Source organism: Haemaphysalis longicornis, unplaced genomic scaffold, assembly GCF_048455015.1.
Source record: "Haemaphysalis longicornis isolate Haplotype H1 unplaced genomic scaffold, Haemaphysalis longicornis Haplotype H1 scaffold_27, whole genome shotgun sequence".
Lineage (NCBI taxonomy): Eukaryota > Metazoa > Arthropoda > Arachnida > Ixodida > Ixodidae > Haemaphysalis > Haemaphysalis longicornis.
This window is the reverse complement of record NW_027526325.1, coordinates 175916-744953: the sequence shown is the minus strand read 5'-3', so window position 1 is coordinate 744953 and position 569038 is coordinate 175916. Positions and strand designations below refer to the sequence as shown.

Here is a 569038-nt window from a genome sequence, read left to right as displayed (position 1 = left end):
AGGGGAGAAGACTTTGAGATAGGGCAGTGCAAACAGAAAGAGAATCTGTAAGCACAATTGCGTGTTGTGTATCCTAATGTAGCTTTCTAAGGGCCAGAACAATCGCTAGATATTCAGCATGAAAAGATGTAGTGAAGTGCAGGCAATCGGAGGGAAAAGGCCCAATCCAAACCGGGAGAAAAAATGCCCACTCCTGCCTTCTCATTCCGCACAGAGGCGCCAGTTGCAATGATTACATGGGAGGGGAAACCGGTAAGGTGATCTTGCAAAAGGCCTGATAAAAGACTCAATGGGAGTAATTTAGCATTCGTGGGAAAAATTTCATCAAAGGCTACTTCTAAAGATGATACTGAATGATTAGGAACAGGGACAGACAAAAGGGCCACATGTAAAGGGTCTAGTAAGGACTGTACAACTATAACCTGCGGGCGTTTGAATCGGGGCCATAGACTGCTGAAAAACATCGAAGGCCATGTTACGAAGGCAGTTTGCGGTCTGGATATGGGAGACGCCATTACTCTTATGAATGCGTCAACAGTGAGGGCATGCATGCGGAAAAGTAATGGGGGAATTCTGGCTTCCATATACAAAACGTTGATCGGTATACATATCGGGGAAGACCCAGGCATAGTCTTAGGCCTTGACGTTCCAGCATTACTAGCGGCCGAAGTTTGTACTGAAGGCTTCCTGAAAAACGCACTCATCCAAATTCTAGGATTGGCCGGACGTACATTCGGTAGATCATTAATAAATTTGTGTCACGGCGCATACCAAATCTCTTATTACTTAAGCTTCTCAAAACAGAGACAGACCGGGCTGCTTTGGTAGAAATATAATCAATGTGTGGGCGCCAATTCAGATTATACTCGCATATTATTCCCAGGTATTTTAAAGAATCAATGTTTTGTTGGCGGTAGCTGAGAGAAAAAGAGACTGGGCCCCCAGCCGGAAAAACAAGGAGAGCACATTTGTGCACATTTAGGGTGAAGCAGAGGCCATCCAGCCAAGTCTCTAGCGCATAAATAGGCCTGCAGGCGTACGTACAACATGTGGATGTCCTTTCCTGACGCTAAAAAAGCAATGTCGTCGGCGTAAACGTACACCTGAACGTCTGGACTTATAGGAATAGAGCTCATCAAAATATTAAAAAGCATGGGAGACAAAACAGAGCCCTGGGGAACACCTCGGGTTTGAGAGTATACTGGAGAGGAGAGGCCCTGCTGAGAACAAAAGAATTTTCTACCTGACAGAAAATTACCGATCCATGATATGATATAGTTTGGGAAAGGAAAACGCTGAAGTGCGTTAAAAAGAATTCTATACTCAACACTGTCATAAACTTTAGCGACATCAAAGGTAACTAGCACTGCAACTTCTTTTCGTGAGCGTGCCAATTGAATGCGGCTCTCCAGATCAATATGAGCAGACCATATAGAACAGCCCTGCCTGAAACCTACCTGCTTGGGGCTCAAGATGTTTTCGCATTTCTGAAATTCTACTGAGCAGAATTCTTTCTACCAATTTTACCACATTGGAAGTGAGGGATATAGGCCTAATATTATCTATCACGAACCCCAACCCTTTGTGTTTAAGTAGGGGAACAATCTTTGCCAGCCGCCACTCAGGTGGGACCCACGAATGACGTAAGGAGTAGTTAATTACATGCAAAAGAGAGGCGGGGGACTCACTGAACAGAAGTTTTAGCATTTTGACTGTGATGCCATCAGGACCTGGAGCCGCGTCGGGGGCTCGACATAATCCCTCCTCGAGCTCTTCTAGAGTTACTTCTACAAAGTTGTCCTGTCCATATCCGGTAAGGATGGATGGCGCTACTGATGTGAAACGCTGTTGTAATTCCTGTGCAATCCCGTTGAGAAAATCCTGGGTTTCATCTGGGGTAATGATAACCGACTCAAGGTTCTGGTCTGGGGGAGCTACTTTCCAACTCCATAGCACCTTAAACAGGGTGCTTTTTTTCCGTGGGTCCGATAGAAAAGAAAATCGTTGCGTCTTATATTCCTCCTTTGCCTTAAGCAATAGTTCTTTTGAAAATTGCGCGAATGAATTTAAAACTACTCCAATTATCGGGGCACTGGTTGCGAAGCAGCCTCTTCCACGCAGCATTCTGCGTCTCAACTCCCGCGTGCACTCATCGTTCCACCAGAAACTGCAAGGGCCATCCCTAGCCGATGACAATGTGAATTTTGAACGTTCTGTTACTTCGCTAATCAAATTTAAAACCTCCGTAGCTATACTCTCTTCGTCAACTGGGGCCATTGAAGAAAGAGCTGAGCGTAATTCTTTACCAAAGCGCGTCATATCTACGAATGAGTGGACTTTCCAGTTCGGAGTTCGCACTGAGCATAATATTTCGAAAAACACTGGAACGTGATCACTGTTGGTAGCATCAGAAACTATATCCCAGTCTATTATCAGACCTGGCGTAGAAAGAGTCAAGTCCACGACTGAGCGGGACTGGCCCCTTACGCAAGTCACCCCGGAGTTATGACATGAAAGGTTGTGATCTCCAATCCATTCCCATAATCTCCTACCGCATGCATCCGTGCGGAAGCCCCAGGATACGTGGTGAGAGTTGAAATCACCTGCTAAAACACCGTGGGGTTTGCATGAGGCGAGAGCGGTATCTAATGGTTTCGTCGATGCAACACCAGATGGGAAGTATGCATTAATCACTGTAAATAGAGTAGAGTTTGGAAGACAGATGTCAACGCCCAAAATTTCGCATTCACTTGATGACAGTGTAAAAGAAATAGACGCCCTGTGGCAGAATGCCGTGGAAACTAATGTAAGCAAGCCTCCGCCCCTACCTTGCCCGTCCAAGCGGAACGAGCGAAAGTTACGGACGGTAAAAGATTTAGAGGCAGATAGCCATGTTTCCTGGAGCAGAATAATATCCGGGGAGAGCTTAGATATTTGATAGGAGAGGTCAGGAGAAGCACTAATCGCGGAGCGGCAATTCCATTGCAAAACCGCGACTCGAACTGTGCAGAATCGATTGCCTGTTTTACAATGTCTCCAGACTTAGAAAAGAGAGCCATACCTTTTTTCGTTTTTGACTTAGGTCCCTTGTCTGTTTTTACATCTGTGGGAGAGCGAGTCCTCTTGTTTTTGAGTGGAGACGAAGGAAAAGCATTCTCCATCTCAGAAGAGCTATCCTCAGTGGATGAGGAGACCGGGAGGGCATACATGCTTTCAGGGGGCTGGGAAGCAGCGAGGTTTGTATTCGATGCCAAATGCACTCCAGTGGTTGTCATGGAGGAGCTGGATGTAGACGCACTCATCCCCTGAATACCCTGAGCTGATGATGAAGCAGAAGTTAACGGGAGAGCAGTGTCTGCAATGATTTCCGGATGCTGAGGGCGAGGAGAAGAAGGGAGAAGGGGAACCGCCAGAATAAACTCCGAAAGCTTCGCTGTCAGCAGCTGCATCTGGGCAAGGCACTGGGACATCGTGAGCACCAGCGGCTCCACATGTTTCGCAACTGCCTCCTCTGCTGCCGCGTCCATCATGCTTTTCAAAGTCGTCTCCGTAAGAGGGATCTGTTTAGACGTAGCACCTGCATGGCTAACGGCCCGTTCCTTGGCAGTAGCTAGCTTCACCGCGCGAGCACCGGCGTTTCTCGATCCTCTCCTCTCCAATCCTCTCCTCTCCTCTCTCCTGCGCACGAGCGGTGCAGCTGATTGAGTCCGCCGGGTGATCCTCGCCACAAAGGCAACATTTCACATCACCGCTGCACTGGGAATCCGCGTGCTCTTCACCGCAAGTACAGCATCGAGCTACTGACTTACAGCCTCCCTGACTGTGGCCATAGGGCCAGCATTTGCGACACTGCAACGGTCTAGGTTTGAGGGGTTCGACTCGGAACAAAAGTGGCCACACTTTAATTTCTGATGGGCATGAGCGGCCAACGAAGGTGGCAATCACCGATTCAGTTGGTACTCTGGTCTCATTTACTACACGATTACATCGGTAGACGGAGATTGCGCCAGCCTTATTGCTCGAGCACCTCCGGGGTAGTCAGGGCAGCGCTGACACCGCGAATCAATCCTTTCAAGCAAGCTAGATGGGGGATAAAGGCGCTTACCGGAACCGACGCAAACGTCGAGCAGGCAAGCAGGTCCACAAGGCATTCTTTACCTAGACCGGCACAAAATTCCTCCCCTGCCGAGAGGCCTTACCTCCGTGATCTTTTTGAAATGGGCGGTGGCCGCCCTCAAGTCGTTTTTGATGGAGCTCGGGTTGTTCCGGCGAATGAAACCGCCGTTGGAAGGCACCAGGGCCACGGGGGTGCTCGTCACACCGCCACTTGTAAACTCATCCAACGGGAGTTCCTGGGTAGGGAGGGACGCCGACCGGGGCGATGTGCCCCGGCCGGGAGAGTTGCCATTCATCTCTTCCGAAGTCACTGCCTCACCTGCGCGAACAAAACACAGAGAAAAGGGCAAAGGGGAGATACAAGCATAGCCAAAAATCAAAAGAAAAAACTCTCAGGTGAGCAGCCGAGAACCCGGCCAAGCACCCACGACAGCTGACGTGTCGTGCTGCAGCAAGCTCAGTCGACGTCAGTCACCTGAAAACAATGTAAAATAGTTAACTCGTTTCTTCTTGTCTTCTTTTTCTTTTATAGTGGAGGGTGCTTCTCTTTTTTCAGGTTTTTTGAGTTGACTGTTTTTCACGATTGATTCAGTTATTTAAGCATTCTGGAGTAGACATATTCTCATTACAACTGAGCAGACGTCGCCTGACGTTTACCATGCTAAGCGTAACACGTGCACCATGCATGCTCACCATGAGCACGGACGAGTTGCAGTGCATGAATGAAGATGGCACAGAATTCTTTTATCAGCATGTAACCAAGAGTCACATACTGGAGCAAAATCATGGGCATCTTATGTGCGTAGAAATAATAGCAGTTGCCCTGCCAGTTGGAAAACATACAATTCAAACAACGCAGATGCTAATCAATACAATTCCTTCTGCTTAGAAATGGCCTCTTTCCTGTATTTTCTAGTTTATAAATGTAACATGACGCTTGGCTGCAGCAGCTCTGATAAACTAGAAAGTGTCAACAATGAAGAGATGGGCATTGCTTCCATATATAATTTACAGAGATAATTTTTTTTACCATTTTTATGTGAAATTTCCTAGGCGAGTCTTTGGATCTTGGTGAGAAACTGTTACAATGCACAAAGTAAAACGTGGTGGACAAAGGGCATTGCTAGCATGTGACATTTATGTACGTGAAAGAATGCAAGATAAAATTTCTATACATCTTCCTGTTTCCTTTTCCTGTGTCTGCATGTTGAAAGCGCCTTTATTTACCAAAAGAAGGCCGAGTGGGAAGAGGGGTGTGAAACGCTTGGCCTCGGTGACTTTCTTGCACAGCTTAACCGCCATGCGGAAAAGCCAACTTTAACAGCTCGAGGCAAGGTGTACATAACACATATGAGCACAGGTGCACGTTCTCCCGTTTGTACTCAGGAGTTCCTGTAGAACATGCTTTAGTTAACTGCTGCGTAGTCAGTTAAAACTGGTGTTTTGTGCGCCGCCGAAACCACAACGCGCTAAGAGGCACGGGGCAGCGTTGTAGACATCTCACTCGGGGATCTTTAGTGTAGATCGAAACATCGGGTACGCACAGTAATTTTTCGCCTTCATCGTAAATTCAACGCAGCCTTGGCTGCCGGGAATCGAACCCGAGACATTTGTACCCCCTGCAGCCATGAGAGACCATGCGAGATCTGAGCAATCTGGCGCCTGATAAATCTTATTAAGGCGAATAAAGCCGCCGTGGAACATTATTTAGAGAGTTGGCAATACCCTGGAATGAACAGCGTCGGGCTACACATACTTGCTTACACAAAACTCAAAAATAAAATAAACAACAAATGACGCGGCCGGCCCGACCCAACATACGATATGTTGATCGTATGTTCTGTTTCTGTTCCTGGCTCTATTCAAATTCAAACGCGTCGTCAACGGCCCTGTGGGCAGCCATAATCTATTTCACGCCCATGACTACAGCGCAAACTTTGCCGTGACCGAAAAGGTACGTTGCCGTTCGTACGGAGGTCGCGTCAACCCGCCACCAAGCAAGCTCGGTAGCGTTTCTGACTGCGCCTCATAGATGGCGCTATATGGGTAGTGCGTATAGCAATTTCCGGTGGGACTTCACTACGTAATACATCGTCCTTTTTCTTAAACCATGACGTCACATTCGGCAAAAAAAAGTTGCTTTTTTTTGTTTTTTGATGTCTAATTGGCGCATGCGCAGAAGTGCTCGTCCACCGTTCCTGAACGTCAGGTGTCGGGAGAAGCACCAGCAGCACCACCGTACGAAAAACGTTTTTTTCTACACAACACATGAAATTTAAAATACTGCTCCCAGTGCGACTTGCGTTTCCTCTGGACAGAATTTTTACTAACAGCTGCCGTGATTTAACGTCATGATTTTACCAGTAATTTACTTCGGCTGTGGCTTCGAGTGAGGCTGCCGCTACGCCGGTCAATCCAAGACACTCATAAAAAAGTGCGGTCGCGCCTGAGGCAATCGCAGCCGATATCTTCTGCTATCGTAACTCGCGCTGCCAAGGTCGCGAAAGTTATGCCATTTGCGTCTACGCGCCTTGCAAGCCAGGAATAAGTCCAGCTGCCGTTCTGCTGTCTGAGGAAACCGCAAGATGACACACAATGAAGAACGAACACACTGGTTCAAGGAAGGGGCTATCGGCCTCGGCGGTGAGTCGAGCCAGCTCCACAACCACGTTTATACGCCAGGAAACTTGGTGTGCTTATTTTGTGGCGCTTTTTGCTCCCGGAAAACTCGTTTATTTCAGCTGCAGCCGAGCTTGTGAGCACGCGGAATTCGGCTAGGCTCGTTCCTAAAACAAGCCTCGAGTTAGAAGCGTACGAGATCGTTGCTGATGCCCTGTCCACCTCTCATTCCAGTCGGCGTGCTCTACGGAGTCACCAATGTCTGCGTGGGCCACCCTTTTGACACGATTAAGACGAAAATGCAAGCGCAAGCTGGCTTCGAACGCTGCAGCATGTATCAGTCTTTCCGGAAAACACTCCGCACGGGCGGGGTGGTCGGGCTCTACAGGTTGGCTACCCTTTTAGCTGCTTCTCGTGCTCCGCCCTTTTTTCGCCCTTTCGGGTTTTTAACTCTGCCCGCAAATAACCTTCTCTTTGGATGGATCCAACTCGCGGGTTGACTGCCGCCGGAGGGCAGCAAATTACCGCAGTAATAGATTTTGAACCGGCCAGAGTCTGAGCGGCAGTTTTATATGTGCATGTTCGCACTTTATAGCGTTAGACGTAAGTGCACTCATCGCTCAAATCACGTCCGCTTCAGAACTCGCAGTGGCAGCCGTCTTGACTGGACAAAGTCATTGTTATTAATTACCTTTTAATAATTACAAATGATCGGTTTTAACTATGGTGAGGGCGACATTGGATGTACAGCGTGTGTTGGAGGATGTGCGCTCCGTTGTTCGCATTTCTTTTGATCCCCCCTGTACAGGGGGGATTAAAAGAAATGCGAACAACGGAGCGCACAGCCTCCGACGCAGTCTGCACCGTCTGGCTGCAAAGACAGTGAACTGCGCGCATGCTCACTCCTTCGAGAGCGTTGGAGAGTGTGGCCTACATTTAATGGAAATGCTTGATCAAGAAGTGATGCCGTTTGTTTATTTTGAGGCGCCTTTTCACGCTACGTCGCCACTGAGCAGGACGATCGTTGCAGGGCATCATGCTAGCTGAAATCAGCCTGCTGCACGCTTGGCTGTCGAATGTAGTAGATAACACGATGCTCAGTGGCGACAGAGCATAAAAAGACGCCTCAAAATAAATGGCCCGCGTCGCTTCTTTATCAGGCATTTCCCCTAACAGTAGGCCACACTCTCAAATGCTCGGAAAGAACTACGCATGCGCGCAGTTTACCGACAGTGCAGCCAGACGGTGCGGCATGCGTCGGAGGCTGTGTGCTCCGTTCGTATTTCTTTTAATCCCCCCTGTAACTTTAGCAATGATTACAGTTACGTCTGGCTACTGGCACACGCACACACCTCACATCTGCATTACAAATCGCAGTAAGAGAAGTCTCTGTGGACGTACCTATAGAGGGTTAAACTGAGAGCTAAATAGCTGGTTAACCTAGTGGGTTAGACTGCCTCTGCTCACTGACTACCCAGAGTCACCTATTATTTGTTACTGATGTTACAAAGGGTGCCTAAGGTGGCTAAGCTGTGTCTAAGGGTGCGTTGGACGTAGCCAAAAAAATTCGTAAAGATATAGCGGCGTATTCCATTGCACTAAGACCTCTTCGATTTGTATAACTTTAAGCCACCTTAGCGCGCTCATCCAGGCGCTTAGCGGCATGCAGCTGAACTTGCATGGTTCCGTCCCGAGGAGCTGGCGCTGCTGCCGACCTTCCTTAATTTTCACCCAACCAGCCAAACCGCTTTCGCTCACTGACTAGCCGGCAACACTGTTAATTATAATCGTCATTAATAATTGCAGGTGATTGAACTGACTCTATGGCTCGGTCCGGACGGGACTTGAAATATCCACTCCACTGCCTCACGCCCATTTCACAACAGCCAGTGAGGGCTGCAGTGGTTCTTGAGTTCACCCAGCTGGCCAGACCGCTTCCACCCACTGACTAGCCAGGGTCACTGTTAATCGAAAATCACTATTAACAATTAGAGATTATTGTACGTAACTTCAGTGACGGATACGTTGGCCCATTGGTTTCAGTGAGTAGTAGTGGTTCGGCCGGTTGGGTAAAAATTAAGACTGAGTGCTCTCACCGTGGGAATTGTAAAGCGGGCGTGAAGTATAGCGATTACGAAACGCTATAGATCCGCAACAAAAAGGAATGGCTCCGAGAGATTAAAACCCAAGACTGTAAGCACAGGCATAACATCTATACACCCACTCACATGACGGCAAATGGTGTCTGATCAGCTGTTTTTCCTTCCCCCTGGACGGAAGTCAACACGTTTCATTTCGCGTTCCGTCTGGAAGGACATTCCTTATTGTTCCTTCTCGATGGTACACCAGGCAATTCCAAAAAAAAGGAAAGAAAGAAAAAAGAAAAAAAAAAGTGCGGCAGGTGCTTTAACATCGTTGCACGCCACGATGGCACGTCCATGTGTTACCCAATTCACAGTTTGCCCGCTCAGGTTACAATGTCTTGGGCGCTCATTTTGTGGTTCAGTTCAAGCATCAGAAAACGCACATTCCAGGGTTATAGAGACTTGCGCGAGGGCGAGATAGATTTTACATCAATTGTTGCACGCCGAAAATCTCTTGCTTCTGCTGCAGCGTACAAGCAGCACTTGGGCTTTTTGGACTCAGCACGTAATCTCTGAGAAACAATCTGAAGTTTTTTTTTTTTTTTTTGAACGCTGTCGATGTCAAGGACAGTTCTCGGACTATCCGCAAACTGATTGTTGAAGAGCCCCACTGGCACCGCAGAGCTGGCCTGCAGGAAGTCTGTCAAGACGTACTACGCTGGACCGACTGCCAGACCTGCCCGAGAGCAGTGTGCGGGAATCGATCATGCTCGCTGGCATGGTCCTACCTTCACGCCCGACATTCCTCGGCCCATTTTGCTTACATTTGACCCTAGCCCATGTCAAACTAGCGATGGCGTGGGCCTCAAACGCTGCAGTGGTACGGTGCAGGATTGCTGCATTTGATCCCAGACCTTAGTGAAAGCTGTAACTGACGCTTCAAATGACCTGTGGTGCAACTCAAGAACACGAAAAAAAGAGAAATACAGGGTAATAAATTGCAGGAGGGTTTGCTGAAGGGCCAGTTGGTTTTTCTTAATGTTCAGGGTAAGGTTTGGAATGGTTAGATTCATGGCTCATGCAGTAAATGCATGACCATTTAGCGATCAATGGTTTGAGATAACCACGCTAGTTTTGAGCCACTCTGGGTGCTGCACGTCTGATGTATCTATCAGATGTTTTGCGGGTACATCTGATGTATTTTTAGACACAACAGTGATAATGGCAGAATGTTGGATGTAACTGTAGCGATGTTTATGTGGATGTAACTTTAGCAATGATTAGTTATGTCTGGACGTAACACTAGATGCTGTCAAGAGAAAAGATAAAAAGCCTGTTTTGTCCTTTCAGGGGTTGCATTCCACCGCTGCTGGGATCTGGCATCTACCGTTCAGTGCAGTTTGCTGTCTTCGAAGCAGTGTAAGTGACCCATGATCCACAATATGCATCCTTCATCTCGCTTTGTTTCCTTGCATTGCTTCGTGCGGCCTTCGCCTGTTGTTCTTATAGGTCGCAGAGCACCGCACAACTGATAGGGCCAGGAAGACACTTCATTGCGCATCTCTCGACCTCCCTTCTTTATGTGCACTAGATATTTGCCCCAGGGGTGAGTTTGAGGGACCAGATATTTTTGGCCTGGTCACTGTATGGGAGAGTGTTTCTATTTTTATTATTTCTTTAACCTTGCTGCTTTGATAACGCGGTTTACAGTGGTAAAGTTTGCAGAAAAACTTGTGAAAGTGTTCGAACGACTGTTCGAAAATTCGGAAGGCACAGCCTAGGCATCTTGCTGCTGAGCTAGAAGTCGGGGTAACGATGACTGTGTGCTCTTCATGGGGGTGTGAACAAGAGAGAGTCCAGCCTCAAGGGCCATGCCATGTCCCCAATTAGCCTGAAGCTCTCACTACATTCTACTCTCACTTCGGGTTTGTGTCGCCAGTGGCGTCGCCAAGGGGGTCCCCGGGTACCAGCCCCTCGGTAAAGGAACTGGGGAGACGGCACAAGTGGCTGTGGCGTCGTCTTTCTCACACTCCTGCCATGTGTCGCTGCTGATGAGCGCCCTCCTCCGCGCACTTTCCCCAGGCGCTGCTCTGTTCGGCGCTCATCTGGACCACTTGACGTTTGCGCAGGAGGTTCAGGCACGATTTGCAATAACAAACGCGCTGCGAGATGATGGCAGAGCAGCGTGCGCTGCTGTGTGTTCGCCGGTCACGCGATCGCTGCCTCAGACACAGCCCATATGCGCACAAATTTCGCAGTAGGGAGCATAGTAATTGTCGGTGCTTTTGGTTTGTGCCTCGTCTGTTGGTGTTACCAATTGTTTAAATACATTGTGTAAACCCAGAACAGTCTCGCTTACCTGTGCAAGCATCTGCTGTCTTTCTATAAAAATTAGGCCATGGGGAGTGTCTGTTATGCAACAGAAAGTGACCCCTGGAGCTAAAAAGTATGTGCCCATGCCAGTGGTTTACGCATGACGCGTGGCCTGCCCATTGCGAGGTAACGTGTGGCCAGCCGCCTTTGTCGATCGAGCTGTGCTTCACGCTCTGCTGAGACAGACGGGGAGACTCGCTGTCGCCCATGTGCCGCCCACCCTTGCCATGGTGTGGGGACATGAGAGGGTGCCTGCGTCATCGGCGAGCCCAGCCAGTCTATCTGCAAGGGGTGGGGGGCCCCCTGGCTTTTTTGGATTCATACCCCCGAGAAGATGACCCCTTAGGTCGTAGAGAAGGTCTAGTCAATGATGTTTATCCACTTCTTGTATCTTTGGCTTTGCCAAATTTTGGTGAATCATCAAGGCTACTACCCTCCTCATCATCAATACCACCACCACCGATGGAAACTGAGCCCCCCTCAGAAAGAACCTAGATCCGCCCCTACCTCCAACTCATCTCCAACCTGGTTTTTTCGCGCATGCGCATTGTCCAGAGGAGTTCTCTGTGCACACGGGACACGGCGACCATTGGTGTGTGTGTGCTACCGATCGAGAGAGGGCCTCACTTCCACGGTTGCCCATGGGTATATATTCGAAGGTGAATAAAGTTGGGGTCAGTTGCCGTTTTGTCACGTTGGGGTCACGTTTCCTTCTTGAAATGCCTTAAGGCAGCGAAAAATGGCAAGAGGCAAAAGTGGCGTTATGTTTGTGAATAGGGGGGCCTTGTTTGTTTGTGAACTTGCTTCTTTGGAGCGTCGTATAGGGCCCAATTTTGTGCAAAAGCAGCAGGCGCAACTCTTGCGGTTTCTCACTGTAAACTAGATCCTTGAACTGTAAGTTCGTCTTCACTGATGTCTAGTGTTTTGGCTTTGTTTCTGCTTTATTCCCGTAAGCCTTAGCTCAAAACCTGCACGTAAGAAAACCAGAAAAGAGAAGAGAGAGCAAGAGGGGAGCTTCGGCCATCTGCTCTGTTTCGGGCCTTCCTCATGCCAGTGCCGGTAGTGTGCAGTATCTTGTAATCCTCTGTGGCCGTGGCAGTCATGCAGGAGGAGCCAACCAGAGGAGCCACCTTTCTGGCGCCTTGGGGAACGACCTTGGGGCACGTTTCAAAGCATGCAGTGCGGTAGCAGGCACCAGAGGAGGTTGCAAAACTCCTTTAGCGTTGGTTTCAAGACCCTGCATTGCTCTGTTTTTAAAAAAAATTTATTCACTTGTGCTGGCCACACTCAGTAGTTATAAACAGAAAGTTGCCTTGTTTACAGCATATATTTAATGCTGTTCGTTTTCGGGTTTTATAGATTTTTAAAATTGGGGGTAACATCGGGTGCTATTTTTCAAACAAATAATGGGGAAAAGTCCGGTTTTTCTGTAAAACCATTCTGAAATTTGGGTTTTTTCCCCGGTTAATTCTGCAGATGTACTATGTTATACACTCTGTTCGTTTTGTCAGAAGGTATCAAGAGCTTCTTAATTCACACATTAAAATTGGTTTTGTTTCAAGCTGGTAATGGGGGGGAAATCAGTTTTCTGGAAAATACTTCCGGGAGTTTTGGTGTTTCTTGGGAAATGAATGAGTAATTATGAGAGCAAAGAGCATTGATAACTTCTAAGGAATGAGACATTTTATTCCTGAAAAGCCTGCCATCGATTTTTTACACATCCTTGTTTACATACACTATCATCTGCATGTGCAACATGTCGGCCTCCATTCGAGACCTGTCCGATTGTTGAACGTTCCTCAGCTGGGAGAAAGTTCTCTCGACATCACAGCTTCTGTTAGCTGGGCAATGTCAGCGCCGCATTTTCCAGCCTGGGGTAGCGAGCAGCAGAGTCATGCCAATATACAATGGGGTCGAAAGCTGTGTTTGTGGAGCTTGCTTCCGGAAGTTAGTGGTTGAGAGCGGCAAACTGCCGGCCCACAATTGTGCAGATCGCTGCTTTGAAAAGGTCCATTCAGGGACAGACAGACAGACAGACAGACAGACAAAGAACTTTATTAGAGGTCTTTAGGGGCTATCCTGGATGGCCTCTAAGGATCTTCATCAGGTAGTCGCTGGCCACACCCGCGCAGGAGGTGAGAGACCTTGGTCTTCCGCCCTCTCGCAGGCCCTCTGGACAGCCGTGAGTTGCTTGTGCGGATCGTTGCTCGAGAGAGCACTTGTCCATTCGTGCTCGGTGCTGTAGTCCGTGGCCGTACGCAACGCAGGACATTGCCAGAGCATGTGTTTAAGATTGCAGTAAGCCTCTGAGCAGTTAAAGGAGTACTGACACGAAATTTCTCGCTTTCAGTTCTTATGCTGTAAAGAATACCTATTGGCCCAGTAATTACGAAAATCGAACCGAAAGCCGTCAGCCGCCAACACAGAATTAATTATAGCACGTTTATTGCAACCAGTTTCAAATTTGGTCGCCGCGCGGGAAAATGGCCCTTCGAAGGCCAGCCTGCAAGCGGGCCAGCCTTACGTCACTGTCTCACCCGTGACGTCAGGGACGTTTTTCTTTCCTCCATGCGTTCGCCGCATCGTCTGCTACGATTGCACATGGTCCGCGACTCGCCCGCGCAGTCGACATGTCTGAATCGTCAGACTCGGATGAGTCACTGCCACCCGACAGACAGAACAACTTTATTTGGCCAGGCGATTAGGCCGGTGATGTCTTCGCCGTCGTCCGTTTTTTAATATCACTGCGGCTCGAACCGGCGCAGACCGTGATAGCAATAGCTTGTCGCCACTCTTCTAATCAATCTGATCACGAAAAAGAAGCTCCACATGTGAGAAAGTAGATGTTAATGTGTTGAAAAATTGTGCTAGGGGTTGTTATCAGCGCTGAATTTAAAAGTGGCGTTCAGATATTTGCCGCGATGGTAAGCCTACCCTGACCGGCAGCGGACTTTGGGCGCTCCGACCCAGCACTGCCGGCACCGCGGTGCGGCGAGCGGCCGAAAGATGGCGCCAGCTGCGCGCTAGAATCAAAACAGGCCGCGGCAGATGTCTTGGTCACCGATCGCTGAAACGGAAATTATTGCCGAAATAGAGCTCAGTATGCGAAAAAGGGGATGATAGTGTGGTGAAAAGTTGTGTAAGGGATGGTCATTCGCAGTTGTACAGATACCAGCGATCAAATAGTCGCCACGATACTAAGTTCCCAACACCCAAGGTGACCCGTGCAACCCCGAGCCCGCTGGCTTGGGCGACAGTTCTTGCGGCCGCCGGCGCGCACGAACTCAGTCCACGTTTAGCGCTGCATGTCGTCGCGTGGAAAATAATGCATCTTGGCGTCGTCGTCGATTTGCTCAGACAGGCTTCCACGAGCAGTACTTCGCATACTGCGAGCTTGCCATAGCACAACTTGGGCGAGCTCGGCGACGCCCACCGCCGCGTCGCGGCGGTGCCCGTCGACATCGCGCAGTTTTCGGCACCCGTGCCGAACACCATGCGCCGGCAACGAACTGAAGAGCAAAGACGTCGAACACGCAACGTTTACAAGCATTGCTCACACAGCTACGCCCAACGTTACTAGATTATTTGCTACGCCCACGTCTCCTGCCCAAACGAATACCACCGACAACAGCAGCGCAGGATATCGTTTCCGGTTCTGAAAACGACTATATGACGTGACCCTGAACCGGCCAGACACGCAGGCCAATGTTCCGTCACGCCGAAAGCGATGGCGCTAGTGCTGCCGATTTGTGGAAGCTCGCGGCCTAGGACAATCAAAATCGATTTTAGATGTGATTCCAGCCTCGGATCACAGCAAAAAGTTCTGTGAGGCATCTGTACAAACTACTGAAGCCAATTATATCATTTTTTAGGTATCAAAATTTGGTGTCAGTACTCCTTTAAGGCAATTAGGTTCAATGGAAGGCAGGATAAGGCTGAACCTGCTTCTAGTCGGAAACGTATTCGTCTGTAGCATTCGGAAAGCTATGGATTGTGGTCGTGTGAGCTTGGGGTGAGGTAATGGGAGTGTCCTCCGGGATAGCTGATAGTGGGAAATGATTTCATGAAAAGTGAGTAAGGGTCTCTGTACTCGCCCAGCCTGTCACTCGGCATAGCGTTGGGACCGGCGCGGCACGTGAAACCTCGCGCACGGTCGTTAGCTAACTCGTTGACATTGGCGATTTCTTTGTGTACTGTGTGTCCCATGTGCGCGGGGAACCATGTAATTTTGTGGAAGGCTTCTTCGCTGCGTGCGGTGAGAATTTTGGCTGAGTCGGTCGCAATCCTCCCCAACAAGAAGGCCCTGGCCGCGGAGTGAGAATGCGTATATACGTTGGGCCGTGACAAGTCTTGCATTGCTTGAGCTATCGCCACTTGCTCGGCTATGACTGCAGTCGGTGCTTTGATGGTTGCCGCGGATAGAACGGTCCCTGCGAAGTCCACCGCTACCGTCGTGAAAAGTCCGGGGGTTGCATGCTGGACGTCTACAAACGCCGTTTTTGTGGGGTTCTTCGCTGCGTGTTGTAGGAGGGCTCGCGCTCTGGCTGCGCGTCTTCCCTCATTATGCTGCGGATGCACGTTCCGTGGGATAGGCTCAACATGTATGGTTTCCCGTGTATATGGGGGGAGCTGGACGGTATGTTTCTCTAGGTATGCTGCTCTATAGCCCAGGGTGCGCAGGATCTGGCGACCCGCTCTCTTTGTGAGAAGACGTTGTGTCTGGGCAGTGCTTTGTGCTTTTATAACTTCATCCAGGGTATTGTGCACCCCAAGAAGTTCCAACCTTTCAGTGCTTGCCGTGATGGGGATACCCATGACTCTCTTGATGCTCTTGCGCATAAGTGTATTGATCTTTGTTTCCTCCGCTTTGGACCAGTCAAGTGCCGCTGCCACATAGTTTATGTGGCTCATGAGGAAAGCGTGGTATAATCTAAACAGGTTGCTTTCCGTTAGGCCTCCACGTCGGTTGGATACAGGGATGATGAGTCTAATCATGTTTTCTGTTTTAGTGGGTGAGCTTCTCCATGGTTTTCATATTGCTGCCCTGTGCTTGTGTAAGGAGCCCAAGGATACGAATACATTCCACTTTAGGGATGGGTTGGCCATTCTTTGTATGTAAGTTGATGTCCGTGTGCTCCGGCGGCGGCATTCCGCGTCCACCTTTTCGGGAGGACCGGTAGAGAAGAAGCTCATATTTGGAGGGTGAGAGGTTTAGTCCCGTTCCTACCAGGAAGCTCTCTGTGACCTCAAGCGCTTGTTGTAACCTCTGTGCGATGTCGGCGTCGGACCCGCCTCTGCTCCACACCGTGATGTCATCAGCGTAGAGCGCATGGTGTACCCCTGGAATCTGTGCGAGTTGCTCCGACAGCTTCTTCATTGCAATGTTAAATAACAGCGGCGAAATGACCGCCCCCTGTGGTGTGCCTTGGGCTCCCAGAGTGTACTCGGCAGACTTGACGTGCCTGATTTTTAGCGTGGCCTTCCTGTTCCGGAGAAGAGATCGAACATAGTTGTGAAAATTTTTACCCACGTTCATCTGGGATATGGCTTGCAGGAGATACTTGTGTGAGACTGTATCGAAAGCCTTAGTAAGGTCGAGGCAAGGATTGCTCCTACATCCTTGGTGTGACGGTCGATGATTTGGTGCTTGATCATTAGCATCGCATCCTGGGTAGAGAGACCTTGGCGAAAACCCAGCATGTTATATGGGAAAAGGTCATTGCTCTCAATATATTGAGATATGGGGTTGCGTATAACTTGCTCGATGACGAAATCGGGACTAACCCGATTCTCTTGAAACATGTCCGGGGTGTGAAAATCAAGTAAAATCGGGTTTGATTTGACCCGAAAACGAACAACCCTACATATATTGAACTGACTAGCTTGAAAAAGTCTAGCGGGGAAATTGATAGGGCATAGCTATTGAGGAATTGTGCTTGATGCGTTGGTATGATCACAACGGTATCATTCGGTCTGACCAAGTAGGAGTTGTAAGGCTGTCAGGCTTCTTATGTTTTTAGGGGCGAAGCCCCTTAGTTCTTTCGTGACCGTGCAATAGGCTATCATTCACGGGTGAACAATGATTTTGAAACCTTCTGCAAAAAGTAAAAACGCTGCTATTTGGACAACTAATGCCATCCGGCGTGTTCACTGGAAACTCCTTTTTTCAGTTTCATTGCTGTTTGTTTACATTCCACGTGGGTAGACTGCATTGCGAGTGAAATTTGAACCCAAGGTAGCAGTGAGTTGGGCAAAAACGGTGTCCTGTTTTACTGCGCGCTCTGCAAAGGCGGACAGTGGTTTCAGGGACTTCGGCCACTGCTGCTGCTGATTTTTTTTTTACCCCAGTAGCCGTGATGACTCCAGCAACAATGTTGATTCTTCAGATTTTAGTTCTGATGAAGACTGTCCCATTCAACAGCCTCAGACTTCGACAGGTGCTGCCAGGGAAGGTTCGTTTTTGACTTTGCCTTCTATTTATGAACAAAATGCGCATAATATCCGATGACTGCGGTACTACTTTCATGTGTAAGGTCTGGACAATGTGTGGCGGGGACATTTTGCCAAATGCACTGCGCCGTATCGCGTTATCACCTTCAAGATAGCCGGCACTTGTGTAAAGTTAGTGCTGCAGAGTGACGCGTGCTGCCTCTCAAGAGCGCTAAATTTTTTTCTTGGTTTTTGCCTTTGCAGTGATAAGGATTTGGCGTGAAAATGCAAACAAGCATGCTTGGCTGCATATTAAAAGGACACTAAAGTGATTTGTAAACATTGCGGGATTACTAGCGCAAATTGTAGTCCGGAGTCCATAGGCCATGTTTTGACCACTCTGAGCGCGTTTACGCGAATTTATTTAGTAGAAAAAGCAATTCGAAAATGCTGCCCTCCTTTCTGCATCCTCGCCCATTTTTTGTGGCGATTTCGTGTGACGTCACGAGGAGACGAGCTGGCAATTGGCTGCGCTACTGCACGGTTAGCCGAACTTCCGATCGAGTCAGTAGGCACAGCGTTTAGGCCGCCGGCCGCCGACGAGTCGTTGCAGTTGGATCGCTCAATTGAAACTAAGCCACCACGCGTTTGTGAATGAAAGAATGTGCCTTTCTTTACTTTGTTAGTTTGTACACTGTATCTAGCTTCAAGTCGAGTCAAGGTCGCCTCACACAAGCGCTGCACAAGGGAACATGCGACGCTTCGCTGACTTTACGCTAGTAGGAAAATCTAAGGCCACTTGAAGGCGGGAGAAGAGTCAACGAAGTCAATAGCGGTACTAAAAAAATAAAATCAACTGAAACTTTTACTGTACAGCGCAAAACTAGGGAGCAGGAAGCACTTCTTTGCGCTGGGGGAACAAGCACAGCGGTCAGCAGCACGACCGCACATCTGCGAACGCTTTACTGTCCAAGAAATGCAATTGCTAGACGTGAGATATTGTGGAAGTTTGGGGGACGCTTACAGCACGGGCGCTATACGACAAATAGTCACCTAAAGTACTTCAAATGATAAGGTATTTGTGTAAACTGGTTATATATTATATACCTTATATATCCAGCCTTGACAGAGCTGGCCTGTGGCTGAGTGGTCTAAGGCGCTAGGTTATCGTTTTGCAAGTCGCAAGTTCGAATCCCCGAGAGTGCATCGTTTTTTTTTTGCCAGTTGATTTTTTCGTTTTCGGCCGATGTTTTCTAAACTGAGTTCACCATTTTTGGGCCGTAACGTTCACTGTTCCACAAGCGAGCTTGCAGAACGCGCGCAGACTGCCACTGACGCTCTAGCGAGTTTTCGTTAGCGGGCTGCTGCTTGCGGGCAGTGGGACAGGCCTGAATCAGCACACCCTTGGCCTGGTGCGAACACGCTTTTTACGATACAGGCGTGAGTGAGGCAAGCTCCGAATATGAGGGAAAAGTGCATGGCCTTTGAACGTCAGCGGTGACGCGGAGGGCGTCATCCAGGGGTTTCCCCAGGCATCGAATCAAGGGGGGGGGGTGTCTCAATGGCTCTGGGGCGACATCGTCCAATCACGGTACCATCTCCTCGCGACCTCACAGCTTTAGTTGGTGCGGCCGCCACAGACCGCGCATGGTAGGTTTTCTTCTTTCCCGCTTTATAAAATAATTAACGACTTATCAACCGGATAAACGATGAAAAGTGTGGTAATTTGAGCCAGTCTACGCAGTGCAAGCAAAAACGGGAGCTTGAAAAATTCACTTCAGTGTCCCTTTAACACGAAGGTGTTTTATGCTGGGATCCACCAAGATTTGACTGACGTCATATCCGTCACGGAAATGACATCGGCAGAAAAAGTTCCACTGACGTGGCTGTGCCAGGATTCGAGCCGGTATCTCTGTCGCCATAACGGGAGGTGCCAGACGTTTTACCCACTGTGCTATGAGCTGAAGCACAGACAGCTGTACGAACATGCCATATATCCTTCCTATAACCTCCTCCATTTAGATGCTGCTGCCATCTAAGAGAGGTGAAGCGAAGTAGTCCATCACAATGATAATGAGCGCCAACAGTTGGCGCCAGCTGAGCTCGTCGTAACGCAACCGTCTGCTGCGTTTGCCCAAGCAACGCGCCAGCAGGTTGTTGCTTGCTAAGCACACCCGCAAGACAGCCCCGCAAATCATACTGTTTCGCTGCAGCGGACCGTGAGCTCACCAAACGATTCTCTGACAACCTGTTCGGTTAAGTTCACATGGTTTGCGATAGTGTGTGATTTCATTCGGGTTTGCGCAGTGCTCCGGCACGTGCAATCCAGTGTATAATTTTGATGCGTCTGTCGGTGTCATACGGACGAAATATAAATAGTGATGTGCAAGTTCATATCGATGCAGAATAAACCTTAAACTCATCCTGTGAAGGCACATTTCAGTTTCGTGTTTTACTTATTTGTATAAAAGTGGGGTCAACCACATTTTTTTTAGAGACCGATTGACTCTCGAGTGGCCTTGTGGAGTAGCACAGCCATCACTGCCGTTAAGTTGGTGGGCCCGCAGAAATCCAGAACTTGGTGTACAGCATTGATGTATATATTCAATCATAGCTTAGGAACGTAGAAACAGTTCGTATATCTTAGAATTCCAAAAATAATTCTTAGGCTGTGTAAAATCACCTATTTGTGTTTTGTGTATACGTTTTTTTTCTGCATTTTCTTGTTTCGTTGACCGATAAGCTGTGAATAATTACAGCTTTCACAAACCTGCTGTTATGTGTTTGAAAGAGAAATGTGTAAGCTACAATTTCATGCGTAGCATTGGTAAACGTATCCAGCAGTTCTAGAGAAAAAAAGTTTTCTGTAAGCACTCAAAATTGGCCCTTTTCCCGCGGTCACAAATGAGTTACGGGCTGTTGGTGTCTCCTGTAATTGTCATCGGTGTAATCTTCGTCTCGTGTAGTCGCGGTACTAGATTTCCGGGGAGCTTGTTTACGCCTCGCACTAGAACACAACGTGCGCTAAAAAAAGAAACACTGGGACACTCGTTTACATCTCGCGCTCGAGCATAATGCGTACTAAAAAAACACTGAGACACTCATGTATGCGTCGCACTAGAATGCTTCGTGCTTCAAAGACTCGAGACTTTTACAACAAAGCTGTATTGTGTACCTCTGCCCCCAAACGGTTTCATCTCCGTTGGCAGAATCGCCAAGGCGCCAAGAATACGCTTATACACTAGATGCTTCGCCACTCCCCGGGTTTCACGTTAGAAGAGGTGGCCCAGGAGTTTTTGCATTGAAAGCTTGCTAGACTTGGCCGGTACAGAAGTGGAGCACAAAAGCGAGGTGGAGCTGCGTTGGGGAAGTCTTGGTGCAACAACAACACGTGCACTCCCCGGAGTACAGAAAACGGGTAGAAATTCACCGGCCCTTCTAGTGTGTGGAGGAGGACAATCAGAGAGGCTGTTCTTGTGGAATGACGAACTGACTGGAGCAGCCAACTACAGCAGCCGACTACAGCTGCCCCTCATAGGTGCTGCTCGGCGCTGCTGGGGCAAACGCACAGTGCACGCACCCAGTGCAGAGGGAAGACAAAGCTTGTCGGGCGGCAGCTCGAACTTTCCCGCCGAGAGCATGCACATTTTCTCATGGCAAGCATGCTTCCTCGTCCCCTGCCTATTCCGGAGTGGATGGGCAACCAGGGGCTTCTCTTCCCAAGGGGTTCACGCAATGCGGTACGAGCGGGGGTGCGGGAAATTTATTGGGGAAGCTATGTGCAGTTTTGCCGTGAAAAACTCGCTAAAATACATAGCACCGGGGTGGTTTGCCTTGTTATTTTGAGGTCATTTTTCTTGTGTGGTGCTGGCGTAGGGCTGCTTTTTTCTTTTTGTGAGCTAAAACCTTTTCTGCTTGCTGGCTTTGCCTGCACATAAACTGGATGTAGAACGCACTGCTCACCCGTGTCTCTGTTGGTGAAACGTTTTTGAAGGGGCGCTCTCAAGACAAAACAGAAGTTTGGTTCATTCAAACGATGGCCTCGTTAGTCCGAGTTGAGAATCCAGGACTCGTGGACGCACTGATAGAACACAAGGGAAGGTACTTTATTAAGAACTAGCGGGGAGGTGACCGGCGTCATCCATGCTTAGGCGCGCACTGCCGCTCTAGGCCCGCGCAATCTGTCCGCTTGGGCTTGACGGAGCACAGTACAGGACAGTTAGAATAATGCTGGCACTACTTTTAACCCAAACTTCACTCCAATAAGCTCATTTCCTGCACTAGAACCTTTGGCGTATTGTGGGCTGATGTGCAATTGGTTGAGGCCAGCAAACGCAAATGCAAGTTAGGCAGGCCTTATAAGCTTGCAGAACATGCTATTTGTGCTTAAATTTAATGCCTCTTATAGCAGCAAGAATGGTGGGGTAAACGATGGAAGTTACAAAGGGTTTTCTTCTGTTCGGCACGTTGCGTTCCATCATAATTTTTTTCATTTTCTGGCTGCAGATACACGTATCTGGACGACACAGTATGCACGACCCAAATTCCACTCACAGCCGGGCTGCAAACGTACGTCCTCTTTGGTGCCCCAAGGAAGTGCAAAGGGCAAAAGAAAAAGAAGCGTGCAGTGTGTTTGTGGCAGCGTTGCGGCATTGACTCTTTGCTTCCACTGTCGCAGGAGGGTCGTTGTAGGAGGCGTCATTGCATCCACGGCACGAGCCATTATCGAGTGCCCACTGGAGTATGCCAAGGTTAGAGCAATTTTTGTCTTGTGATTGCAGTTAGTGGGCGCTACAGTTGGTGTGCCTTTTCACAGATAAGCCGGCAAATTGGCCAGACTTGGACACTGCGGAAGGTGTACACGGTGAGTTGGGGGAGAGGGGGGCAGGGGAGCGTGGCTGGAGTGTTTCACTGGTGCGCAAAACTTGGATAATGCAACTTGGTGACCAAACTGGCTGCTGTAGTCCCGAGAAATATGGCTACTCTGTAGTCTGGGTCAGTGTGTTGTAGCAGTGCCCCGCACGGGGCACCTTGAGTAATCTTGGTGACGGTATTGGCAACACCGCGGACCCCGAGCCCCCATACTCATGCTGTATCCTACCGTGGCTAGGAGTTTTAAGGTGAAGGGTAGAAACCACAAACGGTGGCCGTCGGAGCCGTGGTCAAGCTCCGGCGGATGGGCTCCCTGTCTGTTTACCAGGCAGGGAGCTCCGGGACCTCTCTCGGCATCAGGGTAAACCGAGCGAAGAAAGTACCCCCGTTCCCTGCTTTTTTTCCATGCTGCATGGTTCTTTCAAAATTTTCTAAACCCACTGATCGGCCTCCCAAAAGGGGCCGCACCGAAGCGAATTTTCCCCCATTGCCTGCCCTATTGTTCCAAATACCTGACAACTTTCCCCGGTTCTTGATCATCGCATCCGAAGACAGTACAAAGCCAGTGACGTCTACATCCGTTTTCTTAATAGCTAAGTGCATTGAACATGTTGTAGGAAAACACTACAAAGCCAAGAAACTGACCTCTGGAGAAATCCTTGTAGAAGTAAACAACCCGGCTCAATCAAAAAAGCTCCTTGAACAAACCCTCATTGGCGACCTGAAAATCAGTCACTCCCCACCGAACGCTAAATACTTCCCAAGGTGTCATATCCAAATCTGATCTCTACAATGAAACTGACTCTGACATCCTCGAGGGCCTGCGCGACCAGGGCGTCATTGCAGCAAGGAGGATCACTATGCGTCGAGAAAATCAGGAAATCAAAACCAAACATGTTGTCCTCACCTTTGACCGTAGTACCTTACCTGAATTTGTGAATGCAGGCTTTCTTCGTTGTACCGTCCGACCATATGTCCCCAACCCGCGTCGGTGCTTTAAGTGCCAACGTTATGGGCACAGTACTAACAACTGCCGTGGGCGTTTAACGTGTGCAAAGTGCTCAGAGCATGACCACCCCAAAGAGAATTGCAACAGCACTTTGATCAAATGTCCGAACTGCGGTGGCCCGCACACAGCGTACTCAAGGACGTGTGAAACATTCAAACTTGAGAAGAAAATAATCAATCTTAAAGTCAATGAGAACATCTCTTACCTAGAAGCGCGTAAAAGGCTCAGCGCCTTTGCTTCTGCGAAGTATGCCGACGTGGCTCGCCGGGGGGCGGAGCGGCGTCTAGTCACTGCGGCCACCCAGTACTGTGAAGCAGACTTGGTGCCGCCCCAGCCCCCCGAGGTGCTGCCTAAGGCAGCCAAACCAGCTGACACAACACCTGTGGCACCCGCAAGTGTTGCGTCGGCCACGAGTGCCAGGAGTGACGGCTCTGCCGTCGGTCCCCATCCTCCGGCTACCAGACCTCAGGTGGCCATGGATGTAGATGTGGCGGGTCCTTCGACAACCTCTGCGTCCAACACGCAACAAACTCTGGTGGGAGGGATTCCTTCCTCCACTTCGAACATATTCCGTGTCCCAGCACTCAGACGAGGACATGGAAATGGCACCGTCTCAGCCAGCGCCAAAGGCGGTGAAAGAACAGCGCTCCATGGCGGGGCGGGAAAAAAAGCCAGCAGCCCCCCGTGTCACTGGCACAAATCATACCTAAGTGTGGTAGGTGATACATCCATCCCTAGTCTTCACCAGCCAAAATATTCTTTGAACATTTATGGTAGCACAAATAGTTATGCAGTGTAACTGTAGGGGATTAATTAAAAACCTTGATGATATATATGAAATCCTACACAAAACTCAAGCAACCGTCCTGTGTCTACAAGAGACCCACTTGAACCCTAAGCATACCAACTTCCTAAACCAATACTCAGTATTTAGAAGAGACAGAGACAACTGCTCGCACTGCTCGGGTGGCGTGGCAATCGTTATCCGAAAAGCTGTCCCTTGTCAATCTATTCATTTGCGCACCGGCCTAGAAGCGGTTGCTGTTCGGGCAAATATCTTCAACAAGTTAACAACAATTTGCTCACTGTACATTCCCCCTGAATATCGTCTTTCCAGTTACGAATTTGAGTCCCTTATAGATCAACTGCCAGAACCGTTTTTACTAGTTGGTGACCTTAATGCGCACAGCCCACTATGGGGATCGGAACGCACAGATTCCCGGGGCCGCTTGATAGAAAACTTTATCTTGTCATCCGGAGTTTGTCTCTTTAACAAAAAGCAGCCGGCATACTACAATACAGCACACCACACATATTCACACATTGATCTGGCTATAGGCTCCCCCGTTCTTTTTCCGTCCATCGAATGGGAAGTGGATACAAATCCCTATGGCAGCGACCACTTCCCAGTCACCCTCAGATATTTAGAAAAATGCCCCTACAGTTACACTTCACATGCAAAGTTTAAAGAAGCTGGTGCCGACTGGGCAACGTTTAAAGAGATGTCGAAACTTACTTACACATCAATAACACACTTAGGTATTGATGAAGCGTGCTCCTTCATTACAGCACATATACTTGACGCTGCTAGCGTTTCTATTCCCCAGACCTCCGGTAACACACCTAATCTTCAGAGGCCCTGGTGGAATGACGATTGCAAGAAGGCCAGAAATGCTCAGAATAAGGCCTGGGGGGGTCCTCCGCAGGTATCCTACTACAGAAAACCTAATTTCCTTCAAGCGCGCAAAAGCCATGGGACGGCGAATCCGACGTCAGGCAAAAACAGATAGTTGGAGGTCTTTTCTATCATCAATAAATTCCTATACAGATACGCGCAAAGTTTGGAACAGAATACGGAAACTGCAGGGGCAGAAAACATATGTCACACCTCTTGTCAGCACCACTGGCGATACACTTGAAGACCAAGCAAACACCCTGGGACCACACTTTGAACATATTTCCAGCTCCTTTCCTCCCACTACACCGAGACATTCCGGCGATACAAACAATCTGTTGAAAGAAAGCCTATTCGTGACAACAAGAAATCTAATGACGGGTATAACTCTAATTTTTCGCTGCAGGAAGTTATGGTAGCCCTCAACACATGCCCCGCTTCGGCGCCAGGAGTTGATAAAATAACATACACAATGATTCAGCACCTGCTTTCCTCATGCTTGGAAAGAGGCAATTGTGTTAGCTATATTGAAAGAGGGAAAGGTGCCTCTTCTGTGACAAGCTATCGCCCTATTGCTTTGACAAGCTGCTTGAGCAAGCTCTTTGAAAAGATGATCAATAGACGGCTTATCTATTTCTTGGAATATCATGGTGTCCTTGATAGCTGCCAGGCAGGCTTTCGCTTGGGCAGGTCAACAACTGACAATCTTATAGCTGTTGAATCTTATGTTAAAGATGCTTTTGCTCATAAACAACACTGTATATCTGTATTTTTTGACATTGAAAAGGCCTATGACACCGCTTGGCGGTATTGCATCCTGCATGACCTTAAATCTGTCGGCATTTGTGGAAACATGTTAAACACACTGGAAAGCTACTTATCAGATAGAACATTCCGGGTACGAGTTGGTGCAGCATTATCTAGGACGTATACACAAGGAAATGGAGTTCTCCAGGGTGGAGTACTTAGCTGCACACTTTTCATTGTAAAAATGAATAAGTTAGGGAGAGCACTGCCACCCACCATTTTTTATTTAATCTATGTAGACGATGTGCACATCAGCTTCAGGTCATGCAACTCCTCTATCTGTGAACGGCAGATCCAAGTTGCTGTGAACAGACTAGCCAAGTGGGCAGACAAAAATGGTTTTATCCTAAATCCGCAGAAAAGCACTTGTGTTCTCTTTTCCAGGAAGCGTGGGATCCATCTGCAACCAACCATACAACTTAAGGGAGTTGACATACCCGTAAAAAGAGAACACAGGTTTCTTGGAGTAGTTTTAGATAAGCTTACATTCATCCCACATATTAAACAACTTAAAATGAAATGCATGAAGACTATGAACATCTTAAAAGTCCTTTCCCGCCAGTCATACGGTGCAGATACACAGCATGCCTTTTACGTGTTTCTAACAGTCTTGTCAGGTCCCGTATCGACTACGGAAGTGTAGTGTATGGGTCTGCCTCAAAAACAGCTCTAAAAATGCTGGATACAGTGCTGCACTTGGGGCTCCGCCTGGCGTCGGGAGCTTTTCGGACGAGTCCTATTGAAAGCCTCTATGCAGAAACGGATCAGTGGTGCTTAGAGCACCAGCGTACATACATGGCACTTTTGTACTGCGTAAAGGCGACATCCTTAAATAGTCATCCGCTAAATGCTTTTCTTGAAAACAAAGCGTCCGAAAGGCTGTTTTTGAGCCGTCCGTCGCTTCCTCTGCCTTTCTCTATCCGAGTGAAGGTGGAGGCAGAGGAACTTGGGGTTATTTTATCTGAATCTTACAAAACTGACTTCGTTGAGTTCATGCCGCCTTGGCAACTGCGCTCTGTCACCTGTGACATGTCGTTCAAGGAAATTTACAAAAAATATTCACCCACAGAACTCATCCTACAACACTTCCTGCACTTGCAAAACAAATTCCCATATACTGCTTTTTACACAGATGCCTCCAAAACTGCCACTGCTGTGGCATGTGCTGCACACGGTCCCAATTCTGCCAGCACAAGGATACTAAACAGAAACACAAGTATATTTACGGCTGAGGCACATGCTATATTAATTATGCTAGAACACATAATACAAAGATACAACAATCCATTATATACACAGACTCATTGAGTGTTGTGACAGCACTGCATTATGGAACATTGTGCTGAACAGGTTAGTTAAAGAGATAATGGCAGCCTACGCTTTAAAACAGGTCATAGTCGTGTGTTGGGTGCCTGGACACAGTGGCATTCCTGGTAATGAACTCGCAGACCAGAACGCCGCTGTGGCAGCACTTCGCTGTAGCGCCGACGTTCAGCAGCTTCCTTATCTTGACTGGAAACCATTCATTCGAAAGGCAATCCGACAACGCTGGCAGCAACACTGGGACACTCAGACAGATAATAAACTCCACACTATAAAACCCCAATTAGGCAGTTACTGCACAGAAAAACACAACAGAACAACGGAAGTATACATGTGCAGATTACGAATAGGCCATACATACGCTACTCACTCGCACCTTCTGCAGGGCAAACCACCGCCACAATGCGACAGGTGCGGACATCGCCTATCCGTCAGCCATGTCTTAGTTGAGTGTGGGTACTTCCACAAGGCAAGGAAAAAGCACTTCCGGGAACTCTACACTCACATGATTCCTCTTCATCCCTCGATGTTTTTAGCTGATCAACCCTTAATTCCAAGTAAACGCCTTTTTGCTTACCTGGGAGACATTGGCTTTTTAAACCGCATATCATACCACGTGTAACCTCGGGGCCCCTCAGAGTGGGAGGAAGCTATGAGTGTCTATTTATTTTTTACTTTCTCACCCTGCCATTCCCATTTCCCCAATTTTATTGTTGTTTTAAATGAGGGGCTGTATACACCCCCACACTAACCTCTTTTAATATCACATTTACAGCACCATTTTACTAAAACATCATTCAAAATGATCAACCACTGCATTGGCGCTCTTTGGCCATCGTTGCCCTTGCGCCATAAACCACACAGATACTTACTTGTTGTAGCAGTGATGAAAATGTGCAACACCCTATCGGCACACTCACTGTGTTTGAAACTGAGGCATTTCTAACAATGAAATCGCTGTTCTGCTAATGTTTTATTGTGAAATTATTTATTTGCTTATTTTCTGTTGCCTAAAAAGGGAATTACAAGTGACATGTGCTTGGGCGCCACCTCTGCTGTGGCCGTCTGCACTCTGCGGTGAGCAGTCGATCAGGAACATGCACTCTTCCTAAACTTATTCAGACGTGAAGAAGGATGCTGAGAGGTAACAGTTTTATGAAGTGCTATGACAACAGCCATTTAGTTGCTTCCCAGTGGCCAGGAGGGCCAGCACGCTTGCTGCGAGGCCTGCCGGCGTGGTGTCTGCCCGAGCCTTTGGTCCCTGGTGAGGGCCCCTGTGGCTGCCTGCGCAGGGCTTTGGCGTGACGTGGCTGCGCACGGTGGGGCTGATGACGTCGTACTTCATCTTCTTGGACTCTGGGCGGCGCAACCTGAGCGAGTACTTCCAGCGGCCCGTGCTGGGGCCTTTCCTCATCTCGGGCCTCGCGGCCACGGCCGCCTGGTGGATCGTCTGGCCGCTCGAGTACATGAAGTCCCAGGTGCAGGGCCACTACGGACGGTGAGTGCTGCTCGGGGCACGCGCAAGCTGCCCGGGCTGGTAGTGCCCAAGAAAGAGTTCCATCTCTCGGTAGTGCAGAAGGTAGAGTCTGCCTATCGCAAGCTCATGGGGGCACTCTGCACGATGATAGGGGCAAATGGTCGCTTGCTGATGGCTTCCTCAAAGCGTGCAAGCTCAGCGCGTTCACCACTGCACTGTATTTTGAGTGGAGAAAATGAGCAAGCTCAGCTTGGTTCACTTTCCACGTCATCAAGTTCATCAAACTGTCTTCAAACCAGTTGATGCTGCCCGAGTGAGAAAGCCCAGCGTCATTCGCTGGGCCACGCAACAGCGGGAAATCACGCAGATGCGAGCGGTTGACAGTCTTCGCCGGGGTCGCTAGTAGGGCCTGCTTCAGCACTGACAATGCAGGAGCATGCTCCAGAACAGCCAGATTGCATTGTCTGCACCTTTATGTGCAGCATTGTGCCGCGGTGGCAGGATGAAAGAGGTGGCCCACGGTAGACGAGTCAGCCATGATTACATTTGCCACTTTGTGGACGCCATCGTCTTCGCTTGGGCTTCCATGGCGAAGTGTTCCACTGCCTTCCTGGTTTTGTAGCGGTGTCATGCCCCAAGTGCTGCGAGGGACTTTGGATGCCTGTGCTTCTCTCCGCCGGCCTCCACGCGTCGAGTGGCGTCTGCGCTCGTTGCTCGATCCGAATTCTTCTGGTGCTTTTTGCAGCCACGGCCCCTGAACGCGCAGCACGGCGGCGCTGCAGGGGCTACAGTAGGAAAGTGTAATTAGCAGCATGCAGCGCCTGCGAGGCGCCTGGAGGCTGCCCCTTGTGGATCTGCGAGGGGGGTGGCCGCACGTGTTTCTTGTGTGGTAGCAAGCTTAAGGGTGCACTAGTGCCACAAAGGCAGGGCCACTGCTTTGTGCCGGGGTGCTCTACGGGGTACAGGTCCCACACAAATAAGCTGTCCTTGTTTGGCGTTCCGAAGGAGACGGCCCGTGTACAGTGGCGACGAGCAGTAACCCATGCCAACAAGCATCTCAAGGACAACTTCGCCGCCTGCAAGCTACACTTCCCTGAAGGGTGCATCTCCCGGCGTTGTGGGAGAAGGAGCTGTCTCAACCGGCAGGGGCCGGCCCGTGTTGCTCCCGGGAGCAGTGCCCACGCAGTCCTCCACAAAGTGCCCGGGGAGGCCACTTCCCCCGAGCGAGAAGCGCATCCGCAGCCTCACCCAGCAAATAAAGCTCAAAGGATGTTGGCTCACCTGCGAGTGTAGAGTTTCAAGAACCCTTGTGCTCATTTTCTACGGAGAACTTCACCCTACATTCGGCTGCACGGAGAAAGCACACGCTGAGGGCTCTTTCGCCCCTAACTGTGGCTTGCAGAGTGTGACCAACTATTGTATGACGGGCTGTGTTGCCCGCAAAACAACCTTGAAGAGTGCCTGTGCTTTGATGAGCTCCTCGTTTATGCTGAGGAAGCCGGCGAGCAGTTGGCAATGTTTACGAAGTTCTGTGACGAGGGGGGCATTTGGCCATCCGAGAAGCGCTTCTGGTTTGTGGATGCCCCGCAAGTGACATTTTACCTGCAGGGACGTGGCCTCACAAACACCAGGTTGTCAAATTTTTTTTTGGTCACCCGGTCGCACCTTTACACGAAGGCATTGAACAAGAAGCTGCCTTCTCGCGAAAGGAAGAAACACCTCAGTGGCCTCATGTGACAGCCGAAAGAAATTGAAGGCTGAAAACGCGCGCATGGGGAACAATGTGGTGGGATTTCTTCGCAGGGAAAAAAATATAATCTAGCACCTTAAGGGAAGGTGCATTGAGAAAAGAATGTTGACAGCTTGAAAGACTAATTTTGAACATATCCTGATCAGTACATCAAAAGTGATTAGGTTTTGTTTGTTTGCAATGACCACGCCGAAAATAGAATGTGTGTTTGCCAGTTACTGGTCAAGAAACCTCTGATTTGCATTTGATAAGTGTCAAAGGCAGCTGGCTGGCTACATTTGGTTGTCACAGCGTGTGTAACTGGTTGTAAACTATGACTGTTAGTTCTTAATGTAACTGGTTGTAAACTATGACTGCGTTAGTTCTTAAGAGAGATGGACATTCATCGTATCGCACAAGTGCTGACGACGGCTATGTCACAGAGCTTTCCCGGCTTTTGAATGGCATGCGAAAGCATTTGCACTCCATACTAGTTTCACCACTCTGGGGCTGGCCACTGCCGTCGCAGCGAACATGATGATGATGATGATTTCTATTGGTTTCCCCTTTGTATCGGGGTGATGACATGTCATCTGACCAAAAAGGACTATAATATACCTATGTGTTACACTTTTGGTTCAATACTAGCGCTGCTTAGGGCAGGCACAAAAAGCTTATTAGGCACAAAATACTTTTTTTTCCTGTTACAGATGGTAACTGTCCTAGGCAATATTCCCCTCTCTGCTTTTCGTCCACCAGCATTCTAATCTTCTTTTCGTCCCCTCGACAGCCTTGAAGTTAACTTCCTCTGTGATACCCTTAAATCCTAGGGCTTCTGAAAGCCCAATATTCCCTTCATGTAGATTTGGATGGATACCCTCACATTCTAACACGATGTGCCGCATAGTTTCTGTTTCTTTTCCGCAGACCACGCATACCCCATCATTTTGTGAATACTTCCCCACAAAACTATTAGTTCGCAGGCAACCTGCTCTATCCTCAAAAAGCAAAGCACTGCCCTGGGAATTATCGTAGAAATTTTCCTTTCTGCTGTTCATCTTCTCAGCCCTGTACATCTCTAACGACGTTTTAGCTTCCATTTTTTCCCTCCATTTATTCGTTTCAATCTGCCTTGCCTCTTTTTTGGTTACCTTGGCTGTTTTGGATTCCCCACTGTTCTTTCCGTATTTCATCGCTAGCCTTCTAGTCTTTCTTAACCACTGCGTGTCCACGCTTTTCAAGTATAGGTACCTAAATACCTTAGCTGCCCACCTTCGTTGATCCATTGCCCTCAACCTCATCTCAAAGCATATTTTACTCTGAGCTTCTCTAACTTCAAACGACGCCCAGCCCATATCCCCCTGAACTGGATCGTTAGTTGTTTTTCCATGCGCGCCTAAGGCCAAACGTCCTACCGTTCTCTGGGTTACTTCAAGGCCTGATAGAACGTCTGATTTTAAGCAGAGTACAGCATTCGCAAACGTGAGACCCGGAACCATTACTCCTTTCCACATTCCTCTTACTACTTCATATTTGTTATACCCCCACAGAGCTCTATGCTTCATTATAGCTGCGTTTCGCTTTCCCTTAACCTTAAGTTGCTCCTCGTGAGTACGTAAGTAGTTATCCCCTTCGTTTATCCACACTCCCAAATATTTATATTCCTTCACTCTAGGTAATTCGCCTTGCTGGATAGACACTACGTCGGTGGTAGCGTCATTGAAAACCATTATTCCTGATTTTTCTGCACTGAAATTTAATCCGAGGTCAGTGGCTTCCTGGCCGCAAATATTTATTAGCCGCTGCATATCGGTTTGGTTATCAGGTAAAAGAACAATGTCGTCTGCGTATAACATTCCCGGAATATGCTGTTGTACCACTTCACCTTGCAGCATATGGGTTAGGCTAAACCCTACTTGACTTTCTTCCAGTTTCTTTTCTAACCCTGCCATGTAAAGCATGAACAGCATTGGGCTCAAAGGGCATCCCTGTTTCAGTCCCCGATGGATGTTGACCTGCTGGGCGCATTTCTGTCCTTCCCAAGTAAGGTGCACTCTATTGTCTTTATAGATTGCTATAAGGAACTGTACTAACTCGTCATCTAATCCCTGGAGTTTCAGCATTCTCCACAGCCGTTCTCTGTTTACGTTGTCATATGCCCCTTTAATGTCCAAGAACGTAATCCATAGTGGTCTCTTCTGTGCTTTCGCAATTTCAATGCATTGCGTTATCACGAACAGATTGTCATCCAGTCGCCTGTATTGTCTAAATCCATTCTGCAGTTCCCCAAGTATTTCATTTTCTTCCATCCATGCTTGAATTTCTGATTTTATCGCCTGCATTACGAATCTATACACCACTGACGTTACTGTGAGTGGTCTGTATGAATCAATACTGGCTTTGTCTCCTCTGCTTTTATATATTAAATTCATCCTACTTTCCAACCAGTCCTCTGGTATTTGTTTGGTTTCTATCACCTTATCTATTGCCCTCATAAACGATTCCTTACTTTTAGGTCCAAGTAGTTTTATCAGTTGCATTGGTATTCCGTCCGGGCCCACTGCTGTCTGGGGGGAAACCTTTTGTTCTGCTTTTTTCCAATCAAGGTTGCTCAAACTTATTTCCCTTTCCGCGGTCTTTTGTGGCGCTGATGTTATCGGTGCAGGTTTCCCTACCACTATTGTCCTAAACTTCTCACTAATCACTCGATGAATATGCGCCAACGCGTGCTCTCCTTCTAAATGTTCCCCCTCCTCATCAATCAGGAATTTTTGATGGTTATCGTTTTTTGAGCTTAGTGATTTTACATGGTTCCAAAACTTCTTGGATGCGCTTTTGTCCTTCTTCCGTATTTCTGCCATCCATTGTTCGCTTTTCTGCTTGATCTTTGCTTGCACCATTTTCTGCACTTCTAGTTTTTTCCCACGGTAGACCTCCCACTTTTCCTTCACTACCTCCGGTTCCATACCAGTTCTTTTTGCTTCTCTATGTTCTCTCGACGCCTTTCTTCGCTGGTCAATAGCCTCTTTTATTTCCTTATTCCACCAGCTTCTCGGCTTTCTCTTCCCTTTCCATCGGTTTCGTTCCTTTGCTTCATTCATCTTACCCTTTATCAACGCAATCATTTCGTCGTAATCCCAATTTTTGCCTGGGTATTTATTGATTTCATCTTCCAATCTATCAGCGATGATCTTTAACTGCTCATTATTCAAATTATTTCCTCCTATTGTACCTATTTCTGCATTTGTCCGGGTTGCGCCTCCAAAGTGCAAGCTAAACCGCTTGTGGTCGCTTCCTAAGCTGTCTGTTCCATTTTCATCTATCCTCATTTCCCGCAGCCTTCCGTATACTGTCTCGGATACTAAACTGTAGTCTATGCTGGACTGTCTGTTACCGCTTTCCCACGTTATTTGTCCGTCACACTTGCTTTCCGTGTTTACTATTACAAGCCGGTTTTCCTGGCATAGATCTATCACTAGAGAACCGTTGTGGTCTGTGTATCCATCCAAACCTTCTATATGGGCATTCATATCTCCAACTATGATTATTTCGCCCGAATCTTTGAACTCGTTTATATCTCTTCTCAAACAGTTTACCATTTCCTCATTTTCCTCCCTAGCACTACTTCCGGTCCACAGATACACCACTCCTAACCATGTATTTTTCCCCTCTATGGTGCCTCTAACCCATAGATGCTCTTTACACCTTTCATGCACTCTCTGCCAGTCGGTCCCTTGTTTAATGAGCATGCCAACACCTCCCCCTTTCTTCATTCCTGTGGTCCTGTTGCAACCTTCCCAGACATAATTGTCTATGATTGGTGGGGCTTCTAGGTCCCGGAGGTGAGTCTCGGCTAAAGCGTACACGTCTATTCCTTCCCGTTCAAGTTGCTTTTGAATTTCCACCCACTTATCTGGCTTTCTGCCTCCCTGCATATTTATGTAGCTGATTAAATATTTATTGCATTTGTTTTTCCCTTTCCGCTTACGGGGTCTGTGTTTGTCTTTTACAGAATTGTTTGCTCCATTGTTTCCATCCAAATGGCTTCTGTCAACGCTCTCAGTTACGTCCGTAGGTTCTCCGTTTAGCTCTAGGCCTGGCTGCCTCCCAGCGTTGAGTGTGCATGTGTCTCTTGCTTCCCCTTTGTCTCCTAGTTTGCCTTCCTTAGCTGCGCGGGGCCCCCTAAAAAAGCTACCGCTCTCCCACCTAAGTGCCACCCCACAACATGTAGGCGTGTGACAGCGCCTTCTGTCGGTTCTCCTCCAAGAGCGTCACGCGCTAGTGGGTGCGGTCATCACGCTCCTATTCTAGCCACTGTAACGGCAGCGCAAACGCAACCAGCACACGTGCCGGTCTCCCTGTGCCAGCAAAGCCACCGCCGGCCGTCCAGCATGCCGGTACCAATTCTGCCTGTGGCAAATGGTCGGTTCTCCACTAGGGGGCACTCCCATCTGGCCCCACGCCAGCAGGTGTCAAAGGCCCCGCCAACGGTGCCTCGCTCTCACCAAGTGCCTGCACTTGCGGCACACTGTTCAATGAGGTGAGCGGCAGTTTGGTACCAACGTGTTGCATGGCCTTTCCCGAGGGCGCGTGCAGACGGTTTGATATTTGCTCGGCACATCCCAAATCGTCTCTGTGTGCGTCTCACGAGGATGCGACGGAGGGGGGGGTGTGCGGACATGTGCAGCAGCATACCTGCACGAAGGGCAAGGCACATAGCTTTGTGGCCTTCCATGTGCGTGGCTTTTAACCTGGCTTCGTCTTTCCCGTCGACCCCCTCCAAGTGTTTTGGAGTGTAACGGTATAAACAGGGTGTTACGTCAACAGATGAGTGTCTTTAAAAAATGTCCCTGGACAAACCGCTGCTGTGTTTGCGGCCATGCTTTACACGAAGGTCGCATTTTGACATTGGACAAAGGGCGCAGTACATTTACGGGACAGATAGAAGAAGAAATACAAAAACTGAATAATCAGTACAGTTCCTCAATGAACAGGTGCAATCTACAAATGTTTCGGCTCGCATGCGAGCACAATGGCTTGGGTGCGCTGGAGTGGTGCCGTTGCTGTTGGCGCTGACATGGCCAAGAGATTAGGCGGCTCTGTGGGCCGTGCGAAGCTGCAGAGACATCGTGGGAAGTCTTTTAGGCCAGGACAAAGATGTGGCTCGGCCTTGAGATCTCCTGGGTGTTGTCGCCCATCTGAGAACTCTCCCATCGCCTCGTTCCTCCAGCCTCCGACTTTGGCACGCCTCTTCGCCTTCCACTTCCCTCCGCCACCCGATGCTCGCCAACATCGGCACTTTCGTCGTCTTCGCTCCTAAAACCGCCTCTGCGCACCATCGTTTTGTTAAAGGGACAGACAACTGATTTTTGTCGAGCATATATTCTCTATCCCAAATGAAAGGGCATCACTTAAAGAGCCTTAACGAGAACCGGTTTTGCTGATAATGCCCTAGAACTTTTAATTTAAATCGAAATTTTTGTATCCACGAGCCGTATGTGTCCTCCCAAAAGTAACGCTGGCAACCATGACGTACAGTAGCTCGGCAACATACTTTTGTCTGTATGGGAGATGAAAAGCGACATTTAAAAACTTGTCCCCAGCAAAAAAACGTGTGAATTGCAGGCTTTCTTATTCCTTTATGTGTTTTTCTTAAATTCATCAGTCTAGTTTGCATGAATGCACTATCTGTTGGGATGGACGATAGGTAGAATCGGGCTTCACGTTGAGGCCGGAAGTTCGATTCTCCCCGTGCGCAACGTTTTTTTTTACACTGCCGTTGGCGTATTTGGAAACTGAAATCAAATATTTTGGCAGAACAAACGCCCCTGACTCAGGCAGAATCGTCAAATAGCACTGGGTCTTTTTACTGAACGCTGCCATTGATTCTGGGCATGGAGGCTCAGTTAGCCACATTGAGAGCAACCCAGCGACGGCGGGCGGCGTGTTTTAAAAATCTTCAAAATAATGTTTAGAAATACGTATACAATTGAAACTTATACAAATACTTGTGTTAAAAGGTTTTCAATAAGTAAATAAACGTTTCAGCAGTTACAGTAGCTGCTAGGTTTGCAGGAGCGGGACACTTATTGTAGTGTCAAGTTTCGACACTATGAACCGCCACCCTTCCGATTTCAGGAAGTTTGCTGCCAAATTAAAATTTTGCGGCCAATTTGTTTAGAGGTTGCTTGGGGTTACTGGGCTATATAAAACGCTGGCTGCCATATGAGCTAGAGAACATATACCCGACAAAAATCGGTTGTCCGTCCCTCTGAGAAAAGGGCTTTGATTTTTGTAGCTCATGACACAACTCATACACAACGGGCACACGTGCTCCGCTTTCTTTGTGAGCGATTTGCTCTGACTCTGGTTATGCTGGAAGAAGGCTTCGTGTTTGAACCACCTCTGCCACGAGAGCGAGGGACGCTTGAACTTTTTCTTCTTTTCTGAGCAGAGGGTCCGTCGTGCAGCGGACAGTGCAGCCAACTGGGGAGCCTGCAGATCTCTAATTGTTGTGCTCGTGTCATGACAGAAGCGACAGCGAGGCACCGAGGCCTGGCGCTGCTAATGCACTGTGCCTGGGAGAGGCCCTAGCTCACTCGGACCAGAAAATAAAGAAGAACCAGCGAGGGACATGGGACATTAATAAAGCACCCTGGCTTTGCCAAAGGGGCCATGAAGATAAAACACACGTTTGGTACATTAACCCTTTTGCTGTCACTTACGTAACCGTACGTTTTCACATTTCCCTTCCGCAGTGCCAGTGACCTACCAGTATGTCCTGCATTGTGCGTTCAAAAATTCGCGCCGCGGCACAAAGTGGGCGCGCCTGGACAGTTCACGCCATCTGTCAACTCTTTCTAGTAGCTCGTATTTTCACTCTCTACTCTCTACAACGGTATATTGAAGAGTACGGGGCGGCCGCGCCCACGCTTCGTTGCTGGGGCGCTTGGTTGCTCCGGGCGCTGTACTCTGTCGGGATGAGTGACCATGCAGCACGCGTGCAATTACGGGTGCAAGGGGTGTTGTGCCATCCGCAACAAGTTTCTAGGATTTTTTTTATTCTGTTCCTGCGTCTGCTAGGGCGCGAAAGGTTAGCCCAGCGCGCCATCATCTCCCCAATAGACTGAAGCATGCCTCAATCGTGGCTTTCGCTCGCTCATTGGTGGGAGTTGTGTGGGCTGCTGAAAGTGCTCCCTCCATGCGCGTGGTTACTTTCGAATGACTGCTGGAGCAATTCTGATCCTAATACAAGCCGAGCTCGGTTTCGCATTGTGAGAGCTTCTCATCCGAGGAAGGGGTGCAAGTTCCACAGCATCAGATTCTGATGTTGAAACGGCGGGGTCGTCATCCCAGAAGCTTGCACGGCCAACTGAAGATATCTGGAAGAAAGACGATTTCTCACCCACGCTCTTTCCTTTGACGCATAACGTTCCGGACGCTATCAGAGTCAAATAAATCACTATGTTCCTTCCCTCATATTTCGGAAACCAGGCTGACACTGGGGGTGCGTCACGGCCAGTAACATCTGACAGTGGAAGGGTTAAAAGCGGGCCGCTTATTCCCGGTCACAATGATACCAACTTTATCGCAAGCTTCAAACAAATAATGGAATATTGGAGAAGACAGTTGGCGTCTCCCCAGCCATTTTCCTGCAACTTTTCAGTAACATCGCAGAAACTTGTAGCAACTTAAGCCTCCACCAAGAAACATCACTGAGTGCATGTAGGGGGCCGCTAGTCCCTTTTGATCTCATCTCGTGAATGCTAACGTGCAGTTGACATACTAAAAGCTGAGTTTTTACTGCTGGCCCATAACACATCACTGTAGCGCAAAATTCGAAAGTTTGTCAATATTTCTTTCATTTTTTCGGTTATAAAGCGTCTTTCGTGGATGGGGGTGTCACCACAAGCTAGTTCTTCTTTTATTTAATACATACTGCGGGCCACAATTCGGTCCAAGCAGGAGGGCAGAGTACAATGCAAAAAGCAATAGCTTAACACATACAAAACAAACAGTCCAGAGTTACTCAATACAGTTAAACCTCAATGTAACGAACTTCAATGTAACGAAACCCTCGATGTAACGAACCATGTAATTTTTCGTAACTTCAAGTGTATGCACACTATGTATTTAACCCGCTGTGTAACGAAGTCCAGTTTGCCAGAATTCCAATTTGCCCAGCAATCTAAGCAACTGCAGAAGGGACACAAACGGGTTTTCAGGCCACCAAACACTGGTTGTGCTGCTGTCACGGCCCCTGTAAACTTCCTGTAAATAGAGGCAGAGACAAAGAGCCTAGACGCCCCAGTGATACGGTGGTGCTTGTATTGACGAGAATGCAATGTGCGAAAGATGAAGCAGCTTAAGTGAGAGCCGCCGACTTGACGAAGACAGACAACCATGATGATCTCATAGGTGCAGCTTATCTATAAAGTTTCTATATCTTCCCCGGGGGTCAGTGCACGTCCAATGGACATATCAAGTCTTTTCCTGTGAGATCCTTTGAGGCAGTTGGAAGGCAACAGTGCCACAGGGGCTAGCTTTTGAGCACAGGCCTTGGGCGTTTGTGCAGACAACGTACCCAGGGTAACATTCGCTGGTTGTCTTTGCCTTTGAACGCAGATGCGAATGCTTCAGGTTTTTTCACTGAGGCCTGAAAACTTTGTCTTGGTGGCTTCCACATGTACTTGGTGTTAAGTTCGGGCTCCCGGTGGCTCATGTATCAGTGTTGCTTCCGCTTGTAGCTGTCATGCTACGTTCCCTTCATGCAACCGCAGGGACGCGAAGTTGGGGGCCGCTGAGAGCATGCTTTGTATTCCTTCCTTTTGTGTGGCAAAAGACAGGGGGGCTTAGCCCAAGTACCTCTGTTGGCTTGGTATGCGGCCAGCTTGACCGGGCGGTCTCAGGGAAAGGCGGATAGGTGCACAGCAGTGACAAAGTTCCAGCGCAGGATTCCCTCTCGGGCAGCGCGCATGCCACTATTATGGCTTGCCGATATTGGGAAGTGGTGCGGTCGTTTAAGGTTGACGAGCTGACGAGAAGCAAAAGGATGCCGTCTCTTTGTGTCAAAAAGGTGCGCGGCGTAGTCTTTGACGATTTGCAGAGCCGGTGTAGGTGCTGTTTGTTTATGGGTCATTCGCCTAGAGAATGCTAGCCTGGGTTTAGAGCAGCGTAAGGAATACTTACTGTTGGTTTCCGCAGAACTACCCCCTTCCCAAAACCCATAACCCCCTCCGAAAAAATTTTCTGCCTACGGCCCTGGCTGGCGCTATGCCCCAGCCGTGTTGTTCTTTCTTCTCTGGAGTGTTTTCACACTCCCTCTATTCTGGCTGTACTTTATTGCAGCCTTACTAAATCGTAATGTGTTACTTGGGGCTCTCGGCCCTTTGTTGGCCTTGTGCCATCAAACTGAGAGCTGCCATTATCGTGCGCAGTGTCCCGGACTAGAGGCGAATGCGCGCCCGCTCTCAGACCCTTGAAACGTGGGCCCCCTCCTCTTTGAGCTCTGCAGTGTGCGCGCAGAGGGCGCGCATGTTGGGCCCCTGTGCTGTGCCTCTTGCATTGCTCCAAGCTGGGCCTGTCGAGGGACACCTCTGTGGTGCAGTCCTTGGCCCCGGCCTCGCTCGGAGGGCTTGCGCGGCCACTGGAGGCGACATGGGGGGCAGAAACTTGCGGTGATACGGAGGGAGGCCACTGGGGGCCAGCCTAGAGTGGCGACAGGCGTGTGGCACGAGGCGGGGATGTTAAAGCGCTCTGCTGTGTGGGGGCCCCTCTCTGCTTCGCAGGGAAGTGTCACTGCTGCAGCGGATGCGGACCGTGTACAGCCAGAAGGGCGGCTGGACGGCCATGTACCGCGGGCTGGCCCCAGGGTCGATCCGGAGCTTTGTCGCCAACGGGACCAGCATGATCGTCATGAGCTATGCACAGCGCAAGGTCACCGAACTGGGCCTCCGAGGATGACCCCTCTGCTGCCGTCCTCCTCTGCCCCCCCCCTTTCCTTTTGTGTTTCCTTTCATGGAGAACTTTTGGGTGCAGTTTTGCACTTCTTTCTATGGAAGTGTGCCCCTTTCTAAGGCATTCTGCCCGTTCTAGCTGGCATGGTTGGCAGTTGGAAGTGCCATGTTTTTTTTTGTTTTTGGGGATGTTTTTTCTGCTAACCATATTGCGCATCAAATAGGACCGCAGTGTGTTTTTAGAACAGCTGTTATACCGTGTTGTACTGTGATGCTTCTTGTTTTGTTATGTTTTGGCAAAGTGCAAGCAAGTCTTGATGAAATGGCGTACTGTACCGGGTGAGATTGAGAGGCCGCTTGTATAGGGACCGGGCAGCTGGACGGGTGGCGCCACCACTCGGCGCTCCCTTCGTTAGTGGAATGAGCCGGTGCATTGGGATACGCAGCCTCCCGTTGTTTTTGTCGTGTTTACCTCGGTGCTTTGAACGTTTTGGTGGTGTTGAGAGCGAAATGTGCGGGGAAATGATGTTTAGACCGATGTGTTGAGTTCTTAGATGTAATAACGGCTACGTAAACTTGTCAGACGCGTCTAAATTTGGGAATGGGCTATAATGACATGGGCGCTTTTTGCAGTGATCTACGCTTGGCTCCATCCGTTCTAAATACGAATAAAACCACAATTATTTGTCTTAATTTCTTCTTAAATGCACTAACGGCTACGTAATATTCTTTGAAGCTTCTTAGTTTGGGAATGGGCTACATGGACATGAGCGCTTTTTCCAGCGCTCTGCGCCTGGCTGCAAGCGATCTGAGTAGGAATAAAACTATTAATATTAGTATTTATTCCTACTATTTTAAATTTTGTTCACGGGTTTCAATGATTACTGTTTCCACACCAGCCTTAACGCTGGAATACCCCGATACGTGAGCTTTGAAGAGAAAGGCACCCACGTACGAGATCGATTACCTTGTGGCCATGGAAGCGTTGTCGCAGTTTACACTTCCTTTCTGTAACCGTGAGCTTTGTGCCTTCGGTTTTGGTGAGCGACACTGTCACAGCATGGGAGCCTGAGAGCCGAAGCGGAACTCCCACGTTTGTAGCGGTCATTTTATCAGGAGCCAAAGTTATTCAACCACCCAACAGCCCAAGCTACAAACCATGCCTCCTTCCTTTCCCGTTTTACAATTTGCGTGTAATAAAGGCTGGCACCGATAGTTTAAAAAATGTGGCAGTGTTAACTTAAGCCCGTGTTTTTTAATTCTCAAGTATTCTTTACTGAGCCCCTAAAAAATCGTGTAATGCCTTGTGAAGAAACCAAAAACGCGTGATTAGTTGCCTCAAATATAAATGCATCAATCCTAACCCCACCGCACAAACGCATTTCCGACACACTGGAACCAGTTAGGATTTGGAGAGGGGTGCATGGAAGTGAAAAATCAAACAGCAAAATCATTCAGCCCTCCGTTTAACGACGACGATGGTTGAACGCGAAGCTTTCTTCGTGCGAAATCGAGGGGGAAATACTGAAACTCAACGATGCTGCGATCAAAAGACCAAACTGCGTGCTGGTAAAATTCAAAGTTCTCACTAGTCACAAGTTTAAATCCAGAAGGCAACCAAGGAAATCCACACGAGAAAGCTTTGCGATAAACCATCATCGTCGTTTGGTGGAGGAGCGCATGATTTTTTCAAGCATGGGTGGCAGCTTGTAAAATGACCGCAGCATTCAGTTGTGAAACTGAGTATAGGTTTTAGGCACACTCCTGTCGCTCGTCCTTTAGCCACGCAGTTTTTTGAAAAACCATTACCCAACTAGCCAGCAACCATTAAAATTCTTGTAAAGCAATGCTTTTCCACGACAAGCAATAACGTTCTACTATCATGCGGTATTTATTCTGTAAATGATTTTCGATGACCTTATTAAGCATACTTCTGTGAAATTAAACATGTTTCTACCGTAGTTGATGTTACGGAAGTGTCGTCTATCACAATTTCTGTTTTTAGGTAAATTTTAGAAGGTACCCCCCCCCCCAAATTTGTCTTTCGTTTGTGCACGACGCCGTTTCGTCATCAACTGCTAAAGGCCAGCCCCGCAGCATTACTGGATCGGCTTTGTAGGATAATTTAGCTGCAATATATCCCTCAATATGCCAAGCTTCATGCAGGCGTGAAGAATTTGCAAGAAGGAATGGACTTGCACTTCCTGCTTAACTTCCAGCTCGGCGCACTGAGCGTCGCCTGCTATTCGTAAGTACTAAGTAAGGGCGTAAATCACACACAGGGCATGCCTCGCAAAGGCCACCTCCACGCTCAAGATTTACCGATCTCAAGATTTACCCCGGAAATAAAACTATTAGCTTATAAAACCTTCATCCTTCCGATACTCGAATATGCGTCAGTTGTTTGGAACTCTTATACGCAAATTAACATTAACAAACTAGAGAGCGTGCAACGTAAGGCCATTGGATTCGTCTACAACTCGTATAGTTGGCATACATCACCCAGTGCTCTTTTGAGAAGTGCCCAATTAGAAAGCTTGCAGTTGAGACGGTACTGGGACAGGCTCAAATTTATGTACTTACTTTACCACGATAAATTGGGATTAAATACATACAACCAGTAACATTACGTCCGACGCGGTCAAATCACACTAAGAAACTGATCAACTTTTCGGGCAGAACAGATGCGTTTAAAAACTCGTGTTTCCCACGAACTGTTCGAGAATGGAACGCGCTTGGCCCAGATGTCATGGAATGTTTGACGGTAAATGCATTTATGTCATCTCTGAAAAAGCAAGCGTCGCCGTGAAGGTGTGCAAAATTGCTATGCCTTTGTTCTTTATACTTTCTGTGAAAAAAAGTATAAAGTACATTTGTAGGCCATAGTTTATCTTTGCTGGTTGAGACTTTGCCTTTCTTGGTTACCCTGTGTCGTCATTATCAGGACGAGCCCCGCCTCTTGTGCAGACTATGTGTATGCGCAGAAAACTGCGCACCTATTTCTTTGTATCTGTCTACTCCGTCATATCATTCTTTTCTTGCGTGTATGATACAACGCGCGTGAGAAACAAGCACGCGTTTACGTTTCTTCTTTAGTTTTGCATTCCTGCACTGTTTTAAATGCAGAGCATTTCTTAGCCTCGCCTCTTCCTGCGTCGGACGGCGTCCACAGCTCCGCGTCCGCAGCAGGTGCGCCTCTCCTCCTTCCCTCCTCTCTCTCAACAGCAGCTGGCGCGTGCATGCGTCGTAGTCAGCCCGTTCGCTGACTACGACGCATGCACGCAGGAGAGCGCGCTGCTTGCGCATGCGCGCTCTCCCTCTACTGCGCGCGCTGAAAATATAAAGCGCTAGCGGTCGCTCGTGCTTCAGTCACTGCGTTGCTCCTTCCTTCCTTGGTTGACGCTCGCTCCCACGTTTGCTCGTCCAATAATAATAATAAATGACGCATTCAGCCCTATATACACTCTCGTCTCGCTCTCCTCTCTCTACCCCAAAACAACACCAACGCAACTGCGACCCAACTACCCACCCTAACGCGACTTTACTCACCTCTCTCTACCCCAAACCAACACCAACGCAACTACGACCCAACTACCCACCCTAACGCGACTTTACGCGGCGTTAACGACCCCCAATGCTCTGCATTTACTCGTGTTCCCCTCGCGGGAAGGCGCGGGAATTTTTGCTTGAAATCCCCTGGTCCTGCAGCTTGTGCCTAACTTGCATTACTTATCATGTTTTGACTGTATAGATTTTTCCTTTTTGTACGTGTTACAAAGTACACCCACTCCTGCCGATGGCCTTTTGTAAGGCTGGCAGTATTCCTGAATTAAATACATAAATAATAAGTCCTTGTGGTTATCTACGCTTTGCAAGCCGCACCGCAGCAGAACGACAGAAAGCCATGCACAGCAACGCTGCGCTGACCGGCACCGGCATTCCACTGACGAGCGGTTCGCCACAGGCGGCGCTGTTGGCTGAAGCGACGGTGGCGCCATACAACGGCCGTCCGGTCCCTATACCTACCTTCGAACTCGGCAGCGTTTTTACTTGCGCTTGCAATCAAATACTCCAGCTAGAAGAGCCAGTGGCCCTGGTACAGCCTTCTCCCACTGTGGGGGGGGGGCATGAATGGAAAAACGTGTGCTTGCCTGAAAAGTGTACGTAGCAGAAGCAGTGGGCATTGCTCCGCAGCTGCAACAAGCGTCTCTTTGACTTCTACTGTAACCCACAGCACTGTCCTCATGCCGCTTGCTGGCGTGCCCAAGTCCTTCCGTGCACAGTGATGGCCTCACTGACCTTGTGCCAGTGTACGGGAGTTGAGTCTGCATTTGTGCTTGCACTGACTGGCTACAAGGTCTTCCCTACACTCCATTCCGTTCTGGTTTCTTGCATTTGTTTTACCTCTGCCTTACAAAAGTGTACATTTTACTTGATTGCTGGCTAGGTTTGTAATTGCATTTTTTTTTGTTTTTCTAAGACTGCTGTTAACATATGTGTATCTTCAGTGTGTGCATGCCCCCCCCCCCTCGCTTCCCTATGTAATACCCTCTACTGAGTGCCTTTAGGGCTACTATGAAATAAATACATAAATAAATGAACTAACCTCGGACCTACTTTTCTACATGGTTCGATTTTTCTTGTTAACTGTATGTATTTGTCTGCATTTCCAAAGCCTTGCACCTTGCTTGAGGTGTGGTTACAGTAGGCTTTGCTGACCCATGTATCGTTTTTTTTATTAGTATTATTGTCTTCGAATGTAGGCTGACCACACTTGCAGAAGCGGCTAATCTTGTTCCTTTTTTTGGGCTTCAGAGCCATATTTTTTTGGGAGACCAGGAAATGAATATTTTTATTGCATGAATGCTGTTCTGGATGTTGTATGCGTCTTAACAATGGTTTAGATTTTTATTGTACACTGTGCCATATGTTGAAGTGCATGCTTGAAATGTGTGATACCCTGCAATGCTGTTGCACTTCAGTATACTGTAGCATTGTTCTAAAATGTTACGCTGCTGTTATTCGTGGCTGAAATTTTATACATCGAATGTTGCACGTTTTGTATTGTTCTGTGTTTTCATTGTTCAAGTTTCCAGGTATGGTAAACAAGCCCAAACAGTGTGATGCCAACAAGTACAACATATGCATATATGACTGCATTGAACGGTGTTTCTTGAAGTAGAACCAGAGCTGTTTTGACTGAAGGTGAATCTCTGAAGTAGTGAACACTACATTTGCAAGGCGAGTCTTGGAGGTTTTTGCATTTACAAAGACGTAAGCATCGATGACTTTCATATTTGACAAGCTTGAATGTATTGCAACATATTGCGATGATGTGCGACATGTTTAAGGTATACACCTGCCATAGCAGGGATTGTGCAGATGTGCAGGTTGCAGAGCTTTGGAATCGGAGCGTAACTCGAGATTACACACTGATCCTGATCACGTGCCTTAAAGCAGTGTCGGATTTTGTTATTTATTGCTTACCAGAATGTAGCTCTGTCGTACAATTGCAAAGTACCTTTCAGAGTTTTGTACGTTGCGAGTCCCTGCTTTTTCTTGCAAAGAAAATTGTACACAACCACTTGGCAGGCAGTCGGGACGGCAGCCATGCGGTGTCTACCTTGTCAGGAGGCCGCACACTCCGCACAAGCAAGCAGGTCCCACTTGAACTACTCAGGCCGGTGGGGACTCAGCAGAGCTGCACGGCTCACGGTGATGACATTGTTCAGATGGTGTTTATGACGGGTTTGTCCCACCAGCAGATGGCAGCTACTTAGTTTCTGCAGCAGTCAACCGTCCGCTGCTCAAATAGGTGCACACACTTTCGCATTCTGCAAATGAGGACGCAAAAGAAATTCCCTTCACAGTTACAGGTAAAGCTCTGTCTGAGGGGAGCTCTGTCATGCGGTTGTGGTTGCGCCAGCCAATGCTGTTTTCCCTGTCTAGTTTCTCGATCTGTGCGGTCACGCGACAGGAAACGATGTGACGGCGAGGGTGAACGGCGCCGGTGCTCAGGGTAATTGCGAGTCCGGTCGGTGGCATCCTGAGTTGTCAAGGACGAGACGCAGGCTGTTGAGAGCCATAGTTGTAGCGGAAGTCGCATCGTAGGGAGCGTAGCCTCGCCGCTCACCTTGCTTGTGCTGTGGGAAGAAGCACCAGAGAAGTCCCATACCGGACGTGCATAAGGACAAACATTGAGGTCCGGCCGCCAGCTTGTATGGGTGCACTGAGCTGACCGAGCACTGGCAGAGGTGACGAAGCTTGAGCTGCCAAGACGGGAAGCTGCGTCAGCCTAACACGAAGCGCAACTTGTTAAAGAAAATTTCTTGCCGTCTGAGGGGAATTCCAGCTGGCAGGAAGCCCTGGGGGGTGATCTCTTGGAGATGCTTACCACTTTCTTGTGGCAAGCATTGGCAGTGCAAATACCATGTCTCTGGAGTAGGCAGAGGGTCGGAAATGTGGTGAGCAGGCACTCCCGTGCCGCGTTGTGGGCTTGCTGATTCCCATCTGCTCCAACCATATGTCCAAGCAAGTCTAACCGTTGTGCCTTGCTGTTACAGTGATCTGTATTAGCGCTATTATAGTGGTGGCAGTTGCCTTGTGAGTATAGGCTTTGTCGTAGGGGTGGCAAGGGGCTTGGGAGGAGGCGGCGCACCCACTGGGACTGTTCATGTGCTCCAGTGGCGTAGCCAGGGGGTGCCTATGGTCAGAAGATCCAGAGTCAAAAGATTCAATAATCCTGTAACAGCCATGTCGAGAGATTTCGCTTCTTTTCACAGACGCAAAAGTTCTGACACCTACGAACTCTACGCCATTTGCCTATATGCCTCGAGCGCTGCCTGTAGGGGCGCCACAAAAATCCCCTAGCGGCCCGTTTCGAAACCAGTCGCGGGAGTCACCGTCCCGCTCCCCACTGTCGCCGCTGCTTTTGGGGCACGTTCGCGACTGATATTTTCCGTTTGTATGCGTTGTAAATGCACATTTATGTGGAGCAGTCACTCTGTTCGCAAACGTGGTGTATTTACTGAGTGTAAATGCGTCTGCCGCGATCTTAGTGTGGTACATCCGGTCCGGATAAGGGACAGGTGTGTCTCAGGCCGGTGTTGGAAACCGGCACATGCATGGAGCTGATTGTAATTCTACTGCCTTGAAATTTACTAACAGTACCTCCGTAAGCAGCGGTAGTTCAGATGTTCATGCTACGGTTATACACATAGAATGTAAATCGGTTTCATGTGTTTAAATAAGCTAGCGGAGCACTCATACCTGACAGCACACCAGTTAAGCTAATGTCTCAGATATTGATCACTACCCTTAATAAGGCAATGTGGCATAAATTTCACGGACATTCTATTCAAGAATTACGATGGATAATGCAAAACTATATGCGGGAGCCAGCAGACAAAGAATTTACTGCTGGGTTGTCTTGTTGCGAGGTGAGCCCTCGCAAACATTCATCATGAAGAAAACGTGATGATTCGTTTATTGATTAATGACTGAATAGCATAAATAATTATCTTTAAGTAAGATGTCTTAGCAATAATAATAATTTTGGGTCTGGTAGTTCAAATGCCAGCTCTTGAGCGCATTTGGTAACCCCCGTTTTAGCTTTGGTGATAAGCATCGACGCATATAAAAATCTTACCGGCAGTCAAATAAACATAACGTAATTTTCGCCAGGATATTTTTCTGAAGTTAATTATCACAAGCGAAAAGCGCAGCTGAATGTACACGCCAGTATGCTACATGCACGCATAAATACGTAGGCTTATAATTTTTTTTTTGCATATCATGCTAACACGTTCGTTTGTTTACCACTTGACTGACGTAATGGGAGCCTCGTATTCGTGGTTTTACTGCACGAAGTCAGAACTAGGTTTTACTACACCCAAGCAAAACACCGCAATACGCACGTATCGCCCGCGCATGGTGCGCATGGTCTTCGGCTTATCAGGCACACAGGATAGAAAATAATAAACACACCGCAAGCAATACGTACATTGAGATGACGTACACTGCAATAATGTCCCAAAACTTATCGTGGCGCGTCCTATCGCAGTTTGTTTTCCTAGTAAGGCGGGATTGTTTTCAAACTACTTCCGCGCAGCCTGAGCCGTGCACAGCGGACTGCGATGCACGCGGCCCTTTTTACGCCGCACGAGACACCCTGAAACGAATCTAATCTTGTCTCGCATTCAGCAAGGTATCTTTGTGTTATTAAAAAAAAAACAACTAATTGCTTCTAGTAGAACAACCGGCTTTTAGGCCGGTACTGATGCTGGCGCGCATGTTGCTACGGGGGCCCGATCACCGTTTCGTTCGCCATGATGATGATGAAGATGATGCTTAGTGGCTTCCCCTTTGTAACGGGGTGGCGCTGCACAGTGGCCTTAGTCGCGACGCCACTGTACAGTCACCTCGCCATAAAAATACAAACAAAATAAAAAATAATGTCAAAATAAAAAGAAGATACTTTTACGAAATTTTTGTGCTAGTCTGACTTCTTTGTTCGCATGTCTTCCCAGATTGTTCTCTGCTCTTTTCCCACCAACATTCTAATCTTATTTTACTAACCTCTACTGCTGTCCAGTTCCCTTTTCCACTACCCTTATAGCCAAGGGCTCCCGGAAGCTGGATGGCTCCATCACTGAGGACTGGACGGATACTTTTACACTCCGTTACAATATGTCGCATGGTTTCTGGCTCATTTCCGCAGCCTGCTCGCGGATAAGAGTTTTTGTCCGCAAGCAACCCGCTCGGGCTTCAAAAAGCAATGCACTCCCTTTGGTATTATCGAATAATTTTTCCCTTGTGATCTCCTGCTTCCCGATCCTGTAGATATCCATATTTTATAAGTCGTTCTTCAAAAAACATTTTGCTCTGTGTTTTCGAAACACACTTCGAAGGATGCCCATCCCATGTCTCCCTGCACTGCCTCATTTGTTGTTTTATTGTGTGCTCCTGATGCCAATCGACCTACGGCCCTGTGATTTACTTTTAGCAATGATTGAATCTATCATTTGACGCACACTACTGCGTTTGAAAAGGTGGGTGCTGGTACCATTACTCCCTTCCAGATTCCCCTCACTACTTCATATCTGTTATATCCCCACAGTGCTGTGCTTCATGACAGAGGCGTTTCTTCTGCCTTTCATTCTCAAAGAAGTACTGACACGAAATTTCTCGCTTTCAGTTTTTATGCTGTAAAGAATACCTATTCGCCCAGTAATTACGAAAATCGAACCGAAAGCCGTCAGCCGCCAACACAGAATTAATTATAGCACGTTTATTGCAACCAGTTTCAAATTTGGTCGCCGCGCGGGAAAATGGCCCTTTGAAGGCCAGCCTGCAAGCGGGCCACCCTTACGTCACGGTGTCACCCGTGACGTCAGGGACGTTTTTCTTTCCTCCATGCGTTCGCCGCATCGTCTGCTACGATTGCACATGGTCCGCGACTCGCCCGCGCAGTCGACATGTCTGAATCGTCAGACTCGGATGAGTCGCTGCCACCCGACAGACAGAACAACTTCATTTGTCCAGGCGATTAGGCCGGCGATGTCTTCGCCGTCGTCCGTTTTTTAATATCACTGCGGCTCGAACCGGTGCAAACCGTGATAGCAACAGCTTGTCGCCACTCTTCTAATCAATCTGATCGCGAAAAAGAAGTTCCACATGCGAGAAAGTAGATGTTAGTGTGTTGAAAAATGGTGCTAGGGGTTGTTATCAGCGCTGAATTTAAAAGTGGCGTTCAGATATTTGCCGCGATGGTAAGCCTACCCTGACCGGCAGCGGACTTTCGGCGCTCCGACCCAGCACTGCCGGCACCGCGGTGCGGCGAGCGGCCGAAAGATGTCGCCACCTGCGCGCTATAATCAAAACAGGCCGCGGCAGATGTCTTGGTCACCGATCGCTGAAACGGAAATTATTGCCGAAATAGAGCTCAGTATGCGAAAAAGGGCCCGGGATGATAGTGTGGTGAAAAGTTGTGTAAGGGATGGGCATTCGCAGTTGTACAGATACCAGCGATCAAATAGTCGCCACGATACTAAGTTCCCAACACCCAAGGTGACCCGTGCAACCCCGAGCCCGCTGGCTTGGGCGACAGTTCTTGCGGCTGCCGGCGCGCACGAACTCAGTCCACGTTTAGCGCTGCATGTCGTCGCGTGGAAAATAATGCATCTTGGCGTCGTCGTCGATTTGCTCGGACAGGCTTCCACGAGCAGTACTTCGCATACCGCGAGCTTGCCATAGCACAACTTGGGCGAGCTCGGCGACGCGCACCGCCGCGTCTCCGCGGTGCCCGTCGACATCGTGCACCGCGCGGTGCCGACACGGCGCAGTTTTCGGCACCAGTGCAAGGGAACACCATGCGCCGGCCACGAACTGAAGAGCAAAGACGTCGAACACGCAACGTTTACAAGCATTGCTCACACAGCTACGCCCACGTCTCGTGCCCAAACGAATACCGCCGACAACAGCAGCGCAATATATCGTTTCCGGTTCTGAAAACGACCATATGACGTCACCCTGAACCGGCCAGACAGGCAGGCCGATGTTTCGTCACGCCGAAAGCGATTTCGCTAGTGCTGCCGATTTGTGGAAGCTCGCGGCCTGGACAATCAAAATCGATTTTAGATGTGATTGCGGCCTGGGATCGCTGCAAAAATTTCTGTGAGGCATCTGTACAAGCTACTGAAGCCAATTATATCATTTTTGAGGCGTCAAAATTTGGTGTCAGTACTCCTTTAAATGCTCCTGATGAGTTTTTAGATACGCCTGACCTTCGTTTGACCATATGCCCAGATATTTGTATTCCGTTACCCACGGTATTGCTGTTTTTTGAACGAATACCGATTCGTTCCGGGCATTGTCATTAAAAACTAGAACTCCCGATTTTGCTGTGCTAAACTCTAACCCCAGTTCAGTGGCTTCTTCCCCGCAGATATCTGTGAGCTGTTGCAGACACTGTTTGCTATCTGCTAGTAGTACTATGTCATCTGCATATATCAGTCCCGGTATATATTCTTCCACTTCCTGTGCTTTGCGACTATAACATACTTTGAAACCTATTTTACTGCCTTCAAGCTTTCTTTCTTTGCCGTTTTCCGCAGCGCCGCCTGTTGGGGCTGGAAAGAGCGGATTTTCGTGCGCCTTTGGAAAACCCTGTTGGAGCAAACGATTACTTGTGGCTTTGCCGGAATGTTTTTTTGTTTTCCTCACGGAGCCTGCCTTATAGTGCATCCGCCAGGTGGGAAGTGCGAGGCTCCAGGGATTTCTACACCCCCCCCCCCCCCCGCCGAAAAAAAAAAAGATTCCACACGAGCACCCCGCCCCCATGCCCTCTGTCTAGACAGAAGAAAGGGGGGGGGGCAGAGTTCCCTTTTTTGAAAATGTGAATGAGACGTGGTTTAACTATGTAATGGCTCTTATGTTTCCCTAGTTTTGTACTAGCCTTACGGTATGAATGAAGAACGTTAAAGGCAAAACACGACAGTTTTATGCATTTCTCCTTGGACTGCATGTGAGAGTGCTTGGAAGCTAAACGCCTACTTCCTTTAGTGCTGACTAGAGTAGGGTGTAAGGGAAGGAACGGCTGGAAACGCAGATTGGTTAACAGAAATCAACGCTCAAGAAGGCGACCCGTCTCCCTAGGCGACCCAGGGTGCCTAGGGACCCAAAAAAGGTCCCCAGAAAGGTCCCTGGCCTTACGACGGTGCCACCGCGCTGCGGCGGACCGGCCGAGCCTTCATTCATTCGGCTCCGGTGCTTGCGGCGGATGGGTGCACGACGTGCTGCTCGTAGGTGCCCTTTTTTTTGGCGCCAAAATTGCTTATCGCCCGTCGGAACGAAATCATGGTTCTGCAGGAACGCGCAAAAATCTCAAGGTATGCAGTACATCTTCCCGACGATCCGTCCGTCTCCCGTGCGTGCGGCCGGTTGTCTGCTCGGAAGCACTCGCTCGTTTCCCACCCGTCATGTCTGGTCGCGGCAAGGGCGTCGGGATGTGAGGCGGGCTCCGCGGTCGTTTTGTCCTGTGTTTGCAGTGTTGTGTGTTCACCCTTTTCTTTCCAGCTCGGATACACCACGCCACAGCATTTCGGGTGAGTCGTGAGGGTTCTGTTGCTCGCCAGGCGCGTGTTTTAGGTAGGAGTGATATCTCTGTGCCTTCGCGTGCGCCATGGCAGCTCAGGATGCGTGGCTTCGGCCTTTCACCTTCTACGCTCGCCTCCCGAAAGTGGTGACGAATGTGGAGCCGACGAAGACCCTTGTTCAGATGTTCTCGAGGCAGGAGCTTTCGGGCGTGCAGTATTTTGGAGCGGGCAGGTTTGAAATCTTTTTCAAAAGCAAGCAAAAGCAGTCGAACGTTTCCTGAACAACCATGTCGTGACCGTTCGTGAGCAGATTGTTCGGTTTGACTATCGCGGGTCGCAGGCAAAGGTGATCAGGGTGTTGCACTACCCGAACGACCAGCCGGACGAGGCTTTGTGCCGCGCTCTCGGGTCGTTTGGGCAGGTCCACAGCTGTTCCAAGGAAAGTGTCTCGGGTTTTCCAGGCGAGCAATGATATTCGCACTTTCCAGCAACGGTGGCGCCGCCGCCCGCCTTTTTTCCGAAGCTGTTTGTAGATGATCGGCATCCCGGGCGAAGGCAGCCGGAGCGTTCGGAAACATGGGGATTCCTCTCTGGGATGTCCCAGACTAGGACTTTGCTGGGAGGTCTAACATCCCATGTAGAACAAAGAAAGGAAATTTTTGGGATGTTCAAAAAAGGTGCTCGTAGGTCCTTTTCATGACACGTTTGATTAATGCTTGTGGTTATAGCTCAACATTCCATTCCAATGGAGCTTTTCTTCCACTCAGGTACACAATTAAAACTCTGAAAAACCTTGCAAAACAATTTTAGATGCGACGCATCTCTTGATCTGAGGCATGTCCATCCTGCGTCGGCGTCGGCGGCGTCCGCACGCCACCTGCGCATGCGCGACTCTCCTCCGCTCTTCTCTCCGACAGCTGTGCGCAACTCTCACTCCGTCTCACTATCATAAACAACAGCTGCGTGCGCGCACTTCGCTCCGCTCCTGCCGCGCAAGTGCGCGCATGCGTGACTCTCTTCCGCTGTCTCATCTTCTTCAAGCGCTGTGAATATAGGGACCGGGTAGCTGGACGGGTGGCGCCACCACGAGGCGCTCCCCTCGTCAGTGGAATGAGCCCGTGCATTGGACTACACAGCCTCCCGTTGTTTTTGTCACGTTTGCTTCGGTGCTTTTAATGTTTTGGTGGTGTTGTGAACGTATATGGGTTGTGAAACAAAGTCTAGACAAATGTGTTGGGTTCTTAGATGCAGTAATGACTACGTAAACTTGTCGGATGCTTCTTAAGTTGGGTATCGGCTGCAATGGCATGAGCGCTTTTTGCAGCGATCTGCGCTTGACTGCACCCGTTCTGAGTACGAATAAAACTATTAGTAGTATTATTTTCTTCTTGAATGCACTAACGGCTACGCAAATTTATTGGATGCTTGTAAGGTTGGGAATGGGATACATTGATACGAGCGCTTTTTGCAGCGCTCTGCGCCTGGCTTCGCGCGATCTGAGTAGGAATAAAACTATTAGCTGTATTATTATTCATTTCTACCACTTTAAATTATCTTCACTGGTTTCTGTGACTACGGTTTCCACGCCAGCCTTAGTGCTGGGATACCTCGATACGTGTGCTTTAAATAGAAAGGCACCTGCATACGAGATGGATTACCGTGTAGCCGTAGAAATGGTAAGGTAGTTTACACTTTCTGTAACCGTGAGCTTTGTACCTTCGGTTTTGGTGAGCGACATTGTGACAGCATGGGAGCCTGAAAGCCGAAGTGGAAATCCCACATTTGTGGTGGTCATTTTATCAAGAGCCAAAGTTATTCACCAACTCAACAGCCCAAGCTACAAACCATCCACCATCCCTCCTCTCCTTCCCGTTTTACCACCTGCGTAAAATAAAGGCTGGCACCGATAGTTAAAAAATGTGGCAGCGTTAACGTCAGCCGGTGTTTTAATGCTTAAGTATTCTTTACAGAGTACGTAAAAAATCGTGTAATGCCTGGTGAAGACACCAAAAACGCACGATTAGTTGCCTCAAATATGGGTGCATCAGCCCGAGTCCTCCAGCACAGACACATTTCCGACACGCTGGACAAAGTTTAGATTTGGAGAGGGGGGCATGGAAGTTCAAAATTAAACAGCAAAATCATCTAGCCCTCCGTCTAATAATTATGATGGTTGAACGTAAAGCTTTCTTCCTGCGAAATCGAATGGGTAATGGTCAAAGTCAAAGACGCTGTGATCAAAAGACCAAACTGCGTGCTTGTCAAATTCAACGCTCAACTTGTCAAAGTTTAAATCCGGAAGGTACCCAAGGAAACCCATACGATAGAGCTTTGCGATAAACCCTCATCATCGTTAGACGAAGGTGTGCATGATTTTTCAAGTGTAGGTGGCAGCTTGTAAACCGACCGCAGCATTCAGTTGTGAAGCTGAGTACAGGTTCCGGGCACCCTCCTGTCTTGCGTCCTTCAGCCACGCAGGAATTGGTTTTTGAAAAACCATTTACCAACTAGCCAGCAACCATTGCAATTCTTGTAAAGCAATGCTTCTCCACGACAAGCAATAACGTTTTACTATCATGCGGTATTTATTCTATCAACGATTCCCGATGACTGTAGTAAGAGCATTTCTGTGAAATTAAACACGTTTCAGCCGTAGGTAATGAAGTTACAAAAGCGTCGTCCATCACAATTTTTGTTTTGAGGTAAATCTTAGAAGACACCCCCCAACTTTGTCTTTCGCTTGTGCGCGACGTCGACGCCGTCTCGTCATCAACTCCCCAAGGCCAGCGCCGCAGCATTCCTAGATTGATTGCACACACCGGCTTTGTGGGAGAATTTAGCTGCAGTATACTCCTCGATACGCGAAACTGCATGCAGGCATCAAAAATTGCATGAAGCAGCGAACTTTCACTTGCAGCTTGACTTCCAGCTTGGCGCATTGAGCGTCGTCTGCTATTTGTAAATACTGAGTATGGGCGTAAATCACACACATGGCATGTTTCGCAAACGTCACATCCACGCTCAAGATTTACCGATCTGAAAAATGCACGTGGGGTTACGTACGCTTTGCAAGCCGCACCGCAGAAAAACGACAGAAAGCCATGCACAGTTACGGTATACGCTGACCGCCACCGGCATTCCACTGACGAGCGGTTTGCCACGGGCGGCGCTGTTCGCTGAAGCGACGGTGGTGCCATACAACGGCCGCCCGGTCCCTATAAAGCGGGTAGCGCGCTGCGGCGGTTCAGTCAGTGCTCGCTCTCGTTCGACTTCGCGTCACTTTGCTTGACGACTGCGTGCTTGACTTGATTGTTCCGATGAAGACGTGATGGAAGCGACGGTCCCTTCATGAAAAGTAAAATTACGCCCATCTTCCCGCGTATGAGAACACCCGCATGTGAATGGAATGCATTATACGCGTTCACAACACGTTTCACCCGATTGAGAGAATCAACCCAATGGAAACGACAATTGAACCGCCCGATGCGTCGCATCACACCAGGGTTCCCTCGCGGGAAGATGGGCGTAATTTTTATTGGATGAATTTCGTACGTAACCGAGATCAGTGGCAAAATCAAGCAGCACTTAAGTCTTAAAGGTACACCGTACACTTCTAATACAACAAATAAAAGTTCTTTATATCTTAATGCATGACTTTGCTTCAGTTTCTGACAATAAATTCGACTAGCTGAAGCAGAAGTGAAATTTCACATGAAAAATTTCTAAAGGTAGCACAAGTTATGTACAGAAAGATAAGAATCTTCTCTTCTCTTTTGCATCAGAAATGCGCCATGCACCTGAATAATTAATTTACACAATACGGGCAGCCTAATTTCTAAGCAATTTATGGAACAAAGAATGACGTCTGAAAGTGCTGTAATTTCTGAAATACCAAACGGTGAAACGTTTCACGACACAGGAAAAGCACATTAGTGCACAGAAAGTTACTGAAAACCATTAAAAGGGCCATGCAGACGAAACACAAGTTTGGTTCATTGGAAAGGTTGCCTCGATAAAATCATACTGACGCGACTTTAAAGGGGTCATGAAGACAAAATACAAGTTTGTTTTATTCGAAAGATTTCGTGTTCTATAGTGCCCCCTGCGCTTGTCCAAAAGCAAACGATGCTTTATTCACTGAGAAATAATTCAATTTAAGCTAAAATTTCGATTCTCGAGCCAAAACGTGTGTTTGAATAACGTTTGCAGGGATGTCATAAGAACAGGTCTTTCAGCTAAACTTGGTGTGGAGCGAGACTTGTTTAGTGTTAGTCGACCTTGTAGGCGCCACCACACCACGGCAAGCATTTTCTGTTTTTGGTTTGTTTGTGACCGTATTTAAACCTGGCTTGTTTTTGTTCATGGAGAAAATTATCGTTTCGAGAAACCTGGTGCTCGCTCTATAAATATGGTCACGCAAGACACCGTCGCTTGCGTCAATCGGCCAGTATTGTCTGAGACAACGCCAAAGCCCTGCAGTGCTGTGCATCTAAACCAAGCATACTGCGCGCAGTACCGACAGCAGTGCGCATCGGTACTTCTATGTTTGCGTGTGCTTTCGTAACTTCCACTGTTTGTCCCTCCATTCTTACTGATATAAGAAGAATGTGCCCTAAACTTAAGCTCAAATAGCTCGTTCGGCAAGATTATAAGCACTGCCTAATTTGAGTTTGCTTTTGCCGGCCTTTGCCAATCGCAGAGCTGGCTGGTATGACATCATAGGTTCTGTTGCGGGAAATGAGCTAGTTGGTCGCAAGGACATTCCCTTTTTTCCTAGTTATATATAGCTTATTTGAGCGAAGTGTGCGTTATAAGTGATGTCTGCATGATTCTAACGAGGCAATCTTTTGAAGGAACCAAACTTGCATTTTGTCTTCATGGCTCCTTTAAATGTAAACTTCGCTCAAATAAGCTACACAATTAGGAAAAAAAGGGAATTGCCATGCGACTCACTAGCTCACTTCCCGCATTAGAACATATGACACCATACGTACAGCCGTGCGATTGGCTGAGGCCAGCAAAAGCAAATGCAAGTTAGGTAGGGCTTATAAGCTTGCAGAATGAGCAATTTTCACCTAAGTGTAATGCATAGCAGTAAGAATGGGGAAGTGAAACAATGGAAGTTACGAAAGAAGAACCAGCGCATACTGTTGTTGGTACTGCGCGCACTATGCTTGTTATAGCAGCACAGCAGGGCGGCACTTTGTGATTGTCTCAGACAACAGTGGCCGATCGGTGTAAGCGACATTGTCTTACGTGACTTTAATTGTCGACGTACCCCATGTATTGCGAAACAATTAGTACCTACCGTAATAAAACCAAGCCAGGTGCAAACACAGTCAAAAACAAAGCAAAGGTGAAGAGTGGTGCGGAGCAGTATGGTGGCGACACCTAGGATTGACGGTAATCAAGGCTCCGCAGTCCGCTGCAGACGGGAAGCGCACTTGGATTTCACTTGAAGACCCTTCCTTGTGATGTCATTGCACAAGTAAGTAAACACACGATTTGGTGGGAGAATCAAAATTTTAACTTGAATTGATTAATTTCTTGGCGAATAAAACATCATTTGCTGCCGGACATGCGCTGAGGGCACTACAAAACCCCAAATTTTTCTAATACAACAAACTGGTATTTTGTCTACATGGCCCCTTTAATGTGGCAGTCACACTCCCTCAGGGTGTGCGACCACTTTTGAACAATATGGGGCTACCGTGAGGCATCGCTTTGCACCACACACACAGAAATCATTGGAAAGGCCAGCTGATCTAGTCCTGATTGATATAAAAGACTGTTTTTACAATCTACTGCAAATGAAAAAAACCTCATTTTAAACTTGTAAAACCAAATTTTGGATCACGTGTACCTACGTGTACCTTCACAAAAAGAATAATGTGAAACTATTCAACGTAAAGGGAGGACATTTGCTGCGTGCTTAGAAGACATGCCAATTACCCACATGGTGACAGCAAATTGTTCTCAGCCAAATAGGTTTTCACCTGTCTGCTAAAAGGCAAATAAAAGCTAACAAGAAAATTGATGAACACGTAACATTACAGGGCTTAGAGCAGAAGAATAAGTTTGCACGTGTTGGCTGTACGCACATTTTCCTACCTTTAAAATTTGGCAGCATTTTGTTACCATTTTACGTAGTGAGGTCTAAATGTGGAAATATACGTGCATGCATACTTATGAATTAGCGTTGAAGATGTGGGACTGTGTATGGATGCATATTGTGATATTTTAACCTTGGCAATTAAAAATTTCAAATAAATGCAGCCAAACTTTGAAGGCAAAAAAATCAGTCTACAGCCAACGTGTACAAAAACTATCGCTGCTCTGCACTGAGTCATGTAATTATCAGGTAGAGAATTCCCGTTTTTAGACTTTTTTAGCAGAAATATGAAGAAATTTTGAAACCAATTTAATTCCATTATGCAGCCACTAATTGGTATGTATTTTGAATGCACAGCAAACTATTCCAGTTCTGTTGAATTGTTTTCTATAACTCTTCGAAAATACAGAGGCAAGTGAAGCAAAATAAAGATGTCTCGAGTTTGAAATTTGGATTTCTCTCTCCTGCAATAAGATAAATAATATTGATATCACTCAAAACTAGACAGGCTGCACTTTGTAATGGTACATTAGCCATGTATGTGGTGCTAGCTGACGCACAGGAGAGACCATACAAACGTCCAAATGGACAACCACACCCTGAGGGAGTACGGGTGCCATTCACCTTATTCTGGGATGAAGCCCGGAACTCCGTAATTTTTTTTACCATGTAGTAGCTTACCACAAAAAGTAAACATAGTTTAGATTACTGCCACGAAAACATACATGAGCAATCAAGAAAATGAAATTAAACGACTTTCATATCATTCATCGGCAGTAACTGCCTTCCAGCTCCAAGGGTTTTCTAGTGTGCCGCAGCTCTTTCCGCAGCACGTCAGAACCGTGTTGCTGTCTTCCTGTTCTTTGGAGTTCCATGTGGCCGGGGAGGCTTTTCATGGTTCATGAAGCTGCGTGCACATAATTTAGAAAATTTGTAATGAATTTGAAGGACAGTGCTGACTCAGGCCAGCTTGAACACTGCTAGTGAGGAAACACCACATAATTTTAAAAACAACTTGTAATGAATTCAATGAACAGTGCAGACACGGCTAGTTTGAACACTGCCAGTAAGGAAACACAACTCGAGCATTACCGAAGTGTACACATCAACAAGGCGCGCTTAGCGAGGCTTTACTTCACATAATGTTAAGAATATGTAGCAGGCACAGCAACAACACAATATTAATGCGGTGGTTTCACACATGGGTAAAATGGCATGCTTAAGAGTACAAGCTGAGCTTCGCTGATCTCTAACAATGCCCCTCCTGATACATGCTCTCGTGATTGTACTACAGTCAAAATAACCCTCGCGGCCAGACCTCTCACAGCACTCCGGCAGCCCGCTGCCACGTGAAACCTTGAGGAGCATACGGGTTGTTTTGCGCAGAAATTTGATGTGTGATGGACATTTTGCTATTTGGATTTGTGAACGATCACTTTTTCTGTTTCACCGACATGACCTTTACATTCCGTGACTTCTCAAACATTTCACCTACTTCAGATGGAAATTAAACAGTTTTCCTAAATAATTTTCAGTCAATACATTTTGAACTGGCTCTTACAATTAAACTGTGAAACAGCGCTTAAAACGAGGACAGCGAGAGAAGAAGACACAGACACGAGCGCAAACAATCACGCTTGTTGGCACTACACATCACACACACGCAAGCTACTGCAGCCATTTACCATCAAATATTTGTCAAACGCGCCATAACATTAGTCTTCCCTGGATCCAATGGTGCAAAGCACAATGGGATATAACAGAGTAACAATAACACAATAACAAGGATGATACTAGACACAAGAGTCGCAGTTTTCCGGTAATGCCCACCAGGTTTAAAGCTGCCTGTAAAAACTGCTAACTGCACCTCTGAGTCTCTTCTTGCCGACAAGAGACTACAGGAAACTGGCAAAAAAAGAAGTAAAGCTCCTTGGCAGTTAAAGACTGACTGCAATACTTACATTCAGAGCATATGGCGCAATTTGAGACAGATTTCAAACAAAATGAGTAAAATGTTTTTACTGCTCATGAAAAATTGTTAAGGCTTTTTAACAGTAACCGCACTGTGAAGTCAGTCTTCGCAGCCATTTTAACAGGATGCACAACTACTCCCACAAAGTGCCCACTTCTTTAAAACAGTCGTCAAAGCGGCCCAGATCGCGTTGCCATTTGTTGCATAGTTTGCCGGAATTCTTTTTGCTGTGGAGGTTGTGTAGTCGACAACATGCCCACCCACAAATGGCCGCAAAGTTGCAGCAGCAAGCTACATTTAGACTGCAGCACAGTCGTTAGCACATACAAGGGCAGGCGATCACGCGAGATGAGTAAATTGAGCACATCACACACTGACGTGCTACACAGTGAAAAATGTTAAACGCGTAAATTATAACGCATAATGCCTGCGCTATGCTGCTGAACCATTCTTGAAAAAAAAAAACGTAGTCAGTACCGAGGACTGTCACTGGACTGTCGCACGTGTTGACAAACCCCGAGACTGAGTTTCATCTAAATACATGCGAGAAATGAGTGATTTCGTACCGGGTAGCGCGGGACTGATGATTGAGGGCTATAACCAAGAACTAAGCTACGCTAAAAATTTTAGTTAGTGACACTATAGACCCTTTGCAAAATGGCCAAATCGTTGGCGGAAAAGCAGCAAGCCACTCTGGCAACAGTGTGCACCCGCTGCGCCGCCATTAGAAAGCAAGCGAAAACGCTGCGTGCACAGAGTTTCTATGGGGTAGCTACCGTCCACCGTCCACGTCGTTGCATACGCGTCCCGCGAAGTGGTGTTTCCCACTGCAGGATGGGAAAATAACTTTTGCCACCCTTCCTTCGATAGAAGAGCGGCATATTCAGGATTTTTATTCTTCGAGGTCGACCACTGAAAGGTCCTACGAGTACGAGCGATCATACGTCAGCGTGGAGTCCTACGTTACGCCATCGTCAGTGTTGACAAACAGCAGCAAGCAAAGGTAGGATTTGTTGCTAATAGAGAATAGCCTTAGCGCTGCCTCCTTGTTTGGTTGTCGAGTTTTAATTGTGTTTAATCGATGCGCCCTTGCCCGTGGTAGCTAGCGGCGCCTGGCCGCTATGAACGGGCCGTGAAGGGTCCGTCTCTGCTGAGCGCTCACTTTGCGTATGTTCAAACTTTCAAAACTATTCGCGAAAAGAACCAAAGCATGCACAATGAAACTGATTTTGATGTCTCTGCTAGAGGTCATGTTTGCGATTCACCTCCTCTGTACTTGCGGCGCTTAATTTTTCCGTCGGTGAATGCGGTGCTAATGCGGGAGCGATAGGTCGCACGCGTGCGTCAGCAGCGAGCAGAGGCAGTCGACTTTGAGAGGAACTCAGAGGAAGGAACAAACACAGGAGAAATAGGAGAAAAGAAGGGCACGTCTCGACTCGCCCCAGACGAGCCATTGTGCAGCGTGGTAGATAAGCGGAAGCGACTTGACCAGCGTTAATCTTCGAAAGGTAGCGCAAAACACCACTTTAGGAGAGAAATATGACTCGATGGGGCAACAGACTCGTGAAGCCGTGGGCGAAAACTTGCAACCGCAGCGGCGTTGCTACGACCTGCTTCCTTTCTAACGGCGTCGTCGTGTTCCCCACCAGTGTTACCACTGCTGAGTTCTCAGTGTTGTCCGCCTTTTTGCAAAGGGTCTATTGAGGCCCGACAATGTCTCTTTGTCTAGAGTTGTCCTTGCTTGGCTTTCCGGCAACTGCGGCCTTTTTTTTATCTGTTGCAGTGACGCCCCTTCTACACTAGTTGTATTATAAAGTAATGTAAAATAATCAACAGCTAGAGGTAGAAAACAAGTTGAGCGACGCGAAACAGTGCAGCAAACGTTGCAACTTTTCCCGCCACCCCGGGAGAAGCCTTTCGACCGTTTCCGCACTGAGAACCCACTTTGGACCACAGAGAAAGAAATGCATGAAACACAAGAAAGGTATTGGAAGGGTTTAGACACTGAGTAGTACATGTAAACGACTTGCAATAGTTACCTTGTGAAATGACGTTCCAGCAGCACCGCGCAACATTTCCATCCTCGGGCGGCCATGTTTATAAAACTGCGATGGCTGAATCACAGTTGTGTAAAAAGTACGCAGACGTCTCTAATCGTGTACAATAACAATCAAGCTTTCAAAATGCATTGAGATATAATTAAAATAAAATAGCAATTTTAGTTTTAACTTATAGTTTTAAATATTTTACATAGATACGAAATAAAATGGCAACAAGGCAGACCCAGAACCAAGCAGCAGGCTATCTGAGCGGGATGGTTCTTTCCTCCCTGAGAAAGTTGCCGTGCTGAAAAGCAGCGTTTTCAGTTGGTTTAATCAGTGTATTAGCCATTCTCTGAAGCACTTCCTGTAACAATCACGCGCTACCTACGGGTGTGCTTTATTTTATAGGTCGACGCGCGAGGCATTTGCTGTACCTCCTTCACGCGAATTATGCGGGCCTATGCGTTTTATTCTTCTATACACAAAAATAAAACATTGAACTGACCGAATCAACATGAAAGCACGCACGCGCTTCCGCATACATCCCAATCACAACCATTGGACATTTTTAGGACTCTCCCAGTGCGGAAGTCCCAGGGATGCCCATAGGCTGTGCTGTTTGGGACATGGGATTTAGGTCCTTTTTTTCGCGTACTTCGCGTGGCAGAGGTGGTCGAGGGCGTCGTCGATTCCGGGGAGGGGGTACACGTCCTTTTTCGTGATTTTGTTCAGTCGCCGGTAGTCAACACAAAACCTTAACGTGCCGTCTTTTTTCTTTACGAGTACGACGGGCGCAGCCCAGGGGCTTTTCGATGGCTGTATAATGTCGTCGCTGAGCATGTCGTCGACTTGACTCCGGATGGCTTCCCGTTCGTGTGAAGAGACGCGGTACGGTGACTGTCGGGTAGGTCCGGCTCCATCTTCGGTTATTATTCGGTGCTTCGCTAGAGTGGTCTGACGTAGCTTTGCGCTCGACGAAAAACATTCGCTATAGACGGTATTCATTCAAAAGTTTAGCGGGCGATTTTCTTCGCTTGGCCACACTGAAAGCCGCCATGTCTGTGGCCACTGTGCTAGCGCATGCGCTGTGCGCCCACATCTCGAGAAAAAAAAAAAAAACACCGGTGTCCCGTTTGTCGTCTGCCGCGTTTCAACCCAATTATCGGTAGTGGCGTCAAGAGATATATTATTAATCGCATTCACATTACGTGGTGGCGCTCTACCTGCCATCGATAACTTCGCATCACCGGAGGATGAAACCGCGGCAGCGAACGGCCGGAACGGCGCGCAAAAGTCCGACACTGCTGTTGGCTGCCGCCGTGGATGCCGACGCAAGTGCACCCGCACCGTATCCACGACTTTGTCTGGTAAGTTCCCTCTAATACATGGTTGATTACAAAAACCGAATAATTTCTTTGGAGAGCTGTTTCACGTGTACGCCGAGTTAGCGATGGTAGCGAATGCGAGGCCGCTTCCCGAGCCGTGCTGTAACCCGAGCGCTGACGGATCGCAAGCGCCCTTTGAACAAATCCCTCGAGTTTGGCTTCCGTACGGCAACATTTTCTGCATATGCCTTCGGGCGATCGCTTTTCCGCGAGCATACGCGTGACTTATCGCGACGCAGTCGCACGCATACGTGGACTCTAACGTTTTTATCGCTCTACCTACTCGTGCACGCCACCGTGTGCCAACGTGTTTTCAAATAAATTGGAACGAAAACTTAGGCAGGCAGCAATGCGCCACCATCAGCTTCGCAGTCACCAGTCGCGGTCGCACGCTGGATGCCTTGTCGGTTGTTCGTACGAGGGATAAAAACAGGCGCGCTCTTGTTTTTTATTTAAATCGCGGCAATCACTGACACTGACAATCACTGACATCACTGAGATTTTCTTCAGACTCCAATTCCAGAGAAAATCTGCTGTTGCAGTGACCAACCCGTTCCGCTGGTGCCGTGTAGATTCAATGCCCAAGTCTTGACGCAGAAAAATTACTAGGACCCAGATTTCGGAAGTGTAGTGGACGCGCATTTCACGGCGCGCTGAAGGTGCGTTTCTCACGCTCGCTCGGGCGGCGGTTCGCGTTACCGGACCCGCCGGATGTGTGACGCGTGAGCTATCGTGTTCCACGCCTGCGCCGCCGCGCCATCGGGGACCGGGGGGGTTTATTTCTCTTCGCTTAATAAGGCACTTGAGTTCCAGCAACCGGTCGGTGTGGTCGCTTTCATCGTCGCTCGTCAGCCGACGAGACATGGTGTCAGAAGTGGGATAAAGTTAGCGACACATCGATCAATTATTAATAGCAATCAGTCTAAGGTGCGTAGCCTGCAAAACACGCTATGGCGGATGGAGATCCTTCTATCCAGTTCAGCGGCACCGGGCTTCAACCGCCACCGAAATTCGATTTTGGGAACCCAAGCTCTTGGAAAGAATGGGTCTACCAGTTCGGCGACTATTGCTATGCATCTGGGCTCTACCAAGCGCCGGGAGAAGTACGGGTCAGAACGCTTCTTTACGACATGGGCTCCCAAGACGCCTGCCGCGTTCTCGACACTCTAGCATTGTCCAGCGAAGACTGGAGCTCGCTAGAAGAAGTTCACCGATCACTTCATCCACCCGGTCAACGAGGTCTACGAAAGTGTCCGCTTCCACCGTCGAACCCAGGGCGAAGGCGAGACCGTAGACGAGTTCTACACTGCGCTGCGTACACTTGTCAAAAAGTGCAACTACGCCTCAGCGGAAGTGGAAGAACGACTCGTTCGAGACAGGTTCGTCGTGGGTCTCCGGGACTCTAACCTTGTGGACAAACTGTGCCGAACACAAAAGCTTACCCTTGAAGAAGCAAGACTACAGGCTCGCATCAACGAAGATGCCGTGAAAACCTGTGCAGCAGTGTTCCAAAAAGAGCCGAATCCTGCTCACGTTGTGGCCGAGGCCAAAGTTCAAAAGTGCTTCCAAAAGCCGCGACATGGCTCGAATTCTCAAGGGAGCTCCGGCAAGCGTGTTACGAAGTCCAACACAAGCGACGCTACCACGAGCTGCAAATACTGCGGTTGACCAACGCATCCTCGAGCAGATTGCCCAGCTAGGCAAGCCAAGTGCAAAGGGTGTAATCGGATTGGACACTTCGAAGCAGTCTGCGAAAAGAAAAGCAAGAAGAACATGGGAGCTCTCACACTGCACTCCGCAGCAGCCATCACCAGAGCCAAGTTCGTAAAAGTGGCCGTCAACGGACTACGCTAACTTCAAGGTCGACTCGGGTGCGGAGGTGACAGTGGTACCGGACTCGTTCTCAGGCATACCGAAACAGCTGCAAAAGCCAGAAGGTGAGCTTACGGGCCCAGGAAATTACTCCCTCACCGTTCTCGGAACATTCCAAGCGAAACTGAACTGGAAAGGCAGGTCTACAGTGCAAACAGTGTATGTTGTGCCTTCGCAAGACCCGCCGCTTCTTAGATTCCCTGCGATACAGGCTCTCGGAGTTATACGGTTCGTGGACAGTGTAACGGATTCTACCGTCACTTTGAAGGACAGTCTCTTCGATGGCTTGGGCGAGCTGCAAGACAAAGACGTGATACGTCTCCAACCAGGCGCCAAACCGTTCTCACTCAGCGTGCCGAGAAGAGTACCGATTCCGCTTCACAAACCAGTTCGAGAGGAGCTCACCAAGCTCGAATCCCAGGGAGTCATCCAACGGGTGGACCGTCCCACACCATGGTGTTCCGGTATGGTGGCTGTTCCAAAAGCAGGAGGAGGCTACCGAATATGCATTGACCTCACCCGACTCAACGAAGTCGTGCTTCGGGAGCGTCACATACTACCCTCAGTCGAGAACATCCTGGGACGCCTCGGATCAGCAAAGGTATTCTCTAAGCTCGATGCTACCGCTAGCTTTCACCAGGTGAAGCTTTCAGAAGAAAGTCAAGAACTCACTACGTTCATAACACCAATGGGAAGATTCTGTTTCCAAAGGCCACCTTTTGGAATCTGCTCAGCGCCAGAATATTTTGAGCGCCAGATGAGCAGAATTCTGGAAGGCCTCGAAGGAGTTGTGAGCATGATTGACGACATTCTTGTCTTTGGAGCACCGCAGCAAGAGCATGACCAACGTCTCAAGCAGGTGTTATAGCGCTTGGAAGAAGCGGGAATCAAGCTGAACCGCAAGAAATGCACGTTCTCTGCAAACCAAGTCAAGTTTCTTGTAGTCGTGGTTAGCGCACAAGGAATCAGTCCCGATCCAGAAAAGGTCGAGGCCTTGGCCAAGCTACCAACCCCATCGGATGCCAGCGGTGTCCGAAGACTGCTGGGAATGGTGAACCATGTGGGCCGCTTCATTCCTCATCTTTCCAACATCACAGCACCGATCAGGGCATTGCTTCAAAAGAGAAACTCATGGCTTTGGGGACCGTGCCAGCAAGCTGCTTTCGACAAGCTCAAAAGCTTGCTCAGTTCAGAGGTCTGCATGGCTAAATATGACCCATCGTACCCCACGGTTGTGTCAGCTGACGCAAGCTCATACGGTCTTGGAGCTGTATTGCTTCAAGATCAACCATCGGGAGAACGACGAGCGGTTGCTTACGCCTCACGATCCCTAACGGACACTGAAAGCCGCTACAGTCAAACAGAAAAAGAAGCTTTGGCTGTGACGTGGGCTGTCAAGAGGTTCGACCAGTTTCTGAGGGGCATCGCATTTCAAGTCGAAACGGATCATCGTGCTTTAGTCACGCTCCTGGGATCAGCAGAACTCGGCATGATTCCGCCCAGAATCCAGCGCTTGCGAATCCGTCTTATGCGCTATCAGTTCACTGTTCTCTACGTCCCTGGCAAGCTGATTGCCACGGCAGACACGCTGTCAAGGGCTCCTATTCAGGGACACGATCCTGAGCGAAGTCAATGGCAGACAGACTCCATCGAGTTATTCATCGGGGAAGTCGTTACAGCAGCTGCCAACCTCATGTCCTCCCGCATGGATGCCTTACGCAAGCACCAAGTGGAAGACGGCATCTGTTCTGGGCTACTCCGCTTCTGTGAGAAAGGATGGCCAGAAAACGTCTCAAAGGTTCCAGTTCATCTAAGGGAGTACTGGAAGGAAAGAGGCAACATCACAGTGTGCGATGGCTTCTTGCTCAAAGATCGCCGCATCATTATTCCAAGCCTGATGCGCCGTGAGGTACTTCAGCAAATCCACGAAGGCCACCAGGGCATTGGACGGTGCAAGGCAAGGGCAAGGGACGCAGTATGGTGGCCTACCCTTAACAGCGAAATTGAGCAGCTCGTAACATCGTGTGAGAAATGCGCTCAGACGAGAGTTCAGCGTTCGGAGCCACTAATCGCAACACGGACTCCAAATCGGCCATGGCAGCGTGTAGGCGCCGACTTGTTTGAACTTGATGGAACTCACTACATAATCGTGGTGGACTACTACTCTCGTTTTCCGGAAGTAATCAGCTTGTCGTCGACCACCTCCACAGCTGTCATTGCGGCTGTCAAGAGCACGTTCGCGCGACATGGAATACCTGATGTGTTCGTGTCCGACAACGGCCCGCAATTTTCGTCACGGGTGTTCGCCGAGTTCGCGCAGACCTACGGATTTCATCACATCACGAGCAGCCCGGGCTACCCACAGTCAAACGGCGAGGCAGAACACATGGTGCGGACCATGAAGGATCTTTTCACAAAATCCAAGGACCCACACATGGTGCTTCTGGTGTACCGCGACACGCCAGGAGCGAGCGGATACAGCCCGTCGCAGCTCCTAATGGGCCGACGTCTGCAAACGACAGTGCCGAAGATGCCAGACACCCTGCAACCGGAGTGGCCACCACACGACGAAGTTGCAGCTAAGGATAAAGCTAACCCAACAAAACAAAGTCAAGACTTCAACCGTCTTCACGCCGCCCACCAACTCCACCCACTCGCTGACGGGGAGGATGTGTGGGTGCAGGATATGTCATGCGCAGCAAAGGTGCCCAGCCCAGCAAGAAGACCACGCTCATATGTGGTGGAAACACCGACATGCATCATTCAGCGCAACCGTCGGCATTTGGTGCCGTTCAACGGTGCAGGCATGCCTGATGGCCTTGCGTCTGACAGTTATTCAAGCACAGACGAAACACCAGCAGTGACGGTTGAAAGCTCCGCGGATCAAACCCGCCGGATGTGTGACGCGTGAGCTATCGTGTTCCACGCCTGCGCCGCCGCGCCATCGGGGACCGGGGGGGTTTATTTCTCTTCGCTTAATAAAGGCACTTGAGTTCCAGCAACCGGTCGGTGTGGTCGCTTTCATCGTCACTCGTCAGCCGACGAGACAGGAAGTACCTTAATTTGAGGAATGAAAAAAAATTGGGCGTTTTAATTAGTGAACAAAGCGGAGTAACGCTAGTTCCATCTTTGGCTCGTTCCTTTTAACTGCGCTATTTTTACTGTGCACCTTAAAACACCTGGTTATTCCTCCCTCCCCCTCTGTGGTTTTACTACATAGCTGCATTTATTACATGGAATGGCGAGTTGATTTTTAAGCATTGCCTTGGGCACACATGGTATCTAGCAGGTTATTTTATGCACCATTCTTTTTTTAAGCAACCAACCTTCCCAACCGGCAAGCAGACTATTCATATGCTTGCAGGCTCTGTTCTCACCATCCTTGCGTCTGCACATATGTATATTTGTTAAACGTTGCCTGCATACCTTCTAGTCCAGACTTCATATTTGAAAAGCGGCAACTGGCCACAGTTGCCGCTTCTCTAATGGAGGCGAAAAGCAGAAATGCCCATGTTCGAGATTTTGGCACACGTTAAAACAGCCCCAAGTGGTCAAAATTAGCCTTAGTCCCTCACTACGGTGTGCCCCATCGCCTGTGTAGTGTCAGTGTGTTAAACCTCATAGTCAATCAAAGTGTTCGTACAAACCTTCTACAAAGCAAGCACAAGCTGTTTTCAACTTTATGTGGTCACTGGTGATCTGACTGTTGTAAAACTGTGCATCGCAGCATGTTTAAGTTCACATGTTACTACTCACTCTTGCAGGTCTGAAGCATGAGATCAACCACTGGCTCTCAACAGCCACTCCCCCAGTCCGGCGAAGTCAACAAAAAGCCATCCAGCCACCACTAGGCACACAAGGCTGCAGAAAAAACTTGGCATAGCGTATGCATGTTTCTGGCCTATTTTTGCTTCTCTTAAGAAGGTAAAGTTTATGCAGCCTGTGTTGCTTTCCAGTTTCAGTTGTACAACTTTTTTTTTATGTTGATTATGCACTTTCGTGTTGAAACGTATAAAAATGTGCAGTGCCAAAGGGACACTGCACCTCCAAGGCAAACTTCATTTTAGATTTTTTTATCCTTCACCTCCGTAAATGCTGGCATCATTACAGGAGTACTTGTCGAACGTTTTGATGTGTGGGTGTTTGCGTCTGTCCCGAATGCAAGATGGTGTGCCACGGTCCCTTAAAGGGGCTGGACCTACCCCACTTCTGATAGTGATGAAAAGCATGTCATAGTCTTCACATAAGCCATATGATGGCCAATTCTTTAAATACGTGTGAACATCCACTGCCTGACTACTCTTTATGTCCCAACTTTCAGCCTCTCATCAGTGCTAGTAAACATCCTACGCGAGGCTGACCCCTTTGCTAAGCTGCACAGAAAAAAGGTCAACCCAACAGCTCAGCCATTATCAGCAGCTGACAATCCTTGTGAATCCTCAGGTGCTGTCAAGTGCACAAATAACTCCGCCATGTGCTCACCTTTGTGAGAGAGAAACGAGCCAAGAATGCCCCAGCAACACATCAGTGATGGCCTCCCAGATGGCCGATAGGATTCTCCAGGTACAGCGCGGAGGGGTTTTGAACCCCCTCCCCCCAACATTTTACTATGCTGCACATAAGCAAGTGCTAGCATTCATTTTGGCAAGGCTCCTTCCATTCTCCCATACCTCCATACACCCCCAGCCCCTAAAAGTATTTCTGGCTGTACCAACAGTTTATGGACTGTGAAGAATGAGCACCCTGGAAAGAACTAAAGGAGGTGTTTCAGGTGTGCATTTGGAGGTTGTCAGGTGACACACTGTTGAGTCGAGTTGATACGTGCAGCATACCACGCTAGCAATGCACCAAACATGTGTGATCCTGCATTCAAGGCCAGTGCACTGCAGGCGTATTAATAACTGCACTTGCATTGGGTCAAATTAAACTACGCAGCTGTTGAGAAAAACAATGGGGTGTACTCACGGGAGCAAAACTCTAGATTGATGCAAGCAGCCGCTGAAAGGCATTACATGCTGCCACGTGAATAACTGCCTCCTGCCAAGAAGACACTGGCTGTACGGCCTAGTTTAACAGTACGATGTTCATTTCGTGCTTGTTGCTTTGGCTACATGTGGCTTCGGCCTTGTTGAAGCGTTTTAGTGATTAGCGATCAGTAATGCATTGAACGTTTTTTTCTTGACCTCTGATTGGGAGCTTAAAGGAGCCATGAAGAGAAAACACAAGTTTGGTTCATTCAAAAGATTGTCTCGTTAGAATCATACTGACACCACTTTTAACGTAAACTTCGCTCAAATAAGCTACATAATTAGGAAAAATGGGAATGGTCATGCGACCCACCAGCTCATTTCCCGCAACAGAACCTGTGGATGTCACATGGGCTAAGCTCTGCGATTGGCGGAGGCTGGCAGAAGCAGACGCAAATTAGGTAGAGCTTACAAACTAGACGAACGAGCGATTTGCGCTTAAATTTAGGGCACATTCTTTACAAAGCAATAGGAATGATGGGACAAACAGTGGAAGTTACGAAAGCACATGTAAACATAGAAGTACTGATGCGTTCTGCTGTTCGTACTGCGCACAGCATGCTTTGGTTTAGCTGCACAGCACTATGGGGCTTGGGGTTGTCTCAGACGACACTGGCCGATTGACGCAAGCAACGGTGTCTTACGTGACCCCATTTGTCGAGCGAGCACTGTTTCAGGGAACGAATATTTTCTCCCAGAACAAAAACAAGCCAGGTTTAAATGCGGGCAAAAACAAACCAAACGCTTGCCACGGTATGGTGGCGCCATCTAGGTTACGGAACGTAAAGAAACGCGGGAACAAACCAACACCGCTACAGGGTGGAGACAACCTTTGAACGGTCCCGTGCCGCCGCAATTGGGCCAACGGGCTCAACGCGTTATTCTTTTCGTTTCCCACGAGACCTAGCAACGCGAAACAGACAATATGATTCCAACTTCTTCAGTAAACCGCGTTGCGGCGATAATTTTAGCGCGGTTTTGACACAATGACTTGCTTCGGCGGCGAGCGAGCAACCGAACATGGCGGCGCCAGCGTTACGCGTCTCTACCCTGTACGGCGGATGCGTGAATGAAGGTACTCTAGGCTGCAGAGCGGTCGGTTCCCGTGATGTCACTTGGGACCACGAAAACGCACGATTGAGCGGGAAAATCAAAATTTTAACCTAAATTGTTTAATTTCTCAGTGAATAAAGCACCGTTTGTATCCGGACAAGCGCTGGGGGCACTATAAAACACGAAATCTTTCGAATAAAACCAACTTGCATTTTCTCTTCATGGCTCCTTTAAGCACGCGACAGGCTTCATTAAAATCAAGTCCTAGCACTTCGGGATTTACACTCTATGCGCAGATTGTGACTATTCGTGAAGGACGAGGACAATAGAAAGGAGCAGTAAAAAATTCTTTAGGGCCTCATCTGGGGAGAGTGACCATTTGGGCTCCTTTCCTTGGTTGCAGCAAAGCCAAGGGAATGCGAGCTGTGGACCGGCGACCAAGGACAACTCCACCCGGAGCTGGGATTGTGTGCGCTGGGCGTTGCGTCGTCGGCTGTCTAGCACTGAGGGCCAAAACCATCGAGAACTGGCGGCCATATCCATGCCAACAGAATCAACCTAAACAACAAGGTGAGCTGGGCAGCTACGATCTCCCACGGCAAACACACTCAGAGACACATGGTCCCCCAGAGTCAATACACTCACGGCAGACATTCCGATTCATGCTCAGAAATTAACAAAATCCATCACATGCTTGAGTCCATTATCGTTGGAAAAAAAATTCTAAAAGCAGCCGTAACTGAACTTAAGGGAGTCGACACCACTGTGAACCCCGCCTCTTCCAAAACGTCAGACCAGCATCTCAGGCCATCGTTTACTCCAGCCACAGCAGGTTACCGACCTTGGGGTCCTCAGAAATTGGGTCCGCAGATGCAGTGGACAATTCTCCATCTGGCTCTACTCAGTTAAAACACTGGGACAAGAAAATTGGCCTTGGCAAACCCCCCTTGCTTCGGGGTCGGATGATTAGTACGTTACGGAAGGTGTGCTTCAAAATTTTGGAGAACAGATCATGGAAACTCTCGTGCGACATTCAAAGCCATGTTAGTGCGATTTGAGGATAAGATTGGTGCTGAAATCACCGGTCTCAACATTTGCATCACCGGTTCTTTGAGGACGCTGCGTGAAGGGGAATAGGCCCATAAAATCGACTGCACATGCGTCTGGCCTCCGTCAGCGGACAGTTCGAAAGTGCTCACCAATCGTCTAAAGGCACATTCCCACTGGCGACTTGGCACATTGCGTGACGTCGCAAGTGATGAGCCAGGCATCGCTTTTTCTCGCTTTGCGAGGGAGGACAAGATCGCTCTAGGACTGAATCCCCTCGTTGCGCCTCGGCAATGCAAAACCGGATAGCCAATCATGGCTAAGGAGTCAGCTGACGTAGCTGCAAAGGAAAGATTTGTTTACATCCAGCAATGCAAACAATGGTGAGCCGCTGCTGCCGCACAGGGCTGACTGTGCCTGTCGGGTCAGGGGTCAGGCTGGCAAGGAATTTTTCATGCGCTTCAGTTCTTAGGTCAGTGACTTCAGGGTATGTGTGTACTAATCAACAAACAGTGTAGAACTCATCAGTGTGGAAAGTCTTTTCAAATGGCAAACACGGTGTAGAACTTGGAGCGTTCGGAGGCGTCAAAACTTCTGCGTCTGTGAAAAGAAGTGAAATTTGCCGGCCGGGATGCGAGTATTGTTGCATCGAATTAATTACTAAATGCAAAACATGGCTGACCGGCACGTTTCTCCTAAACGTATGGAGCCCTTCTCGCAACACCTCCAAATTGACCAAGCTTTTTTAGAAAACTCTTGAAATTTTCCATTTCGACACATTACTCATTGTCGGTGATTTTAATGCACATCACACTAAGTGGGGATTGCAAGCATGACACCATTAAAAAGCGAAAACCTTTGGCTTGATGCCCAACAAGAAGGCCTCACCCTTACCACTGACCATACGCATCCCACTTGCACCGGAAGTAGTGTGAGCAGTGATGAGCAGCAGTGTGAGCAGCCTTGCCTCACTTTTACAGAACACACGTAAAGGAAGACCACTTTATGCAACACATAAGAGAATCTCGGCAGCGACCACCCGGCAACATCAAACGAAGGTCTGGTAGGCCCGCTTATCCTCATTTACTGAGATGCATTTCAAGGGCTCTGAGTGGTGCAGCGGGATTCCTCACACTCGGTGATTGGTCCACATATCTGAGAAATAACTAACATCAAGGCAAAGCTGCAAAAAGCTGCAAAAACAAGCTGCAAAAAATGTGAGTATAATCAGATTGCAAGGTAAAACTGACAGGACTAAATTCCTTGGCAAGTTGCAGTATTTCAAAATGGTTTTACCAATGCTGCAAATATAACCCGCCGCGGTGTCTCAGTGGCTAAGGCGTTGCGCTGCAAAGCACGAGGTGCAGTCACTTTCATTTCCGAGGGTTGGGGTGGTCGGACCAGCGACAAGCGCCTTACCGAGTCTTGCGGCATCTTAAATAACCTTGTACCAGGTGACAGTGTTGGCTGACAGAGGATTCACAATAGGTGATGCTGTTGGCATCCACTCAGCCAAGCTAGAAATGCCGGCTTTCACTTGGGGGAAATCGCAGTTATCGGCTTGGGACGTCCAAAAAACTCGAAAATTGGCTAATGTCTGCATTCATGTAGAACGGGTGATTGGGCTACTTAGAGGACGATACTGAATCCTGTCAAGCACTATTCCAATTGATCTTGTGACTGTGAAGCACAACGAGAGGCTCACCCAGCTAGACAAAATTGTAGCTGTCTGCGCAGCTCTAGCAAATCTGAGCCAGTCAGTTGTGCCATTCGAATAGGCATTTTCCAGCAAGCCGTGTGCATCAGTTTGGCTGAGACAACAATGTCTAGCAGTTTCCCTTATTGTGTGGGAAATAGGTGGGTGAGGCACGCCGTAGTGGAAGGCTCCGGATTAATTTTGGCCACCTGGGGCAAGAAGGGGGGGGATCTTTAACGTGCGCCGAAATCTCGCAGACACGGGCGTTTTTGCTTTTCGCCTCTGTCAGAAAAGTGGCTGGGAATCGAACCTGCAATGTCCTTGGGCCCAGCAGCACAACACCTTAGCCACACAGAAGAGGATGGAATGGGAATGGCCGCAATGAAATGCCAATACTGGGCAACAGTGAAAAGAGCAGCAGGCATCCAATGCCACTGGTTAGAAGGCGAACATGACCATTAAGACAGCCAGGATGCAACGCATGGTTAGTGTGGTGTGTAATGGGTGTGCAAAAAATGTTGTGTGATGGGCATCTAAAATCGCCGCAAACCATGTGTATTTATTGGAAGTATGATTTAGGGACTACCCAGCGATGGGCATAACAGCACAATGCACAGGCTACTGTACCAGGTAGTGCAATTCCTGATGATCGACTTATCGATGCAATTTTTTGTTTCGCTGTAGTATCTAAATGCACAGATGTTTTGGTTTTCATTGTGTGATTTGCAGTTATGTTCTGTCATGAAGATTTTAGCCCTGGTCATCTGTATGAATGCACTCTTCTGTTCAAACAGAACATTATGAGGATTTTGCTCCTGTAGACATGAAAAGCTGTTTCCTGGACTGTTGACAGACGATTTACCTAATTTCTTGGCAATGAAAGTTTTGATGTGCCGTAATGTGTAAAATAAGCCCTCCGAATTTTCCATAATGTGAAATGCTATTCCACGCAGTGAATGGCAGCACCCATTGCGAGCCTAAAGCAATGGGAGTCTAGATGAAGACATCAAGCCCAGTTTTGAACTGTTACGCTCGTGATTTTGATTCCAATGGTTTAGGTAGGTTATTTTTTGTCAGTTGTTACACCACTGTCCATTTTATGCTGCTGCTGCTGCTCTAGTAAACATTCTTCAGCTTAGTTCTGTGTCTTCACAAAAAATACAGGGTGTTTGTAATGCTGCCCAATGTCAGTATTTCTTTCCCTTTTTTGTCCAAGCTGACATTGATGATTGTCGTCGTAGTATGCAAGTTTTTAAGAGTTGTTAATGTTTTGTGCAAAAAAAATTGTGCATCTTAGTTAGTGACATGAGGGGTCTCATCTCACATCAGTGAGCAAGCAAGCCACAGTCAAGAAGTTCAGTCCCACGTGGGAAGGTTGCAATGCAAGAAAGGCAGGGGGGAGGGGGGTGTAACAAATTGTCACCTAATGCTGCCGTTCAAACGAAACAAGTCCTTTCCCACACATTGTAAATATGCTTGGTCATTTCTGTATGGAATTTGGTGTCACCATTCGAGAAACATATCAGTACTGATCTCCAGGATGACTAAAATATAGGCACTGATATTTGTTTTATGGTGATCCTTTAGTACATCAAAAGGTCAAAAAAAAAAATCAAAAGGTCTGCAGGCCACATGTGGCCCGGGTGTTTCACACCCTTGCTTTAGATTAACTGTGCACAATAGGGCATGGCTATGTGTATCAATCGTAACACAAAGAATGGAAGGTTACAAGTGGAAGCACCCACACACAAAAACCGAATGGAATGGGAAAAAATGGTGTTTCTGTGTTCTAGATGCGGAGTGTCTTATGCTCGGGGGTATGTCACTTGTTGACCGGTGGCGACCGTCCGCACACCATCTGTGCATGCGCTCCTCTCCTCCTTTCCAAACAGCTGCGTACTCTCCTCTCCTCTCCTACCGTCTGCGCGCGCTCCTCCTCCGTTCGCTTCAGCTCTCTCGCGCGCATGCGCGGCTCTTCCTTCATAGTCCTTCATTAACTCTCACCCTATAAATCCAAGGAAAGCGTATATATTCCGGGAAAATGTATGTCTCCAGTTCACTGACGATTTCTGTGTTGCAATTTTTTTTTTAATCCATCCCAGTGAAAGCATGTTGCCTGATTGATCCCCGTAATGCATTTATTGTGTAATATTATTTTACAATAATTCTGCTTTCATGCTCTGTTTTCTTTATGAAGGCTGAACAAATCAGCCTAGGCTGTTTTGTCACAATTAAACTGTTTTGTTCTATATTTCGACACTGTTGATGTCCAGTGAAGCGTCTTTTTTCTTTTTTACCTCCGCTCTGATATTTTGGCCTAATCAGTAATGAACGATCATCGCAATTGTTCATTATACCGTTATACCGTGTCCATTTGGTTTGTGTATAAATCTACATTATATTTCTGCTTATCTCTTCTGACTGCTCTTGTTTTACCGTTTTTTTATGTATTTTTTAACAAGAGGTCCCCCCACAGTGATAAACTATGGGACCTCTTTCTGTATTCTTTACCAATGTATGTACTGTATTATATGCAATCTTCCTAATAAACTTCAAACTTCTCTCTCGTAGTCTCCTCTCCTACGGCTGTGAATATAAAGGGGAACTAGCAGAGCGCCCGTTCAGTGCTGCGCTTGCTTCGCTTGACTCCGAGCTTCTTCAGATGAAGTAGGATGGAAGCAACAGTCCCGTCAACGGGTGCGCTGACGCAATTAAACATAACGGAAACGCAAACGGAACCCCCATGACACTTCGCATCCTACTCATGGTTCCCTTCGGGGAGATGGGTGTAATTTTTTTTTTTACCCCAGCAAGGCTCCTTGTCTCTGTTTAGCTCCAAGTAGTAGTGCAGAAGTGACAACAAAAGAGAATCGGCAGACTGCATCGGTGCTCCTGTGACCTACTGCAAACTATCACTAATATTTAACTGATGGGTAATTACATTGTGAACTGTTGGTTGGGCGGTGTTTTATTGATGTGTAATAAAATGTTTCTTGATAGACGTGTTCTCATCATGCCATTTTTAATAGTGTCCCCCAAGCTGCTGTTAGCAGTTACCCTAGGTGTAAGACAAGTTAACTTAAGCCTTGCTGCTGATGCCCGGAAACACCAATGTTAAGCTTTGGTGGTGCACAAAGAACATGGGTTGGTAAGCTAGTTGGTATTGCATAATGAAAAGTGGGTCTTACAAAGCAATATGAACAAAGGCAGGACAAAGCACTGAACTGTGACTGATTGTTTATTTATTTAAGGAATAAACATACCAATGCGATTACAACCAATGAAAAGGCTAAAAGCACATCGAAACCAACACGTCATTTCGCCCCTTCCCTGCTACATAGCAAGGTTTTGATACACGATTTCTTTTTTTGGGAGTGCAACTGAAGGGTCTCTAATGCACACATTATTAAACATTCAATTTTAAGTACGCCTATCAATTCATGTGTGAACTTTTCCTTTTCTAAGCAATGAACACACTTCCCAAAAAGTGGAACACAAGCGTAACTTTTCGCAGTGTGACAAAATGTGGCCCGATAATTCAATGAAGTCCTTGTGCTCACTGTACAGATCACCATTTCATAACAGTTGAATTAGCCAAAATGAAGGCGATAGCCATGAGTTATCATTTCCTGGCCAGAAATCACGTCTTGCAAAAAATATTCTAGCACATGAAGAGTATGACTAAAATGTTTTTTTTTATATTCTAGCACATGAAGAGCATAACCAAAATGTGTTTTTTTTTTTCATTTTCCACAGTCATTGTAAATTCAAATAGCAGTAGCTGGAATGGCACCTAAATGCACATAAAAGGGCACCAGTCGACCTCGCTATTTATTTCTGAATATTTCTGTAGATCAGTTTCGAAGTGTGCTAAACACCATCACTGTATTTAAACCTGCTGCTGCTCACGGATGCCGCAAAAAACGGCACTCTTGAGGCTTGCCCCGCAGGACGCACACCAGCTCTGTGAGGGCGCCGTATTTCTTTTCTAGCAGCTGCATACGCCTGCAATGAAAGAGAAAGAAAAAAAACGGGCTAAAGTTCGGGGTGAAGCAGAAAGGCACAATTACTTCCATTATGTGCACAATTAGTTTTTCTAAACCAAGCAGGAGCTACAAGTTTTGTACGGAGACTGAAATGGCAGTTCTGCTGCCCCTAAAAACACATAATAGTAAATTTCGCTAAGCGCTGCTGGCGCAAAACAACAGCTTGAGACGACGTTCGTTTCCGGACGGCGTGATCGAACAGCAATTTCTTTAAAAGATATATCGGCCTCAAAAGTGCGCAGGATAGAAGTACCCGAGGTTTTGACCTTTAACTGATGCTCGCCGGTTTCCTCACTCCACCCAAGGACAATCGAAACACAGGGCTTCATGTAATTGATCGCTGCATGCGATCCAATCACCGCACGAGAAAAAACAAGAAGAAAACACGTTGCTGCTTATGTTCGAGTTATTATCAAAAAAGCAGCCCTAAAAACGGCTTCCCTCAAGATGGCACGGGCGACACATTGGCACTGGGTTTCTCGTGCGCTAAATGTTTCACACTCAGCAAAACAACTCACCTGTGACATTAGAGCGCGGCGGCTGGCCATCAGCTGATCTGCGGCGGCGACTTGATACGCGTCTGGCGATAGGTAGATCGCACTGTACTCAACAGTACTTAGTGTCGAGTTATTACTTTGCGTTCAGTGGGCATCAGTTTGGAAATGATGCAGTTCATGCTGACAAACGACCAATGCGCTAACGATGCAACCTTTGCGCCCCGACCGGCTCGCACTCGCTCGTAGGTGTGCGCAGAGGCTGGGGTTGAATTGCAGATAAGGTTGTCACACTCATGAGCGGAACCATGAATTTTCGCGTAACCAACGCTATCGCGGTGCAACAGACTTTCAAGCCACTCGCACACGCCTTGCACTACAGTGCCTAGAATATACTCTAGGCACTATACTTGCACGAAAACACAAGCTGATATCGCGGACCGCGACCTACCTGGCCGCCATGAAGGCACGGAGGAGAAGAGGAGGGCCTGATCTGCGGGCCGTGCGCACACGTCGCCTAGCAACAGACGCTTGGCCACAGATATGGCGGCGCACGCATGGTTGCCTGTATGTATGTGAATACGCTCTATAGCGACGCAGCAAAGCCAATAATTTGTTCCATTGTTCTTGCGGTAGCGCCGTATTCACGTCGAAGGGCTGCGGGAGCTTGAAGGTTTCTACGGGTGTGCGTTCAAAGTCGGCGACCGCGATCACGTCACTTGCTTCTTGCGCTTCTTCGAGGAATGCAATTGCCGCGCCCTTGTTTAAATGCTGGTACTCCTCGGTGAAATTAGTAACCAGAATGTGGGATTGGTGTTCCTTGAAGCGCGCAATGCCTCTTGCGACCGCACACCACGGTCGAGAAGCACCCTTTGATCAGTGTCTACGATAGCGTCGACGTCAGGAGCAGCATCTTCACAGTAGACTGCGACCATCAAGCTTGCGCGGGGTGGCAGGGTGACATGATCATCGGCGATCCTTACAGCAGCCCGTCGTTCGGGGTTCGGTTGCGGCGTCATGGAGTGATTGGGGGAAAAAGTTATTGACTTGGTCTGCAGATCGATTATTGCACCGTTGTCCATCAAAAAGTCCATTCCAAGAATTACGTCGCGGGAGCAGTTAGGCAGAATGACGAACGCCACAGGGTACGTTGTGCCGTCTATGGTGACGCGCGATGTGCACGTTCCACTTGGCGTCACGAGGTGGCCTCCTGCTGTGGGTATGTGCGGACCGTCCCATCTGGTCATAACTTTCTTCAGTTTAGACGCAAATGGTCCGCTCATTACCGACTACGAGGGCGACTACGTCAAAGCCGTCGATGGACACCTTGACGTCAGATGCAGTCTTCCTCGAGTTCCGGGTTCGTCGGGGCGTCGTATCTCTGCTTGTACGTGTTGACGGTCGGGCAGTGTGCATCGTCGTTGTCATCGTCTTCTCAACGGACGTCTCGGTCAGGTCGGGTACGCGTCGCGCCGTGTAGCTGTCGTCGTGTTCAGGAGTCTCGTTAGGGCTAGGTCGGGTCGTCGGGATGAGGGCATGTCGTGAATGATGGTCTTCAGCGAGTCGCTGCGTCGTTGGAGGGTTTTCATTTTTCCGCCGTTGTGCAACTTTACCTCCCGAAGTTGCTGCTTTTAGTTTCCCCCGCGTGGGCTGCGGGACCTTCCACGTGAGAAGTCAGCAGTGCTGCGGCGGCTCGGTGACTGAGACGGGTAGGGCGACGGTGAACGGTTGAAGCGGGCTGGTCCTCTTCGGTCTCAGCAGGGCGCTTCGATCTCAGCAGGGCGCTGGCCGTATTGGGGGCGTGGGGCGTCGACGGAGAACCCTCGCAAACCGAGCCTCTTGTAGGGACAGCGACGGTAGATGTGGTCGGCCTCTCCGCAGTGGTAGCACAGCGGGCGATTATCGGGTGTTCGCCACACGTCGGTCTTCCTTGGCGTCTGGTATTGGTCTACAGGGCGTCGGGCGGGCGGCGTTGGACGGCGGTATGGCTCGGCCTCTTGACGACGGGTTGGAGCAGGGCGGGGTTGACGAACAGCCGAGAAATAGGTCATGGCTTGTGGTTCGCGGGGTGCTTCCGACGGCGTAGAAGTTCCCAGTGCGTTTTGGACTTCTTCTCGGATTACGTCGGTCAGGGAAGCCACTTGAGGTTGCGGCGTCGTTGGAAAAAGCTTCCGAAGCTCCTCCCTGACCACTGCTCGGATGGTCTCTCGCAATGTATCGGAGCTTCCATTTGCGGCACCGATGGTCTCCGAGAACAGCGCGTTGACAGGGTGGTCGTACTGCCTCGTTCGAATTTCCAGCGTCTTTTCCATCGCGGCCGCCTCAGACGCGAATTCCGCCACTGTCTTCGGAGGGTTACGGACTAGACAAGCAAAAAGCTTTTGCTTCACTCCTCGCATTAGAAACCTGAGCTTCTTTTCCTCGGTCATTTCAGGGTCCGAACGACGAAAAAGTCGCTTCATCTCCTCAACGAAAATCACGACTCCTTCGTTGGGGTGCTGCGTTCGAGTTTCAAGCAAAAGCGCAGCTCGCTCTTTTCTCACCATGGTAGTCAAGGTCTTAAGGAACTCCCTCTTGAATTGAGTCCAGTCGGTCAAAGAGCTCTCATGGTTCTCGAACCAAGTTCGAGCAGCATCTTCTAAGTAAAAGAAGACATGCCGGAAAGTTTCTTCGTCGTCCCACCTGTTGAAGATGCGGACGCGCTCCAGCTTCTCCACCCATTCTTCGGGGTCTTCAGCGGGGGCTCCCCGGAACGATGGCGGTTCTCGGGGCTGCTGCAGGATGATTGGCGACGTTGTTTCTTGCACCATGGTGTTGGTTGCAGCGTTCCTTCTCTTGGGCCCTTCTGGCAGAAGACCGAACTCGGGTAGCAATCCTTGCAGTCGGGGGCTTTCTCTGGTTGGACTGGCTTGGCGGCTTCGAGATGTCGTAGAGAGCATAAAGGCTTAGTACCCAGCACTTCCACCAGATGTCGCGAAGACAAGGACGATGCAGTTGTCTTGAATGAGAAACACGTTTATTGGAGCGAACTTGTGCTCCCCTAACAACTCAAAAGAATACAGAGGCGGCGAAGCAGCGGTCAACAAAGTGACTTGCACAGGCGAGTGTCGTCGAATCGAATGCTCCGGCGTCCGCACTGCTGGCTTTTTATCTTTCGGCGCGTGTGGTTCTCGAAACGTCGATTCGCATCGAGAACATAGTAGATCCAAGAAGATTATTCTGGGCTGTTCACGTTAGATCGGAATGCTCTCCCTATCACGACAGATAACACATGCGGCACAGAAAGAAAGAATGGAACACGCGCTTCTCCTAAATTCTCCTAAATCGGTGGGCTTGGCTGTAAAGTATTGCTGTCTTGCAGACACTGTCAGACACTGCAAGACAGCAGTGTCAGAAACCATGTCAGACACTGCAAGACAGCAATACCTTACAGCCAAGCCCACCGATTTAGGAGAATTTGCTCAAACCAAGCCGACTTTGACTCAAACTGTCGAGAACTCAAGACCGCCCTCCTGAATAAAAAATACCCGGAAAAAGTTATCGACGATGCTATTGTGCGAGCCAACCAATTAGACCGTAACGAAATCTCTAAGAAAAAAGCCCCCAACGGGAACCCGCAAACTAACTTAGTTTTAACCCACTCATCCTCCGCTCCAAGAGTGTCAACCGTGCTAAAAAAACATCACAATATCCTAATGCAAAGTGACCGCTTAAAAAGCATATTCCCCGAACCACCACGCGTTGTCTACCGGCGTAATAAAAATTTAGGTGACTTTCTTACTAACTCTTGTATCAACCGACCGGCAACTACTGGCTGCATGCCCTGCAATAAACCCCGATGTAAAGTATGCCCACACATGACCACTACACAGCGCGCCACCAGCACGGCTTCAGACTACTACGTAAATATAAAAGATAACTTTAACTGTGACTCCGCTAATGTCGTATATCTTCTAGAGTGCACTGTTTGTAGGCAACAATATATCGGCCAAACTGAAACGCCCTTCCGAATACGGTTCAATAATCACCGCTCTCATGCAAAAAGCTGCCCTTATTTGCCCCTGTCAAGGCTTGTGAACAGTCCCGGGCATGCATTTGAACATCTGAAAGCAACGATTTTGGAATCCGCCTTTAAAACGCACCGCGACCGCGAGGTTCGGGAATCTTATCTCATTTATAAGTTTGGGTCAGCCACACTTGGAATTAATGAAAGTTACGGAAGACTAACGTGCTTATCCCTCGATTAAAATTAGGGGCTTCATAATTTTTATAACTATGTTCATTATTCCTACCCTCGAGTTTGCCATCAGAATTCGCAGAAACTCTCCTAATACAGCAGCTTTATTAGCCTAATGCGGCGCAACAATGCCATTTGTCCTGGGGAAGGAGGCCTCGTTCCCACCACCACTTAAGAATGTTGAACTCTTTGTGGTCTATTCATGTTTAACCTTTGGTGACCCTACCTATTTTCTGTTCAGTTGCTAGCTTCTGTGAAACGCTCTTTTGTGCCCCCTATCTATTCTCTTCATCCGCGGGGGGCACATCCATCTTCGTTTCTGCCCGAACCAGTCTCCCCAGCCACTGAATACCTTACTGTATACTCTTCCCTTTCTTTTCAAACCCGGGTTGTCCAGTTTCCCCCATTGTCTGAACTTGCAGCCCGCGCGGCATATGTTGACCCGTCATGGTGCAACCTTGAACGCTGCATTGTTAACACGACCCCTTTTTCTCTCTCTCGCTCCCCCCCCCCTCTTTTTTTTGTTGTTGTTGTAACATAGGCGTAGCCTGACTACGCACACGCTCCATTTCTGAAACATTTTCCGCTCCTTCTCACAGCTTTATGCAAACCTATATAATAAATGTGTTCGAAATGTTTGCGACAGGAAAATCATGTAACTTTACTCTGATGAAGGCAAGTCCCGTTGCCGCTGCGTAAATAAACATTGTTTGTTATTGTTCTTGCTGTGTATCCGACTCTTTACTTATAATATATATATATCAAGGTTGCAGTCGTCATTGCCAGTGCTATTCGGCTTTTTTCGAAATATTTAATAGGGCCGAATGACGTGTGCTTGTCACGTTTCTTTGATTCATTGATAAATAAGCGAAAATATAAGTCGAGAAAAAATCCGCCGTTTTTCCGGGAGCGGGACGGCGGATTTTTTCTCGACTTATATTTTCGCTTAATTATCAATGAATCAAAGAAACGTGACAAGCACACGTCATTCGGCCCTATTAAATATTTCGAAAAAAGCCGAATAGCACTGGCAATGACGACTGCAACCTTGATATGTATCTTTACCGAGTCCCTCGTCCCGTATCTCTCTGTTCTGCTATATATATATATATATATATATATATATATATATATATATATATATATATATATATATATATATATATATATATATATATATATATATATATATATATATATATATATATATATATATATATATATATATATATATATATATATATATATATATATATATATATATATATATATATATATATATATATAAAATATTGTGGGGACACCAGGCTTCTTACGGCGACCTAGCCCGCACACAAGACTCGGCCTGAAGGCTAGCTCCACTGAACTCCGCCACGGACCGCCAACTGGCGCAGCGGCAGCGAACAGCAAGGGACCCACAAGAGACAGAAATTACCCAGACCGACGTTTATTGCCACCGCAATAATGAACGTCGGGCGCGTCGCTCTACCAGCGCCAAGACCGCCCTGGCCGGGCGGGAGAAACAGGCGCGAGGGCGGACGAAGAGGGGGCCAAAGGAGCAACCGGGAAAAAAAGTTGACCTGCATGCTGACGTTTCGCCGGTTACGGGTGCTATTTGGTGAGTGAGGTGTGTGTGTTGTTCTGGACGGCACTTGTTTGTGAGGCGGCCCTGGTAATAATTAGACAAACAATAGGGTAAACAAATGGATGACGGATAAGAGCGAAATGAAATCGCCGATGACGGCAGAAATACGAGAAAGTATGCGCTGTAACAAAATGCGGATTCAATTTTTTACTGTTTTTGATGTACAATGATCTTCGGTGTGCTCACCTGGGAGCAGGCCGCAAAGAGCTTGTCGTGGCAGACGTGTAAGTTCAGGGGTTCCCATTTTGGAATGTTTAGGCAGAAATTACCCATGTAATTTCGTGGCATGGGTGGAAGAAACGTAAAAGGTTTACACATTTGCCCAGTTTCCCCCGGGTGAAAAAAAAACGTGTTAGGAGAATATCTACGCACTAATCAATTCTCGATAAAAAATGATCATGTAAATCATACACTGAATTAGGGCAATGCGGTTGTGACTTGCTGTTTATAATGAAATTTTTAAAGATACCATAATTTTTATTCACCGTTACATAAATCATGTTCTCGCGCAGAAAAAAAAAACAACTTTCGCGAGATAATTGGTGGATGGGGCACTGAGAGATGTGTAAAACATGTTCTGTTACCAGCTTCCTGAGGGGCGGAAGAAGGAGAGTTAGATTTCTGAAAGCACGTTGCGCCAAATGTTACACTCAGCGTATTGGCAGAAGATCAAACGGACAGCTTGAGAGGTCTTAGCTATGTTCATAGATATGTAAAAACACGTCGCAGCCTTTTTCATTATCCGGGGTCAAAATCTTGAATATTCGTGCCTTACCAGGAGGCACGAACGTACTCATGAAATTTAAAATATTTTGGTCCGGCGGGTGTTGCTCTGGACGATTATAATTCAGTCAGTGAGTCAGTCAGTCAACCAGTCAGTCATTCACGTCAACTTGTAGTAATTTATGTACATAAAAGAAGCTGCAAAGGACCTGCGCCATGCGCTACAGTGCGTGGTAATGGGAACACCTGCAAACTATCAGCCTATACATGACCAACCGCGCCCTAGTCGGCACACAAGGTTCAATGGTGTGAGCGGGAAGTAATGGAACAACGAAGTCGATTGACGAGCGACTCATCTCGGAGAGCGACCGTGCTTGCGGCCGAAACCTCCTACCAAAGCGGAGACACGGCAAGAGGGAGGGGGTGCAGTGCACGAGGAGAGCGAGGACAGCGACCGAAATCGAAATAACGGAAGCGACCCATCTGGTCGGGTCACCCAGGTCGCCCGCTTGCGTTCCGTCTCCTGCTTTCCTTCTTTCTTTTTGATCGGCCGAAGGAGACCCGTCTCTGCCGTGCGCCCCAGCGCCTAGAAGTGTCGGCAGCAGCAACCTGACAAACTCGTTCCGGCCATTCGGCTTGCGTCCCTTGGCCCAGGATTGCTCACCGCGTCGTGCAGCCCCCTTCAGCCGCGCTGCGTGCACCCGCACCGCCCTTCCTGTTTGGGGTCTTCGCTGTGCTCCGGAGTGATAGAGTGCGAGTGAGAACGCGCATCAAGTTGCACCCGCGTCCAGCTGGGGCAAAGCGGACTATTGCTGCTTGAGGAGCCATCCGCAGCGATGCGCAGTTGATGTCGCCTTTGTCGCTGAGAACTGGTAAAATCGCCCGTGGCGACCTCATCGAACTTCTTACGTTTCTTCGCGTTGGTTATTGCTCCGCGGGCGAAGAGCGGAAGTCGCTGCAGCGAGTGTGTGATCCGTACTTCTCGTGGTTCACGCGACCAGCCGTGCTTCGGTCTTCAGCATCCTCGTCTGTTGCACCGTCTGCCATGTGCCATCTTATAAGACAACGACGCGGCGATCATCGCCTGTTCGTGTTCCCGGGCCCCTCTCTCTGCGCCGGAAGAGCGATGTGAAGACGCATTGCATTCTGGTTGGGTAAGCGCGCGTTTTCGGAGTGGGATTATCCGGATGGTCGCGAGGTGTGCCTGAAGATCGTTCGACACCGGTAGACCAAGAGGGAGCTCCCGTCCAGCTGGAACCTAAAGGCTGGTGAAGAGAAGTTTATTCAGTGCTCCAAGAAGAAATTCTCAACTGGTATGACTGCGAGTCGTGTGAGAAGTGGGGATGCTTGCTCTAGGTAAATCTATTGCAGTGGCAATGAAGTACACCAGCCTCACGTCGGATGCCTGCAGAGGAGGCTGATTGAGCGTAAGCGTGCTAATCGCCTGCAATGTGCTATCTCCAGCGCCTGTGCCACTTGGGGTAGCTTGGGCTTGACGTTGGCGTCCAAGCAAGGCCAATGGAAACCCTCGGAAGCCCGGTGACCGTGCGGGAGTGATAGGAGGGCACGCTCGTGGCCACGATCATGCCGCAAGACACTGCCACCGAGTCCAGCTGGAGTGAGGGCTTGTGACGAAACGCAGGCATGGCTGCGGACTGCGGCTCAGTGCCGACTGCTTTGTGTGCTTCGGTCGCCGTTGCTGTGGACTGTTCGGGTGTGGCACGTTCTTCGCACTGATGTCCATGGACGTCGCTGGATTTTGGGTGAGGCTCACGGCCTTACTCTCGGCTTTCGACACAAGTACGTGCCAAACGGTTCACGTAGGGACTTTCCCCCTCCTCCTCGTTCATTGACGAGCCTTCTATCGCTTCGTTCCCTCATTGAGCTGAGAGCCTAACACACGGACCCAACGGTGCCCAGGAACCATAAGCGGTCACCAATTTTAACCAGCGATTTGGTTAGCAAATGCAGCTGTGACAACTCTTCCTTCTTTTAACACTGCTCTCCCGAACATTCACTTTGCGTTTGGAGAATAAATAATGATATTGAATTAATTAATAATGATCAGTTAATCAAACTTCGATGACGTGATATGAGGGAGCAACTAGGACGTTGCACAATGTGTGAATCAATTTCTGTATCCTGACCTTCAATATTACTTCGGGTGGGTATAGTTATCATTGATTCGAGGCGGCGTCCGTTCATGAACTGTATAAACAGCGTATAATAAACATTTGCCTCAAATAGGCTGATATGGCCGTCACCCATACTAGTAAAGTTTGTACGTTTCGGCGATAGCGTGTGCAAAATATGGTTTAGTTTAAAACGAAAATCACTAATAGCTGACGAAAACGATCGATGAAAAAATTCCACCAGTCAGTTTATGCCGTCAAGCTCGGGGCGATAAAGTTTACGTTGTTTTATTTACTAATGCTGTCTAATTGGTCAAGTGGCTGCTGTAATTCGTCATTTGTTGAGCCGCGGGGCTTAAGGTGCCGAATGACAGGTTTCCGAAGCGTACCTGCGTCGTGACCATGCTTTAAGCTTAGATGCTTCATAAAGCGCGAAAAATGACCGTGGTGGTCATCGTCGTCGGCGTCAGCGTGAGTGGTAGCATGGCCGTCGTTATAGAGAGAAAACAAATAACTAAAGAAAAATGGGCCCCGTATCTGCTGACTTGGCTGCAGGTGCCTTCGAAAGACGAAACGAAAATGCCGCTTCCCCGCCCGCCTCTCGCGTATTCCCCTTCTGTCTCGCTGCTCCCACGATAGAAACAGTGAGAACTTGCTCAAGCCAATGCGCTTCTTCAGCGTTCCACTTCTCGAGAGCCATCGACTAGAACTTTCGTCACTGTTGGACTTCTTTGAATGCCGCCACGAGGTCTAGGCTCGGGCATGAGCGCTTTTATATTTTTCGCACGGAACATTGCTTTTGACGCGCGCGGATTTTTTATCTGCTATTGCAAAAAGTAAAATAGCATTGCAAATGCCACTGATAGAGGCTGTGCCAGCTATCATGCACCAATATTTTTAAAAAGAGCAATGGCGTTACTCAAAGAAAACCTAGCGCATAATGGTTTCAGTATAGTGGAGTAGCGGCCAGTAATTTTTTCGTTAATAATAATTCATTAATTGCAATTGTTTATCCTAGTCGAGAAGTACTGTACTAATCATTGAAGTGTCAATGAGGCACTTGTAGGTACTTACGAGAGGCATTTAAGTGCGGTATTTTCAGCGACGAACCCGCCGCGGTGGCTCAGTGGCTAAGGCGTTGCGCTGCTGAGCACAAGTCACGCGTTCGATTCCCGGCCGCGGCGGCCGCTTTTCTGATGGAGGTGAAAAGCAAGGATGCCCGTGTGTACGAGATTTCGGCGCACGTTAAACATCCCCAGGTGGTCAAAATTAATCCAGAGCCATCCACTACGGCGCTCCTCAGCGCCTGCGTTGCGTCGGGGCGTTAAACGTTTCAGTCATTATCATAATTTTCAGCGACTAACTATTTGCGTAGCCATTTATTCTGCGTGAAAAAAAAACCGCCAATTATGAAAAATACCACGTGACGGCGCTCCCGCTCGAACCACAAACGAGCGCCCTCAAATAAGCTGATTGAAAGAAGCTGCTTTGCCTGTCGCACGCCCGAAATGACAGCGCATCACCTTGATAATGGCATACGTGGAAGGAGCAGCAACTGCAAGTTTTCCGGGGCGCGCGTGGCAGATGAGGCACAAACTCGGTCGCGATTTCTTATTTCCTTTCTTTATTTCATTTTGTCTCACTCGATTGATTCTGGGCTTTAACGCGCCGACACTTCACAGGCGATGAGGCGCGCCGTCTCCGGGTTGACGTGCGCATAAATATCGAACACACGGGCGTTTTCAGAGGCAGCCTGTTCAAGGGCACTGCTTTATGATACGGGCCGAAATGCCGTCACGGGGTATTTTTATATTTATGTGATATTTACCTATTTATTTATTTATTTACAATACTGTCACTCTCATTCGAGAGCATAGAAGGTTGGCGTACATATTGTGCGTGCAAGTAACGTGTGAATCAGCAGGCTTACTTCATGCGAATACAAGTACAGATGCACAAAAAGGCACAAATATTTACACATACAGACGCGTATATTACAGGCTAAAGTAAAAACACAGTATATATATATATAAATATGTATATATAGAAAAAGAAAGACACACGTAGAAAGAGGAAGGGTATTCCTCTTTCGACGTGTGTCTTTCTTTTTCTTCATATTTGCCGGTGTCCAAGAAACATTAAAACATTAATTCTTGTATATATATATATATATATATATATATATATATATATATATATATATATATATATATATTTATATTTTAATGGGGTTTATTGGCAGGTCTTGTAAGAGGCACCAACGAGGTCTGGCCGTTTCAGAGTCCATACGAGGTCTGGCGTCCGCGCGCCGGTCTCGCGCCGAAGCACTGTCGCTGGAGCTACTGCTGGGTCGCTACGGGGACATATACCCACTGGGGGATTGACGCCACTCAGAAGGTCAGCCTCCGCTTTAGCCGAAGACATACCCGCTCGGGGAGACTGGTGCTCTGACGGTCGCTCACTATCTTTGTTACAATCACCCCCGGGGACAGAAGGAGCCATCCTTGGCGACTCAGGGCGATGCGACGATGAGCGGGTCGTAATAGGGCTTGAGACGCTGAACGTGAACCGTCTCGCGGCCACGGAAGCGACGATCGGTACTAGGAGTGACCGGCTCGACGATGTAATTGACGGGAGACGTTTTTTCGACGACTCGGTAGGGACCCTCGTATTTCGTCTGAAGTTTGCTTGAAAGCCCTGGGGCCGTAGACGGTGTCCGTAGCCATACAAGGGAGCCAGCAGCGTAAGTTGGCGTTCCACTACTGTCGTCGTGGCGATACTGCTGACGTCCTTGGTCTGCTGCCGTGAAGGAGCGTGCCAGTTGGCGGCACTCTTCGGCTCGCTTGGTGATTTCCGAGACTGGAACACATTCCGAGATGTCAGGGCGGTAAGGAAGGATGGTGTCAAGTAGGCAGGAAGGTTCACGCCCGTACAGCAGAAAGAATGGTGAGAAGCCGGTGGTTGACTGCGTGGCCGTATTATACGCGTACGTGACGAAAGGAAGAACTAAGTCCCAGTTCGAATGGTCACGAGAAACATACATCGACAGCATGTCGCCCAGTGTACGGTTAAAACGTTCTGTCATCCCGTTGGTTTGGGGGTGGCAGGATGTAGTCTTCCTGTGAACAACGCGGCATTCAGTGAGCAGCGCCTCCACGACTTCGGACAAGAAGAATCGTCTCCGGTCGCTCAACAGCTCCCTGGGCGCTCCGTGCCGCAGAATAAAACGTTGAAGAAGGAAGGATGCGACATCGCGAGCAGTGGCAGTGGACAGTGCAGCTGCTTCCGCGTACCGTGTCAAGTGATCAACTGCCACAATAATCCAACGATTGCCTGCGGCCGTGCTGGGACGTGGACCCGAAATATCTATTCCAACACGGTCAAAAGGTCGTGCTGGACACGGTAGTGACTGCAATGCTCCCGTGGGATGTTGAGGGGGGCACTTACGACCCTGGCACTCTGTGCACGAGTGGATGTACTTGATCACAAATGTGTACATCCCCCGCCAGTAGTAGCGCAAACGGAGCCGCTGATACGTTTTCAGCACTCAAGCGTGGGCGCACTGTGCGTCAGCGTGGTGGTAAGAGCAAAATTCGGAACGCAAATGACCAGGAATGACGAGTAGCCACTTCCTGCCTTCAGATGAGTAGTTCCGGCGGTAGAGCAGGTCCTCACGTATGGCGCAGTGTGAAGCCTGGCGGCGCGTTGCCCGGGATGCTGGAACTGTTGATGGACTCGACAGGTATTGCAAGATTGCGGCAATCCACGGATCCTTACGCTGTTCTGATTGATCGATTGTGGGGTTTAACGCGCCGACTCAACGAAGGCGATGAGGCGCGCCGTAGTGGAGGGCTCCGGATTAATTTTGACCACCTGGGGATCTTTAACGTGCGCCGAAATCTCGTACACACGGGCGTTTTTGCTTTTCGCCTCCATCAGAAAAGCGGCCGCCGCGGCCGGGAATCGAGCCCGCGACCTCGTGCTCAGCAGCGCAACGCCTTAGCCACTGAGCCACCGCGGCGGGTCCTTACGCTGTTCTGAGGCCATATCTTATATAGCTAGTGACGCCACCGCGGAGTCTGTTGTGGACAGGCAACCAGTGTCGGACACGACGGGTGACCGAGACAGGGCATCGGCATCACTGTGTTTGCGTCCGGACCGGTATATGACTCGGATGTCGTACTCTTGAAGTCGAAGAGCCCAACGTCCGAGCCTACCGGAAGGGTCTTTCAGTGAGGACAGCCAGCATAGAGCGTGGTGATCCGTGACAACGTGGAATGGACGACCGTAAAGATAGGGACAAAATTTGACGATAGCCCGAACAATAGCCAGACATTCCTTCTCGGTGACGGAATAGTTCCGCTCCGCCTTAGTCAGGGTGCGACTGGCGTATGCAACAACGTATTCATGGAAGCCTGCTTTACGCTGAGCGAGAACGGCACCTAGATCGACACCACTGGTGTCCGTGTGAACTTCAGTGGGTGCAAGCGGATCAAAATGGCGTAGTATGGGTGGCGACGTCAACAGGCTTCGCATAGCCACAGATGCCTTTTCACAAGCAGGAGACCAGTCGGTAATTTCTGTGCTTCCGTTGAGGAGCTGTGTCAAAGGGGCGATAATGGTGGCAAAGTTTCGAACGAATCGCCGAAAATAGGCGCAGAGGCCAATAAAGCTTCGAAGGTCTTTCGGAGTGGTCGGTTTTGGAAACTCTGCCACTGCACGAAGCTTTTCCGGGCCCGGAAGTATGCCGTCTTTAGAAACAACGTGGCCCAAGATTGTTAGCCTCTGAGCAGCAAGGCGACACTTTTTCAAGTTTAGTTGCAAGCCAGCCGAAACAAGGCACGTCAACACTTGTTCAAGGCGCTCAAGGTGCGTGTGGAAATCGGGCGAAAACACGACAATGTCATCGAGATAACACATACATGTTTTCCACTTGAGGCCCCGTAAAACATTGTCCATCATTCGCTCGAAGGTAGCTGGCGCATTACAAAGCCCGAAAGGCATCACATTGAATTTGTAAAGCCCTTCGGGTGTAATGAACGCCGTTTTTGAGCGATCGGCATCGGCCATGGGCACTTGCCAGTAGCCTGACCGCAAATCTAGTGAGGAGAAGAATTCGACCCCCTGTAAGCAGTCAAGAGCATCGTCGATACGAGGTAGCGGGTAGACGTCCTTGCGTGTAATGTTGTTCAGGCGACGGTAATCTACGCAGAACCGGATCGACCCGTCTTTCTTAGTTACCAGTACCACGGGGGAGGCCCACGGGCTGGTAGAGGGCCGAATTACGTTTCGCGCAAGCATATCTGCCACTTGCTCGTCGATCACGCGGCGCTCCGCAGGTGACACGCGATATGGCCGCTGCCGTAGTGGCGCGTGGGAGCCGGTGTCAATTCCGTGGGCGACATTCGACGTGCGTCCAAAGGTGGCCTGCTGGCAATCGAACGATTCCCGAAAACGTTGTAGAAGGTTGATGAGCTGGTCGCGTTGGGCCGAGGTGAGGTCTTTGTTGATAGATTGTAGGAACACGTCAGGACTTGCCGTACACTAGGGGCTAAGTGCACTCACAGGGAAGAACGACGGCTCGGTGGGCACGGCTTCTACATGTGAGGAATCAACAGCTTCCACAAATCCCAGACATTCCCCGTCGAACAGTGTTGTCGGGCAAGAGGATGCGTTGCAGACCACCATTAAGCTTGAGCCGGAGCGAACATCGAGGACAGCGGAGGGTAAGGGGAGAAACTTGCGCCAGAGAAATAAACTCGACGGTGTTAAAATCACTGTTGTGTCCGCAGCGACATTGCAAGAAATAGGAACAATCACGGAGCAGCTCGGGGAAATATCGGTATCTTCGGAAACCAGCAACTTGATCGACAGTTCGTTCTGCGGCGGCTCCCACAACGGTAGAAGTTCAACTTGCGCTCGAGCGCCATCGATTATGGCGTGATGACGGGATAGAAAGTCCCACCCAAGAATGATATTGTGAGAACATGACGGGAGCACAACAAACTCGGTGACGTAAGTGATGCATTGGATGAGGACATGGGCGGTGCACAAGGCTAGCGGCTTAACCTCTTGCGCACTTGCAGTCCGAAGAGTAAGTCCAGCTAGAGGTGTTGTGACTTTACGCAACGAGCGGCCGATACGTTCACTTAACACTGACACTGCAGCTCCCGTATCAACAAGCGCGAGTGCGGCGACACCTTCCACAGTCACATCTATAACGTTAGCGGGAGAGATAAGAGGACTTCGGCATTTTGACGTTGGTTAAGTTCTTGTCTCGGGAACTGCAGCCGTCAGTTTCCCTCGGCTACCGGATTTTGTCGGGGGCGCATGGGCGACACGGAGCGGCGACGCGGGGAAGAAGGGCGACGGCTCGAAAATGGTGGTGGCTCACTAGTACAGGAGCTCGGTGTCGGTCCTGAATTACCGGGGGCGAAATACGGCTGAGATCCGTAGGCCGATACAGGGTGGACATCACGATCAAGTGGTGGCCGCCGACGGCACATCCGCGCCACGTGCCCGGGCATGCAGCATGCGTAACAGATCGGGCGGTTGTCTGGTGTGCGCCAATGATTGAGCTGTTGAGGTGCCGGTCGAGAATACCGTGTCGCCCGCTGGGGTGCCGTGTAGTGATATTCCTGAAAGGCGCCTGGCTCCAGTTGTCGTACGACTGAAGCGTAATTCATCGCAGCCGGTGAAGCGAGAGGCGCAGCCATGGGTACCGTTAGGGTCGATGGTACTGGGCAAGCGAGACGCGCTGCGGCAATAGTTGAAAAGGGCGGTGCCACTGCTGACGCTAAGTGTGAGGTCAAGGGTGAAGCCACGGATACAGGCACATGTGGCGGTTGGCAGGCTGAGGGAAGTGCCTCGGCGACCTGTTCTTGAATCACTCGCCGCACAGTCGGGGGCAGCGGAAAGGCAGCCTCTCGAGCGCTAGGAAGCAGGGCCAGCTGCCGCGAAACTTCTGCACGCACGAACGCGTCGATGTGCGGCGAGAGGAGAAAGGTCGGAAGGTACGGCCAATGACGACAGTGACCCTCGTAAAACGTCTTCGTTGGGCAGTGTGCGTTGTCGAGTAACAACACGCTGTTTACGCAGCTCGTCATAGCTGAGACACCAATTGAAGACTTCGTCAACAGTCTGCGGGTTCTTGCCCAGGAGCATCTGAAATGCATAATCCTCGATGCCCTTGAGGATGTGCCTGATCTTGTCGGACTCAGGCATCGCAGGATCCACCCGCTTGCAGAGGTCCACGACGTCCTCAATGTAACTGGTGTAGCCCTCGTTGTCTCGCTGTGCTCGCACGCGAAGCCGCTGTTAAGAGAGAAGCTTGCGCACAGCGGGGCGACCGAACGCCTTAATAAACTCGGTCGTGAATTCAGGCCAGGTTTTCATGCGCGGTTTGTGGTTATGAAACCACGTGTTTGCGAGCTCGGTCAGGGAAAACTCGACGTTGTTCAGCTTCATGCCGTCATCCCATCGGTTGTGGGCGCTCACCCTTTCGTAGGCAGACAGCCAATCCTCGGCATCGGCGTCGTCGTTGCCATTGAAAAAGGCGGGGTCGCGTTGGCGAAGAGACCCAGAGCACACGATGGGTGCCTGCTGTGGCGACGCCATTTCGTCGTCGATTTCTCGATGCAGGGGCGGGAGCACTCGCTTTCTTTGTAGTTCCAGGCTGGGGATCGCGTGAAGGCTAGAACCTCCACCAAAATATAATGGGGTTTATTGGCAGGTCTTGCAAGAGGCACCAACGAGGTCTGGCCATTTCAGAGTCCAAACGAGGTCTGGCGTCCGCGCGCAGGTTTCGCGCCGAAGAACTGTCGATGGAGCTGCCGCTGTGTCGCTACGGGGACATATACCCACTGGGGGATTGACGCCACTCAGAAGGTCAGCCTCCGCTTTAGCCGAACACTACCCGCTCGGGGAGACTGGTGCACTGACGGTCGCTCCCTATCGGTCGCCCCCAGGACCCGAGTCACCCTTCCTACGCCTCCGACGACGAAGGTGTTCCAGCCCTGGCCCCACCGCAGAGCTCCGACGGGGAAATGGACGCACGTCTCCCAAGTTACCCACAACGAGCACCCCCCAGACAACACCGCAGCAACCCCTATCAAGGATAGCACCGCAAGATCGCGCAGCGCTGCACACACTTTCCACGGGGGACAGTGATGACGCTGTCAAAACTCCAGCTCCAAGGTACAACCTTAGGAAATGTCCTGGATCGGCCCGCCGAGTGCAGAGTGATTGACGTGTTGGCCCCGAGCCCAAGCCGACTTCCTCTTGCTCAGGTGCCGTAACCTTAAAATCCAAAGAATTCTTAAAAGTCAGGAAAATTATAGACAAGCGCGTACGCCATGACCTTCATGTTCGTACCCTTCAAACATATAAGCTAGAAGGTATTGTACCCAAAGGGCTCCATATTTCACTGCCTCCTTCAATGAAGAACCTATCTAATGAGAACGTAGAAAAATGGAATCGAATACTAAATACTGCTTCTCTAGAATTACTCCAGATCACAATAGAGCACTCTGATGAAATGTTAACGTCACTTCTGGGAGAGGAATGTCGAGTCCGGGAAAGTGCCTTACTTTCAGCGCCGGAACTCGAGGAGCTGAATTTATTTGAGGCCAAAAAAACCCTCGAGGTTTCAAAAACAAAGTTAAAAAAACTCGAAAGGGATAACGTCCCGGGGCATGGCCGGTCATATGCGAGGGGCGTCGGACAACAACCGTGTCTGCCTCTTGTGGATGCGGTTGACCGCGAGGAGGGTGTTGACAGCATGCCGGGGGAACCGCCGCTAGGGGTTGAATGCGGTGACGGGGGCGGGCAAATCGTTAATTTATCGAAGATTAAATTAGGCGCCACTGAGATATCTGTTCTGTCCCGGGGTCTCACATTTTGCCCGAGCAACGGGAAGTACTCAGAATTAACACTCCTGAAAGATTTAGATAATTTTGCCCGTACTCTGCGTTTACGAGAGTACTTCTTCGATAGAAGTGATGGGGAGAACGCCAAACCTTCTTTCGTCGCCAAGCACCACTGGACCCCCAGTGCACAAAGGGAGGAAAATCTCGACTTGTACATTCGTGCCGTCCAGAGAGACGTTTTCCAAGCATACGAATCACGCCGAAACCGTGATCACAACATCACAAAAAACGAACAGGATGCTCTCAATGCATTGAGTAACCGACAGGACATTGTAATCAAACCAGCTGACAAGGGAGGGGGGATTGTTATTCTCGACCGGAATGATTACGTCAAAGAAGGGGATTGGCAATTAGGCGACCGGAAATTCTATAAACCCCTTCTATCAGCCCCTATTAATGAATACCAAAAAAATGTAAATAACGTGCTGGAGCAACTTGTGGGGGCCCGAGAAATTGATAGAAAACTTGCCAGGGCACTAACATCGGCCCACCCAGTGGTTGGCCGCTTTTACATGCTTCCAAAATTACACAAAATTGGAAATCCCGGCCGCCCAATTATATCGGGAATAGGCACCATCACAGAGCCAATTTCAGGTTATATAGATTACCTCATTCGCGATATACCCCCTCAATTTCCATCATACTTACGGGACACAAACCATTTTCTCCAAGAAATCGAGGGAATGGTTCTGCCGGACGGTGCATTTCTCGTAACATTGGACGTGACCTCCCTTTATACCAACATTCCGCACAGCGATGGCATCAATGCCCTCATTCAGTCGTACAACGAACACCGCGAAGAAGACTCTCCCAGCCCGAGGGTTGTTGAGGTATTAACGCGTCTCGTATTAGAACTCAACAGTTTTGAATTTGAAAACAAATACTTTCTCCAAACAAGTGGTACTGCGATGGGAACAAAAATGTCCCCTAATTATGCACAATTCATGCACAATTCATGCACAATTCATGCACAATATTGAAACCAAATTCCTCTCTACTTCAGACAGTTCACCTGCACTGTACAAGCGATTCCTTGACGACATTTTCATGATCTGGACAGACACTGAGCAACGACTTATTGCCTTTATAGAAGAATTCAACACAATTCATCCTAATATCTCATTCACATACGAGTACTCTCGCACCGAAATTAGTTTCGTGGACGTTCAGGTTCATGTGCGGGCGGGGTCACTGGAGACGAGTGTGTACAGGAAACCTACAGACCGCCAACAGTACCTGCACTTCAACAGCTGCCACCCACGCCATTGCAGAACGGCTATCCCTTATTCCCAGGCACATAGATTTAGAAGAATTTGCTCCAGGGATGAAGACTTTCGTTCGAACGCCAGCCGAATGCGGGGCGTCCTCGTCAAACAGCGTTACCCGCCGGCCCTTGTTGACGATGCCATTTCTAGAGCGGCAAGTTTAAATCGTAACACACTGCTACAGGGGTCGCACGTGAATGATGGGAATAATTCCCGCGCTAATTTAGTCTTAACTTTTACTAGTAGCCCACCGAACGTGAATAAAATTTTAAAAAAGCACTTCAACATTCTTCAGCAGAGCGAACGACTTTCCAAAATTTTCAGTGATCCTCCGGGTGTAATATACAGGCGCGCAAAAAGCATAGGGAACTATCTTGTCCACGCCAAAGACAGGGACGCCCAGCAATTAGGCTGCCGACCATGCGGCAAAAACAGATGTTTGGTGTGTAAACACGTGCAGACCGCGAGGGTGGCAATTAGCACACATTCGGACTTCCGATATTCTATACGTAGGTCATTCGATTGTGACTCGTCAAATTTGGTTTACCTATTGGAGTGTGGCGGATGTAATATGCAGTACATAGGACAGACGGATGGACCTTTTCGAATGCGGCTTAACAATCACCGCTATCACACCAAGGCACTCCCAAACCTTCCCTTGTCCAGACACGTAGCGATGCAAAATCACTCTTTCGATGACATTAAAGTCACGCTTCTACAGAGCAGTTTTTCTAGCTGTAGGGAGCGAGAACAATGTGAGTCTTACCTAATCTACAAATTTAATACCCTGAAGGGGGGTCTTAATGAGAGTCCTCGGACTATGACTGTAATTCGTGCGCTGCATGACTATTCAAGCATAGTGACCCCGGGACATACGAGACCTTGTAGTTTTGTTGTCCTTTTGCTATCGGCCCTTCCCGCGCAGGGAATTGCACGGTCTGAGGTTTACAGGCAGCCTGTTGCTCCAGGTGTAAGGTTGTACATTGTAACACCAACAACCTACCATTATGTTCCACAGTAATTCACTATAATTATCTCGTCCGCTCCCGACCCCCTACCAACACTTCCTTTCCCGTCCCCGCTATTTTTATTTTTATATTTTTTCTCTCATTTCCTTGTCTCAACGCTCAGCAAGCATAACATGCCTAATTAATAACCAGATGGTACCCATTGCCTGTTTATGTCACCATATGTCATACCCATTTCATCCTTGAGAAATGTGAAACGGAATGTTGAAGCTTTTAGTTCCAACCGAGCGTGTAAGAAGTATTTTATTTTGGTGCCTGTTGTGGCTTATGCCTCGGGTGTTGTGTAATCACATTGTGATCCCCAATGCTGGTGTTCACGGAGTGCACGCGTCCTTCCTGTCTTTCCACTCATGTTTTGCTTTGTTTCTCTTTTTCATTGTTTCCCTCTTTTTCTTTTTTTTTTCTTTTTCTTTGGTTGCCCCAGAGGCATGGCACATACCGACGGTCGCCTATCTCTTCTTGTTTTCATGTTTTTTTTAAATTGCCGCGCTCCGACGTATTTTCGTGGATTGGGCCCAGGGCTCCACGCGTGCCGGTGACAGCCGAGTACTAACAGTTAACAGGCCGTGCATTGACCTGGCGCGACACGACGCGACGCCGTGTACAAAGGAAGGCGTAGGCGGGGAAGGGGACGCCTCAAATGGGCTCCCCCATTGGCTTTTGTGGGACCCCCCAAAGTCGTGGAGGCTGCCTGCGCTTCAGATACAGTAATTGGCCCCGCTTGCATTCTTGACCATGCCGCTGAAGACGGTCAGTAGTTAATCCTTGTTACCGGTGACGCGCATGTAAACTCACTGCTCGTGGCGGCGTGTGCTTTGTAGTTTTTCCCTCTCGGAGACACCGGATGTTTTTGGGCCTTTCGCCACCCGTGAATTCGTCGCATTTCCTGTTATCCCCATACGAGCGTTCATGCAGTGTGTTCCTCCTTGCCTCTTTCTTGCCTCCTCCTTGCCACCTTGTTCCTCCCTCTTTCTTTCCTCTTTGTTTTTTTTTGTGAGGCTCTTTTTTCGCCTGCCTATGGCAGAATACGCTCTGTATGGTGGTTGCGGTCGTTTGTGTGTTTGTTTCCCATGTGGCGTGTGTTTCGGGGCGTCGCCCCCACTCTGAGTCCGTACGATTTTACCCAAAGCTTTCATTCCTGAGGAAGACCTGTCTCAGGTCGAAACGTTGGAAATAAAGTCTCCGAAGAGCGTACTTCTACTTTGTGCGTATATATATATATATATATATATATATATATATATATATATATATATATATATGGTCAAGATTTCGATGAGTTTTGCAACGGGCCAGAAGAAACGGTCAGGTAAAAGATAAGAACAACTTTGCGGTTAACTTGTTTATTATAAATTAGTCCGACAGTTTCGGAAGTGGAACTTCCTTCCTCAGGGACAATCCCACAATGAACACCGAATCCTTATGCACACTGCATGCGAGGGAGAGTCTCTCCTGCTCTCCCTCATGAGGAGGGGAATACGCCAGAGAACGTAAAAAATCGGGTAACAACAGGGCACTTGCTGAGTGGAGAGGATTTAAATTAAAAAAAAGAAAGAAAAAGAGGAAAGGCGGTGGTTTTAGTGAGAAAACGGCTCTGGTGGTGGAAGGGAGCGGGACCAAAGGTTTCTGTCGGCCCGCTGCGGCTGGGATGAAAGAGAACTGACAAACAAAATACAGACAACGCATGAGCACAGATGGGAAGAGCGGGGCGGTGGTGTAGTAACTAAGGACGCGGTCTTGGCCCGGCATTTGTTTCGTGGGTTCACCTAGAACAGACCGTTAAACGGAGAATCATTGCTTTTACCAAGAAACCGGTGATAAGTCTACTTTGTTTGCCCTTTGAAGGGCCGCGACATGGCGACAGAACGCGTCAATGCCTAACATTAGGAACATTTTAAGTAAACACTACAATATTCTCACGCAGAGTGATCGGCTGCAAGAAATTTTTCCCGAACCGCCACGAGTAGTATACCGCAGAGCTAGAAACCTTCGTGATATTTTAACTTCATCAAAAACCACACATGTGGCTCCATCTGGGTGCCATCCTTGCAACAAGCCCCGTTGCAAGGTTTGCGCACACATGACTACTACCCGATCGGTTACCAGTTCAGTCTCGAAGTTTTGCCTAAAAATAAATAGCGATCTTTGCTGTGACAGGGAAAACGTAATCTATATGTTAGAATGTTCTCTTTGCAACCTGCAATACATTGGTCAAACGGCGCTATCGTTTAGACTGCGTTTCAATAACCACAGGGCACATGTAACCTCCCTTCCGCATCTTCCGCTATCCAAACACGTGAACGTTACAGGCCATTCCTTTGATCATATCAAAGCCACCATCCTTCAATCTGGTTTTCGTACCCACCATGATAGAGAAGTGCGCGAGTCATTCCTAATTTACAAATTTAACACCTTAGTATCTGGTTTAAGCGAAAGTCCGGGGAAATTAAGCTGCCTGAACACGCAGTAATGTTATAACACTGAGTTCAGCTGTTGAACTGAATATTCATAGGCAATTGTTCATGTTATCGCTGTTAAGGGTCGTTGCTCTGTTCTTGGTGTTTATAGAGACAACCTTGTAAAGATAGCCTTGCTTTTGTATAAGCACACACATCGTGCAGAAAACCTTTATTGATAATTCTGGGCACCATAGCGTCTATGTAATGCCTTAGACAAGCGCCTGTATCTCGTGTTTGCCTCTTTCCTTTTCTTCCCTTTCCTCATTCGACTGCTGTAGCTGATTTGTAGTTATATATAAGCTGTACGACAATGCCATCACTGTATCTGACGAAGGCCGGTCCCTCGGCCGAAACGTTATTAAATCTGTTCTCTTTTTTTACCGTGGTCGAAACCATTTTTGTGTATATTCTACCGGCGTCCAGGAAACTTTGTTCCTGTATATATATATATATATATATATATATATATATATATATATATATATATAAAGTCGTGAAGTAGAGTCCTTAGTTTCTGCAGGAATCCGCACAAAGTAGAAGTACGCTCTTCGGCGACTTTATTTCCAACGTTTCGACCTGAGACAGGTGTTCCTCAGTAATGAAAGCTTTGGGTAAAATCGTACGGACTCAGAGTGGGGGCGACGCCCCGAAACACAAGCCACTTGGGAAACAAACACACAAACGACCGCAACCACCATACAGAGCTTATTCTGCCATAGGCAGGCGAAAAAAGAGCCTCACAAAAAAAAAAAAAGAGGAAAGGAAGAGGGAGGAACAAGGTGGCAAGGAGGAGGCAAGAAAGAGGCAAGGAGGAACACACTGCATGAACGCGAGTATGGGGATAACAGGAAATGCGATGAATTCACGGGTGGCGAAAGGCCCAAAAACATCCGGTGTCTCCGAGAGGGAAAAACTACAAAGCACACGCCGCCACGAGCAGTGAGTTTACATGCGCGTCACCGGTAACAAGGATTAACTACCGACCGTCTTCAGCGGCATGGTCAAGAATGCAAGCGGGGCCCATTACTGTATCTGAAGCGCAGGCAGCCTCCGCGACTTTGGAGGGTCCCACAAAAGCCAATGGGGAGCCCATTTGAGGCGTCCCCTTCCCCGCCTACGCCTTCCTTTGTACACGGCGTCGCGTCGTGTCGCGCCAGGTCAATGGACGGCTTGTTAACTGTTAGTAGTCGGCCTGTCGCCGGCACGCGTGGACCCCTGGGCCCAATCTACGAAAATATGGCGGAGCGCGGCAATTTTTAAAAACATGAAAACAAGAAGAGAGAGGCGACCGCCGGTATGTGCCGTGCCTCCGGGGCAAACAAAAAAAAGAAAGAAAAAAAGAAAGAAAAACAGGGAAACAATGAAAAAGAGAAGCAAAGCAAAACATGAGCGAAAAGACAGGAAGGACGCGAGCACTTCGTGAACACCAGCATTGGGGATCACAATGAGATTACAAGACACCCGAGGCATAAGCCCCAACAGACACCAAAATTTCATTCCTGAGGAAGACCTGTCTCAGGTTGAAATGTTGGAAATAAAGTCTCCGAAGAGCGTACTTCTACTTTGTGTATATATATATACTCCCTCACTCCTTCTCCACCTTCTAATGTCAAAGCTTGCCAACATCACGGGTCACTCATTTGCCCATATAAAAGCCACGACACTCGAGTCTGGCTTTCGAACCCCTCATGATAGGGAAGTTCGCGAGTCGTTTCTGGTATATAAATTCAATACTATTGCACGTGGCCTAAACGAAAGTGCAGGAAATCTAAGTTGCTTGCATCAGTGACTGCATTCTGTGCTACTGCCCGTTCGTCATGCCCTCATTATTCCGCGTATTTGTGCTTGTCATTGCTGGCTTTTATGCAGAAATGCATTATAGTCGGGGGTTGTCGTGCGTCCCTTGGCCGGCGTGCGCAGCGCGTCTGATGATGATTGTGGCCTGATGCCCCTAGGGATTGGGCAACCGAACAATCCATCAGGAGATAGCTTCGCGTTCAACCACCATCGTCATCTTCCCGCAGGGGAACCGCTGAAGAAGAAGAAGGAGAAGACAAAGCTGCGAAGAGGAGGGCTGCGTGAGTTTTGACTACCGTTATCCTCCTCGGCCGGCGCATCTTCGCGATCTGAACCCGGTCGAAGAGCGGCTCATCGCGCCTCGACTCCCCTTCATGAGCATCAGGCGGCTGACTCGAGGCAACGGGCAGTTTGGAATCAAGGAACAGGCGGTGAACGTGCCCATCGACGTATCGAAGGTTGTGCGGTGCCTTCCTCGCATGGTACCCGAGGACGTTGCGTTCGACGTTCACATCAAGCGGAGGCTGATGAGTCGGGCAACGTACAAGCGCGGATTCGTGAAGCGCGGCAACATCCTGGCTTGGCTCAAGCACCTGAAACACACCCCGCTGTATCGCGCCATCAACGTTCGGGTCGATTGGAGTCGGCTCGATCACTTCGATGACGGCGGCGAACGAGAGGAACCGCAGGAAGACGACGTCGATGATGCTTACGGTGAGTTCGAAACGATTCCCGACGACTTTGACGTGAACGATCCTCTGCAGTTGGCGGTTGCGCTCAACGCGGTCTCGAAGGCGCTTCTCTATAAGGAAGCGGAAATGATGGGTGTGGGAAAAGAAAAAAATAAATGATTACGCTCACACTCTCGCCTCTCTCTTCGCCATTAATCGCATCACACTCATCGGTGCACCTAATGCATTTCTGCATCCTCACAATCCCCCTCGGGGAGGTGCGGGGGAATTTTTTATACTGCACTGGTCAGACCCACTATTATGTTGTATTTTATCAAACGGAGTGCCGCACAGATGTTTTTAGTTTTTTTATTATGTTACTTGATATTCGTCGTTTCTGCTCTCACGTGATCATGTAACAGACGCCTTTTATGATTTGTGACAACGACCGCCATTGTTATTCTGACGAAGGCCGGTCCCTCGGCCGAAACGTTATAGTATTCCTCTTTCGACGTGTGTCTTACTTTTTCTTGATATTTGCCGGTGTCCAAGAAACAGTTATTCTTGCAATTAAATATATATATATATATATAACACAGAAACAAGAGTTGGCAGTCAAGAAAACCTCGGAAAGCAAAGGGAAGGATGTGCTAGGTCATTGAAATAGATAAAGAATTTGGAAAGAAACAAAGAAAGTGGAGAAAAAATGCCCGCCAGGTGGGATTCGCACCCACGACCTCCAGAATACCGGTCTGGTGCGATAACCATTATGATACCGGCGGGGCGATTTTCCCCTCTACTTCCTGGGGTATTTATGTTTAGGTATTTTTGTTTCCTGTGCTTGGGGGTGGTAGCCAGCGCCACTCGGACTACTCGGGGTGAAGGGGACCGTCTTTTTAATCCCCGGGCCGCGACTCGAGTGTCTACGAGACGTCTAGAGTGGTCGACCAGCGTTGAACCCTCTTAAGCTTCCTATGGCACCAAGACTGCCAGAGCAGAGGCCCTCGCTGAGCATGTAGCGAATCAGAGTAGGAAATGAGGGGCTCGTTGAAAATAACACAGAAACAAGAGTTGGCAGTCAAGAAAACCTCGGAAAGCAAAGTATTCCGAGTGGCGCTGGCTACCACCCCCAAGCACAGGAAACAAAAATACCTAAACATAAATACCCCAGAAAGTGGAGGGGAAAATCGCCCCGCCGGTAGCGTAGTGGTTATCGTACCAGACCGGTATTCTGGAGGTCGGCGGTTCGGATCCCACCTGGCGGGCATTTGTTCTGCACTTTCTTTGTTTCTGTCCAAATTCTTTATCTGTTTCAATGACCTACCACATCCTCCCCTTTGCTCTCCGAGGCTTTCTTGGCTGCCAACTCTTCTTTCTGTGTTATTTTCAACGAGCCCCTCATTTCTTATTCTGAGTAGCTATATATATATATATATATATATATATATATATATATATATATATATATATATATATATATATATATATATATATATATATATATATATATATTTATATATATATTTATATATATATATATATATATATATATATATATAGGAAGCAGTTGAACTTTTGAAGATGGTAGAGAACACAAGAAAAGAAAACTTTCAACAAGGTAAAAGCACGATTGTTACCAATGTTTCAGCAGAGACTTGCTCTCGTCAGGGATATATATATATATATATATATATATATATATATAGATATATTTATATATATATATATATATAAGGTTAGTAGAGACAGAGACAAACGAGAAAGACTTAGAAAATAAAAATAAGTTTACTGACGTTTCAGGGAGAGGACTCCCTAAGCTTATTTTTTTCGCGCTCTGTGTGAGTTTTTATCTTTTCAGTCTATATATATATATATATATATATATATATATATATATATATATATATTGTCACGCCCGTCTTGACATTTCACATGGCAATGCACTGGATTACCTGGTGGTCAATCCATCGTACATTTCATCTATGGGTACGTGCCGCATCAGTGGGTCGCGCAAGGCAAGCCGAAGCGAAGACGAAGAGGTCGCGCAGAGACAGACTGGGTCGAGCTACGCTGGTATCTTCGGCTTCGAACTATACGCCTCATTCTTTGAGAATATATCGCTTTTAAGCGCAGCGTGTAAATAGTCCGCATCTGCCTCGGAACATCTTTTGGTAGAGGTGCGGGGTTTCGACGCTTCGTCAAGAACTTCGCTGAAATTTCCAGGCCCCTTACGGATCTGCTTAGGCACGATAACCCGTTTTCCTGGGGTCCTGAGCAAGCTTCTGCTTTTTCAACTGTCGTCAGTCACGTCACTAATCCACCTATTCTGGCGCACTTTGACCCTTCCGCTCCGACCGAAGTCCACGCGGACGCGAGTGGACACGGCATAGGTGCTGTAATGGTTCAGAAACATGCTGGTCTCGAACGAGTGATAGCTTATGCCAGTCGCCTTTTGTCACCTTCCGAGAAGAACTACTCGATCACTGAGCGCGAATGCCTGGCTCTTGTACGGGCCGTCAACAAATTTCGCCCATATTTATACGGAAGGCCTTTTTTCTGCGCTAACTGACCACCATGCCCTATGCTGGCTTGCTGCCTTGAAAGATCCCACTGGTCGTCTTGGTCGCTGGGCTTTACGCCTTCAGGAGTTTGACTACTCCGTGGCCTACAAGTCTGGTAGGCTCCACAGCGACGCCGACTGTCTGTCGCGTCAACCGGTCGACCAACCTGATACAGCTGACAACGACCTTGATTCTTGTGTCCTTGCACTAACTGACTTAATCAACATCGCTAACCGCCAGCGTCGCGACCAATCATTGCAGTCGATCATTGCACGTCTCACCACCATGCCATCAGACCATGCATTGAACGCGTTTTTGCTCCGCGGCGGCGTGCTGTTCCGCCGGAACTTTCGCGGAGACGGCCCTGACGAGCTTCTCGTTGTTCCTGAACACCTCCGATCTGACATCCTCCATCATCTGTACGACGAGCGGACGGCTGGCCACCTTGGCGTCGCACGAACTTACGACCGTGTACGTAAGCGATTTTACTGGCCCGGACTTTACCGATCAGTCCGCCGCTACGTAACGGCATGTGACTTGTGCCAGCGCCGGAAAATCCCTTCCTTGGGCCCAGCCGGACTGCTCCGACCGATAGAAATTCCTTCCGAACCTTTCTTACGGGTCGGTTTGGACCTGCTGGGCCCTTTTCCTCTCTCTCGTTCGGGAAATCGCTGGATGGCTGTTGCGACTGATTACGCGACCCGCTACGCTATTACGCGTGCTCTCCCCACAAGTTGTGCCACCGACGTTGCTGATTTCTTGCTTCACAACGTCATCCTACAACACGGTGCTCTCCGACAGCTCCTTACCGACCGTGGCCGGTACTTCCTGTCTCGGGTTGTCGACGACCTCCTCCGCTCTTGCCACACGAAGCACAAGCTGACCACCGCCTATCATGCCCAGACTAATATATTGTCTGAAAGATTGAACAAGACCATCACCGACATGCTCGCAATGTACGTTTCCGCGGACCATCTGGAGTGGGACGTCACTTTGCCGTATGTTACATTCGCATACAACTCGTCCCGCCATGACACAGCCGGTTATTCACCGTTTTTTCTTCTCTACGGCTGTGAACCCACTCTTCCATCGGATACCCTCCTTCCTGATGCGACACCTCTGGCTACAGAATATGCTCGTCATGCTGTCGCTCACGCTGATGTGGCCCGTCAGGTTGCCCGTGCCAAGCTCTCGGCTTCCCAGTCCTCTAAGAAGAACCGCTATGACCAGCAACATCACACCGTTCACTTTACGCCCGGCTCCTTGGTTCTTGCCAGCACCCCTTGCCGCCGCATTGGTCTCTCCGAGAAACTGCTGCCTCGCTTCAAAGGCCCCTATCAAATCAAGCGTATGGTCACACCCGTGACGTACGAAATTGTTCCCGCCGCTCCTTCACGCAGCAGCTCAACTAGTCCACGTCGGCCTCCTCAAGGCGTATTACTCAGCGGCCCCACCTGTTCCCTGACCCTCGATTTCAATAAGCACTGAGACGGCGCTTCTCCGCCAGAGGGGGTCATGTCACGGCCCTCTTGACATTTCACATGGCAATGCACTGGATCACCTGGTGGTCAATCCATCGTACATTTCATCTATGGGTACGTGCCGCATCAGTGGGTTGCGCAAGGCAAGCCGAAGCGAAGACGAAGAGGTCGCGCAGAGACAGACTGGCTCGAGCTACGCTGGTATCCTCGGCTTCGGACTATACGCCTCATTCTTTGAGAATAGATCGCTTTTAAGCGCAGCGTGTAAATAGTCCGCATCTGCCTCGTAACATATATATATATATATATATATATATATATATATATATATATATATATATATATATATATATATATATATTGTGAGAACGTTCTGAGCATCGCGTCCTATTTACAGTGACCGGGTCGTACATTGTGGGCAACCTCCTGTGCTTCATCTTCTTCCCCTCATAATCATTCTCATCCCCATTCGACCAATTCCCCTCTTGGGAACTTCATCGTCATCAGAGGCTGGTTCCGGGTCCGCGATGGCTGCAACGCTTCCTAATAAACGTCCTCCTGCACCTGTCCCTCAAGGTCCTCTCAATATATATATATATATATATATATATACCCGCAAACTAACTTAGTTTTAACCCACTCATCCTCCGCTCCAAGAGTGTCAACCGTGCTAAAAAAACATCACAATATCCTAATGCAAAGTGACCGCTTAAAAAGCATATTCCCCGAACCACCACGCGTTGTCTACCGGCGTAATAAGAATTTAGGTGACTTTCTTACTAACTCTCGTATCAACCGACCGGCAACTACTGGCTGCATGCCCTGCAATAAACCCCGATGTAAAGTATGCCCACACATGACCACTACACAGCGCGCCACCAGCACGGCTTCAGACTACTAGGTAAATATAAAAGGTAACTTTAACTGTGACTCCGCTAATGTCGTATATCTTCTAGAGTGCACTGTTTGTAGGCAACAATATATCGGCCAAACTGAAACGCCCTTCCGAATACGCTTCAATAATCACCGCTCTCATGCAAAAAGCTGCCCTTATTTGCCCCTGTCAAGACATGTGAACAGTCCCTTGCATGCATTTGAACATCTGAAAGCAACGATTTTAGAATCCGCCTTTAAAACGCACCGCGACCGCGAGGTTCGGTAATCTTATCTCATTTATAAGTTTGGGTCAGCCACACTTGGAATCAATGAAAGTTACGGAAAACTAACGTGCTTATCCCTCGATTAAAATTAGCGGCTTCATAATTTTTATAACTATGTTCATTATTCCTACCCTCGAGTTTGCCATCAGAATTCGCAGAAACTCTCCTAATACAGCAGCTTTATTAGCATAATGCGGCTCAACAATGCCATTTGTCCTGGGGAAGGAGGCCTCGTTCCGACCACCACGTCAGAATGTTTAACGCTTTGTGATCTATTTATATGTAACCTTTTGTGACCCTACCTCTTTCCTGTTCAGTTGCTAGCTTCTGTGAAATGCTCTTTTGTGCCCCCTATGTATTCTCTTCATCTGCGGGGGGCACACCCATCTTCGCTTCCCCCCGAACCAGTCTCCCGAGCCACTGAATACCATATTGTATACTCTTCCCTTTCTTTTCAAACCGTGGTTGTCCAGTTTCCCCCATTGTCTGAACTTGCAGCCCGCGCGGCATACGTTGACCCGTCATGGTGCAACCTTGAACGCTGCATTGCTAACACGACCCCTTTTTCTCTTTCTCGCTCCCCCCCCCTTTTTTATTTTTTTGTTTTTGTTTGTTTGTAAATGTTGTAACATAGGCGTAGCCTGACTGTATGCACACTCTCCATTTCCGAAATATTTTCCGCTCCTTCTCACAGCTTTATGCAAACCTATATAAGAAATGTGTTCAAAATGTTTGCGACAGCAAAATTATGTAACTTTACTCTGATGAAGGCAAGTCCCGTTGCCGCTACGTAAGTAAACATAGTTTGTTATTGTTCTGGCTGTGTATCCGACTCTTCACTTATACTATTTCTGCGCGCTTTGTGAGTTTATCTTTCTCTAGATTTATATATATATATATATATATATATATATATATATATATATATATAGTAAGGAAATGAGGGGCTCGTTGAGGAAATACAGAAAGATAGGGCAGCAGTCTACAACGCCGAAGGAGGCATAGGGGTGTGGTTAGGCTCTTCTTTTTCACTACGGTTATTGAAGTAAACATTTTTTTAATATACAGATGAAAGAAAGAAAGAAAAACACGCGCCCAGAGTGGGGACCGAACCCACGCCTTTCGATTACATGTCGAATGCCTTACCAATTCGGCTATCTGGGCGACTGTGTTCTCCTTCACTTTCTAGGCTATTTATATTTACTAGAAGTGTATCTGACGCTTAAAGGTGGTAGCCAGCGCCACTCTGACTACACGGAGAGAAGGGGACCTTCTTTTCAACCCCCGGGGCGTGACTCGAGCGTCTACAGCCTGTCATGAGCGGGTAACTGGCGGCAAGCCCTCTTATGCTACCTAGGCATCAAGGCTGCCAGAACCGTTACCCTCGCTAGGCTTTCGCAGGATAATATAGTAAGGAAATGAGGGGCTCGTTGAGGAAATACAGAAAGATAGGGCAGCAGTCTACAACGCCGAAGGAAGCATAGGGGTGTGGTTTGGCTCTTCTTTTTCACTACGGTTTTTGAAGTAAACATTTTTTTTAATATACAGATGAAAGAAAGAAAGAAAAACACGCGCCCAGAGTGGGGACCGAACCGACGCCTTTCGATTACATGTCGAATGCCTTACCAATTCGGCTATCTGGGCGACTGTGTTCTCCTTCACTTTCTAGGCTATTTATATTTACTAGAAGTGTATCCGACGCTTGAGGGTGGTAGCCAGCGCCACTCTGACTACACGGGGAGAAGGGGACCTTCTTTTCAACCCCCGGGGCGTGACTCGAGCGTCTACAGCCTGTCATGAGCGGGTAACTAGCGGCAAGCCCTCTTATGCTACCTAGGCATCAAGGCTGCCAGAACCGAGACCCTCGCTAGGCTTTCGCAGGATAATATAGTAAGGAAATGAGGGGCTCGTTGAGGAAATACAGAAAGATAGGGCAGCAGTCTACAACGCCGAAGGAGGCATAGGGGTGTGGTTAGGCTCTTCTTTTTCACTACGGTTATTGAAGTGAACATTTTTTTTAATATACAGATGAAAGAAAGAAAGAAAAACACGCGCCCAGAGTGGGGACCGAACCCACGCCTTTCGATTACATGTCGAATGCCTCACCAATTCGGCTATCTGGGCGACTGTGTTCTCCTTCACTTTCTAGGCTATTTATATTTACTAGAAGTGTATCTGACGCTTGAGGGTGGTAGCCAGCGCCACTCTGACTACACGGGGAGAAGGGGACCTTCTTTTCAACCCCCGGGGCGTGACTCGAGCGTCTACAGCCTGTCATGAGCGGGTAACTGGCGGCAAGCCCTCTTATGCTACCTAGGCATCAAGGCTGCCAGAACCGTTACCCTCGCTAGGCTTTCGCAGGATAATATAGTAAGGAAATGAGGGGCTCGTTGAGGAAATACAGAAAGATAGGGCAGCAGTCTACAACGCCGAAGGAGGCATAGGGGTGTGGTTAGGCTCTTCTTTTTCACTACGGTTATTGAAGTAAACATTTTTTTTAATATACAGATGAAAGAAAGAAAGAAAAACACGCGCCCAGAGTGGGGACCGAACCCACGCCTTTCGATTACATGTCGAATGCCTTACCAATTCGGCTATCTGGGCGACTGTGTTCTCCTTCACTTTCTAGGCTATTTATATTTACTAGAAGTGTATCCGACGCTTGAGGGTGGTAGCCAGCGCCACTCTGACTACACGGGGAGAAGGGGACCTTCTTTTCAACCCCCGGGGCGTGACTCGAGCGTCTACAGCCTGTCATGAGCGGGTAACTAGCGGCAAGCCCTCTTATGCTACCTAGGCATCAAGGCTGCCAGAACCGAGACCCTCGCTAGGCTTTCGCAGGATAATATAGTAAGGAAATGAGGGGCTCGTTGAGGAAATACAGAAAGATAGGGCAGCAGTCTACAACGCCGAAGGAGGCATAGGGGTGTGGTTAGGCTCTTCTTTTTCACTACGGTTATTGAAGTGAACATTTTTTTTAATATACAGATGAAAGAAAGAAAGAAAAACACGCGCCCAGAGTGGGGACCGAACCCACGCCTTTCGATTACATGTCGAATGCCTCACCAATTCGGCTATCTGGGCGACCGTGTTCTCCTTCACTTTCTAGGCTATTTATATTTACTAGAAGTGTATCTGACGCTTGAGGGTGGTAGCCAGCGCCACTCTGACTACACGGGGAGAAGGGGACCTTCTTTTCAACCCCCGGGGCGTGACTCTAGCGTCTACAGCCTGTCATGAGCGGGTAACTGGCGGCAAGCCCCCTTATGCTGCCTAGGCATCAAGGCTGCCAGAACCGAGACCCTCGCTAGGCTTTCGCACGATAATATAGTAAGGAAATGAGGGGCTCGTTGAGGAAATACAGAAAGATAGGGCAGCAGTCTACAACGCCGAAGGAGGCATAGGGGTGTGGTTAGGCTCTTCTTTTTCACTACGGTTATTGAAGTAAACATTTTTTTTAATATACAGATGAAAGAAAGAAAGAAAAACACGCGCCCAGAGTGGGGACCGAACCCACGCCTTTCGATTACATGTCGAATGCCTTACCAATTCGGCTATCTGGGCGACTGTGTTCTCCTTCACTTTCTAGGCTATTTATATTTACTAGAAGTGTATCCGACGCTTGAGGGTGGTAGCCAGCGCCACTCTGACTACACGGGGAGAAGGGGACCTTCTTTTCAACCCCCGGGGCGTGACTCGAGCGTCTACAGCCTGTCATGAGCGGGTAACTAGCGGCAAGCCCTCTTATGCTACCTAGGCATCAAGGCTGCCAGAACCGAGACCCTCGCTATGCTTTCGCAGGATAATATAGTAAGGAAATGAGGGGCTCGTTGAGGAAATACAGAAAGATAGGGCAGCAGTCTACAACACCGAAGGAGGCATAGGGGTGTGGTTAGGCTCTTCTTTTTCACTACGGTTATTGAAGTGAACATTTTTTTTAATATACAGATGAAAGAAAGAAAGAAAAACACGCGCCCAGAGTGGGGACCGAACCCACGCCTTTCGATTACATGTCGAATGCCTCACCAATTCGGCTATCTGGGCGACCGTGTTCTCCTTCACTTTCTAGGCTATTTATATTTACTAGAAGTGTATCTGACGCTTGAGGGTGGTAGCCAGCGCCACTCTGACTACACGGGGAGAAGGGGACCTTCTTTTCAACCCCCGGGGCGTGACTCTAGCGTCTACAGCCTGTCATGAGCGGGTAACTGGCGGCAAGCCCCCTTATGCTGCCTAGGCATCAAGGCTGCCAGAACCGAGACCCTCGCTAGGCTTTCGCAGGATATTATAGTAAGGAAATGAGGGGCTCGTTGAGGAAATACAGAAAGATAGGGCAGCAGTCTACAACGCCGAAGGAGGCATAGGGGTGTGGTTAGGCTCTTCTTTTTCACTACGGTTATTGAAGTAAACATTTTTTTAATATACAGATGAAAGAAAGAAAGAAAAACACGCGCCCAGAGTGGGGACCGAACCCACGCCTTTCGATTACATGTCGAATGCCTTACCAATTCGGCTATCTGGGCGACTGTGTTCTCCTTCACTTTCTAGGCTATTTATATTTACTAGAAGTGTATCTGACGCTTGAGGGTGGTATCTGACGTTTGAGAAGTGTATCTGACGCCCTATCTTTCTGTGTTTTTCTTCCTTTTTTAAGGCATCGAGGCAACACTGGTCATGTTCGATTACAATGCTCAAAAGATCCATCGATGGCTTCACTATTCGGTCTAGTGTTGTGAATAACTTATTTTCTCCGTATGCTTCATTGCTCTTTTGCCCGAAATTTCACTTTGTAAGCTATTTTTGTTCACTGCTATGGTTCCCCATGTTCTACGATTTGTACACGTGTATTCTTTGTATTCTTTTGTTTGTCAGTTTGTTTAAAGAATGCTGTGTGCGAATTTATACTGCCATTGATGACTAGCTACGAAGTGTCTTTTTTTCCTAGATCACTGGAGATTTGTTGTCGTACACATCTTTATTTTACTTTTTTCATAATGTGCAAACCCTTGTTACTTGCAAAAATATCAAATGTAAGCTAACAATTTGTTGTATCTATCCATTTCATGTCATGAGCCGGGGGCTCGTTCAACTGCTTTTTTCTGTGTGCTGTTTCTTTGTTTATTTCCTGCTTTGTGTGTGATTTCTCGAAATCCTCGCACAACCTGCACTCTTCTTGGGTGGCTCACGCACACCTATGTCGGCGTCGGCGCCCTTCGAGGGGTCGTCATTGTCCGCCTTGTGCCCGGGCCGCGGGCCGCGGATAAGCCATTTGTGGCTATTATCTGGTCTCCTCGGGAAGCGGCGGCATTTTCCTTTGAGGAGGCGGCCCCCTCGCTAATCCTCCCGCCTGTAATCTTGAACTTCAACGTCGCCTTCTTCCATTTTGCGTTCCCCAGTGTATGGATGACTAATTGTCGATTCTACGCTTCCGCCTTATGCGGCAGGTTGTTTCCGCTCCTTTGGAGTGAGATGCCCAGTACCCCTTCCTTATTTGTTTGCTTTTCTTAATATTGCTGTGCGTGCGTGGGTGGTGGCTGAAGGAAACACGACTCCTAAGTGCCTCGCGTTTGCTTTTCGCCGCGTTGTATATTGAGATGGATTACCTGCGCGCCCAGTCGTGCAGTACGTTTCTTTCCACTTGTTTCTTGCTGTACTTCCTTCTTGTACACTTTTGAAATAATGTGTCCACGTGCTCACAGCGCTCCCTGTGAGCCTACATATAACCTGTATTCGACCTATGTACTTCACTTGAAAAAGGCTGGTTCCCAGCCGAAACGTCGTATTAAATATTGTTATGTTTTTGTGGTGACTCTAATTTAATATACTATTCAGCTGCCAAGCCCTGCACTGTATATATATATATATATATATATATATATATATATATATATATATATATATATATATATATATATATATATATTGTAAAGGGGAATAGCAGTCACGACGGTAGTTGATCGTGGGCGTTTATTCAAGGCGTCACGTAAGGCAACGGGCCGAGCGCAGGTCCAGCCGGTATGAGCTCGTGAGCAAGAACGTCCGAGTCGGGCCTGTGTCGTCTTCACGATAATCCTCTGGGCATACCCGATTGGGCAAATGGCGCTTCGGTATCGAATATTGTTGTGAAGCGTCAACTCTTCTTGTTACAATTTATATATATGTAGATAAGGTTAGTAGAGACGTAGAAAATAGAAATAAGTTTGCTGACGTTGCAGGAAGAGGACTCCCTTTCTTGTCTCTACTAACCTTATTTTTTCGCGCTCTGTGTGAGTTTTTGATTCCAGACTGTATATATATATATATTTAGATATCAGGCTGACGAACCGGAACTGAACCGGTATTTTTGCCGGAACTGAACCCGAACCTGTACCGTTATTTTGTGAGCACGCTGAACCCGAACCGGAACTAAACCACAAAAAGAAATAACGGTTACCGGTTCATGCCGAAACGGTTCGACCCTCCGTTCTTGATATTGCACAGTCAATGCAATTCAGGTCTTTTTTCTTTCACGTACCATCAACTTCGTAAACGCTGGCGCACATTCCACGCCAGACAGTAGAACACTATCACGCTCTATGAAACAATGTAGCAATGGTCTGTTGCTGCTAAAACCGCGAGCATAGTGCAAGCTGACCAAGCAAAATTTCATTCTGGGCAGCTTGCAGGGGATATAAAACGACTTTGCCCTTCCCTTGCTGCGACTTTATCGGACCAATCAGGCTGCAGGAGTGCTCCACTGCGCAACAGCGAAAGCACACACCCGATGTGTGCAAACGTTTTGCATTTCATAATTTGTTTAAACGGTCCGACACCTGCAAATTGTTAATACTTGACAAGTGTGACCGCAGGAGCTGCTCAGTGGCTAAGCCGTTTGCTGCTGACCACAAGTGGCTTCGATCTCCCTTCCCCACTACCGTTTTTCTGAAGTAGATGAAAATCGAGAACGTCGGTGTATCGAGATTTTGATCCACGTTTAATGTCACCAGCTGGTTAAAATAGGTCTGCTGGCCTGCAACATAAGCTTCGCTTCGAAGCAGAGATATAGCACGGGGCATCAAATGCGCCAGTTTTTCTTAATGTGTTTACACAGAAAACAAAAAGGAAAAGGCGAATCACGTTGTTTTAAAATATTAAGCAAACAGTAAGTAAAACCGAATATGTAAAAAAAAACCTCCAGAATGTGGATATTGCCCTGTAGTTTTCTTTGCCCTGCCTTTCACAACCAAACGCGTCATCAATGCGAAGGAAGTGAGTTCCGTGGTCAGTTTTCGGGGACAGTACACTGGACAAGTTCAGTTTTTACAGATACAAATAACAACAGATATGTCAGGGAAAACTGTTGAAGTGCGCACTTAATCCCTTGGCAAGAAACTGCAGCCCTCGACCTTGTCTTGGAAGCAGAAACAGTAACAAAGCAGATGACACGTGCAGAAAGGCAGTCCGGTACCTCACACTGTCCCATTCGCCCAGCGATCATCTTTTCTGCTTGTTGTGCAGTTTTGTCTCTTTCAGATCTGCTTTTTTCGAAGGTGCACTTGTACTGACTGCCCAACTCGCTACATTACTTCTACTGCTACTCGTTTCGGAGGGGAGTACTGCTGTGCGCGAATTATAGAGCGCTAACCAAAAAAGTTCCAGCTCATACTCCACGCGTCAAATTTCCCTTTCATTTTGTAACACCATAATCTGTTATAAGATTCCGCAATGTAGCACACGGAACGATGGCCGGGGTCAGGCGGTACGATGACATACAGATTGTAATGCGCGCATCCGGTATAGCTATCGCAAAAAGAATTGCAGTGGTCAGAGCAATAATGCAGTGACTGAGCGTTAACTAAAGCTTACTTTTAACAAAAGTTAACAAAAACTTACTTTTAACATAAGGTGACAGCTAACAAATAATTCAGGGTGACCAACTAATCTAATTCATTAGTAGTATTTATGTGCCTGTGGTAGGATTTTTCTGTTTTGTTAGAAATATAAAAAATGTGCGTCATTGGTATTAAAGCACGCACTGGCATTTGAACGAACCAGTACGCAGGCCTAAATTTAAGGCTTCAAGGTTAGCGTGATGGGCGGTTTCATAGTGACGATTGCGATTTCAACAAAAAAGGAAAGGGCAGAAAATATATCCCGCCGTCATATCTCTTGGTGGTGGCCTTATGAAAAATTGGCCGCGTATCTGCTCCTTTTGTTGCACATGCCGTCAAAAGACGGTAGTCTTTATCGGCTTTTGCGAAGTAAATGCCTCCCTTCGATTTCCCGCTCACCTCTCATGTTGTTCTTCCTGCGTCGCGCTCCTCCCAAGGTAAAGACGCCAAAGGTTTGCTTAAATCATTTTATATTTCCCGCGTTCCATTGCTCCAAACCGGGTGTGTGGATGCGAACGCTGCCGTACGGCGAAGACGCGCGTGAATCGAGGCGCCCTACTTCAACGTTTGTAGAACCGCGTTTCCCTACTACGCGTGCGTTGCGAGCAGAACGTGGAACCTATCTAGTGGAACTGTTCGTAACTGTTGCCAGTTGATTCCTTAAAATGCCGCAAGAAGCTATAGTGGCGCGGGCGACAGCAGGCGACAGCGAAGTGAATTTTTTTTCTGGAGTTGATGAAGTATTTAATTTCGCCAAAGTCAAGCATGTATGATTTTTTATAAAGGAACACTGCAGACATCACCTCTGTATTGTTTTGTTGTCTTACATTTGCGTAATGTCTTGTTATTCTTCAACAATGTTGACAGGTATGAACATTAAACCGGACATAGAGGTAGATTTAGCTGTGACTATATAAGACTATTGCGCAGGCATTGTTTTGCTTTGGCCGGGTGGCTGAATCGAGTCACAGACAGACAGACAGACATACAGACAGAGCAATATTTCTGGGGTTAAGTAGCCCAAGAAAGACTATCGTCTTTAATAGTCGCTAGGACAACAAAGTCTGAGCGAGGAAGTAGGGGGTGAATTGTCGCCGCTTCATCTTTTAAAGACGATAGTCTTTCTTGGGCTACTTAAACCCAGAAATTTTGGTCTGTATGTCTGTTACTAGATTCAGCCACCCGGCCAAAGTAAAACTCCTGCGCAATAGTCTTATATAGTCACAGCCATACCTCGCAAAGTTGGCGCGGCTCATTCAAACTCACTCACAATTTTTTTTTCGTATCACCACTCACCCAAACTCAGACTCAATGCTGAGCAGCACATCTGCGCTCACTCAAACTCAAACTCACATTGAGCGCAAAACTCAGAACTCACTCGGACTCAAAACTCAAAATGTGATCAAAACTCAAAATGTACTCAAGCTCAAAATGTACTCAAACTCAATATGAACTCAAAACTCAAAATGTACGCAAACTCAAAGTGTACTCAAACTCAAAATGGACTCAAAACTCAAAATGTACTCAAACTCAAAATATACTCAAAACTCAAAATGTACTCACACACAAAGTGAACTCAAAACTCAAAATGTACTCAAAACTCAAAATGTACTCAAACTCAAAATGGACTCAAAACTCAAAATGTACTCAAAACTCAAAATAAACTCACAACTCAAAATGGGCTGAGAACTCAAAATGAATTCAGAACTCAAATGACCTCACAACTCTCTCGTGCTAGGAATTTACTCGGGGTCAGATGGACTCTGATTTCATTAGCAGTCAGTGTTTTCAAGTTCACGCGTGGTAAAAATATTACGGGTGCAAATTGGTGAGCTCAAACTCTTGCATTCGCCACGACATGACACCGTAGCTCCTGTGAGGTCGGAAACAATTTTCGTTGCAGATTTAATACAGCTATACCTGCTGCCCATGAAGAGTAGCGCTGGTTGGAAGCAATTGTACGTATATATTGGATACCAAACTCTTGATGTAGGCTCGGTGTTGGTGTTCATGACAGAGGCGGTCCACGCTCGATGGTGTGCTGGGTTCCCAGGTCGAAACAAGCAAGATTGGGTGAGGGACGTGCGCTCACTGCTCCGTTCATTTATGTCGAAGCTTTTTAGGGTTACGGTTCCGTGCATTCTTGCTCTGCATCCTGAAAAAACGCCTTGTGTCAAAGCGAACTGTCCCCGCAAAACTCTGAAGTGCGAGGCGTTCATGGATATACCTTTGCTGTTTTATTGCGTAGCATTCTTTGCCGAGTACACCCCTCCCCCTATCCCCGCCATGATCTTGTAACGCCCTGCATATACACAAAAATGCAGACATCACGGAAGTTCAACCTGTAATCATTATAAAAGCGTAAAATCTAAAAAAATAAGAAAGAAATGTTAAAAATTTAAAAAGAAATAAGAAAAATATCGAAAATGGCGAACCGTGTAACACGGGAGTCAGATCGTCTCAGATTGGGTGAAAATGCAGAGAGGTGTGGCGCTAAAGAATGTGGGGTATCAAATTGAGGGTCTCGATGAGGGAAATCACGTGGGACAAACAAAAAAGTTCCTCATTGTTTGCTGAGGCACTTGTATTAGTTTTTATTAGCATTTGCTAGGTGGGATGAGCTCTCGTAGCTTGGAAAAAAAATTCCCCCGCACCTCCCCGAGGGGGATTGTGAGGATGCAGAAATGCATTGGGTGCACCGATGAGTGTGATGCGATTAATGGCGAAGAGAGAGGCGAGAGTGTGAGCGTAATCATTTATTTTTTTCTTTTCCCACACCCGTCATTTCCGCTTCGTTATAGAGAAGCGTCTTCGAGACGGCGTTGAACGCAACCGCCAACTGCAGAGAATCGTTGACGTCAAAGTCGTCGGGAATCGTTTCGAACTCACCGTCAGCTACATCGTCGTCGTCTACCTGCGGTTCTTCTCGTTCGCCACCGTCATCGAAGTGATCGAGCCGACTCCAATCGACCCGAACGTTGATGGCGCGATACAGCGGGGTGTGTTCCAGGTGCTTGAGCCAAGCCAGGATGTTGCTGCGCTTCACCAACCCGCGCTTGTACGTTGCCGGACTCATCAGCCTCCGCTTGATGTGAACGTGGAACGCAACGTCCTCGGGTACCATGCGAGGAAGGCACCGCACAACCTTCGATACGTCGATGGGCACGTTCACCGCCTGTCCCTTGATTCCAAACTGCGCGTTGGCTCGAGTCAGCCGCCTGATGCTCATGAAGGGGAGTCGAGGCGCTTTGAGCCGCTCTTCGACCGGGTTCAGATCGGGAAGATGCGCCGGCCGAGGAGGATAACGGTAGCCAAAACTCACGCAGCACTCCTCTTCGCAGCTTTGTCTTCTTCTCCTTCTTCTTCAGCGGTTCCCCTACGGGAAGATGACGATGGTGGTTGAACGCGAAGCTATCTCGTGATGGATTGTGTGGTTGGCCAATCCCTAGGAGCATCATGCCACAATCATCATCAGACGCGCTGCGCACGCCGGCCAAGGGACGCACGACAACCCCCGACTATAATTCATTTCTGCATAAACCACCACGCTGTCGTAAGCAGTGACCGCCACCGTACCCAGCTGTTAACTTCCAGCATGCACGCGTATGTGAGTGTGTGTGTGTGTTTGAGAGAGTGTGTGAGTGAGAGAGTGTGTGAGAGAGATAGTGAGTGAGAGAGAGTGAGAGAGAGTGAGTGAGAGAGAGTGAGAGTGAGAGAGTGAGAGTAAAAGAGTGGGAGTGTGAGAGAGTGAAGAGAGTGTGAGAGATAGTGTGAGTGAGAGTGAGAGAGTGAGTGATAGACTGAGAGTGAGTGAGAGAGTGAGAGTGAGAGTAAGAGAGTGTGAGAGTGAGAGTGAGAGTGTGAGAGTGTAAGTGTGAGGGTGAGAGTGTGAGTGAGAGTGTGAGCGTGAGTGAGAGTGAGAGTAAGAGTGTGAGAGTGTGAGTGAGAGTGAGAGTGTGAGTGAGAGTGTGAATGAGAGTGAGAGTGAGAGTGTGATTGGGAGTGTGAGTGGAGTGAGAGTGTGAGTGTGAGTGGAGTGAGAGTGTGAGTGTGGGAGAGGGAGTGTGAGAGTGTGAGTGTGAGTGAGAGTGAGAATGAGAGTGTGAGTGTGAGTGAGAGTGAGAGTGTGAGTGTGACTGTGGGTGTAAGTGTGAGTGAGAGTGTGAGTGAGAGTGTGAGTGAGAGGGAGAGTGAGAGTGAGAGTCTGAGTGAGAGTGGAGTGTGAGTGTGTGAGAGTGTGAGAGTGTGAGAGTGAGTGTAAGAGTGTGAGTGTGAGTAAGAGTGTGAGTGTGAGTGAGAGTGTGAGTGTGAGTGAGGGTTAGAGTGTGAGTTTGAGTGTGAGTGTGTGAGTGAGTGAGCGTGAGTGAGTGTGAGTGAGTGAGTGAGCGTGTGAGTGTGAGTGTGTACATTTTGCTATATACCTTTTGCTATATCCTCATAATTAACCAGAAAGCATTTTTATATTTTTCCCACGTGATCCCCCTCGACGAGACCTTTAATTTGATACCCAACACACCCTAGCAGGGTCATATGGATTTCATACCAGTCAAACTAACCATGACTCTCAAGACTATAAAGGACGCATTATTTAAGTGTCCAACGTGATTCCCCTCACTAAAACCTTCAATTTGACACCCCACATGCTTCAGCGGCCTTATCTTGAATTTAACCCAATCTATGACTCATAATGACTATCTCATGATTCGAACTACGAAGCCTTTTTAATTTTTACCACGTGATTCCCCTCGTCAAAACCGTAAATTTGATACCCTACAAGCCCTAGCGGGGCCACTTCGAATTTTACCCCAATATAAGACTTGCCATGACAATCCCATGGTTATAACCAGGAAGCATTTTTGTGTTTCTCCCACGTGTTTCCGCTCATCAAGACCATTAATTTGATACCCATCACATCCTGGCGGAATCAATTTGAATGTTAAACCAATCAATGGCTAACCATGACTATCTTATGATATAGCCCTACCACATTTTTGTCCCACGTGATTTCCCTTATCGGAACCTTCAATTTGATGCCCCGGACACCCAGTGGCATCAATGTGAATTTTAACCTCGTTTATGACCCATTTTGACTACGTCATGATAATAATCAAGAAGCACGTGATTACCCTCATCGAGACCTTTAATTTGATACGCCACACGCCCTAGCCTCATGAACTTGAGTTTTAACCGAATCTATGACTTACCATCACTACGTCATGATGTATCCATAACGCATTTTTGTCCCGAATGATTCGCAACATCGACACCTTGAATTTGATTCCCCACATGCCCTCGCAGCGTCATTTTCAATTTTAACCCAATCTATGACTCATTATGACTGCCTGATGACTACAATCAGGAAGCATTTTTTTATTTACCCCGCGTGATTCCGTTAATCCGGACCTTTCATTTGATACCATACACGCCTTAGCCTGATCAGTTTCACTTTTCACCCAATCTAATGTGGTCATTATTCTGTCTTAAGGGGCGCTGCCCAATCAATTCAGCTAATTTATTTGAAACAGCAGAAAGGACAGCCCCCGCCCCCATTTCCCCACGGCTCTCACTTCTTCCTTTGTAGCAGGCAGGCGAACAACCAGCACGCCAGCGCCGCCTTGTGCTTTCCCACCACCCTTTCCCACGCTCTTAGTGGATCCGTCAGGAGGAAAAGTTAAGACAACCCTTTTTTATGACCTCACCAGTCAATTATCACTCACGCGCCCAGCCGCGAAAATTAGGTATACAGCAAATGCTTCTGGCCATGAAAATTCAACAAGAAACTAAAAAAAATCAGACACCCCCTCCCTCCTAACCGATCATGCAGATCGCGATTGGTGCCGTACCCGCAGGTAACCTGAATTCCGAGCCCGCAGTGACGCATGAAACTTAGCAGCCAACCATAGCTGCCTGATGGGCTACTCATATGTACTCAAACTCAAAATGGACTCAAAAGTCATATGTACTCAGAACTTAAAATGTACTCAAAACTCAATATGTACTCAAACTCAAAATGTACTCAAACTCAAAATGTACTCAGAACTTAAAATGGACTCAAACTCAAAATGTACTCAGAACTCAAAATGGACTCAGAATTCACTAGGTCTCAGGCGTACTCAAACTCAATCGGCCTCAAACAGTCGGGATCACTCGGCTCAAACTCACTCAAGCTCAAACTCACCATGACACACTAGACTCGCGCTCACTCAAACTCAAACTCACGCGTGAGTTTGAGTCCAAATGAGTCTGAGTGAGTTGACTCATGAGTGAGTTCGCCGACCTCTGGTCACAGCTTAATCTACCCGTCTAAGTCCGGTGTAATGTTCATACCTGTCAACATTGTTGAAGAAGAACAAGACATTACGCAAATGTAAGACAACAGATTAATACAGAAGTGATGTCTGCAGTGTTCCTTTATAAAAAATCATACATGCTTGACTTTGGCGAAATTAAATACTTCATCAACTCCAGAAAAAAAATTCACTTCGCTGTCATCTGCTGTCGCCCGCGCCACTATAGCTTCTTGCGGCACTTCAAGGAATCAACTGGCAACAGTTACGAACGGTTCCACTAGATAGGTTCCAGTTTCTGCTTGCAACGCACGTGGAGTAGGGAAACGCGGTTCTATAAACGTTGAAGTAGGGCGCCTCGATTCACGCGCGTCTTCGCCGTACGGCAGCGTTGGCATCGAGACACCCGGTTTGGAGCAGTGGAACGCGGCAAATTTAAAATGATTTAAGCAAACCTCTGACGTCTTTACCTTGGGTGGAGCGCGACGCAAGAGGAACAACATGAGAGGTGAGCGGGAAAGCGAAGGGAGGCATTTACTTGGCAAAAGTCGATAAAGACTATCGTCTTTTGACGACATTTGCAACGAAAGAAGCAGATACGCGGCCAATTTTTTTTCTAATATATCGTGATTGTTTATAGTTGGCTTTGCAATTCCGCCACTGCATTTGGGGAACAGCAGCATTTTGAATTTTTGTTTGTGTTTTCATTTGACTGTCGTTTTAGACTACGAAGTGATTTTTTCTAATTTCAGTGATAATTCAACTCATCGAACCGGTTTGCGAACTTGTTCGGTACGTCATTTTGTCGAACCGGATCAAACTGGTAAGAATTGTGCTACTACAAAGCTACAGCAACAAAAAATACACAAGAAACGATCCGATCTGAGAGCTAGAAATGCTACACCTGTGCCATGTTCGGTTCGCGCAAAAAAAAGTGTTATTGCTGCAATGAGAAATCTAGCATTTGGATAACGAGTCTGTGCTTGTTATCACCGGGTCTAGTTTGTTGCACTCGCGTATTGCAACGGGAAAAAAAAGTACACAAACGTGTCGTGACTACAGAAATGTTCAGATATGGTGCGGTTGTGTTTGTTACGGGTAGGGCGGGTCTGAGAAAAAGATATGAATTTATGCGTCTCAATCTTGTAACTGATCTAAATTAATTGGAACAATAATTTTAGGTGAGCTTGCCTTGCTCTAACTGACGAAGTTTTTATTCCTGAAGCTGCCAAAAGGTTAGTGGCAGAGGCAGTCCGCTTGTATTTATTGTGGATGAATCTTATTGCCTTTCGTTGGACACTTTCAACCTTTTAATGAAGGTAGTCTAGTGCGGAAAGCATACCGTGTTTGCCGTCTAGAAGTGGTTTTACAAATGTCGTGCAAGCGTGGTAGAATTGGGAGACGTATTTAGGCACCGTTTAACGTAGAACAGCTTCCGCAACGCGGGGGCGGTAATATTTGTGATGTGTGCATTCCATCTAAGATCGGAAGTAAGCGTGATTCCTAAATCGTGTTGCGAAACCTTACTTAAGGGTATGCCGTAATGAAGTAGATAAAAGTAGAAGGCTGTTTTTCTTGGTGAAACTGTCATGGCAACGGACTATATTGTGTTTACGGTCATTTACCAGTCAAGACACCATTTCATTATTGTACTAAGAGAAGTTTTAGGCATTAGGTGATCAGCATAGCTACCAATTTTCCGGTACATAATGCAGCTTCACTAGAAATAATAGTGTTCTCGAGTGTCTAGTAAAGTATTTAGTGAAGTGAAGTGAACCGCGCTGATCAGTGCAGTACCGATACTTGCAAAGAAAAAAAAACATTTATTTCTTTCTCCCACAAGGGGCACGTCAACTTCACAACACTGCAAAATATTCGTGTTTAATAGTACATCATGTGAAACTCATACATATAGATAGAACAGAAATACATACGATAATGGAGACTAAGTCACACCGAGAAATAAACCGCATCAAACTCAAATAAAACACCAATCAGTTAAACGCACATAAACACTGCTGCTGAGCCCAAGGAAGCTGGTTTGATCCCGGCCCCAGCAGGCGTTTGTCGACGAAATTGAAAAAGAAGAATTCTCGTGGGCCGACGTTCTGGCCTCGTAAAAGACCCCCAGACGGTCAAAATGTTTAAATTACGGCGCGCCTTATAGTCATACTTGCTTGGGCTCGTTGAAACCCCCGAGGCATTTTTGTGAATCTCCAAAAGGAGCCCACCGTAGCTGCACGTATTCTGCTCACTCATTAGGGCGATTTCCAAAGAAAGGGACTAGACGTTGTAAAGCGGAAGGTAAATCAGTTCTTTCCTTAAGCCATGCACCTCATTTAAACAAGCAATTAAATAAGAAATCAGCACCATATTTGGCGAGTACCATTGTAAGCAAGTTTGCAACACAGTTGATAGAAATACTTTGACTAGCCACTTCAGAAAAAAACTACTGTAAAGCCACGCCACCCACATACGACGACTCCAACACACACACACACACACACACACACGCACGCACACACACACACACACACACGCGCGCGCGCGCACACACACACACGCACGCACGCACGCACAAACACACACAAAACCCGAGGGCTCACCAAAAGAAAAATAAAATAATCAGGGTATTCAGACATGACGAAAACAAAATATTATGAAGGCCAAAGACAATAAAGATACATTTAACTACGAGAATGTAAACAAGGAAACGGAATTGAAATGGGCCTAGGAACCTGCGCAAAGTTCAAGCTTTAAGTGCCAGTCGACTTTCTTTGTGTGCGTACATCCTCCCTTTTAATCGCGTTTCCTAAACTGCGGGGCGCGCAGCAGTGCCTCGGTGTGAACGGTACGACGTTCGTGTATGTTCCCAGGAAATGATGCGGAGATCTTCTTCCCGCCTAACGGGCGCCGAAGCGGACGACGTCTGCTTGAAGCAACACCTTCGCGGCGTGGTGACGACGCATTGAGAGATTTTCTGGCCCTGGAAACTCAGGGATATAAAGCAGGATGGAGGACTTTAGGCTAAGAAAGAAAATAAAAATAAATAAATATTTTAACCACTTTGTACAATAATGTGCTGTTTATACAAAAAAGGATGTAATGAGAGCGCTGCAAAATCGACTCTTCCTAGTTTGAAGCAAAACGCACCTCCTGGAATATTTATTTATGGAGAATCAAGACATCACGTGGGTCGCTTTTAGCAAATGATCTCAGCTAGACAAAAACACGTTCACTTTCACGCCACCACCACCGCGTCACCGTTCGCGCGGGTTGCATTTTTAGACCAAAATTGAAATTCCAGGCTTTGACAAAGATCACGGCGTTAGCTGATTATATCGAGTATGCGCCGACCGAAGTGCGAAGTACAGGCCCGGAAGCCTCGCTACCGTTTTCAACATCCACCTTATTGTGCAGGAAGATTGGTTGCTTTCACAGCGCCACTCGTTTATGCGTCGAACGCGTCTTACGATGTTTGTTGATCCGATTGCCACTTGAAGTGTCCTGTTTGTGCTCCCGCACGCACACACCGCCACATTTCACCACCATGAAGCGAACGCGCGCACCAGCCAATGCGTCGGGAACAGTCTTGGTGTTGATCTTGATATATTCCTTTCATGGATGCCCTTTAAGCGGCAAGGTCGTCACTTGTTTGGAAAATGCACGTGACAGGTCACGTTTTCTATATCGGAGGTCGCTGTCTCGCTACTCGTCCACCGGGAGCAGCGGCCATATTGACGGCTGCCCTCTCGTTTGCGCCGAGATCTCCCGAGAGGCTCGTCCTTTAACTCCGCTCATAGACGGAGCTTTTCCGGGCATGAATCTTCTCAGACGGAGTTTTTTTGGAGGTCATGTGCTTAACTCCTTTCTCGGGCCGGTCGGAGCAATGGTACGTTATCGCCTCGTATTTACACAGTCACTTGGTTGACGGAGTATAGTGCTTTATACACTCCACCATGCGGAGTAAACTTTGTTGTGCGGGAGGATTTACCGGAACATACGCCCAATAGAACTCCCTATCCGGCTTGTTTTCATTTACCGTGCTGCTTGGGCATCGCATATCACGATGGAGAAGGCTGGATGCCCCGGTGTTTAGAAGAAGCAGCCCATCTGTGTTGATGGCCTCAAACAGTTCCTTGCCACGGCTTGTAGAGGATAGGCTGTGTTATGGAACGGGACGCAGACGCGAGGCCATGGCTGAGCCGGACCGAGGCTTATTAGCTTCTTTCTCTAGCCCCTGATCCCGATGATAGTAAGCGGTCGTCTTCCTCTTCCATAATTACGCAACATACTCCCACCCCCGACGGTGTCGCTGGTGGTGGGGAAGTGCAGAGCAGATTAGTCTAGGGTTGCCGTATATTAGTCCAATATCATTCCTGCGGAGTCTGGAGGTGGTAGATGCCTTTCTGCTTTATCCTCCATCGATGCTTTGAGGCACGATGCCTTCTTCTAGAGACTTTCTTGGCTAAGACGGGGCCCGAAGTTTTTCTTGCATGAGACTGTCTTTTGAATGAGGCAGTGAAGTTGCTCCACGAGTGAGCGTGGAGAAATCGTATTCGAAATCGTGCCTGAATCTTCTGGTCAGTAGTTCCCTTTTTAAGTGCGAATGCACTTCTTAAGCGAGCCTGAATCGTCCGCCGCCGTCGTCCGCATAGCAACAGCTGCGGGCGCGCGCTCCTCGTCTTCCCTAGCAACGGGGGGAGATGGGCGCGCGCAATTCTCCTCCTCCTCTCTCCGCTCAGTGACTGCGGGTGTTGGGCACCTCCTCTCCACTTCGGGCGGGAGAGCTCTCGCGTAGCGGGCGCTCCGCATTCCGACGCGTGAGGGCGCTCGTGTAGCCCTCGCCGTAATGGCGGGCGCTACTCTCCTCCTCCTCTCTCCGCTCAGTGACTGCGGGGGTTGGGCGCCTCCTCTCCACTTCGGGCGGGAGAGCTCTCGCGTAGCGGGCGCTCCGCATTCCGACGCGTGAGGGCGCTCGTGTAGCCCTCGCCGTAATGGCGGGCGCTACTCTCCTCCTCCTCTCTCCGCTCAGTGACTGCGGGTGTTGGGCACCTCCTCTCCACTTCGGGCGGGAGAGCTCTCGCGTAGCGGGCGCTCCGCATTCCGACGCGTGAGGGCGCTCGTGTAGCCCTCGCCGTAATGGCGGGCGCTACTCTCCTCCTCCTCTCTCCGCTCAGTGACTGCGGGGGTTGGGCGCCTCCTCTCCACTTCGGGCGGGAGAGCTCTCGCTCGCGTAGCGGGCGCTCCGCATTCCGACGCGTGAGGGCGCTCGTGTAGCGGCCGCGTGGCGCGGGAGGGTATTAGTCGAGCGCGCGCCGTCGTCGAGAGCGGTCGCTGGTCCTGCATCTCGATAACGATGATGGCGGACCGGGCAACGGTACCAGCAATAACGAGTGAAATATCTTTCTTTGTAGTTGTGTGCGTGTGTGTGATCTCTTGACTACTCATTAAGATCACGATATCCACCGTAATCGCGCAATCAACAACCGTGCATTCGCACTTACACACTCTCCCCCTCGGGGAAGTGCGAGGGAATTTTTTTCTTTCTGTTTGCTTTCAAAGTTTTATTCTGGGTACGGGCTGAGTATTTCTCACTCGCGTCGGAACCGTTGTCATGAAACTGGAGTTTCTTGCTTGTAGTCGAACGGACGCTTCCCCTTCACGTGCTTGAATTTGCGTGTTCCGAGATTTGTTTGCGAGCCACTCGTTTTGTAACTGCGATGCACGAATGAATGCCATGCTGCCGTTGCACGCGGGATCACTTCTGGGTTGTTCATCTGTTGTCTTTATCTGAGTGTTGCATTTACGGGTTGGCTTCTTGGGTTTGGCCGCGGGCGCACCCGAGTCTGAGATGGTATCGTCATCGCTTCGGCGAAATGCCCCGGCGCCGGCTGCTTGGTCGAACTTGGTCTTGCTGCTACATCCCGCGGACTGGTTCATCGACGACGTTGCAAATGTAGGGGCGCTGTGCTGCTCCGTGTTCTCTTCCGCTGAACACGACGAACTCGCGGTTTCGGAAGCAGTCCTTGTTGCGAATAGGCGTGCTACAATGGCCGCTTCCTTTTTCTGGGAGGTGCCAACCTCTGACAGGATCCTGCGTCGATTGAGGTGGCGACAAAGTCTTCGTCGCGATGAACGAGGTCCTCAACGTTGCCTGAGAAATTCGTTCCTTTAACGAAACCTTCGTGCGACTTATCGCGTATGAATACTCTTCGCCTTCTTCTAAGTCTTCCACAAAACTGTCAAAGTCGAGAAGGCTCTGGATATGACCGTCCAACTTTCGAAGTTCGTCTTGTTTTTGTTCTGCCATACGGTGGAAATCGATGAGCATACTTATATTCGATGGTGACGATTCCAAGACCCGAATAGTGGTGTTGGCTAGTTCCGTTATGTCCGCCCGGAGGATGGCCCGCGAACTGATAAGTTGGTCCACGACCTGTCTGTCATCTAAACCAGAGAGCGCAGTGAAGCAAGGGTCGGGACTGTCCGATGGGTGGGGTTCATCTCCGGGTTCAAGGTGGGGGGTCTGTGTCCAGCACGTAGCCATGGCAGGCACCGTTCAAGGTTGAGGTCTCCGAAATGAGAAGATCCGACGTACAAGAGGCCACGCACTACCTTGAAGGCGCTGCGCCGTGAAGTCCGCTGGTCCATCATTCCCGGGTTTGACGGCACCAGAAATGTTATGGAACGGGACGCAGACGCGAGGCCATGGCTGAGCCGGACCGAGGTTTATTAGCTTCTTTCTCTAGCCCCTGATCCCGATGATAGTAAGCGGTCGTCTTCCTCTTCTTCCATAATGCCGCAACAGGCTGCCCCAAGCATGACGATGTGCATTAAAAGTCACCCCAAGTCACACAGTCACGCCCCCAGCTCGGACCTCAAGGACACGGGGGAATGATCGAATGCACACACCATTAATATCGTCATATAGTCAAAAGGCCACTCTTCAGGCAACTGACCAAAAACCTGGAAAAGGATGAGGAGTTTCTTGGACAACTCCTCGAGTGTGCAACCGCAGCCTCTACCTCACGCGCTGAGGTAGAGGCTGCCATCGTAGCGTTCCACCAGGAGGACCTTTCCGTGCACGAGCTTCAAAACGCGATGCTGATTCTGATGATGTCACCCGGAGCTGCCACACCGGCTAAATTCCTTCAACGTCGTCTGACGCTCGGCGGTACTGCCCATTCTCTGGCTTCTTGTCCTTGTCCCGTTCCTGAAACGGGAAAAAACCACCAAGAGCAGCCAGCTTGTGCAGACCGGCGTCCCTGACCTTGGCTGCGGGGAAGCTCTTTGAGAGGACCATTGTAGCTCGCATAAAGTGATCGTCCGATCCCGTGGAGCAATGTCCGAGCAACAGACCGGATTTCGTCAACTCCACTGCAGTGTCGACAGCATCGCTGATGCTGTATCTGCAATGGAAGACCAACACATGGGCGAAGGGGCTTTTCTTGATTTGGTGGTTATTGAGTCTGCCTTGGCCGCCTGCCACACCCAACCATCGAGGCTGTGCTGTATCGCATTCATGCCATTGGAAGAATGCGGAAATATATCCAGGTTTCCTGTAGGGTTACCAGCTCAAAGTTCGGGTGGGCAATGTCCTCAGCAGTCCAACAGGTGTCAGTGCCGGAGTGCCCTCAGGTGCAGTGCTTAGTCCGCTACCCGTCGACCTCGCCCTTGCGTGCATGCTTGACAGCATACCAACAAACAAGAAACAAAGTTTTCGCATCTCCATTTATGCTGACAGTGTTGCACTATGGACAAAGCAATCAAGGCGTCACAGCAGCAGAATGAGGAAATCTCTTCAAAGAGCACTTGATGTGGTTTCAGAATAAATTACGGCAATTGGACTACGTCTTTCGGCTACCAAGTCTGATGAAGCCATGATGTTTCACACCAAACCCAGCGTCCGATTTTGAACTTCCCCTTTGGGTGTACAGGGCTCCCAGCTCCGGTGGAAGACGCAGGTCAGATATCTTGAACTCACTGTTGACAATGGCGTTACCTGGGGTCCAGCAATCAAATAGCTACTAGGCCAGTCGAATCGCGTCCCCAAAGCCATCCGCCAACTCTTGGCCAAAAGGCGTGGGTGCTTGCATACTTGGGCCCCCGAATTGACGAGGCTATGATGTGTTCCCCAGTCTTGTACGCTATGTCCCTTGTCATCGTCAAGCTAATACGGTGCCGGAAACTGGAGACCGAGCGCAGGAATGCACTCCTGACCGCTCTCGGCTTAATACACTTGTCTCAATGCGCAAGCATCCTTGCAGAAGCCGGAACCTGATCTCTCACCCTCCACCACCCTACAGAGAGCCCTCAATCGCGCCGAGTGGCTCCATAGGGCTTCAGACCAAGGCGCGTTCCTCGCACGGCAGTGAGAACTGCCTCACTGTATAGATTGGGTACGATTGTTCGTACACTTTTAGTCACGTCCCGGATTGCGTCCTATTTATATGCGGTGGGCAGTCTCAGTACCTTGATATAAGAGGCCCTGACAGACTTCTTTTCCGTGACAAAACCTCAGGTGGTTGCAACACGCTTATATGCTGCGCCAACGGCCCGTGTCACGACTATAAACTGGCAGACAGCCTGACGCCAGGAAATAAAATAAAAAAGGGGGGCCATCGTGAAGCAACAGGCCAGGAAGGGACAAACCAAGGCAATGGCTATTCCGTCGAAGAAGCCGAGGCCACTGCAATAGCTTGGGCAGCCGCCTGCACTGCGACACAGCACACTCTCACCAACATATACACTGACTGCAAGAAAGTCTGCACCCTTTTAACACAAGGCTTCATTCCCAAACCGGCTTTGGAAGAGCTTAAGCACCTTAAAGGCACGATAATGGTACACTGGGTACCGGGACACACAGGTTTGGCAGGAAACGAAAGAGCAAACCTGCTCGCCCGCGAAGCGCTTCTCCGGGCACCTGCCAACTGTGGTCAAACCCAAAAGCCCGTGACACCGCCAAAACTGCAGCTAAAAGAATACGCAGAAAGCAAACGCAAATTCACTCCTCCGCACAAGAAATTGTCCAGGCAACAGCAAACCACTATAAGGCTGACGCAAACGCAAACGCTACTCACACCCGACAAAGTTTACATCTACAAAGGCTGTATGAACACTTCCCCGCCAGAGTGTGATGAATGCCACGTACCGATCAATCAAGAGCACATGTTATGGCTATGCCCCAAGGTAGATAGAAGCAGTATCCGCAGGGAGTGGCTGACTCAACCGGCCACGCTGGAGCAGCAGCTATCGTTGGCAAGCTTTGTCCAAAAGACCATAGGCACCACGCCTTCCCGGCTAGACCCCTGGAAGACCAACTAACGAGGAATTCCAGTGGCCTCCTGGAATGAGGAGGCCTTAGCCAAAAGGGCAAATAAAATTTTCTCTCTCCCTCTCTCTCTCTCTCTCTCTCTCTCCGAGCGATATGTGTGGCTTGCGGCGCATGCGCGTATACCTCCTTACACAATTGCCCGCGAGCTTCTTTTACTGTGGCCGACGACGCGGCGAAAGCTGAACATCATTAAAAAAAATCTTGCGCGCACATGCGCAGTAGGAGTGGAAAAAAGTTCGTGCGTGGCGAGTTGTGGTCCGGTGATTTGTATCTATCGCGCACGTGCGCACTATGGAGGAATTTCAGCGCGGGGCAAGTTGGGGTCCCGCGCTTTGACTCTTTCTCTGTGTAGTTCATACTCAGCTCCGAGCGTTCACACTTCCTTGAGCTGGTTCGCTTCCGCTGACATGAAATGTGTGCTTCGAGGTCGGTGTAACAGTGGAAACAACTGCGAATGCTATGAGTTTATTAGTCGAACATTGCTGGCGCTAGGCGGGACAAGGACGGCGAATTACACACAAATGAAGCGCACACTACCAACTGATTTATTAATCACAACAAACACAACTTATAAAGGAAAAAATTCAGATGACGTGAAAGGTGGAGTTAATCAATCTCGCTGAAAATGTATGCAATATTTGTCATGCGCATGCGCTTGCCTACGAACTGTCAAGTAGTGCTATCTCAGTTGTCGACAGTGCAATCGATGGCGAACTGATAGTTTTTCTTTTCGGATGGCGTAGGCTTCCCATATCTCGCGGGTGTCGTTTCTGAAGATTTAAAGAGGATCGTGGTGCTTTCGAATTTCGCAGAACACCCATGTCTGCTGCAGTGGGCAGCCAAGTGCCCTGGGGCTGAGACTTGCTTGCACATATTTTTGTGTTCTCTGTCGTTCGTTAACGCACCGTCCAGTTTGGCCTATGTAAGCCTTCCTGCATGACAAAGGTATCTTATAGACAACCCCGGAGCAGCATGCGACAAACTTACTCGTGTGCCTAATGCCACATCCTGTTTGTTTAGTATCTGTGGTTTTGTTAGTCATCTTGCACAGCATTTTTAGTTTTTTGGGAGCAGAAAAAACAACCGGGACATCATGCCTCGTGCTAACCTTCTTTAACCTGTGGGAAAATTTGTGGATGTACTGCAGAACGATCGGCCGCTTCTTTGGTTTTTTGCTGTCTTTGTTAATCTTCTTTACCACTGTTTTTAACACTTTCTGCAACAGAGACAAGTACTTGATTAGTGAACCCGCTTTTTGTTAGACGGTCAATTTGAAAAAACAGACTTTCAGCGACTCTGTGTTCGCAGGAGTTTTTGATGGCTTGCGACATGCAAGAAGTGGCTATGGCTCTCTTAATCAACTTTGAGTGTACCGAATCGTATGGCAGCAGCGCCTGCTCTCCTCTCGTGCGATAGCACCAACACGTGTGTGACAGTCCCGTCTTCAGGTTAATGTCAAGGAATTGAATGGCATCATTAACAGGTTTTTCATATGTGAAATCAAGGCCCTGGTGCGCAGACTCAAATGCTGCTATGATTGGAGGGATGCTACTTTCAATGTCAGTGCCTGGCTTTAAGTAAACCAAAAAATCATCCACATACCGGAATCATTTCTGCACATGCAAATCTGGTAATACGATTTCCAAAATTCGGTTGCTTTGTGCCAAAAACATGTCGGAAAGCACCGGCGCTATACATGGTCACCGGGAACACAAGCCAAGCAGCGGCGCCACGTCAAGCCGCCTGATGTGTCTATTGCGGGCATAGCCCGGTTGAACACGAATGATTAGGTAAGTCCCTGGATTTCTTGTTTTTTTTCCAGGGGAGGGGGGAGCAGACTGTAAGAATTAGTGTTTGCAGACTAGTAAGGGCCGCGAAATTATGCCTTTTTCGTCGTGGTAAGAAACATAATCCAAAAGGGTGCCATGTTGGGCTAGTTGGTGGTTTTCAGGTACGAAGGAAGGAACAGCGCACATTCTAATAAAGGACGGACAGAGTTACACACCACAAGCGCTGACTATCAACTGATGGCTTTATTGCAAGCTGCCGAAAATAAATAGCACACATAGAAGCCCGCGCCAAAACCGTTCTCCGATACCCGGCGTCGTACGGTAAATTTGACGTCCTTTATAGAGAGGATTCGGTTTCCCAGTGCGGCGGCCATTTTGGGATCCAGGCGAAAAATGAAAACGCTTGCACATGTGAGGTACTTCCGTTGCCGTAATGAGTACTGTGATGCCATAAAGAAATTGCATTTTTACACGCGTTTCATTGTCCAGGTCAAGGCACATAAAACCCAGTTTGAATTTTGTGTTTTATAATAATCCATGGCCACTGCTTGTCATTTTCAGTAGGCGTAGCAAAAAGTTAAATAACGTTTTTTTGTAACTGTAGTTTTCGCTTCGTCATTTCGGGTAGTGACTTTTCTGGCACGTTGAGTACTCTGGATTCTCTGGCGATTTGTAAACTTCATTACGGTGCGTTTAAATGTAAAGTTTTCACATTAAGCAGCATTCTTGTGTAACACCAGCTGTAAAATTCGAGCTCCGCATGTAATTAATTAAGACCGCCGGGGGCTCATGTATCCGCGTCGCCTCCGCTGGTAGCTGCTTTCCCGTGTCCCTTTCATGTAGCCGCACGGACGCCAAGTTCGGAGACGCGGAGAGCGTGTTTGTGCCCGTCCTTGTGTGTGTCAAAGGACGGGGGCGATTAGCCTGAGTATCTCTGTCGCGTCGTAGGTGGCTGGGTCATTCGGCATAACAAGCTGACGGGAAGCCAGATTATCGTATCTCTTAGTTTTGAAAGCGCGCGCGGTGTAAGTTTGGAAAATCTTCGACTCCGGCGGCGGCGTTGGTCGTTGACGCGTCAATCGCCTCGGAGACCACCGAGTGGGCCTGAAGCGCGTCTTCCGGTGGGACTGGCGGCAGGCGGCGGCGCCCTTCGTCTGGGAGGGAATTAGCAACCCTCATTGTCCCGCCGCGCGCGCAGACGCACGGCGTCGCGGGAGGCGCCGCGCGGAGGGAGGTCAGCCGCGCGAGGACCGCTCCGGGCCCTCGGCTTGGCTTTTGTGCAGGTGCCGCCCGCTGACCGTAATGGTTGGTTCACTTTAGGACGCAGATGTCCCGTATTTTCTGGCCGGGTGCAACAGCGTGCGTGGGAAACGCACTTTGAGTGCATAAGAGAGAGGGTTGGGTCACGTGACCGCAGGTGGGGACACATGTGTGATTGGCTGGTTCCTGTGGCCAATTTAAAGGGTTTTTGTTTATAGGGTTTTTCTCTCTTTCTTGTACGCCCCCTTTTTGGAGGCGGGGTTTTTGTTATCAAAACCGGAGTGTTGGGTTTTCTCGGGGGTCGGTCGAGAGGGGATCTAGTTCAGTATAGATCTCGGCCGAACAGGCTGCTGCTGTCAGAGTGACGATGTAACCGTCACTCTGACCTGATGTAAACTTGGAGTAATGTAAATATCGTAAATAAACCTAATATCCAGTAAGGAAGGCAGTCCTCATCCCTCACCCGCTCCAAGCATCGGTCGTCGGTCATCGGAGCGAGTCGAGATCGTCCTCTCGGCTCGCGCATCAAAAGAACATCACTATTTCGTCTCCATCAGTTCGCCAAGAAGATGGAGAGGCGAAATTTAACTCCAGCGCCCATCTTGTCGTGTTCGGCACGGCTGTCGTTTGTCTGGAGTGTCAACTCGCGGTGTGCAGAAGCATGATAGCATTGGCAGCGCAAACGCGGCGTGTAGCCGGCGTGGAGGTCGCTCGAAGCGGTGGCTTCTAATGTTGTTGCAGATGCGCTGGTGTTGCTCGGTGCGCGCAGTGTACTTATGCTTTAACAAAAGATATTGCTAGCATTTTGTTCGATCTTGCATAAAATGTTTTGTGCCCTACTATTGGTGGATATTGTTTCATAAAAAGAAACTAGGGCACGTTACGCTCCGCATATAACAGCGAACAGAGTTTCTTTACGACGTCCAATTGACCTGTGGGCGTCAAATAAAATGATGGCAACGTTTTCTCGCACGCCTTTGCACTGAAAAAGCGCTCAGCCTTCCTATGCACATGAAGAAAACGTTTTTTTGGAGCGTGTTTGAATCTACAAGCAGTAAGAAAAAAATAATTGCCTGAACTACAGCGATGAACTTGCCCATTTTATGATATTTTCACATATATGCTAAGACGTTGGTGATACTTCTGCTGCGCCCCTTCAGGCTATAGTCTTATACCGCCGATAAATAACGCCACCACTTTGTACCTGGTCACTTTTTCACCTGTCGTTTCTTTTCTTCACGCAATGCCAACACAAGAGGTTGCTAACCATGGCTCAACGTTTTTGAAATGTTTACAACGCTGTTTCCATTGCAGTGCGACAAAATTCCAGAAGCAGCAGCTCCAGGGCCAAAGATTGCTTGGGACGATTCTACAAAGGCCATCTACATCATCGGAAGTGGTGTAACTTGTTCATACTTGAAGCCTAGAGAAAGCACTTTTTCTTTGGTTATATATACATTAGGGATATGAGATACCCGTCAGCTTTAGGCCAAACATTAGGCGTTATACAGTCAGTAGCCTGCAAAAAAGATGAGTTTCCTTCCTGTTTTGTAAGCAGCAAGCTGCTGAAAATTCCATAAATGAAAACAATAATTTTATCTTGACAGGTCCCTATTTACTCTTACACAAAAAATATTTTCGTTTGTGTGTTCCATAAGGGCAATCTGCTAATATTTGTATTTGTTATTTCCGTATAATTTTTTCGTATTCATATTTGTATTTTGGATATCAAATAAAAAGAAAACGTCGTTCCTTCGACGTGGTGTCATTTATGTAATTTTCATCTCACATTTCTGCATGCTCATGAATTCGAGAATGACAAAATACTTAACATTTACATACCCAACTCAGTTCTCTGTTCGCACGAGGTCGCGGGTTCGATTCGCGGCCGCGGCGGCCGCTTTTCTGATGGAGGCGAAAAGCAAAAACGCCCGTGTGTACGAGATTTCGGCGCACGTTAAAGATCCCCAGGTGGTCAAAATCAATCCGGAGCACTCCACTACGGTGCGCCTCATCGCCTGCGTTGCGTCGGCGCGTTAAACCCTACAATCAATCAAATCATCAATCAATCAGTTCTCTGTTCGTGTCCCAAGCTTGTATGAGTAAACTATCACTTTAAGATGCGGATAGGTGTAAGGTATACAGATACTTGCGTTACAGCTTTGCTTGCAACATGGCATTATGAATATAGGGAGTTTTTTTTTATTTCATGGTATGTGCATTGAGGCCTGACAAATCAGGTGGCAAAACACTGAGATTATAAAGGTAAAACCTCATTGCATGAAAACTGAGGTCATGAAGATGATCCAGAAGTGCACAAATTACAAATGTGTTAGTACAATTGCGGCCATCGCAACCCATTTATTGGTGGCATTGTTAGATGCACAATGGTGCGTTCATGCCCAAGTGCTAGGGTTTTGGTGAACGGCCTTGAAAATGTTGAACCGCGACCTTACGCTTCCGCTTACAATAATATAACTCGTTAATAACGGAAGCGCGAATGAAATGAGGCCACTTAAATAAATTGCAGAAATTTAGAGAATTGTATTCTAATTCGTAGCATTCTTATGCCGCTTCTCTTGAGTGTGAGTCTTTTAGGGTCAATTTTCTTGGTTTTTCAAAGTCCTGGTCGTCCAACTATCTCCATTTACCCTATTATAACGATCACAGATGTTACTAGCGCCATATCTGCATTTTTATTTGTAAATGAAGGGCGTTACACCGCTCGCCATCTTCTCGGTATTTTTTATATTTTTCTTGTTTTTCAGTTCTTCAAAATTCTGTTCGACCAATTTTCTCCATCTACGCAATGATAACTATTACAAGTGTAATTTACGCAAAGTCTGCATTGTTGTGGAAATGCAGGGCGTTAAACAGTTTGCCATTTTCCGTAATTTTTAAAAAAATTTTTCTTGATTTCTAGTTTCTCGAAATTTCGTTTGACCAATGATCTCCATTTACGATATTATAACAATTAAAGGTGGAACTTCCGCGAAACCTGCACTTTTCTGGAAATGCAGGGCGTTACAAGTTACACGGCCGAGCGCTTATTCGGTCTGCGCGAGAATACAGTAATATATTCTTTGTGTGCTCGCGATCCATAAAAAAAAACGCAGATCTAGAGGGCTGTCCGACGGTTCTTTACCTGGGCGTTGGAGCGCCATCAACGCAGCAATTCTGCAGGCGTCGCGGCAGAATGTTCTATAGAGTAAGTGGTTTAATATTGGTTCATTACATTACCAGATGCGTAATTTACTACCGCAACCCTATTACAAAAATAAAGGTCAAGACATGTAACCGCACCATCAAGAGAGCTACGACGAGCAGCAAAAAATCAGCACACCATTTCATGCTTGGTATAGTTGCCTCTCGTGACGAGACAGCTCTTATTTTCAGCACGACAGTGTGCCTTACGTGGTATAGTTATTTGCAAGCATTGCCATAGGCGGCACTTTCCGCCAATGTCCAAGAATACTTTTGGTAACAAGGCAGAAGAACTGTTATCAATTTGTTTGCATAGATGGAATAAATCCCCGCAGGGCACATCATACTGTTGGAACGGGAACACAGCATGACAAAAGGTACCAACGCACTTAAATTCCCGCATAGTATTATGCCTTTGGTAGAGCGATTCAAAAACGGTGGCCTAAAGAAAGCCACTCGCCGCCGAATGTACGTGTTATTTAAGACTCCGGCTTGACGCGCAACAGCATGCAGAATACTTATGAGCCCATGTTAGCCCTCCCCAGCAACCCGTGGGTCGTGGCGCAGTGGTTATGATACCCGCCTCTTGATGTGTTGTAACAGCCCCAGGTTCGATTCTCCGTAGGGTTGCGTGTATGTGCTTATGTCTACTTTGTGTGTTTTGTATGATGTAACATGTGTTTGAGCATTCGTGACGGGGTGCTGGCGTTGACCTGGCAATGCGAGGGAAAAAAAGCGGATGAAATGAATTCTGGCGGACTGGCTTTTTTTTTTCTTTTTGGTGAAGAGAAACAAGGCCGCTTATTTGAGGGGCCGTACGATTTGGAGGCCGCTTCGTAAGCGGGAATAGATTAGCATAACGAGCCCCATAAAAAAATTACGGCCCGCCGAATACGTGGCCCGGGGTTTAGGTGGCTCTCTGGTTAGGCGGCCCTCAAGAGGGCCCCTTAAACGCTGGGCCGCGTGTTGGCTGGCCGCTTGCGCTCGAGGCCGCGTCAGCCGCCGCTTTATAAGTGGCTTTAAATTGACGCAGCAGCCTTCCGCATGTGAGTCGGATAAACAGGAATTAACTAAGAGTGTAGCTTGGAAACGGTGACGAACCTTCCCCCGATGCATCCCGTCATGCCTTCTCCAACCCACGGGATCAGTTGGATAACCACATCTGCCACTCTGCCGCACGTGGAGTCAAGAAGAACCACCACAGCGTGTGAAATGAGGAATGAAACAGCGGCCTGCTTAGAGACACCTGAGGGCACCTGCTGATAGTCACCGATGACTCGTGCTACCACACCAAGGAACGGCAGCTGCAGCATCCATCGCGCCTGCCTTCACTTCAGCCAGGCAATTCCACCTGCTCGTAGCCAGTAGCTCCAAAATGGCCGAAATTTCGGGCCTTCACTTGGCTGCAGACATGATAAAGGATTGCAAGCCGAATCCTGCCAACCGGAAAGTAGCCATTCTCTCGTATCCCAAGGTGCCCTCCTCAGACCCGGGCGGACTCAGCGCAGCTATAGCGTCGCCATGGAGTGTCTCGCCTGCAGCACAGCCTCAGTGCAAAAGGCCTCATCATCCATCTGCATTGGCTCCCCGCTCACGGAGGCATACAGGGAAATGAGGAGATTGATTGTCTGTTTAAACAAAAAAGCACATTACTTGTCCATATCGACGGGTAAAGCGCGAGACACATGCCCGACTGCAGCATGCGATTGACATGTAGCTGATCGTTACGACTGTCGCCACGACTAGTCGTACTCGTGAATTTGAGACAAATGGTCCGATGCACGCGCCCGCCGCGTTGTCGGCGTCGCTCCACCCACTGTTTTTGCTCCATGGTTGCCTCAGTGTTTAGGGGCGCTCCGGCCGATTTAGATACGTGCAAGAGAAATCCGAGCAGGAAAAAAAAACATTTATGAACTTCAAGTGGAAATGAATACTGCTTTATCGCATTACACATTGCATTTTTATATGAAGGAAAGTTATCCGCTTCTCAAGCCAGGTGTGATCAGGACCCAGCGTACTTTGAAACGCATGGTCCTGCGATGATACCGGAGGATATTCGCAAGACCGCAATAACAACGCCGTTCGGAATGTTCGAGTTCTTACGTATGCCCTTCGGCTTGCGCAATACCGGCCAAACTTTTCAACGATTCATGGATGGCGTTGTCCGTGGCCCAGACTTTTGCAAGGTATACCTGGATGATCTTCTGATTGCTAGAAGCACGCCTGAAGAGCACGCGCGGCATATGCGCTGCGTACTTCAGCGACTGACAGGGAACGGCATCGTTATCAATGCGGCCAAGTTCGTGCTTGGGGTACCGACGCTATCATTTTTGGGCCACAGCAATTGAAGTGGAGGAGTTCAGCCCCAGAAGGACAAGGTGGAAGCGATATGGCAGTTTCCACAGCTGAAAAACATTTGCCAGCTTCGAGAGTTCCTGGGACTCGTGAACATCTACCGTAGGTTTATCCCGAAATGCGCCAACATCCTTTACCCTCTCCACAGCCTACTTGAGGCACCAGGATCTAAGGCAACTGCCATTCAGTGGAACGACCAATCCATACAAGCATTCCGGATGGTTAAGGCAACGCCGCCTGTATAAACATTGCCTAACGCGTCGCGCGCTTTTCGATGGGAAGGGTAGAGCACGGCCTCCGCGACCTGCTGCCGGCGGCGAGCAACGGCGCGCTGCCGGCAGCCGATCGCGGAGGTCGTGGGTAGGGACGCTTAGTTCAGGCACTCATCCGCTATGTGGCGCGCGCCAGCGGACATCTCGCCTTACCTCACTGCTCGTTAGTCGCGAACGCTGCACCTACTTGTACGACGTGTGTCTGTGAGCTTGCCTATTAGGTTTCAAGAGCCGTTTCGCTCACATCTTACCCGCGACGGGGAGATAGTTCTGGGGCGCACTGGGGATCTCGTTCAACGTGTCGCTCGATTCATACTTGCCGCCTTTTCCCACAAATAAACTACGGAGGCGGAACTGAAATAGTGTAAGAACGTAATAATTGTCGGGTAGACAAAAATAGCGAACGGAAAAACCTTATGTTCGGATGGTGCAGCTATTATTTTGCTGATGTTTTTCTCTCTGGAGGATTCAGGAAAGAAAAAAATTGCGTGTACATTTTTGTTCAGGCGCTCACTTTTACCATTACTTTCCAAAAATATCACGTGTTTGTAAATTTCAGAAGATTATAGGAAACAAAAGGATAAGCATCTGAGGGGGCAGCCACGCTGTCCGGGTGCTTCTGCAGCACAGTCCGGAGTGCGAACAGCGGGGACAAAAAAAAAAACCGAAATGTGGATGGGACAGAGGGGGGATGCCCCATTCAGAAAATGTTGGTGCCCATGATCGAAGTAGATAAGCGCACAAAGCCGGCATCAGCCTCCGGCAGCTTAAGGGGTTTTGCTCCGAAACAAAGGCGGGTTTATCAGCGACAGACCAAGACAGACAGGCATGGTGAAAAAGAAGAAGAAGGCGTAGGAGCGTCGCCTGGGGAACGCTAATCAAACCGTTAACTATTTTGAAGAGGAAAATACACCAACCAAGGGCATTTATTCAAAGCGGTCCCAACGTTTCGGAGCCAACTCGGCTCCTTCATCAGAGGTGACTGTGTACGGCAAGAAGCAGCGGTTATATGAGGTGTCTTCTTCTTTTTCTTTTTTTTTACTGGAATCTTGTCATTGCGCGTCGAAGCCCGTGGGCGTAGATGGTGGGAAGGGCTCCGAAAGATCTATTCATGCCTTGCCGGTTGCCTTGTATGTGCCAGGACTGAAGAAGTAGTCGTTGTGAGTGATGGGTTGCTCTTGTTCGGTAGTTGAGGGAAAGAGAGGAGGGTGCTCAGGGCTAAAGTCGCACACAACGATAAATGTGGCAGAGTGTTCCTACTTCTGAGCAAAATTTACATTCCGCGTCGTAGGGATTCCGGTGCAATAAGTGAAGACGCGTCGGGTGTGGGAAGCAGCCGTATTGTATGAGCCGTAGGGTAGTTTGTTGTTCTATGGAAAGGTCAGGGTAAAGCGGAGGTAGAGTCTGTCTCAGAAGGTGATAATGCTGGGTGGTGTCCCTGAACGAGACATGCGGGTGACTGTCCTCGTGCAGCTCCATAGCACTTAAAAGTGCAGGCTTGGTGGACGTATTCGTTGCCCTCCATGGAAGCGTGAGCGGGTGTCCAGATGAACTGAATGGAACCATTTGGGGAGTGGTTTTTAGCACACGCAGTGCAGGTCGGGACACCAAACCCAACTGATAATTCCGGTAGGCTTGTTGGAAATCGGTGACTACCTTACGAACCCCTGGTTGAGTGAGAGCCAAGGCGATGGCTGCCTATTCTGCTGCCCTCATGTCTTCGGTGTTGAGTGAGGCACAAGCAAGGAGGTTGGATCTGGAGGTAGCCACGATGATGGCGTACTGCTGCCCTCGATGTTGGGAGGCGCCTGTGTAGATAACTGCATGATCCCCAATGAAAGTGGCGTTGCGCGCTTGAGCCCATGCTTGTCGGCTACCCTCGTCGTGTTGGGGGGTTCATATTTCTAAGCAAAGGGAGCATCTTCAGTTCTTGTCGGTAAAAGTCAAAGAGTGTATCAAGTGGGGTGACATTCTGTGCGGCCCAGCCAAACTGGTGAAGGATGCGGCAATCCGCCGCCGTTCTGCTCGTTCGGAGCTTCTGGATAGAAAGAAGGCTCTCTATAAGCTCTTCCACCGTGTTCTAGAGACCCGTGCTAGGCAGCCTCTCTGTGGACGCACTCATGGGAAGACCAATGGCTTGCTTAACCGCCTTTATAATCTTTATAGAAAGCATCTTTATGCCCTCCTTGCCGAGAAGACAGGGAGTTGACGTAACTGATTCTTGAGAAGACAAAAGCTTGAACTAATCGGAAGGCATCGGAATCCTTGAGGCCTCGCTTCTTGGTGGCAACTCGCCTGATCATGTGTATGATTTTATTGATGCTTTGTTTGAGGCGCTGCTAGGATACGTCACTGTTGGTGTTGGCCTGAAGATGTAGGCTCAGGATCTTGATGCTGTGGCTGGGAATGATGGCCTGGCCATCATGGAGTATCTGAATGTGTTCCTTGAAGTGTCATTTGGCGTGAGGGCAGACGAAAAGGAGCTGAGATTTTTTACGTGAGCTCTGGAAGCCACAGGCTTTGCATATTGGCGTACTAGAAGTGAGCTGCCATGTGTTGGTGTGAGCTTCCTTTATTCGCTATCACGTGGCATTCAGCGAGAATGCAGGGGTTAAATTCGTACATGTGCTTGGTGAGTATACCACTTGTCGTAGCTAAATCGGTAAGACAACGGGCTCTGGCTTTGTTACTCCATTAGTTCAAGGTTCGATTCCTGGCGGTGATAGTAAATTCTTTTATTTGTTCGTGGGAGTTTTCTGTTAACACCAACGATCGCGAAAGAACCCTTGGGGAGTAGAGGTAAAAAGCTTTGCTTTAAAAAATCACATCGCCCAAACGCAATATACAAATTCTCAACTGCATAACTACTATCGTTAGCATACGTCGGAAAAATTGGACCGGCTCTACTCACTCACAATTTTAGTTTTTGACTCCCCTTTCAGTCAAGCTCAAGCAGGTACGTTGATGAACAACTCATCTACGCTCTTCCAAACTCAAACTCACAGACATCGCAAAACTCAGAACTCACTCACGCTCAGAACAAACTCAGGCTCAGAACTCACTCGAGCTCAGCACTCATTCGGGCTCAGAACTAAAACGGACTCAGAACTCTCTCGGGCTCAGAAATCAAAATGGGCTCAGAACTCACTCGGGCGTAGGGGTACTTAAATTCAGTCAAGGTCACTTGGGCTCAAACTCACTCGGGCTGAGGCGTACTCAGTCTTAGTCGCGCTCACACTCACTCGGGATAATTTTGCTCAAGCTCACTCGGGCTCAAACTCACAATACCACAATAGCCTCACACTCGCTCAAACCGAAACTCACGCGTGAGTTTGCGCCCAAATAAATCTGAGTGAGTGGACTCATGAGTGACTCCGCCGACCTCTGCTCCCGTCAGCTGTTGCGGCCTCGTAAAACAGTGCTTACTTCGGGCTACCGCTTGTTCTGTTGACGTCTCCCCCCCTTCCCCTGCCCCTTGCTGGTGCAGACAAGAGGACCACCTCGGGCCCCGCCCTGGACGCGACCCGGTTCCGGCTGTTCACGCGCCAGAACCCGCACAAGGCGCAGTTCCTCATCGCCTCTGACCGGCAGAGCATCCTCAACTCGAGCTTCAGCGCCAAATGGGACACCAAGGTCTACGTGCACGGCTACCTCAACAGCGGAAAGCTGCTCGCCCCGGAGATGGTGAGTGGAGGTTTCCCACCCACTCAGGTGTGTGGTATTCCCGGGGCCAGCGTTGCAGAAAAGCAGTTCTCACAAGAAAGCATGCGGAGTTTGAGCGGCTGGCGGGTGCGCCGCTGGGTTTATTCTGACGCCAGACAACACTGGCCTCCGCGTCTGGAAGCCGCGAGGCTGGCAAAGCGACAAGCAGGCGTGCGTGGCCTTCCCGCCACAGCGGGTCCGGCCAGGAAGGCGCAAGGGCGCATGCTGCGGTTCAGGCGTGTATTACGCTCCCTGTCGTCTTCGCTGTTGTATCCTATATAGATTGATGTAGTTTCAGTTTCGGTTTCAGTGTTTGGGTTTGCAACACTGTGTCCTTGTGCGTGTATATATTTAAGAGGGTTCAGCAGTGCCGGCCTCCCGTAGACAATACATGGACACTTTCAGAAGTGATAGCGTGCCTAATATTTGGACTAGCCTACTTTTTCCGCTGTCAGAAACGGGGGGAATGTTGCGGCCAGATTTTTCATCCATGTCCTCGATTTTTTACAAACGAGTAAGGAATATGAGCAAGAACATACGTTTTCGGGGTGCCCGTGTATCTGCGCGCCGCATTGAAAAAAATCGCCCAATATCGAAATTCTGTTCGCAACATTCCCTCCCTGTGGCTCTTCTGATTGCATACATACCGGTAGAATTCTTCGTAGGCCCATAGTTTTAGTGTGAAGCTTTCTGAAAGTTCGGCAGCCTGACAGCGCCCGCAATCGAATTTCCCACCCTTGTTTGGTGGCTCCGTCTTGTGTAATCAGGAGGAAACATTATTAAGCTCTACCACTGACCGTGTACAGGCTGTGGTCTTGCTATGTTACTGCGCGATTGGCCGAACTTTTGGGCTCATTCGGCGTGCGCGCTGGAGAGTGAAAAAAGGATTGCCGTCACTCATGTGGGTGCCACCATCGCTTTGATAGCAAGTATGCATTGCAGCTTCATCTCTTTCGAGGCGGGTTCCGCGCTTTACGGCGCGCGGGAAATAAGTTTATGCCGATGGCGCGGGTCGAAGCGGTGCATATTTTGCTTTTTCACCGAACGATGGCTTGCTTCCGTAGTAATGCTGTTTAGTTATTTATTGTTCAACTCTGAGCCCTAGCGAAGACGGAGAGCTTGCCCAGAGTGATGCGACTCCAAATCTTGCCGGTGCATCTGTTGCGTGTCATTCATTGCATGACGGCCTCACCTTAAAGGAATATTTTTTTTTTCTTGGAGGTTGGGATGGGTGAAGCGGTGGAGGGAATGGTTTGGGACTTGTGTGGCTAAATAATTTCTTGCGGCTTCCTGAAGTAGGATGCCACCCGTCTTCTTTTTCTTTTTGATCATTAAAACGTTTTGCCTCGTCCCGTTACTCCTCCTCCTTACGTCCTCTCTCTCCCCTTCGCGTAGCATAAGCAATAGGCATTTCAAGAGTCCCCGTTTGTTCTGATTACGGGGACAGTTTTTTTCTTTAGCTTCAGCTTCAACAGTCGTGCGAACGGAGACTGAGCTTACACAGCCATTATATAGCGTCTGCACACGCGTACCTTAGCGGAGTAATGTGTAATGTAAACTCGCCGACTAGTGCGCTAATTTGAAGTCCGTGTATAACAACACTGTATTGTTCACTTTGCGTAGCAATCTACCTAAATGTCGGGGTGCCTTTCTAGAATTCGTAAAATGTACCGTTTTTATTACTTCAATTCGTTCCAGGCGGAAATCGCTAAGGGGCCGACAAAGGTAATTGTGCCGACGCATAGAATGTTAACCTTAATGGAAATTAAGGATATTAAAGTAAAAATATTACTCTCCGTATATTGAAGTTAATGAAAGTTCTTCAGGCAGACCAATGAGTTATTATTACTGTCGGTATGAAGCTTAATTTTTCTGCAGTTTAAAAGTGCCCTTCCACAATTTCTACCACAATTCCCATTCAAACCATCCCATTTTCATTCCCCAAGACAAAGACATGCGCAGTGTGCTGTAGGACACATTGATCCAGCGTAGAGGTAAGAAAGCCACGCTCGGAAATTTAGCTTAGTCTTTGAAAGAAGGAAATCCGATTTTTTTTTACATTTTCCTGTTTGTTTCTCGTCCATTTTCCTTTACATCCCTGCTTAGGCGGTCTTTCCTTATAGTGTATTTTTTATATTTCTGTTGTTTTAAAGCAAAGTTTTCAATCTCTACCAGCCAGTGGTTCCTTCGCGGCGTGCGGGACAATAAACTCCCAACGCAGCGGGGGCGAAGGGGGGGGGGGGGGTTCCACTGACGGAGCACACTGTAGATGGCTTGGCGAATTTACCAAGCGGTCCCCGCGCCGAGGTGCCTGCCTGCCGGCGGGTGCGTCGGCGGCACGGATTTGTCGTCTGCTTTAGCGACAGTTGTTTTGGGCCTGTTTTGGCGCAGCTTCGCCTCCAATGCGCGCTTCCTTCACACGCATTGATAAACTTCTTCGACAGCACCTCTGGGTTGCCGGACCCAACAAAATTAAGTGGTACTACGGCAAAGATACGTCAAGAATTGGTTTGAAGGGAAGAAACACAAAATGCCCACCTACAGACATCTGGCCGCTGGAGAAACGCTACCTTTTGCGTACTACTTGCCACGAATGGAACTCCGTTTTCTAAATTGATATATACCAATTCGGCTGTGTTTAAAAAAGTTATTACAAAAGGCGGCAGGAGCAACTGGTCCTGATAAATAGCGACTTTAAAAGTTCCCTCAGCTTTCTCGCATTTCTCAAACTTACTAAACTAACTAGTTTAAATCGGTATAATTCGGAATCACTGAGCTCACATGCCGAATTGTTTCTGTGTTTGCGCTTATGTCGCGCGGTGGTGTCGCCCCGGGCTAGCACATCAGGATGGCTAGGTTCCGCTTTCTTACCCTTCTAAAGGTGTTCCTCTCCGTTTTCTTTCTGGCGACGCACGGTCGGGCTACTGTGACGGCGGCTTCCACCGCTCTAGCCCGGCTGTGGCCGATGCTGCTGCGTTGAGGACACCGCTCCCACGAATTCCAAGTAACGGCTGGAAGAATCTCTGGTTTCACTTTTTGTAGAGCCACGTGTGTGAATTCAAGTAACGTCGCATGGACAATTGTAGTGGGTGTCGTTTAAAGCTTTGCTTTCCAACCACTTTAACAGCGTGGATTGGAGCCAATTTTTTATTACGTTTAGGGTTCGACGCTCATTTTCACCCCTTTAAAGCACGGATAAACGATTGGTCGTCCATGACCGTTCACCGGTGTTCGCCTTCTCTTATTCTTTTTAAAATTTTATTTGTGTCAATCCACGCGCATACATATTTATTTATTTCTGCACACTGCTCAGTTTGTGCACAAATGAGTCACAAATGTTCCAATGTGTTTTCCTGTATCTGCGCATAATATGAATTTTTATACGAAAGTGTAACTTGTATGTAATTGTAACTTGTATCGACATGCCTAAGCGCAGCATAAGAGGAGGGACAAAAACACAGAAAACACACAGTGCTCTGTGTGACTTCTGTGTTCTTGTCCCTAGTCTTGTGCTGCTCATCGACACAACGTTATGTACCAAGTTGCCCAAACCACTATTCTGCTGTAACCCGCATGCATTTATATGTCTCGTCCGTCCGCTACAAAAGCACTTGCCTTGCTTAAGCGGCCCTTTCCTCGTCACGCAGATCAATGCTGTATTATTTTATCCCCCCCCCCCAACATCAGGAACTGCTGCTGTTACTGTTGAGATAAAGATTTGAGTAATTTGTATTCGTTAAAATGCTATTTAGTGGGTACTTGGTTCATTTTCACTTTATTTATATTCCATCGGAGCATGCTCGGCCCATTTCTGTTACAGACGACGCACCAACCCCCGGCATGCCGTGACGGTGACTTGTTTGATTTGGGCCATTCTATTATGTTGGCGCAAGGCATCGTCTAACTCAGCATATGTTCTGCCCTTATACAGCTACATTGAATACTGCCATCGTAGTCCTAGCACTGCTATTAGAAGAAGCCTTAAATTGTATTCTGGTGGGAAAAGGTTGCACGTGTTGCTGATTATATCTCCGTGTTTCCCTTCAGTTCGTGTGTACTTCAATCTTATTCTGGTCGCATACATGGATGTGTAATTTACGCTGTATGTTAACCGGGGGATTCGGGATGCCAGTCATGTCCTATTCAGAGAGACAGTTGCCCGCCCGGAACCTATCAGAGAGCTACTCCAAAATTCCTGATCAATTTGACAGCAAAATCCTGCGCCTTGCATGTGTCTGGAAATACTTCATAAAAATTGTTTCCCTTTCTCGAGTTACGTTTATAGCCCCATTCTCTATGGGGAGCATTGAAGTCACCTAGTACGATGACCTGATTGCCCTTCGATTTCTTGAAATTGGGCCCATCTGCCCGCGAGGGGGACTCGAGCGAGTAAATGCGTCGCCTAGGGGGTGGGTGTATTGCGTTAACGTTTAGTGTTTGGGGAGTTGGTGGCAGTGAATGCGTTGTATCAGCAGCATCTTGACGTAGTCAGGGATATAAGGCGCGTTCGTAGCCTCCCATTCTGTGTCGGCTTTGTGGCGCAGTGGGTAGAGCACCATGTACATTGCGTTCCGCCCGCAGGGTCGAGGGATCGAAACCAGGCGCCGGATAGTATTTTTTTTATATAGTGTAGGGGGAGGGGTGCGGACTACGACTACGGACGTCAACGCGGGTAACATCGTGAGTTACTGAAATGCTCTGCATTAATTTTTTAATATGTAGGCAGCATGCTCGTCCCACGCCGGGGAGCTGCGAATAGTGCGGCTAAGGCGCGTAGAGAAGCGACGGGAAATGCGTGTCCCTTGCTCAGTGTAAGACCACCGTGATTTTCAGGGTTGCGGGCAGCGAAAAATAGAACTATAGTCTCTACACAACGGTGATGCAAAGATTGAGCAATATAAAAAAAATTAGTAGTGGCTTAGCTCTGCTATGCCAGTACTCGAAGTCGTAAAAACCAGGGAAAATTTCGAGATAAACGGATTTTCGAGATAAGCAAAGTTGCGCTAATCGCCGGGAAAAATGAGCGCTCTTCAGAAAAATCACTACTACTTACCGGCTCTTCAGCGGCAGTTTCTAATCTTTCCTCTCGTGCAGGTTTAAAAGAGAAAAAAAATAACATACAAGAGACTTTAACCGGCTGGGTTTTGCCGCACTGCCATTTTATTTAGCAGAGAAAAACTGCCTAATGCTCGTCTGCTTTGAGGTCGTACTCGGGCCTAGGAAGGCGTCCTCCAGCTGCTTGACGCATCGAATCAGTCGATCTTCCCCGCCGCTCGGTTTGCGCAGATGAACGGAAATCACGCCTCAGGGAAAATCATGTGCACTGCACAAAGCGAACGAGACAAACTACGCCAAGCGTGGGCAGAGGGCCTCCCTGCTCAGCGCATGTGTCACATGACGTGCCACAGGGTTGCTTGACAAAGTTGATATGTCGCTGGGCTGAGACTTCGCGCACTTCGCGTTCGCGGAAAGCATCGACGTATGGCAGGCGCGGCTAAATAAGAAAAAAAATCGACGGACTTCAGGCGTGGCAGCATCGCGCGAATCTTGTGAAATGGTCCGGCGGCAGAATTTTCGTTCCACTCCCAGTCAAGATTTCGAGTTATCCGCAATCCGACCCAAAAATACTTCGAGATAAAGGAAAAAATATGCATGGGACGTATAGGAAAATGTTCGGTGCCGCGAAAAATTTCGACTTAGCCGATTTTTCGAGATATGCGAGTTCGAGTTAACGAGGTATTACTGTATATATGTAGCGTGAGCTAAGGTTCATCAATGCAGTCCAATCCAGTCCAGTCCAGTCCAGTCCTGTCCAGTCACTGCTCCTAGCGCATGCTCTGCACGATTCTTCACGAGCCACGCGAAACGGCTATCAAGCGGCTCCGGTGCAGCGTCAGACTTGGCTATACTGCGCAATTGAGGCGCACACCTTTGCATGCGCCGGCGCCAGTGCGCCGGCCGCGGCTATGACGCAGCACAATCCAACACAATCCACTTTAATCCAATCCAATCCAAGCCAAGCCAAGCCAATCCAATGTTCCTCGCGCTTGCGCAGAACGGCCCTTCACGGCACACGCGAAACTGCTCAACCTCGGCCAGTGTAGCTTACGCTACAAAACGAAAAGCAAGAAGTCATGATCATTCCCTTAGCAATAGCTACCCGTTCACAGCCAGTCAGCATAAACGAATATATACAGATACCCATTACTGCGTGGCCCCGACAAAAGCGCAGCGAAGACGCCGGTGCTATCCCTGTCGCGGTGGCCGTTCTTCACAGGGAGGCGAGAAGCAACAACGCTCGCGTTTTGAGATTTCACAGAACAGTAATGATCTCCAGGTCGTTGTAATTTATGTGGAGCCCACCACCATCGCGCGCCTTATAGCCCAGGTGCAGCTTCAGCGTGTTACAGTCCCAATATTTGATTTTTTTAAAGCGCACTGAGCGCGCAGTGCAGGTCGCGTTGACGTCATGCATATACATGGTACACCGCGCAAGACGCCAAGTAGTCACAGCCACGGAGCAAGAGTCACAGCCATAGTTACTAAGAAACTCTTTGGCAACAGCTTCAGCAGGCACGGATGCGCTATCTCACCGCTACCTCAGCTCGCTTCGAAGCGCGCTTTTCGCAGCCTCCTAAACTTGATAACGTCTTGGGCAATGGGTGAGACTGTCCAGTTTGTGTTGTCTGTTACAGTAAAAGGGCCATTTTTTTCTTTCACGTTCTCAAGAGAACGTTGAAAGTCAGTTTCAAGGAAGTGACAAAATCTTTCATTCGTGGCAGGCATTCAATTCATCTGCATGGGTATTTCCAGAGTTCCGAAGAAAGCAAGAGCGCATTAGAGACAAGTATACAAACACTTGCACAAGTGTTTGTCAAGTTTTTCTCGTGTCCCGACTGATGCTCTGTTTTCTTTTAAACTTATGTGTAGATCAGCGCAACTTCCTTCTCTTGTTTCGTGCGTCATTTTCTGGTAATTACTGATGGCATTACTGGAAGTTAATTTTTACCAAGTTTTTAAAGTTTTTCTGACGTGTAAATTTCGAATAAGGCACAACTGAGTATTTTTTAGTATTTACTTTTTCTGCACGTTTTAACAATAAATCTCCGGTTTCACAGCGCAAAAAGTGCCCAAAAAATACTGATAAATTATCATACATATGTGAAAAAGCTTCTTTGTTAGATGAATTTTTCTGTTTTGTGTAATTTTTGGTTTATTGAGGAAGGCCGCTACATTCAAGGCTACCAAGGCGTCCAACCATGCACTATTTTATTTATTTATTTGAAATGTTCACCAACAGCGCTGTGCCTTTTCGGTTGAGGCAATGGGTAAATGAGGAATATAAGGCATACAGAGTTGCAACATATAAGTATGGGTAGTACATAAAAATCGGCTAAATAAATGTGTATGTATACAGGGTGTTTCAGGGAGAATAAGTAATTTTAAAAATGTCATTTATTTTGAAGTTCAATTGTTTTTTCCTTGCACTAAGTATAAGGGGCCTTGGCGGGTGCGATAAATTCGGTTCCAATTGCTATTTAGGGCAATATTTAACTAGACTGTATTTTTTACCTTTTTACTTATTCTTAGTACGTGTTTGGATGTAATGAGTAAATTGTAGAGGATCATGAGTCCATCCTGCATCGATTATTAGATTTCCTATATTTTAATTGCGTGCAGAGGAAGAGTAGGGATCAATTTGAAGGTGATCACAGTAGCATCGATTAGCCGGCCTTCCAAACTACACCGCGGCCGTTTCCAGAACTTTGGAGATACAGGTAGCAATGTCTTCTTCCTCTCGTTGTCTATTTCATGATACCACCCTAATTCAGCCCGTAACGCGGCGCTGCTGCTTTATTTGACCCCCGAGCGATCACCTTCAAATTGATTCCGATTGTAGATCGCTCAGAATATCAGCTCCCCGGTTGCGCGCAAAGGGCTGCGGGCGGCAGCTGAGCGCCACCCGCAAGCTAATGCCTGTCGCAGCTGTGCATGTGCCACGCATCCCACGCGCGCCGCACTTTGTCTTCGGCCCGAACAGAGGCAAGGCGCACCCGAACAGGCGAAAGGCATCCGATAGGCAAATTGGTAGATTACAAAGTCATTATTTCCTTTTACGTTCTTTGTGCACGAACCATGGCCGCCGCACGCAAACGGCGGCAGGTCACGGCCGCTCTCGGCAATCGGGATGACTAGTCACATTTGGGCGGGCGAGGAGGTTTTAGCGGGTGATGCACCCGATGCCGCTTGCCTCTTTTCTGTCCGAAAGATAAAGCGCGGCGTGCGTGTGACGTGTACATCTCCGAGTGATATGAGCGTGTGGGCATGACTTTGCAGCGCTCAACTGCCGCCCGGACTGTTGCGCATATCTGTAGACCTGAGGTTCTGAGCGCTGTGGCTCTGCACGCAATTATAATTTCGGAAATGTAATAATCGAAACCGGATGTACTCATGATCATCTACAATGTCCTCATTACAACGAAGCACCTGACTAGAATATATTTAAAAAGCTAGAAAATTCTAGTTATAATTGTTCCCCCAATAGCACTTGGTACCCATTTTATAGCGGCCGCCACGGCCCCTGATTCCTCGGCACAAGAAAAACAATTTTACAGCAAAAGTCGTCACTTTTTAAAAATTGCTTAAGCTTCCATGAAACACTCTTTATACGAAAGTTGAGAGTGATCAAAGAAGGCAAAAACGTTTTCTGGACAAGACATCAGAGGTCCTGTGCAAGTATGAATTTACGTTCACATTTGACCGGCCAATTACCCGCAGAGGCACAACACCGTTGGCGTTCGTAGCTCTGCGATTTTGAGACCATCTTGAGTTCTAGAATATTGTTTTGGTTGTCTCTAAGCTAAAAAACGTTTCCGTGCGCTTGTATCTAGCGACGCATCATCGAAATCACGATTTATTTCTCGTTAGCCAGTTGTTGACTCTCAACATACGTGCACGTGAGTGCCCATCGCCAACCTCAGCATTGTCCACATAAATGCGTTTAACACCTTTATAGGTCTGGAGCAGAAACTAAGCCTGGTCAGCGCGTTGCCGTCGATTAATTTTACACCGCTTTTCAAAAATTATTTTCGGTTTCGAGGACAGCTGCAATATTTTGAGCGTTACAGAAGTAATTAAAGGTTCCGAAATTCACTTGTGGTACTGAGCACAAAGGCGCGGATTGGATTCCCGGCCGACGCGGCCGCTTTCCTGATGGAGGCGAAAAGCAACAATGCCCGTGTGTTCGAGATTTCAACGCACTTTAAAGATCCCCAAATGGTCAAAATTAATCCGGAGCCCTCCACTACGGCGCACCCCATCACCTGAGTAGCTTCGGTGCGTTAAACCCCAGAATCAATAAGTCAATGAATCAATTGAGTCAATCAATCAATCCAATTTTACACGATTCCCCCTGGGAGCCTGTGATCCGTGCCGGCTTTGAAATTTGTTTTTTTATTGTGGGAAAGCTTTTTCTAGCCCGCATTATCTTCACATATTTATTACTTGTCTAAAAAAGGGAGGGGAAACAGGGTCTCAGATAAAGAATGTGTTGGGAAGCGAGCAAATTAGTCATAGAGAAACGGGGTTGTACTTCCTTAAAAGTGATCGCCTCCGGCGAAAGCGGAGGGTTTGGACGAGATTCTTTGAGCATTGGGGGTTGCGTGGAATAGGGGAGGAATCTAATAGGGTGTCTGGTAGTGACGCTGTGTGACCTCAAGCGAGGCTTGCGGGAACGTCAGAGGGGCGGCAGACAGGGGCTGGTCGTACGAGGAGTGCGGCGCTGTCATTGCGATGTGACTGAAGCTAATAGCAATAGGAAAAGAAAAGCAAAACATAGTACACAGCTCTTGCACATATGAGAGGGAGGGTAATTTCTAAATGAGGAAAGTTGTTTTTTCAAAGAGAATATAGGAGATTTTCCGCAAGCACGGTGCACGAGAAACACTGCAATGTGTTCAAAGGCTTTTAACCAAAAACCGATGACCATAATAAAGCTAAATACAGTGCAACGGCGGCGTAGGTGATGATGCGTACGGACTTGGCAAAAGTAGGGAAAAGTGGAAGTGTGTGTGCGTGCATGCGGGCGTGCGTTTGATTTTTAGGATAGCGAATATGGGAGGAAAGAAATCCAGCACCTAGTAGAGAAGTCCTAGGGGAGTAGGTGGAGTGCTTTCCATTTCATTTCATTTCATTTATTGGCGCATTGCATAGCCCAACAGACCTGACGCTGAATTCGAACAGGCCGTGTGTGCCACGAAGGCTATTTTTTCCTTGTCGGATCGGTGTACGGAAATTTGCCAATATCCTGACCTGAGATCGAGAGAGAGCAAATATGAAGTAGAATGAAGGCAGTCGGTAGCGTCATCGATGGGCGGTAGGCGATTTACGTCTTTTTTGGTTACAGCATTGAGACGACGATAGTCGGCACACAAATGCCATGCATTATCTTTTTTCTTGATCAGGATCGCGGGTGCGGCCCAGGGGCTTGAGGACTCGCGGATCACCCCTTTGCTTAGCATCTCTTGCGCCTGGTCATTAAATATTTTCCGTTCGGAAGGCGACACTCGATATGGCTTTTGGCGTGCAGGGGTCGCATTGACGGTGTTGATTCGATGCCGGAGCCGGGACGCGGGAACGGGAAAGGAATGATCGCCCTGTTCAAAGTCGAAAGTCGATACAGAAGGAGTGAGCGTTTTGAGTAATCCGCACTGTTCGACGGATCATGCGCTTAAAGGCTGGGGTTGTGGTTCACCACTTGAATGGCGACGTTGACTTGTTCGTCGAAGCTGGTAATCTTGAATCCACAGGGAAGAACTACTGGCTCACTAGATGCATTCACCGGCCATACTAGACTACGTCCGTCTGTGGCCTCGACCAGAGCTCGGGGTATGAAAATCCTCTTCTTGACCATGTTGTTCGCATCGTCTACAATTTAAATCGTGCAGCTTTCCGAACGAAGACGAGCAGAGTTGACTGGAACAAACGAAGCTGCCATAGCTGGTAACAGGGTATGTTCAATAAACGAAAGCACACCTGCGCTGGTCTCGCTGGGATCGTGAACTGTTGTGGGCAGAAGTTTCGCTCGGAAAGAAAGTTTGCCAGTACCACAGTCGAGCGTAGCTCCGCTGTCGCGTAGGAAATCTATACCCAAAATAACGTCATGGGTAGCTTGCGCCACCGCAATAAACTACGTCCGCAATGCCTGTTCACCAAGCGTAACTGTCGCGGAGGAGGAGGAGGAGGTAAACTTTATTTAGTCAAGCTCTGTTACGGGGACGTGGTGGCCGCTGGCTTTAGCCTGGCGGCGACAATGGCAGCCCCATTCGTCAGTGAGGCTTGAACCTCCGGATCAGAGCTGCCCAGCGCCCTCTCCCAGTGCTCGTCGCAGGTGATGGAGGGAAAAGGATCATTCGGATAAGCCCACATGGTGTGGGATAAGGTGGCGGGAATGCCGCATGATGGTCAGTTCGGGGAGGGAAATAAGGACGGAAGAATGCGATGGAGCAGCGCGCGACAGGGGAGGCTGCCTGTCTGCAGAAGGCGCCACGTGCGTTCTTGCACGTTGTCGAGACTGACGTGAGCAGGGGGATATACACGGCGGGCGAGGCGGAAATGTGTCGCTATGTCGTGATAGCTGAGTAGGCTATCTCTAGCTGATCTGGCACCGTGCGAGGGGACGAGGCTGGGGCCGGCTCGGAAAGTGAACCCTCGAGCAGCAGAATGGGCCGCCTCATTACCTCCTAGCCCGGCGTGAGCAGGTGTCCAGATCAGTTCTACTGAGGTGGAGGGGGGATTTTGAGAGAGAAGTTTGAGTGCCTGTGGGGATACGAGCCCCTTGGCAAAATTTTGAATGACCGTTTTCGAATCGGAGATCAGAATTGTGGGAGTCGGCCGGTGCGTTAAGGCAAGCGCTATTGCCGCCTCCTCCGCCGTTGCAGGATTGATGGTGCGGACAGAAATTGAGTCAACTGGCGGGGCATTAGGGCGGTCAATGATTGCTACCGCATACGCATCATAGTGGTGGTAGTCAGCCGCGTCCACATAAAGAATGTCCGGTCGGACGGGGAGTCGCTTATTGAGCGCGCGCACCCTTTGCTCCCGCCGCCCGCTGTGGTAAGTTGGGTGCATATTTCGCGGGAGTGGGCGAACCAGTATATTAGAATGGATATTCGGGGGGAATTGAAGCTTGCTGTCGGTGATTAGTGGAGCTCGTAAGCCGAGTTTTCCCAGAATGTGCCGTCCAGTAGAGGTGCCTGATAGCCGTTGCAGATGACCTATGCGATGGGCCTCCACCAGCTCCTCCGCGAAGTTGTGCATTCCCAAGCTCTCAAGTCGGGCAGTGGAAGTGTACAAGGGGACCTGTAATGCAGCCTTGTAGGCTTTCCTGATGAGACAATCAATTTTCTTCATTTCAGTGGGAGTGACCTGAAGGGAAGGCAGTGAGTATGTGATGCGGCTTACGACAAAAGCCTGCACCAGTCGCACTCTGTCTTCCTCCTTAAGCCCTCTGTTCCGGGCGGTTATGCGTCTAATGAGGCCAATTGTTTGATTTACGTGCGAAGAGAGTTGTGAAATGTACTGAGTGTTAGCCCGGTTACGCTGGATTAGAAGACCGAGTATACGTATGGTGTTTACCACCGGGACAGTGATGTCACCAATTTTGATTTGTATATCCGGGACGGACCTGGAGCTGCTTTTTGCCGGTAAAAGAAGGAGTTCAGATTTAGTAGGGCTGCAGTCAAGTCCGGCTGCGTGCGCTTCCTCGATGACAATTTGTGCTCCAGTTTGTAAAGTTTCCTCTATCTGTGCATCGCTGCCTCCAGACATCCAGAGAGTGATGTCGTCCGTGTAAAGGCTGAATTTAAGGCGAGGAATTTTCTCAAGTCTCTGGGGGATGTTGAGAATTGCAAGATTAAAGAGTAGAGGGGAGAGAACGGCGCCCTGAGGTGTGCCAATAGAGGGAATATTGATTGATGGGGTCCGAGATTGTTTCCAACCTGAATAACCGCTGTGCGTGACGTGAGGAAGCTTGGCACGTAGTTGTAGATGCGTTCTCCCGGGGATACAGCAGTTAGTCCCTGCATAATAGCCGCATGGGAAACCCGGTCAAAGGCCTTCGTGAGGTCAAATGCAAGGATGGCAGCCGTGTCCACTTTAGATGCTGGAGTGATGACTTCGTGAAATAATTGAAGTGAATATCCTGAGTTGATAATCCAGAGCGAAAGCCAATCATTGAATGAGGGAAGGCATTGATGGAGGTGAGATGTTTCGTTAGCCGGGCATGGATTACGTGCTCAAGAACGTTACCCATGCACGACGTAAGTGATATCGGCCTGAGGTGATCCACGCTGAGAGGTTTTCCTTGTTTGGGGATGAGAGAGATTTTTGCGTGCTTCCACGACTGGGGTAGGGTGCCTGATGTCCAAAAATGATTAAAAAACTTGGTGAGAGTCGAGATTGAAGGATCGTTCAAGTTACATAACATTTTGTTAGTAATTCCGTCTGGTCTCGGGGCTGACCCTGGGCGGATGTGGAGTAGAGCAGCTCTTACTTCCGCCTCCGTGATATCAGCGTCAAGTTCAGGGTTGGCCGTTCCGTGGCAGAGAGGTAGATCCAGTTTCTCCCCTTGCCGCGGAACAAGCCCCGACAGCGCGCGGACGCTCGCCCCCGACACCGCGGAAATGAACGTTGCATGCGATCACACGCAAACATAACTTTGTGTGCAAGGCGACTGTTGTCCACTAAAGCTAACGCTTCCACACCGTTCACAGCAACAATTACGTTGTTTTTCGACATTATTACAGGTGGGGGAATTGGTGAAAGCGACCGTCTCGCGACCTCACCCCCGTGGGTCGCAAAAGCTAGTTTCTCAGCGTCGGCGAGCCTCGCTTTCCGCGTGGCGAAGGTGATCGGGTTTGGTGCGTACGTGGGGGAGAGAAGCTGCGGTCGGACACGGGCGAGTCGTTACGCATTTTGCTCGATTGGATGGACCGGTAGAAAGTGCAAGTCGGTACAGCCGTTTCGTAAGGTGGGTTGTTGCGCATTGCCGTAGGTGGTCTCGCGAAGTATCCTTGAGGCTGCCGTGGGCGATAGCGACAAAAGCGGGATATAAGACCAGGCAAGTCGCAGTTATAGCAAACAGGAGGCGGCATCCTTGGAGAGGTCGTCTGTCGTCAGCGGGTGGTCGGCGTAGGCGGCCACTGTTCGGAGATACAAGCCTCCGGAACGGGGACCGATCAGCGCGGGCGCCAGAGCGTTCATCCCGAAAATCAGTCGGCCGACACTTCGAACTGTTTTCACACCAGGGCATCGGAGGCCCTTCTGCTGACTCTAGCAATGCACACTGATGGCAGACGGGGTGGACTGGAGCGGGACAATGATGGCAGGGCGTGTCGCGGCAGTCGCTTTGCTGGCCAAGCTCTTTCCTGATAATTCTGCGGACCAGGGACGTGGTATCTTCGGAAGGGCTCCGATTGAAGTCCACACTCGCACGGTGGTGACGTTTGCTAGATGACCGAACGTGGGTGCAATTCGACGCATTTTAAGTGCCTCAAAAGCCCTGCAGTGGCGCACCACGTGCTGTGCGCACGCAAGGTCCTGCTTCGTTATGGAAAGGTTGTACGCGTCCTCAGCAATTCCCTTGAGAAGGTGACCCACCTGGTCCTCATCGGACATGCCGCCTTTAACCAAGCGGCACAGCTTCAGTACTTCCTCGATGTACGCTGTGCAGGTCTCTCCAGGAACCTGGGCTCATTGCCCGAGGGTTTGTTCAGCCTTTTTCTTTCTGGCGCCTGAATCTCCGAAACACCTCTTCATCTTCGTAACAAAGTTATCCAACGTAGCCAACTTTTCCTCGTTGTTTTCAAACCACACAAGTGCAGGTTTGTCGAGAGAGAAGGCCACGTTGGCGAGCTCTGGCGCCGGGCCCCATGGATTGTACTTGCTGACCCTTTCATAATGTTTCAGCCAGTCTTCCACGTAATCTCCGGAGCCCTCCAAAAACATGCGTGGTTCGCTCTGGTGGGGCCAGACGCTCAACTTGCCTGGTGCAGCGGCATCAGTTTCTCGGGTGTTCGGCATGTCAGTCTGTCTGGGCGGTAGCCCAGAAATCCGCTTGCTCTGTCAAAAGTCGTCCGTTGTTTCCAGGGGGGTGTGGATACCCAGCACCATACTAATTGACACGGTCGTAGGGGATGAGATTGGCTTTATTAAAGATGAGATGCGCAGGGAATTCGTAGGCGGGGAGCGGTCAGCGCACAGCGCGTAGCGCGCAGCATCAACGTTTTCTTAATCTTCTACCACTCACGGCCGGTCAATTCGTTTTCGTTGTCTGCTCGCCTAGTTTCGTTGCGTCACTTTCAGTCGTAAAAATATTAACACCACGGGAAGGTCGCACGCTTTCCCGTGCGCGGTAGAGTTGCGCGCTATTGGTTGCTCGAGCGCTGAAACTTACGCGCACTGTCTGGGTAAACATCAACTTTACAAGCTGGTTTTTCTTACCGCATGGTACCAAAGACTATTGTCCTACTACTTTTTATTGGGGCGTTTTTCTAGCATGGAATGGTGCGTAGGGCGCACAGCATCGAGCATCCACGTTATAAGCACTGGCCAGTGGCGTACACTGGTTCTCTTCCCGAGTTTCTGGATGAAGGAAGTGCTCACAAAAATGTGAAAACGCAAGGAGAGCAAATGTACCAATTCAAATTAAAAATCAATTTTGATGCTCAAAATTTTAACAAAGTTCTATCCATCATTGGCGGCCTCGGTCCAGGCTATATTGCCGCGAACCAGGTATGGGTTTCTTTATTTATTGTTTGTTTTTACTGCCGGGCCACGCCCGGCTGTGTTATCTGCGTTCCAAGCGAAGCGCGTCTTCCATTCTTTACTTTTATGCCGCACGGGCTATCACATTCAGATAAGCAGACTGCTTTGCCCTAACGTCACTAGGGCAGAATACTCTTCTGTGATCTACAATGTTCTGGATGTGAATTGGCGGTTCCCAAAACACTTGCGCCGAAAGATAAAGCCTGCAGAGCAGACGCTGCGGCATTCGATCTCCGACGCTCGCTTGTGTACGTAACTTTGCTGACTGCTGCTTCGCCGCCCGTGTATAATTTGAGTTGTTAGGGGAGCACAAGTTCGCTCCGATAAACTTGTTTTTCTTGAAGACAGCTGCGTCGTCTTTGGCAACGTGACATCTGGTCGAGGTGCGGGGTACTAAGCCTTTATGCTCGCTACGACATATGGAAGCCGCGAAGCCAGTCCAACCAGAGAACGCCGCCGACTGCAAGGATTGCTGCCCGAGTTCGGTATTCTGTCAAAAGGGCCCATGAGAAGGAACACTGCAACTAAAACCATGGTGCAAGAAACAACGTCGCCAATCGTCCTGCAGCAGCCCCGGGAACCGCCATCGTTCTGGGGAGCCCCCGCTGAAGACCCCGAAGAATGTTTGGAGAAGCTGGAGCGCGTCCGCATCTTCAACAGGTGGGACGACGAAGAAACTTTCCGGCATGTCTTCTTTTACTTAGAAGATGCTGCTCGAACTTGGTTCGAAAATCATGACAGCTCTTTGACCGACTGGACTCATTTCAAAAATGAGTTCCTTAAGATCTTCACTACCGTGGTTAGAAAAGAGCCAGCTGCGCTTTTGCTTGAAACTCGAACGCAGCACCCCAGCGAAGGTGTCGTGATCTTCGTTGAGGAGATGAAGCGACTTTTTGGCCGTGCGGACGATTGTTGCCGGCGCTATTAACTCGGGCTCACTACGCGAGACCATCCGTGCAGTGGTGCGGGAGGAGCTGCGGAATCTTTTTCCGACGACGACGCCAGAACCTAAAGTCGCTTCGCTGACTGACATGATACGGGAAGAAATACAGCAGGCTTTGGGAACACCTATGCAGTCCGAAGCACCCCGCGAGCCAGAGGCTATGACCTACTCCGCGGCTGTTCGTCGACCCCGCCCTGTTCCATCACGTCGTCAAGAGGTCGCGCCGTACCGCCGCCCAATGTCGCCCGCCCAACCCCCTGTAACCCGAAACCCGGCGCCAAGGAAGACCTAGGTGTGGCGAACGCCCGATAATTGCCCGCTGTGTTACCACTGCGGAGAGGCCGACCACATCTACCGCCGCTGCCCTTAGAAGAGGCTAGGTTTGCGAGGATTCTCCGTCGACGCACCTCGCCCTCTCCCTGGCCAACGACCACGTGAGATCGACGAGTATCTCTCTCAAACAAGCCGTGGCCCAGCCCGTTTCAACCGCTCGGCGTCGCCATACCCGTAACAATAGCCGAACCGCCGTAGCAATGCTGACTTCACCCGTGGAAGGTCCCCCAGCCCACACGGGGGAATCTGAAAGTAGCAACTTCTGGAGGTGAAGTTGCTCTACGGCGAAAAACCGAAAACCCTCCATCGACGCAGCGACTCGCTGAAGACCATGATTCACGACATGCCCCGACCCCGACGACCCAATGTAGCCCTGACGTGACCCCCGACCACGACGACAGAAAAACGGCGCGACGTGTACCCGACATGACCGAACCTGCCGATGAGAATACAACGAAGACCACGACGCACAGTGCCCGACCGTCAACTCGCAGAAGCCGAGATACGACGCCACGACGCACCCGGAACTCGAAGAAGGCAGCGTCCGACGTTCAGCTGTCCATCGACGGCTTTGAAGTAGTCGCCCTCATAGACACGGCAGCCGACTACTCAGTCATAACCGGACCTTTTGCGTGTAAGCTGAAGAAAGTTATGACCAGATGGGACGGTCCGCACATTCGCACAGCAGGAGGCCACCTCGTGACGCCAAGTGGAACGTGCACATCGCGCGTCACCATAGACAGCACAACGTACCCTGCGGCGTTCGTCATTTTGCCTAACGGCTCTCGCGACGTAATTCTTAGAATGGACTTTTTGACGGACAACGGTGCAATAATGGATCTACAGAGAAAGTCCATAACTTTTCCTCCGATCACTCCATGACGCCGGAACCGAACCCCGAACACCGTGCTGCATTTGGATCGCCGATGGTCATGTCACACTGCCACCCTGCGCAAGTTTAATGATCACCGTCTACTGTGAAGATGCTGTTCCTGACGTCGATGATATCGTAGAGAGTGACCAAAGGTTGCTTCTCCACCGCGGTGTCTTCGTTGCAAGAGGCATTGCGCGATTTACGCAACGTCAATCCAAAGTTTCGGTCAGTCATTTCAGCGAGGAATACCAGCATTTAAACAGGTGCGCTGCAATTGCGTTCCTCTAAGAAACGCAAGAAGCAAATGACGTGATCGCGGTTGCCGACTTTGAACGCACACGCGAAGATACCTTCAAGCTTCGGAATCCCTTCGACGTGAATCCGGCGTTACCGCAAGAAGAACGGAAGAAATTATTGGATTTGCTGCATCGCTACAGAGAGTGCTTTTCGTCGAACTCAAAACTACGTCAGACACCTCTAGCGAAGCACCAAATAATAACCGAAGACGGAGCCCGACCTACCCAACAGTCACCGTACCGCGTCTCTTCACACGAGCGGGAAGCCATCCGGGCTCAAGTCGACGGCATGGTCAGCGACGACATTATACAGCCATCGAAAAGCCCCTGGGCCGCGCCGGTCGTACTCGTGAAGAAAAAAGACGGCACATTAAGGTTTTGCGTTGACTACCGGCGACTGAACAAAATCACCAAAAAGGACGTGTACCCCCTCCCCCGAATCGACGATGCCCTCGACCACCTCTGCCACCCGAAGTACTTCTCATCGATGGATCTGAAGACCGGCTACTGGCAAATTGAAGTGGGCGAGAGAGACCGAGAGAAGAGTGAATTTGTAACCCAAGACGGCCTATACGAGTTCAAAGTGATGCCGTTCGGGTTGTGCACGGCGCCAGCAACGTTTCAACCAGTCATGGACACGGTGCTAGCTGGCCTGAAGTGGCACATTTGCCTCGTGTACCTCGACGATGTTGTTGTATTCTTCCGGTCTTTCAACGAACACCTTGCAAGGTTGCAGTCTGTTCTGGAGGCCATCCGTACGTCGGGGTTAACGCTGAAGCCTGAAAAGTACTGCTTCGCGTGCGTGGAACTCAAGTTTTTGGGCCATGTCGGCAACGCCGCGGGAGTCCGGCCTGATCCGGCGAAAATGTCCGCCATAGCGAACTTCCCAAGACCGAAAGTTAGGAAGGGCGTGCGGAGATTTCTCGGACTATGCGCATACTACAGGCGCTTCGTCGCAAACTTCGCCCGCATTGCAGAGCCACTCACCTGCTTTAAAAAAGATAGCACCCCTTTCAGCTGGGACAATGCCCAAGAAACAGCCTTCTGCAAGCTGAACAATGCCTGCAAAGCCCGCATGTGCTCGCGCATTTCAACGGAAACGCCGAAACGGAAATGCACACGGACGCCAGTGATATAGGCTTGGGTGCCGTCCTCGTACGAAAGGAAAGCGGGTGCGAGAAAGTAATCGCCTATGCCAGCCGTGGTCTGTCCAAGGAAGAGAGAAACTACTGAGCCCCTGAAAAAGAGTGCCTCGCGATTATATGGGCCATTTCAAAATTACGCCCATAAGTGTATGGAAGACCATTCAAGGTAGTGACAGACCACCATGCGCTGTGTTGGCTCGCTAATTTGAAGGACCCCTCCGGCCGTCTTGGGCGGTCGAGTTTGCGCCTGCAAATATTCGACGTTACAGTAGTCTATAAATCGGGAAGGAAACACTCTGACGCCGACTGCCTGTCCCGCGCCCCCGTCGACCCACCACCGCAAGACTGCGATGAAGACAGCGCGTTCTTCGAAGTCGTGACTGAGAGCGACCTAGCCGCCCAGCAGCGTGCCGACCCCGATCTACGCGTCATGATCGACTACCTCTAAGGATGCAACGTCGCCATGCCCAGGGCCTTCAAACGCAAGTTACCTGCATTCAGCCTGAAAAACGCCGTCCTCGTGAAGAAGAATTTCAGCCCCGGAACGAGAGCGAATTATGTTCTTGTCATCTCGGCACATCTTCGTGACGCAATTTTGGAAGCGTGCAACGACGACCCGTCTTCCGGACATCTCGGCACAGCTCGCACAATTGGGAAAATCAAGACGAAGTACTACTGGCCCCGCCTTGCAACCGACGTCACCCACTACGTCCGGAGCTGCCATGACTACCAGCGTCGAAAAGCGCCACCGAGACCCGCCGGACTTCTGCAGCAGATCGCCGTCCCATCTAGGCCCTTCCAACAGATTGGAATAAACATTCTGGGTCCGTTCCCTACATCCCGATCCGAGAACAAGTGGATTGTTGTAGCGACAGACTACATGACGCTTCTACGCAGAGACCGCCGCTCTTCCGAGGGGGACTGCACAAGAAGTCGCAAAGTTCTTCATAAGCCAAGTTGTGCTGCGACATGGAGCCCCGGAAGTCCTAATAACGGACCGCGGAATGGCCTTTACTGCGGAGCTGATGCAAGGGTATTACGCTACAGCAACACGGATCACCGTAGAACGACGGCGTACCACCCCTAAACGAACGGACTAACGGAACGCCTGAACAAGACAATCGCGGAAATGCTGTCAATGTACGTCGACGTTGTACATAAGACTTGGGACGAAGTGCTCCCGAATGTTACCTTTGCGTACAACACGGCTATCCAGGAAACTACGCAGATGACGTCGTTACAGATTGTCTACGGAAGACGGCTGACTACGATGCTCGACGCCATGCTTCCACACGTAGAAGACGACGCCCTCAACGCTGACGTCCAAGGATACTTTCAGCGTGCGGAGGAGGCCCGCCAGCTGGCTCGAGTTCGTACAGCGGACCAGCAGCTGGTGGATGCCGGGCGCTACTACCTCCGACGCCGAGACACCGAGTACCACCCTGGAGATCGTGTGTGGGTTTGGACTCCCATCCGTCGACCCGGACTAAGTGAGAAGCTTCTGCGACGGTATTTCGGGCCCTACCAGATTCTACGACGTGTTGGCCACCTTAACTACCAGGTGATCCCCGATCATGATTCCAGAACATCACGACGACGCACGCGGCCCGAAGCCGTCCACATCTTTCGCTTGAAACCTTACTACGCAAGATGACGGACTTTCTTTTTGATGTTGTTCGTTCGGTCTGTCTATTATGTTAGAATCGGGTCGATGCAGTCTTAGAGGTTGGGTAATGACGCGAACCAGGTATGGGTTTGTTTATTTATCGTTTGTTTTTACGGCCGGGCCACGCCGGGCTGTGTTATCTGCGTTCCAAGCGAAGCGCGTCTTCCATTCGTTACTTTTATGCCGCACGGGCTATCAGATTCAGATAAGCAGACTGCTTCGCCCTAACGTCACTAGGCTGTGATCTACTGTAATCTACTGTAATATACTGTAATCTTCTGTGATCTACAATGTTCCGGATGTGAATCGACGGTTCCAGAAACACTTGCGCCGAAAGATAAAAGCCTGCAGAGCAGACGCCGCAGCATTCCATCTCCGACGCTCGCTTGTGTACGTCACTTTGCTGACTGCTGCTTCGCCGCCTGTGCATTATTTAAGTTGTTAGGGGAGCACAAGGAATGCACTTTATAAGCGACCCCAAACCTTCCACCGCCGGCGGCGGCGGCGGCGGCGTCCGCAGTCCTCCTCTCTATATATAAAAAAAAAAAAACAGCATCCGGCGCCAGGTTTCGATCCGAGGACTTTGCGGCCGCAGCGCGACGCTCTACCGACTAAGCCACGGACGCGACGCTGATATCAGTGCTAGTAACGCGCCTTATATCTTTAACGCATTCAAACTACGTCGTCAACGGCGTGCGTTGGCGACTCAGCAGCGTTATAGCGGCTTGATAACTGCGTGGTCTACACGTGATACTACAAACCCGATGGAAGAGATGGAAGAGAAGGCGGCGAGGCGGTGGGCTGCGGGGGCCGAGCGCAAGCGCCGCAAGCGGGCCGACAACCGTGCATTCGCACTTTCACATTCTCCCCCTCGGGGAAATGCGGGGGAATTTTTTCTTGAAGACAACTGCGTCGTCTCTGGCAACGTGACAATGTAGTACCCTGTAACAAACTAATTATGCGCGGAGGGGGAAGGAGGGGGCCTGCCTTTGCCATCCACGAACGGAGCGTATGCATAATTTGTTTACCGTGCATCGCAATATGTTCCAGCTTATTGATGTCATGTTTAAATAGTAAACGAAAATTTCTTCCAGCATTAAGATGCATTCAGTCTTGTGATTTTCCCAACACACGTTTTGTAAAATTGTGGCGAAGGGGAATCGCCTACAGTCATTGGCATTGATAAGGGGCGTATGCTCTGTCAACCTTCCAATGCACAGCCCCTTTTATCATGTAGCCCCTGAGGTTCATGCGTTCGCGTTATTTTTCGGCACGTACTTGGATGTTTAGAATACCAAAAGAGAACACGGTTCCAATGAAGCATATAAAACAAGTAAAAAGGCTGCGAAGTCATGTACAGCGCCTCGAACAAAGCTGGCGTAAGCTGAGTAATCGACTCGTACAACTACACGTAACTTTTGTGCCTTTGAAAGGTTCAACTATCAGGTTTCGTCATTAACACCCATCTTGGTTCCAACATGATGTAAATACAAAAAAAGCAACTGTAAAACCCACAGTAAAACCCTCGTAAACTCTGGTATCCCCTGTGGGGCAGAGTGGTCCCATCGCAAACTGAGTATCCATATCGCTCGTCGTTTCGCATATGCTTTGCCGCTTAGAATCGAAAAAATTACGCCCACCTCCGCTCGCGGGAAACCTGGTGTGATGCGACGCTGAGGGGGTTCAAGCGCATGCGGAGAGCAACCGTCGACCGAAAGGCCGCCAGAGAGCGGCACACCGGTTATATGCGCAGCGCGCCCGAAGGAGAGGAGACCGCGGAGAGACAGAGTACTGCACATGCGCAGCACCGCTCGCAGCGCCGCCCACCGGCGGAGTGAGAGCGCGCTGGGCCGCACACCCGCAGATGTTGAGAGAGAACGTTCGCTCTCACCTGGGCACGCGCCGGCACCAGTGCGTCTGCTGCGGCTATGACGCAACACAATCCAACACAATCCACTTTAATCCAAAGCAATGCAAATCCAATCCAAGCCAAGCCAAGCCAAGCCAAGCCAAGCCAATCCAATCGAATCCAATCCAATGCCCCTCGCGAGAGAGTGTTCGCTATCGGAGAGGAGAAGGGGTGAGCGGAGGAGAATGCGGACGCCGACGACGATGGACGCACGCAGGAAGGACAGGGTCGCCTACAAGAGATGCTCTCAGCGTCGTATGTAAAAAATCAAAACATACCTCTCGCGAGGGGCACGATCAAATGCAGAGCATTTCCGCGGGGGGCGTGCCTGCAAGTCTTATGGATTACGTATTGGTTGTTGTTGTTGTAATTGTTGTCTTCCAGCGTAGACATTGTCGATGAAGTCGATGGTGAAACGTGAAACGTGCCGTGAACCCCCTGCCGCGGCTATTACGCAACGTGGAGAGGCTACGACGCAACGTGGCGCGGCTATGACGCAACACAATCGAACACAATCCACCTTAATCCAACCCAATCCAAATCCAATCCAAGCCAAGCCAAGCCAAGCCAAGCCAATCCAATCCAATGCAATCGAATCCAATCCAATGCCCTTCGCGAGAGAGTGTTATAGCGCCGAAATCGCGCCACCACATGAACGCGAACCGAACGCGGCGAGAGAGGGTGTTGCGAGCGGAGAGAAGGCGAGGAGGACGCGGGGGAGAGGGCGCACCTGTGGCCGACGGTTGAATGAGTCAAGGATATAAGGCGCGTGCGTAACCTTCCATTCTGTGTCGGCTCCGTGGAGCAGTCGGTAAAGTGCCGTGTACCTTGCGTTCCGCCCGCAGAGTCGTGGGATCGAAACCTGGCGCCGGAAGGTATTATTTCTTTATATAGTGTAGGGTGCGGACTATGTAGTGATGCGGACTACGGACGCCAACGCGGGTGACATCGTGAGTTACTAAAATGCTCTGCATTTAAAAAGTGTCTTTCCCGACTGCCGTCTGTTGCGGCAGCCAAAAGAACAGCACCCTGGCATTCTGGTATCCTCTATATTGCGTTGTACCACGTATTGTAATAAAAAACGCGCATAAGAGCGATGATGAAATCCGATTGCCGCGCGATCCCAGCCGCCGCTAACGGGGATAACCGAGCAGTTATGAAATTGGTCGCCACCGACCACGTGACCAAAATGGGCCAATGAACAGCGAGGCAGTTCGGGCGGCAGCGAAGTGGAAAGGATGGCGGTCCTTTCCGGCTTCCCGTGGCTTTAAATTGCGCCCATTGGTAGAGCCAGATAGAGCCATCTACACCGTGCTCCGCGAGTTGGGGACATTTAACGAACCGTCTGAGATAGAAAAGTCAGCGCTCCTGTTGTATCTTTCTCCGTGGTACCGTGCACAAAGGTCGGAATAAAAAAATCAGCGTACATTTTACTAGCATAGCCTATGGAACGTTATGCCGCCAGCGTTACCAGAAAAAATAACAAGAAATAGCGAGCGCACGTGAGCATGCGCCTCGTGGGGAGCGCCCGGCGTCCGCCAGCTCGACCTTCGAGAACACTCTGGCCAGCGTTGGTGGCGTGGTCTCTCGCGCGCTCTTCTCGCCGGTTCGCGTACATTGGCGCCTGAAGTGGGGAGCACAGACGCACAGTTCGCGGCGCCGACGCCGAGTTGGCGAGGCCGGTGACCCCGGTTTCTAGCGTGCGCTAATGCGGTCCACTTTGGGGGAAGCCTGCAGGCGAACTGCCAGGGGCAGCCAGTCGTGGAAAAAGTTCAGGGGCAAGTTTGGAAATCCGTGCGCGGTGCCGCGTCTCCGATGAAGGCCGCCAGTTCCGCTGCTTCTCCAGCCTTGCACCACGAGCGCAAGCTCCGGCAATTTTTCTTGTTTTCGCAGCGAAAATAAGCGCACTCTCTTGCATCCGGAATTTTTACTGCATTGTACTCGAAAGACCCTTTTTTCGTCCGCCAGCATCGTGTTTATGCATTTCTTTTGTCAAGTTAGCCTGAGCTCATCCCTGGCGTGGAAAGAAGTTAAAAATTGGTATAGTTTTTTAAGAAGAGGTTTTATATGTGTTCTGTGTCGCCCATGTTTCAGTGCTGTAATGCACACTGTAAGAATCATCTCCATGCCCTTCCGCGCGTAAATAAATATTTACCGAAAGCGAGAGCAGCAGCATTCACATATCAGACGGTATCATGCTGGAGTTATACCGTCTGAGGCAGCCGGTCCCTCTGCGTCAAGTATCTTTGACAGTGTGTCGCTTGGTACAACGCTCCGATCTCGCCGCAAATATTGCCCAGGTATTTGAGTTTATAATTGCTTTCCCCTCAACTTCATTGGAAGTTCACGCCAATTCACGAGCTGGGGTAAGCCCGCCATGCCTAGTTTTGACTACGTTTACTGCGTTGCATTAGCCTTGCCAGTTGGAAAAATAGTATATAAAAAGTAAACCCAGTTCCTCTCAGTATGAAATCTGCTAAAATCCTTGTGCGTAATGCGCCTTAGCGGGTAATTTTCACACGTTTTTTCGGGATCGTCCCATTGAAGCAGCATTTACAGCGGTTTCCTGTAGCCGTACCCCGTGAGTAGCAATGTATTGACAGCAGACAGCAATTCTGTGACGTTTACAACTTAACTGTGGGCTTAGTAACTCTGACAGCACATAAAACTCGGGGTAATGGTAGAGTCGTATTAGCGGCTAATTTTCATATAATTTATTTCACGACACTTTCGATAGCGCAGGAGCAGTAGCCGCTTCCTGTAATCGTGCTCCCTCCGTATACGGCCATGCTTCGCAGGGCCATGTGGGAAAGCAACAAAGACCGAGCCTGCACCGGTTTCCTTAAAGTGGGTTTCACCTCTAAACACGAATGCATAGCTGCGAAAACGTTTCTTTGGTGGAAATGTAAGCCGCCTTGTATCGAAATAGCCTAGCACCTCCTTTTATTTTTGACGCATTTTTTCTGTACTGGGCACGCTTTCCCTTCGGGACGAGGAAAGCTGCTCCGGAGGGACACGACACCGGCAGCGGAGAACGTCGAGGTCGACACTGTAACGCTACCGTCCAAAGTAAGTCTCAAGGGATCTTAGCGCTGCGTCCAACGACGCTTTCAAGCTGCTTTCCACACAGTGGCTGAGCTCGGGGTAGCCTGAAAAAAGGGGGGTGGTGGCGAAAACAATTATTGGACATTTGTTATCCGAAGAGCAGCCTCTATGAGTGGGGTCCTCAGTCCAGGACTCCAATGGCGGACGCTATCCGGCGGGCCTGCTCGATCAACCGTTGTTGGTCTTGCGGGGCAGTGCTGGATAGAGCAGCCTCCCAAGAGGAGAGGTTGGGAATGCGTATAGCAGTGAGCCCGTCTGGTGGACGGGGACACTCCCATACAGAGTGGCAATACATGAAACACGATGCTGGCGCAGCTGTGGATGACAAAAACGGGCTTTTAGGCATCCTGTATTATGAATTACGGGCTGCGAGAGAGTGCGCTTATTTTCACAGCGAAAACCAGAAATGTATTGTTTTTTTATTTTTATTTTTATTTTTATTCCGCTCTTCGAGCAGGGTCTTACCCAGGTCTCAGAAGCTGAGAAGCCTGTGGCAGACGAGGCTCCGGCCTCGTGCAGTCCGTGCCCGCTTCTCGCCACTTCTCAAAGCCGGCGCTTCGCGGAGCGCTGCGGCCACGCGCTCGCGTGTTGCCCCTAAGTGTGGATCGTACAGGCACGTCGGGGCCTCGGCAGTCACCTCTGCGAAGTTCCCGCTCGCAGCCCGATGTCTCACTAATGCAAAGTTCAAATCTCCCGCCAGCGCGCCAGAGAGGTAGTGGAAGCAGCCAACATCCTATGTACCCTTCACAGCTCTGTTAATGTGCCACCTGCGCCACTAAAAGAAATATATTTGGTTGGATTTTATGGCGCACGTGTCGGCAATGATGATGACTGAACCCAGGTTCTAACGCGTGCGATTACACCCCTTGAAATTGTTTTTTAAAGCGAAGCCTCAGTGTTCTCACTGGTGGCGTCTGTAACGCGAATCCGCCCTCCACGAAAGCAAGGTTTCTCTTACGATGATGATGATTGTGGATTGAGTGTTGCAGAATCAGAACGCTTCCCTGCGAAGCTTGGCGGCAGTTCCACTTAAGGCAGAGGGAGGACGGGACGCAGGCGTGACGCAAATAGGCGCAATGTTACGCTGCCAGGTGAACAGCGACAGCTGCTACCCGCAGGCCGACGTAGCTGAGAGGGGCGTTGCCCTGCATCCCGTGAAGCTGTTAGCCGCAAGACGTTAGGCCGAACTTCCCATTTCGAGGTTTAAGACATTAGGCCTAACGTCACATCTTAGGGTTCGACACCTCGAACCACTGCTCGCTGAGCGCCAAGCAGCAGGCACAGCACTCTAAGAAATAAGGGTGAGAAAAGGGAGGAAATCCTGCTTTTCCTCCCTTGCGCCCTTCCGTTCCTCCCCTCCAATAATGAGACGTTGCGCGCCCTCTTTCGGAAGCCTTCAGAGGGAGAGAATTTCCTCCCTCCGGCGGCACGGGGAGAACGGGGAGGAGTGGGGTGTGGACGACTCTTCAGCGTTCAAGCGTACGCTTTTGGCGTTTTCTCGTTTATCGTAGCGTAGCTTATTTATAATTTTTTAGCGTAGCTTATTTAGTGACGCTAGCGCGAGCGGCTGCGTCGTTCGGCGGCAGCGCGTCGACACGCAATAGAGGGCGAGTAACCGCATGAGACCGGCGAAGTCGCGCGCAAGTCGCTGCGTCGACGGGCGTTGCTGGACACGTATGACATCCTGTTGAAGTCGTTTATGAGCAGTTATTGTCCTTGAACTGCAATTATCCAGACTTTAGCTTTAGCCCCCCCCGCCCCCCCAAAAAAATCGCTTGTCGTCATTAGTTATTGCTAAGTATGTTGGCGGGCAAATATTTAAATGCTGCGAATTATATCTCGAGCCATCACGGTCAAATCAGAACAAAATAAGATAGGATGATAAACGAAGACGCACCTCGTACAACTTCTTTACTTGCTACTTGATTTAACCTTCATGCTGTGTACCGACTGCACGTTCAGGAATTGAAATTGTAAGCAAAACAAATTTCAGCGCTGCCGTAACACTGCGGTTACCGTGGAACGTCATTTGTACGTTGAAAGGAAAGGTACTCTGGCACTCTGTCTATACCCTGTAAAAAAACTGTCAAACTCTCGCCTAAAAAAAAAAAAAAAACGAAAAGGGCTTTGCCAGGATTCGAACCACGGACCTTCAAAGTATAAGTCCGGCTCGGAGCCGCTCGACCACACGAACTTTTTTTTTTGTATTTATTGCCTGTCTTTGACAATTCACAACAGATTACATCTCAACACTGCAAATATGTACACATACAAGAGGTGCAGTTGCCAGCCCCTACAGGGCTGACTTTGTCCATTTAAAATGGCCTCATATTGATTAGTTGCTCTATTTGCGGCAGCCAATCAGGTAGTTCCTGGTGGAACTTAATAACTTCAACAAATCGCCCAATGCTCTCTTTGAAATACTCCCTTGCACATCGCGCATCAACATCACTGTACAACCTTTCTGTACGAGAGCGCCATATACTATGGAGACCCAGTGCCATGACTAAATCGTAAGGCACTCCATCCTCATTGTCTATTGCAAGGAAACGTATACCGTGAGGATCTAGAGGAAAATCTTTGTGTAATGTCCTCTGTAGCACATCCCAAAAATATACTCCCTCCCAACAATGCAAAAATACATGATCTATTGTCTAGGGGGATTTACAACTAAAACAATCTGTCCCCCATGGTACGAATAACCCCCTTTCTTCCATAAATGTTCGTACTAATAATGTCCATGTATGTAACCTAAACATAAAGGATTTGACCCCTGGTTGAATCTGCATTCTTTTAACCCTCTTAAGCACATCGCTACCGGGCCTTCCAAAGTACATAGCCCTGTACATGGGAACAGGGAACACAACATCGACAATATCATGATACAATTTCTTACGCGCAACCGTACCTAAATACTCTTTCGAAAATCTTGCGTTTAAAAACTTTACGCTGGCCACGACCTCCTTAAAATATCCAAAGATACCTCCCGTCATGTATTCAGTCGTAATCACAAAATCGGGGAGAACCCTGCCTAGCCTTAATTGACACACTGTACGAAGAAAAGGGTCCCTTACTTCTCTCAAAAAAAGAAATCTATTTACTAGTTGTCGCACAAATAAATGCGCTAGCCCCACTCCTCCATCTTTCACACGCTTAAAAAGGTTGTTACGACTGCACCTCTCCCAATTCGAGGCCCAAACAAAAACAGCGAACACTCTATGCAACTTTTGCACGTTCATGCGTGAGCAGTGCAACACCTGCATCACATACCACAGTTTGCATACTAAGAACAAATTACACACTGTCGCCCTAGCAAACGTGGACAAATAAGCCCCTTTCCATTTGTCCGCTTTCGCGCGAGTTTCTTTTGTCTGTTCTCGCCAATATGGTTTGCTATCCCTATAAAACTGTAGGGGGGCTCCCAGATACCTAACTGGGGTTGTTGTCCAGGCTATGTTGGCAAAAACGCTGGGGGTGGATTGCCATTCGCCATGCCAGAAACGAAGACATTTTCCCCAATTTACTAGGCTTCCGGTTGTGGTACTGAACCGTTTTGTGACCTGGACTACTCTATAAATGCTCTCTTTGTTTTCACAGAACACAGCAATGTCATCCGCATAAGCCAGCAGTTTCACTTCGGTCTCCAGGAGGCGGAATCCACGAATCTCTACGTCATTTTGGATACGCAAACACAAAGTTTCAATGTAAATACAAAACAATAGTGGGCTAAGTGGGCATCCCTGGCGCACCGAGCGTTGCACGTCAATGGGCGCTCCCAATCTCTTATTCACCACTAACCGCGTAGTGCAATTTCGGTACGCCAGAGCCACCCCATCTTTGATAACAGAACCTACATTGATATAATCCAGTATACAAAGCAACACTTCATGTGACACACAATCAAAAGCCTTCTCGAGATCCAGCTGAAGAACCGCGACACCTACTTTTGCGGCATCGCTACACTCCAGCACGCACATGGCCTTGTGAATGTTAGTACATATAGATCTCCCTCGTATACCGCAGGTTTGATGAGAGCCTACTATTTTATGGATCACTCCCTGAAGTCTACTTGCTAATATTTTCATAAAAATTTTATAGTCAACATTCGTGAGTGAAATGGGCCTGTATGAAGTCACTTGTTTAAGTTTTTCCCCATCCTCTGTTTTTGGGATTAATATCATGTGAGCGGATCCATACGAAGGTGGCAGGACATTCAAATCAAACGCTTCATTGAAAACTGCAGTTAGAACTGTAGCTATTTCACTTTTAAATTCTTTGTAGAATGCCGCACTTAAACCGTCCGGCCCTGGCGACTTCCCCGGGTTTAAATTGTCAATAGCTTCTTCAACTTCTCTTACTGTTATTGGCTGCTGTAACAGCTCCTTCGTTTCATCATCCAGTCTTGGCATGCTGCCAAGGAATTCTTTCTTGAAGTTTTCAATATCAACTTCCCGGAAAGCGAAAAGCGATGTGTAGTACTCGAAGAACGCTCGCTCAATGTGAATGTTATCGTCTGATGTAACGCGATTCCAATCAATCTCGCTTATATGGTTCCGACTAGCGTGCGCCTTCTCCAACCCCAAAGCCCTCTTTGTAGGCCTTTCACCCGCTATCACCTGTTCTGCTCTTGCTCGCACTAGCGCTCCTTGATAACGTTCCTCATCTATTATTTCTAGTTTTAAGTGCGAATGCACTTTATAAGCGACCCCAAACCATCCACCGCCGGCGGCGGCGTTGGCGTCCGCAGTGCTCCTCTATATTTGAAAAAGAAACAGCATCCGGCGCCAGGTTTCGATCCGAAGACTTTGCGGCCGCAGCGCGACGCGCTACCGACCAAGCCACGGACGCGACGGTGATATCAGTGTTAGACGCGCCTTATATCTTTAACGCATTCAAACTACGTCGTCAGCGGTGTGCGTTGGCGACTCAGCGGCGTTATAGCGGCTTGATAACTGCGTGGTGTACACGTGATACTACAAACCCGATGGAAGAGAAGGCGGCGAGGCGGTGGGCTGCGGGGGCCGAGCGCAAGCGCCGCAAGCGGGCCGACAACCGTGCATTCGCACTTTCACATTCTCCCCCTCGGGGAAATGCGGGGGAATTTTTTTTTGTTTTGTTTGTCTTATGTCGTCTCTGTAAGCCCCCGGCTGTTTGCTTTCTTGTTCTGTTAATGTTTGCAGCAAAGCTCGTAGCGATGTTTCCTTCTTATTTTGTTCGTACTTAATGCAGCTGCCCCTTTGGATAGCTTTAATTTTGACTGCTTGTTTAGTTAGTTCCCACATTGCCGCCACCGTATTTTGGCCGTCCTGTTCAATTTTGCTAAGTTTGTCTGTGACTAAGCTAGTGAAAGATTCGTCTTTTAAAAGCTTTGCATTTAACTTCCATATGTCCCATGTGAAACTATTACTCCGTTTTTTGCACCCAATCCTACACTTGACCATACAATGGTCAGAAAAGGACATTGGCAGAACGCTGTAGTTGCAGCACTTCGGAAGCAGTTCTAAAGTTATGTATATTCGGTCCAGCCGGGCGTGGCTTGTACCCTGGAAGTGGGTGTATTGTACACTTCTGGCTCCCTCCATACATTCAGCAACATCCTCCATCCCGTATTCTACAATCTGCTGTTGTAACAACTCAGTGCTCGCATCCTTAAAAGGCCGGATGCTAGTCTTATCACGTGCGGTTAAAACACAGTTAAAGTCCCCTAATAATATTATCATCCTATCATTAGATAAATGCCTGCCTATATTCGCAAAAAAATCTACCCGCTCATCGACTAAATTCGGCGCATAAATACACACAATACGCCACTCAACCTTGCAGAAAGACAGGTCGCACACAACAAACCGTCCAGACGCACAAGTGATAACAGATTGAACCACTAAACCCGGCAGCTTTCGCACAAAAAGCACACAACCCGCCGAGGTTCCGACTGAATGACTAACGCACACGTAGTATCTCCCCGTGAACCGTCGCACCATGCTCTCAGTCTCTGCCTCCCCCTGAATTTTGGATTCCTGAACGGCTAACACATCAACGTCATGCTCAATTAACAGTCTGTGCACTTGACTTTGCTTTCTTTTGCTTGCCAATCCCCTGACGTTAAGCGTAGCTATGTTCAGGGCGGGGTCCTGTGCCATTTCAGTTCAATTTGAGGCCGAGAGCATGGCGCCTACCTTTCGCGTCACGGGACGCGCTACGCGTTCTCTCCCGCTGCTGCACTGTCACTCGGGCTGCGTTGCCCGGGCGGCGTTTCGGCAGGGTTCCTATCCGGTGGGATAGTGGGCCTGGGCCTCAACGAAAGCCGTCGCCCTTGAGTCGCTTTCACTGGTGATTTCCGAATCGCGATTTTCGAATCCGAAAAAGTGCCGGCGATTTCCGAATCGCCGGCACTGCGTACAACGCGGCACCTTACACTCACGGCGCACATGTCCCTGTCCATTGCAGCGAAGACACTGCATAGGCCGGCCCGGCACCACCACAAGGGCGAGCTCTCCCGCGACTCTTATCTGATGTGGCAAGTCGTCCAGCTTGATGCCTCTTTTCAGCTTGAGCAACACCCTCCTCGTCGTTGACCCCTTGTCTGTAACGCCTTGGACACGCCAGCGTTCGCGGTTCACTTCGGCCACTTTGCCGTACGGCGCGAGGGCGGCACGAATGTCTTCGTCGGCGACGCCGTGCAGCAACCAATGCAGTTTCAGTCGTACCTGTTGGTCTTGCGGGTCAATGATGACGCACCGCCGGCCCTTCACCTGTAGCTCGGTGACTTCTAACATCCTCTTCGTCGATTCGGCACTGTTGAATGTTATCGCCCACACGTGGTTTATTTGGTAGGCTCCCAAGGCGACAACCTCGGAGAGCAAACCAGTCCGTGCAAGCGCGTCCCTGAAGTCTTCGACCTTGAATGGTCTTGCTTTCACATCACCGTGCAAAAATAACGTGTTCACGACAATACGACCGGTGGGCAGTTGGGGCAGTATTACCTGATAATCCTCGCTGTCGCTTCCGTTAGGCCTGTTTCCGCGGCTCTGCTGAGCCGCCATTACCGCTCCGCCGGAGCTCATGATTCGCATGTCCGAACGCTAGGGTGACCGGAAGTAGAATGCTACCACACGAACACAGAGAAAACTTGCTAGAATCCAGTGTACCAACTGAGGTTGCCCAAGAATAGTGCCGGGTATGCTTTCTTTTGGTTGTATTTGATAGATTTTAGCAATGGTAAAGGCTGCTTTCTTCTTAATTCGCTCGGCGAGCGAATTCATCCGGCTCAGCCGTCCGGCTCGGCCATCCGACTCGAGTTGGCTCTGCCCATCGGCCTTCGGCAACATGGCGGCGGCGACCTGCGGGGACGGTGTGCGTCGTGCGTCGCACAACTTGATCGTGATATCAAAACGACAAGCGCTTGCAGAAGTTACGACAGAGCATGTCGGTCCTGAGTCGGTACTGCGATATGCGTTTATCGTTGGTCTATTTCAAATGTTCACGCTTTGTGTGGAGCCGAGGCAGAAAAGGCACCAGTACTAGCGTCTGCGGTGTGGTGCGCCGTGTTTTCGTTTTCTATCAAGTGTGTAGAGATACGCTCATCGTGCTCATCGCTAGCGCGAGAGGACCGATAAGTCCAATTCATCGTGGCGCGGCTCTCGCGCGCTCGGAGCTGTCAAGGTCTGTCTCCGCACTGGGATCATCGACAACGTTCAAAATACGGTCACTGTGTGTGAAATCAGCGCGCCGGTCAGCGCTTGTGTACAGTGCAAGTTTTCATATCAAGTGCGTACGCCGTGCTGTTATCTTCGCTTGATGTATCGAAGTTTGGCTCTCGCAATCAGCCGTGTGCACCAAAATCCATGATAATGCGATTGACGTGTGTGGTACGTCGCAGTTCTCCCGGAGTTGAATGTGTGTATGTGGAGCTACGGCGCCGCAATCTCCGATACTGCAAGAAACACATCGCATCCGACAGGTGCACCTTTTACATCATTTCCCCTGTGTATATCTGCGCCGTTGGTGGTGATGTGTGGCGGTTTTTCTTCGTTTTAAAATGTGGGTGCCGCTGGTGGACTGCAGCGTTCCCAAACCAGCGCCGTGAGTGCTCCGCTAGTTTGCCTATTCTAGTGGCCTTGTGATTTGGTGGCAGCTGTGCTTTGAGCAGCAACTGCAGTGTGTGTCCAGGCTGTCTTTTTTTTTTTCGTGTTCAGCACTGCCTGGTTACGTGAAGGGTGCTTCATGCGAGATGCTGTTTCGGTTTGGGACTAGTTTTCGTGGTCATTTCACTTGCAGCTGTTGTTTGTTTACGCATGCCGCGTATAGGCACTAGGTAAAGCTTCCATGCACCACTATTTGCAAAAGTACCTTTACTAATGAAGCACGTGGTTATTGTTAATGTAATCATCATGCAGTCATGACATATTCCTGTGAGTAATGTTTACACACCCTGTTCACAAAATGGTTTCTATCATAAACCTTTTCAAATGCCCATTAACGCTTTTTTATTATTGTTGTTTGCTTTGAGCCACAGCAAAGTTGGCTATGTTTTGGTCTTCCCTGAACTCTTAAAATGCCAGCACTGTCAATCATCAGTGAACATTCTTAAAGCTGAATCGGGGGTAATTCGTGTTCAGTGGGTGGCACACATGACTTCTTTTGAGAATCCCTCTTTGGTCCCAACGTATCTAGTATTTTTCAGCTTGATTAAGCTCATCGAATATGAGGGGTCCCAATTTGCTGATTTGTTGTTTGGTTCTAGCGATGAACTGAAAAACCCGAGCTGTGACTCTGATTAGCTTTAAGATTTTGCCATAGTGTTCCAGATTGATCATGCCTGACTCAGCAGTTGGCGATGTCGCTGCAGGCAATGATCTTGTTTTCTTCCTTTCCCCTAGTTCGATTTCATTGTATATCGCTTTCAGAACCACTCGTTCCCAATATGCATGCGGGACAAATCCACAGTGCTTTGCTCCGCTACAGTACGTTTTTGGCCAGCTGCATGGCCGGGATCTTGCGTGCTGGATTTTCTTTTGCCGGATAATGTCTACATACGAACTTGTCCGCGAGGCATTGAATTTTAGTGACTCAGTTGCACGCGAACGGCTTCCAGCTGCCAACATCTTCATGAATCCAATGGAGTGCTGTTGTTGAATCTGCCCGTAGGTAGATCTTTGAAGGCTGTTGCTTGAGGGTTTCCATAAAGCCACTCAATTGAACAGCAAGCAGGCATGCCATCAGTTCCAGTCTCGCCAGTGTAATTTCCTTGCCTGGTGCCACCCTTTGTTTGCTTACCAGAGTTGTCGATCTTGTACCGTTTCCACCATCCAGGGTGAGGTAGGCAACTGCCTCATATGCCATTGGACGGGTATCGGCAGAAATGTGAAAGCAGTCCGCCCTCCCTCCATTTGTTTGCGACCTGTAGTACCGGGGTACTTGAACCTAAGGGAGATAGGGAGTATGTCTAGCTACACCTTCCAGGCCGCCGTGATGTAGTTAGGTAGCATGTTCAAGTCGATGTTTTTACACCACAGTTCGTGGAACAGGACCTTGGCATGGACAACAAAGAGAGAAAGCCCCCTCTCCCCCTCCCCCCTTAGTGGTTCATGTTGAACCTCAGTGCAGACAAGACGCAGTGCGATAGCAACACGACACACGAAGCACTGCTGTGTCCTGTCGTTTGCGTTAGGGTTCAACATTCATCACCAATTCTCCCAAGTTTTCACGTTGCACCCTAGTGGGTGTAACACCATTGTTAGCAACATCGGCCAATTTGTGAATGGTTCTATGCCATGAATACAATCCATGCATGGAGAGAATGTTATGTTAAGTGGCCAGCACACGGGTACCACTTACGTCGCAAAAGCTTCAGCACACCCGACAAATAACCGAGATGCATGGTAGCCTGGGAGTCGCGTTGAAATCACTGGCGTAGCATTTTACTGCTTCAAACATTTCAGTTGCGTTGTTGTAGAGCTTCACTGCAGCTTTCTCAATTTCAGCTCCTGTGAGCACGGCATACGTGTATATCTCACAGTTTAAGGGTACTGCTCTTTGTTTAAGTGGCGTTGAAGCGTTTCAGAAAGTAGAAATGGGTTAGCTATCATTCCGAAAGGGATTCAAGTCATTCAGCAAGTCAAAACTGGTGAACGTGGTACACCCGGTTTTGGTATTGCTTGAAACCACAGGAAACCCAATGCATCTCTGTCCACTGGTTTTATGCCAACCTTTAAAAATTCTTTTTTGATATCCGACCCTAGCACCACTTGATGTCTTCGGAAGTTCCGCAATAGGGCATATGCACTGGCCTTTTGACGGTGCGACGATGCTATCTACGCAACGACACCGACACCATATCCACGGTTGCATTCTGCCGTGCAGGCAGCATGCTTCCCGACGCAAAACGTGGTTTGCAGCACGGTGTTGGTAACAACGTTCGTGTGGGCAGTGTTTTTTCTGCGTGATTCGTGGGTTTGCGAATGCCTTGTCACAGGGACTAGTCAGCATTGTTGTTTCGAAATTTCGGACTGTGCTGTTCACACTTCCACAACCGCATACCCGAAGCAGGCCGCACAACAAAAGCAAGCATGTCGCTTTTTTTCTGTTTTGAAGCGAGGCTAGAGCAGTGCTTGAAGACAGTCTGACTTCATGCAACGAATTCGCAAAGAAGCTATCGATGATGGGTCTAATCAGTACCGAATCAGACGCGCCCACTTTATTTCAGGTGGAGACGACGGGCGTCAAAGCTTTCACCTCATACCTTGCACACGCTTGTAACACGATGTGTTAAGGTAGCTGGCGTACTTTATCGATGAGGCTAACCCGACTGGGCATCCTACCGCAGCCTTGTCTACTTCGAGTGTTTTTAGGTGAATGCGTGTACATGAAATGCAACTTTGGTCAGGTAATAGTGTGCATCCAACCCTTTTGTCGTCTTCGACTGCTCTTTAATGACGAAGTGCATTCTGTGATTATGCGCTAAAACTTGACGTTGGCTATACAATTTAACTACTTCAAAAACAGCGCACAGGTGAAGACTTTTGGAGTGACAAACTTGACGTTGGCTATACAATTTAACTACTTCAAAAACAGCGCAGAGGTGAAGACTTTTGGAGTGACAAACTAGAGCAGTATTGTTTATCACTTGTCTTGGCGCTGTTTTTGAAGTATTCAAAGCATGTTCCATAACCTCGTTTTGCTTATAATTTCCACCTCGTCTACACCGAAAAAAAATGCACTTGAAAATTATCGGTGGAAACTTTGTCAACATGGCTGCACCAAATTTTATATACATGTCTCACGATCGCTTCCACCCAGAGCCGCTGTGTAATTGCTCACCTTCATTGGGAGCTTAGGTAAATGAAACGGGTGCAACAGATTCAGTACTGATTAGTCCCATTATCGATAACTTCTTTGTGAATTCGTCACATGAAGTCAGACTGTTGTCAAGCACTGCTCTATACTTTTCCACACCTGCCAGGTTTCCCGAATTATCCGGGAGACTCCCGGATTTTGATGGTTTTGTACAATTGTATGGTCGAAACGAAAATCTCCCGAATACACACCCGTGTTTGGCTAAACCTTTCTCCCAGTCTAGCCACATTGTGCTGGAGCTACCTGACTACCCAATCGCATCCTACACCACTGGACATCGTAATAACTTGTAAAGCATTGTTGGCAATGCACGCAAGTTGAACTGGTCAGTACCACAGAAACGCTGAATGTGAGAGGCATTTCAGCATGGTAAATAAAATTTGCCCCCAGTTCCGATCATCAAGTTCTCGCACAATCCGAGGTCAGTCGCGTTCATTTGGCGAAGTGTAGCAGGAACGAACATTGTTATGCTCGGCAGTACTCCCAGGAGTTGTCAAAAAAGGCGGCGTCAGCCGCATCGAAGATTTAGCAGCTGACCAGTCGTGCAGCTCGTTAGTAGTTTGGACGAAACAGTTCAGCTACTACTCTGTTGTGTTGTAACTAAATTAGAAATGCATGTAAATGTAAATCATTCCATTCTGTTGCTACTAATTTTTGTATCCCTCCTACTCCCCCGGGACTCTCCCTAATGCCATCTCGGCAAACCTGGCAGGTATGATTTGCTTCGAAGCAGCAAAAAAGAAAAAAATGTGACACGCTTGCTTTTGTCATGTGGCCTACTTTGGATCTGCAGTTGTAGCAAGCGTGCACAGCGCAGTCCGGAATTTCGACGCGAAAACAATGCTGACTACTACTTGTAACAAGGCATTCGCAAACCCACAAATCACTCGGGAAAAAAACACTGGCCATAGGAACGTTCTTGCCAACACCACACTGAAAACCACGTTTCGCATCAGGAATGGCACGGCCCATGCGACAAAATGCAACCGTGCAGATGGCATCGGTGCTGCTTAGCAAATTGCACCGCCACGCATTCGAAAGCACATCGCATACGCCCTATAGACTGACTAAATCGGCGGTCAGGTTCAGTGCGCTTTAGAAGTTGTTGAAATATTTTGGTGAGTTACTGTGCGATGAGACATCAAAACCACCCGAAGCTTGTGAGAGTAATGCGCAACAGCCTAGTGCAGCATGCAGTAAACGGCATCGGCTTCACTCGTACTGTCCATAAGTTTTGCTATTCCTAGCTGGTCGTAGCTTCTGCTCACAGCATCGGTAGTCCTGACACAATTCTGGGGAGTTTAGAAAGTGTTTTATCAAGTGGTGTAGCGACATTGGCTTCTAAGGAAGTGCCTCCTTCTAATGTCCATCCATTTGTTTGGTGGTCTCCAAATAAAATTTAACGTTAGGATGTGGGCTGTTTGTTTCCTCGATGTCGTTCACTCCAGTTGATTCCAGTATCCAGGACTTGGTCAACATATCAGCCACATTTCTTTCGATGGCAGACATTTGCAGCATGACTGTTTTCGTGTACTGCGCAGCTCCCTGAAAGGCTGCCACTCCTACCGTTGTGCGCTGATCTTCCCCAGCTCAATTCTTGGAAATTTTACATTCATCTGTTGTGACGTCATCTGTTGAGGTTCGCCACTGTTCGTTTTTTCAATTACATGAATTGCTGCTGTTTGACCCGGAGAGTTGCTCTCGGTCACCATACAACTACTGCTGCAGCCGTGCCAAGCATTGCATGATGCGGTCAGTGTACTCCTGTACTTGGGTACATTCTTCCTCCAAGTCATCCTCGGAAATGAGGGGCTCAATCTCGTTGAGAGTCTCCAGCTTCATCTGTATGAATGTTAGGCGTGCATGGAGCACTCTCGATTCGTTGTGTTACTTCTTTTTTTTTTAATGTGACAGAAGTTTTTAGCTGTATGTTACAGATATTGTTCATCTGCCCGCAAAACACAGGAAAATAAAATAGAGGTGTGGTAATTTCTGAAAATGTCGAACACTTTGCGAATATTGTTTGCTATTCAATTTGCAGCGCATTTTTAATATTCAAAGTGCTCAATGTTTTCGAGTGTTAAACATTTGGGAATAATTGAGCAGTAAAAGTTGGATCTGCCGCATGACATTCAAACTTTCTAGCTTCACTGCATGGCATGCCCTCTTTCACTGACTTTTTGCATGATGCCGAAGTTGTGCAAAAAAGCTTAACACGCGGTCATACTTTGATTTGATTGAAGGGTTTTAACGCGCCGACGCAACGCAGGCGATGAGGCGCGCCGTAGTGGAGGGCTCCGGATTAATTTTGACCACCTGGGGATCTTTAACGTGCGCTGAAATCTCGTACACACGGGTGTTTTTGCGTTTCGCCTCCGTCAGAAAAGCGGCCGCCGCGGCCGGGAATCGAACCCACGACCTCATGCTCAGGAGCGCTGGCAGCGCAACGCCTTAGCCACTGAGCCACCTGGGGATCTTTAACGTGCGCTGAAATCTCGTACACACGGGTGTTTTTGCGTTTCGCCTCCGTCAGAAAAGCGGCCGCCGCGGCCGGGAATCGAACCCACGACCTCATGCTCAGGAGCGCTGGCAGCGCAACGCCTTAGCCACTGAGCCACCGCGGCGGGTCACGCGGTCATACTATCACACTTAAAAAAAAAGAGAAATTAACAAGTGTATACCAACCGTGGTAGAGGTTTCAGAAGTGTCAAAGGCAGTGGGGCTCAAGATCATCGCTAATGACATCGAGGTTTTCCAGGCTTTAGCACACCATTTGCTCTCTTCTCATTTTTCTTCCACTCAGTTTTTATGTGTATACCAACTTTCAGCCTTTTGTCCACCTGCTTTACGGTCTAGCTTCCATCAACACCAGAAGACCAGAAAATAAACTAAAAAAATCACTCCACAAAGTGAACACCCTCTTCCAAAATGCTTATGCGGAGGCCCATACTCTGTGAAAGAGAACATGTGTCATCTCTTGTGCTACTGCACGCAGCATGCAACCCAACACGAAACAGCGAAAAGAACTCTTGTGCAATTGCTACGAAAAAACTTTTCAGAACTGAATCACTTTAGTGAACTTTGGCGGTCACGCTGACACAGTGCTAGGGACAAAGGCTCTAGATTGGTTGAGGTTCTATCCTCAGATCTGTTTTCCTACTACTGCCATTTTTTCAAATGTTCCTGCTTTATTTCATTCTCCCTCTTATTCATTTTTCTGCGTACTCTTTCCACATTTTTTTTTCATTTACTGTGTTCACCCCATCTGACGCAGCAAGCAATGCCATTTGTGGGGCTGTCTTCAGTATTCATTAAAGCTTTCTCTCTATCTCGAATCATTTATTTAGCATTACTATCGTCATCTGGGAGGCTCCCGTGCAGTTACAGCTTTCAGCCCGATTTCATGCTGCAATGGCCTCGGTCTGCCTTGCGTGGTTCTTCCACTACACCCTGTTGCACTAAGCTCATGTGCTTGCGCTTTGTGTATAAAGTAACCGACAGGCATCCTGAGCTTGAGAATGCCTTGATTGGGCTGTGTGTCTAGCTGCCGTTCCAGGTGCAGAAGCACAAATGAAAGGGTGTAGCACTTTTGTCTTCTAACTGGTGCCAAGCGTAGGGAGAAATGGAAAAGGGCACTAGAACGGTCGGAAGCTAACTGTTTTAGCTGATATGTTGATATGTTGACTAATTAAATACGTCCAAACCCACTTATAACGAACTTAATTTCTGCGATGCATACATTATATGAGGGCTAGTTATCTTCAATGGTAAGAATGACCTTATTGCAGAGAAAGGTACATCTAGTAAACTAATTTAAACTTGCGGCTGCTGCTTAATGACATTGAAAATAGTGCTTTTTACACACGACTTCGTGTGAAGGTGCTCTAGTATACTTCCTTCAACGTAAGAGAAGTTCCACAAAAAACATTAGAGCAACCTACATACCTGACCCAGTAGCAAATGTTTGCAGCTTAGATGAATCACTTATGTTGAATGTGTCTGCCTTGTTATGTGAGGACACAAGACACACCACACAGGGTGGATTACAAGTAGACGTCTCTGTACAGGCAGCGAGGTGAGTGACTACGAAGGAAAGTTTGACATCCACCTCAATGCAGCTGTACGGCTACAAAGGATAGCCGTACACCTCTCTCAGAAACTTCGCAGTTGAAGAAAAATTAGTCCTGGTCCAGGATGTGGTGTGTACCTATAGTGGTGTGTGGATATAGTGTGTGACTCACGGGAACTTGCGGCGAACCGTAGCTATCAAACAGGTAGGGGATTTGTTACTTTGTAGAGGAAATATACGGGATGTTAATGCAAATGATTTCGTTGCTGGGGGTTATTGAAAAACCCTACCAGGTTTTTTGCACTACGTCCACTCGTTTGAAAATGACTTGTGTGTTGCACATGCATGTTAAGTACAAAGCAGCACATTGGGCAAGTCATTGAGCTTCTGTTTAACATGGTGTTCACGTTTCTTAAGGGAGACAGACAGTCAGAACAACATACCAGTTCTTCCTGCCCTCTTGTGACCTAGGAAAGTTGTGAAACAGGATTAACTAGAAGGTAATAAACCAACAAGATAAAACAAGGACATTTTGAGCTACAAAAATTTGGCATATGTGTACGTTTTTTAATTGGGTATATGGTATTGTTAGTAGATGTCAAAATTTTTGCACGCCACAAAAACAGGATGTGCAGCGCTCAACGTAGTTTAATCTGGTTGTCCACTTTTCTAAGCCAATGTATTGGTGTTGAGTGCATATAATTTTTACTGATTGCAAGAACATAGTGTATGTGATGATGCTCAAATATCAATTTATATTTATGGAACCCAGAAGAAGAAAAATATGAATGGGGCAAAATGAATGGGTTCGACATGCATGGGACTACTTGATCATTATGAGTTGTGTGCCCATTGATGAGATGTCAATAAACCGTGCTGCAGTTTAGCATCATCTAGTGCTGATCTTTTTTTTTTTCAAGTCGGCATTAACTTAACTTATTGTTGTATGTAGCCTTGTTCACTTAACGTTGTGTGTTTCAAGTCTGTAATACTTAGTACATTTGGTAGCATTCAACAAACACCTTTTGTTGTGCTTTTACTTGCCTAACGTTGGCTGAAAGAGGCTTCATTTCAAAACAGAAGGCAGCATTAAAGGTGGAAATTATGGAAATGAATTAGACCTTTGTATCTCATTGAGACATCACTGCTCTTAACAAAACGCAGCCATCTTTGCTTATAACTAAGCTTAATTCATGTATCTATAGATCTCTAGGGCATGTTTGTTTTTGTACATGGCTGTCTTGCTTTCAAGTAAAATTTAATCTGTGAGTGTCATTTTGTGTGGGGTAAACACGCTGTGTTCTGCCAAGAGCCTTCTGCAATTAGTATGAGACCAATTTTTCTTCAGCACCTCTAGCTGCCCTTGTCACTCATTTTTTAAATTTTTATTGAAGTGCATACTGCATACCAGATGCCCAAGCAGGAGGGGCATAAAGGTGTGAAGATGAGAGATACCAACAGTTCAGGATACTACATGTGGCAGCAATGAGAAGGTTAAAATAAACTAGGTAAATATGCAAATGAATCAAGACATATGTTCAGATGTATTTTTTCAGTCGATAATACATGTGGAAAAAAAAGAAACTCTAAACCGGTGTGTACAACGGGTGTAAAAATGGCATGGTAATGACGAATAATATTTTGGAGTATGCCGTGGTCTTGTATCGAGGCCAAGTTTGTACGATAACAACAGCAAAAATTTAAGGCATTAAGACCCTTTTTTCCCTAGTGCTGGAATCACACCAGTTTGCATGACCTCAGAAACAGAACCCGTGCGACCATATTGTGCGACTATAGCTATAAATCTGAACAGTAAAGAAATGTAAGATGTAAAAACTTTCTCTTTGACTAATATTTGAATCTCATCAGCTTACGTGATCTCACAAACAGAATTTGTGCAATTATATTTAGAATAAATAAAGTCAACAGCCTTTCTTACAGTCTTTTCAAGCAATTCGATATTATTTCCTCTATAGGGGTTTGAGACCATGCAGGCATACTGAAGTTTCTATCAAGTTAAAGTAGGGTACAAAAGTCGTCTAACTTTTGCTGGAGCATTGGTGAGTTTATACTTTATAAAACAGACTTCACGACAAGATGAGGAAACATTGGTTTTTATATGGGACTTCAACTCGAGTTGCTAGTTTATGCAATAGCTAAACAAGTACATTTCTGAACTTCGGGCGACAGTTATCCTGAGAAAGGGTAAAAAAATGTGAGTGCATTCTTTTTGTCGACGATATGAAGGGAGATGGGATCATCCGGTTTTAATCCCGTAGCCCATTCATGACTCCAGGACGGGATATTATCAAAAATGGTGAAATTGCGTGTATATAGCCAAATCTGGATGGGCTAATTTACAGTGGAACCAATTCATTACAGAAAAATTAAAGAAAAGACCAAGGGCGCTACCATGGGGACCATTAAAAGTACGAGAAGAGTGTCAGCTCTATTCACTCCAATCCGAAAAACAAGCAGCAACCCAGGCTACAATAAAGGAGCGAGGAGGGTGGGAGGCAGTTTGTGAATTAATTTTTTGAAATTAATTTGGCCAGACGGCAGGTACCACCATTAAAGTGCAGGCGGTGGGTCCGACCTGCATCTGTGAGTGATTAAAAAAAATTCCATTCTATTGTATGAATCCTTCATGCGTTCTGGTATATGGCCACCATATGCAGACGTATACAGGCACCTTTTTTTATAAACCCTGGGCCAGGTTCGAAGCCTGTGCTAATTTGCAAACAAAATCTCTAATGTCGGAATCAGCATAATTAACCGTAAACAACTGTACTGGAAACATGCAGCAAAGTGTTAAATGCGCCTAGTTGGGTTTTCTCTGAATTTTATTTAATAATTAAAACTATTGACCTGGTTGGGAGCCTTCGTACAGTCGTCTAGAAAAAGGAAATCTCGTTGTAGAACACAAAGATCAAAGCCGGCATCGCCATTAAAAAAAAGAAAAAAAAAACACCGCGGCGTCGGTCGGTGGAACTATTCCTGTTTTTTCCAGTTACTAAATACGATCGCTGGCTGCCCGTTTTGAGGGAGTTGTGCATGTGGTTATGGGAATTTTCGGCAAAATATTCGGTAGTAGGGGAGAATGCCTGTACAGGTGAGGAGAGAAGCAGTGAGTTTAGATGAGACAAGGGAAGTAGCCAGGTGAAAACAGATTTCAGCAGACAATTCAAGAAGTCGAGAGAACTTTGTTTTTTTCTGTCCAAGCTTATGCCACTGCTGTGTGTTCAAGTATTTAAGTAGTAATTTCCTGGAAGGCTTTGTGTAGTCAAGGGTTTGCAGAGGTGTCGAAAGCAACACGTTTGCTTCTCTGTAGAAGTATCTCCGAATTACTTAATTAGGCAATGACCAATTGTTATACCTGAAACTCTCAAGTTTAAAGTGTATCTAAGGGCCCGTTCACAGTTGCAACGAAAGCAAGCGAAAGCGACGGGAATTTCGTCGCTTTGTCGCGCGACGATAGTTTTTGACGAATGATCGGGACCAATTTTTGTCGCCGTGCCACAAAGCGACTGAATTCCAGTCGCTTTCGTCGCACTGTGAACGGGCTTTAATGTTGAGTGCTTTAAAGCTCAGATAGAGCGAGAGCCTTCATCAAGGCGGAGTTCTGACCAAGTGCTGCAGTCGGCGCCGAGAAGAGGGATAGCGACGAAAGCGACAGAATTCACGTCGCTTTCGTCGCAGTGTGAATGGGCCTATATGCTAAGCTCGGTTATTTTTGTTATGCACTGGGTCGTATACAGCCTGACCTACGGCGTAGAAAACGGCGTAGAAACCATGCGGCGTAGAAACGCGATAAACGCGATACAGCAGACCAAAGGAATGCGAGTTGTGCCGGGAAAGCTATCGCGCGCGGGCGGAATTCGCTGGCAATACGCTACTAAATACGAGTTAGTACCGCTTTTTTTCTTCCTATACTAGATTTGCGTGGACCACGAGCTATCCGAAACAAAATAGTAGTCAAACACTTTCCAGAATGAGGAGTGATGATAAGTTTCCAACCCGAAGACGCACTATGTGATCACCAACGAAAAATGCTGGGCAGCCATTAAAACAAACCCCCTTTATTTTCACATAGCTGATATAGCAGCCAATATTTCACCGTTCGTAATTTACATAAATGTGCACTGTTACAGTAGTAAAAGTAACCAATGTAATGTTTAGAATATACTTGTTCGTTATTTTCGCAATTTTGCAAAGAGCAGTAGGGTTCAGTGGTTTTCAGTGCCGCACAGCCATGATGACTATATAAACAAACACTGAAGTGCACAAACTGTCTTGAGAGGCTCTGTATGTACGTTATTTGTATATGTGTTTGCGCCTTGATGTGTTTATGTGGTTTGTGGTTGTATGCGGGATGTGTGTTGTCTGAACTTACGATGTTGAACTGAATTCTGGTTATGTATGCAATAAATGCCCTCTTGCCGGTTTTTTTTTTCTGAAAGCGCCATTTTTAAAACAATTTTAACTCAACTTTCTCTCGCTAGATGGCGGTGCCTACCACGCAATTCAAGCAACTGGAAAACAAATTTATCCAGCGCTTTTGAAAGCAGTGCTGTCGTTATTAGTCCAGCAGTACTATTGCTACCGGCAGAAGCATGGAAGAAGCCACTGGAGTATTTTTTTTTCATCCGTGCTGCTGCGGCTTGTTTGGTGCGTGTGGGTTAGGTTGGCTGTTTTGGAGAATTTAGGAGAGATCGCTTTGCTGGCTGGCTGGCTGATGGCGACTCTTGTGCGTAGCAAGTGTGGTGCAGCCATGCCCAACGTTAACCATGCCGCCGAGTGGGCTCGCGCGAGTGAAGTTCTGTGCAGTGTGGACGAGTGTCCGCTTAAATCCTTCCTTCTGTGCGATAACTGCAATTCGTCGTCGCTTACGGCAAGTCACACCTTCTTCTAATAAAGCTCGCATGCGTGAAAAACGATCGCTGTTTTGAAAACCTTCAATATTCCCCAAGCATGCAAACGGGGTCGGTCAAGCACGACTCAAGTCGAGAGCAATCGGCGCGGTACGCCATACACACTCGCGCTCAAACTCCCTCTCGGGATGCTGTTGCGGTGCTGATGAATCGACGTTTTAAATGAGATCCGAAGACGCGATATAGGCGTTTGACGTGCTGCACATTCAGAACGATGAAATGCTTCGCTGCTCACAATGCTCCGCTGGCCCCGCTCGCGTCCCGTCTGTCGACCGCCATATTTGTTTTGAGGGAGAGAGTTCCGTCCCTGACGGCGGCGGTTTTCCTCCCCCGCGCAGGCAGCAAAGTCTCTCCCCTCGCTGTGGGAGGAAATTTCGACCCCAAAGGGCCCAACATATGATACATTGCTTTTCCTCCCTCAAGGGAGGAAGCGCTACTCCCTTTTTTCTTAGAGTGAGGTTCGCGCCGCATACCCCAAACGCAAACGTGACGCCCTACGGAGTGCGCATACGAGAGTGGCTGTGTGTGTTCTAGAAAAGTGCTGCGTACCTCCAGATGGGCGCATACTGGCAGTGTGGCATTGAAACTCCAGAGCATCCATCGATTGGCAAAGTGGCTATTTCATACTCCAAGTTTTAGGCAGTAATTTTTATTTATGCAGCTTTAGCTTATCGTGTTACCGTACCGGTACCGCTGTACCGCGACGCCACTGGGCAAGTGCGAGCAGTTGCCGTGAACGTTAACGTAACTAGATAGTCGCCGCCGGGCTGGCAGCGGCGACGAAGTATACCCTTGAGTCTTGATTGCAGCAAAATGATTGCTTTCGGAGCATAAGGCTTGGAATAATCGATAAGAGTAATGTTCGTTGATGTTTATGAAGTGATTGCTTTTAAATGATGCCGCGTCATCGTCATGCGGCGAGAATTACCAGACTGCACAGGGATATGGCTGCCCCTACTCGTGGTAAGCCTCAAATAATTCACTTAGGGTTGCTCAGCTCACAAAGCCGTTAAACGCCCCCAAATCGTGCTGCGGAAGGTAGTGTAGGTTATTGCATAAATATGGAACCTAATTTTAGTTGTCTTAGGCAAAAATATTTAGTGGAGGCGTGATTTCTGGTTTAGGATATTTCACAATAATTGTGGCGATTAGGTGGCACGGTAGGGCTACCCTTTAGCACAGAAAGATCTTAACGACGACACGGAGCACAAATACGGTATCGGTCCAACAAGTAGAAATATCCGCTATAAAAGAGTATACATATTTCTGAGTATGGCTTAACCTAGGCGAAGATTACACGTATGCGCATGAGGCTCACCTTAAGGCGAAAGGAAGACCGAACGCGGCTATAATAAAACATAGAGCACTGTGGGGCTCCAGCAAATACGCGGGAGAGTCCGGAAAGCGGTCATAGGAGCGGGTTTGAATTTCGGAAATATGGACCCAACCTGGCCTGGAGGTAAATCAGGGGGCGGTAGGCGGGGCAAATGTAGAAAAGCTACGAATGAAGCCGTACAGGGGGATGTGGGCTGGTCATCCTTCGAGGAAAGGGAGGTGCAGAGCAAGATAAAATTTCAAGAGGGGCTATGCATGCTGGAGGAAAAATGGGCCGCGGGAGTGTTTGCGTACCCCTATATGATGAGCGTGGACACGCGGTGGAGACGGAGGACAGACAGCTGCCCAAGCGGCACGGCAAGTCGGCAGGGGAAAGTGGGGAATACACAACAGTTGAAGAACAGGTAAAGACAGCAGAGACGACGAATGTGGCACAGAGAATGGAAGTGAAAAAAACCCTGGAGACTTGTAGATAAGAGGAACTAGAAATCAGGAAGGAAGGTTTCTGTGGCAATACGAGAGGCAGCGCATTGCTTTCTGAAGCACGGGTCTTAGAACACTGGCGTACATGGCTAACTACCGGCAACAGGACGAAACCTGTGTGTGCTGCGGCGGGGATCAGGAAACCGTAGAGCACATTGTCGTAGACTGCAGATACGACCGCGGCTAGACGATGGGTAAGTTACGTTGACGGAGGCTTTGGGATTTGATGAGAGGGGGAGCCTCAAATTCCGGGCCATTGAGGTGACAAAGTGGTGGTGGAAGAAAAGTAGGGGAGAGAGTAAAACGTAGGAAGAGCAATGTAGCGAATGAGAATTTAAAACATAAGGAGGGCAAACGAGCGAGCAAGGGCAAAAAGCGGGGGAAGTGGGGCGGGGTGAACCCATCAGGTTAGTTAAAGGGACACTGAAGTGAATTTGTCAAGCTCCCGTTTTGCTTGCACTGCTGAGACGGGCTCAAATCAACACACGTTTCACCCTTTATCCGGTTGATAAGTCAGTGATTATTTTATAAAGCCCAAAAGAAGAAAAAAAATACCATGCGCGGGCTGCGGAGGCCGCACCAACTAAACGTTGTGACGTCGGGAGGAGGTTCACCGTGATTGGACGATGTCCAAGTTTAGCATTCAAACAAGTTTCGGTTTCGGTTCTGTAAAGGAACATTCTTGACATCCGATGTTATGGTTGGATGGGAATTCTCGATACCTCAATAATCGTCATACCACGTTTCTGCCATGTTGTCGGCTGTAAAATGCCCACGATAATCTTAACAAACAGCGCGACAGAAACAAAGACTTAAGCGAGGCACACAAGAGCAGCGCTCGTCCTGTGTGCCTCGCTTAAGTCTTTGTTTCTGTCGTGCTGTATTGTTAAGATGAATCACCAACTAGCCCAATACCACACGTTACCTACGATAAGCCTCCCAGGACGGCTTGGAATCGTAGCTATCACTTGCCGGGGCCTACGCAGTTGATGAACGCCCTCCGCATCACCGCAGACGCTGAAATGCCATGCGCTTTCCCCCATATTTGGAGCTTGCCTCACGTATGCCTGTATCGTAAAAAGCATGTTCGCACCGGGCCAAGGTTCTGCTGATTCTGGCCTGTGCCCACTGCTCGCAAGCAGTCAATGCTCATGGCAGCAGCACGCCCACGAAAACTCGCTAGCACGTAAATGTCAGTCTGCGCTCGTTCTGCGAACTGGCTCGTGTTGAAGTCAACGTTACAGCCCAAAAATGGTGAACCCAGTATAGAAAACATCGGTCGAAAAGAAAAAATCAACTTACAAAAAAAAGTACTCTCGGGAATTCGAACTTGCGATTTGCAAAAAGACGTACCTAGAGCTTCAGAACACTCGGCCACGTGCTGCAGAGCTGCCGGCATTGGAAAGATAAGTTATGTTATGTATAAACAATTTACAACTTCATTTAGTGTTATCATTTTAAGCCGCTTAGGTGACTATTTGTTGTATAGCGCTCGTGCAGTAAGCGTCCCTCAAAGTTTCACAATATCTCACGTCTAGCAATTGCATTTCTTAGACGAAAAATCGTTCGCAGATGTATGATGGTGCTGCTGACCGCTGTGCTTGTTCACCCAGCACACAAAAGTGCTTCCTGCTCCCTAGTTTTACGCTACACCGTAAAATTTCAGTTGATTTTATTTCCTTAGTACCTATACTGACATCGCTGGCCCTTCTCCCCCCTTCAAGTGGCCTTAGCGTACCAGTCAGCGAAGCGTCGCATGTGCGCTTGTGCAGCGCTTGTGCGGAGTGACCCGCACTCGGAGGTTGATACAGTGTACAAACTAACAAAGAAGAGAAAGGCACAGTCTTCCATTCAATTCACAAAAGTGCCATGGCTTAGTTTCAACTGAGCGAACGAATTGCGACGGCCCGTCGGTGGCCGGCCGACGAAACGCTGGGCCGACCGACTATGTCGGGAGGTCGGCGAGCCGTGCAGTAGCGCAGTCAAGCCAAGTCATTTCCTCCTGACGTCACACGACAACGCCACAGAAAATGGGCGAGGACGCAGAGACGAGCACAGCATTTTCGAATTGATTTTTCTACTAAATAAATTTGTGTAACTGCACTCAGAGTGGTCGAAACATAGCCGATGGACCCCGGACTACAATTTGCGCTAGTAATCCCGCAATGTTTACATATAACTTCAGGGTCCCTTTAAGGGTGGGACAATTATGTGGAAGAACAATAGCAAGTCCGTTTGCTGGCATAGAGTTTAATACTAATATATAAAAGGGGGAAATCTGGCGCTGCATTCGCAGGCCCCCGTGGGCGGCGCCATTGCAGCTAGCGACGTTCCTCGCCTCCTTAGCTTGGTTAGCCACATGGCTTCTTTTTCGTCTTGAAACCAAAATCAATAAAAACGGGGAACAGTGTTTTTTCGTTAATCTTGCATGAAGCTTCTAAATAATACCTGACGAGTCCATTTTTCTGTAGCTTTAATTTTGTAATAATAATACAAATTCTATTATTCTTCTGCAGTAATCTTGTTGCATTTTTGCAGCCAGAGGCAACTTTTCAACCTGTTCGTGGCCATGCCAAGGACAAGTGGAGCGTGCCTGCTCGGTACATGACGGAACGCTCGCTGAAGCGCGGCGCCTCTAGACAGTGGCGCCAGATTTCCCTCTTGTGCAGATTAGTATGAAACTCTTTGGTTGCTGGCAACCGCCGTCCCGATACGAAGGGAGGGCGTTTATTCATCATCATCATCTGCAGCAGCACCTTTTTTAAAGGTTTCAGGGAAATGTATGCATTTTTTTGCAAAACAAGCTGTTGTATTGTGAGCGTTTAGTTTGAGAAGTTCGAAAATAAAGCTTTTCCTCGCATAAGCGAATGATTTTGGGCCACAAAAATTTGTGATGTTTGCTTTCAGTCTTATTCTGGCGGCCGTTAAATGGGCCGGGCAGACAAAATGAAAGTTTGGTTAATTCGATAGGTTTCCTGGTTGGAATAATACTGAGAGCACTTTGAACGCAAACTTCTCCGAAATAGGCTATATAATTAGTAAAAGGTAGAATGGCTTTATGACCCACTAGCTCATTTCCCGCACTAGAACCTATGACGTATTATGGTCACCTGCGTGATTGGCTAAGAGCGGGAAAAGCGAGCGCAAATTAGGCAGTGGTTAAAAACTTCCAGAACGAGCTATTTGCGCCTATATGTACGGCATATTCATTTTATAGCACTAAGAATGGCGGGGTAAACAACTGATGTTACGAAAATAGCCTAAACACGGAAGAAACAGTGCGTACTGCAGTTGGTACTGTCCGCACCATACTTGTTATAGCTGCACAGCAGTGCGGCGCTTTGCGGTCGTCTAACACGGCGCTCGCCGAGTGGCGTAAGCGACATACGTGACCCTGTTTATCGAGCCAACGCCGCGTGTATAACCATTGCCTACCGCGTGAGAGAAAAATGGCCAAAGAGCCACTGTCCTGTTGCTCTCTCCTACCCTTCCCCGCTCCGTAGCATTCCTGCGTGCTTTCATGCCCGCCGGCAATCGCCACTTCTCGGAAACTATGCAAAATAGTTGACAGTTTATTTAGCGTTCCCGAGGCGGCGCTCCTATGCCTTCTTTTTCACCTGCCTGTCTGTCTTGGTCCATCGCTGATAAAACCGCCTTTGCCTCGGAGCAAAATCACTTGTGCTGTCGCAGGCTGAAGCCAGCTTTGCGTGCTCATCTACCTGGATCACGGGCCCCGAAATCTTCTGAGTGGGGCGTCCACCTCTGTCCCCTCTGCATTTTGGTCATGTTTTGTCCCCGCTGTTCACACTCCGCATCAGTACGCACTTTTAAAATTGAGGACCGTACCGTGGAAGCGCCTGGACAGCGTGGAGGGACCCTCAGATGCTTATCTTTTTGCTTTCTATAATCTTCTGCAATTTACAAGCATGTGATATATTTGGAAAGTAATGGTAGAAGTGGGCGCCTGAACAAAATATGTGCCCCCAATTTTTTCTTCAGTAAATCATCCAGAGAGAAAAACATCAGCAAAATATTTGCTACACCATGCGGAAATATCGTGTTTCTGTTCGCTATTTATCTACCCGACAATTAATATGTTCTTACAGTATTTCAGTTCCGTCTCCGTGAGTTATCAGAGGAAAATTGCAGCAAGTATGCACCGAGGGCACGTTGAACGAAATCCCGAGTGCGCCCCAGAACTATCGCCCCGTCGTGGCTAAGATGTGAGCGAAACGGCTCTTGAAACCCAACAGACAAGCTGTCAGACACACGTCGTAGAAGTGGGTGCAGCGTTCGCGACTCGCGAGCAGTGACGTACGAGATGTCCGCCGGCGCGCGCCACATAGCGGATCAGTGCCTCATCTAAGCGCCTGACCTAAGTGCCTGACCTTTCCTTTTGAAATGCGTGCGACGCGTTAGGCAATGTTTATACAGGCGGCGTTGATAGAGCATACCCCGTGTTTCGCGAACCGATCACCACCAAGCGTAAGATAAACAGCCCAGGTACAAATACGGTCAGAAACAAAGCGAGTGTGGACAGCGGCCCTGAGTGGTAAGGTGGCACCATCTGGGAAAACTGGTGGTAAACATTTCGCTCCAGAATAAACAGCGCACTAGCGTGCGCTTGAACACCTGCTCACGTCACAAAACACACGATTTAGCGGGATAATGAAAATTCTGGCTTTAATTGTTTAATATCACCGGGCCGGACAAGCCCTGGGGGCAGGGCAAAACGCCAAATCTTTCGAATAAAGCAAACTTGTATTTTGTCTGCGTGGTCCCTATAAGGCCGAATGCCGAAACCGCGTACAAGTTTCAACTAAAACCACCGCTAAAACCTGCTTCCCATCTAGACCGAGGGAAGGCATCCGGTACACGCACTCGCCCGCGCTGTGCGTCCTCGTACAACGGCAACGTTTTGGTAAAATGGTACGCTAAAGCTCTGCATTAAGGTGAGCAAAGGTGAGCACAGTTCCAATGGGGCATAAGCTGCCCAATCTTTCAAAAGTGCGGTCATGGCCCCTTGGAAAAGAAAAGCGAATATGACGTAGACTCTAACTGCTTATGGTTTAGGTTCGCGTTGAATCAAGAACCTGGCGTTTAGTTCATCAGGTTTATATAAAAGGAACCATTGGTGACACTAATAAACAGCTTTAGCTCACCGTGTTGCCGTTGTACCGGGGCTTCACTGCGGGTAGCCATGCGTGTAGCGGTTCCTTTCGTCGGCCTTGACGGAAAACATGTTTTGGTCTCTCCTGCGGTCTCCCGGGACTTTCTGTGACGGGGCATCGATCGCGGGGTGTGCAGGAGCTCAAGGACCGGTTCCTGGTGCGCGGCGACTACAACATCATCATGGTGGACTGGGGCCGCAAGTCGCAGGACCTGTACGGACGCGTGGTGAACCAGGTGGTGCCGGAAGTGGGCCAGCAGCTGGCCGCCTTCATGCGCGTCGTGCAGGTGCGGCACCACTCCCTCCCCTGTCCGGCCAGGAGAGGGGCAAGACGCGTTCGGGGAGAGAAGGGCGGAAGAAAGCACTCGGGCTGACGGAGCCATCGGGAAGGAGAAAAAAGTAATAGCGGTATGTCGATACAAGCAATGGAAACTTGCATCGATCTAAATTTGGTTGGGGCCGCTGAAAATTGTGAATAAAGCGATCGTCGACCTAAAGCCATTTTCTAAACGTGAGCGTTTACTAACGCCCCCGCTTTCGTACTTCAGGCGGGCAAAAACGGCGACAGTAAGTAGCAGGGAAAAAGAGTTGTCAATAATGCCATAAGGCCAGTCCTTTGACTTGTATTCTGGACCACTGTACGCAAAAGTTTGAAAGAGAATGCTTTGTACCCTGTGCGTTCCGTTTGAACAAAAATACCTTCACCTTAGGTTACTCGTTATGCAAGATAGTATTTACAAGATGCGTCTCGCGAACTACCGGTCTTTGCTGCCAGAGCAGCTATTACGGTTGGCGAGAGGGCTGAGCACGTGGTGTGGCTAGGTTACGTAGGTCCCGTTGCGTATAATTAGGACATCGCAGCTTCAATCCTGCCGCCACTCCCGGTTGCCGCGCATTTCCTCCTGCCGTGCCTCTGCCTTGTGACAAGTCGGTCGCCAAATGTGGATCTGGTGCACTGGGCACTTCTATGATGAAATAAAATGCTTGGTTGGCGAGTTGGTTCATGCATTTCAAAGATTAAAAAGAACGCAAATACGGCGAATGCTCAACAGGGTAACCGCCTCTGACAGGACATGCCGCGAGAATGCTTCACCACCGGCAGGCAATGTAGCCATCGAGTGCGGACCCTTGAAAGCCTTGCGAGCGGCCCCTCACCTTTGTCCATCAGGTGGGACCAGCGGCCTTCTTGCCGCGTCGCCGCATTGCCGGGGGCGGAAGAGTCCGATGACCTGCTACAGGTGGTCAACGAGTGGAGCATCCACCGCAGAGCGCTAGTCCAGTCTACTGGTGTTTCTCTGTGCACGTCCTCATCGCTCTTTTTAGTTCCTTTAAACTCCGCATTTGACAGCTGCGAAAGGAGAAGCCACAATTCCGAGAATGGGGGCCAGCTGAACCACGGCCTCCGCAGCGCAAATCAAAGCGTGGGAGAAGACTGAGAGCGACGATCTTCAGCACAGAAAGAAACGCATATTTACCAGCAATATCACCAGAGAGAGACGGAGAGAGAGCAGCTGGTACCGGGACATTAGAACATGCTGGCTTGAGCCCAATCAGGCGACGATGAGATGGTGCAGTGGCGGAACAGCTGGTACCGGGACATTAGAACATGCTGGCTTGAGCCCAATCAGGCGACGATGAGATGGTGCAGTGGCGGAACAACCGGCCGTGTCCTGTGGCGTCTGTCCGCTGCACACTGCTCTCGCAGCCCGCTCTTGAAGAAAAGCTTTCTACCTCTACCAGCCAACGGTTCTTTGGCGGCGTGCGGGACAAGAAACTCCCAAAGCGGCGGTGGGAAGGCGGAGGGTTTCACTCACGCAGCACACTGTAGACGGCGCGGCGAATTCACCCAGCGTTCCCCGTGCGGCGGTGCCTGCTCGACGGCAGGCCCGTCGGCGGAACTGCTTTGTCGTCTGCTCTAGCGACAGTTGTTGTGGGCCTTTTTTGGCGCAGCTTCGCGTCCATATGACGCTTCCTTCGCACGCCTTGATTAACTTGTTCGACAGCCCCTCTTGGGTAACCCGGGCCCGAGGCAATTAAGTGGTCGTACGGCCAAGATACGTTAAGGATTGGTTTGCAGGGCGGGAAAGCAAAATGGACAAACCACATGCAGACATCTGGCCGCTAGGGAACCGCTATCTTTTACGCACTGCTTGCCATGAATGGGACTATGTTTTCTAAATTGGTGAATACCAATTCGGCTGTGTTTTCAGAGGTATTACAAAAGGCGAAAGGAGCAAGTGGTCCTGATAAATAGGGATTTTAAAAGTTCCCTGAGCTTTCTCGCAATTCTGAAACTTACTAAACTAACCAGTTTAAATCGGTGCAAATCAGGATCACTAAGCTCGCATGCCGAATTGTTTCAGTGTCTGGGCTTGCGTCACGCTGTGGTGTATCCCCGAGCTAGCACATCAGAATGGCTAGGTTCCGCTGTCTCACCCTTCTCCGTTTTCTTTCTCCCAATTCACGGCCGGGCTACACAAGCGGCGTCCGCCGCTCTAGCCCGGCCGTGACCGACGCTCGTGCATTCGGGACGCTGCCCCGCGAATTCCAGGTAACGGCTGTCAGATTTACTCTTTGTAGAGCCACGTGTGTGAATTAAAGTGACGTCGCATGGGAAATGGTCTTAGGTGTTGTTTAAAGCTTTGCTTTCCAACCACCTTCGGGGCGCGGAATGGAGCTAATTTTTTAAAAGTAGCGTTCTTTGCCGAGTATCCCCACAGCCGGGACCGTGTAACGCCCTTCATTTCCACAAAAATGCAGATTCCACCTGTCTTCGTTATAATAACTTAAACTGATATAATAGGGCGTTCGAAATTGTGAAAATTAAAAAAACTGAAATATATAAAATAATTAAGGAAAATGGCAAACCGTGTAACGCGATGCATTTCCATAATAATACAGATTTCACGAAAGTTCTAAATGTAATTGTTGTAATAACGTTAATGGAGATAATTGGCCGAAAGAAATTTTGAAAAACTACAAAATAAGAAAATATTTTAGCGCCAGCCACTATATCTTGAACTGGCGCAAACTGACTGGCTGAACTTTGTGTTTCAAACTTACGCGCACCTTCGGAACCTGTTGAATGAAATGAAGGCAGCATATAACTCTCACAACAACGGAGGGAGTTCAGATGCTGCGTAATTTTTTACATAAAATTTATTGGCGCCCTAGAAATCTTTCGAGGTTTTATGCGAACTGTTCTCTCCTGAGGCATGCTCTTTACGTTGCGTTGAGGCTAAAGTTGCGCGACCTGAGTACGGGTTTCTTAGTCAAGGTACCCCGTTTTTCTGCCGGTCACCAGTGGTGGAATTTAGCATAGAATCTACATGAACGCCATTTCTGTTCCCAGAATGCCACCGGAGCCAGCTGGAAGAGCTTCCACCTGATTGGCTGCAGCATTGGCGCGCACGTGGCGGGCTTTGCCGGGAAGTACCTCAAGGGGCAAGTCGGACGCATCACGGGTAGGAAGGCCGTAGACGCTCCTAGAACTGCTCAATTTTGTAAATGTTTGCAGACACGGATACAGGGATAGAAACTTTATTAGTCACTGCATGGTGGGTATGAATGAACCGCCGAGGGCTCTGATGACGTGGGCCGTCAGTTGCCGTTGTTTTAGATGTCTCATGGTCAGCCTGTGTCCCCCCCTCCCGCGTCCGCCGTCCGCGCTCCTGGAGTGACTGTGTTGCCGGTGTCTTCCTGGGCCGGCACGAGACGAGCACCCCCACTGCGCATGCTTGCCAGGCACTCCTGATGAGTTCCTGTGGCAGGATGCCCCTAGGGCTTGGCCAGCCAAATAATCCATCACGCGATAACTCGCGTTCAACCACCGTTGTCATCTTCTCGTAGGAAAACCCTGAGCACCACACCCCCACTGCGCATGCCTGGCCAGGCACCGCTGATGATGATTGTGGCAGGATGCCCCTAGAGAGTGGCCAACCAAACAATCCATTACGAGGTAGCTTCACGTTCAACCACCGTCGTCATTTTCCGTAGGGGAACCCTGAGTAGTATGCGAGACATTTCTTCTCTTCTCTCCGAAGCTCCTCTCCTCTTCGGAATTGCGGAACAAATGGCAACACCTGCGGCTCCGTGCGCGATAATGCGAAGCAGCTTAGGGTTAGAGGTGCGATGGTAGCCGCTGCATGCTCCGCTGGGGGCGCCACTGTAGCTCCGCGGTATAAGTGACGCGAGCGCGCGCTTTGCTCCCCTCATTCTCCTCCCGCAACGCCGCGATCGAACTGAAAACGAATGGGAACTTGAGTCGACCCCATGGCTGCTTCGCATACTACTCAGGGTTCCCCCATACGGGAATATGGTGAAATTTTTTGGAGATTCGCCGCATCAGCCAGCCACTCTCTGGTGTAATTGTGTGCTTGGGCTGTGGAGACAGAAGAGACGTAGTACTGCCTTGTCGTTTCCACGTGCTGGGCGTCTTCAGCCGGTGGTTTTCAAATTTGGCGTCGCACATTCCACGCCAGCGTCGCACGCCGATGTGTCTGCCCAAATCCGGCATCGCGCATTGCTGCCTTGGATTTCTATGGGAGCGTGATGAAAGAAGTATTTGCGTTTTTCTCTCTGTAAGGTGGTGTATTCCTCTTGCGCAGAGTAATGTTGAATGCACAACTGCAGCACTGAAGTTGGGCGAACGAATTTATCTTCCCTCAGCCCGACCTCAAGATCGGGGTAAGGGAAGATAAATTCCACGCCTAAGAACTCTCTCACCGGACTATCGGGTCCACCAAAATTCGCAGGCTTGGATCCCGCATCTCCGCGCTACAGGAACCTGCCGCCGCAGAAGCGTCTGCATCGTACAGACGCAGAGTTCGTGGACGTTATCCACACTGACATCTACGGCGTGGTTCCCTTCGGTGGTTTCGGTAAGCATGTACCTCAGCAGAGAAAATTCCAGCACCCCCCAGCATAAGGTGCTGTGGGCACTAACAATGCCTAACCTGCTGAATAAGCTTGAAATAGGGGCGTTAAACAGGATTTCGGAGACTGCCACATTAATGCGCAACCTCTGGAGCACAATCCAAGAAACGACCTCGTAAAGAATTGGTTTTAAAGCGGTACGTATTAGTCAGTGATCATCACCCAAAAGTGCCAGGTATATGACCTTGGGCTTTGGCTTTCGCCTCGCGCCTAACAGCACTGTGGCGGCTACGGGGAGGAGAGAGAGGCACACTGTATCTAAAATTTCGTCTACGGGAGTCCCTGGTTGGCGGAGGATGCGATGTTCTCCGCAACCGGTTGGTTAGCGTCAACTGCACTTCCGGGTCGGACCTCTCCAGGGCCCGCTCCCAATATGAGCGGGAAAGAGATTATGGTCGTGAAGACACTCGCAGAGAGTGAGAGCGCGTGTGTGGGGGCGAGACATTGAGGCCAGTGAGGTGAAGGGTGGAAAATGGGGTCGATGCGATGAAGGATGGTTCGGCGTGTGGTAGGAGGAGCCGCCAGTGGCCATTGGCCTCCTGAGTAAGCGATAGGTGTTGGGGAGGGTACTTCCTACATAAGTGTTAAGTGACGTCCCGGTACCAGAGCAGAGCGTCCCGCAAGGGGAGGGTGCCCTAGATAGAATAAAAAAGAAGGGCCTGCTCGGACGACAAGAGCTCGAGCTGCACAGTGGGCTGCCTCATTGGCCTTTCTTCCGGTGTGGTCCGGGGTCCATAGCATGGACACGGGATGGCACAGTGTTCTATGGGAGAGAACCTGCATAGAATTGCGGAAAGTAGTCCGACGGTGAAGTTGCGAATCGCCGATTGCGAGTTCGAAAACACAACTCTGGGTTTGGGAAAGTAAACTAGAAAGTGTAGTTTTCACACAACTCAAGGCAATATGCTTTCGCCTACTGCTGTTTGCGCGCGTTCACATTCTTGCTCGCCTCCACACTGCCCGCGCTCTTGAGTGAGCTTTGTGATTTCAGAGCAAGGCAAGGGGCTGAAATGCTACACGCTTGGCCTCAACTACTTTTGGAAGGACCAAGAACTTGCGGTCCGCTTGCCTTTCTTCGACGCGGCGCAGTTGCGTGGAACAGGCCTGTCCCTGGCGGCAGTGGTGTAGCCAGGAATTTTTTTCGGGGGGGGGGGGGGGCGCCCACGCTTGGTCGTTTTTTAAACGAAGCTTGAAGTAACTTACTTGAAAGCGCTATGTGTGTATGCAAAAACGCCATACCGTGAAGACCACATTGGTGGCTCTGATGATTACCTGAATTCACGTTTGAAGGCTAGGCCAAGGGCAGGGATTGGCCGAACAACAGGCTGGCACGCGCACGTCAGCGTAATCCTGAGCGTCGTGCACACCCCGAAGTTCGTCAGGCGGAGGCCAACAAACGACGATGTCCTCAGTTGTGGTTGCGCGTGGCGTGTTTACCACGAAGACCTGCGTGTTTCACATTTTTCTTCAGGAAAAGGACGACAAATTTTTCTACACACCTATGAAGTACAGCCGAGCATCATTTGAAGGCTATCACGGGAGCATCGACGGGCCAAGTGGGCCAAGGGCCTAGCGGGTCGTTTCGGAACCATGAAAATCAAGGCAACGCACTCTTTCCATGAGTAGCGGTCCCATGCTACAACAATGGCGCCGCAAACAATTTGCCACCATGTCTGTTTTAAGCTTTACATTCGCTCTTATCGAGCACAGACTTGGTTGCATTTTATCTACACCGACGATAACGAAATTAGGACGGAAGATGTGCTAAAGCTCGTGTTCGTGTGCTTCATTTGCATAAGTTGAGTTCTCGCGATAACCTTCAAATCGCACTCTGCCGTACTTGCGGAACATTCGCATAATATGGCAGCGAAGCAAGCAAACATGCGTCTTCGTCTTTAAGTAATCACCTTTTGATTATTTTTATGTGCTCGTACCATCCAAGACCGCGACGCAACAGCAGAGCCAACGCCAGGGGCATAAGCACCCAAACCCACCGGGACAATTATTACAAACTACACAAAATTAACTATTCGGCAGAGAACCGTGGCCACAGAATCACTCTCCGTACCAAGACGAACGCAACGCAAACATGGACGCCCTTTTTACAATCCAAGAGCTACAGGGGTACCTGCATGCAGGACATAATTATAAATAAACTACTACGAAACCTGAACGAAGACACTCAGGAATCCATCCTGGCTCCTTTCAACAAACATTGGCTAGCTGGCACCCTACCGCCACAGTGGAGGCACGCCGACTTAACACTGACGCCCGAACCTCACAAATGAATCGACATTGAAAACATTCGACAGATCTCGCTCACATCATGCTTTGGAAAGCTGCTTGAAAATCTGGTGAACCGCCGACTGACAGGACCTCTTAACGATAATAACCTCTAGCCTCACGCAAAGTTTGGATTCCACTCCTATATACCTACCAGGATGTATTGCTACGGCCGAAAGAACAAATTGTCGACATCAGCAAACAACCCCCCGTACCATACTGACTCGAGACGCCTTCGACAACCTCACCCACGCAGGGAAACTTTCAAGGGCTCTGAGACACAAACTGCGGAGAAGCGACGTAGAACTTTGTAGGGGTGTTCCTGTCAGGCCGTACCGCTAAAGCTCGATGGGTCCAATACAAACGGACACATTCTCAACACCGGAGAAAGGCACACCTCAAGGCTCTGTTATTTCCGCCCTACTCTTTGATATTACCCTGCTTGCTTCAACTGCCTTCCAAGAGTTTAGACATCCCGGAACTGCATCACGCCTTTTACGCCGATGATCTTACAATATGGACGAACACGGATCAGCCGGAGAACAGCAGGACAGACTTCAACAGGCCATACACTGCGGGACGGAGTACGTAGAAAGTCGGGGACTTGCGTGCGCCTCTACAAAGTCAGCTTTACTTCAGGCGCGCACACGAGCTAGACCACCGATACCGACGCCCAACTCAATCGTCAGCATCGCATCCAGCGCGGTACCTCCAGTAACATCTCTTGGTAGTTTGGGAGTACCATTTCATGCAGACGGCTCAGGTATCGCCTCGCTACCCCAACTAATCCGACGGATGTACTATTATGAGCAATATGAAAGGGAACACAGGAACGCATGGCAAACAGCCTCGAAACAGACTCGGGGCGATAATCGGATGGCGCTGTGAAAAACCAAGGGGGAAAGGAGGGCGCTCTTCCATTAACTGTTGGCACTCCCACCACTCTGGCATTCCTACAAAGCAGCAGTTTACGTCATTTCGCCGATAATATGGTACCGTACGACAGCCGATAAGACGCAGAGCGGGAATGGGAACAGTTGTTAGAACAGCGTCCCTCTTTCCACTTTGTTTCCGACGGCGGCCGCTGCGTTTCACTCATAGTTGGGTCTGAGGGTGTTTTCCACGCGCTCCTGTGTTCCCTTTCATATTGCTCATAATAGTACACCCAGCAGGGCGGTCTTAAATAGAAAGACGCGTGCAGCGTTGTTCAAGCTAAGCACTGCTGACAAGCCACATCGTTTATGGCACCGCTTACGTGCAACTACGCCCCTAAGAAGACTCTAAAATAGACGTCCTAATTAGATGATTAGACGCCCTAATAACAAAAAAGATTTAAAAAGATATCTCATCCTGAATAATGATTAATATGCCTTTTTTTTTTCTTTTTTTTTTTACAAATTGCATGTTTATGTAGTATCTCCTGTTCAATGTTCCTGACTTAAACTACCCCATTTATGTTAGTGAAAGAATTTCGTTGATGCCTTGTTGTTAAAACGTGTATATTTAGTGACAAAATTTTATTTCTCGTTCCCAGTATGTACACCTTCTCGGTATATGTGAAATGTTAACTAGGTAAGATTATTCTGTCATACGTGTGCTCCTCTAAATTTTTAACATGAATTTCTTTCTTGTGTTTTTATGAATGCATATAACAATGCAAACGTTGCCCACGTGTATTTTTATGCTTTTTTTAATCTTTGCTTTCTTTGCTCCGTGCCAAATAATGGGCAAGAAACCCGTCAAGCTACTTTGCTGTAGCTTTTTGTTCTTGTCCAAGCATTTTTTCTAGTTTGTTTGTGTAACAGGAAAGAATGTGAAAAAATAAAGTTGAAAAGTTGAAAAGTTGGAAATCATGCGCCCGGAATACAACGAAGGGTTCTCCCTTCAACAACAGGATACTTAAGCAAAAACTTCACCAACAACCCGTGTATCCATTACACCCATGTCGCCAGAAACCCCAGCCGGCACGCCCGCGTTGCAGCAGTCGTGGGTTTGGAAGGAACAGCAATCACAGCTGCAACATGCAGTCAAAACAACCGACACCCACTTCGTAGAAGAAACAGCCATAGTTGTAGCGGCCACTTCCAGCAAAAAGGGAACAATTTCCGTCATCACTGACTCACAACAGGCGTGCCGGCGTTACCTATCAGGGCGAATATCTCTTCATGCGCTCACACTTCTACAACACGCAAAACCTCTACCGACCATTCACATTGTTTGGACGCCTGGCGATGCCTTCCTCCGCGGGAATGAGATGGCTCACGCCACGACATTTTACACCGAGCATTCTCAACGGAGGGCGACGACTCACCTCCAATCGCCTCCGCCAGCCACTCAGTTCGAAAAACATTCACGGGCATTATCGCCAAGAATGCCTCATTTACATGCACCATCACTCAATACACAAGACTCACAAGAATGTGGCGCCGAATCCCAACACAGACTTACTACAACATGACAAGTTTACATCACATGTCACGTGTGAGATTAGTTTTTCTTACAACTGTACCACATGCACTACACCAAACACCACCAATCACCTCCTGTGAGAGTGCGTCAAACATCCCAACCCAATTGGAGCAGCGGCTGCATAGGCCGACCAGCTCCCTGCGTGAGGATCAAGAGTGCCTGATCTCCCGGGCGCTGGGGGGCCTGGAATGAGGCCACCACTTCTTTACACCTCCCCTTTCCTTGAAAAAAAAAAATACATGCTGTTGTTCCTTCTCTCCTCGTGACGTCACCAAGTATCCACACTCAGCGGAGCGCCTTATTGCACTGCTGTTGAGTGATCACATTATTGCACGTTTCTTGAATCTGCTTCTATTTTTAGGTGTTTAGTCGAACTGACATGGTTTCACTAAACTGCGCTTAGGCAAACGCAGAATGCTGATTCTAACCAAGGGGGTGGCCAACGAATCAGTGGAATAGGGCCAAAAAACACAAAGCTCCGCAATAAAGATAATTTTTTTGACGTGGAGGCAATACTAGGTATGCAGAAGGCAATGCTTTTCATAAAGAAGATTTTATTCAACTGCAGTAGTCAATGAAAGGCGATGTCGCTAGGAAAATAAACACGTCAAGGATTGGTATGGAGTTGACTAGACAAAATAAAGTTACATGTTTTGTCATGTTATTACACTTTGTACCATAGCAAAGACAACAAATAACAAAATATAACTCCTAAATCGAGACCACATGTTTGTCCGTATGAGGCTTTTCCAGCAGTTTCATCGTTTTGCGGCCGTGTTGTTCTGCCAGAGAAACAGTACGACCACCTCGATCGGCTTGCTTTGGGTTCCCGCCGCAGCCCCGCGCGTCTGGCGCGAAATGCAGCAGGAGCTGACGGAGCTGTGTACAAGTTTACATGTAGTGCAGCATCTGGAGCGGCCAGGGGAATCAGGCCTTCGCTTAGTCTTTGTTTTCAGTTTTGCATGAACGAGCAAGTCAGTAAAACTGCAGTATACACGCCTGCAGGCGACTTCAGGTGGTTTTTTTAAGGGACTTCAACCACACGAAAACCTGGCATGAAAAACTTCCACGGGCCCGGTGTGAGGCACACCGGGCCCGTGGCTACGCTCCTGCTTGCCGGGTTCGCAAAAAGAACTGTAGCAGTTAGAATCGCAGAGAGAATGACAGCAGTTATTTGGTCGCTGCTGCCACTTGCAGTGCAGACGCTTATCCCAAGCGTAAATTGTCACCCCACTGTTATCCACTTTCACGCATGTGTAAATTTGTTTTCGCCAAGAGTTTCATTCTGACGAGCGGCGGCCAGCTGTAGTTGCTGCGGTTAGCGCCGATTCCGGCGTGCACGAAGCCCTGTGTTGCCCTTGCTCGCTGCGTCGCGGCCAGTGCTACGATAGCCGCGACTACGCAGCTCTGCGCTTGCAGAAAACGCTTCATCCTTTTCCATTCCTTGCGAACATGGCCCATTCCATTGTGAATGATCCGGTGAATACGCAAAAAAAGCAAAGATCCCGCGACGGGTAGCGGAAATCAGCATTGGTACCTGCATTGACACGCAGCGGCGAAGGGCGCACACAAGCGTCTGTGTCAACGACGGTGTCGTGCACCGGCGTGGCAGGACGCAACGGTCGATGCCCGAAGGAATGGACGCGTGGTTAGGAGGCCCGAAGGGCAGCGTTATTACCCTGAGTGGGCGCGACCAGCTGGATGGCGGAGTGGCGGATGGCGAGAGCCTTCCCCCAAATCTGCAATAAAATGAGCGGTGACCGGAAACGTCAGCCCGATGTTGCGCCGTGCTATCATTTCAACCGAATGGCAATTAATCGAGCATCAGCACGTTTTGCTTGGAGTAATAAACTAGTCTGGGTCGCATTTGTGGCTGCATTGCAAAGTTTGGCCGACGTGATTGCCCGTTCAATGTACAGTGGAAATGCGCGTCTTTGTGGGTTGCGGACACGAAGCAAGAATGGTCCGTGGTTGCGGACGAGCAAACACTGTGCGCCATTCGCGGCCGCTGCAGCAACGGCCGTGATGACGTCGGAATGGTCACCAATGTGCTTCTATGCCATCACTGCGTGAACAATAATTTTTGCTTTGAAGCGTATTGTGATTAATGCGAAATTTGTGATCGTTTATTCACGCATTTAACGGGTTAGAAATGCTATCAATTCATCAAATGTAGCCCTTCGTACTTTCTACATTGTACTCATCGTTGACGTGAGAAAGTCTGAGGAGGTCGGCGCAAGTCGAATTGTACTTTCGCACTCCCTTTCGTCTGTCGAAAATGCCCGCAAATCAGCCGAAGAACCCTGCTAGCATGGCCTTCTCATTCCGCACTCTTAAGAAAAAGGTGGTAGCATTTTTTAACAGAAAACTAACAGTTACTTCTCACAGCATCCACTAATTACATAGTTACTGGAGGTAGTTAATGTAGTACTAGTAAGTTTACTAACTGATTTGATTGATTGTTGAGTTTAATGCGCCGACGCAACGCAGGTGATGAGGCGCGCCGTAGTGGAGGGCTCCGGATTAATTTTGTCCCCCTGGGGATCTTTAACGCGCGCCGAAATCTGGTACACACGGGCGTGTTTGCTTTTCGCCTCCATCAGAAATAATCGGAATCGAACCCGCGACCTCGTGCTCAGCAGCGCAACGCCTTAGCCACTGAGTGACCGCGGCAGGCAAGTGTACTAACTGAAGCAGTTAGTAAGCATCACTACCTTCAGAAGAAATGTCCTAGTGGAGAACACTCCCCTTAGCTTCATGCTTTTACTAGCTAGCAATTCAAAACCTAGTAAAAAGCGCGACCTTAATCTAGCATCTTTTTCACGCACTTTTTGGCTGAAAAGGGTGTAAGAAGGGTGTCCCATAGCGCCCACCTCTAAAAGGTGTTTTGATTGACAAAGGGGCTAAGGATGAAATAAGGGTGGGCTTGTGAACACCTCCCGCCAAAAAAATTACAGCCGTTCCACTCAATGTCAAAGCTGTCGAAAGAGCAGAGCAGTGATTCGCCCTAATGGGGTGTGGCGGCGTTATCCGCTCACTGCTACCACCCATCACGCTCTTCGCCTTCCTGTCTCACTCCTCTCTTGGTGAATTATACGGAGGCTTTCACAATGCAATTCAAATTTCCCCAATTGGCCCCCTGCTTGGAACAGCGCGAGCGGGATCTCGTAAGTGCCGGCGCCTTACTGCCCACTTTGCAACGCGTCGTTCTTGGCGGACACCTTTTTCGGTTAGCCAACCCAACAGGCCTTCCTAACTAAATGGGCGCGGGGACTGCCGATCAGTCACGTATATTTTGCCTCAAATGTACCTGCAGTTTTCTTTGCGCCAAACAGCGGGGAGACGCATGACAAGCGCCGGCGGTTCAGGAGTTTCGAACGGTCATGTATAAACCGCTTGTTTTTCGAAGCTTGTGTGGGATGCCGTTACAGCTAGCCGTGGGTGTCATAATTGGGTCCGTACTCTCGCTGCGCCGCTTGTATCCGACAGTCGCTTGACAGCGAACAGCGTTACAGCTAACGTGCTACGACGACAAGGCAAGCCCCTATAGGGCTCAGTACTTAAAATGAAGGTGTAAGGCTTTTGAGCACTCTAGCGCAAGGGTCTGGGCAGCGCAGCTACACGTGACAAGGTGCATCGGCTTACCGCGCAGCATGACATGCAGGCACACTCAACACACATATACCACACTTGGACCACAAATGTATTGAGCAAGAAAGCCGACGAGATGCATGGGGAGAGCGAACACTTACTTTCTACCCTTACAAATATATCTACTCTTCTTGCTTTTAGAGCCAGCAGATGAAAGTCCTGTAATAGAGGCGGTGGTCTTGTTGCAAAAATCAAATATTTCGGTGCTAATTTCGGAATTATGCAGTTTAATGTTAGCATATACAAGTCAGCATGCCGATGCGTAAAATATACTAAATCCTGAGCTGGAGTGTGAAAAACTCGGTAGTTATTACGTTCGATAAGTGATACAATTTCGCTAGCATCAATTAATCTTAGTATAAAAGGAGCAGCAGTCACAAAGCGCACGGTATTGACTAGTAACGATAGGAATTAGGGTCCACACTTAGTGGCAGAACCTACGAACCGTTCTTCGGGGTAGGAAAGCTCCTAAGGAGTTAGAAATACAGAAGTTACTACCCTGTATCGACGGGGAGGCGGAGTTGCTATTTATGTTGACACAACTCTTAATTTCGAACTGGTTTCCCAGTTTTCGGAAATTGCGAATTATTATGGAATGTTAACTGTTGAGCTAAACCGAGATATTGTGTCTGTTGTGTACAGGCCCCCCAGTGGTAACGCTTTACCTTTTTTTTTTGAGTTTTATGAAACTTTTCTCGACTATGTGAATACGAACAATCTACGACTTATCAGCGCCGGTGACTTTAATATTCATTACTCTGAACATTCAACGCTTGCAGATACGCTACATACCATCGTTAACTCAAACGGTTTTGCTAACAGAATCACAACGCCAACTCGTATGACAGCGCTTTCCTCGTCCATTCTTGACTTGATTATCACTAACCTTGACACAGCTGTTTTTGACACTGGAACAATTACATCTGACATCAGTGATCGTTGCCCGGTTTTCGCATTATATTGCGCAGAGAACACACATACATCTCGCAGTTATAAAGCAGTTCGTGTGCAATATGTGACCAACGAAGGCTTAGAACGTTTCATACAAGATATCAACATTCATGACTGGTCTAGCGTTTTAAACGAAAGTAATGTGAACCTTGCCTACCGAGAATTCGTTCAATCTTTCGCACAGATATACACTTCTCACTTTCCTTTCAAGTCCCTCAAACCTACTAAGAAGATTAAAAAACCGTGGGTTACCAAAACACATCTGGCTATGATAAAGAAGAAAAATCGTCTGTACCATCGGTTTCTTATCATGAGATTGCCGGCATTGTATGAGGAATTTAAGAAAACAAGAAATGCACTCAATGCGCAGCTTAAGCGAGCAAAGCAAGATTCGAGCACACAAAAGATCGTTTCCCGAGAGCATAGTGTGCAACAATGTCGAACTGACCGGCGAAGCCATGGCCCAACATTTCAACGAATATTTCGTAAATATCGTCCCTCCTGTTAATGACGTCGTAGCCTTAGATAACCACATTACAGAGGCCATCGGAAGCTTTTTTCTTACGCCTACTGATCAGCAAGAAGTTTATTCTACATTTATGAACCTTTCTAACAGCAAAGCCTTAGACACTGACAACCTACAAATAAAACCCATAAAATTTGTCGTACAATCAACTGCCCCAGTGCTTACTTACATTTATAATTTATGTTTTGAAAGTGGCATATTTCCTGATGCTATGAAGAAAAGTAGGGTTTCGGTGATACATAAAAGTGGGGATAAAACTAACAGATCAAATTATCGACCTTTATCCGTAATTTCGGTGTTTTCTAAAGCAATGGAAAAGTTGCTGCTATCCCGACTGAGAAGTTTTCTTCACACAGGCAACATTTTATGTGATGCACAATTTGGTTTCCTAAAAAATAAATCAACTGAGAAAGCTCTCTTAACAATCAAAGAAAACTTTTTGCAAAATATTGAAAACAAGCATTAAACTCTCGGCCTTTTCATAGATTTTACGAAGGCTTTTGATTCTCTTAATCATGATATACTAATACACAAACCAAGGCTTAATGGTATACGTGGAACTCCGTTATCGCTACTCCAGTCTTACTTAACCAACAGGCACCAATGCATTTGTATTGATGATAACATTTCATCCTTTTTGCCCACAACAACGGTTGTACCGCAGGGAAGTGTACTAGGACCCCTGCTTTTCAATGTGTTCATTAATGATATCGTAAAAATTGACTCGGAAGCAAAATTTATAATGTATGCTTACGACTGTACTTTACTGATATCTGGTAAATATGAAGATAATTTAATAATGAAATGTAACGGTATTCTCGAAAGGTTGCAATCATAGTCCCAATCCAGCAGAATAAATATAAACCCAGCAAAAACAAGGGTAGTTATATTTAGAGCAAAACACAAACCAGTGAAACTAAAACATATCATTAAATATTCAAACAGTATCATTGAAATAGTAAATGAAATAAAAATTCTTGGTGTCACCTTTTCAGCATGCCTCAGTTGGGATACCCACATCAGTAACATTTGTAAAAAACTTTCTTCAGCAACAGGGGCATTGGCCCGCACCCGGTCACTACTGCCTTGAAAAGTAAAATTGAAACTCTACTTTGCATTATTTGAATCCCACCTCAATTACTGCAGCCAAGTCTGGGCAACCACGACAAAAAGAAATATAACAAAAATTTAAATACTGCAAAAAAAAAACAATGCGGCTCATTTCAGGTGTGCATTATTTATCACCAACAGCCGGTATATTTATTTCCTATATTATTATAGCTTTTCAGCATATGTATTATTTCCGCATCGTACGCTCCTTTTATTTTTCATCCGTCCCATCAAAAAACTTTTTATCGTCTACACCATTGCTAACGCACACAACAAACGTAGTAAACACGCGCAACACTGACATCTGGCACATACCCCGCTTTCGTACAAACTACAAGCTACAATCTCTTCGGCATAACCTTCCTGATATTCTTAACAGATTTAAAGCAGTACAACATTTTTCATTTAAGGAAACCCATCGATATTTTGTAGACTTGATACTACTCGATGAGAGTTGAATTATTTATGGTGTTTTTACTGTTTCAGTTGTCTCGCCAGTGTTTGCGCTTATATTTGTAATAGTTGTTTGTTATGTTGGAGGTAAAACCCGCTCTCTCTCTTTGTATTTTCTCCGCTTATACGCTTACTTATTCAAACAATTATCCGTCACTGCTGCATTGTACTAAGTTACGTACATCTGCTTGTCCCCTTATTTCTTTTTCTTTTCTTTTGCTCACAAACAGTGCTGTTTGCTAATGTTTTATTCAGTATCCTTCTCTTTATATGCTATGTTTTTTGATATCTACTGCAATTTTTATTGTTGTTATTTATATCATAAACATCTTCAAAAAAACATTGCACTTGTTCCTAATATTTTTTTACTATATGCAATGTCTTGTATGCCGCGCCATGCATCGCCTGGGCCCGAGTAAAGTTGTTTATACAACTGTTAGCCCAGGAATCCATGTATATTCATCTAGATTCCTTTTGGTGAATAAACGAACTGAACTGAACTGAACTGTTACTAGCCCTGTTGTTAAGAGTGTAGCATTTAATACGGTTAGGTTATTTTACAACGCTAACGTCTCACTTCAGTCTCCCGCTAAGTCAATGACTGCAGTGAATTTGGCAAATTCTGCTTAACTTTGTATTGTATGGGCGGGCTAAAATAAATCCTTCTCACCATTTATCCGCCCGGTGAAGCAGTATGATATGCATAAAGCCTGAGAGAAGGAAAAATACCATGCGACATCTGCGGGGGCCGCAGCTAACCTTCCGAACTTCTTCCGAACTTTTTCTAAATTCCTCTCGCTTTTCAGTTTGTCGCTGCGACCGCACTGAAAGACGAGGATGCGGCGTTTTGTTGGCATTCCAACATACATTCCTTCTTCCCCTGTCCATGTTCGCAGCGATCTAGAAATGATATTGTGATCGCTGACAGTAGGCCGTCAAAAGTACACTGTCGGGGCATGCTATGGCCCTCCTTTCTCATCACCAGCTTTGGTTAATGAATTACATGATCTTCTTAACATCATTCATACTCGGCGAATTCCTTTCCTGTCCTTTTTTTTATTTGGCCGCTTTAATTTCGCGAACATAAAGGGGCATGCCCCTGCCCCCGCTTCGTCACCATTTCAAGCGAAGTTGGTGCAACTGTTATCGATGTTTTCACTTGCCCAGTTGGTTACACTACCCACCAGAGCAACATCGCAGGCCCCCAACGCATTTGATTTAATCTTGACGAATACACGAGACCTTGCGTCCGACATTACATGCCTGCCTGATATAAGTGACCATTCATTACTCACATGCGCCATCCCGCAAAAAAAGCAACAGAAAAATATTACGGAATTACAGAAAAGCTAATTTTGAAGCCATGAATGAGGAGCTTTTAGGTATACTGTGACGTTTTTTTAAAACATTACGATGAGCAAACTGCTCGCTGAAACTAACTGGGATATGTTTTTTTCTGAAGTTCGTCGACTATTTGATCAGCACATCAACACGAGTTTCATTACGACTCATGCACAATTCCCATCCTACAACCAACGCGTCAAACGACTATCAATAAGAAATAAACGACTTTATCGTTCTGCAAAACGGTATCAGACCAATTGAAAATGGGCTGCCTCCGAACAGCTTTTGACAGCCATGTGACGGCTCCCAAAGATGCTAAAGAAAAGTTTGTGTCGAATGTATTACCGTCCACGGTAAAATAAAATGTCAAACAAATATCGCGCACTGTTAACCCGACGTCTAGTTACTCCGTCTCTTTCGTCTGGTGATTCTGTTTAAGAAGGCAGATATGCTGGTATCATTAAAGAATCATTTGTGGACAAGTTTTGGCGTAAATGTAGCAGCTCTTTTCCGCACCTGCGTTACGGCTGTTATATTCCAATGAAAACAGTGACCGGGGATGCTCCAGGTATTATAAACAGTTATATATAAACTGTGACCGGTCTTATAAACAATTTGAATTTTCTTTTTTCACCGGGTTATGGCAGCGTCGACTTTTCAAGAATACAACTGCGGTAAGCTGAGTCATCTTGGCAAAACATTTTCCCCAATCACTCCACCAATCTACGCTACTTCTTGATTGGAAAATAGGGAAGGTGGTTCCTATTTATAAACCCGGAAGTAGATGTTCTACTATCGCCCCATTTCTCTCACTAGCACCTGCTGCAAACTTCTAAAACACATCATATTCACAGACATTGTAAGAGTTCTTCAATCAAACACATTTTTCACTCCAGCGCAACACGGTTTTCGTAAAATATACTCCTGCGAAACACAGCTGATATGCTTCACTGAAAAACGGCATACTATCATAGACAGCTCATATCAAGCGGACTGCGGTAATATAGATTTCTCTAAAGCATTCGAGAAGGTCTGTCTTGAACTTCTACTTCACAAGTAAATAATCTCAACCTTGATTAAAACGTTTTACAAAGGTTTGAATACTCTTTACCCGCCGCATTCAATTTGTTCATGTTACTGGATTTAACTCTTCGGTCAGCGAAGTGCGCTTGTGGGTAACACAAGGATCTGTCCTTGGGCCATGAATTGGAACATGAATTGTCATTGAAAGGCCCTGTATCATCCCATCTTTGTTCGTATTGCACTAAGTGCAGCCAATGTGAACCTAATTTTCCTGCCACTAATATTTTATTTAGGCACCGTAACCAAACAACCCGAGAAATCATGGAGGCATTCCACATAGCAGAACGAGGTAATAAGTGTGTAAGCCAACCTAGCGTGTGTCTCCATCCGAAAGAGATTGCGTATCTGCGCGTGCTTTGATTGTAACATGCGTACAACGTCTTGTGGTGTCAACGTGACCTTTGCAAACTTGTTTCGCTCATGCGCAGTGTCTTTTTACTTTAGTGTTTGTGTTCAGTATTTATATTCACCCTCTCTGACAGTAAAATTTAGTTGTTAGATCCAGCGGCTGTCCTTGTGGTTTACTTTCTTCGTCCTCGTCTGAATTAGCGCTGGTTTTAACCAAGAATGTCAAATTTCCAACTGGCCCAGCCTGCCACCCTCCCGCCTATTTCCTATCTATATTAATGACGTTCCCTCCAATGTATGCGCTAATATTCGTTTGTTTGCCGAAGATCGGGTGATGTCTCGTACGAATAATAGAAGTGATGACACTAGAATCCTTCAGTCTGGTCTAACTGCTGTTTCTAACTGGTGCCAAGCTTGGCTGATGGAATTAAACATAAAAAAATTGTAAAGTTATGCACGTATTCCGCAACCCTAGACATCGGTCAACTTACTATCTAAACAGCATAGATTTAGAACCAGTTACATCGTGTAAGTACCTTTCAGTACACATTACAGCTAACCTCAGCTGGGCAACACATATTGAACATATAATAGCAACGCTACGATCACGCTACGGCGTAATTTTTCTAGAGCCCCATCGTCACTAAAGTTACCGCTTTACAAATCCTTAATACACCGTAGGTTAGAATACGCAGCATCGGTATGGTATCCAAGCCATGAAAATCTTGTCGCTGCTTTCGAGCTTGCCCAGAATAATTACGTTATCTTTATCCTATCAAGCTATTAACCCATTGCCAGCGTATCTTCAATGAAAAGCAGCCTGCAGCCTTTTCCTTCCTTCTTTAGTATCACGCAGGAAACGTTTTCTGTTAACCATGCTGCTAAAAATATAACATCATTCCACCCTGCGCAATCAACTCTTACCCCAACTACTTTACTTTTCCCATCGCATTTATCACCGTCACAAGGTGGGCATTAACTATTTTGATGCAAAATCTGCCACTCAGTCATTTTTGCCGCGATCATCCCGAGAATGGAACCGCCTTCCAGCTGTAGTTGCGGCTATCTCTGATACCCAATTGTCTCGTAAAGCCCTAGCCCGTATTGTATACGCAGAAAATATCTGATCTTCATCTCGTTTTATGTGGCCGCATTGCTTCAAAAATACTAATTTGTTTTGTATTTTCTTGTTTATGGACACCACGTTGCTGTAACCATGCTACTTTATTTTGCATGACTGTGAAGAAGTTAACTCAATGCCCTGGCACTCAGTAAACCCAAATTTGTTGTCCTGTTGTACCATGTAGCCTCCGGGCAAGCATCTTGATAGGCGCACAGATAGAATTCTGATAAGGCACCCGGCGTAGTGCGCGCAATGCCTCCTGGTTCGCTGTGAAGATAGTTGCATGAAGCTGGTTGTAAGGCCACTGAGAAATTTGAAGTTGTCGGACAGCCATAATATCGCTTCGCGTTGGAGGTGGGTAGACGAAGGCGCTGTTGGGTATTCTTGTTGACCGGAGGCATAAAATGTCGCGTGAATGGCCGCTAATCCGGCAGTATTTGTAGTTGGGTCTCAAGTGGCGCCGGTACAAACAGCGCTATGTGGAAATCGCTCGGTCATTTCAGATGTGCGTCTGTGTTTGTTAGAAGGGCGAAGCGTGGGACTGGTGACTGGGAGTGGCTTTGGGTTAACGACGATGAAGTCGCCTCATGGTGGAAGCGGCAAAGAGATGGGATGCTGTGGTGCCGCGCATTGTGGCAGTAGCGCACGGCCGGCGAGAGTGGACGCTCGTCGGAAGTCGTGGCCTTCCTGACGGGTTCGAATGATTTCTGTGAGAGGATATTTTTATTTTTATTTAGAACATACTGCTAGCCTCTTACTGGAGGCTTTTGCAGGAATTGGGTGATACGTTCAGAACAATGACATAGCACACGTCAATTAAACTTTCGTAACACACTTCGCGTTTAAAACAGAGCAATGACATAACACATACCAAAAAGAAATTGAAGGTACACTTCGCGTTTACAATAATCTATTTGCAGAAGGGAAACGTAAAACATAAAAAATAAGAACACACTATTCAAGATGACACAAAATACAATTTTTGTCAACCAAAATTCACAATGGGGGATAAAGATGACAATGGGTGAACAGTATAAAGAACACGCACATGCACGTGGGCACAAAAACGACCGACTGAAAACCACTATATATAAGTTATACGGGCACTGCTCACACATGGTCCAGGCCTGATACTGCCGACATAAAAGCATCAAGGGTTCTGCATGCCACCACGTAATCTTGTAGCGCGTTCCAATCTCTGATTGGTTGGGGAAACATGAGTACTTGAATGTGTCTGTGTGGAATCTATATTCGGTTAAATGTCGGCTCTGTTTTGCTCTAGTGCTTCTGGTATTAGACGGTGTTAAGAAATGAGTTTTTTCATTCCTCAGTCCATCATTTAAAAGAACAAATAGAAATTTTAGGCGCAGGATTCTAGCGCGACTGCGGATAGTTGGGAGGCCAGCACGGGCGAGAAGCTCTGTGGGAGAGTCGTGGCGTCGGTACTTGTTGAAAATAAACCTAACGGCTTTTCTCTGAACACTTTCGAATTTTTCTACGCACGTTTTAGTGTGTGGGAACCAACTTATTATCCCGTATTCTAGTATAGAGCGTACTAAGGAAATGTAGGCAAGTAGTTTGGTCTCAGATGAAGCTGATTTCAGGGAGCGTTTGAGAGAGTAGAGTGCAGAAAGTGCCTTAGCAGTAATATACCATACGTGTTTATTAAACTTCAGGTCAGCAGAGATAAGTCCCAGACATTTGTATTCATCCACTCTTTTAAGAACGTGTCCATCAATCATAAACTGGTACACGGATGGCACTTTTTTTTCTAGTTACGGTCATACATACAGACTTGTCGAAGTTAAGTAACATTTGCCAGTCGTGACACCATTTAGAAATGTTTTAGCACATTATTTAGCAATATTTGGTCGTTCTGGGTGTTCATTTCCTTGTAGATAATACAATAATCTGAAAACAACCGTATTGTAGCATCTATCTTATTTGAGATACCATTTATAAACAAAAGAAACAAGATGGGGCCTAATACTGTTCCCTGTGGGACACCCGACGTAACTTGCACCGTATCTGAGCATTGTCCTTCAAGTTCTACGTACTGCGAACGATGTCACAAATAAGCGGATAACCAATTTGTAATTTTTACAGATCTGATAATGTTAAGCAGTTTAAATAGCAATTTCTGATGTGACACGCGATCGAAAGCTTTTGATAGGTCACGAAATATAATATCCGCCTGGCCACGCTTGTGTTCTGTTCGTGCAAGGTCGTGAAAAGTTTTTAGCAATGGAGTAGTAGTTGAGCGCCCTTTTTTGCAATCCGTGTTGATTTTTATTGATCACGTTATTTGCCTCAACAAAGGCTAATATGTGTTTCAGTACTATATGTTCTTATATTTCACAGGCAGTGCAAGTGAGTGAAATAGGTCGAAAATTTGAAAGATGGGTATCATTTCCTGACCTATGAATCGGAACTACCTTAGCGATTTTCCAATCTCTGGGGACGTCACATGTATCTAAGGATTTTTTATAGATAAGCAGCAGGTATTTGCTCACCCACTCCGCGTATCTCCTAAGGAAAGGATTCGGTATGTTGTCAGGACCACATGATTTTTTAAAATCTAGGGCGAGTAACAAGGACAGAATTCCGGCTTCACCTAATTGTATTTCATGAAGCGTGCTCTTATCGAAACTTGGGGGGTTAAAGGGGGGCGTAATGCCGTTATCGACAGTAAATACAGACAGGAAATAATTATTAAACTGCTCATCTTTAAGCAATGCGTCTGCAGGCGGCAAGTTACTATGCGTTTTCCCGAATTCAAGTATCGCCAGAACTTGTCCGGGGAAGCTTTTATATAGTTGCCTAAGCTAACATTCATGTACTTAGCTTTAGCATTTCGAATTAAAGTTTTAAGAGTTTTTATATTCTTATTATATTTTTAATAATGTCGTTTTTATACCCGTGCGAGCAATATTTCTTTTTTAGCTTTCGAAGTCTTGATAGCTTGCGCTTGACATGTATGATCTCTCTTGTTATCCAAGGGTTAGTTTTTTTCGCTGTTTTTATTTTAGTTGGAATATATTTAGATAAACAGTCTTCCACATTTGTCTTAAAACGTATCCACAAGCAGTCCACTGATACCATTGGGTCGTCTGAACGAAGTTCAAAAGCTGGATATGAAATTTCCATGTAGTCAACCACACTGACATCATCAGCGTTATCCCAGTCATATATACGTTTTTTCACTCTCCCGTTACGCCCACTCGAAAACGATGACCAGCATTTTGTTGCCTTGTGATCAGATATGCCCTCGCTAACTTCCCAAGAAAGGCCATCTGTTAAAATGGTATCACTCACGAATGTTAGATCCAGAGTATTCTGCGAAGAAGCAGTGACACGTGTGGGTTGCAAAATTATCTGCTTTAGTCCGAAGTTATAGGTTAAATCAAGGAGTGCTTCAGCGCTGGCCTTTTCGGCGGTTGCACTTTGAAGGTACTCCCACTCAAGGCCAGGAAGGTTATAGTGACCGGTCAGACTAATTTTTTTTTTGAGTCATGAAGGTGCCGTTGCATATGTTCTTTCAGGACATGTATCGCATCAGAGCCTGCTCGTTGCGGTCGATACATTGTTCCCACGTAAATGGAAAACTTGCCTATCGTAACTTTACACCACAGGGCTTCTATACCGTCAACGTCAGGCATTGGTGTAACGGCTACATTATCCCTGACTGAGATTGCAACGCCACCCCCACGGTTGCACATGTCCTTTCAGAGAACAACATCGCCCAGCGGGAAGGTATGCTGCTGCAGACATCACAAGAAAGCCACGTTTCACTAATGGTAACAATGCCGGGGGAATGTTCCAGTAAAAACGCTTCCAGTTCAACTGTCTTGTTCACCACACTTCTCGCGTTTACATTAATCACAGAGATTCGTTTTGGTACTTCACGTTGATTTACTCTGTTGAGCGGTTTTTTGGTGCTTGTACTTTATTTATTTATTGATATATTTATTTATTAAAATACTCTCAAAGCCCGAAGGCGTTACAGAGAGGAGTGGTTAAAATTTCATACAATATTAGTTACACCCGTTTTGAATGATGTAGAATCCGGAATGCTGGCGATGGAGGCGGGGTGGTGGTTCCAGTCGTCGCAGGTCTTGGGAATGAAGGAGTGAACGTAGGAGGTTGCACTACACTTAGGAACCCCTACCTTGAACCTGTGATCGTTTCGTGCGGAGTTGCAGGATGGAGCAGAAATGAGAGCCTGTTTTAGAATGGGGTTAGTAAAGTAAATCTTATGAAAGAGGCACGAGCGCGCAATTTTCCTTCTATCAGCAAGGTTACCGAGTTTAAGAGAAGATTTAATTGACGTGATGCTAGCGGTTCGTGAGTAGTTTGTGACAATGAATCGAGCAGCCCGGTTCTGAATGGCTTCCAAGGATGAAGACAACACCACCATATGAGGGTCCGAAATCGATGATGCATACTCTAATTTTGATCTAACAAGGGTTTTATATAGTAAGAGTTTTAAAGACAATGGAGCAAGAGCATAATTACGGCGCAAGAAGCCAAGCTTGCGGTTAGCATTATTGTTAACATAATTAATATGTTCATGCCATTGCAGATTAGTGCTAATGGGGACGCCAAGGTAATAAGAGACAGAACATAAATGTACATTGTTAAGTTCGTATGGAAATAGCTCAGACGGGTTATACTGCTTAACGCCAGAAGAAACTCTGATTATTTTACATTTGTTAACGTTAAGTTGCATCAGCCAATTATTGCACCAAGAAGATACGGTATTAATGTCACGTTGGATAGAGACGGAATCTTCCGGGTTAGTTTTTTTACGATAAATCAGGCAATCATCACCAAAAAGTTTAATTGTAGAAGAAATAATGTTAGGAAGGTCATTAATATAAATTAGGAAGAGTAAGGGACCTAACACAGAACCTTGCAGCACCCCAGATGTTACGTGTTGCAACGGTGCGTTACAATTGTTAGTACTTACATATTGTGTTCGGTTAGACAAAAAACACTCCATCCACTTGAGTAAGCTGCTTTCTATGTCTTCGATTCCACTTTGAAGCTGCTTTGACGCCCCTTTCTTCGTCCCACATGTAGAGTGTACCGTATAATTTGATCTTCTCATATACCAGCGAGACTTTCTGACGGTTATCCCGGTTAATTCTGCAACTCTCGCCAACCTGCTTCTGGTGTTACGTGCTCTGACAGAAAAATCTTCGCAGTTCTTCAGTATTTTTATGGTGTCCCTGAAATCGAGTAGCTTAAAGATAACAGGCCGCGCTTTGTCCTCCAATTTTGCTCCTAGATGGTGTATTCTTTCGATCCCAGAGATGGTTACCTTAAGTTTGTCCTGAATTAGCTTGTTTACCACCTCGGACTCAAGGTCTTCAGTTGTTTCATTTTCAGGAGTTGAGCGTGATTCTATAGCTCCTCAAGGTTGGCATGTGTGGGAAGGCCAGTGATGATTTGAAGTCTCTCACGATGTAGCACCTCCAGCTGCTGCAACTGAGTCTTACTGAAATCGAAGCATACCGCCCCGTATGTCACTTTGCCCGTGAGGACAGATTGGGTCAAAAGTTTGAGTGTCTCCGTTGTAGCTCCTCCTAACCGGTTGCTTAGGCGTTTGATTATGGGAAGCTATTGATGCCATGTTTTCTTTATTTGATCAAGCCACACACTGCAGCCGACAGGGACGCCAGGAACTTTAACCCATTTCTCGGAGGTCGACTTAAGGTGCGATCGTACAAACTGAAAAGTGTAGGCCTTCTTCTGTTGCTGCGGGCCGCCAAACACCACATATGTGCTTTTGTCAGGCGAAGGCTGCATTCCTGTATGTCAGAGGGTGTCAGCGAGGGTGTATCGAGTACAGTTTGAACATATACCTGAACTTGCTGTTGGGTTAGGTCTGTCTTACGGGGGTCAATCCAAATCGTAATATCGTCGGATAATGTAGTGCTTTGAATGTGCGGTATTTATCGGAGTTGCTTGGCAATTTTTGACATGATAACACTGAATAGAGTTGGAGAAAAAATAGCGCCCTGCAGTACACCTAGGTGGTTTTGGTAGATGTAGGGGTGCTGTTTAGGATTTCAAACGTTCGGTTACAGAGAAAGCTCTTGACAAAATTGGTGAGTCTTTGACCGATGTTAAGTTCTCCCATAACCGAAATGAGGAAGGCGTGGGAAACTGTGAGGAACGCATTCTTGAGGTCAATGCTAACAAGTACTTCAGAGCTGTCCTAATATTCTTTATCCACTTTTTCCCTATTATTGGTCGTAATAAGGCAGAGACCGGGTCAGAACCCCGTTTGTGCAGGGTCGTAAATGGCGTCGTTCGCTGTCTCTAGTAGGTAGGTTAGCCGAGGAAGGATCATGCACTCCATCAGCTTGCAAAGAGTTGATGTGAGCGATATCGGACGAAGATTGGAAATGGAAGTAGGAGGCTTTCTAGGTTTTGGTATTGGGTACCCAACAGAGTGCTTTCACTCAGATTCCACTGAGATGCCATATTCCCATATTGTGTTAATTTCTGCTAGCAACTGTTCTTTGGGTGTCTCATCAAGATTACGTAGCATTTGCCAAGTAATTTTCTCGTTCCCGGCAGCGCTCTTGACATTAACAGCCTCGAGCGCCATGTGCAGTTCCTGAGTGGTTAAGAATGTGTCCTTAGGCTTCAGCGGATCACCGTAGATTGGGGCACAGATAGTCGAGTCGTATACGTTATCTTGGGGGCGGGAGGGAGAATGTTTGGGCTGCAACTCGTTCAAGTTCGTCTTCGTCTATAGACTGAGCAAGCAGGATGTTTTGCGTGGTATTAGGGGATTTTGTCGTACCAAAGAGAGCTTTGTAAGTGCGTCACAGCTTATAGGAACCGGTTCGTTCATTAAAGCTTGCGGAGTGGTCAAGCCAGCGAGTTCTTCTAAGGTGCTTGGCGTACCGTCTAGCATGCGCTGTTTTTTTCTGAACTTTCAGTAAGTCTTTGAATATTGAAGGTGGAGGGTCTCGCGGCTCGACCAAATGTTAATCAACTGTTCGTCGGGTGTCGGAGTGTCGTCCCGGAAGTCGAAATGTCTGGTTGCATGCTTGACAGCCACCGGATTTTAGTGGCTAACGCTAAAGTTTGCTGGTATTCCGCAATGAGCGAGCGAAAGCTTTCCCAGTCTACCGCGGTGCTACGCAATTTGCAACGAGAAGTTGAGTCTGCCAATGTTATTTATATAAGGTAGTTATCGGAATCCATAGGGTCTGTACCACAGCGCCATTCGCGAACTACACTGTTTGAGGCCCACATGAGATCGAGGGTAGTGTCCGCCTGATTTGCATGAAGCCCGCGACGGGTAGGGTAATCGAGGTCGTTGTGTTGTTCCAGTCCTGTTCTTGTAGCGTTATCGACAAGTGCTGGGCCGCGAAGGTACATTAGACTGTGGTGCCAAGCCAGGTGTGGAAATCTCCAAAGAAGAGGAGTTTGTCATGCGGGTATTGCTGGTGTAAGTTAGGTAGCCAAGAATAATAAATGCCAGGAGTAGCCAGGAGTAACGAGAAGTTGAGTCTGCCAATGTTATTCATATAGGGTAGTGATCGGAACCCATAGGGTCTGTACCACAGCGCCATTCGCGAACTCCCCGCACGGGGCACCTTGAGTAATCTTGGTGACGGTACTGGCGATACCGCGGACCCCGAGCCCCCCAACATAAGCTGTGCCCCACCGTGGTGATGTGTTTTTAAGGTGAAGGGTAGAAACCTTTAACGGTGGCCGTCGGAGCCTTGGTCAAGCTCCGGCCGATGGTCTCCCTGCCTGTCTACCAGGCAGGGAGCTCCGGGACCTCTTTGACTACCAGGGTAAGGTCAAAGGAGAAAGTACCCCCGTCTCCCTGCTTTTATACTATGCTTTATGGTATTGTCTAAACCCCCCCCAACCGTGATCGGCCCCCTAAAAGGGGCCGCACCGAAGTATAGTTTCCCTCATTGCCATCTTTGACATTTCCTGAACCAGATAATTTTTCTCGATTTCTTGTGATGGAATCGCTCAGTCCAACCCACCCTCTTGCATCTCAGTCAGTCTTCTTGATCGCCAAGTATCTTGAAGCCATAATAGGAAAATCATATAAGTGCAAAAAACAAAGGTCTGGTGAACTCCTAATCGAAATAAATGACAAGCAGCAGTCTGCAAAGCTTCTAGCTCAGACTAGACTGGCTGATCTCGACATCAGGGTCACACCCCATCGGAGCCTCAACAGCTCGCAGGGTGTGATATCAGAGACAGATCTCTTGAATGAAACGGATGCGGATCTCCTTGCCGGCTTGAAGGATCAGGGCGTCACTGCCGTGAGACGCATCACTATCCGCAGAGACGACAAGGAGATTCCCACCATACACATTATCTTGACTTTCGACCGCGCAGTACTCCCACAACACATAAATGCAGGTTTTATCCGTTGCTCCATCCGTCCGTACATCCCGAACCCGCGGCGCTGTTTTAAGTGCCAGCGGTTCGGGCACGGTACGAACTCTTGCCGTGGCCGAACGACGTGTGCAAAATGCGCGGCGCACGATCATCCGAGCGAGAACTGTGCATCCGAAACCCTCACTTGTGTAAACTGCGGGGGGCCGCATGCAGCATACTCCCGCAAGTGCGAAAAATTCCAACTAGAAAAAAAGATCATAAACATTAAGGTCACTGAGAACATTACCTTTCCAGAGGCGAGAAAGAGGTTCGCCTCTTTCCATCTGGGGAGGTACGCCGACGCAGCTCGCCGGGGGGCGGAGCGGCGTCTGGTTTCCACAGGGACCCAGTTCAGCGAGTCTGGCCTGGTCCCTTCCCCGCCCCCCCCCCCCCCTGGGTTGCCTCGGGCAGCCCAACCTGCCACCACGCCGCCTGCTGAGGCAGCAGCGGTTGTGGTGGCCACGTCTTCCGTCGGGACCGGTGCCGCTCCCGCCTCTGTCTCCCTATCCTCCAGTGCGTTGGAGGGTACCGAGGTGATGGACACCACGGGCCTCGCACCGGCTCCCACCGCCACCGCACCGCCCGTGCCACTTTTGGCGTTCCCGTCGCCCGCGGCGGTGGCGGCTCAAGCGAAGGGCTCCCGAAGGGCGGCCAAGTCCGGGGGGCCCGGTCCGTCGGGCACCCCTCGGACATCTGACGACGAGATGGACGTCGGGCCGTTCCTGCCTGCAACGCAGCGCAAGGAGCGGCCACCGACTTCCAAGCCTACAGAAAGGCCCAAAAAGCCCAATCCAAGAGTAACAGCCCCGAAAGACGACACATGAACACACACGAACACACAGATTCCAGTCATTCTTAAATTTAAATAATGGGAACAGAAAATATTATCCAATGGAACTGCAGAGGCCTCCTTAAAAATCTTGACGATGTGTATGAGATTCTGCATGCCAGTCAGCCAAGTATTATGTGTCTCCAGGAAACCCACCTCAACTCTAAACAAACAAATTTCTTAAATAGGTACATGGTATTCAGAAAGGACAGGGTTGGTTGCACCCACTCTTCAGGAGGTGTGGCCATTATCGCCCGGAAATCATTAGCATGCCACCCTGTCACTTTAAACACTGTCCTCGAGGCTGTAGCGATCCGTACCATAATATTTAATAGGTTGATAACGGTATGCTCTATTTACATCTCTCCTGATTTTGCACTTCTGAGCTCTGATTTCGAGGCACTGGTTGACCAGCTGCCCGAACCATACATGCTAACAGGCGACCTTAATGCGCACAACTCTCTTTGGGGCTCCACCAGAACGGATGCCCGAGGTCGCCTGATAGAGAAGTTCCTTACATCCTCCGGAGCATGCCTTTTCAACAAAAAACAGCCTACATACCATAACTTAGGACACAATACATTCTCGCATCTTGACTTGGCTATTGGTTCCGCAGTTCTCTTTCCATGTCTTGATTGGGGTGTGGGCACAGACCCATATGGTAGTGACCATTTCCCCACTTCATTAACGTATATAGGTATAGGCCCGAGCAGTCCATCTTCCCATAAAAGGTTTAATGAATCACAAGCAAGCTGGAGCACATTCACACAAACATCTCAACTACACCACACATCCATAAAACACCTACACGTGGAGGAAGCCGCCCAACTCGTCACGGCGCACATCCTCGACGCCGCCGAACAGTCCATTCCCCAGGCCTCCAGTGGGTCCCGCTGCCCAAGGAGGCCCTGGTGGAACGAGGACTGCAGGCGGGCGCGAGAGGCCCAGAACAAGGCGTGGGGTGTCCTTCGCCGGTACCCCACGTCAGACAACCTCATTTCTTTTAAACGGGCAAAAGCTTTTGGGAAGCGAGTGCGTCGTGAGGTGAAAAGGGAGAGTTGGCGCACCTTCCTCACTTCCATCAATTCATACACTGATACACACAAAGTCTGGACACGAATACGAAAACTAAAAGGACAAAAGACACACAGCCTGCCCCTGGTTAGTACAACAGGGGACACACTGGAAGACCAGGCTAACACACTTGCACAACACTTCGAACACGTGTCCAGTTCAGCACACTACACAAACACTTTCATGAAACACAAAACATCTGTAGAAAAGAAGTCCCTGCGTGATAACAACAAGTCGCACACTTCTTACAATTCTTGTTTTTCAATTCATGAGCTGAAGGTTGCTGTGAGCACATGTAAGACGTCAGGTCCAGGTGCAGACAAAATCACATACAGCATGATACAACACCTACACCCAGACACTCTTGAAACACTGTTACACCTATACAATAAAATATGGCTTTCGGGGCACATTCCTCGCTCTTGGAGGGAGGCCATAGTAGTGGCTGTCCTAAAGGAAGGGAAGGACCCTTCCTCTCCTGCCAGTTATCGCCCCATTGCCCTGACAAGCTGCCTGTGTAAGCTCTTCGAGAAGATGATAAATAGGAGACTTGTGTACTTCTTAGAGTACAATGGTCTTCTCGAGAGTTGCCAGGCAGGCTTCAGGGCGGGGCGATCTACCAACGATCAACTCGTTGCATTAGAGGCGTATATAAAATATGCTTTCCTCCATAAGCAGTACTGTATGACAGTATTCTTTGATCTAGAAAAGGCGTATGATACTGCTTGGAGGTATGGTATCCTCATCGACCTAAAGTCCTTTGGCATAACCGGTAACATGATGAACACGCTTTCTAGTTACATGTCCGAAAGGACGTTTCGCGTGCAACTTGGAACGGCACTCTCTAGGGTGCATGTGCAGGAAAATGGAGTGCCACAAGGTGGAGTTTTAAGTTGCACCCTTTTTATTGTAAAAATGAATTCCCTCAGGAAGGCGTTGCCACCGTCAATTTCCTGCTCCGTTTATGTTGACGACGTACAATTATCCTTTAAGTCTTGTGACCTGTCTGTCTGCGAGCGCCAAGTCCAGCTTGGTGTTAACAAGCTAGCTGGTTGGGCAGACAGCAACGGCTTTAAATTTAATCCAGGGAAGTGCACTTGTGTCTTGTTTTCCAAGAGGCGTGGCATCCGGCCGGATCCAGACATTCATCTCAATGGTGTCTCGATTCCTGTCAAGAAAGAACACAAGTTTTTAGGTATAATCCTTGACGAAAAGCTCACGTTTATCCCACATATAAAACAACTAAAACATAAATGCTTAAAAACAATGAATATCCTGAAGGTTCTGTCCCACATTTCTTTTGGTGCTGACAAACAACTTCTTTTACGGGTTTTTACCAGCTTGATAGGCTCACGACTGGACTATGGTAGCGTTGTCTATGGGTCAGCCACTAAAACATCCCTCAGAATGCTGGACCCTGTGCTTCATCCAGGGCTGCGCGTGTCGTGTGGTGCCTTTCGGACTAGTCCAGTCGAAAGTCTGTATGTAGAGTGCAACAAATGGAGCCTAGAACGTCAGCGAGCCTACACAGACCTGCTTTATGCTTTTAAAATCTCATCAATGCCTCACCATCCTTTTACGTCAGTTTTTTATGATACATCAATATCTCAACTTCTTACTAATCGCCCATCAGTCTCTGCTCCTTTCGCTTTCAGAGTAAGAGAAGAAGCATCACAACTTGATGTCATGTTCTCAGACACCATCAAAACCTCCGCTACTGAACTTCTAGTACCGTGGCAGCTTCTCCCGATATCATGTGATGTATCTTTTACAAATGTCGAGAAAAACAGAGTGCCTAGAAGCGCGATCGTGCAACATTTCTTGTCCCTGCAGCACAAATACAAGTGTGCTGAATTTTACACAGATGCTTCTAAAACTGCCACAACTGTTTCCTGTGCTGCGCATGGTGGTGGTACCTTTAATGTCTGTAGAACTATGAATAGAAATGCAAGTATCTTTACGGCAGAGGCCTATGGCATACTTCTTGTAGTTAAACATATTGTTCTAAGTCGAATTCCGAAATCTGTAATTTATACTGATTCTTTAAGTGTTGTGCGTACATTATCCTCACAGAAGTCTAAAAACCATGTGGTTAATGCTCTCATTAGTACTCTTATGTCTGTGCATGCGTTAAACCTTGAGGTGACCGTGTGCTGGGTGCCAGGGCACTCGGGAATTCCAGGTAATGAGACCGCAGACCGAATGGCGGCCGCTGCTGCCCTTACAACTACAGTTGACATAACAACAATACCCTACACCGACCTCAAATCACACATCAGACAACACCTGCGCACAACATGGCAAGCACACTGGAATCAGCAGACTGACAACAAACTACACATTATAAAGCCACTCTTGGGAGCATACACCACTGATACTCACAACAGACACAACGAAGTTACCCTGGCTCGATTACGGATAGGCCACACGCATGCAACACATTCCCACCTGCTCACGGGATCTCCAAGACCCCTGTGTAGCAGGTGCGGGGAGGGCCTATCCGTAGTCCACATACTAATAACATGCAAGGCACTTCACACAACACGACACAAACACTTCAGAGAACTCTACAGACAACATATCCCACTATACCCATCGCTGTTTCTAGGTGACGATGCCAGTGTTTCTATGAAACGTGTGTTTGATTATTTGTCACATGTTAAGTTTTTAAACCTTATCTCATATCACGCATAATCAAATCTGGCCCTATACACCAGCCATCACCATTACCTTTAATTGATTTTACAATGTCCGATTTACATGCTTTTATACCTACCTTCTTATGGTAATCACTTCGCTTCATTATATAACTTCTTTTCTGGCGCTCTTTGCCCTCGCTGGCCTTGCGCCATGAAACACCAACCATCATCATCATTATTCGCGAACTACACCGTTTGAGGCCCACATGAGATCGAGGGTAGTGTCCGCCTGATTTGCATGAAGCCCGCGAAGGGTAGGGTAATCGAGGTCGTTGTGTTGTTCCAGTCCTGTTCTTGTAGCGTTATCGACAAGTGCTGGGCCGCGAAGGCCCATTAGACTGTGGTGCCAAGCCAGGTGTTGAAATCTCCAAAGAAGAGGAGTTTGTCATGCGGGTATTGCTGGTGTAAGTTAGGTAGCCAAGAATAATAAATGCCAGGAGTAGCTCGATAATTTGTTGTAGGGCGGGCGTAATGAGATGCTAAGAGATATCTCGTCTTGTTAATTGTGTAGCGGACCGCAACAGTTTACGGTATTTCCGTATAATAAGAAGAGGTATGTCCTTGAAGAATATTGCGGCTTGTGCTTCTGTCTTGAGTTGCCCCCGCGACCCTCCGTGGTGGCTCAGTGGCTAAGGCGTTGCGCTGCTGAGCACGAGGTCGCGGGTTCGATTTCCGGCCGCAGCGGCCGCTTTTCCGATGGAGGCGAAAAGCAAAAACGCTCGTGTGTTCGAGATTTCGGCGCACGTTAAAGACCCCCAGGTGGTCAAAATTAATCCGGAGCCCTCCACTACGGCACGCCTCATCGCCTGCGTTGCGTCGGCGCGTTAAACCCTAAAATCAATCGAGTTGCCCCCGCGTTGTGTGTGATGTATGGACGTCACAAAGTAGGACTGATAACCTGCAGTTTTTGGGGTCGTACCTCTCGTTTCCTGAAGCAGGAGTGCAAAAGGCTGACCTGTTGTCCGGAAAAGTTCCCCAAGCTCTGCGGCACTGTACATGAGAGAACGGCAGTTCCATTGAAGAACGTCAGGGTAGGAATAAGGCTCAGACGAAGCCATGAGCTGCGATTGCAGGGTTGTGACCGGTAGTCACGTGTAACTGCATGACAAAGCACTGTAGAGTCTTCTGAGTCTCAGTTAGTTTGCTATTTGTTGCATGCATTGCTGAAATGATTGCATGTCCTTGTGGCGCTCGACTCGGAGTGTTTGTCTCCTTTGTGTGTTGTTCTAACATTGCGAGAATTCTTTGACGACTGGGAGCTTGTAAATGAACCCGAAACTGTGGTTCGTCCGGCTAGGTATCAGCCTGGCGACGAGAACTGGCAGGTAACGTGGTTCGTTGCTTTTTGAGAGTGCTGTTTGCTTGAGGCTTGTTTGATGCTTGCTTGATGGAGAGATTTTGTCTGAGTGTGATAATGGGTTTCTTTATGTCCTTCATTCGCTGCTCATGGTTGAGTCTGAGAATTAAAATTTGTTTCTGAAGAGCTCCCATCTCCTCAGCAAATTGAATCTCGGCTTTTTGACGGGCTTGTTGTTGTTCAGCAATTACGGGATCGTCTTCGTAGCTGACGGAAGGTTTCAGCAGCGTGGAGTCTTGACTGAGATAGGGTATTTCTGAAGGTTTCGACGCAACTGTAAGGGCGAGTCGTCCGGGTGTGCAAGTCGCCGTTGATGGTTGCAGTTTTGGTACGATTTTGAAAGCGGGTTTGTTGCTGACGTATTTTAAGCATTTCGACGAAGTCAGTGCGATCTGGACAGTCTGGGCTAGTTGCGAGGTGTCCGTCTTTTTTACAGTGGACACAGTGCTGTGCTTGTTCCTTATAAAGACACAGACCTGGAGAGTCCTCAACTCGTGGCATCGGCCAAATTCGTTATAGTTGTTGGGGAAGGACACCTACATGCCTTGTGCCCTGGTCTGTGACAACGTGTGCAAATTAGTGACTTTTTCTAGTAAATTTGCACACAGCTTAAGAAACCATGGTAAGTTACAAACCGGGAAACGATGTCAGAAGCGAAGTGGATAAGAACTGTTCTATTACGACCCATGCGGCGTGTAGCGAGTATAGCGAAGCCATCAGCTTTAAAAGCGCTCATGAGCCTATTGTTGCAGGCTCCGGGTCGGACATATATATGACGCCGCGTGTAGGAAGTTGATATACACGCACCCGGAGGCGCATGCCGGACGAAATAGGGATGACGCTTAATCGTAGCAGCTGCTCGGCATGTACTGAGTCGCATGTGGGCACAGTAATGCTATTGGAATTCTTACTAGTTTTCATGATAACATACTAGGTCAGTTGCGGGAATCCAGGGAGGCGGTAGATAGCCTGTGGCAGGAGATGAACGGTTGATGTCGTTACGTCGATGTGCTCCATGAGTTGAATCTTTAAGACGTGTGTACCGAGCTCATGGCGTTCATCACTGACTCGTTTAGGTGAGGGCACAGGCAGGAAAGTTTTGTCCATCTGGCGTTGCCGACGACTCTGTGGCTTCTCCCGCACTCCACTTACGTAAATAAATAAATAAATAAATAAATAAATAAATAAATAAATAAATAAATAAATAAATAAATATGCGTGGACAATGTGCAAGATTTTCAAACATAATGCGTACGCATTTGCGTGTGTGCCCGTGTTATTTTTTCTTTAGGAAACACTCTACACTGCCAGTTGTTCAAACCAGTTTTGGTTTTGGTTCTGCGCAACACCTCCATAGCTTCCGGCGTTATCTAAGATGGCGGATCAGCGGTACTTCAGGAGATCGCCATTTCCAGCTAATTCCATGTTGCATGTTGTGCTTCAGAAATGGGCCGGATAAACCACGTGCCACCGATTGTAGCCAGAAAGTATCGTTCCATGCAGTGACGACGGAAGAGCCGAGACGTACGCACTGCTGAACGCCCTGCGCGACACCAAAGACGTGCACCGGCGCGGCGTTTCTTGCGCGCCTTTGTACCTCGCCCGTTCCCTGTCCGTGGCGCCCGCCGGGTTAGCAAAGGACACAAGGCCGACAGGTGCCCAATAGAAACAGATCCCTCTTCCTGGTTTTAAACCCGTACAACGCAACAACAGTCATTAATGTTTTTTTGCCGCCCGGGTGCACCGGGCAGCGTTATCTGGACGAAGTGAAGCGGGTGTTCTATTCTCTATGCTGCACGTGTTATCTCCTTTGATAGGGAGAGTGTTGAAAACTAAGGTCACCAGCCTAGAAGAATCTTCTTTGATCTACGGTGTTCTGAATGTAATTCGATGGTTCGAGCGACGCTGGCGCAGTATGATAAATGCCCGCAGACGCCGTGGTATTCGATTAACCGACACTCGCCTGCGCACTTCTTTTTGATGACTGTTGCTTCTCTGCCTTTGTATTCTTTGCACTGCTAGGGGAGCACAGGTTCGCTTCAATAAACACTTTTTCTTCAAGAAAACTGCGTCGTCTTTGGCTTAGTGATATCTGGTAGTGGTGCGGGGTACGCACCCTTTATGCTCCCAACGACCTCTGAAACCCGCCAAGCCAGTCCAACTAGAGCCAGCCACCGTCTGCAAGGTCTACCGCCAGAGTTCGTTCTCCTTTTAGAAAGACCCAAAAGAACAACCCCTGCAACTACCGTCATAGTACAAGATACAGCGTCGCCAATCGTCCTGCAGCACCACCGGGAACTGCCATGGTTCCGGGGAGACCCCGCGGAAGACGCGGACGAATGGTTGGAGAAGATGGAGCGCGTCCATATCTTCAACAGGTGGGTCGAACCTTCCGGCATGTCTTATTTTACTTGGAAGATGTGGCTCGAACTTGGTTCGAGAACCACGAGAGTTCTTTGACCAACTGGACTCAATTCAAAAGCCAGTTTCTTGGGACCTTCACGACCCTGGTGAGAAAAGAACCAGCTGCGCTTATGCTTGACAGTCACCGCAACGGGTCTTTTCAAACGAGCAGGAAGTCATCCGGACAGAAGTCGAAGACGTGCTCAGCGACGACATAATGCAGCCATCAAACAGTCGCTGGCCTGCGCCGGTCGTACTCGTGAAGAAAAAAAAAGGCACATTGAGGTTCGGCGTTGACTAGCGCCGGCTGAAAAAAATCACCAAAAAGGACGTGTGCCCCCTGCCACGAATTGACGATGCACTCGACCACCTCTGGCACGCGAAGTACTTCTCATCAATTGATCTGAAGACCGGCTACTGGCAGATTGAAGCGGACGAGAGAGATCCAGAGAAGGCTGCATTCATACTCCCGGACGGCCTATACGAGTTCAAGGTGATGCCTTTTGGGCTATGCACGGCGCCATCAACGCTTCAGAGAGTTATGGACACTGTGCTAGCTGGCCTGAAGTGGCTCACCTGCCTCGTATATCTCGACGACGTTGTGGCATTCGCCCGGACTTTCGACGAACACCTTGCAAGGTTGCAGTCTGTACTCGAGGTCATTCATACGTCAGGGTTAACGGTGAAGCCTGAAAAGTGCCGGTTCGGTTACGAGGTACTCATGTTTTTGGGCCATGTCGTCAACGTCGCGGTAGCCCTGCCTGCCCCGTCAAAAACGTCAGCCATGGCGAACTTCCGAAGACCGAATGACAAAAGAGAGCGTGCGAAGACTTCTCGGGCTATGCGCATACTACCGCCGCTTTGTCGGAAACTTCGCAGGCATTGCAGAGCCACTCACGCGCTTGATGAAAGATAGCAGTCTTTTGAGCTGCGAAAACGCCCAAGAGGAAGCATTCTGCATGCTGCAACAACGCCTCCAAGGCCCGCCCGTACTCACTCATTTCAACGAAAACGTCGAAAGAGAAATTTACACGGACACCAGTGATATATGCTTGGGTGCAGTCCTCGTCCAAGAGCAAAGCGGTGGCGGAAAAGTAATCGCTTATGCGAGCTGTGTTCTGTAGAAAGAGAAAAACTACTCAGCCTCTGAGAAAAAGTGTCTCGCAATGGTATGGGCTAATTCAAAATTTCTGCCATACGTGTATGGCAGACGTGTTGACCGACCACCATGCGCTATGTTGGCTGGCGAATTTGAAGGACCCCTCTCGCTGCCCTGGGCGATGGAGCTTGCGCTTACAAGAATTTGACGTTATAATCGTCTATAAATCCGGCAGAAAACATTCCGATGCTTACTGCCTGTCTCGTGCCCCCGTCGACCCAGCACCACAAGACTATGACGAAGTCAGCCCGGTCTTCGGAGTCGTGGTGGAGAACAATCTAGCAGCCTAGCAGCGTGCCGACCCTGAGTAACGCCTCATGATAGACTACCTCGAAGGACGCAACGTCGCCGTTGCGTCTATTATCTATTCTCATGAAGAAAAATTTCATCCCCAGAACGAAAACGACTTCCCTTAGCGAAAAGTAATACGTTTGAAATATGTACGAGTACGCTTGAAGTGCACTTCAAATATGCTTCGTATTTGTAAATGTATTTTAAGTGCATTAAAAATTGCATTTTCTCAATTTTTAGTAAATATTGAAAATACATTATTAAAAATACGGGAAAAATACAGTGCTTTTAAGTACCCCCCAAATAGATTAAAAATGCACTGAACCTCACGAATGTGCGCTTAAGGCATTCAGAATATATTGAAAATGTATTTCTTCCCGCCAAACGATCATGGTGTAAATGCACTGTAAATATTATAAAAATACACTTACCTAACTACATTTAGAGCAGCACTCTGAGTATACTTTAAAAGTGTGCTGAAGCATGGAAATATACTCCGAATATATTCGAAATACATTTCAAATGCCTTTTACGTTTGTCGAACGAACATGGTAGAAATACACTCTCAATGCATGAAAAATACTTATAGAAAATACATTTTAAATGTATTCTTAAAGTTTTACGAAATACATTTCGAGTACACTACAGGCGCTGCTTCAGTTGCTGAATTGTAAGATTCACGTAAAGCATATCTGAAGTGCCGGATAAAATACATCTCAAATGAAAAAACGTACTGAGAATTTCTCCTCGATGTTTACTTATAATAAAAGAAACTGAGGGAGATACTCTCAGTTACTGCGCTGTCTAAAGCAGACATAACTCTGCGTATTACAGAGAAACTCGGCGTACAAATATGTAAGCGGCGGTGTTCCAACGCAATCGGCAAAGAAAAAACATCGAATTCAACGTGTATATATATGTACGAAAACACTTGCACTTTGCCAGCGTTGTTACGACGGTATCGCTGTGGAGGCTTGGAAAATTTTCTTTTTCTGAAAAATATTCGCCTTAGATGGACAACCCTGGCTATGCTTGGGAGGGCGAGCAGCTCGGCGCCTTTCACTGCCGCTCACTACCTCCTCCTCTGTGCCCGGCCCCTGCGGCGCGAGCTGAGCGGCGCACCCCGCCTTCACGTTTTGTCTGCCTTCGCTGCGTTTCTTTTGCCTGTCCTCTTTCGGACTCCTCAACGCGCGGTCGTCGGGTGGACGCAGTCTGCTTGGACGGCGCGTTGCAGCGGCGTTGGCCGTCTAGCCAAGGTAAGCACGATATACCGGCTATTTGCGCGTACGGTGTCGCACTACAATTAATGGACGTATGTTTGCCTTGCAATCGAAGAGTGCTAATGCCCTTAATAAAATCCGCACGTGGTTGTTAAGCTTACCTCCACCTGCGAGCAAGATTTCCTACCGTAACTACGCCGTGCAAGGGAATGTACTCACAAATCAACGACAGCAAGAAGACGTAAAAAAATGGATTTTAGTGCTTTCCTTTTTGCGCCTAATTTTTAGCTCCGGCCCTGCTGAGTGGACGGGGGACTGTTGCTACGAGTTTCCTTGTAGATCAAGTACTCATTGAGGACTAACACTTGCATTAAACACATAACCGCAGGAACGTTTTTAGCACAGCCTGTTCACAGAAAGCCCGCCGTCCATGTTTACGCGCTTGAGAAATTTGCGAAGTGTATCCAGGGACGCAGCTTTCTTTTGTTTTCTGTTCGCAGCAGCCGCTCACAGCTGCGCATGTTCACAGCAGCCGCAGTACGGGAAAGGAAGCCAGTTTGTGGCATACATGTATCCGACTAATGCGCGTGGCCGGCGCATACGGCGGGAATCCGAGCAGCCTTCGCGATTTTTGTCGGTCGCATGTCGCCGTTCTGTCAACTAAAGCCATGAAAGAGTTTATGCCGTCTGTTTCGAAGTGACCAAAAGTGTTAAAAGCGACCCACGTAATTTTTGGTGTATGTGGCAGTAGCGAAGGTGCTTCATGCCCAGGGACTACAAATTATTTGTCCATCTAAGACAAACTGTATGAGAGTAGCCGCTAAGTTACAATCAGTTTCTGTTCCTACCGCCACCCAGAACCAAGAACCAGCAAAGGAAGGAAGGAGAAGGAATGCGGGTGGGGAGGGGGACTTCGAGGCAGGCAACCAGTTCCCTGCGCGAGACCCCTCGGTTCCCGGAACGGGTCCCCCGGGCGGGTTCGTCTCTTTTTGTTCCTTGGATTGCTCCCCCCAAAACTTCGCGAAACTTCAGGACGTTGGCCCCTTCCTCTTTTGTGTTTCCTTGCAACTTTTTCCCTCCTTGCTGTATTCATTTCGTAGCGCATTCACGAACACGTGTGCGCGTTCCGAGAGGCTCTTCGGCCGCTCGTGAGTGACAGACACGCGGAACCCGACGCGCTAACGCTGGACCACGCCACCGGAGAATTTATGAAATGTGCCCAAAGGCACCGAAAACAGCATGGGCAGCTTGGCGGTTGTGTGTGTTTAGAAGCCTCAATTTCCCATTTGCGTCTAAAGGGTGTACTTAAACGAGTTTCTTTTAGGTGTCACGAGTATTTATGAAGCAACTATTTTTACTTGATGGTCCCTGAAGCTAACAGGTGTTTATATTTTTTTGTATGTTAAAGACGCGAGCATTTACAATTATTTTCCGCGTTGCTCCCTAATTAAATGATGACGTTGTCTGTGTACAGCAAAAAGTATAAAATTACCTGCTGGTGATGTGCGGCGGAGAGCAAAAAAATTACATGTGTGTGCAAGCACAAATACACGTGTTCTGGCGTTGCTTGTTTTAATTGCTTCGGTTAGGTGCCTACGATATAAGAGCTTGTTATTTTAAGGACAGCGTGAAATTTTTCTTGTTTTTTGAAATAACCTTACTTTGCCGTTCCTTTGAAAGCATTGTTGAGTGCACACGCCAATTTAATGACATTTATGTAAGCTTTCTACTGCAATCCTGCCCATGCATTTTATTTTTTTAGAACGTAATCTCCGAAGAAGGTGACGCCGAAATATGGAACACATAACAATAATTGTAGTTAATAAGATTACTGCCTATCTTATTTTATTAGCGTCCTGGGAGGTCACAGACCAGTTTTGTCCTAGTTAGTTGGAAAACTAGAATTGCCACCGTTTCAAGTTAACTCAAGCGCCTAAGAAAGAGAAGTAGTAGCATAACTCTAAGAACTCTGTTTCATGTTTGGTAACGTTGTTATCTTAGCTCTGTCTTTTTTTTTTCCTAATTTTCGCTAATTTTTATCCCTAGACAATTTCCAAACATAAGCCTCCCCCCCCCCCCCCCTTCCCGGCCACCATTCTTTCTTAAAAATGGTATTGAAGATCCGATGCCGCATGACAATATAAACTATGCTTACCATTACATGAATTGTCTTACGTCCTTCAAAGGGGCATTGTTTTCACGGCGGTTTTTTTTTTCTCTCTCAAGGGGAAACTAAAAAATCCTTGCTCGCGAGGGACGTTGGCACGGCTAGAGAAAAGGCCTGATTGATTTGACATTTATTTGCCTCTAAAAAAAGTGTTTCACTAAAATTTTCCCATTTTCTTTTCACTGCAGCTGCTGGTGAAATTTCCCGCGTGAAGAATCCGAAGTACGAAGACTCTGATGCACAACGCTTCATCTGCGCTGGCTACCGAGGTGGCTGAAAGGCATTCATTCCTGCTACTTAGTAAATGGCGAAATTGGCCACTCGACTGAGGTGTACAATAAAAAACTTTCAAACTGCCAATTTGTGCGCATACATGCTGTTCTTTTCAGTCATTTGCTGGCCCGCATTCCGAGCATGGCCGGTTTACATTTTCACAATGGAGCATATTTTTAGCCTAGTGCCTATTAAACTTTTTGAAACCACAATATGATAGTTTCTAGTTGAACGTTAACAATTCCACCTAAGACACATTGCATTGGTATCTCTCAATGTATTTAGGTTTTATTTAGTATACACTAGTAACGCATTTTGAGTATATTTGAAGCAGTATTTTCTGTGCATTTAAAATGCATTACTAATACATTTTGCACGTATTTAAAATTACATTTTCTGAGCATTTTTAATACATTTAAAATGCATTAAATATATATTTTTCATGCACTGCTTACGTATTTTGGAGGTACATTTTAAATACATTGTAAATGTATTCGAAATGCATTTGGAATCCGGACAAAATAATGCAGAATAAATACAAAGTTAATATATGTATTAAATGCATTCAAAATACATTAAAAATACGGCATCTTTTCGCTAAGGGTTATATTCTTGTCATACCCGCTGACCGTCGTGACGAAATTTTGGATGCGTGCCACGACAACCATTCTTCCGGGCATCGCGGCACAGCTCGCACTATAGAAAAAAGCAAGGCGACGTACTACTGGACCCGCCTTACAAGCGATCTGTCCCAATATGCCCGGAGCTGCCGTTACTGCCAGCGAAAAAAAAGGCCGCCGGCGAGACCCGCCGGACTTCTCTAGCCGATCGCCGTTCCATCGAGGCCCTTCCAAGACATTGAAATGGACCTTTTGGGTCCGTTCGCGAAGTCACGATCCGAGAACAAGTGGATTGTCGTAGCGACAGACTACATGACGCACTACGCAGAGACCGCTGCTCTTCCGAAGGGGACAGAGCAAGAAGTCGCAAAGTTCTTCATAAGTCAAGTTGTGCTGCGACATGGATCCCCCGAATTCCTAATCACGGACCGCGCAACGGGCTTCACTGCGGATGTTATACAAGGAGACTTAGGCTATAGCAATACTCATCCGCTAAGAATGACGGCGTACTACTCCAAAACGAACGGAATAAGGGAACGTCCGAACAAGACGATCGCGGATATGCTGTCTATGTACGTCGACGTTGAACACAAGACTTGGGACGAAGTCCTTTGCGTCTTGTACGTTTGTACGTTTGCGTACAACACGGCTATCCAGGAAACTACGCAGATAACACAGTTCTAGGTTCTCTATGGAAGACGGCTGACTACGATGCTCGACGCCATGCTCCCGCACGTAGAAGACGACTACCTCAACGCTGACGTCCAAAGATACCTTCAGCGTGCAGAGGAGGCCCGCCAGCTCGCTCGAGTTCGTACAACGGAACAGCATCTGATCGATGCCGGATGCTACAACCTCCGACGCCAAAGCGGCGAGTACCGCCCAGGGGTCGTGTGTCGGTTTAGACGCCAATCCGACGTCAGTTAGAAGCTTCTGCGACGGTATTTCAGACCTTACCGAATTCTACGACGTGTTCGCCAATTACCTACGAGGTGATTCCGGACGGTGATTCCGGAACATCCCAGAATCTTCTTTGATATGAATAATCTTCTTTGGACTAGAATGTTCTGGATGTAATTCGACGGTTCGAAAAGCGCTCGCGGCGAATGATAAATGCCCGCAGAGCAGACGCCGCGGTGGGCGATTCGCGATAACTCGCCTGAGCACTTTTCGCTGACTGTTGCCGTCTTTGGCTTCGTGACAATATACACCCACACCTCCACCCACGCCACACCCACGCCCACACTAACATTCACGCGCGCGCACACGCACACGCACGCACGCACACACACACACGCAGGCACGCACACACGCGCGCGCAGACACACACACACACACACACACACACACACACACACACACACACACACACACACACACACACACACACACACACACACACACACACACACACACGCGCGCACACACACACACACACACACACACACACACACACACACACACACACACACACACACACACACACACACACACACACACACACACACACACACACACACACACACACACACAAACACACACACACACACACACACAGTATTTTCGCTATTCCAAGTACCCTCCTGTACTTCGGGAGAAAAATTGTTAAAATAAAGACGTCACAATTTGAGAGTGAGGATGGCGTATTGATTAGCCCACACTAGGCCACTCATGGGCCACAGTGACAGGCGGATTGCCTCGAAAGCGCGTCATCCCTATTTCATATTTGCCGCGCTTTCGAGGCGCTTTTTCAAAGAAAGTGCTACGAGTTGTGCCGCGCCTCCGCCAGATGGCGCCATGGGTCCCGCGACCGAGAGAAGACGCAGTGAAACATCCCCCTCGCGAGGGGCACGATCAAATGCAGAGCATTTTCGGGGGCGCACGACGTTAAGTAGTTTACGTTACCTTAATGTTGCACTTGTGGCAACTGCTGACGAGAGAGCGCTCGTCAGGAGTAATTTGAATAAGTCAACGATATAAGGCGCGTTCGTAGCGTCCCATTCTGTGTCGGCTTTGTGGCGCAGTGGGTAGAGCACCATGTACATTGCGTTCCGCCCGCAGGGTCGAGGGATCTAAACCGGGCGCGGGATAGTATTTTTTTATATAGTAGGGAGGGGTGCGGGTCGGACTACGGACGTCAACGCGGGTGACATCGTGAGTTACTGAAATGGTCTGCATTTAAAAGATGGCATGCGGGTATAACCACCTATATAGCATGTGGCAGACACTGCGTATATAACCTGCGTTGTCGTGGAATTCAGGGAGAACGCGAGTGGGAAACCCGCAGACGTGCACCGTCAATCTCCCGCGTCTCCGCGTAGGCTCGCAGCCCAATCCGGGAGACATCGGGATCTCGTGACGTTTCTCTATTCGTTCAGGTTCCATTCACGGTTGTGCCAGTAACTACTTTGGTTTTGTTCTAGGGAGTTTGCTGTTGACACCAACGGTCGTGACAGAACCATTAGGCGGTAGAGGTAAAAAGGTGTGCTCTGAATTCAACTGCTTGGAATAGCCATTGGCAGAATGGCTCTGGTCTGTGCTAGTTGGTACATCTTCGGTGGGAATCAGCTTGAATAACACAAACACAAAAGGAAGAGGGAGCAGTGTGTCGTGCTACTCCCTCTTCCTTTTGTGTTCGTTTTATTCAAGCTGATTTCCACCGAAGCCATTGGCAGGGTGACTTGAACGGCAAGGAAGTGGGCAGTTTTCCATGTAAATATTTTATTGCAGCATCAACGTACCTACCTCCTTGTGAAGTCGCGATTTTCACTGTTTCTCGTCACCACTATTTCTTAGCCTTCTTTTTTTGGCGCTTTTCTGTTTTTTAGCAGTAGCCCATTCAGGCTGGTCGCGTCAGGTTCATAGCTCAGTTAAGCATACTACGCACACATTGCTGCTTCGCCTACTGTGCTGATCTCGAGTGGAAAAAGCTTTGAAACAGGATTTAATTTTTTGGGATAATTAAACCCAAACATTCTGGCCTGTATGTTTGTGTGTCTATCTGTCTACATCTCTGTCCCTCGATTGAATCATCTGGCCATGAAGTACAAAAAGTATGGGCCGAGAAGTTTATATAGCAAACACTTGAGCAAAAAGGAAACACTAGGCATGCTTAAGAAAAAAAAAATCAATGCGGAAATGGTGCTCGCAGTGTTCTTTCTAATTAAAATAAATGTGTACGTCACATTTGTGACAACCAATAAGAAATTCTTGTTGAAAACAATATTTTTACACGTAAATACAAAACAAATCCCGCGCGCCTGGACCTAGGGGCAGTATTCCTATTGCAGCAGTAACAAAACGTTGCTGTAGATGGCGCGAGCAGTGGGACGCAGGGAAATTGAACGGACTTCAGCAAAACGTCTCTGTGTTTGTCGTGGGATAATCGAAAGGAAGGGAAGGACCAGGGAGAGGCGAGAGGCTGTTCTGGGGCAGGGACGGCACAAGATTCTCGTCTTGTGGCAGCCTGTGCGAAGAAGTGGGCAGACAGGCTGTCGTTTTCCTATCGCAGGGCTCAAGGAACCCATCGGCGACGTGGACTTCTTCCCGAACGGTGGAGACAGGCAGCCCAACTGTTCAAGTGAGTGGCGGGCCTGGCAGTCGAAGCTTTTCGAATGATAGTGCCACTGGGTAACGGAGTACCGGAGGTTTGCAATGCATTGGCATGTTTCCTAGGACATTTCATATGTGAAATGTTTCCAACATGTGGGCAGGCCGTAGTCAGTGTTTCACATGCGTAGTTGTTCACCCTTTCGATTACTCCAATTGTAAGGCCAAGTGCACTTCAACGACGCAATGGTTTCTCCAAGGACAAAGTGGAAAATATCTATGCCGTTGTGAAGGATCAGCGAATACCCTTTTAAGTAGTGCGCCGTAACGTGAAAACACAGAGCAAGCATTTCGCTCTACGCCTTGGAACTGCAGGAATGTGGGTCTCCGGCGGAATGCGCGGGTGGCCTTCCGTAAAAAAGCCAGCTGAGGCCACTAAGAAGAAAAAGCAATGTCAGGGCGTTTAGGGAGGTCACACTAGGATCGTATCACTCAAGTGCGATGCCATTATTGTTCCCTCTTTTTTGTTCATGTGAGTTTAGAGAGCATGACGTAATGCGACGTGAAGCCACTTTAGCATATCCTGACCACGTTTCCACTAAGGCATCTTAGCTATACAGAAACTTTCAACAGGGTTGTACAACTTTGTGTGCGCGCACTTTATATTGTGCTCACACAAAGTCGTATTAGTAATCAAGAGTACATTAACAGTTTCTCTATCTGCCAGAACATTAGTTCAGAGCCCACCTTTAACTTGTATTCCTTAGAAAGTTCGCTCATTTTATTCTGCCGGGGCTGTTCATGAGACTGTGCAGAGGATTTCTGCGGTACAAGTACGCCGAAAACGCAGGCTACGGGAAAAGCAAAATTTACACGTTGTCCACCGCCGGGAACTCAATCCAGAAGCCACTGTTAGTGATTCAGGAATGACGGAATTAAGCTATGTGGAATAGCAGCGCGAATACCGGCACTTGGAACCGTCATGTAGCTCCTGTATGAGGAGGTGGCGCTATGGGTGGTATTCACATGGAAGGTTTTCTACCGACGATTTATTTTCCTGGCAGAAGTGAAAACCGCCGTTACAGTTCCCGCCGTGTCTGCGCCTGCATCCGAATCTCGCAGAAAAAACACGGCTACCAGCGTCAGTCCTCTGCGCCGTTACCACCCGATTCTCATCCGTGCTGTCAGCAGATTTGAATAATCATGGTGACATTGTGTGATGGTGCTCTAGCGGAAAATGACGCCGCGGCTCCGAAAGACGGCGGAATGATGCATGAATTGCCCGCGCTGCCGAGCAGTTTCCTGCGAACAAAGATGTCACAGGCGCGCCCGCACCTTGCCCCCGGCAGTGTCGTTCAGTACAACAGCCAAAACATGCTTGCAAAAAAATGGTGAGTGTTCGCGCGCCGATCGAGATAAAACTGCGTAGCGGTAAATGTAGTGAGTGCTGGGAGGCTAGCGACATGAATCGGCTAGTGGCCCAGCGGCTGACGGGCAAGACGCTCGCCGAGAGCTGAGAAATCTGTGGGAAAACCAAAACAGGCGAGCTTGCAATCAGCTGATCTGTGCCGAACACGTCGCTCGTGCTTGCAATAGGTAAGCCATAGGACGCTTCGAGAAAGAGTACTTCACGTCCCCGCACGGGGCACCTTGAGTAATCTTGGTGACAGTGAGTGGCGACACCGCGTACCCCGAGCCCCCCATACTTAAGCTGTTGCCTACCGTGGTCAGAAGTTGAAAGGTGAAGGGGTAGAAGCCGTGAACGGTGGCCGTCGGAGCCTTTGTCAAGCTCCGGCCATGGGCTCCCTGTCTGTTAATCAGGCTGGGAGCTCAGGGACCTCTTTGACCATCAGGGTAATGTCAAAGAAGAAAGTAGCCCAGTTCCCTGGCTTATACTATGTCGCGTGTTATTTTCAAAACCAGCTCTTCCAAACGATCGGGCCCCAAAAAGAGCCCGCACCGATGTAATATTCAAACCTCTGCATGAAGTTTAACTCCCCTGGCAACTTTCCTCACTTCTTGGTGATACAATCCCAGGCAAAGGAATCTCCAGTTACTTGTGAGTCGGTCTTCTTAATTTCCAAGTTCAATGAAAGTGTAGTTGGTGTGGACTACAAGCCAAAGAAGCTGACATCAGGGGCGTGCTTGTTGAACTATCTACTAAAAAACAATCTGACAATCTTTTGAACCAGACCGACTTACGTGGCCTTGAAATAGCTGTGGCGCCCCATTGGAGCCTTAACAGTTCGCAGAGCGTGACTCCCGAGATGGACCTGCTCAATGAAAGCGAGTCTAACCTCCTGGAGGGCATGCGTGACCAAGGCGTTACTGCGGTAAGAAGAATAATGATCAGGCGCGATGGGAAAGAATAAAAAAAAACATGTGATCCTAACTTTTGACCGAAGTGTCGTACCGGAGTCTGTCACTGCAGGCTTCCTTCATCGCAACGTCCGACCCTACATACCGAACCACGCCGCTGCTTCAAGTGCCAGCATTATGGGCACAGTACTACCACCTGCCGTGGAAAACTGACATGCGCCAAGTTCGCAGGACATCATGGCCCTTCAGAGAACTGCGCTTCTAATGTATTGAAATGTGCCAACTGTGAACAACCCATGCCGCATACGCCTGGTCATGTAGTAAGTTCACAGAAGAGAAAGAAATCATAAAGATGAAGGTCACCCAGAACATTACCTATCAAGAAGCACGACAAAAACATTCGATGTTTTCACAAAGGTATGCCGAAGCAGCTTGCCGGGGGGCGGAGCGGCGTCTTGTCACAGCAGCCACCCAGTACTGCGAAGAAGACTTGGTGCCGTCCCAGCCCCCCCGGGTGCTGCCAAAGACAGCCCAACCAGCCGACACGACACCTGCGGTGCCCGCAGGTGTTGTGCTGCCTGTGAACGTCAGGAGTGATGGCTCTGCCGTCGGTCCTCTTCCCGCTGCCGGACTTCAGGCGGCCATGGACGTAGATGTGGTGTGTCTCATGACCATGTCTGCGTCCGACAAACAACAGTCGATGACGGCAAGGATTCCTTCCTTCACCTCAAACATATCCCGGGGTGGAGCCCACAAGGACTCCATCTCGTCACTGTCACAGTACTCAGACGGTGGAGGTAACAACATCTCGGCCAGTGCCAATGCCAAAGGCGGCAAGATAACAGCGCACCATGGCAGGACGGGGACAAAGCCACCAACTGCCCGTGTCACAGGCCCAAGTCTGAACTGAGTGTGGTAGTTGATTCAATCCGCGCTTGTCATAATCTACACCAGCTAAAATCTTTTTTGAACATTAATGGTAGCTCAAATAATTACACAGTGGAACTGCAGGGGTCTTATTGAAAACTCAGATGATATATATGAAATCCTACACAAAACGCAATCATCCATCTTGCGTTTACGAGAGACACACTTGAACTCAAGACAGACCAACTTCGTGAACCAGTACACAGTATTTAGGAGAGATAGAGCTAGCTGCACGCACTCCTCTGGTGGCGTAGCTATAGTTATGAAAAATGTGTCCCTTGCAAATCTCTTCAGTTTTGCACTGCTCTAGAAGCGGTTGGTGTACGGGCAATGATTTTCAACAGGATTACAACCATTTGCTCACTATACCTTCCTCCTGAATATCGATTGTCCAGCTCTGAATTTGAATCTCTTATAGATTAGCTACCAGAACCGTTTCTACTTGTAGGTGACCTGAATGCGCACAGCCCCCTTTGGGGATCTGAACGCACAGACTACCGGGGTCGCTTGATAGAAAAATTTCTCTTCTCATTCGGAGCTTGCTTGTTTAACAAAAAAGAGCCGACATACCACAACACTACACACAACACATACGCACACATAGACCTGGCAATCGGCTGTTCTGTCCTCTTTCCGTCTGTTGAATGGGGAGTGGTTGACAACCCTTGCGGGGGTGATCACTTCCCAGCCATCTTGAAAGGCATTGACAAAGGCCCTAGCAGTTCCATTTGTCACAAAAAGTTTGAGGAGTCTGGTGCAGATTGGTTAAAATTTACACAATTATCACAACTACCGTACACATCTTTAAGCGATTTGGGAATTGATGAACCCTGTGAACTGAAGACGGCCCACATTCTTCATGCTACTGAGTGCTCGATTCCGCAATCATTCGGCGCCAGTATCTCGACACAGAAACTCTCCAAACAGTCTTGCACCTATTTATTAAAATATGGGCGGCAGGATACTTTCCGAAGGCCTGAAGAGAAGCAGTATTAGTTGCTGTGTTAAAAGATGGGAAAGATGCTTCATTACTTGCCAGTTACCGACCAATACCTCTGAAGAGTTGCCTGGGAAAGATTTTTGAAAAAATGGTAATAAAGGGGCTAATGATTTTCCTTGAATATAACGGCATCCTGGACAGTTGTGGGGCTCGTTTCCGACCAGGTCGAAGCACAAATGACCAGCTAGTTGCCTTCGAGTCGTATGTCAAAGATGCCTTTATCCACAAACAGCACTGTATTTCTGTTTTCTTACAAAAGCATACCTACAAAAAGCATACGACACAACTGGGCGTCACGCCATACTGCTTGATCTCAAGGCATTCGGTGTGTATGGGCACATGTTAAACACTATTGAAAGTTCTTTATCACAGCGAACATTTAAAGTAACAGTAGCGACAGCGGTATCCAGAACGTACACACAAGAAAATGGTGTTCTTCAAAGTGGATTGTTAAGCTGTACTCTGTTTGTAGTTAAAATGAATTCTCTCGGGAAATCGTTGCCACCCACAATCTCCTACTCAATCTATGTTGACGACGTCCATAATAGCTTTAGATCATGCAACCTGTCCGTATGTGAAAGAGAAATACAGTTAGACGTAAACAGTCTTGCGAAATGGACGGAAGGCAATGGTTTTGAACTGAATCCCCAAAAACGTACATGTGTTTTATTCACACGGCAGCGTGGAATTCATCCAGAACCCCACATCATGCTGAACGGTGAACGGATTCCCATCAAGAAAGAACATAAGTTTTTAGGTCTTATACTTGACGAAAAGCTAACATTCATACCGCACATTCATACCGAACATTCAGTGTTGTCGCATCAGTCTTACGCTGCTGATAAAGATTACCTTCTACACCTCCTTTTTCAGTTTAGTTATGTCACGTATAGACTACGGAAGCCTATTGTATGTGTCCGCGTGTAAAAGTTCCCAAAAAATGTTAAACCCAGTGCTACATCTGGGCCTTCGCCTTGCTTCGGGAGTCTTCAAGACAAGTCCAATTGAAAGTCTCTATGTAGAATGTGACCGCTGGTGCCTAGAGCACCAGCGCGCGCATACAACTCTGCTCTGTGTTATTAGGACATTGTCTATGAAGACTCATCCGTGCAGCTCTATTCTGAATGTTACCTCATCTGCCCATTTGTATTGAGCAGGCCCCTGGATCCCTCCCTCTTTATCCTTACGTGTCAAAGGCCTTGCACGAGAAGTAGGGGTGTCCTTAGATGAGGGCATAAAGACCGACCCCCATTGCTGGTGTAGTGCCGCCTTGGGAAATGTCAATGATTCGTCGCGACACATCCTTTAAACTTATTGATAAGCGCCGTGCACCTCGTGAATTTATCATGTAGCATTTCTTACTATTACAATAGACATATCCATATACCTCACTGTACACGGACGGCTCCAAGTCTGCTTCTCCTGTGTCGTATGCTGCACATGGCCCGGATTTTTCCAGCACAAGGATTTTGACCAAAAATAGTAGTATCTTTACGGTAGAAGTTTATGGTATTTTAATCGCTTTGGAGCACATTACATAGAGCAAAATACAAGAATCGATTATCTACACAGACTCCTTAAGTGTGGTTACAGCACTAGATTAGTTTAAAGCTACCAAAAATGTTGTCCTCAGTCACCTTTAAAGCTCTTTTGACTGCTTATAAGTTAAAACGAAAAAAATACTTGTTTGCTGGTTCCCTGGACACAGTGGCATTATGGGCGATGAAATTGCCTACCGGAATGCCACTTTGGCGGCCCTACATAGGGATGTTGGCATACAGCAGGTACCTAACCTCGATTTGAAGCCAGTGATCCGAAGGGTAGTCCGTAAATGCTGGCAGCACACGTGGGACACACACACAGACAACGAGCTCCCTTTAATAAAACCGCACCTGGAAGTTACACAACAGAAAAACAAAACAGATTCACTGAAGTATCCATTTGCAAAATGCGTATAGGTCACACTTACGCTACACATGCGTACCTTTTGAATGGTGCACTCCCAGCAGTTTGTGACAAGAGTGGGGACCGGCTCTCAGTCCTCCATGTGCTAATTGAGTGCGCATCCTACAATGAGGCTAGACAACGACACTTTCCTAAAATCCATAACGGTAACATTCCGCTACACCCTTCACTGTTTTTGGGAGATGAGGCTATGTTCTGAAACAAATGTCTTTCAAGCTATCTTGCAGACATTAGGTTTTTCAAGCTCATTTCGTGCAGTGCATGACCTCGGAGCCTACGAACATCGGGCAAGGCTCTGATGTTTTCTTTGTTAACATGGGGGGCCCGCTGCAGCCACGTTCAATTCATAGTTCCCTTCATCTGCCATTGTATCCTCTTTTTTTAGTTTACGGGCCCTGTACACCCATATGTACAGCATTTTAGCATATATCATACTGGTGTCATACATATTTTAGATTAACATGACTATTGAAAGACCAGGTAACGTAGTTCTGGCGCTGTTTGGTCCTAGTTAATTTTGCGCCAATAAGCGCAAACATACAATATAGTACAAGAACTTGACGTCGAGGTAATGCTTTTGAGCGTGGTGGTACATAATACTGCTGCTGCTACTGCGCGCTCAAAACGCTGCTGCGCAACAGCGGTACTATGGTGCTCACTTTCGCGTAACCTATGTTGACGCGGCATCGTTTTGCACTACTCTGGTACCACTTTCACAAGAAATTTTCCTGTACAGCACACAATCGTCAGCGCAGAGCCTCATGGACGACGCAATGTTATCACTGATATCATTTATACAAAGCAGAAACAACAAAGGCCCCAAGACGATACCTGGGCACCCCTGACGTCACGGCTGAGGTACGAGAGGCTGCAGCATTGATTGTTACATAATGTTGGCCGCCGGTAATGTACGCTGAAAGCCATTACAAATTCTTAGGGGCAATACCATAGAGGGATAGTTTTTTCAATAACAGTTTGTGTTACTACATCAAGTGCTTTTCCAAAATCTAGGAAAACGCAGTTAATAGATTGGCGACCATCAAGTGTTACTGAAATATCATGCGTGAACTGTATTGGTTGAGTAACGCACGATAAACCTTTGCAAAATTCGTGCTGTGACGGGTAAAACAGGGGGTTATTTTTAATATGTTTTAATAGGTTGCTATACGCAATATGTTCTGAGATTTCGCAGCATACTGTAATTAAGCATACTGTAATTTGACATAACATAACGTGGGCCGGTCTTATGAATTAGGGTAGCTGTCGCTATTTCCCACTCATGAGAAGGACGCCCTCTTGAAAAGATTTTTCAAAAATCATTCCTAATTTTGGTGGTAAACAGAAGGCGCCCAATGCTTCAGTAGTGCATTTGGCAATTGGTCTGGGCCAGCTGCTTTTGAAACGCTTAGGTTCTCTAGCAGTTTTTCAATTATGCGTGTGTTAAAAATTATATCTACCGTGTGTTTTTGAACAAGTGTGCATATGATATGTTCATCCGTTGGCGATAACGCCGAGCAAAATATAGAACTAAAATAGCGATTGACACGTTCCGCTGTCTCCAAAGCTTGCTCTGTAACAGTGTCACTTTCAAGTAGAGGTGGAATCGAGGTACCGTATTTTTTTAATAGTTTTTATGTGTTTGCAATCCTCTTTCGGGTTCTATTTAAGGTGAAATTCAAAAGAATTGAAAAAAATAGCAATGGCTTAGCTGGGCAATGCCGGGATATAGATAGCGTGAGCCAAGGTTCAGCTGGTTATTCTTAGGTTTCCTGGTTGAATAGAAATAGTTGATTGTCATGCTTTCTGCTGGTGAAACGATTTCCAATCCAATCCAATCTAAACCAGTCCAGTCCTAGTAACTGCTCCTCGCGCATGCGCAGCACGGCTGTCCAGGGGCCACGCGAATCGGCTATCAAGCGGCTCCGGCGCACAGTCAGACGTGGCTACTCCGAAACGTAGGCGCACAGCTGGGCATGCGCCAGCGCCAGTGCGTCTTTCGCGGCTATGACGTCACTCCCCTGGAATGCGCAGACCGGCGAATGTGCAGACCCAATTTTCTACACACCCGTACTCCAACTGGATTGGATTTCCATTGCAATTCAATACAATCCAATTTAATCCAATCCAATCCAAGCAAATCCATGCCAATCCAGATCCAATTCAAATCCAATCCAATCGAATCCAATACAATGCTCTCGCGCTTGCGCAGCACGGCCCTTCAAGATTCACACGAAACTGCTCAACCTCGGCCAGTGTAGCTCAAGCTACAAATTCGAGACCTGGCTTCTACTATGGCCGATTGGCAAGTTTCAGTGATGGCACTGTGTCTATCGGAGAACTCGAACAGCTAACGGCGCGGGACCTTCCACTGGTGGAGGTCGTGGAGTGTACGAAGCACGGCTGGCCGACATTTGTAAAGGGCGTGAAGTTATTGCCTTTCTCTGACCTCCTTCGTTTGTGCGTTTGTTTGCCTGTTTGCTTTCTAGGGAGGAAATAAGCGCGGCTGTCTTAGACGTACGTATTGAGCCCGGGGCGCATCCGCAGGACCTAGCCCAGCTAACGCAAAGCGGATGTTGTTGGAGACATGAAGAAGCCGCTACCTCTGGTCATTAAGGCGGGAACAAAGCGTTCTTTGACAAAGCATTCTTTTGAGCTTATCGGCATTTTTTGCGCATGGACTGCGCCTAAAAAGCTTATAAGTTCCCTGTTTTTATTGTGTGAGCCGGTGTAATTCTTTTGGGGACCAAGGTATTTTTTCGGCGCCGTGGAGATATTGACCATGGTGGTACATATTGATCACGTATGTCTACATAATAAAATTTGAAGAGATGCCAGAGCTGATTCAATGAACGTGATTCTGCTAACGTTTCAAAAGTTGGAAAATAATTCTTTAAAGTGGCATTTATTTCTGCTAAGTTAGCATTCGAGTAATTAAAAATTTTTCGGCAGTTCTTTTTTTACAAGTTAGTATTCCGATATTCATTTCACAAAGGACAGTCTGCTGATCACTAATACCAGGTCCAATCCCAGTTTGTAGCACCTGTTCAGGTACGGTGGTTGAAAAATATCAAGAATGTGGCGTCCTCTGGTGGGCTCTAGCACCAATTGGGTTAGTGAAAGCAAGTTTACAAAATCATCAACTGATGTGTTAAGGTTGCCACATTTTCCTGGGAAAGCCGGCTGTCGATGCTAATCTATTTCGGGTACGTTGAAGTTGCCACCTAAAACGACATAATCACGCTGAACTGAGTCGGCGGCCGTGAAAAATTGGGATGAGTATTCTATGCCGGATGTTGGTGGACGGTGAAAGATGCATACCGATGGGGACTTCTCATTACACAATCTTCAGCGGCACCGTACCGATTCACAATAAGGAGTGAAAATATTACTTTCTAAGAATGCAATGTCGCGGTCAAGTACGACCAGCACACCGCTTCCGTGACCATTCCTATAATTTCTGTAGCATTCGTAATTTTCAGGAAATACCTCATTGTTTTCAATGTCTTCATTCAGCCTTGATTCAGTGCCGATAACAACAGACGACTTTACTGTCAGCACCAGGCCACCAAATTCTTGAACTTTGTTTTTGATGCTACGGCAGTTTAGAACCAAAAAAGAAAGCGTAGTAAGTGGTTTGATGCAAGGTCATTTGGGCTTTACAACCTGATTTGGTTTTTGTAGCGTGAGCTACACTCGCCGAGGTTGAGCAGTTTTGCGTGGCTCCTGGAGAGCCGTGCTGCGCAAGCGCGGCACGTCGCGGGCAGGTCCACTTGATGATCATGCGAGGGGTGGCCGAGTGTGGTACCGATGGCTCATTCATCCAAGCAAGAGGGTGCTGCGCAAGCGCAGCACGTAGCTGGCTGGTCCACTTGATGATCATGGGAGGGGTGGCCGGGTGTGGAACTGATGATTCGTGCGTCGCAGTAAAACCGGCGTGCGCCTGTGAACCAGCTTAGCTCAGGGGCGATTGGTGACGCTGCGCCGGAGCCGCTTGATAAATATTCATCTCACATAATGCGTGTACCGTGTGTGTGTCAATGAAGGAGCAGGAAGCACGATAATCAAGCTAATCCTAGACAACCAGAAAAACTAAGAATAATCACCTGAACCTTAACTCGCGCTATGTATATCTCACATAACCTAGCTAAGCCACTGCTAATTTCTCTTTCGTCCACTAAATTATTTACTTTTCAAGATATAGTACGTGGAGTCGAAGATTAACACGCGTATCGGCCTGTTTGTGAATTTTTGCAAATTCCCAAAGCAATTTTGTTTCCCTTCGTACTTGTTCAGAAAAATCTCCTGACAGGCTGATTCCAGTGTCCTAAAAATTTGCGGAAGTTAGCATAGTTTCTTTTTTGTTGAACAATGCGAAGTTAACAATCAGTGATCGTTTACGTTCTGGATTAAATTTTATGATTCTGTCAGCCCTAGCCACAGTTTGAGGGTTAATTTGTAATGTCTCTGCACATACGTTCCGTACACGTTATCTCGAAGCTGTCCAGCATTCCCTCGCATCTTTATCATCGATGCCAAAAAGAGGAGGGTGCAGCACTTACCCCGGCTCTCCGGGTCGTCCACCTCTGCCCGTAACGTTTCTATGACTTTCGGATTTTCCTCAAACACTTTTCTGCACTCATTCACCATGGGGCCAATATATCCTAATTCAGGGAACGTTTCTTCCGAGTCGGAAATTTGTTTCGTCAAATTTCTAGTAATTGAGATTGGCTTTCTGGTTCGTCTTCCTAAGATCATACTGATGTTTGATTTCTTTTTGTTAGACAGAAACTGACTTCAGTGAAAGATATCCGTGGGGCCCGGGTTTGCCTCCACATCACCGAAATATAGAAGCAGCACAAAAAAGAAAACGTAGTTCTACATAGTGAACGCTTCACTTGAACGTGTTCTACATAGTGAATGCTTCACCGCACAGTAGAAAAGCACCTGGGATGGAACCGGCAAAATAAAGACTGCAATATTTTGGGACGGCAAAGTGACAGAACCAACTTGCGCGAGAAGCAGAATATGGGTGAAAAGCATAGTACGTTCATAGTTGCGCCGGTTCCACGCTCCAGTGCTGCACTGGTGGGTCCATCCTTTTGTAGTCGTAAGTCAGGCTCGGCGGCTGCCAAAAGGTGGAAGGCCAAATTGGAGCACTTGCAGTGGTCAGTTTGCGCCGTTGCTTTTTTTCTTCTTGGTGGCACGTGCGTCGATAGGATGCGCGCTGGCACTCCGAGGAAGGCAAGCGATGCCAGCGAGATTGCTGTTGCCGGGAAAAGGCAACTAAGCGCAAAACAGCCCGTCACCTGCACGAGAAGGAGAATGGGCATGACCGGCATGTCTATAGTTGTACCAGTTCCAAGCTCAAGTACAGCAGTGGAGGATCCATCCTTTTGTAGTCTCAAGTCAGCCTCGGTAGCTGCCAAAGGCTGGAAGGCTAAATACGTGCACTTTCTGTAGTCAGCTTCGGTGCACGTTTCATTTGAGGCGACGTTCCTTGCCTTGTTCTTGGTGACACATGCGTCGATGGGATGCGGGCTGGCACTCCGAGGAAGGCAAGCGATGTCAGCGAGATTGCTGTTGCCGGGAAAAGGCAACTAAGCGCAAAACAGCCCGTCACCTGCACGAGAAGGAGAATGGGCATGAGCGGCATGTCTATAGTTGTACCAGTTCCAAGCTCAAGTACAGCAGTGGAGGATCCATCCTTTTGTAGTCTCAAGTCAGCCTCGGTAGCTGCCAAAGGCTGGAAGGCTAAATACGTGCACTTTCTGTAGTCAGCTTCGGTGCACGTTTCATTTGAGGCGACGTTCCTTGCCTTGTTCTTGGTGACACATGCGTCGATGGGATGCGGGCTGGCACTCCGAGGAAGGCAAGCGATGTCAGCGAGATTGCTGTTGCCGGGAAAAGGCAACTAAGCGCAAAACAGCCCGTCACCTGCACGAGAAGGAGAATGGGCATGAGCGGCATGTCTATAGTTGTACCAGTTCCAAGCTCAAGTACAGCAGTGGAGGATCTATCCTTTTGTAGTCTCAAGTCAGCCTCGGTAGCTGCCAAAGGCTGGAAGGCTAAATACGTGCACTTTCTGTAGTCAGCTTCGGTGCACGTTTCATTTGAGGCGACGTTCCTTGCCTTGTTCTTGGTGACACATGCGTCAATGGGATGCGGGCTGGCACTCCGAGGAAGGCAAGCGATGCCAGCGAGATTGCTGTTGCCGGGAAAAGTCAACTAAGCGCAAAACAGCCCGTCACCTGCACGAGAAGGAGAATGGGCATGAGCGGCATGTCTATAGTTGTACCAGTTCCAAGCTCAAGTACAGCAGTGGAGGATCCATCCTTTTGTAGTCTCAAGTCAGCCTCGGTAGCTGCCAAAGGCTGGAAGGCTAAATACGTGCACTTTCTGTAGTCAGCTTCGGTGCACGTTTCATTTGAGGCGACGTTCCTTGCCTTGTTCTTGGTGACACATGCGTCGATGGGATGCGGGCTGGCACTCCGAGGAAGGCAAGCGATGTCAGCGAGATTGCTGTTGCCGGGAAAAGGCAACTAAGCGCAAAACAGCCCGTCACCTGCACGAGAAGGAGAATGGGCATGAGCGGCATGTCTATAGTTGTACCAGTTCCAAGCTCAAGTACAGCAGTGGAGGATCCATCCTTTTGTAGTCTCAAGTCAGCCTCGGTAGCTGCCAAAGGCTGGAAGGCTGAATACGTGCACTTTCTGTAGTCAGCTTCGGTGCACGTTTCATTTGAGGCGACGTTCCTTGCCTTGTTCTTGGTGACACATGCGTCGATGGGATGCGGGCTGGCACTCCGAGGAAGGCAAGCGATGCCAGCGAGATTGCTGTTGCCGGGAAAAGTCAACTAAGCGCAAAACAGCCCGTCACCTGCACGAGAAGGAGAATGGGCATGAGCGGCATGTCTATAGTTGTACCAGTTCCAAGCTCAAGTACAGCAGTGGAGGATCCATCCTTTTGTAGTCTCAAGTCAGCCTCGGTAGCTGCCAAAGGCTGGAAGGCTAAATACGTGCACTTTCTGTAGTCAGCTTCGGTGCACGTTTCATTTGAGGCGACGTTCCTTGCCTTGTTCTTGGTGACACATGCGTCGATGGGATGCGGGCTGGCACTCCGAGGAAGGCAAGCGATGTCAGCGAGATTGCTGTTGCCGGGAAAAGGCAACTAAGCGCAAAACAGCCCGTCACCTGCACGAGAAGGAGAATGGGCATGAGCGGCATGTCTATAGTTGTACCAGTTCCAAGCTCAAGTACAGCAGTGGAGGATCCATCCTTTTGTAGTCTCAAGTCAGCCTCGGTAGCTGCCAAAGGCTGGAAGGCTAAATCCGTGCACTTTCTGTAGTCAGCTTCGGTGCACGTTTCATTTGAGGCGACGTTCCTTGCCTTGTTCTTGGTGACACATGCGTCGATGGGATGCGGGCTGGCACTCCGAGGAAGGCAAGCGATGTCAGCGAGATTGCTGTTGCCGGGAAAAGGCAACTAAGCGCAAAACAGCCCGTCACCTGCACGAGAAGGAGAATGGGCATGAGCGGCATGTCTATAGTTGTACCAGTTCCAAGCTCAAGTACAGCAGTGGAGGATCCATCCTTTTGTAGTCTCAAGTCAGCCTCGGTAGCTGCCAAAGGCTGGAAGGCTGAATACGTGCACTTTCTGTAGTCAGCTTCGGTGCACGTTTCATTTGAGGCGACGTTCCTTGCCTTGTTCTTGGTGACACATGCGTCGATAGGATGCGCGCTGGCACTCCGAGGAAGGCAAGCGATGCCAGCGAGATTGCTGTTGCCGGGAAAAGTCAACTAAGCGCAAAACAGCCCGTCACCTGCACGAGAAGGAGAATGGGCATGAGCGGCATGTCTATAGTTGTACCAGTTCCAAGCTCAAGTACAGCAGTGGAGGATCCATCCTTTTGTAGTCTCAAGTCAGCCTCGGTAGCTGCCAAAGGCTGGAAGGCTAAATACTTGCACTTTCTGTAGTCAGCTTCGGTGCACGTTTCATTTGAGGCGACGTTCCTTGCCTTGTTCTTGGTGACACATGCGTCGATGGGATGCGGGCTGGCACTCCGAGGAAGGCAAGCGATGCCAGCGAGATTGCTGTTGCCGGGAAAAGGCAACTAAGCGCAAAACAGCCCGTCACCTGCACGAGAAGGAGAATGGGCATGAGCGGCATGTCTATAGTTGTACCAGTTCCAAGCTCAAGTACAGCAGTGGAGGATCCATCCTTTTGTAGTCTCAAGTCGGCCTCGGTAGCTGCCAAAGGCTGGAAGGCTGAATACGTGCACTTTCTGTAGTCAGCTTCGGTGCACGTTTCATTTGAGGCGACGTTCCTTGCCTTGTTCTTGGTGACACATGCGTCGATGGGATGCGGGCTGGCACTCCGAGGAAGGCAAGCGATGCCAGCGAGATTGCTGTTGCCGGGAAAAGTCAACTAAGCGCAAAACAGCCCGTCACCTGCACGAGAAGGAGAATGGGCATGAGCGGCATGTCTATAGTTGTACCAGTTCCAAGCTCAAGTACAGCAGTGGAGGATCCATCCTTTTGTAGTCTCAAGTCAGCCTCGGTAGCTGCCAAAGGCTGGAAGGCTAAATACGTGCACTTTCTGTAGTCAGCTTCGGTGCACGTTTCATTTGAGGCGACGTTCCTTGCCTTGTTCTTGGTGACACATGCGTCGATGGGATGCGGGCTGGCACTCCGAGGAAGGCAAGCGATGTCAGCGAGATTGCTGTTGCCGGGAAAAGGCAACTAAGCGCAAAACAGCCCGTCACCTGCACGAGAAGGAGAATGGGCATGAGCGGCATGTCTATAGTTGTACCAGTTCCAAGCTCAAGTACAGCAGTGGAGGATCCATCCTTTTGTAGTCTCAAGTCAGCCTCGGTAGCTGCCAAAGGCTGGAAGGCTAAATCCGTGCACTTTCTGTAGTCAGCTTCGGTGCACGTTTCATTTGAGGCGACGTTCCTTGCCTTGTTCTTGGTGACACATGCGTCGATGGGATGCGGGCTGGCACTCCGAGGAAGGCAAGCGATGTCAGCGAGATTGCTGTTGCCGGGAAAAGGCAACTAAGCGCAAAACAGCCCGTCACCTGCACGAGAAGGAGAATGGGCATGAGCGGCATGTCTATAGTTGTACCAGTTCCAAGCTCAAGTACAGCAGTGGAGGATCCATCCTTTTGTAGTCTCAAGTCAGCCTCGGTAGCTGCCAAAGGCTGGAAGGCTGAATACGTGCACTTTCTGTAGTCAGCTTCGGTGCACGTTTCATTTGAGGCGACGTTCCTTGCCTTGTTCTTGGTGACACATGCGTCGATAGGATGCGCGCTGGCACTCCGAGGAAGGCAAGCGATGCCAGCGAGATTGCTGTTGCCGGGAAAAGTCAACTAAGCGCAAAACAGCCCGTCACCTGCACGAGAAGGAGAATGGGCATGAGCGGCATGTCTATAGTTGTACCAGTTCCAAGCTCAAGTACAGCAGTGGAGGATCCATCCTTTTGTAGTCTCAAGTCAGCCTCGGTAGCTGCCAAAGGCTGGAAGGCTAAATACTTGCACTTTCTGTAGTCAGCTTCGGTGCACGTTTCATTTGAGGCGACGTTCCTTGCCTTGTTCTTGGTGACACATGCGTCGATGGGATGCGGGCTGGCACTCCGAGGAAGGCAAGCGATGCCAGCGAGATTGCTGTTGCCGGGAAAAGGCAACTAAGCGCAAAACAGCCCGTCACCTGCACGAGAAGGAGAATGGGCATGAGCGGCATGTCTATAGTTGTACCAGTTCCAAGCTCAAGTACAGCAGTGGAGGATCCATCCTTTTGTAGTCTCAAGTCAGTCTCGGTAGCTGCCAAAGGCTGGAAGGCTGAATACGTGCACTTTCTGTAGTCAGCTTCGGTGCACGTTTCATTTGAGGCGACGTTCCTTGCCTTGTTCTTGGTGACACATGCGTCGATAGGATGCGCGCTGGCACTCCGAGGAAGGCAAGCGATGCCAGCGAGATTGCTGTTGCCGGGAAAAGTCAACTAAGCGCAAAACAGCCCGTCACCTGCACGAGAAGGAGAATGGGCATGAGCGGCATGTCTATAGTTGTACCAGTTCCAAGCTCAAGTACAGCAGTGGAGGATCCATCCTTTTGTAGTCTCAAGTCAGCCTCGGTAGCTGCCAAAGGCTGGAAGGCTAAATCCGTGCACTTTCTGTAGTCAGCTTCGGTGCACGTTTCATTTGAGGCGACGTTCCTTGCCTTGTTCTTGGTGACACATGCGTCGATGGGATGCGGGCTGGCACTCCGAGGAAGGCAAGCGATGCCAGCGAGATTGCTGTTGCCGGGAAAAGGCAACTAAGCGCAAAACAGCCCGTCACCTGCACGAGAAGGAGAATGGGCATGAGCGGCATGTCTATAGTTGTACCAGTTCCAAGCTCAAGTACAGCAGTGGAGGATCCATCCTTTTGTAGTCTCAAGTCAGCCTCGGTAGCTGCCAAAGGCTGGAAGGCTGAATACGTGCACTTTCTGTAGTCAGCTTCGGTGCACGTTTCATTTGAGGCGACGTTCCTTGCCTTGTTCTTGGTGACACATGCGTCGATAGGATGCGCGCTGGCACTCCGAGGAAGGCAAGCGATGCCAGCGAGATTGCTGTTGCCGGGAAAAGTCAACTAAGCGCAAAACAGCCCGTCACCTGCACGAGAAGGAGAATGGGCATGAGCGGCATGTCTATAGTTGTACCAGTTCCAAGCTCAAGTACAGCAGTGGAGGATCCATCCTTTTGTAGTCTCAAGTCAGCCTCGGTAGCTGCCAAAGGCTGGAAGGCTAAATACGTGCACTTTCTGTAGTCAGCTTCGGTGCACGTTTCATTTGAGGCGACGTTCCTTGCCTTGTTCTTGGTGACACATGCGTCGATGGGATGCGGGCTGGCACTCCGAGGAAGGCAAGCGATGCCAGCGAGATTGCTGTTGCCGGGAAAAGGCAACTAAGCGCAAAACAGCCCGTCACCTGCACGAGAAGGAGAATGGGCATGAGCGGCATGTCTATAGTTGTACCAGTTCCAAGCTCAAGTACAGCAGTGGAGGATCCATCCTTTTGTAGTCTCAAGTCAGCCTCGGTAGCTGCCAAAGGCTGGAAGGCTGAATACGTGCACTTTCTGTAGTCAGCTTCGGTGCACGTTTCATTTGAGGCGACGTTCCTTGCCTTGTTCTTGGTGACACATGCGTCGATAGGATGCGCGCTGGCACTCCGAGGAAGGCAAGCGATGCCAGCGAGATTGCTGTTGCCGGGAAAAGTCAACTAAGCGCAAAACAGCCCGTCACCTGCACGAGAAGGAGAATGGGCATGAGCGGCATGTCTATAGTTGTACCAGTTCCAAGCTCAAGTACAGCAGTGGAGGATCCATCCTTTTGTAGTCTCAAGTCAGCCTCGGTAGCTGCCAAAGGCTGGAAGGCTAAATCCGTGCACTTTCTGTAGTCAGCTTCGGTGCACGTTTCATTTGAGGCGACGTTCCTTGCCTTGTTCTTGGTGACACATGCGTCGATGGGATGCGGGCTGGCACTCCGAGGAAGGCAAGCGATGCCAGCGAGATTGCTGTGGCCGGGAAAAGGCAACTAAGCGCAAAACAGCCCGTCACCTGCACGAGAAGGAGAATGGGCATGAGCGGCATGTCTATAGTTGTACCAGTTCCAAGCTCAAGTACAGCAGTGGAGGATCCATCCTTTTGTAGTCTCAAGTCAGCCTCGGTAGCTGCCAAAGGCTGGAAGGCTGAATACGTGCACTTTCTGTAGTCAGCTTCGGTGCACGTTTCATTTGAGGCGACGTTCCTTGCCTTGTTCTTGGTGACACATGCGTCGATAGGATGCGCGCTGGCACTCCGAGGAAGGCAAGCGATGCCAGCGAGATTGCTGTTGCCGGGAAAAGTCAACTAAGCGCAAAACAGCCCGTCACCTGCACGAGAAGGAGAATGGGCATGAGCGGCATGTCTATAGTTGTACCAGTTCCAAGCTCAAGTACAGCAGTGGAGGATCCATCCTTTTGTAGTCTCAAGTCAGCCTCGGTAGCTGCCAAAGGCTGGAAGGCTAAATACGTGCACTTTCTGTAGTCAGCTTCGGTGCACGTTTCATTTGAGGCGACGTTCCTTGCCTTGTTCTTGGTGACACATGCGTCGATGGGATGCGGGCTGGCACTCCGAGGAAGGCAAGCGATGTCAGCGAGATTGCTGTTGCCGGGAAAAGGCAACTAAGCGCAAAACAGCCCGTCACCTGCACGAGAAGGAGAATGGGCATGAGCGGCATGTTTATAGTTGTACCAGTTCCAAGCTCAAGTACAGCAGTGGAGGATCTATCCTTTTGTAGTCTCAAGTCAGCCTCGGTAGCTGCCAAAGGCTGGAAGGCTAAATACGTGCACTTTCTGTAGTCAGCTTCGGTGCACGTTTCATTTGAGGCGACGTTCCTTGCCTTGTTCTTGGTGACACATGCGTCGATGGGATGCGGGCTGGCACTCCGAGGAAGGCAAGCGATGCCAGCGAGATTGCTGTTGCCGGGAAAAGTCAACTAAGCGCAAAACAGCCCGTCACCTGCACGAGAAGGAGAATGGGCATGAGCGGCATGTCTATAGTTGTACCAGTTCCAAGCTCAAGTACAGCAGTGGAGGATCCATCCTTTTGTAGTCTCAAGTCAGCCTCGGTAGCTGCCAAAGGCTGGAAGGCTAAATACGTGCACTTTCTGTAGTCAGCTTCGGTGCACGTTTCATTTGAGGCGACGTTCCTTGCCTTGTTCTTGGTGACACATGCGTCGATGGGATGCGGGCTGGCACTCCGAGGAAGGCAAGCGATGTCAGCGAGATTGCTGTTGCCGGGAAAAGGCAACTAAGCGCAAAACAGCCCGTCACCTGCACGAGAAGGAGATTGGGCATGAGCGGCATGTCTATAGTTGTACCAGTTCCAAGCTCAAGTACAGCAGTGGAGGATCCATCCTTTTGTAGTCTCAAGTCAGCCTCGGTAGCTGCCAAAGGCTGGAAGGCTAAATCCGTGCACTTTCTGTAGTCAGCTTCGGTGCACGTTTCATTTGAGGCGACGTTCCTTGCCTTGTTCTTGGTGACACATGCGTCGATGGGATGCGGGCTGGCACTCCGAGGAAGGCAAGCGATGTCAGCGAGATTGCTGTTGCCGGGAAAAGCCAACTCATGGCGAAACAGCACGTCACGTGCATGACAAGGCGAATGTGCGTGAGCGGCATGTCTATAGTTGTGCCAGCTCCACGCTGAAGTACAGCAGTGGTGGATCCATGCTTTTGAAGTCTCAAGTTTGGCTCTTCGGCTGCCAAAGTCTGGAAGGCCAAATCCGTGCACTTTCTGTAGTCAGCTTCGGTGCATCCTCCTACGAGCCCGCATGCAGCCAGCGTTTCCTGGCCTTGTCTGCACCTCGAGCCCACCGAGCTACCGGTCTTGCCCGGCGTTCCCTTCCTCGCCGCGGCCTACAGCTCAAGCTCGCCGAACTACCGGTCCGGTACTGCCTCCTGTTTCTGCCCACGGATTCACCGCGCAGACCTTTCGAGCGACGGCCCCGGACTGCCTCCATCTCCTGGCCCCGAGATCCACTTTGCCCATCGGCATCCCGTCGACGTTGACCAGCCCTGCAATCCGAACGATTCCGCCCAACTTGGTGAGGAAGTCGGCACCACTGAGACACCCCATTAAAATAATTGTTAATGTTTTTCGCCGGCCTCACTGTGTCTCATTTCCTCCAAGATCTGCGGGGGCCCAACTTGATATAAGTTTGTGACTAACCAATTAACGAGCGTCACACAGGCCACCGCACATGCCATCCAACGGTGCATGCGTATGGCTATGTACAAGGGTGGCTAAGTTGCGATTTCAGCGACTGAATGCTACAAGAAAGTCTCTGTCCTGCTCATTGCTGCGCCTGTGAAGTGAACACGATGGGTCTGTATAAACGAGGTACAGTTCTCAGGACAGCCAGGCTAGCCCGTTGTACAGGCGGCGAACGTGGAACAAAGCGCTCGTTAAGTCTGCTCGCTGACCTCGTGCACTACAGGGTTCACGCTAACCCACAATTCATGCATATATCCACATATGCCAGGTCGTCCACTATGTAAAACGGCATGAAAGTTGGTGCTTGGTGGTAATGTCAAGTGGTCATCAATAGTCCCCAATACAGATAATGTGAATGAAGTCAAGTACTATTGATTTAAACAACGTTACCAAAGTCAAATAGTCATCAATAAATATTTATAGAGAGACGACCTGCGAGCTACGCACCAAAAATGCCGTCAATGGTCAGCTTGGTGAGGGGCGCCTGGAAGAACCGACCCACGTCATCCTGCCAGGTTCCTCTCTCCAAAACGATTGCCTGAAAAGGGGAAACGTCTCGACGTACCTAGAGGCTCAAGCTTTAGATTTATTAAGTGCCTTTTTGGTTGACCGTAAGGCCCTCTACTACAGCATACGTCGTGGCCTATTGCTCGGTGGTGTCACCGACGCCATAGATGCATTTAGGAATTTAAGGTTCCAGGGTGAGTGCGATGTTAGTACAGGCACGTTGCTGGAAATCTTGGTGTTCTACTTGGACTGCGCGTTCCTGTCTTCCAAGTATAAGCTCTATCAGCAAAAGACGAGGGTCTGCATCTGCAATTCTGAGCCACCAGTCCCAAATGATCTGCTCCTGGCCGCATTTGATAGCAAACTTACGACGTCTATGCATGACATCGGTGAGGCGCAAGCGTTCCGGTACGTGGACAATTTTCTTGTCTTCTTTGAGGCTAAGCCGGAATCAAAGTCCAGGAACGTGGATAAACATTTTGGGGTCCGCGCTCAAGGCACTGGAGCTCACAAAAAAGTTCCAGAGGTGGGCTCCCTGCCTTTTCTCGACCCAGTGTTGTCACGCCATGTTTTTCACATATGCTGGAACTACTCGCCTAGATGAAAAATAGAAATTTTGCCATGTTCGTTGGCCCATTCCAAGCTTACGAAACGTGGAATTGCACACGACGCACTGCTGAACGCGATGGTTTGGTCTCGCCTTGATGAGATGCGACGCAGCTTGGGCATGCAAGTGGAACGGCTTCTGTGGGTAGTATATCCATATTTCATAATTTCGAGCATCGGAAGACAGTCCTGAAAAAAAGTCCGCGCGGCTCCCGAGAAGCGATAATCCATGCGGAAGGAGCCTCTTATTGTCAGTTCATACACACACACACAACGTTTCCCACCGGATCAAACGGTGGCTGGAAGAGCAAGTGTGAGGACCGTGTTCTCGTTCAGCCCAATTTCGGTAGTTTGTGTGGAAAGGTGCACACGCCTGGCAGCTCAAAGGTGCGTGCCCTATAAAGCACGGCAAGCGCTTCGTGCCGTGCCGTGACAGCGTCGTGTATAAAGGCCGCTTGCATGCGGTTGCGTGTGTGGGGGCAAACCGGGCGACGCCACGTTTAGAACACACGAAGGTGGTAAAAAGGTTTCGCGACACATATGCACGTGAAATGTACGAGAAAAATAGAAACTTGGTGAGAATTCTTTGAGCACACATTCGGTAGTTCGCTACAAATGTTTTAATGTTTCCTTCAGTAACGGGGTCTGACGTCATTCTATTTTTTAACTCGATAGCGTTATCAGGCTCATTTTTGGATTTCCTCTTGGCTACAAGCTGTCCGCTATCATCCGTGATCATCAGGCATCCACGGAAATACGTCACCGCTAACACCCGGAAGCTACGACGTAGTCAACAAGATTCGAGGGTGCCGTTGAATTTGTAATGTGGTGCAGCGGTTACTGACGTTTTGAAAGGAGAACAATGATACTACGGCGCAGGCGAATGAAACGACATGCGTTGTCAGCAAGTGCCGCGTGTGCGCGGTGATTAGATCAGAGTAAACTTTATTGGAGCCTGCGGATCGGCGTTTTTGCGCGCAACGACGCGGGCCCGGCGTCGTTCTAGGGGTTAGCCGTTACTCGGTTCGAGCCATCCGCTCGCCGTTGCTGGGTAGCGAGTCTCGTGCCTTTCGAGCGCCCTCAGCACCTGCTGGACGACCCAGAGTTGATTTTCGCGGTCGTAGGTCTTCTTGGCTTCTTCGAGCCGCGGTAGGAAGGTTCTCGATGCCGCTTCCTCCGGCTGTTTGGAGCAGTCCCACAAAATGTGGTTCTGGTCGGCCATCTTTCTATGACAGAACTTGCATCTGTCCGTGGGGTACGCTTCTGGGTACATTCGATGCGTCAAGGCTGGAGTGGGTAGCGACCCGGTCTGTAGCTGTCTCACAGTACAGCCTCCGCCGGGCTCATCCCCGGGTGCCGGGGTGGGAGAGTTCTGCGAGCGACGCGGCAGGCCGTCGTGGTCTCGCTGTAGTCCGTCATGCGGTCTTTGGCTTCGAACCACGCGTAACGGTCGGTCGCGTGGGCATGGTTGATTAGCGCTCGTTCCGCCACGTGTGCCGTCTCGTTGTGGTCTGCGTTTGTCGCCGACGCGCACTGGCCTGCATGCCCCGGAACCACTTGACCCTCAATTATTTTTCTTGCAATTTGGCTCCGCACAGCACGAGCGCGGGCACTTGACAGATGCGTCCCTTGGTGTAGCTTCACCCCACCATTCTGGAATTCCTCAGCATCACGCTGCAGTCGGCGTCGGTGATGGCCTGGGCGATGGCGACCTCCTCCGCGCATTCCGCTTTGGTGCATCTGACACTCGCCGCCGTCCACACGGCACCCGTTGACGCTTGGATGACAACCATGGCGAAAGCGCTGTGTTTCTGCCCTCTTCTTTTTGTCTCGTGTAGTTAGCGCTGTTACTAGGAAAGCCTCTCGTTGATATTCGGCTTCGTCCACGTACCGCGACTGTCTGTCATTGGCGTGTAGGTCGATAAGCGCCCTTGCATCCCGTCTTCCCTTGAAGTATTCCGGGTTCATGTTTCTTGGTAAGGGGTCTACCCTGATCTTGCTCCGGATCCCGTAGGCGATGGAGAGTTTGGCGTTCTCTTCGTGCGGACGTGCGAGACCCAGGTCTTCGAGTATCTTTCTCCCGGCCTGAGTTGTAAGGCGGTCGAGCTGCGCCGTTCGTTGCGCCTCCGCGATCTCTTCGAGCGTACTGGGTACTTTTAGCTTCAAGCAGCGGGGCGTGCTCCTAGACTCGAACAGGCCCAGCGCCGACTTGTATACTTTTCGAATGATGGCGTTGATCTGCAGCCAGTTGTGGAAGGTCGCTACAGACGCGATGTGGCTGACGACGAAGAACTGGACGAGCCTGATCAGGCTCCTTCATGCCGGCTTGGCGGGACGTGAATCCTCTGACGAGAAGAATCACGTCGGCTGCCTTGGCGATGAAACGGGCGATTGTCTCGCCGTTTCTTCTGTGAGTTTGTTCTATGCCCGGTATGTGGTAGTATGCTCCGCAGGCGTGGTCACTAGCCGTGCCCGCTACTTCCGTCATCGCACCAAAGCTTGGTTCCAGCAGAAGGTCAAAAGTATGAAGGTTCGGTACCTCATGCGCCGAAGCTACACGTTGACAACGACACGCATCGTAGCGGAAGCCTCCAAAATAATATCCACCGCCTTAGGATCTGTAGTGTGCGGGGAAATCTTGACACAGAGGCAGTTTTGTTTTCTGCGTCCGTCAAAAAAGTGGCCGCCACGGCTGGGAAGCGAGCCTGCGGCCTTGGGCACAGCTGCGCAACGCCTTACCCACTGAGCCACAGCGGGGTGTTTCCCTCCTGAACCTATGCCGGCACCAACATTGGGTTGCCTAGCCAAACAGGGGGCAAAGTATTGAGGCCAGTATCCCTAAAAATTAATGAAAACATAGAATATGAGCAGAAAACGAAAATGAGCCCACTGTATAGTGTCTAATCACAGAGGTTTTCAAAATACTTTTCGATATTCCCACTATTCTGTCTCCCCTGCACGCTCGGTTTAGAAAACGACAGATGGTACCAAGTGGCCAAGGTAAAAATAACCCTAAAATAGGCGCAGATGTCCTCCCAGAGAAGAGTATCTTAAGAATGCTGGGCGTGGCTTAAGAGAAAAACACTAGTGCCAAACGCAGAATCACGAAAAAAAGAAAATATTTAACCTATTGCCCACAAACAAAACGGCCAACGAAGAAAAGAGCAGGAAAGGGAGAAGAAGAAACGCTAAGACTTATGCAGCCACTCATCATGGGCCGATATTGCAGAGCCTACCGTACCACAAATTTACCCGTACCAAAGAAAGTGAAAGAAAAATCATGATCCGGAGAGCAGATGAGGCCGTTGTCAACCTCGCAGTTTTGACCGTTAGACGATCTAACAATGGGCAGACCAGCAGGGTAACAGAATGGACATGAATAGACGGGCATAGAAGAGGGGGAAGGCCCTTAACTCGATGGAGCGACAGAATAGGAACATTCGGAGCAAAATAATGAAATCGGAAAACTCAAGTTAGGAGCGGCTGAAGGTCAATGGAAAAGGCTTCACGCTGAAGTCATCTTAAATAGGATGTTGGTGGTAATGGCGGTTAATATGTCCTCAACTTTTGTCTTTTTAACACACTTCTACAAATCGGAGAAACCACTATCCGCGCACCAAGAGAGCCGCTGAAACAAGAAAATTGAGAGGGACCATCGTATAGAATATAGGAAGCGTCGCCGTCTTTGAAAAGGGAAACTATTGTACGCCTTGCTAGAAATGGCACTGGTCCAGCGGCTGCATAAAAACTCTCCCGTATCAAAATATGTATCCAATCCTACAGAAGAAGAGGCGATATTGCCGGATCAAGTTCATTCGGGGAAAGTTCCAAAATCATAAAACCACAGTATACAACGACTTCTGTATGTACGAAAGCACGAGGCCTCAATTGTCATAGTACACTACTTTTGCAATTTTTGTCCCTGAATGCCCCTGCTACACACAGAAGCAAAGGAGGAGAAGTTGAAAACATCCTCTTTGCAATAGAACTAGCTGAAGTACATCATTACATACTGTGAAAGGGCATTATGAGGTTCTCTAAAGCAGAACACCTAAGCGCTTCGGTACGATATTCCCATCCCCAATGCAGAAAGTTATCAACGTCACCTGAACACTCGGACACAATGGTTCGGAAGAGGACCGTGAGCTGACCGCGCTGCTTGCGACCAGGACTATCGCACTGGCCTTCTCTGGAAATGTTAAGAACAAATTTTCATCCTATGCTTAGGAAAACGATCTTTTTTCTTGCATTCAACGAGGACTCAATTCCGAAAAATCAAACTCTGTGGAAGAAAAACGAGCAGAGTTATCTGCAAATATATGTACGTTGAAGAGTTCGTTGGGGCATCAGACATTAACTTAAACTTGTGCTAAATTCTGGGAAACATTAACCCTCTTGGAGGCATCCTAGCCACGTCCAAGGCTATGGTCAGGGGAAAACAAGTCAAACATTACATATTCCTGTTCTCCGAGACATGGGAGGCAGGTTTCACGTGCTCGGCAGCTGAAGATCACCGCGAGCTGATTGAGAGGAAAAGGGAAGGAAATGCTGCATCTGGTGATCTGGACTTCAGGTTCAACCCTTGGGCTCTCTGCCACCCCTTTACCCTGTTTTCTCAAACCCCAACTACTTCTCTCTCTTTCTCCTAGCACAAAGCCAAATTGTTCAGTCCGGTCTAGACATCACAGAATGTTTGCTTTGCAGCAGTTACACTGACGCCTTATCGCTCCAACTGACCAACACCTCGCAACCGCACCCTTTCGCGCTCACATTTTAAAGGAATCCTGAAGGACGTACCATCGACTCGAAATGTATTTTGGGGCAAAATCAGTTGTCCCAGCAATCTTCTCCCGGAAGAGTTATGTAATTTCCGTTCACTGTCACCGAAACCACGTGCGATGAGTGCATAACTGTTCCCTCTAACCCCGACCACGGACAACGCGACGAAAGCTGCTCGCTCGCTCCCGGACAGAGGGGCAGCTCGCGGCGTTGTTTTCAGCGGCGTACGATATATCACAGGCCGGGGAGTTTCTTTTTTTCTCCGCATCGTGGAGGGGTTTATTTCCGGTCTGGTGGCACAAAAAGGCAGGCATGGCTGCCTGGTCGAAACCGTGCCGTCAGGCTGGTCGGCCGTTTTTGAAGCAATAAACGTTTGTTATCGAGTGGTCTCCTTTAAAGGGGAGTATTGAGGCTTTCACTCAAACTCCGCGCTCACTCAAAACACAAAAGAAAAGCCAAAACTATGCGCACAGGTTCAGCCATAGACGAGGTTGGTACACAGCACCGACAACGGCGGATCGTCACAGGAAATGTGAGAAATAAGCCGCGAAGTTTACTAGCGCCAGCCAATAGGACAGCCATGGCCGCAATGACGTCGTTTAGGCCGTGCCAGGGGTGCATTATGTGCAGTATTGAAGAGGGCGCGGTTGGTTTTTCGGTGTCTTTCAGAGAGATTTTCGCGCTCACCGGTTCACGTGCACGTGTAATATTTTGCTGAAGTATTCCTGGCAGTGTAATGTAAACGTCGCACAGGTTTAGTTGCAATGCTCAAAAAGTGTTGCAGGGCCCCTTTAAGTCATAGAATCACAAAGAGCCTTTGTCTTTTATTGGCCATGGGGATTAAAAGCTCTCGTTGCTAGTCTGTCTCTCTTCGATTAGCTTTAGTGCTCGTGAAGCTTATATTGTAAATGCAGAAACTGCGAACGAAACTGCGCTCATTTCCTGGTAAATAACGAAATAAAGAGTGCTCAGTTATTAGTCTGTTTACTTCGTGTCTCTTTACAACTTTCTTTGTCCTTGTGTAGCCGTGTTTTTTCGCCATATGATTAAGCATCAAATATCCTCAGGTAAAACCTTAAATTCATTACACTTGAAAGTGCGCCTATTTTACCATTCACTAGATACATGAGCTGTGGTTTCGTGGCAGTTCTGTGATAAATCATCCCAAGGAAGAGTGAATTCGGAGTGGTCCTTACGCATGTTCGAAGACGGCCTCCGGTATCCGTATGTTCCGTTTATATGCCGCAGAGAGTCTCCAGTGATCTTATGTACACAGGCGCCCCGGCTTTCTCTTGAAAATTGGCCACGAAAAGGGTGCGCGGAGGAATGATGCGCCAGTGTTCGCTGTCGATGTCCAGGAGCCGACCTGCTGTGCGAGCACCTCCGCTCGTACGACTACTACATGGAGACCATCGCGACGGGCGCTCCGTGCGTCATGGTGGGCTTCGTGTGTCCCGACTGGGCCTCCTTCGTAGCAGGCCGCTGCACCGACTGCGGACCGCGCAACGATGGTTGCCTCCACTTCGGAGAGCCCGCAGCCCAACACCGGCGGCTTGCCGACCCCTCCAAGCCGCTACTGGTCTACCTGCGCACGGCCGGCTACTACCCCTATTGCGGTGAGCAACCGCCCAGAGCATTCGCTTCCTAGGGAGCACAGCCAGCCACCAGCCAAGCTAGCCATGGGGCACAGCGGAAGCGTGCCTAAATCACGCAAAACCATCCAACTGAAATGAGTGACTACAAAAATTTACCTAAAATGAACCAAACAACCAAACTGAATTAAATAACGTATACATATGCTTTACGCTGCTACCTCAGCCAGCCCATTGATGACTTATGTGTGAGCTGAAGCAAACCTAATGCCGATAGAACCACCGGAATTAAAACAAGGGAATCAAAGCCCACCCAACATGGAAACAACCATGGTGTAATGGAATACAGCCAAATGCGTATATATAGAGCACTGATAAATCGAATCGTTGTCTATATCGAACAGTGTGAACATCCGCTTGGAAATCCCATGCAAAAGTATACGCTGTTGTACATGTGTATCGAACTGCCCATCACGGGTACATTCGACACATCGATCGCTACGCTTCTCCAGACGGAGAAGGTGCCAAGGTGATGACTTCTCGCGGGCGCTGCCTTGCTCGGTGAGAAGGAAGGGCGTCGCGCCGCTTGGATGACACGCCTTCAGCAGCTTCGCTGGGGGGCAGCCGCATGGCAGCGAGAACGCGGGGTGTGTTTGGCTGCGAAAGGCAATAAAGGAGGAAGGGAAACCGAAGCGTTCGGTATATGGCAGTTTTTCTGCGTTCTTGAGCGGTTACCAGTGGTGGCTCACGCAAGGGAATCGATGTTGTGTTGTCCGCGGTACGCGCTTCGAAGGCACGGTCACGAAAAGAGGAAGAATTTTATTTAGCGACGAAAGCAGACATTATTCGATGGGTACAGCTCGATAAAAAGATGTAAGCTGCAGAGGTATTCGAGCTTTCTCGCAGCATTTTCGGGCGCGATACTGCGCATCAAACATGATCTAAAGGCCAAGGCAGCACAGCCGCACCGCCACAACGCGGCCAATCGGGTGCTGTCGTGTGCAAAGCGGCTTTGGGGGGCTTCAGACGAGCGGTGTTTTGATATCAAAGACGATGGCGCTGAGTGCCTAGAGAGAGAATATAGAGAGCTCTCAGCCTTCCCATGCGCCCTTCTGAATGACACAACGGCACACGAGTTGGTAAGGCCTGATGACGATGTGCAGGCTGTAGCAGACCTCACCAATTCGATAACGTTCCCAACCGCCTACCGCAGCCTAGCTTGGGTTAGTGTTCATATTTTACACTGTTTTGGCACAGATACAGTGTACCAGAAGGTCAGGGTGTGTCGTGCCGGGGAAAAACCCAAAGAAGAGGTGGGTCACGTTTGTGATGAACAAATAGTATGGAGCGCAGGCGTCTCCCAGAAAACTCCTGTTGCAACCAGCCCCTCCTATAAGTTTTTAAATCAAACAAAACAGTTGTCTGACGGGTTTATACAACTTTACGTAATTAAAAAACTACACTATTTGTGGCAATAAATAAGGAATAATTTAACAAACAAAACTTCTGAAAGCAAGTAGTAAACAGCGGCCGCCAGGGGCGCTGCTTACAACAGGAGTTTATCAGCAGGCATTTTCATCGCAAAAGGGACCCCCTAATCGGCCCCAAATGACACACCTCCCTCCTTTGGGGCACTGTAGCACAGTGTACACTGCCAAAGATTCCATGCAAATGGAAGAAACCAAAACGAAAATTGAGAAAATTAGCAGCGTTTGTGACAACAATAAATATTAACAGATTATACAGAGAACTCAACAGACCCCAAATATAGACAACCAGTAGGTAATCTGTGGGATGCAAGAGAAAGTCTCAAGAAAAGATGGAAGAATCAAAAGAAAAACAGGAAACTCAAACACAGAATCAAAGAAATCACTAGGCAAGCAAAGGAATACGCAGACCAACTAGCCAGACAAAACTGTAATAATTTCTGCGAGTCGCCCAAATGAACCAGGAGCACATCTAGAACATGGGCTATATTAAAAAGCATGCTAGACCCCACTTCTACAAGGCGAGAAAACAACCACAATTTGAAGAGAGTGGCACACACCTTCCCAGGGAGTGACGAAGACCTAATGGAGGCCCTTAAAAATAAGCACTGTACAGTACAAAAGAGAGAGGCCTACCCAAACACACACAAGGGAAGTAAAAACGAGTGTATGGGCAGGGAAATATAAAAAAAGAAGTCTTCAATGCAATGATGTCAGCAAAGAAGATCAGTGCTCCAGGAAAAGCTGGAGCCACAAACGCCACGCTAAGAAACATGGGAGATAAGCAGGTGCAAGAAATCACAGAATGCATAAATTGTACCAGCAGAATGCATAAATTGTACCAGCATTGTACCAGCAGAATGGCGACATTCGCAAATTGTATCTATTCCAGAACCACGCAAATCGCGTAGAATTGAAAACCTTAGACCTATTTCTCGTACGTGATGCGTAGGGAAACTCTAGGAGATAATGATCACCAATCGGATACCAAATACATAGACGATAACGGCATCTTTCCAAATAGCACGATAGGCTTTCGTGCAGGACTGTCAACACAGGACGCCTTCTTACTCATAAAGAAAGAAGTAACAAAGAAGGTTGCTCAGGCAGAAAACTTTATCTTAGCCCTGGACATGAATGGAGCATTTGACAAGGTGTCCCACAAAGCCATTTTAGAAACCCTCGGTGAAATGAACTGTGGCGGAAGAACCTTAAAGTTTGTCACAGCGTTCCTATCCAGCAGAACAGCAACGGCAGGAGTCGGCGACCTCCGATCGCAACCCTTTTAGATGTCAAATGCAGGCACGCCACGGGGATCCATCACATCGCCTCTCCCCATTAACATTTCGATGATAGGGATCGCGAACAAGCTGAGAGAACTCTCAAACATTGGACAACTCTTCTATGCAGACGATATGACGACATGGGCGATACAATGGTCCACTACAGAAAAAGAAAGGCATCTTCAGAACGCCGTAAACTGGGTAGCAAAGCTTGCAGGTCAAGACAGGCTCCACTGCGCCCCCGAAAAACCAGAGACAGCAAGAATCCCCGCACCCCGAATCAGCGACAAGGAAGAGAAGATAGCTGTAAAGATTGGCCAATCATAATCCCAGGAAGAGACCACATTCGCATCCTGGGAATGACCATAGAAAAAAACGGAAGAGCCGCTCTCACTATTGAAAAAATTAGTAAATCTTCAACACAGCTAGCCCCAATACTGAAGAGAATCACTAAAGGCAGAGCCGGATTGAGGGAAGAGGAAACATTAAGAATCATGCAAGCCCTCACCACGAGTAGGCTGGCGTACACCTTACCGTATCACAACCTAAACAAACAAGAAGAAGAACGAATAAACATCATCAGGATGGCATATAAAGCCGCACTGAGCCTTCCAGTGAAACACCTCCACGGAAAAATTCTTTAAAGTACGAGTGTATAACGCCTTCGAAGAGATCACGGAGGCATTACTAATCACCAAGAAGAAAACACTTGCGACCACTAAAACTGGAAGATCCATCCTTTGGAAGATAGGTAGCCCCCTAGAAGGAACGCGATTGGACGCCATGAGGGACTTAAAACCTGAACAGTGAAGTCACATCAAAGACCGGAAAACATACACCACACTGTACAAAAAGACAGAAGGCGAGCGAGAGTCAAGTACTTCAGAAAAAAAGTCAAGGAACATAAAAACACAGTCTATACGGATGTTGGAACATGTGAGAAAACCTACGCCGCACTAGTGGTCACAGATTTCAAGGGAACTCTGCAAGATTATATATCAATAAGACAGTCAAACACAGAAAAAGCAGAGACTGGCGCCATTGTCATGGCAATTTGACTCGGTGAAAAACAAGCAGAATTCTGAACATAATAACAGACTCCAATGGAGCAGTACTGAATCTTGCCGCAAGAACAATACCAAAACGCCTCAAGAACCTTCTTAGGCGTGAAGTTAGGAAAAAATATAATATCACATGGTGTCCCGGACACGAAGGACTGTAGGGTATTGAAACAGCGGAGAAGGCAGTACGTGAACTCGTTCACCGCACACCTGACGATCCCGGTTATCGCACCCCCTCCCCGAAGAACATGGAGAAAGACTCTAGCTTATTAGGCAGAGGGGAAGTACTTCTCGTACTCCACACAAGGAAGTAAACCCTATAGACGCTCGAATGTTGAGGCAAATACAAACAAACATGTGCCCACACAAATCATGACTGGGAAAATGTTCTCCAAATCCCTCCAAGAAACTTGCAGAAAATGCGGAGAGATAGCCACGCTATTTCATGCCACCTGGGCGTGCCCTCGCATCTGGCCCCAGGAAAGCACTAGTACTGAGATAAATCCTATCGTGACATGGCAGGGATTCTTACCAGCTCATTCGTCGAAGATCAGCTGCGTCTGATCCAGAGAGCCAAGATGGGAGCCGTTGCATCTGGCGCCCGGGACGTCGTGCCCCACGCATAAAATCTCTCTCAACTTTTCACTCGTGTCCCGTTCCTCCCTTCGTCTCACAATAAAAGTTCTGCTACTATTATAAAGGCGGGATTTTCTCACTTGAACACCCTTCGTAAGCTTCAAGACAGTGCGGTTGACTTTATGGCGAAAAAGAAGAAGGAAGCGATTCTTACAGACTTCTTTATGTTGAATAAAGTCAGGTGCTCGTCTCGCCGTGGTGCCAAGGTTTCGTGTGAAGGACAAATTGGGAAGCTACGCTTGGCACATTCCGGGAAAGCTTTCAGGGATGGGCAGAGTTCAGATAACGTTGAGACAGCAATATGTCGTATTTAAAATTATCGACATATCGAACTATTTCTTAACCCCTTTTGAGCTCGGTATGTCCGTGTTCGACTGTATTTAATAAAAATAGCCGAAAGTGACTAAAAAGGCAGAAGCACAAAAAACGTAAAAGAAAGAGTACCTTAAAATAACCCCAAGGGTAGAGAATTTTCTGAAATCCGTTAGTGATGCACAAACGTGAGATGAGATGAACATATTTGATGCGTTTAAAAAATATAAGCATCAAATTTATTGAGCAATTAAAAATATACGAAAACAAGACTCACGGGATTTGAACTCATGATCACAAGCTTTCTACCTAGAATCGGAAGCAGTGCACTCCGAGAGGAGTTTTTCTTTATTGCATGGTAATCGTTCGAATGTTATGTGGTTACAAGGTCACTCTGCTACATGTTTAAACTAATCCACAGTCTAAAAAGCGTAGCACGTTAAAACTTCGAACAAAAAGTCGGGAAGGCACACGCACGCATGAAGAACGAAGAGCCACTGAGAAGCGTCCTTCAGGCAGCGTACACGCAACCTTCTTACACAGGCACGTTGCTCCAGAAAAGGCGATTTCGTCGAAAGAAGAGGGTCCGCATGGCGAGAGATTGTTCAGCCCACTAAGCAGGAATAGAGCGCGTGGAGCTGCAGTGTCCCTGCCTGCCGGATGATACCGAAGAACATGCGGCATGATGTCTCTGGCTTCCTTCGGCGTTCGTTGAGGAACGTCTCAGAAAAACACCGCGTCTCTACTCAGCACAGCAAAATGGTCAACAGTTTCAGTTTGATTACACAACCGACAGTTCACAGGCCATGGTACGGAAAATTCCTTAGAATGTAGCTGCGTTTTAACGGGAAGAGCTAGCGTATGTAATTTAAAGAAGAATGTCTTCGTAGCCGGCTCAGTGCACACACGTCTGACACGTGACAACACACTGCCACCCCTAATATTCAAATATCGCTTGCGGTACCTAGGTACAGGTAACAAGTTTGACAGTAATACACGGGTTATCTGTTTTTTGGTAAGGCCAACAAAGTATTCCGGTGAAAAACTTGCTTTCAAAAAAATGAATGCCACCACTAATTTTTTTAGAAATCCCCAGGGAGTGTAGCAAAGATTGGGCAAACAGAAGCAAATAAATACGGAAAATGTGCACCCATCCGACGTTGAAGCATCACTCGTGGGACTGGGTTGTCCACGTTTTTTAAAAGGCGGAAAACGAGTTGGTGTATAGAAATGCGGACAAGTCCAACACCTCCAGATTCTAAAGGAAGGAACGATTATCTCTGTGCATGGGCTCAAAGCGTAAATTCCACACACAGGTAGCGAGTACCTTATGAAGGGTTGGCACTTTATTCCCAGCACAGTGCATGATTTGCAGTACGTAGGGAAGCTTTGAAAAAAGTAAAACGTTTTACACTTTAGCACGGATGAGACGCCTTTTTTGTGCCTGGTTTTGACAATATATAAACAGTTCCGTTCAGCAGTGTAAAATTGCACACATGCGAAATGCGATGCTGGCAGCCAGCAGAAGAATGACGTTGTCAAATAAATTCCCTCATAGTGAGCAGCTCGCCTATTGTGGCAACCAAGAGGGCTATTTCGTAACTTCAACGAACCGCTCAATGCTTTCTTTCAAGTACTCCCTCTCGCGACGTGAGCCAATGTCACTGTACAGTATTGCTGGGCGCGAAAGCCACGCACTGTGGAGGCCCAGTGCCATGATTAGGTGGTAAGGCACTCCATGTGGCTCTTTGCAGCTGGATGGCGTAGCGAGACTCCATTTCCGTGCGGGTGCTGGCGCGCCGATGCCTGTGCGCGCCCCGCGCCACCTTCCCGCTATTGTTTTGAGCGACTACTGAGAGAGCTGCGACATCGGTCGCGGTAGACTAAGGGGCACAATTGCGGCTTGTGGCCAGAACAGCCAGGGTCACCGCAGTGCAAGATTTTAGAAAGCCCAGGGACTTTTTATTGTCAAATGTTCTTCTGGCGCAGTTCTACGCATTCTTTTTGTAAATAAGGCTGGTTTGTCACCTTTTAGATCTGTTTAGGGGGCGGGCGCGGCGTATGACTACATTGAATTGCCCTTGGCACCGCTCCAGAAATACCCTGCTCGGAGCGAAATATCGCGGATTGAAAAGGGAAGCACGTGGATGCCAGTTCAAGGCTGCGGCCAGATGGCACGGTGCGCGGCTGCCGAGTGCGTGGTTCCGGACGTCGTACTTGGCTGCGCTCACTGGAAAGCGCACACATGCGGCAGATCCCGGTCAAAGAACGACTGACTTACACTGACACTATCAACGGCACTGGCACGTGAGCGCTTGAGGCGGCAAAATAGAAGCGTAACTGTGGTCAAAGCAATGAGGGAACCTCCCAACATGGCAGTTTACTCTGTATCGGGGGCATGAATTGGAAACGTGAAATGAAAGCTATGGTCTAGAGGCAGTTCGCATAAAAGGTTCGAGAGCAAACGCGTTGCTCAATAGCTCTATTGGTAACGCTCGTCCGGTATGTCTGTTTACGAGCACATTTTTAGGGAATGCGGCCGTCACCTGGTTTAATGTGCCACGTCAATGTCAACTGCCCTGGCGTAATATCCGAAACCGCACTCTTGTATCAAGCAAGGCTCACTCTACTTTAGTAATTTGAACGATGTCCGTCAAAAACACGGCTCACGGTATAATTCCTTATGCGAAATTTGTGCGCAGGGCGAAGACTGCACTCTTCTCAGTGACGGCGCATACCTGCTGCGTTGCACGAACAGATCTCCGCATCAGCGAACGCGCAAAGGCGCGCGACCTTCCGGGCATTGTCTGGTGCCGCACTACTGCTGGGTACCGTGTTTGGCGCCGCTTGTCGTATTTATCGAACTCCGCTTACCTGCTCTCTCCATCTTAGGTGGCCTCTGTGTTTTCCCGGTTATCCGGTAGCACATCATCCCCGGGGAAAATGTCTTGCGCCGCTCGGCGTGCCGCTCTACCTCCACCTCTTCGCCATACACTCTCCCTCCGCGTTGCTGTCTCGCCTATCTTCGCTGCGCCCTTCCTTCGGCCGCTTGCAGCGAGGGAGCCGGCGCCTAAGTGCTGCACACAAAAACCAATGTTCTTATGTTCACTTTCAAAGCAATATGCAAAGTGATCGATCAATTGAAAAAGCCTTGTAGTGCTGGCTTGTTAAGATCGGCCGATTGCTTGCGGGTATTTTCTCCCCTTCTTAGCGTCAGAAGATTATTTCTACAATGGGACATTCCTCGAGGTCGGACTTTGTTACTGTTGGGAAGAAATCTCGGTCTTAACTAAATCAACCCGCTTATTTCGTCCAATGGAGCTCCAAGCAAATCTGCATACATCGCACGAGATGCACCTACAGGTGTGGTGAACGCTGTTGTCTTAGAGATACCCTCGGGCCACCATAACCAACGTATCTTTTTCCCGCGGAAGATGAAACTCACAAATGCTCAGAACTGCATTCAATGGGACGTTTGTATGTAGCGCAATCACCGACGAAGTTTTCCTTATTTTTTTGCCTTGTGTAAAAACGGCAAAAGATTTCTTTTTATTTTGTAAGTCTTGTTTCCAAAACTGCGAATGCAGTTTCGTAAGACCAGGCACCTTCGAAGTAAATGTACATGGCTGCTTGTTTTTTGCCGTACAAAATGAAGACTTACACGTTGAAAACAATAGTTTTACTCAGAATACGAAAATCGCCCGTGCGCGTGGCTCATGCCTTTGAATTTCCATTTGTATTTCAATTTCAATTTAATTCGTACGCCAATACAATGGAACACCGTTAATATGTTTTTCACAGGAGCGACAAAACAACGTAACAACCAGGAAAACGCAACAGTGAGGAAAAATTCGACTCTATGTGGGCTTCGCCGGGGCTACACAAAAACAACGTCGCAGCCGGAATAGCGAAGCCCTGAGGAACGGAAGAGGGGGCTTCTACGGTGCATAGATGTTGTTATGCCCACGAGGCGTGGCCAAAGGACACTAGGACGTCTCCTGACGACGCCACCGCCCCGGGACTACAGATAAAGCAGGGAAGCAAACCAAAGTAAAGAGAGCAGTGCGAAACTCCGTACAAGAACAGAAAAACTAAGACGGAATTGAACAAGTGAACCGAGACGCGCTAGTTGGTGCATGATGCTACTTAGAAAAAACAGCGCCAAAAAACGACACTTCAGGGTGTTGAGCCACGAGTGCCGAAAAGCGAAACTCAAGGCGTAAGAAAACTGTTTATTGGCGATGCGGCCAGCTTCCGAACCGTTCCCTGCCAGATTCGATGCACGAGGTTGGTTGGTTGGTTGCCTCCCACCATGGCACATACCCACGCGGGGGATTGGCCAAGAAGTTTTGTGCCTAATGAGGATGTGACCTATATTATTTTAGATCCCAAAATTTAGAAAAGAAAATACCCAACAGAATTTTTTAAATATGTATAATGTGAAAGTAGATTCAGGAAGAAAAATGAGGTATGTGTGAATGTTTAACTGGCTAGCAGGAAAACCTGCCTGTCGCCACAACATAAGAATGGAGGGCAGACACAACATCCCTGTGGCAGACTCCTAGGGCGGAAGCGCCTAGTGACAGGACCTCGTAACTACTCTCCTTTCTTTTACTACTACCTCGTCGTCTTCGTGGTCGGAGAAGGCAGCGGGTCGAGAGATTGAGCATATTCCGTGCCCCGGCAAAGGTGTTAAGTAGTGGCAAGTTCAAATGGGCCGAGTCTCTGAATAGCCCTGGTGGGGACAAGACCGTCGTGCAATTTGTTTTTGCACGAGCGGATACGGCCGCCCACGCTTCTGTAGACTTCTGGTATTCGAGTCAGCTTCCACATTTGACGACGCGTTTTGTCAGCATAGACGTTCAATCCTGTTGAATCCTCTTGCCGTCCTTCCGGCTGCTAAATGGTCGCAACTGAAGGAGGTACTCGTGCCATCTTGTCCAGAAGCTTTCAGTGAGTCGCTTTTTATTCTGTTGCCTTCGGAGAGCGTCTGTGCGCGTTGAAGCGGTGGCGACATTCGATGCCCCATGCGTTAGAGCGGTAAACCTTCGGCCTATCAGGAGGCCGGCGGTGTTAACGTACGCGGTTCACCTATGTCCGGCTCGATGAATGTTAATGGTCTAGAACTGACCACAGCTTCGACTTCGGTGAGAACTGTTGCTAGTTCTTCGAAGGTGACAAGAGCTTTACCTAGAAATTTTCGCAGTGTGGTCTTAACAGTTCTCCCAAGACGCTCCTACCACCCGCCCCACCAAGGGGCGTCAGGCGCGATGAACCTCCAAGCAACTTCGGAGCTGCTCATGCGCCCAGCGGCGTCGTCTTGTAGGAACATCCTGTGAAGTTGCTTGACGTCAGATGAGGTTTTCCTGAATGTCTTGGCATTATCTGAATAAACGACTCGAGTTAGGCCGCTACGTGACACGAAACACCGGAAACACATCAGGAATGCTTCTGAAGTCATCGAACGGACCTGTTCCAGATGCACTGCTCGTGATGTAGCACATGTAAAAAGAGCTATGTAGCCCTTGGTGTTGTTTGAGGACCGTATGTAGAGTAGCCCTGCGAAGTATATCCCCACAGCTTCAAAATGATTAGTCGATGACAAGCTGTTTCCAGGAAGAGGGGCAGCGGGATCACTGCCTGGACTCGTTCGGAACCGCTTGACCAGCAAGCAGCCATGGATGACTCTTTTAACTAAGGATCGAGCTCTATGAATCCAGTAACGTTCTCTCAGTTGAGTTAACGTGTTCCTCACGCCACCGTGCATGACTTGGAGGTGGGATCTTACTACAATCAGTTGCGACAAATGGTGGTATGGTGGTAATATGATTGGGTGTTTCACTTCTTCTGGAACTGGTAGCCGTGACAGACGACCTCCAACTTGAATTAGACCACCGGAATCCAGAAAAGGTTTGAGTTCAGTGATTGGTGATGAGCCCTCTAGAGCGGTGTCATTTCAAAGGCACTCGATCTCTGTTTTATATGTTTGAGATTGAACCAGCTTGACCCAGTACTTTTCGACTCCTATCATTTCTTCAGCTGTCACTGGGCCTGAGGTTATTTTGAGGCGTCGGCAGTGGTTTAGGAAGCGGAAGACCCTCGCCGTGACTCTAAGCAGCAAAGGGAGCTTGCTGTATCGAGCAATATCAAGTAGTGGTTCCAGTGGTTCAGATTCGGTAACGGGTGTGATTTGGACGGTTACCGCTCCTTCCTTCAAGGGTTCCCATTCCGTGGTACAGTCGACAACTTGCGATGGCCACACATTTTTATCCGTTAAACATGCAGGCACAGCCACCAAGCTTAGGTTGATATTATTTTTTCAATTGATGCACCACGAGTTAACAGGTCTGCCGGATTGTCTTTTCCAGGACAATACCTCCACTTGGTTGAGTCTGTCTTTTCGTTGATTTCTCTAACCCTGTTCGCGACGAATGGCTTCCAATTGACCAAAACAGTCTTTATCCAAGTCAAGGTGATCACAGAGTCTGTCCAGAACCTGTAGTCCATTTTGAATCTCGCAAGAGCTTCCGCCACGTATGTAAGAAGTCTTGCTCCAACCAATGCTGCTAAAAGCTCTAGTTGAGGGAGGGTTTCTTTCTTAATCGGAGCTACGCATGATTTTGAAATTAGAAAATGTCCTTGTCTTGGGTGATTTGTGACGATGTACACAACAGCTCCGTATGCTAATGAGCTTGCGTCACAAAAAACACGTGTCTTAATTCTGCTGGTAGGGCGAAGGTTCCACCAACACACATAGGAACGGTGACAGTGTTGAATTTCAGTAATTGTCGGACCCATTCGTCCAATTCAAATCGCAGATCTTGCGGTAAGTCTTCGTCCCAAGCGATGCCGCGTGACCGAAGCTTCTGAAAGAGTATCCTTGCCGCTATGATGAAAGGGCGAACAAATCGGAGTGGGTAAAAAACACGCGAAGCTGTCTGCAGAACAAAGCGTTTTGTGGTTTCAAAGCGTTTTGTGGTTTCTAAGCGTTCTTGGTTTCAAGAAGTCAATCAGGTTAGTCAGAACAAAACTTAACGTAGCTTTCGTGGGATCCCAAGTGATTCCTGGGACCTTTACTGTGGATTCTTGTAGGACAATCATTTCCTTGCTCGTCGCCCTTTGGCCTTGCTGCAGAAACTCCCTGACTTGGTCCGAGTTTGTCGTCCACTTGCTCAGCGTCATTCCTTCCGCATCCATACGTTCTTGCGCTTCAATGGAAACCTTGATGACCTCCTGTTGTGTGGCGGCACCAGTGACCAGGTCATCGACGTGAGCAATTTGGACGTTTCAATTTTATCTCCAACTGTATTCTTTAAGCGGTGAAGGATTGTTGCGGCAAGCAGGAATGGGCTACATGTTGCTCCGAACGGAACTCTCGTCATTTGCCATTCTTGGAGGTCATCTTCAGCGTACTGTAAGCTACTTCCTTCTTTAAACAAGAGAAATCGAAATTCGTCCCTGTCATCTTCTTTTATAGATATCTGAAGGAAGGCTTTTTTTGGCTAAGATCAAAGTGTAAGATCAAAGTGCTATGTCACCGCGAATGGCACCGAAAGGAGGCTGCCAGGGCAAGCCAGGAAACAACTGGCCAGGCGCGTCCACCACAGCCTCCCAGGCATGACAGCCCACAATGCCTACCGCGGCAGACCTCGCCCGTACAGACAGCCGAATCAGACAGCCAGCCATTAAGAGAGCAAGATTTCCACAGTGATGACGCCCAACCTTACCGTGTGTCACCATCTCAGAACATGGAAACGGTGCCCCCGACACACCTGCAGCAGCAGGAGACGGGTACCGGCACCACCTCGACACGTTGCTCAAGTTCCCCCGTAGTGCCCACACCGTACTCAAGCACGCCAGCAACCCCTTCCACCTCCCCCACGGCAGAACATGATGGCGACTGTCCGCCGTTGTCGCTGGAAGGGGACGGTGAGGAAGAGACATTACGGGCCTCACAACAGGACTCTGCCACCGACCCCATCACTCTGCAGGAGGTCAGCCCGGAAGAGGACGTTCTGGCGCCCTATGTGGTCCAGCTACGGCGTTTGCGAGGCCAACCTGCATCTGATGAAGCGTGGGCAGATTTTGAGGCAATTTTGGAGTCTGCCATTTCTGCGGCATCGAAAGCTGTCCGCCTCCCTATAGTGCCGCCAGAGGGAAGACCACGTCACCAAGTAAATTGCGAGAACCCCCACCAAATCCAGTAGCTATACAGACCAAACAGGCGACGGGCTGTGCGCCTGATTGTGGAGGTTCAACATGCCATGTGCCCAATCCCAGTTCCCACCCTCGAAGGTCACTCCTCCGCCGTCTGGGCTCCCAGGGAGGTCAACACCTCCATTTTCCGACACAAAGGGCAGGCTGACAGGGAGGTGTGCATTACAGTATTTACTGCCGAGGAAGTGGCCGGAAGACTAAGACGGTGTGAGAACACAACGCCGGGCGAAGACCGGCTTACGTATGAACGCTGGAGGAGCGTTGATCCCGAAGGCAACTTTCTCGCAGCAGCATTCAACATCTGCGTTCATCACCGCCGTATACCAGATGTTTGGCGGCGGTCAAGAACAGTGCTCATCCACAAGAAGGGAGAAAAAACTGACCCCACAAACTGGCGGCCAATTGCCTTAGGATGCACAATTGCGAAGTTGTACGCCAGCTGCCTGTCCTCTAGGATGCAGCAATGGGTGTGTGATGAGGATGTGTTATGCAAGCGCCCGAAGGGCTTCCTTCCATTTGATGGAGTATATGAACACAACTTCATCCTACAAGAGCGGTTAGACGTGGCGAGAACCGGAGGGAGCGACATCTGTGTGGCTTTCTTGGATTTTGCGAACGCATTCGGATCGGCAGCACACAATGCGATCGTTGACGCTGTACGCTATGCCGGTGCCGGGGAAACCTTCACGGCCATAGTTCAAGACCTATACCGAGCAAATACCACAACCAGCATGGCTGAAGGAGGGTTCACCGACCCCATCACCATTACTGCTGGCATACGACAGGGATGCCCCCTCAACGGATTGCTGTTAAATATGGTGATAGATCCAATCATACGCGCAGTACAAGGCGGTGCTGGAAGGCATGCAATTCTCGCATACGCTGACGACCTTACGACTATAGCTGACGACTGTGCCACTCTGCAGATGAGGATCAACACCATCTCAACGTTATCTGAGCAGCTCGGACTGTCCCTCAACCCAGCCAAATGTCGTTCGCTGCATATTTCCGGGAAGACACCAGTCGGCACCCGTCCAACATCTTTTACCATACGAGATACAGCCATTCCTCGATTAGACAAATTTGAAGACCAGAAGTTCCTCGGTCGTCCTGTCGGGTTCCGCGTACTACCGCCGGAGTCCACGCTACACGACGCAATCAATTTGGGCAAGAGAATCCTGACATCGATGCTTGCGCCTTGGCAGCGCATAGATGCCCTAAAAACATTTTTGTTCCCTGCACTAAATTTTGAAATGCGAATGGGCACCACTGGGAAGGACAGCTGGAGGAAGCTCGACGACGCGCTTCACCCTCTAATCAAGCGCAGTCTCTATGTACCAGCCAACGCCACCAACGACTACCTATACGGAAGTGCCGACAAAGGTGCCGCCGGAATCCCAGTAGCCGCAGAAGTTAGCGACGCATGTCGTAACGCTGAGGTACGGCAGATCGCCTTAGATGCAGTCTCGCAGATTAGATCCAAACGCCTTAGGAGAGCCGCAACCACTGAGGATGTGGAAACATATCTATCGGGCGAAACCGAGGGCGATTTCAGAGCAACTTCTACGCAGGTACAGTCCGTTTGTACCGAGGCCCGTAAGGCCTCTCGGCGCCTCGGGGTCACCTGAACTCTACAAGCTGACGGAGCGTACATTCAGTGCGGTGGGGATTCCCTGGCCCCTCGCCACCGGCGGAAGGTTGTCCGCACGCTCCGCCAGATCCAGACGGCTGTCCACGATGCCTCTCTTCAGCAACGCCCGAACCAAAGCAAGACTATCGAATGCATCGCAGCTCACCGGGCAAGTTGTCACTTCCTAAGGTGAGGGAAGTACACGAGGTTCTGCGACTGGCGATTCATCCACAGAGCCCGCCTTAATCTCCTACCCTTGAATGGCGCTCGAAACTGGGCCCCTGCCACTGACCAACGGTGCAGGAGATGTGGTCACAATCAAGAAACTCTACCACATGTCCTGAACCACTGCATGGTGCAGAGCAAGGCCTTGACCGATCGCCACAACAACATCGTCAAGCGAGTGAAGACTGCAGCACAGGGGCGGTTCACAGTGACCCACGAAATTCGACAGGTGGGCGATTCCACTGTCCGCCCCGATCTGGTGCTCGCCCGTGGTGAGGAGGCAATCGTGCTGGATGTTTGTGTGCCATTTGAAAACCGCATGACATCTCTTCATGACGCCCGCAGCAGGAAAGTCGAGAAGTACCAGCCCATCAAGCAATATCTCCAACGACGCTACCAAAAGGTCACCGTGGATGCGATCGTGGTTGGTGCTCTTGGATCTTGGGATACCGCCAATGACAACCTGCTACGCCGCCTCTGCTGCCGCCGCTACCTGAGACTGATGAAGAGACTAATATACAGCGAAACCATTGCGCCGTCTCGAGATATCTATGCCGAGCTCATCTCTGGTACAGCATAACCTCTATGTGGTCGCTTGACGATCACAGCCACGTGCAGTTCTCCTGGGGTTTTTACTTCCCCTTTCTCTTCTTATTATGCAAACACTTTATGTTTGTTTGATTGCTCGACCGCTGCTCAGCTATGTTATCCCTATTTGTTTTGGTTTTTTTTCTTTTTTTTAACTTTGTTATTTTGATTTCATGTGAATTCGATTACTGATTTGTTAACGTTTTCTTTTTTTTGTTAACTACCTGTGTTAATATTTTTTCTGATGTTATTTCTAGTGTTATATGGCGTACTTCCATGTTATATCAGCGACTATATGCCTGTGTAAAATGTACTAAGCATTTGAATAAACATCTATGTCACCCATGATGGTGATGGGGTGAGTCCGGAACCGGAGGAGAATTGTTCCCATTTCTTGGTACAAGTTGTCTCCTTTTTTAAGGCATTCATGAGTGACTTACACCCTCTGGCGTGTGACGACACGTCGAACACGATACCCACTTTTGTGGTAAGGGCCTGCTCTCTAATCACTTCTCTATGAGGCATGTAGTAAAGTTTATCTAGGTCTGACGGAGGGGTTTCTACTACTTCAGCATGTCCTGATTCGAGTTACTCTCTGATCGTCTTGTCATATATTCGAAACAGTACCTCATTCTTTGACAGCGTGCATAAGAGTCGTCGCAGTCTTGTGGTGGCAACCTGCTTGTTGTCAGAAAGCTCGAAGCCGTCCTTCCAGGGTAAAGCAACCTTGTACCGCCCATTTAGGAAACGAATGGTATTTTAGAAACGCTGAATGGTTGTGGTTCGCTGGAAGCATTCGTCGATCGATTCCGATATACATATGCTCTCAAGCTCCCAAAATGAGAGAACAGTCTCGTCTGACTACTGCATGTGTTCTTAGGACGTAAACAGTCATGCGTGAGGTTGTGCTGGTTGTTGCTAAAGTGGTTGTGGTACTCTCGAAGGTCCATCCGAACTTGGAATTTATTCCGATTAGGCTTGCGTTTGCTTCAAATCTCGAGACTTCTCCGGTTAGCACTGTTCACATCTGGTCTGAACCTGTCAGCACGCTTATGCCACTTGTAGTTACGACGGTCGGCTGGGATCAGTTCATCGGCAATGTTTTTCCCGGACCTTTAAGAGGACGCCATGAAGGATGATTCCATGCAAGTCGCCTCAATGTCGTGACACATGTGGGGTATCACAATTGCCCGCAACACAACTTGACTGTTCGTGAACTGGCTACGTAGCCGGATTTCTACGACGCGACGTTTTGTACCCGCTTAGGGTGATTGTCACCAAAGCGTCTTGTCACCAAAGCGTTTATTTAGTACTACGATAGCATCCTTGTAGCAAGCGTCTGTCGTTGATAAACCGCTGAGAGCTGAGGCAGCCTCTCCCTTCAAAAAGAATCGAAGATAATTGAATTTCTCGGAGATAATAAGACCGCTGTTTTGGTTGACCATCTGTTCAAACTGCTCTCAGAATTCGTTCCACTTGCACAATTCCCCGTAGAAGGGAGCAATGCTCAGTTTTGGAAGGCTTGCTCCTTTTCTCTCTGGAGCAACGACTTGAGGATTCGGATTTTTAATGGTCGTTGAAATGACTGTCGCAGACTGTGACAAACGAGCGCTCTTGCGTGTCCCGTGGTCTTGATACTCAATCACGCTGTTGTGCTCAGCCTGGAACGAGTCGTCCTAGAAATAGCTTTCGAGCTCATTGTTGATGTTGTTGTTGAGTTCGTCGTTGTTCGTTTTAAGCCTTTCGTATAATGACGTCAGTGTGTCTGCCGAAGCGCAAATGTCCATCAGAATGGCACTTGCCTCGTTGATGAGCTTGGTATTCTGCGCCCGCGTCGATGGTGGCTTGCACTTGAGTTTCTCCATGATGCTCGGTCTCCTCGAAGCCCTCAGCAGGTCCCGGCTATTGTCCCGGTCCGTCGGCACAAAAAAATGTTGAGCCATGAGTGCCGAAAAGCGAAACTCAAGGCGCAAGAAAACTGCTTATTGGCGATGCGGCCAGCTTCCGAACCGTTCTGTTCCAGATTCGATGCACGAACTCTCCTTTTTTTACTACTGCCTCGACGCCATCGGGGTCGGAGAATGCAGCGGGTCGAGAGATTGAACAAGGGAGTAAAGACAAACACTGCACTGAACTGCCAACTGAGTTTTATTTGGAAAAACAACGAATGTATACTAGAATCAAAAACACAGAAGAGACAAGGAAATCCATAACACAAACACCCAAAATGGAAGTTGATTGTGGAAACCACAGCAGCCACGTGTAATGCTCGATCATTATCCTAGATATTTTATCTCCCTGTCGTACAACTCGATAGAGGGTGTGCTCACGCACCTATCTCCCAATGTGTGGCTGACGAAAGCCACGTGAATCTCCCTCGTGCGTTGCTCGCGATACCGCTTCAGGATGACGGTGCGGTCAAATGCTGGCGAGGATATCTTGCATTGCTGGCACTTTGCACAGTGTGCAGCTAGATTGCTGCCAGTGCCTGTCCTTATCGTGTTAGCGTGCTCCCTGAGCCGGTCATTAATGCAGCGGCCAGTTTGCCCGACATAGCTTTTGCCACACTAGAGCTCAATCTTATACACCACACGTTCTATACACTCCCTAAAGCGATTGGCATGTTTCTTGCTGCATTTTGTTTCTGTTTACCGGCCCCGCATTCACCCGGCTGCACATACCGCTAACATTTCTAGGAGCCGAAAAAACAACACACATGCCCGCGCGACCACCCGCCTTCTTAATCCGATGAGACACCCTATGGACATACGGTATCACCGCAATTCTTGGGGCCCCTTCTTCCCTTGTGCATGGTGTGCGTTACTTGTGGGCTTGCGAAATCAAAGTCTCCGCTAGCGCGCTGAGCAGCTCGCGCAGACAACCAACACCGATTATATAATAAAGACAGAACAAACAAGCGCACTTGGTACACTATACAAAATACGATCTAGATTACATGCGCAATGAAACCTAATCACATGTATAAGCAATAGCTTGTTAAAATTCTATGGTTATACAAGGTAAAATGTCATCACAGGTGATGCATACTACAATAAATTGGTTACCATATAGAATGTTCAACATGCTGGAAAGTCAGTTATAACCGGGGATATCTAGAAGGACTTTTATTTTCCTATTGTATTGCCAGATAGTTTCAAAGTTGTGAGATTCATGAGTTACGAAAAAATGGGTGTTACAGATATACCATTTAATCATGTACAGTTTGGCAGCCATAGGCGGCATTTTAAGAAGTTACACAATGACGAATGGTTCGTGTAGATGGCGCGCGAGCAATGTATAATTGAATTGACTGGAGCGAACCTCCATCGCACGTACGTGGAAGGGAGAAAAAGCGTGATAGGTGGCCGGTGTTCTTCGCCGACATTTGCCTAGGAGTACGCAGATACGTGCCGAGTGATTTGATTTGCAAGGGGGGAAGCGCGTGATTGTAGAGAGGAATTACATCTGCGCTATTTGTTTAATTCGCCTCCACTTTTTCCCGCGGGAAATATCCGCGTCACAAGGACGGGGAAGAACGGGGAAAAGTGCGGGAAAAGGATTCGCTGTGCCTTGATAACCGACGAATGAGCCGTAGGAGCGCTGCGGCTGCTCAGTCTAGGCACAACGTGGTTGCAAAAAGTTTCGTGCTAATATCTTGATCAGTTGTCCGCCTAAAACTGAAGCACTCATTCCTCAAAATATGTTTTAGTTAATGGAGTCGCCTTGCTTAGTGTCGCTGCGAAACGTCTCGTGAGTCCTAAGGTAAGATTCGCCCGCGTGGGCCGTATTGAAACTAACTGCTTCAAGGGTACATCGTGAGACGAAGAGGCTCGATGCGTGATCTCCAGCGGCCCGCGTGAGTTCTTTCCTGCGGCCATCGGCTTGATTCTCCCTTTACAGGTTGCGCATCATAAAGAATTTATTACATCACAATTCTTTGGTTTTTGATATGTTTGTTGCGGAGCGCCGAAGGGGCAGTCGTCGACTAGTACGCGTCAGCCGCTTGCAGCTTAGCACTTCCGCTGTCAGCCTTCTTGAACACGCTTTCGACGATGAGTTTTTTGCTTTAAAGTTCACGTATCTTTGGTCACCAGCTTGCATCTGGCTTCCCGCATAACCTTCGTGGCTCTCCAGAGGATATCGCCGTTTTTGATGCACCCGCGGCAGGCTAAACAAATATCGAACATGCTGGGCGTGGCACGCTCACCAGACGTGCTTGCGTGAAGGCGATCGTCTTACATTGCACGGCGGCTTTCTACCGTCGCGCGCAGTGTACCACTACGAGGTGAAACTGGAGGTGATCGCTGACGTGGCCAGCCGCTACAGCCTGCCGAACTCGTCGCTCACCGTTGCCCTGGGACCTAAGGTGCAGCTGCAGATAGCGCTCGCAGACATGTGAGTACCCGCAGCGGGTGAATCCGCTGTTACGTGCCTCATTGCCGCGCCGTCTATCCCCACAGTCGCGGCGAAAATTGATTGACTATTGTGCAGAGGCGCGAAACGGCGCACCACCGACAGTGACGAAGCAGAGAGAAGCTCACCTGCCCGGACATGCCGCCGATAGAGACAGTCGCAGCGTTCGCCACGGAACCTCCTCCGCTTGCGCACGCGCGCCATCCCCCGAGGCGGCGCGGAGCTCTTCAATATTGCGACCGGTCTCTTTTAAGTTGTAGGGTAAAGGGGAAAATTTTAGTCCATCTGCCCGCCGCCCGAATGGGTGGGAAACGTCACTGGTCTACGCCCTCCGAAGTCCCTGTGAGCGTCTTCAGCACAATGCTCCAGTACAACCAATCGAAATAAGCCGAATCGTTCACACTCCGCTGATTGCGTGGACGAGCGTTTGAGCGAAAAAAGGGCACCTTTACACGGACATTGCGCAATCCGGAGCGCCATTCACGGCTTGGAGGGTTGCCGCCTTGGTCTGAAGCGCAACAAAAAAACACGGAAGAAAAAACAGAGTAGACGATACAGAGCCTGTCTCGTGTACTCTGTTTCTTCGTCCATGTTTTTTTGTGGCGCTTCAAATCACGGCAACTATTGACCTGCAAGAAGTTCTTGTTGCTGGTTGTCCCGGCGCACGTGCACTTTTTTAGTGAAATCATATGTTGGGCTTCGTCATTCCAAAAATTGATACCCTTTGTCGCGTCAACTGGTCATTCCGGAGGGGTGTGGTGAGGGCGACCCAGGGAGACTTCTTTGTCACAACAAATTGGCAATCATTGTGTCCCTGGCTACCCACACGTAGGTGTGCCAGGGTCGGCAGCGGGTGTGTCGGCGACCTTGGACCCGCAGCCATCGATCACCCCCGGGGATCACGGGACCAGGAGAGGGATAGGCATAGTGAAAGGGCATAGGACGGGAAGAAGGGTCAGTGGCATACAGGGCGAAAGGACGGGAAATGAGTTTGAGCACAAGCGTTGCTTACGAAGAAGCGCTCGCACAAGGCAAGTACAAGGGAAGGGCGCCTGGACGCCCGTGTTTCCGGCTACAATGGCATCATCTATGAACAGAGGTCCGCTCACTAGGCAAATAACTGAGCGTACAGCACATAAAGAAGGGGTGAGCGGTGCATCGGAGCAACAGCGCTTCTTGTGTGCAGAGTGAGTTATAACGTTTGGAACAATCTCTATCACACAAAAGTCTTTTCTTCAGCTGCACGTATGCTTAGAAATTGACACGCGTATGTGCAAAAACCGCGACTCTTCGTGACGTCCTTGCAATGTTTGGTCACATCGCTTCAATGCTCTTTGCATGGATGTTCTGTCAGTTCTAACAAAAATTTCAATTGCACGTAGGCGCTGTCCTTTGCCTAATTACTTGTCACATCTGTGTCGAGTTTGCATTTCTGTGGTTTGTGCACAAACGCAGCGCAAAAAAACGGTCTCTAGAAGTAAAAAAAAGAAAAAAAGGCTGAAGTAGGGCACAGCTTGTGAGAGTGTCGAAACAGCAGGGTGTGATTGCGTAGATCTTTTATCTCCTACGTTTTAATCCCTCCGTCCTTGTACTGTTCTGTGAGTGAAAAACGTATTCATTTGACAGCCGCAAAGTTGTTTGTTCAGCACTTGTCCGCGCTTTTAGGTGCGGAGTACTTTAGGATTACACAATGTCCGTCCGCCTCCGTGCGAATAGCATTTACAAAATCGCAAAAAATCAACAGTCACCGGTAGAATACTAGCCTGCGTCTGGTAGACCAGACAGAGTTGGTGTCAGTCGTCTTACCCATTGGGCTACGACCGTTAGTTAGTTCCCGAGAGTCAAACGGCTTACTCCCTCGCCTGTAACGATGAGGAGTACCTTGGGACCTCGCAGTATCCATCCGCGTCCATCCGCGCGCACACCACTATCAAGCGAAAATCAAGGAAAAATGATGGTCGGGGCGCAAATCGGATGTCACTCGCGGCGCAACATGGACGTCATTTCGAGTCCCCCTACTCCGCACCCTCGCGTTCATCCCTGTAGTGGAGATGCTATAATTTTTCCTTCACTCCTACTTCTCGTTTTTTGCAGTGTGTGTACGGTCACAATGAACCAAGTGGCCCCGCTGCAGACGTTGCTTTCTTTTTAAATTTGCCTTTGAAGTGGTCACACGTTTGGTTATGTGATAGTTAGGACAATGAAATAGATGGCCAGGGCATAATAGGGCATAATATGCGCGTGTGCGGCATTTTGGACGATTTGAAACGCAACAACTCGGCACAGTTTAGGTGTGCGCTGTCGCCGTCACGGAGCGCAGCGATGTGGTGGCCTTATTGCTCCTGAACGGTTGCAGTGAGGGTAGGGCGAAGTTGCAGGTTCACACCGCCTGCAGGCTGCCGAAAGATTGACATTTCTTCTGCTTAGTCCTGAACTATGCGTGCTGCAACATAAGCATTCCTTTTCCCCACGTTCTGGCCTTGAAAAGATAGTTGATTGTATTCATGTGATTGATCTGTAGTGCAGTGCTTTTTCAGTTGAACCAGTTTTGCAACATTCACTAAAATAAGCACGAAGAACCTTTGCGAATAATACTAAATAACTGAACTCCCTGGCTTGCTTATACAAAAGGGGTAAGATGAATTTTAGCAACTATTAAACATGTGTTGCATTTCGTAATTTTTGTCGAAAATAATTACTTCTCGAAAGAAAAACAGATACGCCAACTTAATTATAAGAATGCAAAGCCTCGACAGAAAGCAAATACGCGGTGACAGCTGCAATAGTTCGTGTTGTACTAAGGTAAAAGTTTTGAATTTTGTTTCATGAGTCCAACCAAGTCTGTGAGTGGAGCCTGGTTTGGGATTTCGTTTTTGGGAATTGAAAGTATTTTGTCTGCCAGTTAACTTCAGATATCTTATGCCCTGCCCATATGCAGATTTAGATAAATTTTGGGACGAAATTAAAAACCTCAACCAAACGCACCACACCCATGTCTCCTGAAAACATAGGACAACGTAAGGGCTTGGAGAAGAAGTGGATGGTGGATTGTCACTACTTCGTCTGTTTTCCCTCGTATCTGGACCAGTTCATTTATTACTGATTTCGCGTATTTATACTCACCAGGTAGCTGGCCCATACAGGAGGGCCAAGAAAAACGAGTGAACAACAAAGAGTGCATAAGCAGGTTACTTCCTATAGATTGTACAAATACGTTTAATTCCTGGCCTAATACAACCTCAAAATAATAGCACATATGGAATCGCAGTGGGGAAGGACGCCGTCCCAAAACAATACAGCACGAAGATTACTGAAGTACAGATCTTTTTATACAAAGCAAAACCGTTTAAATTTGTTTATGAAAATACACCACCGTATCGGTAAAAGCGGGCTGTTCTGCATTTTTGTTTCTATTTCGTTTCTATAGTCTTTTAAAACAACCGAACAGTATTTGCCCTCTGCTAATAATTTTCTCCTTGAAACTGTGTGCGAACCGGTATTTTTTTCGGTTCGTGACACTAACACACACCCACACACACACACACACACACACACACATAAAGATATATATATATATATATATATATATATATATATATATATATATATATATATATATATATATATATATATATATATAGTTGAGAAAACGGTAGACGCACGATTAAAAAAACAGTTGTTTACTGACGTTTCGACGGGAGGGCCAGTCTTCATCTTGAGTAACATACAACGTAGAAGTATGCACGCTTATATAGGTGCAGAAGGTGTGCTACAGTGCACCCTTTTCAAGAACATTGGCCGGTTGGGGCGAGGGAACAGGGAAGGGAGGGCACTATACATGTGCGCTCAACCTTTCGCACCGTTCTGCTCCTTACAAACTCTCCACAGCAACACAAATGAAGAAACAAGATGGGGTACCGCAGATGAGAAACTCTTTTCTAAAAAGCCCAGAAATATACAACACAATCCATAAAAAAGAGAAAAAAAGACAGGATAGGGAGCTGTTGAAAAACACTATTCGCACGAATTACACGAATAAATGAATGGTGCAAGGAACGTCTCGACACACGAAATCTAAAGTGCAAGAACAACAAATACAGAACGGAGGCCACCGCTGACACATCTATTTCTGAAAATACCAATTACCGGCAATGTGGGGAATGTCAGGGCAGTTTACAAGTTCACAGAAGTCGCAGAAGAGCGCACGTGCCAGCAACGCAACCAATTATTTAGCTAGGGAAGAAGTAGCTAGGTGTGTCCTGCGTGGAAGCAACTATTAAATCGGTCGCCAGTAAGGGTCAACAAGCTTCCGTGTATATGATCAAAGCATGTAACAGCAGAATGGAGGCATGCAAAGAAGTGAGTATTTAATGAGAAATTTCAGGGTGAACTAAACTGTCCAAGAAGCGGAGGGGTAGGAGAACCGTGCTCATGGCAAATGGTGAGTGACCGCGCGAATGGCGCGTTCGCGATAACAAATGTAACACCCCCAAAGGGGGCTGCCAACCTCAGTAAATGCCCTCACCTCTCAACTGGAGTGGAACACGCGAACGGAGGCGCACTGGGAATGCAGCTACTAGTCCACGAAAAAAAGGAGAAAGACAACGGTGGGCGGATCGTATGGTGGCCGACAGTGTTCAATATGGCGACTGAAACAAAAACACAAACAAAAAAAGAACGAATGAAAAAAGCTGAAAATGGCTTAGGTACACACCAACGACGATAGTTTCCCCAAACTCTAATCAATCCCTGAAGATGCGGATTTAAACTTGTAAATGAGGTACGAATTGCGGATAAGTCGATCATGGTGAGAGCGAAACCGAGATTCTAATATCGTGGCTCTGAGGTGATCAAAAGAGTGCCGAGGAAGGTTAACGTGTTTTGACAAAAGAAGAGATGGCAGAGTTTTGGAATGTGACTTGTGATTATTAAACCTAGTTCTGAACGACTAATGTGTTTGCCCGATGTATTGTTGGTGGCACACCGTACACTCGAGCAAATATACCCCATTGGAACTATCAGAGTTCAGGTTACCTCCGATTTTTAGACGAAATTCGGAGGTCTAACTGGCCGCAGTATCTGTTGTGGGCATGTTCGTGCATATTTGACATCGAGGTTTCCCGCAAGGACTGCATCCGCCGGTCGTCTGAGTGCCTATTTTGGATGAGGTCAGGACATCCCTAATGTTTTGTTTCTCCTGTACACAACCAGCGGGGGCTCCGGAAAAATATGTTTTAGGCACTCACCTTGGGTAAGTATGTTATAGTGTTTTTTTAGTATAGACGACACTTTGGGAACAGATGCGGAATGTGTTAAGACCAAGTTCGTTGCCGGGGTGTCGTGGGAGGTTTTGGTGCCTCTCAGAAGGTCTGAGGGATTCAGGTTTCGTGCTCTGTCTATAGCGTTGTCAATTACTTCAACGGGATATATAATTGTTTCAGAAGTGCACTGCGTAGCTCCTGACAATTAGCATTGAAGTCTTGTTTCTTTGAGCAAATTTGACGAAAATGATAGCTTGGCTATGGGAATTCCGGTTTAGCAATGTTTGACATGACTGCTTGGAAATTTAGGTACTGTTGCTTGTCGGTCGGTTTTCGGTACAGTGTAGTGATCAGTTTGCCCTCTGAGACGGTCACGTTTACGTCAAGAAAATTAACAATTGACGGGGAGTATTGGTAAGAAAAGAAATGGAGGGGTGCACAGAGTTGAACGCGTCTATAAAGGTTAGCAGGTTCTTCTGCCCATGCACGGTCCAAATCAGGAATACATCAACAATGAAACGCGTGTAATATAGTGGCGTTAAGCTCTGGCTATTCAGAAGTTCTCCCTCTAGGACGCCCATACATATATTGGCATAGTTGGCCCTATGCGTGTTCCAATAGATATGGCACTTATTTGGACGTAGTGTTTTCCATCGAACTCAAAATTGTGAGGCTGTAGAATTAGCCGAAGAAGTGTTCTTAGTGTAGAGCTATCAACAAGTTTGTCAAAGGTTGCTTACCTGTAAGCGTGAAGTACTGCTCGGATTCCATCGTCGTGCGGAATATTTGCGTATAGTGACGCAACATCCATTTTAACCAGGAGGGAATGGCTGGGAATATCCAAATCTAAAACGTCCGAAAGGAAGTGGTTAGTATCTTTAATGTAGGAAGAAAAACTAGGCGGTATGATACTAATTAGCACGTCCACGTACCGCATAAGGTGTTCCGTGACGCTGCCGATCCCCGCGACGAATGGGCGGCCGGGATTGTCTTTTTTGTGGATTTTGTTGCAGCAAGTAAACCCTGATGCCTAAAGGATTAAGTGGAACAAGTGAATGGGCTGTTCTTTCTTCCATTACTCCACCCTTTTTTACCAATTGAGTGAGATGTTCTGTAAAGGTTTTTTTAAAGTCGACTGTAGGATCTATCTCAAGTGGTTTGTAGAATGACGTATCTGATAGCTGCCTCTTTGCTTCTTTAACGTAGTCAAGCTGGTTAAGTATTACTATTGCACTACCTTTGTCAGCTTGTTTAATTACAATATCAGAGCGGTGAGAGAGGATTTCTGATGATTTTTTTCGGTGACGTAGAGGTTATGGCGGAAGGTCGACTGCTTTTTGTAAGCTTCACTGATGTCTTGTTGCACAGCTTTGATATACATATTGTGGTAATCCGGCAATAGTGGCGGGGGACAATCCCACGGGATGGACATGTGCCGGCTGAGGATGAGGAGGTGGCGCGAGAGGAGCGGGGACAGGACATGGCGGACTCGGCTGGGCGACGTGTGGGCAGCCGGATCGGCTCAGCGGTGTACCTTGGCGTAGCGGGACTCCAAGTAAAGGTGTGATCGAGGGGGCTCAGTGTCCTTCTGGAGAACCGCGGCCGGGTGCAAGAACCCCGGTACCACATTTGGCGCCCAACGTGGGGCCGGCCGTGGTTCCTGAGAAGGGCATTGTGGTCTTCTTCCTCGTTTTGGTGTTCCGCGGCAAATGTGACCGACAGCTCGCTGAAGATGCGGTCAGACACGATCGACCTGGGGGACCAGTCTCTGGTGGTGGACATCTCGGATGCCCTCAGCGAGAGGGACAAGGTCAAGTTCACTGTCCACACCAAGACGACGCTGTCGGACTTCCAGAAGCCGGAGTTCTCTGTGCTTCGGCAGCACGAGGAGTTCATCTGGCTCCATGAGGCCCTGGAGGAGAGCGAGGACTACGCCGGGATGATCATTCCACCGGCCCCTCCGCGGCCAGACTTCGACGCCTCGCGGGAGAAGCTCCAGAAGCTCGGCGAGGGCGATGGCTCCATGACCAAGGAGGAGTTCGCCAAGATGAAGCAGGAGCTCGAGGCGGACAGCTGCTGACGACTGCGCCGGACACCACCCCCGCGGAGCAAGGCCCGCGGACAGGACCTTGCCACGTTTGGACCTTCTGCAAGGACCCCCGGGTCTTAGGAGGCCACCTGTGGCACCGGTCTACTGCCATCCGGGCTGAGCCGTGGGAGTCCCTCGAGAGTGCCGATGCGACCCGCGGAGCAAGGCCCGCGGACAGGACCTTGCCACGTTTGGACCTTCTGCAAGGACCCCCGGGTCTTAGGAGGCCACCTGTGGCACCGGTCTACTGGCATCCGGGCTGAGCCGTGCGAGTCCCTCTGGAGAGTGCCGACGACTGCAGCCGAGGGCAGCCAGCGTCGGCCTTTTCTTCGGAGGGGGGGAAAGTGTGGTAATCCGGCAATAGTGGCGGGGGACAATCCCACGGGATGGACATGTGCCGGCTGAGGATGAGGAGGTGGCGCGAGAGGAGCGGGGACAGGACATGGCGGACTCGGCTGGGCGACGTGTGTGCAGCCGGATCGGTTGAGCGGTGTACCTTGGCGTAGCGGGACTCCAAGTAAAGGTGTGATCGAGGGGGCTCAGTGTCCTTCTGGAGAACCGCGGCCGGGTGCAAGAACCCCAGTACCACAATATCTAAGCACTCGTCCCTCAGAGGGGGTGGTGTCCAGTGCTGAGGTCTTGGAAGCAATTTAGAAGTGTCACTACATGTTTCGCGGTCGTGAAAACATTCCTCTAACATCTTGGTACAGGCAAAATTTTCCAGATTTTTAAAAACAGGAATTCGGAAAAGCCCCATGTTGTTGGACAAAAACTCAAACCCCAGAAAGTATGCTCAAATCGGCGTTGGTCAAAACCGCATCTAAAAAGTTGACTATGTTACTATTCTCAACATCTTGCTGTGTGACTGGTAAGGTGCGAACAGGGGACCTGTCTGGTTTAGGGATAACATTATCACGCGAGAATGTTTTGGTCTTGCATGAGACAGCTTATCTCGAACCTTTAATTCGTGGGAGTCCAATGACTCAACCTCATGCTTGGTGAGATGGGGAAAGAGAATTTTTTCGTTCCTTACCAAAAGTTCAAAATTTGCCTGGTAGTGATCGGCAATTATGCGTTTGAAGTCCAATGAAGCGGATTTGAGCATACTGTCCCACTTTTCCTTATTCGCAGGCGACAACTCAGACGTGGCTGGTTTTAATTCTATTGCAAGACCTTTGGGCACAATGGAGGAATTGAGGTACTGTTTAAGAGTGGACGCGTGCATCTCATATCGGACACGTTTGTCGGTTAGTTTTCTGGCATCTAAAAATTTCCTAGAGACATTAAGGTTGGTTGCGTTACCGGCATCAGTAGGGCACAGTCAATCCTGCCGGCTGCGGGTCAGGAACCTTGAAGTGGTCGAGTGGATGTTGTACTGCCGGCTTGAGGAAGCTGGAGTCGAAGGTGCCGCAGGGGCATCGGCCGCGGCGGCGTAGCTGCGCCGCGGTGATGTTGAGGCCTGAAGGGATGGCTCCGCCGGCGCGAAGATGGCGGGCCATGTCGAAGACCAGGTTGTAGACGGGCCCCTCCTACTGAGGCACATGCCATGGAGGTGGCTGCCCATGACAGCGACGACTGCAAAGCTGGGGGGAAGGTCGTCTGCTTCAAGAACTCGTGCCTCAGGATGGAACTGCAACTCGTGGTCAAGGTAGAACAGCGTTCTTGATCGTCGGCAGTAGTTCCGGGGAAGCTGATCGAAGAACGCCGCCTCTCGGTTGCACCATCCAACAAACCGGTAATTTCAGATCCTGAGGCGGCGGTTCGTGCTTCTTGGCAGCACAGGGTCACGTGCACACGAGACACCTTCGCACATTCTTGACCAATTCAATACAGGGTAGCCATGTATATCTCAAATTCCGTGGATCCATTGACGGTGGCCAGGACGTTTGTTTCGATGTGAAGGAAGATCGCTTTTGCAGTATCCAGAAAGAAGTATAGGAGCGACTGCACATTGCCGATGCATGCTCCGGGCTGGGTGATAAAAGCAGGCATACCTGGTCGGTTGGGGTAGACGTGCTGGTAGAGATGCTTCGTCTGGGAGTCGTCGAAAACCACCGTGGTGGCAGGGACCTTGGGAAATGTCCAGATGATTTTTTAGTCGTGGTCATGGCTGGTTCCTTCGTGTATAGGTAAGCAGTAGAAGAAACTTCTTGAGGAGCCAGAATAAATAGTTCAGAGAATGGCAGACACACGATTAAAAACAAAAACAGTGGTTTACTGATGTTTCGACTGGAGGACCTGTCTTCATCTTGAGTAACATGCGATCGAAGTCAATGTTGAGGGAGTTGTTACGTATGCCCTTGTCGATACAGGAGCTTGTCGATACAAGCTCGATACATGCCCTTGTCGATACAAAATTCGAAAAGTAACAACTCCGGCACCTGGCCTTCGTCTGCGCACTGCCAGCGCTCAACACGTGGCTCCTTTGGCTGCGTGCACGGCCAGAGTGGTAATTCAAGACGTTCTTTACTTTGTCGAATTTTTAGTGTTGCCGTCTTGTTCACATGATATCATATTGGGCTGGGACTTTTTGTCGCGTAACGAAGCCCTCATCGATTGTGCCCGCGCGGAAATTGAACTGTTTCCCATGTGTACAGCGCCATTGGTCGATATGCCACTTGTTCATCCTTCTAAGCTTGTCGCCGCTACATATACAGATATACCACCTTTGTCTTCCGTTCTGGTTCCCGTGTCTTGTGCTTCTGTCCCCGACTCAACGATCCTCTTCACGTCTTCCGAACTATTCTCACGACGCAAGAATCTTGCACTTCCTACTGCTGTTCTTTGCCTCAAGAATGGTTGTTCCACCTTTCCCGTCTGCAATACTTCCGTATCACCACTGACGTTGACTGCCGGAGAGTGCTTTGGATGCGTCGAAGTTATAGACAACACTTTCATCGTGGACGTGTCTGATGATACCCCTCCGCCTGCTGTCAACGCTCTTACTCCAACCTGTGCATCGACATCAAGCGTTTTCCTACCTTCCATCGACCCTGGCCTCCCCTCCTAGCAGCGCGATCGCCTCATCGCGCTTTTGGACCCGTTCCTTGGCTCCTTCGACCATGAGCAAACTTCTTTGGGCCGTTCTTCGAATGTTCGTCACCACATTGACACCGGGACCCATGCTCCTTCACGTCAGCGACCATACCGCGTCTCAGCTACTGAGCGCAATGTCATTGAAGCGCAAGTGACCGATATGCTGCAACGAAATGTTATTCACCCATCCAGCAGCCCCTGGGCATCCCCGGTTGTCCTGGTCAAAAAGAAAGACGGCTCCATTCCATTCTGCGTCGATTACCGACGGTTCAAGAAAATTACCCGCAAAGACGTCTATCCCTTACCGCGTATAGAGGACGCTCTGGACTGCTTGCAAGGCGCAGAGTTTTTCACATCCTTAGACCTGCGATCTGGCTACTGGCAGGTTCCTATGGCGGACGCCGATCGCCCTAAAACGGCTTTTATTACACCTGACGGATTATACGAGTTTAACGTCATGCCGTTCGGCCTCTGCAACGCTCCAGCTACATTTCAGCGGATAATGGACAGCATTTTGCGTGGGTTGAAGTGGAAAATATGTTTATGTTACTTAGACGATGTTGTCGTGTTCTCTCCCGACTTCGACACGCACCTCCAGCGTCTGGAACAAGTTTTTAACTGCCTCACTTCAGCTGGGCTTCAACTTAATCTAAAGAAATGCCACTTCGCTGCCCGCAAACTTACCATCCTTGGCCATGTGGTTTCCAGAGAAGGCATTCTACCGGATCCTGCTAAACTTCGAGCCGTCGCAGAGTTTGCCAAGCCGAGAACTATGAAGGAGCTGCGCAGTTTTATTGGGCTCTGCTCTTATTTCCGCCGTTTCTTTCGTGACTTTGCCTCTATTATTTCCCCCTTGACGCGCCTTCTCGGGAGTGGCACTGACATCACTGCTTGGTCGCCAGCCTGCGACAATGCATTTGCCCGGCTGCGCAAACTGCTTAGAATGCCACCTATACTTCGACACTTCGACCCCTCAGCACCGACCGAACTCCACACCGACGCTAGCGGTATCGGCCTGGGAGCTGTTCTCGCGCAGCGTAAACCGGGAATCGATGAATACGTTGTTGCATATGCCAGCCGCACTCTTACCAAACCAGAATCTAATTATTCGGTGACCGAAAAAGAGTGCTTGGCCATCATATGGGCCATAAAAAATTCCGCCCGTACCTTTACGGCCGCCGTTTCGGTGTGGTTACGGACCATCATGCCCTTTGTTGGTTGGCGTCGTTGAAAGACCTTTCTTGCCGGCTCGGTCGCTGGGCTCTTCGCCTCAAAGAATTTGACGTTAACATCGTCTACCGCTCCGGCCGCAAACATCACGACGCCGACGCCCTATCACGTTCTCCTCTATCCGTTGATAGTGCTTCGCTCGACGAGTCGGATGACAATCTGAACGCACCCTCGTTCGAGGACATGGTCAACGAGCAGCGCTAGGACCCCTGGATAGCTTTCATCCTTGCATATCTTTCCAACCAAGCTACTGCTCCCGTGTCCAGGGCACTTCGCCGACAGGCCTCTCACTTTTCCATCCGCGATCGCCTGCTTTACCGCCGCAGTTACGTCCCCAGAGGCCGCAAGTGGCTTCTAGTCATACCTCGCCACTTGCGTTCCACTTTTTGCGCTTTCTTCCATAACGATGCCCAATGCGCTCATGCCGGCGTGCTGAAAACGTACCAGCGCCTCCATCTACGGTACTACTGGCGCAGGATGTACAGCTTCGTCTGCAAGTTCGTCCGCTCATGCCCTGACTGTCAGCGCCGCAAGTCGCCGCCTCATCATCAGGCCGGCCCATTACAGCCCTTGCCTTGCCCAGAGCGCCCCTTCGATCGTGTGGGCATTGACGTGTACGGCCCACTGCCTTGTACTGCTGCCGGTAACCGTTGGGTCATTGTCGCCATTGACCATCTCACACGCTACGCCGAGACGGCCGCATTACCGGCTGCCACAGCACGGGACGTGGCTTCTTTTATTTTACATCGCTTCATCCTTCGCCATGGTGCCCCTAGGGAATTACTCAGCGATAGAGGCCGCGTTTTCTGTCTGAAGTTGTTGAAGCTCTCCTTACTGAATGCCGCATTGTTCATCGGACCTGCACGGCATATCACCCGCAGACCAACGGTCTCACTGAGAGATTTAATCGCACTCTTGGTGATATGCTCGCCATGTACGTTTCTTCAGACCATATTAACTGGGACTCAGTCCTCCCATTTGTCACGTACGCATACAATACCGCGACGCAGTCTACTACCGGCTTCTCGCCCTTTTTTCTTCTGTACGGCCGCGAACCAACTCGCCCCCTTGACACCATTCTCCCGTACAGAGCTGACGCCGCTGAGTATTCGACTGCATCTCAAGTATCCTCTTATGCCGAAGAATGCCGTCAACTTGCCCGCTCATTTACATCCGACGATCAATTCACGCAAAAGAATCGCCATGACAATGACCTCCCAGATGTGTCTTTCTCCCCCGGTTCACTGGTGTGGCTGTGGGTACCATCCACACCTTCTGGACAATGCAATAAGTTTCTCTCTAACTATCACGGCCCATACCGGGTCCTGGAGCGTACCTCGCCCGTTAATTACCTTGTCGAGCCAGTACAGCCTTCACCCGACCAACGCCGACGTGGAAAAGAGACAGTCCATGTGCAACGCCTGAAGCCTTACTACGACCCCCTCGTCTTATCGTGCCCCTAGGCAGCCAGGATGGCTGCTCTTCACCGGGGGAGTGATTGTAAAGAAGATAGTCACCGAGTCAATGCAACGGACAATCTCCTGTTTGGTGGTATGCGTCAGTGCGAGGACGGTGCAACGGACAATCTTCCGTCTGTGGGCATGCACCAGGGTCAGGGCACTATCATGGTTCAGTTTTGGTCACGTCCTATCGCTTCCTGAGAAGCTTACACGGAGCATAACCGCATAGCCATGTGGCCGATCTCTCCCTATCTGGGTATTTGCTCCGGTGGAAAGACGCTGGGCGATGTTCAACGGAATGAAGAGAAGGTAGACGAAGTCCGAGCTCCCACTGGACTGGGTTCAAACAGCCTCTCGCCTGGTGACTACGGTGTCTTTTGAAATACACCTTCTTCCTGACTACGTATCTCTGCGTTGTCACGTGACAATATATATATACATATATATATATATATATATATATATATATATATATAGGGAGCAGTAGAACTTTGAAGATGGTAGAGAACACAAGAAAGCAAGCAAGTCTCTTTGCTGAAACGTTGGCAACAATCATGCTTTTACCTTGTTGAAAGTTTGCGTTTCTCGTTTCTTGTATATATATATATATATATATATATATATATATATATATATATATATATTGTAAGCACTGTAGTTCTCCGCGGCACAATATTTCGCTGATTTCAATCTTCTGTGTAATCATCATCACCTGTCATCCTGTTCAGTAATGCTTCGTCTTCGTCACATGTACATAATCATTATCATCCCTGAGGCTAGTGCTGCTTGGCTGCGCGTTCGCCAAATAAACGGCGTCTGTCTCCTCCGCTCTATCAGTGAGCGACGTCTCCTTGAAGGCCTCTTACACGTGGTGGAGGTGCACCTCGATCCCGCCCTCTGGCTCTCCTAGCGCACCCCTGGAGCTACGTTCAGGAAGACGCCTTCAAATGCCAACCGGGCCAATGGCACAGGACGTCCCGACTCGCACCGCCCCTGCAACGGCTTCTGCGCCTCCTGCGTGGACCGTTACCAGCCGCCAACGGGACCCCAGATCCTTCGCTGGCCTTCGCGGTGAAGACGTCGACGATTGGCTCGACTATTACGACAGAGTGAGTGCGTTTAATCGGTGGGATGACTCTATGAAGCTCTATAATGTACCGTTCTGCCTTGACAAAGTGGCTAGGACGTGGTTTTATAACAACGCACATCGCCTAGGAGATTGGAATGCGTTTACGGAGGAGATTCGCAAGATTTTTGGCACATCGGCGAGCCGATCGGAGAGCGCCACGAAGAAACTCTCCCAGCGCGTTCAACATGTAGGTGAGACGTACACGTCTTACATTGAGGATGTGCTTGCGCTTTGTCGCCAGGCGAACGAGGACATGTCGGAGAACGACAAAGTCCGGCACCTTCTGAAAGGCATTAGCACATTTGCCTTTAATGCTCTCGTCGCTCAGAATCCCACCACCGTACGCGACGTAGTTACGATTTGCCAGCGCTTGGATGCGCTGCAGTCCGCTCGCATCCAGCAGGATACCCCACCAGCCTGCCTTCCACCCGACACGGAGCTGCGCTCTTTGATACGTAGTATCATTAGGGAAGAACTTCAGGTGCAGAAGACCTCTGGACTCTCTGGTGATCACCAGTTCTCCTCTGGCGCCACTTTGCGTGACCTGGTTAAAGAAGAACTGCGTCTCATGGAAAGCGGGCCCCCTACCGAAAACGCCGCTTCACAGCATGTGGCTCAGTACGCCGAGATGAGCCCGCTACAGCCAGTCTTCCCGCATCCTGCGCCTGCTCAGAGTCATTTGTCTGCCCTTTCTCCGAGACTCCCTGAGTCGTACAGCCAGTACTATGCTCCTTGGCGACCCCCCCCGACCCACTTGCTTCTACTGTGGTATCAGGGGTCATATTGCCCGATTTTGTCGACGGCGTCAGCAAGACGAACGTGCAGGCCTTATACCGGACCGCAGCACCTACCGACCTCCATATGGCTTTCGTCAACGGGCATATCATTCCCCGCCGCGGCCTTTTCCGTCGACCCCGGACACACAGGACGTTCCTGGAAGTTCCCGACCATCGCGGCGCCGTTCACCATCTCCCTTTCGGAACCGCTCGGTATCGCCCCTTCGCCCCGCGTCTCATGCTGCTGGCCTCCGACAGGAAAACTAACCTCTGCAGTTTTTGGAGGGAAAACTGCTATACCTGGTAAAAGTACAATTCCTCCGCAGCGGCCATCGAACATTTTATCTGTAATCGTCGAAGGTATTTGTGTAGATGCTCTTGTGGACACTGGCGCCAGTATTTCAGTTATACATGTAGACTTGTGTGCTCGACTTCGTAAAGTGCAAACGCCCTACTCTGGCCCGACCTTGTGTGGCGCAAATAATGTTTTGATCCAGCCCTCTGGACAGTGCACGGTACGCGTACTTATCGACGGCCTTCGACATCATATCCCGTGTGCGGTGCTGGCGTCGTGTGCTCATTCGCTAATTTTGGGGTGGGACTTTCTCTCTTCAGCCTCAGCCGTCATCTCTTGTGATAGCCCAACCATTGAAGTCTCCAATGAGCAAGTTTCGAGTGTTTGCAGTATGCCTCAAGTGAACCTCGTAGTGGCTGCAGATTGTGTTCTTTCTCCAGGACTGGATACTCTCCTCACAGTTCGATCGGCCGACATCAGTGAGGGGGACATTTTAGTCGTCCCTTGTTCCAGCCTACTCTCTAAAGGAGTCGTGATAGCTACGTGCCTAATACGCTTCTGCAATGGGTTTGCAACCCTTCCCGTGACCAACGCTAGCCCCGAAGTGATCCTGCTGCATGAAGGCACCACAGTGGCCTCGACTCATCAGGGAGAGACCATTGATGTTATTCCTATCGGCTCGTTGTCGGCTCTTCCGCGTTCCGTTTTTTCGGACACTTCTACTTCAGCGCTGACCGCCACCATTAGCCCCGACGTCACGCAAGCAGAGGCACAGTCCTTATTGGCCTTACTGGACAAGCACCGTTTGTCTTTCGACTCCTTTTCCAAATCGTTAGGCCAGACCACTGCCGCAGCACACCGCATACAGACAGACAGTCCTCACATCATACGCCGCCGCCCGTATCGCGTGTCGGCGTCTGAACGAAAAATAATTGAAGAGAATGTCTCAGATATGCTTAAGCGGGACATAATTCGTCCCTCCACGAGTGCCTGGTCTTCTCCTGTTGTATTAGTTAGAAAGAAGGATGGATCAGTTCGCTTTTGCGTGGATTATCGAGCCCTCAACAAAATTACCAGGAAAGATGTCTACCCGATGCCAAGGATTGACGATGCTTTGGATTGTTTGCAAGGAGCTGAATATTTTTCAAGCCTGGATTTATGTTCAGGGTATTGGCAGATACCAATGTACGAGGCCGATAAGGAGAAAACAGCGTTCTGTACCCCCGACGGCTTATACGAGTTTAACGTTATGCCGTTCGGGTTGTGTAATGCGCCCGCCACCTTTGAGCGACTCATGGACACTGTTCTACGTGGCCTAAAGTGGAAGACCTGTTTGTGCTATATGGACGACATCGTTGTCTTCTCGTCCACCTTCTCTCAGCACCTGCAGCCGCTAGATGAAGTGCTGACCTGTCTCGCTAGCGCCGGCCTACAGCTCAACACAAAAAAATGTCATTTTGCCAGCAAGACCATCAAGGTCCTTGGCCATGTCGTGAGCAAAGAAGGTGTCCGGCCCGACCCTGAGAAGATTAGCGCAGTCATGAGCTTCCCACGCCCGCAGCAACAGAAGACGCTCCGCAGCTTTCTTGGCCTGGCTTCCTACTTTCGACGTTTCGTGCGCAACTTCGCCACCCTCGCGTCTCCGCTAAACCAGCTTCTTCGTTCTGGCACGCCTTTCGTATGGTCTGAGGACTGCGAAAAATCATTTCAAGCCTTAAAAGACGCGCTTACCTCGGACCCCGTCTTGATCCATTTCGACGACACCAAACCAACCTTATTACATACGGATGCAAGCGGGTACGGAATTGGTGCTGTTATTCTCCAGCGCGATAACCAATCTAGAGAGCGTGTTGTGGCCTATGCCAGTCGCACTCTCAGTTCCGCAGAGAAGAACTACACCATTACTGAACAAGAATGCCTGGCTGTCGTCTGGTCGGTACAAAAATTTCGTCCCTACTTATACGGCCGCCACTTCACCGTAGTGACCGATCATCACGCCTTGAGCTGGTTATCGACGCTGAAGAATCTTTCCGGCCGGCTCGGACGGTGGATTTTGCGATTACAGGAGTACGACTACACCGTACAGTACAAATCAGGCAAGAAACACCTTGATGCGGATGCCTTGTCACGATGTCCCCTCGGGTCGACATCAAACACCGCTGGCGATGTTTCCTCCGCTGCACGAGCTACATCCTTGGCTCCCATCGACCCTGCGCCATCCTTTGGGTGCTCCGAGCTGGTGTCTTTTCAGCAGGCGGACCCGCACTGCCGAACCATACTTGACCAACTGTCTGGGGTGACGCAGCCTCCTAACAGCCGTTTACGACGCAAGCTTGCAAAGTACACGCTCCGCAACGGTGTGCTCTGCCGCGTCAACCATCACCCTGCTGGAGAAAAATGGGTGCCTGTAGCTCCTCGGGCTTTGCAGCCAAAGATTTTAGAAGCCTTTCACGATGACCCAGCTGCTGGCCACCTCAGCTTTCAAAAAAGGTTTGATAGGATCCGAGCTCGCTTCTTCTGGCCTGGCATGTCAAGGTGCGTCGCTAAGTATGTCAGCTCCTGTGCATTGTGTCAGCTCCTGTCAACTAGCGCCGCCTAGAGGGTTCTGGCTTCAGCAGTCTGAAATGCCTTTGGCTATCCCCGACTTCCGACCACGTCTTACGTGCGGCCGCTGGGAAAAGACGTTCTACGTCTTCCCGCGGTGGTCGAGGGGCGGCGCTAGTTGACCGGGCTCTGAGCAGTCGTAAATACAAAACCCCGCCGTATAGTCGAGAAGGGAGTCGCCGCGGAACTAGCTCAATGGTAGAGCACCGCACGCGTTATGCGGAGGTTGTGGGTTCGATTCCCGCTTCCGGAAAAAACGGCGCATTTTTTCTCGACTTGAATTTTCAATTATTTATTCGTGCAAAAAAAAATGCAGTCATACTTTATTTGGCACTATAAAAAACTGTTAAAATGCCAAACAGACCTGGCAATAAGGCCTGCAACTTTGATATGTGTCCTTACGGAATCCCTCGTCCCGTACGTCTCTGTTCTACAAAATGCATTACGAGGGTTCTGGCTTCAGCAGTCTGAAATGCGTTTGGCTATCCCCGACTTCCGACCACGTCTTACGTGCGGCCGCTGGGAAAAGACGCTCTACGTCTTCCCGCGGTGGTCGAGGGGCGGCGCTAGTTGACCGGGCTCTGAGCAGTCGTAAATACAAAACCCCGCCGTATAGTCGAGAAGGGAGTCGCAGCGGAACTAGCTCAATGGTAGAGCACCGCACGCGTTATGCGGAGGTTGTGGGTTCGATTCCCGCTTCCAGAAAAAACGGCGCATTTTTTCTCGACTTGAATTTTCAATTATGTATTCCGGCAAAAAAAATGCAGTCATACCTCATTTGGCACTATAAAACACTGTTAAAACGCCAAACAGCACTGGCAATAAGGACTGCAACTTTGATATGTGTCCTTACGGAATCCCTCGTCCCGTACGTCTCTGTTCTACAAAATGCATTACGAGGGTTCTGGCTTCAGCAGTCTGAAATGCCTTTGGCTATCCCCGACTTCCGACCACGTCTTACGTGCGGCCGCTGGGAAAACACGTTCTACGTCTTCCCGCGGTGGTCGAGGGGCGGCGCTAGTTGACCGGGCTCTGAGCAGTCGTAAATACAAAACCCCGCCGTATAGTCGAGAAGGGAGTCGCCGCGGAACTAGCTCAATGGTAGAGCACCGCACGCGTTATGCGGAGGTTGTGGGTTCGATTCCCGCTTCCGGAAAAAACGGCGCATTTTTTCTCGACTTGAATTTTCAATTATTTATTCCTGCAAAAAAAAATGCAGTCATACCTCATTTGGCACTGTAAAACACTGTTAAAACGCCAAACAGCACTGGCAATAAGGACTGCAGCTTTGATAAATATATATATATATATATATATATATATATCGCATATCCACCAGACCGGTATTCTGGAGGTCGTGGGTTCGGATCCCACCTGGCGGGCATTTTCTCTTCGCTTTCTTTCTTTCTTTCCAAATTCTTTATCTGTTTCAATGACCTACCACAACCTCCCCTTTGCTTTCCGAAGTTTTCTTGGCTGCCAACCCTTATTTCTGTGTTATTTCTACGAGCCCCTCATTTCCTATTCTGTTTCGCTATATATATATCTATATATATATAGAGAGAGAGACAGAGAGCGAGGGACGATGTCTCGGAGACGAACTTTATTGTCCTGCTGGGAGCGAACGTTTCGGGAAGCGCGAATTCAATGATGATGATGATGATGATTCACAGATGGTAATGGCCATAGGCCGTGAGTACAAAGGATCGGAAAGCGTATCCCTCGGTGCTCACACTGGGATTGATAGTGGCGGTATCGCCTGCACTGCGTATCACATTAATGGAACGCCGCGCATGCTCACACATTTCCCCCTCGCTTGAAGGAGGCCGCCTGGCCGGAGGCGGTTATGGTTGGCGACGGTTTAAACACTTCAAGCGGGAGACATGCACACTTTCTGTTCCACGGCAGCGACGGTCTCTTGGGATATCCACCGGAGAAACGCGATAATTGACGGGAGAAACTTGTTCGACGATGACGTAGGGACCTAGGTACCTGTGAAGAAACTTTTCACAGAGGCCTGATGTGCGAATCGGAGTCCAAAGTAGCAGCTCATCCCCTTTGCAGAACTCAACAGAACGATGTGATGCGTCGTATCTTGCCTGCCGTTTTTGCTGACTCGAGTCCGTGTGAAGTCGTGCCATCCGTCGACAGTGAGCGATCCGCGTGGCGAACTGTTCATGAAATGGTGAAGTGGCAGAGACCGGGGCTGAGAAAAAGGTGGTGTGCAGTGAAAAAGAGGGTTGGCAGCCATATACAAGGAAGAAGGGGAATTAACCCGTCGTGCTGGTTACCGCTTAATTGTAACCAAGCGTAGCAAAGGGTAGGATGATGTCCCAGCTTCTGTGGTCGGGCTGATTTACATAGACAGCATGTCGGAGAAAGTGTGATGGAAACGTTTGGTAACGCCATTTGCTTGGGGATGATACCTAGAACAAGTTTTGTGAATGGTGTTGGCAGCACGAAGGACTTCGGCAAGGACCTGAAAAAGAAATGTCTTGCCGCGGTCACTCAGCAGGACCCGAGGGGATCCATGTCGCAAGATGATATTGCGCTAGATGAAGTCGCCAACTTCATGAGCACAGCCAGACGGGAGGGGAGCAGTCTCCGCGTATCGAGTCAAGTGGTCGACCGCAGTTACGATCCAGCGGCAGCCATTAGATGTATTAGGTAAGGCCCCGTACAGGTCTATGCCCATGGCTTCAAAACGAACAGATGGGCAGGGAACCGGGTTCAACAATCCAGCGCGAGCGGGCGTAGATCGCTTGCGGTGTTGGCACGGGGCGCGCGATGCGACATACGTTGCAACGCTTGTGGGTAAGCCTGGCCAAAAAAACCGGCTCCGGCGCGGTCTTCGGCTTTTCCAAGCCAAGATGTCCAGCCGTCGCATCATCATGAAGTACTTTGAGCACGCCAAGACGAAGCCCACGAGGAATTACTGGCGCCCATTTGTGGCCTGCACTATGGCGGTTCTTGTGGCAACGTACTCCATCAATCAGCCAGAAGTTGTCAAGTCGACGTCGCAGCCGGCAATTCGATGGCCTGGCAGATCCGTTGAGATGGTCGATTAGAGTCCGACATTACGTATTTTCCCGTTGAATAGATGGCAGGGCAGTAAACGCATCCATCCACTGATGTACGGCTAAGTATGGCTGAGAGGCGCCATAAGTAAACGTGGTTGGCGTGACTCGGTGAAGGTAGCAGACGACGAACACTGTTAGAAAATTCCATCAATTTACGTGAGAACGGCAATGGAATATGTACTGTTCGTCGACATTACACCCACAATTGCAGAGTCGACGAAGAAACAGTAACTGTACCGTACTACTAAAAATGTTCTATTTACGTAACAACAACCTCTATGTGTGGGGAAAGACTCCCGTTCACAAGGAATATCCGAGTGTTTCTAACGCAGGTGTCGCACACATTACGGTTGCTCAGAGGTCTCGATAACTTCTCGTATTTTATCGGCCTTCACCAGTCCGTGGACGCACATCGCCCCCTGACCCGCGCACGCAGAGCGGAATACGACACCTTATCGCGCCGCGCATGCGCGCTCATCGTCCTGCCGCCCCGGTTCCCGCCGCTTCGAATTGGACCGTCGTCCATGCAATCCGCGGTGTTTGTGCCGTCCGTGTTTTCGAGTGAGGAACACTGCGTCCGCAACCCCTGCGTTGTATGGATTTTACGCATCACAGGACCTTTTTGCAAGGTATGTACTATTCAATTATTCACAACTGAGTTTCATCTTACGACCGCGCTATCTGCCTCTTTTGCTTCGCTGACGCGGAGCAGGATTGGCTTAAGCCTAACATGGTTTGTTTTTTGAAAGGGTAGTGAAAACGTATTTACACCGCAGGCTGGCGGCCTTGCAGGGAAGCAAAGTAAGCGCGAGTGAGGTGAACTGTGGAGGTGAATGTCTGTGCTGGCATTTCTTTGTTGATATTTTGGGCAGCTGATATCGTTCGACTGAGAGCGTTGCGGCGGGCGAGCGAACACTACCTTCGGGGGGCAAAGGCTTTCCCTACCGCAGTGATTACGCATTACAGATAACGGTGGCGTCTTATGAACTGTGAGAAGTTACTAGGGCGCCAAGCACGGAGTTGGTAATTCCGCTGCCACTGCCAGTGTAGTTCTCGTCTTGTGTGTGAATGTCGCGTTATGTCAGGAGCACTGCAGGTCAGCTTTCCGGCAGAACTTTCGCGTCGTGCGGACGAACTAACTTAGCCGTCGCGCGGACAAACCAGCTTGTGTCACAATGTTGTACGTGGGGCAAAAAACCTGAAATATAAGTTGCGTTTCGCAAGGGCATTTTTTATTTCTTTTGGGATTGCACGGGAAAACAAGCTATGCGGAGGAACCAGTTACAATGCCTGATCGATCGTGATATGACCCCGGGCTCCTGCATCGCGTGATTCACCGGACGTGGCCTCCGGATGGCTCGCCGTGCAGCCAGCGTGCCATCGAAAACCCATCCTCTCGGGTGCGACGGGCAATCGACAATTGAGCACCGAACGTAGCTCGCAGTCTAATTAAATGAATTATTTTTGGCTTTCCTGAAGTGTATACGTTTTCTTCTTGCTCATCATCAGGGGCAAAATACGCTTGAAATGCTAATGCTTCCCACTTGAGAACCATTGAAGGAAGGAGGCGCGTGCTGCTGTTCAGGGAAATTTAAGAAGTACCCGCTCGCTCTTTCGGCCTTTGTTATTAGAGCGGCAGTGCGATAGCGCTGCACAGTAAACGCGGCGCGGCGGTGGAAATTTTTTGAGAGCGGGGAGGCGATTCGCTAGTGATACGAGATCGATACTCCTGATGTAGACATTGCCGAAATTGATGCTATTGCTTAGCGGGGTGGCTATCGGCACCGCTGGCAGTATAACCCAGCAGCAGTTCTCGGGTATCCATTTGAAGTTATCAAAACGAGTACCTTGCAAACGGACTCGCCATGGCGAAACCTCGAAGCGCAGCACGATATACCCGTAGCCGTCCCCAAACAGGCGTTCCGAGTATATTTTCTGGCGCACTGCGAGAAGGCGGTACATTACAAACTCAAATCACCACTTAACAAAATCAGCAATGCACTTCGTTTTCGTTTTATTGGATTTGACTTACACTGAAAAAGTGTAGTGTCTAAATTTACGTCGGGCATACCCGAATCCAACGTGGCGGCTTCGATGGCGTATAGCTCCTTGGTGCAATGCAGGGAGGAATTTTGACTCCGACTACTTTTTTTTTCGTTTATTTTGTTTCAGGCTGCCATTTGAGTTATACTCTGATTGTTGTGGTTGGAGATTTTAGTAATTGTATTTGTTAGTTCGTCTAGACTACGTTAAGTTGAGTGAGGTTAGGTATCGCCGCTTAGGTATCACAATGCTACTTTGTAGCCTTTTCGCTGTCATGGTGCTTAATGTTATTATGAGCCATATATTTCAGATATAAAGTTAAGCATGTGGTATATATAACTTCAAACTAAGTCTGCTGCCCATGTTGATGCTTGCTTCGCAGCGAATTATTCTCAGTTGTTCATTTTGCTCTTCCATATGAAAGCCAATGTCTGCTAACTGGTGTACGTGGGATTTCATTGTGGATGGGTTTCCGGACTTGTAATGTGGCATGCATCTTGCTGATGCACATTCCACCTTCGCGACTTCTGATTTGTGAAATTGCTTCCTTACTGTAATGCTTCTAATCTCAGCAATTAAGTTTGCTCGGGAGTTTCTCGTTTATTGTGTGTCACTAGCACCCCTTGTGCCTTTCCCGGTGCCATTGGTCTGGTAAGCCCGGTATCATTTTTGTGAAATGGTGTCATTGTGAAACTTTTTTTCCATGTTAGGGATGCACGCATTTGTCCTGCAAAGGCTTGACAAAAAGAAAGTCTAACCATGTCTACCGTGTTATAGCTAGTCTTGAGCCATAGCATGCTCAAATACCCATCGTGTTCCCCTGTATTCATACATTTACTTATTTTTTACTGCAGGCATCCACAAATGTTGATGAATGGATTGAAACTGCCCCTTCTTTGCCTTCGGTACGTGCACTTGGTAAGGTAGTACATAATATATTATCGTGTTTGTGCTTGGAACCCTTATTTATAAATAAGGGTTCCAGGCAAACTATACAATCCATGCACTTGCACAACTGCACCATCTTCTACCTACCACTCACCCCTTACAATTTTTTGGTTGAGTTCGGCATGCCTTGAGAAAAGAACGTATCTGGAATTGATTTTTGGAACCTCTGTTTCATGGAATGCATTGTGAGGCACACAAAATTGGTAGTAGAGAAAATTTGAGTGAGAGCCGAGAACGCACTTTGGGAAGGAGAAACAGCACTGCTGGAGGGGGGTTTTCAGAGGGGGCGAGGGACCCTGCAGCGTTCTAGATGCACCTAGTATAGGTTGCCGCATGCGCTCAGAGCTTCCTTCCACATTGCCACTGTCACGGGCGGGGAAGACCGAGAAGTACATCACAATGGAAGGAGCTTTAGCAGCTTGAAATGCTGCTCGTCATAACTGCGTCACGAGGAAAGTGGCGATTGGCGCAGCTGCGGCAGCGGGCAGAAACATGAGAGACCAACAGAAAGATGAGCAGATCAACTTAAGGTCCAACCAGAAGGTCCGACTAGTTCGATTATTATGCTAATTGCCTTCACATTCTTAAATAGTTCTAAACATTCCCCCTAATGTTTGTGCATGTTGAGTTACCTCTATGAGTGCTATAGTTGCGCTGGTTTTGGTAATGACTCGTCAAGGGAGGAAATGCCGATGGATTAACAAACGAAGCTGTGCTGTTCTTGTTTGCGCAACGTACATGCCTAATGAAATGTAACTTGAAGCAAGGGTTAGCAGCTGGCTGAGTGTGAGTAGCCAGGAAGTGGTAATCCAAATGCATGCAATATGATCATAGAGGATGTGAGAAATTGGTTTAGTGTGGTAGGAAGGGGGCCATTTGTTTTTATGCGATCCCCCCCTGACTAACTTCCCCGAGCTGAATAAGATGGAGTGTTTAGCTTAGGTCTTAGTGAGTTTGAATATCAGTGTGCATTCTTTTCTGTGCAGACACTTTGCCGTGTACTTGCATTTTTTATTGTGCTCTTGAAACTCAACCTACTTTACTTCCACACAAAATACCTTTTAATCCTCTCTAAGAACGTTGGCAGCTAATAGGGCTGCCAACGAGGCTGCAAATGTGACACAGGCACAGTGCTTATTCCCAGTGTCATCTCTAAAAAAATGCAATATCATCCAGCTTGTTCAAGAATAATGAGCTACAAAAAACATATACTTATTATTCTTTAGACCCATTACTCACCGCTGTTGTCACGTGGCAAACTTATCGCTTCCATTTTTCAATGCTGATGAATCTCTAAAATGCTCTGCAAGATAGAGGCGTGAAAAGTTTTGCCTCGATGATTGTCTTTCGCTGATTGGTACTCTTAAATGCTAGCACTTATGCCTAGTATATATAAAGTGTCCATTTTAGGTGCATAAAGGCCGCTAGGTCTTCAAAGAATGTTTCGAATCAACTTGACAATAAAAAAAATCTTGGATTATGACTTTGAGTTTGCACGTGGTCCACATTGAATAAAATTGAGGGTGTGTTGCGGCTCAGGCAAGACCAAACTCAGTTGTACTCAACTGACCTGGAGGCGATTCTTGCCAGGTAAGGTCCAGAAATAGAGGAAAGGTAAATGTGAGCTTGAGGTGAGCTTCGACCTAGGCTACTTGAGAGAACTAATTTGTCTAAGGTGAGGTCAAAGGTAATGAGCTAAGTCGTTCGCCCATCTCGGGTAATGACATAAACACTGCTTCATTTTTCAGCCACTAATGTTTCACACTATTGAGCAGTATTTCTGGATACGTGTTCAAGAACAGTATAGTTGTTAACTGCCTTGCTATTCTTCTGAGTGATTAAAAAGCGCTGGTGGACTGCGAGATTTTAATTTAAAACTGTGATTTTCAATTCTGCCTTCTTTCACAAGCTTTGCTTTGTTAGTTTTATTTGTTAACACTTTGCTTCTCTTGTGACTTAACTTTCAGCGTTTGACTTCATTTTGGGTTCTTTTATTTGAAAATCAGAACTGCATAGGTTACGAAGCAGTCATGGTTCACAAAAAATCTTTCCCCATGTTTTGACGCAGGGAGTTTTCAAGAACTTTTGATTTCTAACACGTGCTACAGCTGACAAATGAGGAGTACCCAGTTCGTTTCAACATCCTTTTTAGATTGCTTTCCGCCTTATTTTTTTCCAGGTGGAACCATCTTTAATTGCTCATGTGATAGCAATTCTTGGCGTTGCAAATTTCTTCGAAGACGTGACATTTTTTTTCTGCCATGGAGTTGCTTTATGATGCGTGCTATCAGGGGTGTATCCAGGATTTTTTTCCTGGGGGCCGTGATCTACCAAAAGATGGGAGGGGGAATGTGTAGGCAAGGCTTCTTGCGCGCTTTTTATCAAACAAAGCTTGAAATAACTGACTTCAACATGCGATTTGTGCACGCTGAATGCTAGCAGGAGTTTACATGGTGATAATGATGACCTAAATTCCCGTTCGCCGGTCTATTGGTAGGCCACGGGTGATTGTTTCATCCGTACAGCAGGCGGTTATGCGGGCACGCACTCCTGAGTGTGGTCATGAGTGTGCTTGTGAGTGGCTCGCAGTCCCTAAAGTTCGTCGGGCGGAAGTGGAGGCCTACACTTAGTATTTACTATCAAGATTCGCGTTTGAGATTTTAAGTGCGAATGCACTTTATAAGCGACCCCAAACCATCCACCGCCGCCGGCGGCGGCGGCGTCCGCAGTGCTCCTCTATATTTAAAAAAGAAACAGCATCCGGCGCCAGGTTTCGATCCGAGGACTTTGCGGCCGCAGCGCGACGCTCTACCGACCAAGCCACGGACGCGACGCTGATATCAGTGTTAGTGACGCGCCTTATATCTTTAACGCATTCAAACTACGTCGTCAGCGGCGTGCGTTGGCGACTCAGCGGCGTTATAGCGGCTTGATAACTGCGTGGTGTACACGTGATACTACAAACCCGATGGAAGAGATGGAAGAGAAGGCGGCGAGGCGGTGGGCTGCGGGGGCCGAGCGCAAGCGCCGCAAGCGGGCCGACAACCGTGCATTCGCACTTTCACATTCTCCCCCTCGGGGAAATGCGGGGGAATTTTTTTCTTTGCGAAAGGGCCTAATAAGTTTTCTTATCAGCTATGAAGTACAGTCGAGCGGGATTTGAAGGCGATCGCGCCAGCATCGAAAGGCCAAGCATGTCACCGACCTCGTAGGCCCGTGGAACGCTTGGGCAAGAGCGGCAAGATTGCAAAATCTTGATTGATTTTTTGAAATGGAACCGTACGTCGCCTATGGTTTCATTTCGGAACCATGAAAATCAAGATTTCACACCCTTCTCCCCCTTGTTGGCTGTTCCATGCTACCGCAGTGGCCCGTATGACTGACTTCACACCGTTTGGGTTTCAAGCTTTACATTCGTTCTTATCAAGCGCAGACTTGGTTGCTTTTTATCTACGGCGACGATAACGAAACTGACATGAAGGATTTGCTAAAGCTGGTATTCAGTGTGCTTCATTTGAAAGAGTAGCTTTCCAGCGATAACCTTCGAATCTCACTGGACTGTACGTGCGGCACATTGACATATAATGGCGGTGAAGCTAGCAAACGTGCATCTTCGTCCTTAAGTAATCGCCTTTTGTTACATGAAGTTACATGAAATTTACATTTACGCTTAGCGGAACACCTTATTACACTGGTGTTGAATGTTGATCTTGTTGCAGGTTTCTTAAATTTCATTATATGTCTAGCCGTTAAATCAAACAGACACGGCTTCAGTAAAATTCGGGTAAGCAAATGCAGAATGCTGATCCTAACGAAGAGGGAGGCAAAAAAAAAAAACAATGGAATAGTACTATAAAGAAAAAAAGCTCGGAAATAAAGAGAATTGTACAGTTTTGCTGATGCGGAGGATATACAAGACTGGCAGAGCAATTCTTTTCATACAGCAGAAATTATGGAACTGCAATAGTCAATATTTCCGTACAAAAAACATACCAAGGATTGATAATTGACTGAACAAAATACAGTGACATACTCTGTTATGTTATTGCACTTTGTTCCAGCGTAAACACAAGGAATGACATGCTGAAGTCCAGACCGCCTGTATGCCTATATGAGGCTTTTTCTGCTGTTCGCCATTTCCCAGCCGTGCTGTTCCGCCAGCGAAAACGCAGGACGGCCTCGATCGGCTCGTGGCAGGTTCCGGCGCAGCTCGGTGCGTCCGGCGCGAAATGCAGCCGGGCTGTATATGTTCAGATGCACAGCATCTGGAGCAGGCACAGGGGCCACGGGCGATATTCTTGTAACTGTCCCTTTTGAAAACGTCCCTTTTGCGCCCCTTCATCGTGACGTACTTCCGGTTAAGCAGTGAGCGGTGGCAGTAGGTTCGCCGCGCTTGCGTCACATCACTTCCGGTTTGCTTTTTGCCAATCATGGCTTGCCAAAAGGGACACTTTTGAAAGGGACGCAAAAGGGAAAAAACTCGAGAATACCGCCCCAGATATTGACGTAGCCCTTGTTTTCAGCTTTATATTAAGAAGAATGTCCTTAAAACTGCAGGTTCCACGCCTGCAGGTGACTTCAGGTGGTTCATCAGGCAACTTGAGCCGCACCCCAGCCTGGCCCGAAAGATTTCGGGCGAAGGGGCGGGGGGCACGTGCAACGAGGTGGCTGCAGTGCTTGCATTCATTCAGAGGTAAGCATTTGTATGTGCATCATTTTTTTGTCAGAGCTGAACACCTGCTGATTCAGCTACTTTGATTTCGTTGCCATGGCACTTCAGATGGTTGTACAGTAAGTTGCGCTCACATAATGCAGTTCTCCTGTTACTGGAGAGTTGCAGCGAGCATAATGTGTGATGGGTAACTTAGATCGGCAACGCAAGTGGAGATGTGTTCTCATTAACTAATGTACAACTTTCACACCGTGCTCTGATAATGTCTTCTCTTAAAATAAACTAAAAACATAAAAACTGGTCGCTGTTTTTCTCACTTCGTATTATCGCGTGTTTGGTGCAGCAGAATTCTGGACAAGAAGTATTCACATGGTCGTACTATGTCAACAGTGCATGCACAGAGAATCTGCGACGCGATGCACATGGGAGTAGCAGGGTTTTCCTGATGTATTTTTGAGATGTGAATATTTTGAGAACAGCAAGGTGGGGGGGGGGGGGGGGGAGTTGATTTCAAATTTTAATCCCAAAAATGGAACAAATCTGGTTGGATACCAGGCATTATGGGGCTTCCACCAGAGTGAAAAGCAAAAGCTCTTGAACAGAATAAGAAAGTTATAAGAGCAAACATTGACTCCAAACATTGGCCTGCAGCTGACAATCTGAGATTTTCAATCCAGCTGTTAAAACTCCTTTTCACATAACGATATGGCGGGAGGGGCGGCCCACTGCTGCTGGCATTGCTCTTGCATAGTGGTAGTTTTAGTTCCTGAGGAGCGCATTTCAAACTGGTGGCCTAACGAAGGGAGTGGGCGGTGAAGTGGGGCAGCGGGCGGTGGTGAAATAAATAAGCGCAGAACCCTGGGCAGTGTGAAATGAACTGGCACCAGTTGCTTGAGGCTCTTGTTAAACGTAACAAATGAAGGCATTGTTTTCCAAACCGTTTGCTCTGCAATTTATATTTTTCACTGCAAGTGGAAAATTTGAGTCAGGTGCAACAACCGTGGTGGACATACTTTTTATAACAGTTCATATATGGTGCAATGATTGGTTATAACATTATTTGTCCTGGTTTTTTGATATTATTAGTGGACTGCACTGTACCACTAAATAGATCAAGGAAAGCATGAACTCTGTAAAAATGTTTTCTTTTTCCGTAATTCCAAGTTGGCATGTGATTGCAAATGCTTGTTTCCCTGTAGTATATTTTCTGAGGAACTCTAGGCTGCCTCTAAAACCTAGAGTCCGAATCCAGTATCAAGTTTTGTGGCCGTGTGCTTGTACTAACATACCAACCCCACAGGGTACTATGATGCAAGGAGGTAGTTGAAGCCAGGCCTGGCTGTAAGTAGTTGGTTTCTGTAGGCACCGGACAGTGACATGGCACAAAGCTGCAGCACCCAGCGCAATTTGCGGCACATATGAACAACACTGGCACAGTGGCTATACCAGCCCGCTCAGGACTTGAGTGCGCTTCTTTATCGTAACACAGTGTGAAGCATATTCGTTGCCACTGTTAAGTCTATTAAGAGCACCTATAATATTCTACAGTAATTCTGCCACCGTCTGCCGGTAAGCGAAGACAGATTTACTTGGTTCAACGCATGTATGGAAGCCAGGTCAAGCCAACTTTGCGTGACGCCCAGCATGAGAAATGCAGGTAGAACATTTCGTGTGCGTCTTGTCACTTACTCGAACAACTTACTCAGGAGGAACATGGTTTGGTTTGGAAGCTAGTGATCCTTTTTAACTCTTTCGCGACCGCGCCTATTCAAAATCGTTCAAACTGAACGATAGTTTAAGAGCATCTTTGCAAAACGTTCCAGGCGTTGCTCCAACAAGTAAAGCTGTTTGGAGTTAAATTAGCAAATGGCCCTCCAGAAACACTTTTGTTTCCATTTTTGCAACGAAAACGTGATTTTTGACACGCGTTTGAAGCACCTGGTTGTGGAAAAGGGACGTCATCATCGCGCGTCACTGCTACCAAAGAAGAATGCGTGCCACTCATAATTACTCTGCATCAGTGCCTGTTTTTTGTTATCAGGGCATGAAAGGTGAACCAGCAAGCGATTTAAATCGTCAGGTTTGCACTATGACAGTAATAATCCCAGAAAGCGGCTGGAAATATCAAGCAGTGCCTGTTTGCAAAGCTATTTTATGATTCTAGGCAATTTTAATTTCCTTTACGTACGTAGTTCGAAGTTGTGTGGCAGTTCCAGGACCATTCGCGAAAAGTTTACAACAGTTTCTGTTTTGTTTCTGCATTGCGAAATTCATATTTAGCGCTACTACGTAGTTGCCCAACTTCAAGGCTAGCTGCCATGGTGCCTTGGGCGTCCGCGAATGATCCTCGAACAAAGCTTTCCGCTCCTGATGTCACCCAACCATAACCCCATTTTTGAAATAAAAACTTCAATGCTAGTCAAAAGATCAGACCCAGTCGCCAGATATTTGTTCCGACGAGGACAGTGCTTCAAACCGGGCTTACAGTCTGCAAGCTGTTCGCCTGCCAGTTTAGTTTCCATACGAGGGTAACTCCGGAGGTCTAGTGTTGCTGCTTAGTTGAACGGTCTATTCTGACGGAGTCTCCAAAAAGTTTTTGTACATTTCAAAAATTTTAGGTAGCAATGCAACGGAGGAGGCTCTATATGCTGATCTTTTTTCATTGCGCAGCAGCTACTCGGCCAAAGTTTGCAGGGCACGATTCTAGGGCATTGCACCTCATTTCTACCAGGAAGGCTACAATTGCGAGTCAGAAGATGAAAATAAAGCTCAACTTTATGTTTTGGGAGATAACTTACCGTGAACGTCACCAAACATCAAACGCGGAGTTCTGTTTTCAACTTCATGCGTGTTTTTCCGCATCGCGTGCTTGTCCCAAACACTTTGCTGGCCATAACTGCAAAATCGGTTATTGAAAATATCTTTCTACGCTACGTCGAGGCAACTTGGTGCCTCTGATAATGTCAAACCGTCAGATTTAGTCCAGAGAACCACCCCACATTGCACATTTTGAAATGGTAGTTGGGCCTCACCGCATGACACGAGCAATGCGCGTCCTAACATTTTTATTAATATCCGACAAACTGTTCCGCGCAAGTCGGAATTATTTCTAGGGCGTGCTTTCGAAATGTTTCCCAACACAATGTATATTATAATTTCTTTCTACTACTGATGGTTTGTTATACACAACTCCTTTTCTATCATTTTTTTGACATGATAAAAATTTTGATTTTGATATTTTTTCCGCAACTATACTATATAGACACATTTTAAAAAACTGGTGTTATTGAAAAGCCCTTAAATATTCTGCATTTTGTGTTCCTGTAATTATTGCTAACCATTTTTTAGCAGAAAAATATTTTTCTTGGAGTCCTAAAAATCGGTCAATTTTCCCGCGGTCACGAAAGAGTTAAATCACCAAAAAAGGCTGCTTTGCAAATACGACGTCAGACTGCACGATAGTTCCACGCAGGTTACTGTACTTGATTACAGTTCTAGAAACATGTGTACTCCTGAATTGCTAACTAGGCCATGTTGCGCCTCTTTCGTGATTGTAGGGAAATTGACCGATTTTTAGGAGTCCAAGAAAACATTTTTTTCTGCTTAAAAATTGGTTAGGCACTTGTTAAAAAAACACCAAATGCATATTAATTAATGGCCTATCCAATAAAGCTTGTTTTTAAAAAGTTTTCATACATCATAGTTGCGAAAAAAAAATCAAAATCTAAATTTTTGTCAAGTAGTCAAAAAATGATAGAAAAGGAGTTGTGTATAACGAACAACCAGTAGTTGAAAAGAATTATAATATACATTTTATAGGGAAACATCCCAAAAACACGCCTGAGAAAAAATTTCGACTTGCGGGGAACGTTTGACAGATATTTAAAAAAAAATTAGCTCGCGCGGTGCTTGTGTCTAGCGGTGAAGCCTAACATACATTTTAAAATTTGCAATGTCGGGTGGTTCCCTGGAAGAAATCTGGCGGTTTGACATTGTCAGAGGCATCAATTTACCCCCGCGTAACGTAAAAACGTCTTGTCAATGACTGACTGCATTTACAGCCACCAGAGTATTTGGGACAAGCGCGCATTGCGGAAAAAACCTGCATGAAGTTGAAAACGGAACTCCGTGGTTGATGCTTGCTGACGTTCACGGTCAGTTATGTCTCAAAACATAAAGTTGCGCTTTATTATCATCTTCTGACTTGCAATTGTAGCCTTGCTTGCAGGAATGAGGTGCGCTGCCTTAGAATCGTGCTCTGCAAACTTTGGCCGAGTAGCTGTTGCACGACAAACAAGACCTGCACTACGAGCCTCCTCTATTGCGGCACCACCTAACATTTTTGAAATGAAACAGTACAAAACTTACTGGAGACTCCGTTCGAATAGACAGTTCCACTGAGATGCAACACTAGGCCCCCAGAGAGGCCCTCGTATGGAAAACGAACCTGGCAGGCGAACAGCTGGCAGTGTGTAAGGCCGTTTTGAAGTGCTCCCCTCGTCAGAACAGATTTCCGGCGACTGGTTGTTATCTGTTGACTTGCATCGGAAATTCATAACGCAGAAATTTCTCTAGGGTTGGATGAAATAAGGAGTGGCATGCTTCTTTCGAGGATCAGTCGCGGACGCGGAAGGTGCCATGGCAGGTAGGCTTGAAGTAGGCGTATTAGCGCCAAATATGAATTTCGCGATGTAGAAACGAAACGGAAACTGTTGTAAACTGTTTGCAAGGTCCTATGGTAAGTAGAACTACAACACGACTTAAAGTAATGTGCACAAAAGCAATAAAACTGCGTAAAATAATAAAGCAGCTTTGAAAACAGGCACTGCTTGACATTTCCAGCCGATTTCAGGGATTATTACTGTCAGAGGGCAAACCTGACGATTGAAAACCCTTTGCTGATTCACTATTTCTGCCCTGATAACAAAAACCAAACACTGATGCAGAGTAATTATGAGTAGCATGCATTCGTTGTTGGTAGCAGAGACGCATGATGACCACGTCTCTCTTCCACACCCAGGGGATGCAAACGCGTGTCAAAAATCACGTTTTTGTTGGAAAAATAAAAAGAAAACCCATTTTCAAAGAGCATTTTCTGACATAACTCCAATAGCCTTACTTGTTCAGGCAACACCTGGAACGCTATGAAAAGGAGCTACCAAGGTATCGCTCAGATTGAATAATTTTGAATAGGTGCGGTCACGAGAGTTAATCACAATATTGTTCTCCATAAATGGTAATATTAGCAACAATTTTCATGTTAGTTTGTGTATAGTGAAAGTTTCATGTTGGTAAATTAAACGACTACAAAGTCTGGTGGTCTAGACACTGAATTCCTATTTTGAATTTATGGTCTGTGTTATAATGGCAGTATAATTTTACAAGGCGCACTGTGTTATCTTCTCTTCATATCTGGTATTCCACTCCTGCAGGGGTATCACGGGATGGATAAAATTCCCCCTTTCGAGCCTCTCGATGGGGCCAAATGGCTAACTCTGGACCTATGACGGCCCCTCTGTCATTTAACTTTGAGGGTTTTCATGTGCATTCCAGTATGCAAGCAGTAAAAAACAGCGCACTAAAGAAAACACGCAATGAGAAATGCTTTCGATGAACATTAATTTGGGCGTTGGGTTGGCACGACATTCAACGGAAATACGGGAGCTGTGGGATATTTGCATTCGTTAAATATTTTTTACACCTGAAGTTGTGACTTGGAATCTTTGTAAGTAATTGTAGTGCATTTAGTCCCATCCACCCAATTAGCAGCAAAACCATTTGTGGAAAAATTTCAGTTGCAGCTCGTAAATTTCAAATTATTCTTTAGGGAAATGCTATGTCTATTTTTCTTAGGTATTCAGTGGGTGAGACAATAATCTCTCGTTTTTTGCTTACCAAGAAGAAATAGTTTTATGCTGTTGGATAGCTCACAAAACATTTCGCAACCTCAACGTCTGAACAGTCTGTATCAGGTTTAGTCATATATATCAAATGCCGCAAAAGGTGCATGAAATTTTTGATGGTGCAGAGACTGGTTGGGAACCAAAAGGAACCAAAGGAAACCCCTTGATAATTGCACTTGTGGGGCTCGTGCTAGCCAAATTAGACACCCTTCTGGCATTTTACAGCTACCGTTAATCCACTCGCTCACTATTCTGTTCAAAATGCAGTGAACACAGATTGTATAAAAAAAGGAATCTGGGGAAAACGGACAGCCTTGAGAGCAACCTTCAGAGTTCTGTTGGCGCACCACCCAGCAGTTAGTGTGATAGGCTGCATTTAGCGCCCTGTTTTATGTGAAATTATTGCATTGTTTAGAAAATACTTGCAAATAATGTTGTGGCACACGCCTTTGGGAGGGCACATTCACTGGTGCTGAAGGCAATCAGCGCGGCTAAATCACCCACGAGTCATGCAGGACTGCCTAGCGCTGCATTGACCTGGCAAACGTGGCTGTCCGTACCTCCTACCTATGTCTGGATGAAAGCAGGTTTTACAGTGCTAGTAGGGGTGCCATTGACTCCTGAAAAGATGCTCTCAGTATTGTGCCTCATACGCAGTGTTCACTGCCAGTACGAACACATGAGCCCAAGTGCAGGTTTGATTCCCGAACGTGGCGGCCACATTTTTGATGGAGGCAAAGAGCAAAAATGCCTGTGTGTTCGAAATTTCGGCGGGCGCTAACGATTCTGATTGTAGGGTTTAACGCGCCGACGCAACGCAGGCGATGAGGTGCGCCGTAGTGGAGGGCTCCGGATTGATTTTGACCACCTGGGGTTCTTTAGCGTGCGCCGAAATCTCGTGCGCACGGGCGTTTTTGCTTTTCGCCTCCATCAGAAAAGCGGCCGCCGCAGACGGGAATTGGACCCGCGACCTCGTGCTCAGCAGCGCAACGCCTTAGCCGCTGAGCCACCGCGGCGGGTGGACGCTAACGATCCCCAGGTGGTCAAAATTATTCCAGAGCCTCTACTACGGTGCGCCTCATCGTGTGAGTAGCGTTAAACCCCATAATCAGTTCATCAATAATTTGAGCAGTTCTTTTTCAAAACTTGACCTGAATCATGTTTGGTGGCCCAGTCAAGTTTGTGCTGCTTGTATGTATGTAGCTTTATTTCAAGCAAAAAAAAACAGTTTTTTCTTGAAATCAAAACACCATTAACACCAATAAATACAACAATAGGTTTTTGGGGAAAATAGCGTGGCCTTGACATCTTTTTTGTTTAAATTTGGTTTTGTAGAATGCTGAAAATCATGCAGTCGGCATGATAGCACTTACTGAATCTGTGCTTCTGGTGGTGGGGATGCAAACGTGTAACCAAAGAAACTTATTGTGGCCTTATCTTCCAGGCAACTTGTGAACGTGAGGCCACGAGACGGACCCACCACTCGTTGAGCAAACTAAAAAACATGCAGCCTGAAGTCCGCAGCACCTTTGAGATGTTCCGGTTGAAGTGGCTGGATTGTGATACACTATTTTGAAATGCTGAACATTTGAATGCCTCACGTTTTGACCGTTTTATAGTTTGCATTGATATCAGTGACATCCAGTTGCTTTAAAGAACACGTTTTGAAGCAGTTTTGTGCCACGTAGCTCATGTAGGTGAAATAAATATTCGAGCCTGACATAACAAGTCTTTTAATTCACTCATGGCGAGGCCAGAGTTGTGGCCTAGCGCTGTGTGGAAACAATTGTCGGCAACTTTTGGGAGCTTTTGTTTCCTGTTAGTGTAAGTGTATTATTGGCTACAGCAATTTCTTGTTTTTACTTGAGGTTTTACTGGAAACATTTTTTGGTTCAGTATGAGCCAACATGACCACAATTGCAGGCATCAATACAAGATAAGCAGCATTACTAAACATAATTCCTACAACTTCAGCAGATACTCCAGCGCACCATAAAAGTATGGCTCTCAGCAGATTAGCTAACGTTGAATTGTCATGAACCGTAAAGTGAAAATTTGTACTTTGTGCTACAATAGGAGTTTTGTATTGTAACACGCACTCGCAGCATATGTGCAGTCAGATAATATGCTGGAATGCAATGCATTTCTATTCAGTATGAATTCTTTTGTGTTAACAAAGATTTAAGAAAAGGCTGCAAGCTCAAGGCTGTTTTTTTGCTTCAAATGCACTAACAAAATCATCTTGAGCCTGGAGAAGTTTTTGAAAGTGCCTGAATAACAATTTAGAGTGAATAAAAATGCATTGCATTCCAGCATATTATTTTGCTGCGCGTGTGCTGCGAGTGTGTTTATCGTTACTAAACCTCTATTGTAGCACAGAGTACATTTATCCTTTTAACAATTTACAGTAGTTATGCATGCTTACTTCATTACTACAACATGTGCCATAAAAAGAAATTGCAACATAATTCCTGTAGTTGGAAAAAATACCAATTGTACTGTAATTACATTGTATAGTACATTTCCGGTAGTGTAGTTGTACAGAACATGTTTCTTACTGACGTAGTACAGAATTTGTTCCATAACCCACCTTTACGGGGCATTTCCTGTTGTTAAGCTTTACAGAACATTTCCTGTTCAATAGGGATATGGAACGTGCTCTGTAGCCTAGCTACAGGGGACTTTTACTGCTGCCCATTTGTATGGAACATTTCCTGTATCCAGTTATTATGAAATTTGTTCCATAACTTAGAACCACAGAACACTTCCCATCACCTAATGCTACGCAACATGTGCCGTAATGTTGTAGTACGACACAAGTTGTGGCAACAAAGATAGCATGGACATGTCCAGTAAATTAATTGTTTTTTTTAACAGTGACGTAAGTAGTGGGCATCGCGACAGGGCGTCCGCCTCTAAATGCTTTTTAGCAGATATGAACGCGACCGTAAAGTCAAACTGCTGTAAACGTAAGACCAAATGGCCTAGGCGCCCAGATAAATTTTTCATAGTTCAGAGCCAACAGAGCGCATGATGATCTGTTACGATGGTGAAATAACGGCCGCACAAGTACGGGCGAAACTTCTGAACAGACCAGACAACAGCTAGACATTCTTGTTCAGTGATAGTGCAGTTTTGCTCAGTGTAGTTTCGTCAATGGGGGACTAGCATGAAATAGCATATTCTCTGGATTGAGTGTTACGCTGAAGAAGAACGTAGCCAATGCCGCACCCGCTGGCACCAGTATGCAGGATGGTAGGCTCTGTATCGTCAAAATGGCACATGGCGGGATCATCTGTAGGGCGTCCTTAAGGGCTTGAAAAGCTTTCTGGCAATCGTCTGACCAAATTAAGGGCACGTTGGCACTTCAAAGATGGTTCAAAGGAGAAGCGGGGTTCGCAAAGGTGCGAATAAAACTGCGCAAGTACGATGTCGGGCAAAGGAAGCTCCGTAGATCTTTCAGTTGGAGGGGCCGAGGAAAGTTTACAACCATGGCTCTCTTGTCTGCGTCCGGAAGTATTCCCTCTTCGGAGACGACATGCCCCAAAACTTTGATGCTCTTGCTTGAAAAACGGCACTTCTTCGTATTCAGTTGTAGGCCGGCATTAGATAGGCAGGTCAGTACTTCGTCAACGCGCTGCAGATGCTGCGAAAATGTGGTCGTAAATGTCACAACATCGTCCAAACAACACAGGCAAGTTGCGATTTGAGGCCACAAAGCACCATGTCCATGAGTCGTTCGAAGGTAGCCGGAGCGCTGCAGAGGCCTTACGGCATGACGTTCAATTCATACGGGCCGTCTGGGGTTACAAATGCCGTGTTCTCCTTGTCGGCTTCGTGCATGGGTATTTGCCAGTACCCCGCGCGGAGGTCGAGGCTCGAGATGTATTCGGCCCCTTGCAAACAGTCTAAGGCATCGTCTATGTGGGCATAGGATAGACGTTCTTCCGAGTGATTTTATTGAGCGCCCGGTAGTCTACGAGAACCGTACCGATACATCTTTTAGATGTGACGCTGATAGGAGAGAGAGAGAGAGAATAACTTTATTGTGTGCCCGGTGGGAAAAGGAAGAGGTTGGAGATCCTCCTCGGTCCTCTACCCCTTTTTAGGCGGCAGCCAGGAGTCCTTGGACCCCGGCGGCGTCTTCAGCCATCCGGACGAGTTCGACTTGAACTTCGGGATCGGAGCTGAGCAGCGCGGTCTCCCACTGCTCCACAGTTCTAATTTCTAAGAAAGGGCGTCCTTTCTGCTGTACCTGTTGACTCTTGATGGGACACGACCAAACCATGTGCTGGAGGTCCGCTCTGCCTTTACAAGTTTTGCATTCAGCTGTGTACAGCCCCGGGTAACAGCGGCTGTAGGCTACAGGGTTGGGGAACGTGTTGGTCTGGAGCAAACGCCAAGTCACCGATTGCCACTTAGTTAAAGTTCTGTGTGGCGCAGGGTATCTCGCTCTTTCAAGGCTGTAATGATCTAGTATTTCCCGATAAGATACCAGCCTGTCCCGCCCCGACCGGCGAAACGAGTGCGCGTCGACGGTGGAATCGTCGGCGTCGGCTCGGTTGGTTAGACCTCGAGCCGCGGCGTGCGCGTTCTCGTTCCCCGGGAGACTGCAGTGGGCCGGCGCCCAGACTATTTGGACCTCTCTGACCCGATCGCCACAGAAACCGGTTTCTGTGACGCTGATAGGAGCATTTCTTGCCGGCGGCCCTGTCCTTCCTGCATCGTCGTTGTCCGTGTCCGCACAGCTGCGTCTCTTCTCCGCTCACCCCCTCTCCTCTCGCCGTGATATCGCGCCCTACCCCCAACATCTGTGGCGCGCGTTGCGGCGCGCTCTCTCACTCCGCCGGTGGGCGGCGCTCGCGCGGCGCAAGCGCGCTGTGCGCAAGTGCAGCGCCCTCTCTCTCCGCGGTCTCCTCTCCTTCGGGCATGCTGCGCTCCGGCCGGTCTCTCAGTCGACGGTCGTCCGCGCTACGTTGCTCTCTCTCTCGCATTACCCTACGATTGCTCACGCAATTCGAGTAATCGACCCAACGGAAACGCACAATGGAACACCCCTTCAGCGTCGCGTCACACCAGGGTTCCCGCGAGGGGAGGTAGGCAGTAATTTTTTTCTCAACAAAAACACTGGGAGAAGACCATGAGCTCGTCGATGGGCGAATAACTTTCCGTTTGAGCATATCGACAACATTATCTAGAATTACTTTTTCTGACGAGGAGAGGCGGTATGGTCTGCCTCGAATCACAGCTGACCCGTACGTTTCAATTCGGTGCGCTATCGAAGCAGTCTGCGTGAGCCCAGGGGAATGAACGTCAAATGAATCCCTGTGCTTGGCCAAAACATCGAGTAGTAAGTTGGCCTGATTAGGTGTAAGGTCGGGACTGAGCGTGGCTGTAAGAGCTGACATATCCAGTGGCACAGCCATCAATGGGCTAATTGAAGGGGACGTGCCAATGGAAACCCCTGAAGCAGGATGGCAATCAACCACCGAAGCTATTGTAGTTCCTTGAGACAACAGAATGGGTTTGTCGCGACGGCGACAGAGAGATGAGAGGACACACGTCTGCACGCTACAGCGCCGTGGGCCCAAACTGGAGGCCCCGCTTTATTCCACCTCGTGCCCAGCGCGCACAGCAAGCGCGTGGTCAACACTCGCCACTCGTGGCTCAGCCCCAGCGTCATCGTTCCTGGAGCGTGCCCGTTTGCGGCAGCAGACGACGCAAGCTGCTGGGGCGCCGCCACAGGTTCATTTGTGCTGTTGAAAGCAGCCAGGACTACAGACCCATTCACAAACCCAAGGAGGCATGGTGCGATGGCAATTCCCTGCGGCAGAAATCGAGTACACGCGACCGCCAAAACATCACCTTCGGCGAATGCGGCCGAAGAAATGAAAAGAATATATATATATATATATATATATAAGCGTCACATACAGTTGTAACATATAAATACCCCAGAAAGTGAAGGAGAACACAGTCGCCCAGATAGCCGAATTGGTAAGGCATTCGAGATCTAATCGAAAGGCGTGGGTTCGGTCCCCACTCTGGGAGCGTGTTTTTCTTTCTTTCTTTCTCACGTAATAATTAAAAAAATAATGTAATGTCACTAACGGTAAAAAATAGTCTAACCGTTCCCCTATGCCTTCATTGGCGTTGTAGACTGCCAGCATTTCTTTCTGTATTTCCTAACAAGCCCCTCATTTGCAAACCCTATTATCGTGCGAAAGCTTAGCGAGGGCCTCGGTACTGGCAGCCTTGATGCCAAGGTAGCATAAGCGGGTTCCCCGCCAGTTACCCGCTTATGACAGGCTGTAGACGTTCGCTTCACGCCCCGTGGGTTGAAAAGAAGGTCCCCTTCTCCCCTTGTAGTCTAAGTGGCGCTGGCTACCACCCCCAAGTGTCAGATACAGTTGTAGTAAAATATAAATACCCTAGAAAGTGAAGGAGAACACAGTCGCCCAGATAGCCGAATTGGTAAGGCATTCGAGATTTAATCGAAAGGCGTGGGTTCGGTCCCCATTCTGGACGCGTTTTTCTTTCTTCCTTTCTCACGTAATAATTAAAAAAATATTGTAACGTCACTAACGGTAAGAAATAGTCTAACCATTCCCCTATGCCTTCTTTGGCGCTGTAGACTGCCAGCATTTCTGTCTACATATATGTATATATATATATATATATATATATATATACAGATAGGTCAGCAGTCTACGACGCCAAAGGAGGCATAGGGGTGTGGTTAGGCTCTTTTCTTTTTTACTACGGTTAATGAAGTGAACATTTTTTTAAATATACGGAAGAAAGAAAGAAAAACACGCGCCCAGAGTGGGGACCGAACCCACGCCTTTCGATTACATGTCGAATGCCTTACCAATTCGGCTATCTGGGCGACTGTGTTCTTCCAGATAGCCGAATTTGTAAGGCATTCGACATGTAATCGAAAGGCGTGGGTTCGGTCCCCACTCTGGGCGCGTGTTTTTCTTTCTTTCTTCCGTATATTTAAAAAAAAATGTTCACTTCATTAACCGTAGTAAAAAAGAAAAGAGCCTAACCACACCCCTATGCCTCCTTTGGCGTCGTAGACTGCTGACCTATCTGTATTTCCCCAACGAGCCCCTCATTTCCTTACTATATTATTCTGCGAAAGCCTAGCGAGGGTCTCGGTTCTGGCAGCCTTGATGCCTAGGTAGCATAAGAGGGCTTCCCGCCAGTTACCCGCTCATGACAGGCTGTAGACGTTGGAGTCACGCCCCGGGGGTTGAAAAGAAGGTCCCCTTCTCCCCGTGTAGTCAGAGTGGCGCTGGCTACCACCCTCAAGTGTCAGATACACTTCTAGTAAATATAAATAGCCCAGAAAGTGAAGGAGAACACAGTCGCCCAGATAGCCGAATTGGTAAGGCATTCGACATGTAATCGAAAGGCGTGGGTTCGGTCCCCACTCTGGGCGCGTGTTTTTCTTTCTTTATTCCGTATATTAAAAAAAAATGTTCACTTCATTAACCGTAGTAAAAAAGAAAACAGCCTAAGCACACCCCTATGCCTCCTTTGGCGTCGTAGACTGCTGGCCTATCTGTATTTCCCCAACGAGCCCCTCATTTCCTTACTATATATATATATATATATAGGGAGTAGTAGAACTTTGAAGATGGTGGAGAACACAAGAGAAGAAAAACTTCGAACAAGGTAAAAGCACGATTGTGGCCTACGTTTCAGCAAAGAGAACTTGCTTTCCTCAGAACTTGGTTCCCTGAGGAAAGCAAGTTCTCTTTGCTGAAACGTAGGCCACAATCGTGCTTTTACCTTGTTCGAAGTTTTTCTTCTCTTATATATATATATATTGAAAGGCGGTTTATTGGCTGGTAGATGCAGACGGTCGCAAAGGTCCAGAACCACAGAGACCACGGAGAGCGAGAGAGCCGACGAACGGTCACACCCAAAGCCGCGCAGACCGAGCTTCTTCTTCATTCACACGAGCGGCTGGTTGTCTGCTAGCAACATGGCGATGACCGATGGCACACAGCCATTACAAGGGATTGTCCGCAGTTCCTAATTATTGCAGCGCGCGTTACCTCATTACAACTACCCCCCGGGGAATAAAGCGCCATCCTGGCGTGTCACGGGCAACACGACACTAGGGGGTCATAAGACGGCTTCAAACGCTGGACATGAACAGTCTGCTTCCCGCGGCGACGGAGGTCTGTGGAAGGTGTCATTGGCTCTATGACGTAGTTCACCGGTGACGTCCGTTCGAGGACACGGTAGGGTCCGTGAAACCGAGAAAGAAGCTTGCTACACAACCCTGGTGTGGTGGAGGGAATCCACAGCCACACCAGAGATCCTGGAGAATACGTCGGGTGTCGTCGTGCCGAGATTTTTGATGCAACTGATCTTCAGTCGTAAAGGACCTTGCAAGCTGGCGGCATTCTTCCGCGTACTTGGCAGCTTCAGAAGCTGGGGAGCACTCGGAGCGATCCGGTCGGTAGGGGAGAACCGTATCGAGGGTACATGACGGCTCGCGACCATACAGGAGGAAGAAGGGCGAGAAACCTGTTGTGGCCTGAATGGCTGTATTGTACGCATAGGTTACGTATATAAATATATATATATATATATATATATATATATATAGATATAGATATATATATAGAAAGAACTGCCGCCGGCAGCCTACAACGCCAAAGAAGGCATAGAAGGGTACAGTTGTAGTAAAATATAAATACCCTAGAAAGTGAAGGAGAACACAGTCGCCCAGATAGCCGAATTGGTAAGGCATTCGAGATCTAATCGAAAGGCGTGGGTTCGGTCCCCACTCTGGGCGGGTGTTTTTCTTTCTTTCTGTATTTTCTAACGAGCCCCTCATTTCCAAACCCTATATATATATATATATATATATATATATATATATATATATATATATATATATATATATATATATATATATATATATATATATATATATATATATATATATATATATATATACCGGCCTCAGAGCTCTTGTAAATATACACCCCCGCTTTAAAGTCGAGAGAGAAGCCGCTGTGGGGATAGCGTAATTGGTTAACGCACCGCACCGGTTATGCGGAGATGTGGGTTCGAGTCCCGCTCCCGGAAAACGGCGGATTTTTTCTCGACTTATATTTTCGCTTATTTATCAATGAATCAAAGAAACGTGACAAGCACACGTCATTCGGCCCTATTATATATTTCGAAAAAAAAGCCGAATAGCACTGGCAATGACGACTGCAACCTTGATATGTATCTTTACCGAGTCCCTCGTCCCGTATCTCTCTGTTCTGCTACATGCATTACGAGGCACTGGCTCCAGCAGTTCGGATATGCCAATTGCTAACCCCGACCTCCGACCACGTTCTACGTGGCGGCCGCTGGGAAAGAAGACGTTCTACGTCTCCCGCGGTAGTCGAGGGGCGGCGCTAGTTGACCGGCCTCAGAGCTCTTGTAAATATAAACCCCCGCTTTAAAGTCGAGAGAGAAGCCGCTGTGGGGATAGCGTAATTGGTTAACGCACCGCACCGGTTATGCGGAGATGTGGGTTCGAGTCCCGCTCCCGGAAAACGGCGGATTTTTTCTCGACTTATATTTTCGCTTATTTATCAATGAATCAAAGAAACGTGACAAGCACACGTCATTCGGCCCTATTATATATTTCGAAAAAAAAGCCGAATAGCACTGGCAATGACGACTGCAACCTTGATATGTATCTTTACCGAGTCCCTCGTCCCGTATCTCTATATATATATATATATATATATATATATATATTGTGGTACCGGGGTTCTTGCACCCGGCCGCGGTTCCCCAGAAAGACACTGAGCCCCCTCGATCACACCTTTACTTGGAGTCCCACTCCGCCAAGGTCCACTGTTCAGCCGATCCGGCTGCACACACGTAGCCCAGCCGAGTATCTTAGCTCATCTCGCGACACATCTTCATACTCCGCCGGAACATGTCGACCGCGCGGGATTGTCCACCGCCACTATTGCCGGATTACCACAATATATATATATATATATATATATAGATTGCGAGAAGGGCTGTCTTTGGTTGCCGTAGCAAATAGTAAAAAATGGGTATAGCTTCTAACAAAACTGTTTATTGGTCGACGTTTCGATCGGATGCCGATCTTTCTCAAGACAACATTTCGTATTTCTGTGCACGTATTTATAAGCTCGTCGTCCAACGACGCCGAAAAAAGAGAGAGGGGGGATTTGGGGAGAGAGGTAGCAACAAACACGCTCTCGGCGAGGTGAGGTGAAGGTTTGCAAAAAAGAGAGAGGAAAAAAAAAAGAAAAAAAGGAAAAAGAAAACGCAAAACCAAAAACAAACCTAAACATGCAGAAAAGGGAGAGGAGTACACAACTCTTTCAAAAACACTGTCCTCCATCGTTCGTCAGCTTGTAGAACGAGTGACAGGTAGCGCCCACTTCAGAGGGGGGCCGCTCTGCTTAAGAAACGAAAGCGCAAAGCAGTAACAGGGACGCTCTCACACCATCACCGGGAGGCACAGAATTCTAATGGTCACTGACCTTACGGGAAGAGTTTACAGGAAGCGGTCGCAGCCGCACACATATCTCAGTGACGCCAACCCCACAAAACAAACAGGCAGGCTCGTTAAGAGTGTAGGTACGATCTCCGCACTGTGGCTCAAAGCATGCACGATTCTGCCTACCGGCAGTACGGGCGAGTGCCATTCATCATTCTTAGCTCTATTCTTCTGCCCTGCCCGGGCAGCCGACAGGGTCGTCCCTGACCATGAACCAGGGAGAAGGAGCTTAACTAATCCTCTAACCGCACGCGGGAGTTGCGCGGGTCCTTTGTTGGAGTAAACGGCGGCGGGCGCCTCGATGTTGTTTGTGGCATATGCCGCCTGTGCGGACACCCTAGGAAGGGAATAAAAAAAATAAGAATAGCTTGATTACTTGTTTAAACAACACAGAGACTTAATTTAGATAGGGGATTATTCTGCAGCCAGATTATCAACAGCATGTATAGACGACATAATGCCCGGGCTATCATTCATTCCTGCCTTTACGGTGTTGAATTTGTAAATAATGTACGATTCACGTTGTTCGCGTTCTCTTGTAGTAGAAAATCCACGCTGTAAAAGTGTGACCCTGATGGAGTCGAACGGGTGGTTTTCGGAGTTAATATGTCGTGATAAGGGTTGATCCGGGAGTGAACGAACATGTGCGCGATTGTTGTTGAAGCGCATGCGGAATGCCGTGTCCGTCTGGCCAATGTATTGGATGCCACAAACACCGCACTCCAGAAGGTACACCACATTAGAAGAGTCGCAGTCGAGTGTCGCGTGAATTAGATGCTTGAAATTTGAGTTGGTGCTTTCTGCCACCGTGGTTGTCTGCATGTGTTTACATACGCGGCACCGTGCCTTTCCGCATGGTCGACACCCACCCTTGGGTGCCCTCTCAGTTTTGGCGTGTACGAGGTAATCTTTAATATTTTTGGGGCGCCTGTATACGACCCGAGGAGGGGTGGGGAAGATTTTTGAAAGCCGTTCACTCTGTTGTACCACGTTGAAGTGCTTTTTCAAGATTTTGTTTATGTTTGGGGAGTTGCCCCCGAACGTCAAAACTAGGTTGCCTCTCCCCTTCTGGTTTAGTTCCCTTTCATGGTGCAGCAACTCTTGGCGATCAAGGTTGACCGCTTTGCAAATAGCGTCGTTGACTATGGGTGGTGGGTATTGTTGCTTCGCGAGTACATTGCGCAAGTTTTCTGCGTTTGCTTCGAAGTCCTCGGTGCGGGAACAAATTCTCCTAAATCGGTGGGCCTGCGAGTATGGGATACTCGTTTTGCAGTGGCGCGGATGACAACTGTCGAAGTGCAGATACTGCTGCCTATCGGTAGGTTTTTTGTACACGGTAGTGATCAGTTCTCCTTTGTCTGTATTTATATGCACGTCAAGGAAATTGATTTCCGTGGTTGAATACGTATAAGTGAATGCGATGCTTGGATGGGCCTTGTTGAAACACTCGATGAAGTCGATTAAGTCATCCTCCGTACCGGTCCAAATAAGGAATACATCGTCCAGAAAGCGTTTGTAAAAGAATGGCTTAATTTCGCGGGTTGATAGAAATTTTGTTTCGAGATCGTTCATGAATATATTAGCGTAGTTGGGTGCCATTCGAGTACCCATCGCAGTGCCGTTTATTTGTAGGTAATACTGATTGTGGAATCCAAAGCTATTTAATTCCAGCACTAGCTTGGTCAAAGTTTCAATGACTTGTGGGCTTGGCGACTCATGGTCCCGATGTATGCTATAGGATTCAACCAGGGCTTCAATCCCATCTCGGTGAGGTATATTTGTGTACAGAGAAGTTACATCTAGAGTTACAAGGAAGGCGCCATCAGGGATTTTTATGTTGTCGATTTCCCGTAGGAAGTGGTTAGTAACACGAAGATACGACGAATGGGTAGCGGGTATTTGCTTAATCAGGGAGTCTATGTAGCTTGATATTGGTTCGGTGAGAGTGCCTCTTCCCGAAATTATTGGCCTACCAGGGTTCCCTTCTTTATGAACTTTAGGCAGCATGTAAAACCTTCCTGGCGTTGGGTGTGCTGCTGTGAGTGCTTTACAGAGGCGTGGCTTTATTTCCCCAATTTTGACAAGATTATTTAGTGTTGTTGTTATTATTTCCTGATGTTCAACAGTTGGATCCGCGTCAAGTTTTTGGTAGAAAAATTCGTTATTTAACTGACGGTGGCCTTCTTGAATGTAGTCTGGTTTACTAAGTATTACAATACCTCCACCCTTATTGGCCGGTTTTATGACAATGTCTGTTCGATCACCCAGTGTCTTAAGTGCCTCGCGCTCCTCTTTAGAAAGGTTCTGGGCCCCTGGTTTGCGAGCGTTATAAGCCCGCAGGACGTCTCTTTGAACGGCCTCAATGTACGAGTCCAAGTGTTTTTCCCGCTCTGATTTCGGTGTCCACTGCCGCCCTACATTGACGGAGGTTGGGGCAGTGCGCTCCTTGTCCGGCTTATCGAAAAAATATTCTTCTAGGCGTAAATTTCGTGAAAAATTGTCCAGATCTTTCAGCAAGCTAAACTCATTGTATCGGCCGGTACTTGGGCAAAATGTCAACCCGCGCGAGATTAACGACCGCTCATGAATAGTAAGCTGTACCCGGAGAGGTTAATTATGTTTTCATCTATGTTCTTTTGAGTTTTTGATATTTCTTTCGACTTGCCGGGTGGAATTGGGGGTGTACTTTTGAAATTTCCAATGTCTGTGTGGTGCGGAGCTGAATTGATTTGAGAAAACTCGTTTGAGTATGGAACCGAAAACTCGTTTGAGTATGGAACTTTATCCCTTGACAATTTTTTAATTTTGATTCTCATTATTTCATCTGTCTTCTTTTTCTCGAACAGTTCCAGTTCGCTGGCCTCCAGCGCAGAAAGAACAATATTATTCCTAGCACGAAGCTCCTCCGCCCTCAGAGACGCGAGTGTATTATCACAATGATCCACTACGATTTTAGTTAGCTGAAGTGATGCGGATTTAAGAGTTTCGTTCCAATTTTGTGTTTCACGTTTGTTAAACGTATGCATCGATGGTGTTAATGATAGAAGAAGGCCCCGGGGGGCGATCCCAGCCTTTAGGTATATTTTGAGTGTACGCACATGTAGATCATGGCGCACCCGCTTGTCAATTGTTTTCCTTATCTTAAAAAAATTAGGCGTCAGCAGCTGATCACGCGTGTCATCTGAGGGAGAGGAGGTCGGAACATTTGCGCGGCCAGTATGTCAATTCATGCAAATGCGACGTGCAGAGCCACAGTGTTTTCGGAGATCGTACCTTTTGACGGCGGGGGTGGCAGGGCTTTTCTCGTTTTCTGGACTGGATTCCAGAATCTCGCAGTCTCTCGCGCTCGGCTGGGGGTCAGAAGGTTGTGGGCTCGTTGAAGTCCGTGAGTTAAGTTCTGATTTCCCGGGCTTGGGCTCGATCGTCTGCAGGTTTTCCGACGGAGATGCGCTTGTGGCTGAGAGCCCTTGGTCCGGGCCTTGGGGTTGTTCAGGTGGTGCGCTGTTTGATCTGGCGATGGGTTTGGCTGGTTGCGGTGCTTTACGAGGCTTTTGGGGTTTTTTGTTGATAGCCCCAGAAAGAACGCTGCAAGGTGTTTCGCTGGGTTTCCACGTGGAGTCCGCAGACGCTGCGTCACCTTTCTGGGGGGTCACAGTTGTACGCGCACTCCCAGCTGTAAGCCTTTGGTGAACATTCGGACGAGCGACCGGGCTGGGCGCCGGTTCTCTACTGCTAGCAGAGGGACTGTTCGAGACCACCTGGGCGAAGGATGGTATCGCTGGCTGCAGCTGGCTAGTTGCACTGGGGCATGTGGGGTAGGCCGTATCGTCCATGTGAAGGCTGTTCATGCAGGGGACGTCCGGGCTCGTCGGTGGTGGTTGGACGGTTACACGGGGGAGGGCGTGGTCTCTCCAATCTCCGATTTGGGGTTTCCGGATTCGCAGCAGCAGGTTGTACAAGTTCCAGGAAAGTAGTGATACTCCCGTGAAGTTCGGGTGCAACCCATCCGCCGCCAACACCATCCGAGGGGAGAAGTGCTGCATAGCGTGATCGAGGTAGAATACTCCGGCCATTTCGTTGCACAAATCTACGAGCCGGCAGTTGAATGTGTGCGCCTCCTGGTTGATGATCCCTACTCTTCTCAAATTGGGCTGGTGTAGTCTCTCGTTAGGGCCCCGGGGCAGCACCAATGACACAAAAATGGTTCCAATGTCCGGTCTTTCGGCCTTGATGTGGTGAAGGAGGGTACGGTACCTTTGAATTGCTGTCTCCGCGCTCGTCCTCGCGATGTCGTTAGTGCCCACGTGAAGGACGAGGAGAGACACCCCTCGGGGCACGAAGTCCAGCAGTCCCCCGACGTCGTCAATTCGGGCACCCGGCTGCGATATGAACGCTGGGGAGTCCGGGCTTGACGGGTCGAAGTGCGTGTGCAGGTGCTTCGTCTGGGAATCACCCACGACGGCACATGTGGGTGCATGCTGAGGGAATTTCCAGATGATCCGTTTCGTAGAAGCGTTGACGGCAGCCATTGCAAGTGATACTTTGATTGCGAGAAGGGCTGTCTTTGGTTGCCGTAGCAAATAGTAAAAAATGGGTATAGCTTCTAACAAAACTGTTTATTGGTCGACGTTTCGATCGGATGCCGATCTTTCTCAAGACAACATTTCGTATTTCTGTGCACGTATTTATAAGCTCGTCGTCCAACGACGCCGAAAAAAGAGAGAGGGGGGATTTGGGGAGAGAGGTAGCAACAAACACGCTCTCGGCGAGGTGAGGTGAAGGTTTGCAAAAAAGAGAGAGGAAAAAAAAAAGAAAAAAGAAAACGCAAAACCAAAAACAAACCTAAACATGCAGAAAAGGGAGAGGAGTACACAAATCTTTCAAAAACACTGTCCTCCATCGTTCGTCAGCTTGTAGAACGAGTGACAGGTAGCGCCCACTTCAGAGGGGGGCCGCTCTGCTTAAGAAACGAAAGCGCAAAGCAGTAACAGGGACGCTCTCACACCATCACTGGGAGGCACAGAATTCTAATGGTCACTGACCTTACGGGAAGAGTTTACAGGAAGCGGTCGCAGCCGCACACATATCTCAGTGACGCCAACCCCACAAAACAAACAGGCAGGCTCGTTAAGAGTGTAGGTACGATCTCCGCACTGTGACTCAAAGCATGCACGATTCTGCCTACCGGCAGGACGGGCGAGTGCCATTCATCATTCTTAGCTCTATTCTTCTGCCCTGCCCGGGCAGCCGACAGGGTCGTCCCTGACCATGAACCAGGGAGAAGGAGCTTAACTAATCCTCTAACCGCACGCGGGAGTCGCGCGGGTCCTTTGTTGGAGTAAACGGCGGCGGGCGCCTCGATGTTGTTTGTGGCATATGCCGCCTGTGCGGACACCCCAGGAAGGGAATAAATAAAATAAGAATAGCTTGATTACTTGTTTAAACAACACAGAGACTTAATTTAGATAGGGGATTATTCTGCAGCCAGATTATCAACAGCATGTATAGACGACATAATGCCCGGGCTAACATTCATTCCTGCCTTTACGGTGTTGAATTTGTAAATAATGTAAGATTCACGTTGTTCGCGTTCTCTTGTAGTAGAAAATCTACTGTGTAAAAGTGTGACCCTGATGGAGTCGAACGGGTGGTTCACCCTTATCACGACGTATTAACTCCGAAAACCACCCGTTCGACTCCCTCAGTACGAGCTCCCTCACTACCGGCCCCAGCAGCGTCATTGACATTTCCAAAACACTAACGGCCGACGAAAAAGGTATCCTAGAACGAGGTCTAACTTTCTGTCCCACAAATAACCTTGTGATTGAAAACGAGTTACATAAAGATCTCACTGAATGTTCTCGGAGAATGAGACTAAGCGAGTTTTTTTCGGAAAAGCAGGACCAACCTGACATTAACGAATGCACCCTCCACCCTCTTAGCACTTGGACTCCAGATGTAGATCAATCTCCAGAATTAGATATGTACTCAAAATCAGTATCAAGAGAAATATTGGCAGCAACCAAGCGATCAAAGAAGCGCAAGAACCTAACTCCGAAGAAGTTACCCTGAATAGCCTATCAGCCAGAACCGACATGAAATAAAGCCAGCCGACAAAGGTGGTAGCGTAGTTGTTTTACCTATGGGAAAATACAAAGATGAAGCTTATAGTAAGGCAGCTCAATAACCTTTGCCACTACAAGCCCTTAGATAACGATCCGAGCCAGGAATACAGCCTAAAAATCCTTCAGAGCCTCACAGATCTGCGATCTAGAGAATTAATAACGACCACTGACTTAAATTTCATGAAACCGAATAATAAGCATGCAGGCCGTTTTTACCTCCTCGCAAAAGTACACAAAGTCCCCGTACAATTATTCTTCACTGCCGACATTCCTGGCAGACCCATAGTTTGGAATAACAATACCCAAACCGAAGCACTATCTCTGTTTCTGAATCATTACCTATCTGACATTCCGACTCTTCTTCCTTCATTCGTTCAGGACACCCCCCACTTCCTCCGCATAATAGAAAAGATAAATAAGGGTAGGCGCCTACCCTGTGGAACCGTCCTACTGCTCTTGACGTTGCCGCCTTGTATACAAACATCCCTATCGTCCAAGGCATTGAAGTTACTTCAAAAGCTCTATCAGAGAACCCGCACCAACATGCGCCAGAAGTGTACATAACTTTGTTAAAACTAGTTTTAACTCTCAACTATTTTGAATTCGACTCATTACTTTTTGCAAACTTTTGGAACCAGCATGGGTACTCCATTCGCGCCGACCTATGCCAGCATTTTCAGGGGCAACTTGAAGCCACTCTATTAAGCTTCCTTCCGCATAAACCTTAGGTTTACCTCCGCTACATAGACGACATCTTCATGATTTGGGAACACGGTCGCGCGACTCTAGAAACGTTTATATCTCATCTCAATTCTTCGCATCCGACTATTAACCTCTCCTGCCAGTATTCTGAAAAGAAAGTGAACTTTCTAGATACTACCGTCATTTTAGAAAACGGTAAACGTAAAATCACGGTTTTTAGAAAACCAACTGACAGGCAACAGTACCTAGACTATAAAAGCCATCACCCGAGACACTGCAAGCAAGGGAGCTTTGTAGGACAAGACACCAGGCTTAGAAGAGTCTTCAGTGACGACAGTGATTACGTAGAGCACCCAGATGAACTCAGGTCCACCCTTATTAACAGGAACCATCCCAAACGCTCGCTCGATCAGGCGTACCAACGTGCATTTAATCTCAAAAAGGATGACGTGCTCAAAAAACAGCGACAAAACGAAAGCGCCAGGCCGCCTGCCCTAATAACTAAATTTTCAAACGCCCTCCTAAACGTAAACAATATACTGCGCAAGTACTACCCCATTTTAGGCAGTAACGACCGACTTAGAAAGACCTTCCCGGAAGCCCCAAGGGTTACCTACCGGTGAAACAGGAATCTAAAAGATATTTTAGTGCATGCTAAAACAGGGCCTTCAAAGCAACCAGTCATACCCAGCTGCTCCCGCCCCAGATGCAAGACTTGCATCACCTGGAGACCGACCGCATTGTAAAAAGCACAGCCAGTAATTATGTGCACAAGATTAATTCAAGTTTTACGTGCACTTCATCCAACATTGTCTATATGTTGGAATGCTCAATGTGCCACAAACAGTATATAGGCGAAACGAGTCAATCTATGAGCCTATGTCTTAAATGTCACCTATGTTAGCAAATCCTCCATAGCTGTAGCGCAGCATTTCAACCAACCAGGCCACAATTTTGATGACCTTAAGTTGTATATACTTCAGTCAAACTTCAGGTCTCCTAGGGACAGGAAATACCGAGAATCCTATTTAATTCACAAAATCAACTCCATGGAACCTACTGGAATTATTGCGTCTAGGGGCAACTTATAATCCTTGCGATATTCACCAGGAATACAGAAATAGGCAATGTCTTGCATATACCTTATCCAAAGACTATAACCGCTCCCTCTGGTCCTTACCTGGTCACCTAATTCCTTTTTTTTTCATTCCTTAGCGTCTAGCTTGATACTCGCCGGCATCCCTCCAACCTTTGGTTTAGGAATTCTGTTTTATTAATTTGTTTTCTCTCTTTTCTTACTCGGCGTGGTCTTGTGCCCCGTACACCACTCTAACTTTATCTTTTCGTTTTTGAGTTGCAGGACAGGGCTGTTCCAGGAATGTTGCCGTGGGTGACACGTGCCATTTCAGTTGCCGGGTCATTGCTTTTTCTTTTGTGTGTGGGTTTGTGTGGTTTCCCTCCCTGTTCTTTTTCTCGTTTTTGTTCTTTTTCCTTGACCTAGTTATTTCTCCCCTTCTCTATCCTTTCTTTTGACCTGAGGCTTGCAGATAGTTTCTGATAAGGACCCCACTCTCGCCGCCTGGTCTCCTTCCGGCGGTTTTGAGAACCTTTCCGTATGCCCCGCGGCGGGTCAACAAACACCCTCTCATCCTTTCTCTCTGAAAATTCCCCGAACACCAAACACCGGCTGATTTCCCTGTGACCTACTTGGCGGCTTAAACTATACAACTTTCTTTGCCCCTCAATATCTCCCCCGACATAATCCCAAACCAATCCGTTTCTCCATTTCACCTCCTTCTTACATTCTCCCCTCTCACCTGGGTACCTACCCCTATAAAAAGCATGCCAGCCAGGCGAGAGATTGCCCTGGCGAAAGCAAGTCTCTTTGGTGAAATGTTGGCAACAATCGTGCTTTTACCTTGTTCAAAGTTTCTTTTCTTGGGTTCTCTACCATCTGAAAAGATTAACTGCTCCCTATATATATATATATATATATATATATATATATATATATATATATATATATATATATATATATATATATATATAGGGAGTAGTAGAACTTTGAAGATGGTAGAGAACACAAGAGAAGAAAAACTTCGAACAAGGTAAAAGCACGATTGTGGCCTACGTTTCAGCAAAACAAGTTCTCTTTGCTGAAACGTAGGCTACAATCGTGCTTTTACCTTGTTAGAAGTTTTTCTTCTCTTGTGTTCTCTACCATCTTCAAAGTTCTACTACTCCCTATATATATATATATATATATATATATATATATATATATATATATATATATATATATATATATATATATATATATATATATATATATATATATATATATATATATATATATATATATATATATAAGGAGCAGTTAAACTTTTCAGAGGAAAGCAAGTTCTCTTTGCTGAAACGTAGGCCACAATCGTGCTGTTACCTTGTTCGAAGTTTTTCTTCTCTTATATATATATATATATATATATATATAACACAGAAATAAGGGTTGGCAGTCGAGAAAACCTCGGAAAGCAAAGGGGAGGATGTGGTACATCATTGAAACAGATTAAAAATTTGGAAAGAAAGAAATAAAGTGAAGAAAAAATGCCCGCCAGGTGGGATCCGAACCCACGACCTCCAGAATACCGGTCTGGTGCGATAACCACTACGCTACCGGCGGGGCGATTTTCCCATTCACTTTCTGGGGTATTTATGTTAGGTATGTTTGTTTCCTGTGCTTGGGGGTGGTAGCCAGCGCCATTCGGACTAATCGGGGTGAAGGGGACCTTCTTTTTAACCCCCGGGTCGTGACTCGAGTGTCTACGACATGTCCAGAGTGGTCGACCAGCTTTGAACCCTCTTAAGCTCCCTTTGGCAACAAGACTGCCAGAACAGAGGCCCTCGCTATGCATGTAGCGAATCAGAATAGGAAATGAGGGGCTCGTTGAAAATAACACAGAAATAAGGGTTGGCAGTCGAGAAAACCTCGGAAAGCAAAGGGGAGGATGTGGTAGATCATTGAAACAGATTAAGAATTTGGAAAGAAAGAAAGAAAGTGAAGAAAAAATGCCCGCCAGGTGGGATCCGAACCCACGACCTCCAGAATACCGGTCTGGTGCGATAACCACTACGCTACCGGCGGGGCGATTTTCCCATTCACTTTCTGGGGTATTTATGTTAGGTATGTTTGTTTCCTGTGCTTGGGGGTGGTAGCCAGCGCCATTCGGACTAATCGGGGTGAAGGGGACCTTCTTTTTAACCCCCGGGTCGTGACTCGAGTGTCTACGACATGTCCAGAGTGGTCGTGGGTTCGGATCCCACCTGGCGGGCATTTTTTCTTCACTTTCTTTCTTTCTTTCCAAATTCTTAATCTGTTTCAATGATCTACCACATCCTCCCCTTTGCTTTCCGAGGTTTTCTCGACTGCCAACCCTTATTTCTGTGTTATTTTCAACGAGCCCCTCATTTCCTATTCTGATTCGCTACATGCATAGCGAGGGCCTCTGTTCTGGCAGTCTTGTTGCCAAAGGGAGCTTAAGAGGGTTCAAAGCTGGTCGACCACTCTGGACATGTCGTAGACACTCGAGTCACGACCCGGGGGTTAAAAAGAAGGTCCCCTTCACCCCGATTAGTCCGAATGGCGCTGGCTACCACCCCCAAGCACAGGAAACAAACATACCTAACATAAATACCCCAGAAAGTGAATGGGAAAATCGCCCCGCCGGTAGCGTAGTGGTTATCGCACCAGACCGGTATTCTGGAGGTCGTGGGTTCGGATCCCACCTGGCGGGCATTTTTTCTTCACTTTCTTTCTTTCTTTCCAAATTCTTAATCTGTTTCAATGATCTACCACATCCTCCCCTTTGCTTTCCGAGGTTTTCTCGACTGCCAACCCTTATTTCTGTGTTATTTTCAACGAGCCCCTCATTTCCTATTCTGATTCGCTACATGCATAGCGAGGGCCTCTGTTCTGGCAGTCTTGTTGCCAAAGGGAGCTTAAGAGGGTTCAAAGCTGGTCGACCACTCTGGACATGTCGTAGACACTCGAGTCACGACCCGGGGGTTAAAAAGAAGGTCCCCTTCACCCCGATTAGTGCGAATGGCGCTGGCTACCACCCCCAAGCACAGGAAACAAACATACCTAACATAAATACCCCAGAAAGTGAATGGGAAAATCGCCCCGCCGGTAGCGTAGTGGTTATCGCACCAGACCGGTATTCTGGAGGTCGTGGGTTCGGATCCCACCTGGCGGGCATTTTTTCTTCACTTTCTTTCTTTCTTTCCAAATTCTTAATCTGTTTCAATGATCTACCACATCCTCCCCTTTGCTTTCCGAGGTTTTCTCGACTGCCAACCCTTATTTCTGTGTTATTTTCAACGAGCCCCTCATTTCCTATATATATATATATATATATATATATATATATATATATATATTGTAGCGTTGATTATGGACGCGATTGATGTAATTGTCACCGGCAACCATGTAAGGACAATTCCCCGTTGGGGATATTCGGCTTGGTGCACGCCCGACGACGAGGAGGCAGAAGCATCGCTTGGGCACGGGCCGATCGAGTATCGCGTCGGACTTAGCTTGCTGAGCACGAAGAACCCCGGCTTCTCCGCAGCTCTAACTGCTCGTTAGTGGTTCAATAAACCACGCTTCAGTTTGGTGGAGTGTGCGGGTTCGTTCCCAGCGTGACTCTACCTTCGCATCGCAAGACTCCGATACCACATCCTGGAGTTACGGAGCAGACGGCTACAGCCCGTGATGCAGCTGAACACCGACCGGGACATGGCACCTTCCTCACCGCAGCCCATCATGTGTTCGGGTGTGCTTCGGCAGCGAGACCCCCCTAACTTCGATGGAACGGATGACAACGACGTGGAGGAGTGGCTGTCGCAGTACGAGCGAGTGAGCACGCACAACAGATGGGACGATCGCATGAAGCTTAATGACGTTGAGTTTCATTTGGACCACCTAGCGAAGAAGTGGTTCCACAACAACGCAGCCACCATGGATACCTGGGCTGAATTCAAAAACCGCATTGTCGAGGTCTTCGGCCGTCCCGCCGTGCGGAAGCTTCTTGCTGAGCAGCGTCTCCGCACACGAGCACAGCGTCCTGGAGAGACCTTCACCAGTTATATCGAGGATGTTGTGGACCTTTGCAACCGTGTTGATTCAGCTATGGCGGAAGCAGAGAAAATTAAGCACCTGATGAAAGGAATCGATGATGATGCTTTCCAGATGCTGTTAGCGAAAGATCTGCGAACCGTTGCTGACATTATCACCCAGTGCCGAAGCTACGAAGAACTCCGCAGACAGAGGGCGCTTACCCGGAGCTCTTCTGTCCAGGGAGAGCCGCTGTCGAGCTTGACGGAGGCGGGGGCCGACGCATCCTTGATGCGGCAGCTTCAACAGTTTGTTCGCGAAGAAGTCGCTCGGCAAGTGTCACTTCTTACCCTGGAGCCTGGATCAACGATGCCACCGTCTGTTGCTGGCCCATCTCCTCGATACGGAGTGCCTCCGCAGCCTACCGAAGTGACTCCTTCCGTTGTCTCGCCGACGCTTCCAGCGCTTCGCCACATGATCAAGGAACAGGTGGCTGAGGCACTACCACCCACTCTGTATTATGCGCCCCTCACGTATGCCGAAGCCATGGGGAGACCGGTACAGCCAGCTGGGACGTCTTTTCGGGCCATGCCGCCAACCCCGCCACGCTCTGCGGTACACAGGAATCCGCCACCGGGGAATCCGTGGCGCACGGCTGATAATCGCCCCATCTGTTTCGCCTGCCGACTTCCAGGCCATGTGGCCCGTTACTGCCGCCGCCGCGTGTCCGCGATGAATGATGACGTTAGCCACACTTTTGGCTCTCCACACGGGTCTTCGCAGCTAATGACCGACGTGCCACCCAGGTCGCCGTTACTTGCCTCCGGTTACAACGATTTCAGCCGTCGTGACGCCAATAGCCGCCGTTCAAGCTCCCCACGTCGCCGCTCACTATCGCCTATGCGACGTCGTTCAAGCCCAACTGAACAGGAAAACTAGCCGCCGCAGTTCCGGAGGCAAGAGCTGCGCGACTTTCGAACTGTAAAAGGCCTACAAATGTAATCGACGTATCTGTTGAGGGTGTACGTACAGTCGCACTAGTCGACACAGGCGCAGCCGTTTCCGTCATTACCGCCGATATTTGCCGCTCGCTTAGAAAAGTTACGACGCCACTGCCGCAATTTTCGTTATGTACCGCAACTGCGCAACGTGTAAAACCTTTGGCAGCCTGCACGGCGCGTGTCACAATCCAGGACGTCGTGTACCCCGTCGAGTTCCTCGTGCTGCCATCCTGCTCCCATGACGTCATTTTAGGCTGGGACTTTTTATCTCGCAATCGCGCAATAATCGACTGTGCGCGTGCGCAAGTAGAATTTGATTCTCCGTTGGACGCGCCTTACGCCGACCTTCAGTCCACTGCCCCTGCAAAGCTCACCGTGGCTAACGACACGGACATTCCTCCACGCTCGGCTGCTCTCGTACCGCTCTGCTGCTCTTCCATTCCCGACGCACCTGTTGTTTTTACGCCGTCGCCCTTATTTGTCCACCGAAAATCGCTGTCCCTGCCATTCGCCCTACTGACAGTTCATGCTGGCACGAGCGCCATAGTAGTCAACAACGAGTCCTTGGAGCCCCTTCGTCTCCTGCACGGTGAGGTCCTTGGCTGCGTCGAAGTTGTTGAGCCACAGCTTGTCACCGCCGTACCAGACGACTTTTCGTCATGGGTTCCAGTGGCTGGACTGAGTCCTGCCCCGTCAGCACCAGACCTGTCGCCTCCGGACATTGGCGCTTCGATCGATCCTACCCTCAGATCAGACCAACGAGTGAGGCTCCTCGCTCTGCTATATCGGTTCCGCTCTTCTTTTGACGGCGCAAAGGCACCACTGGGCCGAACATCTGCAGTTGCTCACTCCATCGACACCGGATCGCATGCACCACTGCGCCAACGACCGTACCGTGTGTCGCCGAAGGAGCGCAGCACTATTGACGAAGAAGTGAACGATATGCTCAGGCGGGGAGTAATTCGGCCCTCCAACAGTCCCTGGGCGTCTCCCGTGGTGCTTGTAACGAAAAAGGACGGTTCCATCCGCTTTTGCGTAGATTATCGCCGTCTGAACAGCATAACGCGGAAGGATGTCTATCCTTTACCACGGATTGACGATGCCCTTGACAGTTTACAAGGCGCCGAGTTTTTTTCTTCCCTTGATCTGCGGTCTGGATATTGGCAGGTACCCATGGCGGAGGCCGATCGCGCGAAAACGGCGTTCATCACTCCTGACGGCCTGTATGAATTTAACGTCATGCCGTTTGGCCTGTGCAACGCTCCTGCCACGTTCGAGAGGATGATGGACACCATTTTGCGCGGCCTGAAGTGGAAAACGTGTCTATGTTATCTCGATGACATAGTCGTTTTTTCTCCCGACTTCGACACTCATTTGAGGCGCCTGGAGCAGGTTTTGACTTGCCTTGCCAAAGCCAGATTGCAGCTCAACATGAAGAAATGCCACTTTGCGGCGCGAAAGTTGACCATACTGGGCCACGTTGTGTCGAAGGAGGGAATTCTTCCCGACGCCACCAAACTTCGCGCGGTCGCCGAGTTCCCTAAACCGACCACCATGAAGGCTCTACGGAGCTTTATTGGACTATGTTCGTATTTCCGCCGCTTTATTCGCAACTTTGCCGCCATAATTGCGCCCTTGACGGCGCTTCTCGGCAAGGAAAGTGGTATTGGCGCTTGGTCGAGGGATTGCGATGAAGCGTTCGCAAAGTTACGGCGACTCCTTACTTCCCCGCCTATTCTGCGACACTTTGACCCGACCGCGCCAACAGAAATCCACACGGATGCCAGCGGCGTCGGAATTGGTGCAGTGCTTGCCCAACGAAAAGCTGGTTTTGACGATTATGTCGTCGCTTATGCCAGTCGTACGCTCACAAAAGCTGAGTTAAATTATTCGGTCACGGAAAAGGAGTGCTTGGCCATCGTATGGGCGCTTGCAAAATTTCGACCATATTTGTACGGTCGTCCTTTTGACGTTGTGACGGACCACCACGCATTGTGTTGGTTGTCGTCGCTCAAAGACCCGTCTGGCCGCCTTGGTCGCTGGGCTCTGCGACTTCAAGAGCATGACATCCGTGTGCTGTACCGTTCCGGCCGGAAGCATTCAGACGCCGACGCTCTGTCCCGCTCCCCCCTACCGGCGGAAGACTCGTGTTCCGTTTCTGTTGATGCCGGCCTGTCGTCCCTCGACATCACGGACATGCCAGCCGAGCAGCGCAAGGACCCCTGGATTGCTTCGCTTATTGACTTTCTCTCTGGCGTGCCCTCTGCTCAAGAATCGCGTGCGCTGCGCCGCCAAGCTGCCCACTTTGCAGTCCGCGACGAAATGCTGTTCAGGCGCAACTACCAATCAGGAGGTCGCAAATGGTTACTGGTAATACCTCGCCATTTGCGCACGGGCATATGCGCATCCTTCCACGCTGACCCCAGCTGCGCTCACGCCGGTGTGTTAAAAACGTATGAGCGGCTTCGCCTACGGTATTACTGGCGGGGAATGTACACGTTCGTCCGCAAGTACATCCGATCATGCATCAACTGTCAGCGGCGCAAATGCCCTCCTACTCCCGCGGCGGGCCCGCTGCAGCCATTGCCGTGCCCAGAAAGACCGTTCGATCGCATTGGGATAGACCTTTACGGTCCCCTTCCGTGCACAGCTGCTGGCAACCGTTGGGTCATTGTGGCAGTGGATCACCTTACGCGCTATGCAGAAACCGCTGCTCTAGCAACTGCCACGGCACGTGACGTCGCGTCCTTCCTGTTACGCCGCTTCATACTTCGCCACGGTGCCCCTCGAGAGCTGCTCAGTGACCGAGGTCGCGTCTTCCTGTCGGAAGTCATCGAAGCCCTCCTGCGGGAATGTCGAATTGTTCACCGAACTACGTCGTCTTACCACCCGCAGACGAATGGTCTCACAGAACGATTTAACCGCACCTTGAGTGATATGCTTTCGATGTACGTGGCGTCGGACCATTCGGACTGGGACGTGATACTTCCCTTTGTCACGTACGCCTACAACACGGCCACGCAGACGACGACGGGATTCTCACCTTTTTTCCTGCTCTACGGACGGGAGCCGGCATGCACTCTTGACACAATTTTGCCGTATCGCCCAGATCAGACCGAGTTCGCACCCATTTCGGAAATAGTCAAGCATGCCGAAGAGTGCCGTCAGCTCGCCCGCTCGCTCACATCTGAACACCAGCAACACCAGAAGCATAATCTCGACGCTTCCACCGCGGCTCCCACCTATAGGCCTGATTCACTTGTCTGGCTTTGGGTCCCATGCCCTACACCCGGTCTCTCACCGAAGCTTGTTGCAAAATATCATGGACCCTACAGAGTCGTCAAGCAAACTTCAGCAGTGAATTACCTCATCGAACCGGTTGCGCCCGCACCCGACCGTCGACACCGTGGTCGCGAGATAGTTCACGCCAACCGGCTGAAAGAGTATTACGATCCTGTGGTCTCCTCGGCACCTTGAGTCGCCAGGATGGCTCCTTTTCCACCGGGGGCGAATATTGTAGCGTTGATTATGGACGCGATTGATGTAATTGTCACCGGCAACCATGTAAGGACAATTCCCCGTTGGGGATATTCGGCTTGGTGCACGCCCGACGACGAGGAGGCAGAAGCATCGCTTGGGCACGGGCCGATCGAGTATCGCGTCGGACTTAGCTTGCTGAGCACGAAGAACCCCGGCTTCTCCGCAGCTCTAACTGCTCGTTAGTGGTTCAATAAACCACGCTTCAATATATATATATATATATGTATATATATATATATATATATATCAGGGTGTCGAACCGGAACCGAACCGAACCGAAAACCGGAACCGAACCGGTATTTTTTCCGGAACTGAACCCGAACCCGAACCGTTATTTTTTGAGCACGCTGAACCCGAACCGGAACTGAACCGGAAAAAGAAATGACGGTTGCCGGTTCATGCCGAAACGGTTCGACCCTCCGTTGTTGATATTGCACAGTCAATGCAATTCAGGCCTTTTTTTCTTACACGTACCTTCAACTTCGCACTTGCTCGCGCACTTTCCCCTCCAGACAATTGAACACTATCACGCTCTATGTACCAACAGGAGAAATGAATGAGCACCAATGTAGCATTGGTCTGTTGCTGCTGGAGGCACGAGCGTAGTGCAAGCTGACCGAACGAAATGTCATTCTCGGCAGCTTGCAGGGAATATAAAACGACTTTGCTATTCCCTAGCTGCGACTTCATTGGAGCAATCAGGCTGCAGGAGTGCTCCACTGCGCAACAGCGAAAGCTCACACCCGATGTGTGCAAACTTTTTGCATTTCATAATTTGTTTAAAAGGTCCGACACCTCCAAATTATTAATACTTGACAAGTGTGACCGCAGGAGCTGTTCAGTAACTAAGCCGTTTGCTAAGCTGTTTGCTAAGCCATTTGCCCAACTCGCTACATTGGTTCTACTGCTACTCGTTGCGGAGGGCAGTACTGCTGTGGACGAATTCAAGAGCGTCTACCCAAAAAGTCCCATCTCATGCTCGACGTGTCAAAGTTCCTTTCATTTTGTAACCGCATTATTTGTTATAAGATTCCGCAATGTAGCACACGGAACGATGGTAGGGGTTCAGGCGGTACGATGACATACTGATTGTAATGCACACTTTCGGTATCGCAAAAGGAATTGCAGTGGTCAGAGCAATAATGCAGTGACTGAGCGTTAACTAAAGCTTACTTTTAACAAAAGTGTGGCTAACACATTCGATAAGGTGACAGCTAACAAATTACTCAGGGTCACCAAATATTCTAATTCATTCGTAGTATTTATGTGCCTGTTGTAGGATTTTTCTGTTTTGTTACAAATATAAAAAATGTGCGCCATTGGTATTGAGCGCTGGTATTTGAACACGCCAGTACGCAGGACTACATTTAAGGATTCAAGGTTAGCGTGATGGGCGATTGCATAGCGACAATTACGATTTCAACAAAAAAAGAAAGGACAGAATATATATCCCACCATCATATCTCTTGGCGTTGGCTTTATGAATAGTTGCTAGGACAACATAAAGTCTGAGGGATAAAGAAGGTGGTAAATCGTCGCCACTTCATGTGTTTTTCTAATATCTCCTAATTGTTTAAAGTTTCCTTTGCAATTGCACCACTGCCCTTGGGGAGCAGCAGCATTTTGAATGTTAGTTTGTGTTTTGATTTGACGGTCGTTTTAAACTAGTAAATGTTTTTTTTCTAACTTCAGTGATAATTCAACTCATCGAACCGGTTCGCGAACCGGTTCAAGCTCCCGAACCGGTTCGCGAACCGGTTCGGTACGTGATTTTGTCGAACCGGAACTGAACCGGAACGAAATTATTTCACCCGAACCCGAACCGTAACCGAACCGGTATTTTTTTCGGTTCGACACCCTGATATATATATATATATATACATACATATATATATATATATATATATATATATATAAATCTAGAGAAAGATGAACTCACAAAGCGCGCAGAAATAGTATAAGTAAGGAGTCGGAGACACAGCAAGAACAATAACAACCAATGTTTACTTACGTAGCGGCAACGCCACTTGCCTTCATCAGAGTAAAGTTACATGATTTTGCTGTCGCAAACATTTTGAACACATTTCTTATATAGGTTTGCATAAAACTGTGAGAAAGAGCGGAAAATGTTTCGGAAATTGGGAGTGTGCATACAGTCAGGCGACGCCTATGTTACAACATCAACAAACAAACAAGAAAAATAAAAAGGGGGGGGGGGAAGCGAGAGAGAGAAAAAGGGGTCGTGTTAACAATGCAGCGTTCAAGGTTGCACCATGACGGGTCAACGTATGCCGCGCGGGCTGCAAGTTCAGACAATGGGGGAAACTGGACAACCCTGGTTTGAAAAGAAAGGGAAGGGTATACACTGAGGTATTCAGTGACTGCTGAGACTGGTTCGGGGGGAAGCGAAGATGGGTGTGGCCCCCGCGGGTCAAGAGAATAGATAGGGGGCACAAAAGACCATTTCACAGAAGCTAGCAATTGAACAGGAAATAGGTAGGGTCACAAAAGGTTAAACATGAATAGATCACAAAGAGTTAAACATTCTTAAGGGATGGTGGGAACGAGGCCTCCCTCCCCAGGACAAATGGCATTGTTCAGCCGCATTAGGCTAATAAAGCTGCTGTATTAGGAGAGTTTCTGCGAATTCTGATGGCAAACTCGAGGGTAGGAATAATGAACGTAGTCATAAAAATTATGAAGCCACTAATTTTAATCGAGGGATAAGCACGTTAGTTTTCCGTAACTTTCATTAATTCCAAGCGTGGCTGACCCAAACTTATAAATGAGATAAGATTCCCGAACCTCGCGGTCGTGGGGCGTTTTGAAGGCGGATTCTAAAATTGTTGCTTTAAGATGTTCAAACGCATGCCCGGGACTGTTCACATGTCTTGACAGGGGCAAATAAGGGCAGCTTTTTGCAAGAGAGCGGTGATTATTGAACCATATTCGGAAGGGCGTTTCAGTTTGGCCGATATATTGTTGCCTACAAACAGTGCACTCTAGAAGATATACGACATTAGCGGAGTCACAGTTAAAGTTACCTTTTATTTTTACGTAGTAGTCTGAAGCCGTGCTGGTGGCGCGCTGTGTAGTGGTCATGTGTGGGCATACTTTACATCGGGGTTTATTGCAGGGCATGCAGCCAGTAGTTGCCGGTCGGTTGATACGAGAGTTAGTAAGAAGGTCACCTAAATTCTTATTACGCCGGTAGACAACGCGTGGCGGTTCGGGGAATATGCTTTTTAAGCGGTCACTTTGCATTAGTATATTATGATGTTTTTTGAGCACGGTTGACACTCTTGGAGCGGAGGATGAGTGGGTTAAAACTAAGTTAGTTTGCGGGTTCCCGTTGGGGGCTTTTTTCTTACAGACTTCGTTACGGTCTAATTGGTTGGCTCGCACAATAGCATCGTCGATAACTTTTTCCGGGTATTTTTTATTCAGGAGGGCGGTGTTGAGTTCCCGACAGTTTGAGTCAAAGTCGGCTTAGTTTGAGCAAATTCTCCTAAATCGGTGGGCTTGGCTGTAAGGTATTGCTGTCTTGCAGTGTCTGACATGGCTGCTTCGGAAGTGCAAATACTGCCGCGTGTCTGTCGGTTTTCTATACAGTTTAGTTTGAAGCCGACCTTGGAAGGTAGTAACGGTGACGTCCAGAAAGTTTACACTGTGTTCCGAATAGGAATGAGCAAGGGAAATACTAGTATGGGCTAGGTTAAATGCCTCAATGAAGGTGAGGAGCTCCGCCTCACCGTGTTGCCAGATCATGAATATGTCATCAATGTACCTTTTATAGTACATTGGCTTTAAATTTTGGGTGTCAAGAAAGTTTGATTCGAGGTGAGCCATAAAGATATTAGCGTAGTTAGGTCCGATTCGAGTTCCCATTGACGTTCCGCTGACTTGCACGTAATGAACTCCGTCGAACTCAAAATTGTTAAGTTCAAGAATAAGCCTAAGGAATGTTTGCAGAGCAGAAGAATCGATAGGTTTGTCGCACGATGACTGCTCATACGCAAGGGATACAGCGGCGATGCCATCTTCATGGGGGATGTTAGTATACAGTGACGCAACATCAAGGGTGACTAGAAGGCAGTTATCAGGAATTTCAACTTTTGAAATGTCTGAGAGAAAGTCATTGGTATCCTTAATGAAGGAGGGAAAGCTGGGCGGAATGTCGCAAATGAGATTATCCACATAGCGCGAGAGGTTTTCGGTAACAGTGCCAATGCCAGAAACAATGGGGCGCCCTAGGTTGTTCACCTTGTGAATCTTTGGGAGAAGATAGAATTTACCGGCTACTGGGCTTAAGGGGATCAGGGAACGAGCCGTGGTTTCATTTATTGATTTATTTTTAACAAGCTCAGCAAGTTTATCTTTGACAATTTGCTTATAATCTTGAGTGGGGTCATTGGGTAGTGCTTTATAGAACGTCGATACTGATAGTTGCTGATTGGCCTCGTTAACATAGTCGGTTTTGTCAAGGATTACGATTGCGCCTCCCTTGTCGGCAGGTTTAATAATTATGTCGGGACAGCTTGCGAGTTCCTCTAGGGCTTTCTTTTCGTTGGTAGTCATGTTGTGGTGGAACGAAATTTGTGTTTGGTAAGCTTTTCGCACATCGCGTTGGACAGCTTTGATGTACATGTCGAGGCAACTATCACGCTGTGTGGGAGGGGTCCAGTGCTTATAGCTAGGTAGGGTTCTGCGGGCTTCTTCCGTCGCGGGGTGATCGTAGAAGTATTCTCGTAGTCTCATGTTTCTGGCGAAGTTATCTAAGTCCTTAAAAAGTTGAAATTCATCAAAACCACCAGTAGCCGGGCAAAAGTTTACGCCCTTTGACAAGACGTTCATCTGAGCTGGGGAGAGGGTTATACTTGAAAGGTTCATTACATTCCCGGTAAGGTTTTCTTTTGTGACGGCAGGCGAGGGAAAAATATTAGTACAGGGATTTAACTGAACTGTTTGGGGTGCAGTAGTCGAAGCATTTATTACAGTCGTGGTGACATTATCGGCCGTATTGTCAGAGTTGTGGCAGTTATTAGTGCCGGAGCTTGTTAGGTTCTTACGCTTGTGGCCAGTGTTAGAAATCTTATCTCGGTTAAACTTTCGGTCTTTTGTTCGGGATATGGCGGAGGCCGTCTTAGATTCGTAGTTGTTTAAAAGGTTCAACTCTCTTTTGCTTAGTTCCTGACTAAGTAGTTCCTCTTTCTTTCGGAGAGAATGGGCCGTAGTTTCGTAGTGATTGAGGATTATTTCAGTTAATTGTAAGGATGCTTTATCGAGTACCTGTTTCCACTTATTCATGTTGGACGGGGAGAGTTCGGTAGTAGCAGGTTTTATTCCAATCCTAAGACCCCTGGGAGCGACCGCTTCAGTCAAGTACTGTGCAAGAGCGGAAACGTGCAATTCGGAACGTATGCGCTTTTCGGTGATTTTTCTTAGCTTTAAAAACTGTCTTGAAACGGGGAAGGAGGCCGCGTTACCTGTTTTTTTGTGTTGTAGTCAGTTGCTCCTATGCCGATTCTTTCGAAGGTTGTAAGGGCATGTGGCACGGAGGGCTGGATTTTGGACCCCGGAAGGTCCGACGGACGCGCTGCTGTTGGTTTTCGTGGGCTCGGTGGTCGCTGAAGATGCGGAGCTTGGGCGTGGCATGCTGTTGGTGCGGCGCCGGTCAGGGAGCTTCTTAGTGTAGCCGCGAGCGTTCCCTCGGGGTGTTGTGGCCGCTGCAGGTTTGCCAGTAGGGGTTGGCATGTCGCTGGCGCGACGCTCGTCCGTGGACTTCGGGGTTGGGGCGCTGGCGCTCGCCCGGGGCGCCGTGGTTGTGGTGGATCTGGGGGGCGGTGGCGGTGGGCTGCTGGCACGACACGGCTCCGGGGTCCTTACACTGGATAGAATTGGAGGCAGTGGTAGAAAGTCGCTGTCATTTGGCAATATAGCCGGGGCTGCAACTGGGTCGGCGGTGCATGCGAAGTCGCGCCAGCCCAGAGGACTGCAGCGCTGTTGCATGAAGCAGAGTGCACGAATGTGGCCGGCCAGCAAGGCCACACCCTCGAAGTTCGGGTGTAAGCCGTCCGCAGCGAGTACTCGGCAGGCTGGAAGGTGCTCAAAGCCATGATCGACGAAGCGGACAAAGCGTGAGTGGCGGCAAAATTCGCGGAGAAGTGAGTTGAAACGGCGTGCCTTTTCGTTGCAGCAGCGAGCGAAGCGAGAGATGCGGTAGTCGCGGCGGCGGTTAGCGGAGCGGGGAAGAATGAGACTGGCGTTAATAGTGGAAATGTTCGGTCGAGATTCTAGAATGAGGTCAGTCAGTGAGCGGTAGTCAGAGAAAGCATGTTCAGCGGAAGTAGAGCTGAGATCATTAGTACCAACATGCAGAAAAACTGTAGTGGCAGAGGCAGGGATAAAGTCGATCAGTGAGCGTGCGTCAGCAATGCATGCGCCAGGCTCAGAAACAAAAGCGGGGGTTCCAGGGCAGAGGGGATCGAAGTGATGATACAAATACTTGGTCTGGGAGTCCCCGATCACAACTGTTGTGGTTTCGGTCTGCGGAAATTTCCAGATGATGCTCTTTGCTGTGGTCCTGTCAGCGCTAATGGTAGAAACAAATCTAGAGAAAGATGAACTCACAAAGCGCGCAGAAATAGTATAAGTAAAGAGTCGGATACACAGCAAGAACAATAACAAACAATGTTTACTTACGTAGCAGCAACGGGACTTGCCTTGATCAGAGTAAAGTTACATGATTTTGCTGTCGCAAACATTTAGAACACATTTCTTATATAGGTTTGCATAAAAGTGTGAGAAAGAGCGGAAAATATTTCGGAAATGGGGAGTGTGCATACAGTCAGGCTACACCTATGTTACAACATCAACAAACAAACAAGAAAAATAAAAAGGGGGGGGGGAAGCGAGAGAGAGAAAAAGGGGTCGTGTTAACAATGCAGCATTCGAGGTTGCACCATGACGGGTCAACGTATGCCGCGCGGGCTGCAAGTTCAGACAATGGGGGAAACTGGACAACCCTGGTTTGAAAAGAAAGGGAAGGGTATACACTGAGGTATTCAGTGACTGGTGAAATGTGTTCAAAATGTGTTCAAAATGTGTTCAAAATGTGTGTGATCTATTCATGTTTCTGATCTCTTTGTGATCTATTCATGTTAACCTTTTGTGACCCTACCTATTTCCTGTTCAATTGCTAGCTTCTGTGAAATGCTCTTTTGTGCCCCCTATCTATTCTCTTGACCCGCGGGGGGCACACCCATCTTCGCTTCCCCCCGAACCAGTCTCAGCAGTCACTGAATACCTCAGTGTATACCCTTCCCTTTCTTTTCAAACCAGGGTTGTCCAGTTTCCCCCATTGTCTGAAGTTGCAGCCCTCGCGGCATACGTTGACCCGTAATGGTGCAACCTTGAACGCTGCATTGTTAACACGACCCCTTTTTCTCTCTCTCGCTTCCCCCCCCTTTTATTTTTCTTGTTTGTTTGTTGATGTTGTAACATAGGCGTAGCCTGACTGTATGCACACTCCCCATTTCCGAAACATTTTCCGCTCTTTCTCACACTTTTATGCAAACCTATATAAGAAATGTGTTCAAAATGTTTGCGACAGCAAAATCATGTAACTTTACTCTGATGAAGGCAAGTCCCGTTGCCGCTACGTAAGTAAACATTGTTTGTTATTGTTCTTGCTGTGTATCCGACTCTTTACTTATACTATTTCTGCGCGCTTTGTGAGTTCATCTTTCTCTAGATTTGTTTCTACCATGAGCGCTGACAGGACCACAGCAAAGAGCATCATCTGGAAATTTCCGCAGACCGAAACCACAACAGTTGTGATCGGGGACTCCCAGACCAAGTATTTGTATCATCACTTCGATCCCCTCTGCCCTGGAACCCTCGCTTTTGTTTCTGAGCCTGGCGCATGCATTGCTGACGCACGCTCACTGATCGACTTTATCCCTGCCTCTGCCACTACAGTTTTTCTGCATGTTGGTACTAATGATCTCAGCTCTACTTCCTCTGAACATGCTTTCTCTGACTACCGCTCACTGACTGACCTCATTCTAGAATCTCGACCGAACATTTCCACTATTAACGCCAGTCTCATTCTTCCCCGCTCCGCTAACCGCCGCCGCGACTACCGCATCTCTCGCTTCGCTCGCTGCTGCAACGAAAAGGCACGCCGTTTTAACTCACTTCTCCGCGAATTTTGCCGCCACCCTCGCTTTGTACGCTTCGTCGATCATGGCTTTGAGCACCTTCCAGCCTGCCGAGTACTCGCTGCGGACGGCTTACACCCGAACTTCGAGGGTGTGGCCTTGCTGGCCGGCCACATTCGTGCACTCTGCTTCATGCAACAGCGCTGCAATCCTCTGGGCTGGCGCGACTTCGCATGCACCGCCGACCCTGTTGCAGCCCCGGCTATATTGCCAAATGACAGCGACTTTCCACCACTGCCTCCAATTCTATCCAGTGTAAGGACCCCGGAGCAGTGTCGTGCCAGCAGCCCACCGCCACCGCCCCCCAGATCCACCACAACCACGGCGCCCCGGGCGAGCGCCAGCGCCCCAACCCCGAAGTCCACGGACGAGCGTCGCGCCAGCGACATGCCAACCCCTACTGGCAAACCTGCAGCGGCCACAACACCCCGAGGGAACGCTCGCGGCTACACTAAGAAGCTCCCTGACCGGCGCCGCACCAACAGCATGCCACGCCCAACCTCCGCATCTTCAGCTACCACCGAGCCCACGAAAACCAACAGCAGCGCGTCCGCCGGACCTTCCGGGGTCGAAAATCCAGCCCTCCGTGCCACATGCCCTTACAACCTTCGAAAGAATCGGCATAGGAGCAACTGACTACAACACAAAAAAACAGGTAACGCGGCCTCCTTCCCCGTTTCAAGACAGTTTTTAAAGCTAAGAAAAATCACCGAAAAGCGCATACGTTCCGAATTGCACGTTTCCGCTCTTGCACAGTACTTGACTGAAGCGGTCGCTCCCAGGGGTCTTAGGATTGGAATAAAACCTGCTACTACCGAACTCTCCCCGTCCAACATGAATAAGTGGAAACAGGTACTCGATAAAGCATCCTTACAATTAACTGAAATAATCCTCAATCACTACGAAACTACGGCCCATTCTCTCCGAAAGAAAGAGGAACTACTTAGTCAGGAACTAAGCAAAAGAGAGTTGAACCTTTTAAACAACTACGAATCTAAGACGGCCTCCGCCATATCCCGAACAAAAGACCGAAAGTTTAACCGAGATACGATTTCTAACACTGGCCACAAGCGGAAGAACCTAACAAGCTCCGGCACTAATAACTGCCACAACTCTGACAATACGGCCGATAATGTCACCACGACTGTAATAAATGCTTCGACTACTGCACCCCAAACAGTTCAGTTAAATCCCTGTACTAATATTTTTCCCTCGCCTGCCGTCACAAAAGAAAACCTTACCGGGAATGTAATGAACCTTTCAAGTATAACCCTCTCCCCAGCTCAGATGAACGTCTTGTCAAAGGGCCTAAACTTTTGCCCGGCTACTGGTGGTTTTGATGAATTTCAACTTTTTAAGGACTTAGATAACTTCGCCAGAAACATGAGACTACGAGAATACTTCTACGATCACCCCGCGACGGAAGAAGCCCGCAGAACCCTACCTAGCTATGAGCACTGGACCCCTCCCACACAGCGTGATAGTTGCCTCGACATGTACATCAAAGCTGTCCAACGCGATGTTCGAAAAGCTTACCAAACACAAATTTCGTTCCACCACAACATGACTACCAACGAAAGGAAAGCCCTAGAGGAACTCGCAAGCTGTCCCGACATAATTATTAAACCTGCCGACAAGGGAGGCGCAATCGTAATCCTTGACAAAACCGACTATGTTAACGAGGCCAATAAGCAACTATCAGTATCGACGTTCTATAAAGCACTACCCAATGATCCCACTCAAGATTATAAGCAAATTGTCAAAGATAAACTTGCTGAGCTTGTTAAAAATAAAACAATAAATGAAACCACGGCTCGTTCCCTGATCCCCTTAAGCCCAGTAGCCGGTAAATTCTATCTTCTCCCAAAGATTCACAAGGTGAACAACCCAGGGCGCCCCATTGTTTCTGGCATTGGCACTGTTACCGAAAACCTCTCGCGCTATGTAGATAATCTCATTTGCGATATTCCGCCCAGCTTTCCCTCCTTCATTAAGGATACCAATGACTTTCTCTCAGACATTTCAAAAGTTGAAATTCCTGATAACTGCCTTCTAGTCACCCTTGATGTTGCGTCACTGTATACTAACATCACCCATGAAGATGGCATCGCCGCTGTATCCCTTGCGTATGAGCAGTCATCGTGCGACAAACCTATCGATTCTTCTGCTCTGCAAACATTCCTTAGGCTTATTCTTGAACTTAACAATTTTGAGTTCGACGGAGTTCATTACGTGCAAGTCAGCGGAACGTCAATGGGAACTCGAATCGGACCTAACTACGCTAATATCTTTATGGCTCACCTCGAATCAAACTTTCTTGACACCCAGAATTTAAAGCCAATGTACTATAAAAGGTGCATTGATGACATATTCATGATCTGGCAACACGGTGAGGCGGAGCTCTTCACCTTCATTGAGGCATTTAACCTAGCCCATCCTAGTATTTCCCTTGCTCATTCCTATTCGGAACACAGTGTAAACTTTCTGGACGTCACCGTTACTACCTTCCAAGGTCGGCTTCAAACTAAACTGTATAGAAAACCGACAGACACGCGGCAGTATTTGCACTTCCGAAGCAGCCATGTCAGACACTGCAAGACAGCAATACCTTACAGCCAAGCCCACCGATTTAGGAGAATTTGCTCAAACCAAGCCGACTTTGACTCAAACTGTCGAGAACTCAAGACCGCCCTCCTGAATAAAAAATACCCGGAAAAAGTTATCGACGACGCTATTGTGCGAGCCAACCAATTAGACCGTAACGAAATCTGTAAGAAAAAAGCCCCCAACGGGAACCCGCAAACTAACTTAGTTTTAACCCACTCATCCTCCGCTCCAAGAGTGTCAACCGTGCTCAAAAAATATCATAATATCCTAATGCAAAGTGACCGCTTAAAAAGCATATTCCCCGAACCGCCACGCGTTGTCTACCGGCGTAATAAGAATTTAGGTGACCTTCTTACTAACTCTCGTATCAACCGACCGGCAACTACTGGCTGCATGCCCTGCAATAAACCCCGATGTAAAGTATGCCCACACATGACCACTACACAGCGCGCCACCAGCACGGCTTCAGACTACTACGTAAAAATAAAAGGTAACTTTAACTGTGACTCCGCTAATGTCGTATATCTTCTAGAGTGCACTGTTTGTAGGCAACAATATATCGGCCAAACTGAAACGCCCTTCCGAATATGGTTCAATAATCACCGCTCTCATGCAAAAAGCTGCCCTTATTTGCCCCTGTCAAGACATGTGAACAGTCCCGGGCATGCGTTTGAACATCTTAAAGCAACAATTTTAGAATCCGCCTTCAAAACGCCCGACGACCGCGAGGTTCGGGAATCTTATCTCATTTATAAGTTTGGGTCAGCCACGCTTGGAATTAATGAAAGTTACGGAAAACTAACGTGCTTATCCCTCGATTAAAATTAGTGGCTTCATAATTTTTATGACTACGTTCATTATTCCTACCCTCGAGTTTGCCATCAGAATTCGCAGAAACTCTCCTAATACAGCAGCTTTATTAGCCTAATGCGGCTGAACAATGCCATTTGTCCTGGGGAGGGAGGCCTCGTTCCCACCATCCCTTAAGAATGTTTAACTCTTTGTGATCTATTCATGTTTAACCTTTTGTGACCCTACCTATTTCCTGTTCAATTGCTAGCTTCTGTGAAATGCTCTTTTGTGCCCCCTATCTATTCTCTTGACCCGCGGGGGCCACACCCATCTTCGCTTCCCCCCGAACCAGTCTCAGCAGTCACTGAATACCTCAGTGTATACCCTTCCCTTTCTTTTCAAACCAGGGTTGTCCAGTTTCCCCCATTGTCTGAACTTGCAGCCCGCGCGGCATACGTTGACCCGTCATGGTGCAACCTTGAACGCTGCATTGTTAACACGACCCCTTTTTCTCTCTCTCGCTTCCCCCCCTTTTTATTTTTCTTGTTTGTTTGTTGATGTTGTAACATAGGCGTAGCCTGACTGTATGCACACTCCCCATTTCCGAAACATTTTCCGCTCTTTCTCACAGTTTTATGCAAACCCATATAAGAAATGTGTTCAAAATGTTTGCGACAGCAAAATCATGTAACTTTACTCTGATGAAGGCAAGTCCCGTTGCCGCTACGTAAGTAAACATTGTTTGTTATTGTTCTTGCTGTGTATCCGACTCTTTACTTATACTATATATATATGCATATAAATTATATATATAACACAGAAATAAGAGTTTACAATCAAGAAAACCTCGCAAAGCAAAGGGGAGATGTGGTAGGTCATTGAAACAGATAAAGAATTTGGAAAGAAAGAAACAAAGTGCGGAAAGAATGTCCACCAGGTGGGATCCGAATTCACGACCTCCTGATTACCGGTCTTGTGCGATTAACCACTACGCTTCCGGCGGAGCGATTTTCTCCTCCACTTTCTGGGGTATTTATGTTACGGTATTTTTGTTTCCTGTGCTTGGGTGTGGTAGCCAGCTACTCGGGTGAAGGGGACCTACTTTTTAACCCTTCTTTTTTTACCGTTGTATTTTTCGCACCAGACCGGTATTCTGGAGGTTTTGGGTTTGGATCCCACCGGGCGGGCATTTTTCACCACTTCCTTTCTGACTCAAAAAATTCTACCTCTGGTTCTATGACCCACCACAATTTCCCCCTTGCTTTGCGAGGTTTTCTTCACTGACAACCCTTATTTTCTGTCTTTCTTCTTCTTCTTCTTTAATACGTGGTGAAATAATAGGAGAGGTTGATGCTTTATAGAAGCGCCGGCTACTCCTTCTCGCGTAAATTACTGTTCGTAATAGACATTTCAAGAGTCTCAAACTCACTGGCCAGTTCGGCGAAGGAAGCTCTTGTGGGAGAGGTCTTGCAATGTTCATGGAGTCAACGCACACAATACTCTGCAAACACAAATTTGTCCCTGGTGTCCCGTAACGGAAGTCAGCAACTATGGTAGACACTTGATGGTGGTTAGGGGAACTTCACACAAAACAGCAGATCACAAATCACACAGAAGATTACAAACAAATCACACTCTAAAGAAGTCCCAATATGCAGTACAGAATGGAGGAAAGAAAAACTGCACAACGAGAAACGCAATAAAACGTAGTGTGGGTAGTCATGGTTGGAGACTCTAAGCGCAATATTACCAAAGGTAGAGGTACATTTCATACTAATAAAGTCCTAATAAAGCAGTCTCTAGAAAGAGTTTAAGTGAAGATAAAGAACACCGTCGCTGTCTGGGTGTTGTGCACGGTCCGAGAACTTTGGCGAGGTTAAACAGCCTATTGTCTAAGGACATGAGCACACCTTTAAAGTTCCTCCTGGCATCGTCATGTCGGGGACATTCCAAGATTACATGATGAATCGTTTCATCAGGATGACCACATAAACATCTTGCACTCTGAACTTTGCAGATTTTGTGTCGAAAATGCTTTGTGTAAGCACTGCCAATACGCAAGCGGTGTATAAGCGTCTCTAAGCATCTGGATGTAGGTGTTGGAGACCACCGCGAGAGACGTAGAACGTCTTCTTTCCCAGCGGCCGCCACGTAGACCATGGTCGGAGGTCGGGGTTAGCAATTGGCATATCCGAACTGCTGGAGCCAGTGCCTCGTAATGCATGTAGCAGAACAGAAAAATACGGGACGAGGGACTCGGTAAATATACATATCAAGGTTGCAGTCGTCATTGCCAGTGCTATTCGGCTTTTTCCGAAATGTTTAATAGGGCCGAATGACGTGTGTTTGTCACGTTTCTTTGATACATTGATAAATAAGCGAAAATATAAGCCGAGAAAAATTCCGCTGTTTTTTCCGGGAGCGGGACTCGAACCCACATCTCCGCGTAACCGGTGCGGTGCGTTCGCCATTACGCTATCCCGTAGCAGCTTCTCTCGCGACATTACCGCGGGGGTTTATATTTACAAGTGCTCTGAGGCCGGTCAACTAGCGCCGCCCCTCGACCACCGCGGCAGACGTAGAACGTCTTTTTTCCCAGTGGCCGCCACGTAGACCGTGGTCGGAGGTAGGAGGTGTGTTTGTCACGTTTCTTTGATACATTGATAAATAAGCGAAAATATAAGCCGAGAAAAATTCCGCCGTTTTTTCCGGGAGCGGGACTCGAACCCACATCTCCGCATAACCGGTGCGGTGCGTTCGCCATTACGCTATCCCGTAGCAGCTTCTCTCGCGACATTACCGCGGGGGTTTATATATACAAGTGCTCTGAGGCCGGTCAACTAGCGCCGCCCCTCGACCACCGCGGCAGACGTAGAACGTCTTCTTTCCCAGTGGCGCCACGTAGACCGTTGTCGGAGATCGGGGTTAGCAATTGGCATATCCGAACTGCTGGAGCCAGGGCCTCGTAATGCGTGTAGCAGAACAGAAAGATACGGGACGAGGGACTCGGTAAAGATACATATCAAGGTTGCAGTCGTCATTGCCAGTGCTATTCGGCTTTTTCCGAAATATAATTAGGGCCGAATGACGTGTGTTTGTCACGTTTGACCTAGTTATTTCCACCCTTTCCTATCCTTTCTTTTGACCTGAGGCTTGCAGATAGTTTCTGATAAGAACCCCACTCTCACCGCCTGGTCTGCTTCCGGAGGCTCTGAGACCCGTTCGGTATGCCCCGCGGCGGGTCAACAAACACCCTCTCATCCTTTCTCTCCAAAAATTCCCGGAATATCAACCATCGGCTGACTTCCCTGTGACCTACTTCGCGGCTTAAACTATACAACCTTCTTTGCCCCTCAATATCTCCCCCGACATACTCCCAAACCAATCCGCTTTCTCAATTTCACTTCCTTCTGTCCTGCTCCCCTCTCACCTGGGGACCTACCCCTATATAAAGCGTGCCAGCCAGGCGAGATATTGCCCTGACGAAAGCAAGTCTCTTTGCTGAAACGTTGGCGACAAGCGTGCTTTTACCTTGTTCAAAGTTTCCTTTTCTTGTGTTCTCTACCATCTTCAAAAGTTCAACTGCTCCTTTTTGTATATATATATATATATATATATATATATATATATATATATATATATATATATATATATATATATATTTAAATATGGCATGGAGGAGTCCCCTGAAAGATAGCCGCGGGAATGCCCACCACGATGGTGGAGTGGTCTTGCCACCTGGAGTCCATGTCCCCAATCGGGCCATCCAGTTGGAGAAGATTCAGTAATTTGAACGAATGCGGTGGCTCGTGTTTGGCCATGCAAAGCAGGTAATGAATCTCACCCTTCACCTGCTCCACTCAAAAGGGAAACTTTTACATCGTCAGTAACCTTATGCATGCCGAGGTGAAGCGATTGAAGAGCCTTCTCAAAAATTCAGTCACTGCATTGCCTTTTCCCCCGCTGAACTTGGCTCCACTGCGTGCTATCAACGTGGAATAGACACTGAAGGCTGCAGTGTGATATATCAAAAACCACGCGGCATTGACCCTACGGGATGTAGGGTTATTCAAGTGCACGTCACTGATGTAGTGATGCACGATATAGTCACTCGATCAGACAGTCTGTGGGTATCACCTGTCATGCTTGTAAAGAATTAAGATGGGTTGATTCGGTTTTGCGTGAGCTATGGAAAGTTTAACAGCGGAAATCGTCTCGACGTGTACACTTTTAGCCGCCTTGACGATGCCTTAGTCAGGTTCATTCATTCATTCATTCTTGTTTTATTGCGTGTCCAATACACCATAGAGGCTCCTACATTGGTACAGTAGTCAGATAGTAAAATGTGGTCAAGTGAAAATTAAAAACATCACAAATTTAATATAGGTACAAGCACATGCCAATATCCCGAGCACAGATTTATCAGTGATATAACCGTGCATGAAAGGCAGAATCGCAAGTCATGACATTAGAAACAGATTTGCTAAGGTACGATTAAAAACACTTTGAGGCATGACGAAATCAATATCTGTTGACATACAATTGCAAAGAATTTGCAGGCGTTCAGCACGTGATTTGCTATGTGGCATACTTGGGGCAAATAACGTACAATGGCGCGTGAGTCACTGAGGGACATGTAAGTTCACGCTGTGCAGTAAATCGGGAGCGTCAAAATGACCATTTAGTATCTTATAGAAAAACATGGCGTCATGATAACATCGGCGACTTTCTAGGTCGGTGATGCCTATTATAGTTAAAAGAGAATGGTATTCATAATAAACCTTACGTTTGAAATATCTGTCATAGATGATTCGAACCAGGTGCTTCTGGACTGATTTTATCAGGTGGGAATACGTTTTTGGGAGCTGGTTCCAAACAACGGAGCCAAATTGCAAATTCCATCTCACCAAAGGACAAAACAAGTGGATGATGGTATCCGGAAATTTTAAATTGCGTGTGAGGCGTGAAATTACACCCAGTAGTTTAAAACCGGTGTTACGAAGGGACGCAACATGCAGTTGGAAATTAATATGACTATCAATAAGTACTCCTAAATCTTTGATGAGGTTTACGCGGAGAATACCTTGGTTGCCCACCCTGTAAGAAAACAACACTTGCACCTTCTGCCTCGATAGAGTAATGATTTTGGTTTTAGACGTGTTTAGATATAAACAATTTTTTTTACACCACTGCAAAATGGTACAAATATCCTTCTGCAGGTTTACACAGACTTCTGTTGACTCAATTTTTGAAAACAGCTTCATATCATCGGCGAACAGAAGTACTTTATCAAAATTTACACAAGTGAAAACATCATTTATAAGAACAAGAAACAACAGTGGGCCCAGTAGCGAGCCTTGTGGCACTCCGGAGGTCAAAACAAAGGGTATGGACAAAATATCATGAACACAGACATAGTTTTGGTGCGTTGATAAATAACTGAGCATCAATTTACAGAGCGCGGGACAGAAGCCATAGCCTTTTAGCATTTGTATGAGTAATTCATGATGGACTCTGTCGAATGCCTTTGATAGATCAAAGTAAATGCAGTCCACCTGACCTCTGTTTGAGACCACAGGGGACACGTGGTTCAGAAAGGAACAGAGGTTAGTTTCTACAGATCGCCCTCTCAGAAAGCCGTGCTGTTGAGTTGTTAACAGCTTGGATAGATGAGCAGAGAAGCGCCTGCACACAATTCTTTCAAAAACCTTCAAAAAGCCACAAAGCAAAGAAATTGTGCGGTAGTTGGACGGATTACAAGCGTCACCTGTTTTAAAAAATGGGGCGACTATGCCTCGGCCGTCGCGGTTCCCGGCCGCGACGGCTGCTGTTCTGACTGTGGCGAGAAGAGAAAACGCCCGTGCGTTCGAGATTATGGCGCACGTTAAAGATCCCCAGGATGTCAAAATTAACGCAGAGCCCTTTGCTACGACGCGCCTCATCACCTGGGTAGCGACGGTGGTTAACCCCTTAACGGCTTATGACGACCTGAGCTCGAAATGAGCAGTTGCCAGTGTTTTGCTTATGACTAGCTGTGGTCGTCATGGGTCCTCCGCAATGCTACAAGAGGATTTTGACAAGCCCAGCTCGTCAAAGGTAATTTTCTATTTAAAGGTGCTTTTCTACTTACAACATAGATGGCAGCATGGGTTCCGTCATTGGCGCTTGTATTCAGTGAGAGTTGGCTCACTAGATGGCGGAATATGTGGCTTGTTTCCCTCGCGTTTTACAAACACGACCTCATCTGTGTGGCGTTCTGGTGCCGAAAATCTTGTCTCCTTCAGATGATGAAAGGGACAGTGACGAGGATGTCGGCGTTGCTTGATTCTTCCAGTGTAGAAGGTAATTATGGTGATTGTACGGAAAGCGACTCTGAAGGGGAAGAGAGCAGCGATGATACGATGGCCAGCTCCCGTGAATGGTACCGCATAGACCCCGAGACGGCTCTCTGCGCAGTGCCGTGCTCTGAACGCTACCGCACGGATGGTAGCCTCACCTAGTTTCAGGTGAACTCTCGGGAAATATTGTGTTATCTGCACGGTAATTGAAACCCAACCTTTAATTTCTGAAGTTGCAAAAATTATTTGTAAATACACCTGAAATGACCCGGGTAAACCGTATTTTATAGATTGAAGATTCACCACTGAAACTTTATTGTCTGCCGTAAAATATTTCCGCAAATATTTTTCTATTTTGAAGAAGTTACTGGAGCATATCACATCACTAAAAAATGGAAATTTTGAAACATACTTCTTCCATTTCTTGAGTCCTTTAGGTGTTAAACTCCATAATTAAGCACAACTCTTTAGACAGACTGAAAGGTGCTCAATACGCTGGACCTGTTGTCTGGCTACTGGCACGTACCCTTGGACCCGAATGACGCCGAAAAACATTTGTCACGCCTGACGGTCTATATCACTTTAACCGCCTCCGTTTCGGCCTCTCCAACGCGCCAATAGACCTTATACAAAAGTGCCGCCATCTACCGGAAGAAAAATAAAACGAGCACGCGACGCCATGTTGGGAGATGGCGGTCGCACGATTGCTTGGTACGGAGCGTGTGAGGGGCTGCCTGGGCTTGGCGATCCTTTTATATTCAGAGTTCAGCGCATTAAAATGAGCGACGAGTGATCTGTCTACCTTTCTTTTTTGCCTCACATTTGCGGGCGACTTCGTAAATACCTCTTATGCATCAAAAAAGCAGTCGGGAAGGCACCGGCAGGGACGCTTTTGGAGGCTGTCGCGTTTTTTCTTTTTGTGGCTTTTTGAACGCCAACTTTGAAAGTACATCCGTGTTGGTTCGCAACCTGCGGGTTTCTCAGGAGGTCATTCCTGAAACGCTTCGAGCCGAGGCGGGCTGCCCTGAGGTTGAAATGGGGGAGGGGGGCGGGGGCACTCCGCGATATAGCCATACGCTAAGAATCTTCTGGGACGTAGAGGAAATCTGCAAAAAAAACAATAAACGCGTAATAAAATAAATTGTATACCTTGCATTTTTTAACAGCGGAACTGTTGTAGCTGGCCGTAATGTGTAGCGCGTAACGCCTTTGGCGTGTAACGCGTTGAACATTGCCCTTATGTTACCAATAAATTAACAATGAATGGTTAAATTACCAACAAATTGCCAAGCGCTGGTGAGCGCGTGTCTCGCGGCAACCGCCGAGCGTCCCCAGCACACGCAAAGGCTTTAGAAAAAAAAAAGAAACTGCGAAAACCTTAAAGCGGCATTGACACAAAAATTTTGCATCTTGTTTTTTTTTTGTTGCGATAAGCACATAGTGACCTACTTATAACCTGTAGAAACCTCATTTTCTTCAGCGCGCGACGGTTGTTTAATCAGAGGCATTTTCAATGCGGCCAGTCGCAGTTTCGGTTTCAGCGAGTGCCGCGAAACGATGGATTTTGTGGATTTTGTGTGAACAAAGCTGACCACGTGACCGTCGGAGGGATATCACAGAGCAGAGCCGCCGTTGCACTGTCGAATCTGCATCGACGGCAGTTTCTGCGAATGCCCCCACGTACTGATCTCGTGAGGCGCTTAATTAAAAAGCGACCGTGGATGTGACGCAGGCGCTGCGAGTGCAAATGCTACCGTGGCTAAAGAACGACGCGCGACGCTCGAGACGGTGGGTGGCAAGACGGGCGCTGGGAGCAGCCGGCCGGTCTGCCTAAAGGTCCGCCTACAGATGTGTTCGGCTTAGCACTGCGGCGGATATTCGAGTGCCGCTCTCGTAAGTGGTACAGGTGACAATTTTTAATGCAACCCGCCATCGCATCATTAACTCCTTTCTCATGTAAGCCACCATGGTCGGGACTTGGGGACAATTTCGTGCAGCGGTAACGAGCTATCACTCGAGCTACCTGCGCCGGCCTGGGCCACTTCGCGGCCGAGGCCGCCTCCTGCACAGCGACCGTGCGGCTCGCTCAGTGGGCTTTTCGTGTGTCCGGCGCGTTTTCGCGTCCAATGTAAATAAAAAGTAATGGAAACAGACTGCCTGGAATCGCTGTAGAACTTTGGTCGCGGCCAGCTGCCTGATGAGCTGACGAAATCACGGCGCCTCCGCCTCCAACGATCGGGTCGTTCGTTCTCAAGAGCAGAAGCTCCGCCCTCCGGCCCTCGATTGGAGCGGCGAGCCGGGCGAGCCGGCGAAAAACGCCGGCAGGGCGGAAGCGACAAACACAAACTCGTTATATGTTTGGATGTTGTTTATTTACACAATCTCCTCGGGATGTCGATTGCGCGTGGTCCTCTGCTGGCTGCTCGGTTGCGTTTCGCACACTTTAAAATTGATTTTAAATATGTTGTAGGCTGTATTCGCCGCTGATATTTTGCAGATGATGTATATGTGTTTCCACCAATCTATCTCCGAAGTTATCTCGCCTTCAAAATTTGTGTCAGTGACCATTTAAGAGCGAGAATATGCCGAGCGCTATAGTGAGCGCGTGACTCGCGGCGACCGCTGAGCGTCCCCTGCTCGCGCCGTGGACAGCAAAACTGGGTGCACACTACCGCTTAGAAAACTCTGCTAAAAAGTTGATCTTGGGAAAATAGGCTACGGTTGTACAGCAGGCGACGAGCGGTAAATGACCGATACACGGTTTACTACGTACGTTACTTGCGCTACTCATGGCGCTACGTGAAAGTTGCAACTTTGGCGGATACATTATTTCCTGTAGAGTTTGCCAAACGAAAGAATGCGTAGTGCTTCCATAAGAGCCAACCGAACGTCCAGAATAAAAAGAAAACACGGGCGCGCAAAGCACGAACGGCAGACTCAAATCCCCTCGCACACGATGAAGTACGAGCTGACCGAGGCAGTGCGCCTTAACTACAAGCCGGCAGGAATACTCGGCAGCAAATGCAGGGCTAGAAAATAGCTCACTTTGGGACCTTTTTATTCCTGCAAATAATATTCGTTTCCTATCTATGCATGCGATCTAGCTTATAATATTTCTGCGTGAAGGGAAGTCGACACCCGCAAACCAGTTCACGCAGGGCTGGAATCATGCTTCTGTTGAGAAATAAAGAAAGATGTGTACGCTGTTTCCGTGCTCGTCCTCGTAGCATCTTTGTGCACAGCAAGTTACGCGGCAGTATTTCAGCATCTTGGACAACGATAAATGCCGACGTGCGCGTCGCTAACCCCGGGCTATCATGTATCCGGAGATACGGGAATCCCCCAGCTGGCGGAAGAGCACGCGGTTTCCGCAAGAGGGCGCCAGTTTTTGCATAAGGTCTATAACCTTTCAGTGGCTAATGTTCAAGGTTCTAGGTCATCTGAAGCACACCATGGTACTCGTATATCTTGATGACGTCATCGTGTACGCGGCAATGTTTCGAGAGCACTTCCAATGCCTCGAACTGGTTCTCCAAGATTTGGGAGCAGCTGGACTTCGCCTAAAGCCAAAAAGATGTTTCTTCGGTTTTAAGGAAGTTCCTTGACTCGGCGACTTGGTTAACACGGATGGAACGACCAAACCCTCAAAACTTATGTGCTTTGTCTGTACACGAGGCGCCCCGCCTCGTGATACGTGAACACTTATCGTGGCTTTGCATCTTTTTTGGCGGTTTATTATGGACTTTGACCGGAGGAGTTCGCCGCTCACTAATCTTCCGAAGAAGAATACTGCGTGGATTTCGGAAACGGGGCAACAAGCCTCATTTGGGGACCTGAAGTGTGTTCTTCTTAAGATTATCTCATTTGTACATTTCGATGAGTCTTCACCGACTATTCTTCACGCGGATGCGCGAGGTTCGGACGTTGCTCCGGTGCCACCCTTCGTACCATCCCACGTGCGTACAATGCCCGTCCTCCGCGAGGACGGGACCAAGTCGACGTTGAAGAGTGCGTAGCGCTGGTGGAAGCGACACGTACGTGCGGCGAGCGAACAGGGACCGGCCGGACCTCCTTTTGTTTACCAACGCGCCATATCTTCTCTCCATGCAACCGATCGAATGTATAAGAAGGCTCTGCATTACGCCGCTGGAGCCACCTTTTCCCTCGACGCCAAGCCATCCCGCCGTAGGAAACCCCCGTAGGTGTTAACCGCTAGCGTGCTTCGACAGGAGAGTCGCCCCCTTCATCTTCCGCCAACAGGGACCAGCGGGCCGACAGCTGCATTCCAGGGACACCTCCTCAGCCCAGCGGAGTACCCCCGTTCCCCGGATCGAGAGCTCGAGCTCGCGGTCCAGTCGGGATCATGCCCCTTCCGTGCACCTCGGCGCGAGAGCGTAGGATCTCGCCTTCAAGCCATGGCACCAGCCACCCACCTGGCACGTTTCTACTTGATCAAGAAGCCGGACGAGCACCGACGCTACCCCGTCATTGGAGACCGGTGAGGGTGTGGGCGCCGTGCAAAGCTTTATAATTAAAATAATTGTGGACTTTTATTACCCCTGAGTGTCTCTGTCACTTTTCCTCTCAATTTTGCCGGGACCCACCCAAACTGGGAACAGTGACCCCTGCCTTCTGGGCTCGTCGCAAGTGGTGGCAGCGGTGGCGCCCACTTAACTAAAATCGAATTGTATAGGTGTGAGACTTCACCCGACGCCTGAAAGGAAACGAGGCACCGTGATCGAGCCCACCATGACCCAAGCAAATGTGCTGGGCACGAGCGTCATTGCGCCAGAGGGGAGGGTTCTGTCTTTTACGGGAGGTGGTAGCGAAATAATAATCAGACTTCCTAAGGGTACAGGAACAACTGGGGGATATCGGTGGCTGTAGAGAGGCAGATATGACAGGAATTGTACTGCAAAATGGTCCGTGCGGCCTATAAATTTGCATTGGATGAGTAGGCTGTTGCTGCGGTGACGACTTCTGCCGAGTTTCAAGCTTTAGCAATGAAGAGGTTTGGCACGGAGCCCGATCATGTAAAACTCCCGATGTTTTTGTACAGCAAACAAAACGACTGCGAAAACGTACAGTCACCTGCGAGCAGGCTACGCGCACTGGGCAATGCGGCGGTTGGGATGCAAGATGGCGGCGAGACGGAGGATAAGCGCAAGCTCCACAAATAGCTTTTGAACAAGCAGCTTTGCACCCAGTTCCAGAACGGAATGGCACCCGGTCCGTAGATTCGCGCTTTCCCGCGAATCCAGGAATATCAGAGCGGCTGTGGGTGCCAGATAAACCAGATAAACCTCAAATGAAGATTTAATTACGGAGTTCACTCCCATTCTTTCCACCAGCGTCACAGATAACGGCCATTGCGCGGTGATCAAGCACCGAGTTTCGACTGGTAATTCGACTGCGGTCTACCGCTGCGCGTATCCAATACCCTCCTTCAAAACAGCAGAGAAGGAACTACAGGTTAACGAGCGCCTCGAAGCAAACAAAATGGAGCATTCTAAGACTGCACGGGGAGCACCGGCGCTGTTGGTCGCGATTTAGTCCGCGATTGCCGCATCATGAATCCCGCGACTCGCGCGGACCCTTACCGCCTCCCGAACGTTTTGGACACACTTTCGGAACTAGGTTGTACGAGGTTTTTTGCATTACTAGACATGGCCTCCGGATAATGGTAGATAGGGGTGCATGAGCGCAAGAAAGAAAAGACGGTGTTCAATCCGCCTTCAGGGCAGTACCAGTGGCGACGCATGCCTGTGGGCCTTATAAACAGCGCAGCGGTATGGCAATGCACGGCAGACGTCATCCTCGCTGGACTTTTGGGGAAAGTGCGCCATGTATGTCTGGAGGAAATAACCGTGTACAGCAGCACATTTGAGAGCCACCTAACCGACAGGCGCAATGTTTTCGAAAGGGTAAATGTAGCCAATCTTAAAATGAAATCGTCGAAATACCAGTTTCTGTGCCCCGAGGTAAAATACCTCGGGCACATCGTAGCGGAAGCGGGTGCTCGGCCATACCCGTACAAAATGGGTTCAAAAATTTCCGTAGCTCAGAACAAAAATCGAAGTGAGAAAATTGCCGGGATGTTTTTCCTGTTAGAGGCGACACATTCTTCAATTTGCCGAACAGGCGCGCCCTTTAACCTAGCTGACAAACAAGAAACCGTTTAGCTGGGGCGACAAGGAACAAGCAGCTTTTTGGCTACGAAATGTAAGCTGACGTTGAGTCCCTTGCTGAATTTCCCGGATTTCAGCAGGACATTCACATTCATGAGAGACGCCTCGAAGGTGGCGATAGGGCGTTGTTATCGCCGGCGGAACAGAAATACGGGGCTACCGAGCAGCCGTACCTTCCTTAGTTTGGTCGGTGTGCTACTTTTGGTGTTTCCTGTACGGGCGGCAGTTCACGGACTGTCAGCCGCCCCAATGGCTCATGAAGGCCCGTGAACCAGCTCTCGGCTGGCAAAGTGGAACCTTGTTTTGCAAGTATACGACTTTGAATTTGTTCACATGGCGTGCAAAATGAATCACAACGCTGACGCTTTTAGCAAGGCGCCAGTTCGGGCACTCAATATATTTGTGTCATCTGTGGAGGAGTCCCGGATGAAGCAGGAGCAGCTCGGCGGTCCCGACATCCAGAAAACTGTCAAATCACTCAAAGCAGGCGACAGTGAGAAACAATATTACTTGAACGACGGGGGTCTACTGCGGTGCAGGGAGAAGACAGGGGAAGTACGGCACGTCTAATAGTGCCAGCATCAAGGAGAGGCGAGCTCCTGCATGTGCATCACGATGCTCCGCACGCTAGCCACTCAGGCACATGTAAAACTCGCCAGAGGAGAGACATGGCGTACTTTTGGCAGGGGATGCGGGGAGACATGCTGGATTATTAGGGAGTTTTCGAATATGGGGCCCCAACGCTCTGGGGGCACAATCGTCTTGGGGCGTCGCACTGCACATGCGCAGAACCCAAGCCGTCCTTGGGGTTTTGGGTTTGCGTCTAGCGCGCACGCTATTTTGCCGAAATAGCGGGCGCCCCAAAGCTGGAGTATGCGTTTTTGCGTCGCTCTCGCAGCCAGCGAGACTACGCGTGAACATGGCTGCAGCGAAACCTGTGGCTCGTTCCTCGACTCACGCGATCAACTACGACGATCGCTGAGCTGAATTTGTTGGTTCCACGCATTGTACGCGAGAGATGGATAAAGCAGGCAACTGCGAAGCGTTTTCTGCCTCCGGAAACAGTCCGCGCACACGCAGGCCGCGCCTGCAAGCTCTGAACACCCAGCAGCTCGAACAGGCGCAGACCGCGGTATCAACCGCTTGTCGCTGCTCTTCCGAACCAATCTGATCGCTTAAAAGAAGTTCCACATGAGAGAAAGTAGGTGCTAGTGTGGTGAAAAATTGTGCTAGGGGTTGTTATCAGGGCTTATTTTGAAAGCGGCTAACAGATATCTGCCGCGATGCTAAGCCTACGCTGACCGGACGCAGAGGTTCGGTGGTCCGCCCTCTCGCCACGGTGCGCGGTGCGCCGAGCGGCTGAACGATGGTGCTACCTGCACAGAAGCATCGAAACAGGCTGCGGAGATGTCTTGGTCACCGATCGCTCAAACGGCGATTATAGCTTGGCGAACGATGCGATAGAGGCCGGCGTGTCGACAGAGGAGCTTCTCAGAGAGACCGACACGCCGTGAAGGGTACCGCACCAAGACGGGAGAACCAGGAGAAAAGTGGGCGGGGCGCTGCTGGTGACCGTATCGGGCCTTTTGGACAGCCTGCGATGCAGAAATCCGTGCACGAGTGACTTGGCGGGTACCATGAGCTTTTGCTGAGATATCGCGGCCGTACTCAGTGGGTGGTCCAGTTGACCCGATAAACAGGGTGTCCATAGGTAAACTGGGCTCTCGGCTAAATAAAAGCTAAAACGGTGAGCAACCAGGAGTAATGTGCCGCGAAGAATTGTAAGCGAATGTCAGGTAAGGTAGCGAAGTGTTCCAGTCACGGTGATCGGGCGATACATACATTGATAACATATCGGTGAGAGTTCTGTTTAGCCTTTCGGTAATTCCATTGGTTTGTGAATGGTAGGCAGTGGTCATTTTCTGTTTGACAGAGCTGGATCGTAGAAGATCGTCGATGACGCAAAAGAGGAAGGAGCGGCCAAGATCCGTAAGCAGCTGGCGGGTGCACCGTGATGCAGAATCGCGTCGTGCACAAGAGTGTCGCCAACGTCCGTGGCGCACGCAGTCGGGAGCACTCGTGTGATGGCATAGCGAGTGGCGTTATCTGCAGCGACCGCAATTCAGCGATTTCCGGATGTTGGCAAACGGAAGGGGCCAAGAAGGTCTAAGCCAACGTGGTAAAATGGCTCTAGTAGGACGTCCAGTGTTTGACCCCCGGTACTCCGACCGGGAGTACCGGGGGTGTTTTCCGCCGTTGGACAGGTCGCACGATTGAACGTATCGGCGAACGGTGCGATAAAGGCTGGGCCAAAAGAAACGGCGACGGACAACGTCGTAAGTGGGAGCCACTCCTAAGTGACCAGCCGTAGGCGGGTCGTGAAGCTGATGGAGGACGTCGAGCCGGAGGTTCTCAGAAACAACGTGGAGCAAGTGAGGCCCGTCTGCTGGGACGTTTCGACAGTATAACAGCCCGTTGCGAATAACGAACGCTCTGTGGGTACGGTGACGTGTGTGGGCCTGGAGACGATCAATTATCGAGCGTAATGATATGTCTGTGCGTTGTTGGGCGGCTTTGTGGCGGAAGTCAGAAATTGCAATAACGCAGGTTTCGGAGCCTTCGTCGGTATTGGTTGGTGGATCGACCGGATGGGGAGACAAGCAGTCGCCTACAAGCCGGCCGGACTTGTAGGCGACCGTGAACGTATACTCTTGGAGACGCAGTGCCCATAGATCCAGACGCCCGATTGAACCTTTTAGTCACGAAAGCCAGCATAGAGCGTGGTGATCCGTCACAACGTTAAGTGGCCTACCGTATAGGTAAAGGAAGGGCGGAATTTACCCACAGCCCACACAAGGCCAAGACACTCACGTTTTGTTTCGGAGTACTGGCCCTGAGACGGAGATAGGGGACGACTGGCGTAAGCGATTGCTTCGATCATGACCGTCTTGCCGTTGAGCCAAATTGGCCCCTATGCCGTAGCCACTGGCCTCAGTTCGAACTTCAGTCGGTGCCGACGGCTCACAGTGAGCAAGAATGGGCGAGGCGGGAAACGAGCGTCGAGAAGGCGGCGCCTTCGTCAGTGGCCCAGGCAAGTGTCGCGCTGGTCTTGGGTAGATTCCTGAGGGGACGGGCTATGGTTGCAAAATCCTTTATGAACCGCCGCAAGAAAGAACAGAGTCCAACAAAACTACGGACGTCTTTTGACGAGACTAGGGCAGGAAAGTTTTTGACGGCATGAATTTTGTCTAGATCCGGGTGTACACCGGCAGCGTTGACAAGGTGGCCAAGGATCGTAAGTTGGGGTCTGGCGAAATCACATTTCGCGGAGTTGAGTTGACGTCCCGCCTTGCGGAAGACGCGAGGATATCGGAAACGCGCTTGATATGTGTTTAAAAGGTGGAAGAAAAAATTATGGCATCATCTAGCTACATAAAACGCAGACCACTTGAAGCCAAGGAGTACAGTCCATTATACGCTCAAAGGTGGCAGGGGCATTGCACAACATGAACGGCATGACTTTGAATTGGTGTAGGCCATCGGGTGTAATAAAAGCCGTCTTCACGCAATCCATCTCGTCTACAGCTATCTGCCAGTATCCTGAGCGCAGATCAATCGACGAGAAATATCTGGCACCATACAGACAGTGGAATGCGTCGTCGATCCAAGGTAATGGATAAACGTCCTCCTTATAGTTCCTTTGGTATGATGACGGTAATCGACACAAAAGCGTCATGTGCGGTCCTTCTTTTTCACTAGCACGACTGGCGACGCCCAAGAGCAGTTGGAAGTTGGATGATGCCTTTCCCAAGCATTTTGTCGACTTCCTGTTGCAAAGCTCGTCGCCCCAATCGAGAAACGCGGTATGGTCGCATGTGGACTGGGCTGGCATCGCCACTGTGGATGCGATGCTTGACGGTTGTTGTCTGGCCCAAGGGTTGGTTGCCGAAATCAAAGAAGTTTTTGTAGGAGGCCACAAGTTTTGGGCATGTGTCTGTGACAGATCTGGGGTAATCACGTGTGTAAATTCGTCGGATTTCTTTATGGAGGTGGCAGGACCTGCGGTGCCGACCAAGGTTGGGGAAGAAACCTTGAAGTCTGATAATGGGAACATGACATCCAACGAAATCCTTCGGGGAAAAGGTTCGGGAGACAAAGCCAAAGATTAGGAAAGGAAGATGCACCTGGATGTCAGTCACCGTAGCCACGGTGTGAGGAAGGGTGAAACGCCGCGTAGGCAGCACATCGGTGATTGGTGACACGACGTAGTCACCGGCCGGAATAGCGGGGCACGCAGACATATTGACGTAGGTCCGAGTTTACGGGGCCAAGAGAACATGCTCAGTGGAACAGAAGCGAGGCTGGGGAACGTCGGTAGCGGCTGAAGCGAGAGGGAGCTCAAGACGGAGGACCTCTGATACACAGTCAATGAGAGCTGGGTGTTCAGAGAGGAAATCTAGGCCGAGGATCAGGCCATGGGGGCACGTGTGTGGGACAGTAAACATCACAGTCATGGTGGGATGAGCAATTCTTACCAGAGTGGTACACAAACCGGCAACAGCAGGCGTCCCTCCATCGGCGTCGTGAGCAAACTAATGGCGCCGGCGACAGGTTCTTGCGTAGACGGCGACGAAGGTCAGAACTCGTTACGGATATGTGTGCTGCAGTGTCAACTAATGCAGTAACCGGCACATTATCGATGTGAAGTTCCAGCAAGTTTTTCCTCGTAAGGAGAGTAAGAAGGGTGTTTTCGGGCCGGGTAGGGAATGCAGCGTCGCCTCAAGAGAGCTGCATTGCCAAGTTTTCCGAAGTAGGTCGATAGGAGTTCGATGACGGGGAAGGATGGCGTTGCTGCTGTGATCGGGACTGGTGGCATTGGGGAGACGGTGATCGGCTGAATGTGGTGTTGGGTCTAGTAGGGTTCCGCGGGTTGGGGTCAGTACAGGAAGCGAAGTGGTGCTGCTGGTCATTGGAGTAGCCAAAGGGTTGTCGAGGACTATAGCCGGCGTAGCTGTTTCGGAGGAGACCCCACGGGTACGACAGTACCGGGCAATGTGGCCAATGCCAGAGTAATATGAGCAAATGGGTTGGTCGTGCGGGGTACACCACTCAGCTGGGTTACGGCGTGAGTAGCGCGGAGGAGGTCGTTCGTTGTGCTGACCGGGCGACCCTTGTTTAAACAGAGAAATAATCGTTCACACAGGCTGAAGGCCCACGTTGGCTGTTTCGTCGCGGACAACGGCTTGGATGAGCGATACGGTGCGGTGCTCGTTCCGATGGGGCGGGTATGACACTACACTAGTAGGGGCCATAACCTCGAGTTCTCGACGAATGATCTTCGTTTTATTCCCTGAAGACGAACGGAAACTTGTGTGCGTGGAAGACGTGATGCTATGCTAGAATCTTCACACGATGATGTCGCTGCTGCGTGCGCAAGTCGGGTGAAGTTATGGGCTATGCGGTGGCCTTTCGCCTCCTCGAACCGCCGACATTACTTAATGACAGAATCCACACTGGCACAGTCTTTGGAAATAAGAAGGTGGAAGGCGTCATGCGCAATGCCTTTCAGTATGCGGCCCTCTTTATACGACTCAGCTATGGTGCTGTGGGCCTTCGAGCAAAGGGCGAAGACGTCCTGGATTCTGTCGACGTCTGGGCGCGCGATGCCATCGCATTGCGGGATGCAAGCCGGCGAATAAGTCACTTTCCGAACAAGTCTCTCAGTTTCGTTTTGAACACATCCCAAGCTTGTCAACTCGGCATCGTTCGTCTCCAACCATTGGCGAGCAGAACTTTCCTCTTTAAGGTAAAAGATGATATTCGCCAGAATGGCGGCGGGATATTAGGAGCATATACGAGCATATTCTTCGCGAAAAAATAGGAGCATATTCTTCGCGCAAGGCCAGTACATCTACCTCAGCAGATTCTACTTGACCTGCGCCGTGGCCTATCTCAAGCGGAGCACCACGCCTCCCTGGGCCCTTGGGGTCCCGGCAGCTAATAAGCCAGCTAAGAACAACTCCTACCCACCACTGGCAGCAGCGGCAGCGTGGAAGACACTTCGCTGAAATTTGTCTTCAAATTTTCGCAGGTTGGTTCTTTATATTGTCCTCAAAGTATGTTAATGTTTCTCTCGCTGCTGCTGCTGCCACTTGCTGTGCGCGTGCCGTTTTGTTCGTAACTCGGTCTCTATTCCCTAGCTAAGCAATAGCCATGGGAGAACCGGACACCATATGTCATAAGTGCCAGGATAATATTGATGTGAACAACTGTTTCATACAGTGTAGCGAATGCTCGTGTGCATACCACCTAGGGGCCTGTTGTGGGCTTTCGGAGGCGACTTACAAGTCGAAAGGAGAAGATTACAGAAGGTCCTGAAGATGTCCTGACTGTCGAAAGCCCAAATCAAGTGCAACTAGTAGTAATGAAACTGAAGGCCTCCCAATTGCTGCAATGCTCCTGGAAATAAACAGAAAACTCGATGAATTCCTTCCCCTGAAGCAAACTGCAAACGACATAGAAGCGTCTATCAAGCATGTGTCCGAACAGTATGACAAGGTTGTCGCAGATGTTACTAAGAACAGCAATGAAATCAAAAACATGAAAACGAGACTCTTGAAGCTTGAGGAAACAAAAGCAGATGTGAACTTCAAAGAGTAACTGAAGCAATCAATGAACTAGAATACCACATCCACAAGCTAAATGTAGAATTACATGGCCTGCCAGTGAAAAACGACGAATGTCTGATGACCACGATGAATGAAATAGCGTCTAAACTGAACCTTCCGCTGCTCACTGAACAATCTGTTACCGGGCTTCACAGACTGCCGTCAAAACCTGATAAGGTTCCCGGTGTTATCATTCGTTTTTCTTGCCTGTCAGCAAAGGAGCGGTGGTTTGCTAAACGAAAGGATCTACCGACAGCCTTTTCATGATGGAAAATCTAACAGCGTACAATCGGACCTTGCTAAGGAATGCAAAGGATTGGGCTCTCGACAATCACTTTCCTACGCATGGCACAGAAATGGAAAAGCGTTTGTAAAGAAATGTGAACGCGCACGACGTCAACTCATCAAACGTGTTTCCGACTTGGACCGGCTGAAATAATGGTCATGTCAGCAGTCAGAAATTGTACATGTTTACGATGTCTTGCCAAGACTGGGTAGGTCCGTCTTGTTTCTTTAATTTTGTTGGCCCAGGACACACGCGAGCCACCCGATGCTTTCACCTAAATTGTCAATCGGCAAAAAATAAATATGATGACCTAGATCTGTTCTTTAGTAGTCTCAGCTTCCAATTTGATTTTATCATGTTATCAAAAACGTGGTATCGTGAAAACACATCGCTCTGGAAATTGCCTAGTTAGCAATGTTTCAATCAATATAGGCCGGCGTCAAAGGGAAGAGGTATCAGCCTACTGGTCCGTGAAGTTTTTAACGTAAGTCATGTTGATGAGTTTTGCCGTGTTACGGATAATTACGGAGTTTTGTCTGTTCTCCATGCACGCACTGTGTACTGTGTATTTTATCGTCCGCCAAGGGGAAGGATTGAATCTTTGTTGTTGTTCATTGAGCAGTTCTTGTCTCATATTTCTGACCTAAACTACAATGTGGTATGGGGTGGAGACTTTAATACTAATATGCTAGCCGAAACTTCAACAAAGCGTGATCTAGAAATACTATTCCAAACGTTTAGCTGTAGAAGCGTAATATCAGCACCCACAAGAGTAACATGCAATACGGAAACAACCATCGACCTGTTTATGACCAATTTTTGCCCAAGTATTATAAAAGCAGGTGTCCTTGCTTATACTGTGAGCGACCATATGCCAATTTGTCTTAGTGTAAAACGCCGACCGCGTCAAACGAAAGGGAACAGTGTTATGATGCAATCAATAACTCCCAATAGTCTTGAAATGTTTAGCTTTGATCTCTCTTTTACCGACTGGCAAAGTGTTTATGGATCCCATGAACCCGACACTGCGTATATAAATTTTTCTGGACAAATTTTGCGCACTTTATGAGAAGCATTTTCTGCCACGTCCTATCCGAAACCACTCTTGAAAAATTAGGAAACCATGGATTACACAGCAACTGTATGTAAAGATAAAACATAAACAAGCCCTCTATAAAAAAGTTTTGAACACACGAGACAAGGCACATTTTACTATATTCAAGCGATTTCGTAACCAGTTAAACAATGAACTACGTCATGCCAAAACTCGTTATAACGAAGACTACTTCGCCTCCTGTGCTAATGATAGCAAGCAGCTATGGAAAAAAGTAAATTCCTTACTAAATAGAACGCCAAGCAGCCAACCAATCACATTTATCAACAAAAATGGCCTCGAAATTTCTGGACAGTTACTACCTGACACGTTTAATGATCACTTTACCGAAAACAACGATTATGTTACTAGCACGAATGCCTGTCGCTATATCGCTTCTGAATGCGCTGAAACCATACTTTTACGTCCGACAGATGTTAAAGAATTGACGGCTCTCTTTTCTCAATTAAGCAACAGCTCAGCGTGCGATGCTGATAACCTGCAAATTAAGCCCATTAACTATGTGTTTGACATAATTGCACCTATGATAACGCATATATATAACCTGTTTCTCTCCACAGGTGTTTTCCCACTGAAAATGCAAAAAGCTAAAGTACTGGCAGTGTTCAAAAAGGGTGACAGAACAAAGTTGTCGAATTACAGACCGATATCTATCTTACCAGTATTCTCCAAAGGTCTTCAAAAAATTATTTTTTGTCGCCTCTCGGATCTTTCTGAAAGTAAAATATAATCACACATAACCAGTTTGCTTTCCGCAAGCACCTGTCAACTCAGTCTGCCCTCCTTGATTTAAAAGAATCTATCTTAAAAAACCTAGATGAACGCTTATTAGCGCTTGGTGTTTTCCTCGACCTAAGAAAGGCATTTGATTCTATTAGTCATTCACTGCTCCTTAAAAAGCTAGCTTGTTATGGTGTTCGCGGTGTTGCCTTAAAACTTATCGCTTCATACCTAGCAAATAGAACCCAGTATGTACAGTTAGACGCCCCCTCCAAAATTAAACCGGTAAAAATTGGCGTTCCCCAAGGAAGTATATTAGGCCCTCTACTTTTTAACATATACATCAATGACATAGTAAATGTAGATTATGACACTAAATACGTTATTTATGCTGATGATACTACTCTGCTATTTAAATCCAACAAAGTGAGTACAATAATACAAAATGCAAATTCAGTGTTAAAAAGCATTCATGAATGGTTTGTTGAAAATGGCCTGAAAATAAACACAGGCAAAACTAAAGCAATACTATTCCATGCAATAAACAAAAACATCACAATTGAAGATGTAACTTTGTCCTCCTCAAAAATTGAAATCATGTCCTCATTGAAAACATTAGGCGTTTGGTTTGATTAACATATGACCTGGAGTCATCACGTACACTGTCTTGCTGGCAAACTTTTCCAAATCGTAGGTACACTTTTTCGTCTTTGGTACCTCCCTCGCAAAATCAAATTACTGATTTACAATGCCTTATTTTTCAGGTCACTAAGTTACTGCAACCTTGTTTGGGGTACAACATCAACAACAAACTTAAATTGTCTCTTCCTACTTCAGAAAAAAGCAATTCGAATAATTTGCAATAAGCCGTACGATTTTTCTACACAACAGCTTTTCAGTGAGCTCAGGGTATTAAAAATTGTACAATTATTTTCTTATCGTTTGGCATTACTGTACAACAGGGAACAAAAAAATAGTCTAAACTATATTTGTAATATAGCTTCTCTGGAGCGTCATAATACTTGCTACAACACACGATCTCCTGATTTCTGGCAAATACCCCAATCAAGAACAAATTACGGAGTACAAATGCTACGCCACAGATTACCAACCTTGTTAAATTATCCCATTGATCAAAACGTAAATCCTGGACCTCAATTAAATCTTCTTGAATTTTACCTTCAGCAGTGATGTATACTTCGTCTTTGATTGTATTTCTTCCTAGGTATTTTTTGTAATCCTACTTTTTCCGCGTTTTTCCTGGCGCTATGTGGTGAAAAAAATGTAACTTTTTAACTACATTATACTGGTCATTCTTGTTTGTATTTTATTTCTGTGATGACAAAGAAGTCAATTTCTTTTGATTACATTGTACTGGTGGTATTTGTTTGTATTTTTTATTATTATTATTTATTTATTTTTTAACTTCTCTTCTCTTTTTTCATTTTTTTTCTCGTCTCGCTGTCTTGCTGCCCTGTGAGTCTACCGGGCTTTTGGGCTGGTAGAGTTGCCTGCGAGCAACTTTTTCCCAAATCGTCCGTCGTACTGTTTTTGTAAACTTTACGAGAAATAAAGTCATTCATTCATTCATTCATTCATTCATTCATTCATTCATATCACCTGTTGTGAGCGCTGACACGTTCGAAGAGACTGAGCCAGTCGTCCACATCAACGTCGTCTGTACCGGTGAAGAGGCCAGGCTTGTGGGGATGAGACATGATTTCGAGGGATGTGGTCGATGCGGTCGCTCCACCACGAGGCGTGGTTGCAGAAAAAAGGGAGCGTCCACCGTGAAGCTCCGTGGTGGATGAAGCAAGCCCGGGCGAGCGGTATGGGATGAGTTGTTGAAACGAACTCCACATCCTCCACCAAGAATGTTACAAGGCGACGCAGAGACCTCGTGTGACGATGTAGATGTATTTCCGAATTGTGAAGCGACGAGAGCTAGTGTCGCAGCAAACAGCTGGCCCAACTAAGCACCCAGCGTTCTTTTTGTCGTCGTTTACGAGCGAACACCGCACGCGCTCTAAGGTTTCTTGTCCTCGTCGTCTGCGTTGCTTCCTCCAAAAGGAAATGCGGCAATATAATGGGGCCTTTACCGACTGCGACTGCCGGCAGCAAGTACATACTTGTTTTTGTAGACCATCTAAGTCATTAAGCGGAAGCCGTCCCACAGGCAGACCAGTAGGCGCAAACCGTAGTGCGCGTTTTTAGTCGAAGACGTGGTTCTGAGACACGGCGTTTCTGAGCAGATTCTCGCTGATAAGGGCACAAAATTTGTCTCGAGGGTGATGAAGGAGGTGTACGACCTTATGGGTATAAAGAAATCACAGACCACCGCGTATCAGCCGGAGTGTAACGGCGTAGTAGAAAGGCTGAAAAAAAAAACACTGGTGACTATATTGTCTCATTACGTAGCACACGACCAACGAGTTTGAGACAAGTAGCTTCCTTTCGCTCTGCACGCATACGACACGGAAGTACACGAGGGCACATAGGAACCACATTTTTCCTTTATCAGATCCAGAGGATTGTTGGCGACACTCCTAGGGTGCACTAGAGCACCACGGAGGACTACCGCGCGGAGCTGGCTCAACGCCTTTCAATCTCGCACAAGCACGCGGCTGAGGTGCTGAACAAAGCGGCAGAGAAAAGAAAGTCCGCAATGATAAAAAGAGCTAAGACGACGGCTTCCAGGAAGGTGACATGCTCTACACCAAGGTACCAAGTCAGGCCAGCAGTCTGGCTAAGAACCTCGCGCTGAAATGGAAGGGCTGTTTCCGGATATTCGAAAAGCTGTCCAATGTCACGCGCCGAATAAGGGTGGTTCGAATGAAAGACGAAAAAATTGTAAACGTTAACAATTTGAGAATTGCCTATCGGGCAGTAGGGAGTGAGCTGGGACTTCCTAAGTGAAGGGGTTGGCAGACAGGCGCCATCCATCGGCGCCGAAGCCCAGCTGCAAACCCGTTCGCGGACGCCTTACCTGGCGGCGTGCTCGAGGAGAAAATGCATCATTCCCAAACCCCAGTGGCGGACAGCCCCCCCCCCCCAACTGACGCACAGTTATGCCCTATACGAAGCAGAAGGGCCATGCCATATCATTACAAACCAGCGTTTGCCCTCTGTATCTGAGGGGACAATTCTAAATTCCAGTGGTAATATTTTTTCCAGTAATCATGTATGGTAAAATTTGCTTCGGTCAAGTATTTACGGTACAAAACGCGAATGGCGTTTGGTCAGGAGTTTTAAACGGTGGCCACGCGTTCCTGTTGTCTACAAAGTGTCACCGATGGATCCTACGGGGCTTGGTGAATAGACTATCTGACCAGTGGGTGTCGCGCCGTTTTCTGCCAGCCTGACTACCCACGCTATGTGCCTAAACTCGTGCGCATTGATGCAGGAACAAAATCGCCTGTGGGGATAGGGTTCGCGGGGAGCGAACAATGACCACCCGGACCCCATTTTGTGCCCCATCGCGGCATTCCTTCTTTCCACGCAACCGGTTGAAGATATAACAAGGCGCAGCAATAAGCCCCCGGGTCACCTTCTCCCGCGAAGCCAGCGATTCCGGTCCGAGAACGAGCGTAGAGGAGCGTCGCACCTTTCATCTTCCACCAACACGGACCAACGGGCCGACAGCTGCATTCCGGGAACACCCCCTCAGCCCAGCGAGTACGCGTTCCTCGGATCGCGAGCTCGAGCCCCCCGTCCAGCAGCCATCGTGCACCTCTCGTGCACCTCAGCGCGAGAACGAAGAATCTGCGCCTCCACAAACCGGCACCAGCCACCAAACTGACATGCTCCTGGCACGCTCCTGGATCAAGGAGCCGGACTAGCGCCGATGCTACCCCTTCCTCGCACTGGTGAGGGAGCCGGCACGCTTTAACCTCTTATTAATTAAGCTTAATTTTTATTTCTTAATACTCTTTCGTGTCTGTGTCTATTTTCCTCTAACCTCTGCGTGGACACACACAAATGAAAACAGTGACCGAGCCTTGAGGGTTCGTCACAGATGGAAGACAAGATGGCCTCGGAGCCGCATTTCTACCGAAGGAGCTGTCCACAGAACATCGGGTTCTTTCCTACGGAAGTCGTCGACTGTCCGAGGTTGATAGACGCCGGCACTCTTTTGCGACACAACGTTTTGCGTTAGCCTGGGCTGTTGAGAAATCCCGGGCATGCTTCTACGGCCGGCACTTCATAGTCATTACGGACAACAGTGCTTTTTTGGCTGCAGTCAGCGAAACACTTTAATGCCAAAGTAGCCCGGTGGTCACTGTAGCTTCAACAATACAGCTTTACAGCAAAACACCGCAGCGGGGCCTGTCGTCAGGATGCCGATTTTTTGTTTCGATACCATGTGTCGACAGCTTCTGTGAAGACCTGCGTACAGATCAATCTAAGGACAGTTAAGTAATCGACCGCGTAAGTCCTGGATAGGAAAGACCTTGCGCCGTCACGCTACCGAAGATTTCGACAATGCTACAGGATGAATTATGGCGTACGTCTGTATGTGGCAGTCTGGGGTTGACCCTCCGGTTCAGCTACCGGTGCTTCTGACATCTCTACGGCTTCATGTGTTAAGATTAGTGCACAATGCGCCAACGTGCAGCCATTTGAGCCTCGGGAAGACGTACACTCGATTCTCAGAATAATGCTGGTGGACTAACATGCAATGCGACGTAAATGCAAATATAGCCGCATGTGAGACATGCCATTTGTGTAAGCTGCGCCTATCAGCTACCAAGCCTCCCATGACACTTCGCCACCAATTCACCTTTGGAGCTGGTGGGGCTGGACCACCTCGGTCTACTCCCAAAAATACAAGCCCGCAACAGGTACGCACTTGTTGCTCTGGTCTGCTTCACCAAGTTGGTCGAGCCGAATCTAACTCTCGGCCGTGCGACCTTTTCTAACAACAAATACTCACCCGCCCTCGTCTCCCATACTACCAGGCATGGGGTGGTCACCCCGAAATCCAACACACACCTTGGTCCTGCCCTCGTGCCACTCACCCACCACATTGTCTATCCACACGCCGTCCCCTTCCGGGAATTTCACTCCTAGGACAGCTCCGTCACTCTTCCTGCAGAGGTCCGTGAAACCTTGTGGCACTAACTTTTGGAGCACGTGACTGTTGTGTTGGACGCGCAACCGCCTGCATTCTGTGCTGCACCTTCATTGAGAAGGACTGTTTTCCACGTTTCTTTTCCTTTTGTGGAAACCATTCAGTCAGCCGCAAGGAACGCGCGTGAACTGGTTTTGAAGAGAGAAGAACGCGTGGCGTTGGCGGCACGGCTCCGCAAACTGCGTACGACTCGGACTCGCGAGTGGGTACTCAAACTGGAGATACATTTAAAATCGGCGGGGGGGGGGGTTGAAATGTGTTCATCTTTGCAGTGAAAGTAGAGCTTTTGTCCAGTATTCCTTTGTCCCTCGTCCTGCTCGTTTTGCGCTGCGAAGATAATTGAGGAATCAAACATTCTGTAGTTGCACGGCTAGTTGGGCTAGTTGGAGAGATATCTTCCGAGGTGGAACCAGCGCGAACTAAACGACGACAGAGGAAGGAACAAGCGGCAGTCGTTGTCTTCCTTCCTCGGTGCTCGTCTAGGTCGCGCTGGTTCCATCTACGAATATCACTGCAGTCACTCGGGAGTATATACGTATCCGAAGGCACATTCTTACGAGCACACATACTCGCGGATACAAAACTGCAGGCACACTTGTAGTTCTGAGCACACACGTGTAAGTACCTGGCCCGCGCGTACAAATTCGGGAGTACAAGTACTGGCGAGTAGAAAGTCGTGACACACATACTCGCGACTGTGTACCCACGAGTGCCATTACACCTGTACTCACTTCTCATCAAATTCCTTGGCATCGAACTTGCATGATTGTTCGAGTAGAAATGAGTACGAGTGTACTCACGGTTAGTACGCCGACGTTTGCTTCCGCAAAGATGCAACCTCCGACTATGCCGTAGCTCACTACCAAGGTTGATAGGGAGGTACGCCACTAGAAGTAAGTTTTGGAACTAGCTTGTGCACGGAAAGGCGAATTTACATTTTTCAGCACACTTCTGCTTCCAAAGCAGTTTAGGTGGATGAAATCAGAACACCGGTGGGAAGCGGGGGCCTGTATAGGTGGATGAATGTTGCGTACTAACGCAGCAGCCAACCAATCAGATAGTGTATTTTTAAATAAAGGCAATTTATTGTGATCGGTTTACTAGTTATATATATATATATATATATATATATATATATATATAGAAAGATACGGGACGAGGGACTCGGTAGAGATACATATCAAGGTTGCAGTCGTCATTGCCAGTGCTATTCGGCTTTTTTCGAAATATTTAATAGGGCCGAATGACGTGTGCTTGTCACGTTTCTTTAATACATTGATAAAGAAGCGAAAATAGAAGTCGAGAAAAAATCCGCCGGTTTTCCGGGAGCGGGACTCGAACCCACATCTCCGCATAACCGGTGCAATGCGTTCGCCATTACGCTATCCCGCAGCGGCTTCTCTCTCGACTTTATAAGGCGGGGGTTTATATTTACAACAGCTCTGAGGCCTGCCAACTAGCGGAGCCCCTCGACTACCGCGGGAGACGTAGAACGTCTTCTTTCCCAGCGGCCGCCACGTAGACAGTGGTCGGAGGTCGGGGTTAGCAATTGGCATATCCGAACTGCTGGAGCCAGTGCCTCGTAATGCATGTAGCAGAACAGAAAGATACGCGACGAGGGACTCGGTAAATATACATATCAAGGTGGCAGTCGTCATTGCCAGTGCTATTCGGCTGTTTTCGAAATATTTAATAGGGCCGAATGACGTGTGCTTGTCAGTTTTCTTTAATACATTGATAAATAAGCGAAAATATAAGTCGAGAAAAAATCCGCCGTTTTTCCGGGAGCGGGACTCGAACCCACATCTCCGCATAACCGGTGCGGTGCGTTCGCCATTATGCTATCCCGCAGCGGCTTCTCTCTCGACTTTATAAGGCGGGGGTTTATATTTACAACAGCTTTGAGGCCTGTCAACTAGCGCCGCCCCTCGACTACCGCGGGGGACGTAGAACGTCTTCTTTCCCAGCGGCCGCCAGGTAGACCGTGGTCGGAGGTCGGGGTTAGCAATTGGCATATCCGAACTGCTGGAGCCAGTGCCTCGTTATGCATGTAGCAGAACAGAGAGATACGGGACGAGGGACTCGCTAGAGATACATATCAAGGTTGCAGTCGTCATTGCGAGTGCTATTCGGCTTTTTTCGAAATATTTAATAGGGCCGAATGACGTGTGCTTGTCACGTTTCTTTAATACATTGATAAATAAGCGAAAATATAAGTCGAGAAAAAATCCGCCGTTTTTCCTGGAGCGGGACTCAAATCCACATCTCCGCATATCCGGTGCGGTGCGTTCGCCATTACGCTATCCCACAGCGGCTTCTCTCTCGACTTTTGAAAGCGGGGGTTTATATTTACAAGAGCTCTGAGGCCGGTCAACTAGCGCCGCCCCTCGACTACCGCGGGGGACGTAGAACGTCTTCTTTCCCGGCGGCCGCCACGTAGACCGTGGTCGGAGGTCGGGGTTAGCAATTGGCATATCCGAACTGCTGGAGCCAGTGCCTCGTTATGCATGTAGCAGAACAGAGAGATACGGGACGAGGGACTCGGTAGAGATACATATCAAGGTTGCAGTCGTCATTGCCAGTGCTATTCGGCTTTTTTCGAAATATTTAATAGGGCCGAATGACGTGTGCTTGTCACGTTTCTTTAATACATTGATAAATAAGCGAAAATATAAGTCGAGAAAAAATCCGCCGCTTTTCCGGGAGCGGGACTCGAACCCACATCTCCGCATAACCGGTGCGGTGCGTTCGCCATTACGCTATCCCGCAGCGGCTTCTCTGTCGACTTTTTAAAGCGGGGGTTTATATTTACAAGAGCTCTGAGGCCGGTCAACTAGCGCCGCCCCTCGACTACCGCGGGAAACGTAGAACGTCTTCTTTCCCGGCGGCCGCCACGTAGACCGTGGTTGGAGGTCGGGGTTAGCAATTGGCATATCCGAACTGCTGGCGCCAGTGCCTCGTTATGCATGTAGCAGAACAGAGAGATACGGGACGAGGGACTCGGTAGAGATACATATCAAGGTTGCAGTCGCCATTGCCAGTGCTATTCGGCTTTTTTCGAAATATTTAATAGGGCCGAATGACGTGTGCTTGTCACGTTTCTTTAATACATTGATAAATAAGCGAAAATATAGGTCGAGAAAAAATCCGCCGTTTTTCCTGGAGCGGGACTCAAATCCACATCTCCGCATATCCGGTGCGGTGCGTTCGCCATTACGCTATCCCGCAGCGGCTTCTCTTTCGACTTTTTTAAGCGGGGGTTTATATTTACAAGAGCTCTGAGGCCGGTCAACTAGCGCTGCCCCTCGACTACCGCGGGGGACGTAGAAAGTCTTCTTTCCCAGCGGCCGCCACGTAGACCGTGGTCGGAGGTCGGGGTTAGCAATTGGCATATCCGAACTGCTGGAGCCAGTGCCTCGTTATGCATGTAGCAGAACAGAGAGATACGGGACGAGGGACTCGGTAGAGATACATATCAAGGTTGCAGTCGTCATTGCCAGTGCTATTCGGCTTTTTTCGAAATATTTAATAGGGCCGAATGACGTGTGCTTGTCAATTTTCTTTAATACATTGATAAATAAGCGAAAATATAAGTCGAGAAAAAATCCGCCGTTTTTCCGGGAGCGGGACTCGAACCCACATCTCCGCATAACCGGTGCGGTGCGTTCGCCATTACGCTATCCCGCAGCGGCTTCTCTCTCGACTTTTTAAAGCGGGGGTTTATATTTACAAGAGCTCTGAGGCCGGTCAACTAGCGCCGCCCCTCGACTACCGCGGGAAACGTAGAACGTCTTCTTTCCCAGCGGCCGCCACGTAGACCGTGGTTGGAGGTCGGGGTTAGCAATTGGCATATCCGAACTGCTGGAGCCAGTGCCTCGTTATGCATGTAGCAGAACAGAGAGATACGGGACGAGGGACTCGGTAGAGATACATATCAAGGTTGCAGTCGTCATTGCCAGTGCTATTCGGCTTTTTTCGAAATATTTAATAGGGCCGAATGACGTGTGCTTGTCACGTTTCTTTAATACATTGATAAATAAGCGAAAATATAAGTCGCGAAAAAATCCGCCGTTTTTCCGGGAGCGGGACTCGAACCCACATCTCCGCATAACCGGTGCGGTGCGTTCGCCATTACGCTATCCCGCAGCGGCTTCTCTCTCGACTTTTTAAAGTGGGGGTTTATATTTACAAGAGCTCTGAGGCCGGTCAACTAGCGCCGCCCCTCGACTACCGCGGATGACGTAGAACGTCTTCTTTCCCAGCGGCCGCCACGTAGACCGTGGTCGGAGGTCGGGGTTAGCAATTGGCATATCCGAACTGCTGGAGCCAGTGCCTCGTAATGCATATAGCAGAACAAAAAAGAAAACCGGACGAGGGACTCGGTAGAGATACATATCAAGGTTGCAGTCGTCCTTGCAAGTGCTATTTGGCTTTTTTCGAAATATTTAATAGGGCCGAATGACGTGTGCTTGTCCCGTTTCTTTAATACATTGATAAATAAGCGAAAATATAAGTCGAGAAAAAATGCGCCGTTTTTCCGGGAGCGGGACTCGAACCCACATCTCCGCATAACCGGTGCGGTGCGTTCGCCATTACGCTATCCCTCAGCGGCTTCTCTCTCGACTTTTTAAAGCGGGGGTTTATATTTACAAGAGCTCTGAGGCCGGTCAACTAGCGCCGCAGCGATTTATGTGCAGCGATGGCGTAGAGGTAGAACACCCGCCTCGCGTGCAGAAGGACCGTGGTTCGAATCCCGGTGCTGGACAATTCCCACCGGATTAAAAAAAAAAAAAAATCCGCGTATTGATGGAATTGCACAAAGGGGCTTGGGGTGCGGCCTGACCCCGGCGACCATTGCCGGTAATGCACTCCCTCACCAGAGCAGGATTGGCCACCCTGGTGTAGTACCGGCCACAACCTCCCATGAATACGCCAACTAACCCTCGGCCCTCAGTCCCCAGCGGCTGCGAAGCAACTGACCACGGCGGCGGTCAGACCTGTGACGCAGCAGAGGGTGCTAAGAATCACTGGATCCGGACAGGCCGCCAATGGAATCTGAACCTGGCAACGTTTAACGTGCGAACCTTATCTAGCCAAGCAAGTCTCGAGGTGTTGTTCGAGGAATTAGAGGGCATTAAATGGGATGTAATAGGGCTTAGCGAGGTTAGGAGGGCAGGCGAAGCCTTTACGGTGCTGAAAAATGGACACGTCTTATGTTACCGTGGTCTAGAGGACAGAAGAGAACTGGGAGTGGGATTTCTAGTCAATAAAAGCATAGCTGGCAGCATAGACGAATACTACAGCATTAACGAAAGGGCAGCAGCTCTTGTAATTAGGCTCAATAAGAGGTACAAGCTCAAGGTGGTGCAGGGCTACGCGCCCACATCCAGCCACGACGACCAAGTAGTGGAACGCTTTTATGAAGATGTGGAATCGGCAATGGCTAAAGTAAAAACGCAGTATACTGTAGTTATGGGGGACTTCAATGCTAAAGTAGGCAAGAATCAGGCTGGAGACAAGGCAGTTGGGAACTATGGTCTGGGCTGTAGAAATAGCAGGGGGGACCTAGTAGTTGAGTTTGCAGAACGGAATAACCTACGCATAATGAATACCTTCTTCTGTAAACGGGAGAGTCGGAAGTGGACCTGGAGGAGCCCGAATGGGGAGCACAAAAATGAAATAGACCTCATATTATGCGATAACCCTGGCGTCGTGCAGGATGTGGAAGTGCTCGGAAGGGTAAGGTGTAGTGACCACCGTATGGTAAGATCTCGAATTAGGCTAGAGTTGAGGAGGGACCGCAACAAGCTAGTACGAAAGAAGCCGACAAATGAGCAAACAGTAAGACGTAAAGTAGAAGAATTCTGGATCGCGCTGCAGAACCGATATTCCGCCCTTAACGAGGAAGCCGAGCTTACGACACAGGAAGCCAGCGACAACCTTACACGCATTCTCACGGAGTGTGCAGTAGAAGTCGGGGGCACTATGGCTAGACAGGATACTGGTAAACTTTCACAGGAGACGAAAGATCTAATCAGGAAACGGCAAACCATGAGAATCTCTACCGCAGCTGACAGAATAGAACTAGCAGAGCTCTCGAAGTTAATCAATAAGCGCAAGACAGCTGACATACGGAAGTATAATATGGAGAGGATCGAATACGCTGTAAAGAACGGAGGTAGCCTGAAAGCAGTAAAGAGACGTCTTGGCGTGGGGAAAAATCAGATGTATGCACTTAAGGATAAGCAAGGCAATGTCATCACAAATAGGGATAAAATAGTCACTGTGGCCGAGGAGTTCTATAGGGATCTGTACAGTAGCCGGGACATACAGGATAATGCCGAACGAGACAGTAGTTCAGAGGAGATAGACATCCCACCAGTAACGACCGAAGGAGTAAGGAAGGCTTTGAAAGAAATGAAAGGGGGCAAAGCACCTGGTGAGGATCAGATAACAGCAGACCTCTTGAAGGATGGCGGAGAAATTGTACTTGAAAAACTGGCAAACCTGTATACGCAATGCCTAATGACCGCAATGGTACCGGAATCTTGGAAGAACGCGAACATCATCCTAATCCATAAGAAAGGCGACATGAAGGACTTGAAAAACTACAGGCCGATCAGCTTACTGTCAGTCGTCTACAAGGTATTTACCAAGGTAATCGCTAACCGAATCTTTGCAACCTTAGATTTCAGTCAACCTAAAGAACAAGCAGGGTTCCGTAAAGGTTATTCAACAATGGACCATATTCACACGATCAATCAGGTGATAGAGAAGTGCGCTGAGTATACTCAACCCCTATATATAGCCTTCATAGATTATGAGAAAGCATTTGATTCGGTCGAAACCCTAGCCGTCATTCAGGCATTACGGAACCAGGGGGTAGATGAGCATTATGTAAGAATACTAGAGGAGATCTATAATGGGTCTACAGCTACCATCATCCTCCATAAGGAGAGCAGTAAAATACCTATAAGGAAGGGTGTCAGACAAGGAGACACAATCTCTCCAATGCTATTCACAGCATGTTTACAAGAAGTATTCAGAACGTTGGATTGGGAACAGGTGGGAGTAAGGGTTAATGGAGAATACCTCAGTAACCTCAGATTTGCTGATGACGTGGCCTTGCTAAGTAACTCGGGGGACGGATTGCAAAGCATGCTTTCCGCACTGGGCGAACAGAGTAGAACCGTGGGCCTGAAAATTAATATGCAGAAAACTAAAGTAATGATCAATAACCTCGGGACAGCACAGCAGTTTGAGATAGATGGCGAGGCAGTGGAAGTGGTAAGCGAATATATATACTTAGGCCAAGTTGTAACCCCAGATCCCAACCATGAGGCAGAGATAATTAGAAGGATCAGAATGGGGTGGGGTGCATATGGCAGACATTATCAGATAATGAATAGCAGCCTACCATTGTCGTTGAAGAAGAAAGTGTATGACAGCTGCATCTTACCGGTACTCACCTACGGGGCAGAAACTTGGAGGCTCACTAAGAGGGTTCAACTTAAATTGAGAACGACTCAGCGGGCAATGGAGCGGAAAATGATAGGTGTAACGTTAAGGGACAGGAAGAGAGCGGAGTGGGTCAGGGAGCAAACTGGTGTTAAAGACATATTAGTAGAAATTAAGAAGAAGAAATGGACTTGGGCAGGGCATGTAATGCGAAGGCAAGATAACCGCTGGTCGTTAAGGGTAACAGAGTGGATCCCTAGAGAAGGCAAGCGCTGCAGGGGGCGGCAGAAAGTTAGATGGGCAGATGAGATCAAGAAGTTTGCGGGGATAAATTGGTCACAGTTGGCCCAGGACCGAGGTAATTGGAGAATAATGGGAGAGGCCTTTGCCCTGCAGTGGGCGTAGACAGGCTGGTGATGATGATGATGATGATGATGATATTTACAAGAGTTCTGAGGCCGGTCAACTAGCGCCACCCCTCGACTACCGCGGGAGACGTAGAACGTCTTCTTTCCCAGCGGCCGCCACGTAGACCGTGGTCGGAGGTCGGGGTTAGCAATTGGCAATTGGCGGCCGCTGGGAAAGAAGACGTTCTACGTCTCCCGCGGTAGTCGAGGGGCGGCGCTAGTTGACCGGCCTCAGAACTCTTGTAAATATAAACTCCCGCATCAAAAAGTCGAGAGAGAAGTCGGTGCGGGATAGCGTAATGGCGAACGCACCGCACCGGTTATGCGGAGATGTGGGTTCGAGTCCCGCTCCCGGAAAAGCGGCGGATTTTTTCGCGACTTATATTTTCGCTTATTTATCAATGTATTAAAGAAACGTGACAAGCACACGTCATTCGGCCCTATTAAATATTTCGAAAAAAGCCGAATAGCACTGGCAATGACGACTGCAACCTTGATATATATCTCTACCGAGTCCCTCGTCCCGTATCTTTCTGTTCTGCTATATGCATTACGAGGCACTGGCTCCAGCAGTTCGGATATGCCAAGTGCTAACCCCGACCTCCGACCACGGTCTACGTGGCGGCCGCTGGGAAAGAAGACGTTCTACGTCTCCCGCGGTAATTGAGGGGCGGCGCTAGTTGACCGGCCTCAGAGCTCTTGTAAATATAAACCCCCGCTTTCAAAAGTCGAGAGAGAAGCCGCTGTGGGATAGCGTAATGGCGAACGCACCGCACCGGTTATGCGGAGATGTGGATTCGAGTCCCGCTCCCGGAAAAACGGCGGATGTTTTCTCGAATTATATTTTCGGTTATTTATCAATGTATTAAAGAAACGTAACAAGCACACGTCTTTCGGCCCAAATAAATAGTTCGAAAAAAGCCGAATAGCACTGGCAATGACGACTGCAACCTTGATATGTATATATATATATATATATATATATATATTTATATGTATATGTATATATATATATATATATATATATATATATATATATATATATATATATACATATATATATATATAACTAGAGCAAGTTTTGCATTGCCTAACGGATGCTGGTCTACAGCGAGGCTTACAGAAGTGCCATTTCGCGGCCCGAAAACTGACAATTCTAGGTCATGTGGTCTCAAAGGACGGTGTTCTCCCTGACCCTGCTAAGCTACAAGCTGTGGCCGACTTCCCGACACTGACCACTCTAAAACCCCTGCGCAGTTTCATTGGCCTTTGTTCTTATTTCCAGCGATTCGTTCCAAATTTTGCATCGGTTATTGCACCTCTGACCAAGCTCCTCGGCGGAAGCCATGACTTGTCCACTTGGTCTCCTGCATGCGAGGCAGCCTTTTTGACGTTACGTCGGTTGTTCACCTCACCCCCTATACTGCGCCACTTCGATCCTGGTGCTCCCACTGAGATCCATACTGATGGCAGTGGCGTCGGGTTGGGAGCTGTACTTGTCCAAAGGAAGCCAGGATTTGACGAGTACGTTGTTGCCTATGCGAGCCGTATGCTTACAAAAGCCGAATCCAATTACTCCGTCACGAAGAAAGAGTGTTTGGCCATCGTGTGGGCTATTGCCAAATTCCGCCCCTACCTTTACGGCCGTGCCTTCGATGTCGTGACAGACCATCACGCCCTTAGCTGGCTGTCATCACTCAAGGATCCCTCTGGTCGCCTTGCCCGCTGGGCTCTCCGCCTCCAGGAATATGACATCCGCGTGATATATCGGTCTGGTCGAAAACACAATGATGCGGACGCACTCTCTCGTTCACTTCTGAGCACGGATACGGCAGAGCTCATGGCCATTGACTCTACTTCGACATTCCAACCATTTGAGGACATGGCGGGGCAACAGCGGAAGGATCCCTGGATATCCTCACTCTGCGACCTCCTTTCTAATCCTACGCTGTGTACCGCTCCCCGAGCGCTGCGACGTCAGGCTGCGCACTTCGCCATCCGTGATGGACTGCTCTATCGCCGCAATTATCGCCCAGAAGGACGCAAATGGTTGCTCGTGATCCATCGTCACTTGCGGACTGCCATTTGTGAAAGCTTCCATGCGGATGTGCATTGTGCCCATGCAGGCGTGCTGAAGACGTACGAACGACTGCGACAGCGCTATTTTTGGAGAGGCATGTACACCTTCGTGATGAAGTTTATTCGGGCATGCGAAGACTGCCAGCGTCGGAAGTCTCCGCCTCAGCAACAAACCGGTCCATTGCACCCTTTACCCTGTCCAGCGCGACCTTTCGATTGGGTCGGTATTGACTTATACGGGCCGCTGCCACCTACTTCTGCCGGAAACCGTTGGGCCGTGGTTGCTATCGACCACCTTACGCGCTACGCTGAGACCGCTGCGCTACCGGCTGCCACGGCGAGCGAAGTTGCTACTTTCCTTCTACAGCGTTTCATCCTCCGTCACGGAGCACCACGTGAACTTCTAAGTGATAGAGGGCGTGTCTTCTTGTCGGAAGTGATAGCAGCTCTCATGGAAAAATGCAACGTGACTCACCGCACCACTACTGCCTACCACCCGCAGACGAATGGGGTGACGGAGAGGTTTAACCGCACTCTTGGCGATATGCTCGCGAAGTACATCTCTTCCCACCACTCCAACTGGGACACGATTCTTCCCTTTGTGACGTATGCCTATAACACCGCGATGCAGTCTACCACGGGATTCTCCCCTTTTTTCCTTCTTTACGGTCGTGAACCATCCTGCACTCTCGACACCATTCTCCCCTATCGACCTGATGTTTCTTGGCACACGACCATTTCTCGACTCTGCAGCTACGCCGAAGAATGCCGCCAGATTGCCCGCGATTTAACTTCTGAAGACCAGTCGCACCAAAAACATCGTCGTGATGGTGACCGCCCAGAAGCGACTTTTTCTCCCGGCTCCCTGGTATGGCTTTGGATAACGACTACTACTCCCGGTCTCTCCAGCAAGCTGCTATCCAAGTACCACGGCCCATACCGCGTTGTCGAACGCGCGTCACCTGTTAATTACGTCGTAGAGCCGCTAACCCCGTCCTCAGACCTTCGTCGCCGAGGCTGCGAGACAGTCCACGTGCAACGCCTCAAGCGTTATTACGATCCTGTTGTCGTAGCGTGCCCCTAAGTCGCCAGGGTGGCTCCCTTCGCCGCGGGGGGATGATTGTAGTGCGGAAGAGATACAAGTATCTCCTACCCTTTCAAGGAGATTGGCCATGGTAATACAGCTTCAAGGAAGATGAAGAACCAGTGAACCGGACAGGGATCATCATCAGCCTGGACCTTGAGAAGAGCGCGTGAGAGCCAGCCGTCAGCCCCGCTTGCTTCGGACTGCCTTCGCTGAGCGTCCTGCTGCCTTGCCTTCGCAAATAAACCCATCTTACAATATATATATATATATATATATATACATATATATATATATATATATATATATATATATATATATATATATATATATATATATATATATATATATATATATATATATATATATATATATATATCTATATTGTAGTTAAAAAGATTCGTCCATTTAGAGTATGCTGTCAGACACTGCAAAGGACGCACTATGCCCCGTGAGGGTACGCTCTGATACGGTGGCCATGGGCAATAATGGGTATGTCCTGAATGGGGACTGTGAAGACGACAAGAAGATAGCACCGGCCTCGTGGAGAACGCGCCACGATCTCTGATAGCTCACTGCATCGTGATCATAGCTCCGGCTAGTCCTCCCAGTGCCAAACTGAATACTGTCACTTGGAACGCTACCATTCCCTGCCAATAAACACGTCTTCAATTGGTGGAGGAACCCGTCCTCACCGAAGCCTGGAGTTACGAAGCAGAAGTGTCCGTCGCGTCCTGTCTACTGACGACCCTTGGGAAATGGCGTCTCCTTCGCAACCCCCCATCGCCTGTTCCGGTGCATTCCGCGAGGGAGGCCCACCCATGTTCTATGGCGATGACGACCAGGACGTCGAGGATTGGCTGTCATCGTATGAAAGGGTGATCGCACATAACAGATTGGACGACAAGATGAAGCTGAACAATGTCCCATTCTCCCTCAAGCGATTCGCTGAGACGTGGTACCGGAACCACGGAGCCGACTTGCAGTCTTGGTCAGCTTTCAAGACCGATTTTCTGAAAGTATTTGGCCCAGCAAGGCTTGGGAGTGGGCTAGTTGGTGTTTTAGCATCTTGAAGTGCAGAGGTGCGCTGCCTGACACGAAACGTAGGACAGGGTTAATGCCACAAAAACAGACAAGGTGAGGCGCAATTTGGCACAAAAACAGACAAGGTGAGGCGCAATTTGGCACAAAAACAGACAAGGTGAGCGCAATTTGGCCGCCCAGCCGTGCGGAAACTTCGCGCCGAATAACTTTTGCAAGAGCGGGCGCAGAACGCAGGCGAAACATTCACGGGTTACATAGAAGACGTTATCGGCCTGTGCAAGCGGGAAGACCTTTCTATGAGCGAGGCTGACAAGATCAAGCATCTCCTCAAGGGGACAGACGATGACGCCTTTGAGATGTTGCTGAGTAAGGATCCTCAGAGTGTCGGGGACGTCATCAACTGGTGTCAGATCTTCGACGAGCTCCGGAAGCAGCGCCTTCTCACGTGGCGCTCTGCGTCACAGCCGGAGAGCCCCTTTCGGGGTTGGTCGTCGGCTGCGAGGAGTCTTCCCGGATGCCCCGCATTCAAGATTTTATTCTCCAAGAAAGCGCGCGTCAACTATCTCTTCTATCGTATGCGCCCGCTGCGGTATCAGTACCCCCATTGTCTTCAAAACTTCAGCAAGCAATACGGGAACAAGTCGCCGAAGCTCTCCCTTCGGCCTGCCCATCGGGGCCTGTGGCTGCTCCCATATCGCCGTCGCTAACCTACACAGCAGCATTGCTACGACCTCGCCAGCCGGCACCGCTTTGGGCCCCACGATCGCCGCAGCTTCCGTCAATGTCGCCGCCCCGACCACCACCTCATGCGCCAAACGTGTGGCGAACGCCTGATAACCCTCCCATATGCTTTGTGTGTCGTGTCGCCCGTTACTGTCGCCGCCAAGCCGTCTCATACGACCAGTCGTTCCAGTCACTGTCCTACGTCGTGTATGAGCCGCCACTTTGTCATCAGTCCACCTTGACGCCGTCGAACTCGCCTCCTGCTGCCGGACCGACATTCAACAGCGCAGGTCGTCCTCGCCGCGTCGCTGATCTATCTCGCCCATGAGTCCCCGCGTTTAGCCAGCACACGAGGAAAACTAGTCGGTGCAGTTCCTGAGGCAAGAGCTGCGTCCAGGTCGAAAACCTGAAGTCCTCGATTTTCACCCCACAATGCCATTGATGTTACTGTTGAAGGACTCGCCGTAATCGCCCTTGTCGATACCGGAGCAGCCGTGTCAGTAATCAGCGAAAAGGTCTGCCGCAAATTACGCAAAGTGACGACGCCAGTGTCCGACCTCACACTTCGCACCGCCAGCGCACAACACATCCGGCCCATTGCTGCGTGCACAGCACGGGTCACCATTGAACACATCACTTACCCCATTGAGTTTATCGGGCTCACTCCGTGCTCCCACGACGTTATTCTCGGTTGGAATTTTCTGTCGACCCACCACGCCGTCATCGATTGCGCCCGTGCTCAGCTGGAGTTATTTTCACTTCAAGACGCCTCATCGGCCGAAGACGCCTCGTTGTCGCCGAAGACACAGACGTTCCTCCTAGCTTTGCCGTACTTGTACCCGTGCTGTGCGACTCAGTTCCCGACGCCACAGTGCTGCTCAGCCCTTCCAAGCTGTTTTGCCGCCGACAATGCTTCTCGCTTCCGTTCGCAGTATTAGAAATGCAGCGTGGGTTCAGCTCCATGTTTATTTGCAACCCCTATTCCTCTCCAGCTACATTGTTTCGTGGTGAGTGCCTGGGTCGTGTAGAAGAGATTGACGCCCTCCTCGTCACCAACGTTTCCAATAACTCATCGGACGTTTCACTTGCTCTCCTCGACCCCTCCGCTCCAGCCCCGGATACCTCGGTTTTCCTTCGCTCAGTTGACGAGAGCCTTCCTGTGCCTGAACGAAACTGACTTCTCGCCATGCTTCAAGAGTTCCTCTCGTCTTTCGACTGCCAGACATCCTCCTTGGTCCGCTCGTCTACGGTTACTCACCACATTGACACAGGAGCTCACCCGCCATTACGACAACGGCCTTATCGTGTGTCAGCCAGAGAACGTGGCGTTATTGACAGTACTGTGGACGACATGCTTGAACGTGGCGTCATGCAGCCTTCCAAGAGCCCGTGGGCGTCACTGGTTGTTCTCGTCACAAAGAAGGACGGGTTCATTCGCTTCTGTGTAGATGATCGGCGACTCAACAAAATAACACGCAAGGATGTCTACCCTCTCCCCAGAATCGGTGACGCTCTCGACACTTTGCAAGGAGCCGAGTTATTTCCTTCACTTCATTTAAGGTCTGGCTACTGGCAGGTCCCAATGGCGGATGCTGATCCTGCGAAAACGGCCTTTGTAACATCAAATGGCTTGTACGAGTTTACCGTCATGCCTTTTGGCCTTTGCAACGCGCCTGCAACGTTTGAACGCATGATGGACAATATGTTCCGCGGCCTAAAGTGGAAAACCTGCCTCTGTTACCTTAATGATACTGTCGTCTTTTCTTCCGATTTCAACATGCATATTACCCGCCTTCGACAAGTCTTGAAATGCCTCACTGATGCAGGACTTCAGCTTAACCTTAGCAAGTGCCGCTTTGCTTGCTGCCAACTTACAATTTTAGGTCACGTTGTGTCCAAAGATGGCGTCAGTCCTGATCCTGACAAACTTCGGGCGGTCGCCGAGTTTCCTAAGCCCACCACCACCAGGCAGCTCCGAAGCTTTATCGGCCTCTGCCCGTACTTCTGACGATTCGCGAGGAACTTTGCGTCGACTACGGCACCTTTAACGAAGCTTCTGAACGGGTCCAACGACGTCGCTCATTGGGCTTCAGAGTGTGATGAGGCTTTCACAAGGCTCTGTTCTGTGCTTACGTGTCCACCGATCCTTCGCCATTTCGGCCCGTCGGCCCCTACTGAGCTTCATACTGACGCCAGTGGTGTTGGCCTGAGCGCTGTGCTCGCTCAACGGAAATCTGGCTTCGACGAATACGTCGTTGCTTATGCGAGCCGGACACTCACAAGAGCGGAGGAAAACTACTCTGTCACGGAGAAAGAGTGTCTGGCTATTGTGTGGGCCGTAAGCAAATTTGGTCCCTACGTGTATGGCAGGCCCTTCGACGTAATCGCCGACCACCACGCCACATGCTGGCTATTTTCTTAGAAGGATCCGTCTGGTCGTCTTGGAAGGTTTGCCCCTCGCTTACAAGGCTACGATATTCGAGTGCTCTATCGTTCTGGCCGCAAACACACCGACGCCGATGCGCTCTCACGCTCTCCTGTGACCGCCGAGAGTGCCTTTTTATCATCCATAGACGGAAGTCTGTCCTCTCTGTCGCTTGACGACATGCCTCGCCAGCAGCGCAAGGATCCCTGGATCACTTCTGTTTTGGACTTTCTGACAAACCCTGCTTCGCCAAACGCACCTCGGGCTGTGCGGCGACAGACCACTCACTTCGCTATTCGTGACGAACTTCTGTACAGCCGAAATTGTACCGCAGAGGGCCGGAAGTGGCTGCTCGTTATTCCCCGCCATCTCCGTTCAGACATTGCGCATGTTTGAACGCCGAGGCGCAGTGTGGTCATGCTGGTGTACTGAAGACATACCGACGCCTCCGCATGCGGTACTACTGGCGTGGAATGTACACTTTTGTCACCACGTTCGTCCGTTCTTGCGAAAAATGTCAACGCCGTAAGCCCCCACCAAACAATCCGCCGGCTCCGTTGCAGCCCCTGCCGTGTCTAGTACGACCTTTCGACCGCATAGGAATTGATTTGTATGGGCCGCTCCCCTACACAGTTTCGGGAAACCGCTGGGTCGTCGTCGTGGTAGACCACTTTAGGAGATACGCTGAAACCGCCGCAATACGCTGAAACCGCCGCACTACCAGCCGTTAACGCCCGTGAGGTCGCCTCATTTCTCCTACGCCGGTTCATTCTTCGTCACGGTGCCCCTAGAGGGTTGCTCAGCGACAGAGGCCGTGTGCTTCTATCTTAAGTAATTGAAGCCCTGCTCGCGAAGTGCAACGGTATCCACCGCACCACCACTTCTTACCACCCACAGACGAATCGGCTCATCGGAAAAATTTAATCGTACACTAGGCGATATGTTGGCAACTTATGATTCAGCATACCACACCGACTTGGACCAAGTTCTTTCATACGTCACTTATGCGTACAACACCGCCACTCAAGCAGCTATGGGGTTTTCGCTTTTCTTTCTCCTCTACGGCCGCGAGCTGTCATGTCCGCTCGACACCATCCTGCCATACCGACCCCCGTGTCACAGGGATCTCGGCACGCCGAAGAGTGTCGCCAGCTCGCCAGGGCCCTGACTTCCGAGGAGCAATCTCGCCAGAAGCAGCGTCACGACGGTGGAACACCGCCCCCTGAGTTCGCTGCCGGTTCACTTGCGTGGCTGTGGATACCCTCGACTGTTCCTGGTCTTGCTCAGAAGTTACTGTCCAAATATCATGGTCCTTACCGTATAATTGAGCGCGCATCCCCAGTGAACTACCTGGTTGAGCCACCCACGTTGTCTCCAGACCTTTGTTGTCGCGGTCGCAAAACTGTGCACGTTGACTGGCTCAAGGGTTACCACGAACCGATGGTTTTATCTTGCCCTTAGGTCGCCAGGATGGCTCCTTTTGTCCGCGGGGGGTAATTGTAGTTCAAAAGGTTCGCCCATTTAGAGTATGCTATCAGGCACTGCGAAGGACGCACTATGCCCCGTGAACGTATGCTCTGATAATGGGTATGTAGTGAATGGTGACTGTGAAGACGACGAGGAGATAGCACTGGCCTCGTGGAGAACCCGCCACGATCTCTGATAGCTCGCTGCATCGTGATCATCGCTCCGGCTAGTCCTCACAGTGCCTACCTGCATACTGTCACCTGGAACGCTACCATTCCCTGCCAATAAACACCTCTTCAATATTTATAGATTGAATAAGGGTTGGCCGTCAAGAAAACCTCGGAAAGCGAAGGAGGGAATGCAGTAGGTCCTAGAAACAGATCACAAATTTTTTGAGTCAGAAAAAAAGTATGGCAAAATTTCCGCCGGGTGGGATCCGAACCCACGACCTCCAGAATACCGGTCTGGTGCGATAACCACCACACTACCGGCGGCACTGTACCCCCACCATTTTCTTGGGTATTTATATTAAGGTATTTTTTGTCCATGCACTTGGGGGTGGTAGCCAGCGCCACTCAGACTACTCGGGGTGAAGGGGACCTTGTTTTTAACCCCCGGCGCCGTAACTCGAGTGTCTACGACATGTCGAGTGTGGTCTACTAGCGTTGAACCCTCTTAAGCTACCTTTGGCACCAAGACTGCCAGAATAGAGGCCCTCGCTATGCATGTAGCGAATTAGAAATGGGAAATGAGGGGCTCAGTGAATTAAGATTGAATAAGGTTTGGCAATCAAGAAAACCTCGGAAAGCAAAGGGGGAATGCGGTAGGTCATAAAAACAGATAAAGAATTTTTTGAGTCAGAAAGAAACTGGTGAAAAAATGCCTGCCTGGTGGGATCCGAACCCACGACCTCCAGAATACCAGTCTCTTGCGATAACCACTACGCTACCAGCGGGGCTGTTCTCCCACCCCTTTCTTGGGTATTTATATTAAGGTATTTTTTGTCCCTGCACTTGGGGGTGGTAGCCAGCGCAACTCGGACTCCTCGGGGTGAAGGGGACCTTCTTTTAAACCCCCAGGCCGTGACTCGAGTGTCTGCGACATGTCGATAGTGGTGGACCAGCGTTCAACCCTCTTAAGCTACCTTTGGCATAAAGACTGCCAGAACAGAGGCCCTCGCTATGCATGTAGCGAATTAGGAATGGAAAATGAGGGGCTCAGTGAATTAAGATTTAATAAGGGTTGGCAGTCAAGAAAACGTCGGATATAGAAACAGATGAAGAATTTTTTGAGTCAGAAAGAAAGTGGTTAAAAAATGCCCGCCGGGTCCCCCTGACTGTGAAGTTCCCCTTCGGACTACTCGGGGTGAAGGGGACCTTCACCCCGAAAGGCGTGGGTTCGGTCCCTACTGTGGGCGCGTGTTTTTCTTTCTTTCCCTCTTCCGTATATTTCAAAAAATGTTAACTGCATTAACCGTAGTAAAAAAAAGAGCCTAACCACACCCTTATGCCTCTTTTGGCGTTGTAGACTGCCGACCTATCCTTCTGTATTTCCTCAACGAGCCCCTGATTTCTTTACTATATATGTATATATATATATATATATATATATATACTCATTTTCTAAGTGAAATAAAAGACGTCACGATACCGGATGGCTCCTTACTTGTAACATTAGATGTAGCCTCTTTGTATACAAACATACCTCACGCCGGTGGAATAGAATCCGTCATAAGAGCCTACGAAAATTCACAAGAGGACAACCCTATTGACAGCAACACTTTGGCCCAAATGTTAACTTTAATACTTGAATTAAACAATTTTGAATTCAATAACCAGCACTACGTCCAAGTAAGTTGCACATCTATGGGGACAAAAATAGGCCCAAATTATGCAAACATATTCATGTGAACCCTTGAGACACAGTTCTTGGAGAACTTCCCTTGAAAACCAGTTTTACAAGCGGTACATCGACGACATTTTCTTGGTTTGGTCTCATGGTGAGGAAGCCCTGAAACAATTCATATCTGATTTCAACAGTGCTGACAGTGATATCGCATTCTCACAGGAGTATTCAACCTCTACAATAAATTTCCTTGACGTGCAGATAACAACTAACTGACACAGACTGGATACTTCTGTGTACAGAAAACCCACCGACCGACACCAATATTTGAACTTTCATAGCAGCCATGTGAGACACTGCAAAACGGCCATTCCATACAGCCAAGCCCTACGCTTCCGCAGAATTTGCTCTAACCAAAATGACTTCGCTTCTAATTGTGATCAGCTCCGCATTGACCTCGCACGACAAAAATACCCACTACCACTCATTGAAGATTCAATCAGGAAGGCATCAGAACACGAGCGTTCTAGCCTTATTAGTGGCAATAAAAGCTCCGCTTCGAGGTCACAAACCAATCTGATTCTGACATATTCGGCATCTGGCCCAAACGTCAATGAAATTTTAAGAAGACACCACAACATCTTGCTCCAGAGTGAAATAATGAAGCACGTCATTCCAGACCCACCACGCGTGGTGTATCACCGGGCAAGAAACATCAGAGACATTGTAACATCATCTCTATCAAGAGAAACTAATTTCACAGGTTCCACACCAAGTGAAAAACCCCAGTGCAAATTGTGTCTAATGATGACACCAACAACAAGCGCTCAGAGCAGAGAAACTGACTTTTCCATGCAGATCAAGGGCAATTTTAATTGTGGCACTGCAAATATAGTTTACCTCCTAGAATGTGGTGATTGTGGTGCGCAATATATTGGACAGACTGAAAAATCTTTTAGAACTCGCATCAATAATCACAGATCCGATGCAAAAACAAAACCTTATCTCCCCCTTTCAAAACATATCAACTCATTGAAACACCCGTTCGATCAATTTAAGGCCACAGTGCTCCAATCAGGATTTAAAACCTATTTCGACAGGAAGCCAGCGAATATTATATGATCCACAAATATAACACTCTCACAAAAGGTATCAAGGACATATATATATATATGTATTTATAGATATATATATATATATATATATATATATATATATATATATATATATATATATATATATATATATATATATATATATATATATATATATATATATATATATTTGAGAAAATGGTAGGCGCACGATTCAAAACAAAATCAGTGGTTTACTGACGTTTCGACTGCGGGACCAGTCTTCATCCTGGGTAACTTGGTTACTCAAGATGAAGACTGGTCCCGCAGTCGAAACGTCCGTAAACCAGTTTTTGTTTTTAATCGTGCGTCTACCATTTTCTCAAGTATTTGTTCTGGCTCCTCGAGCAGTTTTCTTTTACAGCTTGTATATATTATATATATATACAACAGTGCAGGGCTTGGCAGCTGAATAGTATGTTAAATTAGAGTCACCACGAAACACATAACAATATTTAATACGACGTTTCGGCTGGAAACCAGCCTTTTTCAAGTGAAGAACATAGGTGGAATACAGGGTATATTTAGGCTCGCAAGAAGCGCTGTGAGCACGTGGGCACATTATTTCAAAAGTGTACAAGAAGGAAATACAGCAAGAAACAAGTGGAAAGAAACGTACTGCACGACTGGGCGCGCAGGTAATACATCTTAATATACAACGCGGCGAAAAGCAAAAGCGAGGCACTAAGGAAGCGTGTTTCCCTCAGCCACCGCCCACCCACGCACAGCAATATTAAGAAAAGTAAACAAATAAGGAAGGGGTACTGGGCATCTTACTCCAAAGGAGCGGAAACAACCTGCCGCATAAGGCGGAAGCGTAGAATCGACAATTAGTCATCCATACACTGGGGAACGCAAAATGGCAGAAGGCGACGTTGAATTTCAAGAATGCAGGCGGGAGGATTAGCGAGGGGGCCGCGCCCTCAAAGGAAAGTGCCGCCGCTTCGGGAGGAGACCAGATAATAGCCACAAATAGCTTATCCGCGGCCCGCGTCCGGGGCACAAGGCGGACAATGACGACTCCTCGAAGGGCGCCGACGCGAACAGAGCTGTGCGTGAGCCACAAAAGAAGAGCGCAGGCTGTGCGAGGATTTTGAGAAATGACACACAAGGGAGGAAATAAACAAAGAAAACAGCATACAGAAAAAAGCAGTTGAACGAGCCCCCGGCTCATGACATGAAGTGGATAGATACAAGAAATTGTCAGCCTACATTTGATATTTTTGCAAGTAACAAAGGTTTGCACATATTAAAAAAAGTAAAAGAAAGATGTGGCGCACGTACGAGCACAAATCTTCAATGATCTAGGGAAAAAAAAGAAAACTTCGTAGCTAGTTATCAATGGCAGTATAAATTCGCACACAGCATTCTTTAAACAAACTGACAAACGAAAGAATACAAAGAATACACGTGTACAAATCGTAGAACATGGGGAACCATAGCAGTGAACAAAAATAGCTTACAAAGTCACATTTCGGGCAAAAGAGCAATGAAGCATACGGAGAAAATAAGTTATTCACAACACTAGACCGAATAGTGCTTGGAAAGTGTAATGATCGGATACAGCAAGATTTCGTGCAGGAGAAGCATTAAAGCATACGGAAAAGTAACCTGCTGACAACGATGAACCATCCAACGGTTGAGAGGTGGTAACGTGCGATACGTGCCGCTACAAGGTATAGGTTTGAAGGCACGACAGCCTTCCCTCAGACTCCTTGATACCTTTTGTGAGAGTGTTATATTTGTGGATCAGATAAGATTCGCAGGCTTCCCTGTCGAAATAGGTTTTAAATCCTGATTGGAGCACTGTGCCCTTAAATTGATCGAACGGGTGTTTCAATGAGTTGATATGTTTTGAAAGGGGGAGATAAGGTTTTGTTTTTGCATCGGATCTGTGATTATTGATGCGAGTTCTAAAAGATTTTTCAGTCTATCCAATATATTGCGCACCACAATCACCACATTCTAGGAGGTAAACTATATTTGCAGTGTCACAATTAAAATTGCCCCTGATCTGCATGGAAAAGTCAGATTCCCTGCTCTGAGCGCTTGTTGTTGGTGTCATCATTAGACACAATTTGCACCGGGGTTTTCCACATGGTGTGGAACCTGTGAAATTAGTTTCTCTTGATAGAGATGATGTTACAATGTCTCTGATGTTTCTTGCCCGGTGATACACCACGCGTGGTGGGTCTGGAATGACGTGCTTTATTCTTTCACTCTGGAGCAAGATGTTGTGGTGTCTTCTTCAAATTTCATTGACGTTTGGGCCAGATGCCGAATATGTCAGAATCAGATTGGTTTGTGACCTCGAAGCGGAGCTTTTATTGCCACTAATAAGGCTAGAACGCTCGTGTTCTGATGCCTTCCTGATTGAATCTTCAATGAGTGGTAGTGGGTATTTTTGTCGTGCGAGGTCAATGCGGAGCTGATCACAATTAGAAGCGAAGTCATTTTGGTTAGAGCAAATTCTGCGGAAGCGTAGGGCTTGGCTGTATGGAATGGCCGTTTTGCAGTGTCTCACATGGCTGCTATGAAAGTTCAAATATTGGTGTCGGTCGTTGGGTTTTCTGTACACAGAAGTATCCAGTCTGGGTCAGTTAGTTGTTATCTGCACGTCAAGGAAATTTATTGTAGAGGTTGAATACTCCTGTGAGAATGAGATATCACTGTGAGCACTGTTGAAATCAGATATGAATTGTTTCAGGGCTCCCTCACCATGAGACCAAACCAAGAAAATGTCGTCGATGTACCGCTTGTAAAACAGTGGTTTTAAAGGGAAGTTCTCCAAGAACTGTCTCAAGGGTTCACATGAATATGTTTGCATAATTTGGGCCTATTTTTGTCCCCATAGATGTGCAACTTATTTGGACGTAGTGCTGGTTATTGAATTCAAAATTGTTTAATTCAAGTGTTAAAGTTAACATTTGGGCCAAAGTGTTGCTGTCAATAGGGTTGTCCTCTTGTGAATTTTCGTAGGTTCTTATGACGGATTCTATTCCACCGGCGTGAGGTATGTTTGTATACAAAGAGGCTACATCTAATGTTACAAGTAAGGAGCCATCCGGTATCGTGACGTCTTTTATTTCACTTAGAAAATGAGTAGTATCCTTTATGTACGAATTGAATGTGGGCGGAATTTCCCTTATAATGTTGTCGACATAGCTAGAAATGTTCTCGGTCACGGTTCCTATGCCAGAGACTATGGGCCTGCCCGGGTTGTTGAATTTGTGAATTTTGGGAAGGAGGTAAAAACGTCCTGGCGTGCAGTGCAATGGAATAAGAGCTCGCGCAGTTTTTTTGTCTATCAGTTTTTCATCCCTAAGTTCAATTATGGTACTGCGGACTCGTTCTTTGTATTCTAATGTCGGATCGGCCGCAAGGGGCTGGTAGAAAGACGTGTCACCTAATTGCCTTTGCGCTTCAGTGTTATAATCCGTTTGGTTCATGACAACAATGGCTCCTCCCTTGTCCGCGGGCTTTATAATGATGTCAGAGCAGGTGCTAAGGATTTCTAGTGCCCTCTGTTCCTTTCCTCTGAGATTCGGTCTGTAGGAGGTGCGCTTTCTATATTCCGCTATGACATCTTTTTGAACCGCCTTGATGTACGTATCCATATACTTGTCACGTTGTGGTGGTGGCGACCAATGGCTAACTGATGGAAGGCTCGGTCCTGTGTTATCATCTCTGGGGACATCATGATAATGTTTTGCCGCGGGTGTTTGCCGCGGATGGGATCCACCCCAACTTTGGCGGCGTCGCCATCATGGCCAGCCACCTGCACCGGGCCTTGTTGAGAAACTTTGCACGCAGTCAGTCGACATGGCTACAACACGCTGCCAGTGCCCCATCCCAAGAAGTGCAAGGACAGGCCCCACCTCCACCTCCGCCTCCACCAACAGCCGCTGCTCTATCCTCAGAGGCCCCCTCAACCAGGCGTCGATATTCCGATGTCGTCCGGGGAGCACGCCGAGATTGACTCCCTGAAGAGCCCCCAGGGGAACCCGGTGTCCATCCATTTTCTAGAGAATTTTTAAAGCGAAGGAAAGTTGTGGAAAAAAGAATTCGATATGAACATCACGTTAGCGGCTTAATTGTATACAGGAAATCAGGCATTGCCCCAAAAGTCTTGATAATTAACCTCAAATCAGCTACCTCTGACCTCTCGCCTACTCACGAGGCAAACTGGCGGAGCATACTACATAAGGCATCGATGGATCTTTTGAGCATTGTAATCGAACATGACCAGTGTTGCCTCGATGCCTTAAAAAAGGAAGAAATCTCTCTACTTAAAAAAATTCATTTGACTACGCAAGAAAAGACCGAACCAGAAATGTTTAAACTGAACAAAACAAGCCATTTTTCCGCTCTCAAGGCAAAAAAAATGCTCCGCGACGGTGTTGATTTATCCCTATCCGAACCTAGCACATCATCTCTCCATAATGATCTACCCGAGCCCGACACTGATAATGTAGTCAACCTTTCCACCGTTACTCTTTCAAAGGATGTATTGAGCGCATTGTCTAAGGGGCTATCCTTTTGTCCCTCCACTGGAAAATTAAATGAGCTGCAACTATACAAGGATCTAGAAAATGTCTCACGCTCACTCCGGTTAAAAGAGTACTATCATGATGTCCCCAGAGATGATAACACAGGACCGAGCCTTCCATCAGTTAGCCATTGGACGCCACCACCACAACATGACAAGTATATGGATACGTACATCAAGGCGGTTCAAAAAGGTGTCATAGCGGAATATAGAAAGCGCACCTCCTACAGACCGAATCTCACAGGAAAGGAACAGAGGGCACTAGAAATCCTTAGCACCCGCTCTGACATCATTATAAAGCCCGCGGACAAGGGAGGAGCCATTGTTGTCATGAACCAAACGGATTATAACACTGAAGCGCAAAGGCAATTAGGTGACACGTCTTTCTACCAGCCCCTTGCGGCCGATCCGACATTAGAATACAAGGAACGAGTCCGCAGTACCATAATTGAACTTAGGGATGAAAAACTGATAGACAAAAAAACTGCGCGAGCTCTTATTCCATTGCACTGCACGCCAGGACGTTTTTACCTCCTTCACGAAATTCACAAATTCAACAATCCGGGCAGGCCCATAGTCTCTGGCATAGGAACCGTGAGCGAGAACACTTCTAGCTATGTCGACAACATTATAAGGGAAATTCCGCCCACATTCAATTCGTACAAAATGGTTACTACTCATTTTCTAAGTGAAATAAAAGACCTCACGATACCGGATGGCTCCTTCCTTGTAACATTAGAGTAGCCTCTTTGTATACAAACATATCTCACGCCGGTGGAATAGAATCCGTCATAAGAGCCTAGGAAAATTCACAAGAGGACAGCAACACTTTGGCCCAAATGTTAACTTTATTACTTGAAATAAACAATTTTGAATTCAATAACCAGCACTACGTCCAAATAAGTGGCACATCTATGGGGAGAAAAATAGGCCCGAATTATGCAAACATATTCATGTGAACCCTTGAGACACAGTTCTTGGAGAACTTCCCTTTAAAACCACTGTTTTACAAGCGGTACATCGACGACATTTTCTTGGTTTGGTCTCATGGTGAGGAAGCCCTGAAACAATTCATATCCGATTTCAACAGTGCTCACAGTGATATCTCATTCTCACATGAGTATTCAAACCCTACAATAAATTTTCTTGACGTGCAGATAACAACTAACGGACACAGACTGGATACTTCTGTGTACAGAAAACCCACCGACCGACACCAATATTTGAACTTTCATAGCAGCCATGTGAGACACTGCGAAACGGCCATTCCATACAGCCAAGCCCTACGCTTCCGCAGAATTTGCTCTAACCAAAATGACTTCGCTTCTAATTGTGATCAGCTCCGCATTGACTTCGCTCGACAAAAATACCCACTACCACTCATTGAAGATTCAATCAGGAAGGCATCAGAACAGGAGCGTTCTAGCCTTATTAGTGGCAATAAAAGCTCCGCTTCGAGGTCACAAACCAATCTGATTCTGACATATTCGGCATCTGGCCCAAACGTCAATGAAATTTTAAGAAGACACCACAACATCTTGCTCCAGAGTGAAAGAATGAAGCCAGACCCACCAGACCCACCAGACCCATTCCAGACCCACCACGCGTGGTGTATCGCCGGGCAAGAAACATCAGAGACATTGTAACATCATCTCTATCAAGAGAAACTAATTTCACAGGTTCCACACCATGTGGAAAACCCCGGTGCAAATTGTGTCTAATGATGACACCAACAACAAGCGCTCAGAGCAGGGAATCTGACTTTTCCATGCAGATCAGGGGCAATTTTAATTGTGACACTGCAAATATAGTTTACCTCCTAGAATGTGGTGATTGTGGTGCGCAATATATTGGATAGACTGAAAAATCTTTTAGAACTCGCATCAATAATCACAGATCCGATGCAAAAACAAAACCTTATCTCCCCCTTTCAAAACAAATCAACTCTTTGAAACACCCGTTCGATCAATTTAAGGCCACAGTGCTCCAATCAGGATTTAAAACCTATTTCGACAGGGAAGCCTGCGAATCTTATCTGATCCACCAATATAACACTCTCACAAAAGGTATCAATGAGTCTCAGGGAAGGCTGTCGTGCCTTCAAGCCTAGACCTTGTAGCGGCACGTATCGCACGTTACCACTTCTCAACCGTTGGATGGTTCATCGTTGTCAGCAGGTTACTTTTCCGTATGCTTTAATGCTTCTCCTGCACGAAATCTTGCTGTATCCCATCATTACACTTTCCAAGCACTATTCGGTCTAGTGTTGTGAATAACTTATTTTCTCCGTATGCTTCATTGCTCTTTTGCCCGAAATGTGACTTTGTAAGCTATTTTTGTTCACTGCTATGGTTCCCCATGTTCTACGATTTGTACACGTGTATTCTTTGTATTTTTTTGTTTGTCAGTTTGTTTAAAGAATGCTGTGTGCGAATTTATACTGCCATTGATGACTAGCTACGAAGTGTTTTTTTTCCCCTAGATCATTGGAGATTTGTTCTCGTACGTGCGCGACATCTTTCGGTTACTTTTTTTATAATGTGCAAACCCTTGTTACTTGCAAAAATATCAAATGTAAGCTGACAATTTGTTGTATCTATCCACTTCATGTCATGAGCCGGGGGCTCGTTCAACTGCTTTTTTCTGTGTGCTGTTTTCTTTGTTTATTTCCTGCCTTGTGTGTCATTTCTCAAAATCCTCGCACAGCCTGCGCTCTTCTTTTGTGGCTCACGCACAGCTCTGTCCGCGTCGGCGCCCTTCGAGGAGTCGTCATTGTCCGCCTTGTGCCCCGGACGCAACGTTACTAGATAGGTTCAGTTGTAAAACTCTCCCCATGCGCCGTGCATCGCCGGCGTCTCCGTTTCTCGGCGTGCCGCGAGAGGGCGGGACCGCCGCATTTTGCTCTACCCAGCCGCTGCTCGTCGCGTGCAACAGCGCCTCTCCCAACGCCTCTTCGGCCTTCTCATGACGTTAGCGCGCGATAATATTAAAGACTACCCGCTACCCGGCAAGTTGTCCGCGTCCAGACTACATCTAGGTCAGAGTACTTTCCAATAGCTGCTCAGTATCGCTAATGTGGGACGTAAAAGCCGTTCGTTACGGCTCATTGCTTTGCTTTCTTCAACAGGTCAGCCGAAGCGCATCGTAGTTTGCGCGCGCTTGCGTCGGCTGCTCGTTGGCAGTCAACCACGAGCGTGAACGGTCTGCAGCGAGCTGGTAGCATAGAATAAGCCTCCGTTAAAGCTTAGTTTGATTGACTCTTCCGAATTTCATAAAAAATCATGAAACCGCTCATTTTGTTTCCAGCCAAAGAAGCAAGGTCAGCATTGGAGCTACGTCACTTAGTGGCTCTAGTAATTCAGGCCACTCGAAGACGAATCTTCCTAATTTTCTCGACGTCCTTTTTAGAATAGTATCTTTTCCATGTTTTGCCCTGACAACAGTTAGCTTTACCAAACGTCACTAAGAAGCGACATTTCTGCAAAAGGCGAAATATCTCTAACTGAAAGAAATATTTAGTCAATTAACTGACAAAGTTAAACCAGCTTACATGTCAATAAGCATAAAGTTATTTTCAGCAATTCATTGGTTTTCACAGTACACACTTTACGGCAGACACAAAGTAGAAAAATATATCCAACGTTTTTTTTTTATTTACAATCAACTCCACATCTGTTTTGCCTAAGGTGAACATGGCTACAATACACCAAAGCACGTTAAGAGAAACAAAGTAAGTAATGAATAGAAACATGCAAGCATTTTTATTTAGAAATCAACTCCACATCTTTTTTGCTTACGGTGAATATGGCTACAAAATACCAAAGCATGTTAACAGAAAAAAGTAATGAATAGATACATGTATGCAAGGTTTTTTTTTTTCATTTACTACAAACTCCAACTTTGCCAGCGTGCTTACAGTAGCTTAGCGCGTTTGCGCGCCGACTTAATTCTGCACATTCAAGGGACGTTCTCACTGAAGGAATCTGGAATAGAAATGCATGCGCGTCCCCAAGTACGATTTGATGACGCGCGCAGAGAATTCCTCAGAGTGAACGTCATTTTGTGTACGTACCTATTGTCGATGTCCTGTACGTGAAAATGGCAGTCGCACACTTTGGACTTTGTCGAAAGCTACTTATCCGCACGCGGGATGGCTTTATGCCACAGCGAGCGAAGCGTCGCATCTTTGGGAGGCGAGAAGTGGCTGTCCGTGTTGCTCTTAATTGTTGCTGCTGGTACACCCGGGAACGAAGCAGGTCGGCATTGTCTGCCTCAGCCTCACATGCAGAGGCCCACATCAATGGAATACAGTCGCTGGCAAATCACTAAACGTGCCACTCGAACGGCATCGCGCATTCAACACTACGGAGAACGACCGCGCGAATAAGAAACGCCGGAGACCGGGGCACTGAATTCGCCGGCTACTGCGAGTACATACTGCTCTTCGGCAAAAAAAGGACCCGGAAGAACCACACAAGGGGCGAAAAAAATGTAATTGTGCCTGCTCTTTATTGTAGCTATTTGCTTCCGAGAATGTAAATAATTACCAGATGTGTGCGCCCACCCACGCGCCCGCGCACGCACGAGAAAAGTATGCGCCGAGCGCTGAACCAGGGGAGTGAAACTTCCTATACCTTGCATGGGACGCGAAATTCGCTTGCAGCGCCGGGCAAACCCCTGGTGTTTGGGGGCGCTACTAAAAACATGGCGGCGCGTTGCAGACATGCACTTGGAGACGCCATCTTAATGAGGACTGAAAAGCCCAGCGGGGGGAGGAGGGGGGGGGCAATTTAGCGCCAAATTCAATTGGGACGCATATGCAAGGTAAATTGAGCGAGTGGAAGATATTTAGATGGCCAGCGCACGACCTTGTTCCTGTTGCGCAACCCGCCACAATATCAAAAGGGAAATTGTTTTGTTCTGTTTGATGAAGTTTTGCGCGTCCACTTCTTTTTGCACCACTTATTCTAAGTACGACGTTGTTTTGGTTTATTAGTGCACGCAATTTAGACAAGAATAAAGAGTACCGTTATTTCAATTTTTATTGCCTAAATGTACCATTCATACAGCAAAAACCCAAGGATATTTTGCGTTTTTAGTCGCAAAGAAAAGTCTATAGCACAGCCAGTGCATATGTGTCCTGTGCCTTGTCTGACCAAGGTCCGAGTAGTCTCTGCTGGTGAAATGGGCTGGACACAGCTGGTAGCTGCTGTAGATCTGTAGAGGTGGTAAATGAGCCAGGTCCTGCCTTCTCGCACACTGGAGCTAAACGCGATATCTGGAACATCAACAAGCACATTTGTATATTTGGGTTAGAATGAATATTAGGTTTAATGCTGCTTTCAGGCGCACATAGTTTTGAGTGAAAACTGGCATCTGTATCCGAAATAAACGTTATCTGATATATTAGGAATCTTTCTTTCTTAAGCTAATTTTGGCTACAAAGACGACTTTTGACAACACCAATCGTAAAGGCAACTTTTAAATAAAAATCAGCTTTTATTATTAAGAAACGCGGATACGTTTTTCTATTTGTGCGATCACAATGTTCGGTGGCAACGACCCACTTTTCCTCATAATCCAAAATACATTTCGGCAGACAAAAGCAGCCATCCCACACCAGAATCGCTAAGCAATTATTCATGCATATATACTTTCGCACACTATGTATTCCTCGGGTATTTCTCGGGGTATGCAGTAAACTGGTTATAAAAACCTTATTTAAAAACCTCTAATAAATTACTAGCAAAGGTTAAGCCTGCATTGTCTAATTATTTATCGGCTTATAGCTGTAACTGCGTTTTTGTGAATATATCGTTCTTGTACTTAAAGCTGAAACTCGAAGCACAGAACTGAAACGTAAGATATAAATTATAAGTGGCAGTTTTATATTTATGATTGTATTATAAACATATACAGTAACTGCTTAGTTTGTATATTTATTGCTACAAATTCATTCTGCTATGTTCTGTTGATTCACGTGGTGAGAAAATGCAGAACACACAACTGAAACGCAATAAAATATTTTATGTATATATAGTCACTACATAGTTAATATAGTGCTAACAACACGATATGAACCTACGGACCCACCCTTTAATTGATCCGTAAGTTTATGGGAGATTCCTTCCTCCAGCTGTAGACATAAATAGGCTGATAATAATAATGATAACAATAATACTGATAATAATTATATTAATCACAATAATATTAATATAATAACAGCAACAACGCATATGCTACGAAAACAAACTAAACGCAGCAAGCAAAAGCTAATAAAAAGAGTGCAGATAAGCTCACACTGTTGAATTAGTTATTGTATAGTCGCCTCGTATACATATTGCTGCATACCGTGCATTCACTTGAGCTAAAATGCGAAACACACGATCGAAATGCATTAAATTAAAAACGCACGTATAAACAATCGTGTGTAGCTAATGTAGACATTGGATTAATTACAAGATGCTCTGCCGCGCATTTAATGTGAAACTCAAGAGTCAAAGAAGACAATCAGAATGTAATAAATAAATATTGCACGTGTATGCTCACTTAAATTATAAAGCTACTGCTGCAACCGCATCCTGCTATCTCGTGCAAGCGTAGAAAAGGAAAACGAGCAGCATGCAGATCGTACCTTTCGTCCGCCGGGATCCAACAAAAGAATTTTATGCGGCCTGGCGTGAAGAATTTTGACACCACCCACTAGAGAACGATCTGTGATGACGGCGCGAATCCATTCATGCGTCTGTTTCGATGAAACGAACTTTACGGTGGTAAAAACGGCCCTCGGAACACGCGTGGAACGTAGCATACCTGTGGGCGCGACAAGAAACGCCCCTCTTCAGCGGTGCCAGAAAGGAAGGCGCGGTTCCCGTTTTCCACTCCGGGTGGCGCTCGTATTTTCGCAATCTCGAACTGCAACTTTTAAGTTCCCTTGCATATTAAAAACTCCGTAATTAATAAGTAACCTGGTAATAAATTTACAATGCAACAACAACGTTCATTTATGCTCGCATGTAGTACAGCCCCCAAACGTCAGGATTGCTGCAGTCACGCGACAGAAATACGGTGGAGTTTCATCCCCCTGGCTGAACTAGGAACGCGAAGGGAGAAGCATACGCGAAACCGCCTGCGAGCGCCCCGTCTACCGAGCCGGTTGCAACTGCAGCGCCACAGAGAGAAGGATCGGTGGTGGTTCCGGGCAGCGCCGCCCAGTTTTACAACTGAAAATAATCTAGTAACGTTGCCCCGGACGCGGGCCGCGGATAAGCCATTTGTGGCTATTATCTGGTCTCCTCCCGAAGCGGCGGCACTTTCCTTTGAGGACGCGGCCCCCTCGCTAGTCATCCCGCCTGCATTCTTGAAATTCACCGTCGCCTTCTGCCATTTTGCGTTCCCCAGTGTCTGGATGACTAACTGTCGATTCTACGCTTCCGCCTTATGCGGCAGGTTGTTTCCGCTCCTTTGGAGTGAGAAGCCCAGTACCCCTTCCTTATTTGTTTACTTTTATTAATATTGCAGTGCGTGGGTGGGCGGTGGCTGAGGGAAACACGCTTCCTAAGTGCCTCGCTTTTGCTTTTCGCCGCGTTGTACATTAAGATGTGTTACCTGCGCGCCCAGTCGTGCAGTACGTTTCTTTCCACTTGTTTCTTGCTGTATTTCCTTCTTGTACACTTTTGAAATAATGTGCCCACGTGCTCACACCGCTCCTTGCGAGCCTATATATACCCTGTATTCGACCTATGTTCTTCACTTGAAAAAGGCTGGTTTCCACCCGAAACGTCGTATTAAATATTGTTATGTTTTTCGTGGTGACTCTAATTTAGTATATATATATATATATATATATATATATATATATATATATATATATATATATATATATATATATATATATATATATATATATATATATATATATATATATATATATATATATATATATATATATATATATATATATATATATATGTATATATATTTGTATAGGTTAATTTAATTTTCATTTTAGTTATTGTTCTATAAAGATTTACTGACGGACTGGTTTAGTGTTTTTCTTGCATTTCTCATTGGCTGATTGATTCGCAGCGCGGCTGAAGACCACCAGCGTCGTGCGGAGGCGGTGCAAGGCGACTTCAAAGCGCCTCCCGTGCGCAGCTACGCTCGTCTCGCCACGAGCCTGGAGCCGCTGGACGCCCTGCGAGAAGTGTCCGTGAGCCGCAAGGACAACTTTGGAAGCCTGGAGTCACTCGTCAACTTTGTTCACATGAAGCCGATGAACTATGCTAGTCAAAGGTGCGAGGCCGGAGGCGCTCACTCCCCATTATGAGCATGTGAGGGGAACAAATTTTTTTTCTCTAATCCACCACATGAAGGCGGTTGGAAAGCAAAGCTTTAAACGACACCCACAACAATTGCCCATGCGACGTCACTTGCAGTCACAGACGTGGCTCACAGAATGAAACCATAGATTCTTGCAGCCGTTACCCGGAATTCGCGGGGTTGGCGTCCCGAACACAGCAGCAACGTAGGGCACGGCCGGTCTAGAGCAACCAAGGAGGTTGTATAAAACTTCTTACAACCTCCTTGAGAGCAACGGACTCCGCCGCTGTAGCCCGGCCGAAAGTCGAGAGAAAGAATACGGAGATTGACGTCTTCCGGAGGATGAGACAGCGGAACCTAGCCATCCTCATGTGCTAGCTTTGTTCTGCACCACCGCGTGACACAAGCGCAGACACCGAAAGAATTCGGCATGTGATCTTAGTGATTCCCATTTATACCGATTTAAACCAGTTAGTTTCGGAAGTTTGAGAATTCCGGGAAAGCTGAGGACAATTTTATAATCTTTATTTTTCAGGACCACTTGCTCCTTTCGCCTTTATATTATTTCTTAAAACACAGCTGAATTGGTATTCACCAGTTTAGAAAACGGAGTCTCATTCGAGGCAAGCAGTGACCAAAAGGTAGCAGTTATCTAGCGGCCATTTTGTTTTCCCGACCTGCAAACCAATCCTCAATGTATGTTTGCTGTACGACCACATAATTCCGTCGGGTGCGGGTTACCCTGGAGGTGTTGTCGAACAAGTTAATCAAGCTGTTCGAAAGCAGCAAATGTTTGCGAATCTGCGCCAAAACAGGCCCAAAACAACCGTCGCTAAAGCAGACGACAAAGCCATACCGCCGACGCCCCCGCCGGCGAGCTGGCACTTACGCTCGCGGAATGTATGGTTAATTGGCGGCGTCATCTACACTGTGTCCTGTGAGTGAACCCCTCTGCACTCCCTCGACACCCCCCCCCCCCCTGCCACCTCCGCGCGTTGGGAGTGTGTTGTCCCGCACGCCACGAAAAAACTGTTGGCTTGTTGAGCGGCAAAGCTTTGCTTTAAAGGTGAGCTAACTTTTAACGGTGGAGCTATTGTAGGCCGAGCCTTTTCCTCCGCCCTCTAAGTTCTTGCGGCCCACTGGGGTTCATAAGGCTCCCAGACCGCTCGATGACCTCAGGGAAACCGGTTCTGTAACCCACCGATTCAGCGCGCAATGTTCTCCCAGGGGCGCGTTCCAGGCGAATGCCGTTTGACCTTGGAGTCCATGCTTGAGTGGACACGAGAACCACCAGAGCTCTTCGATGTAGGCCGTTGCAAAACTTCGCATCAAAAAACGGCCCGCGCCTGGACCCCTCCTACTTTGGATCGTGCGTACCATGGCGCCACTGAGGCCACCGCATGCACTATCCAAAAAAACAAAACAATTATTCAAACTGACAATTTAAGGGTAAATTTTGGTTGAAAGGGCACAATTCCTTATTTTTGTGCTTTCTTAAGTTATTCATTGCTATCTTAACTCCGGTTTTTATGTGGGGATTGTTTCTGCGTCCGCGCATCTGCCTCGACCAATTAGCGCTTGTGCGGGCACTCCGGCACAACATAGGTTCGAACTGAAGTACCAAATTCGGAGTTATCCTTTGGCCTACAGGGTATTGTATGCCAAAAATATTCCAGTAGCCGATCAAGCGGCTCTAAATAAACAGTTTCAGGTGGCATAAAGCCGCCGAAGCGACTTATTTTTTTTTGTGGCTAGAAGACCGAAGAGCACGCGCAGCAGAGGACCGTGCGTAAGCGACGGTTGACCCCATGGTCGCATTTCTGTTTACTACTTTTGCTCCGTATGTATATAAAACACTTGCATAGTTCAACACATTGGGCTCCTTTGGCATAACAAATTTACGTAAGCACTCAAATACCATTTTTTCGCCTAGATCGTCGAGCGGTGAAGCAAGTTGTATAGTTTATTTTGTCGCCAAAAGATGGCGCCACTGAAAAACAAGATCCAAAGCAGTAGACCAATCTCAGGGCCACTTTTTGATACATGGGGCCTATGGGGAGTTTCGCAACTCCTATATCCAGTAACTATGGAGAACCACAGCTCAGTGGTTCCTGCAGATTTCACTGGGTGGAGGTTGGTTTTATTTTTGAAACTGAACGGTCACGTGTTTGGTATGTCGCTCGGGTTTTATTCGACGCTCAACGAGGCTTTGCTTCATCAACATAATCAGTTTAGGTTTGGTAGGGTAAAGTATAACTTTATTGATGCTAGAAAATTGGCGGTTTTTACGCACCGCGCGGTGGGCCTTGCGTCGACCTAGGGTTTGCTGCTACTGTGCACAGCGCCAGCGGATCCCGTTGCCGGGTCGCCAGGTCTGTGTAGAAATAATTGGAGCGGGAACGTCGCCCTTCCCCCTTCATTTTTACTGCTTAGAAGCCCACCGAAAAGCACCCAGAACGAACCAGGGCCCCACTACACTTTATCGTTGCGGTATGGTGTTTCTTTAAAGGGCGGGCCTTAATAACAATCCCAATGAAGCTTTCCTAGAAGTTTGTGAAGATACTGCCAGCAGGTGTACAAAATACAGGCGCAAATGAACAACGAAGTTGACGACCGTTTCATTCACGTGGATAGAGCTATCATCTTTTGTCACTACCTGCTTCACATATACACCTCACGGGAAACCTTGAGTAATCTCGGTGACGGTATTGGCTACCCCGCGGACCCCGAGCCCCCAAACATAAGTTGGGATCTACCCTGACGACGTGTTTATAGATGGAGGGTTAGAAACCGTGAACGGTGGCCACCTGAGCCCATGTCAAACTCCGGCCCATGGGCTTCCTCTCTGCTACCAGGCAGGGAGCACAGGGACTTCTTCAGTTATCCTGGTAAGGCTGACGAAGAAAGTACCCTTGCTCCCTGCTTTTCCTATGCCATATATATATATATATATATATATATATATATATATATATATATATATATATATATATATATATTGTGGGCATTGGGGGTGTACTGTTGTGATATTTATGCGTGGAAGCGACATGACCATTGTTATATCTAGTGTGGGACACGGCGGGTCAATCCCTCTGTTCCTTTTACCCATCCAAACCCATCGCCACTGTCATCTGTGTATAACCATCATCATCCCCGGACAGTTCCGTCTTTCGGTGGCCTGTCCTCGGGAGCCTAATTAAAAGTGGTCCTTCAGCATCTCGGAGCTCTGTTTCTATATATATATATATATATATATATATATATATATATATATATATATATATATATATATATATATATATATATATATATATATAATATATATATATATATATATATATATATATATATATATATATATATATATATATACATATATATATATATATATATATATATATATATATATAAGAGAAGAAAAACTTCGAACAAGGTAAAAGCACTTGCTTTTACCTTGTTTTCCTCAGGGCCTAAAGAAAGCAAGTTCTCTTTGCTGAAACGTAGGCCACAATCGTGCTTTTACCTTGTTCGAAGTTTTTCTTCTCTTGTGTTCTCTACCATCTTCAAAGTTCTACTACTCCCTATATATATATATATATATATATATGTATATATATATATATTAATTAAAACCTTCAACCCCCCAAAACGTGATCGGTTCTGAACAGGGGCAGCACCGAAGTCCCTTTTCCTCCCTTGCCAGAGTTGACATTTGCATAACCTGACAATTTCTCTCCCTTTCTAATAATGGAATGTCTTGACCAGTGAAAGCCCGCCAATGCAAGCCTGTTTTAGTTATTTCCAAGTTCCTTGAGGGCATTGTCGTGAAATCCTATAAAGCCAATCAACTCAAAACAGGAGAAATCCCGATAGAAGTCGACAGCAGGCAGCAATCCCCCTACCCCCTCCCACAAACCCGCATGGTAGCAACAAACATGAAGATCACGCCCCATTACACGCCGAACAGTTCCCAGGGCTTAATATCAGAATCTGACCAAATGAACAAAACAGAGACAGATCTGCTCGAGGCCCTTCAGTACCAGGGCGCGACGGCAGGGCACATATGCATCCGTCGAAATGACACTGAAATACGTACAAAACAAGTAAGGAGTTCATCGTACTAGCGCACATTAAAGGTGTGGTGACACCAACTTTTAACTCTGTAAAAAGCCTGCTGGAAGCTTTCTCTGCATGCAACAACCCTGAACACGAAGTGCTGGGCACAGCAAGCGCTTAATATATATTTTAATTCGCTTCTAAAAATTACCTAAATGCTCTTCTGGAAATCGGGACCCATCGCTAGCGCCACCAACCATGACGTCAGTGAATTGCGAGCATCACTAAGTTTGTGACGTCATACAACGTTAGCGACTCGAGCGACGTCAACGTGAACTCCAGTTACCACAGTTTGTTCGGGCGCTTGGTCGTATCAGACACACTATGCCGACACGACGGCGACGACGACGCGACGCCGACAAGTCGCCAAACCATCGGCCAACTGTCGAATTGCCCGACGGCGCTGTCATACTACGCCGACGGCGACACAAACACGTCGGCCGATTGAAAATCGCTGTAGTGTGACTGACGCGCCGACCGAAGACGCCAACGAAACCGCTCGCCTGACTGGTCGCCCGACGCGTCGTCGGGAATCGACCGAGAAGCGAAAACTGCGCCCCGACAACATTTATGCCACAATGAACGCGGCTCTATTTTGTTAGTTTCTGGAGTGTAATAAACTCAGTAAGTTACATGAAGCCCATACAACTCAACACTAGCGCTAATGCGATCCGTATTTTGGCGTTCGACGCTTCGGCCGTGCTCTTCGGCGACGCCGCTACCCCGGAATGCGTGTGCGATCGGCTCACCTGTAGAAAATATAAGGTCACTTTCGTGCAGAAGAGTTACGTACGGTAATTTGGGTAATAAGAGATCAGTATCGGCAAAGGGTTTTAACGTAAAACGTAAAACCAAAGTACGGCAAGCACTATCCCTTCAGTGCAAAATCGCAGTCGCAGCCGGGCACACTTATGTTTGCGAGCGCTTTCGCAAAAGAGCAGAGTTGATGGCGATAAGCTGTTGCGGGGCCTTCGCGGAACCTTGCTGCGCAAGCGCCATTTAAGAAATTTGAGTTTTCAAGTCAAGAATTCTGTAAACTAGCTAGAAAACACCGACGTACGACTCCAAGGATGGGCTTCCATCTAGTACCCCGGCTATATCGCCGTATGCAACCGTTTCTTTGGCGGCTCAGTGGTCTCGGGCGTTGCGTTGCCCGGTCAACGTTGCTGGTTGGATTCGCGGCGTGGGCAGCTTTTTTTTGAGCGGTTTTTTAAGAGTTTTTATGGTTTGCATATCCATGATTTTTATTTGTCTGCATCTGTGGATACAGACAAAGAATCCGTGTCGAAGCTGTCGCGGCTAGACGTGACGAGTCGGCGTGTTTACTTCCGTGGTGAAGCACGTATGTGGTTGAGCAGACTCCGCAGTAAAGTCGCAACTTACCGCAGCGCCGAATGGTAGACAAACGTGGCAGAGCACCCTCGCAACACTGTGACGTCACTGCTTGAATCGGCGCCCAGAAACCGAAACCGAATCCTGTTCACATGAATCGTGCGATTATAATTGTTCTACTCAGAATATGTGCATGTGAGAGCATGTATCATGCTTTCTTACGAAATATAAATCGTTTGCAACAAAGAATAAACAAGCAACAACTTTTGTGGCACAACACCTTTAAACAGAGGCAAAGGTAAAAAAGGAGACGAAAGACACGCTAGAACGTCAACTCAGTTTATACAACAGAAACACGAAAAAAGGCTATACGTATATGTAACAGAGGAAGCGTTAAAAAGGGCTTTTTCACCATTTTCATATTTCGTGGCGAACCTCTTTCCCCTTGGGAGGTACGCCGACGCAGCTCGCCGGGTGGCGGGGCGGTGTCTGGTTTCCCCAGGGGCCCAGTTCAGCGAGGCTGACCTGGCCCGGCCCCGCTCCCTGCTGGGTTGTCTACAGCAGGGTTGTGCCCATCAGGAGGGGTGTTGCATCCACCCTTCCGAAGCACAAGCGGGGACACGGTGGAGACGGAGGAAGCCGCGGCAGCTTCCACCCCCCCCGCACCGCCTGTGCCAACCGTGGCACCCCTGACGCCCTCAGTGGTTGTGTCTCGAGCGAAGGGCACCGAAAAGGCTGCCAAGTTCAAGGGGTCCGGTCCGCCAGGCACCCGTCGGACATCTGAAAATGAGATGGACGTCGGACCGTTCCTGCCTGCGTCGCACCGAAGGGAACGGCTGCGGTGTCCAGGACAACAGAGAAGTTTAAAAAAACCATCCAAGAGTCCAAGCCCCGAAAGACCTTACATAAATAACAACACTCCAGTAGCTGTGCAGACCTAATAACGAGAAATGAAAATATTGTACATTGGAACTGTAGAGGCCTTCTTGATAATCTTGACAATGTGTACGACATACTACACTCCAATCAACCAAATGCAATGTGTGTTCAGGAAACGCACTTGAACTGCAGACACACAAATTTCCCGAATATTTTTATGGCATTTAGAAAGGACAGGGATGTCTGCACACACTCTTGCTGTGGTGTGGCCATAACTGACCGGAAATACTTAGCATGCCAACCCATCACTCTGTGTAGAGACAGTAAAGAGGCCGACAGCCTTGCTGCAAGATCGAACGACTTCTTTCTCCTTCATTGCGTGCTCATGCGCAATCCCCGCTGCTCGCCTGCTTCGTCGTCCTCTTCTTCTACCGTTGTTAGAGCGCGTGGTATTTTCCGCCGTGCCCTTTGCCGTGGTAAACTCAACATCCTCCCGGAGCCGAGCCGGAGACGAGAACAAATGACTGCATTTTACTAGCGAAAAATAGACGCGGACGAAGAAGAAGTACACAGGACACTAGCGAGTGTCCTGTGTACTTCTTCTTCGTCCGCGTCTATTTTTCGCTAGTAAAATGCAGTCAGATAACCAACTAGCCCAACTTTATGCCTTAACTGAGAACAAATGAAATGTGACTTCTCTCTCGCAGGGAGCAGATCACGGCCTCCAAGCTCTTCTGTCCCGTGGGGAGCACCACGGTGCGCAACCGGCTGTCCATTCTCACGCTGGCAGCCTGCACTACGTCTACCTGATGCACCACGACGTTTGTGTACGCCACCATGTGTTACAGGGCATCGTATCGAATGTTGTAAATCTGCCTGGTGCAAAGGCTGCCGACTGTCTAGCATTAGCCCACAAAGCTTCGGTCGGTCTCATAGCATCGATTGATACGCGCCGTGCAAGGTATGAACTCAGGTCAGGTAAGGTACTATTTATTGTCAACTCGGTCATCCGGTTCGCTCGGCTAATTTTGGTAATGCAGTGACAGGCACCGCGCCCTTGGAGACAGTGAAATTGTCGTTTTCAACTTAGAAGGCTACATGATATAAACCTGTTTCCGTGGTGGAGCACACAGTGCGACTGCAGATGAGGACTGTGTGAGTCAGTTTCCACGGTGAATATTCGGAAGTCACGGGCAGAGCCCACATTCTCGATAAATAAGAGCGAAGAGATACATTTTGCCCTTTGTCTTTGTGTATGCATTTCCTTAACTCGCTTAGAGCGCATCGCCGTATTTGAGAGTGTTTCTATTGCAGATTGTTTTATTGTTTTGCAATGCTGTCCCACGCGTTCCGGGCGCGCTACCATTGACCAAAAAGATAGCTTTATGCGCCTGGGTAATCTTCTTGGGCCCAGCAAAAGAAGCAGCTGGTACAGTGGAAGTGCGGCTTCTACTGGCAAGCGAGCTATCTACTCTACGGGCTTGTCGTATGTGCATACTCTGCTTGCTTGTGCGTATTTTGTGGCCAGCCGTTTGTACCGGTGCGCGGCATTAAAGGTACCACGGAAAACGCGGCCGCACTCTGAGTTGGCAAGGAGGAAACTCAAAACCGCATTGCTGATAACGTTTACATGCTAAGTGTTTTATTGGCCCCGAGGACATACCATGGCGCCATCTACGAATGACGTCACTTGTTGGACGCCGGGTCGGGTTGTCGTCTGCTACAACCCATTTCCTGTGCGTAAGCGGCCGCGTGCTTTTGTGTGTGTGTGTGTGTCTGTGGCCACCGTGCCCCCCCGCTCCTTGTGGATTTGATGCAAATTACCCAAAAAAGTTGTCTGCAACCCGAATAATCAGGGCGGGCAATCAGCGACTCGCTTTTTTCCTGCGACACCGCCGCGCCCCACAGCTCTTACGCAGCCAGCTAACGCCAAGGACGATGCTACTGATGCCGAGAAAAGTACACTGTAAATTCATTATGAAATACTTGCGACGTGATATGTACGAGACTGTGTGTGCAAAGAAACACCTTGTAGCAGCAACGGGAGCGCGTCGCTCACTTGTGATCTCACCGCGCCTACTGCTTGCCTTGCCTGGTATATGAATGACTACGTGAGAACGGTGATCGGATTGCTTCGCCCCGCATGCTTAAAAGTACTGCTATGATGCGCACTTTGGCTTAAGCAGTGCCTATTACCCCTACAATGTTTTTCATAGTTATTCCCGGATTTGATTAACGATCACTGCCGTAGCCGGTACTCTGCAGGCTGATATGTTTACTTTCCGCGACAACTTGTCCGCAATGTATTAATGGTATACGAACGCGAGTTTTCAACTCCTGCGAGCGGGTTTGGACATGGCTATATTTAGTTTTCATTAGGACTTCGGCGTAGGAATGTATAATTGTAACGTGGGCTCTATTATGTCACAGTGAGCCTGCCTTCCTCTAGCATCAATGAACCTTACGATTGCTCACAGAAGGCGAGGCTGTGTACGAGGCAAAACACGTCGTTAATGAATCAGGGTAATTGGGAGTTTTAAAACAGGAGAACCGAGCGTTGGGGGCCCCCAAAGTGATGGGGGAAGCCAACGGCGACACGCGCGCGCGCGACGAAAGGGTCTTCTCGAACCGCTCGCCGCCGACTTCGGATGCACGTTATCGAATGTTGGGAACTTTAGGCTTAACGTCGCGGCAGATATTTCCTTGCCACTATCGTTACAGTTGCGAATGAGAGCCCCTAATACAACTTTTCACTTCACTGTCACCCTCTTTCTTGTATGTGTAACTTTGTATCCGTGTCCGTTTAAGCGATCGATGATGAAGAACCTGCCACGGCCTCGGCCGATGCTTGCGCGCAGGCACATATTCTTCGGCTGCTCGCCGCAGCGTGCGTGAATGGGCTGGCGGTGCCGGGACCGACCTTCGGGGACGGACGGCGCAGATCGCGACAGATATTTGAGCATCGCTTTGAAAACCGCAGCTAATGACACTACCTAGCACAATTTTTCACCACTGTAACATCCACATTCACCACTGATGAATTGCGTTTCCACAACTAGCGTGATTTTAAAAAGCGGCGACAAGTTGTTGCTGCCGCGACCTGCGTCGGTTCGAGCTTATCCGTCGGCCGTGCGGGCAGGCAAGGCAGCGTGTGCGCGGAGCGTTTCTGCGAGCAGTAAACGCTTCATGATTTCTTGCTTTACGCATTTGTTGCAAACAAGAGAAATGTAGAAACTTAGCTTGGCAATCATCGTAGTCGGCATTGTTGATCGGGGAAACGAGCCGCAGTTTATGCTTCGGTCGCACACGTACGCCACCACGCTCAAGTTGTTTGCGGAGAATGTACCACAGTTGATACGGTTATAAAATCCCCATGACGTCAAACTGCGCTTGACGCACTGATAATTAACTTCAAACGACGGAAGTTAACACGAAAATACTTTTAGAACGCGCGTCCTAAGCTAAGTGTCACGCGCTGCAAGCCAACTGTGCAGCAAGGTAGGAACGGTGATCCTACAAGTGACCTCAAAACGATCGCAGCGCCAGCCTTTCCAGTGGTGGGCCTCGCGGCCAATAGTGATTATATCGGATGGGCACGTTAGAAACTAGGTACGCTGTAGCGATGCCGTCCCAGACGCAGCGCTCTACGAGGTCACATGTGGATTTCACAAGGCAACGTACCCGCTGCGTAGCTTCCTGGAAACTTTCCAGTACATATGTACGCTTTCCGGCAATTTTGTTTATTAGTGGGCTGACAGTTTGCAGAAGCTGTGATGGTGGTATACAAGTTTATTTGATTACGACGACTGGCTTGTCACGACAAAAGTGATCTAATTAAATAAGGAACGTTAAAACATATTCCAAGAATGTTAAAGAAATGTTCCTCGGCAACGTCCCTTAGGCATCTTGAAGTGCAGATGTGCGCTGCCTGACACGAAAACGTAGAACAGAGTGAATTACACCTGTGGTAACTTTTACATGGGGCAATCAGGCCGCTGTCTAAACGACAGATTACGGGAAAATCAGAATTCTGGCGCGCAACTGGCGGCGAGTGGAAATTTGGCCGCGCATGTTTAAGAGTTGCGATAAGAGTTGTTCGCCCGATTTTGAGGGGACAGCCATATTGTTCCGCTCCAAAGACAGGATTACCCGCGAGATCTACGAAGCATATGCAACGTTGTCAGGAGTGGAGTGAGATTGAGTTAGCGCCCCTTCAATCCGGCTTTCGGCGCGTGAAATAGTGTAAGCGCGAAATGAACAAGGACGAACGAAGTCAACGCGACACGGCGCTTCGTTCGTCCTTGTTCATTTCGCGCTTACGTACACGATCAATGACCAACTCGCCAAAGAAGACACTCTGATGGCGTAAAATAGGTTTCCTAAGTGGGGAATGATATCATGTCACGTGTTGCGTTTTATTCTTATTTTTCGGCGTGTGTTTTTTTTTATGTCCATCATATATAACCGCCCCCCTTCACATCATAATAAACAGTTGATAGTTCGCGCCTCACCTTGTCTGTTTTTGTGTTATTCACTCTGTTCTACTTTTCGGGCCAGGCAGTGCACCTCTGCACTTCAAGACGTTAAAATACCAACTAGCGCTCTCCCAAGCCTTGCTGACCCTTAGGCACCGCTTATGGTGTAATGAATGCGCAAGCGTCAGCGTGGAACTGCTGATTCCACCCTTTCATCCTTTTGCGCGCTTATCTGCCTTCGCGCATGCTGACACCCAGCTGTTCCTTCTCCTCCCGTAGTCGATCCTTTGCAAGTGAGTTTCCTGGGTCCGATCCAACTTCCCACTGGTACCACTCGTGCGCCGCCTGTTGAGGTAGCGCAGGTCGTTTCCTTTAGGATTACTTCTCGTTGACCTTAGAAAAACTCGGCCAACTTCGTCTGTTCTTGTGCGCATTGTTTTCGCCTCTGTTCGGCTAAGTCTTTTCCGCGCAGCGTGTTTTTTTTCCCTTTCACAATGGCAAGACGCAATATAATCTGTGTTGAAAAGGGCTATGGTACTCTTGATTATGTATTCTTGCTTTTGCTTCAGGTATACCTCATGTTTCTTTCCCGCTGTGGAGCGTTGACGAGCGATGCAAGACGTTTTAGAACGGTATTTACCTCGTGTTCCAACGTGCTCTAACCTGTTTCCGGTTATTTGATCCTTGGGCTTTCCCATGGGCCAGCGTTTGGGTAGTCTTGACGCAGGCTACCGAGTTAACTATAGCTTCGCAGTACAAAGAGGCGACGTCATGGCGGCCCACCTTCTCGCCGGGCCCTTATGGCATCACAGCACCTTGTTTATGACGGTTGCCTCCTCGATTATCGGTCCCGCGCTGCTCCGGACGCCATCTGGGGCTTAATTGTAGGGGTGAAGCACCCCAAAACCGAGGTTTTCCGTCCGGTGTCTGGTATTCGTGCTCACGGCACAGCGCCGTGTAAATAGAAACATCTGGGAACAAAAGGTTCACAAAAGGTTAACAAGAACAAAACAAAAGGTTCACGAAACGTTAGGGAGACAGAGGAGAGAGAGGGAGACGCACAGGACCGTTTAAATTGAAACATCTGGGAACAAAAGGTTAACAAAAGGTTAACAAGAACCAAATAAGAGTTTCACAAAAGTTGAGAGACAGAGAGAGAGAGAGAGAGAGAGAGAGAGACGCACAGAACCGTGTAAATCGAAATATCTGTGAAGAAAAGGCACACAAAAGGTTAACAAGAACCAAAGAAAAGGTTCATGAAAGGTTAGAGAGCGAGATAGATAGATAGATAGATAGATAGATAGATAGATAGATAGATAGACAGAGAGAGAGAGAGAGAGAGAGAGAGCGAGCGAGACACGTACAGAACCGTGTAAATCGAAATATCTGTGAAGAAAAGGCACACAAAAGGTTAACAAGAACCAAAGAAAAGGTTCAGGAAAGGTTAGAAAGCGAGAAAGAGAGATAGAGAGAGAGAGAGAGAGAGAGAGAGAGAGAGAGAGAGAGAGAGAGAGAGAGAGAGAGAGAGAGAGAGAGAGAGAGAGAGAGAGAGCCGTACTGCGCGTGCGCGAGGTGCATTGGATTGGATTGAATAGGATTTCAATTGGATTGGATTGGATTGAATTGAATTGGATTGGATTGAATTGGAAATGGTTTTAGCAGCAGTAAGCATTCTTACAGGTGATTTACGGTAAGAACGATTTCCAGTGCTTCGCTCACTCGTCATGATTCACTTCGTGGAGGTGCGTAATTTTTTTTCCTCTATCCCCACAGAGCCTTCCGTTCGGGGGCAAACCGACTACTTGCCTGTGCGACTAAAGCCTTGCCTCTAGTTAGTTTTATGACACCACCTTATTTGTGACGGGCAGTTAACACAACGGATACTATCTTCTTAGTACACCCCGTTCGATATCGCTTACGTCGTGTAGCGGAAGATTTGCAGGCTTTCCAATATCTTTTACCATTTTACTTTACTAGTCTCACGTGTGCTCGGTATACTACTCCGCATCACTAATTGTCTGCTGCTGTGGGTTTGGCGCATTCGTCGGCCTCGTAAACGAGCGAACTAAAAGAAAACCGAGGGCAGGAAAGTGTGTGGCGTAAGGGTGAGGAGGAGGGCAGCATGCCTAAGCGCGCCACGCATGCCCACCACGCCCTGCGTCATGCACGTACACAGGTCCTTCAGCGTCCTGCTCGCTGCCTTTTTAAGTGCGAAGCACTACTTAGTCGGGCCTACTCCTGCTTCCACCGCCGTCCTCCGTCCGCAGCCTAGCAACGGAGCTAGCTACCGTGCCTAGCAACGGCGCCGGATTTCCGACGCGTGAGGGCGCTCGCATAGCGCCTCCTCTCCCCCCTCGCCTACTCTCCTAAAGCCCCTTTACTACTCTCCAGCTCGCAACACCCTCTCTCGGCGCGCCAGCCAGGCCACTACACTATATAAAAAAAACAGCATCCGGCGCCAGGTGTCGATCTGAGGACTTTGCGGCCGCAGCGCGACGCTCTACCGACTAAGCCACGGACGCGACGGTGATGTAAGTGTTAGTAACGCGCCTTATATCTTTAACGCATTCAAACTACGTCGTCAGCGGCGTGCGTTGGTGACTCAGCGGCGTTATAGCGGCTTGATAACTGCGTGGTGTACCCGTGATACTACAAACCCGCTAGTTCTGCATTCTCTCACGTGACTGCGCCTCCTCTCCGTGATCACGAGGGGGTGTTAATGTAACTAACGGGCAAAATGCCACCAAACTTCAACAAACTCCCCCTGATATCATCACCCCGTGCTTCGCACTTCCTCATACTTCCCTTCGGGGAAATGCGGGGGAATTTTTTCTTTCTTTAAACTCTCTCTCTCTCTCTTCCTTGTTCCGTGGCTCATATGAACCACGTCACATTTGCGCAGGAGGTTCAGGCGATTTCAACAACATGTTTGGGTGGCGGTGAACCGCTGCGGGATAATGCCAGAGTATCTTGCGCTGTAGTGCGTTCGCTCCAGCGGCTATGTGGCGTGACCGAGAAGCCCGGAGTTCGTGCTGCACCCAATTTTCGCAGTAGGGAGTGTAGTAGGCGCGTGCGATTTCTACATTGGTTTTTTGTGTTGGCAGCTACGCACGTTGCGCAAGCCCACGGGCAAGCCTGGACGCCGCTGTACTCGGGCCTTCATGCACAGTGACATCAGAGTTTCACAAACCTTTGACAAACATAGTGATAGATTTCCTTCCGAAAAGGACTGCACCAAGGAGATACCATCTCACCTATATTGTTTACAGCATGCGCTGGACAGGGTACTCGGGAGGCTTGACTGGGAAAACTGGGAAAATCTCATGGGGTAAATATAAAAATACGAATAAAACCAAAGTAATGAGAAATAAAAGCTTAATGCACCTTTTTTCAGCATAGGTGACGAAATACTAAAACAGGTAGAAAAATATAACTACCTTCGCCGGATAGTCAATGCTGATCCCAACCACGAGAAGAAGATACTGCGCAGAATAGGAATGGGTTGGGGTGGATTCGGCAAGAACTCGCAGCTAATTAGGCTACCTCTATCCCTAAAAAACAGGTATTAAACCAATGCATTCTGCCAGTGATGAAATACGGAGAGGAAACTTGGCGCGTTGCTAAACAACTATGAAGCAAACGTAGGTCCACTGAAAGAGCCATGGGGCGAATAATGTCAGGCGTAACGCTTAGGGACACAAAACAAGCAAGGTGGACCAGGGAGTAAACTCGAATAGAAATATTGTAGTTCAAGTTAGGAAAACGCGATGAACTTGGGCGGGCCTTGCTGCAGTACGACAAACTGGCAACCGGTGGACCGCAGGACCAACAAAATGGACGCCGAGAGTTGGGACCAGAAGAAGGGGAACTCGGTGGAGGAATGAAGTAAGAAACGTTGGAGGCAAAGACCATTATGGACCCCGGAAGCGCAGGACAGAAGGGAGTGGAAGTCAATGGGGAGGACTTCGTTCTGTAGTAGGCCTAAATAGGCTGTTGTTGTTCATGATTATCATGATATTTTTCTTACCATGAAGAAACTGAGCCTGCTGCCTGCTCGAGAAAAGGCGTAGGACTGACGCCCTTAGGAGGGGTAATGGTTTTCACCCGTCATGACTGATGAATTCTTCATGCTAGATCCTAAAACCGACGAACGTTCGAGTTCCTGAATTTGAGAGGTAAAGTAAACATAGAAATCGACTCATCAACGCACATGTGACAAATTACTTTTTTTCAAGAAAGCGGAAAAACCGAACACCTCCACACCTCGTATTCATCCGAGCTTTATTTAAAAAGGCCAGGAAAAGAAAATACGTTTTTAACAAAAAATGCAAGAAATGTGAAACAACCGGCGTATTAGCGGCAGCGGTAGCACAATTGAGGCTAGCGCTAAAATAGTTATCAGTGTTTCAACTACACGTTCGTATTACAAAAATACAATCAGACCTAACCAGAGCCGCCAGTAGTTAGATATGTGACGTCATAGCGATGTCACCGGAAAGGGGGGGGGATCGCCACTGCTTCTCAGCTTTTCTGAGAATCTCCAATAGTCATTTGAAGTTGCGATAACACTGGTGTCGTTGTGTTAGAGACAAATAAATACACATGTTCAATGAACTAAACTTGTATTTTATCTTCATGGCTCTTGAATTTGATAAGCAGTGGCACATTTGGGGGCGGTAGGAGGCAGAGGCGGCCCTCCTACATGTACTAAAGCACTTCTCGGTTACGGTCCGTTTGCGCGGATATTTCACGTAGCAAAGTAAGGAAATGCACTTGCGTTTGTGGGATAAAATAGGAAATCCGTGAACCAACGAGATTTGTGTGACATTATTTCAATTTGGTAGGCATAGCCTTCGCGGATGAATGGATGCACATAGAGGTGCAGCGCACTATCATAACCCTGGCATCAGGCACACATCGTTACCGCAGTTATCATGCTGCACCGCTCATATCGCGCGGCACTTCGCGGCCGCAAACCAGCGTGGCGTGATGGGTAGCGCGACCTTCCAGTCAGTGGGCGCACACCGTAGTAGTCACGATGGTGATTGGACTCGCGAGTCTGGCCAAGTAACCATTAAAACGCTGTTTTTTGATACTTCGGAAGGCCGACAATAGCGATGAATAATATTGAATTTCTGAAAGTATACGCAGCTTTTGGTTTTCTAGCTGCTGACTACACGCTCATGTCAAATCTTTCTTGCACTTTGGTCGTAAGTGCTTAGGTCTCATGCAACCTGTTCAAAATGCAAACAAGGAGGGCGGTGTCGTTGATGTTTCAAACCGCAGGCATGATATCCCCAGATTCGATGTCTCTCAGATGGTAAACAGCGGTTTTATTTGTTACCGGCAGTTGGCACCTTGTGGTTTGGGATAATGGTGGTTGTACAGTGCCGTTACGACTAAGGTCTTTCTGCAACGCCACACTATTACAAAGGAAAAGCAGCTAAGCATCATCATCACCATCATCATCATCATTATAATTGTGCGGGAGTGGTCGGCAGGCAGTCCACCTCAGGGCTCGTGCTTTTTTGTGCTCCAGCAACGGCTTGTACTGCAGTAAAGAACTTTCTGGTTGTGTCGGATTTACAGCCAAAATGACGAACACGCGTAGAAAGTCGGTAGTGTGGAAGCTGTCCGCGGCAAGTAGATGCACAGGAGTTTCAGCGGAAAGGCGGCTAAGTAGACGAAGGGACAGGTAAGTGTCGTTTATGCATAGTGGTGTCGCGGCTAGAACGCGTAGAAGCGGATTACTCAGCGTTAGCTAAGCGGATTACACGACTTGAGGCAGCGCTAAGTAACGAACGCGATGAACGCAGGGCCGTTGAGGGAAAGTTGGAAGCAGCTGACAGGACGCAAAAAAGGATAGCCATTTCGCCAAAAAATGTACGAACACTTCTCCCCAGGCAGCGGAGAGGCGGCATGCACCTAGGTGACGCACAAGGTGGAAGGTTGCAGAGGCAAAATCTACCCTTAAGGGCTGCAAGATAGCAAACGAAACCAGTAAGAAAGCAGGGTACCTGGAATGAGCACCACCTGGCAGATACCGTTGTAATCATTGCGGTAGACTCCAAAACGAAGAGGAGCGCTACTGTAATTGAAAGGGTGGAGGGGGATACGCGTGTGGAGGTCTGCTGTATCCCAAGTCAGACGATGCAGATTGAAATGACAAAAGCAAAGGGGCAGTTGGCCTTTCCCAGAAAAGCTAGAAACCTTGTGGTGATTGCTGCGAGGCTTAACGCTGTTCTGGAGGAGGTGGAGGAAAACTTGGCCACGAGATAGCGAATGGGGTAAACGACCTGCGGCCGACGGCCCCAAATGTGCTCATTGCAGTCTGCACCGTGCCGGAGGTGTCAAAGCAGTGAGTGCACACCGAACCGGCAGTACTCGCCCTCTATCTCGTCTCTATCTCAGTGATAGCGAGATAAGACGAGGCCGGGAATTTTAATTTAAATTTGTTGACGTGAACAGGGTAGCGGGCAGGATTGGACACAGGCAAGCTTCTCAGTGGGACTCGATTCACGTCAGCACCAGGCTAGGAAACAAGTTATGGTGGCGCTTATGTGGCAGAGTGGTAGCTCTTTCAGCTGGCTTCACGAAGCTAAGGATGGCAAACTAGGTGAGAAATGGGAAGCGAGGGACGTATGCACTGTCAACGCTGGGAAGCAGCGAGGCGTAGAGCTAACCGAAGATCCTATAGCCATATCTGAGACGTGTCGACAAAGCGATTTAGTGGAAAGAATAGAGCGAAGATTTTAGTAAAAGACATAAATATACCCCGTAAGTGGAACAACCAGGGGGAAAATGAAAAAATTGGCCGCGTATCTGCTCCTTTCGTTTCAAATGTGGTCAAAATACCATAGGCTTTATAGACATTTGCCAAAGAAATGCCCGTCTTCGTATTCCCGCTGACCTCTAATGCTGTACCTGTTCTGTCGCGCTCATCCCAATGTAAACACACTAAAGGTTTACTCAAGGCGATTTGAATTTACCGTGTTCCACTGCTACAGGCCGGGTTCCTCGATGCCAGCGCTGCAGTACGGCGGAGACGCGCGTGAATCGATGCGGCCGACTACAAGGTTTAGAGAACCGCGTGGCCGTACTCCACGTGCGTTCCAAGCAGAACGTGAAACCTAGCCAGCGGAACCTTCCTTTGCTGTTGCCGCGTTATTTCTCATAGGCCGCCAGGAGGTGGCGCGGGCAACAGCAGGCGGTATGCGTTGTTCTGCAGTAGATGTTGAATGTCATGTGCTATAGAAAAACCGAACATCCATGAATTTCTAAATAAAGGAACACTGTAAATATCCCTTGTGTGCTAATATCCTGTCTTCATCATCATCAGCCTATCTACGCCCACTGCAGGGCAAAGGCCTCTCCCATTATTCTCCAATTACCTCGGTCCTGTGCCAACTCTGACAAATTTATCCCCGCAAACTACTTAATCTCATCTGTTTTCCTGTGTTTTTCTGTCATAATCGTGTCCTGTCTTATATTTGCGTAATGTTCAGCAAAGTTGACAAATATGGACATATAAACCGGGCTTAGACGTTTACATTTGGCTGTGAGTATATAAGACTATTGCTCAGTAAGTATCTTACTTTGGCCGGATGGCTGAATCGAGTTACAGACGGACAGACAGACATATAGACAGACCAACATTTATGGGTTTAAGTAGCCCAAGAAAGACTATTATCTTTAATAAAATATTTAATCGGGTACTTCCATATGAAGGGCGGCATAAAGTCTGGCATAAAGTGGGTGGAAATTCAAGGCGAACTAAACGAGGAAGAAATAAGCGCGTACGCCTTAGCCGAGACTCACCTCCAAGACCTTGAAGCCCCACCTGTCAAGACAATTATGCCTGGGAAGGATGCAACAGGACCGCGGGAATGAAGGGAGGTGGATGCCTTGGTATGCTTATTAAGCAAGGGACCGACTGGCAGAGAGTGCATGAAAGTTCTTTAAGAGCGTCTATGGGTTAGACACACTATAGTGGGGAAAAATACGTGGTTAGGAGTTATGTATCCGTAGACTGGAAGCCGAGCTAGAGGGGAAAATTAGAAAATGGTAAACTGTTTGAGAAGAGACATCAACGAGCTCAAAGATTCGGGTGAAATAATCTTAGTTGGAGATATGAATTACCAAATAGAAGATTTGCATGGATACACAGACCAAGAAAGTTCTCTATTGATGGTTTTATGTCAGGAAAACCGGCTTGTAATAGTAAACACAAAAAACAAGTGTGACGGACAAATAACGTGGCAGAGGGGTAACAGACTTCCCAGCATAGAGTATATTCTAGTCTCCGAAACAGTATACGAAAGAGTGGGGGAAATGACGATAGATAAAAACGAGGCAGCTTAGGAAGCGACCAGAAGTGGCTTACCTTGCACTTGATCGGAAAAAATGCAAAAAAAGCAACCTTGATTGGAAAAAATGCACAGGAAAAGTTTTCCCCAAAACAGCAGTGGGCTTGGACAGAATACCAACGCAGCTGATAAACCTGCTTGGACCAAAAAGTAAGGCATCGTTTATGATTGCGAAAGACAAGGGAGTACAAACCAAGCAAATACCAGAGGATTGGCTGGAATGTAAGATAAATGTATTACATAAAGGCAGACGCAAGAAAGTAAGCATTGATTATTACAGACCACTCCTACTAACGTCAGTGGTGTATAGATTCGTATTGCAGGCAATAAAGCAGATATTCAGGCATTCATGGAATAACATGAAATTCTTGGGGAACTGCAGATTGCATTTTACGTAGGTTTAGAAAAGAAACTAGAACAAAGCCAATTAGGCTCCGAACTAGTGCATATGTGACGAGGCGAAGTGCTACAACAGTGTATACCGGGAATGTTATACACAGACGACATTGCTCTTTTAGCTGATAACTCGAGCGATATGCCACCGCTCACAAATATAAGCGGTCTGGAAGCCACATGCCTCTGGTTAGATTTTCGCAGTTGAAAAACGGGAATAATGGTTTTCAAGTACACTAGGACTAACGCAGTGTCAATCCAGCAGGGAAGGAATATTGCAGGGAAGGAATATTGCCACGCAGTCAATGACGACGCAGCTCTCTTAAAAGGAAAAACAAATATATTCGAGCGAACTTGTGCTACCCTTAGAACTCCAAGAATACAAATGCGGCAAAGCAGCAGTCCACAAAGTGACGTGCGTAGGTGAGTGTCGGTGAATTGCGAGCCGCGGCGTCTGCTCTGCGGGCATTTACCTTTCGGGGCAGGTGTTTGTCGAACGGCCGAATTACATCGAGAACGCAGTATATCAAAGAAGACTATTCTGGGCTAGTTACGTTATGGCGAAACATTCTCCCTGTCAAATGAGATAGCCCACGCCACATAAGCAGGAAAGACTGGAGCACGCGCAACACTTGGAATACAGATAACACGGCCCGGCGCAGCCGGTCTGTAATAATACATAAATAAACAAATCCAATGCATGATTCGCGATACTGCCCCTTCCCCTCTCCCCCCCCCCACCACTCAGAGTGCATCGACCCGATGCTAAAATAAAAGGCAGTCCGACCAAACAAACAAAAAAGGCCATCCTGTTGCGTAGTAAGGTTTTAGAAGAACCACGTACACGACTTCGGGCCGCGTGCGTCGTCGTTATGATCCAGAATCACCATCGGGGATCACCTCTCAGGTAAGTTAGCCGACACGTCTTAGAATTTCGTAGGATCCGAAATACCATCGCAGAAGCTTCTCACTGAGTCCGCGTCGTCGGATGGGAGTCCAAACCCAAACACGATCCCCTGGGTGGTACTCGGCGTCTCGGCGTCGGAGCTTGTAGCTGCCGGCATCCACCAGCTGCTGGTCCGTTGTACGAACTCGAGCGAGCTGGCGAGCCTCGTTCGCATGCTGAAGGTATACTCCGACGTTAAGGTTGAGGTCGTCGTCTTGTACGTGCGGAAACATGGCGTCAAGCATCGTAGTCGGTCGCTTTTCGTAGACAAGCTCGGACGGTGTTATCTGCGTTGTTTCCAGGATAGCCGTGTTGTACGCAAAGGTGACACGCGGAAAGACGAAGTCAACGTCAACGTACATAGGGAGCATATCCGCGGTCGTGTTGTGCAGACGTTCCGTCAGTCCCTTCATTTGGGGTGTTACGCCGTCGTTCTTTGGTGATCCGTGTTGCTGATCCGTGTTGCTAATCCGTGTTCCTGATCCGTGCTGCTGGTCCGTGATCCGTGTTGCTGGTGATCCGTGTTGGTGATCCGTGATGCATAAGCTCCGCAGTAAAGGCCTTGAGCGGTCCGTGATCAGGACTTCAGGGGCTCCATATCAGAGCGCAACTTGGTTTATAAAAAAATTTGTGACTTCTTGAGCTGTCCCACTCGGAAGAGTGGCCGTTTCTGCGTAGTAAACTGTAATCTGTCGCAACGACAATTCCGTTGTTATCGGATTACGGCAGCTCCGGACGTAGTGGAACACATCAGTTGTAAGGCGGGGTCGATAGTACTTCGCCTTGATTTTTCCGATAATGCACGCTGTGGCCAGAAGTCCCGAAAACGGGTCGTCGTGGCGCTCTTCCAAAGTTCCGTCATGGTCTACGGGGATGACGAGAAGATTTTTAGTTCTTACCCTTTCACACCTTTAGTTCCACCGTTACTTCTCACATTTAATTTCACCCTTTCACAAACAGTTCGACGTTACTGTCACTGTCGACGTGTGGCCTGAGGCGGCGCCCAATAAAGCCAGCAAGAACGGAAGGCCCGCTACGCCTAAACAGACCGACCCATTCAATTCTCGAAAGGGGACGTCGTCCTTCTTTGTACCCCTGTTCGTACTGCAGGATTTAGTGAAAAGTTTCTTCCCCGTTACCGTCCACCCTACGTTGTCATTGAACCGACGTCACCAGTTAGTTATTGCGTGTCCGCAGTGGATATTTCAGTGGACCGCCCGCGCTGAGGAACCGAAATAGTGCACGTTTCCCGGTTAAAGCCCGTCTCCCGTCGCCCGCTGTAACCATGTACGACCAGGCGGCCGCCTTCAGCCGTGGGGGAAATTGTCTGGAACTGGGGAGTGGGCAACTCTGGCTAGGTTAGATTAGGTTAGGGTAAATGAGCTTAGGTTAGGTTAGGTAAGGTCAGATTAGGTTAGGTAAGGTTAGGCTAGGTAAGGTGATGTTATGTCTGGTTAGGTTAGGTTGGGGTGGGTTTTGTTATGTTAGGTTGGGTTGGGTTGTGGTGGGTTGGGTTGCGTTAGGTTAGGCTAGGCTAGGTTAGGTTATACTTAGGTTTAGGTTAGGTTAGGTTACGTTGGTTTAGCTCAGGCTAGGTTACGTTAGGTTAGGGTTAGGTGAGGTTAGGTTTTTTTATGGATCTCAAAGACGAACGGAAAGCGAGAAAAGCGAACTGTACTTACGCGTGCGCCTATTTAATGATTCAAGACAACAATTGCGTCTGTATATGCATTTCTGCATATGCATATGCGTTTTTACACACTGTATTTTCAATACGAAAGTAAACTGGAACTGAAACTGAAAACAGAACTGGTGATGGCCAAGTCAACAGTCCCTCCTAAGAAGACGTTGACATTGCCGCGAGTCGAGCTTCTCGGAGCCCTCCTCGGGCCCGGATGTCAAACTTTTTGGAAGCATCTCTTGCCAAATTACAGTGCAACGTCGAAGCTATATTTTGGACACACTCCCGCATCACTCTGCATTGGATTACCGGTAGACCGTCACAACGGAAGGAATTTGTCAAAAATCGAGTGATTGAAATTCTGACTCACGCATTGTCCAGGAAATTGCAATCCTTCCGTTCATCTCACTCGCGGGGTGTCATTGCACATTTTGAAAACCGATGAGCTGGTGGCATGGACCCACGACGTTACTGAAAGGGCCTACATATTGGCCTACGGAACACTCAGAAATATGGTTGAAAAACGTCCACGAAGAAAGGCAGAGATGTGTGCAAATCTGCTTTGTGAGGAATGTGAATCCCATCTTGAACTTCGCGCGGTTTCCATCGTGTATTGTATTCTCCGAACCACCGCTTGGATTCTGCGATTCATCAGAAATTGTCGAAATGTTCCTAACCGGATATCTATATCCATCTCAGAGGAAGACATTAAGGATGCGGAATTGTATTGGATTGGCGTTGTTCAACAAGACAGTTACGCGGAGGAATTTGAACAGCTCTGGAATCAAGCACCTCTCCACTACCGATCAAGCATTCGGATGCTGAGTCCTTTTCTGGACAAAACGGCACTGATGCATGCAGTAAGCAGGCTAACGCTCTCGCAAGAAGAAGAGAAAGTCAAGCACCCTCTTTCACTGCTACCTTCTCACGCGTTCACCGAACTTGCCATTCGCCATTGCCAGCAACAAGCCCTTCATGGCGGGACTTAAGACACATTCACCGAGCTAAGACTGAGACTCGGGGTCCAGCGCGGAAGACAAATAGTAAAAAAGGTAATTTGCAGATGCAACGCTTGCATAAGGAGACGAATAAGGCCAGCCAGCGCATTTGTTGCCCCTGGACGTGGTGATAGAGTGCGCCCCTCGGATCCCTTCGACGTACTAGGGATAGACTTTGCTGGACCTCTTTATGCTCGCACTGCAGGTTCATCTGCGAAAGTTTACATTGCCTTGTTTCATGTGCAGTTACGGGACTGTCGTATTGGGAGTTGGTTTCAAGACTGTCGAGTGAAGCGTTTATTCTAGCCCTACGAAGGTTCACGTCTCGCCGTGGACTCCCGGCTGTCACCTACACGGACAACGCACGAAAGTTCAAAAAGGCATCCAAAGATATAGCATCGTTGGAAAAGACGTTCCTTGACGTAAAGTTTCAACAGTACTGCGCCCAAACACGCGTCCAATAAAAGTTTACAATAGAAAGAGTAGCATGGTGGGGCGGATTTTGAGAGAGTATGGGGCGAGCCGCGAAATCCTGTTTCCGGCGAATCCCGGGGAAAGCTGCACCGACGAGGCAGAGGCGGCAAAAACAAAAAATTACTTCGATTTTTTTACTTCACTCTTCTTTTGACTTTGTTATAAATGAGCGGAATTTCAGTAAGATTTGAGGTGCAACAAAGCCACTATGGTGAGTGCACGTGAATCCGGTGGATGTCATATTTGGGCTTTATAATACCCCGGCATTGTTTAAAATCTAAGTAATATGTTGGTGTTTGTGTGTTCATGTGCATCCAATATATAGCAAACGCATTGTGCAGATGAAGTTGTACAAAATAACTTGCAAGACCCTTTGTTCTGTTCGTGTACAAACTGTAGCTTCAAGTGAAATTGCCTTTGGCCATCGTACTTCGGTATTCATGGTGTTAGTTTTTGTAATGATATACTTCTCTGCATGCAGTGTGCCATTTGTTGTGTGGCTATTTTCGTGTTCGTGTGAATATGGTTTGTGCAAACAGTTATGTAAATATAATTGCACACGCCCATTTGTGAGACGTTTTACTCCCGAGGACATCGATGAAAGGGTGGTCAACCGACGCAACCCGCTGGCGCTAGGAACCAAGAGAATAGGAGAGACGACGACGGTCATCGTCGTCTTCAAGGGAACGAAGGTGCCAAACTACGTGAGGTACGGATCGGCGCTGCTACGATGCTCTTTGTACTGCAAGAAGGTGGACGTGTGCTACCAATGCGGTCGAGTAGGCCACCGAAAAGACGTGTGCCCAAACCCGAGCGAAAAACGATGTCCGGGCTGTGACAAGCTTGCCCCGGGGGAAGAACACCCGTGCAAGCCGAAATGCAAGCTATGCGGCGGAGAACACGTGTCGGGCGACAGGTCCTGCAAGGCGCGCTTCAAAACGCCCTACGTGGTCAGGAAAAGACAATGGGAGCGGCGCCTCGCGTCCGCAGAAGAGGAGCGGCTGCCGCTGGAGCTAGATTTCCCGGAACTGAACCCCGCAAGAAAGGCGAGGTCCCCATCCAGGGGGTCCTCGGAATCTAGAGGGAGATCACCCTCCAGCGGCGGCATTCTACGGAGGCAAAGTCGGAGTCCCAGCGTCACGCGAAAGGGAAGGTCTCCGTCGAGGGAGCGCGTGAGCTGGGCGGACAAGGCCAAGGGTACAAGGAGGACCGGCGAAAAAGAGCCCAAGAAGCAGCAACAAAAGCAGAGCAAAGAGAACGAAGCCATGGAGACCCTTCGAGAAGAGAACAGGGAACTGCGTAGAATGCTGGAAGAGATGAAAAAGACCATACAGAGCATGACGGAAACCAATAACCTGGTTGCTACCCCGAGCCCCCCGGTCGCGGTGACGGCAGAACCCCCGCCGAAAGCGCAGCCGATGGATATTACGAGCGACGTCCCGGAACCCAGAGAGCCGGCCATAAAGAAGAGAACGGTGGAAAAGCGCGCCACCCAGGAGATTAGTAGCATCGACGCCGGCATGGAAGAAAGAATGAGCGGCATCGAGGCGCGCAAGGACGACAGATTGAACAAGCTGGAAGCGAAAATGCAGCGGATGTTCGAGACGATAAAGGCGGCCATCGCAGAGAAGAGCATGCTGGACCACGAGCGGTTCGTAAAAATAGAGGGGGCCGTCCAACACCTACAGAGCCACGTGCAAGCAGTTATCCAATATCAGGACCCGCGCAGCGCACCGCAGGGAGGCATCGCTAGAACGGAACAAGCATGGACCCAGAACCAACAGTGATCATCTGGCAGTGGAACTGCCGCGGCCTGGAAAGGAAGTGGGCGGTACTACTGCAGCACGTCGAGAACAGCAAGAAGAAACCGGACGTGATATTACTGCAGGAAACACTGGCGACGCATCGGCCGCTCCACGGCTACCGAGCGATCTGGTCCGACGAGAAAGACAGCAGGGGACTGTGCATCATGACCAAAAAGGAGCACACTATGCTGGAAATTCAACTAAAAAATGTCGCAGTCGACCACGTAATCGCCGAGGTTGTAATTGGCAAGAAGAGGAAAGAGAGCGTCTACGTCCTCAACGTGTATAGCAACACGAGCAAGCGCAAACAACGCTTCAGGGCACTCCTGCACAGGGCGAGCTCGCAGGCAAACGGCTCCAAGCTGATGGTCTCTGGCGACTTCAACGCCGCTGACCAGTCCTGGGGGTACGCCAAGAGCAACGCCAAGGGCAGGAACCTGGCGCAAGACGCGATCGACAACGGATACGTCCTCGTCACGGACCCCGCCAACCCGACAAGAACGGGAAACTCGGTATCCAGGGATACTACTCCCGACCTCACTTTCGTCAAGAACGTTGCAGCGGAAGACGTCGTGTGGAGAAACACGGGGACGGACTTGGGCAGTGACCACATGATCGTGGAAACTACGATTCGAATGAAGGGGGCTCAAGCGGCACAGACGCGAAAACACACGTGGATCGATTGGGAAGCGTTCAGGAAGCAGAGAAATGAAAGTGCGGAGGGAGATCAACATATAGAAGACATCGGGGCCTGGATGGAAAGAATCACCGGTGACGTCAAGGCAGCCACGAGAGAGATCGAAACGGACGACCAGGTAGACGGCATGGACAGCAGACTGGCCCATCTTATCGAAGCTAAGAAGTTCATACAGGAGAGGTGGACGAAGCAAAGGCTAAATAGGAGGTTGCGAAAGAAGGTCGCTGAACTTAACCGCAAGATAGAGGAGCACTGCCGCACGCTCGGCAGCCAAAAATGGGACGAGATATGCAACGCGGCAGACGGACAACTGCACAACGGAAAGACCTGGAATCTGTTCCGGCATCTTCTAGACGCGACAAAGACCAAGTCTCACCAGGGGGACAGGCTGGCGAAGATCATACACGCGGAAATCAAGGAAAAGGGAACGGTGGCGGTGGAAAAGAAGCTTCTGGAGAAGTACATTCCCACCACGCAGAAGGTCTTTCACGGAGGCTATGTCGGAATACCCAACGAGAAGCTAGATAGAGACATTCACGTAGAAGAAGTGCGCACTGCCCTGCAAGAACTTAACAGCAGGTCGGCGCCGGGCCCGGACCGCGTACCGAACAGGGCGCTCAAGAACCTTGACGACGCATCTATCGAGGCACTGACTAAATTCTTCAACAAGTGCTGGAGAACGGGAGTCGTGCCGAAGGAGTGGAAGCACTCGAAGATGATCCTGATCCCCAAGCCAGGCAAGCCGCCGAGCACAGACAACCTCCGGCCCATTTCGCTCACGTCATGCGTGGGCAAAGTATTGGAGCATGTATTGATGGCGCGATGGCAGGACTACCTGGAGGACAACGACCTCTATCCCGACACCCTGATTGGTTTCCGAAGACACCTGTGCACGCAGGATGCTATGATCCAGCTGAAGCACCTAATCGTTGACAGGGACTCCCGGGACTCGAGGGCCATAATGGGTCTCGATCTGCAGGGAGCTTTCGACAACGTCAACCACTCGGCGATTCTAAGTCAAGTATCGAAGCTGAACATGGGAGAGAGAACCCATGCGTACATCAGAAGCTTCCTGACGGGTCGGACGGCAGAGATCACCGCGGGTGACATTGCAACGAATGTCAAAGAGGTCGGGAGCCGAGGCACCCCGCAAGGGTCGGTGATCTCGCCGCTCCTATTCAATATAGTTATGATCGAAGTCGCCAACAGACTCGCAGAGGTGGAGAACGTCGGTCACACTATATATGCTGACGATATCACCCTGTGGGTCGAGGGTGGCAGTGATGCTCGAGTGGAAGAGGCCCTGCAGCAAGCGGTGAGAGTAGTCGAGGACAGCCTGGAGGGCACAGGCCTCAAATGCTCACCGACCAAGTCCGAGCTGTTGTTGTACAGACCCAAGGAAGGCACGCGCGCTGAGAGAAGGGAACGAGAAGAAATCGCGGTCTACACCAAAGACGGCTCAGTGATCCCCAGGGTATCAGACATCCGCGTCCTGGGCATGCTCCTCAACGAACGCGGAAACAACGGAAGTACGGTGGCACGGGTCGTCGGCAAGGCGGCCAATGCCATCAGACTTATCAAGAGAGTGTCAAACAAAAAGAGGGGGCTATGCGAGGAGAACCTCACAAGACTCGTGCACTCTTACGTAATGAGCCACATCACGTACGTGGCCGCCTTCCACAGGTGGAAGAATGGCGAGAAGAATAAGTTGGAAGGGACCATCCGAAAGACATACAAGGCGGCCATCGGGATACCCGAGTCTACAAGCACCGGGAGACTGCTCAGCCTAGGCATCCACAACACCCTAGATGAAGTGATTGAAGCTCAGAGAACGGCGCAGCTGGAGAGACTGGCAACAACTAAGACTGGAAGGAGAATCCTCGAACGGCTGGGGCTTCGATACCACGAGCAACAGGGAGTCAAGATGCCGATCCCGGACGAGGTCAGGGGCATGATCCGGGTGGATGCGATCCCGCGTAACGTGCACCCCGACTACAACGAGGGCAGACGAAAAGCGAGGGCCAAGGCACTGGCGGAACTACACGCCGGAGATGCGGGTGCCCGCTACGTAGACGCAGCCGAGTACGAGAACGGAAGCGGTTTCACCGTAACCGTGGTCGACGCCGAAGTCAACGTTAGGGCGGCGGCCAGTACGAGAAGCGACAAACCAGAAGAAGCTGAGGAAGTGGCCGTAGCACTGGCCCTTAAAGACCTAGGATGCACCACTGTTCTCAGCGACTCAAGGCAAGCGGTCAGAAACTTCGCACGAGGAAGGGCCTCCCGAGCTGCGGAGAAAATCCTGAGAGGGGCGCCAACAATCGTGGAAAAGAAGAAAATCAAGTGGTTCCCGGCACAGGCAGGAGAGGTGTCGGACGTCAGTGCGAACCACAACGAAACCGCACACACCCGGGCGCGCGAACTAACAGGCCGCGCCGGGCCAAGCGGGGAACGCCCGTGGCACAGCACGAGAGACAGAATGACGGGATACAAGGAAATAACCCAGGCTTATCGACTCGCGAGACGAACGCTCCCACCACCCTGCAAAGGGCAGAGCAGAGAACAAGCAGTCGTGTACAGGCAGCTCCAGACAAGAACGATCATGAGCCCGTCCCTAATGCACAAGGTGTTCCCGGAGACGCACCCAGACGATACGTGCAGGGTGTGTCGTAAAGCCACCGCGACCCTCGAGCACATTGTCTGGGACTGTCTTAACTTCCCGGAAGAATCCACGACAGGAAGACTGCCACCCGCCTTTGAGGAGGCGAAGCGATCCGATGACCAAGACCTCCAAATCCAGGCCGTCCAGCGGGTCCTCGTAGCGTTGACCAGGCAGGAGCCCGAGCGACCCGATGACGGGAAGCGAGGCTCGGGCCTGGCGGCGACGGCGAGGGCGACTCCGGCCAAGTCTGAAGTCTTAGTGTAAGGCTTTAACCGCCGGCCCAATAAAAGTTTTTCCAATCCAATCCAATCCAATTGCAGAAGTCGGGAAATTGGAGCCTAAAGTTACAATTTTTTAACCGTCATATTAATTGATCCTGTTGCTTATCTGTATGCCTTTGCGCACGCAAAATATGCCGAGAGCCGCCCCTCTGCATATCCATTACTATGGAAAACAGCTGAATACCGTTATTGTTGTCTGTGGAGTTTGAATCTTGCATTTGCTGGTAGGCTGGATGGCACACTGCGTACTTTGTATGAAAACATTAGAACACTCCACAATCTGGCTGAAAACCAAAAACGTAGAGAGGCGTCAAGTGCTAGAATGCAGCCCCCCCTGAGTGCATGGCACTGAGCCAATAGGTTCTCAGAAGATGGTTGTGGCTCACACCAAGTCAGGACGGAATAGCACGTTCAACACTGGGCCAAATGGCTGTCACCTGATGCAGGTCACTCAAGTTAAACTAAGGACATCTTCTGGTGTTTGTTTTAGTGGCTGCGTTGGTGTTCTTTAGGCTGTGTAGTCAAATTGTATGCTTTTGAGTGTTGTGAGGAATCTTGTATGAATGCCAGTGTAAACAATCTGTGACAGAGACGTGCAGCTACAACGTATGTACAAATGTCACGCTGTGTGGCAATGCCTGTATGCAAACTAGTCACTGTTGATCTCATCACTCCGTGCAAAATAAAACAAAAGCGGGAAAAGATGGGTGAAAACTAATGCTGAAGCATTACTGCTGGATGAATCTCACTGATTGCCCTTCGTGTTTTTATTCGGCACACCACGACATGATCTGCATTTCTACAGATACAATACATCTGACTCCTGTGCACTGTTCGTTTTGCAGTAGATTTGTTAAGCTGAAAGTTGTAGACTGGTGTCATGTATGGTTGCATATTATGACGTTACATCTCGTGGTCATGAAAGATTGGGCTCTTCTCCATCTTTGATCAGATTGCTAATAAAAAATAAACTGAGAAAAACTAATGACTCGCAATAAAAGACAACGGACAGACACAGCTTTGTGTCTGTCCATCCTCTCTTTGTTGCCTTTCAACGTCTTTTGCCTGCTTATTCGTGTGAAATGCTACATATTTCCTACTCTTCTATTTTAGCAAGTTGTAAAATAAATTGACTGGCAGTGCCAACAAGAATCTTTGCCGCTTGTCTTTCTTTTGGGAACTCGTGACGGTACAACTTTGTGTGAGCAGCCATTGCTTTATATAGGTATTTCTTCGTGCTAAAACTGTATTCAAAATTTGCTGAGACTAATTTAGAGCATATATGCTGTTTAGATAATCCAGCTAATGTACGCTATTGGTGTCCGTGGTGTTGAAAAAACCCAGGACGGAGCGTTAGAAATTGTATATTCTTTCCTAATTACACCAGGCTGCAGGCAAGTACAGCAAAAAAATCCGCCAGGCTTGAAAAGCTACTGTTGTTTTGCTAGTTACACCTCAAATTTATTCAAAATACATTTGCACTGCTCAATTAATGATCATTTGAAGAAATGATTTATTTCTAACTGAATGTTTATAGAAACGTTCTGAAGCCCTTAAGAGGAGCAGCTTGAAGGTGAAATGTGGAGACTAAAGGAACTGTTTTAAGCCAACATTGGCCAGAAATACTCGTATGTGGCCTTGAACATGGCGGACTGTGTGAGAAGGCGAAAAATTTTTAGTAGACTTCAAGTCAAAACGGTTCAGGAGATAGCACAGTGGAGGACATTTGGTGTTCTTGACATCTCGGAGCTCATCTGAGTGGTTCCCTTGAGAACGTGGGATACGTTATGTGTTAGGCGTAGGGAACGGATTCACTGCTGTGTCCTGCTCATGCTAAACCATTACCATAAAGAAGTATGCAAAAATACACAGCTGGGGGTTAGTGTATGGTGGTCGGTGTATGATGAGGCACTGGGAGGTGGAATGCACGTTATTAGTGAGAGTCGCTCAGTGCGAAATTAAGCGCTGAGGGACAGCAAGTGTGGAGCACGAGCAATAGGGATATCAAGGAGTCACTGACAGGGTACGCCATTTATGGAAGATCTTGGGAGGAGAGTTGCTTATCTGGTGTCGACAAAGTACTGATAAAAATTGGCTGGACTTGGCAGTAGGGTAGAGTAGACAGGATGCATGTTAGAGGGAGGTCTGAGGTGGTTTTTGTTCTTACACTGTATTTACGCTGTGGTGTGTAATTACACTGGTTGGTCGAGAAAGGAGTGAGTAGAATCAAGTGGTGGAAGAGTGGAGGTATCGTGTGAACAAACACCTCTGCTGCCACATGAGAGGACTCACTGACCAGTGATGAGCCCTTGCGGCCGGGAGAACAAGTTGAAAAATGTGGTGTTTCTGAGAGTTTGCATTGCTGTAAGAAGTCTGATGTGTTTTGGGCAAGAGTGAGGAGTGGATGTCGAACATGAGTAAAATTGATGCCGTGGTTGATCGTATAAAGTTTAAATTCGAGAATGGTAACTTGTAGTTTATGACGGGCTTAGTTGCTTTGGGTTGATTCAAGATCTGTAGAAGTTGTTCCAATGCCAACTAGTTGGGGAGTGATGATTGCATTTGTGAGGATAAATTATACGTGCTCACTTGCTCTAGTGAAGGGTGGTGATGCTGCCAGAGTGCATTGGACATGCGTTACGTGGCACTCTTCCATTGCAACCTGCATTCTAACAAAGAGTCCAAAATGGGTAGGCAGTGCCAGGAAACCAGATTCAGGAAGATATCTCTTCTGGGTTGTGGCTGGAGGCTATCCTAAACACTGATGGAAGTGTTTTTTTGAGAGAGACAAACATTTATTGTACTAATGAGCAGGAGAATGTTCTTTGGGCCTCCACCCAGTGAGAGGCATCCTTATTGGTGACGATGGTTAGAGTTTTTTGGCGCAAGGCACGCTGGGGCAAAGAGCGCCAAACAAAAGTATCTAAAATAAAATAGTGGCTACTAAAGCCAAAACAACAATAAAATCAATTACCGGGAATGGTGATGGCTGGTGTATAGGGCCAGATTTGATTATGCGTGATAGGAAATGAGGTTTAAAAAATTCACATCTGACAAGTACTCAAACACACGTTGAACGGAAAACATGGCATCGTCACCCAGGAACAGAGATGGATGTAGGGGAATATGTTGTCTGTAGAGTTCTCTGAAGTGTTTGTGTCGTGTTGTGTGAAGTGCCTTGCATGCGATTAGCATGTGCACTGCGGATAGGGCCTCTCCGCACCTGCCGCACTGGGGTCTAGAAGATCCCGTCAGCAGATACGAGTGCGTCGCATGGGTGTGCCCTATCCGCAGCCTACCCAAGGCGACTTCCGTGTGTCTGTTGTGTGAGTCAGATGTGTACCGTCCGAAGTGTGGCTTTATTACATGTAGTTTGTTGTCTGTCTGTTCGTCCCAGTGTGTTTGGCATGTTCTGCGCAGGTGTTGTCTTATGTGTGGCTTGAGGTCTGTGTAGGGTATCGTTGTAATGTCCACAGTGTTCCTGAGGGCAGCAGCAGCGGCCCTCTCGTCTGCCAACTCGTTCCCAGCGATCCCAGCGTGTCCTGGGACCCAGCAGAGGAGCAGCTGATGCTTCTGTGCATACACAGACATGATAGTGTTAAATACGAGATTAACCATGTGGTTTTTGGTGGGTGTATGCGATGGCAGTGCGCGAACAACACTCACGGAATCTGTGTAAATGATATACTTCGGAATTTGATTTTCATGTATGTGTCGTACAATTAGTAAAATTCCATATGCTTCTGCTGAAAAAATTGTTGTGTGGACGCTCATGGTTCTGGCTGCACTGAAATTCGGACCGTGAGCAGCGCAGGAGACCATAGTCGAGGTTTTAGACGCGTCACTGTAAAATTCTGCAAGTGCGTATTTAAACTGCAGAGACAGAAAGTGCTGCAGTATTGCAGCTCGCGGTACCCGATTTTTGTCAAGTTTCATAAAAGAAAGGTCGGAGGAGACACGACGAACTTTCCAAGGAGGTAAAATGTCTGAAAAGGATGATCTGCACACATCTAAAAACGAAGCGCTCAGATCCGAGGCTCGCTCTCTCACTCGAAGTGAAAAGGGCAGAGGAACGGATGGGCGATTTACAAAGAGCAGAGATGTTGATGTATCGTTAAAGACAGGATGAAAACGATGATTATTCAGCGACGAAATTCTAAGAGCATAAAGCAAGTCCATGTATGTTCGTTGGTACTCAAGGCTCCACTTATCACACTCGACATAAAGACTCTCGGCAGGGCTAGTGCGAAAAGCACGGGAAGCAAGACGAAGGCCCAAGTGTAGCACTGGGTCCAGAATTCGCAAGGCTGTCTTAGTCGCCGACCCATACACCACACTGCCATAGTCTAAACGAGACCCAACCAACGCAGTATACAAGCGAAGCAGGAGTTCTTTGTCGGAAGCGTAGGATTGGTGGGAGAGAACCTTAAGTATATTAATTGTTTTGAGACATTTATATTTAAGTTCCTTGATGTGGGGAATGAATGTGAGTTTGTGATCAAACACAACACCTAAGAACTTGTGCTCCTTGTTCACAGGAAGCGACACGCCATTCAGAGTAATGCCTGGGTCCAGATGGACCCCGCGCTTCTTGGAGAACACAACGCAGGAGCTTTTTGCAGGATTCAATTTCAACCCATTCTTGTCTGCCCTGCCGGCAAGCTTCTTGACACCAAGCTGGACTTGACGCTCGCATATTGACATATTACATGATTTAAAAGATATTTGCACGTCGTCTACATACATAGAATAAGAGATTGTTGGTGGCAGTGCCTTTCCAAGAGAGTTCATCTTTACGATAAAGAGAGTGCAACTCAACACGCCACCTAGCGGCACGCCATTTTCTTGGACGTGAACCTTTGAAAGTGCCCAACCAACTCTTACTCTGAACGTTCTCTCCGACAAATAACTAACAAGGGTGTTCAACATATTACCCGAAACACCGAATGACCTGAGGTCACTAAGGATCCCATAACGCCAAGCGGTGTCGTAGGCCTTCTCGAGGTCGAAAAAGACAGTTAAGCAGTACTGCTTATTCACGAAGGCATCCTTGATGTACGATTCAAGAGCTACCAGTTGATCGTTCGTCGATCGCCCCACCCTAAAGCCTGCCTGGCAGCTCTCGAGAAGACCGTTCTACTCGAGGAAGTACACGAGCCTGCGATTAATCATCTTCTCGAAGAGCTTGCACAGGCAGCTCGTCAGGGCAATAGGACGGTAACTTGAGGGGGAGGACGGGTCCTTTCCCTCCTTCAGGAAAGCTACAACTATAGCCTCCTTCCAAGAGTTTGGAATGTGCCCCGAAAGCCAAATCTTGTTATATAGGTGTAAGAGTGTTAGAAGAGTGTCTGCGTGCAGGTGTTGTATCATTGTGTATGTGATGTTGTCTGGTCCTGGAGCTGAGGGTTTACACGTGCTCAGAGCAGCACTCAGCTCATGTAGTGAAAACAGCGAGTTGTAAGAAGTCTGTGATTTGTTGTTGTCGTGTAGGGACTTCTTTTCACAAGAGGCTTTATGTTTCAGGAAAGTGTTCGTGTAGTGTGCTGAACTGGACACGTGTTGGAAGTGTTGTGCGAGTGTGTCAGCCTGGTCTTCCAGAGTGTCCCCCGTTGTACTGACCAGGGGCAGGCTGTGTGTCTGTTGTCCTTTGAGTTTGCGTATACGTGTCTATACTTTCCGTGTGTCTGTGTAGGAGTTTATTGATGTTATGAATGTACGCCAACTCTCTCGTTTTGCCTCACGGCGCACACGTTTTCCTAATGCATTGGCCTGTTTGAACAAGAGGAGGTTTCCCGACGTGGGGTAGCGACGCAGGATACCCCACGCCTTGTTCTGGGCCTCTCGCGCCCGCCTACAGTCCTCATTCCACCATGGCCTCCGCTGGTTGCGCGGAACACCACAGGCGTGGGGAATGGACTTTTCGGCGGCGTCGAGGATGTGCGCCGTGAGGAGTTGGGTAGCTTCTTCAACGTGTAGGTGTCCTATGGACATGAGGTGTAGTTTGGATGTCTCTGTAAATGTATTCCAGTTAGCTCGTGCTTCATTGAACCTATTATGGGAAGATGAACTGCTTGGGCCTTTACCTATATATGTAAGTGATGTGGGGAAGTGGTCACTGCCATATGGGTCAGTTCCCACACCCCACTCGAGAAGAGGAAAGAGAACTGCGGAGCGAATAGCCAATCAAGACATGAGTATGTGTTGTGACCTATGTTGTGGTATGTAGGCTGTTTATTGTTGGAAAGGCATGCTCCAGATGATGTAAGAAACCTCTCTATCAGGCTACCCAGGGCATCCGTACGAAAAGAGCCCCAAAGGGAATTGTGATCATTAAGGTCGCCTGTTAGAATGTACGGTTCGGGCAGCTGGTCAACCAGCGCCTCGAAGTCAGAGCTGAAAAGTGTAACATCAGGACGAATGTATAAGGAGCATACCGTTATCAACCTATTAAAAATTTTAAGCGCATTGCTACAGCCTCAAGGATAGTGTTTAAGGTGACAGGGTGGCATGCTAAGGATTTTCGGACGATTATGGCCACACCGCCAGAAGAGTGTGTGCAGCCATCCCTGTCTTTCCTGTATACCAGGTAACGATTCAAGAAATTTGTGTGTTTAGAATTCAAATGTGTTTCCTGAACACACATTCCACTTGGCTGATTGGTATGCAGAATCTCATACACGTCGTCAAGTCTGCAGTTCCATTGAACAATATTTTCTCTTCCCATTATTTAGTGTGAGAGCTACTGGAGTGTGTATGTTTATGTGTCGTCTTTCGGGGCTGTGACTCTTTGATTGGGCTTTTTGGGTGGCCTATCTGTAGGCTTGGACGACGGAGGCCGCTCCTTGCGCTGCGTTGCAGGCAAGAACGGCACGACGTCCATCTCGTCGTCCGATGTCCTGCGTGTGCCCGTGGAACCGGGCCCCCCGGACTTGGCCCCCCTTCGGGGGCCCTTCGTTGGAGCCGCCACCGCCGCTGCTGTCGGGGGCACCAGAAGTGGCACGGGCGGTGCGGTGGCGGTGGGAGCCGGTCCGGGGCCCGTGGTGTCCATGGCACCCTCCAACGCACTGGACGATGGGGAGGCAGGGACGGGAGCGGCACCGGTCCCGACGGAAGAGGTTGCCACCACAACCGCTGCTGGCTCAGCCAGCGGTGTGGAGGCGGGCTGGGCTGCCAGAGGCAACCCAGGGGGGGGCGGGACCAAGTCCGACTCGCGGTACTGGGTCCCCGCCGAAGCCAGACGCCGCTCCACCCCCCGGCGAGCTGCGTCGGCGTACCTCCCCAGGGGAAAAGAGGCGAACCTCTTTCGCGCCTCGGGGAAGGTGATGTTTTCTGTTACCTTTATGGTAATGATTTTTTTCTCTAGTTGAAACTTTTCACAGGCGCGAGAGTATGCTGCATGTGGACCCTGGCAATTCGGGCAGGTAAGGTTGGTTGCAGTGCAGTTGTCGGATAGATGATCATGCTGGCCACATTTGGCACATGTTGTTCTGCCACGACAGGAGTTGGTACCATGCCCGAACCTCTGGCGCTTGAAACAGCGCCGCGGGTTCGGGATGTATGCCCGGACAGAACAACGGATGAAACCTGCGTTGATATGCTGGGGCAGTGTGCAGCGGTCGAAAGTCAGAATCAGATGTTTGGTGGCTATTTCTTTGTTATCTCTCCTAATGACGATGCGCCTTACTGCTGTCACGCCTTGATCTTTTAGGCCTTCGAGCAGATCGGTCTCTGTCTCGGTTAGGAGGTCTGGCTCAGATATCACACCCTGGGAGCTGTTGAGGCTGCGGTGGGGTGTGACTCTGATATCCAGGTCTGCCATGCGGGTTTGGCTCATGAGAGTTGTGGCTTGCTTGTGTGAGTTAATTTCAACTAGGACCTCCCCAGTTCTTAGTTTTTTAGCATTGTGTGTATTGCCTAGGATAGATTCAAGAAATTTGGATACAAGGAATACAGATTGTGAGGAAAGAGGCTTGGATTTGTCAACCGATTCAACTATCAAAAAACGTGGGTAGTTGTCAGGTTTCGGTGAGTTGATGGCAGAAAGAGGTGGAAAAGATTCTTCGCTGCGGACCCTTTTCAAGGTCCGATCATGTTTGGGGGGGGGGTTATGATTTACCATATGGCATGTATTAGAAGCAGGGGACGGGGGTACTTTCTTCTCAAACCTTATCCTGATAGCCTGAGAGGTCCCGGAGCTCCCTGCCTGGTAGACAGACAGGGAGCCCATCCGCCGGAGCTTGACCTGGGCTCCGACGGCCACCGTTTGAGGCTTCTACCCTTCACCTTTAAACACATCACCACGGTAGGTTACAGTTTAGGTTGGGGGCTCGGGGTCCGCGGTGTCGCCAACACCGTCACCATGAATACTCAAGGTGCCCCGTGCGGGGAGAGGCATCCTTATTCCAAGATGCTTTGAAGCTGTCTGGCCATCCGGGCCCGTTCCACCAGTCGGTGCTGGTCCGAGAGCTCGGAGCTGGTAAGCTGCTCCACCCACTGCTCATAGGTAGGGTTGAGATTTGGGGCCAGAAGGGGAGTCCGGTGGAACTCCCATACCACTTGGTATAGGGTGCTATCAAATGGGCAGAATTTACCGGTGGCAGGGTATTGGGTGGAATACATAGCGTTTAGTAGGGTGCTATGGGGACACGAATTGGTTTTTAGGTGCCTGAAAGTGTTTCTTCGTCACGTGTGAATTGTGAATGAGGTGGTGGGAAGCGACGGCGGTCATTTTTGTACTGGGATAAGATTTCGGTGCATGTGTGGAGGGATGCTGGCTTTGAGGTATTCCGGTCGTTATTTTCTCCCTGTGAGGCAACGGCCCGGTGTGTATGAGCATGGGCAGCGGTGTGTTCCGCCTTGTTCCCTTGGAGGGACTGGTAGCTCGGTGACCAGATGATACTTGTCGTAGTCTTTTTACTTGACGAAGAAGGTGCAGTTCGGGTTGAGAGATGCAGCCAATTAGGAAGTTTCTGCAGGCGGTTTGTGAATAGGTCATAAAAGTAAGAAATTCCACGCCTGTTGTTGCAGCAAGAGCGATGGCACACTCTTGAGTGGTCTCGATGGAAGGGGTGATAATGATCACTGCTGCAAGTTCTGTGCCTTGCGTGTTAGCGACACAGGATGCATGTGCTTTCTGATGAGGGCAGGGCGATGCACCTGTGTATGGAGTGCATGGTAAGTGATGATTGTCTTGATGAATTAAGCGAGCTAGTGTCGTGCGCCGTTTGGTAAAAACTGGGTGCATATTTCGGGGTAGGGGGCTACGCGGATGTGTTGTCGAATGTGTGCAGGGATTCGAATCTTCTCATCTTGTGGTGGTGGGACGTTGTAGTGTAGACAAAGAAGTGTTTCTTTTCCCTTGGGCGTCATCTGTGGTCGGCCTATCTAAAATGCGTGGTGGGCCTCTTGCACTTCTTCCCAGGTGTGTAGACCCCTGGCTGCAAAAGTTTCTTGTTCGTCGTGTTGACGGGGAGCCCCATAGCGGGCTTGTAGGCGTGGTGTATGGTGGCGTCGAGTTTCCGTATTTCTGGCGGTTTCAGGCCAATGTATGCCGTGCTATACACTATCCTGCTGATGGGAATGGCTTACCCGTGCTGGAATGTCGTGTTTGCGAAGTCGGAAGCGACGCTTCCAGACGTGGCGGATGATGTGCATGATTTGGTTGAGTGTGCCCGGTACGTGTGGTAGGGCTTGTAAGCCAGATCGGTCTTTAGGTATTATTAGGCCCAATATCCGAAGGTGGGCGACATTCAGGACAGGGTTATTTTTTTATATAGTTCTGGTTCTGGTATTTTGTGCGAGGCCTTGCGGGTAGTTTTCTTGTTGAGCATAAGCAAACCGAACTTTCCGGGGCCCACTCCAGTCCTCCGGATGGGAAGCCTTTACAAAATGGATTACCCAGGCAGCACGAGCATGTGCGGCCAATCTTTGCCCAAAGAACATTGGCCAGCCCTTTTCGCCCCGGCCAATCTTCGGCCAAAGTGTTCGGCACTTAATCCAAAATGGTCCTTGGCCGTGTAAGGCTGGAGCTTGGCTGTCATTCATTGGCCAATCTGCTTTGGCCGCTGATACCATTGGGTCACCGACCATTGGCCGAATACGTATGGCCTACAATTGGCCAAAGAAGTATGGCCTACTATTGGCCGAAGACGAATGGCCTACTATTGGCCAGGCATGTATGGCCTACCATTGGCCAAGCATGTATGGCCTACCATTGGCCAATAATGTATGGCCTTCCATTGGCCAGATTCTGGTTATTCTATGCAGGCCAGAGGAAGCCCGCCCAAGGCTGCTGCCATGCATGCCCTGGAGCAGGCTGTTAACCTTGGCCGTGTTAATGGCACACAGGTGTTATATAAATGAAACACAAACCAGTAAGTTTTATGTCTTTATTTGTCCTTACGCAATGCATGCAAATTCCTTTTGTTGGCTTTCAGAGCACTTAGATGGCATTCGCAGAGTATATTTATCAATTTCTTCATAATCAGCATCGTCCAGCGTCGTGCTTATTTATATTGCCTTTCTATCTGTGTCTTCGTCTTTCCTTGCAATGTTTTCCTATGAATTCTTCATAATGGCTGCCCCAATTCCCTTGTCGGCTTCTTGGTCTGGCTTTGCTGGTCCTGGAAATGAAAAATGAATTAATTATGAAACAAACAAATGAAAGCAAAGCAATAAGCAGACCTGCGTACTTTCCCTAAATGTGCGCGGGGACCATTGAATTTCAACCCCATCACCATTGTACGAATGTTATCTCGAATTTCCCGAAAAGTGGCCCCCACAGCACAGATGTTTTTCTTTTAATGACGCGTGCACGTTGTTTTGAAAAAAAAAATGGCCGCCACAGAACAGAGCTTGTTTTTTTTATTCACGCGTGCACGTTAGTTTTTGTTGCTGCGACAGTTGCGGTGCTGCGAATGAGCACTCACCGCCATACTTTTAATTTTAACCATTTAACCATAATGTAGAATACCACTAAGTGCAACTAGGTGCTGCTCGAATGGTGTTTATGGCTTACAAAAGCTTCCCACGGGACGCGCTCACCACAGTACTCCCTAAAAGTGTTAAAATAGGTACAACAACGGCTGGGTCTATCTGTTGTAGCTATCGTTGAACGCATATTATCGGCAGGAAGCACTGATTCAAGTTCGGTGGGGAGTGTGGGCAAACATGCGCTATAATGGCAGTGCAGATTGAGGCGGCCGTGTGTGCGTAAATGTGTGCTTTACTTATGGTGAAGAGTCACTCAACCAGACAATGTCTTGAGCACATGCATTCTGAGCAGTTTTGAAAGCATGCGAAGCCCGCAATCGCTACCGTAAAAGTTGGAGCAAGTGTTCTCCTGCACGCAACTCGAGATCACCGGCAAAGTTGGGAGGGAGCACTATCCCGAAACACCAAAATTCAAGATGGCAGCAACGATCCCTCACCAAGAAAAAAATACAGGAATCAAATGCACCTAACAGTGCACCAATGTTAGTCATCGCTTTCAAAACCACCGAGACAGTTTCACCGAGTCAGTTTCAAAAAAAAAATTCGCAGAATTCCGCTTGAAGTCCGCCCCAGTCTCATGCCCTGACAGTAAACCATGTAGGCTACCTTCCTCCGAACCATCCCGTGCATTCCTAATGCCATAGCTACCAAAGGACCCCCCCCCCCCTCTTTAAGTTTTAATCATCCCCAGATTTCGTTTTCAGTCATATTAGGTATGTTCACTTTCCGGTGAAAATCTTGCAGGCATAGAGGAGGTCGCGGTCTCCGAAGCGTCACCGCATTGATGCAAGAAAAGCGATACATTCAGCATGAGCTCACAACCTCTCTAGTGCACAACAAAAAGCCACCCGAAAAGCCGCTGGGGACACAATGACCAGGATCGTTGGCGCCTGTCGCCTCCATGGAGGAACAAGCTTGCTGGCCGCACTCTTCTGCACGTCGCGGTCCCATCGAAGGCGCCCCTCTCCAGGATAGCTCTTTCTTTGCTTTCGGTCGACCCTTCCGCAATTACCTCTTCAAGTTTCCCACGCCACGGACAGGCCAGACATTCCTCCCTTTCTTCCATTGTAAGAGGGGAAAATTTTGAATAGGCTGGTTTGGCGAGGGCCGCGACAGTCGTGTTTAAGTACTTTGGAGAAGCACAAGTGACACCCCCCTTCTCTCTACCAAGGGGGCTGGCACCCGCGATGCTCAGCCCCCCCCCCCCGCAACCCCAAACCTTTAGCGATGCCCCTGTAAACACGTTTGTTGATAAGCTTATAAATAGAACTGACACCGAACGCAACGAAGACGACATTAATACAGAGGATGAGTAAATGCACACGCGCTTAAGCTACCTTGCTTCCTTTCTTTCTCTCGCGGCAGTTTTGCTGTGGGTAGCGGGGGAGGCAGGAGATATAGGAATGACCTAGAGGCAGCAACGTCTCGCAGCGTTTGGTGAAGTGAAAGCACTGCGCTTCGGTAACACTTATTAGGGTTCTTCACATGAATGTTAAAATAAAAAGAAGGTGGAACGGGAGTAAATTAGCAACGTTAATTTTTCACATCTACTATCGAAATGGGGCTTTACATGCTGATGTTGCGCCTCTATTTAGCATTAGTTTCCGCGCAGTGTGGCCCAAACCCAACCCTCGAACGTAATGTCATGTTATCCGACAAAAAAAAAAGGCAGTTTTACCATATCGTTACCGTATTTGCGTTACCGTTTACCGTGTTACCGGAAGCCGCTGGTGACGGTGAGGCCCGTGCCGGTAAGTTAACGTTCGCGGTAACTCTCGCGCTGCGCAGTCTACTCCCGCAAACACGGTAAACGGTAACGTAAACACGGTAAAGATATGCTAAAACTGCCTATTAAAGCTAAAGCGTTAAAATAATGTCTGGGACATCCCGTGCACCGAAACTGCCACACCGAGACATCCTGCACCAACATGTGCGTGCACCGAAATGTAAATGTAAGTACAGTTCAAATATACTAACGCCGAAGTATGAACGAACAAAGGAAAAAAAAGCATTGAGGAGCAACAAACAGCACCAAAGAGTGCATGAAAAAGTTAAGAAAGAAAAACGCAAAAAATTGCAGGGGGTGCTTACGACTCTGAGAATGTGAAGGCGAAATTTTCTGTTGATATGCCTTGAAATTTCGTACGAAAGATACGGCCACCCCCGCCCACACTTTTTTCCTGCCTTGGCTTCGGGACCATTTTCTCCTACACCCCCGTCAATACATGCATAGCACAACAGGGCTAAACACGCTTGCAAATACATGAAATAGAGTAAAGGAAGACCAACATACCTTCAAACACCGTCACCATGCACTGCCCTAGAGGGCACTCACGACGAATCGCAGGACGCCGCTTCGTTGATGTCCCTCGTTGCACCGAAATTCCAGTACACACACACAATCGTCCCCTCAAACAAAGACCGAGCACATAGTACGGTAGAAATAGGCGAGTCCTGGCTTCCTGCCGCGTATAATACACGTGATGGATGCTGCTCTAAAGGTGAGAACGGTAGTTTAGATTGAAAAGCATCGAACAAGTTAAATAAACTGAAATTACGCGTGGAAGCGATCGAAAATTACCCCAACGTGCCTAGCCGCCCAACTCTTTCGCCGGCCATTGCTTACTGGCTTTGCTTTGGCGTCAGCTACTGTCGTCTTGCTGCTGGCTGTGGCTAATGTTCAGTTTCGGTTTCAGTTTATTTTTTGTTGCTGCTGAGGTGCATTACAAAATAAATAACTGTAGGAGATCCAATAGTCATACACCATAGAATTTCTCGAAACTCCTGAGCAACTTTATGTCATAGACTAATACAGTAATATCGGCGTCAACTGAAACGCGAACACAAAAATATGAACCCAGAACGTGCAAAATTGAAAAATACTGTTCGCAGAGTTCATATATTGGCTTGCTGTTGGTATGTTTGGAAATCCACTTTTCCAAAGGTTGTTTTTGTAACTAATGCACGCGTCATTTTGGCTTGCATAGAAAGAAATTGCGCTATTTGTGGGTTCAGGTTCATATTTTTGGGTTCGCGTTTCATTTGACGCCGATAGTACGTCGACGTACATTTGCTAGATCTATTTTGGTTTCACCCGTTCTTGCCAAACCTCCCCCCCACTGCTGAGCGCAGTCGCTGCTTGAATAACTAATGACCTCATTAAAAGATGTCAAGTGAACTTCACAAGTTGAAGAGAAACGTAGATTTTTTTATGCGCTACCTTGAGCTTGTCAGCTGCTTTAAAACGAGATTGAAGTTAAATATTGGCTTCTTTCTAGCATGAGGCCGTTGCTTAAGTGGTCAGTACGCCTATATGTAATTACAACAGATATATTAGGGTTGTTTAGCCACCTAACCAAAAACAATTTTTAAAGATGTTTTCGCAAAATTTAGGCAGTGACATTTTTGTTAATAAGAGCTTTCAGACGTTCACGCGTGGATTAAGGAAGTTTTGCTGTGAAAGGTGCAACATTGCACCTGTGAAAGGTGCAACATTGCAAACAGGCGGGTGCAGTACGCGAAGCAGCAACTTACAAAAAAATAACAAAACCGGAAAGTAAAAAAAAGTGGCTGGAGGGAGAGGGGGAAGGCTAAAGCCAGCAAAATTAGAATAGGTGATATCTCAAACACTGATGGCGTGGCTCCTGTTTGTACGTAAGGGTCACAAGTTTTGTATTTATATAAAGCGCGCGAAACGGGCGTGTGGCTGCCTTCAGTTACAGGAGTGTAGGGGGGGGGGTGTACCCTATGAGGAAAATTCTGAATTTTATTACACCACCAGCCGCATCGTAAACAAGGGGTTTCAGTTAGAGTTGGAACTGCGACTCACCGCTGCGTCGTGAAATGAGAGGCGAACACAGCTAGAGGTTTTCTTTTTTTTCCCCATCAGAAAAACAGGGATGGACGTCCGCAGGCCGACGTTTATTTTCTTTGCTCGGTGGAAAGATTGCCGAGCAAGTAAAATAAATAAAATTTTGTCATACCTTTCCCCTGACTTCTGTCACCCCTATGTCTACAGCTAAAAAGTGTCACTGACAATCCACCTCCACAGAGTGGAATGCCTAATGATATTTATATGGATAAAACGTCCCCGTTACACATTGTAGCGTGTAGCGTTAACGCTACACATTGTATTTAAAACTTTGTCATAACGGCCATTGTCTGCTGCATATTATGCATTATCTTATCCACAATGTGTTAGGAGGTCCCCCCGACAGTTCGTACTCTGGAACCTCCTCATGTACTCCGCTTATCTATTCCTTTATATGTATGCTTACCCTTCAATAAACTTCAAACTTCAAAATGCACCTATCCCCTTATCCCCCCTCTCCTACCCCTCCTCTTCCCTCAGTTACATTCAGCCCGACGTTTGAGCCAACACTAGACCTTCGATTGATTGATTGTAGGGTTTAACGCGCCGACGCAACGCAGGCGATGAGGCTCGCCGTAGTGGAGGGCTCCGGAATAATTTTGGCCACCTGGGGATCTTTGACGTGCAATCTCGTACACACGGGTGTTTTTGCTTTTCGCCCCCATTAGAAAAGTGGCCGTCACGGCCGGGAATCGAACCCGCGACCTCGTGCTCAGCAGCGAACGCCTTAGCCACTGAACCACCGCGGCGGGAGACAGTAGACTTTCACTTCCTGCCTCAAGTTTTAAAACAAGCATATCGTCCCGCACAGAAGCGATGCTAATTATTTCTATCTTTCGAGGGAGAAACAATCTATAGAAGTAGCTGAAAAGCGTTTTAGAAACCACAAATGTCCGCTAGGCCGAAAATGTTCGTGAACAAATTGGAAGCGACCGGTGCAAGAGTAGAGCGCATGTGGGAGAAACGGGATGGGAGTGACGATGGCGTAGGGGCAAACATTTTTGTTTAGGCGAGAGGCGACCTCATGCCGGATCCTCCTTCAGCAGTGTCACCCGTAACCTCCATTGGTGTGTCGTTCACTATATAGATGGCTTGTTACTGGCAATATAAAATATGCTATTCAAGTACTTGGCCAACTGATATCCTCACAAGTAAATTGTAAGGATGTAACTATTCGTAATGCTGTTGTAATAATTCATTTTGGAGACAGATTGATCACCTCGGCTGCGTAAAAATGGCGGCAGTCAAAATCGTGAAGGAACAGTTCAAATGGGTTACATTCGCTACTTTGAAAAAAAAGCCATGATACACGTTGCCTGGGTGAGAATATGTTTGTGGTAACGACATGCACAAGATTATTAAAGCGATAATTGAAAGCATGCTATGACGTTGCAGGGAAACACCGCGTAATGTTCCTTTAAATCTCCATGTTATAACACGCATACGCATTTCATCACAACCACGGAATACATTATTTCCAAATTCAGGACGCTCCCAGCACGTGATTTCGTAGTATGAGGGTATTCACAATCGTATGTATAGCTTGTATTCAACAACCTATGTGCAACCTCGTAACGCATGTATTATCCTTTGTGCATGTCAGGACAGTTCTTATGGCCTGGATGCCAGAAATATAGGGCTTCGCAACTTCCGTGGTTCCCAGCATTTTTTATGAATAACTCACGTCGTTTCAGAGCGTTCGTGGTTCATACAAATATACATTAGAGCGTAAAACATTAGCATGGCATGCAGCTATCGTAAAATACATATTTCTAATACCCGAAGGGTTCTTTTTTTGTGTCCAGGTACTGAATTATATAGGAAATATAACCGAAATAAAACGTCAAGGATGTTCCACTCACCAATGACGAAACGTGTTTTCGTTGGAGCAGCTGGGTCGCAAGACATTTTGGCACAACGAAGTATGCAGTCATGCATAGCAGGGCTAAGGGTTATGTTGTTATTACACCGCAAATTTAATAACATTTATTAACACAGCACATGTCTCAAATGAACGGCTGATGGGAGTTCAGTAGCGCCACGTGTCTCACGGGCACTTAGCTGTATGCTAGGAGCATATGCATGTGCGTGGTAGGCTGGGAGAATGAAAATGAAATGACTGGTCTACATGCTCATTGCCTGTTTTTGCTTTAATTCATGGGTATCACGCCTAAAGTAACCAGAGCGGTGCGGTGCTTCCAAACACAACACGAATGCTAGTTAGATCCGTTGCAACAGCTGCCGTTTTTTTTTTCGTTTTTTACAAAAGAATGCCCTTAGGTCGCCTTTGCGGCGCTAACTTAATATCCTCGTATTGGTGAAAATGTAGCATTTAGGGGTAACTTTTTGTTTAGGCAAGCTTCGGCGCAAAAATATTTGAAATTTAAGTTAGCATCCTGCACACTAATATTTCAGTTAAAGCAAATCTGATGTCAGTAGCCGTGCCTGCTCTATCAGAGCTTATTAACTAAAGGAGAGATCTTTGGCCATCATTAGCTGACTCAAAGAAAGGGGCATTCGCTGAAGAGGTCACTGCCACCGCCTGGCACTCGCGAAGCTACATACCATGCTACTGCATGCCACATAGTCCCCGCGGACAAGCGGCTCATTCCCCCACACCATTGTATTTCCCGGCCACCGCGATCCCTCCTTCTAGAGGTCGTCACGTCACACGCGCAATTCTCTGGCCGGAGATCTTTTCTAGATGGGTGGCCGCAGAGAAAACGAGTATTCCGTGGCCAGATTTTTGTCGTTCGTCTTCGGACCTCGGCTGGCCAAACAAACAACAAGTATTCCGTGGCCAGATTTTTGTCGTTCGTCTTCGGACCTCGGCTGGCCAAGCAAACAACAAGTATTCCGCGGCCCGATTTGTGTCGTTCGTCTTCGGACCTCGGCTGGCCAAACAAACAACAAGTATTCCGCGGCCAGAGTTTTGCCGTTCGTCTTCGGACCTCGGCTGGCCAAACGAACAACAAGTATTCCGCGGCCAGATTTTTGTCGTTCGTCTTCGGACCTCGGCTGGCCAAACAAACAACAAGTATTCCGCGGCCAGATTTTTGTCGTTCATCTTCGGACCTCGGCTGGCCAAACAAACAACAAGTATTCCGCGACCAAATGCATGCCGGAGAACCTATGTTCTCTGGCAGCCCAAACTTTTCCAATGGCCAAACAGGCCAAGCATCGGCCAAACATAAGCCAAAGGCTGGTCACGTTTTCTGTGCTGCCTGGGTAGTTGACCTGTCCGTCTCTGGTGCAGTCTTAGTCTGTTGAAGACCACAGCCTGGTTGAAGCTCCAGTGCTCTATTTTCACACGTGTGTCCAGCCTCTTTATTTTCTTTCCAACCATACCATCGACCAAGGCAACGATACAGTGGCTGAAGTGAAACCGGTGCTCGCTCGGTGATGTATTATCTCACTTGTTCTGCCGCCACATACCGTTGTATACACATAGATGTATCTTTAAAAGGAAAACATGTTACATAACTATGTGGCAACTTGATACTGTAGTTACTGGCTGCCACACGTAATTATAAAAATTGTTACTGTTGCTTGTGAGTGATAAGACCAACACAAAACATCGTGCTTGGATAGGATGCATACAAATGTAATGGTTGCCTTGAGTGCAAACAACAAAAGGTGCTTATACGTGAGTACATATGGTTGTGGTTCGTTTCCCCGAAGTCCGGTGTCGATCAGGAACCCAATCGCCCGCGCTCCGGTTGATTTGGCAGGAGGCTGGCAGGGCGATGTGTTGAAGTTCTTGGAGATGGCGGTCGAATTGACGAACTCGAGGCGTTGGGGTTGATTAAATGAAACGAAGAGTTTATATACAGCTATTTACTGTAGGAAAACTGGGTAGATGAGTAATAAGGGGAAAAACCTAAAACTGCAGTTAGACGCTAGCTCGAAGTGCCCACAAATCACTTGAGCTTCTCAACTTCGTGTAACTCTCCTACCCTCGGAGCATACACAAACCGCTCGAAAAACAACGGCCGAGACTCTGTCTCGCCGCAAGATCCGTCTAGTAGCCCGGTACGGCACTGCACCCTAAACTTCCGACGCGATCTTAACCTCTAGCCAAGGGGGCTCACAAACCCAACCTAGCTTTAACGGTCGAAGACTCCTTGTCCCGCCAGGAACTTCCCAGCTCAGCGCTCAGACAAGAACGATTTCTAATGGCCAAGTTCGGCCTTATAGCACCTCGAGATCACACTCTCTCGGGAACGCCCTAGTAGCGTCCGTACACGCGTAAGACAGTGACCAAATTCACGTAGAAAGCTGTCACTCAGCCTGCTACGGAATATTTAATGAGGCGCCGCCATCTTTGGGTCAACGGCATGCTCGCAGACGAGCAGGTGCGCGCGACCCCGTGGGGTGAGAGCGAAAGGAGGCGACGGTGCACTGGGCCGGCCGGGGCGCGTTGACAATGGTGTCTCGGGCGGGGCGCGTTTCGACGCCGGTAAACCCATCACATCCGCTCGTCACGCCCCTCGACCACCGCGGGAATACATAGAACGTCTTTTCCCAGCGGCTGCACGTAAGACGTGGTCGGAAGTCGGGGATAGCCAAAGACATTTCAAACTTCTGAACACAGAACCCTCGTAATGCACTTTGTAGAACAGAGTCGTACGGGACGAGGGATTCCATAAGGACACATATCAAAGTTGCAGTCCTTATTGCCAGTGCTGTTTGGCGTTTTAACAGTGTTTTATAGTGCCGAATGAGGTATGATTGCATTTTTTTTGCAGGAAGCAATAATTGAAAATTGAAGTCGAGAAAAAATGCGCCGTTTCTTCCGGAAGCGGGAATCGAACCCACAACCTCCCATAACGCGTGCGGTGAAATACAATGAAGCTAGTTCTGTGGCGACTCCCTTCTCGACTATACGGCGGGGTTTTGTATTTACGACTGCTCAGAGCCCGGTCAACTAGCGCCGCCCCTCGACCACCGCGGGAAGACGTAGAACGTCTTTTCCCAGCGGCCGCACGTAAGACGTGGTCGGAAGTCGGGGATAGCCAAAGGCATTTCAGACTGCTGAAGCCAGAACCCTCGTAATGCATTTTGTAGAACAGAAACGTACGGGACGAGGGATTCCGTAAGGACACATATCAAAGTTGCAGTCCGTATTGCCAGTGCTGTTTGGCGTTTTAACAGTGTTTTATAGTGCCGAATGAGGTATGATTGCATTTTTTTTGCAGGAATAAATAATTGAAAAATCAAGTCGAGAAAAAATGCGCCGTTTTTTCCGGAAGCGGGAATCGAACCCACAACCTCCCATAACGCGCGCGGTGAAATACCATTGATCTAGTTCTGTGGCGACTCCCTTCTCGACTATACGGCGGGGTTTTGTATTTACGACTGCTCAGAGCCCGGTCAACTAGCGCCGTCCCTCGACCACCGCGGGAAGACGTAGAACATCTTTTCCCAGCGGCCGCACGTAAGACGTGGTCGGAAGTCGGGGATAGCCAAAGGCATTTCAGACTGCTGAAGCCAGAACCCTCGTAATGCATTTTGTAGAACAGAGACGTACGGGACGAGGGATTCCGTAAGGACACATATCAAAGTTGCAGTCCTTATTGCCAGTGCTGTTTGGCATTTTAAACAGTGTTTTATAGTGCCGAATGAGGTATGATTGCATTTTTTTGCAGGAATAAATGATTGAAAATTCAAGTCGACAATAAATGCGCCCTTTTTTCCGGAAGCGGGAATCGCACCAACAACCTCCGCATAACGCATGCGGTGCTCTACCATTGAGCTAGTTCGGCGGCGACTCCCTTCTCGACTATACGGCGGGGTTTTGTATTTACGACTGCTCAAAGCCCGGTCAACTAGCGCCGCCCCTCGACCACCACGGGAAGACGTAGAACGTCTTTTCCCAGCGGCCGCACGTAAGACGTGGTCGGAAGTCGGGGATAGCCAAAGGCATTTCAGACTGCTGAAGCCAGAACCCTCGTAATGCATTTTGTAGAACAGAGACGTACGGGACGTGGGATTCCGTAAGGACACATATCAAAGTTGCAGTCCTTATTGCCAGTGCTGTTTGGCGTTTTAACAGTGTTTTATAGTGCCAAATGAGGTATGATTGCATTTTTTTTTGCAGGAATAAATAATTGAAAATTCAAGTCGAGAAAAAATGCGCCGTTTTTTCCAGAAGCGTGAATCGAACCCACAACCTCCGCATAACGCGTGCGGTGCTCTACCATTGAGCTAGTTACGCGGCGACTCCCTTCTCGACTATACGGCGGGGTTTTGTATTTACGACTGCTCAGAGCCCGGTCAACTAGCGCCGCCCCTCGACCAGCGCGGGAAGACGTAGAACGTCTTTTCCCAGCGGCCACACGTAAGACGTGGTCGGAAGTCGGGGATAGCCAAAGGCATTTCAGACTGCTGAAGCCAGAACCCTCGTAATGCATTTTGTAGAACAGAGACGTACGGGACGAGGGATTCCTGAAGGACACATATCAAAGTTGCAGTCCTTATTGCCAGTGCTGTTTGGCATTTTAACAGTGTTTCATAGTGCCGAATGCGGTATGATTGCATTTTTTTTTGCAGGAAGCAATAATTAAAAATTCAAGTCGAGAAAAAATGCGCCGTTTTTTTCCGGAAGCGGGAATCGAACCCACAACCTCCCATAACGCGTGCGGTGCCATACCATTAAGCTAGTTCCGCGGCGACTCCCTTCTCGACTATACGGCGGGGTTTTGTATTTACGACTGCTCAGAGCCCGGTCAACTAGCCCCGCCCCTCGACCACCGCGGGAAGACGTAGAACGTCTTTTCCCAGCTGCCGCAGGTAAGACGTGGTCGGAAGTCGGGGATAGCCAAAGGCATTTCAGACTGCTGAAGCCAGAACCCTCGTAATGCATTTTGTAGAACAGAGTCGTACGGGACGAGGGATTCAGTAAGGACACATATCAAAGTTGCAGTCCTTATTGCCAGTGCTGTTTGGCGTTTTAACAGTGTTTTATAGTGCCGAATGAGGTATGATTGCATTGTTTTTGCAGGAATAAATACGGTAATTGAAAATTCAAGTCGAGGAAAAATGCGCCGTTTTTTCCGGAAGCGGGAATCGAACCCACAACCTCTGCATAACGCGTGCGGTGCTCTACCGTTGAGCTAGTTCCGCGGCGACTCCCTTCTCGACTATACGGCGGGGTTTTGTATTTACGACTGCTCAGAGCCCGGTCAACTAGCGCCGCCCCTCGACCACCGCGGGAAGATGTAGAACGTCTTTTCCCAGCGGCCGCAGGTAAGACGTGGTCGGAAGTCGGGGATAGCCAAAGGCATTTCAGACTGCTGAAGCCAGAACCCTCGTAATGCATTTTGTAGAACAGAGACGTACGGGACGAGGGATTCCGTAAGGACACATATAAAAGTTGCAGTCCTTATTGTCAGTGCTGTTTGGCGTTTTAACAGTGTTTTATAGGGCCGAATGAGGTATGATTGCATTTTTTTTTGCAGGAAAAAATAATTGAAAATTCAAGTCGAGAAAAAATGCGCCGTTTTTTCCGGAAGTGGGAATCGAACCCACAACCTCCGCATAACGCGTGCGGTGCTCTACCATTGAGCTAGTTCCGCGGCGACTCCCTTCTCGACTATACGGCGGGGTTTTGTATTTACGACTGCTCAGAGCCCGGTCAACTAGCGCCGCCCCTCGACCACCGCGAGAAGACGTAGAACGTCTTTTCCCAGCGGCCGCACGTAAGACGTGGTCGGAAGTCGGGGATAGCCAAAGGCATTTCAGACTGCTGAAGCCAGAACCCTCGTAATGCATTTTGTAGAACAGAGACGTACGGGACGAGGGATTCCGTAAGGACACATATCAAAGTTGCAGTCCTTATTGCCAGTGCTGTTTGGCATTTTAAACAGTGTTTTATAGTGCCGAATGAGGGATGATTGCATTTTTTTGCAGGAATAAATAATTGAAAATTCAAGTCGACAATAAATGCGCCCTTTTTTCCGGAAGCGGGAATCGCACCAACAACCTCCGCATAACGCGTGCGGTGCTCTACCATTGAGCTAGTTCCGCGGCGACTCCCTTCTCGACTATACGGCGGGGTTTTGTATTTACGACTGCTCGGAGCCCGGTCAACTAGCGCCGCCCCTCGACCACCGCGGGAAGACGTAGGACGTCTTTTCCCAGCGGCCGCACCTAAGACGTGGTCCGAAGTCGGGGATAGCCAAAGGTATTTCAGACTGCTGAAGCCAGAACCCTCGTAATGCATTTTGTAGAACAGAGACGTACGGGACGAGGGATTCCGTAAGGACACATATCAAAGTTGCAGTCCTTATTGCCAGTGCTGTTTGGCTTTTTAACAGTGTTTTATAGTGCCGAATGAGGTATGATTGCATTTTTGTTTGCAGGAATAAATAATTGAAAATTCAAGTCGAGACAAAATGCGCCGTTTTTTCCGGAAGCGGGCATCGAACCCACAACCTCCGCATAACGCGTGCGGTGCTCTACCATTGAGCTAGTTCCGCGGCGACTCCCTTCTCGACTATACGGCATGGTTTTGTATTTACGACTGCTCAGAGCACGGTCAACTAGCGCCGCCCCTCGACCACCGCGAGAAGATGTAGAACGTCTTTTCCCAGCGGCCGCACGTAAGACGTGGTCGGAAGTCGGGGATAGCCAAAGGCATTTCAGACTGCTGAAGCCAGAACCCTCGTAATGCATTTTGTAGAACACAGACGTACGGGACGAGGGATTCCGTAAGAACACATATCAAAGTTGCAGTCCTTATTGCCAGTGCTGTTTGGCATTTTAAACAGTGTTTTATAGTGCCGAATGAGGGATGATTGCATTTTTTTGCAGGAATAAATAATTGAAAATTCAAGTCGACAATAAATGCGCCCTTTTTTCCGGAAGCGGGAATCGCACCAACAACCTCTGCATAACTCGTGCGGTGCTCTACCATTGAGCTAGTTCCGCGGCGACTCCCTTCTCGACTAAACGGCGGGGTTTTGTATTTACGACTGCTCAGAGCCTGGTCAACTAGCGCCACCCCTCGACCACCACGGAAAGACGTAGAACGTCTTTTCCCAGCGGCCGCACGTAAGACGTGGTCGGAAGTCGGGGATAGCCAAAGGCATTTCAGACTGCTGAAGCCAGAACCCTCGTAATGCATTTTGTAGAACAGAGACGTATGGGACGAGGGATTCCCTAAGGACACATATCAAAGTTGCAGTCCTTATTGCCAGTGCTGTTTGGCGCTTTAACAGTGTTTTATAGTGCCGAATGAGGCATGATTGCCTTTTTTTTTTGCAGGAAGGAATAATTGAAAATTCATGTCGAGAAAAAATGCGCCGTTTTTTACGGAAGCGGGAATCGAACCCACAACCTCTCATAACGCGTGCGGTGCTCTACCATTGAGCTAATTCCGCGGCGACTCCCTTCTCGACTATACGGCGGGGTTTTGTATTTACGACTGCTCAAAGGCCGGTCAACTAGCGCCGTCCCTCGACCACCACGGGAAGACGTAGAACGTCTTTTCCCACAGGCAGCACGTAAGACGTGGTCGGAAGTCGGGGATAGCGAAAGGCATTTCAGACTGCTGAAGACAGAACCCTCGTCATGCATTTTGTAGAACAGAGACGTACGGGACGTGGGATTCCGTAAGGACACATATCAAAGTTGCAGTCCTTATTGCCAGTGCTGTTTGGCGTTTTAACAGTGTTTTATAGTGCCAAATGAGGTTTGATTGCAATTTTTTTGCAGGAACAAATAATTAAAAATTCAAGTCGAGAAAAAATGCGCCGTTTTTTCCGGAAGCGGGAATCGAACCCACAACCTCCGCATAACGCGTGCGGTGCTCTACCATTGAGCTAGTTCCGCGGCAACTGCAACCTCGCCTATACGGCGGGGGTTTTGTATTTACGACTGCTCAGAGCCCGGTCAACTAGCGCCGCCCCTCGACCACCGCGGGAAGACGTAGAACGTCTTTTCCCAGCGGCCGCACGTTAGACGTGGTCGGAATTCGGGGATAGCCAAAGACATTTCACACTGCTGAAGACAGAACCCTCGTAATGCATTTTGTAGAACAGAGTCGTACGGGACGAGGGATTCCATAAGGACACATATCAAAGTTGCAGTCCATATTGCCAGTGCTGTTTGGCGTTTTACAGTGTTGTATTGTGCCGAATGAGGTATGATTGCATTTTTTTTGCAGGAATAAATATTGAAAATTCAAGTCGAGAAAAAATGCGCCGTTTTTTCCGGAAGCGTGAATCGAACCCACAACCTCCGCATAACGCGTGCGGTGCTCTACCATTGAGCTAGTTAATCGGCGACTCCCTTCTCGACTATACGGCGGGGTTTTGTATTTACGACTGCTCAGAGCCCGGTCAACTAGCGCCGCCCCTCGACCAGCGCGGGAAGACGTAGAACGTCTTTTCCCAGCGGCCACACGTAAGACGTGGTCGGAAGTCGGGGATAGCCAAAGGCATTTCAGACTGCTGAAGCCAGAACCCTCGTAATGCATTTTGTAGAACAGAGACGTACGGGACGAGGGATTCCTGAAGGACACATATCAAAGTTGCAGTCCTTATTGCCAGTGCTGTTTGGCATTTTAACAGTGTTTCATAGTGCCGAATGCGGTATGATTGCATTTTTTTTTGCAGGAAGCAATAATTGAAAATTCAAGTCGAGAAAAAATGCGCCGTTTTTTCCGGAAGCGGGAATCGAACCCACAACCTCCGCATAACGCGTGCGGTGCTCTACCGTTGAGCTAGTTCCGCGGGGACTCCCTTCTCGACTATACGGCGGGGTTTTGTATTTACGACTGCTCAGAGCCCGGTCAACTAGCGCCGCCCCTCGACCACCGCGGGAAGACGTAGAACGTCTTTTCCCAGCGGCCACACGTAAGACGTGGTCGGAAGTCGGGGATAGCCAAAGGCATTTCAGACTGCTGAAGCCAGAACCCTCGTAATGCATTTTGTAGAACAGAGACGTACGGGACGAGGGATTCCGTAAGGACACATATCAAAGTTGCAGTCCTTATTGTCAGTGCTGTTTGGCGTTTTAACAGTGTTTTATAGTGCCGAATGAGGTATGATTGCATTTTTTTTGCAGGAAAAAATAATTGAAAATTCAAGTCGAGAAAAAATGCGCCGTTTTTTCCGGAAGCGGGAATCGAACCCACAACCTCCGCATAACGCGTGCGGTGCTCTACCATTGAGCTAGTTCCGCGGCAACTGCAACCTCGCCTATACGGCGGGGGTTTTGTATTTACGACTGCTCAGAGCCCGGTCAACTAGCGCCGCCCCTCGACCACCGCGGGAAGACGTAGGACGTCTTTTCCCAGCGGCCGCACGTAAGACGTGGTCCGAAGTCGGGGATAGCCAAAGGTATTTCAGACTGCTGAAGCCAGAACCCTCGTAATGCATTTTGTAGAACAGAGACGTACGGGACGAGGGATTCCGTAAGGACACATATCAAAGTTGCAGTCCTTATTGCCAGTGCTGTTTGGCTTTTTAACAGTGTTTTATAGTGCCGAATGAGGTATGATTGCATTTTTGTTTGCAGGAATAAATAATTGAAAATTCAAGTCGAGACAAAATGCGCCGTTTTTTCCGGAAGCGGGCATCGAACCCACAACCTCCGCATAACGCGTGCGGTGCTCTACCATTGAGCTAGTTCCGCGGCGACTCCCTTCTCGACTATACGGCGGGGTTTTGTATTTACGACTGCTCAGAGCACGGTCAACTAGCGCCGCCCCTCGACCACCGCGAGAAGACGTAGAACGTCTTTTCCCAGCGGCCGCACGTAAGACGTGGTCGGAAGTCGGGGATAGCCAAAGGTATTTCAGACTGCTGAAGCCAGAACCCTCGTAATGCATTTTGTAGAACACAGACGTACGGGACGAGGGATTCCGTAAGGACACATATCAAAGTTGCAGTCCTTATTGCCAGTGCTGTTTGGCATTTTAAACAGTGTTTTATAGTGCCGAATGAGGGATGATTGCATTTCTTTGCAGGAATAAATAATTGAAAATTCAAGTCGACAATAAATGCGCCCTTTTTTCCGGAAGCGGGAATCGCACCAACAACCTCCGCATAACTCGTGCGGTGCTCTACCATTGAGCTAGTTCCGCGGCGACTCCCTTCTCGACTATACGGCGGGGTTTTGTATTTACGACTGCTCAGACCCTGGTCAACTAGCGCCACCCCTCGACCACCACGGGAAGACGTAGAACGTCTTTTCCCAGCGGCCGCACGTAAGACGTGGTCGGAAGTCGGGGATAGCCAAAGGCATTTCAGACTGCTGAAGCCAGAACCCTCGTAATGCATTTTGTAGAACAGAGACGTATGGGACGAGGGATTCCGTAAGGACACATATCAAAGTTGCAGTCCTTATTGCCAGTGCTGTTTGGCGCTTTAACAGTGTTTTATAGTGCCGAATGAGGCATGATTGCCTTTTTTTTTTGCAGGAAGGAATAATTGAAAATTCATGTCGAGAAAAAATGCGCCGTTTTTTACGGAAGCGGGAATCGAACCCACAACCTCTCATAACGCGTGCGGTGCTCTACCATTGAGCTAATTCCGCGGCGACTCCCTTCTCGACTATACGGCGGGGTTTTGTATTTACGACTGCTCAAAGGCCGGTCAACTAGCGCCGTCCCTCGACCACCACGGGAAGACGTAGAACGTCTTTTCCCATAGGCAGCACGTAAGACGTGGTCGGAAGTCGGGGATAGCGAAAGGCATTTCAGACTGCTGAAGACAGAACCCTCGTCATGCATTTTGTAGAACAGAGACGTACGGGACGTGGGATTCCGTAAGGACACATATCAAAGTTGCAGTCCTTATTGCCAGTGCTGTTTGGCGTTTTAACAGTGTTTTATAGTGCCAAATGAGGTTTGATTGCAATTTTTTTGCAGGAACAAATAATTGAAAATTCAAGTCGAGAAAAAATGCGCCGTTTTTTCCGGAAGCGGGAATCGAACCCACAACCTCCGCATAACGCGTGCGGTGCTCTACCATTGAGGTAGTTCCACGGCAACTGCAACCTCGCCTATACGGCGGGGGTTTTGTATTTACGACTGCTCAGAGCCCGGTCAACTAGCGCCGCCCCTCGACCACCGCGGGAAGACGTAGAACGTCTTTTCCCAGCGGCCGCACGTTAGACGTGGTCGGAATTCGGGGATAGCCAAAGACATTTCACACTGCTGAAGACAGAACCCTCGTAATGCATTTTGTAGAACAGAGTCGTACGGGACGAGGGATTCCATAAGGACACATATCAAAGTTGCAGTCCATATTGCCAGTGCTGTTTGGCGTTTTAACAGTGTTGTATTGTGCCGAATGAGGTATGATTGCATTTTTTTTGCAGGAATAAATATTGAAAATTCAAGTCGAGAAAAAATGCGCCGTTTTTTCCGGAAGCGTGAATCGAACCCACAACCTCCGCATAACGCGTGCGGTGCTCTACCATTGAGCTAGTTAAGCGGCGACTCCCTTCTCGACTATACGGCGGGGTTTTGTATTTACGACTGCTCAGAGCCCGGTCAACTAGCGCCGCCCCTCGACCAGCGCGGGAAGACGTAGAACGTCTTTTCCCAGCGGCCACACGTAAGACGTGGTCGGAAGTCGGGGATAGCCAAAGGCATTTCAGACTGCTCAAGCCAGAACCCTCGTAATGCATTTTGTAGAACAGAGACGTACGGGACGAGGGATTCCTGAAGGACACATATCAAAGTTGCAGTCCTTATTGCCAGTGCTGTTTGGCATTTTAACAGTGTTTCATAGTGCCGAATGCGGTATGATTGCATTTTTTTTTGCAGGAAGCAATAATTGAAAATTCAAGTCGAGAAAAAATGCGCCGTTTTTTCCGGAAGCGGGAATCGAACCCACAACCTCCGCATAACGCGTGCGGTGCTCTACCGTTGAGCTAGTTCCGCGGGGACTCCCTTCTCGACTATACGGCGGGGTTTTGTATTTACGACTGCTCAGAGCCCGGTCAACTAGCGCCGCCCCTCGACCACCGCGAGAAGACGTAGAACGTCTTTTCCCAGCGGCCGCACGTAAGACGTGGTCGGAAGTCGGGGATAGCCAAAGGTATTTCAGACTGCTGAAGCCAGAACCCTCGTAATGCATTTTGTAGAACAGAGACGTACGGGACGAGGGATTCCGTAAGGACACATATCAAAGTTGCAGTCCTTATTGCCAGTGCTGTTTGGCGTTTTAACAGTGTTTTATAGTGCCGAATGAGGTATGATTGCATTTTTGTTTGCACGAATAAATAATTGAAAATTCAAGTCGAGAAAAAATGCACCGTTTTTTCCGGAAGCGGGCATTGAACCCACAACCTCCGCATAACGCGTGCGGTGCTCTACCATTGAGCTAGTTCCGCGGCGACTCCCTTCTCGACTATACGGGGGGGTTTTGTATTTACGACTGCTCAGAGCCCGGTCAACTAGCGCCACCCCTCGACCACCGCGGGAAGACGTAGAACATCTTTTCCCAGCGGCCGCACGTAAGACGTGGTCGGAAGTCGGGGATAGCCAAAGGCATTTCAGACTGCTGAAGCCAGAACCCTCGTAATGCATTTTGTAGAACAGAGAGTATGGGACGAGGGATTCCGTAAGGACACATATCAAAGTTGCAGTCCTTATTGCCAGTGCTGTTTGGCGCTTTAACAGTGTTTTATAGTGCCGAATGAGGCATGATTGCATTTTTTTTTGCAGGAAGCAATAATTGAAAATTCATGTCGAGAAAAAATGCGCCGTTTTTTACGGAAGCGGGAATCGAACCCACAACCTCTCATAACGCGTGCGGTGCTCTACCATTGAGCTAATTCCGCGGCGACTCCCTTCTCGACTATACGGCGGGGTTTTGTATTTACGACTGCTCAAAGGCCGGTCAACTAGCGCCGTCCCTCGACCACCACGGGAAGACGTAGAACGTCTTTTCCCATAGGCAGCACGTAAGACGTGGTCGGAAGTCGGGGATAGCCAAAGGCATTTCAGACTGCTGAAGACAGAACCCTCGTCATGCATTTTGTAGAACAGAGACGTACGGGACGTGGGATTCCGTAAGGACACATATCAAAGTTGCAGTCCTTATTGCCAGTGCTGTTTGGCGTTTTAACAGTGTTTTATAGTGCCAAATGAGGTATGATTGCATTTTTTTTGCAGGAATAAATATTGAAAATTCAAGTCGAGAAAAAATGCGCCGTTTTTTCCGGAAGCGTGAATCGAACCCACAACCTCCGCATAACGCGTGCGGTGCTCTACCATTGAGCTAGTTACGCGGCGACTCCCTTCTCGACTATACGGCGGGGTTTTGTATTTACGACTGCTCAGAGCCCGGTCAACTAGCGCCGCCCCTCGACCAGCGCGGGAAGACGTAGAACGTCTTTTCCCAGCGGCCACACGTAAGACGTGGTCGGAAGTCGGGGATAGCCAAAGGCATTTCAGACTGCTGAAGCCAGAACCCTCGTAATGCATTTTGTAGAACAGAGACGTACGGGACGAGAGATTCCTGAAGGACACATATCAAAGTTGCAGTCCTTATTGCCAGTGCTGTTTGGCATTTTAACAGTGTTTCATAGTGCCGAATGCGGTATGATTGCATTTTTTTTTGCAGGAAGCAATAATTGAAAATTCAAGTCGAGAAAAAATGCGCCGTTTTTTCCGGAAGCGGGAATCGAACCCACAACCTCCCATAACGCGTGAGGTGCCATACCATTAAGCTAGTTCCGCGGCGACTCCCTTCTCGACTATACGGCGGGGTTTTGTATTTACGACTGCTCAGAGCCCGGTCAACTAGCCCCGCCCCTCGACCACCGCGGGAAGACGTAGAACGTCTTTTCCCAGCTGCCGCAGGTAAGACGTGGTCGGAAGTCGGGGATAGCCAAAGGCATTTCAGACTGCTGAAGCCAGAACCCTCGTAATGCATTTTGTAGAACAGAGTCGTACGGGACAAGGGATTCAGTAAGGACACATATCAAAGTTGCAGTCCTTATTGCCAGTGCTGTTTGGCGTTTTAACAGTGTTTTATAGTGCCGAATGAGGTATGATTGCATTTTTTTTTGCAGGAATAAATACGGTAATTGAAAATTCAAGTCGTGGAAAAATGCGCCGTTTTTTCCGGAAGCGGGAATCGAACCCACAACCTCCGCATAACGCGTGCGGTGCTCTACCGTTGAGCTAGTTCCGCGGCGACTCCCTTCTCGACTATACGGCGGGGTTTTGTATTTACGACTGCTCAGAGCCCGGTCAACTAGCGCCGCCCCTCGACCACCGCGGGAAGACGTAGAACGTCTTTTCCCAGCGGCCACACGTAAGACGTGGTCGGAAGTCGGGGATAGCCAAAGGCATTTCAGACTGCTGAAGCCAGAACCCTCGTAATGCATTTTGTAGAACAGAGACGTACGGGACGAGGGATTCCGTAAGGACACATATCAAAGTTGCAGTCCTTATTGTCAGTGCTGTTTGGCGTTTTAACAGTGTTTTATAGTGCCGAATGAGGTATGATTGCATTTTTGTTTGCAGGAATAAATAATTGAAAATTCAAGTCGAGAAAAAATGCGCCGTTTTTTCCGGAAGCGGGCATCGAACCCACAACCTCCGCATAACGCGTGCGGTGCTCTACCATTGAGCTAGTTCCGCGGCGACTCCCTTCTCGACTATACGGGGGGGTTTTGTATTTACGACTGCTCAGAGCCCGGTCAACTAGCCCCGCCCCTCGACCACCGCGGGAAGACGTAGAACGTCTTTTCCCAGCTGCCGCAGGTAAGACGTGGTCGGAAGTCGGGGATAGCCAAAGGCATTTCAGACTGCTGAAGCCAGAACCCTCGTAATGCATTTTGTAGAACAGAGTCGTACGGGACGAGGGATTCAGTAAGGACACATATCAAAGTTGCAGTCCTTATTGCCAGTGCTGTTTGGCGTTTTAACAGTGTTTTATAGTGCCGAATGAGGTATGATTGCATTTTTTTTGCAGGAATAAATACGGTAATTGAAAATTCAAGTCGTGGAAAAATGCGCCGTTTTTTCCGGAAGCGGGAATCGAACCCAGAACCTCCGCATAACGCGTGCGGTGCTCTACCATTGAGCTAGTTCCGCGGCGACTCCCTTCTCGACTATACGGCGGGGTTTTGTATTTACGACTGCTCAAAGGCCGGTCAACTAGCGCCGTCCCTCGACCACCACGGGAAGACGTAGAACGTCTTTTCCCATAGGCAGCACGTAAGACGTGGTCGGAAGTCGGGGATAGCGAAAGGCATTTCAGACTGCTGAAGACAGAACCCTCGTCATGCATTTTGTAGAACAGAGACGTACGGGACGTGGGATTCCGTAAGGACACATATCAAAGTTGCAGTCCTTATTGCCAGTGCTGTTTGGCGTTTTAACAGTGTTTTATAGTGCCAAATGAGGTTTGATTGCAATTTTTTTGCAGGAACAAATATTTGAAAATTCAAGTCGAGAAAAAATGCGCCTTTTTTTCCGGAAGCGGGAATCGAACCCACAACCTCCGCATAACGCGTGCGGTGCTCTACCATTGAGCTAGTTCCGCGGGAACTGCAACCTCGCCTATACGGCGGGGGTTTTGTATTTACGACTGCTCAGAGCCCGGTCAACTAGCGCCGCCCCTCGACCACCGCGGGAAGACGTAGAACGTCTTTTCCCAGCGGCCGCACGTTAGACGTGGTCGGAATTCGGGGATAGCCAAAGACATTTCACACTGCTGAAGACAGAACCCTCGTAATGCATTTTGTAGAACAGAGTCGTACGGGACGAGGGATTCCATAAGGACACATATCAAAGTTGCAGTCCATATTGCCAGTGCTGTTTGGCGTTTTAACAGTGTTGTATTGTGCCGAATGAGGTATGATTGCATTTTTTTTGCAGGAATAAATATTGAAAATTCAAGTCGAGAAAAAATGCGCCGTTTTTTCCGGAAGCGGGCATCGAACCCACAACCTCCGCATAACGCGTGCGGTGCTCTACCATTGAGCTAGTTCCGCGGCGACTCCCTTCAAGACTATACGGGGGGGTTTTGTATTTACGACTGCTCAGAGCCCGGTCAACTAGCCCCGCCCCTCGACCACCGCGGGAAGACGTAGAACGTCTTTTCCCAGCTGCCGCAGGTAAGACGTGGTCGGAAGTCGGGGATAGCCAAAGGCATTTCAGACTGCTGAAGCCAGAACCCTCGTAATGCATTTTGTAGAACAGAGTCGTACGGGACGAGGGATTCCATAAGGACACATATCAAAGTTGCAGTCCATATTGCCAGTGCTGTTTGGCGTTTTAACAGTGTTGTATTGTGCCGAATGAGGTATGATTGCATTTTTTTTTGCAGGAATAAACAATAGAAAATTCTAGTCGAGAAAAAATGCGCCGTTTTTTCCGGAAGCGGGAATTGAACCCACAACCTCCGCATAACGCGTGCGGTGCTCTACCATTGAGGTAGTTCCGCGGCGACTCCCTTCTCGACTATACGGCGTGGTTTTGTATTTACGACTGCTCAGAGCCTGGTCAACTAGCGCCGCCCCTCGTCCACCGCGGGAAGACGTAGAACGTCTTTTCCCAGCGGCCGCACGTAAGACGTGGTCGGAAGTCGGGGATAGCCAAAGGTATTTCAGACTGCTGAAGCGAGAACCCTCGTAATGCATTTTGTAGAACAGAGACGTACGGGACGAGGGATTCCGTAAAGACACATATCAAAGTTGCAGTCCTTATTGCCAGTGCTGTTTGGCGTTTTAACAGTGTTTTATAGTGCCGAATGAGGTATGATTGTATTTTTTTTTGCAGGAATAAATAATTGAAAATTCAAGTCGAGAAAAAATGCGCCGTTTTTTCCGGAAGCGGGAATCGAGCCCACAACCTCCGCATAACGTGTGCGGTGCTCTACCATTGAGCTAGTTCCGCGGTGACTCCCTTCTCGACTATACGGCGGGGTTTTGTATTTACGACTGCTCAGAGCCCGGTCAACTAGCGCCGCCCCTCGACCACGGCGGGAAGACGTAGAACGTCTTTTCCCAGCGGCCGCACGTAAGACGTGGTCGGAAGTCGGGGATAGCCAAAGGCATTTCAGACTGCTGAAGCCAGAACCCTCGTAATGCATTTTGTAGAACAGAGACGTACGGGACGAGGGATTCCGCCAGGACACATATCAAAGTTGCAGTCCTTATTGCCAGTGCTGTTTGGCATTTTAACAGTGTTTTATAGTGCCGAATGAGGTATGATTGCATTTTTTTTGCAGGAATAAATAATAGAAAATTCAAGTCGAGAAAAAATGCGCCGTTTTTTCCGGAAGCGGGAATTGAACCCACAACCTCCGCATAACGCGTGCGGTGCTCTACCATTGAGGTAGTTCCGCGGCGACTCCCTTCTCGACTATACGGCGTGGTTTTGTATTTACGACTGCTCAGAGCCTGGTCAACTAGCGCCGCCCCTCGTCCACCGCGGGAAGACGTAGAACGTCTTTTCCCAGCGGCCGCACGTAAGACGTGGTCGGAAGTCGGGGATAGCCAAAGGTATTTCAGACTGCTGAAGCCAGAACCCTCGTAATGCATTTTGTAGAACAGAGACGTACGGGACGAGGGATTCCGTAAGGACACATATCAAAGTTGCAGTCCTTATTGCCAGTGCTGTTTGGCGTTTTAACAGTGTTTTATAGTGCCGAATGAGGTATGATTGCATTTTTGTTTGCAGGAATAAATAATTGAAAATTCAAGTCGAGAAAAAATGCGCCGTTTTTTCCGGAAGCGGGCATCGAACCCACAACCTCCGCATAACGCGTGCGGTGCTCTACCATTGAGCTAGTTCCGCGGCGACTCCCTTCTTGACTATATGGCGGGGTTTTGTATTTACGACTGCTCAGAGCCCGGTCAACTAGCGCCACCCCTCGACCACCGCGGGAAGACGTAGAACATCTTTTCCCAGCGGCCGCACGTAAGACGTGGTCGGAAGTCGGAGATAGCCAAAGGCATTTCAGACTGCTGAAGCCAGAACCCTCGTAATGCGTTTTGTAGAACAGAGACGTACGCGACGAGGGATTCCGTAAGGACACATATCAAAGTTGCAGTCCCTATTGCCAGTGCTGTTTGGCATTTTAACAGTGTTTTATAGTGCCGAATGAGGTATGATTGCATTTTTTTTTGCAGGAATAAACAATAGAAAATTCTAGTCGAGAAAAAATGCGCCGTTTTTTCCGGAAGCGGGAATTGAACCCACAACCTCCGCATAACGCGTGCGGTGCTCTACCATTGAGGTAGTTCCGCGGCGACTCCCTTCTCGACTATACGGCGTGGTTTTGTATTTACGACTGCTCAGAGCCTGGTCAACTAGCGCCGCCCCTCGTCCACCGCGGGAAGACGTAGAACGTCTTTTCCCAGCGGCCGCACGTAAGACGTGGTCGGAAGTCGGGGATAGCCAAAGGTATTTCAGACTGCTGAAGCCAGAACCCTCGTAATGCATTTTGTAGAACAGAGACGTACGGGACGAGGGATTCCGTAAAGACACATATCAAAGTTGCAGTCCTTATTGCCAGTGCTGTTTGGCGTTTTAACAGTGTTTTATAGTGCCGAATGAGGTATGATTGTATTTTTTTTTGCAGGAATAAATAATTGAAAATTCAAGTCGAGAAAAAATGCGCCGTTTTTTCCGGAAGCGGGAATCGAGCCCACAACCTCCGCATAACGTGTGCGGTGCTCTACCATTGAGCTAGTTCCGCGGTGACTCCCTTCTCGACTATACGGCGGGGTTTTGTATTTACGACTGCTCAGAGCCCGGTCAACTAGCGCCGCCCCTCGACCACGGCGGGAAGACGTAGAACGTCTTTTCCCAGCGGCCGCACGTAAGACGTGGTCGGAAGTCGGGGATAGCCAAAGGCATTTCAGACTGCTGAAGCCAGAACCCTCGTAATGCATTTTGTAGAACAGAGACGTACGGGACGAGGGATTCCGCCAGGACACATATCAAAGTTGCAGTCCTTATTGCCAGTGCTGTTTGGCATTTTAACAGTGTTTTATAGTGCCGAATGAGGTATGATTGCATTTTTTTTTGCAGGAATAAATAATAGAAAATTCAAGTCGAGAAAAAATGCGCCGTTTTTTCCGGAAGCGGGAATTGAACCCACAACCTCCGCATAACGCGTGCGGTGCTCTACCATTGAGGTAGTTCCGCGGCGACTCCCTTCTCGACTATACGGCGTGGTTTTGTATTTACGACTGCTCAGAGCCTGGTCAACTAGCGCCGCCCCTCGTCCACCGCGGGAAGACGTAGAACGTCTTTTCCCAGCGGCCGCACGTAAGACGTGGTCGGAAGTCGGGGATAGCCAAAGGTATTTCAGACTGCTGAAGCCAGAACCCTCGTAATGCATTTTGTAGAACAGAGACGTACGGGACGAGGGATTCCGTAAAGACACATATCAAAGTTGCAGTCCTTATTGCCAGTGCTGTTTGGCGTTTTAACAGTGTTTTATAGTGCCGAATGAGGTATGATTGTATTTTTTTTTGCAGGAATAAATAATTGAAAATTCAAGTCGAGAAAAAATGCGCCGTTTTTTCCGGAAGCGGGAATCGAGCCCACAACCTCCGCATAACGTGTGCGGTGCTCTACCATTGAGCTAGTTCCGCGGTGACTCCCTTCTCGACTATACGGCGGGGTTTTGTATTTACGACTGCTCAGAGCCCGGTCAACTAGCGCCGCCCCTCGACCACGGCGGGAAGACGTAGAACGTCTTTTCCCAGCGGCCGCACGTAAGACGTGGTCGGAAGTCGGGGATAGCCAAAGGCATTTCAGACTGCTGAAGCCAGAACCCTCGTAATGCATTTTGTAGAACAGAGACGTAGGGGACGAGGGATTCCGCCAGGACACATATCAAAGTTGCAGTCCTTATTGTCAGTGCTGTTTGGCGTTTTAACAGTGTTTTATAGTGCCGAATGAGGTATGATTGCATTTTTTTTGCAGGAAAAAATAATTGAAAATTCAAGTCGAGAAAAAATGCGCCGTTTTTCCGGAAGTGGGAATCGAACCCACAACTTCCGCATAACGCGTGCGGTGCTCTACCATTGAGCTAGTTCCGCGGCGACTCCCTTCTCGACTATACGGCGGGGTTTTGTATTTACGACTGCTCGGAGCCCGGTCAACTAGCGCCACCCCTCGACCACCGCGGGAAGACGTAGGACGTCTTTTCCCAGCGGCCGCACGTAAGACGTGGTCCGAAGTCGGGGATAGCCAAAGGTATTTCAGACTGCTGAAGCCAGAACCCTCGTAATGCATTTTGTAGAACAGAGACGTACGGGACGAGGGATTCCGTAAGGACACATATCAAAGTTGCAGTCCTTATTGCCAGTGCTGTTTGGCGTTTTAACAGTGTTTTATAGTGCCGAATGAGGTATGATTGCATTTTTGTTTGCAGGAATAAATAATTGAAAATTCAAGTCGAGACAAAATGCGCCGTTTTTTCCGGAAGCGGGAATCGAACCCACAACCTCTCATAACGCGTGCGGTGCCCTACCATTGAGCTTGTTCCGCGGCGACTCCCTTCTCGACTATACGGCGGGGTTTTGTATTTACGACTGCTCAGAGCCCGGTCAACTAGCCCCGCCCCTCGACCACCGCGGGAAGACGTAGAACGTCTTTTCCCAGCGGCCGCACGTAAGACGTTGTAGGAAGTCGGGGATAGCCAAAGGCATTTCAGACTGCTGAAGCCAGAACCCTCGTAATGCATTTTGTAGAACAGAGTCGTATGGGACGAGGGATTCCATAAGGACACATATCAAAGTTGCAGTCCTTATTGTCAGTACTGTTTGGCGTTTTAACAGTGTTTTATAGTGCCGAATGAGGTATGATTGCATTTTTTTTGCAGGAAAAAATAATTGAAAATTCAAGTCGAGAAAAAATGCGCCGTTTTTTCCGGAAGTGGGAATCGAACCCACAACTTGCGCATAACGCGTGCGGTGCTCTACCATTGAGCTAGTTCCGCGGCGACTCCCTTCTCGACTATACGGCGGGGTTTTGTATTTACGACTGCTCAGAGCCCGGTCAACTAGCGCTGCCCCTCGACCAGCGCGGGAAGACGTAGAACGTCTTTTCCCAGCGGCCACACGTAAGACGTGGTCGGAAGTCGGGGATAGCCAAAGGCATTTCAGACTGCTGAAGCCAGAACCCTCGTAATGCATTTTGTAGAACAGAGACGTACGGGACGAGGGATTCCTGAAGGACACATATCAAAGTTGCAGTCCTTATTGCCAGTGCTGTTTGGCATTTTAACAGTGTTTCATAGAGCCGAATGCGGTATGATTGCATTTTTTTTTGCAGGAAGCAATAATTAAAAATTCAAGTCGAGAAAAAATGCGCCGTTTTTTCCGGAAGCGGGAATCGAACCCACAACCTCCCATAACGCGTGCGGTGCCATACCATTAAGCTAGTTCCGCGGCGACTCCCTTCTCGACTATACGGCGGGGTTTTGTATTTACGACTGCTCAGAGCCCGGTCAACTAGCCCCGCCCATCGACCACCGCGGGAAGACGTAGAACGTCTTTTCCCAGCTGCCGCAGGTAAGACGTGGTCGGAAGTCCCGGATAGCCAAAGGCATTTCAGACTGCTGAAGCCAGAACCCTCGTAATGCATTTTGTAGAACAGAGTCGTACGGGACGAGGGATTCAGTAAGGACACATATCAAAGTTGCAGTCCTTATTGCCAGTGCTGTTTGGCGTTTTAACAGTGTTTTATAGTGCCGAATGAGGTATGATTGCATTTTTTTTTGCAGGAATAAATACGGTAATTGAAAATTCAAGTCGAGGAAAAATGCGCCGTTTTTTCCGGAAGCGGGAATCGAACCCACAACAACCGCATAACGCGTGCGGTGCTCTACCGTTGAGCTAGTTCCGCGGCGACTCCCTTCTCGACTATACGGCGGGGTTTTGTATTTACGACTGCTCAGAGCCCGGTCAACTAGCGCCGCCCCTCGACCACCGCAGGAAGACGTAGAACTTCTTTTCCCAGCGGCCGCAGGTAAGACGTGGTCGGAAGTCGGGGATAGCCAAAGGCAGTTCAGACTGCTGAAGCCAGAACCCTCGTAATGCATTTTGTAGAACAGAGACGTACGGGACGAGGGATTCCGTAAGGACACATATCAAAGTTGCAGTCCTTATTGTCAGTGCTGTTTGGCGTTTTAACAGTGTTTTATAGTGCCGAATGAGGTATGATTGCATTTTTTTTGCAGGAAAAAATAATTGAAAATTCAAGTCGAGAAAAAATGCGCCGTTTTTTCCGGAAGTGGGAATCGAACCCACAACCTCCGCATAACGCGTGCGGTGCTCTACCATTGAGCTAGTTCCGCGGCGACTCCCTTCTCGACTATACGGCGGGGTTTTGTATTTACGACTGCTCAGAGCCCGGTCAACTAGCGCCGCCCCTCGACCACCGCGAGAAGACGTAGAACGTCTTTTCCCAGCGGCCGCACGTAAGACGTGGTCGGAAGTCGGGGATAGCCAAAGGCATTTCAGACTGCTGAAGCCAGAACCCTCGTAATGCATTTTGTAGAACAGAGACGTACGGGACGAGGGATTCCGTAAGGACACATATCAAAGTTGCAGTCCTTATTGCCAGTGCTGTTTGGCATTTTAAACAGTGTTTTATAGTGCCGAATGAGGGATGATTGCATTTTTTTGCAGGAATAAATAATTGAAAATTCAAGTCGACAATAAATGCGCCCTTTTTTCCGGAAGCGGGAATGGCACCAACAACCTCCGCATAACGCGTGCGGTGCTCTACCATTGAGCTAGTTCCGCGGCGACTCCCTTCTCGACTATACGGCGGGGTTTTGTATTTACGACTGCTCAGAGCCTGGTCAACTAGCGCCGCCCCTCGACCACCACGGGAAGACGTAGAACGTCTTTTCCCAGCGGCCGCACGTAAGACGTGGTCGGAAGTCGGGGATAGCCAAAGGCATTTCAGACTGCTGAAGCCAGAACCCTCGTAATGCATTTTATAGAACAGAGACGTATGGGACGAGGGATTCCGTAAGGACACATATCAAAGTTGCAGTCCTTATTGCCAGTGCTGTTTGGCGCTTTAACAGTGTTTTATAGTGCCGAATGAGGCATGATTGCATTTTTTTTTGCAGGAAGCAATAATTGAAAATTCATGTCGAGAAAAAATGCGCCGTTTTTTACGGAAGCAGGAATCGAACCCACAACCTCTCATAACGCGTGCGGTGCTCTACCATTGAGCTAATTCCGCGGCGACTCCCTTCTCGACTATACGGCGGGGTTTTGTATTTACGACTGCTCAAAGGCCGGTCAACTAGCGCCGTCCCTCGACCACCACGGGAAGACGTAGAACGTCTTTTCCCATAGGCAGCACGTAAGACGTGGTCGGAAGTCGGGGATAGCCAAAGGCATTTCAGACTGCTGAAGACAGAACCCTCGTCATGCATTTTGTAGAACAGAGACGTACGGGACGTGGGATTCCGTAAGGACACATATCAAAGTTGCAGTCCTTATTGCCAGTGCTGTTTGGCGTTTTAACAGTGTTTTATAGTGCCAAATGAGGTATGATTGCATTTTTTTTGCAGGAACAAATAATTGAAAATTCAAGTCGAGAAAAAATGCGCCGTTTTTTCCGGAAGCGGGAATCGAACCCACAACCTCCGCATAACGCGTGCGGTGCTCTACCATTGAGCTAGTTCCGCGGCAACTGCCACCTCGCCTATACGGCGGGGGTTTTGTATTTACGACTGCTCAGAGCCCGGTCAACTAGCGCCGCCCCTCGACCACCGCGAGAAGACGTAGAACGTCTTTTCCCAGCGGCCGCACGTTAGACGTGGTCGGAATTCGGGGATAGCCAAAGACATTTCAGACTGTTGAAGACAGAACCCTCGTAATGCATTTTGTAGAACAGAGTCGTATGGACGAGGGATTCCATAAGGACACATATCAAAGTTGCAGTCCATATTGCCAGTGCTGTTTGGCGTTTTAACAGTGTTTTATTGTGCCGAATGAGGTATGATTGCATTTTTTTGCAGGAATAAATATTGAAAATTCAAGTCGAGAAAAAATGCGCCGTTTTTTCCGGAAACGTGAATCGAACCCACAACCTCCGCATAACGCGTGCGGTGCTCTACCATTGAGCTAGTTACGCGGCGACTCCCTTCTCGACTATACGGCGGGGTTTTGTATTTACGACTGCTCAGAGCCCGGTCAACTAGCGCCGCCCCTCGACCAGCGCGGGAAGACGTAGAACGTCTTTTCCCAGCGGCCACACGTAAGACGTGGTCGGAAGTCGGGGATAGCCAAAGGCATTTCAGACTGCTGAAGCCAGAACCCTCGTAATGCATTTTGTAGAACAGAGACGTACGGGACGAGGGATTCCTGAAGGACACATATCAAAGTTGCAGTCCTTATTGCCAGTGCTGTTTGGCATTTTAACAGTGTTTCATAGTGCCGAATGCGGTATGATTGCATTTTTTTTTGCAGGAAAAAATAATTGAAAATTCAAGTCGAGAAAAAATGCGCCGTTTTTTCCGGAAACGTGAATCGAACCCACAACCTCCGCATAACGCGTGCGGTGCTCTACCATTGAGCTAGTTACGCGGCGACTCCCTTCTCGACTATACGGCGGGGTTTTGTATTTACGAGTGCTCAGAGCCCGGTCAACTAGCGCCGCCCCTCGACCACCGCGAGAAGACGTAGAACGTCTTTTCCCAGCGGCCGCACGTAAGACGTGGTCGGAAGTCGGGGATAGCCAAAGGTATTTCAGACTGCTGAAGCCAGAACCCTCGTAATGCATTTTGTAGAACAGAGACGTACGGGACGAGGGATTCCGTAAGGACACATATCAAAGTTGCAGTCCTTATTGCCAGTGCTGTTTGGCATTTTAACATTGTTTTATAGTGCTGAATGAGGTATGATTGCATTTTTGTTTGCAGGAATAAATAATTGAAAATTCAAGTCGAGAAAAAATGCGCCGTTTTTTCCGGAAGCGGGCATCGAACCCACAACCTCCGCATAACGCGTGCGGTGCTCTACCATTGAGCTAGTTCCGCGGCGACTCCCTTCTCGACTATACGGGGGGGTTTTGTATTTACGACTGCTCAGAGCCCGGTCAACTAGCGCCACCCCTCGACCACCGCGGGAAGACGTAGAACATCTTTTCCCAGCGGCCACACGTAAGACGTGGTCGGAAGTCGGGGATAGCCAAAGGCATTTCAGACTGCTGAAGCCAGAACCCTCGTAATGCATTTTGTAGAACAGAGACGTATGGGACGAGGGATTCCGTAAGGACACATATCAAAGTTGCAGTCCTTATTGCCAGTGCTGTTTGGCGCTTTAACAGTGTTTTATAGTGCCGAATGAGGCATGATTGCATTTTTTTTTGCAGGAAGCAATAATTGAAAATTCATGTCGAGAAAAAATGCGCCGTTTTTTACGGAAGCGGGAATCGAACCCACAACCTCTCATAACGCGTGCGGTGCTCTACCATTGAGCTAATTCCGCGGCGACTCCCTTCTCGACTATACGGCGGGGTTTTGTATTTACGACTGCTCAAAGGCCGGTCAACTAGCGCCGTCCCTCGACCACCACGGGAAGACGTAGAACGTCTTTTCCCATAGGCAGCACGTAAGACGTGGTCGGAAGTCGGGGATAGCCAAAGGCATTTCAGACTGCTGAAGACAGAACCCTCGTCATGCATTTTGTAGAACAGAGACGTACGGGACGTGGGATTCCGTAAGGACACATATCAAAGTTGCAGTCCTTATTGCCAGTGCTGTTTGGCGTTTTAACAGTGTTTTATAGTGCCAAATGAGGTATGATTGCATTTTTTTTGCAGGAACAAATAATTGAAAATTCAAGTCGAGAAAAAATGCGCCGTTTTTTCCGGAAGCGGGCATCGAACCCACAACCTCCGCATAACGCGTGCGGTGCTCTACCATTGAGCTAGTTCCGCGGCGACTCCCTTCTCGACTATACGGCGGGGTTTTGAATTTACGACTGCTCAGAGCCCGGTCAACTAGCCCCGCCCCTCGACCACCGCGGGAAGACGTAGAACGTCTTTTCCCAGCTGCCGCAGGTAAGACGTGGTCGGAAGTCGGGGATAGCCAAAGGCATTTCAGACTGCTGAAGCCAGAACCCTCGTAATGCATTTTGTAGAACAGAGACGTACGGGACGAGGGATTCCGTAAGGACACATATCAAAGTTGCAGTCCTTATTGTCAGTGCTGTTTGGCGTTTTAACAGTGTTTTATAGTGCGAATGAGGTATGATTGCATTTTTTTTGCAGGAAAAAATAATTGAAAATTCAAGTCGAGAAAAAATGCGCCGTTTTTTCCGGGAGTGGGAATCGAACCCACAACCTCCGCATAACGCGTGCGGTGCTCTACCATTGAGCTAGTTCCGCGGCGACTCCCTTCTCGACTATACGGCGGGGTTTTGTGTTTACGACTGCTCAGAGCCCGGTCAACTAGCGCCGCCCCTCGACCACCGCGAGAAGACGTAGAACGTCTTTCCCAGCGGCCGCACGTAAGACGTGGTCGGAAGTCGGGGATAGCCAAAGGTATTTCAGACTGCTGAAGCCAGAACCCTCGTAATGCATTTTGTAGAACAAAGACGTACGGGACGAGGGATTCCGCCAGGACACATATCAAAGTTGCAGTCCTTATTGCCAGTGCTGTTTGGCGTTTTAACAGTGTTTTATAGTGCCGAATGAGGTATGATTGCATTTTTTTTGCAGGAAAAAATAATTGAAAATTCAAGTCGAGAAAAAATGCGCCGTTTTTTTCCGGATGTGGGAATCGAACCCACAACTTCCGCATAACGCGTGCGGTGCTCTACCATTGAGCTAGTTCCGCGGCGACTCCCTTCTCGACTATACGGCGGGGTTTTGTATTTACGACTGCTCGGAGCCCGGTCAACTAGCGCCGCCCCTCGACCAGCGCGGGAAGACGTAGAACGTCTTTTCCCAGCGGCCACACGTAAGACGTGGTCGGAAGTCGGGGATAGCCAAAGGCATTTCAGACTGCTGAAGCCAGAACCCTCGTAATGCATTTTGTAGAACAGAGACGTACGGGACGAGGGATTCCTGAAGGACACATATCAAAGTTGCAGTCCTTATTGCCAGTGCTGTTTGGCATTTTAACAGTGTTTCATAGTGCCGAATGCGGTATGATTGCATTTTTTTTTGCAGGAAGCAATAATTAAAAATTCATGTCGAGAAAAAATGCGCCGTTTTTTCCGGAAGCGGGAATCGAACCCACAACCTCCCATAACGCGTGCGGTGCCATACCATTAAGCTAGTTCCGCGGCGACTCCCTTCTCGACTATACGGCGGGGTTTTGTATTTACGACTGCTCAGAGCCCGGTCAACTAGCCCCGCCCCTCGACCACCGCGGGAAGACGTAGAACGTCTTTTCCCAGCTGCCGCAGGTAAGACGTGGTCGGAAGTCGGGGATAGCCAAAGGCATTTCAGACTGCTGAAGCCAGAACCCTCGTAATGCATTTTGTAGAACAGAGTCGTACGGGACGAGGGATTCAGTAAGGACACATATCAAAGTTGCAGTCCTTATTGCCAGTGCTGTTTGGCGTTTTAACAGTGTTTTATAGTGCCGAATGAGGTATGATTGCATTTTTTTGCAGGAATAAATACGGTAATTGAAAATTCAAGTCGAGGAAAAATGCGCCGTTTTTTCCGGAAGCGGGAATCGAACCCACAACCTCTGCATAACGCGTGCGGTGCTCTACCGTTGAGCTAGTTCCGCGGCGACTCCCTTCTCGACTATACGGCGGGGTTTTGTATTTACGACTGCTCAGAGCCCGGTCAACTAGCGCCGCCCCTCGACCACCGCGGGAAGACGTAGAACTTCTTTTCCCAGCGGCCGCAGGTAAGACGTGGTCGGAAGTCGGGGATAGCCAAAGGCATTTCAGACTGCTGAAGCCAGAACCCTCGTAATGCATTTTGTAGAACAGAGACGTACAGGACGAGGGATTCTGTAAGGACACATATCAAAGTTGCAGTCCTTATTGTCAGTGCTGTTTGGCGTTTTAACAGTGTTTTATAGTGCCGAATGAGGTATGATTGCATTTTTTTTTGCAGGAAAAAATAATTGAAAATTCAAGTCGAGAAAAAATGCGCCGTTTTTTCCGGAAGTGGGAATCGAACCCACAACCTCCGCATAACGCGTGCGGTGCTCTACCATTGAGCTAGTTCCGCGGCGACTCCCTTCTCGACTATACGGCGGGGTTTTGTATTTACGACTGCTCAGAGCCCGGTCAACTAGCGCCGCCCCTCGACCACCGCGAGAAGACGTAGAACGTCTTTTCCCAGCGGCCGCACGTAAGACGTGGTCGGAAGTCGGGTATAGCCAAAGGCATTTCAGACTGCTGAAGCCAGAACCCTCGTAATGCATTTTGTAGAACAGAGACGTACGGGACGAGGGATTCCGTAAGGACACATATCAAAGTTGCAGTCCTTATTGCCAGTGCTGTTTGGCATTTTAAACAGTGTTTTATAGTGCCGAATGAGGGATGATTGCATTTTTTTGCAGGAATAAATAATTGAAAATTCAAGTCGACAATAAATGCGCCCTTTTTTCCGGAAGCGGGAATCGCACCAACAACCTCCGCATAACGCGTGCGGTGCTCTACCATTGAGCTAGTTCCGCGGCGACTCCCTTCTCGACTATACGGCGGGGTTTTGTATTTACGACTGCTCAGAGCCTGGTCAACTAGCGCCGCCCCTCGACCACCACGGGAAGACGTAGAACGTCTTTTCCCAGCGGCCGCACGTAAGACGTGGTCGGAAGTCGGGGATAGCCAAAGGCATTTCAGACTGCTGAAGCCAGAACTCTCGTAATGCATTTTGTAGAACAGAGACGTATGGGACGAGGGATTCCGTAAGGACACATATCAAAGTTGCAGTCCTTATTGCCAGTGCTGTTTGGCGCTTTAACAGTGTTTTATAGTGCCGAATGAGGCATGATTGCATTTTTTTTGCAGGAAGCAATAATGGAAAATTCATGTCGAGAAAAAATGCGCCGTTTTTTACGGAAGCAGGAATCGAACCCACAACCTCTCATAACGCGTGCGGTGCTCTACCATTGAGCTAATTCCGCGGCGACTCCCTTCTCGACTATACGGCGGGGTTTTGTATTTACGACTGCTCAAAGGCCGGTCAACTAGCGCCGTCCCTCGACCACCACGGGAAGACGTAGAACGTCTTTTCCCATAGGCAGCATGTAAGACGTGGTCGGAAGTCGGGGATAGCCAAAGGCATTTCAGACTGCTGAAGACAGAACCCTCGTCATGCATTTTGTAGAACAGAGACGTACGGGACGTGGGATTCCGTAAGGACACATATCAAAGTTGCAGTCCTTATTGCCAGTGCTGTTTGGCGTTTTAACAGTGTTTTATAGTGCCAAATGAGGTATGATTGCATTTTTTTTGCAGGAACAAATAATTGAAAATTCAAGTCGAGAAAAAATGCGCCGTTTTTTCCGGAAGCGGGAATCGAACCCACAACCTCCGCATAACGCGTGCGGTGCTCTACCATTGAGCTAGTTCCGCGGCAACTGCCACCTCGCCTATACGGCGGGGGTTTTGTATTTACGACTGCTCAGAGCCCGGTCAACTAGCGCCGCCCCTCGACCACCGCGGGAAGACGTAGAACGTCTTTTCCCAGCGGCCGCACGTTAGACGTGGTCGGAATTCGGGGATAGCCAAAGACATTTCAGACTGCTGAAGACAGAACCCTCGTAATGCATTTTGTAGAACAGAGTCGTACGGGACGAGGGATTCCATAAGGACACATATCAAAGTTGCAGTCCATATTGCCAGTGCTGTTTGGCGTTTTAACAGTGTTTTATTGTGCCGAATGAGGTATGATTGCATTTTTTTGCAGGGATAAATATTGAAAATTCAAGTCGAGAAAAAATGCGCCGTTTTTTCCGGAAGCGTGAATCGAACCCACAACCTCCGCATAACGCGTGCGGTGCTCTACCATTAAGGTAGTTACGCGGCGGCTCCCTTCTCGACTATACGGCGGGGTTTTGTATTTACGACTGCTCAGAGCCCGGTCAACTAGCGCCGCCCCTCGACCAGCGCGGGAAGACGTAGAACGTCTTTTCCCAGCGGCCACACGTAAGACGTGGTCGGAAGTCGGGGATAGCCAAAGGCATTTCAGACTGCTGAAGCCAGAACCCTCGTAATGCATTTTGTAGAACAGAGACGTACGGGACGAGGGATTCCTGAAGGACACATATCAAAGTTGCAGTCCTTATTGCCAGTGCTGTTTGGCATTTTAACAGTGTTTCATAGTGCCGAATGCGGTATGATTGCATTTTTTTTTGCAGGAAGCAATATATGAAAATTCAAGTCGAGAAAAAATGCGCCGTTTTTTCCGGAAGCGGGAATCGAACCCACAACCTCCCATAACGCGTGCGGTGCCATACCATTAAGCTAGTTCCGCGGCGACTCCCTTCTCGACTATACGGCGGGGCTTTGTATTTACGACTGCTCAGAGCCCGGTCAACTAGCGCTGCCCCTCGACCACCGCGGGAAGACGTAGAACGTCTTTTCCCAGCGGCCACACGTAAGACGTGGTCGGAAGTCGGGGATAGCCAAAGGCATTTCAGACTGCTGAAGCCAGAACTCTCGTAATGCATTTTGTAGAACAGAGACGTACGGGACGAGGGATTCCGTAAGGACACATATCAAAGTTGCAGTCCTTATTGTCAGTGCTGTTTGGCGTTTTAACAGTGTTTTATAGTGCCGAATGAGGTATGATTGCATTTTTTTTGCAGGAAAAAATAATTGAAAATTCAAGTCGAGAAAAAATGCGCCGTTTTTTCCGGAAGTGGGAATCGAACCCACAACCTCCGCATAACGCGTGCGGTGCTCTACCATTGAGCTAGTTCCGCGGCGACTCCCTTCTCGACTATACGGCGTGGTTTTGTATTTACGACTGCTCAGAGCCTGGTCAACTAGCGCCGCCCCTCGTCCACCGCGGGAAGACGTAGAACGTCTTTTCTCAGCGACCGCACGTAAGACGTGGTCGGAAGTCGGGGATAGCCAAAGGTATTTCAGACTGCTGAAGCCAGAACCCTCGTAATGCATTTTGTAGAACAGAGACGTACGGGACGAGGGATTCCGTAAGGACACATATCAAAGTTGCAGTCCTTATTGCCAGTGCTGTTTGGCGTTTTAACAGTGTTTTATAGTGCCGAATGAGGTATGATTGCATTTTTGTTTGCAGGAATAAATAATTGAAAATTCATGTCGAGAAAAAATGCGCCGTTTTTTCCGGAAGCGGGAATCGAACCCACAACTCCCATAACGCGTGCGGTGCCATACCATTAAGCTAGTTCCGCGGCGACTCCCTTCTCGACTATACGGCGGGGTTTTGTATTTACGACTGCTCAGAGCCCGGTCAACTAGCCCCGCCCCTCGACCACCGCGGGAAGACGTAGAACGTCTTTTCCCAGCTGCCGCACGTAAGACGTGGTCGGAAGTCGGGGATAGCCAAAGGCATTTCAGACTGCTGAAGCCAGAACCCTCGTAATGCATTTTGTAGAACAGAGTCGTACGGGACGAGGGATTCAGTAAGGACACATATCAAAGTTGCAGTCCTTATTGCCAGTGCTGTTTGGCGTTTTAACAGTGTTTTATAGTGCCGAATGAGGTATGATTGCATTTTTTTTGCAGGAATAAATACGGTAATTGAAAATTCAAGTCGAGGAAAAATGCGCCGTTTTTTCCGGAAGCGGGAATCGAACCCACAACCTCCGCATAACGCGTGCGGTGCTCTACCGTTGAGCTAGTTCCGCGGCGACTCCCTTCTCGACTATACGGCGGGGTTTTGTATTTACGACTGCTCGGAGCCCGGTCAACTAGCGCCGCCCCTCGACCACCGCGGGAATACGTAGGACGTCTTTTCCCAGCGGCCGCACGTAAGACGTGGTCCGAAGTCGGGGATAGCCAAAGGTATTTCAGACTGCTGAAGCCAGAACCCTCGTAATGCATTTTGTAGAACAGAGACGTACGGGACGAGGGATTCCGTAAGGACCCATATCAAAGTTGCAGTGCTTATTGCCAGTGCTGTTTGGCGTTTTAACAGTGTTTTATAGTGCCGAATGAGGTATGATTGCATTTTTGTTTGCAGGAATTAATAATTGAAAATTCAAGTCGAGACAAAATGCGCCGTTTTTTCCGGAAGCGGGCATCGAACCCACAACCTCCGCATAACGCGTGCGGTGCTCTACCATTGAGCTAGTTCCGCGGCGACTCCCTTCTCGACTATACGGCGGGGTTTTGTATTTACGACTGCTCAGAGCCCGGTCAACTAGCGCCGCCCCTCGACCACCGCGAGAAGACGTAGAACGTCTTTTCCCAGCGGCCGCACGTAAGACGTGGTCGGAAGTCGGGGATAGCCAAAGGTATTTCAGACTGCTGAAGCCAGAACCCTCGTAATGCATTTTGTAGAACAGAGACGTACGGGACGAGGGATTCCGTAAGGACACATATCAAAGTTGCAGTCCTTATTGCCAGTGCTGTTTGGCATTTTAACATTGTTTTATAGTGCCGAATGAGGTATGATTGCATTTTTGTTTGCAGGAATAAATAATTGAAAATTCAAGTCGAGAAAAAATGCGCCGTTTTTTCCGGAAGCGGGCATCGAACCCACAACCTCCGCATAACGCGTGTGGTGCTCTACCATTGAGCTAGTTCCGCGGCGACTCCCTTCTCGACTATACGGGGGGGTTTTGTATTTACGACTGCTCAGAGCCCGGTCAACTAGCGCCACCCCTCGACCACCGCGGGAAGACGTAGAACATCTTTTCCCAGCGGCCACACGTAAGACGTGGTCGGAAGTCGGGGATAGCCAAAGGCATTTCAGACTGCTGAAGCCAGAACCCTCGTAATGCATTTTGTAGAACAGAGACGGATGGGACGAGGGATTCCGTAAGGACACATATCAAAGTTGCAGTCCTTATTGCCAGTGCTGTTTGGCGCTTTAGCAGTGTTTTATAGTGCCGAATAAGGTATGATTGCATTTTTTTTTGCAGGAAAAAATAATTGAAAATTCAAGTCGAGAAAAAATGCGCCGTTTTTTCCGGAAGTGGGAATCGAACCCACAACCTCCGCATAACGCGTGCGGTGTTCTACCATTGAGCTAGTTCCGCGGCGACTCCCTTCTCGACTATACGGCGGGGTTTTGTATTTACGACTGCTCAGAGCCCGGTCAACTAGCGCCGCCCCTCGACCACCGCGAGAAGACGTAGAACGTCTTTCCCAGCGGCCGCACGTAAGACGTGGTCGGAAGTCGGGGATAGCCAAAGGTATTTCAGACTGCTGATGCCAGAACCCTCGTAATGCATTTTGTAGAACAGAGACGTACGGGACGAGGGATTCCGTAAGGACACATATCAAAGTTGCAGTCCTTATTGCCAGTGCTGTTTGGCGTTTTAACAGTGTTTTATAGTGCCAAATGAGGTATGATTGCATTTTTTTTTGCAGGAATAAATAATTGAAAATTCAAGTCGAGAAAAAATGCGCCGTTTTTTCCGGAAGCGGGAATCGAGCCCACAACCTCCGCATAACGCGTGCGGTGCTCTACCATTCAGCTAGTTCCGCGGTGACTCCCTTCTCGACTATACGGCGGGGTTTTGTATTTACGACTGCTCAGAGCCCGGTCAACTAGCGCTGCCCCTCGACCACGGCGGGAAGACGTAGAACGTCTTTTCCCAGCGGCCGCACGTAAGACGTGGTCGGAAGTCGGGGATAGCCAAAGGCATTTCAGACTGCTGAAGCCAGAACCCTCGTAATGCATTTTGTAGAACAGAGACGTACGGGACGAGGGATTCCGCCAGGACACATATCAAAGTTGCAGTCCTTATTGTCAGTGCTGTTTGGCGTTTTAACAGTGTTTTATAGTGCCGAATGAGGTATGATTGCATTTTTTTTGCAGGAAAAAATAATTGAAAATTCAAGTCGAGAAAAAATGCGCCGTTTTTTCCGGATGTGGGAATCGAACCCACAACTTCCGCATAACGCGTGCGGTGCTCTACCATTGAGCTAGTTCCGCGGCGACTCCCTTCTCGACTATACGGCGGGGTTTTGTATTTACGACTGCTCGGAGCCCGGTCAACTAGCGCCGCCCCTCGACCACCGCGGGAAGACGTAGGACGTCTTTTCCCAGCGGCCGCACGTAAGACGTGGTCCGAAGTCGGGGATAGCCAAAGGTATTTCAGACAGCTGAAGCCAGAACCCTCGTAATGCATTTTGTAGAACAGAGACGTACGGGACGAGGGATTCCGTAAGGACACATATCAAAGTTGCAGTCCTTATTGCCAGTGCTGTTTGGCGTTTTAACAGTGTTTTATAGTGCCGAATGAGGTATGATTGCATTTTTGTTTGCAGGAATAAATAATTGAAAATTCAAGTCGAGACAAAATGCGCCGTTTTTTCCGGAAGCGGGAATCGAACCCACAACCTCTCATAACGCGTGCGGTGCCCTACCATTGAGCTAGTTCCGCGGCGACTCCCTTCTCGACTATACGGCGGGGTTTTGTATTTACGACTGCTCAGAGCCTGGTCAACTAGCGCCGCCCCTCGACCACCACGGGAAGACGTAGAACGTCTTTTCCCAGCGGCCGCACGTAAGACGTGGTCGGAAGTCGGGGATAGCCAAAGGCATTTCAGACTGCTGAAGCCAGAACCCTCGTAATGCATTTTGTAGAACAGAGACGTATGGGACGAGGGATTCCGTAAGGACACATATCAAAGTTGCAGTCCTTATTGCCAGTGCTGTTTGGCGCTTTAACAGAGTTTTATAGTGCCGAATGAGGCATGATTGCATTTTTTTTTTGCAGGAAGCAATAATTGAAAATTCATGTCGAGAAAAAATGCGCCGTTTTTTACGGAAGCAGGAATCGAACCCACAACCTCTCATAACGCGTGCGGTGCTCTACCATTGAGCTAATTCCGCGGCGACTCCCTTCTCGACTATACGGCGGGGTTTTGTATTTACGACTGCTCAAAGGCCGGTCAACTAGCGCCGTCCCTCGACCACCACGGTAAGACGTAGAACGTCTTTTCCCATAGGCAGCACGTAAGACGTGGTCGGAAGTCGGAGATAGCCAAAGGCATTTCAGACTGCTGAAGCCAGAACCCTCGTAATGCATTTTGTAGAACAGAGACGTACGGGACGAGGGATTCCGTAAGGACACATATCAAAGTTGCAGTCCTTATTGCCAGTGCTGTTTGGCATTTTAACATTGTTTTATAGTGCCGAATGAGGTATGATTGCATTTTTTTTGCAGGAACAAATAATTGAAAATTCAAGTCGAGAAAAAATGCGCCGTTTTTTCCGGAAGCGGGAATCGAACCCACAACCTCCGCATAACGCGTGCGGTGCTCTACCATTGAGCTAGTTCCGCGGCAACTGCCACCTCGCCTATACGGCGGGGGTTTTGTATTTACGACTGCTCAGAGCCCGGTCAACTAGCGCCGCCCCTCGACCACCGCGGGAAGACGTAGAACGTCTTTTCCCAGCGGCCGCACGTTAGACGTGGTCGGAATTCGGGGATAGCCAAAGACATTTCAGACTGCTGAAGACAGAACCCTCGTAATGCATTTTGTAGAACAGAGTCGTACGGGACGAGGGATTCCATAAGGACACATATCAAAGTTGCAGTCCATATTGCTAGTGCTGTTTGGCGTTTTAACAGTGTTTTATTGTGCCGAATGAGGTATGATTGCATTTTTTTTGCAGGAATAAATATTGAAAATTCAAGTCGAGAAAAAATGCGCCGTTTTTTCCGGAAGCGTGAATCGAACCCACAACCTCCGCATAACGCGTGCGGTGCTCTACCATTGAGCTAGTTACGCGGCGACTCCCTTCTCGACTATACGGCGGGGTTTTGTATTTACGACTGCTCAGAGCCCGGTCAACTAGCGCCGCCCCTCGACCAGCGCGGGAAGACGTAGAACGTCTTTTCCCAGCGGCCACACGTAAGACGTGGTCGGAAGTCGGGGATAGCCAAAGGCATTTCAGACTGCTGAAGCCAGAACCCTCGTAATGCATTTTGTAGAACAGAGACGTACGGGACGAGGGATTCCTGAAGGACACATATCAAAGTTGCAGTCCTTATTGCCAGTGCTGTTTGGCATTTTAACAGTGTTTCATAGTGCCGAATGCGGTATGATTGCATTTTTTTTTGCAGGAATAAATAATTGAAAATTCAAGTCGAGAAAAAATGCGCCGTTTTTTCCGGAAGCGGGAATCGAGCCCACAACCTCCGCATAACGCGTGCGGTGCTCTACCATTCAGCTAGTTCCGCGGTGACTCCCTTCTCGACTATACGGCGGGGTTTTGTATTTACGACTGCTCAGAGCCCGGTCAACTAGCGCTGCCCCTCGACCACGGCGGGAAGACGTAGAACGTCTTTTCCCAGCGGCCGCACGTAAGACGTGGTCGGAAGTCGGGGATAGCCAAAGGCATTTCAGACTGCTGAAGCCAGAACCCTCGTAATGCATTTTGTAGAACAGAGACGTACGGGACGAGGGATTCCGCCAGGACACATATCAAAGTTGCAGTCCTTATTGTCAGTGCTGTTTGGCGTTTTAACAGTGTTTTATAGTGCCGAATGAGGTATGATTGCATTTTTTTTGCAGGAAAAAATAATTGAAAATTCAAGTCGAGAAAAAATGCGCCGTTTTTTCCGGATGTGGGAATCGAACCCACAACTTCCGCATAACGCGTGCGGTGCTCTATCATTGAGCTAGTTCCGCGGCGACTCCCTTCTCGACTATACGGCGGGGTTTTGTATTTACGACTGCTCGGAGCCCGGTCAACTAGCGCCGCCCCTCGACCACCGCGGGAAGACGTAGGACGTCTTTTCCCAGCGGCCGCACGTAAGACGTGGTCCGAAGTCGGGGATAGCCAAAGGTATTTCAGACTGCTGAAGCCAGAACCCTCGTAATGCATTTTGTAGAACAGAGACGTACGGGACGAGGGATTCCGTAAGGACACATATCAAAGTTGCAGTCCTTATTGCCAGTGCTGTTTGGCGTTTTAACAGTGTTTTATAGTGCCGAATGAGGTATGATTGCATTTTTGTTTGCAGGAATAAATAATTGAAAATTCAAGTCGAGACAAAATGCGCCGTTTTTTCCGGAAGCGGGAATCGAACCCACAACCTCTCATAACGCGTGCGGTGCCCTACCATTGAGCTAGTTCCGCGGCGACTCCCTTCTCGACTATACGGCGGGGTTTTGTATTTACGACTGCTCAGAGCCTGGTCAACTAGCGCCGCCCCTCGACCACCACGGGAAGACGTAGAACGTCTTTTCCCAGCGGCCGCACGTAAGACGTGGTCGGAAGTCGGGGATAGCCAAAGGCATTTCAGACTGCTGAAGCCAGAACCCTCGTAATGCATTTTGTAGAACAGAGACGTATGGGACGAGGGATTCCGTAAGGACACATATCAAAGTTGCAGTCCTTATTGCCAGTGCTGTTTGGCGCTTTAACAGAGTTTTATAGTGCCGAATGAGGCATGATTGCATTTTTTTTTTGCAGGAAGCAATAATTGAAAATTCATGTCGAGAAAAAATGCGCCGTTTTTTACGGAAGCAGGAATCGAACCCACAACCTCTCATAACGCGTGCGGTGCTCTACCATTGAGCTAATTCCGCGGCGACTCCCTTCTCGACTATACGGCGGGGTTTTGTATTTACGACTGCTCAAAGGCCGGTCAACTAGCGCCGTCCCTCGACCACCACGGTAAGACGTAGAACGTCTTTTCCCATAGGCAGCACGTAAGACGTGGTCGGAAGTCGGAGATAGCCAAAGGCATTTCAGACTGCTGAAGACAGAACCCTCGTCATGCATTTTGTAGAACAGAGACGTACGGGACGTGGGATTCTGTAAGGACACATATCAAAGTTGCAGTCCTTATTGCCAGTGCTGTTTGGCGTTTTAACAGTGTTTTATAGTGCCAAATGAGGTATGATTGCATTTTTTTTGCAGGAACAAATAATTGAAAATTCAAGTCGAGAAAAAATGCGCCGTTTTTTCCGGAAGCGGGAATCGAACCCACAACCTCCGCATAACGCGTGCGGTGCTCTACCATTGAGCTAGTTCCGCGGCAACTGCCACCTCGCCTATACGGCGGGGGTTTTGTATTTACGACTGCTCAGAGCCCGGTCAACTAGCGCCGCCCCTCGACCACCGCGGGAAGACGTAGAACGTCTTTTCCCAGCGGCCGCACGTTAGACGTGGTCGGAATTCGGGGATAGCCAAAGACATTTCAGACTGCTGAAGACAGAACCCTCGTAATGCATTTTGTAGAACAGAGTCGTACGGGACGAGGGATTCCATAAGGACACATATCAAAGTTGCAGTCCATATTGCTAGTGCTGTTTGGCGTTTTAACAGTGTTTTATTGTGCCGAATGAGGTATGATTGCATTTTTTTTGCAGGAATAAATATTGAAAATTCAAGTCGAGAAAAAATGCGCCGTTTTTTCCGGAAGCGTGAATCGAACCCACAACCTCCGCATAACGCGTGCGGTGCTCTACCATTGAGCTAGTTCCGCGGCGACTCCCTTCTCGACTATACGGCGGGGTTTTGTATTTACGACTGCTCGGAGCCCGGTCAACTAGCGCCGCCCCTCGACCACCGCGGGAAGACGTAGGACGTCTTTTCCCAGCGGCCGCACGTAAGACGTGGTCCGAAGTCGGGGATAGCCAAAGGTATTTCAGACTGCTGAAGCCAGAACCCTCGTAATGCATTTTGTAGAACAGAGACGTACGGGACGAGGGATTCCGTAAGGACACATATCAAAGTTGCAGTCCTTATTGCCAGTGCTGTTTGGCGTTTTAACAGTGTTTTATAGTGCCGAATGAGGTATGATTGCATTTTTGTTTGCAGGAATAAATAATTGAAAATTCAAGTCGAGACAAAATGCGCCGTTTTTTCCGGAAGCGGGAATCGAACCCACAACCTCTCATAACGCGTGCGGTGCCCTACCATTGAGCTAGTTCCGCGGCGACTCCCTTCTCGACTATACGGCGGGGTTTTGTATTTACGACTGCTCAGAGCCTGGTCAACTAGCGCCGCCCCTCGACCACCACGGGAAGACGTAGAACGTCTTTTCCCAGCGGCCGCACGTAAGACGTGGTCGGAAGTCGGGGATAGCCAAAGGCATTTCAGACTGCTGAAGCCAGAACCCTCGTAATGCATTTTGTAGAACAGAGACGTATGGGACGAGGGATTCCGTAAGGACACATATCAAAGTTGCAGTCCTTATTGCCAGTGCTGTTTGGCGCTTTAACAGAGTTTTATAGTGCCGAATGAGGCATGATTGCATTTTTTTTTTGCAGGAAGCAATAATTGAAAATTCATGTCGAGAAAAAATGCGCCGTTTTTTACGGAAGCAGGAATCGAACCCACAACCTCTCATAACGCGTGCGGTGCTCTACCATTGAGCTAATTCCGCGGCGACTCCCTTCTCGACTATACGGCGGGGTTTTGTATTTACGACTGCTCAAAGGCCGGTCAACTAGCGCCGTCCCTCGACCACCACGGTAAGACGTAGAACGTCTTTTCCCATAGGCAGCACGTAAGACGTGGTCGGAAGTCGGGGATAGCCAAAGGCATTTCAGACTGCTGAAGACAGAACCCTCGTCATGCATTTTGTAGAACAGAGACGTACGGGACGTGGGATTCCGTAAGGACACATATCAAAGTTGCAGTCCTTATTGCCAGTGCTGTTTGGCGTTTTAACAGTGTTTTATAGTGCCAAATGAGGTATGATTGCATTTTTTTTGCAGGAACAAATAATTGAAAATTCAAGTCGAGAAAAAATGCGCCGTTTTTTCCGGAAGCGGGAATCGAACCCACAACCTCCGCATAACGCGTGCGGTGCTCTACCATTGAGCTAGTTCCGCGGCAACTGCCACCTCGCCTATACGGCGGGGGTTTTGTATTTACGACTGCTCAGAGCCCGGTCAACTAGCGCCGCCCCTCGACCACCGCGGGAAGACGTAGAACGTCTTTTCCCAGCGGCCGCACGTTAGACGTGGTCGGAATTCGGGGATAGCCAAAGACATTTCAGACTGCTGAAGACAGAACCCTCGTAATGCATTTTGTAGAACAGAGTCGTACGGGACGAGGGATTCCATAAGGACACATATCAAAGTTGCAGTCCATATTGCTAGTGCTGTTTGGCGTTTTAACAGTGTTTTATTGTGCCGAATGAGGTATGATTGCATTTTTTTTGCAGGAATAAATATTGAAAATTCAAGTCGAGAAAAAATGCGCCGTTTTTTCCGGAAGCGTGAATCGAACCCACAACCTCCGCATAACGCGTGCGGTGCTCTACCATTGAGCTAGTTACGCGGCGACTCCCTTCTCGACTATACGGCGGGGTTTTGTATTTACGACTGCTCAGAGCCCGGTCAACTAGCGCCGCCCCTCGACCAGCGCGGGAAGACGTAGAACGTCTTTTCCCAGCGGCCACACGTAAGACGTGGTCGGAAGTCGGGGATAGCCAAAGGCATTTCAGACTGCTGAAGCCAGAACCCTCGTAATGCATTTTGTAGAACAGAGACGTACGGGACGAGGGATTCCTGAAGGACACATATCAAAGTTGCAGTCCTTATTGCCAGTGCTGTTTGGCATTTTAACAGTGTTTCATAGTGCCGAATGCGGTATGATTGCATTTTTTTTTGCAGGAAGCAATAATTGAAAATTCAAGTCGAGAAAAAATGCGCCGTTTTTTCCGGAAGCGGGAATCGAACCCACAACCTCCCATAACGCGTGCGGTGCCATACCATTAAGCTAGTTCCGCGGCGACTCCCTTCTCGACTATACGGCGGGGTTTTGTATTTACGACTGCTCAGAGCCCGGTCAACTAGCGCCGCCCCTCGACCACCGCGGGAAGACGTAGAACGTCTTTTCCCAGCGGCCACACGTAAGACGTGGTCGGAAGTCGGGGATAGCCAAAGGCATTTCAGACTGCTGAAGCCAGAACTCTCGTAATGCATTTTGTAGAACAGAGACGTACGGGACGAGGGATTCCGTAAGGACACATATCAAAGTTGCAGTCCTTATTGTCAGTGCTGTTTGGCGTTTTAACAGTGTTTTATAGTGCCGAATGAGGTATGATTGCATTTTTTTTGCAGGAAAAAATAATTGAAAATTCAAGTCGAAAAAAAATGCGCCGTTTTTTCCGGAAGTGGGAATCGAACCCACAACCTCCGCATAACGCGTGCGGTGCTCTACCATTGAGCTAGTTCCGCGGCGACTCCCTTCTCGACTATACGGCGGGGTTTTGTATTTACGACTGCTCAGAGCCCGGTCAACTAGCGCCGCCCCTCGACCACCGCGAGAAGACGTAGAACGTCTTTTCCCAGCGGCCGCACGTAAGACGTGGTCGGAAGTTGGGGATAGCCAAAGGTATTTCAGACTGCTGAAGCCAGAACCCTCGTAATGCATTTTGTAGAACAGAGACGTACGGGACGAGGGATTCCGTAAGGACACATATCAAAGTTGCAGTCCTTATTGCCAGTGCTGTTTGGCGTTTTAACATTGTTTTATAGTGCCGAATGAGGTATGATTGCATTTTTGTTTGCAGGAATAAATAATTGAAAATTCAAGTCGAGAAAAAATGCGCCGTTTTTTCCGGAAGCGGGCATCGAACCCACAACCTCCGCATAACGCGTGCGGTGCTCTACCATTGAGCTAGTTCCGCGGCGACTCCCTTCTCGACTATACGGGGGGGTTTTGTATTTACGACTGCTCAGAGCCCGTTCAACTAGCGCCACCCCTCGACCACCGCGGGAAGACGTAGAACATCTTTTCCCAGCGGCCACACGTAAGACGTGGTCGGAAGTCGGGGATAGCCAAAGGCATTTCAGACTGCTGAAGCCAGAACCCTCGTAATGCATTTTGTAGAACAGAGACGTATGGGACGAGGGATTCCGTAAGGACACATATCAAAGTTGCAGTCCTTATTGCCAGTGCTGTTTGGCGCTTTAACAGTGTTTTATAGTGCCGAATGAGGCATGATTGCATTTTTTTTTGCAGGAAGCAATAATTGAAAATTCATGTCGAGAAAAAATGCGCCGTTTTTTACGGAAGCGGGAATCGAACCCACAACCTCTCATAACGCGTGCGGTGCTCTACCATTGAGCTAATTCCGCGGCGACTCCCTTCTCGACTATACGGCGGGGTTTTGTATTTACGACTGCTCAGAGCCCGTTCAACTAGCGCCACCCCTCGACCACCGCGGGAAGACGTAGAACATCTTTTCCCAGCGGCCACACGTAAGACGTGGTCGGAAGTCGGGGATAGCCAAAGGCATTTCAGACTGCTGAAGCCAGAACCCTCGTCATGCATTTTGTAGAACAGAGACGTACGGGACGTGGGATTCCGTAAGGACACATATCAAAGTTGCAGTCCTTATTGCCAGTGCTGTTTGGCGTTTTAACAGTGTTTTATAGTGCCAAATGAGGTATGATTGCATTTTTTTTGCAGGAACAAATAATTGAAAATTCAAGTCGAGAAAAAATGCGCCGTTTTTTCCGGAAGCGGGAATCGAACCCACAACCTCCGCATAACGCGTGCGGTGCTCTACCATTGAGCTAGTTCCGCGGCAACTGCCACCTCGCCTATACGGCGGGGGTTTTGTATTTACGACTGCTCAGAGCCCGGTCAACTAGCGCCGCCCCTCGACCACCGCGGGAAGACGTAGAACGTCTTTTCCCAGCGGCCGCACGTTAGACGTGGTCGGAATTCGGGGATAGCCAAAGACATTTCAGACTGCTGAAGACAGAACCCTCGTAATGCATTTTGTAGAACAGAGTCGTACGGGACGAGGGATTCCATAAGGACACATATCAAAGTTGCAGTCCATATTGCTAGTGCTGTTTGGCGTTTTAACAGTGTTTTATTGTGCCGAATGAGGTATGATTGCATTTTTTTTGCAGGAATAAATATTGAAAATTCAAGTCGAGAAAAAATGCGCCGTTTTTTCCGGAAGCGTGAATCGAACCCACAACCTCCGCATAACGCGTGCGGTGCTCTACCATTGAGCTAGTTACGCGGCGACTCCCTTCTCGACTATACGGCGGGGTTTTGTATTTACGACTGCTCAGAGCCCGGTCAACTATCGCCGCCCCTCGACCAGCGCGGGAAGACGTAGAACGTCTTTTCCCAGCGGCCACACGTAAGACGTGGTCGGAAGTCGGGGATAGCCAAAGGCATTTCAGACTGCTGAAGCCAGAACCCTCGTAATGCATTTTGTAGAACAGAGACGTACGGGACGAGGGATTCCTGAAGGACACATATCAAAGTTGCAGTCCTTATTGCCAGTGCTGTTTGGCATTTTAACAGTGTTTCATAGTGCCGAATGCGGTATGATTGCATTTTTTTTTGCAGGAAGCAATAATTGAAAATTCAAGTCGAGAAAAAATGCGCCGTTTTTTCCGGAAGCGGGAATCGAACCCACAACCTCCCATAACGCGTGCGGTGCCATACCATTAAGCTAGTTCCGCGGCGACTCCCTTCTCGACTATACGGCGGGGTTTTGTATTTACGACTGCTCAGAGCCCGGTCAACTAGCGCCGCCCCTCGACCACCGCGGGAAGACGTAGAACGTCTTTTCCCAGCGGCCACACGTAAGACGTGGTCGGAAGTCGGGGATAGCCAAAGGCATTTCAGACTGCTGAAGCCAGAACTCTCGTAATGCATTTTGTAGAACAGAGACGTACGGGACGAGGGATTCCGTAAGGACACATATCAAAGTTGCAGTCCTTATTGTCAGTGCTGTTTGGCGTTTTAACAGTGTTTTATAGTGCCGAATGAGGTATGATTGCATTTTTTTTGCAGGAAAAAATAATTGAAAATTCAAGTCGAGAAAAAATGCGCCGTTTTTTTTGGAAGTGGGAATCGAACCCACAACCTCCGCATAACGCGTGCGGTGCTCTACCATTGAGCTAGTTCCGCGGCGACTCCCTTCTCGACTATACGGCGGGGTTTTGTATTTACGACTGCTCAGAGCCCGGTCAACTAGCGCCGCCCCTCGACCACCGCGAGAAGACGTAGAACGTCTTTTCCCAGCGGCCGCACGTAAGACGTGGTCGGAAGTTGGGGATAGCCAAAGGTATTTCAGACTGCTGAAGCCAGAACCCTCGTAATGCATTTTGTAGAACAGAGACGTACGGGACGAGGGATTCCGTAAGGACACATATCAAAGTTGCAGTCCTTATTGCCAGTGCTGTTTGGCGTTTTAACATTGTTTTATAGTGCCGAATGAGGTATGATTGCATTTTTGTTTGCAGGAATAAATAATTGAAAATTCAAGTCGAGAAAAAATGCGCCGTTTTTTCCGGAAGCGGGCATCGAACCCACAACCTCCGCATAACGCGTGCGGTGCTCTACCATTGAGCTAGTTCCGCGGCGACTCCCTTCTCGACTATACGGGGGGGTTTTGTATTTACGACTGCTCAGAGCCCGTTCAACTAGCGCCACCCCTCGACCACCGCGGGAAGACGTAGAACATCTTTTCCCAGCGGCCACACGTAAGACGTGGTCGGAAGTCGGGGATAGCCAAAGGCATTTCAGACTGCTGAAGCCAGAACCCTCGTAATGCATTTTGTAGAACAGAGACGTATGGGACGAGGGATTCCGTAAGGACACATATCAAAGTTGCAGTCCTTATTGCCAGTGCTGTTTGGCGCTTTAACAGTGTTTTATAGTGCCGAATGAGGCATGATTGCATTTTTTTTTGCAGGAAGCAATAATTGAAAATTCATGTCGAGAAAAAATGCGCCGTTTTTTACGGAAGCGGGAATCGAACCCACAACCTCTCATAACGCGTGCGGTGCTCTACCATTGAGCTAATTCCGCGGCGACTCCCTTCTCGACTATACGGCGGGGTTTTGTATTTACGACTGCTCAAAGGCCGGTCAACTAGCGCCGTCCCTCGACCACCACGGGAAGACGTAGAACGTCTTTTCCCATAGGCAGCACGTAAGACGTGGTCGGAAGTCGGGGATAGCCAAAGGCATTTCAGACTGCTGAAGACAGAACCCTCGTCATGCATTTTGTAGAACAGAGACGTACGGGACGTGGGATTCCGTAAGGACACATATCAAAGTTGCAGTCCTTATTGCCAGTGCTGTTTGGCGTTTTAACAGTGTTTTATAGTGCCAAATGAGGTATGATTGCATTTTTTTTGCAGGAACAAATAATTGAAAATTCAAGTCGAGAAAAAATGCGCCGTTTTTTCCGGAAGCGGGAATCGAACCCACAACCTCCGCATAACGCGTGCGGATCTCTACCATTGAGATAGTTCCGCGGCAACTGCCACCTCGCCTATACGGCGGGGGTTTTGTATTTACGACTGCTCAGAGCCCGGTCAACTAGCGCCGCCCCTCGACCACCGCGGGAAGACGTAGAACGTCTTTTCCCAGCGTCCGCACGTTAGACGTGGTCGGAATTCGGGGATAGCCAAAGACATTTCAGACTGCTGAAGACAGAACCCTTGTAATGCATTTTGTAGAACAGAGTCGTACGGGACGAGGGATTCCATAAGGACACATATCAAAGTTGCAGTCCATATTTCCAGTGCTGTTTGGCGTTTTAACAGTGTTTTATTGTGCCGAATGAGGTATGATTGCATTTTTTTTGCAGGAATAAATATTGAAAATTCAAGTCGAGAAAAAATGCGCCGTTTTTTCCGGAAGCGTGAATCGAACCCACAACCTCCGCATAACGCGTGCGGTGCTCTACCATTGAGCTAGTTACGCGGCTACTCCCTTCTCGACTATACGGCGGGGTTTTGTATTTACGACTGCTCAGAGCCCGGTCAACTAGCGCCGCCCCTCGACCAGCGCGGGAAGACGTAGAACGTCTTTTCCCAGCGGCCACACGTAAGACGTGGTCGGAAGTCGGGGATAGCCAAAGGCATTTCAGACTGCTGAAGCCAGAACCCTCGTAATGCATTTTGTAGAACAGAGACGTACGGGACGAGGGATTCCTGAAGGACACATATCAAAGTTGCAGTCCTTATTGCCAGTGCTGTTTGGCATTTTAACAGTGTTTCATAGTGCCGAATGCGGTATGATTGCATTTTTTTTTGCAGGAAGCAATAATTGAAAATTCAAGTCGAGAAACAATGCGCCGTTTTTTCCGGAAGCGGGAATCGAACCCACAACCTCCCATAACGCGTGCGGTGCCATACCATTAAGCTTGTTCCGCGGCGACTCCCTTCTCGACTATACGGCGGGGTTTTGTATTTACGACTGCTCAGAGCCCGGTCAACTAGCCCCACCCCTCGACCACCGCGGGAAGACGTAGAACGTCTTTTCCCAGCTGCCGCAGGTAAGACGTGGTCGGAAGTCGGTGATAGCCAAAGGCATTTCAGACTGCTGAAGCCAGAACCCTCGTAATGCATTTTGTAGAACAGAGTCGTACGGGACGAGGGATTCAGTAAGGACACATATCAAAGTTGCAGTCCTTATTGCCAGTGCTGTTTGGCGTTTTAACAGTGTTTTATAGTGCCGAATGAGGTATGATTGCATTTTTTTTGCAGGAATAAATACGGTAATTGAAAATTCAAGTCGTGGAAAAATGCGCCGTTTTTTCCGGAAGCGGGAATCGAACCCACAACCTCCGCATAACGCGTGCGGTGCTCTACCGTTGAGCTAGTTCCGCGGCGACTCCCTTCTCGACTATACGGCGGGGTTTTGTATTTACGACTGCTCAGAGCCCGGTCAACTAGCGCCGCCCCTCGACCACCGCGGGAAGACGTAGAACGTCTTTTCCCAGCGGCCACACGTAAGACGTGGTCGGAAGTCGGGGATAGCCAAAGGCATTTCAGACTGCTGAAGCCAGAACCCTCGTAATGCATTTTGTAGAACAGAGACGTACGGGACGAGGGATTCCGTAAGGACACATATCAAAGTTGCAGTCCTTATTGTCAGTGCTGTTTGGCGTTTTAACAGTGTTTTATAGTGCCGAATGAGGTATGATTGCATTTTTTTTGCAGGAAAAAATAATTGAAAATTCAAGTCGAGAAAAAATGCGCCTTTTTTTCCGGAAGTGGGAATCGAACCCACAACCTCCGCATAACGCGTGCGGTGCTCTACCATTGAGCTAGTTCCGCGGCGACTCCCTTCTCGACTATACGGCGGGGTTTTGTATTTACGACTGCTCAGAGCCCGGTCAACTAGCGCCGCCCCTCGACCACCGCGAGAAGACGTAGAACGTCTTTCCCAGCGGCCGCACGTAAGACGTGGTCGGAAGTCGGGGATAGCCAAAGGTATTTCAGACTGCTGAAGCCAGAACCCTCGTAATGCATTTTGTAGAACAGAGACGTACGGGACGAGGGATTCCGTAAGGACACATATCAAAGTTGCAGTCCTTATTGCCAGTGCTGTTTGGCGTTTTAACAGTGTTTTATATTGCCGAATGAGGTATGATTGCATTTTTTTTGCAGGAATAAATACGGTAATTGGAAATTCAAGTCGTGGAAAAATGCGCCGTTTTTTCCGGAAGCGGGAATCGAACCCACAACCTCCGCATAACGCGTGCGGTGCTCTACCGTTGAGCTAGTTCCGCGGCGACTCCCTTCTCGACTATACGGCGGGGTTTTGTATTTACGACTGCTCAGAGCCCGGTCAACTAGCGCCGCCCCTCGACCACCGCGGGAAGACGTAGAACGTCTTTTCCCAGCGGCCACACGTAAGACGTGGTCGGAAGTCGGGGATAGCCAAAGGCATTTCAGACTGCTGAAGCCAGAACCCTCGTAATGCATTTTGTAGAACAGAGACGTACGGGACGAGGGATTCCGTAAGGACACATATCAAAGTTGCAGTCCTTATTGTCAGTGCTGTTTGGCGTTTTAACAGTGTTTTATAGTGCCGAATGAGGTATGATTGCATTTTTTTTGCAGGAAAAAATAATTGAAAATTCAAGTCGAGAAAAAATGCGCCGTTTTTTCCGGAAGTGGGAATCGAACCCACAACCTCCGCATAACGCGTGCGGTGCTCTACCATTGAGCTAGTTCCGCGGCGACTCCCTTACCGACTATACGGCGGGGTTTTGTATTTATGACTGCTCAGAGCCCGGTCAACTAGCGCCGCCCCTCGACCACCGCGAGAAGACGTAGAACGTCTTTTCCCAGCGGCCGCACGTAAGACGTGGTCGGAAGTCGGGGATAGCCAAAGGTATTTCAGACTGCTGAAGCCAGAACCCTCGTAATGCATTTTGTAGAACAGAGACGTACGGGACGAGGGATTCCGTAAGGACACATATCAAAGTTGCAGTCCTTATTGCCAGTGCTGTTTGGTGTTTTAACAGTGTTTTATAGTGCCGAATGAGGTATGATTGCATTTTTGTTTGCAGGAATAAATAATTGAAAATTCAAGTCGAGAAAAAATGCGCCGTTTTTTCCGGAAGCGGGCATCGAACCCACAACCTCCGCATAACGCGTGCGGTGCTCTACCATTGAGCTAGTTCCGCGGCGACTCCCTTCTCGACTATACGGGGGGGTTTTGTATTTACGACTGCTCAGAGCCCGGTCAACTAGCGCCACCCCTCGACCACCGCGTGAAGACGTAGAACATCTTTTCCCAGCGGCCGCACGTAAGACGTGGTCGGAAGTCGGAGATAGCCAAAGGCATTTCAGACTGCTGAAGCCAGAACCCTCGTAATGCGTTTTGTAGAACAGAGACGTACGGGACGAGGGATTCCGTAAGGACACATATCAAAGTTGCAGTCCTTATTGCCAGTGCTGTTTGGCATTTTAACAGTGTTTTATAGTGCCGAATGCGGTATGATTGCATTTTTTTGCAGGAATAAATAATAGAAAATTCAAGTCGAGAAAAAATGCGCCGTTTTTTCCGGAAGCGGGAATTGAACCCACAACCTCCGCATTACGCGTGCGGTGCTCTACCATTGAGCTAATTCCGCGGCGACTCCCTTCTCGACTATACGGCGGGGTTTTGTATTTACGACTGCTCAGAGCCCGTTCAACTAGCGCCACCCCTCGACCACCGCGGGAAGACGTAGAACATCTTTTCCCAGCGGCCACACGTAAGACGTGGTCGGAAGTCGGGGATAGCCAAAGGCATTTCAGACTGCTGAAGCCAGAACCCTCGTCATGCATTTTGTAGAACAGAGACGTACGGGACGTGGGATTCCGTAAGGACACATATCAAAGTTGCAGTCCTTATTGCCAGTGCTGTTTGGCGTTTTAACAGTGTTTTATAGTGCCAAATGAGGTATGATTGCATTTTTTTTGCAGGAACAAATAATTGAAAATTCAAGTCGAGAAAAAATGCGCCGTTTTTTCCGGAAGCGGGAATCGAACCCACAACCTCCGCATAACGCGTGCGGTGCTCTACCATTGAGCTAGTTCCGCGGCAACTGCCACCTCGCCTATACGGCGGGGGTTTTGTATTTACGACTGCTCAGAGCCCGGTCAACTAGCGCCGCCCCTCGACCACCGCGGGAAGACGTAGAACGTCTTTTCCCAGCGGCCGCACGTTAGACGTGGTCGGAATTCGGGGATAGCCAAAGACATTTCAGACTGCTGAAGACAGAACCCTCGTAATGCATTTTGTAGAACAGAGTCGTACGGGACGAGGGATTCCATAAGGACACATATCAAAGTTGCAGTCCATATTGCTAGTGCTGTTTGGCGTTTTAACAGTGTTTTATTGTGCCGAATGAGGTATGATTGCATTTTTTTTGCAGGAATAAATATTGAAAATTCAAGTCGAGAAAAAATGCGCCGTTTTTTCCGGAAGCGTGAATCGAACCCACAACCTCCGCATAACGCGTGCGGTGCTCTACCATTGAGCTAGTTACGCGGCGACTCCCTTCTCGACTATACGGCGGGGTTTTGTATTTACGACTGCTCAGAGCCCGGTCAACTAGCGCCGCCCCTCGACCAGCGCGGGAAGACGTAGAACGTCTTTTCCCAGCGGCCACACGTAAGACGTGGTCGGAAGTCGGGGATAGCCAAAGGCATTTCAGACTGCTGAAGCCAGAACCCTCGTAATGCATTTTGTAGAACAGAGACGTACGGGACGAGGGATTCCTGAAGGACACATATCAAAGTTGCAGTCCTTATTGCCAGTGCTGTTTGGCATTTTAACAGTGTTTCATAGTGCCGAATGCGGTATGATTGCATTTTTTTTGCAGGAAGCAATAATTGAAAATTCAAGTCGAGAAAAAATGCGCCGTTTTTTCCGGAAGCGGGAATCGAACCCACAACCTCCCATAACGCGTGCGGTGCCATACCATTAAGCTAGTTCCGCGGCGACTCCCTTCTCGACTATACGGCGGGGTTTTGTATTTACGACTGCTCAGAGCCCGGTCAACTAGCGCCGCCCCTCGACCACCGCGGGAAGACGTAGAACGTCTTTTCCCAGCGGCCACACGTAAGACGTGGTCGGAAGTCGGGGATAGCCAAAGGCATTTCAGACTGCTGAAGCCAGAACTCTCGTAATGCATTTTGTAGAACAGAGACGTACGGGACGAGGGATTCCGTAAGGACACATATCAAAGTTGCAGTCCTTATTGTCAGTGCTGTTTGGCGTTTTAACAGTGTTTTATAGTGCCGAATGAGGTATGATTGCATTTTTTTTGCAGGAAAAAATAATTGAAAATTCAAGTCGAGAAAAAATGCGCCGTTTTTTCCGGAAGTGGGAATCGAACCCACAACCTCCGCATAACGCGTGCGGTGCTCTACCATTGAGCTAGTTCCGCGGCGACTCCCTTCTCGACTATACGGCGGGGTTTTGTATTTACGACTGCTCAGAGCCCGGTCAACTAGCGCCGCCCCTCGACCACCGCGAGAAGACGTAGAACGTCTTTTCCCAGCGGCCGCACGTAAGACGTGGTCGGAAGTTGGGGATAGCCAAAGGTATTTCAGACTGCTGAAGCCAGAACCCTCGTAATGCATTTTGTAGAACAGAGACGTACGGGACGAGGGATTCCGTAAGGACACATATCAAAGTTGCAGTCCTTATTGCCAGTGCTGTTTGGCGTTTTAACATTGTTTTATAGTGCCGAATGAGGTATGATTGCATTTTTGTTTGCAGGAATAAATAATTGAAAATTCAAGTCGAGAAAAAATGCGCCGTTTTTTCCGGAAGCGGGCATCGAACCCACAACCTCCGCATAACGCGTGCGGTGCTCTACCATTGAGCTAGTTCCGCGGCGACTCCCTTCTCGACTATACGGGGGGGTTTTGTATTTACGACTGCTCAGAGCCCGTTCAACTAGCGCCACCCCTCGACCACCGCGGGAAGACGTAGAACATCTTTTCCTAGCGGCCACACGTAAGACGTGGTCGGAAGTCGGGGATAGCCAAAGGCATTTCAGACTGCTGAAGCCAGAACCCTCGTAATGCATTTTGTAGAACAGAGACGTATGGGACGAGGGATTCCGTAAGGACACATATCAAAGTTGCAGTCCTTATTGCCAGTGCTGTTTGGCGCTTTAACAGTGTTTTATAGTGCCGAATGAGGCATGATTGCATTTTTTTTTGCAGGAAGCAATAATTGAAAATTCATGTCGAGAAAAAATGCGCCGTTTTTTACGGAAGCGGGAATCGAACCCACAACCTCTCATAACGCGTGCGGTGCTCTACCATTGAGCTAATTCCGCGGCGACTCCCTTCTCGACTATACGGCGGGGTTTTGTATTTACGACTGCTCAAAGGCCGGTCAACTAGCGCCGTCCCTCGACCACCACGGGAAGACGTAGAACGTCTTTTCCCATAGGCAGCACGTAAGACGTGGTCGGAAGTCGGGGATAGCCAAAGGCATTTCAGACTGCTGAAGACAGAACCCTCGTCATGCATTTTGTAGAACAGAGACGTACGGGACGTGGGATTCCGTAAGGACACATATCAAAGTTGCAGTCCTTATTGCCAGTGCTGTTTGGCGTTTTAACAGTGTTTTATAGTGCCAAATGAGGTATGATTGCATTTTTTTTGCAGGAACAAATAATTGAAAATTCAAGTCGAGAAAAAATGCGCCGTTTTTTCCGGAAGCGGGAATCGAACCCACAACCTCCGCATAACGCGTGCGGATCTCTACCATTGAGATAGTTCCGCGGCAACTGCCACCTCGCCTATACGGCGGGGGTTTTGTATTTACGACTGCTCAGAGCCCGGTCAACTAGCGCCGCCCCTCGACCACCGCGGGAAGACGTAGAACGTCTTTTCCCAGCGGCCGCACGTTAGACGTGGTCGGAATTCGGGGATAGCCAAAGACATTTCAGACTGCTGAAGACAGAACCCTTGTAATGCATTTTGTAGAACAGAGTCGTACGGGACGAGGGATTCCATAAGGACACATATCAAAGTTGCAGTCCATATTTCCAGTGCTGTTTGGCGTTTTAACAGTGTTTTATTGTGCCGAATGAGGTATGATTGCATTTTTTTTGCAGGAATAAATATTGAAAATTCAAGTCGAGAAAAAATGCGCCGTTTTTTCCGGAAGCGTGAATCGAACCCACAACCTCCGCATAACGCGTGCGGTGCTCTACCATTGAGCTAGTTACGCGGCGACTCCCTTCTCGACTATACGGCGGGGTTTTGTATTTACGACTGCTCAGAGCCCGGTCAACTAGCGCCGCCCCTCGACCAGCGCGGGAAGACGTAGAACGTCTTTTCCCAGCGGCCACACGTAAGACGTGGTCGGAAGTCGGGGATAGCCAAAGGCATTTCAGACTGCTGAAGCCAGAACCCTCGTAATGCATTTTGTAGAACAGAGACGTACGGGACGAGGGATTCCTGAAGGACACATATCAAAGTTGCAGTCCTTATTGCCAGTGCTGTTTGGCATTTTAACAGTGTTTCATAGTGCCGAATGCGGTATGATTGCATTTTTTTTTTGCAGGAAGCAATAATTGAAAATTCAAGTCGAGAAACAATGCGCCGTTTTTTCCGGAAGCGGGAATCGAACCCACAACCTCCCATAACGCGTGCGGTGCCATACCATTAAGCTTGTTCCGCGGCGACTCCCTTCTCGACTATACGGCGGGGTTTTGTATTTACGACTGCTCAGAGCCCGGTCAACTAGCCCCACCCCTCGACCACCGCGGGAAGACGTAGAACGTCTTTTCCCAGCTGCCGCAGGTAAGACGTGGTCGGAAGTCGGTGATAGCCAAAGGCATTTCAGACTGCTGAAGCCAGAACCCTCGTAATGCATTTTGTAGAACAGAGTCATACGGGACGAGGGATTCAGTAAGGACACATATCAAAGTTGCAGTCCTTATTGCCAGTGCTGTTTGGCGTTTTAACAGTGTTTTATAGTGCCGAATGAGGTATGATTGCATTTTTTTTGCAGGAATAAATACGGTAATTGAAAATTCAAGTCGTGGAAAAATGCGCCGTTTTTTCCGGAAGCGGGAATCGAACCCACAACCTCCGCATAACGCGTGCGGTGCTCTACCGTTGAGCTAGTTCCGCGGCGACTCCCTTCTCGACTATACGGCGGGGTTTTGTATTTACGACTGCTCAGAGCCCGGTCAACTAGCGCCGCCCCTCGACCACCGCGGGAAGACGTAGAACGTCTTTTCCCAGCGGCCACACGTAAGACGTGGTCGGAAGTCGGGGATAGCCAAAGGCATTTCAGACTGCTGAAGCCAGAACCCTCGTAATGCATTTTGTAGACCAGAGACGTACGGGACGAGGGATTCCGTAAGGACACATATCAAAGTTGCAGTCCTTATTGTCAGTGCTGTTTGGCGTTTTAACAGTGTTTTATAGTGCCGAATGAGGTATGATTGCATTTTTTTTGCAGGAAAAAATAATTGAAAATTCAAGTCGAGAAAAAATGCGCCGTTTTTTCCGGAAGTGGGAATCGAACCCACAACCTCCGCATAACGCGTGCGGTGCTCTACCATTGAGCTAGTTCCGCGGCGACTCCCTTCTCGACTATACGGCGGGGTTTTGTATTTACGACTGCTCAGAGCCCGGTCAACTAGCGCCGCCCCTCGACCACCGCGAGAAGACGTAGAACGTCTTTCCCAGCGGCCGCACGTAAGACGTGGTCGGAAGTCGGGGATAGCCAAAGGTATTTCAGACTGCTGAAGCCAGAACCCTCGTAATGCATTTTGTAGAACAGAGACGTACGGGACGAGAGATTCCGTAAGGACACATATCAAAGTTGCAGTCCTTATTGCCAGTGCTGTTTGGCGTTTTAACAGTGTTTCATATTGCCGAATGAGGTATGATTGCATTTTTTTTGCAGGAATAAATACGGTAATTGGAAATTCAAGTCGTGGAAAAATGCGCCGTTTTTTCCGGAAGCGGGAATCGAACCCACAACCTCCGCATAACGCGTGCGGTGCTCTACCGTTGAGCTAGTTCCGCGGCGACTCCCTTCTCGACTATACGGCGGGGTTTTGTATTTACGACTGCTCAGAGCCCGGTCAACTAGCGCCGCCCCTCGACCACCGCGGGAAGACGTAGAACGTCTTTTCCCAGCGGCCACACGTAAGACGTGGTCGGAAGTCGGGGATAGCCAAAGGCATTTCAGACTGCTGAAGCCAGAACCCTCGTAATGCATTTTGTAGAACAGAGACGTACGGGACGAGGGATTCCGTAAGGACACATATCAAAGTTGCAGTCCTTATTGTCAGTGCTGTTTGGCGTTTTAACAGTGTTTTATAGTGCCGAATGAGGTATGATTGCATTTTTTTTGCAGGAAAAAATAATTGAAAATTCAAGTCGAGAAAAAATGCGCCGTTTTTTCCGGAAGTGGGAATCGAACCCACAACCTCCGCATAACGCGTGCGGTGCTCTACCATTGAGCTAGTTCCGCGGCGACTCCCTTACCGACTATACGGCGGGGTTTTGTATTTATGACTGCTCAGAGCCCGGTCAACTAGCGCCGCCCCTCGACCACCGCGAGAAGACGTAGAACGTCTTTTCCCAGCGGCCGCACGTAAGACGTGGTCGGAAGTCGGGGATAGCCAAAGGTATTTCAGACTGCTGAAGCCAGAACCCTCGTAATGCATTTTGTAGAACAGAGACGTACGGGACGAGGGATTCCGTAAGGACACATATCAAAGTTGCAGTCCTTATTGCCAGTGCTGTTTGGTGTTTTAACAGTGTTTTATAGTGCCGAATGAGGTATGATTGCATTTTTGTTTGCAGGAATAAATAATTGAAAATTCAAGTCGAGAAAAAATGCGCCGTTTTTTCCGGAAGCGGGCATCGAACCCACAACCTCCGCATAACGCGTGCGGTGCTCTACCATTGAGCTAGTTCCGCGGCGACTCCCTTCTCGACTATACGGGGGGGTTTTGTATTTACGACTGCTCAGAGCCCGGTCAACTAGCGCCACCCCTCGACCACCGCGTGAAGACGTAGAACATCTTTTCCCAGCGGCCGCACGTAAGACGTGGTCGGAAGTCGGAGATAGCCAAAGGCATTTCAGACTGCTGAAGCCAGAACCCTCGTAATGCGTTTTGTAGAACAGAGACGTACGGGACGAGGGATTCCGTAAGGACACATATCAAAGTTGCAGTCCTTATTGCCAGTGCTGTTTGGCATTTTAACAGTGTTTTATAGTGCCGAATGCGGTATGATTGCATTTTTTTTGCAGGAATAAATAATAGAAAATTCAAGTCGAGAAAAAATGCGCCGTTTTTTCCGGAAGCGGGAATTGAACCCACAACCTCCGCATAACGCGTGCGGTGCTCTACCATTGAGCTAGTTCCGCGGCGACTCCCTTCTCGACTATACGGCGTGGTTTTGTATTTACGACTGCTCAGAGCCTGGTCAACTAGCGCCGCCCCTCGTCCACCGCGGGAAGACGTAGAACGTCTTTTCCCAGCGGCCGCACGTAAGACGTGGTCGGAAGTCGGGGATAGCCAAAGGTATTTCAGACTGCTGAAGCCAGAACCCTCGTAATGCATTTTATAGAACAGAGACGTACGGGACGAGGGATTCCGTAAAGACACATATCAAAGTTGCAGTCCTTATTGCCAGTGCTGTTTGGCGTTTTAACAGTGTTTTATAGTGCCGAATGAGGTATGATTGCATTTTTTTTTGCAGGAATAAATAATAGAAAATTCAAGTCGAGAAAAAATGCGCCGTTTTTTCCGGAAGCGGGAATTGAACCCACAACCTCCGCATAACGCGTGCGGTGCTCTACCATTGAGCTAGTTCCGCGGCGACTCCCTTCTCGACTATAGGGCGTGGTTTTGTATTTACGACTGCTCAGAGCCTGGTCAACTAGCGCCGCCCCTCGTCCACCGCGGGAAGACGTAGAACGTCTTTTCCCAGCGGCCGCACGTAAGACGTGGTCGGAAGTCGGGGATAGCCAAAGGCATTTCAGACTGCTGAAGCCAGAACCCTCGTAATGCATTTTGTAGAACAGAGACGTACGGGACGAGGGATTCCGTAAGGACACATATCAAAGTTGCAGTCCTTATTGCCAGTGCTGTTTGGCATTTTAACAGTGTTTTATAGTGCCGAATGAGGTATGATTGCATTTTTTTTGCAGGAATAAATAATTGAAAATTCAAGTCGAGAAAAAATGCGCCGTTTTTTCCGGAAGCGGGAATCGAACCCACAACCTCCGCATAACGCGTGCGGTGCTCTACCATTGAGCTAGTTCCGCGGTGACTCCCTTCTCGACTATACGGCGGGGTTTTGTATTTACGACTGCTCAGAGTCCGGTCAACTAGCGCCGCCCCTCGACCACGGCGGGAAGACGTAGAACGTCTTTTCCCAGCGGCCGCACGTAAGACGTGGTCGGAAGTCGGGGATAGCCAAAAGCATTTCAGACTGCTGAAGCCAGAACCCTCGTAATGCATTTTGTAGAACAGAGACGTACGGGACGAGGGATTCCGCCAGGACACATATCAAAGTTGCAGTCCTTATTGTCAGTGCTGTTTGGCGTTTTAACAGTGTTTTATAGTGCCGAATGAGGTATGATTGCATTTTTTTTGCAGGAAAAAATAATTGAAAATTCAAGTCGAGAAAAAATGCGCCGTTTTTTCCGGAAGTGGGAATCGAACCCACAACTTCCGCATAACGCGTGCGGTGCTCTACCATTGAGCTAGTTCCGCGGCGACTCCCTTCTCGACTATACGGCGGGGTTTTGTATTTACGACTGCTCGGAGCCCGGTCAACTAGCGCCGCCCCTCGACCACCGCGGGAAGACGTAGGACGTCTTTTCCCAGCGGCCGCACGTAAGACGTGGTCCGAAGTCGGGGATAGCCAAAGGCATTTCATACTGCTGAAGCCAGAACCCTCGTAATGCATTTTGTAGAACAGAGTCGTACGGGACGAGGGATTCAGTAAGGACACATATCAAAGTTGCAGTCCTTCTTGCCAGTGCTGTTTGGCGTTTTAACAGTGTTTTATATTGCCGAATGAGGTATGATTGCATTTTTTTTGCAGGAATAAATACGGTAATTGAAAATTCAGGTCGTGGAAAAATGCGCCGTTTTTTCCGGAAGCGGGAATCGAACCCACAACCTCCGCATAACGCGTGCGGTGCTCTACCGTTGAGCTAGTTCCGCGGCGACTCCCTTCTCGACTATACGGCGGGGTTTTGTATTTACGACTGCTCAGAGCCCGGTCAACTAGAGCCGCCCCTCGACCACCGCGGGAAGACGTAGAACGTCTTTTCCCAGCGGCCACACGTAAGACGTGGTCGGAAGTCGGGGATAGCCAAAGGCATTTCAGACTGCTGAAGCCAGAACCCTCGTAATGCATTTTGTAGAACAGAGACGTACGGGACGAGGGATTCCGTAAGGACACATATCAAAGTTGCAGTCCTTATTGTCAGTGCTGTTTGGCGTTTTAACAGTGTTTTATAGTGCCGAATGAGGTATGATTGCATTTTTTTTGCAGGAAAAAATAATTGAAAATTCAAGTCGAGAAAAAATGCGCCGTTTTTTCCGGAAGTGGGAATCGAACCCATAACCTCCGCATAACGCGTGCGGTGCTCTACCATTGAGCTAGTTCCGCGGCGACTCCCTTCTCGACTATACGGCGGGGTTTTGTATTTATGACTGCTCAGAGCCCGGTCAACTAGCGCCGCCCCTCGACCACCGCGAGAAGACGTAGAACGTCTTTTCCCAGCGGCCGCACGTAAGACGTGGTCGGAAGTCGGGGATAGCCAAAGGTATTTCAGACTGCTGAAGCCAGAACCCTCGTAATGCATTTTGTAGAACAGAGACGTACGGGACGAGGGATTCCGTAAGGACACATATCAAAGTTGCAGTCCTTATTGCCAGTGCTGTTTGGTGTTTTAACAGTGTTTTATAGTGCCGAATGAGGTATGATTGCATTTTTGTTTGCAGGAATAAATAATTGAAAATTCAAGTCGAGAAAAAATGCGCCGTTTTTTCCGGAAGCGGGCATCGAACCCACAACCTCCGCATAACGCGTGCGGTGCTCTACCATTGAGCTAGTTCCGCGGCGACTCCCTTCTCGACTATACGGGGGGGTTTTGTATTTACGACTGCTCAGAGCCCGGTCAACTAGCGCCACCCCTCGACCACCGCGTGAAGACGTAGAACATCTTTTCCCAGCGGCCGCACGTAAGACGTGGTCGGAAGTCGGAGATAGCCAAAGGCATTTCAGACTGCTGAAGCCAGAACCCTCGTAATGCGTTTTGTAGAACAGAGACGTACGGGACGAGGGATTCCGTAAGGACACATATCAAAGTTGCAGTCCTTATTGCCAGTGCTGTTTGGCATTTTAACAGTGTTTTATAGTGCCGAATGCGGTATGATTGCATTTTTTTTGCAGGAATAAAAAATAGAAAATTCAAGTCGAGAAAAAATGCGCCGTTTTTTCCGGAAGCGGGAATTGAACCCACAACCTCCGCATAACGCGTGCGGTGCTCTACCATTGAGCTAGTTCCGCGGCGACTCCCTTCTCGACTATACGGCGTGGTTTTGTATTTACGACTGCTCAGAGCCTGGTCAACTAGCGCCGCCCCTCGTCCACCGCGGGAAGACGTAGAACGTCTTTTCCCAGCGGCCGCACGTAAGACGTGGTCGGAAGTCGGGGATAGCCAAAGGCATTTCAGACTGCTGAAGCCAGAACCCTCGTAATGCATTTTGTAGAACAGAGACGTACGGGACGAGGGATTCCGTAAGGACACATATCAAAGATGCAGTCCTTATTGCCAGTGCTGTTTGGCATTTTAACAGTGTTTTATAGTGCCGAATGAGGTATGATTGCATTTTTTTTGCAGGAATAAATAATTGAAAATTCAAGTCGAGAAAAAATGCGCCGTTTTTTCCGGAAGCGGGAATCGAACCCACAACCTCCGCATAACGCGTGCGGTGCTCTACCATTGAGCTAGTTCCGCGGTGACTCCCTTCTCGACTATACGGCGGGGTTTTGTATTTACGACTGCTCAGAGTCCGGTCAACTAGCGCCGCCCCTCGACCACGGCGGGAAGACGTAGAACGTCTTTTCCCAGCGGCCGCACGTAAGACGTGGTCGGAAGTCGGGGATAGCCAAAAGCATTTCAGACTGCTGAAGCCAGAACCCTCGTAATGCATTTTGTAGAACAGAGACGTACGGGACGAGGGATTCCGCCAGGACACATATCAAAGTTGCAGTCCTTATTGTCAGTGCTGTTTGGCGTTTTAACAGTGTTTTATAGTGCCGAATGAGGTATGATTGCATTTTTTTTGCAGGAAAAAATAATTGAAAAGTCAAGTCGAGAAAAAATGCGCCGTTTTTTCCGGAAGTGGGAATCGAACCCACAACTTCCGCATAACGCGTGCGGTGCTCTACCATTGAGCTAGTTCCGCGGCGACTCCCTTCTCGACTATACGGCGGGGTTTTGTATTTACGACTGCTCGGAGCCCGGTCAACTAGCGCCGCCCCTCGACCACCGCGGGAAGACGTAGGACGTCTTTTCCCAGCGGCCGCACGTAAGACGTGGTCCGAAGTCGGGGATAGCCAAAGGCATTTCATACTGCTGAAGCCAGAACCCTCGTAATGCATTTTGTAGAACAGAGTCGTACGGGACGAGGGATTCAGTAAGGACACATATCAAAGTTGCAGTCCTTCTTGCCAGTGCTGTTTGGCGTTTTAACAGTGTTTTATAGTGCCGAATGAGGTATGATTGCATTTTTTTTTGCAGGAATAAATAATTGAAAATTCAATTCGAGGAAAAATGCGCCGTTTTTTCCGGAAGCGGGATCCGAACCCACAACCTCCGCATAACGCGTGCGGTGCTCTACCATTGAGCTAGTTACGCGGCGACTCCCTTCTCGACTATACGGCGGGGTTTTGTATTTACGACTGCTCAGAGCCCGGTCAACTAGCGCCGCCCCTCGACCAGCGCCGGAAGACGTAGAACGTCTTTTCCCAGCGGCCACACGTAAGACGTGGTCGGAAGTCGGGGATAGCCAAAGGCATTTCAGACTGCTGAAGCCAGAACCCTCGTAATGCATTTTGTAGAACAGAGACGTACGGGACGAGGGATTCCGTAAGGACACATATCAAAGTTTCAGTCCTTATTGTCAGTGCTGTTTGGCGTTTTAACAGTGTTTTATAGTGCCGAATGAGGTATGATTGCATTTTTTTTGCAGGAAAAAATAATTGAAAATTCAAGTCGAGAAAAAATGCGCCGTTTTTTCCGGAAGTGGGAATCGAACCCACAACCTCCGCATAACGCGTGCGGTGCTCTACCATTGAGCTAGTTCCGCGGCGACTCCCTTCTCGACTATACGGCGGGGTTTTGTATTTACGACTGCTCAGAGCCCGGTCAACTAGCGCCGCCCCTCGACCACCGCGGGAAGACGTAGAACGTCTTTTCCCAGCGGCCGCACGTAAGACGTGGTCGGAAGTCGGGGATAGCCAAAGGTATTTCAGACTGCTGAAGCCAGAACCCTCGTAATGCATTTTGTAGAACACAGACGTACGGGACGAGGGATTCCGTAAGGACACATATCAAAGTTGCAGTCCTTATTGGCAGTGCTGTTTGGCGTTTTAACAGTGTTTTATAGTGCCGAATGAGGTATGATTGCATTTTTGTTTGCAGGAATAAATAATTGAAAATTCAAGTCGAGAAAAAATGCGCCGTTTTTTCCGGAAGCGGGCATCAAACCCACAACCTCCGCATAACGCGTGCGGTGCTCTGCCATTGAGCTAGTTCCGCGGCGACTCCCTTCTCGACTATACGGGGGGGTTTTGTATTTACGACTGCTCAGAGCCCGGTCAACTAGCGCCAACCCTCGACCACCGCGGGAAGACGTAGAACATCTTTTCCCAGCGGCCGCACGTAAGACGTGGTCGGAAGTCGGAGATAGCCAAAGGCATTTCAGACTGCTGAAGCCAGAACCCTCGTAATGCGTTTTGTAGAACAGAGACGTACGGGACGAGGGATTCCGTAAAGACACATATCAAAGTTGCAGTCCCTATTGCCAGTGCTGTTTGGCGTTTTAACAGTGTTTTACAGTGCCGAATGAGGTATGATTGCATTTTTTTTTGCAGGAATAAATAATAGAAAATTCAAGTCGAGAAAAAATGCGCCGTTTTTTCCGGAAGCGGGAATTGAACCCACAATCTCCGCATAACGCGTGCGGTGCTCTACCATTGAGCTAGTTCCGCGGCGACTCCCTTCTCGACAATACGGCGGGGTTTTGTATTTACGACTGCTCAGAGCCTGGTCAACTAGCGCCGCCCCTCGTCCACCGCGGGAAGACGTAGAACGTCTTTTCCCAGCGGCCGCACGTAAGACGTGGTCGGAAGTCGGGGATAGCCAAAGGCATTTCAGACTGCTGAAGCCAGAACCCTCGTAATGCATTTTGTAGAACAGAGACGTACGGGACGAGGGATTCCTTAAGGACACATATCAAAGTTGCAGTCCTTATTGCCAGTGCTGTTTGGCATTTTAACAGTGTTTTATAGTGCCGAATGATGTATGATTTCATTTTTTTGCAGGAATAATTATTTGAAAATTCAAGTCGACAAAAAATGCGCCCTTTTTTCCGGAAGCGGGAATCGCACCAACAACCTCCGCATAACGCGTGCGGTGCTCTACCATTGAGCTAGTTCCGCGGCGACTCCCTTCTCGACTATACGGCGGGGTTTTGTATTTACGACTGCTCAAAGCCCGGTCAACTAGCGCCGCCCCTCGACCACCACGGGAAGACGTAGAACGTCTTTTCCCAGCGGCCGCACGTAAAACGTGGTCGGAAGTCGGGGATAGCCAAAGGAAGTTCAGACTGCTGAAGCCAGAACCCTCGTATTGCGTTTTGTAGAACAGAGACGTACGGGACGAGGGATTCCGTAAAGACGCATATCAAAGTTGCAGCCCTTATTGCCAGTGCTGTTTGGCGTTTTAACAGTGTTTTATAGTGCCGAATGAGGTATGATTGCATTTTTTTTGCAGGAATAAATAATTGAAAATTCAAGTCGAGAAAAAATGCGCCGTTTTTTCTGGAAGCGGGAATCGAACCCACAACCTCCCATAACGCGTGCGGTGCTCTACCATTGAGCTAGTTCCGCGGCGACTCCCTTCTCGACTATACGGCGGGGTTTTGTATTTACGACTGCTCGGAGCCCGGTCAACTAGCGCCGCCCCTCGACCACCGCGGGAAGACGTAGGACGTCTTTTCCCAGCGGCCGCACGTAAGACGTTGTAGGAAGTCGGGAATAGCCAAAGGCATTTCAGACTGCTGAAGCCAGAACCCTCGTAATGCATTTTGGAGAACAGAGTCGTACGGGACGAGGGATTCAGTAAGGACACATACCAAAGTTGCAGTCCTTTTTGACAGTGCTGTTTGGCGTTTTAACAATGTTTTATAGTGCCGAATGAGGTATGATTGCATTTTTTTTTCAGGAATAAATATTTGAAAATTCAAGTCGAGGAAAAATGCGCCGTTTTTTCCGGAAGCGGGAATCGAACCCACAACCTCCGCATAACGCGTGTGGTGCTCTACCATTGAGCTAGTTCCGCGGCGACTCCCTTCTCGACTATACGGCGGGGTTTTGTATTTACGACTGCTCAGAGCCCGGTCAACTAGCGCCGCCCCTCGACCACCGCGGGAAGACGTAGAACGTCTTTTCCCAGCGGCCGCACGTAAGACGTGGTCGGAAGTCGGGGATAGCCAAAGGCATTTCACACTGCTGAAGCCAGAACCCTCGTAATGCATTTTGTAGAACAGAGACGTACGGGACGAGGGATTCCGTCAGGACACATATCAAAGTTGCAGTCCTTATTGTCAGTGCTGTTTGGCGTTTTAACAGTGTTTTATAGTGCCGAATGAGGTATGATTGCATTTTTTTTGCAGGAAAAAATAATTGAAAATTCAAGTCAAGAAAAAATGCGCCGTTTTATCCTGAAGTGGGAATCGAACCCACAACCTCCGCATAACGCGTGCGGTGCTCTACCATTGAGGTAGTTCCGCGGCGACTCCCTTCTCGACTATACGGCGGGGTTTTGTATTTACGAGTGCTCGGAGCCCGGTCAACTAGCGCCGCCCCTCGACCACCGCGGGAAGACGTAGGACGTCTTTTCCCAGCGGCCGCACGTAAGACGTGGTCCGAAGTCAGGGATAGCCAAAGGTATTTCAGACTGCTGAAGCCAGAACCCTCGTAATGCATTTTGTAGAACAGAGACGTACGGGACGAGGGATTCCGTAAGGACACATATCAAAGTTGCAGTCCTTATTGCCAGTGCTGTTTGGCGTTTTAACAGTGTTTTATAGTGCCGAATGAGGTATGATTGCATTTTTGTTTGCAGGAATAAATAATTGAAAATTCAAGTCGAGACAAAATGCGCCGTTTTTTCCGGAAGCGGGCATCGAACCCACAACCTCCGCATAACGCGTGCGGTGCTCTACCATTGAGCTAGTTCCGCGGCGACTCCCTTCTCGACTATACGGGGGGGTTTTGTATTTACGACTGCTCAGAGCCCGGTCAACTAGCGCCGCCCCTCGACCACCGCGGGAAGACGTAGAACGTCTTTTCCCAGCGGCCACACGTAAGACGTGGTCGGAAGTCGGGGATAGCCGAAGGCATTTCAGACTGCTGAAGCCAGAACCCTCGTAATGCATTTTGTAGAACAGAGACGTACGGGACGAGAGATTCCGTAAGGACACATATCAAAGTTGCAGACCTTATTGCCAGTGCTGTTTGGCGTTTTAACAGTGTTTTATAGTGCCGAATGAGGTATGATTGCATTTTTTTGCAGGAAGCAATAATTGAAAATTGAAGTCGAGAAAAAATGCGCCGTTTTTTCCGGAAGCGTGAATCGAACCCACAACCTCCGCATAACGCGTGCGGTGCTCTACCATTGAGCTAGTTACGCGGCGACTCCCTTCTCGCCTATACGGCGGGGTTTTGTATTTACGACTGCTCAGAGCCCGGTCAACTAGCGCCGCCCCTCGACCAGCGCGGGAAGACGTAGAACGTCTTTTCCCAGCGGCCACACGTAAGACGTGGTCGGAAGTCGGGGATAGCCAAAGGCATTTCAGACTGCTGAAGCCAGAACCCTCGTAATGCATTTTGTAGAACAGAGACGTACGGGACGAGGGATTCCGTAAGGACACATATCAAAGTTGCAGTCCTTATTGCCAGTGCTGTTTGGCATTTTAACAGTGTTTCATAGTGCCGAATGCGGTATGATTGCATTTTTTTTTTGCAGGAAGCAATAATTAAAAATTCAAGTCGAGAAAAAATGCGCCGTTTTTTCCGGAAGCGGGAATCGAACCCACAACCTCCCATAACGCGTGCGGTGCCATATCATTAAGCTAGTTCCGCGGCGACTCCCTTCTCGACTATACGGCGGGGTTTTGTATTTACGACTGCTCAGAGCCCGGTCAACTAGCCCCGCCCCTCGACCACCGCGGGAAGACGTAGAACGTCTTTTCCCAGCTGCCGCAGGTAAGACGTGGTCGGAAGTCGGGGATAGCCAAAGGCATTTCAGACTGCTGAAGCCAGAACCCTCGTAATGCATTTTGTAGAACAGAGTCGTACGGGACGAGGGATTCAGTAAGGACACATATCAAAGTTGCAGTCCTTATTGCCAGTGCTGTTTGGCGTTTTAACAGTGTTTTATAGTGCCGAATGAGGTATGATTGCATTTTTTTTGCAGGAATAAATACGGTAATTGAAAATTGAAGTCGAGGAAAAATGCGCCGTTTTTTCCGGAAGCGGGAATCGAACCCACAACCTCCGCATAACGCGTGCGGTGATCTACCGTTGAGCTAGTTCCGCGGCGACTCCCTTCTCGACTATACGGCGGGGTTTTGTATTTACGACTGCTCAGAGCCCGGTCAACTAGCGCCGCCCCTCGACCACCGCGGGAAGACGTAGAACGTCTTTTCCCAGCGGCCGCAGGTAAGACGTGGTCGGAAGTCGGGGATAGCCAAAGGCATTTCAGACTGCTCAAGGCAGAACCCTCGTAATGCATTTTGTAGAACAGAGACGTACGGGACGAGGGCTTCCGTAAGGACACATATCAAAGTTGCAGTCCTTATTGTCAGTGCTGTTTGGCGTTTTAACAGTGTTTTATAGTGCCGAATGAGGTATGATTGCATTTTTTTTTGCAGGAAAAAATAATTGAAAATTCAAGTCGAGAAAAAATGCGCCGTTTTTTCCGGAAGTGGGAATCGAACCCACAACCTCCGCATAACGCGTGCGGTGCTCTACCATTGAGCTAGTTCCGCGGCGACTCCCTTCTCGACTATACGGCGGGGTTTTGTATTTACGACTGCTCAGAGCCCGGTCAACTAGCGCCGCCCCTCGACCACCGCGAGAAGATGTAGAACGTCTTTTCCCAGCGGCCGCACGTAAGACGTGGTCGGAAGTCGGGGATAGCCAAAGGCATTTCAGACTGCTGAAGCCAGAACCCTCGTAATGCATTTTGTAGAACAGAGACGTACGGGACGAGGGATTCCGTCAGGACACATATCAAAGTTGCAGTCCTTATTGTCAGTGCTGTTTGGCGTTTTAACAGTGTTTGATAGTGCCGAATGAGGTATGATTGCATTTTTTTTGCAGGAAAAAATAATTGAAAATTCAAGTCGAGAAAAAATGCGCCGTTTTATCCTGAAGTGGGAATCGAACCCACAACCTCCGCATAACGCGTGCGGTGCTCTACCATTGAGCTAGTTCCGCGGCGACTCCCTTCTCGACTATACGGCGGGGTTTTGTATTTACGACTGCTCGGAGCCCGGTCAACTAGCGCCGCCCCTCGACCACCGCGGGAAGACGTAGGACGTCTTTTCCCAGCGGCCGCACGTAAGACGTGGTCCGAAGTCGGGGATAGCCAAAGGTATTTCAGACTGCTGAAGCCACAACCCTCGTAATGCATTTTGTAGAACAGAGACGTACGGGACGAGGGATTCCGTAAGGACACATATCAAAGTTGCAGTCCTTATTGCCAGTGCTGTTTGGCGTTTTAACATTGTTTTATAGTGCCGAATGAGGTATGATTGCATTTTTGTTTGCAGGAATAAATAATTGAAAATTCAAGTCGAGACAAAATGCGCCGTTTTTTCCGGAAGCGGGCATCGAACCCACAACCTCCGCATAACGCGTGCGGTGCTCTACCATTGAGCTAGTTCCGCGGCGACTCCCTTCTCGACTATACGGGGGGGTTTTGTATTTACGACTGCTCAGAGCCCGGTCAACTAGCGTCGCCCCTCGACCACCGCGGGAAGACGTAGAACGTCTTTTCCCAGCGGCCACACGTAAGACGTGGTCGGAAGTCGGGGATAGCCAAAGGCATTTCAGACTGCTGAAGCCAGAACCCTCGTAATGCATTTTGTAGAACAGAGACGTACGGGACGAGGGATTCCGTAAGGACACATATCAAAGTTGCAGTCCTTATTGCCAGTGCTGTTTGGCATTTTAACAGTGTTTTATAGTGCCGAATGAGGTATGATTGCATTTTTTTTGCAGGAATAAATAATTGAAAATTCAAGTCGAGAAAAAATGCGCCTTTTTTCCGGAAGCGGGAATCGAACCCACAACCTCCGCATAACGCGTGCGGTGCTCTACCATTGAGCTAGTTCCGCGGTGACTCCCTTCTCGACTATACGGCGGGGTTTTGTATTTACGACTGCTCAGAGTCCGGTCAACTAGCGCCGCCCCTCGACCACGGCGGGAAGACGTAGAACGTCTTTTCCCAGCGGCCGCACGTAAGACGTGGTCGGAAGTCGGGGATAGCCAAAAGCATTTCAGACTGCTGAAGCCAGAACCCTCGTAATGCATTTTGTAGAACAGAGACGTACGGGACGAGGGATTCCGCCAGGACACATATCAAAGTTGCAGTCCTTATTGTCAGTGCTGTTTGGCGTTTTAACAGTGTTTTATAGTGCCGAATGAGGTATGATTGCATTTTTTTTGCAGGAAAAAATAATTGAAAATTCAAGTCGAGAAAAAATGCGCCGTTTTTTCCGGAAGTGGGAATCGAACCCACAACTTCCGCATAACGCGTGCGGTGCTCTACCATTGAGCTAGTTCCGCGGCGACTCCCTTCTCGACTATACGGCGGGGTTTTGTATTTACGACTGCTCGGAGCCCGGTCAACTAGCGCCGCCCCTCGACCACCGCGGGAAGACGTAGGACGTCTTTTCCCAGCGGCCGCACGTAAGACGTGGTCCGAAGTCGGGGATAGCCAAAGGCATTTCATACTGCTGAAGCCAGAACCCTCGTAATGCATTTTGTAGAACAGAGTCGTACGGGACGAGGGATTCAGTAAGGACACATATCAAAGTTGCAGTCCTTCTTGCCAGTGCTGTTTGGCGTTTTAACAGTGTTTTATATTGCCGAATGAGGTATGATTGCATTTTTTTTGCAGGAATAAATACGGTAATTGAAAATTCAGGTCGTGGAAAAATGCGCCGTTTTTTCCGGAAGCGGGAATCGAACCCACAACCTCCGCATAACGCGTGCGGTGCTCTACCGTTGAGCTAGTTCCGCGGCGACTCCCTTCTCGACTATACGGCGGGGTTTTGTATTTACGACTGCTCAGAGCCCGGTCAACTAGCGCCGCCCCTCGACCACCGCGGGAAGACGTAGAACGTCTTTTCCCAGCGGCCACACGTAAGACGTGGTCGGAAGTCGGGGATAGCCAAAGGCATTTCAGACTGCTGAAGCCAGAACCCTCGTAATGCATTTTGTAGAACAGAGACGTACGGGACGAGGGATTCCGTAAGGACACATATCAAAGTTGCAGTCCTTATTGTCAGTGCTGTTTGGCGTTTTAACAGTGTTTTATAGTGCCGAATGAGGTATGATTGCATTTTTTTTGCAGGAAAAAATAATTGAAAATTCAAGTCGAGAAAAAATGCGCCGTTTTTTCCGGAAGTGGGAATCGAACCCACAACCTCCGCATAACGCGTGCAGTGCTCTACCATTGAGCTAGTTCCGCGGCGACTCCCTTCTCGACTATACGGCGGGGTTTTGTATTTATGACTGCTCAGAGCCCGGTCAACTAGCGCCGCCCCTCGACCACCGCGAGAAGACGTAGAACGTCTTTTCCCAGCGGCCGCACGTAAGACGTGGTCGGAAGTCGGGGATAGCCAAAGGTATTTCAGACTGCTGAAGCCAGAACCCTCGTAATGCATTTTGTAGAACAGAGACGTACGGGACGAGGGATTCCGTAAGGACACATATCAAAGTTGCAGTCCTTATTGCCAGTGCTGTTTGGTGTTTTAACAGTGTTTTATAGTGCCGAATGAGGTATGATTGCATTTTTGTTTGCAGGAATAAATAATTGAAAATTCAAGTCGAGAAAAAATGCGCCGTTTTTTCCGGAAGCGGGCATCGAACCCACAACCTCCGCATAACGCGTGCGGTGCTCTACCATTGAGCTAGTTCCGCGGCGACTCCCTTCTCGACTATACGGGGGGGTTTTGTATTTACGACTGCTCAGAGCCCGGTCAACTAGCGCCACCCCTCGACCACCGCGTGAAGACGTAGAACATCTTTTCCCAGCGGCCGCACGTAAGACGTGGTCGGAAGTCGGAGATAGCCAAAGGCATTTCAGACTGCTGAAGCCAGAACCCTCGTAATGCGTTTTGTAGAACAGAGACGTACGGGACGAGGGATTCCGTAAGGACACATATCAAAGTTGCAGTCCTTATTGCCAGTGCTGTTTGGCATTTTAACAGTGTTTTATAGTGCCGAATGCGGTATGATTGCATTTTTTTTGCAGGAATAAAAAATAGAAAATTCAAGTCGAGAAAAAATGCGCCGTTTTTTCCGGAAGCGGGAATTGAACCCACAACCTCCGCATAACGCGTGCGGTGCTCTACCATTGAGCTAGTTCCGCGGCGACTCCCTTCTCGACTATACGGCGTGGTTTTGTATTTACGACTGCTCAGAGCCTGGTCAACTAGCGCCGCCCCTCGTCCACCGCGGGAAGACGTAGAACGTCTTTTCCCAGCGGCCGCACGTAAGACGTGGTCGGAAGTCGGGGATAGCCAAAGGTATTTCAGACTGCTGAAGCCAGAACCCTCGTAATGCATTTTGTAGTACAGAGACGTACGGGACGAGGGATTCCGTAAAGACACATATCAAAGTTGCAGTCCTTATTGCCAGTGCTGTTTGGCGTTTTAACAGTGTTTTATAGTGCCGAATGAGGTATGATTGCATTTTTTTTTGCAGGAATAAATAATAGAAAATTCAAGTCGAGAAAAAATGCGCCGTTTTTTCCGGAAGCGGGAATTGAACCCACAACCTCCGCATAACGCGTGCGGTGCTCTACCATTGAGCTAGTTCCGCGGCGACTCCCTTCTCGACTATACGGCGTGGTTTTGTATTTACGACTGCTCAGAGCCTGGTCAACTAGCGCCGCCCCTCGTCCACCGCGGGAAGACGTAGAACGTCTTTTCCCAGCGGCCGCACGTAAGACGTGGTCGGAAGTCGGGGATAGCCAAAGGCATTTCAGACTGCTGAAGCCAGAACCCTCGTAATGCATTTTGTAGAACAGAGACGTACGGGACGAGGGATTCCGTAAGGACACATATCAAAGTTGCAGTCCTTATTGCCAGTGCTGTTTGGCATTTTAACAGTGTTTTATAGTGCCGAATGAGGTATGATTGCATTTTTTTTGCAGGAATAAATAATTGAAAATTCAAGTCGAGAAAAAATGCGCCGTTTTTTCCGGAAGCGGGAATCGAACCCACAACCTCCGCATAACGCGTGCGGTGCTCTACCATTGAGCTAGTTCCGCGGTGACTCCCTTCTCGACTATACGGCGGGGTTTTGTATTTACGACTGCTCAGAGTCCGGTCAACTAGCGCCGCCCCTCGACCACGGCGGGAAGACGTAGAACGTCTTTTCCCAGCGGCCGCACGTAAGACGTGGTCGGAAGTCGGGGATAGCCAAAAGCATTTCAGACTGCTGAAGCCAGAACCCTCGTAATGCATTTTGTAGAACAGAGACGTACGGGACGAGGGATTCCGCCAGGACACATATCAAAGTTGCAGTCCTTATTGTCAGTGCTGTTTGGCGTTTTAACAGTGTTTTATAGTGCCGAATGAGGTATGATTGCATTTTTTTTTGCAGGAAAAAATAATTGAAAATTCAAGTCGAGAAAAAATGCGCCGTTTTTTCCGGAAGTGGGAATCGAACCCACAACTTCCGCATAACGCGTGCGGTGCTCTACCATTGAGCTAGTTCCGCGGCGACTCCCTTCTCGACTATACGGCGGGGTTTTGTATTTACGACTGCTCGGAGCCCGGTCAACTAGCGCCGCCCCTCGACCACCGCGGGAAGACGTAGGACGTCTTTTCCCAGCGGCCGCACGTAAGACGTGGTCCGAAGTCGGGGATAGCCAAAGGCATTTCATACTGCTGAAGCCAGAACCCTCGTAATGCATTTTGTAGAACAGAGTCGTACGGGACGAGGGATTCAGTAAGGACACATATCAAAGTTGCAGTCCTTCTTGCCAGTGCTGTTTGGCGTTTTAACAGTGTTTTATAGTGCCGAATGAGGTATGATTGCATTTTTTTTGCAGGAAAAAATAATTGAAAATTCAAGTCGAGAAAAAATGCGCCGTTTTTTCCGGAAGTGGGAATCGAACCCACAACCTCCGCATAACGCGTGCGGTGCTCTACCATTGAGCTAGTTCCGCGGCGACTCCCTTCTCGACTATACGGCGGGGTTTTGTATTTACGACTGCTCAGAGCCCGGTCAACTAGCGCCGCCCCTCGACCACCGCGGGAAGACGTAGAACGTCTTTTCCCAGCGGCCGCACGTAAGACGTGGTCGGAAGTCGGGGATAGCCAAAGGTATTTCAGACTGCTGAAGCCAGAACCCTCGTAATGCATTTTGTAGAACACAGACGTACGGGACGAGGGATTCCGTAAGGACACATATCAAAGTTGCAGTCCTTATTGGCAGTGCTGTTTGGCGTTTTAACAGTGTTTTATAGTGCCGAATGAGGTATGATTGCATTTTTGTTTGCAGGAATAAATAATTGAAAATTCAAGTCGAGAAAAAATGCGCCGTTTTTTCCGGAAGCGGGCATCAAACCCACAACCTCCGCATAACGCGTGCGGTGCTCTGCCATTGAGCTAGTTCCGCGGCGACTCCCTTCTCGACTATACGGCGGGGTTTTGTATTTACGACTGCTCAGAGCCCGGTCAACTAGCGCCACCCCTCGACCACCGCGGGAAGACGTAGAACATCTTTTCCCAGCGGCCGCACGTAAGACGTGGTCGGAAGTCGGAGATAGCCAAAGGCATTTCAGACTGCTGAAGCCAGAACCCTCGTAATGCGTTTTGTAGAACAGAGACGTACGGGACGAGGGATTCCGTAAAGACACATATCAAAGTTGCAGTCCTTATTGCCAGTGCTGTTTGGCGTTTTAACAGTGTTTTACAGTGCCGAATGAGGTATGATTGCATTTTTTTTTTGCAGGAATAAATAATAGAAAATTCAAGTCGAGAAAAAATGCGCCGTTTTTTCCGGAAGCGGGAATTGAACCCACAATCTCCGCATAACGCGTGCGGTGCTCTACCATTGAGCTAGTTCCGCGGCGACTCCCTTCTCGACAATACGGCGGGGTTTTGTATTTACGACTGCTCAGAGCCTGGTCAACTAGCGCCGCCCCTCGTCCACCGCGGGAAGACGTAGAACGTCTTTTCCCAGCGGCCGCACGTAAGACGTGGTCGGAAGTCGGGGATAGCCAAAGGCATTTCAGACTGCTGAAGCCAGAACCCTCGTAATGCATTTTGTAGAACAGAGACGTACGGGACGAGGGATTCCTTAAGGACACATATCAAAGTTGCAGTCCTTATTGCCAGTGCTGTTTGGCATTTTAACAGTGTTTTATAGTGCCGAATGAGGTATGATTTCATTTTTTTGCAGGAATAATTATTTGAAAATTCAAGTCGACAAAAAATGCGCCCTTTTTTCCGGAAGCGGGAATCGCACCAACAACCTCCGCATAACGCGTGCGGTGCTCTACCATTGAGCTAGTTCCGCGGCGACTCCCTTCTCGACTATACGGCGGGGTTTTGTATTTACGACTGCTCAAAGCCCGGTCAACTAGCGCCGCCCCTCGACCACCACGGGAAGACGTAGAACGTCTTTTCCCAGCGGCCGCACGTAAAACGTGGTCGGAAGTCGGGGATAGCCAAAGGAATTTCAGACTGCTGAAGCCAGAACCCTCGTATTGCGTTTTGTAGAACAGAGACGTACGGGACGAGGGATTCCGTAAAGACGCATATCAAAGTTGCAGCCCTTATTGCCAGTGCTGTTTGGCGTTTTAACAGTGTTTTATAGTGCCGAATGAGGTATGATTGCATTTTTTTTGCAGGAATAAATAATTGAAAATTCAAGCCGAGAAAAAATGCGCCGTTTTTTCTGGAAGCGGGAATCGAACCCACAACCTCCCATAACGCGTGCGGTGCTCTACCATTGAGCTAGTTCCGCGGCGACTCCCTTCTCGACTATACGGCGGGGTTTTGTATTTACGACTGCTCGGAGCCCGGTCAACTAGCGCCGCCCCTCGACCACCGCGGGAAGACGTAGGACGTCTTTTCCCAGCGGCCGCACGTAAGACGTTGTAGGAAGTCGGGAATAGCCAAAGGCATTTCAGACTGCTGAAGCCAGAACCCTCGTAATGCATTTTGGAGAACAGAGTCGTACGGGACGAGGGATTCAGTAAGGACACATACCAAAGTTGCAGTCCTTTTTGACAGTGCTGTTTGGCGTTTTAACAATGTTTTATAGTGCCGAATGAGGTATGATTGCATTTTTTTTTGCAGGAATAAATATTTGAAAATTCAAGTCGAGGAAAAATGCGCCGTTTTTTCCGGAAGCGGGAATCGAACCCACAACCTCCGCATAACGCGTGTGGTGCTCTACCATTGAGCTAGTTCCGCGGCGACTCCCTTCTCGACTATACGGCGGGGTTTTGTATTTACGACTGCTGAGAGCCCGGTCAACTAGCGCCGCCCCTCGACCACCGCGGGAAGACGTAGAACGTCTTTTCCCAGCGGCCGCACGTAAGACGTGGTCGGAAGTCGGGGATAGCCAAAGGCATTTCACACTGCTGAAGCCAGAACCCTCGTAATGCATTTTGTAGAACAGAGACGTACGGGACGAGGGATTCCGTCAGGACACATATCAAAGTTGCAGTCCTTATTGTCAGTGCTGTTTGGCGTTTTAACAGTGTTTTATAGTGCCGAATGAGGTATGATTGCATTTTTTTTGCAGGAAAAAATAATTGAAAATTCAAGTCGAGAAAAAATGCGCCGTTTTATCCTGAAGTGGGAATCGAACCCACAACCTCCGCATAACGCGTGCGGTGCTCTACCATTGAGGTAGTTCCGCGGCGACTCCCTTCTCGACTATACGGCGGGGTTTTGTATTTACGAGTGCTCGGAGCCCGGTCAACTAGCGCCGCCCCTCGACCACCGCGGGAAGACGTAGGACGTCTTTTCCCAGCGGCCGCATGTAAGACGTGGTCCGAAGTCGGGGATAGCCAAAGGTATTTCAGACTGCTGAAGCCAGAACCCTCGTAATGCATTTTGTAGAACAGAGACGTACGGGACGAGGGATTCCGTAAGGACACATATCAAAGTTGTAGTCCTTATTGCCAGTGCTGTTTGGCGTTTTAACAGTGTTTTATAGTGCCGAATGAGGTATGATTGCATTTTTGTTTGCAGGAATAAATAATTGAAAATTCAAGTCGAGACAAAATGCGCCGTTTTTTCCGGAAGCGGGCATCGAACCCACAACCTCCGCATAACGCGTGCGGTGCTCTACCATTGAGCTAGTTCCGCGGCGACTCCCTTCTCGACTATACGGGGGGGTTTTGTATTTACGACTGCTCAGAGCCCGGTCAACTAGCGCCGCCCCTCGACCACCGCGGGAAGACGTAGAACGTCTTTTCCCAGCGGCCACACGTAAGACGTGGTCGGAAGTCGGGGATAGCCGAAGGCATTTCAGACTGCTGAAGCCAGAACCCTCGTAATGCATTTTGTAGAACAGAGACGTACGGGACGAGAGATTCCGTAAGGACACATATCAAAGTTGCAGACCTTATTGCCAGTGCTGTTTGGCGTTTTAACAGTGTTTTATAGTGCCGAATGAGGTATGATTGCATTTTTTTGCAGGAAGCAATAATTGAAAATTGAAGTCGAGAAAAAATGCGCCGTTTTTTCCGGAAGCGTGAATCGAACCCACAACCTCCGCATAACGCGTGCGGTGCTCTACCATTGAGCTAGTTACGCGGCGACTCCCTTCTCGACTATACGGCGGGGTTTTGTATTTACGACTGCTCAGAGCCCGGTCAACTAGCCCCGCCCCTCGACCACCGCGGGAAGACGTAGAACGTCTTTTCCCAGCTGCCGCAGGTAAGACGTGGTCGGAAGTCGGGGATAGCCAAAGGCATTTCAGACTGCTGAAGCCAGAACCCTCGTAATGCATTTTGTAGAACAGAGTCGTACGGGACGAGGGATTCAGTAAGGACACATATCAAAGTTGCAGTCCTTATTGCCAGTGCTGTTTGGCGTTTTAACAGTGTTTTATAGTGCCGAATGAGGTATGATTGCATTTTTTTTGCAGGAATAAATACGGTAATTGAAAATTGAAGTCGAGGAAAAATGCGCCGTTTTTTCCGGAAGCGGGAATCGAACCCACAACCTCCGCATAACGCGTGCGGTGATCTACCGTTGAGCTAGTTCCGCGGCGACTCCCTTCTCGACTATACGGCGGGGTTTTGTATTTACGACTGCTCAGAGCCCGGTCAACTAGCGCCGCCCCTCGACCACCGCGGGAAGACGTAGAACGTCTTTTCCCAGCGGCCGCAGGTAAGACGTGGTCGGAAGTCGGGGATAGCCAAAGGCATTTCAGACTGCTGAAGGCAGAACCCTCGTAATGCATTTTGTAGAACAGAGACGTACGGGACGAGGGCTTCCGTAAGGACACATATCAAAGTTGCAGTCCTTATTGTCAGTGCTGTTTGGCGTTTTAACAGTGTTTTATAGTGCCGAATGAGGTATGATTGCATTTTTTTTTGCAGGAAAAAATAATTGAAAATTCAAGTCGAGAAAAAATGCGCCGTTTTTTCCGGAAGTGGGAATCGAACCCACAACCTCCGCATAACGCGTGCGGTGCTATACCATTGAGCTAGTTCCGCGGCGACTCCCTTCTCGACTATACGGCGGGGTTTTGTATTTACGACTGCTCAGAGCCCGGTCAACTAGCGCCGCCCCTCGACCACCGCGAGAAGACGTAGAACGTCTTTTCCCAATGGCCGCACGTAAGACGTGGTCGGAAGTCGGGGATAGCCAAAGGCATTTCAGACTGCTGAAGCCAGAACCCTCGTAATGCATTTTGTAGAACAGAGACGTACGGGACGAGGGATTCCGTCAGGACACATATCAAAGTTGCAGTCCTTATTGTCAGTGCTGTTTGGCGTTTTAACAGTGTTTTATAGTGCCGAATGAGGTATGATTGCATTTTTTTTGCAGGAAAAAATAATTGAAAATTCAAGTCGAGAAAAAATGCGCCGTTTTATCCTGAAGTGGGAATCGAACCCACAACCTCCGCATAACGCGTGCGGTGCTCTACCATTGAGCTAGTTCCGCGGCGACTCCCTTCTCGACTATACGGCGGGGTTTTGTATTTACGACTGCTCGGAGCCCGGTCAACTAGCGCCGCCCCTCGACCACCGCGGGAAGACGTAGGACGTCTTTTCCAAGCGGCCGCACGTAAGACGTGGTCCGAAGTCGGGGATAGCCAAAGGTATTTCAGACTGCTGAAGCCACAACCCTCGTAATGCATTTTGTAGAACAGAGACGTACGGGACGAGGGATTCCGTAAGGACACATATCAAAGTTGCAGTCCTTATTGCCAGTGCTGTTTGGCGTTTTAACATTGTTTTATAGTGCCGAATGAGGTATGATTGCATTTTTGTTTGCAGGAATAAATAATTGAAAATTCAAGTCGAGAAAAAATGCGCCGTTTTTTCCGGAAGCGGGAATTGAACCCACAATCTCCGCATAACGCGTGCGGTGCTCTACCATTGAGCTAGTTCCGCGGCGACTCCCTTCTCGACAATACGGCGGGGTTTTGTATTTACGACTGCTCAGAGCCTGGTCAACTAGCGCCGCCCTTCGTCCACCGCGGGAAGACGTAGAACGTCTTTTCCCAGCGGCCGCACGTAAGACGTGGTCGGAAGTCGGGGATAGCCAAAGGCATTTCAGACTGCTGAAGCCAGAACCCTCGTAATGCATTTTGTAGAACAGAGACGTACGGGACGAGGGATTCCTTAAGGACACATATCAAAGTTGCAGTCCTTATTGCCAGTGCTGTTTGGCATTTTAACAGTGTTTTATAGTGCCGAATGAGGTATGATTTCATTTTTTTGCAGGAATAATTATTTGAAAATTCAAGTCGACAAAAAATGCGCCCTTTTTTCCGGAAGCGGGAATCGCACCAACAACCTCCGCATAACGCGTGCGGTGCTCTACCATTGAGCTAGTTCCGCGGCGACTCCCTTCTCGACTATACGGCGGGGTTTTGTATTTACGACTGCTCAAAGCCCGGTCAACTAGCGCCGCCCCTCGACCACCACGGGAAGACGTAGAACGTCTTTTCCCAGCGGCCGCACGTAAAACGTGGTCGGAAGTCGGGGATAGCCAAAGGAATTTCAGACTGCTGAAGCCAGAACCCTCGTATTGCGTTTTGTAGAACAGAGACGTACGGGACGAGGGATTCCGTAAAGACGCATATCAAAGTTGCAGCCCTTATTGCCAGTGCTGTTTGGCGTTTTAACAGTGTTTTATAGTGCCGAATGAGGTATGATTGCATTTTTTTTGCAGGAATAAATAATTGAAAATTCAAGTCGAGAAAAAATGCGCCGTTTTTTCTGGAAGCGGGAATCGAACCCACAACCTCCCATAACGCGTGCGGTGCTCTACCATTGAGCTAGTTCCGCGGCGACTCCCTTCTCGACTATACGGCGGGGTTTTGTATTTACGACTGCTCGGAGCCCGGTCAACTAGCGCCGCCCCTCGACCACCGCGGGAAGACGTAGGACGTCTTTTCCCAGCGGCCGCACGTAAGACGTTGTAGGAAGTCGGGAATAGCCAAAGGCATTTCAGACTGCTGAAGCCAGAACCCTCGTAATGCATTTTGGAGAACAGAGTCGTACGGGACGAGGGATTCAGTAAGGACACATACCAAAGTTGCAGTCCTTTTTGACAGTGCTGTTTGGCGTTTTAACAATGTGTTATAGTGCCGAATGAGGTATGATTGCATTTTTTTTTGCAGGAATAAATATTTGAAAATTCAAGTCGAGGAAAAATGCGCCGTTTTTTCCGGAAGCGGGAATCGAACCCACAACCTCCGCATAACGCGTGTGGTGCTCTACCATTGAGCTAGTTCCGCGGCGACTCCCTTCTCGACTATACGGCGGGGTTTTGTATTTACGACTGCTGAGAGCCCGGTCAACTAGCGCCGCCCCTCGACCACCGCGGGAAGACGTAGAACGTCTTTTCCCAGCGGCCGCACGTAAGACGTGGTCGGAAGTCGGGGATAGCCAAAGGCATTTCACACTGCTGAAGCCAGAACCCTCGTAATGCATTTTGTAGAACAGAGACGTACGGGACGAGGGATTCCGTCAGGACACATATCAAAGTTGCAGTCCTTATTGTCAGTGCTGTTTGGCGTTTTAACAGTGTTTTATAGTGCCGAATGAGGTATGATTGCATTTTTTTTGCAGGAAAAAATAATTGAAAATTCAAGTCGAGAAAAAATGCGCCGTTTTATCCTGAAGTGGGAATCGAACCCACAACCTCCGCATAACGCGTGCGGTGCTCTACCATTGAGGTAGTTCCGCGGCGACTCCCTTCTCGACTATACGGCGGGGTTTTGTATTTACGAGTGCTCGGAGCCCGGTCAACTAGCGCCGCCCCTCGACCACCGCGGGAAGACGTAGGACGTCTTTTCCCAGCGGCCGCACGTAAGACGTGGTCCGAAGTCGGGGATAGCCAAAGGTATTTCAGACTGCTGAAGCCAGAACCCTCGTAATGCATTTTGTAGAACAGAGACGTACGGGACGAGGGATTCCGTAAGGACACATATCAAAGTTGCAGTCCTTATTGCCAGTGCTGTTTGGCGTTTTAACAGTGTTTTATAGTGCCGAATGAGGTATGATTGCATTTTTGTTTGCAGGAATAAATAATTGAAAATTCAAGTCGAGACAAAATGCGCCGTTTTTTCCGGAAGCGGGCATCGAACCCACAACCTCCGCATAACGCGTGCGGTGCTCTACCATTGAGCTAGTTCCGCGGCGACTCCCTTCTCGACTATACGGGGGGGTTTTGTATTTACGACTGCTCAGAGCCCGGTCAACTAGCGCCGCCCCTCGACCACCGCGGGAAGACGTAGAACGTCTTTTCCCAGCGGCCACACGTAAGACGTGGTCGGAAGTCGGGGATAGCCGAAGGCATTTCAGACTGCTGAAGCCAGAACCCTCGTAATGCATTTTGTAGAACAGAGACGTACGGGACGAGAGATTCCGTAAGGACACATATCAAAGTTGCAGACCTTATTGCCAGTGCTGTTTGGCGTTTTAACAGTGTTTTATAGTGCCGAATGAGGTATGATTGCATTTTTTTGCAGGAAGCAATAATTGAAAATTGAAGTCGAGAAAAAATGCGCCGTTTTTTCCGGAAGCGTGAATCGAACCCACAACCTCCGCATAACGCGTGCGGTGCTCTACCATTGAGCTAGTTACGCGGCGACTCCCTTCTCGCCTATACGGCGGGGTTTTGTATTTACGACTGCTCAGAGCCCGGTCAACTAGCGCCGCCCCTCGACCAGCGCGGGAAGACGTAGAACGTCTTTTCCCAGCGGCCACACGTAAGACGTGGTCGGAAGTCGGGGATAGCCAAAGGCATTTCAGACTGCTGAAGCCAGAACCCTCGTAATGCATTTTGTAGAACAGAGACGTACGGGACGAGGGATTCCGTAAGGACACATATCAAAGTTGCAGTCCTTATTGCCAGTGCTGTTTGGCATTTTAACAGTGTTTCATAGTGCCGAATGCGGTATGATTGCATTTTTTTTTGCAGGAAGCAATAATTAAAAATTCAAGTCGAGAAAAAATGCGCCGTTTTTTCCGGAAGCGGGAATCGAACCCACAACCTCCCATAACGCGTGCGGTGCCATACCATTAAGCTAGTTCCGCGGCGACTCCCTTCTCGACTATACGGCGGGGTTTTGTATTTACGACTGCTCAGAGCCCGGTCAACTAGCCCCGCCCCTCGACCACCGCGGGAAGACGTAGAACGTCTTTTCCCAGCTGCCGCAGGTAAGACGTGGTCGGAAGTCGGGGATAGCCAAAGGCATTTCAGACTGCTGAAGCCAGAACCCTCGTAATGCATTTTGTAGAACAGAGTCGTACGGGACGAGGGATTCAGTAAGGACACATATCAAAGTTGCAGTCCTTATTGCCAGTGCTGTTTGGCGTTTTAACAGTGTTTTATAGTGCCGAATGAGGTATGATTGCATTTTTTTTGCAGGAATAAATACGGTAATTGAAAATTGAAGTCGAGGAAAAATGCGCCGTTTTTTCCGGAAGCGGGAATCGAACCCACAACCTCCGCATAACGCGTGCGGTGATCTACCGTTGAGCTAGTTCCGCGGCGACTCCCTTCTCGACTATACGGCGGGGTTTTGTATTTACGACTGCTCAGAGCCCGGTCAACTAGCGCCGCCCCTCGACCACCGCGGGAAGACGTAGAACGTCTTTTCCCAGCGGCCGCAGGTAAGACGTGGTCGGAAGTCGGGGATAGCCAAAGGCATTTCAGACTGCTGAAGGCAGAACCCTCGTAATGCATTTTGTAGAACAGAGACGTACGGGACGAGGGCTTCCGTAAGGACACATATCAAAGTTGCAGTCCTTATTGTCAGTGCTGTTTGGCGTTTTAACAGTGTTTTATAGTGCCGAATGAGGTATGATTGCATTTTTTTTTTGCAGGAAAAAATAATTGAAAATTCAAGTCGAGAAAAAATGCGCCGTTTTTTCCGGAAGTGGGAATCGAACCCACAACCTCCGCATAACGCGTGCGGTGCTCTACCATTGAGCTAGTTCCGCGGCGACTCCCTTCTCGACTATACGGCGGGGTTTTGTATTTACGACTGCTCAGAGCCCGGTCAACTAGCGCCGCCCCTCGACCACCGCGAGAAGACGTAGAACGTCTTTTCCCAGCGGCCGCACGTAAGACGTGGTCGGAAGTCGGGGATAGCCAAAGGCATTTCAGACTGCTGAAGCCAGAACCATCGTAATGCATTTTGTAGAACAGAGACGTACGGGACGAGGGATTCCGTCAGGACACATATCAAAGTTGCAGTCCTTATTGTCAGTGCTGTTTGGCGTTTTAACAGTGTTTTATAGTGCCGAATGAGGTATGATTGCATTTTTTTTGCAGGAAAAAATAATTGAAAATTCAAGTCGAGAAAAAATGCGCCGTTTTATCCTGAAGTGGGAATCGAACCCACAACCTCCGCATAACGCGTGCGGTGCTCTACCATTGAGCTAGTTCCGCGGCGACTCCCTTCTCGACTATACGGCGGGGTTTTGTATTTACGACTGCTCGGAGCCCGGTCAACTAGCGCCGCCCCTCGACCACCGCGGGAAGACGTAGGACGTCTTTTCCAAGCGGCCGCACGTAAGACGTGGTCCGAAGTCGGGGATAGCCAAAGGTATTTCAGACTGCTGAAGCCACAACCCTCGTAATGCATTTTGTAGAACAGAGACGTACGGGACGAGGGATTCCGTAAGGACACATATCAAAGTTGCAGTCCTTATTGCCAGTGCTGTTTGGCGTTTTAACATTGTTTTATAGTGCCGAATGAGGTATGATTGCATTTTTGTTTGCAGGAATAAATAATTGAAAATTCAAGTCGAGACAAAATGCGCCGTTTTTTCCGGAAGCGGGCATCGAACCCACAACCTCCGCATAACGCGTGCGGTGCTCTACCATTGAGCTAGTTCCGCGGCGACTCCCTTCTCGACTATACGGGGGGGTTTTGTATTTACGACTGCTCAGAGCCCGGTCAACTAGCGTCGCCCCTCGACCACCGCGAGAAGACGTAGAACGTCTTTTCCCAGCGGCCACACGTAAGACGTGGTCGGAAGTCGGGGATAGCCGAAGGCATTTCAGACTGCTGAAGCCAGAACCCTCGTAATGCATTTTGTAGAACAGAGACGTACGGGACGAGAGATTCCGTAAGGACACATATCAAAGTTGCAGACCTTATTGCCAGTGCTGTTTGGCGTTTTAACAGTGTTTTATAGTGGCGAATGATTTATGATTGCATTTTTTTTTGCAGGAAGCAATAATTGAAAATTGAAGTCGAGAAAAAATGCGCCGTTTTTTCCGGAAGCGTGAATCGAACCCACAACCTCCGCATAACGCGTGCGGTGCTCTACCATTGAGCTAGTTACGCGGCGACTCCCTTCTCGCCTATACGGCGGGGTTTTGTATTTACGACTCCTCAGAGCCCGGTCAACTAGCGCCGCCCCTCGACCAGCGCGGGAAGACGTAGAACGTCTTTTCCCAGCGGCCACACGTAAGACGTGGTCGGAAGTCGGGGATAGCCAAAGGAATTTCAGACTGCTGAAGCCAGAACCCTCGTAATGCATTTTGTAGAACAGAGACGTACGGGACGAGGGATTCCGTAAGGACACATATCAAAGTTGCAGTCCTTATTGCCAGTGCTGTTTGGCATTTTAACAGTGTTTCATAGTGCCGAATGCGGTATGATTGCATTTTTTTTGCAGGAAGCAATAATTAAAAATTCAAGTCGAGAAAAAATGCGCCGTTTTTTCCGGAAGCGGGAATCGAACCCACAACCTCCCATAACGCGTGCGGTGCCATACCATTAAGCTAGTTCCGCGGCGACTCCCTTCTCGACTATACGGCGGGGTTTTGTATTTACGACTGCTCAGAGCCCGGTCAACTAGCCCCGCCCCTCGACCACCGCGGGAAGACGTAGAACGTCTTTTCCCAGCTGCCGCAGGTAAGACGTGGTCGGAAGTCGGGGATAGCCAAAGGCATTTCAGACTGCTGAAGCCAGAACCCTCGTAATGCATTTTGTAGAACAGAGTCGTACGGGACGAGGGATTCAGTAAGGACACATATCAAAGTTGATGTCCTTATTGCCAGTGCTGTTTGGCGTTTTAACAGTGTTTTATAGTGCCGAATGAGGTATGATTGCATTTTTTTGCAGGAATAAGTACGGTAATTGAAAATTCAAGTCGAGGAAAAATGCGCCGTTTTTTCCGGAAGCGGGAATCGAACCCACAACCTCCGCATAACGCGTGCGGTGATCTACCGTTGAGCTAGTTCCGCGGCGACTCCCTTCTCGACTATACGGCGGGGTTTTGTATTTACGACTGCTCAGAGCCCGGTCAACTAGCGCCGCCCCTCGACCACCGCGGGAAGACGTAGAACGTCTTTTCCCAGCGGCCGCAGGTAAGACGTGGTCGGAAGTCGGGGATAGCCAAAGGCATTTCAGACTGCTGAAGCCAGAACCCTCGTAATGCATTTTGTAGAACAGAGACGTACGGGACGAGGGCTTCCGTAAGGACACATATCAAAGTTGCAGTCCTTATTGTCAGTGCTGTTTGGCGTTTTAACAGTGTTTTATAGTGCCGAATGAGGTATGATTGCATTTTTTTTTGCAGGAAAAAATAATTGAAAATTCAAGTCGAGAAAAAATGCGCCGTTTTTTCCGGAAGTGGGAATCCAACCCACAACCTCCGCATAACGCGTGCGGTGCTCTACCATTGAGCTAGTTCCGCGGCGACTCCCTTCTCGACTATACGGCGGGGTTTTGTATTTACGACTGCTCAGAGCCCGGTCAACTAGCGCCGCCCCTCGACCACCGCGAGAAGACGTAGAACGTATTTTCCCAGCGGCCGCACGTAAGAAGTGGTCGGAAGTCGGGGATAGCCAAAGGCATTTCAGACTGCGGAAGCCAGAACCCTCGTAATGCATTTTGTAGAACAGAGACGTACGGGACGAGGGATTCCGTAAGGACACATATCAAAGTTGCAGTCCTTATTGCCAGTGCTGTTTGGCATTTTACACAGTGTTTTATAGTGCCGAATGAGGGATGATTGCATTTTTTTGCAGGAATAAATAATTGAAAATTCAAGTCGACAATAAATGCGCCCTTTTTTCCGGAAGCGGGAATCGCACCAACAACCTCCGCATAACGCGTGCGGTGCTCTACCATTGAGCTAGTTCCGCGGCAACTCCTTTCTCGACTCTACGGCGGGGTTTTGTATTTACGACTGCTCGGAGCCCGGTCAACTAGCGCCGCCCCTCGACCACCGCGGGAAGACGTAGGACGTCTTTTCCCAGCGGCCGCACGTAAGACGTGGTCCGAAGTCGGGGATAGCCAAAGGTATTTCAGACTGCTGAAGCCAGAACCCTCGTAATGCATTTTGTAGAACAGAGACGTACGGGACGAGGGATTCCGTAAGGACACATATCAAAGTTGCAGTCCTTATTGCCAGTGCTGTTTGGCGTTTTAACAGTGTTTTATAGTGCCGAATGAGGTATGATTGCATTTTTGTTTGCAGGAATAAATAATTGAAAATTCAAGTCGAGACAAAATGCGCCGTTTTTTCCGGAAGCGGGCATCGAACCCACAACCTCCGCATAACGCGTGCGGTGCTCTACCATTGAGCTAGTTCCGCGGCGACTCGCTTCTCGACTATACGGCGGGGTTTTGTATTTATGACTGCTCAGAGCCCGGTCAACTAGCGCCGCCCCTCGACCACCGCGAGAAGACGTAGAACGTCTTTTCCCAGCGGCCGCACGTAAGACGTGGTCGGAAGTCGGGGATAGCCAAAGGCATTTCAGACTGCTGAAGCCAGAACCCTCGTAATGCATTTTGTAGAACAGAGACGTACGGGACGAGGGATTCCGTAAGGACACATATCAAAGTTGCAGTCCTTATTGCCAGTGCTGTTTGGCATTTTAAACAGTGTTTTATAGTGCCGAATGAGGGATGATTGCATTTTTTTGCAGGAATAAATAATTGAAAATTCAAGTCGACAATAAATGCGCCCTTTTTTCCGGAAGCGGGAATCGCACCAACAACCTCCGCATAACGCGTGCGGTGCTCTACCATTGAGCTAGTTCCGCGGCGACTCCCTTCTCGACTATACGGCGGGGTTTTGTATTTACGACTGCTCAGAGCCTGGTCAACTAGCGCCGCCCCTCGACCACCACGGGAAGACGTAGAACGTCTTTTCCCAGCGGCCGCACGTAAGACGTGGTCGGAAGTCGGGGATAGCCAAAGGCATTTCAGACTGCTGAAGCCAGAACCCTCGTAATGCATTTTGTAGAACAGAGACGTATGGGACGAGGGATTCCGTAAGGACACATATCAAAGTTGCAGTCCTTATTGCCAGTGCTGTTTGGCATTTTAACAGTGTTTTATAGTGCCGAATGAGGTATGATTGCATTTTTTTTTTGCAGGAATAAATAATTGAAAATTCAAGTCGAGAAAAAATGCGCCGTTTTTTCCGGAAGCGGGAATCGAACCCACAACCTCCGCATAACGCGTGCGGTGCTCTACCATTGAGCTAGTTCCGCGGTGACTCCCTTCTCGACTATACGGCGGGGGTTTTGTATTTACGACTGCTCAGAGCCCGGTCAACTAGCGCCGCCCCTCGACCACCGCGGGAAGACGTAGAACGTCTTTTCCCAGCGGCCGCACGTTAGACGTGGTCGGAATTCGGGGATAGCCAAAGACATTTCAGACTGCTGAAGACAGAACCCTCGTAATGCATTTTGTAGAACAGAGTCGTACGGGACGAGGGATTCCATAAGGACGCATATCAAAGTTGCAGTCCATATTGCCAGTGCTGTTTGGCGTTTTAACAGTGTTTTATTGTGCCGAATGAGGTATGATTGCATTTTTTTTGCAGGAATAAATATTGAAAATTCAAGTCGAGAAAAAATGCGCCGTTTTTTCCGGAAGCGTGAATCGAACCCACAACCTTCGCATAACGCGTGCGGTGCTCTACCATTGAGCTAGTTACGCGGCGACTCCCTTCTCGACTATACGGCGGGGTTTTGTATTTACGACTGCTCAGAGCCCGGTCAACTAGCGCCGCCCCACGACCAGCGCGGGAAGACGTAGAACGTCTTTTCCCACCGGCCACACGTAAGACGTGGTCGGAAGTCGGGGATAGCCAAAGGCATTTCAGACTGCTGAAGCCAGAACCCTCGTAATGCATTTTGTAGAACAGAGACGTACGGGACGAGGGATTCCGTAAGGACACATATCAAAGTTGCAGTCCTTATTGCCAGTGCTGTTTGGCATTTTAAACAGTGTTTTATAGTGCCGAATGAGGGATGATTGCATTTTTTTTGCAGGAAAAAATAATTGAAAATTCAAGTCGAGAAAAAATGCGCCGTTTTATCCTGAAGTGGGAATCGAACCCACAACCTCCGCATAACGCGTGCGGTGCTCTACCATTGAGGTAGTTCCGCGGCGACTCCCTTCTCGACTATACGGCGGGGTTTTGTATTTACGAGTGCTCGGAGCCCGGTCAACTAGCGCCGCCCCTCGACCACCGCGGGAAGACGTAGGACGTCTTTTCCCAGCGGCCGCACGTAAGACGTGGTCCGAAGTCGGGGATAGCCAAAGGTATTTCAGACTGCTGAAGCCAGAACCCTCGTAATGCATTTTGTAGAACAGAGACGTACGGGACGAGGGATTCCGTAAGGACACATATCAAAGTTGCAGTCCTTATTGCCAGTGCTGTTTGGCGTTTTAACAGTGTTTTATAGTGCCGAATGAGGTATGATTGCATTTTTGTTTGCAGGAATAAATAATTGAAAATTCAAGTCGAGACAAAATGCGCCGTTTTTTTCCGGAAGCGGGCATCGAACCCACAACCTCCGCATAACGCGTGCGGTGCTCTACCATTGAGCTAGTTCCGCGGCGACTCCCTTCTCGACTATACGGGGGGGTTTTGTATTTACGACTGCTCAGAGCCCGGTCAACTAGCGCCGCCCCTCGACCACCGCGGGAAGACGTAGAACGTCTTTTCCCAGCGGCCACACGTAAGACGTGGTCGGAAGTCGGGGATAGCCGAAGGCATTTCAGACTGCTGAAGCCAGAACCCTCGTAATGCATTTTGTAGAACAGAGACGTACGGGACGAGAGATTCCGTAAGGACACATATCAAAGTTGCAGACCTTATTGCCAGTGCTGTTTGGCGTTTTAACAGTGTTTTATAGTGCCGAATGAGGTATGATTGCATTTTTTTGCAGGAAGCAATAATTGAAAATTGAAGTCGAGAAAAAATGCGCCGTTTTTTCCGGAAGCGTGAATCGAACCCACAACCTCCGCATAACGCGTGCGGTGCTCTACCATTGAGCTAGTTACGCGGCGACTCCCTTCTCGCCTATACGGCGGGGTTTTGTATTTACGACTGCTCAGAGCCCGGTCAACTAGCGCCGCCCCTCGACCAGCGCGGGAAGACGTAGAACGTCTTTTCCCAGCGGCCACACGTAAGACGTGGTCGGAAGTCGGGGATAGCCAAAGGCATTTCAGACTGCTGAAGCCAGAACCCTCGTAATGCATTTTGTAGAACAGAGACGTACGGGACGAGGGATTCCGTAAGGACACATATCAAAGTTGCAGTCCTTATTGCCAGTGCTGTTTGGCATTTTAACAGTGTTTCATAGTGCCGAATGCGGTATGATTGCATTTTTTTTTTGCAGGAAGCAATAATTAAAAATTCAAGTCGAGAAAAAATGCGCCGTTTTTTCCGGAAGCGGGAATCGAAGCCACAACCTCCCATAACGCGTGCGGTGCCATACCATTAAGCTAGTTCCGCGGCGACTCCCTTCTCGACTATACGGCGGGGTTTTGTATTTACGACTGCTCAGAGCCCGGTCAACTAGCCCCGCCCCTCGACCACCGCGGGAAGACGTAGAACGTCTTTTCCCAGCTGCCGCAGGTAAGACGTGGTCGGAAGTCGGGGATAGCCAAAGGCATTTCAGACTGCTGAAGCCAGAACCCTCGTAATGCATTTTGTAGAACAGAGTCGTACGGGACGAGGGATTCAGTAAGGACACATATCAAAGTTGCAGTCCTTATTGCCAGTGCTGTTTGGCGTTTTAACAGTGTTTTATAGTGCCGAATGAGGTATGATTGCATTTTTTTTGCAGGAATAAATACGGTAATTGAAAATTGAAGTCGAGGAAAAATGCGCCGTTTTTTCCGGAAGCGGGAATCGAACCCACAACCTCCGCATAACGCGTGCGGTGATCTACCGTTGAGCTAGTTCCGCGGCGACTCCCTTCTCGACTATACGGCGGGGTTTTGTATTTACGACTGCTCAGAGCCCGGTCAACTAGCGCCGCCCCTCGACCACCGCGGGAAGACGTAGAACGTCTTTTCCCAGCGGCCGCAGGTAAGACGTGGTCGGAAGTCGGGGATAGCCAAAGGCATTTCAGACTGCTGAAGGCAGAACCCTCGTAATGCATTTTGTAGAACAGAGACGTACGGGACGAGGGCTTCCGTAAGGACACATATCAAAGTTGCAGTCCTTATTGTCAGTGCTGTTTGGCGTTTTAACAGTGTTTTATAGTGCCGAATGAGGTATGATTGCATTTTTTTTTGCAGGAAAAAATAATTGAAAATTCAAGTCGAGAAAAAATGCGCCGTTTTTTCCGGAAGTGGGAATCGAACCCACAACCTCCGCATAACGCGTGCGGTGCTCTACCATTGAGCTAGTTCCGCGGCGACTCCCTTCTCGACTATACGGCGGGGTTTTGTATTTACGACTGCTCAGAGCCCGGTCAACTAGCGCCGCCCCTCGACCACCGCGAGAAGACGTAGAACGTCTTTTCCCAGCGGCCGCACGTAAGACGTGGTCGGAAGTCGGGGATAGCCAACGGCATTTCAGACTGCTGAAGCCAGAACCCTCGTAATGCATTTTGTAGAACAGAGACGTACGGGACGAGGGATTCCGTCAGGACACATATCAAAGTTGCAGTCCTTATTGTCAGTGCTGTTTGGCGTTTTAACAGTGTTTTATAGTGCCGAATGAGGTATGATTGCATTTTTTTTGCAGGAAAAAATAATTGAAAATTCAAGTCGAGAAAAAATGCGCCGTTTTATCCTGAAGTGGGAATCGAACCCACAACCTCCGCATAACGCGTGCGGTGCTCTACCATTGAGCTAGTTCCGCGGCGACTCCCTTCTCGACTATACGGCGGGGTTTTGTATTTACGACTGCTCGGAGCCCGGTCAACTAGCGCCGCCCCTCGACCACCGCGGGAAGACGTAGGACGTCTTTTCCCAGCGGCCGCACGTAAGACGTGGTCCGAAGTCGGGGATAGCCAAAGGTATTTCAGACTGCTGAAGCCACAACCCTCGTAATGCATTTTGTAGAACAGAGACGTACGGGACGAGGGATTCCGTAAGGACACATATCAAAGTTGCAGTCCTTATTGCCAGTGCTGTTTGGCGTTTTAACAGTGTTTTATAGTGCCGAATGAGGTATGATTGCATTTTTGTTTGCAGGAATAAATAATTGAAAATTCAAGTCGAGACAAAATGCGCCGTTTTTTCCGGAAGCGGGCATCGAACCCACAACCTCCGCATAACGCGTGCGGTGCTCTACCATTGAGCTAGTTCCGCGGCGACTCCCTTCTCGACTATACGGGGGGGTTTTGTATTTACGACTGCTCAGAGCCCGGTCAACTAGCGTCGCCCCTCGACCACCGCGGGAAGACGTAGAACGTCTTTTCCCAGCGGCCACACGTAAGACGTGGTCGGAAGTCGGGGATAGCCGACGGCATTTCAGACTGCTGAAGCCAGAACCCTCGTAATGCATTTTGTAGAACAGAGACGTACGGGACGAGAGATTCCGTAAGGACACATATCAAAGTTGCAGACCTTATTGCCAGAGCTGTTTGGCGTTTTAACAGTGTTTTATAGTGGCGAATGATTTATGATTGCATTTTTTTTTGCAGGAAGCAATAATTGAAAATTGAAGTCGAGAAAAAATGCGCCGTTTTTTCCGGAAGCGTGAATCGAACCCACAACCTCCGCATAACGCGTGCGGTGCTCTACCATTGAGCTAGTTACGCGGCGACTCCCTTCTCGCCTATACGGCGGGGTTTTGTATTTACGACTCCTCAGAGCCCGGTCAACTAGCGCCGCCCCTCGACCAGCGCGGGAAGACGTAGAACGTCTTTTCCCAGCGGCCACACGTAAGACGTGGTCGGAAGTCGGGGATAGCCAAAGGCATTTCAGACTGCTGAAGCCAGAACCCTCGTAATGCATTTTGTAGAACAGAGACGTACGGGACGAGGGATTCCGTAAGGACACATATCAAAGTTGCAGTCCTTATTGCCAGTGCTGTTTGGCATTTTAACAGTGTTTCATAGTGCCGAATGCGGTATGATTGCATTTTTTTTGCAGGAAGCAATAATTAAAAATTCAAGTCGAGAAAAAATGCGCCGTTTTTTCCGGAAGCGGGAATCGAACCCACAACCTCCCATAACGCGTGCGGTGCCATACCATTAAGCTAGTTCCGCGGCGACTCCCTTCTCGACTATACGGCGGGGTTTTGTATTTACGACTGCTCAGAGCCGGTCAACTAGCCCCGCCCCTCGACCACCGCGGGAAGACGTAGAACGTCTTTTCCCAGCTGCCGCAGGTAAGACGTGGTCGGAAGTCGGGGATAGCCAAAGGCATTTCAGACTGCTGAAGCCAGAACCCTCGTAATGCATTTTGTAGAACAGAGTCGTACGGGACGAGGGATTCAGTAAGGACACATATCAAAGTTGATGTCCTTATTGCCAGTGCTGTTTGGCGTTTTAACAGTGTTTTATAGTGCCGAATGAGGTATGATTGCATTTTTTTGCAGGAATAAGTACGGTAATTGAAAATTCAAGTCGAGGAAAAATGCGCCGTTTTTTCCGGAAGCGGGAATCGAACCCACAACCTCCGCATAACGCGTGCGGTGATCTACCGTTGAGCTAGTTCCGCGGCGACTCCCTTCTCGACTATACGGCGGGGTTTTGTATTTACGACTGCTCAGAGCCCGGTCAACTAGCGCCGCCCCTCGACCACCGCGGGAAGACGTAGAACGTCTTTTCCCAGCGGCCGCAGGTAAGACGTGGTCGGAAGTCGGGGATAGCCAAAGGCATTTCAGACTGCTGAAGCCAGAACCCTCGTAATGCATTTTGTAGAACAGAGACGTACGGGACGAGGGCTTCCGTAAGGACACATATAAAAGTTGCTGTCCTTATTGTCAGTGCTGTTTGGCGTTTTAACAGTGTTTTATAGTGCCGAATGAGGTATGATTGCATTTTTTTTTGCAGGAAAAAATAATTGAAAATTCAAGTCGAGAAAAAATGCGCCGTTTTTTCCGGAAGTGGGAATCCAACCCACAACCTCCGCATAACGCGTGCGGTGCTCTACCATTGAGCTAGTTCCGCGGCGACTCCCTTCTCGACTATACGGCGGGGTTTTGTATTTACGACTGCTCAGAGCCCGGTCAACTAGCGCCGCCCCTCGACCACCGCGAGAAGACGTAGAACGTCTTTTCCCAGCGGCCGCACGTAAGACGTGGTCGGAAGTCGGGGATAGCCAAAGGCATTTCAGACTGCGGAAGCCAGAACCCTCGTAATGCATTTTGTAGAACAGAGACGTACGGGACGAGGGATTCCGTAAGGACACATATCAAAGTTGCAGTCCTTATTGCCAGTGCTGTTTGGCATTTTACACAGTGTTTTATAGTGCCGAATGAGGGATGATTGCATTTTTTTGCAGGAATAAATAATTGAAAATTCAAGTCGACAATAAATGCGCCCTTTTTTCCGGAAGCGGGAATCGCACCAACAACCTCCGCATAACGCGTGCGGTGCTCTACCATTGAGCTAGTTCCGCGGCAACTCCTTTCTCGACTCTACGGCGGGGTTTTGTATTTACGACTGCTCGGAGCCCGGTCAACTAGCGCCGCCCCTCGACCACCGCGGGAAGACGTAGGACGTCTTTTCCCAGCGGCCGCACGTAAGACGTGGTCCGAAGTCGGGGATAGCCAAAGGTATTTCAGACTGCTGAAGCCAGAACCCTCGTAATGCATTTTGTAGAACAGAGACGTACGGGACGAGGGATTCCGTAAGGACACATATCAAAGTTGCAGTCCTTATTGCCAGTGCTGTTTGGCGTTTTAACAGTGTTTTATAGTGCCGAATGAGGTATGATTGCATTTTTGTTTGCAGGAATAAATAATTGAAAATTCAAGTCGAGACAAAATGCGCCGTTTTTTCCGGAAGCGGGCATCGAACCCACAACCTCCGCATAACGCGTGCGGTGCTCTACCATTGAGCTAGTTCCGCGGCGACTCCCTTCTCGACTATACGGCGGGGTTTTGTATTTATGACTGCTCAGAGCCCGGTCAACTAGCGCCGCCCCTCGACCACCGCGAGAAGACGTAGAACGTCTTTTCCCAGCGGCCGCACGTAAGACGTGGTCGGAAGTCGGGGATAGCCAAAGGCATTTCAGACTGCTGAAGCCAGAACCCTCGTAATGCATTTTGTAGAACAGAGACGTACGGGACGAGGGATTCCGTAAGGACACATATCAAAGTTGCAGTCCTTATTGCCAGTGCTGTTTGGCATTTTAAACAGTGTTTTATAGTGCCGAATGAGGGATGATTGCATTTTTTTGCAGGAATAAATAATTGAAAATTCAAGTCGACAATAAATGCGCCCTTTTTTCCGGAAGCGGGAATCGCACCAACAACATCCGCATAACGCGTGCGGTGCTCTACCATTGAGCTAGTTCCGCGGCGACTCCCTTCTCGACTATACGGCGGGGTTTTGTATTTACGACTGCTCAGAGCCTGGTCAACTAGCGCCGCCCCTCGACCACCACGGGAAGACGTAGAACGTCTTTTCCCAGCGGCCGCACGTAAGACGTGGTCGGAAGTCGGGGATAGCCAAAGGCATTTCAGACTGCTGAAGCCAGAACCCTCGTAATGCATTTTGTAGAACAGAGACGTATGGGACGAGGGATTCCGTAAGGACACATATCAAAGTTGCAGTCCTTATTGCCAGTGCTGTTTGGCATTTTAACAGTGTTTTATAGTGCCGAATGAGGTATGATTGCATTTTTTTTTTGCAGGAATAAATAATTGAAAATTCAAGTCGAGAAAAAATGCGCCGTTTTTTCCGGAAGCGGGAATCGAACCCACAACCTCCGCATAACGCGTGCGGTGCTCTACCATTGAGCTAGTTCCGCGGTGACTCCCTTCTCGACTATACGGCGGGGGTTTTGTATTTACGACTGCTCAGAGCCCGGTCAACTAGCGCCGCCCCTCGACCACCGCGGGAAGACGTAGAACGTCTTTTCCCAGCGGCCGCACGTTAGACGTGGTCGGAAGTCGGGGATAGCCAAAGGCATTTCAGACTGCTGAAGCCAGAACCCTCGTAATGCATTTTGTAGAACAGAGACGTACGGGACGAGGGATTCCTGAAGGACACATATCAAAGTTGCAGTCCTTATTGCCAGTGCTGTTTGGCATTTTAACAGTGTTTCATAGTGCCGAATGAGGTATGATTGCATTTTTTTTTGCAGGAATAAATACGGTAATTGAAAATTCAAGTCGTGGAAAAATGCGCCGTTTTTTCCGGAAGCGGGAATCGAACCCACAACCTCCGCATAACGCGTGCGGTGCTCTACCGTTGAGCTAGTTCCGCGGCGACTCCCTTCTCGACTATACGGCGGGGTTTTGTATTTACGACTGCTCAGAGCCCGGTCAACTAGCGCCGCCCCTCGACCACCGCGGGAAGACGTAGAACGTCTTTTCCCAGCGGCCACACGTAAGACGTGGTCGGAAGTCGGGGATAGCCAAAGGCATTTCAGACTGCTGAAGCCAGAACCCTCGTAATGCATTTTGTAGAACAGAGACGTACGGGACGAGGGATTCCGTAAGGACACATATCAAAGTTGCAGTCCTTATTGTCAGTGCTGTTTGGCGTTTTAACAGTGTTTTATAGTGCCGAATGAGGTATGATTGCATTTTTTTTTGCAGGAATAAATAATTGAAAATTCAAGTCGAGGAAAAATGCGCCGTTTTTTCCGGAAGCGGGAATCGAACCCACAACCTCCGCATAACGCGTGCGGTGCTCTACCATTGAGCTAGTTACGCGGCGACTCCCTTCTCGACTATACGACGGGGTTTTGTATTTACGACTGCTCAGAGCCCGGTCAACTAGCGCCGCCCCTCGACCAGCGGCGGAAGACGTAGAACGTCTTTTCCCAGCGGCCACACGTAAGACGTGGTCGGAAGTCGGGGATAGCCAAAGGCATTTCAGACTGCTGAAGCCAGAACCCTCGTAATGCATTTTGTAGAACAGAGACGTACGGGACGAGGGATTCCGTAAGGACACATATCAAAGTTTCAGTCCTTATTGTCAGTGCTGTTTGGCGTTTTAACAGTGTTTTATAGTGCCGAATGAGGTATGATTGCATTTTTTTGCAGGAAAAAATAATTGAAACTTCAAGTCGAGAAAAAATGCGCCGTTTTTTCCGGAAGTGGGAATCGAACCCACAACCTCCGCATAACGCGTGCGGTGCTCTACCATTGAGCTAGTTCCGCGGCGACTCCCTTCTCGACTATACGGCGGGGTTTTGTATTTACGACTGCTCAGAGCCCGGTCAACTAGCGCCGCCCCTCGACCACCGCGGGAAGACGTAGAACGTCTTTTCCCAGCGGCCGCACGTAAGACGTGGTCGGAAGTCGGGGATAGCCAAAGGTATTTCAGACTGCTGAAGCCAGAACCCTCGTAATGCATTTTGTAGAACACAGACGTACGGGACGAGGGATTCCGTAAGGACACAAATCAAAGTTGCAGTCCTTATTGCCAGTGCTGTTTGGCGTTTTAACAGTGTTTTATAGTGCCGAATGAGGTATGATTGCATTTTTGTTTGCAGGAATAAATAATTGAAAATTCAAGTCGAGAAAAAATGCGCCGTTTTTTCCGGAAGCGGGCATCAAACCCACAACCTCCGCATAACGCGTGCGGTGCTCTGCCATTGAGCTAGTTCCGCGGCGACTCCCTTCTCGACTATACGGGGGGGTTTTGTATTTACGACTGCTCAGAGCCCGGTCAACTAGCGCCACCCCTCGACCACCGCGGGAAGACGTAGAACATCTTTTCCCAGCGGCCGCACGTAAGACGTGGTCGGAAGTCGGAGATAGCCAAAGGCATTTCAGACTGCTGAAGCCAGAACCCTCGTAATGCGTTTTGTAGAACAGAGACGTACGGGACGAGGGATTCCGTAAGGACACATATCAAAGTTGCAGTCCTTATTGCCAGTGCTGTTTGGCATTTTAACAGTGTTTTATAGTGCCGAATGAGGTATGATTGCATTTTTTTTTGCAGGAATAAATAATTGAAAATTCAAGTCGAGAAAAAATGCGCCGTTTTTTCCGGAAGCGGGAATCGAACCCACAACCTCCCATAACGCGTGCGGTGCCATACCATTAAGCTAGTTCCACGGCGACTCCCTTCTCGACTATACGGCGGGGTTTTGTATTTACGACTGCTCAGAGCCCGGTCAACTAGCCCCGCCCCTCGACCACCGCGGGAAGACGTAGAACGTCTTTTCCCAGCTGCCGCAGGTAAGACGTGGTCGGAAGTCGGGGATAGCCAAAGGCATTTCAGACTACTGAAGCCAGAACCCTCGTAATGCATTTTGTAGAACAGAGTCGTACGGGACGAGGGATTCAGTAAGGACACATATCAAAGTTGCAGTCCTTATTGCCAGTGCTGTTTGGCGTTTTAACAGTGTTTTATAGTGCCGAATGAGGTATGATTGCATTTTTTTGCAGGAATAAATACGGTAATTGAAAATTCAAGTCGAGGAAAAATGCGCCGTTTTTTCCGGAAGCGGGAATCGAACCCACAACCTCCGCATAACGCGTGCGGTGCTCTACCGTTGAGCTAGTTCCGCGGCGACTCCCTTCTCGACTATACGGCGGGGTTTTGTATTTACGACTGCTCGGAGCCCGGTCAACTAGCGCCGCCCCTCGACCACCGCGGGAATACGTAGGACGTCTTTTCCCAGCGGCCGCACGTAAGACGTGGTCCGAAGTCGGGGATAGCCAAAGGTATTTCAGACTGCTGAAGCCAGAACCCTCGTAATGCATTTTGTAGAACAGAGACGTACGGGACGAGGGATTCCGTAAGGACACATATCAAAGTTGCAGTGCTTATTGCCAGTGCTGTTTGGCGTTTTAACAGTGTTTTATAGTGCCGAATGAGGTATGATTGCATTTTTGTTTGCAGGAATTAATAATTGAAAATTCAAGTCGAGACAAAATGCGCCGTTTTTTCCGGAAGCGGGCATCGAACGCACAACCTCCGCATAACGCGTGCGGTGCTCTACCATTGAGCTAGTTCCGCGGCGACTCCCTTCTCGACTATACGGCGGGGTTTTGTATTTACGACTGCTCAGAGCCCGGTCAACTAGCGCCGCCCCTCGACCACCGCGAGAAGACGTAGAACGTCTTTTCCCAGCGGCCGCACGTAAGACGTGGTCGGAAGTCGGGGATAGCCAAAGGTATTTCAGACTGCTGAAGCCAGAACCCTCGTAATGCATTTTGTAGAACAGAGACGTACGGGACGAGGGATTCCGTAAGGACACATATCAAAGTTGCAGTCCTTATTGCCAGTGCTGTTTGGCATTTTAACATTGTTTTATAGTGCCGAATGAGGTATGATTGCATTTTTGTTTGCAGGAATAAATAATTGAAAATTCAAGTCGAGAAAAAATGCGCCGTTTTTTCCGGAAGCGGGCATCGAACCCACAACCTCCGCATAACGCGTGTGGTGCTCTACCATTGAGCTAGTTCCGCGGCGACTCCCTTCTCGACTATACGGGGGGGTTTTGTATTTACGACTGCTCAGAGCCCGGTCAACTAGCGCCACCCCTCGACCACCGCGGGAAGACGTAGAACATCTTTTCCCAGCGGCCACACGTAAGACGTGGTCGGACGTCGGGGATAGCCAAAGGCATTTCAGACTGCTGAAGCCAGAACCCTCGTAATGCATTTTGTAGAACAGAGACGTATGGGACGAGGGATTCCGTAAGGACACATATCAAAGTTGCAGTCCTTATTGCCAGTGCTGTTTGGCGCTTTAGCAGTGTTTTATAGTGCCGAATAAGGTATGATTGCATTTTTTTGCAGGAAAAAATAATTGAAAATTCAAGTCGAGAAAAAATGCGCCGTTTTTTCCGGAAGTGGGAATCGAACCCACAACCTCCGCATAACGCGTGCGGTGCTCTACCATTGAGCTAGTTCCGCGGCGACTCCCTTCTCGACTATACGGCGGGGTTTTGTATTTACGACTGCTCAGAGCCCGGTCAACTAGCGCCGCCCCTCGACCACCGCGAGAAGACGTAGAACGTCTTTCCCAGCGGCCGCACGTAAGACGTGGTCGGAAGTCGGGGATAGCCAAAGCTATTTCAGACTGCTGATGCCAGAACCCTCGTAATGCATTTTGTAGAACAGAGACGTACGGGACGAGGGATTCCGTAAGGACACATATCAAAGTTGCAGTCCTTATTGCCAGTGCTGTTTGGCGTTTTAACAGTGTTTTATAGTGCCGAATGAGGTATGATTGCATTTTTTTTTGCAGGAATAAATAATTGAAAATTCAAGTCGAGAAAAAATGCGCCGTTTTTTCCGGAAGCGGGAATCGAGCCCACAACCTCCGCATAACGCGTGCGGTGCTCTACCATTGAGCTAGTTCCGCGGTGACTCCCTTCTCGACTATACGGCGGGGTTTTGTATTTACGACTGCTCAGAGCCCGGTCAACTAGCGCCGCCCCTCGACCACGGCGGGAAGACGTAGAACGTCTTTTCCCAGCGGCCGCACGTAAGACGTGGTCGGAAGTCGGGGATAGCCAAAGGCATTTCAGACTGCTGAAGCCAGAACCCTCGTAATGCATTTTGTAGAACAGAGACGTACGGGACGAGGGATTCCGCCAGGACACATTTCAAAGTTGCAGTCCTTATTGTCAGTGCTGTTTGGCGTTTTAACAGTGTTTTATAGTGCCGAATGAGGTATGATTGCATTTTTTTTGCAGGAAAAAATAATTGAAAATTCAAGTCGAGAAAAAATGCGCCGTTTTTTCCGGATGTGGGATTCGAACCCACAACTTCCGCATAACGCGTGCGGTGCTCTACCATTGAGCTAGTTCCGCGGCGACTCCCTTCTCGACTATACGGCGGGGTTTTGTATTTACGACTGCTCGGAGCCCGGTCAACTAGCGCCGCCCCTCGACCACCGCGGGAAGACGTGGACGTCTTTTCCCAGCGGCCGCACGTAAGACGTGGTCCGAAGTCGGGGATAGCCAAAGGTATTTCAGACTGCTGAAGCCAGAACCCTCGTAATGCATTTTGTAGAACAGAGACGTACGGGACGAGGGATTCCGTAAGGACACATATCAAAGTTGCAGTCCTTATTGCCAGTGCTGTTTGGCGTTTTAACAGTGTTTTATAGTGCCGAATGAGGTATGATTGCATTTTTGTTTGCAGGAATAAATAATTGAAAATTCAAGTCGAGACAAAATGCGCCGTTTTTTCCGGAAGCGGGAATCGAACCCACAACCTCTCATAACGCGTGCGGTGCCCTACCATTGAGCTAGTTCCGCGGCGACTCCCTTCTCGACTATACGGCGGGGTTTTGTATTTACGACTGCTCAGAGCCCGGTCAACTAGCCCCGCCCCTCGACCACCGCGGGAAGACGTAGAACGTCTTTTCCCAGCGGCCGCACGTAAGACGTTGTAGGAA

General features: G+C 48.6%; 2 protein-coding genes, 2 long non-coding RNA genes and 1 other non-coding gene across 11 annotated transcripts; all 5 read left to right on the top strand.

The window, feature by feature from the left end:
• The first annotated feature begins 6506 nt into the window (after positions 1 to 6506).
• LOC144172918 (mitochondrial substrate carrier family protein L-like) lies at positions 6507 to 48955 on the top strand. 4 transcript variants are annotated; one of them, XM_077701510.1, is made up of 8 exons: positions 6521 to 6759; positions 6970 to 7123; positions 10170 to 10238; positions 22128 to 22190; positions 22300 to 22372; positions 22438 to 22485; positions 28600 to 28805; positions 29790 to 29938. In XM_077701510.1, the coding sequence occupies exons 1-8, from the start codon at positions 6702 to 6704 to the stop codon at positions 29821 to 29823; spliced, it is 705 nt and encodes a 234-aa protein (XP_077557636.1). In that variant the 5' UTR covers positions 6521 to 6701; the 3' UTR covers positions 29824 to 29938. The 4 variants fall into 4 exon arrangements, with proteins under 4 accessions (XP_077557635.1, XP_077557636.1, XP_077557634.1 ...); XM_077701507.1 differs by lacking the exon at positions 29790 to 29938 and adding an exon at positions 40302 to 48955 and having other exon boundaries at positions 6523 to 6759; XM_077701509.1 differs by lacking the exon at positions 6970 to 7123 and having other exon boundaries at positions 6507 to 6759; positions 29790 to 30198.
• Positions 48956 to 63803: 14848 nt separating this feature from the next.
• Positions 63804 to 77769, top strand: LOC144172917 (uncharacterized). The gene is made up of 3 exons (XR_013323131.1): positions 63804 to 64057; positions 69712 to 69831; positions 72431 to 77769. It is a non-coding gene; the product is annotated as an uncharacterized LOC144172917 (long non-coding RNA).
• An 8801-nt stretch (positions 77770 to 86570) lies between these two features.
• On the top strand, positions 86571 to 442845 carry LOC144172915 (pancreatic triacylglycerol lipase-like). 4 transcript variants are annotated; one of them, XR_013323130.1, is made up of 11 exons: positions 86571 to 87715; positions 145260 to 145456; positions 199051 to 199200; positions 202266 to 202377; positions 203668 to 203793; positions 245220 to 245288; positions 272503 to 272760; positions 292447 to 292570; positions 316446 to 316496; positions 321097 to 321232; positions 328559 to 328823. XR_013323130.1 is itself a non-coding variant. In XM_077701504.1 (11 exons), the coding sequence occupies exons 1-10, from the start codon at positions 87652 to 87654 to the stop codon at positions 431896 to 431898; spliced, it is 1410 nt and encodes a 469-aa protein (XP_077557630.1). In that variant the 5' UTR covers positions 86571 to 87651; the 3' UTR covers positions 431899 to 431915; positions 442571 to 442845. The 4 variants fall into 4 exon arrangements, 3 of the variants coding, with proteins under 3 accessions (XP_077557630.1, XP_077557631.1, XP_077557629.1); XM_077701504.1 differs by lacking the exons at positions 316446 to 316496; positions 321097 to 321232; positions 328559 to 328823 and adding exons at positions 424528 to 424734; positions 431796 to 431915; positions 442571 to 442845; XM_077701505.1 differs by having other exon boundaries at positions 316446 to 316509.
• On the top strand, positions 238283 to 241284 carry LOC144172910 (uncharacterized). The gene is made up of 3 exons (XR_013323127.1): positions 238283 to 238684; positions 239507 to 239625; positions 241004 to 241284. It is a non-coding gene; the product is annotated as an uncharacterized LOC144172910 (long non-coding RNA).
• On the top strand, positions 333571 to 333642 carry Trnak-uuu (transfer RNA lysine (anticodon UUU)). Its single transcript has one exon. It is a non-coding gene; the product is annotated as a tRNA-Lys (tRNA).
• Positions 442846 to 569038: the final 126193 nt, after the last annotated feature.

Excerpts from the sequence above, each read along its gene's own strand:
- LOC144172918 (XM_077701507.1), top strand. The coding sequence starts at position 6,702 with ATGACACACAATGAAGAACGAACACACTGGTTCAAGGAAGGGGCTATC. Across the intron at positions 22,486-28,599 it reads CACTGCGGAAGGTGTACACG|GGCTTTGGCGTGACGTGGCT; the intron begins GTGAGTTGGGGG and ends CTGCCTGCGCAG. Across the intron at positions 28,806-40,301 it reads GTGCAGGGCCACTACGGACG|GGAAGTGTCACTGCTGCAGC; the intron begins GTGAGTGCTGCT and ends TCTGCTTCGCAG.
- LOC144172915 (XM_077701504.1), top strand. The coding sequence starts at position 87,652 with ATGTCCATGGACGTCGCTGGATTTTGGGTGAGGCTCACGGCCTTACTC. Across the intron at positions 145,457-199,050 it reads AGCTGCTCGCCCCGGAGATG|GAGCTCAAGGACCGGTTCCT; the intron begins GTGAGTGGAGGT and ends CGGGGTGTGCAG. Across the intron at positions 202,378-203,667 it reads GCAAGTCGGACGCATCACGG|GCTTGGATCCCGCATCTCCG; the intron begins GTAGGAAGGCCG and ends CAAAATTCGCAG.